Raw genomic sequence first — 576,716 nt, forward strand, 5'->3', positions numbered from 1 at the left:
TATTTAGTTATATGTAAGTACACTGTAGCTGTCTTCAGACACTCCAGAAGAGGGTGTCAGATCTCGTTACAGATGGTGTGAGCCACCATGTGGTTGCTGGGATTTGAACTCAGGACCTTCAGAAGAGCAGTCAGTGCTTCTTAACCGCTGAGCCATCTCTCCAGCCCCTCTATGTCTTTCTTTTTCTTTCTTTCTTTTTTTAACTGTTAGTATTTTATTATGTGCCTCAGTTAAGATGAAAACCACTCACTGGGCAGAGACAGACACTTTTCTAGGGACATAGAATTACTACACTTCCCAGAAAATAACCCAAAACACATGGTCAAATTTGAATTTCAGATACATGGGGAATATGGTCACATGCAATATTTGGAACAGGTTTGTTTTTGTAAAATGGCTATCATTTCTGTGATGTTTCAGTTGAACTGAACTCTCTGTATTTTACCTGGCAGGGAGGGGAAACAACGCATTAGCATTTTAACGTGCTATCCCGGATCTTTGTGAAGGATCTGGCAGGACATAATCTCACATTTAGGTGGTTCAAACTTTACTTGCCCACCCCTTATTTGAACCCCCCTGCCAACATGGCTTGATACCGGGAAGTGCTCTCCTTCTGGGCAATAGAAAGGGTACAGGAAATGAGACCCTCTAAATGATTGTAGACCCTCTAAATGATATTTAACGTGGTGTTTACCTCAGCCTTATCTGTCTCAGTCTAGCCTGGGGTAAGCAGATGCTGGAAGGAATGAAGGCGACCAGGTGGTGCCAGAGGAAAAAATAAATAAATGGTCCATGGTACTAGGAACAGAGCAAAGGGGGCCTACACACACACACACACACATACACACACACACACTCACACACACACACACACACACTCACACACTCACACACACACTCACCATACACACACTCACACACATGCACTCACACTCACCACACACACACAAACACACACACACTCACGCACTCACATACACACTCACCATACACATACACACTCACACACTCACACACATGCACTCACACACACACACATACACACACACACACACACACACACTGAAGCAAACACAGCTGAAGGCACATTTGGATTGCAAAAAGGTTAGAATGGTGTCCATCCAGACCACTGCTAATGTTCTGTTTGTGCCTCTAAGACTAAGCTACAGTCCTAAACAGATGACTTAAGATCGATTCCCAATGCATTAGCTACAGTGCCTCCTTCCAATATAAAATTCCTGGCATCCAAAGCAGTGATTTAGAACACACACACACACACACACACACACACACACACACACACACACAAGCAGCATCTCAGGGCTTTAACCACTGAAATTTTCAAGTCTAGTAGGTTTCTGTTGCATCAGCAAAGCGTGCTGAGTCCTCACATAAACTCTATTGCTAACTCTCAAGGCTGGAGTATTCTCACAACCCTCCTGCCTCTCAGTCTTCTGGCCACTCCCACAAACAGCAGCAGGACATGATCCTAACTTGATCAGAGTGAAGTCCCCTTACTTTTCCTCATAAGTCGCCTCCACAGCTCCTGCCGCATTAGCAGTGTCCCAGCTTGAGCACAACGTGCTTCCCTGCTATTTGTTCCCTTGGAGGCCAGCAATATGGTTCAGTGGCCAAAGGAGCTAGCCACCAAGCCTCGGTGACCTGAGTTCAATCCCAAGACCCACATGGTGGAAGGAGTGAACTGACTCCTGCAAGCTGCCCTCTGACTCTACATGTGCACCATGGCACACAAATGCACACACACACACACACACCACATTGAGCACCAAGTCTCAGAACAGTTTGCAGACCTCCCTTCTTCTCAGAGGCTCCTGAAAGCATCGTGGATGTCCCGAGGTGGCAAACACAGATTTAAGTGCTTTCTCTGACCACAGGCTCCAATACTTGCTAAATGTCCTTGGATGACTTCTTTAGCCTCCTCAGACTCCCTTTCTATGAATGATGACATATCCTGTCTATGCCATAGACTTTACACATAAGGATGCGGGAGAATAGGTCAGAAGGGCGAGAACTCTAACCTGCGTGAGGAATGATGCACATCTGCCAGTCTTCATCCTGTGCTGGACCCCAGCTTCTCTGTTCAAAAGTGCACAGTGATGGAACTCAGTGAATATCGTTCCCATTTAACAAGTTACTCTGCTGAGACCAGGAGAGCTTAAAGATCTAGTTAAACCACTGTCCTTATAGTAAACCGAGGACTCGGGATTTAGACCAAAGACATCTAGCAACCAAACCACTTCGCAGCTCTCCTGTGCTACCCTCAAAATCTACTGGCCAAAGGTGGAGCTATGTCCCTGAGGCAAAAAGGTAGTACTGGGAGTGGGCCCTTCCTTGTGCACAGTTAACTGTGGATCTCTTTGTGAGTCTGGTTTGGAGGAATCAGCCTCACGGCTTTGAAAAGGCTTTGTCTATGCCTAACCAATGTTTCAAGGGACCTATCTGTCCCATAGCATGGTCAAATTTGCATAATAGTGTGATGCACCACAGATGCAGTTCTAAGATAAATCAGGAACAACTGAATACGTTTATGGTCTTGCGATTAGCCTTTCCGTTGGTAATTGAGTGTGGTGAGAAATTACCCAGACAGACTGTTGTGAGTGTGTGCATTTGGGAGGGGGGAGGGAGGGGAGAGGGAGACGGATGTTTGTGTGTACGCAGGTTGAGAGAGGGCTTGCATGTGAAACTAGAAATCAGCATCTGGTGTCTTCCTCTATTGCTTTCCACATTATTTGGGGATAGACAGGGGGCTCTCATGGAAGCTGGCGCCTTTCCACTCACCTGGCTGGCCAGCAAGGCCCCAGGATCCACCCATTTCTGCCCACTCCAGTCAGTGCTTATAGGCACATGCCATGCTGCCTGGCTTTTACAGGGGTGCCAGGGATCCAAAGTCAAGTCCTAATGCTTGTGGCACAAGCACTTTAATCCATGAGTGTTGAACATTAGAGAGATGAACCAGGCTTCTATTAGAATCTCTCATGAAGACTGAATACACCGGTACCCCATCCCCAGCCCAGGAAGGCCTAACTTACTGTTCATTACCACCTTCCCCCAAGTCTCACAAGTTAAGCCATCTGTGGTTCGTGTGACCTCTGCTGTGGCCACGTTCATTTACAGATAACAGTAATGGCCTGAGAAAGAAGTACTGATGACAGTACAAATGACAGAATCTCTCAGGATCAGGTGACCTGTCATCTTAGAGTTTCTATTGCTGTGAAGAGACAGAGACACCATGACCCAGGCGACTCTTATAAAGGAAACGTTTCATTGGGGCTGACGTAACAGTTTAGAGTCTGTTATCATCTTGGCAGGAAGAATGGTGGAGTGCAGGCAGAAATGGGGACAGAGAAGGAGCTGAGAGTTCATCTTGATAAGCAGGGAACAGAAGTAAATGAGCATCTGAGACCTCAAAACCCGTCCCCATTGTGACACACTTCCTCCAGCAAGGCCACACCCACTCTGACAAGGTCACACCCACTCCAACATGGCCACACCTCCTAATACTGCCACTCTCTTTGGATGAAGCATTAAAATGTATGAGTCTACTGAGGCCATCCACTATTCAAACCTCCACACCAATCTTTCCTACTACTCATTAGCAGTCCCCAGGTTCCACTGGGGCCCCTAAATGTGACCTTCATGGCCCATGAGAATGATTTTTTTTTCCTTAAAAACACATCTGAAGGACTGGCGAAGAGCTCAGTGGTGCACTGTTACAGCAGGAGCTTGAAGGCCTGGGTTCAATCCACAGCACCTATGTAAAAGGCCAGCTGCTGTGGCACAGATTTGCAATCCCAGGGAGAGAGGCAGAGGCAGGGGGATCCCCCCATACATGCACACAGGCACACACATGTGTCCATGGCTAACCACTGGAATAGCTGATATTTAAGAGTTGCTACCTACTGGAAGATCCATGTATCTGTCTGCAACTCCCTAGGTATGGACTTAAGTCTTTGTGGTATATCTGTTTTTAAGAAAAACAGCTCAGTGGGTCCAGAGAGATCTGAGACAGGGAGATGGCCTGCCTCTAGGAAGCAGGAAATAACTGTGGCACCCCAGGCTTGCAGTTCTGGAAGGTTCCTTTTTTTCTAGGCACCTCTCCGCCCTTGGCATTTCACCAAAACTAAAACATATCATGCTCCTTATATGAAATGCTCTGCTCTAAAGAATTGTCCAATCCAAACACCCAGCCCTCTCTCAGCCCCTTTCCCATTCTTTGGACTTCTTTATTAGCCACTGCTGGTGGTGCCTCTCAAAAATGGTTCCCTGAAAAGCAATTCCTTTCTGAATGCAGTTCCACCTACCACTGCTCACAGGTTCATCTTGGACCACTGAATGCCGAGTGTTTGTTCTGTAGAGAAAGAGGCTATCGTGTTTAGGAACACATGTGACAGGGAAGCTGGAAGGGACTAATAATAGAAGAGTTTTGGAGCCTCCCTGGAAACGTGTGGAGGCGTTTTTGCTGCATCTACACAGTTGAAGGGATGTGGGGTGTTGACAATCCTGGCAGGCCCAACAGATAAAAACTGCCGCTTGAACATGGCAAGGAACCAATGTGTGTGTGTGTGTGTGTGTGTGTGTGTGTGTGTGTGTGTGTGTTTGTGTGTGCCTGTGTCTGTATGTGCCTCTGTCTGTGTGTGTGTATCTGTGTCTGTGCATGTGTCTGTGTGTGCCTGTGTGTGTGTTTATGTATGTTTGTGTGTATGTCTGTAACTGTATGTGTGTGTCTATAACTATATGTGCATTTCTGTGTGTGCCTGTGTGTATCAGTGTGCACCTGTGTGTCTGTAACTGTATATGTATGTCTGTGTGTGCCTGTGTGTTTCTTTGTGTGCCTGTGTCTGTGTCTGTGTCTGTGCGTGTATCTGTGTCTGTGCGTGTATCTGTCTGTGCCTGAGTCTGTGTGTGTCTGTGTATCTGTGTCTGTGCATGTGTCTGTGTGTGTGTCTATGTGTATCTGTGTGTGTCTGTAATTATATGCGTGTCTGTGTCTTTGTGTGCCTTTGTGTATCTGTGTGTGTCTGTCTGCACCTGTGTGTCTGTGTCTATAACTGTATGTGTATGCCTGTGTGTGCCTGTGTGTGTCTGTGTGTGTGTGCCTGTGTCTATGTGTGTCTGTGTCTGTGTGAATATCTGTATCTGTGTGAGTGTCTGTGTTTGCCTATGTGTGTGTATCTATGTGTATCTGTGTGTGTCTGTAATTGTATGTCCATGTCTGTGTCTATGTGTGACTGTGTGTATCTGTGTGTGTGTCTGTGTCTGTAATTGTATGTGTGTGTCTGTGTATGTGTCCATGTGTGTATCTGTAATTGTACATGTCTGTGTGGGCCTGTGTGTGTCTGTGTGTCTGTGTGTGCCTGTTTAAGAGAGAGAACAGAGAAGCAGAGAGAGAGAGAGAGAGAGAGAGAGAGAGAGAGAGAATAAATGACCTTAAGTCATTTTAGTACATTATAAAATCCTTAACCTTAGAATGGGGGAATTCTTTAGGTCCAAAGTAACCAAGAGGATGGAGGGAAGGGGAAAATAAAAAGGAGAGGGCAGGAGAAGAGAGTGGAAGGGAGAGGAGAGCATGTGGAGGAAGAGAGGGAAGGAGAGAGGTGGGAGGGAGGGGGCGATGGATGGAGGGAAGGAAAGGGAAGGGACTCTGATGTTCTCCCTTCCCTCAACACAACCTTCCCTAATATCAGCATCGCAATCAGTGTGAACTAACATCACACATGATTACCCAAGTAGCTGCATTACTGTTCATGTAAGTAAATGTTACATATTCTATGTTCTGGGGGTGACCACACAAATTTAAACAGCTTCATGTAAATGACATGAAACTCCTTGTGATCAAACAGAACAGTTGAGCTACGTTAAAAGTCCTCTTTGCCCCAGCTGTTCACCCCTCCCTGCCTCTCAGCTCCTGGGAGCCATGTCTCCACAGACTTTTTGTATTGTTTGTTTGACTTTCCCAGAATACCACACTGTAGAATTTCCCAGAACATAGCCTTTCTGCTTTATGTCATTCATAAAGTAATAGTCACTTAAGGTCTCCATGCCACTTCATGGTGTGACAGCTCACTGCTCGGTGCAGGATCACGTGCCAGCCTAAGGCTGTGCCTTCATTTATTGGTCCATTTACCTGCCTGCAGCATCAGGTCACTTCTAATGTTAGACAAGTGTAAATACAGCTTCTACAGACATGCTGGTCCTGGTAGAGGCTTTCAACTTAAGTAACTACCAAGGAGTGAGACCACTGGACAGTCAGGTAAGGGTGTAGTTGTTTTTGTAGCAGACTAAGAAGCCATTTGTGTCCTTGTTGGCAGTAACTAAGACTGTGTGTGTTTTTCCACATTATGACCCGTGTTCCACCTTGCTAATAGATATATAAGTAGCATCTTGTAAGGCTGGAATGATGACTCAGCCATTAAGAACCCTGGCTGCTCTTCTAGAGGACCCCAGTTCAGTTCCCAGCAGTCAGGTCGGGCAGCTCACAGCCTGTGATTCTAGTTCCAAAGGTTCCAGCACCCCTTTATGGCTTCCATGGGGACCTGCATACATGTGGCATACTCTCATGCATGCACGCACACACACACACACACACACACACAAGTAAAAATAATTTTGATATTTAAAAAAAGCCAGGGCTGGAGAGATGGCTCAGTGGTTAAGAGCACTGACTGCTCTTCCAGAAGTTCGGAGTTCAATTGCCAGCAACCACATGGTGGCTCATAACCATCTGTAATGGGATCTGATGCCCTCTTCTGGTGTGTCTGAAAACAGCTATTGTGTGCTCATAAATAAATAAAATATAGTGTACATAAAATAAATAAATAAAATTTTATTTTAAAGCCAACAAGAAGTATCTAGCAGCCTTTACTTGTGATTTTATCCTGATGCGGCGTCTGGCTTCTTTCATATGCTTGCTTTCTATCTGTGGATCTTCGTGGGTGACGTACTATTCAAGTCTTTGGTGTAGTTATCAGTCAGATTGCTCATATTTTCATATGCAAGTCCTAAGAGTTACTGGTATATTTTGGATAACAATATTTAGGGCAAGGGATGGGGACTTCTCCTTATCCCACATTTTCCCCCAGTCCATGCACTAGAAGACTGACATTTTGTTAAAGTCTGACTTATAATTCAGTACTTCAGGGATTGTTCATTGGGTACCATATCTCAAAACTTATAACTATGCCCAGAGTCCTCTAGAGCTTCTGCTGGATGACCTTTTAGTTATTTATAATAAGATGGTCTTCACATTGGTCATCACATCCAAGAGCTCACGTGACCCTTGTCATCAAAGTTGCCCTCTATGACATTTTAAATTTTACTCTCATGTTTGTTATGATGTCATATCTAAGATCTAGTTTGTGTTTCCCTGTTGACGAATGATGTTGAAGGTCTCCATGCCTCAAGGTGTCTGTTTCTCGGTTAACCTGGCCTTTGGAGAACATGTGATAGTTCCAGAAACAAAATGCACAAACTTCCGATGGCCCAAGCTTGCCTGTTCGGTAGCTTCAACAGCTGCTTGGTTCCTCCACCCTCTGGGATGAAAACAGGATCAGCAGGATCTTTGTCTCCTCATTCCAGGTACAACCCCAAACCCTCTTCACCTACTTTGCTTGTATCGCAAGCGTGCAGGGTCACACGACCTCACGGCTCTTGGCCTTTGGTGGGACCGACTTTGCCGAGTAGGGCGGAGATGCTCCTGGTGGCTGGGGAGCTTTTCTGTGCTGCCAAACAGGATGAAGTAAACCAACCTCTTTGCTTTGGATGCATGCCCATGGCGGGGCACAGTAGGAACTGACTCTGTTCAGAATAAGCAGCATGCTAAGTGCATGTTTAGTCTGTCATGAACAGGAACTCAGATGCGTGACATGCATGGCAGGTCTGGTTCAACCCACATCTCTCTTGAGTTCCCAGACATGTGTATTTTAAGCATGAACCGAAGCACAGGGGTTGCCGGTGAGCTCGCCATGATCTGGATGTGTGCTGACGGCCCTATATTAGATTTTCTTTTGCTGTCTCACACAAATTGTTGTTGTGACAGGTGCCACTTAATTTGGTTGGCAGAACCTAGTGTACTGTCGTCTGTGTCAGATCTCTCCGAATGTCTCCGGCACGGCTCGGCATAATTACCAACCCAACACAGAGCATGGACTGGCTGACCAGTGGTGGTAGTCAAAAGCTCAAACTGTCAAATTCTAGCAAAGACTCTTATCTGTGTTCTAGAAGCCCAGAGCTCTCTGTGGCGTTTCCTCTCGTAGGGTGATTTACATGGTTTATGATCCCTTTTCCTCCCTCCGGTGAATTATTGATTTCTCAGCCTTGAAATGGACATTCAAATAAATCCTTGGCTGAGGAATTTGATGACCCTGTGAGATTGGCTCTTCGGAGACATCTATCTCCCCGAGCGGTTCTGTGGGCATCCCTGGAGTGTTATTTAGTAGCCTCTGGGGAATCACTGTATGCTTGTTCTCCGCTGTGACACCCCGAGGAGAATTATGTTCCTTGCTTTTTGTTGATATGAGTTTAGCAGAAGACCATAGCTGTGTGAGGCATCCTTGGACTCACCTGATTTAAGATGAACACAGTAGCTATGTTTTATGAGTAATGTCTCCAGGGCCTATGCTTCTTTTAGAAGGGAGAATTTAGAGAAGACTGCATCTTCCCTTCCCCCCTTCCAACCCCTGTGCCATTTTTTACTTTATGGAAAAGGTCTTTCTATTACTATTCTGCCACTTGGGTACCATCTATATTTGAATTCTTAAGCTCAAGGTCCTCTCCATGTCTCTGCTAACATTTGGTCATGTTAGCCTAAGGCTGCTGGGATGTGGCCATGCCTGTGGACACTGATAGACACCCACTCTCTCACAGTCTGTGCACTGTATGCATTTTCCCACCAGCCTACCCACGCCCCTGTTCAGTTTCATTTGTTTGTTTGTATAGGGGTGTTTTGTTTTGTGTTGTGTTGTGTCGGTCAGGACCGTGTGACCCTTCTCTGTTTTCTGTGCTTTGCCTTTGACAAAGGAATGCTCTCGACAAAACCAGGAATAGCTCATTCCACAGAGACCACAGAAGGAAAGCTTCAGACCCCTTGGAAACGGTTATAGACCTTTGTTCCTGGTCTCTTTTAACCTACCATGGGAACTACTGTCAAAAGAATTAGAAGGAGGGCTGGTAAGATGGCTCAGTGGTTAAGAGCACTGACTGCTCTTCCGAAGGTCCTGAGTTCAAATCCCAGCAACCACATGGTGACTCACAACCATCCATAGTGAGATCTGATGCCCTCTTCTGGTGTGTCTGAAAACAGCTACAGTGTACTTACGTATAATAATAAAAAAGATAAAATTAAAGCCAAGTGGTGGTGGTGCATGCCTGTAATCCCTGCACTCTGGGAGGAAGAGGCAGGAGGATTTCTGAGTTCGAGACCAGCCTGGTCTACAGAGTGAGTTCCAGGACAGCCAGGGTTATGTCTATATAGAGAAACCCTGTCTCGAAAAAACCAAAAAATAAAAAAATAAGAAGATAAAATTAAAAGGAAACGAATGATACTGACATTTTGTGTCTAGAAGCCAGGAGACCACAAGAAAAAGAGCCCGTCTCTCACAGGGTATACAAGCTATACCCTGCATGCTGCCCAGCCCCCACACTATAGAAGATGTGGTTTGGTGGGATGTACTAGCCACAGTCACTCCCCTTCCTAGAGTAATCCACATGCCAGGACTGTGATGTGGGATACAAGCAGAGCCACCTCAGCCCAGTCTAGAACAGTTCTAAAGAGCCACCCCAATCCCCTGAACTCCCAGGAGGCCCAGCTGGTGTGAAGCTGTTAAGAGTCTGGCACTTCCCTCTGGACACACCTCTCACAGATGCTGATCCCAAGGACAGTGGCCAACAACACTGGAACTCTGACTTCCAGGGGTGACACGGCACACACAGAGGGAGAAGGTCATCAGACTGTCACCAGAGATTCCAGACCCTCTCGACCAGCTGCTCACTCTAGCTACTCGTAATCCTGCCCTGCTATACAGGTGGCAAAAGGGTGATGGGGCTGTAACTCTGCCGACTTAACTTCCAGGACTTATCAGGGTGCTAGGATGGGGCAGCTTCCTGGGCAACACTGCTGATCATGTAGTGTCACTCACCCATGCTCCTGTACGTAACCCCAATAAACACGTTATTCTGTTGACTTGGATATGAACAAAATTAATTTTTGATCTGCCATTGCTGTGCCTCCAGGTGAACAGAAATAGAATCCCCAGGAAATGTCACACAGGTTTTTTTTTTTTTTTTTTTTTTTTTTTTTTTTTTTACTCACAAAACTCTGGAGACCCAATATGTGATGTAGAGTAATGGCTCTTTGTGGAAAAGGCATCATCTTGGAATGATGTCTTCCTTGTCCTCATCTGATGCTGTTACAGCTAACACTTAGAGCCAACCTTACTGTTAATAAGACAATGCCAATGAGAAACTGATCTTAGAATAAGCTAGTAATATAGACAAAATTTACAGTGTTCCCTTAACAGCAACATCAGTAATCAGGCATCATTCATGTGTGTGTGTGTGTGTGTGTGTGTGTGTGTGTGTGTGTGTGTGTAAGAGAGAGAGAGAGAGAGAGAGAGAGAGAGAGAGAGAGAGAGAGAGAATGTAGTCCTTTTTTGGTCCTGAGGATTGAACTTGGGAACTCATGTTGTAGTCTTTCACTGAGCTACATCATAGCTTTTATATTTATTGGATGTGTGTGTGTGTGTGTGTGTGAGTGTGTGTGTGTGTGTATGTGTGTGTGTGTGTGTGTGTAATTTTTCTAAAGAGTCCTTGAACTGACTATGTGGCCAAGGATGACTTTGAGCTCCTGATCCTCTCTCCTGTATCATCTCCAATAGACTGGGATTATAAAGTAAATACTATCCTCATTTTATGAGTTGGGAAATAGATTTAGGGTCCGAAGCATCTTGATTAGGCCACAAAGGTGAAATGGATGCATGCCTGCACTGTATCAACCTCCAACCATCCCCCCATCCCTGAGATCATGAGCTCTTATTGTCAAAATGATATAGGGTCACTTGGAAAGAGATTCTCAATAAGAGATTGTCTACATTGTGTTGGTCCACAGAAATGTCTGGGCGAATTGGCCTAATTAAATTAATTGATATGGAAAGACTCAGTCCACTGTGGGTGGCACCATTCCCTAGGTGTGCTCTGAATGGATCCTGCTCTGTGTTTAAGTGGAGAAATCAAACTGAGCACAGACAAGCAGCAGACATTTTCATCCCTCTTTTCTCTTGGCTGTGTACGTGCAAGTTCCTGCTCTGACTTCTCTACAATGATAGATTCCATAGCCTGGCACTGTAAGCTGAAATATCCCCTTTTCTCTGCCTAAGTTGTCTTTGTCAGAGAATCTTACCACAGCAGAAACGGAACTGAAGCATGACAGCCTCCCTTTGCTCACTGTCGCCTCGATGCCCCTGCTCAGCTAAACAGTGCCATTTAACATGCAACTCAATAATGTCTCTCACACACACATTTTTGAAAACTGGGGTGTCTGAGAAAGATTCCTCCCAAATAGAGTTATAGTTTACTGTGCTAGTGTAAAGTTCATTTTGTGGTCTGTGGCAGTACTTTAATAAAGTTTATGTAACACAGGTAAAACTCAGGTTGAACTCTTTAAAACCCACCCTACGGAGAAAATAAAACTCTGTTTTTATTCTCTGCTACTTCAGTTTGTGAGCACTCATGGACAAACTGAATTAGAATATGTCTGCATTCTTGTACTCAGAACTATTCTGTTGAACTACAGCTTTAACTCTTGCAAACCAGTGTCTGTAACCCTGTGGCGGGCTCTCTATGTTCCCCCCTTATATCTGGCATTCTGGACAAGCTCTTATTGTTGCTCAGTTCCTTCATTACATACTGGTTTCTTCTTGTAACCTGCTATGTACTCTCCATGTTCTAAATCCCTTTCAGAAAGTCATTTCCAGATCCTAATTACTTAATTCCATCTCTTCCCTTGTCTCCTCCTCAAAAAAACCTACATTGGAATAATAATTTCTCAGTCTTCTAGAAACTCCTTCTGCCCATCAGCCAATAGCAGACTAGTATTACACAGTGGAACAAGCACAAAATTATAGTCAAATGCCCATGAATTCAAGTCTACTGTATAACTCTGAGCACATTCACCCTTTTGTACACTAAACCCATTAAACATATTATTGCTTGAAGGGTGTGGAAAGTTGTGTGGGCTGTAAATCATGTGTTTTAGCAACCAGAAGTTATACAACAAGTAAGTCTATTATTATTTTCATTGGATTGTAAGTTCTTCATGGCCAGGGATGGAGGAATGTACTTGAAACCGTGAAGTATGCTGTATCAAATGGAAATGGAATCACGGAGGAGAGACGGTAATGCTGGATTGAGCTCAGGTGTGTGTGTGTGTGTGTGTGTATGTGTGTGTGTGTGTGTGTGTGTGTGTGTGTGTATGTAGAGTTTTTTTGTGTGTGCTGAGGATTAAACTCAGAAACTTATGCAGCGTTCTACTACTAAGCCAGCCACATCCAAAACCTTTATAGATAGATAGATAGATAGATAGATAGATAGATAGATAGATAGGTTCACGTATTTATGTATGTAGATATATATTTTTCCTAGGGTGTCCTTGAACTTACTGTATGCCAAGAATGATCCTCTCACCTGTATCATCTCCAGTAGTCTGGGATTATTCATTAAATACTATCCTCATTTTGTGAGTTAGGATTGAACTGAGTTGCTACCCATTAACCATTAGCCAGTTTATGACTGCTAGAAGTCTTGCCGAGTATGTTTCCTCCGAGCTAAAATGAGAAGGTGTGACTGGATCACTTCTAGGACCCCTTCACCTTTTCATTCAATGAGTGTTAGCTATACAATAACTGCTTAGTCTCAGAGATGGACAAGATAGATCAGAGTGTGCTCTCTCCCCTTTCTCCTCCTTCCTGGCTTCTCTCACACACCTTCATGGGGCACTTTCTCCAGTGTTCATTGCTCCCTCGGCTCAGGACTCACCACTGGCAGCAACCTGAGAGCTGCACCCGCCTCGGCATAGAGTCGGAAGGGAATAGAAGGCTGTATGGGCCGTGGCTTGCTTTCTGTTTTATTGCTGGGAGAAGACACAACATGCCCAAGACAACTTTGAAAAGAAAGTATTTAACTGGGGACTTGCTTAGTTTCAAAGGGTTGGTCCACGGTCATGGCAGGGAGCGTGGCAGCAGGCAGGCAGGCCAACACTGGAGCATAGCTGAGAGCTCAGCATCTTTCAGCCAGACCATCTGGTTCCGTAGGACCACTTATTTCCTGAGCACAGGGGACAGAAGTTTTTATGCTAAATGGGACTTAATTTATTCTGAAGAAATTTGCTTGCTCAGAGAAAGTCTGTAAAATACAGACGAGTTCATAAGCTCCTAGCCCAGTGGCGGTGGTGCACGCCTGTAATCCCAGCACTCTGGGAGGCAGAGGCAGGTGGATTTCTGAGTTTGAGGCCAGCCTGGTCTACAGAGTGAGTTCCAGGGCAGCCAGGGCTACACAGAGAAACCCTGTCTTGAAGAAACCAAATCCAAAAAAACCAAAAAATAAAATAAAATGTGTCCATCAGCTAGAACCACAAATATTATCAGACATCTGTCTTGTCTTGGCTAAGAGCCAGTCCAAGAAGTCTGGTAGCTTCTGATTGGGTGACGTAGATGTAAAAGACATCCCCCTTAAGGCGAGTGGATAAAGTACTTGCCATGCAAGCATGAACACCAGAATTCACAGAATTCAGTTCTCCAGAGTGCATGCAAACCTCGCAGTGCCCGTGCAAAAGGCTGAGTGTGTACGCTGCTGTAGTATCCATCTGTAACCTCCTATGGCAGGCTGGGAGGCAGAGATGGGGGAAGTCCCAGAAGCTTTTTGGCCAACTGGCATAAGCAGCTGCAAATAGCAAGAGAAGCCCTGTCTCAAAAATGGCGGATTGACTCCAAAGATTGCTTCAGTCACATCACACACACACACACACACTCACATTTACACCACACATGCACACTCACAAACTCACACATACACAAACACACACACACATACTCACACACAGACTCACACATATACACATACATTTACACCACGTACACACACAGACACTCGCACACACATACACACAAACTCACACATACACACATACACTCACATTCACACCACCCACACACATTCACCAGTACAGGAATTTTTTAATTCTGGCTGCATCACTTGCATGCTATATGGCTGCAGTTAGCTGACTCGCCTCCTCTAACCTTGGCTTTTCTCATTGTCAGACAACAGTGAGGTAGGAATAGCAGCCTCGTGGGTGCTGTGAAGAATAGAGCGTCCGGCATATAAGCATGCACAGAAAGCTGTGACCAAGATTATAACGATTGGAGGACAGGCTGTGTTGTAGAGCCACTGCGAAGGAGTTGATAAGGTAAAAGCATGCTGTCAGAGAAGCAGTGTGAGACAGCTATGGCTCTCCTGCCTTTTTCATACCTCCAAAGCCCCTCTCTCCCCGCCTTTGGAAAAGGTGGGAATTCTTTTTGACAGGACAAGATTATGCTAAAACTCACCTCCTCCTCCTCCTGCCAGAGCGTGAGGTCTGTGATTCATCGCTTAGCGTTCTGGGTCATTAGCTGATTTCCTTTTGTCCATGGCTTTAAGTTTGGCTCTGCCAGTTTACTCACAGTCCACTGACACCATCTATTGTATGAGTAAATTCAAAGGAAAAGCCAGAGCCTAGGCCAATTCGTGAAGAAGCTTAATCGGTAAAACCTACCAGTTAACCTCTGCAAGCAATCACAAAGGAGACGTGGATAATGAGGACTCATCCCAAAAATCTAGATGCCATCCTACATGATAACATGCTCTAAAACCATTTTTATTGAAATTAAGAACCAGACATGTACGTTGACCTTATTATTTAATGTTGCAAATCTGAACAATTAAAATACCAGTAGGAAATAAAGCAGCCTACATAAACACTGAGTTAAAGAATCTAAACCGCCAGGTTAGCAAAGGAAGTGTTGGAATCAGTAAGGAAATAAGGTCAGATTGCCAGATTAAGGAAGGATTTAGGAAGGGTAATAATTTCACAATGTAGATAGGAACTATGCAGGCTTGGGAAAAATGTTTCCCAATGAGGAATTATATAGAGGAATGAGGAATATAGAAATATAAACATATGGGGTTTGTTCAAAACAACAGTCTCTTCCAAGTTGGAAAAGAAGAATGAGGGGGGGAAAAGGCAAATTCAAATCGCCAATAGGATAATGAAACTTATGAGCAGTAGAGGAAATGCAAATTAAAATAATAATTAGATTTCATCTTATGCCCTACTATATAGCAAATAGAGGGTTTTTAAATGTGTATAAAGCTTATTACTGGCAAAAACACTGACAGGAAGGAAAATTATTTCATCTTTAGGGAAAGCAATCTGGCCACATCCATTTTATTTAAATACCACACACATACACATACAGAGAGAGACAGACAGACAGACAGACACTCTCTCACACGTGTGCACATACGTACACATACACACACACACACACACACACACACACGCACAACCTTACCTATTTTAAGTATTTTCAGGGGGAAATTCACATGAGCGAAAGTATTTCCTTTAAGAGGAAAAAAAAACCAAGGTAGGCAGTTTTGGTGGCATTACTAAATATTAACATTAAACCAGGTCCTAACCAGAACAGTAATTTTTTTTTAAGTTTAAAGAGGCGTCAAAGAAGCAGATTGCCATTGTTTTCAGATAATAGAATTATGTTTATTCTGGAAGTTGTTTAGCCAAATTAACATGCCACTGAGCTACAGTCTAAACACTTGTGTTTGTAACCGTAGACAAATGACACTCTCAGGTTAATCAGAGAAGCGTCCCTTTGCCAGCAACAGCAGTGAATGCAGAGACTCAAGACTGTTCAAGAGACTTAGAATAAGTAGCAGTTGAGTGCTAGCCCTGAACAGGACACTTCTATAAACTCTTCTAAAGCTCAGGGGACATTGTGGAAGAGGTGGCAGCAAAGTTGTAAGAGGCACCCAGAAGGGTTGCAAAATACTGCCTTCAGAGAACCACGCAGCCATTGCAAACATGATCTCAACGCAGTTGCTGTTGCCTGGACTAGGCCGGAGCCAGACAAAGTCTCAGTAGGCAGCCATGGGTCAGCAAGGGGCTCACCCGGCCCTAATGCTCCCCCACTGAACTGTTGGAAACTGGTGGTTTCTAGGGGAGGGACAGTGAGTGCCATCAGAGACGGTGTGACCTCAAGGCTTCAGTGAGTAGTGTTGTGATCATAAAAAAAGAAAGAGGTTTAGAGAACGTGGTATACAGCAGTGTGGGGACACACACCGACATGATATAGAGTAGAGTTTATTCAGGGCAGAGGATGGGAGTTAGGGGGGTAGTTGAGGCAGAGAAAGACAGAGAGAGTAGAGAGTAGAGAAGTAGAGGCCATGACCACATGGAGAGAGGGGGGAGGGGAGGAGAGCCCAAGATGGGCAGAGAGGACACAGAGAGATTAAGAGCTAAGGGCAAGAGAGAGAGGAGGGGCTGAGCAGTGCTTTTTACAGTGGGCCAGGCCTTCCAGGCTGTTGCCAGGTAATGGTGGGGAGGGGCATACTTGGCTGTTGCCAGGTAATTGTGGGGAGGAGCTTAGACAGAGTCCTAACAAGTAGTCCCAAGCCTGTAGCCACAGATATCCTGATTAAAAATCAGCGGGTCACAAAACAAAACAAGAAGGTATGAGAAAAGAAAACCGGTGGGGAGGAGGGGGTATGACAGAGGCAGCGGGGACAAAAGAGAGAGTCACAGTGACGGTAAGTAGGATGTACCAAACACATGTGAAACTGTCACAGAACACGTCTAACTGGCAAGCATAAGGACTCATAGGAGAGTTGTCAGAACTAGTGTTTAACATGTTTGTGTAATACAAATATATACATCCAAATACATAAAATAAAAAATGATTGTGTAGTTTCCCATGGGTAATAGCACCAAAAATATCAGGTGCCAAGAAGCATCCTACTGAGAAGTATGTAAGGCCATTATGGAGAAAGTTAACCCACACAGACAGAGACAAGTTAGTGTGTGTGTGTTGGGGGAGGGGGGTGCACACACATGTGCATGTGTGAAGATCAAAGAGCAGCTTGCACAAGTAGGTTCTCTCCTTCCACCATGTGGGCGCTAAGGATCAAACTCAGTTCCTTGGACTCCACAGTAGGTGTCTTTACCCACTGAGTCATCTTGCCAGTCTCTCACCAACACATAAACTTAACAGGTCATCCCCACCTGCTGATGGTAAGTGAGAAATTCAAACTTACTAGAAGGATCCTATCAAAAAGTCAGGGACTGGGATATTTATGATGAGAATCTCTGAAGATTTTTTATTTGTCTTCTCACAAGTTGTTGCAGAAAGTACAGAAAACCCAAAAGCAAACAAAACAAAACAAGAGAGGACAATCAAATCAAGAAGACTATTGGGCAATGAATGAGTTAGTCACTCAAAGCTGGTGAGGATTAGATCTACTCATCATTTCAAAAGTGGGCTGATGTATCTCCAGTGTAGAGTGCTTATCTGCCCTGTGCAATGCCTGGGATCAATAAATGAACCAATCAGTCAATCAATCCTTTACTTTTCCAGTAGAAGTGCATGTCTTCTATGGAGAACTCAGACAAAGAGCCAGGAAGCTGAGAAAACCCCCAAGCTGGCCTTTGCCTTGATTGTCAAAGATAGCAGCCTCCTCCTTCGTGTCTGCTGGGGTGAAACCAGCATTGTGTTCCGTCTATTAGATTTCAAGGCTAGCCACAAAAACCGGAGCGGGTTCCAACTCGGCTGCTTCTCTTGTCAGTGTAGCAAGACTCTTGGCAACTTTCTTATTATCTCAGTTCTCCAAGCTATTTATAGACTGGCATCGGAAAACAGATTATTTGCAGAACTGCCTCTGGATCTTATGTCATTTATACAGGGACAGAAGATGTTTTCAAAGAACCATATTTTTGTAGTATTTTTTGCAACCAAGATGGTATAAGCAATGATCTGCCAGGTTGTGTGGGTGTAAAAACAGTCTCCATGGACTATTCTCCAATTCTTCTTTGGCTGTAAAATCTATTCAAGTATCTCCGTCTGCCCATACTTCAATTTCTGTTACTTTTCCATTGATCAATTTGCAGACTAAAAGCATGTAACAGAGCCTCTGGGGTCCCTTTCTGAATCCTGTCCTCTTCCCATGGGTTTTATTGAAATGGAGCCAGTATCAGTGCACTTTAGAAGGCTTGTGTTAATCTGGAAATAAACAATCATGTGAATAATGGAGATGTCTTGTTTCGCTTCCATGAGCTCCTCATTAGCTCAAATTCTCTCCTGATGCCAAGACAGGATTAGTCAGGATTCTCGGAAGAAGATGCCAGGGAGGGGATGGAGAGTGGGGGAGCCCAAGGTGGTGAATAGAGCTGGAAGGAGACTGGAAAGCAGCGGAGAAGCCAGATTCCTCCTGAGCAGCACAGTACCAAGGTGACCTCAGCCAGGGTGGAGCCAAGCATTCACCAGAAAATCTGTGACCTTGTGGGAACAGGTCTGCAGGAGCAGCCCTGGGACACTCTGTGGTTGGCCGTGGAAGCCAATGGGGGGACAGGGACTGGGAACTGTGGGGATTCCAGTCTGTCACCTGATCCCTGCTGTGGGAAAGGAAAGTAGCACCCATCTCACCTGCTTCCTGATTAAGCACCAATGGCTTTTGCAATGTGTTTTGGTTGTTGTTGCTGTGGTCGCTGCTGTTGTTCTTGTTTTTGTTGTTGTTGCTGTTGCTGTTGTTGTTGCTGTGGTTGCTGCTGTTGTTGTTGTTTTTATTGTTCTTGTTGTTGCTGTTGTTGTTGCTGTGGTTGCTGCTGTTGTTCTTGTTTTTGTTGTTGTTGCTGTTGCTGTTGTTATTGCTGTTGCTGTTGTTGCTACTGCTATTGTTGTTGCTTTTGTTGTTGCTGCTGTTATTGTTGCTGTGGTTGTTGCTGCTATTGTTTTGAGATAGGCCGGCCTCCAACTTGCTACATAGCCAAGGATGACCTGGACCTCTTGCTTCTACCCCCTCCCCAAGGGTTGAGATTGTAGGCATGTGTTACAGGAGATGCTGAAGATGGAAGTCACAACCTCCATGCATGCTAACTAAATGTTCTCCCAGACGAGGTCTACCCCACACCGATATTGTTTTCTTTTACAGCTCTGGGTCCTAAAGTGGCCCATTTCCTCACATGGTAGGGAAAAGGAGATCAAGAGCCACCCCCCTCCCAGAAAACCACTGTGACACACTACCCACAGGGGCTTGTACTTTTATCAAATATCACATATCTACCTGTGATTTAGTTTATAGGGAAAATGATCTCATCACTTTCCTAGTTTCACAATGGGTTAAGAAGTATTTTGGGAGGCTCATAGAATTCAAACCCTTAATCATGTGGTGAATGGGGAGAGTGATTTCTACATGTCTATTCTATCAGAATATACTTTTCTTTACACGTGAGATGAAATTTCAAAATCCATTCCATGTACCTAACATGTCTTTTCTTTCTTTCTTAACTAGAAATTGCTCACAAGTCATATATTAATTGTTATCTCTTCACTGAGACTTTCCCAGAATTCCACGGGCATGGCTTTTGCCACTGTGTCCCCTAAACACATTGTATCTTGACTATAGTTTTGGTTACATTTTGTGATAATCCTTAAGATTGTTTGTGTCCTGGAGATCATATGATGTCTGTTTTATTCTTTCCCTCTTTCTTTAAGAGGTGACTGCTGACATTCCTCCACAGATGCTCTTGGTCTACAGCCAAGAATGATGCTCCAGCTCATTCTGCCGGGACCATAGGCCTGTGCCTGGCTTTATGTCTATGAGATTCAAGCCCACAGCCTCACACATGCTAAGTAAATGCTCTACCAGGATCTGGTAGAGTCACCACAAACTAGGTGGCTTAAACAGTGTAACAGAAAGTTATTGCCTTACCATCCTGAAGACCAAAAGTTCAAAGTTAGAATGTCAGAAATGATTTCTTCTGAGGATCATGAGAAATAATGTACTTCATGGCTTTATCATGCTTCTGGCAATTTCCCGGAATCTTTCTCATTCCTTAAGTTAAAGATGCAAAGATGCATCACCCAATCTTCCTTTTCCTCTTCCTCTTCCTCTTCCTCTTCCTCTTCCTCTTCCTCCACCTCCTCTACCTCCTCTTCTTCCTCCTCCTCCTCCTCCTCATCCTCCTCCTCCTCCTCCTTCTTTTCCTCCTGGCAAGGTTTCATAATGTAGCCCTGGCTGGCCGGAAACTCACTATGTAGACAGGCTGGCCTTGAACTCAAACAGAGCCACCTGCATTTGATTCAAGAACGCTAGATTACGAGCCCATCTCTATTCATCTCTATGTGGCATCCTCCCAATGTGTGTGCCTGCATCCAAATGCCCACATGTAATAAAGATACAATCACACTGGCTTAGAGGCTACCTGTATTTGTATGACTTGATTCTATGCACAAAACAAAACTATTATAAATATAATAGTTTATATTTAATCTCACCATCACTCACAAATTTGTAATAGCAATGATGTTACACTGAGAATTAGATTAGTGCAAATACATCCATCTCATGTCTCATGGGTTGCATGCATCCAATGATATCTGCAAATTTGATCTGATATGTTTGTAGATGAGTGACACTGCAATGGCAAAAATGTGGACACTCCTGATTTAGAGTCATTATTTTGGAGCCAATTCTTCTTCCCTTTCTCCACCCATCTTTTCTCATCCTCTTCTCCCCTCTCTTCTTCTTCCTCTCCCTCTTCCTCCTTCTCCTCTTTCTTCCTCTCACCATCTTTGTCTTTCTGTCTCACTGTTGGCCAGGGTTGTATTCCTTCTGAAAATGTATATTGAAGATTTAAAATTACATGAAGGACGTGGATTTTTTTTAATAGAGTCAAATGGTGTTCCGGATCCCCAAACTCATACATTAAAGTCCTAATATATTAGAATGTGGCTTTATTATAAAGTAGCAGCTGTACAGCTTCCTCAGAATCTACATAAAAAGAAGTAGCCACATATAGAAGACTGTGTATATAATCCAGGAGCTGAGGAGATAGAGACAGGAAGAGCCCTGGGGCTCGCTGACCACTGTGATTAGAAAGAGGGCCAGGCCGTATCACAGGATGCTGGCAGCACTTAGTGTTGTCTGTGTGGTGCTGATTGTATCGGCATGCAGAATACAAGAGTCCTCTAGTCATCGGGCCTTGCACTAAGGTTCCAGGAAAAATTCAAAGAGGCCTGGCGAGAGCCTCCTCAAGAACCAAGAGGAATGCAAGAACAGATTCTCTGTGTGGGTCTGTGCATGAAGCTGTGAGGGTAGCCTAGGTTGCAGTAGAAAACCCAAGATATTGGAAATTCCAGGAACATAGACTCTCACTGACAGAAGCTGGAGTCACAAGTGGAACTGGCCCAAGGGAGAGGCCACATGTATTAGAGGGAGCGGGGACCTAGGAGCTGACACAAGTCGATTGGAGCACACACAAGGCCACAAGGCCCAGCTGCTGGACATGGAACTACAGGATTTAACACTTGTCCTAATGGGTTCCAGTCTTGCTTTGGTTTGCTGTAATTTTTGTTATCTGCTCTTTGGCATGGGAATGTTTGTTCTGTGAAATTGCACATTGGAGGTATGTAACTTGCTTTCTCATTTTGTAAGGATCACAAGTAAAACAATGCCTTGAGTCTCAGAGAAAACATTGAACTTCAGATACTTGGGTAGTATTGGCACTCTTAAGACTACAGAGACTCTTGAAGTTAGGCCAGATGCACTTTTTCATGATGAGATGACCAAGATCCAATTAGGGTTAAGGGCTAGATGTTATGACATGGATCTGAAATATCCCATGGGTGCATGTGTTTTAATGCCTGTCCCCACAGCCCACAGCTGGTGCCACTGTTTGGGGGCTTGATAGAGCCTGGCTGGCAAAGGTAGAACATTATACAGGGACAGGCCTAGATGGTTATGGGTCAGCTATGCCTCTGGTCTGAGCTCTCTGCATTCCAACCACCAAGGAACCTTCACCGCATGCTCCACTGTCATGGACTCTGCCTTGCTTTCTTTACCACGATGCCCTAAAACTGTGAGGTGAAAAAAAATCTTTCCTCCCTGAAGTTTCCTCTGTTTGAACTTGTCATGGTGACAAGGAAGTAACCAATATTCATCTGCCAATTTGTTAATCTACACCTGCTTGATGGGATTGTATTATGTGTCCGGCCACATGGGTGGCCCTGCAGCTAAAGACTATGGTGAAAAAAGCCAAAGACAAAAATAAATAAATAAACAGCAAAATGGCAGCCACTCATAGAAAGGCTAACCCAGGAGTGTCCCCTAACTTTCTAAAACCTAAAAACCATGTTGAATGTTGAGTGGCTAGCATCCCCTCCAGGAACAACAGCGAGTACAGAGGCCCCAAGATAGGGACACAAGGCCGGAGTGACTTGACCACAGTTATCAAGCCAGGAGAGTTTGCAGAGGTCAAAGAGACAGAGTCCAGCCAGCTACTGGGGCTTTGTGGCACAGTGTAAAGATTTGTGAGGGCTTTTCTATCTCAAATGCTCAGTCAATAGAAGGCAGGAAGCAGGCCTGATTTATACTTTTCAAAAGTCACCGTGGCCACTGGATATAAAATGTGTTGAAGATGATAAGAAATTGGGCAGAGGATTGGGTGGAGTCAATTAAATGATTCCTATATATAGGAATATATAATGATATTCTATAACACTCACAGATCGGTGCCTAGCCAAATTGTCATCTAGGGAAATCCTCCAGCCACTGATAGACGCAGAGACTCACAGCCGAACACTAGGCAGATCTAGGGGAACCCCACAGAAGAGAGGGAGGAAGGTCTGTAGGAGCCAGAATACAGGACACCATGAGAACGTGGCCCACAGAATCAACTCAGCAGGGCTCAGAGGGGCTCACGGAGGATGAAACAATAAATACAGACCCTGTATGGGCCTGAGTTATATCTCTTCATATACCTTATGGTAGTATAGATGAGTGTTCTTGTCAGACTCCCAACAGTGAGAGTGGGAGTGTCTCTGAAGCTTTTGCCTGTGCTTGGAACCCTTTTCCTCCTCTTGGGTTGAGTTGATATGAGGGTTTGTGTCTAGTCATATTGTATCTTGTTATGTTGTATTTGGTGGCTATCCCTTGGAAGCCTGTTGTTTTGTTTTGTTTTATTGTTGTTGGTTGGTTGGTTGGTTTTTTGTTTGGTAGGTTTGTGTTATTTTGTTTATTTTTTAATTGGAAACAGAGAAGGAGTGGATCTGGGGCAGAGGAGAGGTTGGAGGAGGAACTAGAAGGTGTGGAGGGAGGGGAGACTGGGGTCAGGATGTAATGTACTAGAGGCAAAATTGAAGAGCCTTTGCCCAAATCCAAGCAACAGTTGGTGGAGATTTAGAATAGGAAATAGCACCAAGGGTCTACATGGGTTAACATGTACTAAACAAGACTACATAGGTACACATGTGTGTACACACATGCACACAGACACATTTAGTATACATATAAGCACATCTTTCCAACCCATGTCTGCCCCTGTTCTCTGTTCTCCCAGCCCTAACTGTTAGGAACTGGTTAACTCAGCAGAGGGCATGGGGAGTTGTGTTTGAACACAGACCACACCAACACAATTCTGAAGCTCTTTCTTTTTTTTTTTCTTGTCCTCATCTGCATCCATAATTAAAGTTGACATAAAGTTGTGTCCCCTGAGCAAACACAGCACCAGATTGACCATTCTGACTGACTGAATGGATGGTGACCTGGGTGTTTAATTAGTTGAGCATCCACTCTATTAAATCATCTCTTACCTTGACAAGTGAGGTTGTCTATTAGCAGCCCTTTATTCTACATACGCCTCCAAAATACACTTGGCGTATTGTTCTTGGAGTGTTGGAGCTAATAGGCAATAATAATAATTGTAGGAGTCCATGCTATACACCATCTTGAGCAACTTGAACAACATTTCAAGCCCCTTTCATGCATACAGCGCCCTCTACAGGTCGTGCCATCTAAATGCCATCCCCTGCCTACATATGGCGCCTTTTAAGCAGAACTGAAAAGGGAACCCTGCTTTGCACATTTGGGTGTTTATCTAGGTTTATACAGCCAGACCTCCCTCCACATGTGTTCACTAAGCCCCAACTAAGCCTCCCCCTCTCTCTCAGTGAGCCTTCCAGGAATGCAGGTCACTGCCTCTCTTATGTATGGACCGTAGAACCCTGAGGTTGGGATAGGGAGCTACCCCTGAAACTCGTACAGGGCTCCTGCAGTAAGACTATTCATATTAACAGTGAGACGCTATTTGTCATTGACACAGGTAAGAAACCATCTTAATGCAAATCAAGGCAGGTCTATCCAACCACCCAGGTAGTTACCATGTTTCTCCACCACACTCTGGCCAGGAGAAAAAGAAATAGGAGGAAGTAACAATTAACAACGCTCTTGATGATGCAATAAAAGTCACTTACTTTATTAAATTTTAATCTTTGAATATATAACTTTTTAATGCTCTCTGGGATGCAGTGGGACACGCATAATAAACCTTCTGCCACCGACTACACTATAACAATTGTCTAACGTCTCTCCTAGTTTTATAGAGCACCATTTTTTAGTTTGTCTTCTGCTGGCTGTATTTATTAATTACTGACAGAAATATATTAAAAATCCCTGGTTTTAATTAGTGGAGTAGCTGTTTCTCCTTGTAACTCTATTGGGTGTTATTATAATAACATGAGCAAAACTTCATTGTTTTGCTCATGTTATTATAATAGGCCACACACATTAAGGATTGTTTTGTCTTCTTAGAGAACTACTACCTTGATCCTTTAAGAATGCTTTTGAAAAAATAGGTATGATATTTCCATTAATTCTTTGAGAATTTCGTATCCTGTATTCTGATTGTAGTTACTCTCTAGTCCTCCCTGAAACTCTTCCCAGGTCCTCCCTACCCAGTTCGGTCATGTCCTCTAACTCCAGCTGACTTCCTGGTCCTCTGGCTTTTACTGTCTTTCTGCCCCCTGTTTCACAGTGTTCCCTGACCTTAAGTGTAGGTGTCAGGTCCTAACTGTGCTCACGGGGACAAGCACACCATGCATAGTTGTTCTGTGTTTTGATCAGCTGTGGTCTTCTGTTATGTTCTCCATATGCTGCTCAAAGAAGCTTCGTTGATAAAGGGTAAGAGCTACAGTTACCTGTGAGGATAAGAAAAACTATTCAGAACTGCAATTTCCTTTGTTGGACTCCCTAAGAACCCTCAATGGTCTGAAGTCTTATGTTCGAAATTAATGAAGCTACTACTGCTTTCTTCCAGGTAGTGTCAGAATGGTATACTCTTCTCTATATTCATTTGTTTTTAATCTGTTTGTGTCTTTACAATGTTTCTTGTAGACAACATATGTTTGGGTCTTGCTTCTTGATCTCTCTGCAATCTTTTTTTTTTTTTTTTTTTTTTGAGGCAGGGTCTCACTATGTAGCCCTAGTTGGCTTGGAACTCACCAGGTAAAACCAGGCTGGCCTTGAACTCCCAGACATCTACCTGTCTCTGCTATCTGAGTACTGAAGTCAAAGATATGTGCCACCATGCTTAATTCATCCTTTTAAAAATGTAATACATTTTATTTATTTGTTTATTGACTGATTGATTGTGGGAGCCGCGTGTCTACATATGTGAGCTAGCTGGGTTTTATGTCAACTTGAAACAAGCAAGAGTCATCAGAGAAGAGGGAACTTCAGTTGAGAAAATGGCCCCCTAAAAGCAGACTGTAGGAATGTCCATAGGGCACTTTCCACATTGGTAACTAATGGTGGAGGACCCAGCCCATTGTGGTGGGATCATCTCTGGACTGGGACCCTGCTCTATAAGAAAGTAGACTGAGCAAGTCATGAGGAGCAAGCCAGTAAGCAGCATCCCTACATAGCCTCTGCATCAGCTCCTGCCTCCAGGTTCCTGTCTTGTTTGAGTTTCTTCCTTGCCTTCCTTCCATGATTAACCATGATATGAAAGAGTAATCAAAGTAAACCCTTTACTCCCTTAAGTTGCTTTTGATTATGGTGTTGCATCATAGCAATAGAAACTTTAACTAAGATAACATGCTATGTCATACATGTATGACAACATGCTATGCCATATATGTAGAATTCCACAAGGCATGTCTCTAGGATTAAACTCAGATCACTATGACTGGCCGCAAGCACCTTTGCTCACAGCATCAGAACAAGAAAGATCCTGTCTCAACGAGGTGAAAAGCAAGAACCAACTCCTGGATGTGTCCTCTGACCTCTACACACATGCCACGATCCCCCACGTGGCCACATTCACACACAAACACCCACAAAAAATTGTGTATATATATATATATATATATAAAGAAAAAGGAACTCTTGATTTCCAGAGGAATTCAGAGGACAAATTTACATAGCTGCAATCTCAGGTGAGAGGCTTATGTGGGAGGAATATGAGTTCAAGGTTGGCCTGGGATATATTTTTACCTAAATTGGCCTTATAATAATAAAATATTACCTAAATATTTTTATGTGCCTTAACACATAAAAAATTGTAACTATAAATGAAAAAGTCAGCTTCCTCCTCCTCCTCCCCTCCCCCCTCTCCCCTCTTCCCCTCCCCCTCCTCCTTCTCCTCCCCCTCCTCCTCCTTCCCTCCCCCTCTCCCCCCCTTCCCCTCCCCCTCCTCCTCCTTCTGGAAAACACCAAATGCCAGTGCAGCGGGAGGGCCCAGAAGACCCAGGGGCCCAGGATTAGGAGGCCGCTGTGGCTTCCATGGAGGATTCGGAAAAGGATTCGGCAGAGGTCTTAGGGGCCAGGTCAAGGCCTCGGGGCTCGCTGGAGTGGATCTCCGAAACCAAGCTAGGCCGCCTGGTTAAGGGCATGAAGATCAAGTCCCTGGAGGAGATCCACCTGTTCTCCCTGCCCGTTAAGAAGTCTGAGATCACTGTTCCTGAGTGCATCCCTAAAGGATGAGGTTCTGAAAATCATGCCAGTGCAGAAAGCAGACTCCGGCTGGCCAGCGGACCAGGTTCAAGGCTTCCATCACTACTGAGGACTACGATGGTTCCATAGGCCTTGGTGTTAAGTGTTCCAAGGAGGTCGCCACTGCCATCCGAGGGGCCATCATCTTGGCCAAGCTCTCCATCATCCCTGTGCGGGGAGCTACTGGGGAAACAAGATAGATTGGCAAGTCCCACACGGTTCCATGCAAGGTGACAGGCCGCTGTGGCTCTGTGCTGGTGCGTCTCATCCCTGCCCCCAGAGGCACTGGCATTGTCTCTGCTCCTATGCCCAAGAAGCTCCTGCTGATGGCCGGTATAGACGACTGCTACACATCAGCCAGGGGCTGCACTGCCAGCCTGGGCAACTTTGCCAAGGCAGCCTTTGATGCCATCTCCAAGACCTACAGCTAACTGACCCCCAACCTCTGGAAAGACACTGTGTTCACCAAGTGAATTCACTGATCATGTTGTGAAAACCCACACCAGAGTCTCTGTTCAGAGGACCCAGGCTCCAGCTGTGGCTACCACATAGGGGTTTTTATACACGAAAAATAAATGAATGAATTAAATCTGTTAAAAAAGAAAAGAAAAGAAAAAAGAAAAAGAAAAAAAAAAGCCAGGTTGTGGTGGTGCACGCCTTTAATCCCAGCACTTAGGAGGCAGAGGCAGGTGGATTTCTGAGTTCGAGGCCAGCCTGGTCTACAGAGTGAGTTCCACGACAGCCAGGGCTATACAGAGAAACCCTGTCTCAAAACAAACAAACAAAAAACATAAACAAAAAACAAAAAAAAAAGAAAGAAAGAAAGACAAAGAGAAGAAGAGAAAAGAAAAAGAAAAGAAAAGAGAAGAAAAAGTCAGTATGTCTGTCAAAATTTAAAACTTTTCCCCCAGATGAAAAAGCAGTCCTCAAAATGGGAGAAAATATTTGGCAACAGACTGAGGCGTAGCATGGATAAACCATTTTTAGAACGAGGCAGTAAGCACCTGAATGAGATGTCAAATGATTGGTGCAGACACACAGAAGTGACCCACAAAAGCCCAGAGTTTTTGAGGGTGTTTAGTTTCATTAGTCACTAGGAAAAAAAATTAAAATCGCAATCTTAACTACACATCTACTAAAATGGCTAAAAGCAAACAAACGAACAAAATATCCAGGCGTAATGGCCCAGTGGTGGTTGCTGCCTAGTGACCTGAGATCAATTCCCAGGACCCACCTGGGGAACAGAGAACTGATTCTGGCAAACGTGTCCTCTAAGCTACATGTGCTCGTGCACACACCTAGGCACACGCCACGAATAAATGTAATTAAGATTTAAAAGGCTCACAATACCAAGTCTTAAAGGGGACATGAAGGGCTCTCCTTCTAGGGCTGGTGGGACTGTTAGATGACACGGCTGCTTTGGAAAAGCTTGACACTACTGTAAAAAGTTAAACATACACAAGATGACCCGGCCATCCCATCCTTAAGCATTTCTCTCTGAGAAATGAAAACATACAACTGCACAAAAGTCTATACATGAATATTCATAACAGATTTATTTATGATAGCCAAAACCTTACAGGGAAAAAACAACAGATGTCCGTAAGCAGGAAAAGAATAGAGAAATCTGCCCACCAGACAAGAGAAGACCACTCGGCAACCACAGTAAGGCAATACCAACACAGGCTGCAGCATAGACACACTTCAGTGCCATTATAACATGTGAACCAAGCAGCCAGGCCAAAGAGACTGCTTCCTCATAATTCCATTTAGATAAAATTGCAGATCCACACTGCTAAATTCTCCCAGCCTCTGGCCACATGTGTCTGCTGGGTACCAGATGTGACTGGTCTAAGCTGAGAGACGCTTTAGCTACCCTCTGCTGCTGTGAGGAACCATGACCAACTGGACTAATGGAAGAATGACTTTATCATGTCTTCCGGCGGCTCCAGAGGGAGAGTCTCGTAATGACAGGGTTGGCATGGGAGCAGGGAGCCAGAGCAGGAAGCCAGCTGATCACATTTGGTCACAGGGGAAGCCAAGAAAGCGAACAGGAAGTGAGTTGGCAGTATGACTTCTCAGAGCCTGCCCCCAGTGGCTGAATTCACCACGTCCCCAAACAGTGTCATTAAACGAGGACCAGTTGTTCGAATACCTGAGTCTATGGGGGGACATTTCTCATTCAAGTGGCCACACTGTGAGTGTCAGATTCCAGACTTGGTATTAAAACAAGACTGTCTAAAGCGTCTCGTTAATAGTTTCTCCATGATTGCACACCAAATTAATTAGTATTTTGATATTCTGTATTATGGTACAGGAAATATGTTATTTAAGTTAACTTAATTGACCAGTAGTATAATAAGAATTAGATCCAAATGACCTTCACACTAAGAAAAAGTCAATTTTTTTTCCTCAAATTTGTTCTAGTGGGAGGGTTTCTGTAATTTGAAATTTCTCTCTCTCTTTTTTTTCTTCTGTTTAAGACTCTATCAAAGCCCAGCATGATGGTGGCATACCTCCAATCTCAGCACTCAGCCTTCTGCACTCTGGAGGCAGAGGCAGGCAGATATATGAGTTCGAGGGCAGCCTGGTTTGCAGAGTGAGTTCGAGGACAGCCAGGGATATACAGAAAAAGCAACCACAACAAAAACCTTCTCAAAATTGGTAAACGGGTCATGGTGGCACAAGCCTTTAATAACAGCCCTCAGCCCCCTGCACTCAGGAGGCAGAGGAAGATATGTGAGTTCAAAGCCAGCCTGGTATATATATATACCAGTGTGGTAATTCTAGGATCATATGATGGAAGGAGCAGATATATAAACATGGTAGCCTTATGAACATTTCAATTAATAGGAAACTGTTTGGGATAGTAAATGTCATACACTGAAAAAAACCACCTTGGGAAATTAGCTGGGATAGTTTCCCCTCATATGCCTGCCCAGCCTGACCACTGGCCTTTCTTAACCCGAATCTGTTGTTGCAAGTGGTCTTACATGTAACTAATAGCCTACGCCAAGATCGGGCCATGGAAATTTAGAACCCCAGCTACGATCCCACCCACTGCAATTTAAATGTAAAATGCTCCACGCAGGCTATGTGCTTGAATGCCTGGTCCCCAGATAGTAGCGCTGTTTTGTAAAGTTATAGCATCTTTTGGAGGGGGAGCTCACAGTGGGGTGAGCTGAGGTTTTATCCTCTACCCCACTTCCTGGCTGTTCTCTACTTCCCAACTATGGACACAGTGTGACCAGTCACCTCATGATCTTGTCACTACATTTTCCCTGACGTGATAGGCTGTTAATCCATGAATCAAATGAACACTTCCTTCTTTAAGTTGTGCTTGTAAAATACTTTGTAAAGGAAACAAGTGAGACAGGGACAGAGCTCGGTGAGGGAGCCAGGGTGCTTACCACAGAAGCCTGAGAGCCTGAGCCCTCGCTCCCTGGGACTCGGGAAAGAAGTCAGGAGAGCACACCACACAGGTATCCTCTGACCTCCACAGATCCTACCTCCACATGGGAGTAGGATGGAGTAAAATAGTCAGGGTTGACTTCACACACACACACACACACACACTCACACACTTACATATATACACTCACACATACATACACTCATACACACACAATACATACTCACATATACATGCACTCTCTTACACACACACACACACTAATAATTTAAGAAGAGAAATAAACTGAGCACATACTTTTAATCCCACCAATCAGGGGGCTAAAGCAGTCAGAGTCTCATAAATTAGAGGCTAGCCTAGCCTACAATAGCAAGTTCCAGACCAGCCAGAGCTACATAAGACCCTGTCTCACAGGAAGAGGGGGAGGGAAAGGGAGAGGGAGAGGGAAAGGGAGAGGGAGAGGGAGAGGGAGAGGGAGAGGGAGAGGGAGAGGGAGAGGGAGAGGGAGAGGGAGAGGGAGAGGGAGAGGGAGAGGGAGAGAGGGAGAGGGAGAGGGAGAGGGAGAGGGAGAGGGAGAGGGAGAGGGAGAGGGAGAGGGAGAGAGGGAGAGGGAGAGGGAGAGGGAGAGGGAGAGGGAGAGGGAGAGGGAGAGGGAGAGGGAGAGGGAGAGGGAGAGGGAGATATCTCCAATCCCAAAGGAATACCCAAATGAAGAACTATAAAACTTTTAGGCAATATAAATTCATCTATTAATGTTCTGTAAGCAATTCCTTTTCATTAAAATTACTTTAAAATAGCAAGACTCTAATCAATGGCTGTCACCAGGAACCGTCAGACACTTGGAAAAATTTGGCTTTGGCCTCCATTGTGCCCAGCCAACTTCATTATGCTTTCTGCCTGATAATTATAGATCTTATTAACAAAGATGGGCCTGATAACGTAAAAATAATAGGCGCTGCGAATTGCATGCTCTCCCAAGGGCGTAAAATTTCACACACTTCACACACCAATGTGCAAAACATGGTTTTGTTTGTTTAACTCAGGCAACTGGAGTTCTCTAAATACAGTGAAAGTCTCCAATTTCATACTGATGTAAGCTGCACCTTGTGAGCTTTGAGGAGATGAAATGGTTTGTCACAAGGATGTCAGTGCATCCCTTTCTTCTTTGCACACAAGTCAGTCCACAGATAACAACACAGAAATATACTGAAGAATTCCCAGGCATTAACCTACCTTTTTAATTATTATGACCGTGATTGTGTTCAACAGGGAAAATAAAAACACACACACAAAGTAAAAAATAAAATAAAATAAAATAAAAAAATTGAAAATCCCACAATCTAAAAGAGCTCCACTTTTTAATACTTCTTTTCTTTTTCAATTTTATACTATACTTATTCAGCGTGTGTGTGTGTATGTGTGCGCTGAGAGAGAACATGCCTACATATGTCTGCATCTTCCACAGCATGGCACAGATCTCAAAAGCCTAAAGGAGACAGCCCTCTCCTCTCACCCCGAGGGACTCACAGATAGACCTCTGGTCTTCAGGCTTGGCGACAAATGCCTTTGCCCGCTGAGTTATTTCTCTGGATCACAATTGTTAATAATTTACCGTATTTTATTCAATTGTTTTTATAAGCACATTTCTCAGAGTTGGGATAATTTCATATACAGCTTTTTTTTTAAATTAATGTAAGCCTGTGCATTTTGAGCACTTTCTATTTTTGTTCAGATCTTGGTAAACATGATTTTAATGTCTGTGTCTTCTACAGTATGAGTTCACGTCATTTACCCCACCCTTCCTTATTGATGGACAATTAGATATCTCACTTTTCCACCATTATCTGCCTAGGGTGGGCCTGGAATCCCAGCTGCTACGGAGGTGGGGGAGGAGGGTCAGAAATCCAAGGCCAGTCTGGGCAACTTGGTGAGAACTGCCTAGCACACTCTGCACCCAATTCCAGGACTGCAAAAACAGCAACTCAAGAAGGCTGGGGACAATATTCAGTGGCTAAGGAGCATGCAATGACAGCTTAAGGACCAGAGTGTGACTCTCCAAGAACCCAAGTAAGTGCCAGGTGGCTGCGGCTGCTTGCCTGTAACGCCAGCCTCCTTGGAAGCTGGGAGCAGGGATCTCCAGCACAAGCTGGCAAGCAAAAAATGGGCCGTATCAGTGAGCTCTGGGTTTGATTAAGAGCCCTGCTTCAATGAGTAAGGCAGACGAGAGATCCAAAATAATACTGACATTAACCTCGGGCCTTCACATAACCTCTGGAAACCAGAGATCCAAGAGGCTGGAGCTGGGACTCACACACTTGTATGTACAGTCCCCACACATGTGCACCTACACACATGAAAATGGAAAAAGGGAAGGAACAAAATATAAGACGTCTACTCATCCACATTATACTGTGAACTTGGGCTCAGGCCTACAAAGTGACATGGGGAATAGTTTCCTGTTAACTGAGACCTGAACTATCATCTAAACTCATCCTATAGAACTATAAGGCTAAGGAACATGAATATGCTTAGAACTCTTAGCACAGGTGCTGGAGAGATGGCTTAGCAGTTAAGAGTACTGACTGCTCTTCTGAAGATCCTGAGTTCAAATCCCAGCAACCACAAGGTGGCTCACAGCCATCCGTAAAAAAGGTCTGACACCCTCTTCTGGTGTGTCTGAAGGCAGCTACAGTATTACTTATAAATAAATCTTTAGGCAGAATAGAGTGGGGCTGACTGAAGAGAGCAGAGGTTCTGAATTCAAACTTTTAGCAACCACATGATGGCTCACAACCATCAGTACAGCTATAATGTACTCATATACATAAAATAAAGAAATAAATCTTCCTTTAAAAAAAAAAAAAGAACTCTTAGCACACACTAACAAACGGCTTCCCAGAAGCCTGTTCCGGGTTATAGTCTTCTAACACAGGACTGAGGTGCCCTCTTCACTATGTTGTGGGCAACACTGGGTATGTACATTTTAGGGTCAAATTATTTTGATGTATGTTATTAGATTACTTCTGAGCCTAAACATACTCCCCAGGCACGAAAACTCTTGATGTAAAATGTCTGCAACATACATTTTATTTTGCAGACATTTTTACTTTCCTCCGAATTGACATGGTGACTTATGTAGAGTTTTTTGTTGTTGTTGTTGTTGTTGTTTGATATCCCATCATGATTTCAATTCTTGAGTCAATGATAATTGACCCTTTGTTTTGTTGTGGTGGGCATTGAGGTTTATCGACGTTACTTTACGCCTATGAGTGTCTTGGCTACATGTATGTGCACCAGCTGCGTGTCAAATGCCTGTGGGGGTCAGAAGAGGGGTCGGATCCCCTGGACCTGGATTTACAGGAAGTTGTGGGCCGCTGTGTGGGGGCTGGGAATTGAACCTGAGTTGGAGCAACAAGAGCCCTTACTCCAGGAGCCGCCCCTCCAGCCTCAGTGGTGGTTTAGATACTAGGGTGGTTGCCGGTCTTGATTTTCGGCTTTTGTTTGTTTGTTTGTTCGTTTGTTTGTTTGTTTGTTTTCCAGGCATGGTCTTTCCTTCCTCCACCTCCCTAGGGCTGGGTCTTCAGGAGTGTGCCATTACACTCAAGACTTAAGGAAGGCAGACCACACACAGGGCCAGCCAAATGCACCAGGCAGCTAAGGTGCTTACCTCCAAGCCCGAAAACTTGATCTGCTCCTTGGAAATGACACAAGAAGTTAGAAGGGGGGGGGGGGGGAAACCAGACTCCCAAAATTTGATTTCTGACCCCAAGTGAACACACACAGATAAATAAATATTTTTAAAGGGTAAGCTGGAAAGTGCAAATAAAAAAATAAAACCGCAGTTTAAAATTTTGCTAAAATACTGTTTATCTGGTGGGGTTTTAGAGAATGTTCAGCTAGGGGAAAGAATCTGTGCTTTTGCATGTCAGTGGCAAACTATCACCCATTCCAATCAGGAGCCTTTTCTTCATCGATTTTTCTGCGCGCCGCCCTCGCTTCCAAGCTGTGACATTAAGAGTAGCTTGTCTTCCTGTTCTGCCACCGCTCCTCCTTTCAAGCGTCACCCGCCCTGTGCAGACTTGCCTCCCCAAAGGGCAGCAATTTCGTTTTCACGTTCAAAGTGTGTAAAATTTCAGGTGATTTCTCCCGGTTTTCAATACACACTAATGAAAAACAGATGTGACTGAGGAAACACAGCCAACAGAAGCAAAAATGCCTGGCCTCGTTTTATTTAATAGAATGCAGGAGTCCAGCAGCAATCTGTACTTCACCCCACAGAGACTAGATCAATAACATTTCCTACAGACTCTGGCACCCCCCCCCCCAAAACTGTTAGCAACACGAGTCTTTTTAAAGCACATAGCATTGCTACCAATTACATAGCATTATTCCCATTCTATAGATGGAAAAACCAGAGATTCAAGAGGCTGGAGCTGGGATTCCCTGTGTCTGTCTCGTTCCAGGATCTGGGCAAGCTTGTTGTATCTTTATTTATTTTAATGTGTGCGTTGATGAGGACTGTATGTTTGGAGGCCAGAGGATGACTATTGGAAGTCATTTCTCTCCTTCGACCACGTGGGTTCCAGGGATCAAACCCAGATCATCAGGATTAGAGGCAAGCGCCCTCACCTACTGAACCACCTCACCAGTCCTGTTAGACATTTTGTTTTCAACAAAATATATACACAAAAAGTACACGGCAATATGTCACATGTGTCACGGCCTCAGAATTGGTAGAGAACACACTCAGACAACAAATTCTCGGCACAAAGGAGATTTATTATCCAAGAGGGACCAGTGAGAGTAGGGGTTGGGAGTGGGGATAGGGAGGGAGGTGTTTTTTTTTTTTTTTTTTTTTTTTTTTTGCAGAAGTGGGAAAAGTAGGGGGAAAGAAAAGAAGAAGTCTGTGCTAAGGTGTGTTGGTTAAGTCCTGATGGACAGATTAGCCAGGGCGGCCAAATAATAAATCTTGATTGCTAGACTCTGATTCTTAGATTCAGGTTATGAATCAGGGGCCAAATAAGGAATCTTGAGGCTTTAGAAATGTAATCTAGAGGGCTGGTGAGATGGCTCAGCGGTTAAGAGCACGACTACTTGCTCTTCCAAAGGTTCAGAGTTCAAATCCCAGCAACCACATGGTGGCTTACAACCATCCATAATGAGATCTGATGCCCTCTTCTGGTGTGTCTGAAGACAACTACAGTGTACTTACATATGATAATAAATAAATCTTTGGTCTGTCTGGTGCTAGCAGAGGTCCTGAGTTCAATTCCCAGCAACCACATGATGGCTCACAACCATCTGTACAGTTACAGTGTGTTCACATAAATAAATAAATAAATAAATAAATAAATAAATATCTTTTAGAAATGTAATCTAGGGATGGAGAGAAGGCTCAGCAGTTAAGAACACTGACTGCTCTTCCATAGGTCCTGAGTTCAATTCCCAGCAACCACATGGTGGCTTACAACCATCCGTAATGGGATATGATGCCCTCTTCTTGTGTGTCTGAAGACATCTATAGTGTACTCATATACATGAAATAAATAATGTATCTTTAAAAGCAAAGAAAAGAAAGGATAGAAATAAAGAAATGTAATCTAAAGGTTAAAAAAGGGAAAAGAGAGGGGAGGGCAAGACCTGGGGGCACCATGCTTGTCTTGCTTGAGTCTGTTAGAGAACCCTTGAATATCCGAAACAGAACAAGCCCCAGTTTACTCACTATCCTGTTACCTACGCCTTCGAAGCCCCAGCATGTGTATCTCCTGGCCTAGCTCAAGTACACCAGACAGCCTCTCCCCAGAAGTCCACATCACCAACTCGGTTGTTCTCCTTTGTAATTTTGCTTCATGTGTCTGTATGATTGTTTTAGTTATAAAACTGTTTAGTATGTTTTTGGAAACCTTTGCCTTTCTCAGAAACCTCTCTCCAACAGAAATTAATCATAGACCCATAGGGTACCTCCCTGTAGAATTTTAAGAGCAGTGTGGGTTCACCGCTGTGTTCATAGTTTATGGTAGGATTGTGATGGGGTTCAGGACATAACAAAATACAGCATCTTAGCATTAAGAAAAACAACAGAAAAAGGTTGATCGAGAAATGTCCCATATAGATTAGTGATTTGAATGCTCGGGCCATAAATGATGGAGCTTTTTTGAGAGGTGGGGACTTAAGGGGTGGGAGCTCGCTAGAAAAATAGGTTGTCAGGGGTATAGATCACACTGGAAGTGTGTGTGTGTGTGTGTGTGTGTGTGTGTGTGTGCGTGTGTGTGTGTGTGTGTGTGTGTGTGTGTGTGTGTAAGGAGGTGCTCACTCTGTAACTGGAAGTGTGTATGTGTGTGTGTGTGTGTGTGTGTATGTATGTGTGTAAGGAGGTGCTCACTCTGTAACCGGAAGTATGTGTGTGTGTGTGTGTGTGTGTGTGCAGGTGCTTACTGTAACCATCAACTTGCTATGCTGATCAAGCTGGATTGGAACTCACAGACATCTCTTGCCTTTGCCTTCCAAGTGCTGGACTAAACGTATGAGCCACCACACACAACCCATGCGTATTCTCACTGCTGCCTCTGTGATGTAAGCAGCTGTCCTCTACATGATGATCTACATGATGTGCTGCTCAAGTGTTTGGTGCTATGATGGAGAAGAAGTAAGTACGGACTGGACCCTACGAATCCATGAGCCAAAATAAATCCTCCTCCTTCATTTCCAGAAGGTATTTGGCCACCACAATGATAAAGTAACTAATGTAAACAAGAAGATCTTTCTCCCCCAGCCCCCAACCCTGACATGGCTCTCAAGACTTCATTTGGTAGGTGTTCTTCCTACACCGGAGGAAAGGAGCGCCCTTCTCTCTAAAGCCCCAGGGCCACAGAGAAATGTCTGAGCTCTCCTAGTGTATCACCCTCAGATCACATCCTTTTGAGCAATCATACCTCTGCATAAATGCCTCCAAGATTATAGTACCTCAGCGCCGGGGTGGGGAGGCTCAGTGGGTAAAGTGGGCAAGACTGAGGGCCTGAGGCCGAATCTCTTGCATCTGTATCTCACCCAGGGGTAGACAAGAGGAAATCAAGGGCGCGCTGGCCAGCTAATCTGAACTAAACTGCAAGTTCTGTTGGTGAAGAGATCCCGTCTCAAAAAAGTAAACTGGAGCAGGATAGTGGAAGATACTCAGAATTGCCTTTGCATGTATACACGTGTGCACACACATACACACACACATATGCACACACATATACCTGCACACACATATACACACATATATACATATATACATATACATACACATATACATGCACACACATACATGCACACACATATACACACATACATATATACATATACATACACATATACATGCACATACATACATACACACATACACATATATACATACACATATACACACATACATACACACATACACATGCATACACATATACATGCACATACAAACACATACACATATATACACATACATACACACATATACACATATACATGCACACACACATATATGCACACACATATACACACACATAAATACACAAACATACATATACATACCCACACACATATACACAGAGACAGAGAGAGGCAGAGAGACAGGCAGAAAGACAGACAGAGAGTGAGACAGACAGACAGAGAGACAGAGTGAGACAGACAGACAGAGAGAGACAGACAGACAGGGAAAGTCAGAGAGACAGAGAAAGACACACACACAAACACACACATGCATGCACAGATAAATACAATTTTTTTCATTCTTTGGACCTTTGTTTCTGGTCTTCCAGGTCACAAAAAATCAATTTGTTATGCTGTTCTCTTGTCAATGTGTTGTTAAGTCTCTGCTTCGAATCTAGTGATGGGAGAGGAAAGAAATCGCGTCCTCTGCAACTGTCTACTGGGGTGTGGAATAGCAGGCATGACCTGTGTGCGCGCACGTATTTTGGGTGTGATTAAAGGGTATTTGCTCTTTGCCAGAGATCTAAATGTAAATGGGCCTCCTGACTTTCATCTGCCAGCCCTCTTCTGAGGAATGTGATTACATTGTTTGATACCAAAACTGTCAACAGCTCTGAAGGGAGATTAGCCATTTTGTGGCATTTTCTCCTCTGTCAGAGCTTCACTATGTGACTTTGAACTTTGCCAGCTGTGGCTTTCTTATTTTTAAAACAAGGAACATAAAGACTTCCTCAGAAGTGTTAAGTCCTTTAGGGGATGTGGTGTATGCACTGAGGAAGGCTGAGGGCCAAGGGGGAAGGGTGTCAGCAGATTGGGGACAGCTTCGGTTACAGAGGGTCAAGCCAGCCTGAGCTATAGAGTAAGACTTTGTCAACACACACACCACACACACACAAGCACACATCAGATCTAGATGCAAATGAACTTCAAGAAACCCTAAAAATCCAAGCAACTAATCTTCCCCAGTGTCTGCCTCTAAAGTGCAGAGCTGGGAATCTCGCTTCCTTGGAAAAGGCATTTAGCCCAAACTTGTGTGTCGGAGTTCTATTTTAAAACTCCAAAGTAGGTATCAGGTCTGTCAAATGGCGTTTCCATCTCTTGCTGCCCCTGAAGAAACTGACTCACCACAAGAAACTTTCCCGTGGCGGTCTTGATGGGATCACTCAACCTAACCTTGTCCCCAGCTAACAGCTGTTTGTCTTTTTTAGTTCCATGTTCAGAAAAGTACACTTACTGCCACTGGAAAACTTTGACTTACTTTTTTTTTTCTTTGACTTTATATTCGTTGTAGCCATGATAAATTCAGATTACCGAATTTAATTCCAAAGAAAATGTAAACTCCTGGGTGTCTGCAGCAGGCCAGCGTCTTGAGGAAGACAGCAGCGTGCCCTTTGCTCTCTCAGCCTCTCAAATGAGGAACTTGTCCCACCAGCTTAGTGCAAGGGCACCGCAGCAACAGCCAGACTTCAGCCAGCAGCTGGTGACGACGTCCTTGGCAGCTGATGTGAGCTGCAGCGCCCCCTGCAGGCTCCCAGAGACGCAATGAAGAGTCAAGACCAAATTCTGGGTACCAGCTCTCAGGCTGCTGAAGTCTGCCCTCTGGTGACGATGGAGACTAACTACACATTTTACAAACGCTTGCTTTTCTCAGTGAATATAAGCGTTGAAATGGGAACCCATTCAGATGCGGCGCCCCTATACACATGAGCGAGAGACCAAGTCTCTACTTCTTTGTATTTACACTCTAAATTCATGGACCCCTAGATATCACAAAAATGAAAACAATACACACAAATGCATTTACATTCAATCTTGTCTCGTATTACGAAAAATTTGGTCCAAATTTGAGATTTATGAAATGATGAGAGCAAATGGGAATTTTCACAAGATTGCAATTGTGTGGTGGAGAAAGAGAAATGGATCATAAAAGCCAGCTGTAAAGTTGAACAGGTGTGACTACAGGATAAATAGGTGTTCGGTATTATTCTCAGTGCAGACAGGGACACACTGTGTACTGGCTGGCTTTGTGTGTCAACTGGACACAAGCTGGAGTTATCACAGAAAAAGGAATCTCCCTTGAGGAAATGCCTTCATGAGATCCAGCTGTAAGGCATTTTCTCAATTAGTGATCAAGGGGGGGTGGGCTAGTCCATTGTGGGTGGAGCCATCCCTGGGCTGGTAGTCCTGGGTTCTATAAGAAAGCACGCTGAACAAGCCAAGGGAAGCAAGCCAGTAAGCAGCACCCTCCATGGCCTCTGCATCAGCTCCTGCCTCCAAGTTTCTGTGTGAGCTCCTGGACTGACTTCCTTTGGAGATGAACAGCAATGTGGAAGTGTAAGCTGAATAACCCCTTTCCTTCCCAACTTGCTTCTTGGTCTTGGAGTTTTGTGCAGGAATACAAACCCTGACTAAGTCACACTGCTCTATATTAACAGCTCTGTGATTCCAAGTTGTGGGTAAAAATGACATCTGAGCAATCTGATCATTTAGACTATCCTGAGCTGTTTTAGAGTCCCAGAAAAACTTTTCAAAATATATCTCATGTTGATGAGGAGACAGAGAAACTGAAATTGGATATGCTGCTAATGAGATTATGAAGCATTGTAAGTGCTGTGGAAATCGGTTTGTCATTACTTCCAAAAGTTTGGCATAGACTCACTGTATGCTTGAGCAATTCTACTCTTCGGTACATACACACCCCACGCCCACCCCACCCCACCCCCACCCCACACACACCCCACCCCCCACACACACACCCCACACCCCCCCACACACACCCCACCCACCACCCACCCACCTCCCCACCCCCCACCCCCCCACCCCCCCACCCCCCGCAAAGAAATAAAAAAACTGGCCCATAAACAGAAGCCTGAACATGAACACTAGACACAACAAAAGATAACAAACTGAATGCTTAAGAAGCAAGTATAAGGCATATTGACAAACCCAAACCATTGATGCAGGCTATATGTTAAAAGAAGACAGACATAAAATATTGCGCTATATGATTTTTCATGGAAAATATCCAAAACAGACAAATTTATAAAGACAAAGATTACTGAAGACCTGGGAGCAGGGCACGGGTATCTTTGGGAGACAGTGAAGTCTTGGGGACTAGATAGTAGAGACAGTTCTATTGCTCTCTGGTTGTGTTAAATGCCACTGGATTTTACACTTCTTAGTGTGTGTGGTTTTATGTTCAGCAGCCGTTATCCCACAATGCAAAATCAAAGTTTAAGATGGCTTTAAAAATCTTTTAATGACTAGTACCTATAGAAATGACTTCCTAGCTGAAGAGATGAAGAGAAGACCGTTGCAGTTTGAATGACTTTAACCCAGTACCCTCGGACTGTAGTCACCAAAATGGAAAGGTTTTCCTGAGTTGGCAGTATTTAAATGTGTCCAGTCTTTAATGTTATGATATTCCTGCAGTGTATTCATTCACATGGCTGGTGATTATGGTTGCGAAAGTAATCAAGTTGTAATAAAAGGCTTAAAAAAAAAAAGTCCCACTGTGAGCCAGGCAGACTTTGTGTGCCACGTCTAAGTAAGAAAAGCTTTCTTAGGCTAGGGAGATGGTTCTGTGGATAAAATGTACTTCACATGCATGAAGAGTTATGATTTAGGTCCCCGGGATCACAAAAAAACGGTAGAAGCACTCGCCGTTGGGCCTAACAATCTGAGTGTGAACCCTAACACCTACATAGTGGAAGTCAAGGACCAGCAAGTTGTTCAGCACACGTGAGTACACGAGTGTGCTATGTGCAATGTTATGGAAATATAAGCATGTGTGCACACACACACACACACACACACACACACACACACGCACAAAATAAATAAATGTCAAAACAAAAAGAGGGGCTGTACCTCCAGCACAGGAAGGCTGAGACAGGACAGGAGGATCTCAGGGGTTCACTGACTCACACAGCCTGGCCAATTGATGAGCACCAGGTTCAGTGAAATATTGTCTCAAAAAAAAAAAGGAAGGAAGGAAGGAAGGAAGGAAGGAAGGAAGGAAGGAAGGAAGGAGACAGACAGACAGACAGACAGACAGAGAAAAGGGTAGAAAGAGAGAATAATGCCCAGAAGATGGGCGTTTCATTCTAAATTCCTTATCTCCTAGATTCTAAGATGCAGACACACATCGGTTGACTTTTTTGCTGTTACCAATGAAGCAGAAGAGAAAGGGCTGGTTTGAGTTCCTGGTTTACAGGGACACAGTCCACCAAGGTGGAGAAGGGATGTAGGCTCTGATACATGGTATCAGGGTGATATTTGAGTGGCTGCAACATAGCAGTCCAGAAACATCCTTAAGCAAGATTTTCTAAGTTCTTTTAGGGAAAGGACTTAAATATGCCAGCACCCTCTTTTGGTTTTTGTTAAGTTTTTAGTAAACATTTATTAAAGATACTAAGTTGAAATGGGCTTATTTTTTCAGTAAGAAATTGCAGTCGGGTGTGGTGACACGTGCCTTTAATCCTAGCGCTCGAGAGGGAGACAGGCAGGTTTGTATGAGTTCAAGGCCAGACCAGGCTATAGCAAGTTCAAGGCTGTATAGGGATATCTTGTCTTGAAACTAAAGTTAGAAATTGTGCAAGTTTTAATATTTGAAACTCTGGGTACTTTTTAAAAAGACTTTACATGTTTAAGAATATTTAAAAAGAATTAGCATATTTGAATAACCCCGACATTGACTATGTTTATGTCCCATGGAGACAAACATGCTGTGGTCACTTGGATTTTCATTTCATATTTATTGAGCTGGCCTTTGTGATGGTTTGTATATGCTTGGCCCAGGGAGTGGCACTATTAGAAGGTGTGGCCCTGTTGAAGTAGGTGTGGCCTTGTTGGAAGAAGTGTGTCATTGAGTGTGGGCTTTAAGACCCTCACCCTAGCTGTCTGGAAGTGAGTCTTCTACTGGCAGCCTTCAGATGAAGAGGTAGAACTCTCATCTACTCCTGCATCATGCCTGCCTGGACACTGCCGTGCTCCTGCCTTGATGATAATAGACTGAACCCCTGAACCTGGAAGCCAGCCTCAATTAGATGTTGTCCTTTATAAGAAGAGCTCTTGGTCATGGTGTCTATGCACAGCAATGAAAACCCTAACTAAGACAGCTTTTAAAGACTCTTTTTGGGAAAGATTTTATTTTGCATTGCTATAAACAAGTAAACAAATCAAACCTCTTTCACATTTAGAATCCAATTTTTCAGAATACTTTTTACATCCATAGTGATTAATTTCCATGCTTTTAAATCAAGAGTGGTCCAGCCTGCTTGGGTGAGTGGTTGCCTAGCATGGACGAAGCCTGGGTTTGATCCCCATCATTGTGTAATATCAGCTGTGTGGAGCACGCTTACAATTCCAGCACCCAGGAAGTGGGGGCAAGAAGATCAAGAGTCCAAGATCATTCTTGGCTACATCACAAGTTCAAGGGCAACCTAGGATACATGAGGTCTTGCTTTAAAAAGAAATTGAATCATGTTAGTTTCTAAAAGATTGTTCCAGGGCCTGCTTAGGCAGCACATAGACTAAAATTGGAACTACAGAAAAATTAGCATGGTCCCTGTACAAGGAGGACATGCAAATTCATGAGGTGTTCCATATTTTTTCTGAAAAGAAAACTGGCTTTGCCTATTTCTTATTAAAAACAAAAAACAAAAAAAAACCTGATGTAAAATAAAATGTTCCAGGAGCTGGAAAGATGGCTCAGCAGTTAAGAGCATTTGATGCTTCTCCACAAGACCACGGTTCAATTCTCAGCACCCATATGGGCTCACCACTGTCTGAGACCTCAGTCTCAGGGGATCCCAACACCCTCTCTGGCCTCTGAGGGCCCTGAGTGCAGACTGGCACACAGACCTCCATGCAGGCAACACATCCGTACGCATAAAATTAAAAGAACTTTGCACTCTTGTCTCTGGAATATAATCCCTGGGCATTTGACTTTTTAACATTATTCTGCTATTGCATATGCACTGTCTATGTTTGTCTGAGCACTACATGCATGCCTGGTGCCTGCGAGGCAGCAATGCATCAAGACCCCTAGAACTGGTGTCACAGATGACAGTGAGCACCATGCTGGGAATCGAACCCAGGTCCTCTGAAAGAGCAGCCTGCGCTCTTGACCACTGACCATTTTTCTACCCCAGTTTAATATTTTTTGATGTCCATGTGAAAGCAATGACTGCCACATCACAGAAGTTGCCTGACCTCATAATGGTTAAAGGGATGTAGGGTTCGGTGATATGAAAATTTAAAAACTGACCAGATTCACTAGGCCCCTCCCTGCCCAAGTTAGCGTGCATGTGTGCAGTGCTCATGCAGCTATGTGCACATGCGTGCGTGCATGCGTGTGTGTGTGTGTGTGTGTGTGTGTGTGTGTCTTTTTGTGCATCTGTGTGCATGTGTGTGCATGTGCATGTGCGTGTGTGTATGTGTGTGTGTGTGTGTGTGTGTGAATCTTTTTGTGCATGTGTGTATGTGTGTGTGTGTGTGTGTGTGTGAGAGAGAGAGAGAAAGAAAGAGAGAGGGAGAGAGTTGATTTGTGAAAGGATGCTGAGGTGTAATTACCCTCAGGAATAAGGTGTTTTAGGAGAAATGGCCGGCCTTGAAGCTGTAATTGAGCTGTAACCTGGGAGTAAAAGCATTAGAAATAAAAAAAAAAAATAAAAAAATAAATAAAAAGCACCTTTGCATATAAAACAGAGTAACAGAACCTTAAAGGAAAGGAAAGAGGCTTTCTCTTAGAGCCTTAGAGAGGAGCTTCATTGTGTGTGAGCATAAGAGAAGGGGGGAAGGGAGAAGCAGGCAGAAGAGAAAGCACCTTCAAAGAAATCCCTAGAACAAAGAAAATATCTAACTTTTATAACCTTTGCGGGAACAGGAAGTTTCACATCATGTGATTTAGTTCAACATAGACTACAAGACAGGGTCCTGGAAGATTCAGTCCTGGAGGGCGCTGCAGTGGGTGTGGCCTGATGCCCTCCAGGCTGTGGGGATCTGGCCTCTTAAGAGCCATCACTGTCTTAAGGGGGTAGTGTTCTAACAAGAGCTTTTTCTTGGTTGTTTATTCTGTGTCAGGATTTTGTTGTGCAGCCCAGGTTGGCCTTCCTAGTGCTGGGATTAGTTCCAGCCTTTTTACAAGAACAATAATCCCATTCAGAAAGGGGAGACCCTCATGACCAACCCTCTCTGAAAACTCTCCTTGTCTTAAATCATGACCATGGGATTTAAGACCTAATGTGAATTTTAGAGAAACACAAACATCCAAGCCATATTTTTCGTGCTTTAATGTCACAGAAATCAATACCTCCATCCATGCAGTCATCAACAACAGGAGAGAGATGAGGATCTCTTAGGTCAGAGACATATGGGTAGAGTATCTGAGTACACTGGGAAGATCCTAGAATGGGATTTGTTGGTGGACAGGAGGAAGCAGGACAGGGATACAGAAAGAGATCACAGATGATGCCCAGTTGTAGATGTTAAGAAGCCTTGTCACAAACTCATTTAAATTACATTAAACTGATGAGACATGGTGAAAACCAGAGAGGTTTAATCAACACATCGGGAAAAGAACCAGTAACCTTAAGTCTATCTTTGGGGTACGTTATGAGCTCTGGATTTAAACAGAATTGAGGCAGGGGCAAAAGGTCTGTGTAATCAAACAACTCTATACAAGGTCCTGCCCACCACTGTGTGAGCTTGAGTCTTGCAAGGTAACCTAGCAAACTGTCAATCTGTTTATCACTGCCAACACCCAAGGAGACTAATCTGGTTTCTCTAAGACAATCTGCTCCACCATGTAACCTCTACGTCACAGATAACGGTTCTCACTGTGGTAGTGGTCCGATCTGCAAGGTTTGCTCATGTTGGAATCCACAGTGACTGACTTATCTGTTTGTGTGCTTTTGGCCTTGAAGGTCCCCCCACCCCACCCCAGTTCACTAAGGCAGGTGAGGGAACCAAACACTCTTGGAGTGATCAAGTCTCTGCAGAGTCACTTGGCGGTCTGAGCCAAAGCAGAGACAGACACAAAATAAAAGCAAGAAGAGCCAGGCTTGTGGTTACCTTGTGGGCCCTAGTGAAGAGCCACGCCCTTGGCTGCCTGCCCACACCGCTCTGTGTCCCCAGAGTCTGAGGAGCACACGTTGATAAACCCCATGCGTACAAAGGCATACTTCTGGGTCTGCTGCTGAGACACCAAAACTAAGACCAGGGCATGAGTGACATTTGAACTAAAGGAGAGGAGGCAGGAGACTTGATTGGCATTGTTTTCATTACATTCAACATTTTCGAAGACTTTTATGTAAACTGAATTACTTTTCCTGTTAAAGCCAAGTTATAAGTGTCCTGCAGGGGCAAAGATCTCCCAGAAAAAGACATTTGTGCTTCTTCCTTTGGCCGAATATGGAAACAATGGGCCCCAAAGAATTAGAGTTCCTGAGGAATCCCATACTGGGTGAAGGTAGGAAAAGGCAGATGCCTGGCACCAGCAGGAGGAGGTATTTGCCTCTCAGGAAATGACCTACAAGGTTCTGACAGCTTACCAGACTATCTTGAGGAACAACCTGGAGCCCAGAGAATGAGGGGTGAATAAGAGGAAGACACCTTGACTAGGGCCTCTTTTCTATGCGCCCCTCTGCCTTCTTTTGAAACCTAAATCTCATGTCAAGATGGGCTGGGGTGGGGTTATCACACCTTTTTATATATTCCTTTTTCCGGTATAGTCAGGATGTATAAGCATCTCTCTTCTGTGTGTGTGTGTGTGTGTGTGTGTCTCACTTTTTCTCTAGCTCCCCCATGTTTGTATATTTGTATCTGTCTGTCTGTGTGGGTGGGTGTGGGTGTTTCTCTCTGTGTGTCTGTCTCTCTGTATGTGTGTCTCTATCTCTGTCACTGTCTGATGAGACTAACCGAGATTGGAATACCATGCCTCTCAGAGGAAGTGACCTCCAGGCTGACCCTGTAGGACATAGGGAAAGAGTGCATTCTGAGCTGCCTGCAGACTTAAGGTGCCAGAGTTTCTATTCAGAGCCTGGGCGCTGGTAGCCTTAACAAACTAGACTCAGTCACCCATCCTAGGTCATCTACCATCCCAGCAACCACCCTCCCAGAAGACCATGGGAACTCAACCCTCCTTGGCCTTTTCTCCTGCAATTTGTCCCCTATTCAACTTCCCATGAGAAATGTGTATATATGTGCATATATGTATATGTATGTATATATGTATATATGTATATATGTATGTATGTATATATGTGTATATGTGTATATGTATATATGTATATGTGTATATATGTATATGTGTATATATGTGTATATGTGTATATGTGTATATGTGTATATATGTGTATATATATGTGTGTGTATATATGTGTGTGTGTATATATATATATATATTTTTTTTTTTTTTGCCAGCTCCAGGAAAATTTTAACATTCCCTTCTCCGTGTGACTCAGTGTCCCTGTTACATCATAGGTCCTCATTTTAACATTCCCTTCTCCGTGTGACTCAGTGTCCCTGTTACATCATAAATCCTCATTAAATGCACATCGTATATTAACAAATACACCTAACCATGATACTCAGTAACTTTTTTCTAACCCACCTCCATGTTCTGAGCCTTGATGTTGCCTACTGCACTCACTGATCAAAGAAAGGCCCAGCAGCTCAGAGGCTTTGAGGGAAGAAATGGAACTAACTAAGTCTGAAGGCTGAGTTCCAGAGAGAAAACTCAGGCTGGGACAGCAGTTCACATAAACTCTCCCTAATGTTTCCTAAGAATTCTCCAGGGGCACGTACGTTTTCTAGCTGGGTAATTAAGAAATAGTTACATCCTCCAGAGACTAGCGGAATGCCCTAGATAATTTCTCAATTTTGATTTAGCGAAAGGGTGAAATAACTATGCTATATTCTTTTTGGTTAGTGCCTGTTAGCATCAAACTAAGTAACGGCTTAGGCACACCATGGACGGGTCTGATGGGGAATCTCCTGAGCTGCTATAGAAGTTTCCTTATGCCACCTCCTATTTCTTGTCTTCTACTCCCAGTAGCTTTAATTATCAATAGTGCAGACATTGTTATGGGTGTATTTATTCACTGAACATAAATAAAATCCAAAGAAAAAGAAACATACAAAACAAGTATGCTTTGTTACACAGTTTATACCGGAAATCAGGAAAGAGAAGCTTGGGTGATTCTCGGGGCTCACGAGTGTTTTATCTGCCGCGCTTATGTCTTAAAAGATGCTCCTAGCTAATCCTGAATGCAAACCAAGCATCCGTTCTGTGGGTGGATTAGCATTCGCATAATTTATCTTTGGATTTAAAAAAAAATCCGTGACTAATTTTAAGAGTAACTTCTACACAGTCCTAAACACTTGGGAAAATTTATTACCAGGCCAATGTGTTTATCTTCGTGCAGGTGAAAGTTTATCTCCCCGAAACTTCCGAAGCGAAGTCAGAGTGGCTGAGTGACTCACCTGGGACCGCATAAGCTCATTGGTGATCAAGACATCAAACAGGGGCTGGAGAGACCCCTCAGCAGTTGAGAGCACTGACTGCTCTTCCAAAGGTCCTGAGTCAAATCCCAGCAACCACACGGTGGCTCACAACCATCTGTGACGAGATCTGATGCCCTCTTCTGGTGTGTCTGAAGACAGCTATAGTGTGCTTATATATAATAAATAAATAAATCTAAAAAAAAAAATCAAAAGTTGGAAATCCAGATTGGCTTTTCTCCAAGCTCTCTCCACCAATGTTACTTCCCCACCCCACATCCCATGGTGAGGGAGGTGTGGCTATGGGCGGAGCGTGCGGTTGCTCAGTTTGTCCTGGAAGAAGAGAGTGCTTTGGCTTTTTCCCTTTCCTGTCTCAGCCCTAGGGTGATGCTGAGAATCCCAGGCTGGGGACACATTCTGGTTTGTTGGTTTGTTTGTTTAGGGTGGTTGTTGGTTGCTTTTTTTTCTTTTAATTATTTTAAAAGTAATTTTTATGTATCTGAGTGTTTTGCTTGCATGCATCTAGGTACAGCATGTGTGTGCAGTGTGCCCACAGAGGCTGGAGGAATGCACTGGAGCCCTTACAACTGGAGCTACAGATGATTGTGATGAGGGTGCTGGAACTGGACCAGGATCCTCTGTAAGAATGACACATGCTCTTAAGGGCTGAGCCATCTCTCCAGGGCCTGTCTGCTCGAATTATGAGACAGGATCTCATGTAGTCCAGGCTTGCATCAAATGTGGTATAAACTGGAGAATGACCTTGAACCTTCCATCCTCCTGCCTCCACTCCCCAAGTGCTGACGTTAAGGTATGCACTACCATACCTGGCTCATACTTATACATTTTAAATAGGAAGTGCGTACAATCTGCAATAAGTTGAGTTGTATTTTATTTTATTTTATTTTTTCTGAGATGGAAGTCCGGTGTGAACATTTTTACCACCATGACAGACTAAAGATTCTCATTGCTTTCCCTAGAGCATCTCGGTACAGTCACACAAATGCTCCAGGAGAATGCTAAACAGTGCTATGCCTGTTTCAACAAAGCCCGAGCAAGAGCTGACAGGGAACTGTTAGCAGGTAGGCAACCACTGGCATCGGAGGAAGCAGCAGCGTGGTTAAACGAGATAATCCCCCTGAGATAGCCTCAAGAAAGCCCCCTTCCACCTCCTCCTCTTCTTCATAGATTCCAACAAATTAGACTTTTCAAACATACTAGATTAAAACAGAATTGAATCTGATAAAGGACACACAACAGATTTTTAAGAAGTTACATTATCTGACATTAACTTTTTATCACTTTTTTAAAAAAAAATCTGTTTAAGGGCTGGCAAGCTGGCTTAGCAGGAAGCTGTAACACGCTGAGTTCTTTAGAACAACTAAAGGACTCTGGCTCAACAGAGCAAAAGGAAATTCTTTGGGACACATATGGATTGTGTGAGGTTGGTCTCAAATAGAGGTCCAAGAGTTACCTGTGGTAGCAAACGCCTGCAGTCTTGCACTCCAGAAGCTGAGGCAGGAGGACCAAGAGTTCAGTGTCAACTAGAGCTGCATAGTGAGAGGAAAAAAAAAATCCAGTGAACTCCTTCTCGGCTGTGTTTTGGATCTCAATGAAGGTCTGTGGTGTAAGGAAGTAGATACAGAAATGGGGGATTTGTGAACCCTGGAAAAGGCAGGGCACACACACCAAAGTGTAGGGACCTACGGCAAATGAAGAGTCACGGTCCTTAGAGAAGACACTGTGTAAAGCTGCCTCTGGGTCCAGGAAAGAGGGAAGAGCACTTTTTTCCTGTATCGTCTCCACGGAGGAGGTTTTCTACTCTCAGGTCTGAAGCCCAGGCTCCTATGATCCTATTCATCTACCTTAGAAGTTAAGCAAGTGTGTTTAGGGGCTGGCGAGATGTCTCTGTGGCTACAAGTACTTAACTGCTCTTCCAAAAGAGTCCCAGATTCAGTTCTCAGCACTCCCATTGGGTGGCTTACAACCACCTCCAGCCTTGGCTTCCAAGGGATACTGGCATATATGGGGTATATGTATATGTATGTGTGCGTGCACAAGCACACACACACACACACACTTTTTCAAGTAAAATAAACAGGTACATTTTGGGGGCATACATCTTCGGTTTCTAAATATTGACAGAAACCTCCACAGGCCATTTTCTGACAGAGACCTCAGTGCACAGTTTGTCAGTTGTCATCCATGGCTGCTTGGGTTGGATTTAAACTGAGTAGTCTGGCTTGGGGACATCTATCATCAAACCACATTTCTTCTCATGTGCATAAAATTCAGTTAAGCCCTTAATGATGCCCGGTGGTTTTTGTCATGTCTGCTGCTGGGTCTTTTTTTAGTCTGATGGATTTGTGGCTGATTGATTTCAATGCCTAGGATTCTTGACTCAAGGATATCTTACACTCTCTTGGGGACACAGGGTAGCATCTCTGAGACAGTACTATCAGGGGGCTGTCTGTTGACCAAGGGCACTTCCAGATGAGAGGAAGGTCAGGAGCTGCCTGGAGGGACAGGGTGGAGGGGTAACCTTGAGGCTCTGGGCAGAGGACTCTACCTCAGGCCCAGTTAAGAAGCATCCTTCTGTTTACCTTGGTCCATCTCCTTTTTGGGTCAGACCCGAAGAGGCTACAGCAGATAGGGAAGAAGAGCAAAAATGAAAGCTAAGGCTAGTCCTGCCTCATCTTTCTCTCCATGGAGGGTCCAGTGAAGCTCTACTAGGCTCAAGCCTATTGAGGGGAAGAAACTAGGATGAGTCTCTAAGATGAAATAGGTTCCATATACATACATATACACGCATACATACATGCATGCATGCATGCATGCATACATACATACATGCCCACGCCTGAAAACCTGCATAACACTTACTAGTTTCAAATCATGCCCTCGACAAAATTATGATAGGAAGATGAGTCAAATCTATCTGGTATGCTCCCATAATCCCAAAATTTAAGATGTAGAAGCCAGAGTATCAGAAGGTAAGAGTTAGTTACAGGTGCATAGTACATTCTAGGCCAGACTAGGCTATTTGAGCTCCTATCTCAGAAACTAAACAAGCAAAAGAAACTGCTTGCCTCTTTCAGTTATCTTACTTGTCTTCTTCTTCTTCTTCTTCTTCTTCTTCTTCTTCTTCTTCTTCTTCTTCTTCTTCTTCTTCTTAACTTATCAAAGCCATCACAATTGAAGATATAGCTAGGTGGTGTTGTTTTGATCTTAAGTCATCTATATGGGCAATCATTGAAGTTAAGAATCATCAGAAAAGTGAAATGGCTCCCAGAAATTAAACCCCAAATTACAGCAACTTTGTAGATTGGAGACTCTAGAAATAGCCAGTCTGAGATGCTGGACTTTCAGTATCTTAATTGAAAACCCTGGGGACTTTGACAGTAGAGTTCCTACTGGCCTCTGGCGTCTATGCACCCCACAAACAGCCAGAATATTCTCATTTATAAAGTAAGAAGGCCACACACCTGTTCATTCCCACATGGTGTCTTACCCATGAGCTCTGAGCAGCTTCACATTACTGAGAAATATGTCCACGTCTCCCAGGCTAACCCCCAGGCAAATGTTCCTTGGGGCCCCCATCTGCTCTTAGGGTGACTTAGTTAATGATGTATGTGGTTTAATGTCTAGCTGGCTACTAGTAGTAGAATTCCTCAGAGACATTTATTCTTCTCAAATTGAGACAGGAGAAAAGACAGGAAGATAAAAGGCATGGAGGCAAGAGAAAGAAAAGAAGCCCTTCATTCTGGAGTCCAAGCCTCTTCCAGTTAAGAGTCAAGAATTCCTGCACAATTAGCAATATTGCCTGCAAAGACTGCCTACATAGAGACAATATCTCTTTTATACAGAGATACTTACATAAGAATGTTAAAATGTTAAAATAGCAGTAAACCATGGAGAATGACTTACTTGTTTTTCCCAGATAGTTTCTGAGCCTCTTACGGACAAGAGTGTTAGCTTTTTTTGGAATGGTTAAAACATCATGACTCACCTTACAGAGTTTTTTTTTTCTCTCTCTCTCTCTCTAAGGTGTTAACTGTCACAAGTCAATAGTCTTCAGAAACCACACTATGATCTCATTACATTCCTTAACAATCCTTCCTAACCCACCCAAATCCTATTACAGCTATGGTAAAGACAGTGAAGTGTGACTTTCCCTTGAGATGCTTCAACTCACTCTCTTGTCTTCTCTGAACACCTCTCTACTAACTCCTTTGCTTAAATCTATACTGAAACTCACTTTTTAATAAATGTCAAATCTACCTCATACTGGCTTGTCCTAAAGTTAATTTCTACAGCAAAGGATCTGGCATTAACCTGTGGTCTCTGAAAAGAACTCTGAAAAGTGCCTCTTGAGGGAGCATCACGGGCTAGGTGGCAGTTTACATATGCTTGGCCCAGAGAGTGGCACTACTAGGAGGTGTGGCCTTGTTGGAGTAGGTGTGACCTTGTTGGAGGAAGTGGATCTCTATGGGCATGGGCTTTAAGATCCTCCTCCTAAACTAGTAGGCGCCAGTCTTCTACATCTTAGATGAAGATGTAGAACTCTCAGCTCCTCCTCCACCATGCCTGCCTGGATGCTGCCATGTTCTCACCTTGATGATAATGGACTGAACCTCTGAACCTGTAAGCCAGCCCCAGTTAAATGTTGTCCTTTATAAGAATTGCCTTGGTCATGGTGTCTGTTCACAGCAGTAAAACCCTAAGGCAGGCTGTGTTTCCAGCCAGCCTCCACCAGTGACAAAATGAACTGATAAACTAAAGTTCTCCCCTAAGAACCATGCCCTTCATGTCAACCAGGAAATAAATAACTTTACTGCTAGAAATAGAACTGAAATCTTTGCATGTGATGATACATTTTTAAAAAAGATTGTGTGTGTGTGTGTGTGTGTGTGTGTGTGTGTGTGTGTGTGTGTACAGCACATGTGTAGGGGCACCTGCAGAGGCCAGAAGAGGGCATAGTATCTCTTGGAATCAGAGGTGATTGTGAGCCGATGTGTGTATGTATTAAGAGTAGAGCCCTGGTCCTGTGGTGGAGAAGCGAGTGCTCTTAACAGTTGAGCTGTCTTTCCAGTCCTTATTAAAATACTTTAAAACCCATACTACTTACCTTAACTAAGTCTAAGTTATACTATCAACAGGGCATTTTATTGCAATGTAGTTCTTTATTTACTTAAATGATATGCATGTGTGTTTCAATTTTGCAAAAGAGAAGGAGAAGGATTTGAAGAGCTATTTTAATCTTGGGAACTTAAGGTTTCACTTACCAGGATATATTTAGCCCAAATCATTGAAATAGTTCCAGAAGAGGTAGATGCAGCAGGTTGCATTGGGTTTGTTGGCAGCAGGCCTATAATTAGTATTTGCTTTTGTTTCCAAAAATAATAACTCCCCACAAAATCATATCATGTCATATTTCCCAAAGAAAATCAGCCAATTTTGAAAGAAAAACATTGTTAAGGGTAATTAATTCTCCACTGAGGTTTTCCTGCCTCATGTATATTAATATGGGTTAGTGTTGATTAGAGCAAGCATCTACGTGACTGAGGCAGACCCTGCAGGGGAGGGGAGAGGGCAAAGCTAGCTCCAGCTCAGGGAATTTTTTGGCGTTTGGCTTTCTGATACATGAACCACGGTTGACACAATTGCCCCCACTCCCATTCTGCCCTTAGCTATTTTTAGGGCAAATTATCTGAGCTTTCACATCAGAGGCTACCTTTAATTATGGATGCGAAAGAATATAAAATTCTCTTCCCACTCAAAATGCATCATGATGTTTAGGCAAAATGCACCTGTCTGCAATCTGCAATGTCAGGGGTAAAAATGCACAGAAAATAACAGGGAAGAGAGAGGTGGGATAGCAGAGCATTTGGCCCGTGGACCGAGCTCTTAGGCCTCATTTAGAGCCACAATAGTGAAACTTCACAAGGTATCATAAAAATTTTTAATATGGCTGTTCCTTATTAAAAGGACAAGTAGGTTTTTTTCCCAAGATGACAGAGCTTATTTCTTTTCTTTTCTTTCTCTTTTTCCTTCCTTCTTTGTTTCTTTCTTTCTTTGTTGTCTCTGTCTCTGTCTCTGTCTCTGTCTCTGTCTCTCTCTCTCTCTCTCTCTCTGACACAGGCACTGTGTAGCCCTGCCTGTCCTGTCCTGCAGTGTCCTTGTAGAGCAGGCTGGCCTTGAACTCACATCTCAGAAGACAGATTGCCTCTGCCTCCCAAGCACTGGAATTAACGGTGCCACCTTAACCTGTATTTCCCAGGCTGTCTCCCACAGCAGTCCAGGCAAAGGGAAATGAGACGGTATGATGGTTCTGGGCTTACCTATCCCTCGTGGCAAAACTACAAGATACCCATAAATCCTGCTTCAACAGCCTGGGGACACGGTACAAAATTGTTACTCACGCGATTCTCCTGTTCATCACCTGCAGTGACTTTCTTCCCTCCTAAGGGATTCTTCTTCCTTAATACATTTAAAAAAAAAAAGTCTGAGATTTTCTGATTTTTCTGTTGGCTGCAGTCCGAACTGACTCAGCCACCTGTAGCTAGTTGAAGCTGTCATAGTTGCTGTCTGTTTTGTGCTAAAATTGGTAGTTCCATGCTATGATTGCCTTGTGCTCCCAATGAGATCATCTTGGGTGACTTGGACTTTTCTTTCTATACACATACATTTCTTACCCTCGTTACTAGGGGTCTTCATTTGGGATCTAAGTGGCTCTTTCCCAGTAGAATTTACATTATTACCTATTGAAATCTTAGCTGTCTTATCTCACACTATCTCCTTTCCCTTCCACCAAGTCGAGGTCTTAATGGATCTCCTTAGGCAGTTGACCTAGTTTGACCATCTGGACCCATCTGGGATGCTTTGTGGCAGTGGGACTGTTTTCTTGAAGATGGCTGCTATGGGAAGGACATTTCTATGGTGGCTGTGACATTGGTGAGCTGTGTCTGGGAACCTTGGGTAGTATTGTCAAGGCAACGGGATCTACAACTATCTAGAAGACAAGCAAGCCTCTGAGTTATTTAGATTAGGTTAACTGGGGTAGGACGAGCCACCTGAACTGTGGGCAGGACCATTCCATGGGCTGGGGGGGGGGGGGGACATGGGCTGCATAAAAATGAGACAGCAGACTGAGTACCATCCTGACTGAAGATGCAGCGTGAGCCGACTCAAGGCCCTGCCTGTGTGCCCAACCACCATGACTTTCCCACCACGTGACTGTCTCCTTAAATGGATGAGCTAAAATAAATTCCATCTCTCCTTCCTTCCTTCCTTCCTTCCTTCCTTCCTTCCTTCCTTCCTTCCTTCCTTCCTTCCTTCCTTCCTCCTTCCCTCCCCCCTCCCTCCCTTTTCTTTCTTCCATCTGTTGCTTCTGTCTGGTATTTTATTGCAACAGAAAACTAACACAGTCCTATGTTGGATGCCATAAAAATGACCCAACACACCTGGTGTCTTCCTGCAGTGGCCTCTAAGTTTGAGAAAGCCAGGCAGGTAAAGATCCTGGAGTAAACAACCTGTCTGGTACTGAAGGAGAAGTTAGACAGTCAAGTTTGACCAATCCGATGATCAAATCTTTCTTGGTTCACTTTCTTACTTAGGGCTCACCTCTAACCCACCCGTGCTTCAAATTCAGCTTCAAAGTGGAAAACTCCTTGCTTGCTAGGAGTTTATACTTATACTTCTCCCTCCTTTCAGAAGGCAGAGTTCCTGGGAGGGGCCTGACACAGTCAAGGCTGGCCACGCCCACTCTGCTCCGGGGCTGTTTTATCTCCATTCAAAGGTCTTGCAGTCTATGTGCATACAAGCATGCCTGCATAGGCAGTGGTGCTGGATGACTTACCAAAGGCTTGAGGGATGACCGACCTTGACTCTCTCTGCGGCTTTAGTTTTCATATCACCAGGCATATATATATATATGTGTGTGTGTGTATATATATATATATATATATACACACACACACATATATATATATATGAGACACTACAGAAAGCCTGAGGATCCATGCCTTGCTGGACTTTTAGGAGGTAGTAGGCAGTCAGTAGGCGGAACATGCTTCTGTGCTTCTGTCTCCATCTTTTCCAGCCAAAGTTTCCTTCCTCCACCCCAACTCCCCACAGCTTCCAGGTGGGGTAAAGGTGGGTACTAAGTTTATGTATTTTTTTTTTTTATTTTTTTGAGACAGGGTTTCTCTGTGCAGCTCCGGCTGTCCTGGAACTCATTCTGTAAACCAGGCTGGCCTCGAACTTAGAAATCTACCTGCCTCTGCCTCCCAAGTGTTGGGATTAAAGGCATGTGCCACCAACGCCCGGCTCTAATTTTATTTTTAAAAAATTAAAATGTAAAATAAAACAGGTCTCACTGTGTTTGCCTTTAAGATTTATTTCTGTTCTATGTGTATTTTGCCTGCGTGTCTGTGTATGGGCTGCACGCATGCCTAGTGCCTGCATGCAGAGCCCAGAAGAGGGCACTGGATTCCTTGGACCTAGAGATACAAGTTGTAAACTGTTCCGTGGGCGTTGTTCCTCCTTCATCATCTCCACATTTTACAACACTGAGATTAATCGAAGGACCTTCATTGACAAGCTAATCGAAATCCACACTGGTGGTTCATTAGGGTCTCAGGTGCGCAGTAGTTCCACATACTCCACAGAGTATGTAGCTTTTTGCTACAATGAAAAAGTGGTGTATTAAGACATTTATTATGTGTAGACTTCCATCCCCAGGTATAAACAGACATCAGAGATCAGAAAAAGAACCATGGAGTCTAAGGTTAAGGCTGCTGATGCTTGAAGAACTGTTTTCCTCCCTTGCAGAAGGGAAAGGGCCCTGAGCTGGCTCAGTGGTCCCCAGTCCTAACTACATCTCAAAACTCACAGAGAATCTCTCACACAATATGGAGATGTTGCAGTTAAATCAAATGCTCTTGGGCTTGAGCCAGAGGATGGGAATTTAGCAGTGTCTCCCACATTATTTGGAGGTACAGCTAGCCTTGAAAACTGCCAACTGAAGTTAAAAGTATCAGTTATTTTCATTAATAGTCACCCATTATTAAGACTTTTCCTCCTGTCCTGTATAAAGCTGAAACTTCACTCTCTATACATGATTGTCTCAAGTTTTCTTGCTACTAATTCTATTTTAAAAATTAAAAAATAAAATAAAAAGGGGTCTCACCACGTTTACTTTTAAGATTTATTTTTACCTTATGTATACGAGTATTTTACCTGAATGTTTGTATGTGCACTGCAGGCATGCCCAGTGCCTGCAGAGGCCAGAAGAGGGCACTGCAACTGGAGTTCCCTTGGAACTAGAGATGCAGACGTTTGTAGGCTATTAGGTCAGTAGTGAGAGTGAAAATGGGTCCTCTGCAAAAGTAGCAGGAGCTCTTAGCCACTGAGCCCTTTCTCCAGTCCCTGAGCCTTATACAAGTGCTTCTAGCAAATTATTAAGTTCTCCCACGTGAAGACATTTCTATATCACAGTAGATCAGAAGATGTCATTTCTGTGGTCTACTTCTTTGAAGGGAAAATGATTTGTTTGTAAGATCAGAGGAAGTGGTCTCCCTTAGTCATGCAGGCCCATGTACTTCGACGAGTGAGTTGATTATTTAGGAATATTTTACGGATGGTGTAGATTCAAACACACATTAACTGAAACAATGGTTTCTTCCCCTAACACATGATACAGCATCTTTTTCTTACCATCTGAGCAAAATGACAAGGTCACATGTCTAATTAGCTTCTGTTATCATGGGACAAGATCTGATGTACTTACAGAAGGAAATGGGGTGTCTTCTGCTAATCTTTCCAGCTAGTTCATGTTAGGTGCGTCCAACTTTGCAGTGCAGGAAGCCACTCCAGGCAGTGCCCGCCTTCTGGGTCTGCTGACTGTCATCTGAGACCTTGCTGCCCCTTTCCAACGAACTCCCTTCTCTCCCCATTCTTCAGTTGCAGTTTGGCCTTGGCCCTGTGAGGCAGACTTTCCTTTTCTACCTCCCTAGTATGTGCCTTGCCTCTGCTTTTATTTTTCAAAGTCACCTTGCCAGCTTGGTCTAGCTTATCTTCAATAGAAATCAGAACTACTCATCGCTTATTTAGAAACATGGAAATATGGGCTTCTTTTTTTTTTTTTTTTTTTTTTTTTTTTTTTTTTTTTTGGTATTTTTGAGACAGGGTCTCTTTTAGGTGGATGGTTCTGGCATCTTCAAAGTCAACAATGCCCAGATATTTACACATTTGTAAATCTAAGTTAGGTCCCGGCATTTAAATGACCATGCTGCCTCTCACTGAGAGACCTCGGACAATGGTGTGATGTGGAATCTTCTGGGATTGTACAGCTTTGCTCTTTAGTGGGGATCCAAACCCACTAGTTCCTCATGGATCGCTTTGCCTACAGTGAAAATTTGTTGCTACAGGATTTCATTTTTTCCCCTCTGTGAATGTCGAAAAGTGCTTCTCTCAAGGGGCACAGATAGGAGTCCTGTGGGCATTTTCTTATTACTCGTTTTCTGACTCAGTAGGTTTGGGTGGGACCCTAGGAGGCTACATCTCTAGCAAATTCCCAAGGGATGCTGATGTTGGTTTACGGAATGCCGCCCTAGGGGACTTCTCAGCGGCTCTGGTCCCTAACATAGTCTCATCACCAACACACTCCCTGTGCTGAGGTGATGAACTCTTAAATCAACTCTCAAACAATTCCCATATCAACACCAGGCTAAGAGCCTCCAGTTCTGCTGCCTCCCCAGCCGTTCTTAAAGCTTCCCTATCTACTTTCTGGTGATTACTATTCACATTTTCAACATATCTCGTCTCTTGCTTCTGTTCCATGTCTTCAATCATCCACACAGAACTTTTGTGTGCAACAGTGGTCCATTTCTCTCTGATTGCATTTTAAAACGTTTATTTATTTATTTGTGTGTGTGTGTGTGTGTGTGTGTGTGTGTTATTAGAGGTCAACATTCAGGACTCAGTTCTCTCTCTACCATGTGAATCCTGGAGAATCAGCCTTGGCAGAAACCAAGACTTGCCTCTGACCACTCTGCTGAGCCATCTTGCCAAACCATTTAATTTCATTTTTTTTAAACTTTATTTCTTTTTAAAGTGTAATTAACACTTTAAATGTTCTTGCATGTCTAAGACCTGATTACAGGTATTCATTAAACACCTTGAAATACTACATGAACATACAGATAAACGGGGACAGTCAAGATAGAAATAATTGGTCTGAACTTGTGAAGCTGTTTTTTTCTTAATAACTTGAAGCTATTTTTTTAATGTTTTGGTGTTACGTTAAAATTCCTTAGTTAGAATTATTTTAGTAAATTCATAGCTTATTGTAGAGAGGTTCATTCAATTGAGTTAAATGAAAATATATTTAATAGCTCCTAGTATCTTATCTGTGTTTTCCAAATTGATTGGGTATTATGTTACCTGTGGTCACTTCAGTATTCATGTTGCTTACCCTTTAACTGTATTTTATTTAATAGTACCTGTTTGCAGCAGATACTATTCTGAATAGAAAAACATGTAAACAGGCAGCACCACCCATTCTCAGCTGAACCAACTCAGAAATGAGATAAAAAAGAGGACAAGGTGATGTCATTCCTTTCTCATCACTGGGACTAGATACTTGAGCAGAAGCAATGAAAGGGAAGAAAGATTTATTTTGGCTCACAGTTTAAACGGGTACAATCCATCACGAGAGAGAAGACACAGCGGAGTTCATGGCAGGGGCGTGCAGCTGAAACACCTCAGGCCACCAGGAAGCAGGGAGAGACAGGAAATGGGACAGGGCTGTAAGGCAAGAGCACAATCCCTCCAGCTAGATGCCATCTCCTAGAGATTCTACAACTTCGCAAATCAGCTCTACAAGCTGGCACCTGTAAGAAATAATAATAATAATAATAATAATATAATGGTCCATTTTGAAAAGTGTCTTGAGGCTCAGCTATAAATGAATAGAAAACACTATATGCCTGCTAACGCCTGCTAATCTAGTTACCTTCTCAACTCAAACTAAAAGGTTAGAGTAGAAGATTACTAACAGACCAGCTTGCCTAAGGACCTACAAGACACGCTAAGGTCACGTGGCTGATCAACTTTAAGATAAACAGACTGTGAAATGCAGAGATGAACATAGACATGGTCTTTGTTGGAAATAGGCAAATATAAGCAGCACGGGAGATTAAAAGCTTAGAGGGAGAACGATGGGACCCAGGTGATGTACAAGATTGAATCCTCCTTATTATTCAGCTAAAGACTAAAGGGGAAAAAGGACCTGCATTGGGGTTACAAAAACTGTTCTCTGGGCTCGCTGTGCCTACCATCCTGGGCTGGTGCCTGGCTTTGCCAAGTGGCAAAAACGAATAGCCATATTTTCACTACTCCGAGTCCACGGGGCTCTTATTATGAAGTGAGGGTCCATGTTTCTCACACCACCGAGTGTTTTAAGCCTGGAAACCTGTAGAGAACAATTTATATGCAAACACTAGCAGAAAGCTAACTCCTCGATTTTATTTTGATACAGCTAATGAAACATATGACTAATAGTTATCAGGAAGCAGAGTTCCAGATACTGAACCGCTTATAACCTTGACCTTCTTGTCATGAAAAAAAGAGGATCTCACCCTGGTAGGCAGTCTTAAAGCAAAATGAATCTTCGTTTCGGAAGTCTGCACTCAAGAGAGAGAGAGAGAGAGACAAGAAAGAAAGAAAGAAAGAAAGAAAGAAAGAAAGAAAGAAAGAAAGAAAGAAAGAAAGAAAGAAAGAAAGAAAGAAAGAAAGAAAGAAAGAAAGAAAGAAAGAAAGAAAGAAGAAAAAGAAAGAAAAAGAAGGAAAGAAAGAAAAAGAAGGAAAGAAAGAGGGAAAGAAAGAAGGAAAGAAGGAAGGAAGGAAGGAAGGAAGGAAGGGCTGGGGATGTCACTCAGTGGTAGAGTGCTTGCCTAGTAAGCCACAAAGGATGCTTGAGATGTCCCGGGGACACGCGGTGAAACAATTGAAGGGAAGGGGGACCAGGCTGAAAATAGAAGAGTATCCCACAATAGATGGTGGATAGACTGGCCCAGGGAGAGCATAGAGAGGAGGAGTCGGAGTCTGTGAACGCAGTCTTGGGACAGAACGGATGAAAGGAAGAGAAAGATATGCAACTGCAAATGAGGATAACTGAAAGGTTGAGAAAAGATCGGTGCAAAAGAATAAGGAGGGTTGGCTCAGTGGTAGAGCTTTGGTGCGCAAGATACTGAGTTCCACCCCCACAAGGGGGCGGAGGAAGAGTAACAAGGGTTTGGCAACAGGAAGATAGGAAGGGCACAGAAATTTGATGGGGTCGGTCAAAGATCTAGAGTGTAAAAAGTAAGGGTTTAGAGACGGGTGATCATCACCGACAAACCCCAACATCCAGTACCGAATCCTTGACTCAGTGTTGTCACAAGAGATTCCCACAGCGCTCTTCCGACTCTTGAAGGCCAACCGTTGACTAAAGGGCGCAGGGGCTGAAACCATCCTTCCAAGAAGCAATTGCGCTTCAGTTATAACCTTGGAGAAGGCCGGCTCCGGCTAGAAACCAGAAGCCGGGAGGGCGAGCGCGCTCGCGAAGACCCGCCCCGCGGCGCAGCGCAAGCCTTCCCGGAGCGCCGCACTGCGGCTGCGCGGGCCGGGCGCGCGGAGGGGGCGGGGACGCGGAAGGCGGCGGCCGCTGCTGCGGCGTGAAGCGAGAGCGAGAGCCGGCGGCGCGCGGGGCGGGGGCGCCCGACGGCGTCCGAGGGCGCGGCGGCGCGAGGCCTGAGGGAGGCGACGCGATGCTGGAGACCCTGCGCGAACGGCTGCTGAGCGTGCAGCAGGATTTCACCTCCGGGTGAGTACGCGGTGGGCGGCCGAAGGGGGCCCTCACGCGGGGGCGCGGGGCTGCTGTCCGGTCAGCGCGCCGAGGAGACAACGAACTTCCCAGCGTCCCGGCGACTGCGCCGAGTCACTTTGGTCCCAGCGGGCGGGATGCCCTCCTGCCTGGTCGCAGGGCAGCTCTGCCTAACCGGCCAGGATGGTCACGTGAGAGGCTGTGTCCTCCGCCCTGGGCGCCCGCGGGCCTTCCCCGGGCAGGACTCACCCGGTCCCCGCCTCACCCTCCTCTTTCAGCCGGGCGATCCTTCGGTCCGATCCATTCGGCCCGATCCTTGACCACCCCTTCTCCGGCCATCTCTGCCTTTACCTCGGTTTAACTAAACCCTGGTGGAAGAGCTGGGCCGGAGGGACAGAATTGGAGCGAAGCTGTTCGCACCCGGAGTTGCCTAAACTTTGGACGCCCCGGGAACCTTTCGCAATCTCCTGGCTCTCAACTCTCTGAGCTTGGGTTAAGCCTGACTGTCACGGGATTCCGATGTGCTGCAAAGTCTCGGAACTTTAGTGGGTACCAAGCTGCCTAAAGCACTATTGTAGGATTTTACCACTTAACCTGACTGCGAGCTACCCAGTCTGCTTACGCTACCATAGGATGGTAGTGAACGTGCTTATCTCGCAGTTAGTAGCCATGTTCAATTGGTCGTAAGCACTGTTTGTATGGTTTTTCGTATTTAATTCCTTTCATTGCTTTACAAAAGGTGTCAGTTTGGTAAAGGATCTGCCATTCTTTTGGCCTGTTCGGTTTTTGTTTTGTTTTTGAGATGGTGCCTACAGCTGCAGCCCAGATCGGACTTGAACTGATGGGAATACCCCTGCTTCAGCTGCCCAACGCTGTGATTTCAGGCATCACCACCATCCCCCTGCCCCCTTGCTGGTCTGTCCTGTATTTGGAGAGCATTTCTAATGTGAAGGCACCTTTGTTATAATGCCACTTTAATAATTAATGGGAAAAATGACAGCCGATCTCCCATCTCGTGGAACAAAAAATGCTTATACTGTTTGCCTGTTGAATAGTAACAAACTGGCAGATACTTGAAGGTGTCCAATGTAAAAGCATTACTGATGATTTTAGTTTTGTGTTCTTGTCTATATTAATTATGGGTGCCTAAGGAATTAGTCAGTAATAAGTGTTATTTTATGCTTGCATTTTTTAAAAGTACAAATTTAGGAAAATAGCTTCCCTTTTTGAATGTAAACTTTAAAACCTTTGGTGTATTGCCGAGTGACCATGACTAAAACTTACTTGAATATCCTTCTGTTACTCCTTCAAAGAATTCTTTCATGGTTCTGCAGTTTCTTTGGTAGTTGCCCAGAGTGTAGATCACATGTTTGTCTCAGAACTCATTCCTGGACTTTATGTTTGCTTAGGAATTCGGACTATGGACTGCACAGCTCCACACCATCTTCAGAGATCTGGATAGCTTAAAAGGTTGAGAGTTTAGTTAGGGACAGAAGCTGAGGAGCTGTGGTTAGGACCCCTTGGAAATTGATGTCATAGCCTGGAGTCAGTTCTGTTAGACAGCATCCTGAGAAAGTTTTGTTCTGTATAGGTTCTTAAGTCTCAACTTCCTTTCTGCACAGGCTACTTAGCTGACAGGTGGGCAGTCTGCACCATCATCCTGTTCCCTGGCAGGGAAATGACAGTCTTCAAGTTATGTGTGTCTGCCAGTGAAAGGGCCTCTCTAGCTGCTGAGGACCTCAATTTCCTACACAGTCTTTATCGAGGGAACAACAAAACAACCACAACAAAATCCATCTTTCTAACCCTTCCAAATTCCTGCCTGAGAGCTGACCTATTCTGTTTTACATACTTGACCATTTTGGCCTTGGTTAAGAAACTAACCACAGAAGTTAAGTACATGTTTCTGTTGTAACAGGCTCTGAGGGGTTCAGTTGAGCCATGGCAGTCCCCTCCCAAGGCCATCACAGTGAACCTGGTGTCCCTGAAGGACCCTTGGTAGGTAGAACAAGTGTTCTGCGGACAGAAGAGCTGCCTTCTAAAACAACTGTTAAGTATCCTGTGCTCAAGTTGCTCTGAGTTGGATGTGGGTAGCAGGAGCCGTGACTCTCAGATTTTATGCTCATTTCTGTTTATGCTCTTTACAAAATTTATGTAGCTAGAGTCTTAACTCCAGGCAAATTCCATTTTTATTTTTTCTTATCTATGTGTATGTGTGTCTCTGTGTATTTTTATTAATTATGTATGTGCAATGTGTATGTGTGTCTGTGTGTATGCATATTATGTATGTGCAGGTTATCCATGTGTATGTGTGTCTCTATATATGCTACATCTGTGCAGGTTATCCATGTGTATGTGTGTCTCTGTGTATGTATATTTTGTATGTGCAGGTGCCCACAGAGGAGAGATGAGGGCATGAGATGTCCTGGAACTGGAGTGACAGACGGTTGTGAGCTGCCATGTGGTTGCTGGGAACCAAATTTGAATCTTGGGAAGAACAAGTCTTTTTAACTATTGAGATGTTTCTCTACCCTGTTCCCCAAATAGGACTGTTTTGTTATTTTCCTAAGAGGATGACACCTTAGTCCATCTGATGTCCTCCACGACTCTCCTCTGAGCCAGGAAACTGTCATCATGTGGCATTCAGCTGCCTCCCAAGTGCAGAATGATCCCAGCTGATCTGACTGACTATAGGCCCCTCCTCCTCTGAGCATCCAGTGCTCCCCGCTGCCACCTGTTGTGTTCAGTGCTGCTGTAATTGTGCTTGGCCTCCAGAAGGGGTTGGTGGGGACTACTAGAGTAGAGCTCCATCCTGACTATGGGGAGTCGTCATCTTTCCAGGGTAGAGACCTGTTGGGGAGATGCACCCACACATCTCACCTGTGCTCTGTAAGGAAGCTCAAGAAACTCATTGGTTCTCCAAAGTGAACTTCGTAGGTATCGTGTCTTGGTTTGTCATTGGGACCCTACGGGCAGGAAAAGGTCTTCGAGGAAGGGAACTTTAGCTACAAGAGGCCACAATATCTACATTCCATTCAGACGTAACGGGAAATGCAATGTACAGTTATAACTGTTACGGACAAGATAGGGATTATAGATAGTCTGGAGGAATCTAGGTTGTCCTTAGGTTTCTAGCCTCTTTTCTTTTCTCGGCGTGGGGAATAGAAGCCAGTGCCTCCCTCACACATGCTAGGCTAGTGCTTTACTGCCAAGCACCATCCCGTAGCCCTGTGGCCTTTCCTCCTAAGCTTTTATCCATGGTACCAGCACCAGCACAAACCTGGTGTTGGGATTGTATCGTGTTCTTTCCCCCTAAACAGGTGAACCCAAAAGCCTTGGAACTGGAGGACATTGGCTCTGGATCTCATGTAGAGTTCACTTTCCTGAGTTCTGTTTACATTTCACTTGGTTCTAGGATTTTGCGGATTTCCTGTAGAACAGGCTGTTTTTTTTTTTTTTAAAGTGTTGACCATGCCTACTTGTTTCCATGTATGTTTCTTTCTGCCTTGTTTGTTTTTAAAGATTTATTTATTCATTTTATGTATATGAGTGTACTGCAGTTGCCTTCAGACAGACCAGAAGAGGGCATCGGATCCCATTACAGATGGTTGTGAGCCCCATGTGGTTGCTGGGAATTGAACTCAGGACCCCTAGAAGAGCAATCAGTGCTTTAACCACTGAGCCATCTCTCCAGTCCTCTGTTCCTTTCTTGGGAGACTGGCTCTGTGGGAAACCCACTGAAAGTCCATACTTTGATGGTTTTTCTTTGTTTTTCTTTTTAACTTTTGAGCAACTATGAACAAACACATAGGTATTAGGATGTTAAAGCCCTTTGGGGACCTGGAACACAGATTCCCTGAAGGTTTATGGCTCATAGTACATGCTGGTGTTCCCTGTTCGTCATGCTTCCAAAGTCACCACTGTCCCCAGTCTCTTCTTGTTTAATATCTTTGTTCTTTTCTCCTCTTCCAGAGGTTTAAATTGCCAAAGAAGAGTATCTAAGAATTTAATTTAGTGTGGTCTGTAGCTTTGCTTGTGATGTTGACTTTTGTAGGATTCCAACTCCTTATTTCTTAGGTTCTGAGAATGGAACCCAGGACCTTTGGTAGTCAGGCAGTCTCTCGCTAAGTTACTCCTTCAGCTGATCAGCCCACTGTCTTCCCTCCTTCTATATAAGTAGTGTGTGCGTGCGCGTGCGCGCGCGCGTGTGTGTGTGTGTGTGTGTGCGCGCGCGCGCGCGCGCGCGCGCGTGCGCAGGTGCTTGTACCCATACATGCAGAGACAATAGTTAGTACCAGGTGCCTTCCTCTTTTGGACTCCACTTTAATTTTTATTTTTTAGATTCTTTTGTTTTATGTGTGAATGTTTGTCCGCATGTATATATATATATATGCAACATGCCCCTTTTTTATGTCATAGGTGCTTTAGAAAGGTGTGAGAGGCCATTTGCTCAGGGTTGCAGAGATGTATATGAAGAAATGCATCTGAGTCTCAGCCCCCAAAGTTACAGAAGCAAGTTTCTGCCCTGGTAGTAATGAAGAGCAAAGCCTAATGAACCAAATGCTAAAAGAGAGCAAGTCCTTGGTTTGTACACCCACTGAAGGCTTCTCCATTGGACCTGGAAGAATAAGGATGGACTGTTACAGGTTCCAGTAAAGGCACCAGAGAAAGGGAAGCTCTTACAGGAGGAATAGCTGGGAAGGAAGACAGGACCTGGAAATAGAGAATTTTTCATGCTTTGTTTAATCTATCAAATATTTGTCCTGTGCTTGCTTTGTGTTAGGCCCTATTTTAGACACTGGGGCTACAGCACAGAAAACCTAGGAAGTCAGGACATTTTTCATCCTAGTGGCCGTAGATAGAATATCTAGACCGTCATAGCTGTTGTGCTAACAGATTGAGGGATAGGCCTACATGTATTTCTGTGTTTGGCATTAGAAGATATCCTCAGTAGACAGATCAGAACAGAAGCAGTGTGTTTGGGATACGTTAGGGCAAAAAGGTGGTTTGAACATATTTTCCCTTTTCTGAATATGTGCCACTTTGATGTGAATTTCTCAGACTACAGAGCTTAAGGGTCATATATACTATTATGTGTAATGGTTTTTCTTTGAGAGTCACCCCTCTGAGTGTGTGTGTGTGTATGTGTGTGTGTGTGTGTGTGTGTATGTATGGCACAAAGAGAGAAAGAGACAGAGATAGAGTCAGAGAGACAAAGATGCCAACTTGTAGGTTTTGCAGCTTTTCAAAGCACCCATCGTCCCCTTTGCTACTAGCTGATGATGTAGACAAGGTAGGAATTGATGGGCTCACAAGTGAAATGCTGTCCTGTCCATACAGTCCCGTGCAGCCGAGCCAGCTAGCAGATCTGATTGTCACTGTAGTTGACTGTAGTGCTCTGCACAAGTCTCTTCCTCTTTTTACAGTTTTTGAAATTACTTCCATTTCATAGTAAGAATTCTGCATTCCATTGTCTTCAGAACTTGAAGAAACAGATGTGCTATTGCCAAACTAACTTGTCTGGAGCCTGTAAAAATAAAATTACTGAGCAGTTATAACAAATTTGAGGTTGAATGCTTCGGACTGGAAAGTATGCTTTAGTTTATTTAGTGGGAAAGTCTATGTGTTAGTATTCTTGCAGCACTTGCACAGTCCTGAGTGTGTGGGGTTTGGAAGGAAGACTGAGAATAGAGAGGGGCACCCATTCATAGGAAATGGCACATTGGGAAGCTCTGTGGTGTGTCACCCTGGCTCAGTAGAATGCATAGCTTTTCACTGTGTGTGGTTAGTGTGTCCATGTGTGTGGATATGTATGAATGCTTATGGAGACCAGAGGCCGTGCTGGGGTTTTTGTTTGTTTTTCTAAATCACTTTCCACCTTGCTTTGTTTTTTGAGGTAGGGTCTGTCCTTGAGCCTGGGGCTCATCAATTCCACTAGGCTGGTTAGCCTTTGAGCTCCAGAGAGCTGCCTGTCCCTGCTTCTGAATGCTAGCATTACAGATGCTACCCTGGCTTTTACAGGTTTCTTGGGATCTGAACTCAGGTCCTCAGGGTTTGTTGATAGAGTTTTGCAAAGTAAGCTGTTTCAGCCCTACTTTTCAACTTTCTTGATAGTGATAATCTTTTGTTTTTATCAAGTAATAATCATACTTTTCATTTGGGTTAGACCTGAATTTTCTCAGATTGCCCCCAGATCATATTATAATTTTTACTTAATTGTTGGCAAATCTGTATGGTTGGATAAAATACTAGTATTTTATATTTGAAGAAACTTGGGAGTTCACCTGGATGACAGTTTTCTTCTCAGTGTTTATGACATTGGGGAATATGAAATAGACGCTGTTGGTTTACAGCTCAGAATTTGTATAGAAATGTAAGTTGCTTCATGTGAAGATGCTGGACTGCTTCTAGTGCTCTTCCCAGTCTCAGGAGTGTTCTTAGAAAGGAAACGGTTATCTTTTTTCTTAAAAGGAAAAATTACATATGTTCAATTTCATATTTTTTATCTAAAAATAAGAATATTAGAGTCAGGTATGGTGGTGCATGCCTTTAATTCTAGCACTCAGGCAGCAGAGGTATGTGGATCTTTGTAAGTTTGAGGCCAGTCTGGTCTACATAGTAAGTTCCAGGAGAGCCAGGGAGACATGCACAGCGAGACCATGTTTTTGAAAAACAGACAAACGAAAAAGAATAGAAAAAAAGAAAAAGAAGGAAGGAAAGAGGGAGGGAGGGAGGGAGGGAGGGAGGGAGGGAAGTAGTAGTTGTGTTTTATAAAACGAAGAGTCAGGATATGTTTTGTAGAGCCAGGTATGGTGAGGCGTGAGGGGTGCCTCTGCAGTCCCATGCTCTCCCCTGAGGCACCAGACACACAATGGGCATAGTGTAAAATAGAATTCAGATAGCACTTGGGAAGCAGAGTTGGAAAGGGAGGAGAGAAGGGTGGTGGGGAGAAGGAAGAGGAGGAGAGGCCAGGCAGGAGTTGGAGGAGGAGGAGGAGGAGGAGGAGGAGGAGGAGGAGGAGGAGGAGGAGAGGTCAGCTAAGAACAAGTGGAGAGAGAAGGGGAGGGGAAAGGGGAGAAAAGGAAAAAGGGGTCAGAGAGAGAAAAAGGCAGAGAGAGTAAGAGGAGGGCCCACACAGCCCCCTTTATATCAAGCCTGGTCTACCTGGTCACAGCCTGGCAACTGTTGGGCGAAGCTTAGAAGGAATGCCAACAGGTGTAACCCGTCATCTCTTTCTTTGCTAAACTTTTTCTTGTCCCCTTGGATTTTATTCTAAATTTTGATACAGTGATAGGTTTTTCTGTTTTGTTTTGTTTTTGAGAATGCATGGTGAAGAAAGATTATTTAAAGACTTTTTATTGTTAGAAATAAAAATCTGAGGCAAGATCTCAGGCTGGCCTTGAACACTTAGTCATCCTCCCTCAGCTTCCTATTGCTGAGATTATGGTCATGTGTTTCCATGTCTAGTTTAAGAACATTCTTTTAATGTTCTTAATGTTCACACACACACACAACTAGAATAGTGATGGAACCCTTGAATCCACTTCTCAGTCAGCAGTCTGCAGGGGTTGGCTTCTGTTTTCTGTCACGGTCAGTCGTATGATGTGCTGCACCTCTCATGGGGCGGTGCATTCGCTGACACAGATGTCCCATAAATGTACTGCCACAGTCATGACTAACCAAATTAGCACTGATTCATTGATGTTATCAGTTACCCAGTCCATAATCAGATTCCCTTGCTCTTTAGAAATGCCTTTTTACAGCTGATTTACCCAAACCCAGATCACATGAGTTCCACACATTACATTTGGTTAAAGACCAATTTTTGAAACAGATGGTTGTTAAGGAGCCGCATGGGGGATGCTCTTACTGAATCTTACAGCATTTTGTTTTCATTTTCTGTAATAATCTCTCTTTACCTTTTATCAAACCAAATCAGTTGGGTTTTTTTTTGTTGTTGTTTTGTTTTTTGGATTTTTTTTTTCTGAGACAGGGTTTCTCTGTATGGCCCTGGCTGTCCTGGAACTCACTCTGTAGACCAGGCTGGCCTTGAACTCAGAAATCTGCCTGCCTCTGCTTCCCAGAGTGCTGGGATTACAGGCGTGTGCCACCACCACCCGGCAGTTGATTTTTTTAAGGGGGGTTCTTTTATGGGTTAGACAGAAAACTCAATTAAATTTAAGAAATTAAAACCTTAGAACTGTGTATTTGAGATACCAACATAGATAGATGCTATGCCGACACTGCTATGTATAATAATCTTCGGAGAACTCTATAAATTGTCACAACTTAATGCCTTTCTGAGACTGGAGTAAGCATGGAAGAACATGGCTTTAAAAATAGCCCCTTGGTTTTTACCTGTGGAGATTCTTATTGCTTCCAGGACAGCTAGACCTTTATGTAATTAAACTCAGCTAGAAAGATGTACAAATTATTTTTGTAGCAAATAAAATTGCTGGTTCTTTTGAACATTGCCATTTTGGGGGTGGGGTATGGGCTAAAGATCCTATGGGGTTGAAAAGTCTCTTGGCTTGTTAAAAGTATATTTTATATTTGTTACTTTATAGGCTGAAGACTTTAAGCGACAAGTCGAGAGAAGCAAAAGTAAAAAGCAAACCCAGGTAAGTGCACACCAAGAGCTTATAGTTGCATGTCTTGAATTGCATATAGCATTTGGTTAAGATTGTAAGAAAATTGTTTATAGACTTTGTGTCTGTAAAACACAGAGTACATCTGACCACAAAAACAGTATTGATTCTTTATAAATACTGTAACACATGCAAATTATGTAGTAAATTTGTAAAATGATTGAAAAATTGAACTGTAATCATTTTACCCTAGGACAGTCAGAATTACTCATTTTTATTAATTACTCATAATTAGTGTGTTAAGATCAGAATACAAACCCTGGACTATTGAAGAGCAAGTTAATAGTGAAACAACTTGATAAGAGAGTCCCTGTAGATGGAGTACTTGTTTTATAGGCGAACACTAGAATTGTGGAAAGTATATGACCCAATTCAATTTCAACTATAAACATTGAGCCTTGGTCCAGCATATTTATTTTCTTTATCTAACATGAAGATGTGTATTGTATTATATGCAACAGACAATCTGCCTGACAAAGTAATATTGTTATGTTGCAGTACATAACTTCTGAAGTAATATACTTTTCCAAAAGTTTCAGGGAGTTGTGTGTCGGTGTTCTGGGTTACCTTGGAGAGAGAGCTGAAGCGTGAGTTCAGGCTTCTTAGGCACTGAGGGATCATCCTCTTTGCATCCTATGCAACATGTTATTGTTGCATAAAAGGCACTTTAGCATATCAAGTTTTATAAACCAAAATCTCTGGTCTAGGGGTTGTCTTGAAGGAACCATCACCTAAAACAATTCTCAGTCATTGGAGACTTCTTGATTTGCTAGGCATGTCAAAGGCTCTGAGAATCCTTCAAAGGAACAACCCCATAAAATCTCAGATAACAATCGCTGACAAAAGGCTACTTCAGAGTCTAGGGGCCATCACTTTAGTTCATGCCAGATACTATGGTTCTGCTAAAATTCTGCACAACTGTCAGTATTTGCATGCCTGCTGGCATAATTTTATGTGCACTACTTGCAGTAGGAGCCCACAGAGGTCAGAAGAGGCTGCCAAATCCCTTGGAATTAGCATTACATGCAATTGTGAGCTGCCTGCTGTGGTACTGGGAACTGAACCCAAATCCTTTGCAAGAACAGCTTGAGCCATCTCTCAAGCCTCTTCATTAGGGTTTTTAGTCTGTTTTGTTTTGTTTTTTAATTATGTATATAGGTGTTTTACTCACAGGAGTGTCTACTATAGAGGCCAACAGAGGATGTTGGGTCCCCTGGGACTTGAGTTACATGGATGCTGGGAATTGAACCCAAGTCCTCTGGAAGAACAGTCAGTTCTCTTAACTGCTGAACCACTGCTCCAGCTCCTCATTAGTGGCTTTAAAATTATTTACATAATAATTGGCAATGCCAGAATTCTTGTGTGTAACAGTTCTTTAAAGCTGTGTGTGTCTTTAGCAGCTCTAATAAGTGTTTCTCTTGGCAGGACTGCTCCATACTTACCAAAGTACTCGGCTGGACTGGAATTACTTAGCAGGTACAGTATTTTCCTTCAGAGAAGAGGTGTGCTTTTAATGTTTGTGTAAACTACTTTACAGTTGTACAGTTAAAACACCTAAATGTGATGCTACTGTAATGACTGGCAGGTGTTAGCTTCTTTCCCTTCTGCTTTCACTGCTCAGTACAAAGGCCGCTCATAGTTGGGATAGAAAATCACTATTGTTTTCACTTGTGATGACTCCAAATTAGAGAACTCAATTTGTTTGTTTGTTTGTTTTAAAGACGGGATTTTCTGTAGCCCAGGCTAGGGTTGTGTTCTGTGTAGCAGAAGACCACTTTGAACCTTCTGATCCCCCTGCCTCCACCTCCTGGCTTTGTTTAGGAACATCTCTGTGATCTTGATTTTATACACTTATTTCTCAAACCATTTCTATGGTAATAATAAGGTAATGGCTTTTCTTAGACATGAAACAAAAGGTTAAGCAACAAGAGAAATAAAAAGGTAAAAATATTGAAAATTGAGCATTTTTCTTGTTATTGTTGCCTACAAAGAGCACCATCAAGAAATCTAAACAAAAACCCACAGGAAAAGAAATACTTATATATTGTTTGATTGATGAAGAACTAACATCTTCAGTATGTAAAGAACATCTCTGATTCAGCAATAAAAATGTGGCCCAGTGAAGAAACAGAAGATTAGAATAGACATCTCTGAGAGAAGATACATAGACGTTTGATAAGAACATGAAAAAGTGTTCAGTGTTATTCTTATCATTAAAGTAGTACAGATAAACCCAGCAATCACATCCCATTTCATGTAAGCCAGCATCTCCACCTAGAGAGGTGTTATGGCAAGGGCCTGTAAGGGGTAGCAGCTCTTTTTCCCCAGAGAAAGGGTCCCTCTGCATAGCTCTGAACCATGTAGAATAGGCTGGCCTCAAACTGCATCTAGGTTCTTATGCTGGGCAAGCTAACACTGAGCTGTGTGCCCAGCCTGTTTTCACCCACAGCAAGGTCGCCATGTGTGTGGTTTCTCGTGAGTATTTTACTCTTCTCTTTAAATGGCTGACACTTAATTTTGGAAAAAAAAGAAGGAGGAGGAGGAGGAGGAGGAGGAGGAGGAGGAGGAGGAAAAGGAGGAAAAGAGCCTGAGATCTGGTGCTGGCCCTTTAAGTGTGCTTACCGTCTCTCACGTGACTAAGAGGGACTTGCAGTATGGTTTCTTCTGCCTCTGCCTCCCTGCTCAGACATAGTAACTAGTAACCAGAACATAGATGTCTAATAACTACCAGACAGGTTTCTTTCTTTCTTTTTTTTTTAAAGGTTTATTTATTTTATATATATGAGTACACTGTAGCTATCTTCAGACACACCAGAAGAGGACAGTGGATTCCATTATAGATGGTTGTGAGACACCATGTGGCTGCTGGGAATTGAACTCAGGACCTCTGGAAGAGCAGTCAGTGCTCTTAACCGCTGAGCCATCTCTCCAGCCCACCAGACAGGATTCTTATTACCTGTCCTTGCTCTGAATAAGCTGCTTCAAGGAACAAGTACAAGGCCACAGTGGTGGGACCTGGGGGCCCCTGGGCATGGGTAGCTGCTACAGTAATAAAACCAGATTGACCAAATTGAAGTGGGTTTTCCATCCAGGCTGTCCCCTCAGTTAGCAAGCTGTCAGACAGGTTTCAGGGAAGAACTTCTGTCAGTTTAAGTGGGTGAAGGTGGGGAGGTGGACTCCGGTGCTTCCTCATCTCTCATCTGTCCTCTTTGTCCTCTGAGTCAGAGCTCTGTGTGTGTGTGTGTGTGTGTGTGTGTGTGTGTGTGCGCGCGCGCGCAGCGTGCGCATGCACTTGGAGGTCAGAGTTCTGTTATCTCTAAGGTGCCCATCCTTTTGTTTTGCTTTGTTTTGTTTTTGAGACAGGGTTTTCCCTGGCTAGGAACCTGTCGAGTAGACTAGACTGGCTGGCTGAGTAGACTAGACTGGCTGGCTGTTGAACCTCAGGGATCTGCCTGATTCCAGCTGAACAAAGCAGACACTGCTAGGGCCACCGTTGGGACTAACCTTTCCCCTAGTGTATCGTAGCTGGGACTAACCTCTCCCCTAGTGTATTGTAGTTGGGACTAACCTCTTCCCTAGGGTATTGTAGTTGGGACTAACCTCTCCCCTAGTGTATTGTAGTTGGGACTAACCTCTTCCCTAGGGTATTGTAGTTGGGACTAACCTCTCCCCTAGTGTATCGTAGTTGGGCCTGACCTCTCCCCTAGTGTATTGTAGTTGGGACTAACCTCTCCCCTAGGGTATCATAGTTGGGACTGACCTCTCTCCTAGTGTATCATAGTTGGGACTGACCTCTCCCCTAGGGTATCGTAGTTGGGACTAACCTCTCCCCTAGGGTATCATAGTTGGGACTAACCTCTCCCATAGTGTATCGTAGTTGGGACTAACCTCTCCCCCTAGGGTATCATAGCTTTTTAAGAATCAGTCTTTCAAATACCTAGAGCTCTACTGCTTTATAAAGCAGTTTTTCTTGTCTAGCACAGAAGTTGTTGATATAGTAATCTGCTATGGACTCTTCCACTAGGTCTGCCATAGTACATAGAGAATGTGTTCAGTAATTATCTGAATGAATTACTGCATTATGAGGATATTTTTTTCCTTTCATTTTTTCCATCATTGACTTAAAGAAATGTGAAAAGAAAAAACTTGATTGAATACATAGGCAGGGTTGTTACTTAGTAAAATGTTGTAAAGTTACCGTGTACTCAAGTGACTGTATAGAGATGCGCTTCAAGGCTGCGTGAGGTGAATAACATTTGCTGTGAGGGATTGTCTTGATTAGGTTGGGCTGTGGGCATATCTGTGAGGGTGGTCTTGATTATACTAATTGAGGGCAGAAGACTTGCGCATTGAGAGTGGCACCAGTCCTTGGCCATTTATCTTCCCAGGAATGATTTTTTGAAAGTTGAAACTGACAGTTAAGACCCATGAAAGGCTGAGTCTTTGCAGTCTTTGTAACAGACTGCTTACCTTGCTCCAGCCTGGCCCAGTAACATAATAGCCTCATAGTAGAGTAGTTAGGTGTGGTGGTCCAGAGTCACCTGGGAAAGAAGTCTCAGTGATGGATTGTCTAAATTAGGTTTGCCTATGGGCATATCTGTGGGGACATTGTCTTGATTATGTAAATTGGTGTGGGAAGGCACACTCACTGTGACTGCATGATACCATTCCCCTGACTGGAATCTTAGGTTCTCTAAGAGTGGAGAGCGTAGAATTGAGTTGGGATTTTGATGGGTATTGCATTGAATCTGTATATTGCTTTTAGCAAAATGGCCATTTTAACTATATTGATTCTACTGATCCATGAGCATGGGAGGTTTTCCCATTTTTTGAGGTCTTCTTCCATTTCCTTCTTCAGAGTCTTGAAGTTCTTGTCATAAAGATCTTTCACATGTTTGGTAAGAGTCACCCCAAGATACTTTATACTGTTTGTGGCTATTGTGAAGGGGGTCATTTCCCTAATTTCTTTCTCAGCCTGCTTATCCTTTGAGTATAGGAAGGCCACTGATTTGCTTGAGTTGATTTTATAACCTGCCACTTTGCTGAAGTTGTTTATCAGCTGTAGGAGTTCTCTAGTGGAGTTTTTTGGGTCACTTAGGTAGACTATCATGTCATCTGCAAATAATGATAGTTTGACTTCTTCCTTTCCAATTTGTATCCCTTTGACCTCCTTATGTTGTCGAATTGCTCGAGCTAGTACCTCAAGTACAATATTGAAAAGATAAGGAGAAAGGGGGCAGCCCTGTTTAGTCCCTGATTTTAGTGGGATTGCTTCAAGTTTCTCTCCATTTAGTTTGATGCTGGCTACCAGTTTGCTGTATATTGCTTTTACTATGTTTAGGTATGGGCCTTGAATTCCTGTTCTTTCCAAGACTTTAAGCATGAAAGGATGCTGAATTTTGTCAAATGCTTTTTTCAAAGAGCAATTATCAAATTCATCTGGAATAACAAAAAACCCAGGATAGCTAAAACTATTCTCAGCAACAAAAGAAAGTCTGGGGAAATCAGTATCCCTGACCTCAAGCAATACTACAGAGCAATGGTGTTAAAAACTGCATGGTATTGGTACAGTGACAGGCAGGCAGATCAATGGAACAGGATTGAAGATCCAGAAATGAACCCACACACCTATGGCCACTTGATCCTCGACAAAGGGGCTGAAAACATCCAATGGAAAAAAGATAGCCTTTTCAACAAATGGTGCTGGTTCAACTGGAGGTCAGCATGCAGAAGAATGCGAATTGATCCATCCTTGTCTCCTTGTAGTAAGCTCAAATCCAAATGGATCAAGGACCTCCACATAAAGCCAGACACTCTGAAGCTAATAGAAAAGAAACTGGGGAAGACCCTTGAGGACATCGGTATAGGGAGAAAGTTTCTGAACAGAACACTAATAGCATATGCTCTAAGATCAAGAATTGACAAATGGGACCTCATAAAATTACAAAGTTTCTGTACGGCAAAGGACACCATCAAAAGGACAAATCGGCAACCAACAAATTGGGAAAAGATCTTCACCAATCCTACATCAGATAGAGGGCTAATATCCAATATATATAAAGAACTCAAGAAGTTAGACTCCAGAAAACCAAACAACCCTATTAAAAAATGGGGTACAGAGTTAAACAAAGAATTCTCACCTGAAGAACTTCGGATGGCAGAGAAACACCTTAAAAAATGCTCAACTTCATTAGTCATTAGGGAAATGGAAATCAAAACAACCCTGAGATTTCACCTTATACCAGTCAGAATGGCTAAGATTAAAAATTCAAGAGACAGCAGGTGTTGGCGAGGATATGGAGAAAGAGGAACACTCCTCCACTGCTGGTGGGGTTGCAAATTGGTACAACCACTCTGGAAATCAGTCTGGCGGTTCCTCCGAAAACTGGGCACCTCACTTCCAGAAGATCCTGCTATACCACTCCTGGGCATATACCCTAAAGATTCCCCAGCATGTAATAAGGATACATGTTCCACTATGTTCATAACAGCCCTATTTATAATCGCCAGAAGTTGGAAAGAACCCAGGTATCCCTCAACAGAAGAGTGGATGCAAAAAATGTGGTATATCTACACAATGGAGTACTATTCAGCCATTAGAAACAATGAATTCATGAAATTCTTAGGCAAATGGATGGAGCTGGAGAATATCATACTAAGTGAGGTAACCCAGACTCAAAAGATGAATCATGGTGTGCACTCACTAATAAGTGGATATTAACCTAGAAAACTGGAATACCCAAAACATAATCCACACATCAAATGAGGTACAAGAAGAACGGAGGAGTGGCCCCTTGTTCTGAAAAGACTCAGTGAAGCAGTATAGAGCAAAATCAGAACAGGGAAGTGGGAAGGGTTGGGTGGGAAAACAGGGGGAGGGAAGGGGACTGATGGGACTTTCGGGGAGTGGGGGGTCCAGAAAAGGGGAAATCACTTGAAATGTAAATAAATATATCAATTAAAAAAAAAAAAGAGTGGAGAGCGTAGCTGGGCAGTGGTGGTGCATGCCTTTAATCCCAGCACTCTGGGAGGCAGAGGCAGGCGGATTTCTGAGTTTGAGGCCAGCCTGGTCTACAGAGTGAGTTCCAGGACACCCAGGGCTATACAGAGAAACCCTGTCTCGAAAAGGAAGGAAGGAAGGAAGGAAGGAAGGAAGGAAGGAAGGAAGGAAGGAAGGAAGGAAGGAAGGAAGGAAGGAAGGAAGGAAAGAAAAGAAAAGGAAAGAAAGAAAAGAAAAAAAGAAAGAAAACTTGGAGAGCGTACATAAGCTGAGTACCTGCTGTGTGACTCCTTCAAGCTCCTACAGTCTCCATTTCCCCAGAATAGTGTGTTGAAACCTGGAATTGTGAACTAAGTAAATCTTTTGCCCTGGAAGCTGCTGTTGTCAGATGTAGCAGGAAGAAGAGAAACGAAGACATCCGGTTAATCTGTGTCTTTAGGGAATGTCACAGCCACAGAAAAGTGGCAGCCTTGGTGAGAGAGAGGTGCACAACAGCAAGGGGAGAAGTCTGTGAATGAAGGAAATGGGGGTCGGGGTCAGGAGTTTACATGTGAGCAGTGGTTGATTCACTCTTTTCTGTTGGTCGAGAAAGTGATGGTCGGTCTGCCTAAAGTCTTCGATTTGAAATTAGTGTGCTCATTCTTTTCCTCGGCAGACATTTAGTACGTTCTTGGTGTTAATTACTGAGACAGCGAAGGTGGAAGAGGTAATTCATCTCGGCATCCCTGGTCCCTAACGGTGCCTGGCATTCAATAAACACTTTGCTGATTCTAATTGATACTTACAGTTAGATGCACCAGAGGACCAAGCATGAAGCCTTTTGTTAGTTGGCAATGACAGCTAGGGCTGTATTAATTACGTAATGTTGTACAGTGCTTTTCATTACATGTGGATACTGGTAACAGTTGATGGGATTATTAGATTAGCTTTCCTATCAAAATTCAATAGGACAATGTCTCTGTGACTTTGAAGACAGCTACCATGAATTCACAAAATATGTGTGCTTGTTCAGATAACTTTTTTCTAACTGGATTGCTTCTTTGTGAGTTTCACATTATACACACCAGTCTTGCTTATCTCCCTGTCCAGCCTCCTCATATCTGCCCTTCACCGTTGCAACCCTCACCCCAAAATAAGAAAGCAAAACAAAAAAAGAGACAAAGCATAGAAAAACACCTCATTGTGGAAGCTGCAATACGTCACAGTGTGTCCCATACATCTTTACTTGCTAATGTTTATCGCATTGAGTCCTCCCAGTATCCTGGTGTTGCCCCGGCAGGACTGTCCCTTTTGAGTGTCTCAGCCATTCACAGATAATACAGATTTTGAAGTGGGCCAATGCAAAGCCCTGGATCTGGGGGTGGGGTGTGGTGGTGGTGGTGAGCTGGTCATCAGGACATCTGTCTTTCCTTTATCCACACCACCAGTGAGCACTCCAGCACTGCTCTGGCTAGGCCACCCTGCCCATCAGGAGCAGGAGGGAGGATCAGCTCTTCTGCTCTCACACCCTCAGGGCTGGAGCACTTGTACCTCCACCATCAGGGCCAACTCCACTGTGTCACCAGGTGAGATGCAGCCCCCCAACCCCTAGTGCTACAGCCAGTGAGGGGCAGGGCCCGCTCTCCCGCTCTCATGCCCTCAGGGCCAGCTCTCCTGACTGCCTACACAGCTGTTGAGGCAGGAGTAGAAGAGAGAAGAGCATCACCCCTTCCAACCCACAGTACCTCACAAATGGTGGAGCCAGCTCTCCCAAGCTTGAGCGCTTGCCCCTGGCCTGGCTCACCTGAGACCCTTCCACCAGGGCCTGCTCTCCTGAGTGCTGTAGCTGGCAAGGGCAAGTAAGAATTTTAGATAGGATGGAAAATCAAGTCCTCTCCCAGCAGCCATATAGATAAGCTTGTGTTCAGAAATTGTATTTGAAATCTTTCATTTGTAGAGGTAGATGGCTGAGCAGGTACTTGCTGGATAAGCCTGGCGGCCGGAGCCTGGTTCCCAGCCTGTGGAAAGGTGGAAAGAAAAGCAGCTGCACGGAGTTGCCTTCCGACCTCCACACTTGTGCCTTGGCCTCTCACCCGTCATGCATGCTCTCACACAGTAATAACAATAGTAATAATTAAAATCGACAATTTTATTTTGAGGTGATTTCAGCTTTATGAAAAATGACAAAATTAGAGCAAGAAATTCTTCCCAGTGTTTGTATTTTGTATAACTAGAATATGATGATCAAACCAGAAAATTAATGCTGGTTACTGCAAACAGATTCATCCGGACTTTGTCGCTTACTAACACCTTCCTTCTGTGTCTAGGACTGAGGACATTTAGTCAGTTTGTTGCCTCTTTGGTATGTAATAGGTAATGAGCTTCATGACCTTGATGATTGCAGACTGCCATCTCCTCTTTCCTAGTGCCTTTCCACAAAACATATCAAAGTAACTGTGTGTCCTCCTACTCTGTGGTAGAGGCCGGTGTGGTGTCTTACAGCAGTTGGTATTAATCTTGGTCAGTTGTTAAAGCATCTGCCTGCTTTCCTCTGTCTCCAGGGTGAACATTCTGTAGAGAGATTTTGCAACTATGGTTCTTTTCAGTTTCATACCAATCGTGAGTCTTTCTTGTCAGTTACTTCTGTTGTATTTATTCAGTAACTAGACTATCTATTCTGATTTCTTCTAAAGCCACTGATTTTATTTCTGCTATAAAGGACAGTTTTTCTGAGTCAGAGAGATGGCTCAATGCGTAAGAGCACTTGTTCTTTCAGAAGACCTATTACATGGCAGTTCACAGTTCTATAACTCCAGTCCCAGAGGGACCAACACCCTCTCTGGCCTCCTTGGCACCAGGCACATATGTGGTGCCCAGGTACATGTGCAGGCAAAGGACTCACAGATAGCAGACGGTAATTCACAAGGTTTGATAAGACAGGAGTGGTGGTTTCTACTCCTGTAACTCCAGCACTTGGGAGGCAGAGGCAGGAGAGTTGCTGGGCATTTGAAACCAACTTGGTCTGTAGAGCAAGCACTGTGCTGGCTAGTTTTACATATTGAGACTTTTCTCTGAAAAGGGAAAAATTGTTTTTCTCTTTTCTATTAAAAAAAATCATCTGTTTGTGTGATTAGGGCCTCTGGTATTTTATTCTTCGAGTTGCCTTCTATTCTTTCGTGACATGTGGCATTATTTTTTTTTTTTTTGCTTTGCCTCACTTCTACAGCCTGTATATTATAAATGTGTTTCCTCTCTCTGTCTGTTTACATTATTCTTTGTGTTTTTAGGTATGAGGATACGTGGGCTGCACTTCACAGAAGAGCCAAGGAATGCGCAGACGCTGGCGAGGTAGAGTTGCTGGCCTTACCCTTTGGCAGAGTCCCTCCTTTCAGTCCTAAATGCCAGGTCCAGCCAGAGTAAAAGGGTTGTTTGGTTTCTCTGATTTGCAATATTGGAAGAAAAGGTTGGACCACCTACAGTACTGAGCTCTGGGTCCTATATACAACTGAAGACTCATTACCCATCATGTAGTGTAAATGTGGGTGTACAGTGGCTGGCAGGAAGGCAGTTGAATGAGTTTTCAGTTATAAAACCCATGTATGTGCACATGTGTGTATTGTGAGCTCTTTGAAATGCACTAAGCCTGTAAAAATTAAGGGAATGGGGAAAATGAGGACATGAAGTCACCATTGTTATTAACAAAGCATGAGGCTAGAGCCAGAAGCAGGGGACTTTGTCCATGGTACACTGATTCTGAGATGCTTACATGTGCCCTTTGACCTTTAAAGTGGCTATATTTCCTGGTGAATGGTTAAAGTAGGGAAGGAATAGGGAAACCTGATAGTCCTCAGAACAGTTGGTAAAACTAGTTTCCTTCCTGGATTTGTTATTGTGTTTTGTCTTCACATAGTGTAGGATTCTGAGTTATTTTTCCTGTATGCACACATAACCCCTACATTAAGAAATGAATGTCAGTTGTATTTTTTTTTTTGGTTTTTTTTTGTTTTGTTTTGTTTTGTTTTTGCTTTTTTTCGAGACACGGTTTCTCTGTGTAGCCCTGGCTGTCCTGGAACTCACTCTGTAGACCAGGCTGGCCTCGAACTCAGATATCTACCTGCCTCTGCCTCCCAGAGTGCTGGGATTACAGTCGTGTGCCACCACTGCCCAGCCAGTTGTATGTTTTGACACTCAAGAAATCACCCATGGATCAGAGTTTATTCCTAAGTTCCTCAAATGTTCACAGATTAATTAGACTCTCTCCTCCTCCTCCTCCTCAAAAATGCCAATCTGTTACAAGTTCGAGTCACCAGAAGCAAAGATGACCTCTGAGGCTGTCTGAAAGATAAACTTCAAGGATGAAAATTTAAGCCAGATTTTATGATGAACACTTGAAATCCTAGTATTTGATAGGCTGAAACAGGAGGATTGCTCTCATCTTGAGCTCAGTCTTGGCTACAAAGAGAGTTCCAGGCTTTCCTGGTTTATACAAAATAACTATCTCAGAAACATAAAAACAAACCAAAAAAACAAAACAAAACAAAAATTCCTCTCAGTAATGTGTCTTTGAAACTTACCAATGTGTAAATGAATGTCATTTTCAGTATTGTTTAAACTTGTGTTCACATCAGGTCGGTTCCTGATAAAACAACAGCTTTTTACCAGACAGCATCAATCTCAGGGCAAGTAGATGGGCTGTTCAGTCTTGTCAAGAAATTACTCTAGTGGGGCAGTGGTGGCACACGCCTGTAATCCCAGCACACTGGGAGGCAGAGGCAGGCAAATTTCTGAGTTCAAGGCCAGCCTGGTCTACAGAGTGAGTTCCAGGACAGCCAGGGCTATACAGAGAAACTCTGTCTTGAAAACAAACAAACAAACAAACAAACAAGCAAGCAAATACTCTATACTTCTACAGCATATTCTTTAAAAAATTATTTTTTTCTTTTTTTGTTATTTTGGATTTGCTTTTTTCAAGACAGGGTTTCTCTGTATAGTCCTGGCTGTCCTGGAACTCACTCTGTAGATCAGGCTGGCCTCTAACTCAGAAATCCGCCTGCCTCTGCCTCCCAGAGTGCTGGGATTACAGGCGTGCGCCACCACCGCCCGGCTCTTTAAAAAATTATCATTCGTTTACGTGTGTAGGTATTCGCCTGCATGTATGTGTGTATACTCCATGTGAGTCTGGTGCTGTGGAGGCCAGAAGAGGGCATTGGTTTCCCTGAAACTGGGGTTCCTTTGTGAGCTGCCATGTGGGTGCAGGGAATACACCCAGCTCCACTAGAATATCATCAGTCAGTGCTCTAACTGCTGAGCCATCTTTCCAGCCCCTGGAACATATTCTTATATGCTTATAGGATTCAGAGCAGTGTCTTATAAAAGCACACAGCTATGGCTGGTTGTAATTTGATTGTTTAAAGCTTTGTCTAAGCAGTTATGGTCCCTTCCCTCCCTAATCTACAGATGAATAGTTAAAAGTTACTTAGGGGTTAGACGTCCATGGTAGTTTTCTGAAGCTAGACTTCTAGTGTTTTCCTTTTAATTCCTGTTATCGTGAAATAGTTTCTACTCTTAAGAATCATGGTTTTATTTGGTAGTTTGATTTGTTAAGTAAGCTGAGTAAGACTTCACTTCTATGCTCAGGAATCATTTCCTGTGACAGGAGTGGAGGTTACAGTTTCTGTTTTTCATCTTGGGTGCACTAATCTGTTTTGGTCATACACAAATAGCCTGGCCTCTGTCTTTTCTTAACCATAAGATGGTGGCAGACACCATTTAACTTTGCTTAACAAGCAAGCTTGTTCAGATTGACTGAATGAACTGTAGTTTCATGCTATGTTAGTTTCATTGCTCTGACAAAATACTTGGGCTAATCAACTTAGTAAGGAGAAAGGGTTTATTTTGGCTCATAGTTTTGCTTTATGACTGGCCTTTTGCTGTTAGACAGTGGGCCACGTTGGGAGCACTTGATGGAGGAGCTATGTTCATCTCATTGTAACCCAGGAGCACATCACCTAGAGCAGAGACAGGAACCCCCAAGTCCTTTCAGAGACATGCCCGTGGTGATGTAGCTTTCTCATGCTTAGCCCCACCTGGCCCACTGCCTCCCAACCTCTTCATAAACACCGGTAGCTTGCAAGCCTTTGAGGGACATACAAGATGTAATTTGACTTTTCAAGTTATCTAGGCAAAATATTTTAACTTCTTTTCAAGTTAGCAAGTAATCACCAGTAAATAATTTTTTTATTTTTATTTTGTTTGTTTGTTTATTTATTTATTTTTGGTGTTTTTCGAGACAGGGTTTCTCTGTGTAGCCTACTCACTCTGTAGACCAGGTTGGCCTTGAACTCAGAAATCCACCTGCCTCTGCCTCCCAAGTACTGGGATTAAAGGCATGCGCCACCATTGCCTGGCTATTTTTTTATTTTTCTGTGTATTTTCTTTTTGTTATTTTGTTGTTGTTGTTGTTTGCTTTTTGTCTTATTTTTCCTAGGTGTGAATTGGCCAAGGAGCAGTTTCCTTAAAAGTAGAGTTTACGTAGAAGCAGTCAGCTCAGTTTGAACTTTGCATCTTTGGGTTAGATGCCTGATACAAGGGCAGTCTGAGGTCTGCTGTACAGATACTGAGTTCCTTCCTTTTCTAAGAAAAAAACAGCAGCCGAAGTGACACTGTCTTCAGTGTCATTACCATCTGTAGACCATGGAGGGTTGTTAAAGACAAACTGGCTGGGCCCCGGCTCACTGACTGACTTTGTGCTTGAGATGTGGTTTTCCTGAGCTCTGCTGGTCTCTGTTGCAGCTGGTGGACAGCGAGGTGGTCATGCTGTCTGCCCACTGGGAGAAGAAGAGAAGCAGCCTGACCGAGCTGCAGGAGCAGCTGCAGCAGCTGCCAGCTCTCCTCCAGGACCTGGAGTCCCTGACGGCCAGCCTGGGTAAGTGTGAAGGCCTGCTGTGAAAGCAGATTCAACAGAATTTGCTGTCTTTTCAAAGCTCTCCAAGAATTCAGCAAATTCTTAGCTATCACTTTAAAAATAATAGTGTGTTCTTATTGTTATGGTTTGATTCTATAGAAAATATATAGAAATTCATTTCTAAAATTTACCACTAATGCTTTCTGCCTACAGTAAGCTAAGGAAACATAATTTTAGTTATGTTGATTTGTGTGTGTTACCTGTTTGCCTGTGTGTGCCACATGTTTGTATGTATGTAGGTGCTTATGCATATGGAGGAGGAGTCAACTAAGGAGTTGCTCCTTCGGAGCTTGTGGGATGTTTCATTTTGATTTTGAGACGGTGTCTCTCATTGTGCCATAGTACTCACTGGTGAGGCCAGCCAGTGGGCCTCTGGGATCTGGCTGTTTCTGGCTCCTTGGTGCTGTGATTAGAAACAAGTAATCATATCATGTTTGTCATTTTATGTATGTTCTGGGGGTCTGACTCAGACCGGGTCTTCTTGGTTTAGCTATAAATTTTGCTGACTGAATCATTTGCCAGTCTTTGTTGTTGATTCTGTTTTAAGTGACTCTAGACCGTCATTGGGTCTTTCCTTTAAAAGTATAAGTAATAAAAGTGGGGGAGGGATTTACAGTAACTTTGTCTTGGCTAGAGGATGTACTCCACATATTGGCTTTAGAATGTAGGCTTTCAGAAATTCATGTCTTAGAGTATGTTTTTACCCTTCAGATGATAGAGATGAGGTCAGATGCATTCTGCTGCATTTGAATTTTGTGGAAGTTTTTTTTTTTCATTTTTTCATTTGGATGGGTTTATATTCAGAGAATTATCTATTGTGTTTGATACACATACACTTGAAGGTAATATTGTGGGTCACTGCTCTCAAAGGACAAAATTAGAACAATGTAAAGATCACAAATGACTTTACTTTTAAAGTTCTAAATTATAATTTATTTTAATTCTAAAGTAGGACACTATTTACTAGTGCTTTTACAGACAGAAATGAATGTAAGGAAATACAAACAAAAATTAAAGTGGATTAGTCATTTTAGAATTACTTTGTAGGGCAGGGACGGGTAGGCAGGACCTCGTGTTGCTATACTGGGTTTAGCATAAAAAGCAGTAGGTTTCGTTGTTATTTCCACATGTATACCTTGTACTCTCCTTATATCTATCCTCACTGCTGTTGTTCTGTCCCTCTTTCTTTCTCTGGGGGGAGAGACAGGAAAGTGTAGCATATTTCCTCTCACATGGGACATCTGTGTGTGTGACATGAAGGTGGAAGGAACCGTTGGGTGTGGGTAAGTGTCAGGCTGAGGGACTATCATGCCGAGGGCCAGGCTACCACTCAGTTTCATTTTGGTGCTGTGGGATGTCAGCTCCAGTGACTGGTTATTTTGGAGCTGATGCATGGAGCCAGTGAAAACCTAGTCCAAGATCATGGCTCTCTTTAAAAGTCATTCAACACCGTTTTTCTCTCTTAGCTTAAGCTTGGATGGAAGTGGGAAATGGGAACTGCATGCACAAAGGTAACTGCTTGAACTCGTCGTGTAGTCTTGTGGAGACCAGGGGATCTTTCTTTCCTTCTGGCCTTTCACTATGCCCTCTTCTACAGCCATCACCAGTGGGTTTGCAGAGAGGAATTAGCAAATCATAAAGCAGGGTTTAGTTTAGTGTCCAAGTAGAACTTCCTTGGGATGCTGCTGCTGTGATTATTGCCCGGTTGGTAGCACCTACAAGATGGAGAGCTTGTTGGGCACTTCACAGAGACTGTTTTTTGTTCTTACAAGGACCCCATGAATGAAGCCTTTGCCATGTACAGAAGCAAAGGCGGGGACTGGCTTAAGGCCTCACAGTGAGTAAGATACCAACACACAGCAGTGCTCTGGGTGATGAGGCAGGAGGAAGGCAGCCTTCAGGAAGTGTGGTCTTCCTGTCCTAGGCTCCTACCGAGGGCTTCTGGGCCTGAGTGTTGTTTCTGAAAGCATGACATAGAAAAGGGACCGTGTGTCTGAGAGGAAATGTAGAGTATCTGTGCTCTCTGGCCTCCTCTGTACTGTTCTGTTCAGTTCTCTGTCCCCCTGTAGTCAGCAGTCCTTCTGACAGGCACACATTGCCTTCCTTACACACTTCTTTTAGCTTACCTGCTTGAACCTTTCCAAGTCATGTGATTTTCTTTGTTTTATACTGGCTGGCCTCTTTTTTCCCCAAAGGAGAATGTTTTCTCTTTGTAGTTGTTCCTCTAATACCATTTACTAATTATATACATTATGTTACAATTATTTTCGTAGTTATTTTTATTTGGAAATTGCATCCTAAGTGTTTCTGTGTTTTGAGGCTACAGATATCGAATAACTGAGAGGCTGAGGAAAGATCACTACTAGTTAAAGGCCGGCCTAGGCTACATAGTGAATTCCAGGAAAGCCTTGGCTACAGAATAAGACCATGCCTTAGCAAAACAAAGCCATATCAAAAAATAATGAATGACCGTGTGAGATAGCATCTTGTCAACATAAAATATGCTCAAAGGAAGATGTTTTGAAATTGTGACACTTATGGAAACAACTTCATTCCGTAGACTCAGTACTGATACCACAGTGGAAGCTTTATGGAACCTGACTTATGAAGTAGCTATTTATTTATTTATTTGTTTGTTTTGTTTTTTTTCGAGACAGGGTTTCTCTGTGCAGCCCTTGGCTGTCCTGGAGCTCACTCTGTAGACCAGGCTGGCCTCAACCTCTGCCTCCCAAGTGCTGGGATTAAAGGCCTGCGCCACCACCGCCCGCCTGAGGCAGCTTTTTGAAGGTGTCTTTGTCATTGATGTACTTTAGAAACTAATCAGTGGGCTCAGGCATCCTGCTTAGGTTCTGGAAGTGCTTAGTTTTTCAAATGATAATTCATACATTATTGAATTTCCTTTTTGATAGCTTCAGAAATATTAAATGCCCTGTCATAACCTAAAAATTTGGACATCATCTCACAAGGCTTAACTAGTTAAACAGTACCAAAAAATGAAATGAAACTTAGAAGAAAATAGTAACTGACCTTAACTTTGATTTTGAGTGTGCGTGTGTATGTATGTGTGTGTGTGTGTTTGTGTGTCCGTCTGCCCTCTCATATTTACATTCATGTGTTTGAGTGGAGGTCAGAGGACAGCCTTGAGTGTCTCTTCCCAGGTTCCTTCTTGGTTGAGGAGGGTCTCTGACCTGATGCTGTCTGTGTTGAACTAGCTGGCCTGGACCCTCAGGTGGTTCATAGTCTCTACTGCTCATTTCCCTGGGGCAGGGCTGGCCTTCTAAGATGGGCTCTGGAGATGAGAGCCTAGATTACGAACAGTGAGCTCTGGCCAGTGAGCCATCTTCTCAGCCCAACTCTGACCCTCGTTTTCCTGGCTCTGTGGGAAGAACACATTATCCACTCATTCTCTCCATTTTCCAGGCGCCTTACATCTTTTGGTCTTGGTCTTGTTTTCTGGATGATCTGCTTTATAAAGGATCTGTATTATGTCATGATGCTTTTAGCTGTACTAGCCTGTGGCTTAATAAATAGGAGACTTAGAAATCTTGCCCCTCAGGAACTGTTAAGTAGTAAAGGCTAAATCCATTCATATTGATTTTTTTTTTTATTGGATGTAGTCCATCTAGCTTACAAATGCCTGTTTAATTGATAGTTACTGGAAAGAGTGCAATTTAGGAAATAAAGATACAGGTATGCTGGAAAGTGAGAAACTGGATATGAACTCTGATGTCAGAGATAGTTTCTCTGTAGGGTTCTTAAATGCTCCTTTCTTCAGTTTCTGCTACAAATGAGGATTGGGACAAACTGGCGCTTTGTGTCTGTAGGTCTGCATCCAAAGATTCAGCCAGCTGGATACAGAAAATATTTATTTAAAATTGTTTATATGGAACACATACAGTTTTTTTAATTGTGTCATTTCCTAAATAATGTACTACTGGTATTAATCATAATATTTTCTACGTTGTATTCGGTACTTTAAATAAATCATAAAGAGGAGACAGAGTGAGTAGCTGTATGTAAATATTGTGCCATTTTATGTAAGGGACTTGAGCAGTCCAGGATTTTGACAGTAGTGGGTCTGGGAACCAGTCCCCCAGGGACACTGAGGCATGACTGATGACCTGCTTGTGAGGGTAGCTGGAGGGTTAACTGAGCTGACAGTGTCAAGTCACTTAGCACAGTGCCCCCTGTGTATCTCCTGTGGACTGTGGCCCAGGCATTACTTCTGTGCTCTGGAGCAGGTCTGAGTGTCTGCCAGGAGGGTATTGACACCTGGGCAAATTTACAAAATCCTTTTTTTTTTTAATTTTATTGTTTTTTGGTAACCAAAGATGGATACTATGTAGTTTAGATTAGGAGACAAAACCTTTATATTAAGTGCTGGAAGACAAGGGCTGTGATGAGGTTCAGTTTGTAAAGGTTTACCTATATCAGGAAGCCCTGGCTTTGAACCACTGTATAGCATAAATCAGCAGCATCGATTTATAGCACAGTATAGTTCCAGCACTTGGGAGGGAGAGGCAGGAGGATCTGAAGGTCACAGCCATCCTCTGCTACATAGCATAGTCAAGGATAGCTTATGTTACATGAGACTCTTCTTTTAAAACATTCATCTAAATGTGACATGACAAGCAATGTAGTAATCTGTGCATTGAAAAATGCTTTTAAGGATAAAACAGAGTTCTTATTAGGTGAAATAGTCACTATACACTCTTTTTTTTTTTTTTTTTTTTTTTTTGACAAGGGTTTCTCTGTGTAGCCCTGGCTGTCCTGGAACTCACTCTGTAGACCAGGCTGGCCTTAAACTCAGAAATCTGCCTGCTTCTGCCTCCCAAGTGCTGGGATCAAAGGCGTGCGCCACCACTGCCCAGCTTACTATACACTCTTCAATCAAAACAAGGACATATGAGTGGGAAAATACTTACTGCATTGCTATTGCTAGGCATGATGTTGCATGCCTATAATTCCAGTGTTTAGGAAGCTGAGGTAGGAGGGGCCCTGAGTTGCAAGCAGATGGGACAAAGGGTGAATTTGCATTTCAGTTCAGTGTGATCTAGTAAAGAAGAAATTAAAATTAAAAAAAAGTATTCTCTTGAATTTCCACTAGAGGGCAGTCTAATCGTGTTCCTTTATCAAATTTAAACTGTCAAGGTCTTGGCTTCCTGTTTTTTCTATTACTTAATTTTGTATGATCTGCTTAAAGATTGTTCCTTTATCTAGAATAGAACATTTCACTAATTCTAAGAAAAGTAGTAGCCATATATTGAGTTTCTGTGTTGCTTTTGATTGGTCCCATATCACTGTGTTACTTTCTCTCTGTAGAATGTCTAGTGGGGACTGTAATGGCTGTGTTTCACAAACCAGATCAGCTTGTCCAAGTTGCTTCCAGGATTAGTCCCATCCCAGCACACTAACTCTCTTGACACCTTTTTAGTCTACTATGAGAGTCTCATTTGTTCTCTAATGGCTTTTGCAAGTTAATGCACCCTTTAAAGATTCCTTATTAGCATATCATCATTACTGTATTGCCTCAGTACATAAACGTGGGGCGCAAGCTTTTGAAGAGTTTTCTATCTTTTAGCCTCTGGCCCCTATGACCTATGGGCACGAAGACAAAGAAGATACCTTTGTTCTATGATGCTAATTATTTTGATTAGAAAGCTCATTAAGTGTGGAATAATCTTAGTATGCTATTTCAGTCTTCACCTATCAGGCTGTGCTACGGATTCTGTCTACATGAAACAAATGGCACAGAGAAAAATTCCAGTCTGAATCCTCCCCCTCTGGGACGATCTTGTCACCAAGATCTGCAGAGCTCGCTCTGGCACAGCTGTCAGGCAGGCAGGCAGTCCCAAATGGCGTTCACAGTAAACTCCCGTTGTCTCCACCAGCCACTTACAGAGCCGTGCTGTTAGAGTGAGCGGACTGTCGAGGCTTGGCTTCCTTGCAAGGATGTATTTGGGTCCACGAGGCTTGCTAGTGAACATGTATTCTAAGTTACAAATTTACTTACTTGTGTAATTGGTATTGTAACAGATGAGTAGGTTGTATTAGGGTAGTTAAATTTCTGCCAATTTAAAATAAATATTCAGAATGCATATCATGTATCTACTTACAATAATTTAATTAAAAAAGTAAAAACTTAACATTTTTCCTACATTTTACTGACTTCAAGTTTGGTATGAGTTGAAATGCAGAGCTGGTGTGGTGGCACCTGTTTGTGTTTCTGGCACATGAGAGGAGGGAAAAGACCTTCCTTGACCACACAGTGAATACAGAGCAAGCCTGGGCAGCCTGAGACCCTGCTCATTAAACAAAACGAAGAGTTGCAATGGAAAAATTCCCATTGCCTTTTCTGCTCCTAGGGTCATGTGGTAAGGTGTGATGTGACTCGTAAATAACATGTTGCTCAATGTTTCTAAGTCCTCTGTTCATATTTAAGTTACTCTGTTACAAAATTTGGTGTAAGTTCTTAATTTAGAACTTAGAGGGTTTTCCCCCCTATTTTGTTGAATTCCCCAGACTACCCAGATTAAGTATTAGGCAATACAAAGACACGGGGTACAGTATCCCCTTAGGCCTTAGCCAATTCGGGGAGAGCTGTGAGGAAACAAGTAGCCAGCGAGGGTCAGCGAGCTGAGAGTCTTCATGAAGTCTGGAAAGCACAGAGATAAATTCAGCTGAAGTCTGGGCCAGCGCTAGCATGGAGCCTGGTGTGACATTTGGGGATCTTAAGGGAGAGAGGGAGGGAAGGAGGGAGGGAGGGAGAGAGAGAGGGAGAGAGGGAAGGAGGGAAGAAGGAAGGAGAATGGGGCAATCAGAGAAACCCTGCCCCAGCCACAGCCAGAAAGGAGGCAGGGCACGCAGGGTTCTTGCTGGAATGGTCAGTTTTATAATAAAGCAGAAGATAAGATGGATGGTGGTGGTAAGACTATAACAGTAGATGGGACCATAGGTTGTAACCCTGCAGGCCAAGCTAAGAAGCTTAGTCCCAGTGTGAGAGGGTTCAGGAGGCTTGAGGCTCTTCATAGGATGGTAGTGACAGAGTGACCGCTGACCACCCAGACGGCTTTAGTCTACACTTTTTGCTTTGTAGCTTGTTGGTCTATTCAGGAGGTTATTCTTTTGATTTTTACATCTTTGCCTGTTGTATGTCATGCACTACATGTGTGCCTGGTGCCCATGGAGGCCAGTAGAAGGTGTCAGATCCCCTGGAATTGAAGTTAGTGATGGTTGTGAGCCACCATGTGGGTGCTGGGAACAAATTTGGTAGAAAGAACAAAAAGATGTAGATGTTCTTATAAGGAGTGGGTTTAACCTGGTCCATGTCATTAACTAAAGAATACAAATACAGTTTAAATGTAGAACAGAATTCTATCCATATAAGTTAGCTAATTGGCTTTCCTAAAGATCAACTCATTAACTGTCTGGGCTATTTAGCCTATAGTCAACTAACAGCAGCCCTGTAATCTAAAAGGAGATTACCATCTGACAAATGATAAAACTGAAAACAAATGTACATTTTCCAATATACAGTAACTTTTGACTCTATTTTTTTAATTATTTAAAATTTATTTCCTCTCATTGTATAGGATCCTACGTCTAAAAACAGTCTGAGCTATAATTTCTACGGTATGTGAGTTTACTAGAGATAAAGGAAATGCTTCTGATATTTTGATTAATTTCTCTATAGCATACTTATCCTGAGCTCTTCTTTACATCATGACCATTACTGGTCAATGGAATTTTCTTTTGGTCAGATTTTGGGACTGTTCTAGAATCCCCAAGCCGCCTCCTCCTCCTCCACTTCCCAAGTGCTGGGATTACAGGCATGTGGTAATAAGCCTGGCAGGTTTTTTTTTGGTGTTGTTTTGTTGTGTTTTTGTTTTTTAAGACAGGGCCTCACTGTGTAGCTCTGGCTATTCTGGAATTCACTATGTGGACCTGGCTGGAATTGAACTCAGAGAGGTCTGCTAGCCTCTGCGTCACAAATGCTGGGATTAAAGGCGTGTGCCACTACCCTACTCTGTGTGTTTGTGTGGGTGTGGGGTGGGTGTGTGCATATGTGTGTGCATTTGTGTTTGTGTTTAAGATAGGGTCTTGCTCAGACTTGTCTTGAATTTACCATGTAGCCTATACGGGCCTTAGTTTTCCTGCTACAGACTTTCCAGTACTGGGATAACAGCTATGTGTATCATCATGCCAGGGGACAAAGCTTTAAGTGACATTTTATAAAACTTAAGTCATTTTTATAGAAATTTTCTCTACATTTTACTATTACTACCAAGCACTAAATTTAAGGACTCATGTTATATCATCCTTCAGGTAGCTTTGATCATGTGTGTGTTTAGTCCTCCCTGCACAGTTGTCACACTGAAGCTAGCAAACCACAGCAGAGTTGTATCTGTAAGCTTGTGTTCCAGCATCCTGCTCTGAACCAGTGCGTGACAACACAATCACTTATGTTAACTGGGTTTCTGTTGTGTGTCAGTTAGTTCTTATTACAGTCACGATGGCATCTCCTCAGCCACCCTGCTCTGCCGCTCTTTGTGTGCTTCACGGTCCTTTCAGACTAGTTACAGAAGATTTGGGTGCATACGGCTTCTTGATACTTGTTGTACCAGCTCCCAGGCCGAGTCTCCTCGTCTCAGTTTTCTGTTTAATAAAAACTAGTGGGAGAAACATTTTCCCCCTATTGGGGTAGCTAACATACCAGTATTCTGTGAAGATCTCATTATAAACTTGTGGACGTGCCTCCTTCCCCAGTCCCTGAAAACTCCCAAGACTTGGCATTCACACCCTTCTCCCTGAAGCCAGTCATGAATTAGCCAATCACTTTAGATTGTGAGGTGGAGCTTCCGCTAATGGGGTGAGAAAGAGTCATCACCAGTGGTAGATTAAAACTTAAGTGTTTTTTCCTAGCCTGAGGTGACTTGCTAGCTGGTTACAAAAAGAACCTGCTTTGCAAGGTTGCTTTCACTTACTGATACATTTCTTTGTGAAATACCAGGAATAATTCTTTTACAGCCGTGGTGGAAATTATGATTAATACAACGTTTTGCTCTTTTCCTTTATATACCATTTGTAACTTTAGGAAATCATAACTACAGTTGTTCATTGATTGGAGTTTAGATTTTTCACGCTCGTATTTAATGGCCTTACATTGCTTTTGCTAGAGTCAAGCCATTCTGAATGGTGGCATTGTCAGCCTTTCTCCAAGGTTCTGTGGTCTCCAGGGACCAGCCTGGAGAAAGGCAGAGCGAGCGTCCGTCCGAGCAGGGCTGCAGCCGAGCGGCTGTCAGTCACACCCTTCCATTATGTCCATAAGCTTCAGCCTGCCAAATAGAAAAGGATTTTTTAATAAGCTTAGATGTTTAGAAGAGACAAAATTTAGGATATTAGAAAATGTGATCTACTAAATATGGTTTAGTAGATTCTTGGCTTAAACAAAGATAATTAAAAACAGGTAAAATTTAACCAAAAATCTTAACCTAAAATTGCAAATTGAAATTTGAAGAGTTTACCTGTAACCTCGATGCTCTGAAGGGTGGTTTAGAAAGTCTGAACGTCTAGCAGAGAATGAAGGACTGTGCTGTGCTTAAATAGTGAGTCTGAGGCACCAGGTTGAAGAGCTCGCTTTGCCCTTCTGCCGCGTCTTCAGTGTTCCTCAGAGAAAATATAGGCTCAAGTGTGAGTAGTATCCCGACAGGTTCATGTGTTTGAGCATTTGGTTTCTGGACAGTGGCACTGTTCTGGGAGGCCCTGGAACCTTTGGGACATGGCACATAGGTGGTGAACTGTTCCACTGGGCATGGGCTCTACTTTTCTTTCTGATCTCCTGATGTGTGGCACACTACAAACTACCACCTTTACACATGTGGCACTGGCCCAGATTCTTAAATCGGGAGCCAAAGTAAACCTCTGCTACCTTATCTTATTTCTGTGAGGTTTTTGATCACAGTTGTCCATTTGTTTCTTTTACTGTAAACCTCTATCTCAAAGGGATAAGGTTAAGACATGGGTTGTACTAAAAGTCCCGCATTAGTTTCCTATCTGGGCTGAGTAGACATTTGCTCCTGTCTTCCCAGGAATGTTGTGGCACAGCAGCACTGAAAAAAGCAACTAAAAGTCATTTAAAATGAATAACTTTGTTGACCTGTAATAATCAGAATGTAAACAAGATCAATCTAATTAATCAGTGTCATTAACATTTTCATTTTTTCCTCACAAACGCACATTTCTATAAATTATACTTGAGGCTGTGTTCTTAGACTTAGTAACTCTCGAATATGGGATCACTTACCTCGCCCACAGCACGTCCCCTCTACTCACCCTCGCATGTGTAAAGTGCTGCTCCTTTGATCCACCCCCCACCCCACCCCCATGCCTCTTCGGTCACCACCTCCTCCTGCTGGCATCTCCTCAGCACAAGGCTTGTCTTTTATACTGTGACTTGCATATACTGGTGAATGTTCAGTAGATGTTATGAGTTAGAGTTCTAAAAATCTGTTGTCAGAGAAAATAAGCAGTCTTCTTGCCTATAGCTATGGAGTTAGGTGGCCTTCTGTCAGCTAACCAACTGTAGTATAGTGTATCATTGACTCAGTCTTGGGACCACAGCCCCATTTCTCTGCCTTCGGCAGGACTTCAAATTAGTATCTCACAACTTTGGTCTTGAATAGTTTTATTAAAGGGATAGTAACATTTGTATTTTTACTGTATATAAACATATGCTATCTATTTATACATACCTGTTACAGTCTGTGGGTCTGTCTCAGTATATCTAGGATTCCTTGGTCCAGGAAGGCACGGGTCCGGTTGAAATGACTGACTGAATAAACCACACACACACATTGAGGCAGCTTGAATCTGAATGTATTTTTTGGGTATCTCTCAAAGTCTAGTCAAGTTAACATCTCAAATTAAGCATCATATACATCTGTAAAAACTAGGCTTTCTCGGGCGATACAAGGTGTTTACCCAAAGTCCAGGGCCCATGTGGCTAAACTGCTCCTTCATCTTGGTCTGGATGTCGCACCGGCCCAGGAGCTGAAGAAGGATGGTTCCCATGCCTAGCCTCCTGGCATTCTTCTGCTTAGCCTCCTGGAGAAAATGGCAGCATTGTAGAGCTTGGGAAGCTGCCTGACTTTCTAGAGTACTTCTGCCTAGTCTGCCGTTGTATTCTTCTCTGTGCCATGCCTGGGGCCATTGTAGGCCGCCCTAGGCCCTGGGCGATTAGCTGGATCTACTCCAGCCTCTAGCCCTTAGCTTGATGAATTAACTCATTTCTCCTCTCAGACTCTCTCTAAGTAGAGAGAACCTATTGCCCCCCCCCCCAACTCAATTGAGTCATTCTGAGTATTAAGTATAAACTGTAAACTGAATCACACCTGGATAAGCTAAGAAAAGTTGTTTTCCTCAAGGGCCCCCTGCGTGAGGCCTAAAACACAAAAAGGCCAGTTCCTCATAAAGCCTCCCTTGCTGCTATTCAGGTGGGCCTGAGATAGCCTGTCTGTAAGCAAAATCAAGAGTTAAAGGCGGAACTAGATTAACTTGTGGGGAAAGGTACCTAAGGAACCAATTCAAATGTAAATTCTTTCTATCTTGTCTAATACTCTTCTGTATGGCAGGGACCTCTTAAAATTTTTCTGATGGGCTATTGTTAGGAGAACACCTGCCCTGAAAAGGCAGTGACTGGAATTTTCGGAATGCCTTTTCTACCATAATAACATAAGTGGTTGGAGCAAAGCAAAGCAGAATTTTTTGGCTATAAGATGAATTCTTATATATTTATATTTGCTTGGTTAAGCCATGTCTCGGCTATAAGGAAATAGGAGAGTTTAAGAAATTGCCAAGTGAGATTTATCTGCTTCTAAATATACGGGGAGGTCTGTTATTCCCAGGAGACATTTTTTCTTTCGCCTCTGTCTGTAAAATATCATTTTTTTAGACTTTCACTGGGCCACCGCAGCACATACCTGCATAATTATACACATACACACATCTATCTGTGTGGTTTTCCTGCATGGGTGTCTGTGCCATGTGGATCGAGAACTGAAGGAGGCCAGAAGAGGGTGCTGGATCCCTTGGGACTGGCACTACATATGATTGTGAGCTGCCATGTGGGCACTGGGAGTTGAACCTAGGACCTCTGGAATAGCAACCAGTGCTCTTAACCTCTGAGCCATCTTTCTAGCCCCTGGTCCTCAGTATTCTGAGTTAAGGGTTAAACTAGATGCTCTCCATGTTCTGATCATGTACAGAGTTTTGTGATCTTGAGACAGACGAGTGAAAGACTAGTTAACTGGCAAGACCTGAGTGTCTGTTGTTTGCATACACTCCCCCCCCCAACTCCCACATGCACTCACATCATTGACTGGCTCAGTAATAACCAGATTACTAAGTATTTATGGTATTTTCATGCAGAGGTGTATATCTGTGATGTATCAGAGGGCAAACATGTTAAAATGACTTCGATTTTAAAAATACTAAATTACAGTGGCATGATGTGTCCTTGTTATATCTGCTGTCTTGTCATTATATCATATAAAAACTTGTTCATTCACTGAGTATAGTAGCACACACCTTTAATACTAATACTCAGGAGGCAGAGGTGGGCCTGGTCCACATAATGAGTTCCAGGATAGCCAGAGCAATACGGTGAGACCCTGTCTCAAACAAACAAACAAACAAACAAACAAAAAGACTGGTTTGTTTGTGGCACATGGGGGTCATTTGCATTAACATCAGATTAGTCAGGATATTCCTTTCATCATTCTAGTAATAAAGTATTTACATTATTTTGAACATGTATGTCTTGAAAGTGTTTGAAATATACTTCTTAATTAAAGTGTGTTTTAGTGTTGGTCAGTGTGTTTAATTTTGCCTAAATAAAGTTTAATAAGAAATAACAAGAAAATACAAAACAATCACGATAGTTTAAACTTTAAAAAAACAAGGGGTATTTATTTTATTTTTAATCATGTTTGTGTAGTGGTATATGTACATGTTAGTTAATGTAGGTTCTGTGGAGGACAGAAGAGGAAGTTGGAGTTACAGATGCAAGCCACCTAATGTGGATTCTGGGTCCTCTGGAAGAACTGCATGCACTCCTAACTGCAGGGGCATCTCTCCAGCAATATAGAAACTTTTGTCTTCTTGGCCAGTGACTGGACTGGATTGGAATGGACTTCTCATTTTTATGTTGTTTACTTTTAGCTCATTTAGAGACGAGTTTTGAAGAGGTCGAAAACCACCTGCTGCATCTGGAGGACTTGTGTGGGCAGTGTGAGTTAGAAAGACACAAGCAGGCCCAGGCCCAACACCTGGACATTTACAAGAAAAGTAAGAGGTGAGTTTCAAACTTGGCCTGCAACATGGTAATCTCAAAGTGTCTCTCCCCCCCCCCCCAAAAAAAAGAGTATTACATTTGTTTGTTTGTTTAGTGTGTGGGTGGGTGTGCGGGCGTGTCTTTTGTTTGTAAAAGTCCTAGAACAACTTGTGAGAGATGTTTCTCTGCTATCGTAAAGGTCCTCTGGTTTCAGGCAAGGGTTTTTACCCACTGAACCCTGGCCCCTCCCATGCTATTCTTCCGATGTAAAGGTCCCAGCCTGTGCTGTTCATTTACAATGTTGCCATTTAGTGCCGAGCTGTCAGAAGCTGGGGCCGGGTTTCCAAGAACCAGCCTCCGCCTGGAGAGGGGTTCTGAGAAAGGGGTGTTTAGAATGACTTGAAGTCAGTCATGGGGTACAAGCTGACAGCCTTTTAGTCTGCTTGGAATGGCTTCCTCTGTATCCTCTATTGGCTCTGTAGTCTGCTTGAGATAGTTTTCTGCTAGAGACAGCTCTCTCATGTTAGAAAAAATTCTGAATGTTTCCTGGATAGCTCATGAGTTTTCTGACCAAAGTTAGAAAAACTGCTAGAAAAAAATTCTTGGAGTTTTCTGAAATCCTGCTAGAAACATTCTAAAAGAGCGGTGTTCACTCTCCAAGGAGTTCTTCCTGGGTAGCTCTAGCTCTCATAGACTAAAGCCCAGTCTTTTTGTACATATCATTTCAGTCATTTACTCCTGGTTCCCTTTTGACTCTCCCATGAATCAGCATTTTATGACCTCAGCACTGACTGCTCTTCTGAAGATCCTGAGTCCAAATCCTGGCAACCACTTGGTGGCTTACAACCATCCGTAATGAGACCTGATGCCCTCTTCAGGGGGTATCTGAAGACAACTCCGGTGTACTTACACATAATAATAAATAAATCTTTGGGCCGGAGTGAGTAGGGCTGGAGGGAGCTTTAGTCCTGAGTTCAATTCCCAGCAACCACATGATGGCTCACAATCATCTGAACAGCTAAAGTGTGCTCATATACACAAAATAAATAAATAAATCTAAATCTTAAAAAAAAAAGAAAAAAAAAGAAAAATACAATCTAAGTTACTGGGAATGTCCTTAGATCTGATCTTAATTTTCTTCTCTTCTTTTCCTGGCTTTTTACAAATAGCTTATCATCAGTGTTCTTAGTTGTAAGATAGGGCGATAAGAATTTCTGTCTGGGTACTAAAGAAAAGAGACAGTTTTGTTTTTTGGTTTCCAAAGGGCCAAGTAAGAGCAAGCCTATTTAACTCACATAGTTGCTAGAGATTCTGAATTCTACTTGTCTTGTGTCTTTAAATGTGATGTGTAGAAATCCTGAGACAGGTTTAATCTACTTAAAACTGGCAGCCTTTCTGAAGCTTGCAGGTGAATATCTTTTTAAAAGAAACTTTTAAGAAGCAGGTCAGCCTGATTATTTATATGACTGATTAGTAATGTGTTATAATGTCAATAATTTGGTACAACAAAGACAGAATTGAACAGACAAATTCAGATGATTCTAGGCTATTTTTATTTTTGGAAAACACAGTAAAGTTATAAGGAAGTGAATGCTTATGACTCAGAAGAGCGAGAAGGTGAAAGAGGGAACCGCTGTGGCAGAGGTGTCGTCCTGTCCAGAAGGTGCAGGAGCACAGTGACAGTGGCCACAGGAGTCTGCCCTGGGTGAGGCAGAGGGCTTACGGAGAACTGAGACTTGAAGGATGCCGCTGTGGCCTCCGGACTCTGAAAAGGCTCAGGAACTGGAGCATCAGTGGCCTCGAAAGAGGCAGTGAATTGAAAGCAGGGTCTCCTGGTGAAAGGACGTATATATGGAGAGGTTGATCCTGGTTGCATTTGCAGGGACCAGGACTCAGCATAGTGAGTGGGGACAGGTCCACTGTCCACTACCTCAGAGATGAGGACCGTAAAACACTTCAGAGAGGTTTTAGATTAAGGATCACGTGTCTGAAGGATGAGTTACTCACAGCACTGTGTGCCGGCCCGCCTGGTGCTAAGTCCAACAGTCCTGTGAGGGGAGAGAGGATGATTATGGAAAAAAACAGAAAAGAAGACTCAGAGACAACGGTTAGAAACCAGGAGGGCAGTCCAGTCCATACTGTGACAGCCTCAAGTTTAATTCTCTTATTTATATACTTATCAGTATCTTGGGAAACAAGGCCACAGGCTCACCGAAACAATTTGCTAAAATGTGCACAAGACATTTCTTCCCATCCCCTCTGTTCTTTCCACCAAGGTCAACAGATTCTTCAGCCCCTAGCCTTGAGCCCAGGTGCACCTCCTCTCACCTTTCCTTGCCTCAGAAGGCTGGGAAATCTGCCAGCAGGCCCCAGCCTGCCTTGACGGTGCCTGGCAGGCAGATTTTCTCTCTCACCCCCCACCCTCCCTGCTTCAGAGAAGCAGCAAAACAGCTCCCAACACACTGGAACTAAATAAATATTTCTGGGCTAACAAAGATGGCAACCTCAAAGATGGTTGGTGCAAAACTGGGACTGTGAAGTCACATCCACTTGTGCCAGCACGCTGCAGACAGCTTTCTTTATGAGGTGCTATGTGGAATTGAGGAACGTGCACCCTGGCCTGCCCCTTCTAACCAGTGAGTGTTCAGGGGTGCTGCCCACATCCTTGGCCCCTGCATTTATGTGCTCAAGAGGAGAATGTGCTGATCAGGCAACTAGAGCCCTGGAGAATGTGCTGAGGGGCGGAGCCTGAAGTCTCTCCACTGGGGGCTGTGAGCAAGAGCAGAGAACTGGGCTCTACTGCACAGAAGACAGTGTGGGGAGACGTGCTCCTCTGTTCCTTAGAAAGCTTATGCTGTAAAAAAAATTAATGAATAAATACATAAATAATTTTTAAATAAGAGGAAGAAGGAAGAGGAGGAAAGAAAAGTGATTTGTTCTTAGAATGTAGATATTTAATTAGCAAAATATTTATCAGAGATAAGGAAATAAAATTGTTTCTAAGCGGAGAAGAACTCTGAGTTAGCTCATATGTACACTTTGCTAAGGAATTACTGGAGAATATAGTCCACCCAGGAGAGCCGACAACCATGCTCCACCCTATTCAGGAGGGAGGCAAACAGGAAGGCATCCAGGCTGATGGTGACCGGAACCCTTCGGGCATTACCAAGGGAGCTCAGCACTTGCCAAGAGCAATATTTCCAAGAGGAAATGGAACAAGCAGGTTGATAAGTCTGACCATGTTGTACAGTTTTATAAGCTGTGGTGGGGAAGTTGATGCTAAATTCGTTCAGATAGCTTTATTGGCTGTTTTGTTTTTCCCAAGAAAGCAAAAAGAAGGCAAATATTCAAGAGAAAGCAATTTTCAGGACAGGCCATAAGATAGCACATTCCAGTTACAAACAATGTCCACAGAATGTTGTGATCCTTAAATGCAGAATCAATGATACAGCTTTTTGGGGGAGCTGGGCACAAGAGAGCATGTTTATGTCAAGGGGGGGGCAGTCAATAAATTTTCATGTTGGTTTTGGCATATTGTTTATAAATATGCCAGTGCTAGTAATAACAGAATTGAATATGGTTGCTTGTGAAACTGGACAGAAGGATGGAGTGAGCTGCAGCCGGGGACCAGTTTGTAAATAAGCCCTCACAAGCGCTCCTTGACTTAAGGAATGTCCATGTACTATAAATACACAAATCAAATTTAAATTTTTCTTACTAGCACAACATTCCCAGAAGTGCTTTACATGAGTACTTACTCGCCAAGCATCCCATGATCAAATCCATTACAGAAACACTTACTTGCCTTGCGTGTCAGTGCATTAAAGGCTGAGAATTCCTGGAGGAAAGGCATTTGTTTGACTCAGTATTTCACAACTTTCTCCTTTATAGAACCAATTTGCATGTAATGCATATTAAAATAGGCACCTTAGTATTCTGTTTAACACTGAAAATTTAAAATATTGATAACAATAAAATAGCTTAGGGCTGGGGGAAAGAGCCTGGTGGGCAGCAATGCACTTGTCTTACAAGCATGCTGACCTGGGCCCTAGCCTGCAGCCCACATTAAAAAGCCAGGTTTGGGAGCACATGCTTGGAGCATTGGAGAAACAGAGCAGAGGATCCTAAAGCTTGTCGGCCAGTCAGCCAAGCCTGCTGGGTGAGCTCCAACCCAGCAGCCAGCTCAAAAAAAAAAAAAAGGGTGAATGGTGTCTGCAGAAGAATATCTGACGTTATCGTCTGGTCCTCACAGGCATGTGCACGCCAGTAAGCCAGCACACGTGCCATTAAAGTAATGGCACACCATGATATTAAAGCTTAACTTTCTGATTCTTAATGAGGACTCCTTAACATCAGCTGTTGTTCCTCCGATGCTTTCCACTTTGGCTTTTATTTATTTCGTTGTTTTGGGACAGGGTCTCTCATTGGTCTGAAACTTACTGATTAAGTTTACTAATTAGGCTCACTAGCCAGCGAGCCCCAGCGAGTCTCCTGTCTGTTTCCTCAGTCACAGGGCTGCAGATACATGTCACCATGCTTTACTTTTTAACACAGATTACTCAAACTCAGGTCTTCACGCTTGTATGGACTGAACTATCCCTCTAGTCTGAGTGAGAGTTTTTATGGACAGAAACGGGGACTGCCTTGATAATAGTACTAATTATGGTGTGGATAGAATATGATTTTAAGCAGACAGGAATTCATACTCTCAGGGGTAGGGTAGTTGGATGTATGGATTTAGCCCTACAATTTTTAACTCATGGATCTCTTGAACATGTTTTTGTAACCAGTTGTACATAGATTTCTCATAAAGAAATGAATGTTTACCATATGGGCCAAATAAAGGACTTAAACCCATGTATACACGTTTCTCTAGCTAACAGTTATAAAATAGGGTGAGTGGGGGTCAGCTTCCATTTTAGTCATGGAATATGGGAGCATAGACAGAACGTGTATAAAATGCCAGTCCCGGTGCATAGACTGAGCTCTGGGTAAATGGAATGGTGAGATAGCAATAAGAAAGGAGTAGACTTGTTTAGGTTCAGGGAAGACCTAAGGAGTTAAATAGAGCTGAGTCCTGAATCTGAAGGCTGCACTATGAGCATCTAGGACTGCACAAGTCTAGGCAGAAAGGACAGTATGAACAGAGATTCTGTGCCCTACAATACTAGATAGGTTTGAGAAAATGAAAAGAACAGCTAAAAAAATTTAATCTTGTAAAATTGTAATATAGTATCACAATAACTTCAGAAGTACTTATTGGAATTCTATCACAATAATTAGTTATTGTCACATTTAAAATTTTGCTATATCTCTTTGTGTGCGTGTCTCTATGTGCATGTGTGTGCTGGTGAGTCAGAGGACAGTTGGTTCTCTTTATCATGTAGGTCCTGGGGATTCAAACTCAAGTCACGAGGCTTGGTGGCACATACCTTTATACACAGAACCATCCCACTAGCCATGTATGATACTTAATATCATACATATCTAGGCTTGATGACACATGCCTCAGAGATCACACACACACACACACATACACACACACCATGCATAAGATATAATTTAAGATATTTCTTATTTCCAGTTATTGCTTAGATTTTCCCCTTTAGCCCACAGCATACCATTAGTACATCTTCAAAGTTGATTATAAATACCTCATAGTTTTAACAGCCTTTTGTTGGCTTAGGGACATGCTATCTCTTGGAGCCCAGTCACTGATATATTCCGACTCTGAAATTTGGTTGTTTCATGGATCCTCTGTCCTGTTGGTTAGAGTTGGTGCTGGTATATTTTGAGAGAGTTATCAGTCCTTTCTCCTTACATGTATAGATAGATTTATACATTTGTAGCTCATGATAAAGACTATGTTCTTTTCCTTGGTTTCTTTCATGATAATATGTAGTCTGACTTTGGAAATCTCTAGAACAAAGTGTAAGTGGTGCAAGTGAGAGGTTTCACATCATGTGGTATTGACCAGTGTGTGCATGTGCGCCTTGAGTGCTTGGATTGGTGGAAGGCAGGCCTGGCAAGAGTGTGACACACAGCTTGCCTTTGCTGAGAAGAAAACAACGGAAGTTGGTGTCAGGCTCCAGGATAAAAAAGGTTCTGGACCAAAACAGGAGGTTCAGAGCTCCTTCCCAAAGGAAAGGATAGGGAAGGAGTAGCTGGGTTCCTGTGGCTCTACTGTGAACTTGGATGTGCTCTGGAAAGTGGGCAGGATGCCAGATGCGACCTTGAGGCCACTCCACTGGTGAGGCAGAGACAGCAAGATCAGAAGTTCTATCCTTGGCTTCATAGTGAGTTCAAGGCTAGCTTGAATTGCATAATAAGAAAAGAAATAAAAAGAAAAGAAAAAAGAAAGCTAGGTTAGATGATCTTCTGAGGCACCCTTCATGAAAAGGCAGTGGCTTTCTGCATCTCCCCGGGGTGGAATAATAGGAACCAGATTTAGTCTCTATGTGATTCGGTTAAAAAAACAAAAACAGACAACAGAAGTGAGATAAAGCTTCTTAAATCACTGGAGTTTGGACAAAAGAAATGTGACAGTGTTTGACAGCTAAGTGGGCAGTGTGATTGCTGTAGTGCCTGCTGCCAGTGATGCAGAGGAGAGAGGATCCCAGGAAGAGCCTGGCTGAGTTGAGCACACACAGCTGAGAGCTACAGAGGAGAACACAGCTAGAGTTGATGGGACACCGCAGTGAAAGGACAGAGGAGCTCAGGGGAGGAATCCCAGAAATCTGCAGAGGGTTTGCCATGAGCAGGAGGGGAAATGCCCAGCAGGCCTGAGCAGTTGTTGATGCTGCTGCTCCCATTCTCAGCAGCTGGATGAAAAACTCCTAAATCCTGGTGCCTGAGGAAGCACTCGGAACGTCTGGAGTCAGCAGAGCGTGATTGCCTCCTGACTGAGCATTGCTCTAGACCTCTGTAACAAATCACAGGCAAGCGTCCAAAGGGCCAACTGTTTCCAACTCAATTAACAGTGTCTCAAATAAAGCTCATGAATATTTATAGGGATACAAAAGTATCTAGTGCTCAAGATAAATCACAATGTCTGGCTTGTAATCAAAGATTACTAAACAACCATATTGAAGAGGATAACCCATCAATCAAAACCATTCAGAATTGACACAGATGTTAGAATTAGCAAACAAGAGCAGTATAAATAGCTACTGTAACAGTAGTCTGCAAGTTCAAAAAGGAGATGGAGAGATGGGCCCATGGTTAAGAGCATTTGATGCTTTTGTAGAGGTCCCAGATTTGGACCCTCGTACCCATCCATATAGAACAGCTTACAGCTTCCTGTAACTGCAGCTCCAGGGACTCTGTATCCTCTCTTGGTTCCAACGGGAACTGCACTTGTGGATATACCCCACCCCTATATAACCATAGTTAAAATGAAAGTTCAAAAAGGAGAAATACGGAAAATATTTGTGAACATCCAAACTCAAGTTTCTTCTCCATTTTGTCCTTTAATATTTCCCCTCTCAGTGCCACTTTGATGATTCATAAAATTAATTCTTGGTGGTTAATTAAAAGTACCCAGAACCTCTTATTTTACTACATTTAGTAAAAGTTTGTAGTTACACTTACTAGGCCAGCAACCTCTTGGAATTCTTGGTAATTCTGTGGGTTTAATAAATATTGTCTTTCAAAATCAAACCTATACCTATAAGTTGGCTTGCTCTAAAGTATCTTAGAAGTTTTTGTAGTCACAAGAACAGATATAGTTAGAATAGCTTCTTAGATCCTTGGACTGACAGTATATAAATTTTTGAACAGTTAACATTGAACAAAAATGTTTTACTTTTACAGAGCCATTTGAATGGCATAGAAATCTCTAAAATGGAATATAGTCATAACAGAAGATACACCAATCTTGAGAAAATTATATTGACTGAGCTGGAGGTAACTCAGTAGTAGAACATTCCCCTAGTATGTCTGAGGTGTAGGTTCTGTTACCAGGGACATATTAAACATATAATAGAGAGAGTAGGGGCCTTTTTGAAAATCAACAAAATATAATTAGCTCAGGTTTTATAACAGAAATTAACCACTTTTCTAGAGATAGTTCAGTTGTATGTGCTTATACTTCATGATTTACAAACTGTAATAATTCTTAGTATCTCTGAACCAGTTTATTAAATCTGCAAAGATAGTTTGGAACTAAAATTTTACACAAGTTGTGGTTTGTTTGTTTGTTTGTGACATGATCCAGCCTAGCCTTGAACTTCGGATCAGGGGTGAATTCTGAGTTCTTCCCAGGGCCTTAAGTATGAAGCTGCTGCTTCCAGTGTTGAGCTGCTTGTGTCTCCCTGCGCATTGGCATCTGCCTTGCTGCTGACGTGAGTGACAGGAGAAGAAATGACTGTCAAAGGGACCAGAAAGCAGAGTGCTCCTCCCCTTTGCCCCAGACTGGTCCTCACTGTCTCAGTGCTGTGCTCAAGCATGATAAATGATGGCTCAGAGTAAGAAGCAGGTCTCCATTTTGCCTACCTGTACTCTTTGTAGTCTTTAGCTCTAGCTTAAGAAAATGTCATGGCCACTGTTTCAAAGAACAGGAATTGATTTATTTATTGTACTGGCTTCCATAAAGAGACATTTCCCCCAGTCCCCTCATTGAGCATCACTTGAATTTTCTTTAAGTTGCATATCAGGTTTTGCTTATAACAGTTTTTAAATTAATTTAAAAAAATACATTGTCATAAAATAACACACTTCTCTTAAGAGAAAATAAAAATTATAGGTAGTTCTCAAATTATTGCAGTAAGATGTGTGATCTTATGCTTTTTTTGGGTGATCTATACTTTAACATGGATACTTTCCATTAATAATGGAACTTGGAAAGAATACTTAAAGATGAATACTGGACTAGTTAAAGGAAAGGTAAAATATCATTTTACTTGACACACCATTAATATGCCTCTTGAAAAAAAATACTAATGGATGAACAAGGTGTGTGGCACACCACAGTTAAAATTGTGCTTAATGGAAATTGTATAAATTTGTGTCTTATTAAAATACTGAGAGAGAATAAATGTAGGATATGCTTAATGTTTAATATGTATTTTCTTAACCTTTTAGGTAACTAAATCTATTGATAAGTAATTTTTAATTACCCAACCTTATAAAATTGGCCAATTTGAATTCTCCAGCACTGCTAACTTAGGTTTTCTCTATTATAGGTTTCAGTTTGCTTATAGACACCTCATTGTTGACACCTCTTGGATTCTCATATAGGTTCTGTTACTTCCTGTTCCTGGCCCCTCCTTAGGAGTTTTGACCTATCCTTGCTCATCCACCACCGCCTGGGGATCTTGGCCTTCAGTGTGGGCATTGCTTTGCCTTCTAGACACTTCTCCTTTGCATTCCAACACTCATTCAGGATCACCAAGCCCTGAAATATATTCCACTACAAAACTTGGATGTTTCCAGTCATGCTGCCTTCTACAGAGTTCTGCAGCATGTGGGTCTTGGAGATCTTTCTCCTCCTGTAGTCTCTTCTCAGTTCTGAGTCCAGATTAACATTTTTAAAATTTCATCTGTGCTTTTTTTGTATTCACTGGAGACTTCTCAGGTCTTTTACTGTAATATAATACAGCAATATAGCAACTGTACTGTAATATAATACAGTTTATTGCTGTTACCAACAAGCCCATTCCTTAGTCCTTCGTTGTCTTTTTTTTTTTTTTTTTTTGGAGCTTTTTTTAAAAATTCCACATTATATTTGTTACTATATCTCTCAGAATCTTTTCAACTTTAAAATGCCCATGAACCTAGGATCATATCATCTTATTTTACTTTTATGCTCTTATTTACTCTTACACAATACAGATCATGTGAAATATTTTTATGGAGAGATGTGTTTTCTCCCTTTAGCTGGGAGTGACAAAATCCTGTGCCTTTTCCTTCTCCTGGCTTGAGACTTGTGGAAAAACTACCATTTCTTTGGGGGGGTCTATTTTTTTTTAACTGTCTGAACCTTTTGTACATACAAGTAATGTTGGGGGTTCCTTTAAAGGTTCCATGATGAAGAATTAATCTGTGAGAGGTTGGCCAAGTTGCCTCTCCTGATGAGTTCTAAAAGAACCAAAACGAGAAGCCAGGGATTAGAGGGAACGCAAGGCAGCCCAGTACTGAGTGCAAGCTGTACAGGAAAGCTTCCGTCTCTTTTGTTTTTATTATCATAGTTCCTTTTATAACAGTTACGCATTTAAGGAATTCACCAGAGAAACCTGCTTCACAGGCAGCATGCTCAAGGTAATACCAAGCAAACATGATGCTATTTTTCTTTAGAAAAATGTCTAAAGTATAGGAATGTCACATACTCTTAACTGTTCTCTAGAAATTAAGGAAGGTCACAGGCATTCCTGTCTTCCTTCTTACATTTGTTTTCATTCCAGATTTCCTTCTTGAGAAATATAGGCATCAGATGTTCCTGTCCCCCATTCAAAGATTCATTATAGCCTCACATAACCTTAATTCATACCCCAATATAGGCCTACCTACTAAGTCCATCTTTATCATCACAAAACCTTGTTGACTCTTAGGCTTTAGTGGGTATTGTCCCAGTTCTGGAAAAGGACTAAGTAAGATCTATTCTAATGGGTCTATTTATTCTTCCTCCAGTATCAGTATTGTATGTGGCCCACAAGGCTTTGAGTCCTTCACATAAGTAAGGAACACTTTGAGGGTTGCCCTTTTCTGAGTCCAAGACATAATGCAAACTACAAAGAAAATTTGGTGCAGGTGGGTCAGGAAAATGAAGTTAATCTCCATCAGAAGCAAACTGCATTTGACACTTTGCTTGAGCAGTGAGTTGTCCTTGTCCAGTGGGTTGACTCTGGTAGTCGGACACAATAAAAAGGAATATTGTTTGGGAGGAGAGCCTAGAGTCACTTGTGTTAGGGTCATGGGGCATGCAAATAATGAGGGAAGGACCACCAAAGTCAGAAATAAATCAGAAACAACTTTATATTCACTGCAGGGGTGGAGGGATGCTTCTAACTGGTTATGGTTGCAGCCAGGCTTGAGAGCTGACCACGACTTTGCAGGGCAGGAGCAGTGTCCTTATGAAGCATAAGCCCACAGCAGATGTTCAGGGGACAATGAAGAAGGGATTTGTAAATGGGGTTAGTTCTTGAGGCCAGTGGGTGGTGTATAGCAAGATGTTGGTACAGGCTCAAGCTACTCTTAGGCAGTGGTCTTACCTCAACTTTTATTGTGCTAACTGAAAAGAATGTAGGGCCTGAGGACATGCAGTAAGATGGGGCGGAGGCCAGTGCTTCTAATTACTCTGGGCTCTTCAACTTGGGTAGAGTCTTAGTCATAGTTGGTTGCTGTGAAAAGATACCATGACCAAGGCAACTCTGTAAGAAAGTATTTAATTGGGGGCTTGCATAAAGTTTCAGAGGTTTAGTCCATTATCATGATAGTGGCATGCAGGCAGGTGCTGGAATGGTATCTGAGAACCACATCCCAGCTATAGGCAGGAAAGAAGAAAGAACTAGGCCTAGCATGGGCTTTTGAAACCTTGACACCCACCCAGTAACACACTTCTCCACAAGGCCAAGCTTCTTAGTCCTTGTAATCCTTTCAAATAGTGCTACTCCCTGGTGACCAAGCATTCAAATATGTGAGCCTGTGGGGGCCATTCTTATTCAGCCACCACAGCATGGCTAGGCTACTGATTTGAGTGTTACTTATTGGAGAAGTGTCCTGCTGACCTGGACTGAAGACCATTCTGGGTTGGCAAGCCTTTTTTTCTTTCTTTCTTTCTTTCTTTCTTTCTTTCTTTCTTTCTTTCTTTCTTTCTTTCTTTCTTTCTTTCTTTCTTTCTTTCTTTCTTTCTTTTTTTTTATCTTGTTCCAGGTACTCTGGAATGTTCTACTGGGCTATTCTCCTATACTATACTAGTTCAGGCAGCCTGTAGCCTTCCTTCTTATTTGTGTTTCTTTCTTTTTTTTTTTTTTTTTTTTTTTTTTCTTTTCTTTTCGAGACAGGGTTTCTCTGTATAGCCCTGGCTGTCATTTGTGTTTCTATCTTGTCCTTCCTCTCCCTTGTTTTCTTTTAAAGGTCTCACACTATACAGGCCAGACTAAACTTCAGCTCACAGCAGTCTTCCTACTTTAGGCTCCTCTCGGAGCTGGGATTATAGGTGTGAGCTCAGCTATCTTTTGACTTGATTTTTGGTGAGCCTGCTGGTCTTGGGAGATAGTCCCTGTACAAAAGTGCAGCTTGTGGCTGTCACACTGTCATTTTTCTCACTGGTTCCTTCGTGGATTCCAAAATGACCCTAGAAAAGGGTTTCACAGTGAAATTTAAAACAATGGCCAATTTAGATTTCTTTTGCCTTAAGATCTGGGTATAGACAAGTCAATATTGGTTGACACACTTGTGGAATAGTTGTTAAAAAGTTGATTGTTGTATTCTGGGCTTTTCCCTTCAGTGGACCAGGCTGGTGTCACTAACATTAATCACAGGAGGAGAGCAGGTTGGCCTTACAAACATGTTTGGGCTTTCTCAGGACTTAGCAGTGTTTTAGTTGGTAGAAGCCAGTGTCTGGACATCATAGGTCCTTATTAAGACTCTAGATCATTATTTATTTAATTTATTTGTTTATTTTTAAAGGTGGGTCCTTGCTCTGTTGCCTAAGCTAGACTCAAACTTGTGTTCCTCCTGTCCTAGCCTCCTGAATGCTAGGGTTACAGGTATGTACCACCATACCTAGCTAGACCCAGAATTCTGTAGAAAACTCTTAGATAGAGGGAAAACTGTGTGTGTGTGTATGTGTGTGTGTGTGTGTCCATACACATACTTAACACACAAGCCACAGCACTGTTGAGGAGGTTAGAGGAGAAAACTTGTGATGGTCAGTTCTTTCCTTCCATCATGTGTGTTCTAGAAATTAAACTCAGGTCATCAGGCATGGCAGCAAGCCATCTTGCCAGCCCCATGTCAGAATACTTGTAAATATTACTTTAGGTTTGGTTTTTGTCAAGGGAATTCGAGCCATTTCCTGAATTTTCAGATTGTTTTCCCTTGTAAGAAAACTGTTTGTCTCACTTGACCTCCCAAACAAGAAAGGTAAACCAAAATGTTACAGGATTTTGAATGTTTAGACAATATAGTATGGAAGGGAGCTGGCTGTAGGAGATGCCACACCAGTTTTACCATTCTATGAGAGACACCTTGAATTTTTGAATTTTAGCTTTTAGCAGTGAATCTTTCTTTTAAAGATTTATTTTATTTATATGTGTACACTGTAACTGTCTTAAGACATACCAGAAAAGGACATCAGATCCTATTACAGATGGTTATGAGCCACCATGTGTTTGCTGGGAATTGAACTCAGGACCTCTGGAAGAGCAGTTAGTGCTCTTAACTGCTGAGCCATCTCTCTAGCCCACAGCGAATCTTTTAAAAAGCTATTTTAGAATGTTGCTTCTGAGACTTCCAAATGTCGGGTAAAATAACTCTCATTCTAGGACTAGACCTGTTTGAAGATCCAGGATTTTCCTAGCATACTGTAATATGCGGGGCTAATGTTCATCTGGAATGTTTTACATAAAAGTCCCTGAAATTCTCTCTTTTGTCACTTGTGTGTCAACATTTGCCATCCAGGTTCTCTTAACCCTGAACAGGGGAGATGTCCTAGAAAGTGGAGAAAGGATGTTTATGAATGTTGGGGTCCATTTTACACTGTATTTTGCTTCTCACAAAGAACAGGTAAAACCCCAAGTGTGATACTACACAGCTGTTCACGCAGTGCTTCTTTGTGTACCTTGTTACACAGATATTTTCTTGAGTTTGATAGTGGCCTTGTGGCAAGCAGCCCTTCTGTAACAAGCTTACCCTACAGCAGGACTGTCTTTGTTGGCACAATCGTGGTATACTTTGGTGCCACATGGATCCTCTTTGTCCAGAAAGGGCCAGCATTGTAGTTAGCTTGGGGTGTTGAATTGGGTTCTGAACGTGCCTATGTTTTTAGTAAGACCTAGAGTGTAAATGACAGTCTTGTATTACAGGAGAGCTAGTCCTTACTAAAGAGACATACATCCCCAAATGTTCTTATTAATACTGACTGATACAGGGAAACCATACACTTCCACAATTATAAGAGACAACTGGGATGCCACTTGCTGTGACCTCTTGTCAGAGTGTTGACTTTGTGGGCGTTATCTGTTTGTTCCCTGAGTGTTACCCGAGGAATGTGAGGATGCATGCATCCTTCACTGGCATGGACACCCAGCAAACCAGACGAGGCCTAGAGGTGTGAGGCTCTTCAGGGCCAGGGAGAGCTGGGGATGGCAGTCCTTCATATTGTTCTCTGCTTTTCCTCTTTGCTGCTGAGGGGAGAAATAACTACTGCTGTTCTGGTAAATTTTAGTTGAAGACCTTAAAAATGTATTGTTTGGTATTTATCAAAATTATAAGTGCTTTTCTAAATTTTTTTGTATGAGTTGGACCACATATAGCATGAAAATGTTCTCTGTATTCTTATATTTTGTTTTTTGTAACTTAAATTAGTAGAGATTTTGAGCCATTTGGAGATAAGACCCTAAATCAAAGCCATTACTTCAGTCTGATTGTGTTGATATTTTCAATGATGCATAGCTGATATGTGAATATCCAAAGCTATTGTGGGTATTTTCAGCACATAAACTGTGCAAGAACAATTTTCAGTGGGAAGGAATTATTTTAAATGTGCTTTTCTCTTTTCTTATAGGAAGGAGCTTGAAGCCTTCAAAGGTAATTCTATGTTTAACTCTTCACTTCCAAGTAGTTGAGGATTAATTGATGTCAGATGTTGCAGCTTGGTGATAAGGAAATAGCTCTTTCTGTCCTATAAACCGGGCAGTTTACATTAAAAGGCGGAAGTTGGCAAAGTCTGTTTGCATAAGTGTTAATCATAGTAAGTTTGAAATTCTGATTTAACTGTAGCACAGGCACTGTGTGAAATTTTGTGCTAACCCCTGGTTCGCTTACTCTGAGTTGTTGAGCCTTAGGGTTTCAGAAACTGGTTTGTGCTGTACATAGTCTGTCTGGGTGGCAGGAAGAGGAGACGTGGAGGAGCTTAGGATATGCCTATAGTCTCAAGAACTTGCAAGCAGTTTACTGTATCAGAGCTGGGTCCTGTTCCTGAACTGTTTTGTGACTTTGATGAGTCTTTTGACCTTTGGCTTGGTTTCTCCATCTGTAAAATTAGAGATTTTGATGAAACACATTCTGAGATTCTGAAAAGCAAACCAGTGTTACTTTTATGTTAGAGGAGCGTTTTAAGGGGGACATGGTGAACAGTTCTCAGCCATGTTGTCCATATTTGGTCATATTAGTGATTGTTTTGTTGCTGTGACAAAATGCTGTGACTAAGGCACTTTAGGAGGAAGGGTTTATTTAGTTCCAGAGGGAGAATACATAACAGCAATCAGAATCTGGAACAAGAAGCTGAGAGGTCACATCTTTAACCACAGACAGGAAGCAGAAAGTGAACTGAACGTGGATTGATGATAGAAGCAAACGAGGCCTGCCCTTAGTGATGGATTTCCTGCAGCCGAGCTGTGTCTTCTCAGTTGACAAGCATTGCCCCCAACTGGAAACCGAGTGCTCAACTGCCTGGCTGTGGGGGACATTTCTCATTGAAAGCACCACACTGGTCATGGGGAAACACTTGTACAGAAACCCACAGACTTCCTAGCAGTCAGAGCCCTTCCAGTATGACCGTCAGGTGTTCCTTACTAATTCCATAGAAACTACCAGTCTCAGAGACTCTTTACAAGAAATAGAGGAGGTAAATTATTGTTGATTCTCCTGTGGTCTACAGCATATTTGTTACAACACAGGTAAGCTTGCACTGACCTACTGAGTTGAGTAAAAGCTCTCCAGTATGTTGTTTATGGTTTGCATTACACTGTATGCCTCACTTGTTAGCAGTTCCAGAAAAATAACTACTCTTTAAGATCCTAAAGGCTATTCCTATTGTGGCTGGATTGAGCAGACTCTGTTTTGTCTACATTTCTGTTTTACCCACTGTGGTGACTCAGCGCATGGCCAGTTGTTGAAGATAATGTTCTGTGACCATGTGATAGCATGTACTGTCACACTCATGGCTTTTACAGAACTGTAATCCCCTATTCATGAGCATTTTTTTCAGTTGTTTGAATGAAATAATATTTGAAATACTCATCAAATGCCTCTTTGCTTCTGGTTTGTTTTGATTGACCAGCTTAGCATTTCTTACATAATAAAGAAATGGGGAAGCCCAGCCAAGCTGACAGGAAGAGACAGGCAGGCACACGTGTTATATAAGGGGTCAGCTGTACTCGCAGCTCCCAGATGAGGCATTTTCTTGTAGCGTATTGTTCTCAGGGACCAACTGTTTGCAAAAGCTTGGCTAGTATTACATACTGAATTATTCTATTTAGGATGAAACACCTTGTTTATACACACATTTCTAATTTTGTGCAACATCTACACCAGATCTATCCACAGAACAATTTATGCTCTTGAATGTGACCAAACTTAAAATTTGCATCATAGGTAGGCTTTAAGTGTATTTTTAGAGTCGCCCTTGTGTTGAGTACAGTGGCATGCACCTATATTCCAGTGTGTTGAGGAGGCTGGGGTAGGAGAGTGAGTCGTCCCTGAACCTGGGAGCACAGCAGCATCAGCCTGATCAAAAGGAAGGAGAGCCTGTATTGAAAGAAGGGGTAGGGAAGAAAAGAAAAAGCATTTGCATTTCAGTGTTTGCCAATACTTTGGAAGCACAACTAGCCAATAACAAGAAGATTAATTATTCTTCCAAAATATTAATGGGAAAAAGATTTAAAAATTCATTCAAACATGTTATAATTCTATTTTTTGTAAGTGTTGCCTTTGTTCTCCCGTTTGAGAGGTTTTACTCTCTCCAGTGTTACTCAGCTTAGTACTCATCCTCAGAAGCCGTACTTAGTCATCCTCAGACATCATCCTCAGACATCATCCTCAGACGTCATCCTCAGAAGCCCTTCTCTGAGTTGGGGAAATCAGTGATTTGGAGGGAACAGAGCACAAGGTTAGAAGCACTCATGTTAGTAACAGAGCTGGTGTTGTCCCTAGGTCTGGTTTGGGGGCTGAGGCTGGTGAGCTCGGCTTATTGTGCACTTCTGTTGCACGCGGCAGATGTCTGCTGTCGTATGAGACCAGTGGTTTTAATGGTGGTAGTGAGAAGAGTTTTTAATTCCCCAAATGCTGCATTCCTTTACGCTTGGTGAGGAGTAAGTATTAAAGAGTAGAGAAAGGATAGGATTTCTTTTTTCAGAGCTAGAGTTTGTTACTAAGGACTGTACAAAGGGCCTTTATACATGCTAGAAAAGTATTCTTCTGAACTCTGTCCCATCCCTTTGTAATTTTGTGTTGCTAAATTAGCTAGGCTTGTCTCGCAATGCATGCTCCTTCTGTCTCAGCTGGGATAATAGGTATATGCTACAATCCAGCAAGAATAGAATCTCATTTAATTTTTTAAAAGGACTATCTTACTATTCTGAATAGACCAGGCTGGCCATGAATTCACAGAGATAGATCTGCCTCTACCTCTTCAGTGATGGGATTAAAGGCACTTGGCAACACATCTGCTATTTTTATTTTTATTTTTATTTTTATTTTTATGTGTGTGTGTGTGTGCAGCTCTGTGGAGTCTGCTCACACTTTCCTCCTTTACATGGGCCCCAGGGTTAAACTCAGGTATTTAGGTTAATCTTATTTTCATAAAACACTATTTTGGTAGCATGAATGTATATACATCGTATGTGCAGTGCCCGTAGTCATCAGCGAGGGGGTTGGGTCCTCTGGAACTGGAGTTCCAGAAGGTAGTGAGCGAGCTACTGTGTAGCTAACGAAGCAGATCCTGGTACAGCAGCTGCTGAGCCATCTCCTCAGCCCCTAGTTTTAAAAGTAGGCTTTTATTCCTGTATAAATCTTAAAAATTACTCTTAAGATTTTAAGTCTAAAAATGTGTCACTGCAAAGGAACAAAGATTTACAGTTAGATATTTCTATCTAATTATATATACTTGACTTAACAGTTTTATATATTACATTTGCCCTTTTACCTTTGGCAAAGCAACTACCAGACCCTTTTCTCTGGAAAATATACCACCTGGTACCCATGCTTGCTGAATACTTAGAGGAGGCGCTGGCCACTCTCAGATACCTATCTCCAAAAGTGAACAGCATACTTAGCCAGGGAAAGTGTCTGCTCAGACAGCCACCTCTGCAATGTACTGCTCTCTGTGCTCAAATTAAACACTGGGTAAAAATGGAACCTCACAGTTAAGGGCAATTATAATAAATGAGAATTGCAACTCTTTGGGAAACTTAATATAGTTAGCCTGTAAATTTTGCCCTAAATGGCATAGTCAGGAAGTAGAAAGGATCCAGAGGAAGGGACTCTGTATGTGGACTGTACCATCTATATGTCTGTTCTGTCTTTTTTAAATCTAGTGCAGTGTGGGTAATTAATATAAAATTTTTCAGTCATGGGGCTGGAGAGATGGCTCAGCAGTTAAGAGCACTGACTGCTCTTTCAGAGGTCCTGAGTTCAATTGCCAGCAACCATATGATGGTTCACAACCATCTGTAATGGGGTCTGGTGACCTCTTCTGGTGTGTCTGAAGAGAATAATGGTAGTGTACTCATATGCATAAAATAAATGTACTCATATGCATAAAATAAATCTTTTAAAAAAAGAATGTTTAGTCAGAAGACAATGCTTAATGAGTACATAATTAAAACTATGGATATGTTTTAAATTAAAATATCTGCATTGTGTCTTAATAGATTTCTGTCAATTCCTTTTAGAAAATTAAATGGCCAAAATGGATTCAATTTAATAAGGTATCCATTATAATCTACTATTTAACATAAAATCTATCTGTGTCAGTAATGTGGTAAGTTGAAAACATGTCAGGATTTAGGAGTTGTCATGATTCCAGTAACTGATATCATCAGGAGTTATGTGGAATGAGCCAACGAGGGCCAGCCCACTTAATGACGTTTGAGGCTTTGCCTTAGAAAATACTGGAGCAGTAAAGGAAATAGGGAAGAGAGTCCAGCAACTTAAACTCGGAAGGGAAAAGGTTAAGAGGAGAAGCAGCCGTAATGCTGATGGTAGCTCTGTGTAACAGCTGAGCAGGTGGGCAGACCCGTTACCTCTAACAGTGAGGAGGAACGTGGAGGAGCTGCCTGTGGAGGAAAATCCAGGCTGTGGGTCAGAAGGCAGTCAAGAAGTAGCGCTTCATAAATGAAAGAAATGAACATGCAGCTTAAGATAGGATCAGGGAAGCCAAGGAGGAGCTGAGATGGAAGTTATTAAAGGAATTGATTAGGGTAATAAAGAACAGGGCAAGAATGAAGTCTAGTAAGTCATCTTTGGGAAGGATCAAGGGACATCACACAAAAGGTCTCACAGAAAGAATAGCTGCTGTGGGGGAGGGGCAGGGGGGAGGGGAAGTAAATTAGGAGGAATTCACATGAAGAAGGATAATCTGGATTTTCTGGCCTAGGCTTAGAATAAAAAAACAAATGTGCTTTGGTTAGCTGGAAGTTGGGATGGAAACCACATGTATCATCATTCTTTTACCTGCAGGCCTGCCTCTCTTGGGTGACAGTATCAGCACAAACAGAACTTCACCACATAGTTTAGGGTCAATAGGAGAGGCCTGACCAGACCAAAAAAAAAAAAAAAAAAAAAAAAAGCATGCAAGAAAGTGTGGGGTGGATGCCATAAAGAGAAAAAACTCTGTGGTCAAACGCGTCTCGTAGTTCAGGATGACATTTCAGTTTGAGATTTTAGAGGTGAAGCCATTCTCAGCTGAATGTGAGTCAGAGTTGAAGAGATCTGTCTTAGTGAGACACCATGACCACAGCAACTCTTCCAAAGGAAAGCCTTTAACTAGAGCTGGCTTACAGTGTCAGAAGTCCATTGTCATCATGGTGTGAAGCATGGCGCACAGGCAGACATGGTGCTGGAGAAGTAGCCGAGAATTCTACATCTGAAGCCACAGCGAGAAGAAAGAGATGTTAAGCTCGGAATGGGCTTTTAGAATTCTCAAACCCACCCCTAACTTCCTAGTCCTTTCAAGTAGTGCGACTCCTGGTGACCAGGTATTCAAATATATGCGCCTGTGGGAGCCATTTTCAGTCAAACCAACATATCACATGCCTGGGGACCTGAGAGATATTAGGATTCTCACTTGTGAATTGTAGCTTGTGCATACAGTGACATAGCAACATTTAGTGTGCTTCAAATCAGACTAATAGTAGCACATGCTGAGCTTTGTAACAGCTGGCTCAGTTCAGGACTTGTTCTAACATGTGCGGCAAAACCACTTTAGCTGCTCTTTGGTAATACCAAGTGATAAAGACTCAAGTTGGATGACAGAACCACCTTTTGCCCTCATGGATCTGACAGACTGATAGAGTTTACAGGATAGAAAGGCAAACGTAGTTTGAATATTACCTAGGAAGTGGGGAACAAACACACTTAAAACAGGGTAATCAACTGGAGGCAGTGGTGTCACTCAGTCTGAGCGGTCCATACTTGCAGGGAAGGAGGAAGAGGACGTTGAGAAAGGGCAAGAACACTGGCAAGAACAAAGGGATGTTTATTTCAAGAATTGAAGCTAAAGATTGAATTTCTTATTCATTGAAAGGACTACAAGTAACTTGGCATCACCGAAGCATATGAGGCGTGGGAAGAAGTGAGGGACAGAGTTGGACACATGGGAGCAGGTGGTGCACGACGGCCTGCCCTGTCGCGCTCGGGACTTTGCAGTCAGACCAGTGATCTCCACAAAGGGATATGAGTGTGTGTGTGTGTGTGTGTGTGCGCGCGAGAGAGAGAGAGAGTTTGTGTGTGTGTGTGTGTGTGTGTGTCTGTGTGCGCACATGTGTGTGCACATACGTACAGCCCGAGTAGCCAGAGGACAACCTGTGGACTCTTTTATTCCCACCTTGTGAATATTGAACTCAGGTCCTCAGGCTTGTCCGCTAGCATCTTTACCTGATTAGCTTTGTTCCTGACTTCTAGAACTTGTCTCATTTTTCTTTCTTTCTGTGATCTTTTCAAATGTTAATTTTGTATGCTGTTTGTTTTTGAGGCAGTTTTTCATGTAATTCAGGCTGGCCTTGAGCTATATCGCTGTTTCTGAACCTCCTGCCTCACTCTGAGTGCTGGGCTTATAGGTTTATATAATGTTGGGGACCAAACTCAGGGTTTTGTGCATTCTAAGGCAGGAACTCTACAAACTGAGCCACATTCTCAATACCAATATCTGTATTTGTAATAAAATTATATACAGAGATTGATATATATGATATGTACATTATTAAATTTGAAAGGCTTATGGTAAAGATTTTTGTTCCTTATGGGAGTATATGCTCAAGGGAGCATAGAGGGTCGTTCGTCTGAGAGAAACAAGTTAGAGAGTTGGTGAACCCAGGGAGTTCTAGTTAGAACTCACAGGGTCAGCTTTCTATTTTGTGGGGTCTCACAGGAGGGTAGGGGGGGAAAAGCAGGGCCAAGAGCTTAGGCGAGCTGCGGGTGCTGGCCTGGGCTGTAATCTCATCGCCTTCGGACGCTGGGGTAAGAGGATTGCTCAGGGCCATGAATAGAGACCAGTCCTGGCGACATAGCAAGAAGCAGTCTCAAGAGTGGGAGAGAATGTTAGGTTAAAGGAAGATTTTTTTTTTTAAATGCATTTGCCTAAAAGGGGAAAAGAGAGGTAGAAAGGTTGATGAAGGTGAGCAGCAGAGACTGTGTCTGGGGTGTGCAATTCTGAAGCAGGGACAGCTGGCAGTCACTGTAACTATCAGAATTGTGACATTTATGGACTTTTTGTACATTCCAAACCACTGGTGAGTGCTACTGAATTTCAGGGAGCCTTTATTAAAACTACACTTAAATGTGATGGGGGAAATTTAAAGATGCCTATGTATTATAAAGCAAACCTATCCTTTATTTTGATTTGTCCACCAAAATGTTAATGTTTCTTGTGCTTTTTAGATGTTTCCCATGCATCTTTGCATCTAGATGACAAGTTCAGAAGGATTTAGTATATTTCCAGCCCAGCCCACCCCCATTTTCAACATCATTTGGTATGGTCCCAGATCGGTGCGTACATCTTTGTATGCCAGAACCCCTGAGAGCTTGCATTTTGCTTTATAGAGGCAGTAGATTCACATGTCTGTCTGCCTAAGCCATCAGAAACATCGGGACACTAAACGGCTCAATACATTGTCTTTGGAGGAGACGCGAACGAGCCTCTGGCTGCAGGCTCAGTCCTTTGTCCTACGTCTCAGAAGATGCACGTGAGAGGGGCTGCCTGGTAACCGGAGGGAGGCTCCCCTTGACCAGTTCTGCTTCTGCCCATCCGCTCAGTTCTTAATCATGTCATCTCCAGGATCCAAGGAAAGTCAGAGGGATCTCTGTAGGTGGAACTCTAGTTCATGTTCTTTCTTAGCTGCTTTTATTTAACCTTTGCATGATATATAGATGAAATATTATTAAAAAGATGAAATTAAATTTAACCTGATTTGAAACCTATAAATACTGTATTTTAGTGAGAGCTTTATTTTCTATGTATTATCAATAAATAATTACTGCTAAATTAATTCCAAGAACAAATATATGTTGCATGGAAATCTAGGAAATTTGCATGTATAATACATACCTTCTCATCTATCAGGTGAAATTTCCCAGACAGACGTTTTTCTGTAGCAGCATTTATTTTAAAAGCTAAAATGCCAGGCAAGTAGTGCCAGTCCATTTCTTATGATTAGAAATCAGAGTTAATTCAGCACCCTCACTGCTAGGGTGTTCATTTTCCAAGCAGAAGATAGCATAGTTAAGTATGTGACCATATCTGGAGACAGAAGAAAGTTAAAGTTAACCCCATGCTACTCTGGGTCCATCTAAGACGGCTGATTCTAAGATGGCTTTCGCAAATGCCTTAATGCTTCATAGAGACTTAAAATGTATATGTATATAGAACCTTAAGAAGTAAGGCACACTCCTTATCACCTGTTAGCTGAAGAGGTGATCTTAAATGTGATGTCTTAAGTATGCATATAGGAGCATATCAACCTGTGGAATTTGCTGAAAACAAAACAAACAAACAAAAAAAAACAAACAAACCTTAAGAATTAGTTCTTATTGTTTTTATCGAGTAATGGGATTCTATCCTTAGAAGCAACTGATGAATAATTTCTATTAGTTACTGCATTTTAAAAACTCCCCATTTGGCCTTTAAGATGGCATATGCTGTAACATGTTTCATGTGTGTATATATAACCCTGTCAGGTAGATGCCTCAAAAGAGTGTGTATGGCTCCAGTCTCTCACTCTGTGTGGCCTTTCTGGTTTTGAGATTCCAGGTTAGCATCAAAGCCAATTGAAGAGTTTTCCTTCCTGTCCCAAGTCTGTCTAGTACTCTAACTTTGTTGTTGTAGTTTAGAAATTGAACTGAGGACCTCAGGTATACAAGCACACACTACCGTCCCAGGCCTGTGCTCAAACATATGAACTGAAGTCCTTACAAAAGTGAAGAATTTATGAAATCGACTCCAATTGGGAGTCCACTGTGTTCTTGCTTATTTGCCTGTGAGTGAATGAGGAAAAGCACATCAGAATGGAGACAGTGAGGGTGCCAGTGCTGCTCGTAGAGACTGCACAACGGCTTGTTCCTCTCAGGCAGGCTTAACATTGGCAGTTCTAAGAGGGATGGTTTAGAGTGGGCATTATTTTAAATTATTAACCTAGAAAATTACTTCTTACAATTTTAATTTGTTTATGAATTCTGCCAAGAATATTAAGTGTCTGCTCTTGGTCTCTTTAACATATGTCAGTATGCATGTGTATTTGTTTTTAAGAAACTTGTTTGTAATGGGGGTAAAGATGTTTGAGGAAAGCATGGAGATTTACATCCTGCCTTTTCATTTTCATTTTGGGGCTCATGCTCACTCGCTCATCTTTCTCTGCACCCCCCACCTTCTCCCCCCTCCCCCCTCAAGACAGGGCTGTGTGGCTCTGGCTGTCCTGGAACTCATTCTGTAGACCAGGCTGGCCTTGAACTCACCCACGACTGCTTCCCAAGTGCCAGGATTAAAGGGGTATGCCACTGCCAAGCTGAGCAGTTTACTTTTCAAACCTAGCTGAGTCTTTATTCTGATACTTTGTCAGATACCATACTATGGTCTGACCTGGAACTCTCTAGGATGATGTTTTACTAAAGAGGAATTGACACTCTGACAGTTTGTTTATGTATTAAAATACATAAAAATAGAGTTTGAAATGAGAGTTGTGACCTTAAATATTATCTTTCAAATTTTTCCAAAGATTATAGACCACTTTTTCATGATCAATAATTACAGCAATAGATCATTTTTGGAACCAATTGGTACAAGCTTTTGTTGCATAACACATTTGATATCTTGAACAAATACAGCCATTCTGTTTCATTACCCTTTGAGTGGAACATAGTATAAACTTGACAGCAAAAATTGTACCTTTCATAAAACTAAATCTGAGCACCACAAAAATGAATTGTGTGGAAATATTGCCTGTCAGGCTTGAAAAGAGGATTTATCTGTTGAATAAAATGCTTTGTGATTTGTCTGAGCTTTTCCGGAGGCTGATGCTAAGAAATTACCTGTGGGCTCCTGTGGACCTTCTGCTGACGCTTTTGAAGGCAGCTGTGGAGTTCCCACTAGCTCAGAAGACTGCTGGCTTCTGTAGAATTCCAGACCAAGGGAGAAGTCGGGCGACAACCAATCTAAGAACCCCTTGGTTCTTCTTCTGTGCCTGTCCTTGCCCAGGAGTGCCCATTGTGTACATATAGGCATGTGAAACAGTGTGCTTCCCTTGGAGGAGTCAGTGGTCACCCTGCAATAGGAGAAATGACTGGGAACACTGGGCTGTGCTGACATATGCCAGCATTCTGTTCTGTCAGTACAGGGTTAACTATTGAAAATACAGAAACACCCCTTCAGGCAGTGTGAAGAAAGGGTTAGCCTTTCAGGGTGCACTTGAGAAACCATGGAGCAAGCGCATTTAAGTACTTTACAGACCTTTCAGAGTACAGCTCTCTGCAGACCTACTGAGGGCCAAGTTAAGTTTTCCTGGTTAATGTCTAACTAGAGAGAGAGACTTTGTGTCTTCTCTGCACCCACTCTTAATTTTTCTAGAAGCCCATCTGAGACCATCTTTAAGAATTGTGATTACTGCCAAAGTTTTGAAGCCATTTTTTTTTCTGCCAAATAGCATGTTGCTACTGCTGTTAAAACAGGGTCTCACTGTAATCCAACCTGTCTTGGAACTCATGGCAGTCCTCCTGCATCAGCCACCCAAGTCATGATTGTTGTCCTCTGCCATCACACCCAGCTAGATTAACTATGAAGTATCATCTCACATTATTAACACTTAAAAAAATGCTTTAATGTAATTGGGAATTTGGATGGTGGTTAATTTGGCTTTATGCTAATGATAGTTACACCATGCTAAGCATCTCTTCATACACAGTATTTTAAACTGTAGTCTTTATGGTGTGTTGTTAGTGTGTGCTGGCCATTAGCTTTTTGATGTGCATGGATTTGTATGTGAGTGCAGTGCCCTCGGATAGCAGAAGGGGGCGTCAGATCCCCAGATGCTGGAGTGAACAGTCATTGTGGGCTCCTTGATATAGATGCTGGGAACCAGCTCAGCCCTGGCCATTGGCTTTTGAGAGAGAATATGCCAGTTCAATCTCTGACTAGCACTCCGTGATCATCAGGCTTGTTTGTTTTGTGACAGGGTCTCATATAGCCCGAGATGAACTCCTGATATATTTGTTTCCACCTGCCAAGTGGTAGGATTACAGGTGTTGTGCCACCACATCTGGGATGGGGACTCATCCCAGGAGAAAACCAGTTCACCTTTTCTCAGTAGCTATTTATTGCCTGTCGCTCTTTGTTTCAACTCTTGGCAAGCTTAAGTCAGCAGGAACCTTGCCGGTGCGCATTGCTCGCAGCGCCTCCTTTAGGGCTTAGGGCCTTGTGAAATTTCTCCTATGTGTGTTGTCATACTGAGTAAATAAGTGTGTGTGTGTGTGTGTGTGTGGTAATAGAATGGTTGTATTTGTTCAAGATATCAAATGTGTTATGCAACAAAAGCTTGTACACACACACATACATGCAGGTAGAGAGCTGAAGTTGGTATCAAGTGTCTTCCTGTATCCATTCCAGTTTCTGTACTGAGTCTGGGTCTCCTGCAGAATCTGGAGCTCACTGACCCAGCGAGCCAACGTGCCCCAGGGACCTGTGTCTGCCTCCCTCCCTCTGAAGTGTCAGAAGTACAAGTGGTGCCACACCTGCTGGACTTTAAATGGGTCCTTTGGTCTGATCATCAGGCTCGTGTGAGCAAGAGCTTCATCCATTGAGCCATCTTTCTAGCTCCTAGCAGGAGTTTTTATTGCTTCTTTGCTGGTTCTGTTGTTTGTGTATTTGGGAAATGCAATGCCAAAATACTTGTTTTAACTGGAAAGTTAGTATAGTGTAAGGAAGCTCTGAAGTCTCTTGTCTGATGACAAGTAATCTGGGAAAATAAGGAGTGATGAGTTGCTTTCTTCTTCACTTCTTAGTTTCTCTGGCAATTAATACTCCTTTTCCAGATATCTGGCTTTGAGCCCTACTAATTACCTTCAGAGGGTTTTGTATTATAAACACAAGTTTTGGTTTCTCAGACCAGTGTTAGGCAGATTTATACCACAGTATCCTTTCTTTGGGTAGGGGAGGATGAGATAGGGACTCTTGATAGAGCTCTGGAGATCTGTGACCCACTTCAAAGACAGTGGGATTGAGAGTGACTGCCTTGTATCTCCTGTCTTCATAAATACTCCTGCACCCTGTCAGGAGACATTTGCCATGTTGTACACAAGTTGTTAATATGACACCTTCTAGTCTGTGTTGAAGCAGATGGCCAAGCATTATGGTCTTGACCCCAGAGCCCAGGCTCTTTCTGCTCCATCGTTCCTTATGGAAAGGAAGGAAGCAGAGTGTTCTGTATTTGTCCTCTGAGTGTTCAATATCCTGGCGCTTCATCATTGGAGCACCTGCAGGGTCCTGTTAGACTGTAATCGCAGCACTTGGAAGACTGAGACAGGGGTAGTGCCATGAATTTGACATCATCCTGGCCTACAGCCTGAACATCACACCAAAATAGTGTGGATAGTTTGGGAAAAGATCATTGTTATTTAGGAGGCTGTTGACCTGGTACAAGAAACAAAGTTATCTTTGGCCTGCAGGAGTTAGAGCCGTTTGAGAGCCTGCTTGTTTGAAATCTCTCAAGATGGTGAGTGGATTAGATTACACAGTGCCTTGGCTTCCACTCTGTCCACTAGAGGGAGGCGCTGGCTCCCAGAGCTCCACGTACCAAGTCATTTGAAGCATCTCCAGTGCTTGCTTTCTTCTCTCTTCAAAATATTTTTGGGGTGTGGGGATTGGAAGCAAGTAGGTTTTTAATCCATATATCCTTTTATATTTTATTTCTTGTTGATTTTTGTCTTAAAACAAGGTCTTCTGTAGCCAAGGTTGGACTCAAGTTCCCTATGTAAGGATGACCTTGGACTGAGCCTTCTTCCCCACTTAAGTGCAAGTGTTGCAGGCGTGCGTCACCCCGCCTCCTCTGTAGACCAAATGCCAGCCTCGGGTGTCGTTCCTAAGGAGCCATCTACCTTGCTTTTTGAGACAAGATCTCTGACTGGGACCTGGAGCTTGCTGATTGGGCTAAGGTGACTGGCCAAGGACCCCAGTCTCATCTGCTTCAGTCTCCCCTGTGCTGGGATTACAAGTGCACACTAGTGTGTCTGGCTTTTTATGTGGGTTCTGGAGATCAAATTCTGGTCCTCATGCTTGCACATATACTTTTACTGAGCAGTTTAATGTTGCAGAAAATATTAAAAAATGAACCTGCCAACTCTCCATCGGGCAGATCCCCCCTCGCCCCTCTCTGGCACACTCCCACCCCACCCCCCCAGCGCCCCTGAGTTCCTCTCTCTACCATGCACCCACTGTCAGCCTTCACATCACAATACCCAGTACCCCGGAAGAATCAAGACTCTTAAAGCTTAACTAACCAATTACATTTATGTATCAATAATATCACAGTTTACAAAATGCCAATACAATAATTTCAGAGCCAATTGATAAATGATAAAAGCTTTATCCCAACATTTCTAACCTTGTGAAATCCTAGCTACTTGTGGTTAGTAAACAGCACGTGCATACACGTCAGCTGCTATCCTGGTTCCTCCTCTGCCTCTGCCTTGAGATGCTCTCTGTCTCCACAACTCTTAGCTCCGCCTCCCTTTTCCCTGTCCAGTCACAGGCCTCCCACTGCCCTAATGAGATTGGACAGGGAAAATCCTGCAACAGTTGTTAATTAGTCTGTATCTTTTGTTTTTGTTTTTTTAAATATAAGGCTACTGATATACACAAAGTGTGTGTATATGCGTGCATGAGAGGGGGGGAGAAGAGAGAGAGAGAGAGAGAGAGAGAGAGAGAGAGAGAGAGAGAGAGCGCTTTGGATCCCCTGGAGCTAAAGTTACTGACAGTTGTAAGCCCTTCAACAGCTATGTGAGGATTTGAACTCTAGTTCTCTGCAAGATCATTATCTGAATTTAAACACAATACGTATTTGTGTAATAGTCTTTCATACTGTGAAGTTGAAGTTTTAAAGTATTAAAACCATGTATCTTCCTCCTTGGACAGGGCAGACAACTGGGAACAATAAAAACAGTGTAGGCAGTGTTAGAAGCAACTGCATGTGCATATATGTGTGCACACACATTTGCATGAACTCTGTTCTGCTCCTGTACTCCAGTGATTAGCACATATTAGGTTCTGGGTACTCAGGGACTAGCTGATGGGCCTATGCATTGCAGGAAATATTAAAATGAATGACAAGTCCCCTTCCTACACCCAGCTACTCTCAGCCCAGGCAGTCTCAACAGCCAGTTCTTACCTCGTGGACACTTTCTCACTCAGAGCTCCAAAAATCTCTCCACCCAGCTCACTAAGCTCCCACTGGCGGGTCACTACCATGCCAGCCCCACGCTTCAAATCCATCCCAGCCTTTTGTGGTGCACATCAGGCAAAACCATGCTTTGCCTCTGCACTTTCTGGGACCCAATCAAGCCACCACCTAGTGAAGAAAAACATCACACAAACTTAGTTCAGAAACAATGGTAACTCAGTCTCTGGGTGCAACAACTAGAATGCTAATCTTGTATGCCATATTAAATCTAAGTCCTCCGGTGGCAAATCCATTAGGATTCACCATAAGGCAGGACACACTAGTAGGTACAGCTTGCCCTTTCACTTTCCAAAAAGCCCCTGACTCTCTCCTGCTTCCTCTCATCCTCAGTCCAACCTGGAAGTCCCACCTACTCACCCAGTGACTGATTCCTTTATTCATTAGGGGATGGTTCACTAGGAGTCACCTGAGTTTGTGACTCATTCCTCATTCCAGACAGCCCCTCCTGGGAAAGTAGAATTAACATCAAAATAAAACAGCACCAAGGCCATCCATCCACTACATCTTTGTGTGTCTGAGTCTGTCTGGTCTTTAAGGATGGACCAGTTTCACCTTTGGGAAGGGGTAGATAAAGTCCTGGAAGCACTTTCCTTCTCTGTCTCCTCCCAGAGTTTTTTCCCTCAACAGCAGTAGTTAAATATTACTAAGTGCATACTTGATGTTAGGGGAGCAAAGCAGACGGAATCCCCGAACTCAGCAGAAGTGCAAGTTCCCGAATGTAAATCCGAGGGCCTTGTGCAGCCTGCACTAAGCTGCTTACTAGGACCAGAGCACCTGCAGAGCCTGGCACAGGTTTTCCATGGACTATGGTTTCTCCTGGGGTTCCCCAACCCTGGGACCCCAGGATTCTCTGAACAAACAGAACTTGGTAGAATGAAAGGGGAGGGAGGAAAGAGACACAGACACTACGTGTGACCCCATCACAGCCTGTTTCCTCTTGTCATGTCTTCTACATGTGCCCAGTGGATGAAGATAGTTTGTGCTGCCAAATCTTGAGATCCATGCCCTGTAAGTCAGAGCCCCACTTGTAAAATCCTTTTGTCAGCAGTTCTGGGATTGAGTGGCTATAGTCGCAGGCCTCTGCCACAGGAAGGCTGTTATCAGTAAGAGTTTTCTTGTTTTTAGGGTCTCTGTCTTCTGCTTGTGATCATGTACAAAAACACTTCATGAAATTTACTATTTTAGTTTAGGCCCAGACTAAACATTTTCTCAAAGAGGTTTCCCTGACCCTTAGTCACTGTTGAAGTAGGTACTCAGCTATCCTAGAATCTGATTTCTACTTTATGCCTAGAGCAGTTAAAGAACATGACCCCGCCTTGATGGACCGTGTCCTCAGCCTTCCCTTCCTTCAGTTGCTTTTGTCAGATATTTGTCATGGTAACCAGAAAAGTGGCTATGCACTCAGGTGTGGTGGGACATGATTATAATCCCAGTACTTGGAGGGAAAAAAATGCAGGAGGATCAAGAGTTCAAGGTCAGCCTTGGCTACATAGCAAGTTGGAGGCCAGCCAGATCCCCCAAGGCCGCCCCCCAATATTGTGTTTCTTCTATGTGAGTTGCTGTCATTTGTTTACAGCATAAGAACATTTCTGCCAATTTGCCCTCCAATTTACCAACTAATCTCCAGGCGGCATGCCCTTCTACACATTCTCCTTTAGTCTGTGCTTAGTTGGAATTCTCAACCTCAAGTCAAAGTTCAAGACATTATTTTAGAAATACAAATTTTAGAAATACTGTATTTGTTTGAGGCTGTATTTTGTCAGTTTGTAGTAACTTTTTTGTTGTTTGGTGGCTGGTTTTTCTTGGTCTTGTTTTTGATGCCGTCTTAAAGTATATCCCAGTTGGTGCTCACTCACTGTATAGTCCCAGAAAGTCTCAAACTCAAGGCAGTCCTGACTCACCTCAGTAGTGCTGGGATTACATATATGAGCTACCACGCTCTGTTCTGACTTAACATTTTGTATGTTATTTCTCATGTGGTACAGGTTTCTGGGCTAACATTGCTCTGGGTAATGGGCAGACTTTTGAGGTGTACACTGCGCTTATGTGGGTCACTGTGATTCCACTGGCCATTGCCCCTTCTGGATGCTGCACTGATCATGTGGGTCACTGTGACAATGTCATTTTCCATTTTATGGAAAGCTGGTAGCCACTTCCTGCTCCCAGTTTTAGCCTTGATGATAATATTTTTGTTCTCTGCCCATGACATGGCATTCAGGCGTTCTGCCAGCTGTCCTGCTCTTTCGTAAGCTACTGCTGTTCACTCGTGCACCATTGCTCCCAAACATCTGACCCGACTGCTTGAAGGCCTCCAAGCACTCGCCTGCGTAACCAGGGTACCCCTTCTTCTGACGTGGGCAGACAGTATGCAGCCCCCATTCTGTGATTGTCACCAACATATACCTTAGATATAAACCTTGGGATGAATGAAAGGCCAGCATGTAGTGCCAGGGAAGAGTTACTGGGTAGGGGCTGGTAGTGACTGTACAACCTATTGGGAAAAGTTACTGGAGTACAGAGGGTAGTGAGCCTGTGGCAGAGGATGAGCAGAGTGCTAACCGTGGTTACAGCACTGGGGTATCCCTTGCTTAGCCACGGGTAGTTGGCAGTGTGCAGTGCCTTTATAGCTGGGGAAGCAATGTTTTACTATAGTTCTATTTCTGAGCTGTGCTCATACAAGTCTTCACTGTCCACAATGTAATGGAGGAGCCAGGCCAAAGCAGAAATGCACAGGGTGAGGTTGTCTCAGGACATCGTTTACATGAGTACTGAGCATCACATTTCACACTCATCTTGTTCACATTGTAGTCCCCTTCCCTTCCTGCCAGGCACTGACGCCTTCATGTTGGCCAGAAGCTCCTGCTATGGTGCCCTCCAGGGCTGCCCTGCTGCCTTCCTTCCTTTTTTCAAAGGTGTCTGTGGTTTCTCCTACATCTACACAGCAGGAAATCCCAGAGAAGAGAAGAAAGCAGGCAGGCAAACCGATGCACATACAGTCCAGATGTCACATAGACATAAGTGACTAGAGTTAGGTTCTGTTTGCTGAAGGTGCCCCAGCATCCAGTTTCTGAGGAAGGCAGCCACAGGGTATGGCATTGCTGGATGGGGCCAGAAGCAAGCCAATTTAACTCTTTCTTGCTATTCTTCTGGAGCCAAAAGCTTCTGGCTTCTGGCCAGACAAGAGGCTAAATTCATTAACTCTTTGTGAGCCAGAGAGAAAAGAAAGGAAGTTGGGGTCACTCTCTCTGTCTGTCTCTCTCTCTCTCTCTCTCTCTCTCTCTCTCTCTCTCTCATGTGTCTCTCTGTCTCTCTCTCTATATATATATCTCTCTCTGCTGCCTCCCCTTGTTGGACCCAACTTACAGGTTTCACCAATTTCACAAGTGCACATGCCTACTTATATACATATCTCTACATATGTATGTATGTACATACAAATAGACAGACATATACATATTTGGTGAATGGAGCAGAGTTCCAACAGCCACACTTTATTTTTTTTTCTCTCAGCCTTTTTATACCTTTTTAGACAAAAGTTCCTTTTTTTTTTTTTTTTTTGGTTTTTTGGATTTGGTTTTTTGAGACAGGGTTTCTCTGTATAGCCCTGGTTGTTCTGGAACTCACTTGGTAGACCAGGCTGGCCTTGAACTCAGAAATCCACCTGCCTCTGCCTCCCAGAGTGCTGGGATTACAGGCATCCGCTACCACCGCCTGGCTTAGACAAAAGTTCCTTATAAAATTACTTCATAGATAAATTTTTACACAAAAGGGGAGTTACAGAAGCACACCCATAGTAAGTTCAAAGCAGTGTCTCCTTCTGTAAGCTCATTATAAGTTCAAAGCAGTAGTTTTACATGACTTTGCTGTCTCTTGATGCATACCTGAGGCCTCATTCTTGATTCTAACTTTATTACATCTTTCTGGCAAAACAACTAAAACTATCTCCTTAAATTTTCTTCCTAAAATTATTTGAATCAAATCAGGAATTATATGAAGTCATGAAACAGCATTAATTTATGAAAGTTCATCTCTTCATGTTGACCTGCAGGAAATTTGACCAATTGTGTGGACTGATGCCCAGAAATCCTTAGGCTGTGTGATAGTGGTGGGAAAGGCATCTCAGCAGCAGGAAGCAGTCCTGGGACAGAGTCTCTGGAGCTGCCTCAGAGTGCTCCCACTGCGGCCCTGCAGAACAGTGGGCCAGCTCCAGGAAACTCACTTGCTTGGCATAGCTTTTCCCAAATGGCTTTTGTCAGGTTTTTGTAGGCTTGGATTTTTCAAAATCTGCTTTAATAAGGGTTCTTCAATGCTTCAACCTCCCTTTGAGCCCACCACCCACCAGAGGTGGTAGAAAATGTCATTATGATGGGTGGGGGGTGGAAGGGAGTGAACCTGTTTAGAAATAGTTCCTTGGGGTGATTCCAGTCTTTGTTGTCAGGATATTGGCAGTTCGATTCACTAGCAAACCACCAAACATGAATCAGCAGTTGTGGCTTCATCTGGAATAAACCCCAAAGCTTCACCGGGTTGGTGTGAGTCTGTGGAAGTGGCAAGAAGCTGCTGGAATATCACGAAAAGTTCTTTGACTAGTTACTTCTATGAAGTTGCAGCACGCAAAAACCAGCGACGCCATGTAAGGCGAACCAATACTAGAGCATGATCAGTGAACACTAGCAAAGCGATACAAGGAGAACCAAAGCATGAGCCTTGTTCCACTATCTGTGGTCACATTTATATTCTTTCTAAACATCATGTGTCCTTTCATGTGTCTGCTTCAGCAAAACATCCTCTCACCTGTGTCTACTTCAGCAAAACATTCTTTCACCTGTCTGCTCCAGTAAATCATCCTTATGACCTGAGTCTCAAAAGAAACAAGAAATTGCCACTTCAGTTGTTGTGGTTTGGTTGGTTTGGTTTTTAAAAACAGGCTTTCTCTGTGTAGCCCTGGCTGTCCTAGAACTTTCTCTATAGTCCAGGCTGGCCTCTAACTCAGATATCTGCCTGTCTCTGCCTCCTAAATGCTGAGATTAAAGGTGTGCATCACCACCACGAGGCTATGTATGTAGAATTCTTAAAAGAACTATTTAACTTCATAATACAAACACACCAGAACAACAACAACAAAGTAAAATGTTAGCTGATTTGATGATGTGTATTTTGTAGAGCTGCTTGGAATTAGGTTGTACTTAAAATGTTCATACGATCTTACGCTTACTGGACTCTTTAATTTTAAAGTTTCTTAATAGCATTGCAGGAGGTTATACCAGAATTATTTTCAAAAATAATAAAGAACCCCGTTTAAAAAACAATATTTGAAGCTACGGGTGGTGGTATGTCCCTATAACCTTAGAGTCCGGGGACTGAGACAGGATTGTGAGGTCAACATGGTTTACATACCAGCTTTCAGGCTAGACAGGGCTCCCTAATGAGACCAAGAAAAACCACATCAAAACAAAACAAAGACACATCTCTACTGCAGAATATACTGAAAAACTGTAAGTCACTATATGGTAAGATATATTGGAATATCATGTATTATACAGAACTTGCATAATATTGGTTATTCTTGCATTGTTATAACCAAAACAAACAAGATTGGGGAAAAAGGTATATTTTTTTCCTTCACATTTTCACAGGGTGCTGTTCTTCATGTGTGTGTGTGTGTGTGTGAGAGAGAGAGAGAGAGAGAGAGACAGAGACAGAGACAGAGAGAGACAGAGACTGTGATAAACACCATTACCAAAAGCAGTTTGGGAAGGACTTCTCGGTCAGGACTCCAGGCTGGAGCCTGGAGGTGAGGAGGTCGGCTGCTCACTGAGCTGCTCTCGTGGCTTACTCAGGCTGCTTTCCTACACAACCCAGGGTCACTTGTCCAGGAGTGGCACCTCCCACAGCAGGCTAGACCGTCCCACATCAATCAGACTTGCCTATTGGCTAATCTAATGAAGGCATCTTCTCAATTTTCCCATTCCCAAATATTTCTAGTTTGTGCCAAGTTGAAAAAAAAAAAAAAAAACTAACCAGCACAATGGGAAGAGAATGTGGCCCCAGAAGAATGTGGGTTGGTGTCAATTGACAGTGTGCTGATAACTTGACTCCTGATAACTTGACTCTGTCAGTTCTGTTGTGCACGTGACTATAATCAAGTCACCTCGCTACAGTGCTGCACACTGTGTGAATGCAGTGAGAGAGAGCAGCGTGCTTTGCGTCTCTAGGCCTTATGTAGGCATATCTCTCTGGGGGTGTGGATGTGCGTCTTTTCTTTTGAAAACTTAATTACTGGTCTTAATTTTATGACACAGGAAATTCCAAGTTGCAATGTTTGAAAACATCTCTAGGCCGGGCGGTGGTGGCGCACATCTGTAATCCCAGCACTCTGGGAGGCAGAGGCAGGCAGATTTCTGAGTTCGAGGCCAGCCTGGTCTACAGAGTGAGTTCCAGAACAGCCAGGGCTACACAGAGAAACCCTGTCTTGAAAAAACCAAAACATCTCCACTGCTTCTGGGAATGGGGAAGATGAGACCCCAGTTCCCATATGTGGTACCAGGACCTGTGGTATCGTGACTTGTTATACACTCTGGGCTGAAGAGTGCTCCTCCTCAGTGAGGGGACGCAGCAGTGTCTGCGGATGGCGCTGGTGGGTGCGCAGGTTTTGTTCCTTTTTAACATTGTCTTGCAGCAAGTGCAGCCTCTCGATGCCACCGACCTCACTGCAGACCACCAGGTGCCTCTGTTGACCTCCTTGTATGGGGTTGAGCAGGCTGCCAGTGCATGAGGCTCCACAGATGGTGTCTCTCGCCCACCCTTCAGTCCTCCTCGGGCTTTTGTAATGGATCTGCTGCGGGCATGGAGGGAAGGACCTGCTGTCACGTACCTACCCCTGAGCCACTCGCTGTTCTGGTTATGTAAACTGCAGCAGCCAGGATAATGAATGTGGAAACACCTTCCATCTGATTCTAGGTGCCATGTTCTCATTTCAAAGACCCCAAATTCTTTCATGTAGCATTAGGGATTAGTTTCTTCCCAACCAAGAGTAAGTAAAAACAGGCAGTAATGGATATGATAGTCACCCAGCCTGTGACCTCCCAGTGATGGGATTTGAAGAGTGAGCCGTGTGCAGACCAAGAGCTGTGCGTCCGGATGCAGCCATGCATGCCCATTTGGGCTTGTCCCTCCATGCGACCACATGGCCTGGACAGCAGACTTCAGTGAGGAGGGGTCTCTGACCATCCATAATAATAAACCTTTACATTGTGTTCCTGTGGCACATAGTTTTGTAAAAGCCAAGACAATAGCCATTTTGTTCAGAATAATTTATAGAAATGTAATGTGTCCCAAAAGTACACCAGAATTCCTATGGCCTGAGTTTAGGAAACTGCATTTGGTGAACAACTGTGGAACTGCTGTGAATTCTGTAGTTTTACAAATGTTACTTGTTCTGACACTTCTAGAACTGGCCTCGTTCTTTACAGCTGCATGGTAGTAAGGATATTCCTTTCACAGCTGCATGTATAAAACTTAGTACTGTTGAGGGGCGCCTGTGTGTGTGTGTGTGTGTGTGTGTGTGTGTGTGTGTGTGTGTGTGTGTGTGTACAGGGCTATGTCTTTATTTTATTTTTTATTTTTAAAGATTTATTTTATATGAGTACACTGTAGCTATCTTCAGACACACCAGAAGAGGGCATCAGATCCCATTACAGATGGTTGGGAGCCACCATGTGATTGCTGGGAATTGAACTCAGGACCTCTGGAAGAGCAGCAGTCAGTGCTCTTAACTGCTGAGCCATCTCTCCAGCCCCAAGGCTATCCCCTCATGTGTGTTTTCCAAATAGGGCAAGACTCTGTAAGAAGTCATATAACTTTCTTTTTGAGAGTGGGTTGGCTTGCCCTGGGGTGTAGCGTATTGATAGAGCTTGCCTGGTTGGTGTGTGTCAGTGCCTAGGGTTCTTCCCAGCACCATAGAAGGTCAGTAAATAAAACAAATGTATTAATTCCCTCATTCTAGTTTTTTTTTTCTCAGATACTGTATAAAACTTTTAAATGCTATTGAAATGCAAGGTTTGGACCTTGAAGTTTTTTAAAATACATATAATATCTTAATTCCAGGAAATTTTTTTTGTAGTATCTCCTATGGGGTAGTTTGTATTCTTTGTGTCTTGTGTTAGGGGCAGGGAAGCAGGAGAAACTTTAGGAATGGGTGAGCACCTTATTGTGAGAGCTGTTGCAGGAAGGAAGTGCAGCTGTAATTAGATAATAAAACCATGGAAGAGATGGTTTCACCTAGAGTAATGTCTTGTATGTCTTATCTTAAAAGTCTTCAGTTTCTGTACAAAGTTTTAGTACAGCTAAATATGTTAAATAAGCCCAGATATGACAAAAAGTAATTAGGGCAGTAGTACCTTCCAGGACCTTTATAAAGTAACATCAGAAACAACAGCTGCTAAAGAACATAGGATGAAGCTGGGACTTGGTAGAGACCAGAAGTATTGCAGGAAGGAGAAGGGAAGGGCTTCAGTTTGAACCCCAGGAAGCAGCTGTGAGCAGAGCCCAGGCTCTCACCCACTGACCATGTATGTGCAGCGAGGCGGCCTCTGGCAGGATGGGCGGCTGCTCCGTGCCATACAGCCCACAGGATGGACCTTCGTCTTAGAGATCACTCCTGTTCACACAGAGGTGTATGCAGATGTTTGCAGTGGCTTTATTCATATAGCTCAAAGCTGAAATCCACCCATCCATCCTTGGGACACCAGTTACGGTTTATTCCCCCAGAAATCTAAGGAGCATGTTTTCGGCTCATGGAGCAGTGTAGATGAGCCCACGGCTGAGAGAGAAAAGCCTTGCAGGTGTCTGTTGCTGTGGCATTTTTATGGCAACAGAAGTCCAGATTTGGAGAAGGGCTCAGCACTTAGGGAAGGCTGACTGATTACAGAAGAACAGCTTGCGGAATTGTCTGATGTGCAGTGAAGTATCTGGACTGGCTGTACAGGCTGTGAGCTGGGAAATCTGTGTGCACACACACCACACACACATGTACACACACATGTGCACACATGTACACGTGGAGTCCAGGGCCCAGTGAGGATCTGAACAAGTTCTGTGAGTTGTGCTATCAGGTTCTTGGCCTTGATATCATGCCATAATTGTGTGGCATTTGAGCATTAGGAGACAGCCCCAGGTCTGTATCTGCCTGCCTGTGGCATTAGACACTTAATCCAGCGCACAGGCACGCTCAGCATTTACTCTGCTGAGTCCACATCACTCAGGATGTACTTTTTTTTTTTTTGCCACCATGCTATGAATCTGAAATTACTTCAAAGTGAAAAACACTAAAAGCTGAATCAAAATTTTGTGAACAGAAAGAAGGAAAACCGGGCTGGAGAGGTTAAGAGCACTGACTGCTCTGCCAGAGTTTCTGAGTTCAATTCCCAGCAACCACATGGAGGCTCACAACCATCTGTAATGGTCTGGGGTGTGTCAAGTCAGCTATAGTGTGCTCATATACATAAAATAAGTAAATCTTAAAAAAGAAAGAGGAAAAGCCAGAACATCCCAAAGAGCAAAAGCAGTTCCTTGGGAACTCCACCTTGTGACCTGGGCTACTCCCACTGCATAGAGATGCAGATGTTCTTCCATGAACCTGTATCACACCCTTTCTTATTATTTATGCTTTTGGTTGTTAAAAAAATGGCCACTTGACACTGACACTGTTGAAACATTTATAAACTATTACATAAGGGCAAGGCATGAAGATGTTAGCTTTCCTCACCTTTTAATGGTCCTGTCATCTGGAAGCTATTTGGTTGTTGAGTGTTGAAGGATTTGTGTATAAGAACTCAGAGGTTTCACAGTTCTCCATAACCCTGCTACATAAATTATAGTTTTCTGAAATGTGTGTTTCCTGACAAAGTGTGATAACATTAGATTGTAGCCAGTACACATTTTAAAAAAGTAATTCTTAAGCTGGGTGGTGGTAGCATGCCCTTAATTGCAACACTCAGGAGGCAGAGGCAGGCCAGGCAGTGGTGGCGCACGCCTTTAATCCCAGCCCTTGGGAGGCAGAGGCAGGCTGATCTCTTATAAGAGTTCAAGGCCAGCCAGGGCTACACAGAGAAACCCATGTCCAAAAGAAAAAAGAAAAAAAATGTAGTCCTTTTTAAAATTACCTTAAATGAAAAATTACTGCCGTTTTTCTCAGCACATATTTAATTCAGTGTGTACTACTTTTCTTTTCATGGTCTAAATTGAGGTGTTTCTAGTCTCTGCCCTGCAGCAGATTTGGGGCCATCTGTGATCAGCACCTCACTGTCTTCTGTCCCAGGGGCTTTTAAAGGTGCTGGACTGCAGAGTGTGGTGAGGCCGCTCCTGAAGTGAGTGTGCTGGTTAGGCTTTGTAAATTTCACATCCATCTGTCCCAGCTGTGCCCTGAGTATTGATTGTGGCCCCTGAGGTGGTGATGGGAGTCTGTGTGTGTTCTGGAGTGATGGTGCTTTTGAGAAGGATGATGGTACTAATGACCCAACAGGAGATGTAGGTGTGGCTTGCTAATGCAGTTAGGGGGCCACTCCAGATGTGTGGGAAATCCACTGTCTTTTTCTGAAGGTTGTTCCTTTTGTTCTTGAGACCATTCCCTGAAACCCTTTTGAGTGTGGTGTCCCCGCCCGAAGTAGGCCAAATGTGCCCCAGGTAACTGCGAATGCAACCTAACACAAAATTTACTTAGAACTTTGCGAGTTTGGTGAGGGTTGGGGCGAGGAGGTAATCTGATTACATGGCTGTCAGGCTTAGATTTCATAGATGACAACATCTTGTCATATGTGTAAAGGTGGGGCAGAGCTGCAGGTTAAACATCTGGGTTGACTTGACTTCTTTCCCAAAACAACAGCCAGAACCGCTTTCCCTTAGGGAGGACTCTGTGGCCAAGAGTCTGCTGTTTGTCAGAGTGAGGCGCTTTTTAATTCATTTTTCTTTCAGGTTTCTCATCTGTGTTGCTTCTTGGCACCACTCAGTGGATGACATCAGGGTGGCTCTTGTCTCCCTGGCAGCCCAGCAGTTGTTTTGCCCATGGAGCTGCCTCCCACCCTGATAACCTTATGTTAAAAAAATTGAACTCTGTGCCCATTAACAACACTCCTTCCCTTGTCCTCCTCCTCCCTCAGTCTACCAGTCTGTGACGTTGTCTACCCCAGAGACTATAATATAGTGAAGAGTAATTAGTCCTCTGGAGACTTGCTTATTTAATAAAATGTTCTTATATAATTAGTATATGATATATATGTGTGTATATAATATAATATAATCATGGTGGAGCATGTATCCAAATTTCCTTCCGTTTTCAGGCTCAATGACTTCAGTATTTGTGTTCTTACTGCATCTGTTAAAGGTTTCCTATCTTTCTGAAACAGAACTGATTGACAAGATATTAAAAAGAATGAACTATCGGCACATTCCTCCAGGAACTCAAATTGCTACCTGTTTTATCATATTTATAAATCAAGATTTAGAAATCAATTATTTATAAATTCAAAAGAATACTTGCTGCTCCTTCAGAGAATGGGATTTCAGTTCCCAGCACCTATACCACTGGCTCACAACTGCCTAAGTGGCTAACTCCCGGAATTTAACACCCTCTTCTCTGTGAGGCTATGCACAGAGGCACACAGACAAGTAAATAATTGATCAGGATGGAACAAGGTGGAGGGTCACCTGAGAAGCCGGCAGTGACTGATGAGTGTCCCTGCCTTGAGCAGGCATTGTGGTGGGAGGTCCCCAGCAGAGAGAACACAGGGGCAAGGGCTCTGTGTGGGAAGCAGTGTGCAGAAGAAGGGGGCCTCTGCCGTCCTCCATGGCAGAGTCAACCTGTCTCCTCCTGCGCCGTCCCTGCTGGAGCTCTCACAACTCCTGCTCTGCTTCCTCAGCTGAACTGGACACAGAGCACACACAGAAGGTCCTGGAGATGGAGCACACCCAGCAACTGAAGCTGAAGGAGCGCCAGAAGTTCTTTGAGGAAGCCTTCCAGCAGGACATGGAGCAGTACCTGTCCACGGGTTACCTGCAGATCGCAGAGAGGCGAGGTGAGCTGCCTACCGAGTGGGGGATGGGGCGGTCCGGTGCTTAGACACTGAATGAACGTGGCTGCCATGATCATGCCTGAGGTGACATTATTTTGCCTCTACCTTACAATTAAAGATGAAATTATATTCATACAGAATTTTGAAAAGTATTTTGTTATTTTGTGGTATTCAGGATCTACCAAGGGTCTTAAACATGCTAGGCAACCACTTGTCTGAGCCAGAAAAAAAAATGTTGTAGGTTAAAAAGGAAAAGAAATGACCTATAATTTTAGTGTGGTCCTTTTCTGTCTGTTGAGTCTATATGTCACTGCTACCACAGTCAACATCGTTATAGTTGACTTCTCAAATGTCATCAGAAAGTTTTCTCCCCAGTGTTAAAACTACTTCTTTTTTCAATTATTTTAGCAATGTTTTTATGTCTACCATTTTATCTGTATAATTTTCCATGAAAATCTTCAATTTTAGCATGTTTTTTCCTTTCAATTAATTTAGAAATGTTTTTAAAGTCAACCAATTTATCCATAGTGTTTTCCATGAAAATTTTTTATTTAAACACTATTTCTATATATTTCTTTGAGAGGCTGGAGATGGAGTCATTGGTAAAATGAGCGATTTTCATGCCTGAAGCTTCCCAGGTGAACCATGGAGGTTGAAAAAAAGAAAGGGCATTTTAAAGGGTGATTGTCTTTATCAGAATAGACTGTAACAGAAAGTCATCCTTTGGTACATGGTTCTAGAACCCCCTCCATGGAGACCAAAATTCCTAGATGCACAAATTTTATATATAAAATGGCATATTGTATATAACCTTCTGTATCCACCCCCCAAACTCTGTCAAGAATCCTTGTGTTACTTAGGTTTGCCACATGTAAGTGCATATTCATAGTTAGTATGTACTATTTAGAGACACTGGGTAGAAAACACTTTCAGACATGTTTAGTACAGATGTGCTATGATAGCCCAAACTGTGTTCTCCACCTGCAGGCATAGAGGGCATGGGTATGGAGAGCCACCTGTATTGTAATAACTTCTCTGGTTGAATTGGTGTTGTGAGGAATAGCATCCAGATTTATAAATGAACACCTTAGGGGTGAAGACACAGGAAGGCTCCATCTTGTCTCCCTTGAAGAACTGCCTCCCCTGAGAGGTACCACCATGGTTTTCCCCCTGGCGGATGCTGTGCAGTACACCCTAGGCAGTTGAGTCTTAGAGTCCTAGGTGTGCCTGCCTCCTGTGACCTGCCTCTCCTCTGTCCCCTTGCTCTCCCTCTCTGCATCTCCTGCGTTCCAGGCCCAACTCCTCACCTGTCACTCTGTTCTTGTCACCAATTGGATGTTCCCGCCCAGAAAGGCTGTGAGAACTTGCTGCCCCAGGACATGCTCACCAAAGCTAGCTTTTAAACTCCTGGTAGGTAGCACAGGATTGAGGTTTAACATTTTTCTCCAGAGTCTGCTTCTTGCCAGTTTAAGCCACTAATATAGAGAAGCCATGGGTTTTCTGAATAGCGCTGTGTTTGGTTACTCAGTCAGTGCCTGCTTCAGCTCCTATGGGACAAAGTGGAAACTTTGTGCTGGTGGTTTGCCAAGTACCAAAATGGGGCAACTATGTAATGCTGTGCCCCTTTAATACAGCGCCTCATGTCATGGTAGCCCCAGGCCTACATTATATTCATGGCTACTTCATAACTGTAATTTTACTACTGTTGAATCAGAGTGTAAATATCTAATATGCATTGGTCTCTAAATCCAGGCTTTAGCTTCACAGCTTCACACAGTGCACAGTGGCCTTGCAGAAACACCTGCCACATGCCTAGTCTCACCTCCTTCCCTTTGTCATGGCTGGAAACCTCATAACCCCCTCTCTGCGACTCCATGCTGCGACACCCCTGACACATTCCTGGCCTCAGCAGCTGTCCTTAGCCATGGAGGGGGAAATCCATCTTTGATTCTAAAGCCAGAACCACATGGCTGAGGCTTCCATGTTCTGCTGATTGTTGGAGATGGAACCTGGTTCTCTCATTCAATTACAAAGTTCACCAGCTTTCTGTTTTCTGTGGTTTCCTTCACTGCCTGAGCTTGGCTGTCCTGGAACTTCCACTGTAGATCAGTCTGTTCTTGAACTCAGTTCTGCAAACCTCTGTCTCCTGAGTGCTGGGATTAAAGGTGTATATCACCATACCTGGCCCCAAACTGCTGTTTAATTTCCTTTCACCTTAGTAAGCTCAGCTGGGTGGTCCTGCCCTGAGACGCTACTCCCTTTATCCCATTTAGCGATGGCTTTTCTTTGTTTATATCCTTGAGCACTGGCTTTAGCTCCTTTCTCCCTCTTGCCCCTTTTCATTATAGAGCTTTATAAGCTTGGCATTAATAACCACACGACATGGTCTGAACTAGGCTCTTCTTGAATCTCGTCTGCAAATGCAATTAATTCAAAACTCTTCAATTTAGCCTCAGACAGATTTTTTTGAACATCGGCAAAATGGAGTCACATTCTTCACCAAAATGTCACAAGAATAATGTCTAGGTCACAAACCTCTCCTCTGAAGTGTCTTGAGCCAGGCCCAACAGTTGAGATCACCCTCAGCAACACTCTTCATGCTCTTACTAGGATGGCCCATTAAGCTTCCCTAAAGCATCCCACTGCTTTTCTAACAGAACGCCCCAAAGTCCAAATTCTACCAAACAAAACCATGGGTAGGACTATCAGAGCAATGCCCTGGTCCCTGGTGCTAACTTCTGTCTTAGCTGGGGTTTTATTGCTGTGTAAAGAGTTGCCAAGCAACTCTTAGAAAGGAAGACATTGTAAGAACTCCTTGCTGCTGAGAAATTTAACTCTGCCCTGTTCACTTCCAGAGCAGCATATCTTGGATGTGTGGTATAAAGCCAGAGGAGGCAAAGATGAAAAGAAAGGGCCCCTCCAATGCGTCTGTATTCTCAAGGAGTCATGACACACAACGTCGTGGGCTGGCGAGCCGAGGCTGATGGTGCTAAGGCAGTCTTCTCTGGCTGCCAAGCCTAGCTCGCTAGCTAGGACCAGGTAGTGCTGCAGTCAGAGGCTCTGAGAAAGGAGAAGGCATACAGTAGGTCCTTGTGGTACAAAGCATTATTCAGTGGATAATCACTGTGGTTTTGAACATCTCAAGAATAATTATCTTCAAGCGACCAGAACATGTTTGAATGTTTCATAATTAAATTATAAAAAGAAACCAGGTAGCCGGGCGGTGGTGGTGCACGCCTGTAATCCCAGCACTTGGGAGGCAGAGGCAAGCAGATTTCTGAGTTCGAGGCCAGCCTGGTCTACAAAGTGAGTTCCAGGACAGCCAGGGCTACACAGAGAAACCCTGTCTCGAAAAAACCAAATCAAAAAAAGAAAAAAAGAAAGAAACCAGACAGATGTTGCCAGTACATGTGTGTTTCAAGCAAGCTAGAACGGAAGGGACTCACAAACAGTAGTCAGGCACCTCAGCCTGGAGTGCTGCTGCAGACGTCCTGCCCAGACCAGCACCCTCCTTCAGGGAGGATCTCATCTCTGTGTGGAGGGAAATGATCCTTGATTAGACCGTCAGTGACCATAAAATGTCTCTCGGGGTGAGCACTTCCATGAGGTCAAAAATAGCAATGGGAGGTTTTCTTCATTTTCAAAGTTTTAATATATTAATTAAAGCCATGGAACATATTATCCAGAAATATGTCAGGAGAGAGTGCAAATTCAGCTGTGAGCTCCAGAGCCTTGGTGACGTTGGAGCAGAAGCAGGCCCTGGAGCAGGCCACCACAGGCCTGCAGTCCGCACCGGAGCAGGCCACCACAGGCCTGCAGTCCACACCGGAGCAGGCCACCACAGGCCTGCAGTTCAAAGTGCACTGTGGCCCGATGGGCCGTGGAAGGTCATGGCTTCTGCCCTTGTCCTCTGCACCCAACACCATCCATCCCTCAGGGAACATCTCTTTTGATTTTATGTGCCTAGGTGACAACCTCTAGGTTTGGATAGATGTCCTGGGGGAAGCCCTGCTCTGCCTGCTGCCTAGTCTCTGGCTCCAAGTTAGGTGTCAAGTTTATAAGGATCTCTGCTGACAGACTAAGGCCCATGGGCTAGGACTGCCTCTACCCCCTAGACTAACATTTCTGGTGTTCAGGTACACTGAGAGAAAGTATAAGGAAAGAATGGGGTGAGTGTGTGCTGTGTGAATGTTCATCTCAGGAGAAAATGCCCTGTGGTTGAGCTCAGTGCCATGCTCACAGCCCAGCTCTGCTAGGGGACTCCTCAGGGGACGTGTGGGGTACTGGAATCATTGTCGTTTTTCACTTTAATTAAAGAAGTATTTGGGGTGTTTTTTAAAAATACATTTCCAGTGACACACCTCTTCCAACACAGATATTCCTCAACAATGTCACACTTCTTAATCCCTACAGCAGCTTACCAACTGGGGACTGAACATAGAAGTATATGATCCTCTGGGGTCCAACCTCACTCAGACCACACCACCATCCAGCTTCATGTCTCTCTCTCTCTTCTTTCTTTCTTTCTTTCTTTCTTTCTCTTTCCTTCCTTCCTTCCCTTTGCTCTGATCAAAAAAAAAACAAAAACAAAAAACCCACACAGCATGGAGTCTGTCTGTGTTGGCCAACTCCTGGGCATTGGGCTTGTTCTGGAGTGTGTACCCAACAACACTCCCGAAAACCAATTTCCCCTTTCCCAGCAGCTATCAATTACAAACAGCTTCTTGGTTAGAGTTGAGACTTTGTGCCCACTTCCTCTGCTCTCTCTGCTGGGTTTTGTCTGGCTTGAACTTAAGCAGGCCTTGTCCATTTCTTTCTCAATCTATGAATTCATATGTGTCTTAGTTCAGTAGTGACCGGAAGGTACTGTTCCCTAGATTCAACCACCACCTCTAGCTCTTCCAATCTTTCAATCTCTTCTTCCATATACATGTCTAAATCTTGAGAAGGGATGTGAAGATGACATCCTACTTAGGACTGAATGCTCTGTCTGTACATTGTAGGTTGTTTCTTGTGAGTCTTTGTGTTAACATCCATCTATTGCAAGAAGTAGCTTCTCTGAAAGAGTTGAGTAAGGCACTGATCTGTGTGTGTAGCAATGTCAGTAGCAGTAGTTTTATTGTTATGTTCCTGTAGCATAATCATAGTAACCCTCTAGGTTTGTGAACTATCTAGTCTCAAACCTGACCCTCAATGCTGATTTTTCAAAAGTGGACAGTCACTGTGGTAACCTTTGGCCTACTGTTGCCCCCATAGGTCGTGCAGGCAGGTTTGTAGCTGGGTGACACGGATGACTATATTTCCTCCTCTTGTAGCATGCTGTCTTAGATATTTTTCTGTTACTCTGATAAGAGGCTTACAGTTTCAGAAGGTTAGATTCCATGACCATTATGACAGAGTATGCAATCCTCCAGGCAGGCATGGAACTGAAGCACCTTGATCCCGAGGTGTACATGTACACACTCATACACAGATACACACAGACACACAGAGAGAGAGAGAGAGAGAGAGAGAGAGAGAGAGAGAGAGAGAGAGAGAGAGAGAGAGAGAGAGAGGAAGAGAGGGGGAGAGGGAGAGGGAGAGACTGAAGAATGGTGTGAAATTTTGAAACCCCAGCGTCCACCCTAGTGGCATGCCTCCAACAATGCCACACCACCTAATCCTCCAGTTTCACCAACTGGAAAGCAAGTGTTCAGATCTATAAGCTAATGAGGGCCATTCTCATTCAAACCACCATGCAGACAAGGTACCCCAACACCATGGATGCTAGACAGTAGGGTTGATTTCTAATGCATAATGACATTAGTGGTCTCTTCAGCAATAGGGCCTTAGCATCAGGCTATGGAAGGTAACCGTTAGCCTTTGCTTTCTTTCATTGAATCTACATATTGACTTTCACAGTTCTTTGATAAAACAGTATTTCTCAAGGTGACTTGCTTTGGCCACCTTAAGATTCAAACCTGTAAGTACAAATTAGGACACTCCACTGTGATTCTCAGTAAGTGATGACTGTGTGGGACATTTTTGGCAGTGCCTGAGGACACGGCAAGAGTTTGCTTTTAAGTGGGTTAAAGGTGTTCCACTGGGTCTCCCAGACGGTGCTGCGAGCACTATTGAACTCCGTCTGTCACACAGGACAGCATCAGTCTTCAGGTGCAGAGAATGAGTCTTGGTATACAATAGCCTCCACCCTACCTCACTACCTTATTTATTCTTGTTTCAAGTTCTTCAGTAAACTTAGTCTGAAATTTGATTGGAATTGTATTATGTTTCTAACTCACAACTGACCAGTTTTTACAGTTCAGCTTTGGAAGCCTCACTCTGCGTTTATCCTGAGTGGACAAGCATACCCTTGGCCCTGCCTGGGACCACGGTCTGCTCTGTCCTAGTGCTCTGTTCATGGCTCCCAGGGAGTGTCAGCAGCCACTGCTCAGTCTTCGCTCTGGCAAAGATGAGTTTTTAGAGGGCAGGCACAGAGGGCCGACTGGCCGGTACTCCGGCACTTGAGGCCTGGCAGGAGAATTGGACTCTTTGGGAGTGCCTAAGGGGGAGTGCCATTCCCTACCCCGTCCCCAGTAGCTGTGACATTAGTGCATTTGCCTTTATGGCTTTCACATAGGAAAGCTATGAAAGCATTGGTGACATCTGACATGTTCAAGTCGTCCTTGCCTAAGCTTATCCTGACTGGCTCAGAATAACATTGTCAAAATCATCAACTTAACCTAGAGAGGGAATTTAGATATGTGCGAACCTGAAGCTAATCCAACTCTATCCTCATTTGTGGGAGTGGCTGTGTGTGCTCATGCCTAGCAGTGAGGAATTTATTGACACCTACTTATTTTCTGCTTGGCTCACTCTAATCTTCAGCTTGTGCAAAGTTTAACTTTCAGTGCTGGTCCATTTTAGAAGCCTCACCTACACTGACTTATCTTCCATTTGTGTTATGTTTTTGTTTGTGCTGCCCCCGACGCTGTAGCTGCCTCCATCTGTGAAGCCTGAGGTTCATACTGTATCCATCCCAGGCCTGTCTCACTCCTAGCACTCTTTCTAAGGCATACTGCTTTGGGCATTTAGGCCGTGGCCCTGGCTTCTGCTCCTGCGCTGCTGTTCTCATGCTATCACCATAGAATTAATTGCAGTTTTGACATAGGGTGCAATTCCTGACTTCCTTCTAAGCCATGAAGGCAGTTCCGCTCTACCCCTGCATGCTGCAGGAGCACTCTGTTCCAAACACTACCTGCATGAAAGGTGTTAGGACAGCTTAAGACAGCTTCATTTAGAGAAGGCAAGAACTGGGAGGAAACAGTGTAATTAGCCTAATGATGAAACTCACCATTTACCATGAAAAGCAAAAAGTACACTTTGTTCTATTCTCAGAGCCCATGGGCAGTATGTCATCCATGGAAGTGAATGTGGACGCGCTGGAGCAGATGGACCTCATGGACATCTCTGACCAGGAGGCTCTCGATGTCTTCTTGAACTCTGGCGGAGGGGACAATATTGTCATGTCCCCTGGTATGGGTAAGAGTAGGGACAACACTATAAGCCCAGCTTCTTCCATGAACCCCTTTCTCATATGTAGGAGGGTAGTGAGGCACACGAATACAGGCTGTTTGAACCTGTGCACTCTACTGCCTCCAGGCAGCTGCTCCCAGGTCCCAGAGGCGGCAAGCACTGAATTGGGGCTGTGGTAGCTAGCTCTCCTGTGTAGCACACACAAAGCACAAGTGGAACTCCACTTCTGACACACTGATTTCCTGTTTATGAGCAGGTGCTTCCTTAGTCCAGGACTGACACTAAGCAGCCTTCCTAATGAGGTCCTTTTGTCACCACTGCACAACTAGCTTTTCACCTTCTTTCACATACATGGGAGAAGGACAACCCTCAAGTCTCAGCTATAGAAAGGCCTACAGTACTGAAGGTCTAATTCCTCTGACTTCACCCTCTCAGGCCTTTGCAGAGCCAAGAATGATTTAGTCAGTGACTGGCTATGTGTAAACAACTTGATTCCTTGAAAATCCTTGTGAAATTGAAAAAGTGCTAAAGGCCAAGTAATTCATCTTGGTACCAGTCTATAGATATTGAAGGTGCTAAAGGATCATCTAGGTTATCAAGGGTTGGTGCATAACTTTTACCATGTGCCCATAGCCTTTAAACTGTGTTTATAACGGTGTTTTTAACTCACACATGGCTTTAAAGACTTCTTGATCTTGCCCAGTGTCACAGTATAGAATAGGTGGCCAGTCGGTTGGTTAACCTGTGGCCCCCTGCAGCTAGGCCATGGGACAGGATCTCAGAAAGTTGTCATCAATGGCAGCTCCCAACTGTGATACCTCAATCAGAGGCTTTTTTCTACATTCTTCAACAGAGATGGAATCCAACCCCAGTCAGAATGAAATGAGTCTTCAGATTCCAAATCCCTCAGAGTCAGCATCCCAGCCACCTGCCTCACCCTCTGCCTGCACCGACCTGGACACTGCGGATGCCCCCCTCATCCAGTCTGATGAGGAGGAGGTACAGGTGGACACGGCCTTGGTCACATTACACACTGACAGGAAGTCCACCCCAGGTGTCAGTGATGACAGTGACCAGTGTGACTCAACTCAGGACATTTAAGTGACTTGTCAGCTGGTGCACAAAAGCCTCCTGCAAAGCCAGGTGGTTAGGAGTTCTTGATTTTTACACAATTGCTAATGGACGTGAGAACCATTAAGGAGCGCTCACAATAAAGCTTATGGAGTAAACACTGCAGCCAGTGAGTATGTGAGCTGGACAGAGGCCTCCGCCTTGACAGCTGCTGACAGCTATGACCAAGAGGTCCAAAGAAAGAGTTCCTAAAGGAACACAGTTGTGGAGGGCCGCTGGAGAGGGAGGTGCTCGAAGGGATGGGACCTAGGCCAGGCTATATGTATTCCATGCCCTACCATAATGGGAGCAGTCTGTTGGCATAACCAACAGTGGTAAAATTGGGATCTGAAAATCTTAATTTTACCTATCATCATCGGGCAAAAACCTGCTATCAATATTTGAAAACCTGGGCCTGAGCCGATATATAAATTTGAGGCAAAACAATTTGGCTTGCTTTCCCAAGGTCCCCGGGACATGAACTAGAATCACAGCGGAGTGGCTGAGCAGGAACAAGGGCATGCCTCTGCAGCTCCGTTTGCTGACCTGCAGCCTCTGCAGCTCCGTTTGCTGACCTGCAGCCTCTGCACCACCGACCAAAGAGAGCCCAGTCCCTTCCCATAAGACAGACAAGATGTCCAAAAAACTTGTTTTTATTATTAAACCTTGTAGTACAAACCTGAAAAGTAAACAAAGAACTGGCAATAAACCACACAGAGCCTCCCTTCGGGAGGGGTGTAGAGCAGCGCTAATAAATTAATGTCAAACTGTAAGCCACAGGCGAAAGTTTACTGTCAAAAAGAGGGAAAAGTACACAGCAAGGCCATAAAAACTGGACAACCACATTGGAAAACACTCGACTGTTAGGTAATCGTTAAATATTCCAAAACAGTTCAGTCTTCTGCAACAACCACCACCAAAGTGGCTCCTGGGCGTTCCTGGCAGGCAGTCACCACTGGCAAGCTCAGTGCAGTATGGGTAGCTACGGACTGATCCAATTATGAAACAAAGAACAGCTTGTGAAAACAGTTTCCCTTTTTTATTCCACACATACTGTACACACAACCGGAGAAGGGCACCAGCTACTCCATTTCCATGTTTTGTTGTTGAGTGATGTAAGCAGCACTTATAAATGTTACAAGAAAAACCCTGTAAGCATCCAATCCAGCCGATGAAGAAACTGAAACGTAAGGCTTTTCTTCATCTTTTCTCACCCCTTCCCTCCCCCCACCAAGAAAAGGCTCAAGTATTTAAAACAATTTACAGGAGTATGTACAAAAGGGATGGGAGTTTTTTTTTTCTTTTTTTCTTTTTTGTTAAAACATGAAGAGAAAAAATAGACAAGATGAGCACAGATGTGTTTTCACATTCAAAAAGAACTGCAGACTTAGTGGCTCTAAGTGTGAGGGAAACAAAGATTAATGCTGATGTGTGAGGGACACAAGCGGAGATGAGGTGGAATGTCGGGAAATTGCACATGGCTGACAGGGAAGCACTTACAGTCAACTGCTGTTTAACTTTTCCTCAAGGATGCTATTGAAGGGTTTTTTGTTTTTTGTTTTTTTGATAAAGTAGCCAACAGCACCAAAAAAAAAATAATAATAATAATAATAATAATAATAACAGAATGGATTTCCTAATGAAATCAGGCACAGGTCTCCCTCAGTGACCCTCCAAGGCAGGCAGTCTTTTGTCTCTGTCCTCTCTCCCTCGAACGGATGCATAGTGATGTGCTGGTGCGAGAACCTGTCACTCAAACCTCACATCTTGCCTTCAGCTGCCATAACCGCCCAGCCAAACACACGGGGCTCTCCGGTTCCAAATGTTACAGACTCCCCTTGCACATGACAGAAGAAAAGACAGCCAAAGGAAAGCCATTTCAAGTTTTCTTTTCTGTATGTGTGTGTATGTGTGTGTGTATCTTCTATCCCTTTTCCAATCTAGAAAAATCTCATCTGACTGATGGATGGTTTTATAAATTTGTTCTCCAAACTTCACCCTCTTCAAAAATGGGTTAAAAAGCCTTTATTCCTCAATAGTTACCAAACAAAACAAACAAACAAAAAAAGGCTTTTCTCAGCCATGGGGCAATATAAATTGATACAGCCCCTCAAGGGTTTTAGACAGTGAGTGTACGGCAGCTTCCAAACCTGACTGCAGTATCTAGATATCTACGTACAAAAACTTGAACAGTTTAATGCTAAAACAAAATCAGTTCTCTAAAACCAGAAGAAATTCTTCCTTAGAGCTAGTGCAAAGACAGCTTGTATCCTACAGCAAGTACTCCAAACTAGAATATAGTAATTACAAAAAATATATAAGTGACCATGGGTTCGGCATCTTCATGAGGATGGGAGCCGAGATGGCGGCACGTCCACGGTCGCTCTCTTGCGGGGACCTCTTTTTGGTGTGGGTTTGTTGAGACAGTTCTCGATGCCACTGTGTTTGCCAGACACTTTGCCACATATCTGGTTGACCAAACTGATGATCTGCTCCTGCCAGAAGGACAGACAGACAACATGGAGTTAGTGCAGCAGAGGGATCCCGAACATCAGATCCTTTGACTTATCATTGTGTGTCGCTGAACATTCAGAGATGCAGAGATGAACAGGGCAGGGTGATACCTAAGGGAACTCCTGAGGCAGATGGGACTGCTGAACATCGAACACTCCTCCCCATTTGGGGCTCCCAGTACCCACTACAGCTCACAACTGTGGGTTAACACCACCTCTGGCCCCTAGTGGACTTGTATTCACATGTCTATAACTCTCCATAAAGAACTCAAATTCCTGTCCTGCAAAAGAGAAACAGCTGCCTCCACACATCTCCTGAAACTGCTTCAAATAGTTGGAGGTAGGGTAGCTGAGGCGGCAGGCCCTCTCTGAGGACCAACTGACAAGAAAACTCCAGAAATTAAGAACAGCATTACAGTTTGATGCTAAAGTTCTCCAGCATGTGACATCAGGTCACATGACTCTTTGTCTGTGACTTCTGCTTTAGAGAAAAGAGGTTAGCTGTATCCCTTTATTTCACCCAAGAGAACCATACAACTCTACTAAAATGTATCCGTAGCTAGGTGTGGTGGCACACATGTGGAATCACAGCTCTGAAGCAGAACAACATATTTGGGACCAGCCTGGGACACAATGGAGGATGTCTCAAAATCAAGAGAGCATAGGCTGGAAACCTGAATACCTGGTGAGGAATGGAGGCAGCCTGGACAGAAGGGACTTGGGGTTCACACAGTCCAGTTCTGCCTCTGAAAAGCCTAGAAGTAGCTGAAGGATGGATGTGGCACAGTCACACAGTGTGCCTCCTGAAGACTGGCCCCTTTGTGAAAGCCTTGGAGAAATAGTAAACACTCTGCCTGGCTGTCTTCAGCAAAGTTCTAATGAATGGCCTGGGAGCCCCGTCCTTCCTGGGAGTTTTACACGGCATAGGAGGCAAAAGCAAGGGTAAAGGGGTGTAGAAGGAACAGGCCTGAAATCCCTAGTGTATCTCACTGGGCTGCACAGCACTTGAACTAAGATTCAATCCAAGCAGTTGAACTCAATTGAGAACTAGTGCTGACTCCCTTTACTTCAGCAAGCAGAGGGAGAGGCTGCTTCCTTATGGACTGCATGACTTTTCCTGACCAAACATCAGAGCACCAGATGTGCTCAAGTACTTCTAGGACTTTGGTCACAGGAAAATGCTGGCAAAAAGCAGGTGGCTTCCTACCCCACTGTTCAGTTTGTAGAATGCACTTTTTTTTTTGTTTTTGTTTTTGTTTTTTTTTTTTGAGACAGGGTTTCTCTGTGTACTGCTGCCTGTCCTGGAACTCACTCTGTAGACCATGCTGGCTTCAAACTCAGAAATCTGCCTGCCTCTGCCTCCCAAGTGCTGGGATTACAGGAGTGCGCCACCATGCCCGGCGCCCAAAATACACTTTTAAAAGTGCTTTCAGGCTGTCCTGACCACAGATATATGTCCTGGGGGCTTTGTAAGAAGTACATGGTACAGGATGCCAAACAGAAATTCCTATTCATTGCTAAGATTTTGTTTGTTTGTTTGTTTTTTGATTTCTGGATTTGCTTTTTGAGACAGGGTTTCTCTGTATAGCCCTGGCTGTCCTGGAACTCACTCTGTAGACCAGGCTGACCTCAAACTCAGAAATCTGCCTGCCTCTGCCTCCTAGAGTGCTGGGATTACAGGCACCACCACCCGGTGCTAAAATTGATTTTAAGCACATTGTAACTAACATTTATTGTTCATGTGACAAAGTAGGGACCAAAGAAGTTATGTTATTGCCACTGAACCAAATGGATGTAAATAGACCTTCTGCTTTCCAACCCTGTAAACCAGCCTCAGCAAACAAATATGTAAAGGTCTTGAATGCACTTTTCTGTCTACCTGGTCAAGCTTCAGGGAGCACAGCCAAAGAGGGAAGATTCGGTTGGCCGAGTTAAGACTAAAAGGCAGAGCTTAGGACCACACAGCCAGATACAGAGCTTGAGGAACACACAGTGATGGTGGGCACTGTCCAAAAGCTGGTGGCTGAAGAAGGGCACCAGGTTGCCAAATGTGCAGCACTAGTCAGACCAGGATCAGCACATACCAGCACGGCAATGCAAGCCTCTGAAAGCCAGGGGTGGCTGTTGAAGATGTTCCTTTACCCAAAGAGGAGTTACAAGTACTGCAGAGTCCAAATGCATCAACAGAGCAGGCTTGAGATGTCATCACTCTCAGTACTGGGGTAGGAGAGTGGGAGTGGGGAGTCAAGGAAGTGTCACTGCAGATGCTAGAAAACCAACTGATGTGAAATATTCCACAGTGAGATGATTTCTTAGGATTGGGGTTCAATTAAAACAGCTGTTCTCAACCTGTGGGTCACAGCCCCTTTCAACCCTTTCACAGGGGTCTCACATATCCTGCTTATTAGCTTAGATTTTACATGCATAACAATTCATGGCAATAGCAACAAAAATAATTTTTATAGTTAAGGGTCACCACAACATGAGACATTATTAAAGAGCTAAAACATCAGGAAGGCCGAGAAGCACTGATTTAGAAGGCGAGGTGAATGTGATGTGTAGAACTGGACACAGAATTTAAGAGCAAGCAAAGTGCATGGACCTGAAGACAGTGTGGATCCCGTGTAGACATGATCCCCAGCAGCTGGGCAGCACAGGAAGCCATATTCCAGGTCTGCCTGGGAGCTAGCCCTCAGTCTAAAGCGTTCGACTATGAGCACAGGCCACCATGAGGCCAATGGTGGTTTAGGGGCAGCCATGGGCCATGGCAGGTGTCCACATCATGCAAAGAGCACAGCAACCAGCACCTCTCCAGAGGTGCAGAAACAGGCTCACGCTATCAGCATGTAAGGCAGACATGGGACTCAAGCTCTGGGCTCAAATGATCCTTTCCTGCCCCATAGGAATACGGTCTACAGCCAAGAAAATCCTTGAGGCAGCGCCTTCTGCAGAAGGCTGTTTCCTGGCTGCATAGACAAAGGTTGGGGGATCTGAAATTCATACTCCAGCATCTCTATTCTAACTAAGACTAACCCAGGCCAATCACAGTACTCCTACTCGATCCATTTCCTTAGTGCGGATCCTGGAACAGCACTGTCAGTGGCTACACAAGGTCAGGAAAGCAACACATCATTTAGCAGTAGGGGCAAGGTTAAGGAAAAAGTGACAGTAGGCTCATGAGAAGTCAAGAAGTCTGGCTAGAAGAGCTGGGAAGCAGAAGAGGAGGTTCCAATGCTGGCAGTGTAGCCACTAGGCACCAGAGTGCCAGAAATGACCTTTGTGGCAGCTTTCTCTGACTCACATGGAATAAGCTCTGGAGCCAGAAGAAAATGTCCCAAGGGCAGAAATTTGCTTTCCAACATGCACTATCAAAGCAGGTGGCAGGTTGAACAGCTCTGAAGAGCCATCTCTGGAGTCAGATACCTCCTGTGTAAGGAGTAACCTTGCTGAATGGCGTAAGCATAGAATCTGGCAGAGTCAGAACCAGAAAACCATGGGAAGAGGTTGGAAAGGGGAGAATGATCTTTAGACTGAGTGCTGAGGATCTAAGGACACATAGGGGCCAGACACACACTGAGAACAAATCACACTGCCAGCCCAGCCCTCCAGTCTAGAGAATGGCCAGCATCCAACTAGAGTGAGCCACAGTGGCTCCATTCAGTCTCCACCCTGCAAAGCATGGCTAGGCACTAAGCTAACATCAACCTGGTTGCATCTCATTTGGGGAGGGCTCTGAGGCACTCAGGACCCTGCCCAAGTCAGAACTCACCTCATCGTAGCGGTACATCAGCTTCAGCCCACGGCAAGACTTCTGTTTCTCCACATGGCGCAGTGCACACTCCAGGCAGAACACAACGTTCTCATTCTCCTGTACCACCTGTGGAGACAGCCAAGCTGAGGTCAAGGGCGCCTGTTCACACATCTGCCCAAGCCTGGCTCATAACAGTACAGGGTCTTCAACTAGGGCTGTGGGAATGGGAAGGAGCTAAGAAAGGAAAGCCCCTCCTTAGCTCTCCTCCAGAGATGGGACAAAATATACTGGTACTGCCTTAGAGGTGAGGACTTGGGGAGTTTTCGAAAATACATCGGCTGGGCTCCTAATAATAGCACCCCAGAGGACCTGCAGGGTACTGCAACCCTGTCCCCTTCCAGAGGACATGTTGACCCCTTTGAACTAGACATGTCCTACAGTACAGCAGAGACAGCCATCAAGTACTACTGTCTACCAAACAAGTGCTGTTGTGGATTTGGCCTAAAGCTTGCATTATGTTAGTTGAGTTCCCTAAATTGCATGAGAACAGTTCATGTAAGATGCTGAGGGTCCCAGCCTCAAGTTGGTTCTGACTGGTGAATAAAGATGGAGCTTTGAGGATTCCCGGGCAAGGGGACCAAGAGGAGAGAGCAGAGTAGCGATGCGGGAGAGGAGTAAGAGCCAGGCTTGAGAGCTGCAGAAGGGAGAGCACACCAATCATGGAGAGCTGGCAAAGAGCGGCCCATCATGGGGTCTAGGGAACCAAAGGTGGAATACAGATTTGAGTAAGAAGGAACTCAAGAGACATTAGAACGTAGGAGTTTAGGAGTGGCCCAGCAATTGAGCTGATTAAGGCATATTAAATACAAGGCTCTGTGTGTGACTCATTCAATAATCCAGAACATTGGGGCAGGTAGCAAGGAGCTTGTGCTGCCACCACCAGCTAGGGCTACACCCTGCTACCTGAGGTAACATGGAAAGCCTAGAAGGCCTACAAGAAGGGCCTGTGTACTTACCCTTCATAGAGGAACCCTTAAGCCCTATCACCTGTATGTTACAAAAAGAAATAGGAACAATGGTCTCAACACTTGGGTGCAAATATTTGGCAGGCCTTTAAATCTAGGGCTTTTTTTAAAGGGGCTTCCATGCCCACCCCAAAAAATGTTTTTCAAAAGAACAGGTTGCCCCTTTGAAAGACTCTAAGGACTAATCACAAATTCCATAGTTATGACCAAAACACATTTGTTACTATTAATAAAACCCCACCGAGGCCTATCTTTATTGCCAGCCTGGTGCAACTTGGAACCATAGAGGAGAATGCAGCGGGGAATGTATGAGGGTGTTTCCCAGAAGGACTGAATGTGGGTGCTGCAACCACTGGGGCGGGGCACTAGTGGAATACACAGCAAGGGATGCAGGGAGAGCACCAGCACTAGACAGAACTGCCCACTGTGGCCAACTGCCGCAGGCTCTGCTCCACAGTGTGAGGAGGCCAGGGTCTGAAGCAGGCCTGGTAGTGCAGCCCCTGGGGCCCCACTGGGCTCTCACACCTGTACACTCACCATCGACAGGTAGCACAGGTGCTGGCAGATCTGGCACCGCCTCTCTGAAGTTTCCAGCTGCAGCCACTTTCGAGGCTTTTTCTTCCCATCCGCCACTGTGCTGCTGCCGTCATGGCTGCCATAGCGAGCAGAAGAGTGAAGGCCAGCCTCAAACAACTGCCTGCGCTGCCGCAGCTCTGTATCCCTGTGCGGGTAAGTGGCAGGCATCGTCAGAAGGGTGGATCCCCACGTGAATCCCTCCTCCCCGCTAAAATCCCTGCCGTCACCCCTTCAGACTAGATGATAGTCAGCCACAGGGACAGAAGCCCAGCAACCTTCCCTTTCCATACTAGTATATTATTAGAATAATAGTAATATTACTATTAAGTAATACAATATTATTAGAGCTAATAAGTAATAGAACTATTAGAATAATAGTAATATTAGAAAACTAGTATTAGTAGTATTAGTACTAATAGTATTAGTATTCCAGTACTACTATTGCCAAAAGGCAAGTTGAGCACTGACCACAAAGAGGAAGGACAGCTTGGGAGCACTCTTCAATACCAGCTCACCAAGAGCTTCCCAAGACCATACAGGAAGACAACAGAGGAGGAAATAGCAGAGGACCAAAGGATGGTTTCTGTCCTTATGAGCCCCCCCCCCCCCATCTGCTTGGTCAACCGTGTGCCTGCAGCTGGCTCTAGGGCTTCCCCTAAGGCCCAGCCTGCACTACCTGAGCTCGTCCAGAAGGGCTGAGATGGTACTGAGGGTGGGGCCATTTTCCTTTTTTGCTTCTGCTTGTGCAATCTGGTAGAGCAACTTCTCCATGGAGAATGGCTTAGCTATATGGCGGCGCTTCATCTCCTGCAAGAAAAATCACCTTTACAAAGGGTCTGTTTCCATGATTAAATAACACACGAGGTTCACAGTGGCAGAGAAGCTGGGTGGATTTCTAAAGTGGCCATTGGATCTAGATTAATGCTTAGTTGTTCAACCATTTTGCTTACCTGGAAAATAATAGTAATGAGTCAAAGATTCTAAGAAAAATCCAGGGACCTCACGGCCAGCATGAGGCAGAAGCATAACTCAGAATGAACAGAGACGTTCTATGTACTCAGATGCAGTATTTATCTTGTGTATTTGAGTGATCCCCACTACTATGGGATGGCCAGTATAGCGTCATAATATAAAAGACAAAAACTTTCCTATAACCAGTTCCAGGCATCGAGGATCCCCACCACCAGCATTGGCAGAAGGCTCTGGTTGGGTCAGCATTATATCTGATGCCTAAGGATGCCTGCTCTGCTTACCTTGGCAGTCTCGAAGCCCATGCTTGTCCACTGGGTGGTAGCAAAGTGCACTGTCTCTGAGACGTTGTAGCCACAACATACTTTGGACACAAAGGATCCCGGGAAGCAGACAACAAACTGCCCACTCTGTTGTACAGTCCTGTGGACCTTGATCCCCTTCTTGCACAGCACCTCTGGGGAGATCTGGGGAGATAGTGCCAACTGAAATGCCTGTGCCTTACTGCCCTGCTGGGCAACCCCTCTGTTGCTTGGCATAAGGACACCACCCTGATGGAGGGACTGCTTAACAAACCAGATTATGATTATCCTTCAGAAAATATCAAGACAATCAAGAAAACACAAGTCAATGCTGGCCTAATAGTGATGTCACTCTTTGCCAAGCCAGAGGCCATGGTAAGCACACAGCTTCCTCCTCCGTAGGCCCATAAACCCTTCTGTGGTACATGCAGCATGGCCAGGAGCCCAGAATGTCAGTCCCTAAACTGTTGTGCAGGCGGACAATAACAGACCTACCATTACGTTGCTCTCCAGCATCTGCAGCCCTGGGGTACCATTGCCCTGCAGCAGAGTGTGGACCACAGCCTCCAGCTTGTTCTCCTCCTCAGCAGGAATGCAATACCTGGGGGGTTGGAGATACAAGAGACATCTGTTGAGTCCTCTGTAGGGCAGCTGGGCTGAGTGCTGGCCCAGGGCCTTGCTCTGTTGCTGCTTCTGCCCACAACACAGCCAAACCACAGAGAGATCTGTCCCACAGTGTGAGGCAAAAAGTCTTCAAAGCCAGATGGTGAAGCCCTCTATAAATCGGAAACAGAAACAAGTGCACACTTGCTCAGTCTGGGTGAGTTCTCGGACACTGCAAAGAATGGCCAAGTCCTCAAGCACAGGGACAGGATTTGATGCTGTTCATGATGGCAAAACGTAGTGCCTAAGTCCCCGCTGCAACGGCAAACGGAGAACCTGGAGCTACATACTGTTAGGAAGAAACTTAACAGAGGGCCAAGCCAGGCACGTACACACACAGACCAAGGGAATGTTCTCAAAGACCTGGGGAACTCTTGTTCTCTCTACTACTGTCAGAACCCAACTTGAGGAATTATGGTTAGAAAGACATTCAGGAGCAGGATGGACCTACATGAGGAAAGCTGTGGGTCTGGGACAGACAGACTACCCCTTATGGAGATAGGGAGGAGGCTTCAGTGGGAGAAAAGGCTGCAAATGTGACTTAGTCAAAGGGACAATCTATATAGACCTCACTCACTGCAATAGCAGAGACTGAACATTTTCATGGCACTCAATACCTCAAGTAGCCTGTACCCAAGAAAGTACTAATTATATATACCACATGATCGCTTGGGACACATGGTTATGATCAGAAGTCTGGTGAAGGATAGCCTACGCATAACCAATAGGGAGCCAGGCGCAGGGCAGGGCCAGTTGTCTGAATGACTGTTGCCTGGGCAATGGTTGTCTCAGTACACTGGGGTCTTGAAAGGACCTGGGGCTGCAGAAGCCAGAGTTCCTTCCCACTCCTGAGATCATAGGTAAGAGACAAAGAGAACGGAGACAAACCTGCCAGGCCTCCTTCCTCTCCGCAGCTCCATACCTACACAGGACCATGAACTTGGCCAAACAACTCCAACATTCAAGCCATTTATCATGCAATTTATCTCTTTATGGAAAATCTTGGTCTCAATTGCTAAAAGAAGGTATCCGCCACATTTTCCCAAAATTTCAAAGCCAATATATTCCATTACTGAAATCATGGCCGAAAAACCGTGTGCCATAAAGTTTACTAATCACACCCCTGGCTCTGCTTCCCTTCATGCTATCATGACTCCAGGGATAAGAGTTCAAATAGGTCACACACTCACACATTCACATGCACTACATAGTTTTATGTCAACCTGACACAGCTAACGTCATCTGAGAAAAAGTAACCTCAAGAAAATGCCTCTATAAGATCCAGCTGTAGGCAAGCCTGCAAGGAATTTTCATAATTACTGATTAATGGGAAAGGGCCATTGTAGGTAAGGCCACCCCTGGGCTGGTGGTTCTGGGTCTATAAGAAAGAAGGCTGAGCAAGCCAGTAAGTAGCAGCCCTCCACGGCCTCTGCATCAGGTCTGGCCGCTGGGTTCCATCTGAACTTCTTTGATGATGAACACTGATATGGAAGCATAAGCCAAATAAACCCTTTCAATCTCAATGCTTTTGCAAATGGTGTTCATTACAGCAACAGGACCCCTGCCTACAACACACATCTTCACACACCTGTGCCACAGATCGGTGCTAGCCACAGGAGCACCTGCATGAGGCAGGATCTTGATCATGTCCACAAGAGTGTGTGTGTGTGGCACATTCCACAGCTGCCACCTATCCTTTGCCCATGATCTACTCCACCAGCCTCACCCCAGCAGGTCCCACAGGATGCTGAACATCACAATCACACACAGACCCCTCCTTGCTCATCAGGGCATGAACAAACTATACACCACACAAGCAGAGCGCTGCCCACATAGCACATCAGTTGAAGATTCTGTTCAATAATGTTTCATCATCCCCCATGAGGCCAGCAGGCTGTGAGACTGAGACAGGACATTCTATGATATGCAGTCAAGCCCCATCATCTCCTGGCAAGAGCGCTCAGCAATGAGCAGATAGATCACAGAGGACCAAGAGAGTGCACTATGCCACATACTTCATGGGGACACAATGCCTCATGGGTACACTAGCTCTGGACCTCTTACAAAAGGCTACTTAGGTAAAGCTGCCCAGACCAGTGTCCCCATGGTACTTTTTATGAATGCTGCTATGAAATCAACTGTAGGAATTCCATAAAATATAACAGATGGAGGGGGGTGGACAGATTAGGCAGGCAGTTCACAGAGAGCACCCTCCAACCCTTGTATAGCACAGGTAGGCGGCCCAGTCCCTGGCTAGGGGAAAGCACATCTCTTCCCTTCAGGATCATTGCCCGTCCCAGCATCAGCTTCCTGAGATGCCTAAGGCTGTTTGTACCTGTACTAGAAATGAGTACTCACCAAATGCAGTCAGCACCAGTGTGTAAGTAGTCAATATATGGAAGGTGATTTTGGTCTCGAGACCAGCATGAGGTAGAAAAGACCATGCCAATGTTTAGCCAGGGAATAGTCACTCCTACAACATAAAGAGATGTCATTTAGAGCATCAGTGCTTCAGAGTTGACAGCAATTAAGAGTGTCCTCAGGAGAGGCATATGGGAGTCTGCCTCTCATAGACATAACACTGTAAGAAAAAGCTGCCCACTCCTCCCCACTTGCTACATAGAGATAAGTCAACAAGTCTTGCATTCTGGCTGAGTAGCTTGTAGACCCTTAGCCCTCCCAGGGGTGGGGGTGGGGGGCCGCATAAGTGCCTCTGTCCACAGTGAACGGGTGGGATTCATGGCTCCTAGCTTGGACAGAAGGGAGTCTCTCAGGCTTCCACTGCAAGGCCCAAAGTATTCATAGCAATCAGACGCTCTGGGGGGTGGCTTTACCTACATCAGAAGCAGCTTTCCCTCCTCAGTACACTTAGGGGGCTACGAGCAAAAACAGCCGTAGGAGTCAGAATGCAGGCTGAAAGGCATTTTCTAATGCTAGCCTACTCAGCCATGTGGGTTCCACAGCTTTTCAGACTTCATGAAACTGCATGCACTCTGTACCCCAGGCCCGGGCCTCTCTACTACTGAGCCACCCAGCTTTGTTGAAGTGTGCTTTTAGGTCATGTTTACCAGGCACAGCACCGAGGTGACGCAGGATGGACCCTGTGTTATTGGGGAGGACAGTGAGGTTCCATCCATGCCTGCAGAGGGAAAGAGGGGGCTGTCAGAGCTGGTGGGGAAGAGCACCATCTAGCCGAAAACCATGGACAGGAGAGTGGACAGTTACCTTGAAAAGGGTTCTGATTTTCCCACTGGGAACCCGCTGCCATGGGTATTAGTGTCCACCTTTCCACAGTGAACTGCCACATGACAGTCCTTCTCTTCCACTAACCTCCAGTACTCTTGCTGTTGAGAAGAGGAAAAACCAGTCAGTATCAGTGTGATACTTGAACCCTGAGACACAGTTGGAACACTATATCCAGTACAAGGGGGTCTATCAAGAAACTCCCATGAGCAACTCCCTCAGAACCTAAGGCAATGATACAACCGTCATCTCCGAGGACACATCCTCAAATCAACAGAGTGCAGTATGTAGGGTCTCTGGATACATTGTGATGCCCATGATGACAGCTTTGTTAGACACTCAGGGAAACCACCCATATATGCTATGAGGCTGAGTAGAGTAACCTCAAGTAGTTTATGCACACCAGCCTTGAAAGGGTGGAGATCCTGACACAGTGTGGCGAGAGCATGAGGAAACTACACAGAATCAGTTTGTACAAGAGATGCCTCACTCAGAGAGCAAGCCGGAGACTGCCCAGATGAAGAATTTACAAGTTTTAGAATCACAGAGAACTGAATTCTGATTTGGGACGATGATTATACAATAATGTGAACAGACTTGATCTCACAGAAATGTATACTTAAAACACCTTGGTACTTACACAAATGTTGGGACCTGAGTTTGGATTTCCAAAACCTAACTAAAACCATCTGTGATCCCAGCACATGTAGGGCAACATACAAGTAGACAAGGGAGAGTCCCAGATGTCCACAAGCCACCTAACCTTGCATGGGCAGCACTGAATCAAGGAAGAAGGGAAACCCCAAGGCTTCCCTCTTTGGTTCATATGTGCTGTGGGCAAGCCCAAACCCCCCACACAAGCATGAACAAACATTAGCAGTTAAAAATGGTGAAATGTCATCTAGGAAAGAAATTCAAATAAACAGCAATGAGAATAAGGAGAGAAAGACATGTATACTCGCACTTGGAGACTAAATGCACTGGTACACAGCACAACTGCTCTGCAAACCAATCAGCACTCTACTGCAAGTCAGCATCCTCTGGGAAATGGAAATACAGAGAGTGGGGGGCCAACGAGCCCGCGAAGCTCACTTTAATCCTTGGAAAAGGAACGTACTCTAAAACTGACCTCAGAATGTACTGAGAGAGGGGGAAGGGAAGGGAAGGGAAGGAAAGAGACAGACAGCTGGCTAAAATTTGAGCTGATTCCACTAGGATAGGGGCAGCGTGAGAAGGCACTGCAATCAACAGAGAAGCACTGGTGTCCTTCCCCTTTAAGATGGCCCTGCCTCCACCCTCAGCTGCACTTTCAATCCATTCTCCTCCCACCAAACCTGAGCATGAACCTTAGTGTAAGAAACTCAGCCAGTGAATCAGACTGCAACCCAAATCCCAGGAATAGGAGGACACATGAAGGGCCAAATGGCCACAAACCATAAAGGAATGTTATGCCATTCCTGACTAGACCCAGAGGCTCAGACTGCAGAGCTGAGAGCTGCAGGCACTAACATCTGGAGGAGGCAAAGGCCTCATTCTGCAGCAGCTGGCACAAACGGAAATATGAATTTCATCAAGCCTTCAATTTTGCTTTTAAATATTCAGGGTATGGTTACAGCAAAATCAAGTCTTTCTGAGGAAAAAAAAAATTCCTATATAGAAGACTGTAAAATGAGTTATGGACAGCAGTAATCACCAGCTCATTGTAGAGATGGCAAGAACACGAGAGAGATAACAAAGGTTCTCTTTGTAACTTCAAATGCTGACCTCTCTCACTCTGCCATGTCTAGCATAGTGTCATGAGGTGTCACGAAGCCATCATGATGGCCACATGGGTGTCGGACCTTCTGTGTAATGTGGATCCTAGACAGCTGAAACTAGGGTTGGCAGTGGAGGTCAGCTCCAGGTTACAGAGCTAGGCCTCTAGAGAGTGATCAGCAACAGAATTAATTATGCAAAGTCCTAAAACCAGAGTCCATTAAAACTCTGGCTGGGAACTGTCCCCCAGGTACACCTCCCCAACACTCTCCACTCTCCTCTTCCTAGCTCCAACTGTGCTGAGGCAGGGATCTCAACTGGCTTCTCTCCTTCACAAACACCAACCACTGATAGATTCCAATGTCAGCAGCTGTAGGGTCTGCAGGACTCTGCTGGGCACTGCCAGGGAATATACACAAACAGGACCAGCTCTAGTCTGCAGCACCTCACACAGAACAGGGCACACAAGAGCACACCGTCTTTCCAACACTGCACTAACTCCAAGAAGAGAGCTGGCAGTAGCACAAAAATGGCCACTTGCCAATCCCATTACATGAAGAACAGGAGAGAAGAAAAGCACACCATGACTTCAGGGATTCCAAACATTCTCCTCCAGAGCACACAGAGAGGAGAGGGAGAAGCAGTTCACTGAGGGTGAAAACTGCCAGCTGGACCAGTGATCACAAGCCCCAGGCCTTTCCAGCAGACTAGGGGATTCCAAAAGAAAATGCTCTGCTATGCAAGCACAGACACACAGGACAGGACAGCCTCTGCCCGTGTCCATCATGCTGCACCAAGCCCAAGGGTCCTGCCTAGGGTCACAGGAGGCTGTACGGAGCTGCCTAACGTACCTCGATCTCTGCTGGGGCAGGCTCCTTACTGAAGCACATATTCATGATGTTTCTTGCTGTTCGATAAAAAGTTGTTAGAGAAACAGATCTTCCCTGAAACAAAGGAAAAAGCAGAAGAGTATGGCTTAAAACTGAGTTTATTTCTGTCACATGTCTCTGCCTACTGTCACATGTCTCTGCCTACTGGTTTCCCCCATGGTGACAAAGATACACTGTGGGCTTGGTAGGTGACAACATCCATACAAGTTTGTTATCCCAGTACACTCTGCTTTGGAGAACACCACCAAGACATGAGCATGAAGGCAGGGGTTGGGTTTGCTCTCCAGCAAAGCAAGGCTTTGGATAAGGTTGGCAAACAGACTTTCCTGCAACCTAAAACCTTTCTAAACTGCCTAAGTATAAAGAGGATCTAATGTGACACTAACTACCACAGGTGCAACAAGAGAGGTGATGGGCATGCCCCTGCAACTGCCCTCAGTGCCCTAGGGCAGTGCCCCAGGGCACAGAAAAGCTGTTGGGGGGACCTGGGGCAACCACATGAGATTTTTTCCAGTTTGTTTTGTTTTGTTTGTTTTTCTTGAGACAGGGTCTCTCTGTGTAGCCCTGGCTGAGCTGGAACTCAGGCCTGGCCTCAAACTCAGAAATCCGCCTGCCTCTGCCTCCCAAGTGCTGGGATTAAAGGCACCACCACTGCCCGGCAAAAGATTTTTCCAACTAGATCTAAAAGTATCTTTAAAAAAGCAGGTTGATAAAAACAAGAACTATTTCCTTGGATTGAATATACTATCATAGTATAGGCTTTAAATCACTACCAAGAGGCATGGAGAACACATCATTTCATGAAAAGTCTGTGTGATTCCACCAAGCTGCCAAGCACTCACCTAATGCTGTAAATGAGAAGTAGCCCAACCTCTAGACCCAACACAGAAAATCTTTCCACTCATTAATGTCTCTTCTGTGATACTTGGTCACAGCAGCTCAACACAATGTAAGATAGAGTCCTAGCATTCACCCACAGAATGCGTCAGCCTCCTCTGGCTCCACCAGGGCAGGGTACAGCTCCCTTACCTTATAGATGCACTTGTGGAAGTCACTGAGGACACCTTTGTCTTCCTCCTCCTCCTCCTTAACAACTTCTTTTTCCTGAGCGAACAGTCGCCGCCGGCCTGTCTTGAGTGGGGCCCGGCCCACCTCCTTGAGTTTGCTCCGAAAGCCATTCCTGGGTGTCACCCCATGGATGAGCCCATTCTTGGGCTCAAAGCGGGGCAGGGAGTGGAACTTGTGGTCATTCTCTGTGTGCCCCTCTAATGGCCCTTTGCGCTTTTCCAGGATCTCCTTCTCCATTAGCACCTCCTTCTCCAGCCGCCGGTGCTCCTCAGGGGACAAGGAATCATAGGAAAGCAGGTACTGGCAGTAGGCCTGCTGCAGCTTGGCCAGCCGGTCCTGGGCAGTCCTGGGAATGCGCAGCATGTCTGCTAGTTTGCTCCACTTTTTGAGGTCAGTCACTTGCTGCATGCCGCCCATCTCATTAATCAGCCGGAAAAAGCAGGCCAGGTCGAGCTCACAGCCTCCTGGGCGGTGAGAGGGTGAAGTGGTTAAGAAGGATACAAAGAAAATTGGGTTTTCTTCCTAGGTCCTATTAGTCTTGAACGCCTATTACAAACCTGTTGCTCTAAAGCAGAAAGCTTGCATGTACAAACAGTTTTAAGCATTAAGTGGGTCATGGCTAAGTACTAGGAGACAAAGCAGACTGAGGTCCGATCCTCTTTGGAAGGGGGCCAGAAATAGTATCTGAGGAATTGTCCAGAGAAAGAGAGGATCACTGAAATGGTACCAAAGCTGTGGGCTCAGCATCAACTGAGGCACTACTCCACAGAGGTGTACAGGTGACTAGAGCTAAGCATGGCCAGGGCTTCCCCACACCTTTACTGCATTGTCAATGCTGTGGAAAGTCGTGCACATGTGATCAAAGCTGCCTCTTCCAAACAGCCTAGCTTCCACTCATACATGCTTTTTTTTTTGTCTCTCCCGGGGGGGGGGGGGGGGGGGGGGGGAGAAGGATACTTGTCTCTAAAAAGATGAGTTTAAATGTTTCTTACAACTCAAAATATGGGCTGGGCTGTGTGGCCCTGTGGTACAACACTTGCCTAACCTGGCCACAAACACAAACCAAAAATGTAATCAACGAAGAAGCAAAGCCATCTCAGATGTATAAAATACAGCATCTCTCTATCCACCTGGATGGAAAATGGAAAAGCCACAGCACTAAAGAGGAATAACTACTAACAACACAATGAAACCAAAAAACAAACGACAACAACAAAATAAGAAATTCTTCAATCTTCAAAAGCAGGGCTGAGATGACATTAATAAGGCACCAGATGTCCAGCTGGCTACAGACTGAGTCTCTGAACTCTCCTGTCAGCAAGATGAGACAGCAGCCTAGATCCCATTTATTGCTCTACCAACTACCAGAATTGACTTGGCTGGGAACACAGGGAAGGAGGGAAGGAAGGCACTGGCGAAGAAAGGGTCCTCAGACCCAGCATGACAGTCCACAGCAGCCTTATGGTCCCACGAAGTCACAGTGGCAAATTAAAGGTAGATTTCTGTTGTTTAACTTCGTCATCTTCCTCTTTGAAATGTGTTCCGAACATGGCACACAAGCTACAGTGTATCTGGTTTAGGGCTTCCAAAATCAAAGTATGAATTATGCATGCAGTCCTAAATGACATGCAATGCTTGCAAAGTTCCTTAGAACACACCCGCCCTGTACCACCCACCAAAGCTTCACCAAGGCCACTTACTAAGTGCCTTCCTGAAGAGAGGTTCCCCAGGAGTCAGTCATAAGAAGGCATAGGAAAGTTACCCAGTCCTACCCAGTGGAAGGCCTAGGTCTGACCCTGCCTGGGTCATGGGCCAAGTCAGTGGCCCCTGGGTAGCTCACATTACTTTTATCCTATGGGTAATGGCAAAGGACATAAACATAAGCAATGATGAAATCGCTCGTGGCTTAAAGGAGAAAACAAAGAAAGAACCATCCAACAAGTTACCATGGCAACTTTACCTGCCTTCTCACCTCCTTTCCAACACAAAAGCACTAGCACTGGAGGAGAGTTAGGAGTGGCACCCACCAAGCCACAGAGCTCATTAAAGCAGGACTTCCTTCCTTTCTAGAGGGTTGGCAATGGGGCTAAGGGGCATAGATCCTCATCATGTCTATGTGCCTCGATCCAAAGCCTGTTCCTGCCATGCCAACACTGGCAAGAGACGACAAACCAAAAAGACCCCCATCAGCCATGTTTAATGGAAGCCCCCCTGGGGAGAGAAGTTACACACTCTCCACCTGCCAATGGTCACTCCTGTCTCTGGAGCAACTGCTGGCGATGCCCTACATCCCAACCACAGACAGATTACGGCTTCATGAGAGCTGAACCCTACAATGAGGGTAGCTGCTACCACGCAGAAGGACTGGCCTCAATGTAAAAGCCAGGTGGCCTTTCCGAGCAAAGTCTGTCCTAGAATGCTAGGATAAAAACAAAACAAAGGGCATAAGCCATGGAAGGTGACAAATAAGACCACCCAAGCTTGCATTAACAAGTACAAAACCCTAAAACCCCATGATGTAATGGTTTGTGAGCAGGAGTCTATAATGTAGCTACTAAGTTAAAAAAAAAAAAAAATAAGGTCACCTAAGCAGACCTTCCCACAGCCTGACTGATGTCCTTATAAGGAGATACCCAGACAGATGTACAGAGGAAAGGCTCTGGGACGACCAAAGTGCAGGTGGCCTACTACAAGCCAGAGAGATGCTCTTTAGCAGAAACCAATCCTGCCAGCATGCAGAATTAGAAAACACCTAATTTGTGGTTTTGAAGCCATGGCAGCTTTAGAGCAATAAAAACTGTGCAGAAGCCCAGGGGCCCTAGCACCGTGGTCTAGACACTTCAGTTCCAAACTTATTTATTAACACAAACGACTAGGACCACGGGGACAAAGGCTCCACTATAAGTGGCAAATGAATTGAGAAGTCCATCTATTTCATGGTAGATCACAGCAAAGCTACAACGGGCACCACTCAGTCCTGGAACTCACCTATGAGGGGCAGCTCATCCATGGCGATGCCCTGAGATCTGAGGTGCTTCTTGATGCAGGCCAGCCGCTGGACATTGGGGCCCCAGCGCCGGCCCAGCTTGTGGATGTGCTGGACCTGCGTGACGAAGCGCATCTCGTCATTGAGCTTGCACTCCGGCCGCCAGTCTGGAGGGGGGATCACGCGGCACATCCCGGACTTCTCCACCTGAGCGCGCACTGACTCGATGTAGATGAGCGGGTCGTGGAACTCCTTGGCGGAGGGCCTGAGGACAGGGATCTCGTCCATCGCTGCCCACCCAGACTTGCCGCTCCCCTTCTCTGGCTTGCCCTGCGGGTCATGCGGCTTGTGCGAGGACTCGGGTTGCGAGGTAGAACGATTTTCACAGGGGGTGCCCTCTGTCTTGCCATGTGCTTGTTTGCCCAGCATATTCTTGCCAGCCGCGGCCCGCTTTGGCCGATTCCTTTCCAAACTTCGCTCGGGCACTTCCTTCTTCACGTGTCCATTCAGCAGAGCCTTCTCTCCTGAGGCCGCCGAGGCCTTTTTGCCAGGGGCTTCAGCATTGCCTGGAGCCCCCTTCATCTTCTTGGGGGGTGACTGCGGCTTGTCCATTTGCTGTGCCTCTTCCAGTCTCCGTTTGGAATTCCGCAGCCCCTCCCTCAGCTGCCGCCCCCCCACCTCCTTAGTGCATGACTTTGGGTTCAACCTGCTGCTGGCCTTGAGGCCGCTGGCAGCCGGGATGGTGGACTTGGACGCACCCCCAAGGGATAGCACCTGTTTGCGGGTTTTTGCATTGCTACTTTCAGTTTTCCCTGAGATTGTGTGGTTGACAGCTGAACTGGGTTTGTGGTGGTTGGGTTTGGTTTCCTTGACCAGTTCTCTCTTGGCTTTGGTGTATGTGACAGTCCCCTTGGTCACTGTGGCAGTGTACTTCACAGTTTTGGATGGTGAAGGTCTGACTTCTCGGATCTTTTTGGCACTGTTTGTACCTGCACCCAGAGATGACATTCGAGTGACTCCATTTACCTTAGACACCTATGGAGGCAGCAGAAGCAGGGGAGAAAGAATTAGTATCCAGACAAATACAGTGAGAAAGAAAGGATTACTTCAGTTGCTGTTGACAGACCTGGCTCAGAAGAGACATTCTGACATCAGCTAAGTAAAGCAGAAAGCCCATCAAGAATTAATCTGTGACAGCAGAAAGCCAGGTGTCACCCCAGCATTCTGCACCACACTGTGTAGGCCTGCAGAGTGCTCGGCCTGAATGGGTCTGAAGACTAACATTTCTTTGCATGGCTTTCAGGAAGCTCGGGGCTCCATAATAAAGACCCTCTATAGTGACCAATCAGTTACCTAAGAATCTGCAACAGCAAGATGCTGTTCATTTGAGAAAAGTCAAGTCTGCAATAGTTTTTTGAAATACATTTTTCCCTGTTCTAAAAGCAGCTGTTTTGCTATCCTTTGTGTGCTCCATGTTAAAAGTGTAGCAGACCCACAGACATGAAGCACAATAATGCTATTATTTTGCTAAACAGCAAAACAAACACACACACAAACATCCAAACCCCACACACTAGAAGGAAAAGAGCAGCAGCCCTCAAGTGCCTTGGCTCTGACTCATAGGCCAAGGCCACAGGTGTGCCTACAAACTGCTACCAGCCATCTCAGTCTCAGTCATTGGGACTTACCTACATTGACAGCCTCACTGGATACAGGGTAGACCCTTCAACTTCTTTTGTGAAGCTACAATATGCCTAGTCCCCTTCTGCACAAATGGTTCCTATTTTCTTGCCCCTTGCAAGCAATCATTTGAGATTCTGTTAACTGGGTAAATAGAGGCAGCTGTCCTGTACTGGTCACCCATCTGCCAGCTGGAAGAGTATGGCTCTGGTACCGCCAAATCCCCAGGGGCTCACTGATTTCCAAATAAGAACAATGATGTACTGGACTTGTCTGTTCCAGGGTGAGTGATTTTTACACCAATCAGCATAGATTTGAGTTTGGCGTTACATTTAGTCTTATGGATGTCATCTATAATATGAATTTAAAAATCAAGAAACAGGGTTTTTAGAGAGGCTAACGCCATAAGAGCCCATAAAACTCACACAATTACAGAAACCAGAGACCTCTTCCCAGAAGACTGCTGATTCAGGGGGCCTGGCTTGTGGTTAGGGAACAGTCTTGCTGGGGCTACTAATGGTAGTTACAAGATGCCATCATGAGGCTGAATCATGGTCAGCATGCCCTGCCACAATAGAGACCTGGGTGATAAGCCCAGGCCGACTGGGAAACAAGTATTGCGTGTGGTAGGATGAAGGAAATAATTCAAATTGTAGGCACCCAAACCAACAATGTAAATTAAGGGCTCATGGCTTATCCAAATAGGTCACAGCCCCACACCTCAAGTCTACAAAGCCCCCTCCAGATGTAATGAGGCTGGAGACTTTGGAATTCTAATCAGGTCTTTTGAGATACTTTGTTGCTGTCTATAGAGACCACATCTTGAAAAACTGCTGAACAAGGTTTCAGTGAAGTTCCCACCCCTCTCCACACCAGCACATGGGGTAGACTTGTTGCACCTGCACACTTACACAGAAGCCAGTCAGATGTTCTCTATAAATGCCAAAATTTATCTGTGGTCCAGTAAAGAAGGAAAAAAAAAATCAATGCTCACAGATTGAGTCAGCCCCACACTCGGGCCTTTGGAGACAGCACATACCCTCTAGGGAGGCACACATATGGGAGGCATCAAAACTAAAGTGTGGGATTTGGGCCTCGCTGCACAGCAATGGAGAGCCTAGAAATCACTATGTAGACCAAACTTAGTCTCAAGTTCTGAGATCCACATGCCTTTGCCTCACGCCACAGTGCGTGCCTAACATACTGTGCACAGCAGCCCACTAGCCACCCTCTCAGTCAGTATGACTGATATGACAGACGGGATTGGCAATCAAGTGGGAAACTAACTTGAAGTTTAGAAGAGAGGGAAGCAATGGGACACCAATGAATTAGATGTAAATACACAAGGCTAGAAGATGGTTCAGTTGGTAAATGCTTTGCCACGTAAGCATGAGGCACTCAGTTCAATACAGCGACAAGCTAAACCAGCAACCAAGCTTGCAAAAGAGTTTACATAAAATCTGACAACTTGAAATGGTCCCCTACCACTGACAAAACAAATAACAAAATGACACACCTTCCCAGCATATACTCATTTCTTAGAAGCCAACATTTAACCAGCACCAACAAAGCTCATGGGAACAAAGACCTACAGCCCTAATGACAGACATTCTACCAGCCTCGGATGATGGCACTTGACTGAGAACAGACTACCTCAGTCTCCTGAAGAGCACATGGCAAGGGAACCTTGAGTCATTCATAGCTGTCAAGCTAAGGCACTGCACACGCAAAAGCACACAGAGCGTTGGAGGGGCCCTCCCTTGGATGCACATTAAAAACAAATCTTCAGCAAACAGCTTTCTAGGTCTCTGCTCTGGTAGGGATTCTAGGAACACAGAGAAACATTCTTTAAAAAAGAAAGAAAAAGTGAAGGAAATGAAACCCAAGGACTCCAAGGATTCTTCCTTGACTAATTTTGTAATGACAGAAATCCCAATTTTTAGTGCTTTTACTAAACTGGTGAACAGAAAGGATTGTATTTATAGGAGAGAACAGAAAATGGATGTGTGGACTAAGACTGCTGGTCCTCAGTTCACCCACTAGGGGGCGGGAGTGAGCTTGACAAGGAGCACAGATGTGAGGGTGGGGAGCTAAAAAGGAAGCTCTACATGGACTTTAAACAGGAAGCAGGGTCCAAGAGGAGAGCTTGTGTCCTTACAAGGACCATGATGTCCTCGTAACACAGGCAACATGGCCTGTGTTACGAACGGTGCACAGAGCCTCTGGACAAGTAGGCAAAGCCTACTTTACATTACCACCCTGCACAAAGAGTTTGGAGATTGAATGAAATGAGTGCCGCAGGCTCATTGGGAGCAGCAGTAATGGAGGTGTGTTGCTGAAGAAGTGTACAACATGGATTGTGCTTTCAGAAGCTCAAGCTAGGCCTACACCCGAGGCTGGCTCACTCAGCCTGCCTGTCTAGATGTAGAACTCTCAGCTGCCTATCCAGCACCACATCTGCCTGCATAACTGCACACTTCCCACCATGAAAATAATGGACTAAACCTCTAAACTATATGCCAGCCCTAATTAAATGCTTTTCTTTATAAAAGCTGCAGTGGTCATGGTGTAATAGAAACCGAACCTAAGACACTTGGATTTCATTCTGTAAAGCCTCTTTCCAATTTCATTTTCTAGAATTTCCATTCTGATCCTTTGGCCTGTTAGAGAACCAAATCATGTCACTTCTATACACTCCACAGGAAGGGAGCATCTGGAGGCCAGTCATGAAGACATAGAAACTTCTTCTCAAAGTTACAGCTTAACCTCGCATTGAGAGTAAGACATATTTGGTATGACTCAATAATTTATACCCCGGACCACTGACTACATTGCAACTATGACTTTCATTGACTCTCCTGGCAAACTAGTATTTCAAAATGCTTTCTGAGGAGTCAGGTAATGCTAGCACTCAGGAGGCTGAAACAGGAGGATTGCTACATGTTCCAGGTTAGTTTTAGCTATACAGTGAAACCATATCTCAAAACAAAAGAACTCTCTCTTCTGCTGACCCCAATCATTTACATGATTCAGCTGGCGTCTGTTACGGTATTTAAATGAATGCCTTCTTGAAGAATACCAACTGATACTCTGTGAGTTCCAGAGGCTTGTGATGAGATTAGATAGAGTGCTGGCAGACAAAAAAAAAAAAAAAAAAAAAAAAAACAGAAGTGTGCATATATGTGTTGTCAGCCTCAGGATCCAGGGCCTTGAAGAGCACTAACTACCACTATCTACCATTATTCCTTAGTATAACGAGAGTGTTTTTCCTGTAAGAAGGGTGTCTTTCCCAGAGCAAGAGAACTAGAAGAACAAAGCTTTGTACTGCTCAGCAGAATCCCCTTCAAATCACAGCCCACACACAAACATTTCCTAAAATTAAATCTGATAGTAAAGGTCAGAGTATCCTTCAGACAGTTGAATATAATCATTTATATCAAGGAATTATAAAGGGATCTACAACTTGCTTTATTGATCTTATATTCAGAGCACTATCTGATGGTCATCCATTTACTCTTTATTTCTCACAAAGTCCCTGTGGAATAACCTCATTAGACAATGGAGCTAAGAAAGTAAAGATTACTTACATCTCAAAGGCTCAGGGAGATCAGGGTCATAAGTTATCGGCTCTGATTGACAGTAGAACCCTTTCAGTATCAGGATTCACACCAAGAAAAGAAGCCAAACCTGGCACCATACAGATACAAGGAGCTCACACTCGACTATGGCTTCTTCTGAGGTGAAAATGGCCCTATGGGTTCCTCTATCTGAGCATGTGATGCCTAGCTGGAAGACTGTTGGGAAGGTTTAAGAGGTGGCTTTGTTGGACTAGGTGTATAAACAGGGGAAAGGTTTTGAACATCAAAAGCCGATGCCAGGCCCGGTGCCATTCTCTCTGCTTACTGCCTGAGGAACAGGCTGTCGCTCTCAGCTACTTTGTGTGTCTGTCTGCCACCATAATCCCTGTAATGTCGATGAGGATTAAACTGCAAGTCCAAAGCCCCCAAATGAGATGCTTTTAGTTGCCTTGGTCATGAAATCTCTTCTAAGAGTAACGAACCATTGCCTCCCTCCACTACTCTAGACAGCTGGTGTAGATAAGCTAGTATGTAACCACCATGGACCAGGGGCAAAGACAACCCAGGTCAAAAGGCACTCGCTGTACACCTTCGGGTTACTTCCCACACCAACACTCATCACTGTTGAGATGTGGAGTGCTGAAGAAGAGCCACTGTTAATGGAGAGGAGCAGCAGGTTCCTAGGTAGAGATGTAAATAAACCACGGATGCTTGGGTACGGGCCACTCTCATGAATCACTGGGACAAGAAGTAAATAATCTGGAGATACAACTAATTTGGGAGACAAAACTAATTTCTAGTCTTAAGGTTACCAGTGTTAGGAGCTGAAGAGATGGCTCACTGGTTAAGATCACTGACGCTCTTCAAGATGACCCAGGTTCAATTCCCAGGATCCATTTCCAGGGTGTCTGACATACTTATACAGGTGTACATTCAGGCAAAAGACAAATTCACATAAAAGTAAAATTATAAAAAGATGACCTGTGTTGTATATTATTGTAGAATTTTACAAGAAGGCTAGGAAATAATATTTTATATGTCTGCTTCACTAGAAAGCATAACTGGTGTATCCAGGTCAGTCTCCATGTCATCTAATGCCCAAAACTAAGCAGTTTTCAGCTCAGTCTCCATGGCTGCCTTGTCTGCCCTCAGTGGGAGAGTATTCGCCTACTCTGGCACAGAGTTGATGTGCTAGGAAGGGGCTATACCTGGGGAATGGGTGGCACCCTCTCAGAAAGGAGGGGGGCAAGGGCTGGCAGATGAGCAGCATTTGCGATGTGAATACTGAGTAAACTCAAGCCATTCAGGAAAGAAAGGGAAGCCATATTTGAATCCTCCCAGGGTAAGAGACATGATCTTTGTCCCATCATGCCTCACTTCTCCAGCTGTCAGGCTGCATTCACCATGACTTATAAACTGGGCATTCTGTGGGATACTACAAAACCCCTGAAGGTTACCTGTTTCCTTAAGTCCTGAGCCGACCGATGCGAAGGGGGAGGTTGGTGGTTGGCAGCAAGCCCCTTGGCCGAGGAACCCACAGACGAGGCAGCGGTGGGTTGAACCACTGAAGTCTGCTCCCTTCGGCTGTCTGCCCGGTGATCACTGTGCTTCTCCTTCCCGGGAGTGGCCTCTTTGCTTTTGTGTTTTTGAGCAGGTTCTTTCTCCCGTGTTGACCTGTTGGAGCCATTGAAGACTAGAAAAGAGATGGGAAGAATTGAGTCACTGCCTGGAGCAGAGGAACCATACCATGTAACTACACAACCATTCTTCAGGAAAATGGCCAGCACTCAAATGCACAACACCATGACATGAGATGAACCTGACTGAAACCCTTACAATGGATCCTAAGAACGATCTATGTCCTATATCTTATTTTTTGAATCCATTCATACACTGCCTACTGTAGGTAATGAATCATAGTGGCTCATACCTAAAATCCTAATACTCAGGAAGCAAGACAAGTTTGGGCTACACAGAGAATTCTACACCATCCTGGCCTAGAGTGAAATTGTCGCAAAAACAAACAAACAAACAAACAAACAACCCAACTTTTAAGAGAAAATTTCCTTCAGAGATTATCAACAGTATATTAAATGACAAAAACTGAACCTGAAAAAGTCAATGTATTTCCTCAGCTTTACAAGGGGGCTGTGTCATGGAAAAGCTCATGTAAGCAGAGTAAGTACTATCAGGAAGAAAATGTACTAGCTGTGTCTAATGACCTGCAGAGCTTAGCATCAGTATCTCTTAGTGCTGGGAGGCTGGCAGGCTGCTGGCTCACTCTCACTCCTAGCTTCCTTGTTTGTCACCTATCCAAGCCGCGCACGCGTGCGCGCAGTGGAGAGGGAGGCAGAGAGAGAGATGTGCTTACTATCTCTTAATGCAATGACTATTTAAGGAGGGGGGTTAAAAAAGCCTATATGAGCAGTATCACACTTCTACTTTGTCAGTGAATCATGGTCAAAAACCAGTTCTAAGATGTAGACAGGCAGCAGTCAGTGTCCTCCTGACCTAGAAAATGAAGGTCCTCCACAGCCTAAACCAGAAAGGAGAGGCACAATCCTATGATTTCAATGGAATAGACTTGGAGGTCTTTCAACTACTAATCCCAGAGAAGGGCTGCAACTAATCCCTGGAACCAGAGCTAAAGCTGTGCAGAGGGTGGGGTTGGGGGCAGGGCAGTGCCACTAACACACTTAGGCCTGATAACAAGTATTTTAATAAGATGTCCTAGGAAAGAGGAATGAAACTCTGATTTGCAAACAAAAGATACTTTTCAAATGAATCTTGCTGTAACCCTCCTGCTATTTTATAGCAGCAATATACCCAACACCAAACATAACCAAAAAGTCAGACTATGTGTTAAATGGGAAAAAAGGAGTGATTGGGAAAAGACAACAAAGCAAAGGACAAGGTATATTTTGTACTAGACAGCTCATTAATTTTAAGTGTCGTGGGAACCTGCCAGTTTTATTCCTCCAAGTAATTATCTTTTGTCTTAATTTGTAAGATTTTCAAGAAAGGGAGAAAGGGGAAAGGCAGGTTAAAAAAAGAAAACCTCACTTTCTGTGAGCATGAGACAGAAAGGCATCAATGTATAGAAGTTCTCTACACAATGTCCCCAATTAAAAGAAATAATTGGACTAGTTTCTTTTAAGCATCCAGCATAGCAAGCCATATTAGGAAACTGTATTGTCCTGGGATACAAATAGCTTTACATTAATGAACAGAGACTGATATATTGATTTGTATACACTTACTCTGAAAGTTAAATGCTCTATAGACAAGTGGTTTCACACCACAACAAACAGTCTTTAAATCCTAAGGCTGATATTTTGATTGAAGGTCACTTCATTCTTGAAAGGGAAAGATTTCCATCAAATGAGGAGTAAAGAGACACAGGCAAAAGAAGGTTCTTTAGCTATGTCTTTTCCTGCAAGGATGTTTAAGTTCCGACATTTCCATGGGGAACTTCACATTTCCAGTTCCCAGGAGTCCAACAAGAATGATGTTGTCCATGAGGCCTGCTCAAACACTGAAATCTCAGCAGGTTTAGGCAACGAATGAAAGGACCATCTAAAGCCCTCACACACAAGGTCTCAGATGTGGCTTTCCAGTACCCTGTCATACCAATACACCCATGCTCAATTTCCAAGGACAGACCAGCTAGCTGGCCTCGTCGTCTCAAGTGTTTTGCATCATGAATGTAGAGTGTCTTATGTTCTTCAGAGAAAGAAGCTATGCAAATATAAAAAGGGTGATCTTTTTGAAAGTTCTTACTACCCTGGCAAAGATGCACACTTGATGCTGACAAAGCCATCGATCTGGTCTCTCTTCCTGTCTCAGTAATTATTCCTAATACACCACAGGACAAGCAAATGCAGTAAAAAAGCAGTCTTTAATATTTGTTGCTCCCTATTTTGAAACTACTGTGTCTCAGGTGCAAGCTGATGTGGGTGATTAAGAAACTCAGAAGAGCTACTCCTGAAAACTGACCCTGCCTGCAGAAAAACAGAAGAATATACACAAAGAACTTTCAGATTGAACAGCTACAATAGTCAAATTAACAAAAACAGTATCCTCCACAAATACCATTCCTCTAAAATAAGAAGGGTGAAGAAGAGGAAAACAAGAAGTGTACTATAGGAAGTAAAAGAGATCCGCAGCAAGTTTCTAATACAAAGCCAGGCACTTAAATGGAGGCTTCATGTCACTGCACTCAGGTGACCTGGCCTGAGCAAGGCACTGGCTGTTATGTCACTTTACTAATGATGCACTTCCACGTTGAGCTTCTAGTGTCAGAAAACAATGGGAGGTCTGCCAACTAGGGCCCAAACGTCAGGAGAATTGTACGACAGCATGTGGGTGCACTAACTTGGTTTGCCTTGGCCACAAACAGCACAGTAACTCAGTTGAGCACCCAGGCTTAAAATCAGGCAGACAAGTAAAGACATGCTCACATTAGAGCCATCAACAAGTCAAACGGAAGCACCTAGAAGTTATAATGGTTACTGTACCTGCAAAACCAGACTGGGATGCCACCTCAGTCAAAAGACAGTTACTAAAAGGAGAAAAATGTGTATGGTTTGATTTGTATTATGCTTCTTCCCACAACATACAAGGTCATGTTAGACAGCTCTAATACAACAATACTGCCTTATCCTCTCAAGTACGCTGTGTGCTCAAGTGCCTACACACAAGAATTAATGTGTGGAAATTAAGTCAACTGAATTTACATCCTCTACGGAAAACTTTAAAATTCCCTAACATCACCATTTGGTTTCCACGTCCAAAGATCTCAAAATGGGAAGATATTATGGGTAGTGGTATAAAAATAACTATAGAATTGGATATATTAGCCAAATATATGTTACCAATGCTATAAGTAACTCATGATAGTTAAGTTTTAATGGTTCTTAATAACTTTGTAATAATAGTCAGAAATACAGAAACACCATAAATCAAACTGAATAGTTTGTCTCTGAAAAATAGTTTTCTGGTCCTTCTCGTTCCCAAATACAATGCTGCTAACGTGAGGAGGAGCCCTAGCCTGGACAGCATTTTTAAAGTATCTGCCTTCATCAAAACAACAAAGGGACCATAGGGAGGAACAGCTGTGCAAAAAGAATCATGCACCTGATTCAGCAGTTTGGGTTTTACGAGACTCTTCATTCAAAAGATAATGCATTCTGAAAGGGCAAACACAACTGATGTAATGATAAGAATTCTGGTCCACCTTTGAACTTGAATAATCACAACACACTTGATTTATGGCCATTTATAATAATGCAAGACAAGGGAAAATTAACATTTTCACAATAAAAATACAAACCTAGAAAAAATGGCTTCCAAAATGCAGAAGACACAATAAAAAGCATATACATACACTGAAAGTTCACTAATAGAATGCTTGCCTAGAACAAGACCATGAGTCCAATTTAGTTTGCCTAAGACAAAACTAGCAGAAACCTGAATAATTCTTATGCAGGAGATGTGCTGGCACCTGCCTATGGTCTCAAGCTATTGGCAGGTAAAGACAGGAGAATCAGAAGTTCAAGGCATCCTAGAAATAAAGTCCCCTCAAAGCCCTAGGCTATAAGCAAAGGCGGTGCAAAGTCCCTCTCAGATCCACAGGGATACTTGTTGAGCTGAGTTAGACCAGGACAGTCCCCAAGGCTGGGGAAGAATGTTAGTAGCAGCAACCGTGGCAAACAAAGTCCCTGTTCCAGTTCATCTGGACAAGAGCAGAACCAGCCTCCTGGACAGCTAATGCCACCATCCATGACTCAACGCCAAGGTCTGTACCCAGTGTACACTAAAGTACTTTGGTTTCTCCCAGAAACTTTCCTGGATGAACTAGAGAAGTTGGTAGAGAAACAGAAGGCTGACCACGGGCCAGGTAGTTTGTCTTCATGGTGGACACTGAACAGTCACTGCCTGGTAAATGTAAGACCAATAGTTACTGGGTCTGACAAGTGCTAAATGGCATGTAATACAGCCTCCCAATTCTGCCTTTAAAGGAATAAGCAATAACAGAAGTGTATGAAAGACAGAAAATAATGGCTTTAATGGACTAACTTCAAGGCTGTTCAAACAAACACCTTGAATACTTCATACAATTTTTATCCAAATTGACAAGTAACTTTCAAACACTCTGTATGCCTTTGGGATCAGCAAGGCTTAATTGAATAGAATAGATTTTCCTTAAGACGGGTCAGAAAAACATCTGAAATTATGCAGTTTTGTGTAGTTTAGTAACCATCAAGTGTATAATATTCATGCTAAAAGCATACTGAAAGCATAGAGTAAGGTTGTTCTGGAGTATTTTTTTCACATTCTTAGAACAAACCTAAGGCATAAGAACAGAACAGAATAAGAGGCACCTAGCACCCGATTAAAAACATACCAAGACTTAGACAGTTCTATTTGTTGAGGCTCTAAGTTACACAGCATGTGACTCATTCACAGAGCACGATCAGAAATGGTCCCTCTACCCCAGGAAAAGACCCATAACCTGAATGGTCTTTGCACAACTGGACCTCTTCTTTGAACCGTTAAGATGTTTTAGAACAGAAAAAATTGTGGCTTCAACAGATTAATACCTGGCAATGTCATGTGGCTACAACAAAGTACCAGAGCGGGCCAGGTATGGTGACTCACACCTGTAATCCCAGCACTTGGGAGGCAGAGGCAGGCAGATTTCTAAGTTTTGAGGTCAGCATGGTCTACAGAGTAAGTTCTAGGACAGCCAGGGTTACACAGACACTGTCTCGAAAAACCAAAAAGGGGAGGGGAAGGGTGGGGAGGGAAGGGGAGGGGAGGGGGAGGGGCAGGGAAAAAGGAAAAGGAAAAGGAAAAAAGGGAAGGGAAAAAAGGGAAGGGAAGGAAAGGGGAAGGGAAGGAAAAGGGAAGGGAAGGAAAAGGGAAGGGAAGGGAAGGAAAAGGGAAGGAAAAGGGAAGGGAAGGGAAGGAAAAGGGAAGGGAAGGGAAGGAAAAGGGAAGGGAAGGGAAGGAAAAGGGAAGGGAAGGGAAGGAAAAGGGAAGGGAAGGGAAGGAAAAGGGAAGGAAAAGGGAAGGAAAAGGGAGGGGAAGGAGAAGGGGAAGGGGAAGGGAAAGGGAAAGGGAAAGGGAAAGGGAAAGGGAAAGGGAAAGGGAAAGGGAAGGGAGAAAAAGTACCCGTGAAAGCAGCATTCCCCGTATGCCTGTGCAGTTCTTTGGGAGCTGTAAAAACAACAATAACAATGATGACAACGACAGCGTGTGTATGCTTCTTCAAGATGCTGACTGCAAGTACACTGTAGCTGTTTTCAGACACATCCGATCTCATTACACATGGTTATGAGCCATCATATGGATGCTGGGATTTGAACTCAGGACCCTTCAAAAGAGCAGTTAGTGCTCTTAACCACTGAGCCCAACAAACAAAGAAGGTAACCATACAAACATAAAAATAACATCAAAAATAATAAGAAGCAGCAATCACTATACCTTAACATCAATGGGATCAATTCACCAATACAAAGACATAGACTAACAAAAATATTTTTCATGTAAATCTTCAATTTTAAATCAGAAAATGTTTATAATTCCTCTTTCAATTAATTTAGTGATGTTTTTAATGTGTACCATTTATTTTATTTTATGTGTATTATTTTCCATGATAATCTTCAATGTTAACATTTTCTCTATATATTTCTTCAGTTTTATCAGAAGTTCCATGTAAGTCTTCAATTTTATCAGATAATGTTTATAATTCCACTTTCAATCAAGTTAGAAATATTTGATGCCTACCATTTTTACCACTATAATTTTCCATGATGTTCTTCAATTTTAACATGTTTTTTCTATATTTTTCTACAATTTTATCAGAAATATTTTCCATGTAAATCTTCAATTCAATCACAAAATGTTTCTACTTCCTTTTTCAATTAATTTAGCAATGTTTTGTCTATAATTTTACTCTTTAATTTTTTGATGAAAATTGTCAATTTTAATGTGTTTTTCTATATATATTTCTTCAATTTTATAAAAAAAAAAAGAAAAGAAAAGCTGCTGAACCATTGGAACACACACTTCAGAACAATAAAAAGAACCTGGGATCAGAGGGTTAAGCTGGCAGCAACTCTAGCAGACCTTCTACCATCTCACAAAGCAGTTGAGGTACAGTAGAGAATGTCGGGGATCAGCAGTGCCAGCTGATTTTCAGATAGAATCTCAGAACATGCCAAGGCATTTGAGGCACATATAAACATTTTAGAATTCCCTTAGACAACCTAGGAGTCCAGATGTTTGCCCCCAATTATATTACAGTGGCAAATGTATATCCAAACAAACAAAAACCCAAGAACAGGATAGGAGGAATCTTTGAAAAAATATAAATCATCGCCAAAGAACCAAGTAAGGATACAATTTAAAAAGTGGCTTGGCTTCTAAAGCATACTTTAATTACTATGACAAGTGGTCTGTTAACAGTGCCACAAATTTGTTAAGATTTTAGGGAAGAACTACCACTCCTTCAACATAAGCTCAGATCTTACAATCCCACCCTTGTCTCAACAGGAAAGTTGTGACTGCCTTATGCTAGAAAGAGATGCAGGTCTCATGGCCACCTGTAATTGAGGAAGCATTCTGTCAGGCAAGACCCTGGCCCTACTTCTCAAAACCCCTCCTCCACTCCAGACAGCGTGTGTGTGTGTGTGTTTGGGGGGGGGGGGGGGAGGACAACTCGTGAATTCAGAAAACTGATCAAATGATTGCTTTTTGTCCCCAGTATGAATCCAAAAGCAATTAAATCATTCCAGCTGGGAAAAAGGCTCCTGTAAAACATATCTTCAAAAAAGATGTATACAAAATGGAACAATAATCTTTCCTATTCCTTCCAAGTTTCAGTAAAGGAAGGAAAAAAAAGACATCTGACTAATTTAACTAATGAACTCTCACAAAATTATTCTGTAGAAGGTCACAAAGGGCTTGCCAAGCTAACAATACTGAGGAAAAGCCAAATTCATCACAAACTCATTAATTCACCATCTACTCCATTTACCTCTGGGTGTTAAAACAAAGAAAAGAGCAAAATAATTAGGAACATTCTAAATAATAACTTATATGATAAATATACTTAGCAATTTGATTGTGTTGTTATATTTCCACTGTTGGCATCATTGGCGGCTCTATATGTGAAAAATTTTAGAAACAGATGATCTATTGAAATGGAGTCACTATTTGTTATTATTACTCTTGAGTTGCAACCCGATTATCAGGTGATACTGTACAAGTCATTCCAGACTGTGTTTTAACCAATACATCCCTTCTAATTAGGATATGATATTGTTTGTAAAGTACTTGTGTAATGTTTTCATAGTAAAGCCTCTGTCAGGAATAGTTGGTTCTTGCAGAATATCAGGGCCCAGATTCTTAAATCTAAGATTGCTAACACACTCGCGCCTAAGAAGGTGTACAAGACACCTGTCACAACGAGGTTCACAAGAGACCCAGTATCATGGCATTAAGTCACGAGAGATTCCCTCCTACTCCACTTCAACACAAAGTAAATCAGAAAAATGGACTATTGTTCAAGCTCCAGATTTTCAGAATAATGTACTAAAGATATATCTTCACTAAGTGATTTTCTATACATTTATCTCTGCACCACAGCAGGTTTCTCCTGCTGTTAACAACAGAGTTAACTCAACAGAGTTCACAGATGTCTATGGGTTTCCTGACATGTATAACACTATAAAGCATACAAAGAAAAGTAATAATAGAAAAGTATGAAAAGCAGTGTGCTTGCCCCAATGTGTCTCTTACAAAAAGAGTCAACAAATCTGAGGAATTATCTGTCACGCAGTGATAACAATCTTAATCAGCAGTTTCCTGGTTAAAAAAAAAAATCTAGGTGAACACGTGAATTCACACTGAAAGTGAAGACAGTCCCAAGGAAATGAAGACCATCTAGCTTTACACGTCTACTTCATCCACCATAAGGAACTGTGCCTGCTCTCTGCATTTCTGCTGTCTGTAACCAATGAGGCTGACTCAACAGTTAATTAAACAAACCCTTAGACCTCCACTAATTAACCCTACCCTAATTCATGCACTACCATACCCCCATCAGGTCCTTGCTAGGAGCCACACCATTACGTGTTTGTAATCCCAGGTTCTTATCAGTGATTTCCTGGGTAGAAACCTCCAACTGCCATCAATTTTCCTATGACAATTAATCTGGGACAGAAAGACTATTCTAATTTACTGAACTGATCTTAGTTGCATACTTACAATCATCAAGCTCCCTATTCCTGGAATTAAAATTTCTCCTCCTGACTACCATGGTAAGTCTTCTTTTCAGGTCCCCCAAAATAGCCCGAGGCATTATTATAATTTCCTTAAGAGTATATTCTCCCATCCCATGAAATACATCAAACTCTATCCCACAAACTTTTCACCCCTCACAATTCATCCAGGCATTTGAACTTGAATGGCAACTGAAAAGCACCTCTCTCAATCACTAAGTTTCCATGATGGGACACAGACTGGATCAGTGGGTAAAAACACGCATTTTCTCATGATACAAGCCTGACAAGCTGGATTCACTCAACAGAAGACAGAAAAGTAGGGAGCTCTGATTCAAGTATTCCCCTGCCCTACATTTATGTGTGATATAATAATAAATAAAGACTTCCTGAATATTATAGCTGCAGCTTAACACAATTTTATTCCATCAACCTTTAAATGGTGGTGCCCCTGTGTAAGAGGCATACCCATAACTAAACTGCTAGACATTTATGCATATTTATCGCTGTATCATATACTACACATAACATATACTCAAACATAAGAAAAAAATACCGATTTAGTATTATGCAGAGGCAGGCAAAACTGAGTGCAGGGTCAGACTGGTCTACAGGGTAAGTTCCAGGATGGCTTGGGCTACACTGAGAAACATGATCACGAAAGCATGTCTTGTTAACCATCATCTGTAGTTCCTATGACATTTATAATCATTTCCACATAGAACATCTTCATTTTTCTCTAGAATAGTTTTGAGCTGAACTGCTAAGTTCTTTGTACATTAAGAGTCAGGTACTTGAATTACTCTGAAGAAATCTGGATGAAACCCTTCAAATTTTTTCTCAACTATCCCCCAATGCCTGGCTCCACTGCCCTTTACAGAGCCTCGGTGGAGAACCTACCATGCCCGTTGTGAACATGCTTATGGGTTTTTCCTTTCCTGGGGGTTGACTGGCACGAAGATGAAGCATTGTTGGTGGCTGTTTTGACATCTTCTGTCTCATCATCTTCCTCTTCGACATCCTCCTCATCCTGAGAGCTTCCAAAATATACCATACTGTTGGGCAGCGCAGGAGAACCTGATGGGTTAACATATGTAGTTCATCAAAACCAATCTTGACATTCACCCCTTCCAGAAGGAGTAATGCAAAGGAAAGGTTTACAAAGAGAGGATCCTAACTGCATGCTGGTCACACAAAACAAAGCTGTTTACCATGAACAGATGCTACCACTTCTAATTTATTTTCAAATATTCCCCCATGAAGTATACCCCATTTGTATTCTTTAGGAATTTCAGGCAAAAATCCCCCAGGAGGAAATAGAGACTTAAGAATCTTATCTGAAACAACAACAGGGAATGAATAACTCAGTGTGAGTAGAATGAAAGCACATTGTTGGAGGTTTACTCTGCATTGTGCATTTAACTTAAAACTTTGGAAATAAGAGAAAAAAATTAATTTTTGATGAGGGAGGAAGAGGAAACTGAATTGTTTATTTTAATGTAAAGGCCAAGTATAGAATCCCCCCCAACACCTCAAATATTTACAAACTACTCTGAAGTTATAGTAGGATATATTATTAAAATAAATTCCTTGGGCTAGAGACAATCTATGCAAAGAAGCCACACCTTTGCATTGCTTTCTTCATGCTGAAAATAAAGGAAGATTACTTCCAATACTTTTTCCCTTATGAAATATAGCCAATCTTGAGGGATATGCAATCAACAAATTGATATACATTCTAGAACCAGAAACTATTAAAAATGCACAGATAACAAACAACCTTGGATTCTTTCCCATTATACACTACCAAGTACCTGCACAGATAACTTTTGGACAACACTTCCGACTGGAGACAGCTCAATGGCTAATAGCACCTGCTGCTCTTATATATAACCCAAGTTCTATTTCCAGCAAACACACTGTGGCTCACAACTCCAGTTCTAAAGGATGTGATTGTCTCTCATGGACCCCAGGGTCACCAAGCATATATGACAATAAACTGTTCCTAAATAAACAAAATTTTCTTTTCTAGCTTGAAAAAACCCAAAAAGGATAACTAGATACATCACCTTCCTCTTTTCTTCGTTTGAAATCATTCCTAGTAACATTAATTTGTTAAATTCCAAAGAGCTGGAGGCAGGAGAGCCATCACGGTGGGTTCAAGGCCAGCAGAGGCTACATGAAACTTGTTCCCACCGAGTCAGTGGGGGAGAGGGTGGCAAAGTGTACAACAGCACTCCAATTAAGTTATCTGAATTAACACTGAATAACAAGTGCAAGATGGCTGGGCAGTGGTGGCGCACGTCTGTAATCCCAGCACTTGGGAGGCAGGTGGATTTCTGAGGTCGAGGCCAGCCTGGTCTACAGAGTGAGTTCCAGGACAGCCAGGACTACACAGAGAAACCCTGTCTCCGGAAAAAACAAAAACAAATAAACAAGTGCAAGATGATTTAATTTTTACAACCTAATACCAGAGGGGATACAGGCTACAAAGACCCCAGTGGAAAGTTGCATGCGGTCTGACAAAAACTATTTCTATTTTATTTTTGTACCTTTGATCAATGCCATTTACAATCAGGTTCTTGACTGGAGGAAGATTCTGAAAACCAAGATTGGCTTTGAAGAATCATTTGTCAAATAAGAGTAAAGAAAGTGAATTTAAAAAGAGAAAATAACCACGTTTCTACTGGAGCTAGTCATCTGCAGCTCTACACTAGCAGCGTTTTGCAAGATTTGAGGATCAATTCATCATCAGTGCTAGCAGTGACAAGATATCCTCAGTCCAAACGTCAGTCCTGAACCCATTCTCTCCCCTATCAATGACCACAATGGTCTCCTTCAGTTGCACATAGTCTGCCTTTCAGGATAGTACTCTAAGACAACTCATCGCTTATTTAGGAGAGAGGAAACTCAGGAACAACTAGCATATCATGCAGAAAGCAGACACAGACCTCTTCATTATAGAGTGGCCTTGAATTTATATGTGTCACTAACCTCCCAGTCAGCCTAACTAACACAGGTCTAAGAAAAACTGTGATGTATACATATTCCACCTCTGTAACTATGAGAACTCTGTCCACAAATCTTGCTGCCCTATTCATTTACAAGTTAACAACCTTGTAACAAAATGAAAAATGGAGAAAACAATGTGCTGAGAAAACTCCATTATATGATCCAGAAAATAGTGAATAACCTAAAATATCCCAAAGAGCTAAAATAAATGTCTGAAGATATGTGGTTCAGAAAATTACTCCTCCTTTCCTACTCACCTAGGACAAGTCTATTTCTCTGACTTACAGGGAAGCAGTTTAGAGGAGGAATCGAGGAAAACAAATTTCAAATGCTCAATGCAGGCATGAATCTACACACCACTACTGTTGAGGGAAACCATTTCTCATTCTTCAGTACAAAGAGAGGTCCACATGAGTAACGGTGTATTAGGGCTGACAAATCTGGGAGAAAGGCAATTCCCAAGCAAGAAAACCATAGCAGTGCTGCTGCTGCTACTGGTAATAATAAACAACAACAATAACAACAACAACAATTCCTAACTCCTCCCATGGCAGGAGTCAACCCCACTGCAAAGCTCCAGCAATGACACTGGGAACAAGACAGGCATAAGGCAAGCTATTCTCAGAGTGGTTTCTTCTTGTCATGATACAAACAATGCCACTTTTAGTACACTAACTACTGAGAGGTGGTAATTTCCACTCAGAATTCTCTCTGCTCTCCTTCACGAGCATATATTTGAAATACTCAAAGAGGGAGAGTTTGGGAAGATTAGGGCTATGGGGGAGAAGAATAGTTACTTTTTTGTGGAGCAAGGGAGTGATTCATATGATTATAAATATTATAATGATTGCAATATAATATTGCAATGATTATAAATAGTCTGAAATTGCAACAGGCACCTATTTCTCTGCTGATTATTCACTTGCATTATCAAATTTGCTTTTTGGTTTTTTTTTTTTTTTTAAGCTTTGGATCAGATAGGAGGAATGGGGAATACAGAATGCATCTATCTGTGTTTTGCCAACACTGTATTTCATTACTTTTTAAAATTAGCTGGCAATGTCTCCACAATATTTACTGAAGTACAAACCAAATGTTTTCATCTGGACAAAAATCAAACTGTGGTATGTCATAGCCATGACAAAATTTATTTTAATCCAAAGCTGGTGTTTTCTTCTTTGGGCTTCGGTTTCTATAATGTGGGTTTTTTCTCTGTCCTCCCTAGCCATCATCTTCCCCCTCCCTCAACCAATTCTTAATGCGACCAAACAGACAGCTCTCTGCTATTTGAAGAGCCTTTCTTTGTTCCCCCCCTATTTTAGAAAAGAACTTTCTTTGCACGCAGTTATTTAGGTGACCCAATTAATAGGGAGTGCCCAATGAATTGGCATATTTCATGGTTCTAGAAAACCAGAAGCTATAAGCAACGACAGTAACTACAGCAACACCTCCATGAATCCAATCCAATGATGCTCACGCAGCTCTATTCCACATGCTTCTACTTTTACTCCTACATTGAACCCACAATGCTGAAGGTCCTTTAAAAGAGGATAGGGCAACTATCACTGTTCTATCCCTGTTCTTCTCCAGAGTCACTCATCTGCAAATGTACGTGCAGAACTTCCACATGCTATTATTCATGCTCACATTTTAGATGATTCCTCAGATTTAGCACCAATGACTTTAAAAAAATTGCAATTTAAATTGAAAAGATGTTCAAGTATGAGACATCATCTGGTAAGGGGGGGGGGGGCGGGCTTTTTCCATAAGAAAACCTACCCTTAATGAGAAGGGAACGGCCTGTCAATCATGGGCATGGCAGCAATGAAGATTCTCCATGGCATACAGAGCTTAAGGAAGAAGCCCTAGTTCTAGAAGCCGCTTACAGGGTGTGACGAGTAGAGTAAAATTAGCCCAAACTACTCTTATGACCAAACAATGTATGGCAATGTAAATAACTCACAGCAAAATTATATTAGGCTACTGCTCATATCATGTTATTAATGAGTTTTCAAAACAACTCCTAAGTTATAAAACTTCCCAGTACAGGCTCGTGAGATAGCTCAGTGAACAGACACACTTCAATTTGATGCTAAGGGCCCACAAGGAAAGAAAGCAAGGCTTGCCTTGCCTTGGGAGCAACTGTTACCCACAATTAAATGGATGTAATTTTTAAAAAAAATGTCATTTTATATACATGAGGGGATAAGGAATTTATTTCCTATCTTCTTACCCAAATGGAAAGGTATATGGGCCAGCTTCTAGGGGAGTTTGGAAATACGAAACCTATGGTTAGAAAATGTATAAGATTGCTGCAGAGCTTATGACTCTGTTTAAAACTTTTGTGGAAAATGTCATGTGAGAAAATGAGTTTTGGATAAAAGGTACGTCTTGGGCACTCCCCTAAATACATCTTCACCAGGCACTGTGTACCTAATTGTAATGTTGCAAATTTCTGCCAGGCATTGGTGGCACACACCTTTTATCCCAGCACTTGGGAGGAGGAGGTAGGTGGATTTCTGAGTTCAAGGCTAGCCTGGTCTACAGAGTGAGTTCCAAGACTACACAGAGAAACCTTGTCTTGAAAAAGAAGCAAGCAAGCAAGCAAACAAACAAACAAACAAAAAAAATTACAAATTCCTTGTGTGAGGCCTGGGTTCTATTTCCATGTCTTGAAAGATTCAGCACTAAGAACAATGAACACCAGTTCCCTCTAGCAGACAGGCTGACTAGTAGCACGTTTTCCCAATAAGCTCTGTACAGATGGATTCACACACAGCCACAAAAATCACAATAGAACATTGTGCCTCACAACCTTAAAAGCCTTGTCACATCTCCAAAAATGATTCCCATTTGGCACAAACAAACAACAACAAAACAAATTCAACTACCAAGTGTATAAGAGCATATATGCAGGCGTGTACATAGTCAAATCCCACAACTCTGTGGTCTTTTAATGCTAACAGGATAGCTATGACTGTGTTCGGTCTGAGTAGCTCCTAGTAGTGACAAGACTGAGAAGTGGAAATAAGTAAAGTTGGATTTTCCAATTTCCAATTACTATATACCATCAAGTCTAAACATGAATTTATGATTCATGCAAAGCCTTTTCAGACTCCCACAGACATTAAAGTTTCCTACAGGGCACAGGCACAAGGTGCTTCAAAACAATGCATAAGATAAAATCTACATGACCAAAGACCCAGGCCAGCACAACAGCAATGATAGCAGTGAGAGATTTCCACCATCCCCCCACGCCCTAACTCCCCCACACCCCTGCACTGCCGCCACATACCCCAATCAGTTTCAGAAGGCCCAAGAAACACTACAAGCTTCTCTAGTTACTGAGGCATAGGAATGCATTGTGAAATATACCACTAAAATCAGGCCAGTCTCCTGACAGGGAGAGTGACTTTAACTTCCTGCAAAGCAGGCAGGGTCTGAGGCAAGCTGGCCCTAAGCGGGACCAAACATCAAGAGTCAAGGTCACAAGGCAATTATAAAAGGAGTCATCCGTCAAAGATCAAGAACTCCAACATTTCTGATTCCTTCATTACTGCATCAGCAGAACAGAGACACTAAATGAACACAGAAGATCAGACCTGAGTGACTCAGGGAAAAAGCATAGGGCAGGTGCTAGCATAGGCTAAAGAAGCTAGCACTACTTTGATAGTTTCTATGCTCCGAAACTAAGATCAAAGTCATAAAAGTGACCCCAAACTCATGGAGCCTCTCTAAGACTCTTCCTCCCTAAAGACTATTCCCATTTTGCTCAAGATACTTCACTTGTAGCAACCTCAGTGCTCCTTGCAATTGGTAGATTATTTCCTGCAAACAATTCCCTCTCATTATGGTGTACTGCTAAATCACACTGGACTGCCCCACTTACAACTTTTTCCTTCTCAATATTCAAGGCCAGTGAAAGAATGCACTCCTTCCAGGCAAGGACAGTAGTTGTTTGTAGATATGGCCTCAATCATGTTTCTGAAGCACTCACTGACAGAACCATCTTCCTAATTCACCCAAAACCTAGAGACCTGTCCAAATCCTAACTTACTCACTTTAATGATTGGCCTTCCAAATAACTAGCTCTGATCCACCCACCATCCATACCTTGACAGAGATTTCTGTAGAATTCCTTGCCATCCCCGGAACTTTCCAGCAAAGGATTCTGATATCTGACAAGAGGCAGCTTAGATGTCTTCCCTTTCCACAGATATTGCATATAGCCCAAGACAGAGTGCTCAGCCTGCTTACGTAAAGCACAGCTCTACCCTGACACGATCACACGTTTTACCACATCTTGTTTTACCCAGCAACTTTCCAATGCCTAATCTGTTTTCTACGTGTCTACTGTAGAAAGTTCAATGAAAGTTGGCAGAATCATCCAGCAATGGAGTGCCAGAAAATTATGGAAGATTCCAAAAGAAAGGGGAAATGAGGAAGTTAGTCCCAAAGAAGACAATTTGGCCTTACAATGGCTATATTAGACTATGTACTGGGAATTTACCTCCCATATCTTCCCTAGGCAGAGCTGGGAGGCTGCACTGTGACAGCCATGGTCCTAAAGATGCACTGTGTGCTGTGTGTGGTTCATGAGTCTCCATTAGAAAATGTAAATAAGAGAACCATTTAGCCTGCCATTGCTCCACTGCATTAAGCGTTTTTAAATCTTTTTAAATAATTATTGTCAGAACAAAGAGAGGAAGACTGAACTCATTAAGAATAAGGAGACTGGTGACAGGAAATGCAGCAATGACAGAGTTGCTACTCACAGTACACATACAGGCTCTCTTCTCCACGTGCACCCTTGGAAGATACTAATTAAGCCTCTGGCAAAAAAAAAAAAAAATATTTTGTGCCCTACACAGCAGCTATTTAAAGATATTTAAATGTTCATTCCACTCCACTTCCTTAAGAAAAGTAAGTTCTAAAAAAAAAAAAAAAATAAAAAAATAAAAAAAAAAAAAAAAAAAAAGAAAAGTAAGTTCTAGAATATGGCATTAAGCATAGAAGAGGGAAAAGACTTGTGTTTGGCTGGAAGTCTCAGTATCTTGAGACTTGAACCTTTTAAATGTCTAAAGCTTTCCAACAGAAATGACTAGATGGTATTTACATTAACTACAGAATCCCTAAATTGACAGGATCTCCAGAAGCAAGGATTCAGTTTATACCTAAGGGGTTTTCAAGAGCGCTTAACATCTTTGACTCTCCTGTCATCATTGAAAGGTAATGAACAAGGTGTAAAGAACTCTAACCATTGCCTTTTTCATGACACAGTCACTTCAGTCTCTTCAATATTCCAAACTATTAAGGGAAATGCCTGAAGCCTACATGAACAACTCAAGACTTCCATGTCTTTCCTAGTTTATAAATTTGAGCTCACCATGTTGGGAGCTCCAGACTTCCTGCTCTCTCAAGACCAGTCTGCTTTCCAGAACCCTCAGCAGGCAGTTCACACTACCAGTATCTCCATTTTCAGAGAACCCAATAACCTCTGTTTCTATTCTAAGAGAGTAGCTGCACATGAACGTAAACATTTAATAAGAGCAGTTTCTCTTCTCCTAGCATCAAAGGGAGGGAGGGAGGGAGGGAGGGAGGGAGGGAGGGAGGAAGGAAGGAAGGAAGGAAGGAAGGAAGGAAGGAAGGAAGGAAGGAAGGAAGGAAGGAAGGAAGGAAGGAAGGAAGGAAGGAAGGCAGCACTAAAACCAAAAGGTTTCCAAACTAAAAATGTTAAGACTGCCTAAAAATGTTACACATGCCACAGCTTTTCATAACAGCAAAACTCGCAATGTAAATCATAATTAAACAAATTCCATAACTACCACAAAATTAAACACATTATAGTTAAGAGATTTTTAAGTCTATGGACACACAAGTTTCCTTAATGAAAAATTCACAGTGAGAAATGAACTATTTTGCATAGTCATCAAGAATAAGAAATAAGAATAACACTTTCATTAAAAAGTTTAATAGCTTTTTGTCATGTAAAATTCAAATAAGATTATTATTAAAGGAGTACATTATAAGAATCATCTACACAACCTATACACATGTCAAAATTCGGTTTTCCATTTCTTTTTTTAATAATGCTTCCCTCCGTCAAGGATCCAGAACAGGCAAGGTACAACATTCATCCTATAGAGTGTACACCTACACAGAGTCTAACTAAGACTTTGATAACTAAGGTGACTCTCAGATCTAAAAGCTGTAAGAGAAAGAAGCAGGAAAGGAAGTCTAGCAAGAATCCAGAGGGTGCATCAGCAAAGACAAAGCAGACAGCCTGGTTGTGTCCCCTGGCTCTTTGAGTGGAGAAACATATTCATCGGAGCTCTAAAGGTGACTAGCTGTGAGAAGATGGGTCTCTTACATCTCAAACAGGTGCTTTGTGATTTTTATCCAGGTGCGCTTTATTGAGTATCCCTGACCAACCACCAAGAATAGAGGAAAGAATTTTTAAAACAATACAAGTATAGAAACGCATGGTACATATAAACACACGGGTTCTGCTATGCTTATTGTCACTGAGACAGTCCATTAAATAAATAATTACGACATTAAGATTCACATAACTAAACCCCATGACCTCAGAGCAAATTTCTGTTTTCTTAACAAAGTAACTTTCCTAGCTGGATATGGTACCCCATCCATACATATAATACCAGAACTTAGGGAAGGAGAGGGGGTAGAGATCGATGAGACTTTGAGGCAAGTCTGGATAACATCATGTGTTCCAGGTCATCCTGGAACATATTAAGATTCTCTTCCAAAAATACAAAAAGTGGTCAGGTGATGTGTGCCTTTAATCTTCACACTCTGGAGACAGAGGCGGGCCTCTGAGTTCGAGGCTAGCCAGGGATATGTGGAGAAAACCTGTCTTGAAAAACCAAACAAACAAAGAAGAGAAAGTGGACTAGAGAAATGTCTCCAAATGTAGGAACCCTGGCTACTCTTGCAGACAGTTCAAGTCCTAGCACATAGCCCGGTGGCTTACAACCATATATGTACTCTGGTCTCTGGGGGAGACGATACCTTCTTCTGACTGGGATGCACAGGCATGTGTGCAAGCAAAACACCCAAAGACAAAAGTAAAATAAAGTCAACATGGCATACAGTTGAAAATTAAATATTTTAAGTAAAACAGAAGAAGCAGCAGGGCCACATCTTTATAAGACTCAGAAGGTGAAAGCAAGTGGTTCTCTATGAATTTGAGTCCATCTTCATATCTAGCAGGCCCTACATAGTGAGGATCTTTCATTAAAAAACAAACCAAAGAGAGCAAAGAGAAACCTGCCCACAAATCAAACAGCGAACGGAGATGGGAGAACACCACATTGGTGCCATCTGTACTTCAAGCTTACCTCGAAGGCAGAGAAAGGTAAGAAAGTCTTCTGTCTTAGGCTTCCTTTTAGAGAGGTCAGAAATTTGAGTAGCTGGCGGGGGTAGCAAAGGCTCCACTATCTTCACTGGAGTTGTGCTGGGACTATTCGGCTGAGATTGAGCAAACTTCCTTTGTGCTTGCAGCCTGGGCCTGCAACAACAAAAAAATGTAAAACTAAATTAAGCAGAGACTGGAGGGTACAGGACTATATGCAGCAATACAACCATGATACAGGAGGGCCAAACTGACAATCTTTCAAGCAAACTCTTACTAATTAAGGTTCTATATCTCTCTCATGACCTCAGCCTGCATTATGGTGCAATAAATCTACTAAGAGGCTACTGTTTTCTATGTAGATATAAAGTATGTGTGTAGTATGAATGTGTGTAGAAAATGAAAAATCAGTAGGCAAGTGGGAAGATCACTTCAATGCTAGCCTGGACTCCACACATTGTGGCTTAAACAACAGGAAAATGTTTGAACGCATGGGATCAGTGGTTCTCAAACACTAAACAGCATCCTAGGTTTCCACTTATTTCACAATTTCCTTCTCTTATTGTGTGCTAATACCTACTTCACTTTTGTCTTCTACCTCTAATGAACTAATGACACACTTCTAACATCCTGACTAGGGAGTGTCGATCAGTTGCAGAGTTAACTTGACAGAGCAGTATGGTGCGGAGAGATGACACAGTGGGAAAACATGCTTATTGCCAAGTCTAATCCCCAGAACTCAATAAACTGTCCTGTTTTACACACACACACACACACACACACACACACACATTCTTTTTTTAAAAAAAAAATCAAATCCTGAAATAACAAAAAACACAAAAAAGCAGATATATGTAAACCATCAGAATGAGAGCAAGCTTAGCTTACGCTCTTCTTCTTTAAATTAGCAGTCCATACCTACTAGATGGACGCTAAAGAAATAAGTCTTAGAGCAGGAAGGAGCACATCTCCATCCAGCAGTTTGATCATAGCGAACACTGAGTGTGGAGAGTCCCCGAGTCAGCATCAGACACTGTGAGGTGCTGGGTACTGTGCTGCAAGTTCCTTTGCAGCAGTGCTGGGAGTCAGTGTCAGGAACAGTCTGCTTAGCGCAGAAGACACCTCAGCCTAACAATCTGGTGCACATTAGTCTGTTTGCTGCAGCTTTACATCTGAAAATCCTAACTTCACAAATCTTCCGAGCTCCCCAACATTATGCTTGAGCTTTCTGCCTTATTAAAAAACAAAAATCCTTAAAATAAAGCTGTCTCTCATTTTATTGTAACTTTCCTTCTTCCTCCCTACTCAATTACCCATCTCAAACACTCTGGAGATCTTATTTCTAACTACTGACTAGATTAAAAGGAAACAATGTGAGCTAACTGAACTTACAGCTCTTGAAGGCTAACCTGGTGCTCACAAGGAAGCTCCGGTGCCCGTCTATGAAGACTTTGAGAGCAATGGAAAGAAAACAGTGGTGCCTGGTCTTCAGGCAACACCTACCAGTAGTACAGTGGCCTGTACTCTTCTCCCCGACACAGCAAAACTGTTCTAAAGACACATGGAGCCAAAGCCTTGAAGTAAGTGCAGTCACAAGCAAGTGGATGACTCAAAGACAGGTGAGGAACTGCAGAATGTTGTCTTACAACATTCTGGGAAAAAAACCTGAGAACCCAGAACTGGTAGGAAGAGAAGACAGGTACACCCTTGTAGAGGATGCTGCCCAGTATGCACATACGGGAGACGGAACTCCACTGCAACCACTCCCTCCGACAGCTGCCTAGCATTTTCCTAAAGAAAAGCAGCATCACCTCTCACTTCAATGCAAAAATGCTTTACAGCAAAATACTTTTGGCCTAAGAGTGCTTCACACTCATACTGCAGTGGAGCTTCTGAAATGAATATTGGTAGAATGCTTGCCTAATAAGGGTACGGCCGAAGGACCACTCCAGGTAGGATATAGTATCAAAATGAGAGCAGGGCCTCCAGCGCTTCTTAGCCTTCATGGCACAGGTCAGGAGGGCCTAAAACCAACCCTAGCAGTAGAGAGACTAATTTCTCAGTAAGATGCCCTCATTCTAGATCTTTTTTTTTTCCTTAAAGATGTATTTATTTATTATATGTAAGTACACTTATGTCTTCAGACACACAAGAAGTGGGCATCAGATCTCCCATACAAATGGTTGTAAGCTACCACATGATTGCTTAGATTTGAACTCAGGACCTGCGGAAGAGCAATCCGCTTAACCGCTGAACCATCTCTCCAACCCTCATTCTAGATCTTATAAGCCAATATAAAGGGACAAAAATCTCATGAATGTAAGCCAGTGGGAGAAATGAATGAACATAACTTATGATCTAGAAATATAAAGAGAAGATGTCACTTAAAAAACTAAGAGGAAGAGAGCTGGTTTAAAATATCTTAAGACCATATTTCACCATAAACAAGTAATATCCTCATTCATATATAAAGGTGCATGAATGTCTCTATGTATGAATTTGAAAGTAAACAGCTCCTAAAAGCAGAGACCCAAGGTAGTATCTGTATCTGGTATTTGGGACAAAGGCCACAAGTTAACTTGTGTATACAATCCCCCAGGTGGTATAGAAAATAGAGAAGAAAAATTAGTGAAGCCAGGTAAGCTATGTGCAGATAACATTCCAAGACAGTTTTTTGTTTGTGTGTTTATTTGTTTAGTTTTTTTTAAAGGAGACATGAAAACGATGCTAACTTTTAATAGAAATTGCCTGGTTGGTATCTCAAGTCACCTTATAGATTCAAGCGCCCTGAAAAGCAGCAGCTCACTGCCAGGGCCAACCCCTCAAGCCCTTCTACTGCCCTATTTAGCACTTTATTGCAGCCTCATCTTTTTGGCTTACTGAAAGAAAACCAGCATAAGAAAAGACTTCCATAATGTCTTTAACACCACACTGCTGCCACAGGTCCACAACACTTCATTCATCCATTGATTGATTGATTGATTGATTGATCCATCCATCCATCCATCCATCCATCTATCTTATCTATCTACCTGGCAGACAGTTATGCACTTGGAGGTAGGCAAAAATAACAATCCAAAGCCCTAACAGAAAGAAAGAAGAAGGGGGTGGGCAAGACCAGTCGAAGCAATGTCTAAGGAGATGCTCAGTCAGTGTTTGCTACACAAGCTTGAGATAGATCTATCCTGAGTCTGAGCCAATGTATTCATGCAAATAGTTAAGACTGAGAACTATGACTCCAGTCTGCAATCTCAACACTCCAGAAGGCCGAGACATAAGAATCCTAGGGACGGACTGTCGGCCAGCCTAACTCAATGAGATCCAAGTTCTATGAGACACTGTCTCAAAAAGTAAAGCAGAATGGCACCTAAATTTGGCCTGTGGACTTCATATGTATGAACACACGTTCACATACACACATGAGCACATACACCCAGTACATACAACAAATTCTTTAAAAATAGAAAAAAAAATCACTGAGGGTATAAAAAGACTATCAACACTTTTACCAACCAACCAACCAACAAACAAACAAACAAACAAACCCCAAAACATTTCACACATAAAGTTCTTGGGTGAACCCAAATAGATTCCTTACCTCCTCCCTGTCCTTTCAACTTTCTCAAAGATAGATATAAAAGTTTCCTGGGCAGTTTTCCATAAGAAGCCCAACACGAGGATGAGAGTCCCATGTTTAGGGTTTCTTCAGCCATCTACGATACATAATGACCACCTTAGATGTGGTAAATGACCACCTTAGATGTGTAAACATCTATTTCTAGGGCAATTCTTACTACAGCATAATAGCAAATCCTAGATTGACTGAATTTCACTGCTGAAAAAAATTTCTAAGAGTCTCCAAACCAATAACGTATACACACAAGGGAAGGGAAACCATGCATATCTAGTACCTTGCTAGATGTGCATACCAAAACGTTTTATTAATTCAACTCTCCAATATTAAACTTGGGAGCTAATAAATCCAATTATTTAGGTCACATCCCAATTCAAAGGGGTAAGGAAGATAGGAGGGGAAGGTCTGGTTAATCAAAAATAGAAAATGGCTTCTAGCAGATGCAGAATGACCAGTGGGGCTCCACTATTTGTGGCAGTGTGAGAGCTGACCCTGACACTTTGCCAACTTGCCGAAAGACCTATTTCAAACAGTTTTTAAAAAAAACAAAACAAAACAAAAAATCTGTGTTTCCATCCCCAAAATAATTACCCACTCTATTCTACCCCTAGACAAACACACACACACACACACACACACACACACTAGAAACCTGGCAGCTGCTCAAAGAAACAAGAGTGTGCTCATGTGTGCATACTAAGTTGGGGGGGGGGGGGGCAGGGGTAAGGAGATACCATTCACCAGGGCAAGCTGCCTACCAAATTCAAATGCAAGCGCAGTCAGTGGCAGGCAAAACACACAGGATGGCTATAAATGCCCTGCATGGTGGAGAGAATATAAAAAACATCCTCAATTGAATTCAGAAGTCAGCAAATACCAGCTCACCCATATTGTGTAACAAGAACACTAGTCACAGGTGACATTCCTATAAGCACAATCCTATCTACCACTCCCATGGCTAAATTTGCATAAGACTATAACACAATGACAGAGGGACAGTCACTTGGCTCCCAACAAGGTTTTGCTACATATAAGTCTTTTGATGTCTTGATGTCTAGCCATACTGATTTGTAGATTTTTTTCATTTCATTGGGAGGAAGGCATGGGCTTTACATATGAACGGATTAAATAGTTTATGATAAAACACAGGATAATAAATATTTACCTTAATTAAATTGCGTAAGAGCTATTTAAAGTAAAAGTTTGTTATAGCCAAATTTGCCCTGGGGAACTTTCTTGGAAATATCCTCCCAAAAGGTTCAGCTTGGATCAGCAGGTACCAAGAAAAGCTACATATGGGTTTTGTCACAACTAATTTCATTTTTAACAATGTTGGCCTTGGTTTTCTCAAAGTATTAAGTCAGGAGCTGAAGCAGAATTGTGAGCTTCACAGTAGCCTGTGCTATTGTATATTAAAGACCCTGTCTCAAAACACATTTATAACAAAATAAAAAAATAAATAAAAAGTGGTAAAGAGGAACAGATTAGATTCTATTTCTAAGCATGGCCACTGCAATAAAACAAGAGGTATTTAGGCAAATGATCCTCTGAAAAGGTAATTCCTAAGGTGACTCCTTATCTAACAAGTTCAAGCTGAGAAAGACTGATCTTTTGCCAGTGTCCAGGGGAAATTATTGGCTCAAGCAAAAGGTATGTTTTCTAATTGTGCCAGGGGACAGGTTAAAAAAAAAAAAAAATCAGGGAGACATTTAGTTTAAAAATAGATATGATACCAATCCAGGAAACTGAGAAGTCAGAAAACAATCCAATTTTTAAGAAAGAAACCAAAATCTTTAACTTTTTAAATAATGGTGATAATATCAACTCTGGTTACTACTGAATCCTTCATATAAGTAATTAGTAATTCTACATATACACACCCTGCCTCCTCAAGAACACAACTCTAACCATTTTCATAAATACACAAGACAGGAAGGAACATTTAACTGTTCTTAGAAGAAAAACAGAAAAGAATGCCCAAAATTAGAAACTAAATATATAAAAAAGCTAGGGCAACTTCAAAATAAACATTTGATGGCATACAAGATCTCAGGCTAGGTGATAAAGGGATGGAGAAAGTAGTAAATTTTATATCAAATCCAGAAATTTAAAAAAAAAAAAAAAAAGAGGGGGGGGGGGGGAGAAAAGGAAAACAAAACAAGCCTTCCTGGAGTCACAAATCACAAGCAAGAAAAGCATTTAACACTAGGAAGCAATTAGGTCCAAGGGGGAAAGATTATTATTAGTCGACAGTTGAAGAGGCCCACAAAGCCCTTGTGTCAGTCACAAATGCTACATGTTCTATGTGTCAATTTCTGTGGACCAACTAGGGAAAGTTGTATGTCCCACTGCTCATCAAAAGTGCAGAACCTCTTCATCAGGGATCAGACTCAGAAGCTAAAGATTCAGAGACCCAAGTGAACAACAAAATCTTAAAGGGAAAAGGGACTAAATAAGAGTCAAAAAGAACAACAAACGGAAAAGTCCAATCTAAACAGCATCTGGCTAAAGGAATCCTTACTATACTATGGTAGGTACAAGGTTGTTAGCAAATAATTGGAAGTACACTGTTTTAAAAGCTTAGCTGTGCCAGTAAAAATGTTCATTTCCTTTCCGATCACACTTGGAGGCGAGATTGCCAACGCAGTCTTAAAAATAGCATTGTGTGTGTGTATGTGTGTGTGTGTGTGTGTGTGTGTGTATGAGTTTTTCAATTTTAGGTTACTCAAAACCTAACTGCAAGCTGCCAAAAATCCCCTGGCAGCAATCTCCTGGCAAAGATAATAGCTGGGAAGGAGAAAGAATGACCTTGAGAGTCTAGAATGTTTGGGGGGAGGGGGACACATATGAAGAATCTATCTATAATCTACCGCATGATTCAGTTCATTCACTCCTTTTTGTCAATAAAGGAATAAAGGCCGGAATGAAAAGTAAATCATACAGAATGTCCCTCACAAATATTCAAGATGCAATGGTGTAATAAGTGAGATTCTAAAGTCTGGTACAGGGCTGGGATGATATCATTGGTTTAAAAAAACAAAAACAACAACAACAAAAACAAAAACAAAAAACTGTAGGAAGCTGGGGAAGCAAATTGCATCCTGGCAGAATTTCACTTAATGCCTCCAGAGAGAAGTACTAGGGAGATAGATGCTAATCAACCAGTCATGCTGGTTGCCCAGAGCAAGCGGAGCAAGCCAACACTTCTTTCATCATTTTCCTCTCGTTTCACTTTAAAAGAAATCTGCAATATATGTGTAAAGGAACAGAAAGCACACTCCAGACATTTTTATTACCTACTGAAAATGAAGTGTGGTTGGTGGCCACAAAGCACCAATAGATAGCAATCGATGTCTCTAAACAGGAATTCTGAATTATAATAAGCAAGTCCTGCCACTGGCCAATTTTTAGATCGTTCATTAATATCAGGTAGGAGAAAATAGTCTAAAAACTGCAGAAAGCAAGAATGTGAAAATAGAAATACCCTCTAATCCCACCAATTTCATTACAACAAGGAATCAACTAGGATTGAAAGTATAGAGAATATCACAATAACATTTTTTATTGTTTTTTTTGTAAGCATGTGTGCCTGTTTGTGCATGCATTTACCCACAGAGGCCAAAAAAATCCCATTAGATCTCCCAGAACTGAAGTTACAGTTGTCAGCTGCCCTGTGGGGGCTGGGTACACTGTAAAAGCATTTAGTGCTCCTAACTGCTGATGCATTCTCTGCAGAACCTTTGAGATATCTAAAAGATAGCCTACAGATAAAATGCATAGGACTGTTCTTTGATATGCATAACAATGAGTGACTATACCACCAGAAAAGGGGGGGGAAAAAAGCTATGCTGCAAAGTACCAATAAATATTTCTTTCATAAATAATCCAAAGAATTTATTTGGGGGCTTTGATTTAATAGCCTAAACAATAAACCCTTGTAATTTTCTAAGGACCAAGTTCTAAATACCAAATCTAGGTACAAAGTACCAAATAATCGTCAACTAAATGTTGCTGCCTATTATGCAGCTTCCATATGTAAATCTTACTTACCATTCACAAGCTATCTCTTATAAAAAAGGAGTCTGGATCCTGTGACAATTGTCTCAAGAAGAAAAATGTGACTGCAAGTAAATCTGCCCTGGCTCATTCATCGAGAACATTCATCCACTTAAAGCTGGAGCATTCTCCCCTTTAAAAAATGGAGTTCCCCATATACAGCAGACCCAGAATCTCCAGGAAAGATGGCATAGCAGTTCTAGGAGACATCAGTGACATAAGAATTTAAAAAAAAAAAACCCACACAAAATGGCAGTATTTGGAAATACAAGCAACATAGTGAAGTTCCGTGTAAAATCCACCTTCCCTTTTGACAATGGCCAAATTTTAACCTCCAATGCTTGCTTAGGTTTAAGATTTGTATATATGCCCAGGCTTTAAGGTCAGACAGAAAAAAAAAAAAAAATCTAATGAAAATTATTAGAACAAAACAAATTGAGGGGCTCTAGCATATGGGAGGGGTCAACTCGGGCGTACTAATCACAATATTCCATCTCTATATTCCAGGCTCAGTCTTTTGGATTTGCTCACTCACTCTCAACTAGAAAAGGAACACATCTCTCAACCTGGCCTTAAACAGTGTTAGCAAGTCCTTCAAAATTAGGACGGAAAACTTTGTGAAGAGTCCTAGAAGCACAAAAATCAACTACTCCTTACTCTTGTCTTCCCTAATCCACCAACCATGCCAAACTGGAATAAACTACTCCAATGAAGTTGAGAGAAATACTATGGGGAAATCATGCTTTGCAGCTCTTTTCAACCCTTAATTAACCTGCAAAGCAAGTGTGTCGGGGAAGGGAAAGTATTCCATTCCCAGAAAGCTGAGGGAGAGAAGCCAGGAAGTAGCAACAAAGATAAAGCAGGTGCAGAGAAAACCAAAATGGGAATGAATGCTGCTGAGTAACTAACTGTGGACAAAATGGCGGCATGAGCATGTACTCTACAAAGTCCCCTATTGACGGCAACTACGTTCTCCTCACTGCTGGCCTCAACAAAATTGTTCTGCCAGCAAAATGGGCCAAGGTAGGATCTTGCTTACAGACATAGAGGGAGGTGGGTTTTGGAGGACACCTAACTGCTCATTTATAATGACTCTCCTCAATTCCACCAGCCTAAACATGCCCTAATCTCTTTGATCCAGAAGGCATCCATCTTTAGGGTGTCAACAGACTCAAACTACACACTCCTAGTCATTTATCAGTCCTGGGAAGGAAGTGTGGCTGTGGTCCCACTTTCAGTCATTTGTAAGTAAGCCCTCAGAGAGGAGCTAAGACACAAATGCTAACATTCTTGCAAGTCTTCAAAAGGGCTTTCCCCAGCTTATTTCTTTCCACATTCCTTCAGAGAACAGTCTTGAAAAGGTATAGATAGGACAAGCTGTCCTTTCTGCCTAGCCTGGTGTCTCTACCTAGCTGGCCAAGGCTGTCTTTCAACTGGCAATCCCTTTACCTGTGTTGGGAGTATAGCTATGTCACCATGTTATATGTGTTACTATGACTGGCATCATAGTAAACTGTAAAACAAAGACAGGCTCTTTGAAACAAAGACAGTTCAATTTGAAAACCCAGGAAGAAGGACTACTCAACTCAAAGCCACCTGGGTACAGGGTCTATAAAAGACAAAATAAAAAAAAAAATTTTTTTTTGCATTAAATACATAGGGCTTCATGTCTTTGCTAGAGGCAGGCCTTCATAAAAAGAATCTCTTGGAAGTCACCTACTAAGGTTTTCAAGGTTGGCAGCAGATGACTTTACCTGTAACTGTTCCCATTTTGTTCCATAATCTGTTCTTTTATTTTTCTAGAGTGTCTCTACAACACTCTAGTACCCTAGACTGCTGTAAAATTTTAGCAATCCTCCTTTCTCTGTGCCTCTTAGATGCTAGGATTAAATCATAGACTACATCAAATGATTTAGAAGATTTAGAACCTGGACTCAGTGTACTCACTTATATAGTACTTATATAGGTATAAAGTGTTGCACTTTAATGCCACTAGATTCGGTGACATCTTTGTTTGACAACATTTCTATGATGTATCAGCTTCAGAACACAAAAGTACCAACAGACCTGAGCTCCTGAGTGGCAAGTGCACAGAGGTGAGCAGACGGCTGGGTGGCAGGCCACCCACTTCTCATTTTCAGGGTCCCCATCAAACATGTGAAACTTCTTTATCATCTTATTTACAATATTTGGGATCCAACACAGAATTTTACTAAACAAGTGTTCTAGTACTGAGCTATGCCCTCAGACAAAGCATAGTTTTGGGGAGGGCAGGGAAGGCAAGGGGATGTGAGGGAAGCTTCACAATATAGGCCCATGAATGAAAGATATGACTGAGTTGGAGGATAAAAAACGTTTTAGAAAATACCGTGCTTTCTAGGCCTAAGCATGGAGCCTTCAATTTCATGAAAAGGAACCTAATTCAATTATATGATGACCACATAAAATGAACAAGGTTTGTCTTACTAGCTCCACCTTAGAGGAAAATCAAAATAGGATCCCACTGGCTACAAGGAGCCTATCCAGGAGTAAATTTAACATGTTATTTAACATGCCTGGGGAGGGGGGTGCTAAGGCTGCTTATCTAAACAATAAATTACAGAGCAGATAAACGGAGAGGTTGTGAATGGACAGGACCTCTTGTGCTGGATTGTTCAGTCTAGTTACATGATGCTCCTATAACAGCCCTCTATGTTATTTGCCCAATCTAAGTTACCAGGAGTAGACCTCTGGAGTTATTGCCCAGCCCAAGGACACAAAACTTCCCACTATGGACTTCAACCATCAGCCAAAACAAACCCTTCTTATGTGTTTCCTGCTGGATTCTTGTCACAACAATGGGGAAAATAACTACTAAAATCCAGAAAAAAAAGAAAATCATACATACACAGCATAAGAGGGAGAGACCCTGAGATTCCATTAGCTCAAAGACAGTAGTATCATACAGGAAATAGCATATGCAAGCTTCCAAAGATAAAGCCCCAGCCCTGACTTTAACATCAGAAACTGAAGATATTTGCAATTAATGATTCTACCAAGACCACACTTCTCAAATTAGCTATTATAGTGAAGTGGTAGGTATAGAAAGCAACAATATGTAGCTCAAAGTGGCACATCCCGAAAGACAACAGAATAAGACATGCAGATTAACAGTAAAACGCAAAGAACTGAAAGGGAGAACCATTACTGAGGCAACCTAAGAGACAGCTACAATCTAGAACTGTAGAGAGAAATCAAGCCATCCAAACAACCAGATCATGATTCCCTTAATATTGCAAACAGCTAAAAGTGTACATGGGATGTTAGAGATCTAGAGAGCATGCATCACAGACAAGGGCTTCCTGCCTGACTCTGATTTCCAAAAGACACATAATGAAGAGAAGGCAGTCCCATAGACAATCCTCAGTTATCTGTGTGCATGTGCATACACAGAGAAAGAAGGAGATAACATATTTACTTTAACATGCAAGGCCCCTCAACCACTGCCCAAACCCAAAAATGCAAATCCTGATTATTATTCTAATCTAATATTCTTAAAGAGTGAAAATGGTTTCTACGACTAACCTAAATAAATAATGTAAAATAAAACCTTGAACTATAGATTGATATCTGAAAATAACTTGGGTTCAGATTAAGATTTTCTTACAGAAAAATCTCTTTATCGCACGCACGCATGCACGCACACACACATACGTAGGCATACCCATAAGCAACCAAAAAACTAATAATAAAATTAAGTTGGGTGAGCAAAACCAAGCAAAAGCAAAGACCAAGGTGAGGAATATGTAGTCACTAATGCTTCAATATATAAACGCCACATCAATGGAATAAGCACTGTGTGGAAGTCTAAGGCCCTTAGATCAGACCTCTAGAACCCATGGAAAAAGCTGTGACACAAAAACACACAGCTGTAACCCCGAGGCTCTTGCAGCAACAAGAGCCCAAGTCTTAGACAGGAAGACGAGGATCAATCAAGTTTTATCTCCAACCTACACACACAAATGTACAAAACGGAGGAAAACAATGAACACTGGAAAGCACAATGAAACAAGCTGTCTATACATTAACCTGTTATAAACTAGAACTTGTAGATATAAGAGCACTGGTAATCTAGCAAAGACCTCTTCTCAAACAAACATTGGTTAGATAGATTAAAAACTAACTAAAATGATAACTCCTAACCAGTATGGGAAGGTGGTGGCAGAGACAGGCACACTAGAAGGAGGGGAAGAGGGAGGGAGGGGAGGAAGCAGAAGGAGGGAGGGAAGAAGGGAGGGAGAAGGAAGAGAAAGGAGGGGAGGGGTAGAGGGAAAGGGAAAGAGAAGTCAACAGTCAGCTTTGCTGGCCCTCAATACAGAGTTGAAAAGCACTTTTATATCTGTCTTCAAATAGCTTCCGTAGAGATCAAGAAAGAGGCCAGAAAAATATTCCTGTTAACTTATTTAGAACAGCACTAAACTGCAACAAAATGCTATCGGAAAGAACACACACACACACACACACACACACACACACACACACCCCTTTCTATCAAAATTAACAAATCAAGGGATCATATGACTGAACTCTAAAACCCTTACAGATGAATTGGGCTCATTCACAGTTGTGCCCAGGGAATGGAGAAGCTTCTGTGGCCTGTCAGTGCTAACACAGCTCCCGAGCTGTCAGAATTAAAGACATATCAATGTTGACTTTACCTGCTCTTGGAGAACATGTTACAGTACTTCTTCCCATCAGGTCCTCTAGGGTGCTGGTCCTTCAATGTAAAGATATGCCACCCCACAGACTAAAGACAATTTAAAAGCCAGGTCACTATGAAATGTTTGTGTGTATGTAGGACTGCCTGTCACAGCACACAGGACTACAAACATAAACTGTGGTCATTGAGATACAACTATAGTATTATTTAGTGTCATCCCTCCTCACAAGACTTCTATTTTTTAAAAACAGAAACTACTATGAATACAATAAAAAGAAGAGACAGGTATATAGAGATACATGTTTTATGGGTAGAATTCTCCAAGGGATATAAATTAAAGCAACATGTAACCAAATCTTTTAAAGACTAAGCACCCTGATACAAAATATCCTCAATCCATTCTATCATAAACACTCTCAATGGTAGAAACTATGGAAAACTCAAGACTGTGAAAAGAAAATTCTTGAGAGAAATAAATCTGACATATACTATAATCTTGCCAGCAAAAATGTAAACCAGGAAAACTACACAGCACAAGAAGTACAGAAAAGGCACAATGTTCTGTAATCTCTAGGAATAGTGTTAGGATGAGGAGATTCAAAGGTAGTCCACAGACCAGGCTCTTAGTGCCTGGACTCAGCTTCTTAGCATCCCAGCAGAAATGGCCCTGACAACAGTGCATATATGTACTATACACAGACACACATGAAACTGCATCAATAAGAACTTTTCTTTTTCTCCCCTCCCCACCCCACCCCTCGAGACACAGTTTTCTCTCTCTGGGTAGCCCTGGCTGTCCTGGAGCTTACTCTGTAGACCAGGCTGGCCTTGAATTTAGAAATCCGCCTGCCTCTGCCTCCCAAGTACTAGGATTAAAGTCACGCACCACCACAGGCCGGCTTGTTTTTCTTTAAAACCTTGCACATATTGACAGGAATTGACAAAGCTACTGTTTGGCATTTAAACGTTAGAAAAACTTTCTTCAAATCATAAACTGAGGTCAGAACCTGGTGTTATAGGCCTTTAGACCAAGCAGAGGAAGGCAATCTCTAAGTTCAAGGTCAGCCAGATCTATATAACTGGAGTTACAAGACAGCCATGATTGCACAGAGAAACTGTCTTGAAAACAAAGTAAAAATACAAGTAGGCATGATAACACACTCATCTAATTCCAGGCCTGCAGAGGCAAAGGCAGCAGCAGACACAACGAAGGTCTGAGACTGTCTCAGAAAGAAGGGGACAGGACAGGAGCCATACTAGCACGGCACATGACCAAATACTAAAATTCCTTCTTTATCTTGAAATTCAGGATTTAAGGAAAAAGTAAGTGAAAGAATAAAGAAACAAGAAAACTGAAGTCCACCTTAAGTTAGTGTGATAGTAAAGACCAAACAAAGGGACCAGACAAAAAGGAGGCAAGTTCTCTCAGCATCAGTAAATAAAGAGGGCTATGGGCACATCTCAGGCCTTTACTTTGAGGATAGACTGTGACCAGTCAGATGTACTGTAAAAGTACTACGTGCCATCTTGGTGTCAATATAGAGAGCTATAAAGTTGTAACATGGGAGAAAACAGACAACAGAAAGTCAGATGTGGGGACACCTTACCACACACAAAAGAACAGGTGAGAAAGCAAACACAAAACACACACACCAGTCTCTAATATGATACACTGAAAAGGATCTGAACTATTATAAATAGGATGGATAGTGTATTTCCGAAATATGATGACTACTTTACAAACTGTTTTCTTTTCTAGTACTTTATTTAGTTACTTTTTAGAAATGTTTATATTCTCAAAAACAAATGTTCATCAAACACCATATACTCTTTATCAGGCAATGGAGATACAAAGATAAAGACTTCTTACATCTGTACAGGAGTTAAGAGTAACACTCAGAAAGCCTGAGCCATCAGGAGGACCCACCCTCACAAACATAGGTGTAAAACCAAGCACTGAAGGACACTATCAATTTAAAACAACCCTAAGAAATAAGCTTTAAACTATTGAGAGACAAATGTTAAGAGAATCTGTAAAAAATTCTACTCTGCAAACCAAAGCCAATGAGCCTAAACTAAAGCAAAGGAACAAAACTGTCTTGTCTAGTAGTTATAAACGTTAGGGACGAGGAATCCACACCACACACTATCTATTACTTCTACTCCCTCTTTGAATTATACACAGAAATGAGTCAACTCTATAGGAAACAAGTCATACTGGTTGCTGCCTTCCCTTGTTGGGGAAGGGAGAGAGTGTCAAATAACACTCACCATGTCTAACATCCCCTACTTAAGCAAGCACATGATTCACCAAGTGACACTTATGGCTATCACCTCCTTCACAATTCTAGTAACTCAAACGCTTACAAATCTAGATCTAGTGTCATTCATCAGAATGTGAATCTGTCCAAACTAAAATTGAGCATAGAACTAATAACATGTTTCAGAAGGGCCAATCTATTCTGAAATATTGAGGTGATATTTCGATTTGTCCACTGGAGGTATATGAATGAGGGCAAAAGTATGTGACATCACTTAATATTATAAAAATCATAAACACTAAGACATAAAGAAACCGATACCTAGCAGTCTCCGTGGAAAAAAACAAACCTTGCCAGACTCAGATTTACATGAGTGGTGGAAATGATATGCCTGCAATCTGATCTCTAAAGCAACAAAAACAAAATGGCTTCAAAAAGGAAAGAAGTTCTGATGACTTTCCTTAAATAAAACAAAGTTATAGAAGTCTTTGTGTTTGCTTGGGACTTTAAGAAAAATAAATATGCATTCTCTTGACTGCCTAGAAATTTGTCATTGGCTAAGTAGGAACCACTGATGTTAACTTGTATCTCCCACTATGCCATATTTAAGGTGTGTGTAAAGGTACCTTATTTGCCTGAAATAACTGTTGTGTCTGAAGCTTGCTGTTTGCAGTCTGATGTCCTAGGTCTAGTCCCGGAAATTTTCACCTCTGTACAATCATATCTGGGCTTAGAATGTTTTCAGCCTCTGAGACTTACTGCTCAACAAAAGTTGGCTGTTCAACTCAGCTGTTGTGGTTCAAACTCCTCATCAAGATAACTGATTTAATATGACTTCTCTCTTAGCCTCTGGCTTTTTGCTCTGCTAGGACTTAAACTACCTTTGGTAACATGTTCTAATCTAATCGCCTGGCTTCTCACCGCCTGTTTCATTCTGTCTTCATGTTAAGTCTATCTTATAATCTCTCTGCACCCTGTTTGTACCACTGTTCCAGAAAAAACTGCCTCTTCTACATTTCTCTTTGTGCTGCTCTCTCCTTTTTGGTATCCTATTCTTGTCAACTCTTTCTCTGATTCCTCACTCTGCCTCTCAGCACTTTCAAACATGGCTGCTTCCTTGTACAAACTGACTTTACCCTCATCATTTCTGAATAAAGGTATGAGCTATGGGGCTAATCCACCCCACCCCCCAGTAAATAAACCAATCTCAGGATTCACAGCATGATCAAATATACTGCTCATATCATAAACAAGAAGGTTCTGATATTTTATGGAGGAATCTGTAGACAAAAAAAAAAAAAACCTTAAACATTTTCTAACATAAAGAACTCAGTTCACTCACAAAATAATCTAGAAAGTTGCTCCCTAATTCCAGGGAAGCCTTGAACTGTAGATCCTCCTTCCTTACTTAGCCTCTTGAGTGCTGAAAATACAGGGTTTTACCACCATGCGACCATACATTTTCTTTAAAACACAAATACATGCTAACAAATGGGAAATTAAAGCTGGGCATGGTGGTACGCATCTCTTATCCCAGTTAATCTGGTATAAGAAATTCTACTTCAAAATTAAATCTCTGGAGCTACAACATGGTACAGGGGTTTTATTTTTTTAAAAATAATAATTAAAATTTAAAAAAAAAAGCACTTACCCAGCAAGCCCAATGCCCTGAGTCCACTCTCAGGTGGAAGAAGAGAACTGCCCTCCTCTCATCTACTACCCACACACTATGCTGCTTACTCACACATATACAAATAATGGAAAAAGTGTTCCAAATGTAGAGCTGGAAAGAAGGTCAGGGTAAAAGCAACTGCTCCACACGCCTAACAACCTGGCTTGGTTCCCTGCCCTAAGAACAGGTCAAAGAACGAAAATCACAGCCATCCAGTGTCCTTCATGGACACGCTGTACCATGTGCCCCGATATTGGTGATAATTTTAAAAAACGAATCTCAGAAATATAGCTAAATAAATCATTTCCTGAGGTATAGATCCCGCCTGCAGATGAATAAAACTATATTCTAAATTCATTGAAACTACTGCACAGCTTTAAGGACATCTTGGCCTCGAAAGAAACAAAGATTGATAACAGTAAACCAGTACTCCCTTGTCTGGAATAAAAACTAGTTATTTTATTATGAAAAACTGGCTAGGCTTCTGAGGTTTAAGACTGTCCTGTCCAGCTTATTGTTACACTCCCCTAACTCACCCTTCCATGTTACCTAGAAAGGATACCAGGGATATGAAGAGCATCTTGCTAACATTCTAAATCAGTGTATTCTAAATTGTGTAAACTGGGGATTGCAGGAAAGAAGAATGCTGTACTGCCACCTGATTTCATCTCCCACAAACACCTCTGCCTCAAAAGCTTGGCAGGTATCTGAAGTAAGCACAGTAGTCTTGAGCCTTTCCAATCCCCTGTGGAAGACAGTCACAGAATTTTAACTCTCAGACCTTCTTAAATGATGAGCCTGAGGCCCAGTCAATGATGGGTTAATGGTGGGCAGGATCATACCCTGGCCAGGACTGTTTAACTGATCCCCTCAAATAAGAACTTCCCAACCTCTTTTGGGGTTGGTATCAGATATATGCATTATAAATCAGAACATCCACAAAATTAGTTATTGAGTAGCAACAAAATAATTTGATTGGAGGAACTGTATCAGAGTCATAGATTGGAGGGGACATAGGGTGGGGGTGGGGGGACACAAGGATCTCTTTGTCCTTCCCAGTGTTGTCACATTGAATGAATCTTTTGCCACTTCCCAGTATTAATTTAGCTCTTTTTATTTGGTTTATTCAGGATAGCAGGACCTGCTTGAGTTACAGATTTTGACCCCACATCTGTTAACAAAAGGATGCCTGCAAACCAGTCTGTCAGAGAAACACAAGGGAAAAAAAAAAAAAAAGGTAGGGAAGGGTAAGGGAGGGGAGGAGAGGGGAGGGGAAGGAGAAAGGGGGAAGGGAAAACCACTGGGTCTATCATGCTAAGCCCACCAAAGATTAGAAGGGTCACAATACTGCAAACTTCTAGGCTCTACAAGCAAAATTCCAACACACAGAAGCTCCTGCTATTACTGAAGACTACTGGGTCTTACGGGTACTTATGCAGGCTAGGGGGAAAAAAAACAAAAACAAAAATAAAACACGTTGGAACAGCAAAAAACTGACTAGCAAAGGAGAGACTGGTGAGAATGAAGCAGTCTTCTAGTCTTTCACTCTTACAAGCCCCCCCACACACACACACACACAAAGGGGGGAATGTGGCCCTAATTTCTAGATTTCTATCAAATCATTATTCACAGGATAGACTTCCTACTAATAATACCTAATACCAGTAAATCATCCCAAGTGTAGTTAACAGACAACACTCATGAGGTGATGTGACGAATCACTGTGACGCAGGAGCACACTAGATGCTGCAATAGGAAAACAAAAGAAACACAACAATGAACTAAACACTCCAAGGTGGGCGAGCCCTCATGACCTACACGTGTGACCAAAGTACCATATCTGTGCTCTTAAAACTCCACTTGTGAAGCATTCACACAAATGATTACATTTCCAACATAGTGACGTTGACACACCATATATAAACTGGAATTTCTTGGCTTCACTGCTGTCAAAGAGGGTGTAGAGCCCATATACCAAGATCCAACATAGCCTTTCCACATGTGACAGCAGCCTCACTGTCTAAAGTCACAGAATCATCACACTCACTAACTACAAAACACAACTCTTCTATGCTCCTTCACTGTGTCTCAAACAGGTCTCCTTACCGACCTATTCAAGGGGTTGTGGTGAGAATGACTTGGGGCTATGAACAAAAACTTACCAATCATGGAATTCTGTATACAATTTTCAATTACACATAAGCCAACTACGGGGAAACTATACCTATAGCAGAAGGGTGGAGTAAAAGAAATCCTCCCAACCACAGAGAACCCTGAGAGACAACCAAAACTCACCCAAGACCAGAGAACTGCAGCAGTCCCATCAGCTCCCAACCATGGCTCCAAGGAAAGAGTGAGGCTAAGGACATAAATGACTGAGGCCCACATTTCCGATTCCCCATCCAGGAATAGATGCAGGCATTCAGCCAAAGCAACAGAGATAGCTCCCACTATTCTCATCTTTATCTGGGTAATAACAGTTTACTTTGGCTGGAAACATTGGGTATAAAAAAAGTATATTCCAAGTGCCATACAGTATGTATCTTTATAATTGAACTCCACATCTCTGGCTGCCTTTGGTTAGTCACTCAGGCATAACTAATCCCATGATACTTCACCAAAAGACTGCATTCACCACACATCCTAATTATTGTTTTATATATACAATATGGGTGCTGGGAACCAAGCCCAGGTTCTCTATAAGAGGAACAAGAGAAGAGCTCTTTACTGTTGAACTAGCTCTAGCACCCTGCAATAGTAGGGACACTATTTAATGCAATGGAAAAAGAAGATTTGCACTACTTATATTTTAACTCTACAAAGTTATTTCCTATTTCTTTTGCACTCAACTGCGCACACACACACACACACACACACACACACATACATACACACATTATCATGGTAGGGAGGATAGCCTGTAAAAGCCCTTGAGAGATGAATCCAGATGTGGGGGAGGGGCACGGGGAGAGAAGGAAGGAGGGGAGGGGAGAGAAGGAAGGAGGGGAGGGGAGGGGAGGGGAGGGGAGGCACTCATAAGCTGGACATACACTTTTAAACCTCAAAGCCCAACCTATTCACATAGTTCCAATATGGCCACGTCTCCTAATCCTTCTAGGGTTGCGACCTTAGTTCCCAATAACTACCATCACCACCCTGCACCATGATCACCACTGAAAACATTTTTTTATCTCCATCTCCTTCCCTACACTGAAAGCTAAGCTGCACCGCACGTTAAGACTTGATGAAATTCGCCTATGCAGAACAAAGCCCTGACTTGTGAGAAAGACACAGATGGACTCAACATCTGCCTCAGTGGGTAGGAGCAATAATAAAGATGCCCATAACCCAACCCCACACACCCAAAACAAACACCACCACAGAACTGTAGGAAGTCATCCAGCAGGCAGTTAAACAAAGAGTCACTCCACGAATAAGGCCTTTTGTTTGACCAGTTTCAAACTGCACGGACTACTATGCTAGGCTCTACTGAAAGTTCAGACAACATAGGACATAGGTATGAACAAAGATCCCCAGAGGAAACCTAGCTACAGAACCTAAGTAAACAACAGAGGAAACCTTCTAGGTAGCAAAGCATACACACTACACTGGAGAGACCAAGAGCTCGCTCCCTCTGGGTTTATGCACAGCAGACTCACTTGGGGGCCTTGCATTCACCTAGTGAGCATGTTCCTAGGAAAAGACTTAACACTGCAACAATACATCCTCATCTCCCAAAGCAGGATTAAGGCACCTTTACCCATACCTTGTTCATACCAGCGATGAAAAATAAGGACAATTACTATCCCACAGGGAGGAAAAAAGCCTGCTAATGTCACAAAATTGCCACAGACCTACCTCAAAATCAACCAAGAATGGTGGGAAGAAACATTCTCTTGGTTCTCCTGCCTCAGGGGAGCACATGAAAATAAAAAGCAATAACAGCAGAGGATCTGACCAGGCCTTCAGAAGTTTGTATTTTGCATGAAATAAGCTGATAGCTTTCACTTTCTATATATTGTTAGTTTATAAGGGTTAAAATATTCTTTGCATAAAAGAAGGAATACAATTGGCAAAAGTGAAGTTATACACTGGTGCACATGATTTGTGTGGACCATGGATAAGCAGAAGTGACCAAGTCGGTCAGTGAACATGGGTGTGTGTGCCGCCCATGGCTCAGATCTAATGGCTATCCCAAAGGAGTCCCTATTACCATGTTTTGGGCAGAGGAAGAATCTTCAAGAATGAAGCCTATATTTAACACATGATTTGAAAAGTGACATGATACAGTTTGAATCTTCTGTTCACATCTTGTTAATGAAGCTGTAAAGAATGAGTAATAAAAATCTTAGAGATACTTCCAGAGAATTAAGGTGGCTTTAGTAATTAGCACCATATCATCTTATCAATACCTCGTTCATAGACAGGTTTTATGAACTTCAAATATATAAGCATTTGCTTTACTGTGGGGAGAGATTCAATACTTAAAAGTCAAAGACAATAATGTCAAAATATGTTTTTCATTAGATGAAAAGCTGATAGTTGGAGATAAGGATACATGAACTTTTATTCCCTTGTTGGGTGATTCTCTCACATAGAGAAGGAATGAATGCATGTTTTCGGCTATGAGAATATGGAGACAGGATTTACCTTCTGCCTGCATGTAACAAATCAAAGCCTACAGGAGACAATTCACCCAGCATGGTGGTGGTGGTGGTGGTGGTGGTGGTGGTGGTGGTGGTGATGGTGATGGTGGTGGTGGTGGTGGTGGTCAGAGGAATGCCAAGCTAACATGCACCCAACCTTCACGTGTTTCTAAATGTCTCTGCCTCCATCACAGCGATGGATTACAGATGCTGTTGAACTCACTCAGCTTTTATACGTATCCTGAGAAATCTTTCCAGGAAAAGTCAGTTAAAAGGGAATAATCTAAAACAAGATTTCATTTCCTCTATACCCTACACTGGTAATATTTTATCTAGTTTCATAGAAACATTTCCTTTTGAAAAGCATGATTTACTTTGGAAGACTATCTTCCTGTCAGGGATTTGGGCATTATGAACCAGGACCTCTACCAAAGCTGAAAGGATGACTAAGGCATAATAGTCTCCATGAAATGTGTTCAACACCTGTTTTTATAAACTATAATTTGTACCACTCCTGATATCTGAAGGCATGCATTAAGCTTAGTACAGGAAAATCACTACATTTACCATAGGGATCCTTTTCATGACCTCAGTTCACTTCAAAAGAGAAAGGCTCTTGTATTTCCTCTGCCTACAGATTGCTGTGCCAGGAAATGGTGAGGAAACATATCACAGCATGCAAACCAAAACTCTCTGGTAATCTGCAGTAACCCTGTCACAACCATTACCGACTGCTGATAGTGATTATCAGACACACAGCTATATTATTTATTTGTTTATATAATTATATATAATTTTTTTAAGATTTATTTATCATTAAATGTGTAAGTACACTGTAGCTGTCTTCAGACACCAGATGAGAGAGTCAGATCTCATTATGGATAGTTGAGATCTACCATGTGGTTGCTGGGATTTGAACTCATGACCTTCAGAAGAGCAACCGGTGCTCTAAACCACTGAGCCATATCTCCAGCCCCCATATATAATTATTATATATATATAAAGATATATAAAATATCTTTATTCTCTTCAAACAGCTGGCTCATTTGATTACTGTGGTTAGTTTATCCTCACAACTACTCCTCAATAATGCTGTTCTCATTACTACTCCGCACAGGATTGACCTAAATCTGTTCATATTTGTTTATACACACACTGAAATACTTGTAAATGTTTCAGGGTATGTGAATGAAATGAGACAGACAGATTAAGGGAAAGGTCTAACTAAGCATGGTTATCATCAGGTTTTTCCAACTTAAATAAACACACAAACAGAAAACCCTGATATAGATTATAAATATCACCCACCACCAAGAAAAAAAAGAAAAAGAAAAAGAAAAAGAAAAAGAAAAAGAAAGAGAAGAGAAGAGAAGAGAAGAGAAGAGAAGAGAAGAGAAGAGAAGAGAAGAGAAGAGAAGAGAAGAGAAGAGAAGAGAAGAGAAGAGAAGAGAAGAGGAATGGAAGGTCAAGAACAAGGACACATAACCAGCTACACCACTGGGGAGGCTGAAGGCAGGACCAAGGGCAGCCTGAACTATGTCACTCAATTAATATATAAATGAAAAACCCACAGATGCACCCTCAGGTCTACCACAAGTGACTCATCACTTCCCATCTTCATTTGAAGACACTGCCCAAACAAGCAGAAAACTCCAGGTCAGCTTTGTCTTCTATGAAGCCTGGCTTCAGTTATAGCTTTAATGGACAGAATAAAAGGAACATTTTGGGGTTTTGAAATGAAAAATACAGACTCTGCCTTCTAAATATATAAGGGACCAACTATGGCACAAGTGTAATGAGTCTAACCAAACTGAGTATAACCAAATTTCCAGAAGAGAATGTTTCGAGAAGTTTAAGCTTACATGGTTTAAACAACTGAACTTTTTTTTAAACATGCAAAAATTATTCAAAATAGTGTTCTCCATGGGTAGAAACTCAGCCCAGATAAGGTCAGAATATAAGATGTATTCACTGCATATAGACTCTAGAATGAGGACCTCAACAGCATGACCTCCCTCTCCTTTACCGTCTTCTTTCCCTAACAAAGAAAAAAGAGTGAAATAGGTAACTAAGACCATTCACATAATAGCAGTAACTAAGGATAGCTATCAATCAACACACTTCAAATCAGATTAGGTTAACCGCAAACCAAAAATATAAATCATGACCCTGGATTTAAAAAACAAAACAAAACAAAACTGAACAATTAAAAGCACGGACTGCTCTTTGATTCACAGCACCAAATCAGATAGCCTCCAGTTATAGAAGGGTCCAACAAAAACCATCTACAACTCATGTGCACAACCCAGACACACATGCATACGTGTTCTTAAAAAAATAAAATCATCTTTTACAAAAGAAATGAAAAGCCAGTATCACCTATCTTATGTTAGTTTGTTTTACTAATGGAGTTTGACTGTTAGCTCAAACAGATGCTGTAAATTATTTCTACTCTTTCCCCCTTGTGTTTTGTTTTTTTTTTTTACAACAATGAAATCTTTAACAAGTTTACTTATGTGTATAAATGTTTCCACTGCATGTAAGTAAGCTGCCACGTGCATAAATCAGATCCCCTGAAGCTGAAGCTACAGGTGGTTATGAGCTATACAATATGGGTGCTGGGAACCAAGCCCAGGTTCTCTATAAGAGGAACAAGAGAAGAGCTCTTTACTGTTGAACTAGCTCTAGCACCCTGCAATAGTAGGAACACTATTTAATGCAATGGAAAAAGAAGATTTGCACTACTTATATTTTAACTCTACAAAGTTATTTCCTATTTCTTTTGCACTCAACTGCACCAACCACATAATATATAAAAAGAAAAAGCCACCATCACTGTCATCCAAGAGAATGAGACACTGAGTGGATGGTCAGTCACGTACAATAGTGAACACTGACACTCAAAAAATGCACTCTCCAAATGAAAGTGAAAGCTGATGTCAGGGGCATGGACACCACCGATGCTCAAAATACTATCACCCATTCCAATGCATATACTGAAGAGACTAGTTTTTTCAGCCTTCAGTTCTAGTGATGGTTCCCTTTACAAATGAGGAAAGAGGCTCCTTATGGAATGCAGTAAAAGGTTCATCACAGAAAAGCACAAGCCTAGTATACTGACAGCCACCTCTGATGGGCATTTAATTCTGGTAACAAATCAAACAGCAAGCAAGAGACAAGTGAGAGGTTTGAGACAAAGACTACAGAAGTTACTATATAGACCCAACCAACATATACCATGTGCTATTAGGAGAGGAGGGCAAACCAAGAATTTGAGCTATGCATCTCTACTTGTAAGCTCAGGAACTATTAAGCACAAATCATGGTTAACTTCCTGCCGCTAATTTTTCTCTCTGTACTTCAAAGATGGTCACCTATATTGTTTCCAAAGGGTTATTGTACTCAAGATAAATCAACCAAGAAGCTCAAACAAGGGAACTTTTCCTATTAAAATATAGTCATAGGGGCTGGAGAAATGGCTCAGCGGTTAAGAGCACTAAGTGTTTGTTCTTCCAGAGGTCCTGAGTTCAATTCAGCACAGCAAAATTATAGTCATAAAGATAATAATATAGTAATTAAAGTATCAAATGCAAATTGAAAAGTAAATTTTAAAGTGGGTAGGCAATAAGACATAAAAGAGGGTGGATGCTGGCAACGGAATCTTTGAAGACCCAGAAAGAACTATTATGTCACTGCCACAAATCTTGAAATAGCAACAGCCTACCACCTCACTGAACTATCTTAAATTGTGTAGAAAAATCAAATAAAAATAACAGTGTTATATACAACTGATTCTACAGTTTGGTTAAGATTACTTTCATGAAGAACAATTATTTTCTAATAAAACCACAGGAAGTCTATCATTTTGGGGGAAAAAAATCTCTTTGGAAAGGACAAAACTCATTTAATATATTTCAGTACTTCTGCTGATTAAGAATAAAATTGATGGGCTACTGAGATAATTCAGCTGTTAAAAGGACTGGCTGCTCTTCCAGGGTCCGGAGTTCAATTCTCAGTACCAAGTAGTGGCTCACAACCATCTATAATAAGATCTGATGCCCTCTTGTGGCCCACATGGATTACATGCAGAACAAAATGAATGAATGAACGAACGAACGAACGAATGAATTGTCACAAACAGGAACAAATTTTACCCAGGCTATAACAACTTTTATCATTGTTTTTGAGGCGGATTATTACTGGGAAACACATTAAAAAAAAAAAAAAAAAAAGCCTTAGTCCTGACTCCTGTGTAACGCAGGAGATTGTGTGGTAGGTTCACACTTGTTCCCATGGCAAACAATAGAACTGAATTTACAGTCCCTGCTTCATGATATATTCACTGATACTTGGGTACTAACCTTTTCCTCGACGGCCCTTCTTCAAAATCTGAAGAGCTAACATCGTTGCTGGTAGAGGACACTTGGGAGGCATCATCCTTCTCATTCTCTGACTGCTCTGAGGCTGGTCCTAAAGCCTTAGACTGCTCAGTACCAAGGAGCCCTACAGGTGAAAGAAGGGGACAGACACTTAGATCCACTTCATCAGAGCAGCACTTTCCCTCCAGCCCTGTACACCAGCTGGCAAGGACAGAACGCTTACATGCACATAGAATCCTTTGAAAGGAGTAAAGAAAAATTAAACCTCATTCTATAAAAGAATCAAAAGCTTAACAAAGAAACCATTAACAGAAGAAAATTCAAGATGTAATTATATCTATGCTGGGGTGGGGGAGGAAACCCAGAGTGAAGATGGCTTGGGGCTTTAGGTACAGAGACCACATCTCAATATGCAGCTCAGGCTGGCCTGAATGAGGGATAAAGACCTGACTAAAGTACATTTTATTTTAAATATCTCTTGTGCCTCAAATTTAGAAAATGAGATAGATGTCACAATTATAATAAAGTACAATTAGTTGTTTTTAAATAGCTACTAACTGATAAATATTTACTATATATAAAACAAAAATCAACCAATACCAGCTACCCGCAGATCTGTAAATCATAAACACATCTTAGAGGTGAACTGGAAACCCAAATAGAGCCATTAATTTAGCTTGTACCCAGTCTTGTCTCAGACCTAGTCAAATAACAACTGCTCTCCAGATCTGAAACACTGATCCATACACAGTACCATGCAGGTACTCCTTCCTGTGGACACAAAGAAGGAAAGGTCCACCAAGCGGATGCTAGAAGCAGGAGCCACTAAATGTAACAGGAGAAAGGATGAAATGATGTTGCGGATTTCCTAATCTCATTTGTTTCAATGTTCTTTGTTTGACTGCAAATCTAAAAAATTAGCTGTATATATAGCCAAAATAATATCCGTTTTATTAGCAGCACGCTCGCACACCAATATAAAAATAAGTAAGATACCCAATCACTGAAATTATACAAATATGTTTTCCAAAGTCATTAGAAAAGTTGACAGTGAGCCAGAGGCAGGCAGATTTCTGAGTCTGAGGCCAGCCTGGTCTACAGAGTGAATTCCAGGACAGCCAGGACTACAGAGAAAACCTGTGTCGAAAAAAAAAAAAAAAACCCAAAAACAAACCAAAAGAAAAAAGAAAACACAAAACAAAACAAAAATGATGGGGGCCAGAATATTGTTCAGCGGTGAAATACAGTTCAATTTCTTAGCAATAAAGGGGAACAACTCTGAAATAAAACTTATGATATCCCCCTTCCATTTGTAGTATACCTAACTGTATTTTTTTATTATGATTAAAATAGCACATGTAATAAACAGAAAAAATGATCAGGAAAAAAAAGGTGAAAAGTTTTCAAAATATCTACTATATTAACAGAGTACTTTAGAATATACAAACAACAAAATACATTTATGGTCATATTATTTAGCACTACTCAAGTAAATAAAGGCTTTACATATCAAGTACGGAACAAGTGATAGGAAAAAGCCAGTGAGTGGAAATCAGTGCAACCAGACAACCAGAAACAAAGAATAAAATCACCAAAACATAAATAAAAATCTAATGGGAAACTACTATGAAATTCTAATTGGATGATGGGAAGAAATGAAGGAATGGCGGGATACAACTAGGTGAGGATGGGCAAGAAATGGTCTTCTGCCTTTGACTACCAACACTGCTGAGGATGGAACTTTAGACTAGTTAGAGAACTTTAATAGATTGGCAACTTTAGTCCTGTTTCCCAAAACTCCACACAGAAAGAATAACAGACCGCCCAATTTGAACTTGTCCCAGATCCACACGTGCCCTATGTTCAGACAACTACTGTTCCCAGCTGACGTAATGCTAGCTGGAATCCATGTCTAATGTCAGTTAAAGTAAGAGCTATTGTTCCCGAGCTACGACTAAGCTGGAGTAAACTTGAACAAGAACCCAGGCAACTGACTATAATTATAGGCCACAATTCAGAGCCCATCATAACCAGCAAATTCTATCCACCTTTTCTCAACAGTTCTGTCAAGAGCCTTCCAAGAATCAGGTGCAAGGATAGATATAAACTGAACAAAACAAAACAAAACGAACCCCAAACCAACAAGCAGAGTAGGAAAGAGCTGAGGGAAGAAAGTATATACTTAAAGTATAAAATGACCCTTACCCAAAAGCAAAATATTAGGAGAATGCATTAGGACATTGTATGTGATCTCTTAGAATTTTAGCAGAAATTAAGTACTCCGTGTGAAATAAGGAAGAAAAAGCTACTTTGATCCTAAGGGAGGTCTGAGTCGTTAATGGAATAGAAATGGGGGAGTCACTATCCACTGGCCTCACACTAGTACCTTCAGGGCACCCCCAGCTTTTCACTTTCCAAGCCACACAATGAGGGTAACCTGAACTAGAAAAGAGCAACGTGGAGCTAGTGCTTGAACCAAACCCTTAATGAGGGAGCAGAGCTGATTTTATTCTGTATATAATCAATATTTTCAATTTCAATACTTCCATTATATATAAAAAGCATTTTCCTCATCAGTATGGTTAAATAAAGCATCCTTTCCCAATTTATTTCCTTATTCTTTTTCACATCACAACAATCAAATTTATTTTCTAATGGTTTAGACTAAATAAAAGAGCCTGCCTGAACTAGGAAGACCTGGATCAGCAGAATAGAATATGATGCCACAGGGCAGAATAGCTATCATGGCAACATGAGCGGGGCTAATGTGTGTTCTATGTCTTTCTTTCTCCTGCTTAGCCCTGCCATCAATATTGTAAATTATTATTTTTAGTTGAGGAGAAATAATGCAACATACACATACACAGACCCCACATTTTAAATTTTCCAGCCCCCTCACCACCCCTCCCCCACTCATGCTAACACAAATGTTTGTTGGAGACCGAGGTTAACAAAGAAGAAACCGAATAGCCCAAAGATCCAGCCTCAGTACATTTGTTCTCCTCCATTAATATTCAGTAGGTTAAACTTAAATTAAACCAGTCTATTGTCTTTCACAAAAGCAATAAATATGAGCTGAATCAAAAAGTCAGAATCACTGGCATAGAGAGAGCTCAGAACTAGGCCTGCCACCACCAACAGGATAAAGCCTGGACACTACTAGGCCACCACCATATTACCCAGAAAACCCCTCCAAGAAATTAAATACAACAGCATGCTGCTACCATGATCTCTGCAGGCTCAGTGGCTATTCATCTCATTTCCTAAATTAGCAACAACTGAAAAAACCTTCCACAACCACACGAGAGTCTAGAACAGGAGCAGAAAGGGGTAAATTAAATGCATGTGCAATGCTGTGCACATGGTCCCTGTTGCCCTTACATGAAAATGTAAAGGAAAACTGCAATGCCTCCTTCAACCAAAGAACCCTTAAGCAATAAATGATAAATCTTGATGAAAAAACAAAAATAAATAAAAACAAAATAATTGTTTTTTAACATCTAAAGAAAATACAGAGCACTTATGATTTTATGTTTTAGACACAAAGAAGGCATGGCAGAATACAAAACTAGAGGAAAACTCTATTCTACAAAGGCAATGCCAAAAGAAGGGTTAAAAAGGAATGAAAACAAGGAGGGCTTTGAAGCTGTTCCAGTGTTTCTCAAACATCTGGAGCACACAAAACTTATTAGCATATAAGGGAGAGCCAATGTTTTTTAGCTTTGCTGTAGGAGGTATATGCACAAAAGGTGATTCTCTCTCTGTTACAGAGGCAATGCTGTCTGTCACCCTGTCACTGACACACAAGGTATCACATTACATATTAAACAGTCAAGAACCAAAGAGCTTTTGCTTTCAATAGCAATTTATCATTCTCTATGTGCCCGCACATATGTGTTCACTTTTAGTTGGTAGGGGGAGTGGATTTTAAATATCCCCCAGAGATTTAATCAGAATGCTTGGTTTGCCGCCATTACTAGTAAAAAAACACACTCTTGGTTCCCTCAGACTTAGAAACATTGGGCTGTCTGCTTTATAAACAGTACAGGCATTCTGATGCTGGGACAGCTTCACACATGAATGTAGATATCAACCCTCAACTGTACATATTCAGATCAGTATTGAACATTCAACACAACAGGGAGGAGGGGGTGAGCAGGATAGCTGGAAGCCCTTACCAGATCCACTCTGATGTGGCTGAAAACAAATGGTAGTCACAAGGCAGGATGGAAGTGACACTTGTGGTCAACGAGGCGGAAATGAAAATGACTTCCTATCCTGGATTACAGAAAATAATTATCCTTCTCTCTCATGAGAGAGACCCCACAGCCAACTGAGACTCCCCTTTGTCTACTCTCAAATCAGCATTAGAGAGTTCCCATTTTAGTCGAGAAAATGTAATCAAATCCCAGCCACTGTGGAACCTCAAAAGAGATCAAACTATAGAACAGTAAGACTGAGTTTTGCTCATTTCTGTCTCATTTCAAACACATAGATACTGATAGATGGATAGATAGATAGATAGATGATAGATAGATATAGATATAGATATAGATATCAAAAGTCTACATGCAACCTTTACCCACTACCAATCTCAGTCCCCACACTTTCTTCAGAAATTTAAAATCTCTTTTCTAAAGACCAACATTTTGATAAAAGAAGCAATAACCCAACATGGTAACAGGAAAGATATGGGCTACTGGAAAAGCTATTTCTATGCAAGCAAGATACCACACGCCCAGAGCCAACAAAACATTTCCTCACATTGAGCCATATTCCTCACCAAAAAGCCCTTTGGCCATTTCAATACAGGACAGCAGGTTTACAAAATGGGTCCCAGTCTGTATGACTTGAGCACTGCATGAAAGAGAACCACAAGGACAAAAGCATCTTAAGCAACAATCCCAAGGAGAAAGAAAGCTCCAATAACAAATACCAAACAAAGCAAATCTCATAGATTTTTTTTGAAATCTCTGTGGTCTTCGCAAGACTAAAAAAGTAAAAAAAAATAAAATATATAAAAAAATAAAATAAAACCTTAAACAGCCCAGAGGCTATCATAGCATAAACCCTCATATCTTTGGGTCAAGGATTAAGCACAGATTATATTAATTAAGCTCACACTATATTAATTAATTCTCCCTTCCACTCATTCATAAAAATCATGACTTTCACAGCAATCACATTAAGTAGGGTTCAAGGCTACCCTCAGACATCTTCATGAACTAAGCTGTCAAGCTCTCTAGATGGAATCTCAACTCCACAATTTCAAGCTCTAGCTTCTAGATCATCTACCATCTCAATATCTGTTTACATTTCACACCAACAAACAAGTCAAGCACATGCCTACCGTGCAGCCTACTTACAAGCAACCAACCGCTTGAATTCCCACCTATGGAAAATGGTTTCCCAGCATTTAAGGCCTAGTACTGACTATCTCAGGTCAAAATCTACAGTCCATATTAAGATAAAAGCACACGACAGGCACTACTGGGATTATTAGGCTACTGTGGAAAATGAGCAGCAGAACAATGGAACTGAGAGCTATGAGGACAGGCAAGCACAAGAGCTTAAAAAAAAAAAATACACATCACCGAGCCTAGTGTTTACCAGGCTTATATTGAGATAAGCAGGTAAGACAAAGCTTGGTCCTCTATACAGATAAAGGTTTCTACAAGAAATTGAAATGTGTACAGCTGTTTAGATCTTCAAAGCTTATTTACTCAACTGCATATACCAAAATGAAACCAGTTCTCAAATATCTGGCTTACAGGCCAGATATGTTTCGATTCCATAAACTTAACCAGTTTATGTACTAATCTTTGCTTATAATTGCCAAAGCTGCACATGACCCACACTGATTTATGATTTATCCGCTGTATCTTTAACAAAAGCTCATGGTTACACTAAACACATATAAGGTTCCAAGTTATGTTTTCTTGGTGGGGTTGTGCATTTCCTCCAAGCACCTAATTATCCCAGTGGCATATAAACAAATCAACTGCCCACCCACTTTTAACATGACAATATTGAGAGTCCAAACAGAAGAATATCCACTAATAGACAAGTTACCAAGGCCTACTGCTTCCAAATGAACAGTCTTTCCAATACTGAAATACAATGAAAAGCTGTGCAAGGCAAGCCTATAGAAATGTGGCCATAATCTGCACACAACTGGACCAGTTGTGCACCTGACTTTACACACACAAATCAAAGTATGGAATGCTGTACCGAAAATAATAAATATAAACAACACTGACTTTAAAGCATTCTGGCATAACCAGAATCACATGAGGATGTGCTTCTACTCACAGGCCTCAGTTTCCTCCATCTTTTAAGGGAAGAATAACATGAAAAGACTGAAATGAGGAAAATAAAACCAAACATTCTATTTATAAAAGCAACTAGAGTTAGGGTAAGAATGAAGTGACTTAACTTTCATGAAGCATCTATATTTAAATGATGGCAAATAAACAAATACATTGGCAAATTATTATTAATACAGAAATTAACTATTGCTGAATGGCTGGTCAATCCCCAAAGAAATGTCTAAATTCATACGAGCCTGATTTAAACTGCAGATTTGGTCAAAATGGTCAACAGAGCTTAATATGCTAAGAACGACATTAATTCTCTCTTGTAAATTTCCACAATATCTTAGGAGCCACCATTACCCTTAGGAAAGATATAAAAATCTAAATTAATATTAAATCCAAACATTTTAAGTGAGTGTGTGTGTGTGTGTGTGTGTGTGTCCCTTGCCAACCATAATGGATATATAACCAGGACCCCTAGCAGGAAAACCCACAAAGGCCTATTTCTCCAACAAAAGCCAAATCAGACTAAAAGGAATCACAAGCTATATTTGCTTTTTCTTTTATTTATAGAACAGACCTTCTATCCCAGGTTCCTCAAGATAAGCCACCAAAAACTGCACCTGACAGACCCGTGGAGCAGCCATCCTCAGAGCCGGATCATTGCAGAGACAGAGGAAGAAGGACAGAGGAAGGGAGGGAGGGAGGAAGGGAGAGCGCAGTGAGGCAGGCTCCGGAGCACTTGTCAACAATCCTCCCCTGTACGTAATAAGCAAGCGGCAGTGCAGATTCCGTGCGGCAATAGGACAGCCGAACACCAGCGGGGGCCAAGGGGGAGGGGAGAGAAGATTATTTATGTGCCTGGAAGAGAACTGAACACTGAAAGGGAGGGGGCATCTGGCTGACTTTCCCCTCCCCGATTTTACCATTTTGATGAATTAAAATGAGAAAAGGCAAAAGAAACTAGCTTTCATCCTATTTCCATGACCTGCAATGCAGACAAATCAAAATTGCAGAATTTCTGGCACGGGTGGGGGGAGGGGGAGGGGACATGTTGGCAAGGGACATTCACAATTTAATTGTACAGACTTTTGTGTCCAAGGAATGGCCTGCTGTACAGTGCACACACCCATCTCCAACAACAGCAGGAAACAGGGCAATGTTTCAATGGTATCCCTTTTTAATATCATAATCTGTGTCATTCAGTACTTGGCTTTTATTTATTTTTATTTGTTTTTTTGGCTGGGAAACCTGGGCAGCTCTCCAGACAGACTGCAGAAATCTCTCTTCACAAGCTCCTCCTCCAACTCCTCCCTCCCCCTTCTTGCAATTCCAGCCGCCACAGGAGCTTCATTACTTGTGAAGTGACCGAATGGCAGGCAGGGGCCACTGCCAGCACAGGACACCCCTCCCCCAGCCCTGCCTAGGCCCCTCCCCACCACACATAAATTGATCTAATCTAATCAAGCTGAAGCTGTTTGCCCTCATTGTTTCTTGAGGATCTTTCACAAAACAGGCTCTGTAGCCTGGCAGCTGCTGAGAGGGGTGAAAAAGGCAGGCTTCCAACTGGCCTCCAGTATGAAGGGGGAGGGGGAGAGAGGGAGGGAGGGAGACCTCTTGATTTTCAAAGTCATTTTCTTTGAAGCTTCTGGACTTCCTCTGAGATGATTTGCAGACCATGCTTTACAGTGCCCACACGCTTCTCTTATGTCCTTCCAAGAAAAGTCAAGATGGTGGTGGAAAGCAGGAGGGGGAAAAGTTCACACCCAAGGATTGGGATGCCCCAGCCTAAGAAGTTGACTGTTGTTTTACATTTCTGGGCTCTTAAAATACAGGCACTAATTTAATTTAAACCTTTCAAATGGTAAGAAGATACTAGCGATTTCTGAGGTGCGCCTCAGTAAGTTTTCCTACATACTGAAAACAGCATTCCCCTGAACAGGGAAGTGACTGACAGTCTTCACTGAAGCCTGTGATGCCCACACATAGAATCGTGCAACTCTATTGTATAAATGATAAAGCTGTGGTTTAGGCTAGTCTGGTTTCCAAGCACACTCCAAATCACAGAGTCTCCTCAGACAGGAGGCCATTCAAGAATCTCCACACCCTCCCTTTCTGCAAGACTCTTCTAGACTCTTGAATACTGAAAGCACCCACAGCAGGAAACTGGAAGGAAGGAACCTGTCCCACCTACAGTTAGAGGGAAATGAAGTCGCTATGCCTTCTTCAGTCCTTGCTACTGCTATCCTCTTGACAGAAACTAAGATAGAGCACGGGTTTAAACTGGTCTTCTGGTGCAATTTGATCACACTACCACTCTGTGGAACAAAAAAGCTGGAAGCCATTTATCTATTAACACCACTAGGTTTGCAAGTGTTTGGATGAGAAGCTCGCCTGTTACTCCAGAGAAGGGCTCATATTAAGGAGGAAGTGAAACAAACAGCATCCCTTTTCTTTCTTTTTGTTTCTTGGGAGGGGGGTCATCTGAGGAATTGAAATACAGCCTTCACAACTTAATTATATAAAAAGGAAGATATTACAGAAAATCTGACAAAGTTTTTTCTATTCCTACTTAATAATGTCACCACTGCATTGATTTTGACAGAGGTAAGTTAAACCAGCTTGTCTTCCTCTATGTTAGAAAATGAATTCTGAGCCAGGCAGTGGTGGTGCATGCCTGTAGTCCCAGCACTAGGGAGGCAGAGGCAGGTGGATTTCTGAGTTGGACGCCAGCCAGGGCTACACAGAGAAATCCTGTCTCAGGGAGGGAGGGGGAGGGAAATGGAGAGGGAGAGGGAGAGGGAAAGAGAAAGAAAGAGGGAGAAACAGTAGATAAATTTCAGTGTTTTGATATACCATGCTCCAACCACTCTGTGGCTCTCCTAGAAGAAAGCAAGCATTAGTTCCTTGACCTAGGAACAAATTTACTAGAAATCCTTAGACTCAAAAATGCTCAAAATTACAAGTCATGTGTATAGCAAATCAGTTGCACAAGCAGATGTCAGACACTATATGTACACCAGTGTCACTAAGTGTCTCCATGAAGACATTTTATTATTCAAGACATCAGAAAACAAAAGGGCTGCATTCAAAAATACTTAGGAAGGAAGAGGTTGGAATTTCAAAAGGATCTTACACCAAAGCATTTCTATGTAGTCAGTTAGGTACATGCTTTCTTCTATGTAATAATCATCTAAAACACAGGATATTGGAGATATTTTCCTCTTCCATAATCAACTTCTGCCATTATCAACAAGTATCTCCCAACTCTACATGCATCTAGCTTCTGAAAAAATAACCAGAGCAAATTCCAACTTATATAATATCTTGTTTCATGACAGGAAGGACAATGTATATGTCTTAGTCAATTTTGGAGAGGTAAAACTGCACTAACAAACATGTTGCTACATAATTCTACGACCTTATTTAATTCAAATAACCAGCCTGAGAAGTAAACTGTTAGGTACTGTAGCAGTACCTAGCAGTAGGGAAGACTTAAGACAGGAGTACTATCACAAGTTCAAGACAAGAGTGGGCTGCAGTGAGTTCTGGGCTAATTTGGTCCTAAACAGGACCTCCCCCCTCCAACCGAAAAAACAAACAAAAAACCCCAAAACAAAACAACAAATATCTAGCCCATAGAGAGCAGAAAGAAAAAAGAGGCAAGCTTTGGGAGTTATAGCACATTAAGGAAAAGTTTTCACAGCTTAGTTGTCTAATAGTGATACCTCTTCTATTTCTAGCTACTAATACATGCAAGCTGCATAAATCATAGCATGTTAACATTAGAGGTCTACGCAATTAATCCCCACATCCCCAAAACACCCATACAAAAGGCAGAAGGCTGTCATGTGAGTTAACTAACAGCTTATGAGGCTGTGGAGCTAAAAAATCTCAAAAAGAAATAAATGTGGAATCTTAATGGCCAAGCACCAGACTGTATAGAACTACAGCCAACTCAACATAGATTCCACACATTTAAAAAATAAATGAGGACAAAAATTGGCAGCTGGGCTGAAGAAATGGCTCAGCAGCCTGAGCTGCTCTTTCTAAGGACCCAGAATCAATTACAGCTACCCAAAGGTCAACTCACAACTGGGAGCCACCATCCTCTTCTGGCCTCCTTAGGCACTACACAAGCTTGGTACACAGACATTCAAATAGGCAAATCATACACAAAAATAAAAATATATAATCAATCTTAAACTCCATCTGTACTAAACAACAAAGTGAGACAGATATTTACAGATGGTTGACTTTGTGTTAGTCCTATAAGTAACTGAGGGACGATCTGAGTACAGATGGATCTGCACAGGCTGTGTTTCAGGTAGCAACTCACCATGTTGCCCAGACTGAAACAGAACTAACAATTCTCCTGCCTCACATCCTGAGTAGTGAAGACTACAGACACAGGTACCATTCCTGGCTATACAGTTTTACAAAAAAAATATGAATCTTCCATGAGCCTTGTTATCTGTAGGAATCACACAACAGTCTTTCAAGGGATGCCTATACCCTAATGATTCTTTTGGTTATATGACCAAATTTCTTATAATGATCCTGGGTGTGATTTATTAAAACAAGACAGACGAAAGAAAGAAAAGAAAAGGGGGGGGGGGGAGGTGGAGCCTGGCAGTGGTGGCGCACACCTTTAATCCCAACACTTGGGAGGCAGAGGCAGGCGAATTTCTGAGTTCGAGGCAAGCCTGGTCTACAGAGTCAGTTCCAGGACAGCCAGGGCTATACAGAAACCCTGTCTCAAAAAAACAAAAAGAAAGGTGGAAAAAAATAGCTACTAATATGTAATAACTAAACATAGTAAAACCATTGTTATTAAAAACACGTTAAGTATTATTTGTTTAGATTTTTATTTAAATAAATTTAGTACGCAGAGTTGTGTATACACATAAGTCTGAAAGCCTTCCAACTGGCCTTGATAATTCCTAAAAGGCCACAAGGTTGAGGAGAGCCTGCACACTGAGTAATACATGCAGTAGTGCAGATAATGGATGTGGCAGAGACACCCCATGCAATTACAAAATAATACCAGTAACTATAATAATTGTAATAACTCAGAAGGGTGATCCATGCTGAGTGACAAATTTCATACAACTGACTTGGTTTTCATACTAATAAAATACCACTATAACCAATTAACTAAAGCATTCATAGTGGAAAATAAAGTCAGAAAAGACAATACTCAATTTCTAACCTTAACCCTAACCCTCTGCTTCCCTTCCCACTGGATCACATCGGTCACAAAGGAGGAAGTATGCTGAAGCAGGCATCACAACAATGAGTCTGGTATAGAACAAAAGGCCAGATACAAACATACCAGGCTCTTTGCAAATGGGATAATTTGAGCATTAAAGATACCTCTGGGTAGTTGTAGCACATTAAAAAGAGAACTTAGTCTGGTAGAGGTATTCTCTAATAATAGGTACTTCAGAGTAGACAGCACAAGCAGAACAAGATGGCCTGTTCTGGTCCTATTGTCCTTGCTAGCTGAATAAACAGAATAAGTCACAGGAAAATGGTCTACTAGGCTGAACAAGATAGAAAAGGAGTTTGTAATCTTATGTTTTATTAATTGGCTTCCATGAATCAAGTGACCCAAAGATTTTTAAACACTGACAGCTCTGAACAACATGAAAAAGATAGATCCTAATTGTAACTGAAACAACAAAACAGGTGAGTAAAGGGGACACAACATTGGTCACAGCATTCAGGAAGCAAAGGCAAGCAAATACCTTAACAGTTATAGCAAAGCCTGCATAGCTAAGTTTCCAAGAAAACGAAAGCTACATAGTGATGCGGGGTGAGAGGGCCACCAGCCATACAAATTAGAGGAAAGCCTTTTTCTGTGGTGACAGCCTCCCTATAGAAAACATGACCCTCCCAAAGGATGATCTTCATCCTTCTCCAGAATAGGAGAGGAAATACTAGATGAAGTATACGGTCTAGAACCCCAATTATTACTTCATGGATAGATATGAAATGCCAAGGATACTATAAAATCACCACAGCCTTAAATTAGGCCGTGTACAAAGAGTAGTCTATGTTGGCTACTCCACTGTCAGCCCACAGGCAGAAAAACATGAATGACAGAAACATCCTGATCAAGATTCAGCAGAGAAGCGTCCCAATGAATACATTTTGATTGAGGAAGGGTATGGGTGGGAGATTGATTTTAAAATTACTGTGTTAAAAATATCTGAAAAGCACACTAACTCAACTGATTTTAATGGGTAAAGAAGAAACCATACGCTGGGCAGTGGTGGCGCATGCCTGTAATCCCAGCACTCTGGGAGGCAGAGGCAGGGGGATTTCTGAGTTCAAGGCCAGCCTGGTCTACAGAGTGAGCTCCAGGACAGCCAGGGCTACATAGCGAAACCTTGTCTGGAAAAAAACAAACAACAACAACAAAACAAAAAACAAAAAACAAAAAGAATTCATACAAAGTAAAATAAAGATGGTGATGGTCAATCTTACAACACAAGCAAAATTCACTCAAATACATTTGGAGGGCTGCTGTCGAGAATAAAAGAAAGAAATGCAAGAACTTTGAACTTAAAAGAGTAATGAACATAAATTTCCTAAGACAGGAGCATCATCTAGTTCTTTTAACCTGATTCTCATACACAGCTAGTATCACTCAAAACTAGTGAGACTTTTTTAAGAAAACCAGCTGACAAAGCAGCTCAGAGGATGAAGGTTGTGGAAAGGGAATAGACAGAGAGTTGTTCTCGGATCTCTATATCTGACCTCATACTTGCCCATATTCAAATCAAGCATGTATACTTATTTAATAATAATTTAATGGATAACATCCCCTGACTTAAAAGTCTCCAACCACTCCTGGACCATACCATACTGCCTTGAGTCTTTGACCTCCTATGCATGCATCCAAAGAAACAAACATCTCCTGGTCCAAAAATGTAGGCATGAAGAACAGATTTACAATATGCCATATAAATACCAGAAAGTCGTTCTCTGTATTTAGTGCACTTGGAGATCAGAAAATCATCAGAACCCAAGAGCAGACACTTGAGCTGCCATGTGGGTCGCAACCAAACCTGGATGCTTTTATCTACAAGAAAAAGTGGTCTTCTCAGGAAGCAAAGGGTAAGTTCAAGGCCAGTCTGGTCATCAATCTGGTCCTCAGAGCTGGATGCAAGACAGCCAAGCCCACCCGAGAAAAACCACAACCATTGAACAATGTCTCCTCCAGACCCACAAAATCCAAAGACATACTATTAATAGAATGAAAATGAAGACCCAATGTCAATGTTAATTCCAACACATTCAAATTTTTTGAAGTGTTCGATATTGTTTGAGATGGCTAGAATCCAGGAATTCTGCTTAATATGACTTGACAGATTGTAATGTGAATGGCTATAAAGTACACGCTCGTTCAGTGCAAAATAACTGTCCAAAGGGTTTTTTACTTCCATTGTTTCATATTTACACCATTTGGATATCTTCCATTGTTTCTTTGTCCCTCCAAATAAGGTTTCCCCTACCAAATGAATAAGCAGACACCTTTCTCATATAGTAAAGGCCAGCTCAAAAGCAGTCTATGTTAAACCACTACCACCCCAGGCAACTCATGGATCTCATGGGCAAGCAATCTTGTGCAGTGGTGGGAGCACCTCCTAATTCATCCACACCACCTTCTTCTACTCCCTTAGGACAGTGCTTCCTTACCCATGCAATATAGGATTGCCTGGAAGGGGAAAGGGAACTCAGCTGGGTCAAAGCTATAGCTCTTGGTTTTAGAATGGATCGTGATTTAAAGTTCTAGAACCTTGGAGTGTTGCACACCTAGCCTAATATTCTTTCCAAGTGGTCTGATCCTACTAGGTACTAAAGACTTCAAATGAATCCTCACCAATTCTGAGAATGTCACTGAGAGAAAAATTACTACCTCACTTTTAGAAATAGAAAAACATGAGCCAAACATATAGGGCTTTCTGATTCGGAAAGATTATGTCTGGAGTAAAGGAGATCCTTTAGGGCATCTGTTGGTGCTATCATGCCCTGTGATTAAAATTAATGGGAAACTACATCTGGCTATTCAGGCAGAATGACAAAGGGCACAGACCCATGAGGAATGAAGAGGGTAAGAGTCACTCCTCCAGGAAAAGAACAAAGACAGGCCGAGGTGCTCACCTTGGATGGAGATAATGCAAAATGGATAGAAAAGAAAAGTAGTTATAAATGCCATCTACAAACCATGTGACCAGTTACAGAAATGAGGAAGTACTTCCATTGTATTTTGTTAAGAATATATTTGTACAAATATTTGTGTCTTTCAATTTCGTTAACATGAATTTAAAAAAAAAAAAGTCACTGGTTATCAAATTTAAGTACAAGATGTTAAAAGTATGCTGCTCCCCCAAGGAACAATGCCACCTATTGTCAATTTAAAAGAAGCATCTGTGGTTTTACAAGGAATATTAGGCACTATTATAACCCTGGTTATTTTTGGGGAATTGAAATTATTGAAAATAAACTATGATATAAAAAGATATAACTGTGTCAAGTGGATAGCTATTCTAGATTGTCAATTTGACTCTATCTGGAATGAACTACAATCCAGACAGAAATGGAGGTCAATCTGTGGCTGGACTATACATAGGAGTTCGATCCAGATCATGAGGTAAATGACACACTCAGGATCTTGAGGCACAACTTATGTGCCTTGAATCTGGCCTCCTGACCTGGACTGACAGCAGGTATACTAAATGGTCTGTATTCCAGTACCCAGACTGAACCCAACCAGATTCAACTGTACCTGTCTTTGATACAAGGCCGAGATTGAGATTACACTGTTGGCTTCTTAACATGCATCAGTTCAAATAAATAAGAGTAGACTACTCCTTCAAACAATATTCCTAAACTTCACTGTTTTGTACAGAGAGGCTAAGAAACTCTAATTATGTGCATGCTATTGTCCACTACCAACAGCAACCACTTGATGGCAATCTTAACCTATTCCCTTGGAAGTCTTCCACACAAGGAGAGCCTGGGAAGGCTGGCAGAACATCTGTGGAATACATAGTGTAAAGAGGGCTGGAAAGGTATCTCCACTAAGTCTAGATGTATAGCACATGGTGAGGATGAGAGGAAGGAGGCAAGCAGGTGATGCTAACCACTCCCCCACCAAGTGTCCAAATTACCTCTGCAGGAACTGGTGGAAGTAGTTGCATGTCCCTCAAACAGTTCATGAAAATAGAAACCTAAGGCATCACAGTGTTTTTCTCAGAAGAAGTAAGGATCAAGTCACGGACGGTAACAAGCGACAATAAATTGATAGCACACTTCTGCTAGTATCGGAACACACTTCCAGGAATCAAAAGGTAGAGGTGTCTGTTTAAAATCATCCTAAGACTTTAGAAAAACAAAACCTGAGCACGTTGGGACAAGGCTAACGATTGTGCTTGTTTTGTAAAGGGACTATAAGAACTGGGAAGATAGCCCTATGACTAAGGAGGCCTCCCACCATGCCCAATGACTTCTTTAACCCCATGGACCCAACTCCCAACAAGCTGTCTTCTGACTTTCACATGTTCACCACAGCATGCAACTATCCATCCCACTCAAATATACACTAAGAAAATAAAATGCATAAAACTCTTCTAATAAAAGAAATACAATGTAAATACCTTCTTTTTTTCCACTGGCAAAGAGAGAGACAGAGAGAGAGAGACAGAGAGAGAGAGAGAGAGAGAGAGAGAGAGAGACAGAGAGAGAGAGACAGAGAGAGAGACAAAGAGAGAGAGACAAAGAGAGAGACAAAGAGCCCTCAGAAACACTATGAGGAGATGCTATGAAATCATAAACAAAGCCCCCTTAGGTGGTAATGTCATATTCCCTCCACACAGGACTCAATCTTAAGTGATGCCAAAGATTCCTTGCTCTTCGTATCTAATTTATAAGGATGACTTGAGCACAGAATTAAGAATTTGGCAATATTTTCCAGTGGAGATTCAGAAAATGCCAGCTAAACTTCCAGCTTACTCTTTACAACTGTAGAACGCTTTCCGAGAGAAAACCAGGACAGCTCTTATTAAGTAAGACTGGGCACAAAGGTGTAGACCATGAGTACATAGTAAACCCACCATGTAAGTCATGAGCAGAATGGGTAAATCCCCCTCATAGCTCATGCCCACTAGTGTGGCACATCAGACTATCTTCTAGTAAAACTAGAGCCAAAGATTTGTGCAGTATAAAAGAAGGTAGCAAGATGCAATCCCATGGGAAGTAGTCTTTGGAAACAATGGTGGCACAGTACTGTGAATCAGGTTCTTGCATCTATTAGACAAGCAGACCACATCCCTTCCAGAACCCCAGGTTAGCAAACTCTTACTGCTTGAGCCTGCCAAGTACTTTAAAGCATGAAATGGATTGGATTTAAAAGTTCATGTAGCCTTCCTTTAGTGACATTATCATTTTACAAGAATAAACACTAATAAGCAAATCCTACTACCGAAATGCCTACTCCTGTGTAAGAATAAAGAACTATCTAGTGATCCTAGATAAACATTTTTGCCATTTATACATGGGTCAGACAGAGAAACATGGGTCACTAACAGCATCAATTTCATACAACTCTTCGTCTTTGACTAGAAAGCCTCACTCATCTCTCAAACACCCTCTGCAAGGTCTTCAATGCAGCCTTTTCCTGGTTGCTCAAAAATGGACTCTTGACAACAACTGTCTCCCTGTTATTTGCTTCAGACACACAGGCTAGGTCCTTCAACTTGGGCATCATGGTTAGACCCACAATTTCATCAGAAAAGTAGTGACAACTGGAGTGGTGGTACAAAGGCTGTGACCCCAGCACTCAAGACAGGGGGGGAAAAGATGGTCCATTTGAAGTATGTCCAGACTGACCGGAAAGGTCTATGCACTCGTGCCTACCTACCTACATCCTAATGACTGATTACATTTGGTCCTATGACCAAAACAGCAAAAAGTAGGTTTATTGCTTCTATCAGTTGAATTACAAATACCAAAACCCAGGACCATGGACACCTTAGTAAATACTTACCACTCCATTCCTGAGGTACTTCTGCTAATTAACAATTCCACCTACTTCTTTAAAAATCTGGTTGAAAAAATGAGAAAGGATACCAAGAAAGGGTAACAAAGGCAGTGCAGTATAAACAAAGTGACACGTGAGACATGAAAAAGAGACTCGGAGAACACGTGGGTACAGAGGAGAAGAGGGGCAGGTGAGGAAAAGAATCACTGCAATATTTTGAAAATGCAATCTGATTATTTAATAACGTGTGCTAAATGTTTTTTATTATGAAGAATTATTTGCTATTTAAGTGGTAAAGTAATTAAATAAGAGTCTCCAGAAAGGCTGAGTTTGAATCCTGGCATTGCCAGTCTTGAGTTGGATAAGCAAACTGCTACTCCATTCTTAAGGTACAGTTTTCCTCATCCATTTGATTCTGATTTATTCTGATGGTTTGAGGGTACAAACCACAGCTAGAGCCTTCCAACACTAACTGTGGGATATGAACAACAGCTTAACTATTACATTCCTGCCTGCTATAAGTAGGTCTAAAGAAAGAGATGCGACTTCCATTAAATCTGCTCAAAATTGTTTTGCTGGCCAAAAAGGCTTGCTGATCTGAGATGACATTTATAGGAAGCAAATGAAATTCAAATACAGCTAAGAGCTCCCTTCTCTTACTGTGTAATTATGTGTACTCGTTATTTGTGTAGCATGTTATTATTTAAATGTCCCTAATTTTAGCCCCAGCAGGCCCAAGGGCCTTGAGAGATTGGCCAAGGTTCCCATCTTCCACAAGCTTTACTAAAAACCTGCCATTTTGTTACATCCAGAGAAAGTAGCAAAATCTACAAGCAAGAGGAACAGAAGACTTGATGATCTATATACCACTCCACCAAGGAATTGCAATGATAATATAATATAAAGTCCTACAGTCAATCCACAGCACTATTCAAAGTGCACATGTGCTTCCTGTAGCAAGGCTTTAAAAGCTTTTAGCCCTTGTCACTTCTGGAGACCAAGGCAAGAATAAGGATGATGCACATAATTTTATGACATAAAAGAAGGTCTCTAATTCCCTGTACCCATCTAGGTTATAAGGACCTGGGGAAGTGTGAGGCTGAGATCAGCCACTCAAACACAGGCTCCTCCTATGTCAGTTTTATGTATTAACAGCATACATTCACCAAAATCCTTTACACAAATGCTGAGGGCAAGGGGCTGTTCTCTAATCATGCCAATGATTTGGTGGAAGTCATGTCAATTTGTCTTTAGAGAAAATTATGTCAACCTCATACCACTTCTAATGTGAAACTAAAACAAATTTTCGGTTTTTTAATTGAATTTCTCTAAGAAATCCCTATAGAAGAAGAATTAGGCTGGACACATCTTTGTTTATAAATGACAGGAGAAAGGGCAGGAGCAATGGTGCGGAAGTTATGAGTACTGGCTATTCTTCCAAAAGATCTAAGATCAAGTTCCAGCACCCACATGGGAAATCATAACTGTCTATGACTCCAGTCTAAGGCAGCTGACACCCTCTCACAAATATACATGCAGGTACAACAACAATAAAAAAATTTAAAGAGGACAAAAGCATTAAAAATAAGAAAAATGGCAGGTAGAGGGATGGAGGGATGGCTCAGCAGTTAAGAGCACTGATTGTTCTTCCCAGGGTCCTGAGTTCAAATCCCAGCAACCACATGGTGGCTCACAATCATCTGTAATAAAAATCTGGTGCCCTCTTCTAGTGTGTCTGAAGACAGCTACAGTGTACTTAGATATAATAAAAAATAAATCTTAAAAAAAAATGTGAAGTGGAAATAAAGCATGCTGTGTTCAACATAATTTCAAAGATTACTTAGTATTCTTTCATGTGCTCTAGGTGGTAAATTATTATCTGAAATCCAAGTTCTATAATTTTAACTATAACTCCAATTCTGTTACTGCAAAATGAATGCCTACATAATAAAATGCCTATGTGACTCCACAAACACTCTACCACATGTACATCCAAAAGATCATTCTCCTGCAGCATATCTACCTGCCATGATGATAATGGACTGACTAACCTTTGAAAGTGGAAGCCAAATTCAATGGAATGTTTCCCTTTCTTTATAAGAGCTGCTTTAGTCATGTTGTCTCTTCACAGCAATAGAAACCCTAAAACACCCAAAAGACACACCTAAAGACATGAACATATATATTCTCAAACCAAAATATATCCTGGAACTGGGAGGACCAAGTGAACATGCTCTTCACCTTAACCAAGAAGTTAACTGCAACTGATAGGGTACCAGAGAAAGAAAACCAGTGTCCTACCCTGGAGTACCAATGGAGTACTTCAAGGTAGGCCCCTAACCCACAAGTAACTGGCCAACCCCCCAAAAAAAACTATCTCAGGAGATGTTCTGTGGACTTAAAAAAAACAAAAAACAACTATCCATCTCCCTTTGCCCCATAGCTATCTGAGCCTCGAGGGGAAAGGCTTGATATAAATTTTAGGATTATGTGTCCATCCACACATTTTACCTTAGATTTCTTTTGCCATATGCGCCTGTGTGTCTGTGTGTGTGTGTTACTTGAAAAGAGGATGGAGTGTAAAAGAGCAAAGTTGGGTATGTAGAGAGGTGGGGAGGATCCGGGAATTGAAAAGGAAAGGAAAAAAATTTAAAAAAAAAAAATATTTTTTTTTGGATTTGGTTTTTTTTTCGAGACAGGGTTTCTCTGTGTAGCCCTGGCTGTCCTGGAACTCACCCAGTAGACCAGACTGGCCTCGAACTCAAGAATCCGCCTCCCTGAGTGCTGGGATTACAGGCATGTGCCACCACTACCCGGCTTAATATTTTCAATTTTAAAAAAAGTATCATCCTGCCACTAGACACCTTCTCCTAGTAAAAGCTGTGTAGTTAACTTTCTTTACTACTACCATATACATTTCCATGATAATAAACTGAAAGAGTATAACCATTTCATCTGAGGGCTGTGAGAATCAAGCCAAGTTTCTTTAGAAATTATGTATGCATGTGTGTGCAAGAGCCTACTAAAATCAGAAGAAGGTGTTGGATCCCATGGAGCTGGAACCAGGCAACTAACTGTGAGACACAGGAACATGGGAGCTAGGAACCAGGCTCAGGAACTCTGACAGAGAAAGCTCTCCAATGTCCAAATTAATATACTCCTTGCTTCACCACCACACCCCCATTACACCATGACTACATATGACCATAGAACAAAGTTTCTATGTAATGGGCTGTGAGCAACAGCCTACTAGAAGAAGGCTGGTTTAGATATGTGAGCCACCCAAAGGCTTTCTGAAAAATTGGAGGTGGTTTGATATGTTGTAGAGGGAGATGGAGCTTTTCTAGAGATTTGATAGCCTCGTTACAATTCTTATATATTCTCTGTTTCTCAATGAATGACATTCATTCCGTCATGCCTTCCCTTCCTGTTGGGCTGCATTCCCTGAACTGTGTGCCAAAATAAGCCCTTCCTTCTTTCACACACATGCCAATAACAAGACATTCTATTCTCAATGTCAACAACAACCAAAGTCTTGAAGGGGGGAGCTGGGGATGTGGGGGTGAGGAAAGTAATGAAGGGAGGGGAGGGGTGAAGAGGGGAGAGGGGAGAAGGGGAGGTGAACACCCTATATAGCACGCAACATTTCTGGTACAGCCACACAAAAGGAGTTATTCCCATTTTGGTAATTCTGCTTTCTGGCTCTTGCCAATAAAACTGCCTGCCACTTTGCGTAACATAGCAGCTACCTTCAAGATTGTGGTGTAGGAGTGATTGCGCTAAGGCAGGCTTCTCTCAGTGTAGATTTAGGCGTCCTCAGAACTTACAAAAACCTCATGTGCCTCTGCCTCCAAATGTATCACTATGCCTTATTGAATAATTAATGATAACAAGAGACTTAAAAAAAAAAAAAAGCCCTGATGAAACCTGATCTATAGGGTAATAAACTTGGTCTTAGAAGAATAATATCAACAAAAACCAGAAACTGGCATATAAACATTCAATGTCGCAACCAAAAAGCCTTTGTAACAATACAAATAGGCCATGTAGAAGGGTCTACAGATAAGAGCCCAGCTGCCAGAACCAGAGTTTGATCCCCAGAACATGTTATAGTGATCATATACAATTCCAACAGTCGTATAAGCAAGAGGGAAGAAAGAATCAGAGAATTGGCCAAAATATATAGCCTAAAGTATGTGGACTGGCAGCTATATAAACAGGAGAGAGACAATGCCTGAACAAGGCGGAAGTGTGAGACCTGATCACCTCCATGTACCTGCACACCAGATGACAAGAGATGCACACAAGCAAACAGATGAGGCAAATTTGGAGAAGAGGGTATGGGAGGCAGAGGACTCAAAATGACATGGACAGACTTGCCACAGTGGCATTTGTGAGGCTAAGGGAGGAGGATCATATCACAAGTCTGGACTTAATATGACAGTAAAACTAGGTGCCCTGAGGCTAAGGGGGAAAAGTCCACTGTGCACATGGCTTTATTCATAATAGAAATGCCTTTTGTAATTGTCTTTACAGTATCTCACTCAGTATTTTCACACTATCACAAAGTCATAGAGAAATGTAGAGGGATAAACAGCAGCACTTGTTGCTTCTATAAGAACTATCTTTAGTGTCAGGCATGGTGGCGCAAACCTGTAATCTCAGCACTTGGGAGGTGGAGGCAGAGGCAGGCGGATTTCTGGGTTCAAGGCCAGCCTGGTGTACAAAGTGAGTTCCAGGACAACCAGGGCTACACAGAAAAACTCTGTCTCAAAGAAAAACAAGAAAAAAGAACTATCTTTAATTTTGTTCACAAATCTAAATAATACTGTTACTAAGTCCTGGATAACTTCTCATAAAATCTAACATTTACCACTTAGGAAAATTTATATTTAATTGCTGACAATAAGCAAAGAATATTACTAAGGCACTGACTGCTGCTCCTAGCTAACATTCCTATTCACAAACATAGAACAACCTTAATCAGTAGTTACTATTCCTCTGCTCTTGCTATAGGATTCAATCTAATTATTTCTCATTACTCTGCCCATGAATACAACCAGGCAAAATGTTACATAATAAACCATCACAACAAAAACTCTCTATAGAGGGCTTAGAGTTTACTGTACTACAAACAAGGAATTGAAAATGTCATCTAGAATTTACATTAATTCTCCATAAGGTACATACAATAGACTATGAAATACATGGTTTCTCCTGTTTATATTGCTGCCAGTCCATATTCTAGCCAATTATCTGATTCTTTCTTCCCTTCAGACTGTTGGACTTGTATATGACCACTATTTCCCATGTGTTCTGGGGATCTGGTTCTGGCAGCTAGGTTCTTATCTGTAGACCCTACTACAAGGCTAACTGGCTCAAATATGTGTTGACTCAAATGAGCACTGCCGAAATCAGGGGGATACTAAATATAAAGGCAGAGTCAATATTGAAGGGTGGCTCAAGGTTTAAAAGTGCTTATTGTACTTCTGGAGCATCAGGGTCAAATTCCCAGAATGTACAAGGCAACCCACTCTGGCTCCAGTTCAAGGGAACTGATGCCCTGCCTAGCCTCGTCAAACCCTAGGCTTGCACATGGTGTATACATAATACCTAAAGACAAAACACCCATCCCCCCCCAAAAAAGAATGAAACAAAAAATAAAAATTTAAAAAAATGTTTTTAATTCGCATAGTAAAAGACTTTTACATTAAGAAAACCCACCATGTGGAGTTTACAGTGTCCTTCAAGTTACCCCAATAGAACGTGGAACACCACCTTAAGACAGGAAAATAAGTTGGGTACATAGTGGAGTTCACATAGAGTTGGTCTTAGAAAACCCTGAGTCAACAAACAGATCCACTGCATAACTATTAGTTCCAAGGAGAAGCCATAGAGTCCTCAGTTTGCAATTAAGTCAAACAAAGAAAACTGGGGCAACACAGTAGCAAACAAACCCATCTCAGACAAGAGAGAAGGTAAAAACCAAAATCCAAATCGATTCTGATTTCCATAATCATCATATGTACCCATGAGAAACTGGAGGTTTTATGTAGGGAGGCAGAGGGGAAATATTAGAAGGCTTATGCGAGATAGACCATGGCAACTAGTACACTGCACATGCTGCTTCCTGTTTCCAAAGCCAAGCCTGTAAGTCAAGGTCGCTTCCTGTGGCTTTCTTGTTGTTAGCCAGGTACAAAGTGGAACGTAAACACAGTTCATAACATAATCTGTACAAATGAAATACATCACACCTGGAACCAGATAACAATCAAATGTTTTCTGATTACTTTAGCATCCATCCTTTAAAGTGTTACTGAGAGATGGACAAAGTAAGAAATATAAGTGCCAGTTCCCTCTACTTTTCCAGATGTTTGATAATCAGAGTGAGAGACTGAGCATCTTTGTACATCCATGCCTTCTAACAACTGGTCAACAAAAAAGCTGGCAGAGTACTCACAGACTGGAAGCACACCGCACAAAGGCAGTAGGATTTTAAGATATTTCCTTATGTAGTAGGGTACAAGCCTCCACATTCCAACAAAATCATTGAAGGCTTCTGTTCATGAACTAGGTAGATTACATACATACATACATACATACATACATACATACATACATACATACATATACATATATACATATATACATAAAATAAAAAATAACTGCAATATAGTTGTCAGATTCAATTCATAACCTCTAACGGACTGACAAACCTCAATTATATTTTGTAATATATAAAGAAAGATAAAAATAGATCTATAAATACATAGGATATCTGAAATATATAATCATACAGCCAAAACTGCTTGGGTTAGCAAGGTCAAGCTTGCTTGTGCCAAAGTCAGAACAAGGCACTACAGAGAAACTACATCCAGTTCCACTTTCAACTCACCATTGACTGTTTTCAGGCTCCCGGCAATGCCTTCCCCGTGTTGCCTTTTCTGTGCATTCTTGAATTCCTTTAGAGACAAATAAAGGACTTTTCGCACGACTCTCTCTTCTGACCATGGGATCCCATCGCTGTCATCCTGTGGAAATCAGGCAAACAAATATTCAGACTCATATTTCACTATAAAATTACAACTGGGTATGGTGGATATATCTAACACTTGATAAAAACAGGTAGGTAAATTTGATACACAATGGAATGATCCGGGTCGGCCAAAGCTACAAAGTTAGACCATTATTTGTTTTCCTATTGTATGGGGGAAGGAAGTGTTCCATGTTATGTTCCTAGCAAGCATTATATGACCCAGTACCAGACTATGAAATGCCAATACATTCCTTCTGCATAAATCTCAAGCAACTCATCCAATGAAGGAATTCAAGTATCCAAACTTCCTCGTCTACCCCAATATAACCATCAAGGATTACCTAGATCAGCAATTCCCAACCTTCCTAATGCTGTGCTGCTATAATGCATTTACTCATGTTGTAGTGACCCCCAACCATAACATTATTTTCATTGCTGCTTCACAACTATAATTTTGCTACTATATCACTCATAGTATAAATATAAACATCTGTTTTTTCCATAGTCTTAGGCAACCCCTGGGGAGGGGTAGTTCCACCATTCAAAGGTTGAGAACCACTGTTCTAGAGTAAAGAATAAAAAAAAGTACCATTTCCACCTTGCTCTGACTAGAACTCTATCACATGTTGCAGGGCAGCACCTTTAGAGAACCAAGAGAAGCCAAGAAAATGGAGGTGCCAACCTAACCTCCATTGAGAGGCATGTCACCAGGGACCTTCAAAATCATCATAACCAGAAAGGAGGCATTTAAGTAACACTGCATCTATGGAATTCAAGAGGCAGATGATGTGGATATATAACATATGAAGTGCAAGATGTGGCTTAATTCATTTTTCACTGAGTTTGCATGTGAGTTGCCCATGCAGATTACCTGCAACCAAATCATAATGCTAACTACAGGTGGGAGATGGGCTTTTGGGGCTAAAATCAACCTTTTAAGGATCCAGGGCCTATGCATTAAAGCTGTCAAGTGAGATTCTCTTCTCTACTAGTCCATTCCCATCCATTTCATCTGTGTCACAACAATGATGTAAGATTATAAACTAATTATTTCCTCCACTAATGCATTATAAATCAAAGTCCCAAAGTAGATCTGCCTATGAAACCCCAATGAAGATTTACTGTATTCTGTGAAGGCTTGGGGGGGGGGGGGTCCTTTACCTTGACTCAAGATCTAGATAAAAGAATTAATTGCCCCATCCCCAAATGAGTTCTATTTAAAAAATGAACTGTGGAATATGGAAATGCCTACAAAGAAAGCCACATTCAGGGTTGAGTTACTGAACCACCAACTTTATTACACCTATAAATACTTTAAATGCAGGAGAAGCATTTATGAATAGCAAAGATTGTAGTTTCAAATGCTAGGCATTTAAAAAAAAAAAAATCACACATATGCACCACTGTTCTTTTATCATCTACATGGCTGGTCAAGACCTGTCACCATAATAAACTGACTGGGCTGGTTAGCTGAATACTATTCAGCATTAAACTCTTACAGTCTCAAGAGTTCTGTTCTCAAGAGCAGTTCCACTGCTCCCTGGCAATGCAAGATTCACAGAGCATAAGTTGAACAAGCCTGAGTACCCACAAATCAGCCAGACAATCATTCTGCTGTGGCTATTCCTACAGAATGATAGGATCAGGGAACAAACGGAGGGAAAAGCACTAAGCAGAGGCCTTCATCCTTATTTTCTCTTCTCCCACACACAATCCACCCCATTATTTCCCATACTTGCCTTCATACTCTTCAACCTTAGACAACATCTAGTGTGAAGTACCTGACATTACATCCATATTAATGATCACTGCTACCTTTTTAAGACATTCTCCAAAAATGACTACTAAATAATACAAAAAGCTTGACTACATCTCTCCTGCTCAGCAACTTGTTTACATACTGCCTCCAACACACTACCCCACCCATCTAAACACCTAGACGCAAGCAAGACAAAATCTTGATCTGAAAGTAGGCATACTTTAATGCCTATATAATTTAATGCCTATATCTGTATAGATTTCTGCTTGTCTATATCTTCCAAGAGTTTCATGCCCTAAACCGTTTATCACATGAACACAAAAACCATTCCTGAATCAGTTTTTAAGTATAGCACCTCTATCAAAAAAGTATCTTGTCACCGGGCGGTGGTGGCACACACCTGTAATCCCAGCACTCTGGGAGGCAGAGGCAGGCGGATTTCTGAGTTAGAGGCCAGCCTGGTCTACAGAGTGGGCTCCAGGACAGCCAAAGCTATACAGAGAAACCCTGACTCAAAAAACCATATCCAAAAAACAAACAAACAAACAAACAAAAAAGGTGTCTTGTCCATGGTAGCTATCATGGCTCTCCCTCCCAGCAGTTGTTCAATTGTGGAAAGAAATCCCACATACTCAAGCAACATGTTTGCTATGAGCCAGCTTTCTTTTCTTTAGCTACTCATTTGACAACATTTGAAACAATCCTAAAATATTATTTTTAAAAGGATGGGGAGACAATTGGTCAAGAAGCAAATTTGTTATTTAGCCAAATACTTTCTACGAAAATCAGAATGTAAAATCCCCAGCTATTCCAAGTTCCAAAACAAGAATCTTGGGAAGTTGGTGGACACACTGGACAAGGGAGACAGCTCATCAGCTATATGGCATTTGGCACGACCTACAAAAAGATGGAAGGAGACAACCAGAACCACAAAACTGTCCTCATACTTCCACACATATGCCAAGATTGATGGATTTGGGGATGCAGTGGGGAAGAGTTTATGAACACATGATATCCTGTGTCTTTGAACAAAATTCTTGGAAGGTCACACCATGTAGCTGAAAATCTCTTGCAATTCAAACCCCAGCCTACAGATCATGTGGAACTAACCAGTAAATGTTAACAAATGCAGACCCTGAATCTGATACAGGTAGGTTTCAATATCTGCACACTACATAAAATTTTAGCCACCTCTGTTTATGTGAACACTGCTATACATAAATGGTGCCCCAAGCTCATGTCAACCTTACAATCTTTCTTATTTCTGTAAGGGACCATAGACCACAATTAGAAAAGTGTTAAGAGGCAGGGGACAAAAATATCATAATTCCTATTAATCACTTTGTCTCTTTCACATGTCTTAGTCAACATGCCATGAATTGCCGTTAAAATGTGATACCCAGAATGAAATATAAACCGCAGCATCTCACAGCATCTGCGTCCTACACCAGGGCAGGACCAATAGAACCATGAAAATTACATCTCTTTCCCAAAATCCTAAAATTAAGACTATCATCTGCACCACATACTGTTTAAGATATCTTAATGCCTGCGATAAATCCTCCATGGAAGGAGGTGGGGGTGTTTAAGTTTATAGTATCACCAGATGCCAAAGATCAAAGGACAGATCCAACAAGTATCACACTCATCTCTTGTACAATTTCCTACATAATTTCTCTTTGCAGTCTTCTCCACCCCCATTACAACAACAACAAAAATCTTTCAAGCATTTAAACAAAAGAGCAAAATTTTAAGACTGAAAAAACATTGTTAATGGATATACAACACAAACCAAGTTGTACTCTAAACATGTTTTGGTTTTTTGGGGGTTTTTTGTTGTTTTTTTTTTTTGGGGGGGGGGGGGATCACGTTACTTTCTTTCCAAGACAGACTTCTTTGGGTGGCTATTTTGGGAAGTGTTGGGTGACTATTCCAAAGGATGCTCTCCTATGACAGTTGATTCAGTGCAGAGCATGTACAAATGACCTTCATAGAAACTGGGGGGGGGGGGGGGGGGGAAGCCAGGTGGTGGTGGTGCACACCTTTAATCCCAGCACTTGGGAGGCAGAGGCAGGCAGATTTCTGAGTTCGAGGCCAGCTTGGTCTACAGAGTGAGTTCCAGGACAGCCAGGGCCACACAGAAACCCTATCTCCGGGGGTGGGGGGGGGGGGGGAGAGAAGAAACTCGGGGAAAAGACTGTCTGAATTGATAACAGAGTCTACTGAGTGCTGATAGCCAGGCGGCAGCAACATCTACCTGCAAGTATTAACTGTGACTTCTTAGCTCAGCTCCCAGTGAGCTTAATGAGGTTTACACTGAGAGTGGTGGCATGACAAATCTGAAAAACCAGAATGGCATTTCCTCCTCCTCTTTAAGTAAAATGAACAGTAACCTCTAGTATTCAGATGCCTGCAGTTAAATCATTCTACTCAAGGCAATGCTGGCCTGTTCCTACAACAGTTTAAAACATTAAGTATCAAACAGTAAAAATGGGGGCTGGAAGGAGTCAAAGTACAGGCTGCACTTCCAGAGAACCAAGTTCTAGTTCCAAGAGACCGTGAGGTGGTTCACTCCAACCTCTACTGGCTCTTTACACATAAGTGGTGCATGCAGCAATCAAACACCCATATACATAAATAATAAACTTTAAAGTAAAATAAAGTGGAACTCAACAGTGCTTCTTGATGGGAACTAAACATTTCCCTGGCATTGGACTGTGGGGATGAAAAGCACTGCCAAGGGAAAGGCTGAAAGGGAACAACATTAAAACATGGTCACTTCCTTCACTTGACAGTGGGAAAAGTTTCCTTCCTCAGAATCCTCTCGGGTCAATACAATGCTAATCCATGCTTTAAACCTCTTTTTAAAAAACATCCAAAAAAGCTCATCAAATATTTCACACCCAGAAACAAAATAAGCAGCCTTAGGTTGTTAGGAGACATCCTAAGAGGAGATGTACACTCTGAATTTGATTTTTAAAACAAACAAAAATATGACCAAGTTTTCTCAGAACCCTTTTTTGGGATAAAGAAATGAGCCTGAAAACACTAATACAAAGAAATTTAGTCCTTTAAATAAATGTAGGCTTAACGTTGATCACTGCCCTTTTTAAAGTTACAGTTGAAACTGGATTAGGAACTTCTGCTGAAAAACAATTTATTTCATAACACAACTCTGACAGATTGAACCTTGGGCCACCAGCTGGGCTTTTATAAGAATCTGCTGGGGAGCTGCCAAGTCAGCCCTCTGCGTCAGAGCATGTCAGACATCCCTTGTAAAGAAGGTAATGGCATGGCAAGAAGATAGCTACACATTTCGCCATGACGGGGCAGATTCAAAACAGAGTAATCAGAGCTAATCCCTCCCACACCTCTTCTCCTGCCATATTTAAAGATGCCAGATCTACAGCAAGATTATTTCAAAGAATCCAACAGAAATCTGAACTTCAATTCACACAACTTACAATGGCACAATTCAAGCACTCACACAAAATTAAGCAACGAGACAGAGAGACAGACAGAGAGACAGACAGACACACACACACACACACACACACACACACTGTAATGGACAGCACTGGTTACAATTTCAATCGACCATGTGAGCTTTTTGATAATGCATTTTATGAACATCATACTATGTGGCCATCCACATAGCCATCCTGCCTGCTACACCTACCTGTCCTTCCCATCACTCAGAGAAGGAATAATCTATAGCATTCTGAAACAATGTACAAATGCTACTAATCATACTACAGGATTATGCCACTGTTAAACCAATATTAATTTTAAAACACGGTGAAACAGAAAGTACACTGAAGGCATCTTGTAAAACTCAGAACATTTGTGCAGTACCAAACTGGCTTAAAAAGAAAATAAAAGATTACGTTCCCAACAAAGAGATCTAAAGGCATATCTCACAATATGGCTTCTACTAATATATAATGCTTTCACATACAACAGAGGCAAACCAGTGCAATGCCACAGCTTGTGAGCTATGCCAAGAAGTTAAAAATACACTCCTTCCCACAGAATCTAGGACATTACTGAGTCTCTTTACAAGATCAATCACTATCTGGCTGGCTTATTAGCTCAGCAGTAAACCACCAACAGAAAATAAGCATCAGCACATACAAACATTACTAGGGACTTTATCTAAACCAATCATTAAACGAATCTATACCAATCATTAGGTTTCCACTAATATTAAAGTCTACAAGAAAGTCTGGCCGAAAATATTACACTACTGTAATTGTTACAGACATAGCTAATTGTGTCTCATGTCCTTCCCATACTAAATAACCTACCTTACATGAAATGGATAACATCTATAGACAGCCTTAAATACTGGCCTCATCCATTCTACTCCGAATACCAGTGTTCCTCTCCCCAATGCCACATTGGGATGCCACTATGGACCACATAGTATGTTTCCTGCCTATAATTGCTTTTACCTTGTACAATGAGCCTATAAGAAACTTCATCACACAATTTATATAACACAGCTAAGGCACAAAAATTGTAAGGAGGGGCTAGAGAAATGGCTCAGTGGTTAAGAGCACTGACTGCTCTTCCAGGTCCTGAGTTCACTTCCCAGCAACCACATGGTGCTCACAACTATCTGCAATGGGGTCTGATGCCTTCTTCTGGTGTGTCTGAAGAGAACAACGGGGAATACATAAATTTTTTTTAAAAAATTGTAAGCGCTACGGACCACATATTGTTTTAAATCTTTATGGTGACTATAGGGAGCACCAGAAATACCAAAACAGAAGTCAAAACACGTGAGCCAAATGAAATTTGTAGAAAAACATAAAAGAAAATGTGTCCCAGTAGTAGGAATATATACACAGCAAACACAAACACCTTCATAAGGCACAAGCCCTGAAAAATTTTAATAGTTACTGATACTACTTTTGAAGGATGAGAAGTAATTGTATACAACTTTAACAAAAACTGTCCTAGATGCCCTAATAAAAATTAATAAGTTAACAAATTCATTTAACACACTCTCTTCTTTTTTACCTGCCACACTAACATCTCATTACTGTATCTGCTGACACCAACCATAACGTTAAAAGTATATACCCTCTGAATGTCAATGCACAAGGCCTCAGGGAATCTTTAACATTTGCCTTCCACTAAATGTGGTGGTGCAGGCCTTTAATCCCAGAACTTGGGAGGCAGTGGCAAGCAGAATTCTAGGTTCGAGGATAGCCTGGTCTACTGAGTGACAGGACAGCCAGGGCTACACAGAGAAACACACACACACACACACACACACACACACACACACACACACACTACCAGCACTTGAGAGGTAGACAGAGACAGGTGGATCTCTGAGCTCAAGGCTAGCCTGGTCTACAGAACCAGTTCCTGAGCTAAAGCCTGAGCCAAACAAACAAGACAAACAAACCAAAACAAAACATGAGATTCCTTGGGCCACGGTGCTGGGTCTCCTAGCCTACAGATTCTCCATCCGAGCATCCCTCAGTCACTGCCTGCAGGGATGCTGAGAGCATGGCTGGGATGGCTCTGCCCTGAACTTCAGGCCCAGAGCCAGGCTTCTTCTCCACAACAGATTCTTATGATCTGACCTTTTGGTTCTTCCCCCAATCCTCCACACATCGACCCTGATCAACTCCTGCCCCAGTAAACCTGCCTTCATACTTTAATTCCACTTTAATTGGCTCATTTCATCGGCAATGAATTCTATCAATGGCTACTTCTGGATTTATACATTTGTAGATTTTTGTTCTGGTTTTATGTTCACTTTTATGTTGTATTGTATGAGAGGATGACCTGAAACTTATTATGAAGTGTAAGAGTGAGCAAGAAACCCTGGTGACAGTAACAGGATTGTCAGTATACACTACAGATATCCAGCTTACATTTATTCTGGAACCGGGAAATATTCTCTGCCATTAAATTTACAAGACACAGACTCCAATATCAATCAGGCTCTCAACCACCTCTACAATAGGCCACCAACTAATCCCTGTTCCAAACAGCTTCCTTCCTCAAACTGTCTCTAAAACAACACCTCTACAGTGAACAAATATATCCGTATCTCAATTTGCCTAACTCAAGGCACCTGCAAATCCAGGAGTGAGGGCTCCCTGGATAAGTCCTTAGATTCCATGTATCTAACACTTAATTTACTTGAGTCCCTTCTTGAGAAGGTATCAAGCAATCAGGCAGAGATTACTTCAGTATCTTTGCCACCCTCAAGAAGCAGATAGATACTAGGCAATGAGTATCCATGTTCCACAAATAGTGACCATAATTGCCCTGTGCTTCAACTGTAAATCAACAGTGGACTTTCTATGAAACAAATACAACAGCCCACTCTCAAACCTTTTTTCATAGTCACACATAAACAGGATACAAACAGGTTTCATTACCAGCCATGTCTATCTCAATTACCTGCTAATGGCTTGTGGTTTATAACATAAAGCAAACAATTCCACAAGGCCAAGATGCTTACCACAAGAGGTCGCAGCAATAAGAATCTATTTACTGTAAATTACATTAGTCCTAATCTAAAGATGAGCTTTAGTTTTTTTCACTGTTCTACGCCATTGAACCTGGAGCTCACATTTTGAGCTTCTTTAGTTGGCCAGGAAATACCAGTGAGATGACACTAGCACTGAGGTACAGACAAGGCCACTGGCACACAGCCGTGAGAACTCAGGTCCTCCCTCTATTTAGATGTATCCTGTACCTTGAATAAAATAGACTCACAATCAACATTCTAAAGACAGTACTGGCATGCATGTCTGTGCTCCCACCTTTAATGAGATCAGTAATGCATTAAACAGTGTATTAGTGGAAACTCTCTAAAATTGAGTCTAATGGCAGGCATTTGGGATTAGATGCTATTGTTGAAGGGGATGAAGCTTTCGAAAAATGACAAATTCATGAAACTAGGCAACTGCTAAAACAAAATCATAGATTATCGGAATATTTTATTTCCTTGAAAGTAATTGCCTGTAAATGAGAAATCAATGTTCTCCTACATGGTGGGAGGGGGGAGCAATGCACACAAAGGCTCTAGATGATACAGAAATTTTTATTTGCTGAAACATAAAACTAGCACCTGCCACTTTCCAGGAACTGAACTATACTGCTCTACAGCTCCAAATGAATGAGACAAATATCACCCTGCAAGTCTAAATCAGAGACAAGCAAGTTCTGTTCTCCCAACATTACCGAGTGATAAATGGATGCAGGAATAGCAGATTGGATACAAAGGACTCACTGTTCCCTGATGCTGTCAGAGGGAGGAAGTTTAAAAGGACTGATGATTATTTTATTTCTGTATCCATTCCTTCAGAATATGTGTGTTTACACAGATCAGAGAATATCTTATACGTACTGACTTTCTGCATTGTGAGTGTACCAAACAACAAACTCTGGTCACAAATAGATTTATCCTCTGAACCTTATCACCAGCCCTTAAAATCATTCTATACAACCCTCCTTCAGCAAAAATAGCAACTAAATGCAAATTAATTGAAGAAATGTTTTTCTTTACATTTACTGCTTTGGATAAAACTGCTTTAATAAAAGAAAAAAATTAAATGCCTGATAAGAGTCCTATCAATTCCTGACCTCAAATAAAGCATTTTCAAAATTTAACCGAATGCCCCACAAAGAAACGCAGCAGGTTCTCCCCCTAGAGAAAATGCTCTCTGGTAATTACCATGAACAGAAAGGGAGCTGGCTTTCTGAGTGACACTACAGAACAAGAAGAACACCTGTGAAATTAACATCACAAAAAATTATATGGACAAAAAGGTAGGGGAGAATGCAATTGCCAAAGTGAGATGCAGACAGGAAAGGGGGTGGTTGTGAGCTACAAAACACAAAGTACCCCTACATGGCCTTAACACTGAAACCCAATGCAAATCATTTTCTGCAAAGTGAACCCATACCGAGCAATCTACACTTAGCAATAACTGAAAGACAATATAATACTCCAGGTGTTATTTCCCCTATGTTCCTTTAAAGCTTTAGTATTAGTATTTATTAACTTACTTGTATGTGCACACTTGCCGTGGCCCCTTTAACCTAACCCAATTGCTGCTAGGAGGAGTGTTAATTTTTTCCAAAGATGAAGAAGTGGTTAACAGAAGTATTTCTATCCACTGAGCAGTCTCATGGGTCCACAAAACCTCTTTAAAATGTTTTTAAATATCAGAATAAAACAACTTACTCTTTTAAAGAATTTTTAAAAAGCCTCCATCTATTAAAAGCAATGTATAAAGGACATACATATGCAGCCATCAGTTGCTAGCTGCCATGTACAGTCAGTCACCTAGTAGAAAGTACAGCTTAAATACTGACAGTTGTTTTCTTTTGACTGTATTGAAATGGTTTTTTAAAATATAAAAATACCCATACTAATATCTGTGACTTAAAGCTAGTATTGATTAAAAGATATCAAAAAAAAAATCTACACATCTCCCCTCTTGAACCCTCCTCACTAGTTTTGTTTTTTTTTTGTTGTTGTTTTTGTTTTTGTTTTTGTTTTGAGGTGGAAAAGGGAGTTGGAGAAGGTCTCACTATATAATCCAGGCTAGTCTTCAACTCAGTATCCTTGTTTTCTGCTATGTGGCCAGAGTGCTAGGGTCACAGGCACATGACTGTCCATCAGCAGCTACACTGCTAAATGATCTGCAAAATCTTGTGCTATAATGCCTGTAGTTGCACTTCCTGAATGTCTGTTCTGCAGAGCTATAACATTCATATAAGGATTCCTTGATGAAGAATTGTACAGCAGTCACAAGGTAAGACCATTGGGAGGTTTGAGCACACAAGAATGAAACTGTGAAAATCATGAATGTAGCTCAGAGCTCAGGTTTTTGCTATAGTATCCCATGCTCAGCTGACACTACACTTATTATAGCCCTGTGCTTTACAAGCAATGCTTTAATACAGATATGACAGTGGAACTCAGTAAATAGAGCACAGATTTTCCTGTTGTGGTTAAAGGTGTGTTGCACCATCATGTATGTGGGTACAAGTAAGAATTTTAAATATCATACCATAAACCAACCCCTTATTTGCACAAACATACCCACACAAACATACACTATACCCCCCCCAAAGAAGCAAGAAAAAGGGGGCACAGCAGAATTAGCAGCAGCAGGAAAATAGCAAATCTGAAGCCAGACTGAACTGCATATTGCAATAAATAAGTTAGCAACCCAATACACAGCCCAAATGGCCATCAGCTGACAACCAACGTAAGGTACATAAATATTAAAAAAAACAAAACTCATTTACACATTAAAAAAAATTCTTTGTATCTTCATACTAACTGGCACATAAGAAGAGTTCATGCAGAGGTGAAGTAATTCTACTGATATAAACCCATGTTACTTAGAGTCAAAAACATTTTAGATCAAATCTTACATTAAATTACTTTGAAATGTTAAGCCCAGTAAAAATTTTAAACTAGAATTATTATCTGACAAACATATCATTTTTAAAATCATTTCATTGTATGCACAGCAAAACCAATTACTTTCCTCCAACAAAGACTTCTAAATGCAAAGGAATTATTAGTGCAGCCACTGGGGGGGGAAAAAGCACGTTCATCTGAAATGTGTTAAGACTGTCTGTATGCACACAGGTCCCCCTGTAACTTATACTAACAGGCTGGGGTTGTGAGATTCACTCACTAGGTGACCAGATATGTAAAGGGGATGAGGAGGCCGTGTTCACTGAAACAATGTTCTTATGAACTTTCAGTATTTCTCCAGCTGTGGTCAGCAGGACTGAAATCACCAATCACAATCTCTTATACCTCTTCCCCTGTGTCTACTTTACTTCAGTTAATCTTCTTGTCATCTGTTCTTAATCAAATACCAGTTTTTCAAAGTATTCTCTGGGCATTCTACAATCAAGGTTAGGTAACTGATTTAACTTTCTTTAGAGTATACATGGCTTGTAAATTCTTCAAAAGGTATTATTTTTCATCCTAAAAGGGGGAGAGGTATTGGAGGAGCCTCAAAGAAATTCAAAGTAGCCCCAAAGCTAATAATTCAAGTAGCTAATCACTTCAAATTTGGACCCACACTATAAAAACCATTTGTGACATTATGAAGGCATCTAAATGACCACCAATGTCTCTGTATGCCCATCTCTATCTAATAGCTGTGCTTGTTGCTCAAAAATACTGATTTTGTCAAAGTGCCTCTGCATAACTTAGTGTTTTATTAGAAGTCAACGTGTTACATATGTGCATTATCACCTCTTTTCCTGAGTGATAGAGAAACAAAGATTAACTTTAGCTTTCGAAGTTTTCAGTTACTATCAAATTAACTTTAGAACTTTAAAGTATCAAAGATATATTATATAAAACATCCTCTTTCAGAAATTCAAAATATCTGTCACTAAGCTAGAGTCAAGGTGTTACATGAATACTTCAGGGATGAAAACATAATTTCTAACACTCTTTAGCTTCCAGTGGCTGCCTATGTACCAACCGCTTTGCAGAGACGCACCTCACTCAAGTAGCCAGGTCCTTCTTCCTCTCCTACCCACACCTCACCCCTTCCATAAGGACCTTTGTGATAACAAACCACATCTCCCTAGAAACAGAACACTACTTGACTGAGTACTGGAAAGAAGTTTCTGCACTGAAATCATAAGAGATGTGGATATGGGGAATCGGCTCAAATTTCCCAGCTGTTCTCATTTCTCAATGAAGAGGATGAAAGGGCAATCATTCAACTGTGATTCTTCTCTGCTTTCTAGGCAGACAACTAATCTCTACAACATTGTTAACATACTTCAATCCAATAGTATTGTATAGTATTCTATGTTTGAATGAAATATAACCTGTACATTTCAGTCTCTAAAGTGCTTCCCTCAGACCAAATATTTTGAAGCCCAAATAAAATCATAGATGATGAGCGCTTTCTCAGATGGGCACAAGGTTTCTATTGTATTAAGTAAGGTACTCAACAGACCTACTTAGTGTAGAAACCCTAAGCAAAATCAAAGAAATGCCACTCCACTGAAGTTGCTATCCTCTCCAACAACCATAAGCATTTGGCAAAGATATGAAAAACAGGAAACTACATTGTGATGAGAATGAGAAACTGTGCTTTGAAAAGCAGCTTGCCTATTCCAAGAGTCAAGATACCAAACAAGCAACAAGCCCAGAATCAAACGCAACAGAAGAAAATGCCAAGCCCATGTCCACACAAAACAATTCCATTATAAACATATGCTCACACTGCATAAAAAAAAATGACCAAGACCCACATATATTTGAACTAATGTCCACAAACTAATAAATTCCAGGATTTCAAGAATGTTTTTCATCAATACAAAAACTCTAATTGAAAGACAACTGGCTTTCACACCGTCAAAAATCTGTTGTGCTAGCTTTCAAAAAGCTTCCTTTCTCTTCACTGTCAAAAGTATATTCTAAGACCTTTCAGCTGTCTGAATAGGAAGCCACACAATTTTCTGCTCCCTCTATCTTGGGACAAACACATGAAGTACAGACAAATTCAAGAGAGGAAGATACAGCAAAAGATGAACACACACTTCTTCTGTGAACCTCACTCAGACCTCCAACTGTGCTAATACATCCTCTGCATCATAAGTATGACAGCAGCATTCGATGTATGTCTCCACATGACAACTTTTATATTGTGAGGAAACAGGACAGACAATGAATGTCACAATGATGCAGGTCCTAAACAGCTGACCTCTTTTCAATGATCCCAGGAGCTTTGATCCTAGACCCCTATAGAAATCTCAGACATGTGTGTTTAATTAATACATTAATCTGAGCTCAAGAAACAATACTTCAAGAAATGGGAAAGATATATTTAAGTGTACAAACACTACAGTTTTTAAGGGAAACTCTGCCCTTCCTTGTATGTTACTAAGCAAAAAAGTACTGCTTACTCTATACAAGTGAAAGATGACAGAGTTGATTAGAACTATTTCTGAAAAGAGGGGGAAAAAAACTACAGAGACCCAATATAAATATTTGAAGTATTTCATCCTCCAGTTCAGTACAGTGTTTTTCTTTAGAAAAAAATAGATAACCCCCCAAGAGAGAGAGAGAGAGAGAGAGAGAAAAGCCGGGCGGTGGTGGCGCACACCTGTAATCCCAGCACTCTGGGAGGCAGAGGCAGGCGGATTTCTGAGTTCGAGACCATCCTGGTCTACAGAGTGAGTTCCTGGACAGCCAGGGCTATACAGAGAAACCCTGTCCCGAAAAAACGGAAAAAAAAAAAAAAAAAAAAAAAAAAAAAAGTAAAGGTTGCCAAAGTACACTATAGCTATCTTCAGACATACCAGAAGAGGGCATCAGATCTCATTCATTATGGATGGTTGTAAGCCACCAGGTGGTTGCTGGAATTTGAACTCAGGACCTTCAGAAGACAAGTCAGTGCTCTTAGCCACTGAGTCATCTCTCCAGCCCCCAAAGTTAACAACTCTTGATGGCACTACATGCATATGGTGCACAGACCATTCAGGCACAAAACCACGTACACATAAAGGAAAACAAAAGCAGCATCTTCAAGAATGCCAAATCCGTTTTCATTTACAAGCTCAAAAATACACTTCTCATATACCAAATATACTAAACACCTTATAACAATTCTTAGAAAAGTGATGAAATCTTACACCATCAAGCAGGTATGCCCATGATATAAATTAGTCATCCTTTTACAGTATTTTCACACTAAGCATCCTAAGTAGCTCATACCAATTCTACTAAAGTATAACTACTGTTTTATTATAATTAGTTATTAATCTCATAAGTATGCACTGCAGGAGGAGGAAGAGACTTCACTGCTACAGGGTTCTGAGCATCTACTGTGGACTGTGGACGGAGAAGTTAACGAGAGCTGTGAAATGGAGCTAAAAAGAACCAAGAATCCAAGATGTGATCAGAGAAATGAGACTGGAGAGCCCTGAAAAAACAAGAGAGCAAAGAAATGAGGATGTGTCTGTCTTTTCTTACCAAATGAAGTAGCCAACAAGCCACAAGAGCCTGTTTTTTAAACTATATCAAAGTATACATGTACACATCATACACTACATGTACACAGTGCGCCACACAGCAAGTGTTCAGAGGGCTCAGAAAACTTCCTAAGTTATTCAACCTTGAGGGATGGGAGGGCATGGACACAAATTAAATTAATAAGGAATAAGGCTTGGCCACAAGGAAACATCTGTAAATCAGAGACTAAGAACATTTTTTAAAAGGTTTATTTATTTACTTAATGCATAAAGTGTTGTGCACGTATGTACACCTGCATGCCAGAAGAGGGCATCAGATCCCAGTATAGATAAAGCCACCATGTGGTTGCTATGAATTTGAGGAAGGTCAGACCTGTGCTCTTTCTTAACCAAAGAGCCCTGTCTCCAGCCCTGATGAAGAACATCTAAAGCTAGTGACATAAATGTTTTTTCACTTCTAGAAACAGAACACTACATCACACTATAAACCTAAATTTAACGTGTAAATTCATTTCACATGAGAGAGAAATCTAGATGATGGTCAGACGTTCGTGAGAAGGATAGGGCTAACAACAACCCAGGCAGAATCCAATGGAATTCTGCCACCTTGTAGAAAGAAGGTGTTAAGAAGCAGCTGTGTGTGAGTAAAACAGAAAAATGAATAATTCATTCACCTTTCAGAAATTGTCTGGTTTGGCTAGGAAACATTTTCAGACATTATTAACTTGCTGAGGTAAGCTCTATTTTCTTCATTATTGATGAGAACAGAAAATACTCAGATTTTCACTTACAAAAGATGATGGTGTTTCCATGAAAACAAATAAGACACTGCCCTTTCTCTTGCCCGGTAATGGGAATCCCCAGCAGAGCTATCCTAGTGGTTCAACAATGCACCTCCCTGAGACAGGCTTCTTGGCTCCATGGCCTAACCCTTGGTTTCTTGGTACCCAGGGTCCTTTATCCTTCAGCTTTTCCTCACAAGATCTTCAGGGCAGAATTCAAAGCTCTTGGCAAAGGCTGTAATTATCAAGCTGCCAATGTCAAAATCAAGCCACACTTCTAAAACAGTGCTCTTTAATTTGTCCTCTACATCCAGACTGAACAACCTTTAAATAGAAATGGGAATTTTCCAACATGGAAATAGCTCTTTACTGAAACCACTTTTCGGGACTAACCCAATTAGACCTACTTCTCTCACACAGGCATAAACTGGAACAAAGAATGTGACTGTGATAGTAAATGGAAACACTAAAAATGTACCTGCCCACAGAGTTCCACTTTCAAATGGAACATTTTTCTTTAGCACCTACCACCACCAAAAGGAAGTCCCTTCTTTGAGTAGAAAATAAGACCTAAAAGAGGAATTACATCCTACATCCTCTGATAGTAAAGGCCTATCTTTAACAAAAAAAGTCAATATAAATTTCAAGGTCAAAGATCATGAACATTAGTTATGCTGTAGGTTAAGAAGTCTCACTGGAGTCGGGCGGTGGTGGCGCACGCCTGTAATCCCTGCACTCTGGGAGGCAGAGGCAGACGGATTTCTGAGTTCGAGGCCAGCCTGGTCTACAGAGTGAGTTCCAGGACAGCCAGGGCTACACAGAGAAACCCTGTCTCGAGAAAACCAAATCCCCAAAGCCAAATAAATAAATAAATAAATACCAAAACAAAGCCAAAAAAACCAAAAAAAAAAAAAAAAAAAAAAAAAAAAGCAAAAACAAAAACAAAAGAAGTAGTAGTCTTACTGGAAATATTTCCCATCCCTAAAGAACACGCTATTAACTTTAAAATTCTGGTTCTGTCTTTGTGGTCTTAATTAACCAGTTTCCACCTGGTTTGCCTCAGTATACTACAAAATCCACTTAAGAATATTTACTTGTTGCTGAAGAAACAGCTCAATCAGTAAACTGCTTGTCAACAAAGCATGAGGACCTGAGTCAGTATCCACAAAGCCTCACACCTGACGACAATCTTAGTGCTGTAGAGTGGAAAGGGGGATCCCTGAGGGGTGCTGTTCACTTACTGTACTTGGTGCACTCCATGTTCAGTGAAGAGACCCTCTCTCAAAGGTTATTTCATCATTCATTTTTTTATCACTTATTGCAAAATTCCTAAATGCAGATTTTAAATGTAGCTGCTTCAAAAATGTTAGTTGTATAAATAAGAGTACAATACAGATTTAAGAGAGCAGTCTAAACAGTTTGAATCCCTTAGCTACGGTACGTTCCATCACTCTCCACTATACACTCAGCTGCTTGGTTTATCACAGTGTATACAGGGTGGGGTAAAATGAATGCTATGGTGATAGTGAGCAGCCTTAGGTATCTGGAATGGACCAGAGGACATGTACACATGGGCTGTCAACCAATTGCAAAAGAGCCCAGGGAAATGCCACACCAAAGCCAATAATCTGCCCTACAGACCAGAAACACATCAGCATAATTGAAACCAGAATGTGAGAAAGCCAAGAAAATTTAAAAGAGGTGCAAACATTCGTAAGAGGAGGAGATACATGGATTTAATTATTTCTACTCTACGTGACAATTAAGAATAAATAGTGAAAAAAACCACAAGACAGCAGACAGTAAAGAAAAAAAGTTAAATGCTGACCGCCATTAGTATTAACCACATGAGTTTCTAACACCTGCTATAGCTACTGTGTAATAAAAAACGAATTGCTCTCCTAGTATATGAATGAATCCATTAATAAAAGCCAGACCCTTTGGGAAAGGCACTTAAGGTACTTCATGGACCACAGTCACATCCACCAATTAGATATTTTGGTGTGCATTTGCGAAGATTAAAGAAGTCAGAGCCTCTTCAAAGCTTCCACCTACAGCTGACAACAATACAGGAGATTTCACCAGACAAGGATTAACTTCAGTACAGCAAAGACCAATAGCTTACAAAGAGTGGGCACCTACTGTGTAGACTCTCCATGAATCACAACCAAGTAAACTCTCAGAACACACAGATGAAAAAAATGCCAACTTGCACAGGTTGTGTACTTCAGAGGCAGAGCAGAGACTGCAGCCCAACCAGACTCCACAAGGCTAGGGGAGCCCAATCCAGGGCATGGAAGCCCCAAGACTAGATTAAACGAATGTTACCATGTAACACTAAACAAAGAAGGAAAAGGATTCCTCTTCAGAGCATGTCCAGCACAGAGCATTTTTAAGAAAGAATAAACTTATAAAACCTAAAAAAGTTACAACATTCACATAAAATGCTCTTGATTTTATTCCTAACAATGCAATACTAGTAAAAAATGTCAACTAATTTAACACAATAGAGTAACCAGAACTAAATAAAGATCAAAAGATGTATGAGAAGTCCTTAATGAAAAAGAAAGGGAGGGAGGAAGGAAGGAAAGAAGGAAGGAAGGAAGGAAGGAAGGAAGGAAGGAAGGAAGGAAGGAAGGAAGGAAGGAAGGAAGGAAGGAAGGAAGGAAGGAAGGAAGGAAGGAAGGAAGGAAGGAAGGAAGGGCTTTAATTTAAAAATTTTTTTATTAAATTCAGGTGGCGGTGGATCTAAGTTTCAGACCAGTTTGATCTACAGAGAAACTTCCAGAACAGCGAGGGTTACACAGAAAAGCCCTGTCTTGAAAAACCAAAAACAAACAATTTTAAACATAGGACACCATTAAGAAGGTAATGTTTCCCATGAAAACATTAAGTGCCAGGTGTGGGAAATATACTTGCCTTTAAAAGAAAACAAACAAAAAACCACCAACAACAACAAAACAAAAAACAAACAAACAAACAAAAACTGTTAAAGGCACAGAACACAATTTGGATGCAAGACCAAAAAAAAAAAAAAAAAAAAAAAAAAATCATGCGAGAAGTGACCTAAAAACTTCCTCCCTGAAGTTTACCTTCCATAGTACCAAAACTATGCACACCACTGGGAGAACATTACTCGGTGCTGAACTTTAAATGCTATAATCCAGTGACATGCAATGTCCTCTGTTCAATAGCTGCATGCTAAGCTTAGGGGTAACCATTCAATGAACTGGAAACATGTTCCACAGATTCAATGTATGTATGCTCTGTGAAAACTTAGTCAAACGCATAGCTTCAGAGATTACAGACATTGAAGGGGAGGCTAATGATTTGCTAAATAAATGCACATACAGTCAAGTTGCCTTCTAAATACTAATACCAACAGATTAGTGCTACCCTCAACCCTGGCAAGACAGAGGAACTTCTGAGTAGGCAGCAATTAAAGGAAAACCTCATCACTGCTCGCAGAATAAGTGACTGCTGTTTTTCATAAATGAAAATCGCAAGGTTGAGGAGGCAGAAAAACTTAAGCTCCCATAAGGAGAAGTGTGGGAAAATGTTGCCTTCAGGACATGGCATGGTCCCTGGTACATTTATGATTACCTGGACAAGATCCAATCAAGGCCAGAACATATTCCAGAAGGCAGAACTAACTATTCTCGGTGGGTTACCCGTGTCCAAAAGAATAAACATACATGAAGGTAGAAAGGGTTATATAATTTATGTTAAGTGGGTAATCCAGGTAAAAGGTAGATATAATCAAGATGCACTCACTGCAAGCACCTATGAATAACAAAAGTTATTTCAAGGGGGCTAGGACGGGTGGTGGTGGTCTTAAAGACAGAATTATAAAGCTGGCCAGCAAGAAAGAAGTGCCCATTAAGCAAACAAGAGTCTATTAACATACAGCCAGCACACCACTGAGAAAGCTCTAGAGAGCTGTTAACAGAACGTGTTGCTCCAAGGCAGTTCCCAACAGTGTGAAACTGCAGCTCTATGCCCTCTTCTGGCATGCCATGTGCTTACTAAAAGGTGAGATTCACAGACACACACACACACACAGACAGACACACACACACACAGTAGGAGAGGGAGAAAGAGAAAATTTCCTCTTAAGACATTAAGTGAGGCCGGGCAGTGGTGGTACATGCCTGTAATCCCAGCACTCTGGGAGGCAGAGGCAGGCGGATTTCTGAGTTCCAGGCCAGCTTGGTCTACAGAGTAAGTTCCCAGACAGCCAGGGCTACACAGAGAAACCCTGTCTCTGAGGGGGGGGGGGGGGACCCAAAAAACAAGACAACAAAAAAAGACATTTAGCAATTTTCCCACACACATTCAGATGGAAAGCTCTTTCCCAATCATACAGACAATAGGCAGGAAGGAACTGTCTAGACCTTCATACTTTGGTAACTTTTAAGTTCCCAGACAAATTAACAAAACCTAAAATGAAGCAGTACAAATACACAGTGATCCTAAACATCGATGAGTTGAGTAAGAGCTCAGAGTGGCAATTTCACAGGCCATCCAGGTAAACGTTCCTTGCATAAATATTAAATTAAAATTATTCATTTTTTAATGGATTGGAGATAAACTTGTATACATGTATAGGTAATAAGTGGAGTATAAGACTTTAAGATTTAGAGGAGGAAGTAACTAGAACCTGCAACTACTGTGACTTTCTCTCATTAGCACAAATGTAAATTCTATTTTCAAGACAGAAAGAGCAATAGCCCAAACAACAAGTACTGACTCAGTGCTTCATATAAGCTCCATATATATGCTTAATTAATAAAATATATCCATGCACAGTAAGAATTGAGGTAATATTACCAAAGAGAAAAAGGAAAAAAAAAAAACTGCAAACAAAAGAAGTTGTCAATCCAGGGTTATAAGTTCCCATAGAAAATTTATAAATGGTTAGCATAAAAGGCTATGGTACTATCCAGTTGTTAAATCACAAGATTAGGATATATTCACACAATTCATGAACAGGAAAGTCATGGATAAGTTATTTTTTAAATCAGAGTGTCTGATTAAGTTACAGCATAGTGATTATCACCACAAAAACTAAATTAAAAAAGATTACTGAAACCCAGGAAGGGAGCACGAGTATGTGACAAGGTCAATATACCTTTTCAGTCCATTTACTTGGGGTCCAGGGTTCAACAATGGTAAGCAGACTTATACATCAAGGACGTACATTACTTACTTGCAGAGCAGTCTTGTCTGAACCTAATAAACCATTTATTTTAAACAGAGAGATTAACCAAATTTTAGGGCACTTGTCATGTTCTCAGCTGAGTCTTATCTGACTAAGGAACTCACAATAAGCTATGCCACAACACACAAACTGTCAACGAAACTCATATAGAGAAAAGCCTGTTTATAATAACAAGATACTATAAATTATGCAAAGCTCAAGCAAAATTCATTGGAAAAAAAAAAAAAAAAACAACATCTTTCTTTCTAAACTGCCTTAAAACTACAAACTCAAATCTTGTGATTCCTTAAAACTCCAGCAAACTCAGCCGCTGCCTGCTGTAAGAGCCCATGCTGTCGACCCTGAGCCACAGAGCAGAGGCACGGCCACGGAGCTTATATTCTGAAATCATTTTTAAATAGGCCCTCCCCAAAAGCAATTTAAAATTAGCATACAGAAAGAACAACCTCAACTAAATACAAGGCATGGAAGCCTTTATCTTTTAATCTAACAATACACTGCCAGCCTTTCCTTGTCTGGTTGGCAAAAAGCCTTGTGATACCAAGATCAATGCGCATTCCTCTAAACAATTTTGATCTTATCCAGATCTTGCTTCTGTCAAAGATAACCGAAGAGCAATAGTAATTCATAGAACATCTGCTAACCATTGAAGAGCACAATAACAGGGTATCAAACTATCCTTCCTCCCATCCACTGACCTGTCTGTAGCCCAAGACTCTTTGATTTACAATGTCCTAGGTTTTTACTGTAATCCAGTTAGTGGACGGTTATTCCATGACATTCATCAGCACTGAGTTCAACTAGTAATAACAATGTCCAAAATTGTAGGACTCATTTGGTTGCATGAAGAGAACTTAATAATACCCTACTTCTTTCTTCAAAAGTTTAGTGAAAAGAAAAAAAAGTCCCAGAAAACACAGAACCAAACTCAAAGGCATGTCAGACAGAGTTTTTAAAAATCCTAAAGTACAAATGCAAAAACAAAACATCCAGTCATACCAGGAATCATGGTACATACATGCCTTTAATCCTAGCAATTGGAGGGCAGAGATCTGTGAGTTCAAACCCCGCCTTGTCTAAACAGCAAGTACCAAGAAACATAGTGAGAGAATGGATGACAGAGCAATCCATCCCTGTTCATGTATTTTTACTCATTAATTAAAATTATGCACAAGAAATTATAAAATTGGGGCTGGAGAGATGGCTCAGCGGTTAAGAGCACTGACTGCTCTTCCGAAGGTCCTGAGTTCAAATCCCACCAACCACAAGGTGGCTCACAACCATCTGTAATGAGATCAGACTCCCTCTTCTGGAGTGTCTGAAGACAGCTACCTTGTACTTACATATAATAAATAAATAAAAATCTTTAAAAAAAAAAAAAGAAATTATAAAATTAACATTCTACTGATCTCTAGACTTGTGCATGTACAGTGCAGACAGACAGTTCTTTTTTTAAAGGCAATGAATCCCTGGTCTCAAGTTATGGCTGGTTGTGTGCTTCCTTATCAGTGCTGGTGAATCTAAGCCAGGTACTCTTTTCAAGAGTAGCAAAGAGCTCTTAACCACTGTACCATCATCTCTCCAGCCCTCCTAGAATTTTTAGCAACTAAAAGCCTTGACATATCCACAAATTACACTTATCAAAAGAAAAGATAAATAACGGGGATGGTACTCTCTAAATCCTCTGTAACAGGTGCTTAGAGCAAACTTTAGGGACTCCCCAAAACTAGGACAGCAACATTACAAAGTTAACACCTACTCTGAGGCAAATTCTGTAGTTTAAATAGGTTCGCCCAGAGTTTGGAAACCTGGCCTCATACACAAGAGATATTCTAAAAGGTGCTCACCATGGGGAATGTTTCTGCATTACAGAATATATAATAAATAACTAAGATAGATAGATAGATAAGGACTTTAACGAAGTTGTTTTGCGTTGTTTCTATGATTAGAAACAAAAGGTCTTGATCCCAGCTGGCCGAAAATTCACTAAGTCCTGGAGATGAACTTGATTGTCTGTATCTGTGTAGTAGTATACCTAATGTTGGAATCCAGACCAGGGCCTTGTGCATTATAGGCAAGCAGTCTATACCACAGTGAGGGTGTAGAGTTAGAGAGATCCTTGGGGGTCATTTCCTAACTACCACGTGGATGGATCCCCAGGGCTCAAAGTCAGGCTTTTACCTGTCATACCCTCATACACATTTTAGTGATTTAGAAATGAAACCAAGCCGGGTGGTAGTGGCGCACGCCTGTAATCCCAGCACTCTGGGAGGCAGAGGCAGGCGGATTTCTGAGTTCGAGGCCAGCCTGGTCTACAGAGTGAGTTCCAGGACAGCCAGGGCTACACAGAGAAACCCTGTCTCGGAAAAACCAAATCAACAACAACAACAAAAAAAAAAGGCAAATTGATCAGTGTAGATGCTACCGAATCCTGCTCATACAATCCTATCCCTTTGCTCTATTATTTATTTATTCCTTTCCATTTAAAGAATAAAGTTTCGGAACTGAGGGGAGAGGAAGACTCAGGGCAAAAAGTGTTTTTCTGAGCAAGAATGAAGACCTCAGTTTAGATCTCCAGTAACCAAAGTAAAAGTGAAATTGTAGGTACAGAAGGGGGAGGTCAGGAATGGGAAGCTGAGGAGGTCTATATAAGCCAGTTAAAGTCGGAGTAAGAAAAGACACACAATTTCAACCTCTAGATACTGCTCCTATACAATTACATATGAAGGAAAACAAAATGCATGTACTGCATACACACACACAAAAAAAAAAGACTAAGAAAGTAATAAAATAATTGGCATCTCAATAAATCCTACTGTTTAGTATATAAGACCTTTTCTGAGGAAACCCGGCCAACCAAGTGTAGCAAGTGGTGGGTCCTTGAACAGACCCCATGAAAGACTAGCTACTCAGCGGTTCTCCACCTTCCTACTGCTGTGACCCCTCCATATAGCTACTCACACTGTAGTGGATCAACCATAAAATAATCTTCCTTGCTATTTCATAACTGAAATTTTGCTACCTTATGAATCATAATGTAAGCATTTTAAGAAACAGCGGTTTGCCAAAGGGGTCATGGTCACTGGACCACATTCCTTCAGAAAGCTGAGAATCTCTACAAGCATCTTACTGTACTGATGCAAAGTAAAATCTCAAGTACATGTAAGAACAAATTTTCCAGGCCAAAGGAAAGGAAGTATGGGGGAAAGGAACCTTCATGTTAAATAGGTCCATCTAGCAAAGGAGGAGATGAAGGCTGAGTGGGGGAGCTGCTACTTCTGCATTAATGCTTTACACTTTTCCCCTGACAAGAAAATTATACAAAACCACCAAATTAACATTTTTCCTAACATCACAAGGACAGGAAGGAAAGCGTGGGTAGAAAAACAGACTTCCTCTTGAGAATTGTCTCTATTATTTCACTCTTTAAAAGAAAAAAAAAAAAAAAAGCAACCATCAGTGGGTGTGTAGTGGTCTGCTGCCTTGAGTTCAGAGCTGACTACTTATCACCTCATTAGGTGTGACCCAGTACAGTTCTCAGGCATTTCAAGACTACTAGCTAGAGTACGCCAGACTTCTGTTATATCACCACTCCAGTATTTTAAATATTCTTACTAGTAGTGGTGCATACCTTTAAAACCCAGAACTCAAAAGGAAGAGGCATGTAGATAACTGTGATTTGAAGGATAGCCTAGGCTAAATGATAAGTCCCTATCTGAAATAATATAGTCTTGGAAAGACTGCTCTGACTCAGTGGAGTTTATTTGGCTGTGTCAATTCTATTTCTAGCACCCATGTCAAGCAGTTCAAAACGTCCTGTAACTCCAGCTCCATGGGAATCCACAAATACTCTTCTAGCTTCTGCAGGTACTTCTCTCTGACATACACAAATGCACATTGTGTAAAAATATTTACATGATGACCTATATCTTTAATCCCGGCACGCAGGGAACAGAAGCAGGTAAATCTGAGTTTTAGTACATCCTGTTGTAAATCACATTGGCAAATCCATGCCAGCTTGTCTCCAAAAATAAACTTTAAGACATATCAAATTATCTTTCAAATATAACTGTTCTTTACCACAAATTTTTACCTTATGAACTCCCTCTGTCTCATAATTGTTGTCACCTTAAACAAATGCGATAACACACGCAGTCGGTCCTAATGGATAATACTCAATAACAGCAGATAAGAAAGAAGAAACGATACCCAAGTAAGTGTCCTACACTGTGGCAGTGAATGCTAGAAAACCAAAAGAAAAAAAAAAGAAAAAGAAAAAAAGAAAATAGAGAAGAACAGCAAGAAGGCACAGGGTGAAAGTGATCTCCAAACCCTGCTGACCTAAGTTCCATCCCTAAGATCTTCATGACAGAAACACTCCTGCATCTCCATCAAGTCAAGGCAAGTCTTTTTCCCCACACACACAACACCAGAAACAGATGGGGGTAATTTTATTTATTTAAAATAACAACAGACACCAGGAAAACAATTTCTACAAAAATAAGCATGTCAGATATTAAGATTTAAAGAGCACTGAGAAGTAGAAAGTATTTGAACTGCATGGAGTAAGATGGCCCAAGATACCCAGTCATTTATGAAATAAGAGCTATGGGCAGATTAATCAGCAGAGAGTCCCCTCCAGCTAGCGCTACAAACTCAATTGTTTTATTTATTTATTTTCACATTGCACACCCCAATCCTGTGGATCTTCCCATTTCTCCATACGCGCCCTCTGCCCTTGAAACATCCCCCAAAATAAAACATATATAGCAACAATTCTTGCGTGGAGGCTGTGGTTTGTCCCAGTTTGCCCAACCTTGCAAATGATCATTGTCTGGTTCCTGCTACATGATCAGCACTAGATCCTTACTTAGATTTCATTTACATATCTTGTTGCCCTGCCATATTACTTAAAAAAAAAAACAATAAAAATAAATTAATAGTAGCATCCATAAGCCTGTTTGGTGTCATAGCCTGCCCAGTCCATTCTAACCAGGCACTATCATCTCGGTATCACCATGCCCTGCAATTTTCTTTTACAGTCTCAAAAATACCTTGAATATGTGCTGATTAAAAGGATTCTTTCCAATGCCCTTAATTAGGGCGTAGTCACTCCTATTTGCCCCCATCCAACTGCCAACACTGGTACTCTAAATGTAAAGTTCAAGATGGAGACTGTGTATGAAAAAGAGCATTCCTTTTAATGCATATAGTGTTAAATATACATCGAAAAAAAGACTGTCAGAAAGTGTTCCCAGATGTGTATTTTGGTCTCAGTCTCCTGATGGTCACATAAAATCATCTCCATGGGACCCATTATGAATACAAGGTCAGATATTTTCCCATTATCAGCACACTTGTACTGCACATTCAGAGACATGCTGCTCTGTTAAAATATAATTTAGTGTAATTAAACAATACAGCCTAATGCCATCAAGAGGCTTCAATTTTAAAGGCATTCCTATCTTAATGCTGTCAGATCAATTCCTGTCTGTTTGCGTGCCTATATCAAATCAAACTGGCTATGAGAGCACCTGTTTGTGTGCTGGGCAAAAAATATTTCCTCTGGGACAGGTAGGGTTGGGGCAAGACATGTGGGATAAGACATGTACCTGTTTGAGCTATTAATCACCTTTCTTAGTATTTTTTCATTACCTAAACATTGGATGTCAAAGTATACTCATGCTTAATGTAATCAATATCCATTATCTATTAATTCACTTTTTACTCACACATTTCTGAATCAAGCTGCCCATCTAAATAGAATAAGCTGGTAAATGCATAAATATTATGGGGGAGAAACTCACTATATACTATAATAAAGAATGTGGGCAAAATAGCAGGATGGGTCAGTGGGGAAATAATTCAGTGGCTAAGGTACAAAAGCCTTCAAAAGAATAGTATGTGTATGTCTTTAAAGGAATGAATTTTATGGTCCATGGCTACTATGTCTCAAAGATATCCTGTCCTGCCACAATGTGAAAAGCAGCTTAAGAAATGGGCAATGGGCAAAATAACATACAAAACTAATTCAGACTATTTCTCAGGAAAAATCCACTTTCTTTCTTTCAGCAAGTAAACACTTCAGATCACAAATGACAAAATGCCCAGTACACAAGCACAGCGAGCAGATGCCCGGGTCTCACAATTCTTTTTGTTTGTTCCCGTAAGAAAAATGATTTCAGAGAAGTTGGAGTAGAGAGATAGCTATGCTGGAACAGAATATATGTTTTAAATGGTAAAACTTAAAACTTACCTGCCAGTTTATTAATATCTGCTTTTAATTTTTGAGTCTTACTAACACTGCTATAGGGCATGTTTAAGCACATGTTCCTGTGGCAATTGGCTAGTTTGTTTTTCCTACAACACAATCATTTGCTACCAGCATGAAAAAGTTAAGATTAAATCAAATTTAATTTCTGCAGAAATGTAGTTATCACTGTAAAACTTTTGACCAGCAACCCTAAATGACAGCAAGACAGGTATTCTATTTACCCTCATATAGAGCAAAGAGGCCACCAGCTAGCTACAATTATTAACAACCCATCTTCCTATAATTTCAGATTCTATGCCTGTACATAGAGTTTATATAATTGGTTTTCTTCCTAAACATACTCACAATGAAAACAGCAAGGCCTGCCAAGATAAGCAGAAAGGATCAGACAGCGGTGGCACACACCTTTAATCCTAGCACTTGGGAGGCAGAGGCAGGTACATTTCTGAGCTGGAGGCTAGCCTGGACTACAGAGTGAGTTCCAGGACAGTCAGGGCTACACAGAGAAACCCTATCTGGAAAGGAAACAAAACAAAACAAAAACAAAAGCATAAAGGCTGACACCCAGACAGCTTTGGGCCTGGGAAGCAGTTTTACCACAGCCTAGGCTGGCCTGGGTCCAGCACTTGGCCCTCCTGACTAGAGCATCGAATCTCTGAGCCTCAAAAATTCTAGGATTACAAATCAGATATGTTTAAGGAAGTCTAAGAGTCCAACATTGACCTACATAGGTTTTCCTTTATAGAATGAAGAATGGGTGAATAGGTAGGGGGGAAAACACTACTACTTGTTCATTCTTGGACAAAAAAACAAACAAACAAAAAAACTAAGAATGAGCAATAAGTATATTAAGTTTTCACTACACAATGCCCTTTTTTCTGAACATTAAAAAACATTTTTAAATTGGTCACCTAGAGATCTCTCAATGTCTCCTTTTGAAAATACTGATTTCTTTAAGACTTTATGCCTACTAGAGAAGGAAAATGGACAGGTGAGGAATTGTCTGTGTGTACATATGTTTAAATCTTTTAAGATTCTGTAGATCCTTTTAAGAAGACTTTGATGTCAGTATCTTGATAATACCTTTTTGTAAGGCTTGCATCTTTAAGCTGGTTCACACAAAATGTTTGTATATTAAAGGTTCTCGTTACACAATTTTCATTATTCATGAAGTGTACTGGTTTCAAAGATGATAAATGTACGCAAGCAACTTTTGAAATATATCAACCCTCTAAGACTTACCTAAGATTTAAGCCATTTATAATCATATTTCTACTAGAAGAAAAATGCACTTAAGCAATCAACATTATTGGAGAAACAGGAAGGAGGGAGGGAGGGAGGGACAGAGGGATGGAGGGGGGAGGGAGGGAGAGACAGAGAGACAGAGAACACTGACACCACACTCCCTCTGGTAATTTAGTTGTAACCACTGTGTTGTATCAAGCACTGGCCACACAAGTGGATCCACTTAACCATTCTGGTGCTAGCGCAGGATGTGGACTTAGTGGCATTAATGAGCACTGAACACAAGAGCTTATAATGTAACCTCACCAGACCAAATAACCTCCCGGCCACACAAGTAGAAAATAATTAAAACAAGCACGATTCCAATTTAGCTTTGTAACCAGATGGTGAATGAAAAGGCAGACAAAGACTCATTTTGTGAATAACCTGAGGAACAGCCCCTACAGTTTCTTTTTAAAGTTACAGCCTGAATTGCAAAATCAAAGGAGAGAAAAATAAAAAGCTTCTCACAAGAATTGAGCACTCTGAGAATACATACACGTCCTGTTCCCTGGGTCATGACCAAAGAGCATTGCATCTTACCCATTACATGAATGCCAAGTTTAATTACAGCAAAAGCTAGAAACACAGTGAAAATTGAGGGCAAGGTTCTGCTGCACATCCATTTCAATGCTTACATTATAGACCAATATATAAAGGAGATGTTTGTTTTTAAATCATATGGATTATAACACCCACTTCTACAGACTTTTTCCCCCACAAAATAAAGGTCGCCAAATATACATATACTCATATCTTTTACTTTGTTATACATGTGTGGGCTAAGAAAAAATAAATAAATAAAATAGAGGCAGATGGATCTCTGTGATGACATCCTGGTCTATATAGCCAGTCCCAGAACCAGCCAGTGTTACACAGTTCCTGTTCCACAAAACTAATCAGGGCAGGGGTGACCCACCAGGAAAGAATTCCAAATTTGAACACAAACATTTTACAGTGGTATATATGAGAAGACAAAACGCAAGTGGCTATATTCAGAGTAGATAGAAGGCACCATGTCTCAACCACCTTATCAGAGATGAAAGCTTCTACATGTAATGGAAACAGACAAGGTTTGTCGTATCCTCCAATGGGAATAGGGATGGAAAAGAGGCTATCACACAATATAATGCATACTGCCTATACACACTCTGAAGCATTACACAGAACCTGATATCTGGGTAAAGGGCAACATTATAAGAACCTAACTTCAACAAATTTAGGTAGATGCCAGGAGGGTGTTCTGCAAATATCCAGGGACAGCAGCTAATTTCCCAGTCCTCCCAAGATCATACTGGGCATGATCGCAACCACAGAGACAGAAGGAAAATAAATTGTCCAACTAGAGAATCCCAGGCTAGCCCCATAGGAACTGTAGACCTAGGGCAGGTGTGCATATGTACATGAAGGTACACACGCACGCAAGCACACACATACACAAATGAGGCGTTTGTTTCTGCCTCATTCAAATTAGGTATCACACAGATTGCTTCTCTGGTTTCCTAAATCACTTTTCAGTAGCAGCCAGCTTTCAGGAACTAATGTATCCTAATCAGGGTGTACAGTTAGTTCAAAGGACCTCAAAAAATAAGTGAGAATTTAGAAACAGGTGTGTTGTAGACAAAATTCAAAGTAAGATGACAGGCTAGAATAGAAGCTTTCTCATTGTGACCCAAGTAAGGCAAATGATTAAAAAATTTACTGGGCATGGTAGGGAACATCTTCTGTGGAGGTGAACATCCAATGGGGAGGTGGAGCAGGCAAATCTATAATGTGAATTCCAGGACAGTGAGGGCTGTTGCACAGAGAAACTTCTGTAAAAAATTATGTCTTCAACAGAATTTTAATTCATCTTTAAATAGTACATACTTTCTGTATAGTAACCATTTAGTTTCCCACTATTAACTACCTTCCACTTTCAATATTTTACTAATTTCTCTACGAAATCCAAAAGAAAGAAGGGAGGAAAGCAGAAACAGAAAGCAGAGTTGCTAGGGTATGAAGGCATGCATTGGAAGGCACAGCTTACATGTAACAGGTGCTCAGAATTGCTATGCGAGCCATTATGAGGAAAGTTCTTAGCTATTTTAACTTCAAAACACATTAGGCTGAGGATAATCAAATTCAAATTCAGTGACAAGACCTAGAAAAAATATACAACCTTGAAAGCTATACTCAAAATCTGCAATGTGTAACACTACTACTCAGCACAGTGTACTCACTTGAGCAGCTACATTCAGACAGTTAAGAATCTGAAGTTCCTAGGTATTAAGTGACTGCTTATAACTGAGGAGATAACAAAGAACTAAAATATGGAAATAAGTACTGAATAAACTGGAGGTCACTCAATACATTGTCTAAAATGTAACAAGAACCCTGAAAAGTAAAATGTCAAGAGGTGAGATGACCTTGCCTTCCCTCCATCAATGTTTCAAGATCAACCACAAAGGCTGTTTTGAGGAGGTACACACATCACATGTAATTTGAACTTCTCAGACATGTGACTTCATTAAAATAATAAACTGAGGGGACAGGTTACCAAATATAACCCTATCAACCACTCACAAAGAATGGGGGTTTAACTTTCCCAAAAACTATTAGATGAAATCTGACTCTTTGTTTGGATCTACAAACTACAATTTATATTATCAGTATCATTAAATAGAATTCTTGAATGCCATTAATAATTAATGAAGTTTAGTATGACAGCACAAACCTATAATACCAACACTGAACACTCTAGAGGCTGAAGCAATGGAGGATTCAGAATTCCAGAACGGGCTGGGCCAGCCCTGTCTTTCTGCCTGTGCCATCCACTGCCTGCCTGTCCTTCTTTAACAGCAGAGAAGACTTGGTCTTTCAGCACAGCACTATGGGGTAGGAGCAGACGGATCACTGCATTACAGGCAAGAACATGGATGGCTAATGAGAGACTCTCAAGAACTGGGAGGTGATGCAGCAGATAAAGCTGCTGGACCCCAATCCCGACAACCCCTAGGACCTACATGGAAGAGAAAATCTACTCATAAATTATTCTGGGGTGCACACATGCCCTCACACACACACAGAGCAAGTGCAGGCATACAGATACACCCAAAGAAGCATGACTTTAAAATAGATTTAAAATAGAAGAGGGAGCTGTAGACGAGATGGCTCCAATGGTACAGGTGCCTGACACCAGGCTTGAGGACCTGGATTTGGTTCCCATGGACCCACGTAACAGAGAACTGACTTCCAAGTTGTTCTGGCCTCCACACACATGTGTACCTTTACATGAAATGTACACACCTACACATGTAACACATGCTGACAAACACAAAATAAGCAAAAGTTTTGTTTTTAAATTTTGTGCTTGGAATGACTGTAGGTTTCACCCATGGCACTAATTTAAATAGGAAAAAGTGAATTGAAATGGGATAATTCTTATTAAGGGAAATCGCAAACACATGCAGGGTGCTCCCCCACAAAAAAAGAACCACACAGCATAAAGAACAGCCAATCTCAGCTTTTATGGTCTCTGTAAGGAACAACAGAAGTACTGTTTACATGAACATGCACTGGTACTCATTATACTAAAACTCAACAGAAATTTACCTATTGTTGGTAATGACTAAAGAAAGTGCTACCAGAATTTTAAAATGCTTTTTTTTTTGAAAATTCCATTTCTCAAAATGGAACTGTTTCACCTTTTTGTAGAGAAAGTACTGAAGGGTTATACTCAGAGCAAGACTGTACAACTAAAGCTGTATCCTCAGCTCATATTTTAAGGCTGGGTCTCTGTAAAAAAAAAACTGTAAAAACTGGCCTAAGACTTGAAAACAGCCACCAGACTAGCAGGTCTGTGGCCTGCAGCTGGCTAATTTATGCACATCTCAGTATCTTAGCTAGCTCTTCTGATTTCATTATGCAAGGAAGGAAAAGCTTCACTGCACACTCAAGACAGGAGAATAATAGCATTTTGTTGCATTTCTTTCTATGCTGCAAAACTGCAAAGAAATATATCTCTCAGTGGCACAACTGAGAACAGGAGATATGGAGAAATGTTTAAAAAATTAATAATAATAATAATAATAAATCGTGTAATTTTGTTGACACCAAGGCAATTAAGGACTCCACATTCTCTTCTGAAATGAAATGAATGACAAGACTCAAGTACCCACAGTTGGCAAAGAAACACTGTCATCCCTCAGTACCATTTTCTATTACACTTACATGTAACATAGGCTACAGCACTCGGTAACACTTCCGAATTTAAAACCAAGACACATGTTTATAACACATAATTTTTCAAGCTGTAGTGCTTCCTAAGACCCCATTTCTGCCACTTCAAAATGCATATCCTGGGTCTTTTTCATTTGTTTCCTTCTAGAGAGACAAGGCTCAGACTTGCAAGTAGCTCTCAGACTCCTAGCCCTCCTCCTTTCATAGCCCCAAGCCTAGCTATACAAGCAGTCTACTATTAAATTCCCCAAACTGAAGAGATCATAGTATTCCTTGAATGGTAATACTACATTGACATTTTCTATGGGTGGAGTGTTGGCAGGTGGGTGTGCACAAATATCATATTAACAAGTGTGAAAGTTAGCCAAAGTTTACACAAGCCAAGTCCTTAGGTACATAGTATATGTACCTAAGGAGAAAAACTGTTCAAAGTGGTAAGCGCAAAATCCAAAGTAAAGATCTAACCATTCATGGGGAAAATTAGGTAGAAAAAACAAACTCTCCAAGACTTCCTAACTAAGCACACAACCCTTACCCTGAGTGCCAGGCATGGTACACACACCTGTGGTGCCACATGTTCAACACATGACCACTCTCAGCCACTCTGGGAGACTCTGAGTCAAAAAGTATTATCAATCAAATAAAGAATATAGAGGGCTGGGTTGTAGCTCAAAAACTTGGTTTGTTTTGCAGATGCACTGGATTTAATCTTCAGCAATTCATATAAAAACCGAAATGTGTATGAAGATATTCAAAGACAACAGTTAATAAATAGTGTACTCTTTTGCTTTTAAGGCACCTTAATCTCAAAAAATAAAAGTGAAAACACGGGCAGAGAACAGGATTATTAAGCTGACCCATACATGATCCATGTGAGAGATCCAGCACAGCCAAGTGTATCTCCTTGAAACCTTCAAAACATGAATTTTCAGGCTCAAAAATAGTCAGCACTTCACACATGTAATTGAGCAATAATGACTGTCTACAAACACAATTTCAAGATTAGATGAGATTTTCTAAGTATAAGGCTAAGGATCTTTAGGGATATGTCTAAAGCAACATTTAAAATGTGGCATGGCACATATTTTAGTAACATCTGAAATAGCACTCAAATATAAATAACCTGAAACATTCTATCAAAGTTTAAACAGGTGAGAGTTTACCACTATTAATCTGGCCAAGAATTAATTCCAGAGTTTAAAACCAAAAGAAATGGGTGAAGGAGGAGAAGGGATGGAGGGAGGGAAAGAGAAGGAAAGAGGGAGGATAGGGAAAGAAAAAAGGGAAAGGAAAAAGGGAAAAGAAAGGGGGAGGAGGGAAAGGGAAAGGGAAAGGGATGAAAAGGAAAAGGAAAAGGAAAAGGAAAAGGAAAAGGAAAAGGAAAAGGAAAAAGGAAAAAGGAAAAAGGAAAAAGGAAAAAGGAAAAAGGAAAAAGGAAAGGAAAGGAAAGGAAAGGAAAAAGCCCTACAACCCATTCTCTAATATATCACAAACGCTGCTGGGCAGTGGCGATACACACCAGCATTCAAGAGGCAGATCACTGCATTCACAACAACCAGCACTACCCAGAATAACCCTGCCCCTTCCAAAAAAAATGGAATAGCAAATACTACCATCAGTTGTCATAACCAAATAGAGATGGGGGGAGGAGACAGGGGAGGGAGAGAGGGAGAGAGGTAGAGGAAGGAAGGGAGGGAGGGAGGGAGAGAATAAATTACAGAGAATAAATTAAAAATAAATTATTTGTATAAATTTATTTTGGGTACATTGGTATTTTGTCTGTGTGACAGTTCCAGATCCCTGGGACTGTAGTTACTGTTGTGAGTTGCCATATGGATGTTGGGACTTGAACCTGGGTCCTCTGAAACAGCATCTGTGCCATCTCTCTATATGATCGTTCTAATCGAACGGTATAAAATGATGAAGATGCAAAAGGAATGAGAAAGACAATTGAAAGAAAAAAGTTATTGGCTGGGTCTTATTCCTAAAAATGTTTAGCCTTAGTTATAACCTTCCAGAATCTTAACATGAGATAGCCCTCTTCTGGTGTGTCTGGGGAGGGAGGGAAGGAGGGAAGGAGGGAAGGAGAAGGGGAAGGGGAAGGGGAAGGGGAAGGGGAAGGGGAAGAAAAGAAAAGAAAAGAAAAGAAAAGAAAAGAAAAGAAAAGAAAAGAAAAGAAAAGAAAAGAAAAGAAAAGAAAAGAAAGAGGGGCTGGAGGGATGGTTCAGTGGTTAAGGGCACTGGCTGCTCTTCCAGAGGTCCTGAGTTCAAATCCCAGCAACCACATGGTGGCTCACAACCAACCATCTGTAATGAGATCTGACACCTTCTTCTGGGGTATCTGAAGACAGCTACAGTGTACTTACATATAAAAATAAACAAACCTTTTAAGAGAGAGAGAGAGAGAGAGAGAGAGAGAGAGAGAGAGAGAGAGAGAGAGAGAGAGAGAGAGAGAGAGAGAGAAAGGTTGATAGATAGAAGAAGCAGGGCCCTCACTACAGCTCAGGAGTAGAAAAGAAAATCAGCAACAATGATTCTGCTGGGAAATTAAAAAACAGAATGCCCACCAACTCTATGGACCTACTATTAAATCTAATACAGTCCAATAGCAAAGGAACAGAATTAATCACAACAGCTTTTGTGGCCTCTAATGGGTTAATAATATGCTGCAGTGTATACATAACCACGGCTATGATATTGGAAGCTGGGGAAAAGACATATCCAGAAGTCAGCTTTGCTTTTCTATCCTTAAATTCCCTTGTACCACCTGTTAGGGTTTATACATTGCTCATAAAAAGATCAGCCTGAAGTGACCTAGGGATTCCTAACGTGCTGCATGTTTGAAGTTGGCTTCAGTCACGGGATTAATACAGATGTTTCCTGACACTTGGGCAAAAAATATTGCCCAGGATTTGGTAGGAAACTAATCCTTGAAAAGAGTCATTAGACACATACAAAATGTGTCAGACAGTATTTTAAGCATTACTCTTGCTATTATTAAAACACTAAATGAACTGGGTATGGTAATTCACACCTTTAAGCCCAGCATTTGGGAGGCACAAATAAGCAGGTCCATTTCTAAATTCAAAGCTAGCTTGGTCCCAGGCTAATAATATAGGTCCCAGGTCAGCCAGGTTTATATAGGGAAACACTGTCTACAAACAAACAAAAATAAAACCTAAGCAGAACATGGTGAAAGACTAATACCCAATAAAAGGTTGAACATACTGACTGTTCACAAAATACATCCACTACCTAATTAATAACTACAATTCCAAAGGAGAGAGGTCCACAGAGCTGCGCATGTGCAGAAAAAATGCCCATTAGTGTCCAACTATCTTCCACATGTGTTTATGCCTACAGCTTCTTAAAAGTCAGAGTTAACAACAAAGATATCATTTTATAATTCCACACTACCTTTGATTCTTCTAAATTACATTTATGTTTAATGTTTTGTTATTTTGACAGTCTTCTGAGACAGAGTCTCATTGAGTCTGCTGCCCCCCTCCCAAAGCTGTATGTTCACTACTATACCAGGAATCCATTTATTTACCTGGACTTCATTCTACCCAACAGGAGCTATGAGGATTTTACCATTCACTGCACAATTATTTTATCAAGAACCCCTTCTAAGTGGGCTGCTCTTATAGCTCACTTATAGCTCTCTATTATTAATTTTCTCTAACCATCCTTAGCGGTTATACAGCCATTGAACTTGGAATAGTACAGCAAATATAACAATACAATCATGAGACTGAGACAAGTTATGAAATACACTAACCCCGACACTATGAGCAGACAGGTGATCTGAGCACTATGAGTAAGAGGCTGGTGGATCTCTGGGTACACAAAGAAACCCCATCTCTAATACAAATAAACAAAAAGGAAAAGAAAAAAGAATCAGCACAAGTGGACTATATTTCATGATTTGGAAAGGGGAGGGGACCACTATTTTTTGGTTAAGCAAAACTTTATTGGTATGACCCACAAATCTTAAGTATCCTTGAGAAAATGCACTGCAATAGTCCAAGAGCTTCTGTGGCCAAAATTAGCAGGTATGGAACTAACAGAATTTTTTAATTTGAGGCTAAAAATATAGCTCACAGATGAACACATTAACATGTACAATGCCCTAGAGAGTCCATCCCAGTACTCAGGGTGGGAGAATTTAGCAATGTATATGGCTATCTGCAAAAGCAAGGAGGACACAGATGGGAACATATGCTCATGCACACGCATGCGCTCCCACACACAGGTAACTGCCTGTGTTGATGTTATGATTGGTAAAGGGCCAGGTTTTCTATGACTGTAGTATTTAGAAATGAAAATGTAAAACTCTTGTCGAGATCTAATTATTTTCTTTTTTGAGTTTCTGGCACATTCATTTTGCTTAGAATACATTTGCTTTGAATCTACAAAACACCACCTTGTACAGTCAACACTTATACAGCCTGCATGAATCTTGCTTTACACTAACTCCTATTCCTAAATTTAAACTCTAAAATTTTGTAATGCACAAACAAAATTGACAAAGGAACTACACACTGCATATCATATTTCATATACAAGCTTAAGAAAACAAAAGTATCGAATTCTTATGTGCTCCTGGCTGAAAGTAAAGACTGCTCTTTATTGATTTTTTTCATATACAATATGACTTAAAAGACCATATGGCAAATTCTACCAATGAAATACAGAGTAATTATTCCCTATATTATCCTTTCTGAATAACATCTAATCTAGAAACTCAAGGTAGATTCCTGATTAGATAAGGAGGAAGCATTTAATGTCATTAGCTATACAGTTTCATCTTGTTTAAGGACTTCATTGTGCATAATGAATACCAGATGAGCCTAAAGCACAATAGGTTTCAAAACAACATCCAAATCGCATTTATGTAGCCATCAGATAATGAACTCACTGTACTTACTTCAGCCCACTTACATGATAGAATACTGTGCTTCCCCCAGCCAGAAAGTCACCCTAAATTAGTAATAGACTACACTTGGATTCTTCTTCTAACATGTTTTCTTATTCCTATCCATGTATTGCATGAACTGCATAATTAAATGCAAGACTTTGCTGTTTTAAATCAGACCCATTGGAGGCTTGGATTAGCACCAAGACATTACCTACATCTTAATTAAATACTATGTCCTGGAAATGTGAAGAAAATTAAACAGTGCCATTTCCCAGTCCCCGTCATGTGCTTGCTTCTAGGACCACAGCCTATTTCTTTTAGCCCATTAAGGCTTCCACTAGGTAAGTAGTCACCTAAGAGCAGAAGCTAGTTTTTACCTAAAAGACAGCATCTTCGAATCTCTGAAACATTATGAGAAAATAATCTAAGCCAATGAGAGGAACTAGTAACCTAAATATTAGCTAGTTTTTACTAAGAGAACTGTCTCCTCTGGTGAAAATAATCAAATCACAGTTACCCCCAATCATTTTGTAACCAGTGTATGACAAATGAGCTTTGAGCCTATCTGCAGTTCCGATCAACAGCCAATAGCCTGAACTTTGCAGAGATAAGAAGGTAAACACTGCAAAGAGCTTGATGACTACATATAACTTAAGTAACCTGAAAGTTCACTATGAAGAATTTTACCCCATGAAGCTAAGTAAGGGCTCTTTCTTCTCTTGATATTTCCTGAAACAGAAGTAACATACTTCTTAGATTTAGTCTGCTGAGCACTGACATTTCATGCTACAGAATGACTGACTATCTAGTGCAGTTACAAGAGCTGTGAGAGCCACACACTTCACCAACATGAAACCTTGCTGTGTCTAGAAACAGTCAAACATCTGTGTTTGCACACCAATGTCTTTCATATACAGTAGTTTGAATTCTATACCATTCTACAATAGGGTAGCTATCTCTTCTCTTCTGATAGGAACTATCCTGGATAAAAAAAATTCAGACTCCTCTCCGGGTCTGTGCTAGAGAGATGGTTCAGGGGGTAAGAGCACTGAATGCTCTTCTGAAGATCAAGTTTCAATTTCCAGCACCTATTATATTGCAGCTCGAGACTGGCTGTAATCTACCTCCGAATGATGTAACACACACAATCATTCATGCAGGCAATGCACATAAAAATACATCGTTTTTAAAGCCACCCACAATAAAGAAAACAAGTAGGGAATGCAGAGCACTGGAATTCACAGCAGCCTTTGGCCAAGCCATTATGGATGTCTAACTCTAAGTCCAGCTCTCTTCTCAATAACCACTAGCGCCACAGTGCTTTCCTGCCTATCCCAAACCACCCTCCAAGATCAAAGACAGCACTTACTGTTTATAACATCCTGAACAAGGCAGTATCCCAAGGCATTTCTATATTTCTGTTACTTTTCCCACTCTTCACTGTCACTATTCCAGGATTTAAAAAAACAATACAGTCACTGTACAGTTTCCCTGCTCTTCTGAGAGGCACTGGGGTGGCACATGCAGTGTGGGAGCCACAGGAGATGTGTGGCAGAGCAAGAGAATGAATGTGGATCCACAAGACTCTATTTCCTGGCCTAGCCACTAAGCAACCTCAATGAGGATTCAAAATCTCTGAGGAGTGTTTTTCCTGTTTTAAGACAGGTGGCAGCAAAACCACCAAGAAAACAAGCCTGTTTCAAACAACCTAGCCTGTTCTTAATGGATCTGTAAACTGTTCCCATGTCCAAAATAATAAAATCCTGCTGTTTTCTGTAAACAACTCAGGAACATTTTGAGAACTCTGTCCAGCAAACACTGCCCCAGATGGAATCCCCTACACTCACTCACCTTTCAAATTTAATATGCTGCTCTAGCCACTCCTCCAGCTGGGCCACATCTCACTTTTTCTTTGAAGTTTGAATACAAAGGCAGATCAAGATGTTTGTTTAATCATTCCTACTCTCACAGCTGTCATGTTTGTTTTGTTTTGGCTTTCTTTTAGCATGCTCGAAGCCTAGAAACATCAGTAAATTCCATCCAACACTAAAACAGACTTGCCTACCTCCCTAGTAAATTTCTCACCTCATCTACAAGGAGCACACAACACACATAACAGAATGAGAAAACATGAGCAAACATTTCTACGCCAAAACAAGTATATAGAAATCTCATGTCTATCCTCAGCTTCTTGACCATCAACACAGCCTCTAATAAAAAAAAAGTGTGCAATCAATGCCATGATTCAGGACTCGGAGAGTGATGGAGCAGATGCTCAGATGACAAATACATCAGGCAGAGAGAGATCCCAAACAGATTTCCATTGGGTCCCTCCACACAGTAATCACGTCCTCATATTATAATTATTTCTTAAAATTTAACAAGTTTCTGCAGATCTGAAAGCATTTCCACCAAGACCTCCTGTTCTCAAGATTCACAAGTCAAAAACCCAGTAGCACAGAAAACACTGTATTTGCACATTACACTCTCAATTTAACAAGTCCAGGGTTCTTTCTGCCATGGCATCCGTGCCTCAAGAAGAGGTGAACAGCAATTCATGGAGCGTAGGTGCAGATAAAGTTCAAGTTTCCCAGAAAAGGTTGTTCTCTTCTACACAACTCACTGCTGCAATCTATCAAGGTTGTGCTAAGTACATCTGGGGGAACTGGCACTTCATGATTTCAAACTCAGGTCACACAACCAAAACTGCCATATGGCAGACAAGACACCGATTCTCAACATAAAACTTCATGAGAAAATGAAAGATCAATTGTGTCTACACACAGATACAAGAGCTCTCTCTGTCATCAGTTAAAGTACACTGCCTGCTTCCTTAAAGCTCCATTTTTCTTGCCAGTCTATCCATCCGAAGGAAGTAAAGTAAATGGGGAACAGAACTGTGCTGGAAAATGGCCGTGCCAAATTGAACAGAAGTCAGTGACAAAACCCTCCCTTCAGGTGAGAAAAAATCCAGAAACTTAATACAGATACAGGAAAAATCCTTTCCTGCTTATACTGAAGTTATTTTAAAGCCATCATGAAATCGGTAACATCAAATATTCATTTTAAGAAAATAATTTGAACTAAATCTCATCTTCCAGAACTGGGGCACAAGTACCCTGAAGGCAAGGTGAGATTTAAGAAAATTCCATTCCTGGACGAATGAAATAGGCTTCACCATTTCCATGTCTACCCTTTGTATAAACCACCTAGCAAGGGTAAAGACACCCCTTCTCTCCAAACTAGTTTGGCAGAGTGAAGCAGAAAGGCCGACAGGAATCTGAGGCAGCTGTAGCAACTCTGCGGGCTTATGACCACAATCTGCCTCACCTAGGCTAGTGCTCCTTACACTGTTTCTGTTTTGGTTGGAAGGAGGCACTACTAAGTTCAACAGATAAGATTTCTCATATAACTAGTTCTTTGTAAAAGAATACCATAACACCTTTTAATTTTATTCTGCACAGTGTCTTCAGCAGGGAGGATTTTACAGATTCTTCTGACAGTTTATGATTTAGAAAAACAACTAATATTCCTGTGCTTTTCCATAAATCAGATGCACATGTTATAAACCATCAGTTATCTCAACTTGTAGGCCTATTTGGGTCAACAACCCTTTCACATACCAGATATTTATACTATAATTCACAACAGTTACAAAATTAGTTATGAAACAGCAACAAAATCATTTTATGGTTGGGAATCACTATAACTTGAACACTGAGAAAGTTGAGAACCACTGCTCCAACCTATATATAGCAGGACAAAGGCATATGAGCAGCACCTCTGGAAATTAAATAATCTATTTCGAGTTCATCTGAGATGCCAGCCTTCAAGTCAACCTGGGAGAATCTCTCTAAACTTAATTTCATTATAACCACACAATCCCTAGGGAGCAGAGCATACCCAGTGCTTTCTGGCAGCCTGCTTTGAAAGAGGAAGATGCTAAATACTATTTTCTAAAGAACAAGTAATACAAGTTTGCTAAGACCAATTGCATACCAGATATTTACACTATAAATCACAAGATAATGTGACTACACCTTATCTCTTCCACACCATCCCTCCTCCCAATCTCTTGTAAGCCGCTTCTCACTCCTGAGCATCATGGCAGGCCTGGGAAGCACAGCTTGTCTTTATCCATCCATCCATCCATCTCCTGCCCTCCAAGTAGCAGTGCTATAGGCAAGTTTATGTTTATGCTCAATATGAACATCATATTCCTGTAAACTGTGTCCACAAAACAGAAAAACCAAAGTTGGGACCTGTTCTGTAAATGTGGTCTAGAGTGAGTAACCCACCTTCTACCAACATTCAACCCATGGTCCAGGAAATCAATGAAATTTCTCAGATACACTATAGTTACTAAACAGAGATGTAAGTAATGGGGATATTGTCAGGAATTGAAAGAGCTTGTGTGTACTCCTTAAATGCCATACTATACATACCTGTATAACCTTAGCCCCCACATTTATTTTGGTCCTTTTATAGCAGCAAACTAGAAGGGCACAAAAAATTAGAGTATACATACTTTTTTTCTACCTTGCTTTTCTCTCTAAATTATGATTCAATAATCTTGCTAGCATATCACTACATGGAAGATATGTTCCATTAATTTAACCACCCCACACTTGATGAATGAAATACAATGAAATACACTTGATACACACATCCTTGCAGTCAAGTATAACTAAACTTTGCTGGGTGTGCCAGCAATCCCCTATGACTCTAGCAGTATAATCCACAGGCAATGGAAAGAAGAAATCAGCAAGGGCTAGTTGGAAAGACCAGGCCTATAAATAAACTAACAAATAACATGTAGATAAACCGTGTGGTGCATCTGGAAGCCTGAGATCGGGCTCCATAGTTTCAAGGATACTGCCAGAATCCTACATGGAATAATGATGTGACTGACTGTGGTTCAGATGGTGGAGTACTGCCCAACACAAGTCCTGGACACAATCTCCATTTCATAAAACTGGCGCAGAGACATCTACAATCCTAGCACAAAGGCAGTGAAAGCAGGAAGATCAGAAAGAAACTCAAATTGTTTTAGGATATAGGGGAGTTCAATACCAGAGAGTATCCAAAAGTAAAGGAAAATGGCTTGAGAAAAGAGAAAACATGGTGAGACTGCTAGATGGAAGATGGGGGAAAGGTAGCGAAGTTCTCAGAGTTAAATCCACCAAGACAGAATTTTCCTAAGAACTACCCATGCTGAGGAGGGAGGAATGTTGACAGGAATTAAAGTTGGACAGATTCACAGGAAGTCAGTTAACCATAAGTTTACTTGTATTCAAATACTATTTCAATCCTAGAGGAAAATTCCGCATATACAACAGTCTTCAAGTTAAACCTTGGAGAAGCACTGACTAAACTATCAAGCCAAGCATCCAGCACATTTGTTCCTCGCAAAATTATAACAACAACAACAACAAAAAAAAATACTTCACCAAAATGGATTTGTGATATGCTGTTGTGAATACAACTCCAATTTTCTCAAAATAAAAGGCATCTAGCTCCACATTCCAACTGTATCAAAAATACAATAAATTCCTCTAAGCACAAATTATGCCAATGAAACATTACCTTAGTCTTAAGGTCTTCTGTTTTTAAAATAATTCATCAGATCAACTGTCATTCTTTTACTCAGGAGAGAACAAGAATTTCATTTCTGGATATCTATCAACCTTTTGGTTATGATTTATTTCTTTTTAAAAAGATTTATTTATTATTATATGTAAGTACATGTAGCTGTCTTCAGACACACCAGAAGAGATGTCAGATCTTGTTAAGGATGGTTGTGAGCCACCAGGTGGTGGCTGGGATTTGAACTCAGGACCTTCAGAAGAGCAGTCAATGCTCTTAACTGCTGAGCCATCTCTCCAGCCCCAATTTATTTTATTTCTAATGATGTGTGTTTTTATCTGTTTGGGCACGCTAGAAACCAAACTCCGGTCCTCTAGAAGACTGGTGTCCTTTTTTTATTTTGTTTAACCTGAATGTATCTGTGCACAACATTTGTTGGATCCCTATGAATTGGAGTTATAGAGGGTTGTGGGTTGCCATGTAGACATCAGAGTTTTCTCAAAAACAAGCCAGTGCTCTTAGTCTGAGTCATGTCTGAAGCCCCATCTACCACACAGGGTTTCTCTGCATAAGCTCTGGTTGTCCCAGAAATCACTCAGTAGACCATGCTGTACTCAACTGCCTCTGCTTCTGAGTACCAGAATTAAAGCATAAGCCACTGTGTCTGACTCAGTAACCCTTCTTGCTCCTAATTGTCATGGCCTTTGTCTCTAGTTCCTCACACATGTACAGAGATGCTATGATCGGCGGCATTCCTGGCAAACAGTTTACACACAGGAACAGATTCCATCCTTTCACCATGAACATGAGCACTGTATTGGTAAGAGAAAACACAAGCCAGAGGGGTACAAGTCACAGATAATCTAACTCTAGAAATAGTTCACTTGGCTATCAAAAACTATGCTAACAGCTAACTCTCTAAAGCAAGTAGCTTTTCAAAGTAGCTTTCCTAATTCCTTTGCATTTTTAAAGGTCTTACATCTGGCAGAAGTAGGCAGATCTCCAAATTCAAGGCTGGCCTTTTCTTCATAGTGAGTAGCAGGATTTGAGGTTTACCAGCATGGTCTCTCTGCTGCCTACTTGCAGATCACTATGTGAAGTCTCAGTTAATCCCACCGTGCCTTCTATCATGGGTTTCAAAGCAGTAAGCCCAATAAATGCCTCTTCTAAATTGTTTGTTTTGTTTGTCTGTTTTCTTAGACAGTTTGTGGACGTCCCGGAAATCTCCTTGCCTCTGCCTCCCAGACTACTATGATTATAGGTGTCGACCTCCCAGTAGCCTAGGTATGGATGTTGTATCACAGAAATAAACACCTAAGACAGCAACTATAAATAAAATATGTAACACTTTGAAGTTCTTGAATAAATTCAACACTATTATAAACTCTGCAAACTAAGTGAAACCAGGCATGCTCTCACTAATGAATGTGGCACTATTTCACACCCCTTCTAGTAACTATTTCACATCCCCTTCAATTTGATAAAGCTAATCAAATTGAACCTAGCTGAACACAACATTTAAAATCTGGAGCTGAAAAAAAATGGCTCAGGAGTTAAGAATGCTTCACTGTTCAGTTTCTAGCACAAGTGCCAGGCTGCTCACAACCATCTGTATGTAATGCTAGATCTGAAAGGAGATTTAGCATCCACTTTGGCCACCTAATAGCATGTAACATATATTCGCACAAATAAACACATAAAAATCAAACAATTTTAAACTCAAATTTTAATTTAATCCTCCCCATAAACAAAGACATTTTTGTTTTGTTTTTTTTCCAGACAAGGCTTCTCTGTGCAGTCTTGGGTGACCTATAACTAACTCTGTAAACCAGACTGTCCTCAAACTTACAGAAATCCACCTGCCTCTGCCTCAAGTGCTGAGATTAAAGAGTTACACCATATTTGGCTACATAAACATTCTTCATAGTAGTACATGACAAGAAAAGGAAAACATCCAGTCACTTTTTAAGACCTCAAATCATAATCCTGAACCAGTCCATATTCCTGATGGATGAGATAAATGTTCTTCCACATTAAGGCCACAGCACCCAAGCATATTCAGCTAACCCCAGAACTTTAATTTTTTGATTGCAAATATTAAACACACACTACCAACAAAACTAAAAACTGATAGGACCTTGGTGAAATCTCTCCCGCTTGCCCTCTCCTGCCTTTGCACTCTGGATGCCTTGTACGCCGTTCTTCTTGCTCCTCCCGAAAAGTTCCACACCTGCTGTTGTGCCCTGACCAAACCTAGGTGAGGAGAAAAGGGTTTGTTTCAGTGTGTTAGTTACACTCCATCATGAGGGAAGGCAGACAGAGCACAAACGCCATGTGAGGCTGTGAAGGCAGGAACCAAAGCAGAAGCTAGAAGAACTACAGCTTAGAGGGTTCCTTCCCCCCACACCCCCTCCGTGCTAGCTCAGCCTGCTTTCTTACAGTGCTCAGGGCCATCTGCCCGGAATCAATCAATAGAATGCCTGTCTGTACAGACCCATCTGAGGGGAGACAAATAGTTCTCAAGAGGTTCCCTCTCCCTGAATTGAAAACAGGGCAATAGAAAGGGAGTGAGGCAACCTGCGCAGCTGGCCCTCAGATGGAGAAATTTCCATACAGAAAAACTGCCTTAATGTAGAACAACACTCATTTATCTCCTCCATCAGAGCTAAGTGTTGGTTGATCCAGTAATAAGCCCAAGTTTCTTCAATCTTTGACTAATTATTAGTCCAAAGTATCAAAGAACTGCTGACACACTGTCCAACCATTATGTGAGCTGAATAAATGAACAGTTTTTTTTCTCCCACAGCATCATCTTCATAAAATATATACAAACAGCTGCTACCTTGACGATGGTGCAAAGCTGGAGAAAGCAATCCTGGAAAAGGAATCCTTCATGTTTCTTGGGTTCATACATAATCAGAACATGCCTCATGGTTACACTTCCCATCACAAACTAAAAATAAAGCTTCACGAGAGGAAATCTTTAGAAAATTATAAATCCTGAGGAACTACTGGAACAGCTTGTCAAAACCTGACGTTTCAGAAACAGACTTGTCCCACACCTGAAGAGTTGCAGTCAATCCTACAATGACAAATGCTAGAAGATATTTTCCTTTAAAAAAAAAAAAAAAAAAAAACGGGCGGCGATGGCGCACGCCTTTAATCCCAGCACTTGGGAGGCAGAGGCAGGCGGATTTCTGAGTTCGAGGCCAGCCTGGTCTACAGAGTGAGTTCCAGGACAGCCAGGGCTATACAGAGAAACCCTGTCTTGAAATAAATAAATAAACAAATAAATAAATAAATAGATAGATAGATAGATAGATAGATAAATAAATAAATAAATTTTTTAAAAAAAACAGATTGCAGACATGTACAATTAATGATTATAACAATACCCTCAAAAGAATGAGCCCCTCTTAAGTGAATCTCTCACAAAATGTTAGTTATCAGAGTACTCTAAGACCAGAAATTTCCAAGCCAAACTACTAAAGTCTTTTGCTACCCCCTCTTTGCCTGTGTTGCAAAGTGAAGTAAGATGTTTTTTGGTCAGAACCCACCCACATGAAAAGTGTGCAGCTAGCAAACAGAGAAAGGAGCTGTAGGAAAGGATGAAGAATGGAATTAACTGGTGGAATCAACAATCTGCAGCTTTAAATTTCTAACATTAAAAAGTAAAGCCAGGCAGTGGCTTGGGAGGCAGTGGTGGCTTGAGAGGCAGTGGCAGGCAGATTTCTGAGTTTGAGTTCAGGTCTATAGAGGGAGTTTCAGGACAGCCAGAGCTGCACAGAGAAACCTTATCTTTAAAAAAAAAAAAAAATAAGCAACAATAAAAAATTAAAAGGGGGAAACAGAAGCTGTTTTACTTGAGACCATCTCATTGTTTTCACTTTCCCTTAATTTATATTCAACAGAGGGGCAAAGCTCCTTAGGTCTCATTTAATGTGACCACATTTAATATTACTAAATTTGTAGAGGATAAAGCAACAGAACTGGCAGACTAGACAAATCAAGCAATGTGGGCTATCAGGCACTCTAAGAAAAGTACCAAGTCCCAGGTGCTGAGCAGCCTAGAGAGACAATAAGCCCCCGTCCTGAGAACCATCTCCACCTCTTCCTCAGCATTTCCATAACACTTGGCCTTGCTGTAGGGCTCATCAATGCCACTTGCTTGATAAGAAGGCAGCCAGTGGGGCCCTGTGTCAAATACCAAACCAGAAAGAGCAACTACATAAGATCCCCCAAGTGGCATGCATATGCAAGCCACATTAAAATACCAGGTGTTACGGTTTTAAAAAACACTCCCGCCTTGTAGGCATAAGGCAAGCAGATAAAACACTAAAGGAACAAGCTGTGACTGCCTGTCATAATGAACCAGAAATTTATCTACTTACTTCTATGCCTGCTGTAACTTCAACTAACTGAAATCCCCTTGGTACATAAAGAACTAAATATCCTACAATAATAGTTGAGTATATATTAAATACTTTATCTGGTTACTTTACTATAAAACTGGCTATTCTGGACAATGGACAGCCCTGCCCAGATAAGTAAGGAACTGGTAATATATCTCTGACTGCCCTGGTACTCAGTATGTACTCCATTCTACCTGGAATTAAAAGTGCCACCATACCAACTATGTACGAAATTCTTACTAAAGTAATCACCATATAGATCAAACAAAACTGCCAAATAAGAAAGAGGGAAAAATAAAAACCATGAAAAATGACCACATTATAAAAAGCATTTATTTACTGGGCTGGAGAGGTGGCTCAGCGGTTAAGAGCTCCAAATGTCCTGAGTTCAATTCCCAGCAACCACATGGCAACTCACAACCATCTGTAATGGAATCTGATGCCCTTTTCTAGTGCGTCTAAAGACAGCTACAGTATACTAAGAAAATCTTTAAAGCTGGGCGGTGGTCCCTGCACTCTGGGAGGCAGAGGCAGGCGGATTTCTGAGTTCCAGGCCAGCCTGGTCTACAGAGTGGACAGCCAGGGCTACACAGAGAAACCCAGTCTGGGGGGGGGGGGGGGGGGAATCTAAAAACAAAAACAAAATCTTTTAAAAAAAATTTACCTAAGCCATTGAAACACTACCAAGGCAAAAGAGGACATACACTATTCATTTGAAGCTATTAATCCAGCATGTTAAAGTCCTGTATTGGTTAGACACTGCGCATAGCTCACTGATATAAAAGTGTTTGCTTTAAAAACCAAACAAGCTAAGCAGTGGTGGCACACTCCTTTAATCACAGCACTTGGGAGGCAGAGGCAGGTGAATAGGAATTTGAGACCAGCCTGATCTACACAGTTCCAGGACAGCCAGAGCTACACACACACACACACACACACACACACACACACACACACACAAAACAACCCTGTCTAAACCAAATAAACAAACCAAGTTTATTTCCTGCAGTACAATAAGGGCATGTGGTATTCAACATACCAATATGCAGACAAAGCTTTCACATATAAAATAAGTATTATATAATTATTTTAATTGTTTTCACTACTTCACAAAGTAAATGTGAATCAAAAGCAAATTCATCATCACACCCACAAAGTAAACCAATTTCCTTATATTTTGGAATAAAGGATATTCAAAGTTCATTCTTCCTATGGAACCACTGTGGAAAGAACTGAATCATTCCACAAGAGATTTTTTTAAGATTTTATGTACACTGTAGCAGTTTCCAGACACACCAGAAGGGGTCATCTGAAAAACATTAAAAAAAAAAAAAAAAAAAAAAAAAAAAACAGGCCATCTGATTTCTGGCTGTGAGCCACCCAGTGCTGGGAATTAAACTTAGGACCTTTGGAAGAGCAGTCATTGCTCTTAACAACTGAGTCATCTCTCCAGCCCCAGACAAGAGATATTTTTAAGGAATTACTAAGAGTCCAATTAATTTCATAAAAGAAATAACATATGGCCAGCAATACACATTTAAAATTAATTAAAAAGGTTTGCAATCACCCATTACTGTAATTTGCCCTCCACTGTCAATAAATAAATGTCATTTTCAGTTACTAAGATGAGATCTGAATGAGAACTTTTTTTTAAAAAGTAGTATTATAAATGAGATGCAGTGAATATCTATGGAACACAATGCTGGCTGATTCAAAGCCAAGAGTTCATGAGAGAATGAGAAATTCTTGTGATTAGTACATAACTTCTGAAAATGCTGATCCTCTCACTACACTCTGAGAAAATGGAAGGGAGGCTGGAGCCTATGAAAAAAGAAGTTCAACTTCTAATCTGCTGAACCCCATCTACCATTCTGTAACTTTCCCTCTTTATGTGCCCCTGGCTGTTCCTTTGGAATTTTAAAGGCCTGGGATTTCAGTAATTACAAGTTACCAAAGCCCAACTACACCTACTCACTGCTACAAATGTTTAAATGCTTGAGTGTTGGTTTATATAGACTATTTAACAGAATCTTACCAAATTATCTTGCCAATATTTGCTTCCTGTCTGCCAAAACTAACTTGGGTAAAAAGCAGCTATCTAATGACAACTGACTCACCCGTCTTTAAAAGTCAATGCCAAAGTAAAGACTCACTCCGAGTTGTGAGTCTGGAGAGGTCTTTTTTAGAGCACCGGATCTCAGTTCCCACCACCCACATAACAAGCACACAACTGCCTGCTGCTCCAGTTTGAGATCAGACCCCTCCCTCTTCTGGACTCGGAAAGAACCAAATGACTGCAGTACATTTACATACATGAAGGCAAGTCAACATTTAAAAAAAGGAAAAAAATAGTGTGGGACTCAGAAAATGGACGGAAGGTTCAAAGTACACACTTCTCTGCAGGGGACCTTGTGTTCTATCACCATCCACACTCAATGGCTCAGAGCTGTCCACAGCTTCACTTACAAGGGATCTGACTGACACCCTTTTCAAAACTCTGCAGGTGCCAGACATGCATGTTGTACACATACATACACTCAGGCTAAACACACATACGCAAAAGTTTAAAAATACTTTAGAGAGAAAGGTGAGAAGGGAGAAATGATATATGATCTCATGAAATGTTTAAAAAAAAAAAAAAAAAAAAAAAGAGCCAGGCAGTGGTGGCCCAGACTTTAATCCCAGCACTTGGGAGACAGAGGCAGGTGGATTTCTGAGGCCAGCCTGGTCTAGAGTGAGTTCCAGGACAGCAAGGGCTATATAGAGAAACCCTGTTGGGGGGGGGGGGGGGGGAGACACGACAACAACAACAACAAAAAAACAACATTAAAAAAATCTAAAATTTGCCGGGCTTTCTAAAAACATGGATGGATGCACATGGGCTTTGCAAAGAGGCTCTATCATCTAGTAATTAAGATATTTCAGTCTTGAAATATTCCAAAATTAGCAATTTGGTGTCTGCTTGCTTGCTTGCTTGCAACAGGTGGCCTGCAACTGGCTGTGTAGACCAAACTACCCTTCACTTCCAAGGATCTACCTACCTCTGAGGTTCAAAATCTCAAAGATCCACCTTAACTGTGAACACTAGGATTAAAGGGTATGTGCCACCATTCCTGGCAACAATTTTAATTTTAAACTTTATTATTACTCTCCTGGTGGCAGAAAGTTGAAGACAACTTCAGAGCTCATGAATTACAAAAGTAGTTTATGCAATGAGCTCCCAGAAAGCTGGAAATAAGAATTTCCCAAGCCAAGATGCTTCTTCTATAGATGAACTGCAAACATCACTCATCCAATCACAATGGAGTGCCAGGAGCACAGCTATAAGACAGAAGAGAAGTACACACCAAGCACACTGCACAAATTCTTTACTTGCCTTTAAAAGGAAGTTTCTTAAATGCTTACAAAAGGAAATGTGCAGTAGTCAGAGTTAACAATACATCTGGATTTGGCAGTACATACCTATAACCCCTGGCATTTGAGAGGTGAGAAATTGCTAGTAGGGGGGACTGGTTGAAAAATGAACTGACTCCAAATGAACAAAATGTGGATAGAAAAAAATCATCATCCAACTTTCACTACTGAAATGCTGACAGATTCCAGCCTGCCTATCACTATACCATACCAATCACAAACAGGGAGACAAAGATACACTGGAGTCTCTGATTTATTTTTACTAGCATTTAGTGAGATATATAGAACCCCATTTTGGTCAGCATAAAAGAATAGAGGCAACTGAACCCCTTTAAGGTAGGTAGAAAGGTAGTTAGAAACTCAGCAGATTCTCAGAAACCCATGCTCACAGAGACAAACAGGGCACCCATCATCTTCAGAAACAGTAGGCAAAGGAGGCAAAATTTTCCTTAAGGCAAGCACAAGAAAATGATGCAAAATAGCCATATCCAAGCCTCAGCCTTTGAAGTGAATAGACAGCAGCAACCTCAGTAAACTCCAGCTAAGTAATTGCTCTGGAATCTGTAGCAAGGCCATCTGCAGCCCCCACACTAGATAAAGGAACCAAGATCAAATGACACGTTATGCAAGCAACTAAGCAGAAATCAATTATCAACTCTCAAGGTAGACTACCTGAGGCTTCAATTCCAATCAATCCTAGACCTTCTCCAAACTTCAAGGTCATTATTACAGACCATCAGGACCATGCAGCAAGTAAAAAAACAAGCATCAGGTTGAGGTTCTCAACAAAGTGCCTCCCACTGGCAATGATCATCACCATCACAGATTTCCAAGCTGTGGGGTCAGCTAGAGCTAGACTACATACTGCTTCCTCCCTCCAGAACCTGAACTCCTTCCCTCCCCTCTCCCTTTAGTGTTGATCCTTGCCAGTGCACGCCCCTTTTAGCTGGCTTCTATTCATCCCCCCAACCAGTTGGGCATCTTCTTTGTGACTATTTCTGATCACATTATACAAGTGTGAGAAAACCTGCCCACTATATCTTGCTATACAACAACAAAGAGTAAAACAGACAAGCTCAGCTTAGTACTCCACACCATGGAGCATGGCTAGACAGAAGACCCACAGCACTAGCCTCATGTGAGGAACAGGAGAAAGAAAGGCTGGCCTTCTCACCTAGTATAGGAAGTAGCCAAATGCCATGACACACATAACCAGGGTAAAGTACTCAGTGAGCCTGAAACTGGTAAAATTTAATGAAATTAATCGGGACTGGAAATCTGCGACTAGAAAGATGGCTCAGTGATTAAGAGCCCAGCACCCAGATGGCTACTCATAATCACCTTTACCTCAAGTTCCAGGGGAACATATGCCTTTTGCTAAACTGTGGACTCCTGCATAAGATATATACATGCACACAAAAGTAAATAGTATTTTGTTGTTGTCTTGCCAGGGATTTTTCTAGGAAATAGAACATTAAGTTCTTAAATGCATTCCAGATACTACTAGTCCAATCAAAAACTGTACAGCAGGAAAAACAATGACACGATGAAGATCTCAGGACACTAGGGAAACAAAACTAAAACAGACTACAACTCCAGACAGATGAGAGAGGAGAGAGAGAGAGAGGAGAGAGAGAGAGAGAGAGAGAGAGAGAGAGAGAGAGAGAGAGAGAGAGAGAGTCCACAAAGGCAAGCTGCTTCTGTTGGGCATAGTAGAGCACACCTTTGGCGCCAGCACTGGGAGACGGACATGGGTAGATTTTGAATTAGAATTTGAGGCTATCACCAAAACAAAAACCTGTGAGCATGCTCTTTAAAAACACAAAAAGCATGCAGGAGAGCAGGCAAACTATTAGGTCGTAGGCGGGGTGGAGTACAGAACGCTCAATGTACATTTTGCTCTGAACCTTTGTGAATTTGATATTGGATTCAAGTTTATAATTAATTCATTTCATAATGAATTCACAGTTTTCTTTTAAACAAAGCTGTATCTTAACCACATCGTTTGAACTTCTTAAAAGAACACCAAGGCTGGGGCATTTCAGCAATCCTTACTAGGTTACCTGCCAAACCAGAAACTTTTTTAAAAAGATTCATTTATTATGTCAGTACACTGTAGCTGTCTTCAGACACTCCAGAAGAGGGCATCAGATCTCACTACTGTCTGTCTGTCTGTCTTCAGTCAGATTATGTAAGCAGCATAATTTTGTTGGGGAGGGGGTGTTGAATTAAAGCATTTTTCCTCTTCACACTTCATCTTGCTTTCCAGAGCTAAGATTCCTGCTTCCTCTTCTTTGACATAGCTTTTTGCTAATGTCTCTATCCCCTTTATTTATCTGTGTGATCCTAAGATTATAAAAAATTAAAAATAAATCAATTAAAAAAAACACACACACACACATACCACTAGTTCCAGCCATATCCTCCTAGAAACCTGTCTGTGCTTCATTCAGTGCAGTGGCAATCTTCCAAGAAAAAAACAAGTCTGTAGCAGGGCGATGGTGGCGCAACCTGTAATCCCAGCACTCTGGGAGGCAGAGGCAGGTGGATTTCTGAGTTTGAGGCCAGCCTGGTCTACAGAGTGAGTTCCAGGACAGGCAAGGCTACACAGAGAAACCCTGTCTCAGAGAAAACCAAACCCCCCAAAAAAACAAACAAACAAAACAAACAAACAAAAGGCAAGTCGTGTAATCCTTACCCTAGGGTAAGATTCTTCTTCAAAGAATCCCCACACAGTCGCTTACATTATGGAAGTAGCATGGTTTTGTTTTGTTGTTTGTTGGGGAGGGGGTGTTGAATTAAAGCATTTTTCCAGTCAGGCAGGTCTAAACTGAAGTCCCAAGGTAGAGCTCTACACAAAGGACTTAACCGACTTTCAGCGCAATCACTCCTAAAAATCAAGTGGCCCCCCAGACCCTCATCCTCCTCATCTCTACACTGATTCTTTCACTGGCCAATCACAGTGTCATGATGGGACTCTATTTGCCCAAGTTTTTACTGCTGTTTTCCATCTTGTTTACTTTTTGAGCTGGGTGCTAGAGTATGGACTGCAAAAGCTCTACTACGTGGAACATTGGCCATAACCTGTACAAACACTTTATTGTAACAGTCCTCTCTCTGACCTCCTGGTTCATGAGAGTCTGAAGAGGCTGTTATAAGAAGTCAAGGACTGCTGATGTAGATTCAGAAGACGATTCCACATAGCACAAAAACATACCTTGTGTCTCTACTTAAGCATAACAATCACTTGAATACTTGAGCAATTTCTAGTTGAGCAGTGTGCAAGGAAGGGCCTGCTTGCTGCACTGTTCCAACTGGCTTAACCTAGACATAACCAGGGCTCAGAGCTTCTCCAGCACCACTCCCAATGCTCGGTATGCAGCAGTGCCAAACCATTACTGATGTATAGACCAGGAATCCTTGACGTTCAAGGACAGAAACCATGTCTCCCACAGCACAGAAAATGCTTCATGGCCAGGCAGTGGTGGTGCACAACTTTAATCCCAGCACTTTGGAGGCAGAGTCAGGCAGATTTCTGAGTTCGAGGCCAGCGTGGTCTACAGAGTGAGTTCCAGGTCAGCCAGGGCTATACAGAGAAACCCTGTCTCGAGAAAAGAAAAAAAAAAAAAAAAAGAAAAAAAAAAAAAAAGAAAGAAAATGTTTCATGGTCCAAACAGTCACATAGAACCTAATGCATCTGTACTACCCTAACTTTTTCTACAAGTCTGCAAAAGCAAAATCCAACACTCAAGAGAAAGGAAAAACAAAATTAATCAGAGCCATCTGTTCAAAACTTTCACCCAGGGTAGGTTCTTAAATCAAAAGGAAAGTAAAAGCATTACATCTCCTCCCCTCCACCCAACCTTCCCTCCCAAAGTAGTTTCTTTTTCTCCTAAATTGCTGGGTAAACAGGTGACTCAACACAGAAGCTCTAAACAGTAGCTTCTCTATGACAATTGGGGGTTTACTAAATCTAAAAAAATATCCTCACTACTCATTCATACCTTAATTTGCAAACTCTATTAGACAAAAAGTAGCAGAAAATCATTTGTCCTGTTTCACAGTGACATCCCTGGTTGCAGTGACACAAGAAATTAGGTTAATACATTAGTGTCACCAAAGAGGACAGGATCAACTTTGCTAAATGGAAAGAAGTTTTCCCCCTCCTATAAAAGCAAGGTTCAGAGAAGAAAAGGGAATCACCATGCTATTATATTCACTATTTAATAAAAACATCACCTGCAAGTTCTTGAACTTAGATTATATACCTTTCTATGAAGATGTTCATATATTTCAAATATATTACTGTGGAATCCAGGATATTGGAGAGGCAAAGACTGCAGTAAAAAGTGATAAAATGGGGCTTTAATTAAAATACGAATAGTCCAAGTCCAGCTAATTCAAAAGCATCTGACTCCAACACCTAATCAGCAGGGAAACAGCAGCTGCTTCCAATTATTACAGTGATTTTAAATTAATAGGTATCAGTGTCTAATGAAAAAGCTGTGTATAGGTAAATTTTCCACAAACAGCTGTATGTTCAGAACTGGGAGGACTCAGTCAGGAAAAAGTTCTTGCTTTCAAAGTATGAGGATCTGAGTTCAGATGCCCAGTGCCCTCACAGGCTTGACACTATAGGGCATAATCAGTGAGCTCTAAGATCAATGAGACCACAATCTCTAAAAATAAAACTGATGACTAAACACATTCAACCAATGTTGATCTCTGGTTTGCACAGATATAATACAACCCCCACCCACCCACCCCCCTACACACACACACACCACACACAGTGGGAAGGGAGCACAAACAAGAGTGATATTTCTTTTTTGGTTTGTTGTTGTTGTTGTTGCTGGTTTTGCTTTTGCGAGACAGGGTTTCTCTGTGTAGCCCTGGCTGTCCTGGAACTCACTCACCTCGAAGTCAGAAATTCACCTGCCTCCGCCTCCCAGGATTAAAGGCCTGTGCAACCACCACTGCCTGGCAAGAATGATACTTCTTTTTGGGTAAAGTTTTCTTCTGTTCACCTGTCACCCCAAGGCCAGCCTCTCTACTGCCCCACAGAGCAGGCACCAACCAAGCAAACATTCTGTGTTCTTCTTGCCTGTTAACCAAAGTCACACAAGGCAACCCCAAAAAAAAACCCATTTTTGATACTATCACATAAGAAAAAGGAAAGGTTTATGCAATCCAGTACCAGCAACTACTTGTAAGGTTCATGTAAGCTAATGTCAGTTCACAGAGACCATGATTTCCAAAAGCTCATCAAAATCTTTTAGAATGGAGGTTTCTCTCTGATTCCCCAGAAAAGACAGGACAACAGGTTTCTAACTGCAGATGGAGCTTTGGACCTTGAGATTGTCAGCAGCTTTTTAACGGTCTCAATGAGACTATCTCTCAGAGTGCAGTTGAGTTTTGGGGAAAAAGGCAAAGTGGAAGCCTCTCCCTAGGTCCAACCAAACAGGAATCATCTAGCACCTTGCCTGGAGGTACCTTTCTGAGAGGACCTGGGATTCTACTCCAAGCTACTCAAATAGCAGTTACTTTCCCAGCTGTAAGTAACTCTAGTTCCTGAGCATCTGATGCCCTCTTCTGGCCTCTGCAAGCACAAACAAGTGGTGAATCTCTGCAGAAGCAGGTGAATCTCTGTCAATTCCAGGCCATCCACAATCAGATTATATGAGATTGTGTGTGTGGGGGGGGGAGGGGGGGAGAAAGGGGGGAGGGAGTTAGTTTTTAACAAGGCCAGGCGATGGTGGTGCACGCCTTTAATCCCAGCACTTGGGAGGCAGGGGCAGGCAGATTTCTGAGTTGGAGGCCAGCCTGGTCTACAGAATGAACTCCAGGACAGCCAGAGCTATGCAGAGAGAAATCCTGTCTCGGGGAAAAAAAAAAAACCCAAATCCAAAAACAAAACAAAACAAAACAAAAAACAAAAACAAAATCACCCTTCAAGAAATGTACTCTGATAAAAGTTTGGGGTTTTGTTTGCCTGGCACTGGGGAGGAGGGGACAGGGTTTCATTATGGGTTCCCACCCGCCCTATGTAAACCAAACCACCATCATCAGACTTACTAGGTGGGACACATCTGCTTCTCTGCACATGATGCAGAAAACACAAACATTATAACAGCCCATGCTAGCCGGACAGTGGTGGTGCACGCCTGTAATCCCAGCACTTGGGAGGCAGAGGCAGGCGGATTTCTGAGTTTGAGGACAGCCAGGGCTACAGAGAGAAATCCTGTCTGGAAAAACAAACAACAACAACAATAACCAACAACAACAACAACAAAGAATCCCATGCTATAATCCCAGCTCATGGAAGTGGGGGCAGGTGTTCAAAACAATCTTCAGCTATGCAGCAAAGGTAAAGGTTGCAAAACCATGGGACTGGACAGCACTCACAACCATCAGGAATTCCATTTCCAGCGTATCTAACACCCTTCTCCTGGTCTGCATACTCCATTAGTTATTACATTGTCAATAAAAATGACCTTGTCAAGGCAGGCAGACGTACATTGCCCAATTTTAGAAGATAGTAAGTATACAAACCATCTATTTATTAACCTTTACCCATGGGGCTTTTCAGTGTATATAGAGTATCCACTGTGTACGTGCAATAAATAGGTAGGCAAATGAAACTTTTAAGAGTTGAGGCGCTTCTTCTTTGGGAAAACACCAAATGGCGGATGACGCCGGTGCAGCGGGAGGGTCCGGAGGATCCGGGGGCCCAGGATTAGGAGGCCGCGGCGGCTTCCTCAGAGGATTCGGCAGTCTTAGGGGCAGGGGCCGTGGTCGAGGCTGTGGCCATGGTCGAGGCAGCGGGGCTCGTGGAGGTAAAGCTGAAGACAAGGAGTGGATCCCCGTCACCAAGCTGGGCCACCTGGTTAAGGACATGAAGATCAAGTCCTTGGAGGAGATCTACCTGTTCTCCCTGCCCATTAAGGTGTCTGAGATCATTGACTTTTTCCTGGGCGCATCCCTAAAGGATGAGGTTCTGAAAATAATGCCAGTGCAGAAGCAGACTCGGGCTGGCCAGAGGACCAGGTTCAAGGCATTCGTCGCTATTGGGGACTACAATGGTCACATTGGTCTTGGTGTTAAATGCTCCAAGGAGGTTGCCACTGCCATCCGAGGGGCCATCAACTTGTCCCTGTGCAGAGAGGCTATTGGGGAAGCCCCACACGGTTCCATGCAAGGTGACAGGCCGCTGTGGCTCTGTGCTGGTGCGTCTCATCCCTGCCCCCAGAAGGCACTGACTGGCATTGTCTCTGCTCCTGTGCCCAAGAAGCTCCTGCTGATGGCCGGTATAGACGACTGCTACACATCAGCCAGGGGCTGCACTGCCAACCTGGGCAACTTTGCCAAGGCCACCTTTGATGCCATCTCCAAGACCTACAGCTACCTGACCCCCGACCTCTGGAAAGAGACTATGTTCACCAAGTCTCCTTATCAGGAGTTCACTGATCATCTTGTGAAAACCCACACCAGAGTCTCTCTGTTCAGAGGACCCAGGCTCCAGCTGTGGCTACCACATAGGGGTTTTTATACAAGACAAATAAATAAATTAAGTCTAAAAAAAAAAAAAAAGAGTTGAGGCAAGACTGGCGTTGGGGGCACATGCTTTTAATCCCAACACTTACTTGGGAGGCAGACAGGTAGATCTCTAAGTTCAAGGCCAGCCTGGTCTACAAAGTGAGTTCCAGGACAGCCAGGGCTATACAGAGAAATCCTGTCTCTAAAAACCAAAAAGAGTTGAGGCTCAGTGGGTTAAATGTGCTTGCTACCGAGCCTAATGGCTTGAATTAAATTCCAGGAGCCCATATAGTTTAAAGAATCAGAGTTGACCTCTGACCTCCCCTCATGCACAATGGCACTCTCTAATATAGGAAAGAAGACCCAATGAGTAACTACCAACAAAAAGACACAACCTAGGACTAAGGATGCCTTAGTACCGTGCTTGTCTACAATAAAGGAATCAATTCTACACCCGTTTTTTCAATGTGCCATCCTAACAAACAGCATCAAATACAGAATCCAAGAATTACCCTGAACAAATCCTAAACAACTATTTCCTCAGGTACAAGGATCTATACACACACACAAAAACTGATGTTCTCTTATTGTATAATGAAGTTCCCTCAACAAAAACAAGTATCTAGCTACCAATGTTTTGAGTAAAAATGTTAATAACACTAACCAACTTCATATCACAACTAAGTCCTTTTCAGATATTGACTGACCCTAGAGCTAAATGTCTGGTAAAGTGCCTTCGTTCATAGGATTTCAAAGAACTGAAGCTCGAACTTGCACAAGCTACTGCATAGCACTGAAATCCTCCTGCCCAGGAAACTTACTTTCCTTGGAACCTAATCAACTATGCTGGCTCTAATCAGATGAAGAAACCTTCCAAAATAGAGAACTCGGGTACCCTCAACACTCTCAGACTTTTAAAAATGTATATAAATATTTACCTGGGCATGGTGGTACACATCTGCCAAATCCAAGCACTGAGAAGCAGGAGGATTACTAGTTTGAAGTCAGCCCAAGAACACTGTAAGAGTCCCAAATGAAAACAACGGGCTTGATCGTGGCAGGTTCATGTTATGTTTTATTGACCCTTTTTCCAGCCCAGTGGTTTGATCATATGGAAGGGGAGGGCCTAATTAGGAGGGTTTTTTTTTAAGAGGGCTAGGAAATACAAAGATATTACAGGAGTTCTTCCTTCAACAAGAAGTAGGAACCCACTACTGACCCACTAGTAAATATTCTGAGACCAGATGATGGCTCTGCATATCCTTTGATAAATTCTAGAATATCCCTCAAGCATATCCCAAACAAGCAAGGCTTTAAATTTCCTAAGGAACAACAGCCGTGGGTACTTTCCACCTCGCCTTCCACTGGCACACGCTCACATCTGACTCCAAGAGGCTTCACAAAAGAGTTATAGGCCCCAACTTCCTTGACTTTAATTAAACTTGGCTTCCACTTCTGAAAACTCCTCAAGTTTTTATTTTGTTCTGTAGCCTCACTAATGCTCTTAAATGAGAGATGCTGTGAAAAGGAAAAGCAGATTCTTTGCAGCTGCATGTGAGCATTCTGCCAAGTGAAGCCGGGAAGAAGCTCTCCCAGGTTAGACATTTCCAACTGAGAGATTTACAAAACAGCAGGGGAGACTGGAAGAGCAGAGGGAGACGTGTGCATGTCAAAGAGCTGCAAAAAGCTCCCTTTTTTGTGTTCAAGTCCCAGGGGCCTTTGGAAGCTGGTCATGCTTCAGCGCTTGCTGCCCCTCCTACTTCACCCCTCCCTTTTCTAAAGCTACCACCCTCTCCACACAGGCGCTCAGACACAAGAGCACACGCTGCAACAGTTCCTTCTCAGTCTTCCTTTATGACCCCCATCTCCCCAGGCCTCCCCAACAATCTTTCTGCTACAACTGGATAATGGAAAGCAGCTTAAAGGGGAGGTAGCAACCATTTTCCTGACTAAATGAAGTCCTGGAGTTAAGCTGCGCTCCTAAGAAGGAAATGACAATCACTGAGGTAAATGAACTTTTTATTTTCTATTAGCAGAAGCAGGATAACTGCCACAGTCAACAGCTAAAAGTTCAGAGATGAGCTTTTCAGTTGTTTTGAACGCTATCAGAAAAAAATCTAGTTCTGTTCTTTTCTAGAAAGCTAACTTAGGTCAAGATATGTTGTCTGAGAGGGTTTAAGTGCTGGTTTTTCCAAAGGGAAAAAGTACCCACCACTAATTTCTAGTAAAAAGGCTGCTTAGAAACAAGTGTCCCACGAACACCCACTAACTATCCAGCCATTCTTTGAGGTAGGGAAGACTCTGTACTTTATACTTTGACTATTCCCTAAACATCCCTTCTGGGCTAGGTTAAAACTTAGAGGTTCTAAGCCATCAACTCTCTGAAAGGCTACCAAAGTTTTAACTCTCTCCCACAGAATTTAGTGAAATTCAGTTTATTCTTGCACCCAAGGAACACATTCACACCCTCAAGAATGTAAATAAAACGCACAAGTAGCAGGATCATTATACACATAGCATGGAAACATCCATCCAATCAATCACATGTTGAGGGAAAAGGTGAGTGAAAGAGCTCGTGGACTGGCTTCAGGGCAGGAACATACGATCCTCCGAGGTGAACCGAGGCAGCACAAGGGATCTACCTTAAGATCCTTCAGGAGGCATTGACTACAATCAGCAGAGTTCCAAGTTCATCTACAACGTACCATAGTATAAAGCATGACTTAACAACTGTGTATCTGACCTGCTTTTTAGAACAAATGTTCCTCCAAGGAATACCACACATTTCTACTAGTGTGCGCCTACTGGTGTCTTACAATCAGCTAGCTCACATTCAGGCTCCTTTCAGGTGTTGACTGCAGGCATGCCCAGATGGCTGAGCAGTTACGACTGCTCTTCCAAAGGTCCTGAGTTCAATTCTCAGTAACCACATAGTGGCTCACAACCATCTGTAATGGATTGGATGCCCTCTTCTGGTGTGTCTGAAGACTGCTACAGTGTACTTGGATATAATAATAAATAAATCTTACCAAAAGAACAAAACAAAAGACAAAGATAACAAACTTCATGGACAATCAGATACTAAGTTGGCAGGGACCAGGGTTGTCATTTATAGTAGCACATTTTCTAGGAAGCAAGCCACTAGGAAGATCTGTGCTCCTAAGAAGACACTGCCCTTCTGGGTGAGGGGGGAGCACCCTCATAGAGGCAGGGAAAGGGAGGATGGGATAAGGACTTTCTGAAGGGGAGACCTGGAAAGGAGAAAACATTTGAAATGTAAAGAAACTTTCCAATAAAAAAAGATACTACCCACTTACCAGAAACACACACACACACACACACACACACACTTGCTTATTTTTTTTTTTTTTTTTACCTCACCAGAATATTTAACTCACCAAAGATGTACAACTTTTCAAGCCATCACAAGAAAATGTCTTGTCTCACAATGACTCAAAAAAGCAGTAGGGGCTTTTGATAAGAATCCTGAACCCCAAAAATATAATCGAAACACCCGAAGCAAGAGAAACAGGTCAAGCAAGGAAAGTACAACCAAGTACTGAACAGGGGGCTAACAATGACCATGAAACTGCTGCTCCCTTCTGAGGCCCTGTAAATTGGTCCTTCCTGAGGAAGATGGGCAGCCCGGTTTGCAGCTTTCCTTTTTATTACTGCCTTTCAGAGTGAGCACGTGAGAGAGGCTGTTCGAAAATTATTTGTATTGGAAGTTGTCCATGATTTGTATTGGAAGTGTCCACCGCCGGTGGTGGTGGTGGCGCATGCCTGTAATCCCAGCACTCTGGGAGGCAGAGGCAGGGGGATTTCTGAGTTTGAGGCCAGCCTGGTCTAAAGAGTGAGCTCCAGGACAGCCAGGGCTATACAGAGAAACCCTGTCTCGAAAAACAAAACAAAACAAAAAAAAAAGAAAAAAAAAAGAAAGGTAAGTATAGATGTCAGAGAGCATCCTAAGGAATACTTTGAAAGCCAAGCAAAGACAAGGTCCCCAAACCCTGCTTAATCAGCCCACCACATGGATTCACTACCAACTGATCTTTCCTTTAGAATCCCTCAAGTTTGTGGCATCCTTCTTGAATATGAGAGAGCACTACTATGGCCTTCCGAACTGGGAATAAAATATGGACACACAATGTATTCATCCTAGTTGGCTTAAAAGGGTTGAAAAACTATATTCTTACTGTTGGGGGAGAGCAGTCATGCCCTCCAACATTTACAAAGACTCAAAAACTGAATGCATTAAATGAAAGGTTGGTCTGGCATGTATGAAGTCTATGGTCAATCCAACACCACAGGGCTGGAGGATCGATCTCAAACCCAAAGCAAGGCTGCATAGCAAGTCTCAGGCCATCAAGGGGCAGGAGCACAGGAAGAAGATGAGGAGAAATATCTGATTCTACACTTATTATCATGTGAAAGAATGAAACTATGTGTACTGGTCTCTAAAGCCTTCTTCTTGCCAAACAAAAACTGGGCATGTACCCATAATTCTATCAGGACCAGAACTAAAAGAAAGTGTCCTGACCAAGTACATCTGCTGTCAAGTAGTCCTAACTTTTGGATTGCTGAAAAGAAAGCAATTCCAAAAGTTGTCTCACTTCACAAATTCAATCTCATAAGGCCAAATCTACAATACTATTTTTAAGTTTCAGCTGACAATCCTACTTGGAGCTGTGAGGTGATTAAAACTTTAAAAGTCAATTGCAAAATTCTAGATAAAATGCCTTTTCTTTTAAGTCTGTGACAAAAATTGAGCTAACAGCATCGAAAAAGATTAAGACCAGAGCCCAGTTAAAATACAAGAGCTATACTAAGACCCACAGGCACTACAGGAACAACCAACTGTCCCAGGTTCCTCAGTCGAGGCCTCTTAAAGGGCAGATGATGTGCCAACTATTTTAAAGCTCCAACACACTAATTCTGTAAACAATAATGGCTACAGCCTGCACACTGAGCACTGGAATGGATTCCTCAACTTGGCCTCATCACTTATGCAGCTGATGAAACAAACACTGACAGCTTTTTTGCATTTGTAAAGGCCCCACAGCAGCTGTGGTGATCCCACCATAGAGCAATGAATTAAGCCTGAAACCCAGCTGGGTCTGAACAGAAGCCTTTTTTGCACAATACAGCAAGACTATCATTGTTAACCTAGGCATTATTGGGAAATATTCTGCATTACATTATAGGGCAGTTCTAACTCAATTCTAAAATTAGCTCTAATAAGGAATTTTAATTTTAGTGGGAGGGATGTAGTGGCTGTTTTCCAGATGATCCAACTATGTATATAGGTAAACCACACAAAAGCAGGACAGCAGAACAGTTAATGCAAAGCTTAAAATACTAACTTCTTTGACACACAAACACCCAGGGACACACATAACCTGTATGTTGAAGTGGACACTCAATAAATAGGTAAGCTAAATTAATGGCCTTCAGACAGAACTCAATAAGGACAAAGGGGAGTGTGTAAAGGGAGTGTGTAAAGTTAGCATTATTAGTTAACAAAAACTGACAATGAACTTAAACTCTGTATAACATGTAACTTTCCAAACACAGACCAATTAATGTTTGGCTTCCTACCAACAGGAGTCCTGAGGAAAAGTGTGGACACCCTCAGCCCCATGTACACTAGGTACCCTCCAACCTTCACAGAATGCTACCCAATCTCCTGGGGTCACCTTACCCATCATCTGCAAATTTCCCACTCCACTTCTCTTGTTGTCCCTGCTTTGGTTTCTGAATGCTTAAAAATGAGCAAAAACCACGTTTCCAACAAGCAACTATATCATCTTCACAACTTCACATCACATTATGAATGAATAAATATAACAAATTAGAAATATTTTTAAAAAAGAGCAAGAGGGCTGTTCTTCCAGAGGATCTGGGGTCCAACTGCCAGCTCCCACAAAGAAGCTCAATACTGTCTGTCACTTCAGCCTCAGGGAATCCCATGCCCTCTTTTGGCCTCTATGAGCACCAGGCACACATACATGCAAGCAAAACACACACACAGATAAGATAAAATTTTAAAGAATTATGTTCCAGCCAGACTGTGGTGGCACGCCTTTAATCCCAGCACTTGGGTGGCAGAGGCAGGTGGATTTCTGAGTTTGAGGCCAGCCTGGTCTACAGAGTGAGTTCCAGAACAGCCAGGGCTACAGAGAGAAACCCTATCTCAAAAAAATAAAATAAAATATAAAATATAAAATAAAATAAAATAAATTATTTATGGTCAAGGTCTCTTCAAAGATCTTTCACTTTACATTTATCTTGAAAAGCGTTTGTTAGTGTTTTAACAGACTGGAAGGTAGAGGTAGGATGGCCTGTTTAAAGCTATCACACACACACACACACACAACCACAGTAAATTGAAGCCAGCTTGGACTAAATGAGTGTCTGTTTCAAAAACATACACAGACTTAAATAAATTTTCTTTTCAAAGAGATTTTCTAAGTAGTTAACTCTTTGTCCCAAAGTACACTGACAAACAATGTTAACCGAGATAACCACTAACCACATATAAATTTAAAGCTGAGACAAGTGTGGTAGGTTATGCCTGTTATCCCAGAACTTGAGTAAATCTGGAGGCCAGCCTAGGACCAAGGAAATTTAAGTTAGGTGTAGCACACACTTTTAACCTTTAATCTCAGTATTAAAAAAAAATCTCCCTGGGGTCAGCCTGGTCTACAAAGCAAGTTCCAGGAGACCCAGAGCTACATAAAGAACCTTTTAAAAAAAAAAAATAAGGCCAGGCCGTGGTGGCTCACGCCTTTAATCCCAGCACTTGGGAGGCAAAGGCAGTCTCTGAGTTCAAAGCCAGCCTGGTCTACAGAGTAAGTTCCAGGACAGCCAGGGCTACACAGAGAAACCCTGTCTCAAAAAAATAAATAAATAAATAAATAAATAAAACAAGGCTGAGCCTTACGTAATAATTCATCCAAAAAAATAAAGGGGGGGGGGGAAGCCAGGTGAATCATGAATCCTAGTTTGTGTGAAAGTGATCAAAAACAAACACTAATTGGCACAGTTGAATAAACATGTGGTATATCCACACTCTGTGATCAAGCCTTGAGGAATACTGAACAGTATGAGATTCATCTGTATTACATGAAAAAAGCAAGCCCATCACAAAAGCCACATACTTTAGTAATCCATTTATGTCAAGTATGGGGGGGGGGGGAGGGCCGCGCCTCAGAGTCAGAAAAGAAGATGAGTGGTTGTAAGAGGCTGGGAAACGTGAGCGCTGTGTGGAGTTCCTTTGTGGAGTGCTGAAATGTTCTAAAAGTGACCACACTGACAGTTGTATAACTATGAACATACTAACAAACCACATAATTGTTTTAAAAGACATTACATTCATATCCAAAATTATATAGGAAAAGACTGAGGTGCCTCATCTTGGTTTAAAATACCACGGACATGGGGGCAGGATCAAGACTGCCCAGAACTTTATACAAGAAAGACAATTAAGAGAAAGTCTAACAGATGACTATTTGAAAAGGTCGGCCTGGTCCTCGAGGTGCTGGCCTGGGGCTCTCAAATCAAAGAACAGTTTACCTTACAAGTAAGAAAGCCCTGGGATCCATCCCCAACAACATTTGTCACAAGTCTGTGACCTGATCACCTCAGAATCAAGAGGAAGAATCAGAAGTCCATCCACTGGGCTACAAGAAAGCCTAACTAAGAAAAGAGAAACTGAGTTGGAGGTGAGGGTATTATTCAGTGATAAGGGTTCTTGCCCAGCAAAAGGTGGGCCCTGAATTTCATTCTCCGTACCAAAAGAAAATTTAAATATAAAGCTATTACTGACGCCCAGTCTCAGCTGCATACTTACATTCCCAGCTTACTGGGGAGGCTGAGATAGAATAAGCTAGATAAATGAGTTTTCTCCCCTAAAATCTGCTTTTGGTCAATTTTTTTTTTTGATCAACAGAAAAGCAAACAAGGACCAGAAATAATTTTATCCCCCAACCCCAACAAAAAACTGCAAATCTAACTGAGGCCAAAGAAATGGCCTTCCAGGTTTAAAAAACACTTTTCAAGTGAAATCAAGGGACCTGAGTTTGATTCCCAGAATCCACATAGTGGAGGAAGGACAAAATGGACTCCTAAAAGCTGTCCCCTGACCTAAAAAATTAACAAAAGTATTTTAAGCACCAACTTCAGTCTATTACACTAACGTTGTAATCTGTGCTAAACATAAAGAACAGGGGAGTCTGTCTACCTGTCACAGAGATTTTCAGGGCCAACTCTAACAATTCCCCTAGATTAATTCAAAAACCACCCTGAAATTTTAATTAGGATACAAAAAATGAACTGTTAAAAAAAAGTAAACTCCTACTTATCAGCATTACAAATCTTTTAGCATTCAACACAGAGGATACTTTGCTGTTGTGACAGTGGCAAGAAGGCACCCAGACACTTGCTCCTTGAAAAGCACTGACTTCTCAAAGCCTTCTTATATAAGAAAAGCCCAGAAAAGCAAGCTGTTTGCTTGGCCAAGGTGACATCTTCTGTTCTTTACAGGAATGACCTACATGTAGGGGGGAAAGGTCACCTCCTTACAAGAGGTAAGACTAAGGTGCTTATTTGTATTAAACAACTGTAAGCAAAACACTAGCTGTAAGAGGTTTGCAAGTCAAAGGTAATGGCCTTCCCTGGTAACCTGACTGCTCTTTATAATCATCCTTGCTTATATTCCCAGGAAACTCTGCCTTCTGCCCCAATAAATTCTGCTACAAAATACATGACAAGTTCAGCAAGTGTCCAGGAAGAAAGGGGAAAGCAGCTAAATGAGTATAGAACATGCTTCATCCCAGTCCAGTCAGCTTGGGGAGTGCCAGACATCACTTAATTAGAGCAAGCAATAGATTAAGAAAGGGAAATTTAAAAAAAAAAAAAAAAAAAAAAAAAAGGACAAGCTTTAGAGTAGATCCCTCCAAGTCAGATTTATCTTCCCCAACCTCTTGATCCCCTCTCCAGCTCACCTGAACCAAAAGGAAACCCATTGTTAGTTATGATTTACTCATGTACAATCAGGTGTGTGCATTACATTCTATCTCGTCTAGACAATAACCCCATATAGCATCATCAAGCTCATTAAGTAAGAATTCTGTACAACTAACTCACAAAAGTGCATGATGTAGTTAGAGTTTATTTTGCTTTGCTTGGGGGAGCAGAAGGTAAAGAGAATGTTTTCCCTGATTTCTTCAACCATGGGACTTGGCCTAAAGCTAAGCTGTGCCCGGAGTCCAGACTCAAGGCAAACACATCTTTTATTTAGTGGAGGTTTTCTTTTCACTCTTGTCAGCCACCTTTCGGATTTCAACCTAGTTTAAAACTACAGTGGTTTGGAATCCTAACAGTAGTTTTGAAGATTACAATACAGAGTTGAATATTGAAAACATTTTTAAAAGACACAAAACACTGATTCGTTACTAACCAAGGACTTCAGAAGTTCATTATTAAATCCAGGTCCAGCCTGGCCCCCTACATTGTCGGGGAGGGGGGTGATAAACTCCTTCAGCATTTAAATGGAAATCTGATCTCTGCCCTCAGGAGATAATCACTAAGGATTACTTTCATGAATCTTTAAAATTCTTTAAGATTAAAAATGCTGTCAGGGTGTCAATACCAATACTACTTAGCAAAGTTTGTAGGTCAAAATTCAAAGTACAGTGGCTCATGCTTGTAAACCAGGCTCTAGGTGAGGCTGAGTTTGGAGGGCAACCTGCTTGTATTGAGTTTCAAACCAGCTTGAGCTGGTAAAGACTATCTCAAAAAACTATAAATGGGGCCAGGTGTAGTGGTACATTGTCTTTGCTTCCAGCACCATATAGCCAGAGGCAGGTGGATGGAGGCAAATTTCAAGCCAGCCTAGTCTACACAGTCTCTGTCTCAGCTAAAGGAAAAATTTAAAGCTGCTCAATGCCAAACACTGCAGATTTAAGGGAAACTGTTCCTGGTCCACATTTTAATCTTGTGTCACATTTGCATGTCAACTGAACTTCAGTCAGGTTAAGACAAAAAAAAATTGTTCCTGGTATGTACAACCTTTTAGGGAAAATGTGTGACATGTAGAAAATACATGGAAAACAAAACTACCATTCTGATATAAAATATATCAAAAAGAAGCAAACAAATAGCCGGGCGGTGGTGGCTCAGGCCTTTAATCCCAGCACTTGGGAGGCAGAGGCAGGTGGATTTCTGAGTTTGAGGCCAGCCTGGTCTACAGAGTGAGTTCCAGGATAGCCAGGGCTACACAGAGAAACCCTGTCTCGGAAAAAAAACAAACAAACAAACAAAGAAGCAAACAAACATCTGAGTACTTGTCATATAACGACATTCCCAGCACTCAAGACAAACCTTGAGTAACACTGTACATCTCAAAAAAAAAACCAAAACAAACCAAAACAAACCAAAACAAACAAACAAGAAGGGGCCTGTTAGTCTGTTACTGAGTAACAGCTGAGTAAAGACAAATACCAGCAGCCCTAACAACCGGAGTCAATGCTGGGGTGGAAAAGTGCACAAAAGGAAAACCAACTCCCTCCCAAAAGCTATCCTCTGGCCTCCAGGACCGCTAGCATACAAGCACCCACACACAAAGAAAGGTGTGATTCAGCCAGAAGTAGCAACAGACACCTTCAATGCAAAAACTTGGTAAGCAAAAGCAGTCGGTGGTATTGAAAATGATTTATTAATCCCAGTACTCAGGAGAAAGGCAAATCATTTTCGTTGAAGGCCAGCCTAGAGTAGTACAGAATTCTAGGACAGACAGAGCTACCCAGAAACCCCAATCTCAAAAAAAAAAAAAAAAAAAAAAATCAAATTTAAGAAAACTGATTAGAAAGGTAAACAGCTGAGAAGTGAACAGAACCTAATGTTCAACAAAACTAGGAATAATGAGGATCAATAGCAAGAAGGTCTGTCTGCTTCTTTACCAACACCCCTGCAATCATAACTGCACAGCAATTAACTGTGTTTTCACAATTCTTGCAATATTAAGGAACAGAATCCTCAGTGTATCTGGCATTAACAGTAGTAGCCTCGAAGTGTGACGGTGGCATGCACCTTTAATTCCAGCACTTGGGAGGCAGAGGCAGGCAGGATCAAGGCCAACCTGGTCTACAGATCAAGTTCCAGGACAGCAAGGGCCTCATCTGATGAGGAATCATGTAGCATCTGTAAAGGGCCAAGCAGTGTGATGTCAGAGCTCCAGCGACAGCCAGGCAACATAACCAAAACCCTTCAAGGCAGGATAAAAAGCATGTGCTACTAATTTAAATAGAAACCCAGACCATGATTCCTTATTAAATGCTTTCCATTCACATTGGCCCTTTCATCCTCCAACATCAAGAATGAAAATAGAACAAACAGAGCTTTACTGCTTTAGGCAGTATAAGAATAAGAAAGGGAGCAACTTGGGTAAAACGAATGAGAATTAGATTCCACCTAAAAAGGCAAAGTTCATCCAATAGGACTCAGAACTGGCACACAGACATTCACACAAAGAAAATAGAAAAGAATGCTCCTTCTTAGCTTCTCAACCTCAGAAATCATGGGATAACAAGAAAAAATTCAATCACAGAATCTTCCCATTACTTAAGGAAAAAGCACACCTTGGTGAGAAAAGACAAGTGCTAAATAGCCACATTAATTTCCATCCTCGTCTTCAAACAACTAGAACATGCTGTAACAACAGCTGAAGATGACCCAGAAACACAATCTTTGTAGAGTTGCGCCCTCCAGACCTGTAGGACTTAGATTCACTGTCCTGTGTTAGACACTGACACATACTCCACTCCCCTGGTTAATCCATCATTCTTCTCTAATGCTGAAGAGGCTCTTCCTCCCTACTGGAAAGCAGAGAACTCAGCAGTAAACAATCTGACCAAGGTCACCATCATCTAAACATATCCAAGATCTGACTCCAAAGCCAGCGCTTCCTTCCTACTGTTTTACATCCTTGCCCCCAAGTAAACTGCAAATTCTCTTAGGAGGAGAGCAGACAGTAAGACACTATTTTATCAGTTGTATTTAATTGAGCAAGCCTCAACCCTCAGGTACTAATATTAATGGTACAAAGCCCACCTTACAAACAGGACTAAAATCGCATGTACATGATTCCTGGTCGTTTCATTACTTAAGCATCTCCACCGTATTCACAAAGGAAAGAACCTCATAAACGCGAGCAATTTTGTTTAACAAAGTATTTTCTTAGTCCTAAACGCCCTGAGAGGGGACAAAAACCCAAAAACTTAAATAGAACTCAACTGACATCTTTACTACTTACAAATGCCCTTATTGCTTTTAAAAAGCCAAACAAATCCAATGGCCTGAACATGCACCCTGCATAGAACCCTAAATTGGCAGAGCCCCTCCCAGAAGGCAATATGGTACAGTTCAGTCAGTAATTATACAACACTGAGGACTCTGAAGAGCAAAGAATGCACACAAAGCAGGCTACACAAAACATTTATTTAACAATACTAAACCTGTGGAAAGTCCATCAAGGGGGCAGCAGGTCAAGTGAAGCCCATGTCAATGGTGTGTCTACAGGCATTCCAAATCATTGTATTTTAATAACTGATGTAAGAGAGAAATGCAGAAGCACATAATGAGCCTATACATCTCCAGTGGAAGAATATCTGGTAAGCAATTTCAGTAATTCTTATCTTTGAGTACGTTTGATTGGAATGATTTCATATGAAGCAGAAAAGCCATTTTTCACTAGGTGAAAATGCTACAGGCTTATAATTAGCTATGGGGATTACATATGAATTTTTTCCCATAAAAATGAATCAATTACTTCAGCTACCTTGGATGACTAAGAATGCACCTGGAAGCCGGACCATGGTGGCACATGCCTTTAATCCCAGCAGATCTCTGAGTTCGAGGCCAGCCTGGTCTACAGAGTGAGTTCCAGGACAGCCAGAGCTACACAAAAAAAAACCCTGTCTCGAAAAAACAAAAACAAAACATGAGAAGAAGAAAGAAGAAGAAAGGAGGAGGAAGGAGGAAGGAAGGAAGGAAGGAAGGAAGGAAGGAAGGAAGGAAGGAAGGAAGGAAGGAAGGAGGGAGAAGAATGATGCACCTGGAAGGAGAGAAAATGTCACAAGGACTTGTCCAAAAGCAACAGAAGAAGCCTTCCACTCTCAAGTAGTCTAGATAGAGTGTAGGGTCTGAGACATTCTTGTAATAAAGGACAAGTTTCCAGCTTTAAAAAGAATGGGTCTGAATTCTAATTAGTGAACTCCTTTATCACTTTTTCTACATCTATTCCCTTTCAGAGATACTGATACATTCCACCATTAAGCTTTAATTCAAGAATTCTGTGTGTCAGGTGGTAGATACACTTCTTTAATCTCAGTACTCAGGAGGCAGAGACAGTGTGTATCTCTGTGAGTTCAAGACCAGCCTGGTAATACAGAAAGTTCCAGAACTACACAAAATCCTGTCTTGAAAGACCAAAAATAATGGAGGGAGTGGGGCCAGAGGGAGGAGTAATTATTTGCATACTAACTATATGCTGATCCAAAACAGCTACAAAACTCAGCCCCAACAGACACACAAAGAGACATCTTTAAGGGGTGTTACACATCAGCAAGGAAAGACTAAGAGCCAGAGTCTGTCTCTTGGAGTATGGCAGTCTAGCCTTAAAGGCCCTCCGGAGGAAGGGAACGTAGTAGACTCCTCAGGAGATCAAGTTGCCTGAGCATGGATGAGAGTTTGCTAAATCCAGGAGAATGTGAATGCTCAGGGGCAAGGTAGGTGGACGGTGTAAAAAAGAAATGTTTTTCATTCTGTTGGTTTACATTTGATGCAGGAGGCCTCAAACAGCCACCAGAAGGATGGACCATGATCAGATTTTCAAGTTCAAGGAACATGCATTCTTTTAAACATGTTTGTGCTGCTCTGACCTTAATTCTCAATCTGTCTTGCTGATTGGCCGGATACAGCAGACATTCAACAAGCAAAGTGTGACGGGGTCGGGGAATTGTTATACCATCTCTTAATCTTGCTCTATGGCTGGAGAGATGGCTCAGAGCGTAAGAACTGACTGATCTCTTCCAGGTTTTGAGTTCAATTCCCAGTAACCACATGGTGGCTCACAAGCATATGTAATGGGATCTGATGCCCTCTTCTGGTGTATACTCACATATAAAAAAAAAAAAAAAAAAAAAAAAGCCTTGCTCTAAATATGTTGTTCACTATGAACTTACTAGATTTATTTCTGAGTCAGCTAGCTAGGAAGGCTGCTGGCAGGCCTGAGACCTCCACGTTGGTGATTTCCACTGTGTAATAATACCTTGAACATTTGTGCAGCAGTATGCAGTTTACAAAATGCTTTCACATCAAAAATCTCCCTGACTCTCCCAGCAACCACCTATGAAGTGCTCTCAACAATGTCTCAGATGAGAAAGGAACCCAGCGATGTCCTGTAGCTTGCCCAGGGCCATACAACTAGGTGAAGAACTGGAATTTGAACTCAGTTTATATTCCCAAAGTTTCCCATTATCTAATTGCCCTCTATATTCAAAGTAGGCCTGTCCAAATTCAAGGCTGTTCATGACTGAAGCCAACACACTAGTAGTAACAACTCCTATACAAAGAGCCAACATTCTGCTGCATAACAGAATGATCATTCATTTAGCCTCTTTCTGCACACCTATGGAAGGTATAAATACAAGAAACAAATGCTCAGTTCTAACCATTCCCTTCTCATTTCTCCCTGGCACCAGTGTTGCCCAAACAGGCACTACTTAACAGCTGACAGAGATGAGAACTAAGAAAAGGTTAATAATCATTGAGGACAGGGCCTTCTCCAAAGTGGTGATTAGAAAATAATGGAGGAAAAAAAACACCAATATTATAAAAAAGCAGTAAAATGCCAAAAGGCTTCCTACATTTTCTGGCCATTTCAATCAGAGAAACAAATACCTGGGTTGCTATGCCAAAAGACCAGAGGGTCATCTCCTAATTGACAATACCTACAAACCCATCTATTTCACTACTCCTTATCTGCCACCCAACCTCCTAAACACCTAGGGAAAAAAATCTGTGTCCTCAAGAACAGTATACATTAAGGAAGTGCCTTACCTTGTGTATGATCAAACACCAAAGTATCTTAAGAAAGTTTATTTATTTGACTTACACTTTCACACCACACTTCATCATAAAAGTAAGTCAGGACAGGAACTCAGGTAGGGAAGGAACCTGCAGCTTGGCAAGAGCCTGATGCAGAGGCCGTGGGAAAAAAGAGTACACTGGCTTACTCTTCATGGCTTGCTTCAGCCTGGTTTCATGTGGAACCCAAGACCATCAGCCCAGAGTTGGCATCACCCACAATGGGCTGCCCTACCCCAAATCAATCAGAAAATGTCCTTGCAAGGTGGCCTCTAGCCTTGATCTTATGGGAGCTTTTTTCCAGTTGAGGTTCCCTCCTCACAGATGACTAGTTTGGGTCAAACTGACATAAACTAGCCAGTACACCTGGAGTGTGGGCGAAATCTAAACAGTACAAGTAACCGTCTAGATTCATATAAACTCAACACTGCTATCTAAACTATTTCAATCCTCATCTTCAGAGCTTGAAGGATTTACTAAATTAGAAATTGAATTTTGTGTGATTTTTTAGGTTAGTGATCCCACCTGGAATATCAACACTGGGCAGAGCCTACAGGACCAGGAATTTAGGGCCAAAAGAGTAGTAACAAAAGAACTCTATAGTAGGGTTCTTCTCTAATGCAGTAAGTCACACATCCTTAGGATTACAAGAGCAATGCTCCTATTACTCAAGCTGCCTCAGCCGGGCAGTGGTGGCGCACACCTTTAATCCCAGCACTTGGGAGGCAGAGGCAGTCAGATTTCTAAGTTCGAGACCAGCCTGGTCTACAGAGTGAGTTCCAGGACAGCCAGGGCTACACAGAGAAACCCTGTCTGGGGGGGAGGGGGGGAGAGAAAAGAACTAATGGTCTCCAAAACAGCAAAGTCAGGATCAACAGTACAAGCGCAAGGAAAGGTACCAAAGGTGATCTGTAAGGCTCCAAGACACCAAAGTTGTTTCTAGAAGCCTAAAGAACTGCTGCCCGTAGGTCCTCAGGCACACTTAAAAGTGTGAGTGGACACTCAAAACTACAGAGTGCCAAAAACCAGGCCCATGTGGGACACATGGTCAATGAGGACACAGGGACAGAGACATGGGGGCGGGGAAGCGCCACCTTCTAGTGCCCTAAGAAACATCAAGGACAAACCACTGCAGACTGGCACAAGCAGACATAATTTGAATCATTTGAACAATGTTTTGGCCTTGCTATTCTCTTCTGTAAAATGGCCTCCAGAGTTCCTTTTCTCTTGTAGGAATGTGGGTGATTACTCCAGAATTAACTAGGTTTTCTCTCCAGAACACTGTCAAGAAAAGTAGGTGTGTGATTGTCTAGAAGTGTTTTCTAAACTGGTAAGACTGCTTAGCATGTAAAGGTGTTTTGCCTCCAAGACTAAATGAAAACCTGAATTCAAATCCTCTGGATCTACATAATAGGTGGAAAGACATAACTCTGCAGATCTGTCCTCTGAGCTCCACATATGCCATAGCTCGCACACAAGGACATACATACATGCATACATACATACAAACATAGGAACATACACACACATGCTTATTTAAGGGGGAGACGGGAAGAGAAGGACTGAAAGTCAAGACTATGGAACCAGAAGCAAAACAGCAGCCACTGCTTCCTAAAGAAGTCATTCCGACTTTTTTTTTCTTGTTTTTTTTTTTCGATGCTGTGTTTCTCTGTATAGCCCTGGCTGTCCTGGAACTCACTCTGTAGACCAGGCCGGGCTTGAACTCAGAAATCCGCCTGCCTCTGCCTCCCAGAGTGCTGGGACTCTAGGCATGCACCACCACCGCCCAACCGTCATTCCAACTTTTAACAATTTTATAATAAATCAGAAGTAATCTTCATTAAGGTGTTCAGCTTTTCTAAAAGCCAGGCCTGGAATCCCAGGATTTAGAATCAAGGCAGGCACACCATGAGTTTGAGTCCAGTGTGGAATACAGAATGAGACTTTGAGTTAAAAGAAAATTGAAAACACAGATGGTACACTTAAGCATTTGAAATGGAAGAGACCTTCATTAGTATCTTACAGTGAAGTTGCTATAACACACAGGACATAAGCATGTGACCAACAAGATGACTCACTGAGTAAAGGCACTTGTCAACAAGGACCACTGGTCTCAAGTGTGCACACGCACAGGTAAGGAGAGACAAAATTAAAGAAAGGCTTTAGCTGTGTATGATAGTGGGTGCCTATAATTCCTGTTTTGTGAGCCAGAAACTTGAGGATCAAGAATTCAAGGTCAGTGGTGGTGCATACCATTAATCCCAGCACTTGGAAGGCAGAGGCAGGCAGATTTCTGAGTTCGAGGCCAGCTTGGTCTACAGAGTGAGTTCCAGGACAGCCAGGGCTACACAGAGAAACCCTGTCTCAGAAAAGAAAAAAAAAAAAAAAGAAATCAAGGTCATCTTTAACTACACAGTAAATTCCACTGCAGCTTGGTTATTTACATGAAACAATATAGGAGAAAAAAATTACAGACTAGTAGGAGTGGTGATAAAAAATAAAAACATACTTTGGGGCCTCTAATCGGTTTCTTTTCTTGAGATGGTGTCTCTATTAGCCCTTGCTACCTTTGAAATAATAGCAATTCTCCTATCTCAGCCTCACTTTTCCATCTCATTATAAGTACAGTCTTATTTCTGAGTACAAATTTCCCTTCAGACTTGTACCACATCTTTTGATGAAGAGAACTTGGACATTTAGGGAATGACCTGGAGACTGGAGGTGTGACTTAGTCCACCATACCACCACCAAAGAGGAATGACTTGGAATGTTCATGAAGAATCCAATGTCAAAGCATCCAGCCTATTTCTATCTAACTTCTTTTTTTTTTCACGCACTTTTATCATGTCTCCTCCAAAGCATTCAACTTAAAAGTTGAACCAACTGTTTTCACAGTCATTTCAAGGTTTACCTAAGATTTAATTGTAATTACATGAAGAAACCCAACTGGAATAACCAGATTTGGGAACAAACAACTGACACTTGGCAAGCCTTCTGGTTAGAAGCCAAAGGGGACAGAGGCATACCCACAGCTGCCCACTGGGTTAATAACCAGAATGTCCCCCACCTATAGGGTAGGCTAGGAAAAGGAGAGGTTAGGAAAAGTAGTCACAACGTTTGTAGAGATTTGGGCCAGTAACATCAGTAGGGTTTGAACACTGCAACTAAAATTTTAATTAACATGGCCAGAGCTTAATTCCAAATACCACCATGACCAAGACAAAGTAACAAATTCTAACCATCCCAGCCTGGCCTTTACCTTATACTTGATTTAATTTCCCCTCATCCACTTTCAAGACAGTTCTACTGTTAACGGAAGACACCAGACAGAAACTCTAAAAGATGTCTTTCTTTTGAAGTTTAAACAATCAAGACACTTACAGGGGACTTTCCATTCCTTAGATATATGCAGTATGGGGGGGTGGGGGAGAGTTCAAAACTGTGAAGAGAAATATAAGAGGGTCTAGTTACCCTCTTGACTATGCTTCTAGCTGGTTATTTAGGCCAATGGCTACAGATACAAATACTCAACTCCCAACAAAGAAGGCTCAGCCAGTAGGTAATCCACATGACAGAACCAGGCCCTCCAAGTTGTACCCTAGCATCCTCTTGTGGGAGGTAGCATCCACATACCCACGGGCATGCACATAGTTTTGGTTGTGAGAAAATATCTGCAGAAATATCAGCCCTTTAAAAAGGAGTATTAAGGGCTGGAAAGGTAGTTTTCAGGTTAAGAGCAGAGGCTTCTCTTCCAGGACCTAGGTTCAATTTCCAGCACATGGTAGCTAATAACTGCCTGTTTCAGGATATCCAACAACTTCACACAAACATGCAGGCAAAACATCAATGCACATGAAATATAAATTATAAATTAGTAATAGATCCCAACTGAACATAACGTATTATCCTTTTGAAATTTTAACACATCATGAGCCTGACTTTGCTTCTGTATTGTCTGAATGCCTAGAACTGGGTTTCCACACAGCTTTCCTAGCACATGCAAGGAAAAGTTCTACAAAAAGTAAAGCATTTCCTCCCTAGACTCCTTGGGAAAGGAAAGGGCTTTCCAAGACTAGAAACAAAGAGAAAGCAGTATGAATGAATGTGGGAAGAGGAAAAACAAGGCAACTAACCAACTTCAATTCTCCCTTCAGAGCTGTAAAATACCACAATGTTTATTTAACAAAGGAAAAGCAAGCAAACTAATTTTTTGAGACATTCTCAATACCTAGCCCTGGATGGCCTAGAACTTCCTATATAGACCAAGCTAGCCTCAAACTAAGAGATATGCAGGCCTACCTCTGCTTCCCCAGTGTGGGGGGAGTGGGCTAAAGGTGTGTATGTACCAACCATACCAGATGATATCAATCATTTCTTTCAACATTTTTTTGTGCTAGAGATCAAACCCCCTAGGACTTTGTCCATACCAAAAAAGCACACTAAGCTATATTTTTGCAACTACATAAAGTGTAGAACTCTTTCTGAACCATATGAAGTTAACTCACTTTCTAGGGTCATGGGTTAGTTTTGGGTATGTTTTTGAGAGTTGTCATATTTCCAGCTGCTGGCCTCATACTTGCTATGTAGCAGGGAATGACTTTGAACTCCTGATCTTCCTGCTTAAATCTCAGGCCCAGTTTGCTAGAGAATGTCTGGGACAGTTTTTGTTGTTGTTGTTGTTTTTGTTTTGTTTTGTTTTATGTAGCCAAGATTGGATATGTAACTAAAGATGACCTTGAACTGTCTCCACTTTAAGCCTGGAATTAAAGGCATTTGAAAAACTAAAACTGAAAAAAAAATCCCTAAACTGATTAGATAAGGGTACAACTCTGTCCACAGGGAAAGGTAAATGTCTTCCAAACAAGCCTAAAGTTCTGAATTCAACCCCAAGTAAAGATGAAAGAAGTCAGCATTTTCCTGTGACTTCCACATATGAGGATGCCATAGCATGTGCTATTTTTAATATTATTATAACCCAGAATTTGTAAAAATTCTGCTAGAGTCATCCTAAACATCAGCCTGATCATTTGTTTTTGAAGTACCTGCTCTTATCTGGTATCAAGCTAAGACCAAATGGCCTGGTTATCCCCTATTTCCCCTAAGAATAACCAACCACAGGAAAGATGGCAGAAAATACACACTGGGGGAAAACATGCAACTGTTTTATTGTGCAAGTGAATTGGGGCTCTGAATGGCAACCTTTTCCAGTTATTTGAGGCATTGTAGTGGGAGTCATGCCCAACACAATTAAGACAGGATTATTTTTCAATTTATGAGGTTCTCAAGGATGTCACTTAATAAGAAATATAATACTCATTTCTCCCAAAGCCTTCCTCCTACAATCACACTCCAACTCTTTGCTATAAACGAAATGGAAGGCATGTAAAGCTTTTGAGAGCAATTGTAGGAAGCAGGCTGCCTCCACCAGCTCAAGGAATAATGCCTCCTTCTATATAAATCAGCGCACTGTTTTATGGTTTCCACCCACATAATCTCAGTGACTTAGTAAAGTGACAAAAGCAGTTGTGACTTTTCCCACTTTAGCGAATACTGAAGATTCACACCATGAACCATTTATTCTGTTAAGAACTAAACCCAGTGGATTTCTAAGTCCTATGCTCTTTGGAGTACAGTTCTTCCTCTCTCCAGAGTCCCCAGAACAAGACAGCTCTTTCGTAAAGACAGTGAAAAGTTTAACACAATAGCTGACGCTAAGCAGCATCCCCCTTCCAAGTTATCACGCCCTCCTGCAAAAGCACCCCAACACCACAACGGAACAAAATCCTCAAACTCCATCCATATACAAGGTAAAGAAAGCTTGTCCTAAATGCAGTTTGCTTTCATTAACATGGGTGTGAGTGGGAACTACAGTGATCTATATGACCTGGAACTGAGGAATGATCCCACCTTAAGGAACCTCGGCCCTGCTCTCCAGGCCCTAAGTAGTTTGAGAAGGTTCAATCAAGGGCACTCGGTGAAGGATAAAAGGCTCCCCAGGGCTCACCTGCTGGGAGCTGGAACACCTCAAAGCGGAAGGTCGAGGTCCAGCACATCCTTCACAGCCCCTTTCCTCCTCCTACGCCCAGCAGCTCCCGGAGCTCCCACTCAGGCCGCGCCTGGAATCTCCCGCCCGACTTCTGACATCACGGAGGAGGGGAAGGTTCCACTGGGCTGTCCCTTTGTGACGTCACAATGACAACAGACAGCAGCGGCTCGTGAAGGGGAGGACCGAGGACCCAAAGCCACTGGGGGCAAGGGGCGGAGAGAGGACGTGACGGCCGGGGTGGGGGGTGCAAAGGCGCAAGGCAAAAGAAGGCCGCGGGGAGGGGAGAGGAGGGGCGCGCTGACGTCTCTGGCTTAACCTGTTGCTCTCAAGACAGCGCCGGAGCCCGCGGGCAGGGCGGCGGGGAGACCTAGGAGCAGCGAAGCTGGCGGCGGGGGGCGCCCGGGGCATCCTTCCCTTCCTCACGCCCCCCCACCCACCCCCTTACCTCACTCACCCAGCCTGTCCCGCCCCGAGTCGGCACGCCGCACCACCCGCGAGCCCCACCCACCCGGCCAGAGCACCACCCAGAGTCTGCCCCCTACAGGCCGCCCGTGAGCCCGCGCCCGGAGCCCCGGTCCAGAGCGCTGCAGGCCCCGCGCACCCTCACGGCCCGCAGCGTCCGGAGCACCGCGTGAGCACACGCGGCTCCCGCAGCAGCAACTCAGGCTCTGCCTCACACCGCCACCGCCACCGCCGGCCACATCGGCTTGCGGCCGGATGTCCAGACTCGACAGGATCCGCTGGCCTCCAGCAAAAACAAAAAAAGCCTACCCACGATGTTCTCCAACTTATCGGGGTCCGGGATATGGGGGGCGGGGGTTCTTGTCCCAAGTTCTACCCCATCTCCTTTGTGGCTACGTTAGAAACAGACATGCTCTGGGAAGGAGTCCACGCTCCAAGGCAAGGCTGTGTGTGTCCATGCAGTTTCTACACATCGAGTTTAAACTAGTCCTTTACGCTTTACCCAGCCCTCTGCAATGCGGATGTATTTTAATTCTTAAGTTCCTTATGGAGTAGTTTTGTAAGTTGAGCTTCATTATTTAATCCTGCATTTTTTTCATAGTTAAGTTTACGTGTATAGATTAGGATCAGCTCTCCGGAAGAGATATTTAGGTTTTCCATTAAATACATATATCTATATATGCATATTTTACAAAACCACTGCCCCGAAGGTCATCTCCCATTATACACTCCATAGTAACCAAACAGGGAAAATGTTCAGACCAAATCATCGACCCTAGTTAAATAAAACTTTCTTATAAGGTCGCATTGTTCTTCATGTATCTACAAGGGCCCTTTTTAATCAAGAAAAAAAAATGTGTTCTTTGCTCTAAAGCATATGCAGCTAACCACCGGATCACCCGAGTGCATATTTGGTTAATCCCCTGGTTCCCCTCTATACTCCCTCCCCCCAAACTTACACACTTACACACACACACACAAAGCCACTACACAAAACAAAAACACTCCCTAAGCCAAGCAAAACGCTGCTATACTATGCACAAAACAAATAGAACCATTACAACCCAATTTCTGAAACCCAGTTTTCAAGCAGAAATTATTTGTACTAACAGATGCATTCACTCAAACACACATATACTTTTACATGAGCTATGTTTTCCCCATCAAACTAGAAACCATGAATTCTTTAGAACCAAAACCAACCTCTTTATAAAAGTCAATACCAATAAATGCATTCCCTGTAACATGATTCCCAACTGGGTTATGTTGCAAACTAGATAAGCCAGAACGGCCACATATATTAAATGATGGGCCAGTGCAAGATCGCCATAATCGTGCTCTGGGTTGCAACTTAAAGAGCTTCTAACACACATACCTTACACGATTTTCCAAATAACTAATAACAGGCTCATTTGTATGCAAAGTGCAATATGGGGCCAAATCCGCCCGAGAATGCAGTTAGATCACTGCAGGCCCCCACACACAGAGAACCCAACCTCCACCAAAACCCCTTGCCTTTCATCTAAACTACATTAACGTGTGTCATTCGAGGTCAATTTATATACTTGAGGTATATCTACACCAGTCTGTTTTCTCAACCAAACTAGGCAGACACGACTTTGCCTGAAAAGCCCTTTCGGAAAAGAAAGAGCCTTATCGGACGCTATGTTTAAAACCTTTCAGCTGCAGAATTATAAACTTGACATTCACAACCATCGCTTAAAACTGCAAGCCAAAGGATGTGTTGTTAAGAGCACTTACGTATTTCTTCTGAATGATATTCCTCTTGGGTCTTTCCTTGCTCATTCTGAGATCCAAATGCTGATTGCAAAAGGGGACAATTGCTTCATGAATTTAAAGCCGTCAGAAATTTGCAAAAAAATATCCTGGTGGTTTTTATTGTTGTTGGTGGTGGTTGATCTTGTAATCCGACTTTTCTTCCTCTTCCCCCAAAGCCAGATTCGCCTTGAAATAAATCCGAAATTGAGAAGGATAAAATAAAAAAAAGAGCCAAAGACGAACGAAGCAAACAAGAAAATTTCACTTTAGTAAAACACTCATAATGGAAAATTTCCCCCGAAACATACAACAGACACAAAAAAAGAAAAAGAAAAAGAAAAAAAAAAGAAAAAAAACCGACGCCCTTCACTCCCCCCCTTTTTCTTCCAAAAACTACATCAGCGAAACGTGAAGGTCCTTAGTATCTGATCTGTAGTTACATCTTGAAAAAGAAAAAGGAAAAATAAATTTAAAATGTTGGAAGTCACGTTTGTGCTGCTGCAGCAGTGCGAGCAGAAGAGTCAACTCCAGCGGCGGCGGCGGCGGCAGCACCACAGCGGAGGGCTCGCCGAGTCTCTTTTTTCCAAGCCCCCCAGCCAATGAGAGAGAGGCTATCCAGCCCAACTTTAAATGGACTCTGCTTTTATACAAGTTAGGGCTCCTCGGCTAATTCGTCACCTCTCTCCAGACGAAAACTCCCACAGCTGAGCCCCCGCACGCCTGCCTACCCTTTGCCTACAAGCCCTGGCCCAATGCAGAGAACTCCCGCAGCCCCGTCGACAAGACCCCGGAGAGGCCTCGGGGACTCCTTTGCGGGCCGCCCGTCAGGCGCCTCTCCCATGCCGAGCCCAGTCCTGGAATTGAGAGAGGCTCCCTAGCTCAATGCATGGCACGCTCGGTCGCTCCACCTCAGCCCCTTCCCCCCCCACCCCCGCAGCCCGCTCACCCAACAGTCGCCGCATGCAAGCCTTCACCACTGCCCTCGCATCTACCTGCAGCCGGGCAGCTGGGTACCAGTGCCCCAGGACGCCCGGCCCGGGGGAGAGCCGCCTATTCCCGGGGCACCTTAGAATAGTCCCCTTGATCTTCTGGAAGTTGTAGTCCCTTGACTACAAAATGGCTATGGCCACGGAAGCTAAGAACTACAATTCCCAGCGTGCCCCACGCCTCCTGTCACTCAACTCCCTTCCCTGATCTCTCCCCCTCCCCCTTCCCTGGCCCTGCCAACAAACGCTTGGACGTGTCCCGCGTGCGACACTGCTAGAGGCTGGCTCGGGATTGGCCCGCGGAGCGTGTGGTCCGGGAGCGAGGAACTCCCCACGCCGGCCCGCCCCCAGTCCCCTCCCCGCGGGCCGCCGGCCCGGCCCCGCGCGCCCCGCCCCCACCCAGGGCGCGAACCGCCTGTGGAATCGAGGAATCAGCGCGCGAGAGCGCGCCGCAGGCCCGCGAGGGAAAGCCGCCAGGCTTCCCCGGGGAAGGCCTCGGAGCGTGGCGGCGCGGGGGGCGGTGTCAGCGAGGGGTTGGAGCGGGTCCTAAGCAAAACTGGGCCACGCACCAAGAGGAATCCTCGGTGCGAACTCGCTGCTCGGCGGCGCCTCTGCTTGCTTCTGCCGTTGCAGGCGGTGTCACCTCAGGACAGCGCCCGTGCGCCGGGCGAGCGCCGCGCGGCCGGGGTGGTCCGAGGTCACGGCTTAACGCCGGCCGGCGGCCGCACGCGACCCCACGCGCGAGGCGGAGGCGGGGAGCGAGGGCAGCCTCGGGGCTAGGCGCGCGGCCTCGTGGTCGCCGGCCCGCGTGCCTCCGGCCGACGCGACACTAGGCCGTCGCCGGTGGCTCAGAGGTGAAGCCCGGCCGTCTCAGAAGACGGTTATGGGGGTCTTTACCCTCGGGACTAGGGCTGTCCGCGACTGAGACCCAAACGCTGAGGTGGGAAAAAATCAGCGGAATGTGGAGACCGAGCCCTACACAGGCCGACCGTAAGGAAACGTCTCGAACACTGAGTACCCGAAAGCCCAACGGTCTGTGCCCCACTGCCTTACCTGCCCCAGCCCCTGCCCAGGCTCGCCAGTCGCTCAGATCAATGGATCGCAGGCCCTGCTGTCGCTCTCTGGGGCATTCGCACTCACAGGAACTTTATCAAGTCTCACAGCTTCGGCGCTAATTTCCTGGTTCTAACCTCTGGTCCTCAAGGTCCCGTGTTTTTTTTTTTTTTTTCAAATCTGACTGGCTAGCCTCGGGAAAACGAAAAGGCTGGAGCCTCTCCCGTCCACCTGCATACGCGTTTTATTCTTCCTCTTTTAGTCGCAACAGGACAGCTAGTCCTGGTGTCTAGAAGGTTTTAAAAAAGCAAGTTAACACCTATGGATTCAAAGGGCACAATGGCCACCAAAAACAAGTAAGCAATAGCTTTCCTAAGCTTCTCAATTTCCACATCTACAAGTTGATTCTGGCCAAAGCTTATGGAGAGGATTATAACGTAACAAAACCCTAGTTTAGAACCAGGCAGGTTATTATGGGTCTCATGCGTTGACATAAGGCACCCTTATTTAAAAAAAAAATATATCTTATTTGTCTTTTAGTTTCTAAAACTTATGTTCATTTTACAATCAGAAAAAAAGAATTGCCTCTGTGTCCTAAATATTGTTTCCATTTGGCTGGAATGATCGAATACATTCTATTTTACAGTTCAATTTTGACCACCCAAGTGACTTTATGGTCGTCTTGCCACAAGGTGCTTTCCAAACCCATTCTGATCATTAAGACCTGTACCCAAGACGTGTGCCTGCCTCTCCACATCCTTATTAAACAGCTTTGCGTAAATCTAATGTATCTGTCAGACCCCAGCCAATTATTAAAGAACAGAGGTGAGTTTCTTGTGGGTTCTCTCAGCAAAGTTGAGGTTCTCAGTCCTGAGTGAAGTCTCCTGCCAGACTCCCAACTCCAAGTCACAGGCTTGTGTGGAAAACCGATCTGTTAGTTGAGGCCTAAGGGGGTTGTAGAGGAGGAATTTGCTCATTTCCATAAGGCTTAGATAATGCTGGTGTTGTTTTCCTTAAAATGGAAAATGGATTGTCCTTTGTAGTTGAAAGTCTTCCCTGCTGTGGGAGTAACTCTCCTGAAGACTTCCTTCCATCCCCCACCATCCAGGCCAGGCCAAAGATTACCTTTGCTTCCCTTTTTTTCTTTTTTTTTTTAAGGTGATCTAATTTGCTTTTTCTTGTGATAATATTTAACTCCTAAGAGAGCTAAGTAGATTCCTTTGGACCACATGCTAGCACTGTCCTCTACAAGGATACAAACTCCTCTCTAAATTAGCACACAGCTGGACCTGGTAAATGCAGGTCCATAATCCAGGTTCTCTAGAGGTAGTGGCTGCTAGACAATCTGGAGTTAAAAGAGCAACCTAGAAAATTGAGACTCTCTTAAAAAAAAAAAAAAAAGAAAGAAAAGAAAAAAGAAACGTTCCGGGTTAAGTGGTAGTATTATCTACCTTTCTTCTTCCTTCCTTCCTTCCTTCATTTTTTTTTAAACTAGGCAATCTGGAAGTTCCCTTGGCTGGCCTTGAACTCAGAAATTAGCATGGCTATGCCTCCTGAGTGATGGAATTAAGTGTGTGCCACCAAGCCCAGACATCATTTTTTTTTTTTGTATTCTCTTAAGAGCACAGAGAACTTGATAGAATTGAAAAGGTGTCATTTTTTAATATCTCACACAAACTCTAATGGGCCACATTTAGACTATTGACAGACAATTAAGCAGCTATTATCATCTCCCACGCCACTTTTGCCACAGAGCTCTTTTTTACTTTTGTATTAACCAAATCCATTTTAGTATCATACAGTGCTCAGTAAAGCCTGGCTGCTTAACCTACTCATTACTGAATGTCCCTTGATATTTCAGCTACTTCTTTAAAAAAAACCCAATCTTTTTAAAGATTTTTTAAATGTCTTTAACTGTTGTGTGTATGTGTGTGTTCTCATGCATGTGGATGTCCACAGAGGCCAGGGACATAGGATTCCCTGGAGCTGGAGTTATTAAATATTAAAGGTTATGAACCAGGCTGGAGAGATGGCTCAGCAGTTAAGAGCACTGACTGCTCTTCAGGAGATCATGAGTTCAAATCCCAGCAACCACCTGGTAGCTTACAACCATCCTTAGAAATAAAAAAAAAAAAAAAAAAACCCTAAAAACCTATGGGCCAAAGTGAACAGGGTCAGAGCAAGAGGGAGAAGGGAAGGAGAGTCTAGGAGATGAAGTCTGATCTTTTGAAGAGCACTCTTAACTGGGCAGCCCTCTCCCCACTTCCACACCCACAACTCCTTTTTGAGAAAGAGTCTCTGTGTAACCCAGACTGTATCAATTTTCTTTTGAATCACATTTTAATTATTCATGGGTGGATGTGAATGAATTGGAGAACAAGCTTCAAAAGTCAGTTCTCTCCCTCCAACAAATGATTCCTGTGGAGGAAATTGAACCCAGATCAAATTTGGTAGCAAGCATTTTCCTCTTGAATCATTTCAAAGGCCCCAGCTTAACATCTTAGTTTTATATGTCTTGATTGTGTTACTTTTTTATCTTATCCTTAATTATATCAAAGAGTTCAAGGATCCATGATCTCTTTTTTTTTTTTTGGTGGGATTGGGGGGTGTGTTGTTTTTAGGATTTTTTTTCCCCCGAGACAGGGTTTTTCTGTATAGCCCTGGCTGTCCTGAGCTCACCTTGTAGACCAGGCTGGCCTCGAACTCAGAAATCCACCTGCCTCTGCCTTCCAGAGCGCTGGGATTACAGGCTGCACTACCACCGCCCAGCTGGATCCAAGATCTCAAATTGAACAACCTTTAAGCAAATCACTTAATCAACATTGATCACGTGTTTCTTTCTATATAGCTAGCCAGGAATTGTGTAGAACTCACAAAGATCCACCTGCCTCTGCCTCCAAATTGCTTCAATAGAAGGCAGCCCTACCACACCTGACTCATTTGACCAATCTGGATGTCAGGTGTTTCATCTATAAAATGAAAGGGTTTGATTCAATTATCACCAACGACTTGTCCGGATCTCACCTGTTCTAATTTGACCTTTGTGTTTTCTGCTGGCCACAATCAGGCTTAAATGCAAACTACTGTGTATGAATTGTTAGGGCAACCTTCTAGTCTCTTACTAGTTGCCTGGCCTAGCATTCCAATTTAAGATCTGCTTTTTTTTTTTTTTTCTTTTTTGTGGCTAGTACTCAAGGAGTAGCCCATTCCAATGGCTGGCCTGGAATTTGTTATATAGACTAGGCTGGCCTTGAATTCAGAGTTCTACCTTTCTTTGTGCTGGGTCTAAGGGCCTAACTTTTAATTTGAATGTTTTTGTTTTGGGTTGTTTTTGTTTTGCGGGCGTGGGGTTATGTTTTATTCTGTTGGTTTTTTAAAACAGTTTCTTTGTGTAGCCCTTGCTGTGCTGGAACTTAACTTTGCAGACCAAGCTAACCTTGAACTCAAAGAAATCTGCTTGCTTCTGCCCCCTGAGTACTGGAAATAAAACAGGAAAACCACCACTGCCACCTAGATAGATTTTTTTTTTTTAAGGTCATACATCCTGTTCCACAAGCTTTGTGCAGATCAACACCCTATGTTCGCCAAACTGTGATCTAAGAAACATTATTCCATAAAATATTACTAGGTATAGCTGGGAAGAAAAGTGTTCTTAGAGCGTGCAGTAGTAATGAACACCTTTATTGTGAACGCTCAAGAAGACACAGGCGGATCTCTGTGAGTTCAAAGTGGTCCAGGACTTCTACATAGTGAGTTAGTTCCTAGACAGCCAAAAGAAAAAGATTCTTAGGTTTTACAAAAAAAGAAAAAAAAGAAAAAAAAAAAAACTACGGCCTCAGGAGACTGCCCGGTGGTCAAGGACACTCACTGTGAAAACTCCCAGACCTAAGCTGGGTTCCCGTCACCGGGCTGTGGTGCACAAGCCTTTAATTCCAGCACTTGGGAGGCAGAGGCAGGCAGATTTCTGAGTTCGAGGCCAGCCTGGTGTACAGAGTGAGTTCCAGGACAGCCAGAGCTACACAGAAAAACCCTGTCATGAAAAAAAAGAAAAGAGAGGGAAAAAAGATGGAAAAAGCCAACAACAATAATATAAGCTGCTGGGCAGTGGTGGCGCACACCTTTAATGCCAGCACTTGGGAGGCAGAGGCAGGTAGATTTCTGAGTTCGAGGCCAGCCTGGTCTACAGAGTGAGTTCCAGGTCAGCCAGGGCTACACAGAGAGACCCTGTCTCAGGAAAGAAAATAATAATATAAGCTGATTAAGAATTTTTAAACTCTCTAAGAGAAAAACTAAGGGTGTGGTAGGGTATGGCTGAGTATTTAAGTGGTAGCAAAGGGATCAGAAGTTCAAGGTTATCCTGGCCTATATATCAAGTTCCAGCATACATGAGACCCTGTCCCAAAGGAGAAAGTCCCAAAGAAATATTAACCTTAAGAAGGAGAACCGGGCAGTGTGGCTGCATGCCTGTGATCCCAGCACTCTGGGAGGCAGAGGCAGGCAGATTTCTGAGTTTGAGGCCAGCTTGGTCTACAGAGTGAGGCCCAGGACAGCCAGGGATATACAGAGAAACCCTGTCTCTGAAAAAAACCAAATCCAAAAAAAACTAAAAAAACTAAAAAAAAAAACCAAAAAAAAAAAAAAAAAAAAAACAAGGAGTTGGTTTCCCCAAAACAGTCTCAGAACTATGGTTTAGTTAAAGAATGTATGCATCTTAAAGGATTGCTGGCTGACCAGTAGTTCTTCACTTGGGTGACTGGGTACCTTTCGCAGGTTCTCCTTTTATGTAGGTCTATCTTCTTCACATGTGGAGGAAGAGAATGAGGAGGAGGGATATAAAAAAGTCATCTTTGACTGACATCAGGTTTATAAATAGCTATGAGCCAGTATACTCAGAAGGTGGGAGCTTCTGTTGAAAAAGGGTAGAGCAGCTATTTCAAGCTGACTGAGATTTGCAAGAGTATTTTAAAACACAACAGGAGGTAAACCCAGAAGTAAACAGCCATCTTAAAGATGGAGTCAGTAATGTCAAGGCAATGAGGCAGTTCTTTTTTGTCAGCCCTTGAATTTATAGTTGTATTTGTCAAGCCTCAGTAAGATGTCACAGCACAAAGAAGGTACAACCCAATGACGTTTTAAAACCTGCGTAGGGGCAATGGTGGCTCACGCCTTTAATCCCAGCACTTGGGAGGCAGAGGCAGGTGGAATTCTGAGTTCGAGGCCAGCCTAGTCTACAGACTGAGTTGCAGGAGTGCCATAGCTACACAGAGAAATCCTATCTCTAAATAAATAAATAAATAAATAAATAAATAAATAAATAAATAAATAAAATAATAAAATCTGTTTTCTGTAAACCTCACTGGTAGAAGTCACTGAAAGCCCCTATCTTTGGACTTAAGATTTTTAAACTATCAGACCAGCAAGTGTCCCAGTGGGTAAAGGCGTGAAGCCTTGCCAGACTGATTTCAGTCCATGGACCCCTCATGGTGGAAGGAGAGAACAGATCTCTACTAATGGTCCTTTGACCACAAGAAAGGAGTAATAAATAAAATAAATTTAATAAAAGAAAAATTTAAACTACCATTGCTATTCTAACTAGATTGTATCCAGTGTTGTTGAAAAGAGTTGGTCCTCATTCAGGAACTCAGGAGAGGCAAGCAAGAGGGAAAATCTGCAATTTCTCAAATTCACGTTACCTTGCATAATAATTATGCAATAAGGTGTTGGGTATGGATGTTCTCAGCCATCAGGTGATCCTCGGGGGATCACAATGAGGTAGCTAAAGCGTACACACCACAGTTCTCAGCAGCCAGGGAAAGACGGCAAAGAAGCTGTATCAGTGGGTTCACTTTCAGCTGCAAGTCAACAATGCAGATGAAAATGGTTACTGGAAAAGGGTGAGGCTGGTCACCTAAGCAGAAAAGAAGCATTACCACTTTTCTTTCTCTCACCTCTACTTCTCTCTCCCAGCAGCCAGAGAAGATAACCCCAGAGAAGCTCCTCTCCCATCGAGATGGACTGAACCCAAATTAGTTATCCAGAGGGAGGGAAAGTAGGGTGTAATGATGCAGGCCTGTCCATAGTCCTATCCCTGGGAAGGTAGAAGCAGGAAGATGCAGACTTCAAGGTCATCCTTGGCTACATAGAGAGTTGAAGCTAGCCTGGGCTACACGAAAAGTTTCCTAAAGGGGTGGAGTGGGAGAGGCAAGGAAAGTATTCTGGCTAGATATAAAATGCACCAGCAGCCACTGTCTATCACAAGTCATTATTTCTTCTCTATCAGAAACTTTTCAGCAATCAGAAGGCACCCCAGATTAAGGCTGTTCATTTGGGACTCCTCTTTTAATCTATAAGGCTGCTCTTTTGTTTGCTTGCTTCCTTGCTGGTTTTTAGATTGAATTTATTTTTATTTCATGGAGTGATTGTTTGCCAGAATGTACGTCATTGTAACCACCTGTCCATTGTATCTCCTGGTGCGCTTAGACAATGGAAGAGGGTGTTGGATCTTCCGGTTCTGGGGTTAGAGACTATTGTGAAGCCCCATGTGGATGCTGGGAACCAAATGCCCAGTCTTCAGGGAGCCCAGTCAGCTTCTTAACCCCTGAACCAGCTCCATCCAGGTGCAGCCCCTCAGCTGTAATGTCGAATGATTCTATGAATCCGTCCGCTGCTCAACGAGAGCAAAGTCTGTGCCAAAACTGTGACATCTCCAACGTCTACATTCTGTCTTCCAGAAACATCTCCCTTTCCTCTTCTATATTCAGATGGCCACACAGTATAACAAAGAAGGCGCCAACCTTGGTGGTCACACTGTGTCTAAACAACATAGATTATTTTACCAACTTCTTGTGTTTGCATTGTCAACCATTCCTTGAATAAAAAGAAGTTGGATATATACTATGGATGTAAAACCACAGAGAACCCTGTCCGCGATGGTACAGGAAGCACCAGGAGTTTATCAAGGCCTTGGCAAAAGGAATGTGGAGTAACAGAGTGCCCTCCGGGTGTGGCTGGGGGTCCCAGGCTTGCCCAGCACCCCGAGGTCTCCAGTTGAGAATGGGGGTGGAGGAGAATGCGGAAATAGGGAAACTATTTGAATGTGGAAAGGAAACTCCAGGCTCTCAACAAGGGGTTGGCCAGTAGACACATCTGTCTCGACTGGTTGCAAATGAAGGCCCTAGGACTTGTAGTATAACACGTTTTTAATCTTAGCATTTTGGAGGCAAAGGAAAGGAGATAGGTTTCTGTGATTTCCAGGCCATCCACAATTATATAATGAAGGCTTGTCACAAAAGAAAGAATAGAGGTCCTAGCTAAGTGTAAGGTTACATGCCTTTAATCTCTCCTAAAGTAGAGGCAGAATGACCTCTGTTGCTTTGAGACCTGCCTGGTCTGCATAGGGAGTTTCAGGACAGCCAGAGCCACAAAGTTAGACCCTGTCTCAAAAACAAGCGCTGGGAAGTGGTGGCGCACGCCTGTAATCCCAGCACTCTGTGAGGCAGAGGCAGGCAGATTTCTGAGTTTGAGGCCAGCCTGATCTACAGGGTGAGTTCCAGGACAGCCTGGGCTATACAGAGAAACCCTGTCCCGAAAAAAACAAAACAAAACAAAAAGGAAAAAACAAACAAGCCGCGAGGTTAATAATTGTACAGAGCCATATTGGGGCAGTCATGCACAAGGTCAATCCCTGGCTTCAGGCAGGAATCTGCCGTTAAGACATAATAGGGAAGTAGGTTAAAGCAGGAATTTTTATCCTTAGGTGGAGTGCTAAGAGTGTACTTGACTACAGATAGCCAGATATTCTCCCAGATAGCCAGGATCCTGCTCCACCTAGGGTGGTGTGCTCGAAGTAAAGGTTAAGTTCATTGTTCCTCCAGGTCTAGGAATTCCTGAATTAAGCAGGTGACCCACCCAGCTGCTGGAGCAGTCAAGACGAGGACCTTCAAAAGAAGCTAGACAACTTCCGCCAGAACTCAGCCTGGAGTCAGGGGTGAAGGGTTTGCCCAAACTGTTAAAAGGTCTGGCGCCATTAAAGTTTCCGGCTTTGATCAGTGAATATTGTCTTGGCCATTTTTCTTTTCGCCCCTTCCTTATCCATCCCTCAGCTTCTGTTCTAGCAACCCACTTCATGATAGCTGCGGGCAGCTATGGAATCCAACAAATAATAATAGTGGTCTGGCACTCCTATAAAAACAATAATTTTTTTAATTTGGAAAAGCTGGGTGGTGGTGCCATTTAACTGTATTGCATTTAATTGTAGCACTGGGAAGGAAGAGGCAAACACATCTGAATCAAGGACAACTGGCTCTGCAGAGAGTTCCAGGACAGCTAGGGCTGCTAAACAGAGAAACTTTGTCTCAAACAAACACAACTTGGACTAAGAATGTAGCTTAGTGGCATGGTGCTTATATGCTAATCCAAAGGCTCAGGGTCCATGTGTTTAGGAAGATGATGGCTCAGGAGTTAAGAGCACATGCTGTTCTTCCAGATGGAGTGGCACATGCCTTAAGAGGCAGAAGCAGACAGATCTCGGTGATTTTGAAGCTAGCCTTCACCTTCACAGTGGGTGCCAGGCCAGGCAGGGCTACGGGGAGAGACCCTGTCCCCTTCACCCCCGTTCCCACAGAAGATACTATGGGAAGAGACTATATAGCACTTGTTAAATAAATGAATGGGAGAGACCAGCTCAACTGAATGGCACATGCTTATAATCCCATCACTCTGCCTTTGGAGGCAGAAGGATCAGGAATCCAGGTCATCCTCCACGGCACAGTGTGAGACAAATCTGTACCACATAAGGCCATGTCCCCAAAACACAAAACAGAGTCAGGAGGATGGCTCAGCTCTGGCCACACAAGCCTGACAGCTTCAACTGAGGTTTAATCCCTAGAACCCACTGAAAGGTGATAAGAGAGAACTGACTGCACTGAAACACACACACACATACACACACACACAGTGTTGCAAATACCGACATGCATCACATAAATACCACCCACAAAAACCTGGGTTTGGTTTTGGTGGTTTTGTTTTGTTTTTTTAAAGGCGGCATGAGAGGCCACAGGAGCCGGGAGCAATGGTTCAGCAGTTAAGAGCTCTGGATGCACTTCCAAAGGACATAGATTTAGTTCCCAGTACCCATATTATAGCACAAGCCATTTATAACTCCAATTCCAGAGACTCTGACACACTCTTCCAACACCCACAGGCATCAGGCACACAATATACATACATCCAGACAAAATACACACAGTAAATCTTTTTCCAAAAAGTGCTTAAATGTTTTAATAAAAATAAATGAATGAATGGACATGTGGCATTGTGCCAATTACCATTTTGCTCACAAGTACTTCTCTGCACCTGGGGTGATCTTTCAAATAAGTAAGACCACCAGGGACTTGCTATTATTGAGGAAGTGAAACTGACAAATGGCTCTTAAAAGCTCTCCATTTTGCTTTCTAGCTAAAGCCTCTCTCTCTCTCTCTCTCTCTTTCTCTCTCTCTCTCCTCTGCACAGTGAGTATTGGCATTACTAAAGGTGTGTACCACCATGCCCAGCACACTGACAAATCTTCTCTTCTGAAATGCCCAAAGAAGATAAGAGGATAGGAGATGGAACCAAAGTCTCTGTGCATGAATATCATCTCTAAGCTAAGACAGTTTGAAACAGTAAGTATATAAAGATCTTATATCCATCTGACAAATGATGCTTGTCTCCTGCCTTTGTGAGTGTGCTCCCCTTACCTCATGTGTGAATCTGTGTGTATGTGTGTCTGTTCCAAGGCAAGTTCTCTGCCACTAAAATACAGCTATAGCCAACAGATTACATTTTTAGATCCTTAAGAATTCTTTGGAGTTTTGATTTGATTTTTGAGGTGGGTTTATTATACAGCTTGAAGGAACTCACAGAGATGCTACTGACTCTGCCTTCAGAGTGCTGGGACCACAAGTATGTGCCATCATGTCTGGCTGCACAGAATGAAGTCTTAACGAACTCTCAGTATATCAGAATATGATTGCACTTGGAGAGGTGGAGTTATTTATTTATTTTGGCTGTAGGTATATGCATGGATGCTCACGTGCACACTGAGAATGTAGAAGTCAAAGAACGGACCTGCAAAAGTCAGGTCTCTACTCCTAACATGCTGGGTAAGATGGTAGAATTCAGATTGTCAGTCTTAGTGACAAGTACCTCTACTAATTCAACAGTCCAGAGTTGGGGTCTTTAATGAGGCAATTAATAAAATGGAAGCCATTTAGCCCATTGTGGTGGTGCACAGCTTCAATCTCAGAAGTGGGGCAAAAGTAGGTTTGGTTCCAAGGCTACGCTGATGTTTATAGTGAGTTCCAGGATAGCCAGAACTTTGTCTCAAAAAAAAAAAAAAAAAAAAAAAAAAGGAAATAATGACAATAATGGAGTGACTAGAGTAAGACCCTATTCCAATATGACTGTCTTAATGATACAGGGGAAATTGGGGGGATTTGGGGGTTCTTAGTCTCATTAATGGACACAAATAGAAGCTAGAGGACAACCTTTTTTTTTTGGTCTTCCAAGACAGGGTTTCTCTGTGTGTAGCCCTGGCTGTCCTGGAACTCACTCTGTAGACCAGGCTGGCCTCGAACTCAGAGATCTGCCTGCCTCTGCCTCCCAAGTGCTGGGATTAAAGGCATGTGCCACCACATCTGGTGCTAGAGGATGATCTTTTTTTGGAGTTTCAAAGAAGAAATTGGTGCCCCCCTCCCCACAAGCTGTCTGCAGCAAGCAATCTCAGCCGCTGCCCGGAGGAGGAGACCAGAGAAGAGAAAGAAGACCAAAGCCAGCCACATGGTGGGAAGCGAGGGCACTTTAGAGAAAAACTAAGAAGAAAGCCCAAAGTACCAAAAACGAACAAAGGAAAACAGAGAAAATTTGTATCTTTCTGAGACAAGATTTACAGAGGTGACAGACACAAGAGATATATCTCATGGTGGCTTATAGGGACTGTACCAGGGGCATGAATGCTGGGATCTAAACAGACAATATCTCTTTAGGGAAAAATATTCTACCTATCTCTTTAGCATGATTTTGTGTGAACCTGCCTGTGGTCTTTGACCTAGGTCTTTGACCAGTCCAAGTCCTACTGAGATGTTAAGTTTCCTGAGAGTTCATTGTCCTAGCCAGAGAACTAGTTCTTCCATGACAGACCTTGCCGTGTGACTTTTAAAGAAAGCACAGATGTGCACAGAAGGAAGACCACACACGAAAAGGGGAGAAAGCAGTGTCTGTATGGCAAGAAGAGAGACTTCAGGACACAACTCTAGGGCGAAGGCTTCCGGCTAGGGTCGATGGCCCTCCATTGGTGGCAGCCCTTCAAAACTGAGGCGGCCACTTTGCAAATTTAGCTTTCATTTATAAAAATGAAACTGGCAAGTGGCTCAAAGGGTTTGGTCATGAGTTGCTTTTCCAAAAATGGCCATGTGAATCTGTTCTTTATGCACTTCCCCTGTGACATGAGCTCACAAGCTGAAGGAAGTAGTCTGTCATAGTGTAGCACCCTCAACAGACCATGCTCCCGTGCTTGGCCTCTCAGCTATTACCAACTTGATTTAAAGTCATTTAACTTCTTAGTACATGGTCAACATTCAACACTAGGGTAGACTCCATTTCTGCAGCGGGCACAAGGATGTTCCTCTAAGGAATACCTTCTTTTCCCAGGTTTCCATCATAGGTCTCCCCACCTCTTCCAATAATTAGCGCCATCTTGCAAGATAGGCTACAGTCTAGCCTGGCCTACATAGCAAGTTCTAGACAGGGCTACAGAGTAAGGCACTGTCTCAAAACAAAAAGAATCACGCCATCAAGTTGACCATTTCAGAACAGGTGGTGGTGGCGGTGGTGGTTGTTCTGCCTTGTTTTGTTTTAAATGTACTTTTTCTTTAAAGAAAGAGCCACCACCACCATCCCCAAATAAATAAGTTGTCTTTCTTTTCCTAAAAGTCTCTCTTTCATCATTCTGTTTATCTGCTGTCCTCCACGCCCCCATGTTCTGGATGAGACACCACACTGGCTTCTGTGGTACTGGAGAGCAAAGCATGGCAGGCAGGTACCCTCCTGACCGAAAGCCACGCCTAGCCTCTATTTTATTTTATTTTGAGATTGCCTCCCTATTTGGCTTAGGCTGCCCTTGAACTCCCAGTTCTCCTGCCTTGGTCTCCTAAGTCCTAGGATTAAGGTATGACTCCACAAAACCAAAAATGACTCTAGTATAAAATTTTTTTGATGGTCTCATAATTAGTTTCTAATTACTCAATCTACCTTCTTAGACATTAACCTTCAAAATGATGATTATTACCTAATTCATTAAAACTATGTGTGATGGGTCTCTAGTGGAGCCTGTGCTTAGTTTGGGTAAAATCTGGGTTTAATCTCCTACATTAAAAAGGAAAAAAAGCCAGGCAGTGGTGGTGCTCGCCTATAATCCCAGCACTCTGGGAGGCAGAGGCAGGCGGATTTCTGAGTTCGAGGCCAGCCTGGTCTACAGAGTGAGTTCCAGGACAGCTGGGGCTACACAGAGAAACCCTGTCTTGAAAAAATACTGGTTAGTTCTTGTCAACCTGACACAAGAGGGATCCTCAATGGGGAAATTGATGTGTGTGAGCAAACCCTGGGGGGGAGCAAGTCAGAAAGCGGCACTCCTCCAAGGCTTCTGCCCCCTTCAGTTCTTGACTCCAGGTTCCTGTCCTGGATGCTTTTTGTTTTGTTTTTTCATTTGTTCGTTTGTTTGATTGATTGGTTAGTTGGTTGGTTGGTTGATTAAGACAGGGTTTCTGTGTGTAATAACCCTGGCTGCCCTGCACTGGCTTTGTAGACCAGGCAGGCCTGGAACTCACAAACATCCACCTGCCTCTGCCTCCAGAGTGCTGGAATCAAAGGCCTGTACCACTAAGCTCAGCCCTGCTGTGCCTTGACAACTTCCTTCAGTGAAGAAATGTGATCTGACAGTTGTAAACTGAAATGAACCCTTTCCTCACCAAGTTGCTTCTGCCTGGGGGTATTTTAATCACAGCACCAGAAACTGAGAACCCAATAAAAGGCAGAGCTCAGACATTTCTAGGATGATGGAATTTGTAAATGTTAACTGGTCAGTGACAGCTCTTATCATGGGTATCACTCTGGAGAAGACTGGAGATAACTTCCAGATAGGTGTAGCTCCTAACATCCTCAGTCCCTCAGGGAATCTTTCTGCAACTCAGTTACCATTCCCAGACTGCCTGGAATTTCTTCCAATTCTTCTTCACCCTTAGCTGGAAGCGAGAGAGGCAAACTCCTAAAAAACTGCAATTTTAAAGGCAGCTGCAGTGGAGAATCATGGGAGTGGCAGAACTTCCAGAATCCAAGGTTAATAGGCTGTGAATGCCACTTTCTTTGCACATTGTCTGTGCTTGGGCAGTTCCTTTAAACCACCATCATTCAGCTCAGAGAAGAGGAAAGAGCTACAGGCACCAGCTGCAAGGGGGCGGGGCAAGGCAAAGCGAGCTCCCCCACTTGCTCCCACCCACCACACACACATTTGAAGGTTCCCCCACAGCTTAAGGCCTGCCATTATATCCAGGAAGTATCAGGCAGCCTATCCAATGTGATTTCAGAATTATTTCCAAGTCATTGGGGCCAATTACTTATCCTTGGGCCCCCATAGTAAAGTTTGGTCTCTGCCAAAGGGATCTTTTCTCTGGTCCCAAGTATAATAATCCCAACAGGGTGCCTACCAGTCATGTGGTTGAAAGAAGAGACATAATGAACATTGTCATACATCTCATATTGTTGGGATGATGGTGGTGGTGGTGATCATGATACAGTACTGGAAATGGAACCCAGGCTTTGAGCACATCATAAAGTTATAAAAATAACTCAGGCTTTTTAGGGAGAATGGCCTTACTTGAAACACTAGAATGAATTCTAGTGCTCTTTAGTCTGTTTAATTTGGTCTATGTGGGTATGCTGGCTTCTGCAGGGGAGCCCAGCACTTGGGAAACCGAGGCAGAAAGATCGCTGACAGTTCAAAGCCAGCCAGGGTATGTGATGAGAGATAGGATTTTAAAAGGAAATGTTGACAGAGTGGCTGAGAGCACGCATGTGCAGGGCTTGCAGATGACCGGTCCGTTCTCAGCATCCCTGCCAGGCTGGAAACCACTTGTAACTAAACCCCAGCTCTGGAGGATCCAGAGAGCCATTGCCTCTGACACCTGTGGGGACCAGGTACACACAGACACACACGTGCGTACACACAACCTAAGACTAAAATAATCTTCCCCAGCAGTCTCTAACTAGCTACTTGGGGTGGTGGCATGGGTGTGCTGATGACCTGAACCCCTGATTCTCTCTCTTTTTTCTTTTGTTTTTTGTTTTTGTTTTTGTTTTCCCGAGACAGGGTTTCTCTGTGTAGCCCTGGCTGTCCTGGAACTCACTCTGTAGACCAGGCTGGCCTTGAACTCAGAAATTCACCTGCCTCTGCCTCCTCGAGTGCTGGCATTGCAGGTGTGAGCCACCACCGCCTGCCTCCCCTGATTCTCTTAACCCCACCTTCTGCGCACTAGGGTCATAAACTAGCAACACCACACAGGCAACCCCTTTTAGGTTCATCTCCCCAAATTCCCTATTTACATGTCTATGTATGTAGGCAACCCTTGACGACCATGTCTGTGTTGCTGTGCCAGGGCTTCATGAACTGACCATAGGGCTTCAACAGTGGAGGCCCATGCAGGTCTCTAGCATAAGTCTGTGTCTCCAGGGTACTTCTCAATGTTGCACAGTGTGTGAAATATGTATGTTTCTGGATGTCCCCGGAGTTTTACATTTTTCCATAATTTTTTTTTAAGATATAAGGGTCAAACTGGGCATAGTGACGTATGTCTTTAATCCCAGAACTCAGTCAGCAGAGATCACCAATTCAAGGACCACCAGTCACAGAGAACCTGTGTCAAAAAAAAGAAAGAAAGAAGAGAGAGAGAGCTGCGCGGTGGTGGCGCACGCCTTTAATCCCAGCACTTGGGAGGCAGAGGTGCGGATTTCTGAGTTCAAGGCCAGCCTGGTCTACAGAGTGAGTTCCAGGACAGCCAGGACTACACAGAGAAACCCTGTCTCGAAAGAAGAAGAAGAAGAAGAAGAAGAAGAAGAAGAAGAAGAAGAAGAAGAAGAAGAAGAAGAAGAAGAAGAAGAAGAAGAAGAAGAAGAAGAAAGAGAGAGAGAGGGAGAGAGAGAGAGAGAGAGAAGAAATGACCCTTGTTTTTGTTTTTATAGTGGAGGAGTTGAAACAACAATGAAAAGAAACTTATAAGAAGTAAATAACATGCATGGTATATGTCACATACAAATAAATGGGTATGGTTTGATTACAAAAATACCGTTGAAATCAGGGAATCCAGTGAGTTGAAAATGAAAAGGCTTCCTGGAAGGGACTGGGAGGTTGGCTTTGGTCTCAACTTTCAAATGAAAGAGGGGTTTATGCCCAGAAGTGTGGCAAAAACAAAGTAGACAGGTGGCCAGCGCCAAGGTGTGCACATATTCAAGGAATCTTAGCGTACCAGCCAGATTGCAAAGGTGCGCAAAGGGACAGAGCGCTGGGGAGGGGCAGTCTGGAGGAGCCTTGAGTGCCTGTACTCCGGCAGCTTTTCTTCTTCCATGGACACTTTATTTTAGGAGCAAAATGGATGCTGAGAAGAAGACTTGGTCGAAAGCCTAGAGGAAGAGGAGGTTAAGCAGGAAAACCAGAAAAGGAATTCCTAGGTGGAGTTCAGTCGTACTAACTGACTAGGCCCTGTACCAAGCACTGGCTGGAAACACTGGTGTGTGTGTGTGCGTGTGTGCGTGTGTGCGTGTGTGTGTGTGTGTGTGTGTGCGCGCGCGCACGTGTGTATACGCTGGCTCAAATCTATAGCCCCAGCACTAGGGAAGAGTAGACTACAGCTGGGTCACGTGTGTAGGGAGTTTTAGGCTAGCTTGGGCTACATGGAAAGATCCTATCTCAACAAAAGAAATATACTGGGAGAGCCAGTGAGATGGCTGAGTGGAGTTCAAGCCTGACGACCTGAGTTCAAGCCCTGGATACCACACAGCAGAAGAAAAAGCCTGACTCCCCGTGACCCACAGGTGCCAGGACAATAGTACTCAGCCTCATGGACACACACACACACACAGTAAATAAATGCAATAAGAGTAATAATAAAAAGCTGGGAATGGTGTTAAATTCCTCAGCTCTCAGGATGATTGTTACAAAATTGCAGCAACCTGGGCTATACAATAATTTACAGAACAACTCAGCCTACAGTCTCCAAACAACCGCAAAGATCAATGTGTGCAGGGGTTGGGGGTGGGGGTGGCTCACATAGATAATTCTTGCACTCAGGAGGCAGAGACAGGTAGGTCTCTGAGTCTGAGGCCAGCCTGGTCTACATAGTGAGTGCCAGGCCAGCCAGGGCTATACAATGAGACCCTGTCTCAAAAAAAAAAAAAAAAATCAATGAATTAATTTTAAAAGTTGCTATGGATGGCTCGGGGTGTGACTCAAAGCTACAGTGACACCTTCCCAGTCTGAGAATATGGTGGTTGTTGCCTTGACAACAGGTGTGCAGGTCATGCTGTCACCTAGGTGTGATGTCACTGGATTTGGAGCCACTCCTTGATACCAACACACCGGGTTCAGGGGAAGCCCTGGTTCAATTCCCAGGACCACCAAACATCACGGTCATAAAGTTAAAAAAAAAAAAAAGAAAGAAAAAAGAAGTAATGAGAATGATACAGCCAGTCTGGCTTCTTTTGGAAAAGCCCTCTGACAGGAAGGAAGGTTTTTGTTGTTCTTGGGGTGTGTTCCCTGTGGTATGGCCCCCCAGCTCCTTGGCTAGAGGATCCTCTTGCCTTAACCTCTCAGGAGCAAGTCTCTCTATATATAGGCTTGTGCCAACTGCCACCACAGTGTCACAAAGCTTGTGTGTGGAAGAACCAGCAAGACTAGGTGACAATGGCCATCTGGGACAAGGAAGAGCCAGCTTAAAACAAACTCTGAGTTAATCATGCAGTGCTGGGGCTGGGGCTGGGGCTGGGCAGCTGTGAGGGCAGCTGTTGCTGTTGTGAGAAAGAGGGACTTTAGAAGAGAAGCTGGGTTTGGGAGGGGAACCAAACCATATGAAAAGGTGACCATTTCTGTTTTGGATCCGCCCTTTAGATTTGTTTCTGTTTGAGGTGACATGTTTGGTTTCTGTAGCTTTTCCTTCTTCCCTTAAAGCCTGTTTCAGTGGAGGGAGGGAGGCGGGGAGGGAGGGAGAAAAACAGAGAGACTAGTCCAGAGACCCAGCTCTAAATCTTGCACAAGATCTAGACACAGTTACATAAACCCCCAAAGCCTAAGGAGACAGACAATTGAATTGTTGCTGATCTTAATGGAGGTGGTGGCTGAGGCGGACCCAGAGAACTTCTATGTCATTCTCAACCTTGCTGGCTGAAAGGTGTAGGACACTCACCTTGGAGGCTCTCAAAACTGGTTTACACTTTTATCTTTCTAAGGAGAGTGCTCGCGCTGAGCAGGAAGGCCTCTTGACAGGCCTGTCCAACTAGAATCACAGGTCCCCCATTTCGGGCTACACCCGGCTTGGCTCCCTCAGGAAAGACACCTTCTGAACAAATGCTTGCTCTCTGGGACAATAGTGAAACTTTCAGCAGCCTCATACCCATTCAGGGGCCCACACGGGGTCCTAAAGTTCTACTCCAGGGGCTGGTGAGATGGCTCAGCAGGTAAAAGTACTTGCTGACAAATTGGCCCCAGGAACCACAAGGTTGAGGATGAGAATAGATTCCTACAAGAAGTTATCCTCCAATATTCATTCTCTATCTCTCTCAATGAATAAATAATTTTTATTAGAAAAAGCAAAATCAAGCCGGGTGGTAGTGGCGCACGCCTGTAATCCCAGCACTCTGGGAGGCAGAGGCAGGAGGATTTGTGGTGCACGCCTGTAATCCCAGCACTCTGAGAGGCAGAGGCAGGCGGATTTCTGAGTTCGAGGCCAGCGTGGTCTACAGAGTGAGTTCCAGGACAGCCAGGGCTACACAGAGAAACCCTGTCTCGAAAAAACCAAATCCAAAAAACCAAAAAAAAAAAAAAGAAAAAAAAAAAGAAAGAAAGAAAGAAAGAAAAACCAAAATCCACCTCAGTAGCATATATGATGTCATACTACAGGAACCTATCTAAAAAAGGATCTTTAATAAAACCCTACTATCTTTGGTGGCTGCAGACCTGCTGGGGAGGCCGGGGAGGGGGAGGGCAGCTAGAGAAATCGCCAAGAGTGGAGGTCATTGTAGGGCAAACGAGTCCTGACCTTGTTTCCTCGCCAGGTTAGCCACAGAAGAGAAGTTGGGATGGAGCCATCTGGGCTCTCTGAAGTTCAACAAGCTACCATGTCAGCCACGTGGCATCCGTGACTCTGACAGTGACCTAGAGACCACAGGCCTGTCTTACTCTAAGCAGTTTTGCTGGCTTGGGCTCAAGCCAGGATTGAAGCATTGCTAAAGATAAAGATAAAAATTAAAATTCATCCGCGAAGAACTAAGTCGAGAAGTAGAACTAGCAGAGCTCAAGAAAGGAAGGAGCCTAGGTTGTGTTTCTCTTTCTTTTTTTTTCATTTTTTTTTTCATTACTGGAGACTGGACTTGTACCCATAGCTTTCCACATGCTAGTTAAATGCTCTATTCTGAGTAATACAACCAGCCCTTGCTGGTGTGTTCAACAACAGTTGTTACTGTTGAACCAGGTCTCATATAGCCCAGGTTAGCCTCCAGCTCACTCTATATCCAAGGATGTGACATCGAACTTCTCTTGACCTTGTCCTGCAGTCTCCACACACACTCTGACTGTGTTGAGTACCTTACTAGGTTTACACCGGGGATAACTGAGCCCATGGCACGCTAGGCGAACACTCTACCAACTGAACTACAGGCCAGGCCGGACTTTGGTCCTTTGAGATAAGGTCTCAGTGTGCAGTCCAGGTTATCTTCAAACTTGCTATCTTTCTTTATTGGCCTCCAAAGTGCTGAATTTCTGGTATGTGCCCCCCCCCCCCCACCCAGTCCTGAAGTCATTTTTTTCTGAATGCCAACAATCAAGAACCAGGTAGAACATTCTGGAAAAAGTTCCCATTTATCACACCACCCTGTCTTTATACTAGCCTAGACCTTCAGCTCTTGCCTGGCCCAAGGGGTACCCTCCAAAACTGCTCTTTCTGCGCCTTTGCTTCTGCCTAGCAGCTGCCTTCCCTTCCCTACAGAGAAGAAACACGGGAAGACTGCCCTTGTCTGCTTGTGTGCCTGCCAAAGCGACTGTGGCAGGCGACTCTTGAAGAACAGGTGCAGTCGATTTGCCTTGCTTTTGACCCTGGGCCTGTAATTTGCTTTTAGCCACAAAACCTGTGGAAGTGACGTTGTGGGACCTCCCAATCCAGGCAGTGAGAGTTCTATGTCCCGTTTCCCTCTCTGTGCAGTGAGCTGCCGGGTGGGCGTTCTAGTGGGCTTACCAGGTAATAAGAGGCCACGTGAGGAGAGGGAAGAACCAGCCAGCACCCCCCAGACTGCAGTCATCCCCACCAAGGCACCAGAAAAGTGAGTGGGGTACTGATGGAGATTCTTACCCCAGACTCCCTGGTTCCAGCCAGCCCTTCACGGGAGAAGGGAGCCATTCTTGCCCCATTGCATAACCATGAACAAGAAATGACTGCTGAGGCTTTAAGCCACTGAGTTTCTGCTTGGCTACACAGTGATACAGTCCGTACTTTCCTTATGTGGTTATTAACGTAGTATTAAAAAAAACATAAAAAGTGTGTGTGTGTGTGTGTGTGTGTGTACATGCACACGCGCGCGCCCATTTTGAGACAGGATGTCACAGGATCTCCTTGCTTGCCTTGAACTCAGATAATCTACTCCCTCTGCCTCCCAAGTGCTGGGTGGAATTAAATGCATTTTTTTTTTCAAATTTTAAAACATTTTACTCATCATATTCACTCTGTTCCCTCAGCTCCTCTCAGACCGTCCTGGAAGTTCTAGCCTCTTACTCTCGGTTTTGACCATTTGTTTTTTTTTTTTTTTAAAGATTTATTTATTATATGTAAGTACACTGTAGCTATCTTCAGACACTCCAGAAGAGGGAGTCAGATCTTGTTATGGATGGTTATAAGCCACCATGTGGTTGCTGGGATTTGAACTCAGGACCTTCGGAAGAGCAGTCAGTGCTCTTAAGCACTGAGCCATCTCTCCAGCCCGGTTTTGACCATTTGTATTCTGCCCTTACCTCAATGCTGTCCGAGCTCCCCCCACTCCCAGCTCCCCCCCCCCACTCCCAGCTCCCCCCCACTCCAGTCTCTTATGTTCCCCGGCCTGGAACTATGCAGACTAGGCCAGCCTCAAACTCCTTGGTCTCTGCTTGTCTCTGTTTCCAGAGCAGTGAGATTAAAGGCGTATACACCAGCACATCCAGATCCAATTCATTCTGAAACCAGCTAGTTTCTGCAATATACATCCAGCTCGTTTCTAAGATGCAAGCAATCTTCCACATTATGCTTTGCATCTGCTTCCTTGCTTGCTAGATATTTGGTTTGTCCTCCAGTGTCTAGGATATTCTCCTACCTATAAACAGCATACAGAAGGGGCCAAGAAATTATTTGTGAACAGGCAGTGGAGTGTTCCAGCCCTTCAGAGGCTGTGGAAGGAAATGTTTTGGATTTGGGGGTGGGAGGAAGCACTGTTATTCTAAAACCCAGACTAAAAGTTTGGTGGGCAACAGGAAGGCTCCTGAACTGGCGCACACCAGTGCTCTTAGTATCTGGGAAATGGAGGCTGGAGGCTCGGGAGTTGGTCCATTTGGACCACACAAGACCAAGTCTCCAAGATCCAGGAGGGCAGGCCAGAGAGGAAGCCGACCTTTTGTTGGTGTTTTGCTTGTTTGTTTCTCTATATTCTCTTTTCCCTTGTTTTTCAGTTTGCTAGGCCTAGACTTTGCCTTCCTTGCCACTTTGTAAGGTCAGGATTTTCAGGACCGCAAAGGACTTCCTCATTCCAATACAATTCTTAGAATTTTTACTTCAAATGCAAATAAAAGCACTTACCATTTGGATAGCAGTGATTAAAGAGAGGAAGGCCGGTTCTGGATTTTCCTACAACTTCCCCTTTTCTGAAAGTAAGACAAAGGGCTCTCTCTATCAGAGCTGGGTGGGTGACAAACAAGTTCTCCAACTGCACTTAGTTGAAAAAGAATCAAATGATAGACTATCAAATCTTATGAGAGTTGAAGTTGCACAGCTCTTTATAGTAAAATGCTAAGTACTTAATATTTTATTTTCATCGCGGGTCAGCATGCAGCGTACCCCACAGCTATTTGTTCTTGGAACAAATGTGCATATGCTTATTAGATTTAACAATTCACCTCTTACAGTTAGTAAAGGGCTCAGGCTGAGCCTGGCTCACTCGAAAGAATAAGCCTCATTTGCACTTGTGGCCACGAAAACACAAGTTCTCAAACCAAAAGGAAGAGTTGGGGGGGTGGTCAGCGAGTGGTAGGTGAAAATGCTGACTCAATCTCTCCCCACCCCCACATTTCCTTTTCCTGCATCTGTCTGAGTAAGGAATATTTTTCACTTCCCATGCTTTGAAATTGAAGGTATGTGTTTTTAATTTTTAAATGGATCTCTCTCTCTCTCTTTTGTTTTTTTTGGACTTGTTTTTTTCGAGACAGGGTTTCTCTGTGTAGCCCTGGCTATCCTGGAACTCACTCTGTAGACCAGGCTGGCCTCGAACTCAGAAATCCGCCTGCCTCTGTTTCCCAGAGTGCTGGGATTACAGGCGTGCGCCACCACTGCCCGGCTTTTTTGTTTTTTGCTTTTTTGGGTGTTTTTTTTTTTTTTTTTTTTTTTATTTATTTATTTTTTCCCCGAGACAGGGTTTCTCTGTATAGCCTGGGCTGTCCTGGAGCTCACGCTGTAGACCAGGCTGGCCTCGAACTCAGAAATCCGCCTGCCTCTGCCCCCCCAGAGTGCTGGGATTACAGGCGTGTGCCACCACCCTCCCGGCACCGCCCAGCTTTAAAATGCATCTTATCTGGTTTTTGTGTGTGTGTGTGTGTGTGTGTGTGTGTGTGTGTGTGTGTGTGTTTTGCTTGTTTGTTTGTTTGTTTAGCCCAGGATAGCAAAGAAGAACTCAGTGCATTTCTCTCCTTAGCCTCTTCTCACTATTATTTATGTATTTACTCACTTTACGCCCAGATTGTAGCCGGGTTCCAGTACCCTTCCCAGTCCCCGCCCCCTTCCTAATCCCCGCCCCCAGGAAGTACCTTACTCCAACTCTGTTGCTCCCTTTCAGCATCCTCAACATCCACTTCCCTACGCACGTACCTTTTACTGATTTGTGCATCTCTGTGACACGCTAAGCATATTTCCTCTTAGGGAAAGTCAGCCACGGTGGTACATTCACATCCTTTAAGGTGGGAGGTGGAAGTGACAGTGTTAGCATTGCTTCCAGACTCCGCCCCACAGGTACCCCGGACTCCCTGTAAAAGGGGCTGCTTTCCCCTCCTCATTCTCCTTACTCTCTTATCCTCTGCCCCTCTTTCCTCTCTGTTTCTTCTCTCCTTGCTCCCCTCCTCCCTCTCTTCTTTTTTTTTTTTTTTTTTTATAAAACACTACGGATAGGGTCAAGAATTGGAGGTCAGCCTCAGCTACACAAGTTCAAGACCAGCACCTGCTAGATGAGACAGCCCCCATCTCAAACTGCAAAACAAACTAGAAAAGGAAAGGTTTCTGATGCCAGGAGTTGAATCACCAGTTGGGGGTGTGGGGGGTGCAGGAGCAGGACACGGTGACTAACAGCCACACCTCCGCTGCTCTCTCAGCCACCTTCTCCGGAGATGCGGGTGGAAATTCTGGGCCTCCTCGCCACCATCATGGGCGAAGGTAAGGGTGAAGACTCATCTTTAGTAATACGGCATGACTGGAATTCCTCACCCTCTGGCGATTATTAATCATGATTCATTGCATGAAAGAGAAAATAAAGGTCTACGTATGCTCAAAGCACATATAAACTGCAAGGATTTCAGGTTTGGGCATGTGAGGCCTTTCCCTTCTCCAGGACCACTTTCTTGGGGAACTGAGTGTATTCTCTAGGGGCAAGAAGTCTACTGGAAGCCAAGGAAACAGTTCGATTGTCCTCTTACAGGGGAAGGTCTTCATAATCATGAGGAATATATTCCTACAGCCTTTCATGGCTTGCTATTAACACAAGGATGAACTGATCGGTACATATTAAATAAAATGAATGTGAATACATTTCACCCTCGCCCCACCCTCTCCTTAGAGGAAGAAGAAGAAGTCTTTGACTACCACGGGCTATATTTCTATATTAGCCAGGAAGTTTCTGGTACCCAGGCTCAGGTATTGAATTCTCTGAACCAGAGCTGGATGTAGGTTTGGGAAAGAGCATGTAGGGCCCTTGAGTTCAAATAAGGAGTGTGTAACTGTGATGTGTTTATATAAGCTTGGCCCAGGGAATGGCCCAATTAGGAGGTGTGGACTTGTTGGAGTAAGTGTGTGGACTTTTTTGTTTGTTTGTTTGTTTGTTTGTTTGTTTCCGAGACAGGGTTTCTCTGTGTAGCCCTGGCTGTCCTGGAACTCACTCTGTAGACCAAGCTGGCCTCGAACTCAGAAATCCGCCTGCCTCTGCCTCCCAAAGTGCTGGGACTACAGGCGTGCGCCACCACCGCCTGGCGGATGTGGGCTTAAGACCCTTACTCTAGTTGCCTGAAAGTCAGTCCACCACTAGCCACCGTCACTCGGAGGTGTAGAACTCTCAGCCTCTCCTGCACCGGGCCTGCCTGGATGCCTCCATGCTCCCACCTTGATGGCGATGGACCAAAGCTCTGCACCTGTAAGCCAGCCCCAATTAAACGCATAAGAGTTGCCTTGGTCATGGTATCTGTTCATAGCAATAAAACCCTAACTAAGACTAATTCAGTTGAATACAGTGGCATGCGCCTATTATGCCCACACTCAAGAAGCAGAAATGGGGTGCGGGATGGGGGTGCTCACTGAAAGTTTGAAGCTAGCCAGGGTTATAATGGGAGATGCTGTCTCAATAAAATCAAAAGCAGCTGGAAAGACTACCTAGCAGTTAAGGCAGACTGATCTTTCACAAGACCCAGGTTTGGTCCTCTGAACCCATACTGGTTGGCTTCAATTCTAGCTCCAGGGTAATCCAACTCCTGGTTTCTAAAAAAATCTTTTTAATTATATATATATATATATAAATATATATTATAAAATATAATTTTAAAAAATTCTATATAAAATACATATATACATATATACACATATATGTGTATACACACACACACACATATATATATATATACACATATATATACACACATATAACAAAAACACTGGGCATGCTAACACAAGCCTTTATAAAGGGAAAAGAGGTGATATGATGGAATAAGTCAGCAGTTCCAGTCCTTGGGAGAGGTAACAAAGAAGGTCCTATCAGGAGTTCAAGGCCAGACTCAAGTACTTGACTTGCCTCAAAAAGCAGGAACCTAAAAAACAAAACAAAAACAAAAACCCTCCAAACCTTTAAAAAGGCTGATTTTGAGCAATCATAAGACCTAAATGCAAATGAAATGTGTGTGTGTGTATATTTTGGATTCTTGTATGTCTTGTATCATGTGCTTGCCTGGTGCCTGCATATCGTCAGGAGTGGGTATTGGGCCTCCTGAGCTTGTGTTATAGATAGTTGTGAGTTCTCATGTGTGTGCTGGGAATTGAACCCGGGACCTCAGTTAAGAGCACCTCATCCAGTGCTCTTAACTGTCGACCCATCCCACCAGGCCTGTGTCTGCCATTTGTAACAATGTCAGGCAAGCTGTCCTAATTTGGTTTGTGATTTCTTTGGTTCTGGAGATGAAAGTTGCCCTCTTGTGTGCTGTGCTCAAGAGCGAGCTTCTGTGCTAATTAGCCTCCCCTCCCCCTTTTAATGTCAAGTAGGCGGTTTTACTAAGAAAAAAAAGACAGAAGAAAAGTCACGTGTGATACCACACATCAAAAATCCCAGAACTCTAGTGGCAGAGGCAGGAGGATCCCAGTAAATTCAAGCCTGGGCAAAGCGGCCAGGATACATTTCAAATAACAAAGACAAACAGCCCTGCTCCCCCACCCAAAAACTAGAAAGAAAGAAAGGCAAAGGTAACCCTGAAGCCTTCAATGTATCCAGGTTGTCAGCGCTCAGCAGTCGCTTTGCAGGGAGCCCACAGAGTCCTGTGCAGGAAGTGGACATTGCTCTCCCTGTGACAAATAAACCCCTCCTCTACTTCCGATTCACAAAGAGCCAGCTTGACTAAAGGTAAATATCCCGATGGTGACTATAAAGCAATAAGCTGAAGGTAGCTGGCTCTTGTTCGGAGAGGCTCCGATGCGCTGCGTATTCCTGCATCAGCATAGGCCAACACATTTGCTACCTTGTTATGGGCCTCACATCTGCCTTGCTAAGAACCCTCTCCCCTTGTGAGTTCTCCTGTGGGTCTGTCCTCCTGCTGACCCTGTGTTTCAAGGAGCCAGCAGATGCTCAGTGGCTGCTCAGCCCTCTGGCTATACTTTGAGCCTAAGAGAGGCAGGCAGGTACATGACTTTTCTGCCGAGTTACAAATAGGGAGACATTAGCGGGGAGCCTGGCTTGTATCCGTGATGTAGTATGGCTATATGGCCTTGTCTGCCTGTGATTTGGCTGGAAGAAAGTTGCAGATTGTATTAAGCATTCTCTATTCTCTCTCTTGGTAATTTCATTTAGGTCCTTGATACCTGAAGACTAGTTCTGGAGGGGCGCGGTAGTATACACCTTTAGACCCAGCAGCACTCAGGAGGCAGAGGGTGGTGAATCTATTTGAGTTCCAGAACAGCCAGTGTTAAAGAGTGAGACCCTGTCTTGAAAAGACAAAAGCCGATCAAATAAAAAGTAAGGTTTCTGGCTGGTAAGGAGAGTGGCAGTCAGCAGCTAGGAATGAATTCCTGTATTTCAGGCACCTGGACAGCACCTATAGGCCTCTACACATCGGCCAGCTTTGCACATATGCCATATTGTTCCATAGCATTTAGGGGCCAGAGAGGATCTCGAAAGATTATGCAGCTGCTTTAAGTCACACAGCTGGGCTTGGTGTGGTGACTCACACCTTTAACCTCAGCACTTGGGAGGCAGAAGCAGGTGGCTCTCTGTGAGTTCAAGGCCAGTCTGGTCTACCTAGGAAATTCATTCTCTATTAATTAGTTCACCAAAAATAGTTCGCTAGAAATAAGGACTAAAGTCCCTATTTCTTCACCTTTTCTGGGCCTGTTTCACTCCCTCTGTGCCACCCTGGGCCTTGACACATGCTAGGAAACCACGCTACCAATGATGTACACTGCAGACTTGAGTTGGCTGTCTTTGCCCACTTTGTCTAATCACTGCCTCAAACTGCACAATGACAGACTCACTGGACATTCCCCACTCCCACGTCTTTCAGACTTTGAGGAATCCTTCTGTAGATGCCTTGCGGTTAGGCTTAGCAACATCAAACTGGCCTCAAACTGACAGGTAATTGAAGTTGTATTTGAAATCTTGATCCTCCTGCCTCTTCCCAAGTGTAGGTATGTATCTATCATCCCACTTGCCTGGGACCCCTGAACCGTGGTGATCTCAACTTCTTTTATAAAGGCTCTTCAGTGGCCTGTGGGGTGCTTCATGCTGTCCTCCCATGTGTCTGTCTGCCCACCACGTCCCTCCTCACTGCTAATGTGGGATTCTGTTCTGTTTTGTTTTTGAGATGTTCTCAGATCTGACTGGTTGACCCGTCCAGCAGGTCCAGTTATTCCCGGGTCCCGAAGGGGCACTACCTGAGGGTCAAAAATGGGTGGGAGAGAAAAGGGAAGCCAAGCATGCTAACAGAGTCACTCTGGGTTGTGTCAAGGCTTCATTTAATGTTGGGGAGGTAAGTGGGTTTTAAGGCTTACAGAGAAGGAATTAATCTTCACACCAGACAAAGGAGGGAAGGGCAGAGACACTCCTAGCGATGGAAGCAGGAAGGGAGGAGGTCATCCAGGTGGGGACACCCGGAGTTAAAGCCGTCAGGAACATTCCTCGGTTAGGGCAGGAACAGCTTGTGGTATTCTCGGGAATCTTCTCGCACTGATAGCTCTTGGGGAAGGCTCTAGTTAATTGTTCTTATATTTTAGCAGCCAACACCTTAGGGCCCTGAGTAAGCATCAAATTTGAATAGCTCAGGACAGCTTCCCACAACTGGTGTGGACCTCCCTACGTAGACCAGATTAGCCTTGAACTCACAGAAACCTAATAGCCTCTGGGTACTGGCTTTAAAGGCGTGGACGCCAAACATAGTTGTTGTGATTATTTATTTGTTTGTTTGTTTGAAATTTTGAGATAAGGTTTCTCTGTGTAGCCCTGGCTCCACTGGGACTCAGTCTGTAGCCCAGGCTGGCCTGGAACTCAGAGATCCACCTGCCTCTGCCTCCAGAGTGCTGGGATTAAAGGTGTGCACCACTACTGCCCAGCACTATTTTAAATAATGAAGATGCAGGACCGAAGAGATGGCCTAGTGGTTAAGAGCATTCGATGTTTTCCCAGAAGACCTGGGTTCTGTTTCCAGCACCAATATCAGTGGCTCTCATCTAACTTATAGCTGCAGCTCAGGGGAGGTGACATCCATGGGCCTCCGAGGGCACCTGTCCAAATGAAGTGCACATAAACTCACTAGGGCTCATCAATAAAAATAGGGAAGCCGGGCGTGGTGTCGCATGTCTTTAATCCCAGCACTTGGGAGGCAGAGGCAGGTGGATTTCAGAGTTCGAGGCCAGCCTGGTCTACAGAGTGAGTTCCAGGACAGCCAGGGCGACACAGAGAAACCCTGTCTCGAAGAAAAAAAACAAAAACAAAAACAAACAAAACAAACAAACAAAATGAGTAGGGAGATAAGTAGATAGATAGATAGATAGATTTGAAAAATAATTCTTTCCAGCCTCCATAGAAAGATGCAGGGAGGGCAAGCAGGGCTAGGAGATTCAACAGTCAGCAGGACAAAGGAAAGCTCTCGTGCCGTTAGCCTTTGGAAGACAAAGTTCTCTGAGAGTAGCAGCTTATTGAAGATACTAAATAGGATACAGGTACTAATTGTGGAAGTTAATCTCGTTGTCCTCAGCCTGTTATAGGCTGAGTTTAGCAGCATAGGGAAGGTATGAGTTGGACAGTAAGGGCAGTCTTTGTTATCAGCTGTGTGCACACCAGTCTATCCTTCTCGTCCTTAAGTACATACTTACATACTTGCCTTGGTGTTGCTAGTCAGGGCTCTCAGGGTCCGGGTGATCATATTTCCTTTTCTGGGAAATAGACATGGCCAGTGAATACACCAGAGCACAGAGTTATAAGAAGGCTGACCTTTGGGTCATCAGAAGGGGTTGTCATTCCTTGTGTCTCCTGTGTGTGTGTGTGTGTGTGTAAGTGTGTGTGTGTGTATGTGGGGGGGGGGGGTGCAGATACCCAAGAAGGCCATCAGAAGATGCCAGATCTCCTAGAGCTGGGAACTGCAGGTTGCTGTGAGCCTTCCAGTCTGGGTGATGGGAACCACTTTTGGGTCTTCTGTAAGATCAGTCTAAGCTTTTAACTACTGAGGCATCTCCCCAGGGCCTTATGTACTTCTTTTGTTTGTTTCTGTTTTTCTTCCTTCCTTCCTTTCTTTCTTTCTTTCTTTCTTTCTTTCTTTCTTTTTTTGGTTTTTTGGTTTTTTGGTTTTTTGGAGACAGGGTTTCTCTGTGTAGCTCTGGCTGTCCTGGAACTCACTTTGTAGACCAGGCTGGCCTCGAACTCAGAAATCTACCTGCCTCTGCCTCCCAATGTTTCTCTTTTTCAAGATAGGGTTTTTTGGGACTGGTTTTTTGCTCAGTGGTTAAGAACACTGACTGCTCTTCCAGAGGTCCTGAGTTCAATTCCCAGAACCCACATGGTGGCTCACAGTCATCTATAAAGGGATCCAATAACCTCTTCTTGTGGGTCGGAAGACAGCTATAATGTACTCATAAATAAAACTAATAAATCTTTAAAAAAAAAAAAAGAAGATAGCATTTCTTTGTGTAATATAGCCCTCCCTGACTGTCCTGGAACTAGTTCTGTAGACCAAGTTGCCCTTGAACCCAAAGATCCATCCTCCTGCCTCAGTCAGGAATTAAAGGTGTGTTCCACCACCTCCTGGTTTACTCATTAAGAAAACTTAGCTTGCCCTTGGAGGGGAGAGGGGAACACAACCACTATCTTGTGTCTAAAAACTCTAACATGGCCGGGCAGTGGTGGTGCACGCCTGTAATCCCAGCACTCTGGGAGGCAGAGGCAGGCAGATTTCTGAGTTCGAGGCTACCCTGGTCTACAGAGTGAGTTCCAGGACAGCCAGGGCTACACAGAGAAACCCTGTCTTGGAAAAAAAAAATCCAAAACAAAACAAAACAAAACTCTAACATGAAGACAGCAAGAGGCCTTCTTCCTGTGAAGAAGGCAGAAGAACCACCAGACCAACCTGATTCCCCAGAGTCTTATCTTTGGAGCCCTGGCTTTGGGCTGCCCAGACCCGACTCTCTTTCCACAAGTATTACTTAAGTGACTTAGCAGAATTTCTACCAGACTCTAATTTCTGTTGTCTGGATGGCATAGTCCAGAAGACCTCAAACTTCCTTATCCTCTTGGATGCCTAGGGGCTAGAAATCCCTTTCTAGCAGGGCGGAGCACAAACTGATTGGTTCTAGGATGAGCCGTCTGAGCCACGTTCGAGGTACACCACCTGCGTACTAATTGTCCCTGCCTTGGACACTTCAGCTCAGGACCTTCACTGCCCAGGTGATGTCTTCAAAGGACCATAAAAGGAGTGAAAGGCCAGAACTCTGACCGTCGGCACCAGAAACAGCATGACTATCCCTTCCCTCTAGTGACCAACCCCACCACCTCCACTGAGAAGTTGATTTCCTCCCCCCAGCTTCTCGTATCTTCCTCCCCCAACCACCACACACACTTTGACACAGTGTCATACTACTGCTGCAAGATGACTTTGAGCTCCTGATCTTTCTGTCTCCATCTTTCAAAGGCTGAGACCGTAGATGTATGCCCCTGTGCTCAAATGCTGCCAAAATTATGTCTAGGTACTCTGCTTTGTCATAGAAAGAAAAATATATTTTGTCCCCTTGATGGTCCTCTTCTTGAGACAGGATCTCTCTCTCTCTCTCTCTCTCTCCCCCTCTCTTTGGTTTTTTCGAGACAGGGTTTCTCTGTGTAGCCCTGGCTGTCCTGGAACTCACTCTGTAGACCAGGCTGGCCTCAAACTCAGAAATCTGGCTGCCTCTGCCTCCCAAGTGCCCGGATTCTTCATGTCTTCACCTTCCAAGTGCTAGTATTATAAGAGCATCTTGTCTGGGGCTCCAACCCAGGGCTTCCTGGCTGTCTGGCAATCTCGCTACCAATGGAGTACATTACATCTACAGATACTGTGTCCTCTTGGGAAGCCAGATTTGTCAGCATCACCACCTTACCAGAAACCCTATTCTATTGCTCTCTCTTTCTCTACCCTTGCAATCCTCAAATCTATTCCCCACAAAGCAGCCTAACAGCTACACACACACACACACACACACACATACACACACACCTTCAGTGGCATTATCATCCTTGGTAGCTTATACTTCATGTCCTATCAGCCTGGCTTTTGATTTCAATAGTGCTTGAAGTGTGCATCTCCGGGTGGTCTGCAAGTCAATTTACACAGACTAGGTTACCTCCTGTTGTACAACCCCCTCCGGTGGACACTTGGAAAGGAAATTCTGCTCAAAGACTGGGGATTCCTCCAGAGTTACAAACAGCAGGTAGCTGGGTTGAAGGGTCAATACTTTTACCCACAGGCCTGCAGGAGAATGCTGTGAACTAGCTTCAGGCCTAGAGACACGAAGTCCCTCAGGGTTCTTGTATGCTTCCCTCTTACCTGCTTCTTTTCTTTCTGCATTTCCCCCTTCCTTCCCTTTTCAGACAAGTTCTCCTGTAGCTCAGGCTTGCCCCAAATCTCAACTATTCCTTCTTCCTTAGTTTCCATAGTGCTAGTATTATAGGCACGTTTGGATAGTTCTTCCTGGTCCCAAGGTATCACTATTCCCGGCAGGCCTTGAACTTTAACATGTATCAATAGCTGTGTGAGCTTGAACTATTGACTCCTGCCTTTACTTCCTGAGTGCTGAGATCACAGGTAAAAGCCACCACTCCGGTTTACTGCGAAGTCAGGGATTGAACCGAAAGGTCAGCTCAGGAACTTTGCAAAGGTCATGGAACACTCTTGCCCCTCCCGGAAGGGAGAGGTTAAATTGCATTCCTCAGACCACAGGAGGTCCTTGTGGCTAGGAGAGGCCCAGAGTTATTCCAAGACTGTTGGCCACCTACCTCTTTCCCTAACCACCAATTAGTTTAAAGAAAGGTAACACTGTTCTGCCAATCATACTGTACCGGGCTGGGTGCCCTGATGACTGTGGTTGTTCTCTCCCCTGGTGCAGGGCGACCCCCGCACGCTGGATTAAATAAAATTCCTCTTGCTTTTTGCATCGATTCCCTTCTCCACTTGGTTCACTCAGGGCGTCTCTCCGGTAAGTTAAGGCTCGCCCGAGTCTTACAGAACCCAGGGCCTTTTAATGTCAAAGGATCTCTCAAGCAACTGAGCTAACCCCCCACTTCCACCCCACCAGCTTCCTTTACTAGAATCATCCCCATAACCTGTGTTTGCCTTTTCAGATTCTGCACCAAGCTCAGGGGCCCTGTAGTGACTTCATCTTCACCTGAGTCACAGTATGCCCAGCCAAGAGCCTTCCTACCTCAGTCCCATCTCCTCTTCTAGCCCTCTCACACCTCCCGGCTTTCTATGGACACAATAAGATCCTCTTATATTACTTCCTATTGTTTTGTTGTAGACAGAGTCTCAAATAGACTGTACTGATCTGAATTCATTATACAGCCAGGGCGGATCCCGGGTGCTGGGATTATAATTGCCTCCTACTTTTAATTTTATTTTTATAAAAAATCAGTCAGGTGGTAGTGGTGCATGCCTTTAATACCAGCAGAGACAGAGGCAGGCAGATCTCTGAGTTCAAGGCCAGCCTAGTCTACAGAGAGAGTTCCAAAACTGCCAGACAAAACTACATAGAGAAGCAAAAACAAAGAAACAAATCAAAACCAGGCCAGGTTGTGGATTCCAGCCAGGAATTGTCCTGCCTAAGCATCAAGACAGCAAGATCTATTACCCATCTCCTGTTCAGGTTTGGAGCACACTTGCGAATAAAGAGAGAAGGACCAGCATTAGATACCACCCCTGCATGCCTTCCTTCTCTTCAGAGACTTTTCTAGGATAATCCATGACATTCATCTAGTTAAAACTGTTTACTTTCTTTGTTTGCTTGCATGCTTGTTATGAGATAGCCTCATTATGTAGCCCAGGCTAGTCTAGCCTTAACTTTAATGCTTCACCAGGTATAGGGATTAGATCCCAGCACCGGGGAGGCAGAGGCAAGTCAGTCTCTGAGTTCAAGATCATCCATCTACAGTGTGAGTTCTAGGACAGCCTGGACTACACAGAGACTTTGTTTCGAGAAACAACACAAAATAATCTTTCTGCTTTTATCTCTTGAGTTTTAGCTTGAGCCAAAAAGTGGATAAGTGGATTTAATGATGATTAATTGGATCTTTTGTTTAGATTTATTTTTAAATAGTGGGTGGGTGCCCGTGTGTGTGTGTGTGTGTGTGTGTGTGTGTGTGTGTGTGTGTATGCGTGCGCACGTCCGTACACATGTATATATAGGAGTGTGTGGTGCAGGTAAGGACCTGCCAGAGGCAGATCCCCCTCCCTGGTGCTGGAATTACAAGAGGTTGTGAGCTGCCTGACATATGCTGGGAATTGGGTTCAAGTTCTCTGCAAGAGCAGAACAAGTTCTTAACTGCTGAACTGTCTCTCTGGTCCTTACTAGCAAGCTAACCCAACTCCATCTCTGCCAGAAGGTTCCCTCTCCTACCCTGTATTAAGTCAAGACAGCTTTGTCTCAGTGAATATAATACCTCAACATTATTCACATCCTAAGTTGGAAACGGTGCCTCTGTTCTCACATACTTCCCTTGGATTGACACATGTCCCCAGACTTTGTAGAATTTGTACTTCCGTCAGCAATGTATTTTCTTTTCTAATTAGTTTTTCTAATTTTAATCCCTCCTTGTTAAGACGGTCCCTTGTGGAATATTTGGAAAATATAGAAAAATGTGAAGACACCGACAGACATACCCTAATTCTATTGGGGGGCTAACTGGCAATTAGCAAGCTTGAAGGTCATTGAGGATAGAGCTCTCTTTCATAATCAGCCGCTCCCCCTCCCATACCTATCCCTGGAAATGTACTAATTTTAAGGAAGGAGAAGGTAACACAACTGTTTCTCTTTTTTTTTTTTTCATCCCACCCCCCACAGCTGTTTCTCTTAAAGTATGAAATACCATGTAAAAAGAAAAGAAAGCAGTGTAATTGGCCCTCCTTAAGGTTTAAAACACCCACAAACATGGTGTTTCATGCTTTTAATCACAACCTTTGAGGCAGAGGCAGGTGGAGCTCTGTGAGTTATAGTTGTCCAGTCTGGTCTACAAAGCAAGTTCCAGGTCAGCCAGGGCTACCCAGTGAGTCTGTTTTAAGTAAATAAAATAAAATACTTAAAAACCATATGAAAGGGATGAAGGTGGACATAGAAGGACTTTACTGAGGCCAACCAAGGGGTGGCCATTTCCTCCTATTAAAAGCGTGGACATTTTTATAGACTTACTGCTTCTTAATTTCCTTACTTGTTTATAATATGCTATTACCTGATTTTACTTATTTATTTTTGTTAGAAAGATGGGATCTAGCCGGGTGGTGGTGGCACACGCCTGTAATCCCAGCACTTTGGGAGGCAGAGGCAGGCAGATTTCTGAGTTCGAGGCCAGCCTGGTCTACAGAGTGAGTTCCAGGACAGCCAGAACTACACAGAGAAACCCTGTCTTGAGAAAAAAAAAAAAAGTCTTTAGCAATTTATGACTTCAAAAGCTGACAGCACAAATACATAAAATAAGCACACGGTCTGAATGTCAAAAATGTGATTGAAATTCTAGTTTAATTTCAAGTAATTAAATTTTCATTCATGTTTTAAAATAACTGATTGCTATTGAAACGCAATCAGAAATTAAAAATGAGGGGAAGAGATTTCTAAATGCAGCTAAAATTAGAGAAAACAATACATTCGAACCTAGAAATCACAGTATCATAAAGCCACAGTGATATTTTATTGATTTATTTTGCTTTTTTGAGATAGGCTCATATAGCCCAGACTAGTCATGAACTCTCATCCTCCTGCTTTGCTATCCCAAGGTCTGAGATTGAGGGTGTGTCCTTACCTCCTTTTATTCGGTGCTGAGGAGGAACCCAGAGCCCAGCACAAGCTGGACCAGCACTCTACAGATTCAGCCACGCCCCCAGCACGCTACAGATTCAGCCACGCCCCCAAACACTACCTCTGGCTTTCTAAGGTCAGTTTTGCCCCTAGCTTTTCTTCTAAGAGTTGCCTTCCTCATTCTTGACGGGACTCTCCCTGAAATGGGGACAATCACTAATCACATCCCTTCATTAGACTTTGTAATGTCTTAAAATGATTTATGGCTTTCTTTTTCTGGATGTGCGCTTGCAGTAAGTGTGTAGGCTCCCTCGGTGTTGCTAGTCTTGTGGTTTCATATTCCTGAGTGGCCTTGAATGAAAAGAAAGGTCCTATGGCTGCTGGTCATGTTCTAGAAGGTTTGTCAAAGGAGCAGGGACAGACAATTCCACCCAGACAAATCCCAGTGGCACTCTCGAGCTCTCCCTCAACCCGTTTGACATTCTTTTTGCTGTGTGTGTGTGTGTTTTTTTTTTTTTCCTTTGATTTGGAGCTGCAAAAATATAACAGTAAAACTGAGAATTTACCTCAGTGGTAGAGCATTTGCCTAGAGAGGCATCATCTCTGGGGCCAGCTGGAGGGGGAGGCTCCCGGCTCAGTTAGGGGAGGACACTAACTGAAATTCCTAGCAGTGGGGGGATATGGAGACTGAAGTGGCCATCTCCTGTAGTCAAGAGGGATTTCCAGTGGAGGAAGGGGGGCTAGCAACCCACCTACAAAACATGCCACCCAAAATGTGTCCTGCCTACAAGATAAGCAGGGATAAAGATGGGACAGCAATTGAGGGAAAGGCCAACCAATGACTGGTTCAACTTGAGATCCATCCAAGGAGAAGGAGCCAGCCCCTGACACTAGTGATGATGCTCTGCTCTGCTTGCAGACAGGAGCCTAGCATAACTGGTTCCTGAGAGACTTCATCTGATGGCGAATAGAAACAGATGTAGAGACCCACAGCTAAACATCAGGTGGGAGTCGTGTAGAAGAGTGGGGGATAAGACTGATCCATCCAGAAGAGTAAAGGACACTATAAGGAGACCTACTGAATCAACTAACCTGGGCCCAGGGAGCCTCACAGAGACTGAACCATCAACCAAAGAGTGTGCAGGGCTAGACTTAGGCCCTCTACATGTTTGTAGATGTGCGTTTTGATCTTCGTGGGCATCCCCTGTCATTTAGAGCCGGGTCTGTCTTTGACTCTGTTGCCTGCCATTGGATCCCCTTCCCCTAGCTGGACTGCTTGGTCTGGCCTCAGTGAAAGAGGATGTGCTTAGTTCTCCTGCATGTGCTTAGTTGATGTCCCAGGGTACTCACACTTGATACTTAAGGCGGACATGTCCTTCTCTGAAGGGGAAGGGGTAGTGAGGGGGAAGATTTGTGAGGAAGGAACTGGGGGAAGAGTGGGACTGCGACTAGGATCTAAAGTGAATAAATAAATTAATTAATAGAACAAAATCTTTGCTTAAAACAAGTCCCGTGTTGGGGCCGGGCAGTGGTGGTGCATGCCTTTAATCCCAGAATTTGGGAGGCAGAGGCAGGTGGATTTCTGGGTTCAAGGCCAGCCTGGTCTACAGAGTGAGTTCCAGGACAGCCAGAACTACAGAGAAACCCTGTCTGGAAAAACCAAACAAACAAACAAAGTCCTGTATCTCCCATTCAAGCTGACTGCGTTTATTTATACATCTGTGCACTTATTGTGCATACCTTTATTTAAATGGTCTCCATGATCTTAAACCAAAAAATAGCAATCCATCCAGATGAAAGAGCACAGGCAAGAAGTAGAAAAAGCTGAAGGCTGAGACAGATCATTCAGACAACGCCTAGAGTACTTGTGAGTAGGCAAAGATGAAATAGCTCCCCTCAGAGCTAACAATGACCTAAATCAAAGCCCACGTTTAAGGCTTTGATGAAGGCTCTGAGAGACAGACAAAGCGGGGCTCCTCCTCCTCATACCAGTCCCCCAGTTGCTCAACATTAAAAGTCTTGCTTTGAGGAGCCTGTGAGACGGCTCAGTGGGCCACAGTACCTTGTCACGTGGGTTTGAGGACTTGAGTTTGATTCCCCTAGAACCTTATGTCAAAGCCAGACATGTAGCTGACATCCCAGTGCTCCTATCAGGAGATAGTGTGTGTGCCCACGTGGCAGAAAGAGTCTTCGCTCCTTTTTAAAGCCCCTTGTGATTTCTTTCCAGGTGCCTAGGAGCAGGTCCTTTCTGGGCTGGGCTCTTCCGACTCTCCTGCCTCTGGAGGAGCCTTGCTGCCCGCTGGTCTTCAGCCTTCTGGCTAGAATTTTAGCTTAGCAGCAGCCAGCCTGTCTACAGTGGCGGCCTTAGCAACAAGCGCTTCTTAGCGCTTCCGAGCAGCTGCTCTTTGAAGTTTTTTAAACTTCATTCTTTATTCTTCTGTTCCTCATCTTCTTTGCTTTCAGGACTTTGAAATGATCAAAATCCATCATCTCGACTTTCAATCTTCCTGGTCCATCTTGCGACTGCCCATTTTGCATGGATAGCAATCTTCCTTCAGGCTCTTAATACTTATTTCTGGCAGGCACTTAGATGGAATTCAAGGATCAAATCAGCGAGCTGCAGGCATTTGTAAGGTGTGGCCTATCCCCTTATATGGACACCGGTTCATCAACCAAAGCCCTCTTCTAGTCAACGATATCAAAATCACCACTTTCTGGCATGAGGTTTGTGGTAGTTTGGATAGGAATGGCCCCCATAGACTTATGTATATGAATGCTTATTAGCCCGTGAGAAGTAGCACTATTAGGAGGTATATCCTTGTGGGGATGGGTGTGGCTTTGGTGGCTGAAGTGTGTCTTGGGGGTGTGTGGGGGAGGGGAGGCTTTGAAGTTTTATAAACTCAAGTCTGGCCAGTGTGTCACAGTTGCTCCTTACTGCCTTCAGATGCAGATGAAGAACTCTCAGCTCTGTCTCCAGCACCATGTCTGCCTGCATGCTACACCATGAAAATAATAGACTAAACCTCTGAAATTGTAAGCCAGCTCCAATTAAATGTTTTCCTTTATAAGAGTTGCCATGGGAATAGTGTCTGTTTACTGCAATAAAACCCTAATACGGGGTTCAAAGGGGATATAGGCTGGCCCCCATAATGTACCTGAATACCATGGCAGCAGCCTTTGTCAAGAAGTGAGAAGCTACATTCTAGAACCACCCCCTCATCCAAGTGAAGGAATATTAACCAGATACCTTAAGTTCTTGGGCTGAGGGGTCCTCCCCTGTCACTTCCCTGAGTATCTGGGACTACAGGCATTATAACACCTTGCTGGGCTCATATTTTGTGACTTTGAAATAGTAGACTTGGTGATGAAAGTTTAGAGGCAAGGCAATAGAAACACACACACGGAAGGCATTTCTTCCTTTATCCTTGGGTCTGGAATATTGTATGTAATCTGGGTTCCAAACCCCAGATCACAGTCACAGACTAGAATTCCAACAGGGAAAGAATTCCTGCCCTCCTTTGAAACAGCACTCATTAGACACCAGTGATTCTTAGAGGCAAAGGAAACTACATGAGAGCTGCGTCCATGGCCTTCTCTCCAGAGGTCAATTAGGGTTTAAAAGCAGCAGGATATTTTAGGACATTTGTTTCTCTAATGTACTCCCTGACAGAGCCCAATAGGATGTGCAAAGGGAGTTTTAAAAAGCATTTGCATTATTACAATTTGTCAGCAAATGGATTATAGAAAGTCCTTCATCCAATCAAGGGTATGGGGTATTGGGATGCCCCAGTCCCTGCTGATCACAATAATAGCATCCATCAATAGTAATTTATGGGCTCATCAAGATATCACTGGTATCTCCCAGAGGAGTGAGCGAGTGGCTCCCTGTTCAAACCTCAGCACTGTGGTTCAAACTGAACTACTTATCAAGGTCTGACTTCCTGTGGGTGTGATTTAACACCAACACATGGTTCTGTGTCTCCTAAGAAGGGTTATGTGTCAGTTACTGTAGTGCACACAAGTGTGCTCTCAGCACTAGGGAGAGGCTAAGGCAGGTAGGTTTGTGAACTTGGCTTGAGGGTAGCCTGGGCTATGAAGCAAGGCCTCATCTTAATGTCTTATGCTCCATCATACTGCTGAGTATGATGCTACCAGAGATCCCAACATTTAGAAGGCTGAGGCAGGAGGATTGCCTTGAATTTGAAGACAGCTTAGGCTGTATAGTAAGTTCTAAGTTAGCCCAGGTTACAGCATGTGATTCTGATTCAAATACGAAACAACAAACAACAGAAACAAAACAACCTTCACAGGTTGTTACACAGGACATTAGCATTTATTTAATATTTATTATGTCATAAAGAGTCTCAGTCATGGTTTTGAAATGAGATGAAGGAGCCAGTGTCTGAAAATGGCTCACTGCTGGTTTCCAGAGGGGATCACCTTCTATTTTCACATTGTACAAGTGGAGAGGCTTCTCCTCTTCTGTGGCTACATTCTTTCCTTTTGTTTTTGTTTTTTTTGGATTTGGTTTTTTTCGACACAGGGTTTCTCTGTATAGCCCTGGCTGTCCTGGAACTCACTCTGTAGACCAGGCTGGCCTCGAACTCAGAAATCCCCCAGAGTGCTGGGATTACAGGCGTGTGCCACCACCACCCGACTCCATTCTTTCCTTTTGTTCTATGATTATTTAATCTAACAATCTGCATAGACTAGGCAAGGACGGCTGCTTTTTTAAAAAAACAAAACAAAACAAAACAAGACCAAGGCCTTCCTATGAAGTCTTGGCTAGCTGGGAACTTGCCATGTAGACCAGGTTGCCTTCAAACCCATAGAAATCCACCTGCCTCTGATTTCTGAGTACTGGGATTGCATGCTTCAGCAAGCCTGGTGGTGACTCATTTATAAAAGACTCTTTATAAGTACTAGGCCTCATCACCTAACTGCTTCCAAGTGGCTCCACTCCTGAGAATCACCACACTGGGACAGAGTTTCAACCCGGGAATTTGGGGAGCACACATCACACAGTCTACATTTAGATTTCGCTATTGGATGTCAGGTGTGGTGATACATACCTATAACCCCATCTATCCCAGCACACCTAAGGTGCAGGCACAAGGATCAGGGCTTCAAGACCAATGTCTGCTACCTAGTAAGTTGAAATCTAGCCTGGGCTACATGAGAACTTGTCATTATAAAAGGGTGTGAGATAGGCATGGTGGCACATGCCTTTAATCCCAGCATTCAGGACCTGGCAAAGGAAGGCACCCTGTTGTGTGAGTTAGAGGCAAGCCTAGTCTACACAGTAAGTTCCAGGCCAACATGGCTACATACTGAGACCATGTTGAAAGGAAGAAGAAGGAAAGAAAGAAAGAAAGAAAGAAAGAAAGAAAGAAAGAAAGAAAGAAAGAAAGAAAGGAAGGAAGGAAGAAAGAAAGAAAGGAAGGAAGGAAGGAAGGAAGGAAGAAAAGAAGGAAAGAAAAGAAAAAAGGAATAAAATGAAAGAAGGAAGGAAGAAGAAAAGGAAGAAAATGAAAGAAGGAAGGAAGAAGAAAAGGAAAGAAGGAAGGAAGGGAGAGAGGGAGGAAGGAAAGAGTTGGGCACAGAGGGCCTTGGTAAAATGGATCAGCTGGTACAGGGGCTGAGACTATGGCCCGAGTTCAATCCCTAGAAACCATATTGTGAAAAGAGAGAATCAACTCCTAGAAATTGACCTTTGACCTCCACACTCATGCATGTGGCACATACTTGCCACATAAACAAATGTTACACAGCATGGAGAACCTTATTCATGGGTTTTTTTTTTATGGGACTAATTGATCCATTTATAGTGCAACAGTATTCATCAACATAGTGAGATTACCCAAATACACTAGTGTTGCAAGCACTTGCACAAATACACTAGTGTTGCAAGCACTTGCACATGTGGGTATGCATGCGCACGCGCGTACACACACACACACACACACACACACACACACACACACTTTTCCATTTGTTTCTCTAGAATGAAACTGGCTTCTCACAGGATTAAGTCTGAAATGAATTTCAAAACTGAATAACCAGAAGCTTGGTTGTGTTGTCCTTGATAGTTGGGCAGGCCCAGGGGTTTCTTGGAACCATTCTCTCCACAAGTAAAGGGAATTCATCCTTTGTGGCCAAGAAAGCAGCTGGAGGGTGGAGAGTCAAATCTCATAACAGGGTTTGTGCCCTGGTTTAGTGGATTCTGAGAAGAATACAACCAAATAAACTACACATTAGAGAAACTATTCTGGGTAAGAGATTTTTGTGAAGTCTCTAAATACATTGACCAGAAGGAATTTGTCCATTGATCATTCCATTACCATTTAGTGAGCATCTGCAGAGTGAGCACGACTCTTACGGGTAAAACATAAGAATGGGGTCACCAAGACCATAGTCTGGTGGTCATTTCCATTAGGGTCCAAAGCCTGGTCCTAAAACATTTTTAGGTGGCTGGGTATATAAATTCAGTGATACAGTGCTTGTTAGCATTTATTAATCCCTGGGTCCAGACACCAGTGCTGCAAAGCAAGCTGTTACCTAAAACAAGCTTTGAATAGTTGTTTTAAATGACAGTGAATTGCTGTCATTAATGCAGTAGACCACTAATCTACATTGTGAGTGCTAAGCTGGGTCAGGAGGTCCCCAAGCTGCCCAAGGCGGTACACACACTTTTAGTCCTAGCACTGGGGAGGCTAAGACAGGCTGATCTCTGTGAGTTTGAGGTCAGCTTGGTCTACATAGTGAATTCCAGGACAGCCAGAGCTACATAGTGAGACCTTGTCTCTCAAATAACAGAACACACAAACAATAAACCAAAGCGGGGCAGTGGTAGTGCACGCCTGCAATCCCAGCACTTGGGAGGCAGAGGCAGGCAGATTTCTGAGTTCGAAGCCAGCCTGGTCTCCAGAGTGAGTTCCAGGACAGCCAGGGCTATACAGAGAAACCCTGTCTCGAGAAAAAAAAAAAAAAAAAAAAAAAAAAAAAAAAAAAAAAAAAAGCAAAACAAAAAACCAAAAACAAACAAACAAACAATAAACCAAGCCATTTTTTCCCCAAAAGAGGACCACAAACACACACAAGCGGCATGCTGCGGGCAAGCTGTAGCTCTCTGACTGTCTGCTCTCATGGTGCGGTGCATGAGACGCCTTTGCTTTCTAGACCCTCTCTTTGTGGGCTTGTGCCTCTCTGTTTCCTCTCTCCGCTGTCCGGCAGCACCAATTCGGGACTCCCCATGCCTTTGCAAGAGTGTTCACTTTTCCTCTTTCCTTTAATCCAATCTCCTTCTTTAAACTTAACGGCATTTATACTCAGAGATTGCTTTGGGCCTTTTGACTAAGATCAATTGGAATATATACTCTAAGAACTCAAAGTAGGAGCACCTATGTTCAAAGTAGAGTTATTGACAGTAGCCAAAAAGAGAGAGTGACCTACAGATGTGTGAGCAGGGGACTGAAGGCTTAATTGGGTGCTGGCATGCTTGCTTACCATGGTGCAGGTCCAGGGTTTCTGTTCCTTGCATTGAAAAAAACAGTATAGGGGAGATGACCGGATAATAAAAATGCACCATATAACCGAATATAGTAGCAGGTGCCTGTATTCACAGTACTGCGGAGATGGTGGCAGGAAGAGCTGAAAGGATAGAAAATAATACAGCCTAACTCTAACGACCTCAAGAAGTCAGAAGTTTAAAATGCTATCTCCCTTTGTTAGAAACTAGGTAAAAGGTCATATTCCAGAGCCCGCCCTTTGTTTAGACCTAGCAGAAAGGCCTTGAATAGGTGATCCTGGCCCCACAAGGTAACTGGAAATGGGCTAAGCTTATCTTGCTTCTGTAAACTGCTTACGCCATTACCCCTATACAGGAGTTCACGTGGCTATGGACATTCAAGAAAATAGGAAACTAGTCCACTGAGCTTGGGCTTTGATAATTTAAACTGATTGGCCTAAAAACTATGGAATGGTACAAATAATTGGCTCGCATTTCGCGGGCTCTCCATGCTAAGAAATGATTGGTTTGTGATTCGAGGGCTTTGTTGTAAACTTATAAAAGCTGTCACAATTCGGCACTCGTGGTCCACAGTCCTCTAGCCCTGCGTGGTGCACGGCTGTGGAACCCAGAATTCTGGAATAAAGAAATCCTCATGCTATTGCATCGAGACCATTTCTTGCGAGTGATTTGGGTGTCGCCTTCCAAGGCGTGGGGTGCTGGGGCACCCTCGGTTTTTGGGGGGGTCTTAGAGACCTGTAGTTCAAGGCTAGCCTGGACTACATATAGAGGCCATGAGTCAGCCCAGGCTATAAAAGATCTTGCATCAAATATTTTTAAAAAGCAGTATACAAATATGACATGCATAGGTGGAATATGATTCAGCCTTAAAAAACAGTGGAAACTGGAGTGGGAGACATAGCTTGCCTGGCATGACCAAGGCTCTGGGTTGGTCCCTATTACCCCCACTACCACTAACTAAACTGTGTGTGGTGGCTCTTGCCTGTGATCCTAGCACCCAGGAGGTAGAGAAAAGAGGACCAGAAGTTCAGGATTGTTCTGTTACATTAGAACTTTGAAATTAGTTTGGGCAAGAAATCCTATCTCAAAGCAAGCAAGCAAACACAACACAACAAGCAAAGGGAGACAACCGAGCCAGACCTGATGACTTGTTCCTGTAATCTAAGAACTCTAGATGCTGAGACCAGAAGAGCTTTGGTTTAAGGCCTACCTAGGTTATACCCTGCCTAGCAAAACCCTATCTCAACACACACACACACACACACACACACACACACACATACACACACACTCACACATGCATCCAGGTGTGATGGCATACTCCTTTAATCTATGTGAGTTCAAGGCCAGCCTGGTCTATATAGGGAATTCCAGACCAGCAAAAACTATATGATAAAAACTTGTCTCAAAAAAACCAAACCAAACCAAAAAAACCGCCAGGCAGTGGTGGTGCATGCCTTTAATCCCAGCACTTGGGAGGCTGAGGCAGGCGGATTTCTGAGTTTGAGGCCAGCCTGGTCTACAGAGTTCCAGGATAGCCAGGGCTATACAGAGAAACCCTGTCTCCAACCCCCTAACCCCCCCCCCAAAAAAAAACCTTAAAATTAAAATAAAGTAGACTGGTGTTTGCCTAGGGCTGTGTAGAGAGGGAGGGGCTGTAGTGTTTAACAGGCACCCTATTATAGTTTGGAAAAGTGAGGACTTTATAGATAATGGTGGTGGGTCCATAATATTAATGGGCTTAATGTTTATATAACATGTTACTTCAAAATTAATGTGTTTTTTGCTTGTTAGTTGAAACAAGGTCTCAGTACGTAAGCCTGGCTGGCCTAGAACTTGCTATTTAGACTATGTTACACAGATGGATGTGTCTTTGCCTCCCAAGCTAGAATTAGAGGTGTGGCAATTTTTGTCTAGCGTACCCTTTTCCTCCCTCTTCCTCCTTTTCTTCTTCCTCCTCTTCTTCCTCTTCCTCCTCTCCTCCCTTTTCTTCCTTCTCTCCTCCTTCTCCTCCTCCTTCATTTTTTAAAATATTTATTTATTTATTATATGTAAGTACACCGTAGTTGTCTTCAGACACACCAGAAGAGGGTGTCAGATCTCATTATGGATGGTTGTGAGCCACCATATGGCTTCTGGGATTTGAACTCAGGACCTTCAGAAGAGCAGTCAGTGCTCTTAACCACTGAGCCATCTTTCCAGGCCCCGTCCCTTTTTTTAGATTTATTTACTTGCACACTCTTATTTCAGAATGTTGGTTACTTATTTGTTTATTTGTTTATCGTTTCTTTAGGACAGTATCCTCTGAAGACCAAGCGGACCTTAAAGTCCCTGAAGAGCCAAGGATACTCCTGAACTCCTGGTCCTCTCACTTCTACCTTCCACGAGCTAGAATCACAGCTAAGCTCTACCACTCCTGGATCCCAGTGATTTATTTCTATTATTTATTGAGACAAGATCTTACTCTGCAGCCTGGAGTTCTTGGAGATCCTCCTGCCTCTGTCTTTGCCTCTGGAGTGTTAGAATTCAAGGTGTATCCCACCACATCTAGATTTATTTATTAACCTACTTACTTATTTTATGGTCTTAGGGATTGAGCCCAGCTCTTCATGCATACTAAGCAAGTACTCTTCCAACTCACCTGCGTCTTTACCTTCCCATTGATACTTTTTAATTATATTTATCTATTTATTTATGGTGTGCACACGTCACAGCCTGCAGGTGGATGTCAGAGGACATCTTATGGCAGTGGTTCTCAACTTTCCTAATTCTGTCACTCTCAAGTTGTGGTGACCCCCAATTATAAAACCATTTTGTTGCTACCTGACAACTGTAATTTAGTTATTGTTATGAACTGTGATGCAAATTTCCAATATGCAGGATATCAATATGGAAACCCCAGACCCCCAGGCTGAGAACCGGTGCCTTAGGGGACAGTGGTCTCTCTTCCCACCATTGGAGATTCAGGGATCAAATCCAGGTCATCACGATTGGCAGTGAATGTCTTCATCCACAGAGCCGTCTTTCTCCCTGGTCCAAGAGACTTTCAATGTACTATGCCTCCTCACTGCCACCAGTATCACAATGTAAGGGAATTAACTGGTAAACTCAGCAAACAAGAGGGTTTGACTAATTTCTTTCTATTCTTCTTTGACTAGAGTGGAATGCTTTGGAGGGTATCCGTTGATGGTTTGTTTCAGAAAGTAGAAGGTGAAACCTCATTAGAAGCTGCCAGGAGACGAGCCCTCTAATCTGCGTTCATTTTCTAGAGCAAGAACAGGAGTGTCTTATACCCATCAGCCGGCCTTTTGTGTTGCCATCAAGTGTAGGTTGCATGTTTCCAATTTGCTACATAATTTCTCTTCTGCTGTGTAGCTTGGGAGAAAAGTGGCAACAGGAAACAAGGCTTAACTGACACGTTTTGAAACGTGCAAGCTAAACATCTAGACAGGTTAGCAGTTGCGTTTTAAAAGCCTTAAGGAGGATTGTGCTTGAGTTGATTTCGGCAATGTTTATAATTGAACAGCTCTGAAATACAAAGGAAAGGTCTTCTTTTATGTTCTAGATAGCTCCCTTCACCCCTCCAGCACAGAGATATGGAGAAATAAAAGTAAGGACAAAGCCAGGCATGGTGGCGCACACCTTTAATCCCAGCCCTTGGGAGACAGGCAGGTGGATTTCTGAGTTCGAGGCCAGCCTGGTCTACAGAGTGAGTTCCAGGACAACCAGGGCTACACAGAGAAACCCTGTCTGGGGGGGGGGGGGGGAAGAAAAGAAAAAGAAAAAAAAGAGAAGTAAGGACTAGTATTTTTCCAGTATAAAACAATTTTGGAATTTTAAAATAAATTCTCTCTCATTAGGTCCTCTCTCTCTCTCTCTCTCTCTCCTTTTGAGACTGGGTCTCCGGCTTCACACACAACAGGGGATGGCCTCCCTTCCCCTTCCCCCTGCCTTTGCGACTCTTGTGCATAGGCATGTGCCATTGCACCTGGCTTCCTGCCTTCCTTCCTTCTTTCCTTCCTCCCTTCCTTTTTTCTTTTTTGGGGGTATGTGTGGTGGTTTCGAAGTAGGAGTTCTCCTTTTGCGGCCATCGGTGGATCACAGCCACCAAAATGAAGTTCAATGCCTTCGTGACTTCTGACGGAAGCAAGAGCCGCAAACGGCCTTTCAATGCACCTTCTCACATTCAGAGGAAGGCCATGTCTTCTCCTAGTTCCAAACAGCTGAGACAGAAATATAATGTTTGGTCTATGTCCATTGAAAAGGATGATGATGTTCAGGTTGTTCAAGGACACTACAAAGGCCAGCAGACTGGCAAGGTGGTCCAAGTGTGCAGGAAGAAATACGTCATCCATATTGAATGAGTCCAGCGAGAGAAGGCTAATGGCACCACTGTCCACCTGGGCCTCCACCCCAGCAAGGTGGGTGTCACCAGGCTCAAGCTGGACAAGGACCTCAAGAAGATCCTGGAGAGGAAAGCCAGGTCCCGGCAAGGAGGAAAGGAGAAGGGCGAATACAGGGAAGAAACAGAACGATCGAGAAGATGCAGTAGACACATCTCATGCACAGCTTTCAAAATAGGGTTTCTCTGTATAGCCCTGGCTGTCCTGGAACTTGCTCTTTAGACCAGGCTGGTCTCGAACCCATGACATCTGTCTACCTCTGCCTCCTGAGTTCCTGAGGGAAGGACATCATGGTTTCCCTACTTTCCAACAGACCAGTAGTGGATATTGACTATCAGAAACAAAGAAAGAAACAAAGGAAAGGAAGGAAGAAAGGAAAGGAAGGAAAGGAAGGAAGAGAGGGAAGGAGGGAGGGAGGGAGGGAAGAAGGAAGGAACAAAGAAACCCTAAGAGGAGAAGACAGGCACCCTGAGCCTGAAGTAGGTTAGTAGACAGTGCCAGTTTGAGGACTGTATTGACTCCATCAGACCTTGGAATGTGGTTTGGCATGTATGAAGAGATGATTACAGCAAGCAGTAGCCTGGTGCATTCACAGGAACTCTCATTCTTCTCTCAAGATCATTTCTAGAGAGCATTGTGTTCCCCTACCTGTGACCTTCCCATCCCGGGACACAGTCCTTTGCCTCCAGGTCTAAGAAAAGGGTCTGAGTACAAACTACACATAGACTTCCTGAAGGACTCTACACCTCTAGCATCAGCCCCATCTGTTCAGTTCTTACCTAAATGCTACATATTCTGGGCACTCTACACACATCTGTATTCTGTTGGCTGCTAGTGCCTGGATCGGTCAGTCATTTTGACCAGCTATTACTTTTTTTTGAGAGAGAGAGAGGGTTTCTCTGTGTAGCCTTGGCTGTCAGGGGGGCTGGCCTGAAACTCATAGATCTGCCTGCCTCTGCTTCCCAAATGCTAGTATGGACTGGTCTTGCCTCTATAATTCCCCTGCTCAGTCTTCTGGATCTTTCTATGACAGGCGACTGCCATTTCACCTGGCTAAATGTTAACAAAGCCACAGGTTTAAGAAGACAGAGCTACATTTGCCTCATAGGGTGCTCTTTGGGATCAGGTCCATTCAACTTTAGCTGGATGACCTGGCCACCTTTTGTGACAATTGTAAGGGTTAATTTGAATGAATAGCACATTGCACAGGAGCCTAAAGTTGGAGGGCAGCCTGGTCCACATAGCAAGATTTTTGTTGTTTAAAAACAAAACAAAAGGCGATGGTGGCGCACGCCTTTAATCCCAGTACTTGGGAGGCAGAGGCAGGTAGATTTCTGAGTTCGAGGCCAGCCTGGTCTACAGAGTGAGTTCCAGGACAGCCAGGGCTACACAGAGAAACCCTGTCTCGAAGAAACCAAAACAATGAAAAACTTTAAAAACAAACAAACAAAACCAAATATCTATACAAAATACTCAGGAAGACACGATCTACATATGGATGGATTCGTGCCTGAAATCTTTGAAAGATGAAATTCTAGTAGGTTGGAAGGTTGCTGACTGATCGATGCTAGTCAGGGCTACATAGCAACATCTTGTCTCAAAAACAAACAAAGCTGGTTAGCTGCTTCAGTGGCTAAAAGCATTTGCTGCCAAGCCCCTCCAACCCAGAGTTTGATTCTCCAGACTCACACTGTGGAAGGAGAAAGCCTACTCCTGTAAATTACCCTCTGCCCTCTCACACACAATAAAAACCAAACCAGAACAACACACACAAACAGTAGAAGGTACTTTCTTTTTCTCAAAGTAGGGTGACAAGATGACCAAACCCCAGGATGGCAGCTCGTTCAGGAAGGGTATGTGAGTGAGGCTTGGAGATTGGGTCTCAGTGAGACCCCAGAGTACTATTAGCATTGTTATGTTACAAGATACCCCATTCTCTGGGCCCCTGTTTGGGCAGTAGTTTCACCTGAGGAAATAGTCCTCCTGTCTTCTCTGTGTGTTCTTATGGGTTTCTGGAGGAAAGGCTCACGGCACTCTCCTGGGTTTTGACTCCATTTTACTTGCTCTGGCACAATCTTCCCCAAATAGTCTAAGTAAGCCACGGTATATAGTACAGGTATATGACTCATGCTTATGATCCTGGCATTTTGCAGGCTGATGCGGGTGCCCTGACCCTAACTTGAGGTCAACTGGGGCTACATAGTGAATTCTACCCTAGCTGGGGCTGCCGTGTGAGACCCTGTGACAAAAATCAAACAACATCAACAACAAAAACTGGGTTCCAGGCCTGGCACTAAGAAAGCCTACTAAATGTCTCCTCTCTTCCCCATGAAGGTCTGGTCAACATGCATTCATACCTCAGCATGTCCAGTGTGTATCCACTGACAGCAATCTCCCCCTGTAACTCATGGAAGAATCAATCCCCAGTTACCAGGCATCTGTTTCCAATTCAGGAGATTTGGCAGGGGGTCTTGTGAACAGGGGGAAATACCTAATGCCTGGTTTGAGTTAACTGTCATCCTCTGCCCTCGAGTCCTTTGGGTCCTCTGTGCTCGCCACCTGGCTGTTTTCAGATTCCATCCGCACCCATCACCTAATCTCTGAGTCATGTACAGGAAGCTGATTGGCAAACTTTCCTAGTCTCCCCTTGCCAAATAGCTGCTGGGTGGGAACTGCCACGACAGGCCACGTGCCTTCATTCACCCAAGATGTGGCCCGCACCAGAGAGGAAGAGAGGAGAAATACTCTGACTTCTGGCTTCCTCCAGTATGTTCCCCAAGTCTCCATAGCTGAGCATAGCTGAATGCCAGAGGTAGGGAAGCCTGAGGGAGGGCGTTTGCAAAGGTTACCTCCTCTATGAGAGAGAGAGAACAGAGCAGCCTCCAGGCTGGCCACCATCTCCTCCTCCCATCCAGGAGGATCCTATCTGCAAAGGGAGGTCTTTGCAGGGAGGTTGATGGGAGACACAAGGCCACTCTTGACCTTCCCTGTTGGCAACATATCCAAGTCCTGGGATTACAGGCCTTTGCCGCCATGCTCAGCTTCAAAATGCAATTGAAAGTGGGGTGGCAGGGGAGATGCACATTCTTAGCTTGAATGGTTTTGTTTTCAAGTATTCTGCTTCCTCTGTGAATAGCAGCCATTTTATTTTATTCTCTCAAGACTCTCAGCAGAATGGCCAACAAAAACATTGTGCATGAATTTGTGATGGAATCAGATTCATCAATGGCTTGCCTAATAAATATAGATTAAAAGGATATCCAATATCTGCCTTAAATCCACAAAGGAATATAAATTTGAAACAGGAGATCAAGACTTTAATGAAGGCAGCAGGAGACAGCTTTAACGACAATTCCCGGATGCATCTTGATGATAAAAATCAGCCTTAACTGTGCATTTAATTTCTTTTGTGGGTTCGAAGCAGATCCCCAAAGTTTCATTCAAGGAAGGTTAATCACGCAGTCTTCGTAGCCTATAAAGCGTCTCTTATGGGAAAGTGTTGGTAAGAGATGTTTGTGTGAATAATGATGTTTTATCTTTTCAAAGCGAGGTGTGGAAAAGGAAGAAGGAAAAATGGATGGATGGCTCAGCAGGTAAAGGTGCTTTGATACTGGGGACCTACTGACAAGGTTGTGCCAAAAAAGAAGTATTCCCTCTAGCTGTTCTCTGACATCTATGTCTGCCTAGGCGGTCTCACATGCACACCGGAACACATCTACACACAAGATAAAGAAATATTAAGGGCCGGTGAGATGGCTCTGTGGTTAAGAGCACTAACTGTGGCTCACAACCATCTATAATGAGATCTGACACCTTCAGGTGTGTCTGAAGACAGCTGCAGTGTGCTTACATATAACAATAAATAAATCTTTAAAAAAAAAAATTAGCCAGGCGGTGGTGGCGCACGCCTGTAATCCCAGCACTCTGGGAGGCAGAGGCAGGCGGATTTCTGAGTTCAAGGCCTACAGAGTGAGTTCCAGGACAGCCAGGGCTATACAGAGAAACCCTGACTCGAAAAAAAAACAAATCCAAAAAAAACAAAAAACAAAAAAAACAAAAAACAAAAAAAAAGCTGAACATGGTGGTGTATGCCTTTGCCTCTAAACACTCAGGAAACAGAGGCAGGTAGATTTCTATAGATTTAAGGAACACCTTGTCTATATGGCAAGATCCAGGACTTCCAGAGCTATATAGGGACCTTTTCCTTTTCTTTAAAAGAAAGGAAGAGGGAAGGAAGGAAGGAAGGAGGGAAGGAGGGAGGGAGAGAAGGAAGGAAAAAACCAAAAACCAACCCATCAACCAACCAGATCCAAAAAAAAAAAAAAATCAGAAATGAAAAAACATTTTTTTAGAGAGGCCTGGAGATGGCTCAGCAATTAAGAGCACTGACCGCTTTTCCAGAGAACCCAGGTTCAACTCCCAGCAACCACATTGCAGCTCACAACTGTTAGTACCCCCAAGATCTGACACCCTCACACAGACATAAATGAAGACAAAACACCAATACACATTAAATAAAAATACATTTTTTAAAGAAGAAATTGCCAGATTTTTGTTTTAGACAACCTTGAAAAAACAAATATGTCATTTATAAGTGTATGATATTTGTTCAGGGGGGAAAAAAACACCTTTCTTAGGAGGCTTGGGAGATGGTTCGGTGGATAAAGTGCTTGCTGAGTAAGCTTGAGGATCTGAGTTTGGATCTCCAGCGCCCAGAAAAATTCTGGGTGTGGTGGTATATGAGTTTGATCTCAGCAAGATTAAAATCTGAGGTATTCTTATCTGACCAGATCAGCTCGGTTAAGCAATCGGGTCTCAAGGAAGGCACTGAAAAGAAAAGGAAGCTCTTCCATTTTTCTCTCATCCTTGTCCTTGTCTCTCTGTTCCCCCCTCTCTCCCCATTTTTCCCCTTTCCACGTTGTCATGGCCAGTTCTCATCCCTCTATCTTCTCTTTTTCTCTTCTCTATCGCCTTTTCTCTTCCTACTTTTCTATAATAAAACATTGAAACTAGAAAAGAAAAGAAAAAGAAAAGAAAAAAGAAAAGGAAAGGAAAGGAAAGGAAAGGACAATAAGACAGCATTATAACGTGACTCCAGCCAATGCTGAGGGTGAAGCGGGTTTATTTTTCTCTAGCCAGCTTTTCTACCATTTTAAGTACACGCAAAGTATAAGGTCAGTTCTAGGTCAAGGAACAAACAAGGCAATAAACAAACGGAAAAAAGTCACAGAATAAACAGGGCAATAAACAAAGTCCCTTGGTATTCAGGGACTTATCAAGATGATGAAGATTTTGAGCCTACTTCCTTGTCCTAGCCCAGTGTCAAATTCTTGCCTGAGTTTACTTCCTTGTCCTAGATCAAAGTCCTGGTTCAATGTCTAATTCCTTCCAAATTCCTAGAAGTGAAGAGGTCTGCTCAGAAACTTTGGGAAATTCCTCCAGACCCCTCCACTCCGGAAAGAGAAAGGTCATAAGAACATAGGCACCCCTCCCCTCAGGAAGGGAGAGGCTCCATTCCTCAGACCACAGGAAGGAGGGACTGACCAGGTGGCTCTACCTACTCTTTCCCTAAGGACCAATCAGTTTAAAAGTCACACTGTTGTGCTAATCACATTGTGCCCAATGGCTGCTGCCTTTCTTTTCTTTTTTTAAATTTTCTATATTCTTTGTTTACATTCCAAAAGCTTTCCCCTTTCCCAGTCCCCCCCCCCCCCCCCCCCCCCGCTCCCATATGTCGCATAAGTCCTCTTCTCTCCATCTATTCTCCTCAATGGCTGCTGCCTTAAGGACTATATAAATTCTTCTTGGATGGGCTGCACAAGGTCTCCCTCCCTCCCTCCCTCTCCTTGTCTCTCTGTCTCTGTCTCTGTGTGTGCAGAGCGGTCCCAACATGTCGGAAGAAAAAGTCCTTCTTGCTTTTTGGATCGATTCCTGAGTAAGCTGAAGCTCTCCAGAGTCTTACCGAAACAACTCAAAAAGTTTCCCATATTTATCTCTGAGTTCAAGGCCAGTATGGTCTACAGTATACCTACATCCGGAAACTTTCCCCACATACCACCACACCTTTACCTTGGAGTAATACCAGGGCTGAGAAGTAGTTGGTAGGCATGGAGATGGATCAAGGATTAAAAGCAAGTCCTGCTCCTGCTGAAGAACCGAATTTAATTCTCAACTCCCTAGGGTCAGTTCCCAACTGTATGTAAATCCAGCTCCAGGGGATTTCACACCCTCTTTTAGCATCCTCATGCAACTGCACTCACATAGAAATACACATAATCAAAAATAAAATAAAACCTTAAAAAATAACAATAAGCCTGGCACATGTCTTTAATCCCAGCTGTGTTTAAAGAAAGATGAGAGAGAGAAGGCATCTGGTGTTGTGTGAACTTCTGTTCCCCTAAATACATAGGCATGCTTACCCTCAAACACATTCTCTCATACAAGGGACCCATCACACACACATACATATCACACACACACACACACACACACTCATGAACTCTTCCTTTAAAAACTTCCACAAATTTGTGTTTCCTAAGAAAGAGTCTGTGCATTGAATAGAGAAAGGAACTATATAAAAAGGAGAGAGAAAGCCGGGCAGTGGTGGCGCACGCCTGTAATCCCAGCACTTGGGAGGCAGAGGCAGGCAGATTTCTGAGTTTGAGGCCAGTCTGGTCTACAGAGTGAGTTCCAGGACAGTCAGGGCTATACAGAGAAAATAAAAAGGAGAAAGCACACCCGGCATGGTGGCTCAAGTCCATGATCCATGATTGCAGCAATTGGAAGGGAGAGGAAGAAGGACTAGAGTAAATTCGAGGCCAGTCTGGACTGTAGTCTGAGACCAGTCTGGGGTCGGAGATGAGGAGGGAAGTGCCCTGTCTGCATGGCTCCAGGAGTGCACATGACTGGGGCACCTGAGGGAATGATAGAAGGACAAACATACAGACACACAGAAAACACACATCACCCTACATGCTCATCATGTTCATCATATTCAATTGAACTTGGAGTCAGGATTATTGCATATAATTGACCAGAAACCGAGTTCATTACATGCAGATAAAGAAGAAGGAAGGGTCTATAGTATATAGCTGAACAAGGCGGGCCAGTGATGATGGCTCACAATTTTGATCCTGGCACTTGGAAGAAAGGCAAAGTCAGGGGGGATCGGACTTGTCTAAAATAGGGTATTCCAAGGCAGCCAGAACTACAGAGAAAGACTCTGGGTTTGTTTGTTTGTTTGTTTGTTTGTACAGCGAGGCAAGTTTAGGGGGAAGCACTGGACCAGCAGCTGGCCTGGCGGTGGCTCTGAGCCATGCCTGGGGAAGGCTTTGCCACTCCCATGAGCTAGGGCCTTGGGGTCACTGAAAAGGCCTTGGCCGTATCTACAGTAAATGTCAACACATTCACTCAGGAGGTCACTTGCTTGATAGCTATAGAAAGGAAAGGAAAGAAAAGCAACAGGAGCGGGGGCGTGGTGGCACACCCCTGTAATCCCAGCACTTGGGAGGCAGAGGCAGGCGGATTTCTGAGTTTGAGGCCCGCCTGGTCTACAGAGTGAGTTCCAGGACAGCCAGGACTACACAGAGAAACCCTGTCTCTGAAAAAACCAAAAAAAAAAAAAAAAAAAAAAAAAAAAAGAAAAGCAACAGGAACTCTTGTTGATCCAAGTATTGCTTTTCAGACATTTTTTAAATCGTTGGAAACTGAACCCAGGCTGTCACCCATACTCTATCAGCAAGTAAAGCCTCGGATTCCAGAACTATATTTTTAGAGCCCCCACCCCCACCCCCTTTGTTTTAGACAAGGTTTCACTATGTAGTAGATCAGGCTGGCCTAGAACTCATAAAGATCTGCCTGCCTCTGCCTTCCTAGTGCTGGGACTATAGGAGTGGGCCATCGTGGCTTGGCTTGAAGATGAACAATTACTATTGGTTTTTTTTCCTAAAACAGCATTTCTTATGTAGCATTGACTGTCCTGGATCTTGCTCAGTAAACCAGGTTGGCCTCAAACTCAGAGATCTGCCTGCCTCTACCTCCCAAGTGCCGGGATTAAAGACATGTGCCACAACACCCAGCAAAAGAATAATTCTTATTCAGAGACTGAAGGCTGCAGCTTTGAAGCTGGGCATGTTTTGCCAAGTCAGACGTTCTTTTCCTTGAGCGGCTGCCCAGCTTGCTCTCCCATTGTATGGATCGTAGTTATGGCGGTAATGAATGCTGACTGCTGAGTTGTGGTGGATATGATTAAGATACTGTATCTCAGTCACACTAAGCATGTGCCTTTTGCCAGAGAATCGCACCCTTCGACGCAGAAGTTTACACACTGACACGTGTGCACATACACAGAGAACCGGAGGCCTTGAGCTGCTTGCTTGATCCTGGTGACATGCCAAAAGGGCAGAGAGGGCTCCAAGGAGAGCCAAGGACCATTCCACACTTTAATCCAGATGTCTTGCTTTTTCTTTCAGCTCTTTCTTTCTGCTCTTTGATAAATATCCATTTCCATAACCCCAGGCACCATACATTCTAGAACCGGGAAGGTATCTCTCCTCATAGATACTGACAAGCCCTTAGCTCAGCAAATGTCCCTCAACAGATGTTAAGGAGAACAGTCATAAAGCAGAGGGAACTGTCTTATGTCTACCTCTCTGAATTCTACTGGACATGGTTTTATTCTATTACTCTAGTTTTTCTTCTTTCCACCTTCCCAATTCACAAACTCTTGAGGATTTAGGACACTGGAAAAGCCATTATAGCTCTAAGATAAGTTGCTGACTGTGTTTCAACAAAAGCTCCGGATCCTCCAGAAAGGAAATAGAAGAAGAATGTAACACTTAGGAAGCAACAGCCACAATAAAACCAGGCGCTTACAGTATAGCTCAGCCTGGGGAGATTTTCTTCCTAACATTCTCGAAGCCCCAGCACCATATAAAACTAGGTGTGGTGGCCCCTGCCTGTAATTTCAGCAGTCTTGAGGTAGAAGCAGGAGGATTAGAAGTTCAAGGTTATTCTCTCCTACGTAGTAAAAGTAAGACCGTCCAGGAACGTCCGAGGCGAGGCCCTGTGTCAAAGCAAGCACAGGGCAGAGGAGGTGACTCTGGGTAGAACATTTACACCAAACCTGATGACTTACCTGAGTTTGAGCCCTGGGACCCACTTGGGTAGAAAGGAAAGAACTGACCCCAGAAAGCTGTACTCTGACCTTTCTTTAGAACAAAACAATTATTTAATTAATTATGTCTGCCCTCACCTTTCATCTTGTTAAGATAAGGTCTCTCTGGTTCCTTTTGCTGTGTTGTGCCCTCAAGGCTGCTGGCCTGCTAGCTTTGGGGTGTTTCTCCTGTCTCTGAAAGCCAGGATTATAGCTCTGCACATTGTCAGCCACTAGTTGTTTTATCTGGTTTCCCGGAATTGGACTTGGTGGTCAAGCTCCGGGCCTGTGGTTTTGCACACTGAGCTGCCTCCCTGGCAGCCTCTAGTTTCTTTTCTTCTCTTCCTCTTCTTCTTCCTCCTCCTCTCCCTTCCCCCTCCTTCCCCCTCCCTCCCCTCCTCCTTTTCCTCTTCTTCCCCCTCCCCTCCTCCTTTTCTTCCTCCTCCCTCTCCTCTTCCCTTCCCCTTCTCTTCCCTCCCTCCCCCTCCCCTCTTCCTCCTCCTCCTCTTCTTTTTTCTTTTTCTTCTTCCTCATCCTCCTTGTCCTCCTCTTCTTGTGACAACAGACCTGATGAATACAACTTAAGGAAAGAAGGATTTATTTCAGCTTACTGAGGGGATGTAGTCCACCATGACACAAAATGCAGGCAGGGAGAGCTAACTGCCAGGGCTGGTTATATTGTGTTCACAGGAAAGAGGGAGAAGGAAAGGGGAGGGGGAGAGGGAGAAAGCGAGAAGGGAGAGAGAGAGAGAGAATCAGAGAGAGATAGAGGCAGACACAAGAGAACGAGACATAGAGGGAGACAGAGGAAGGCAGAGAGACAGACAGCAAGCACCTACAAGCTTCCTGCTTCGTTCTTATTCGGCCTGGAACACTAGCCACAGACATTCAAGGTGAGTCTTCTCTCCTCTGTTAACCATCTCTGGAAAGACACTGAGACGTTGTCTCTGAGGTGTTTTCTACATGATTCCAAGTATCACCAAGCTAGCATTAAAGACAATGTACTTTTCTTTCAAAGTTTCAAATCACACTTGTGTGTATGTGTACGTGTGTTCACATATGCTCCTGTGCGTGCAGGAGGGCATGCTCAAAGCTATCTCCTGGAGATCAGAGGACACCCTGGAGTCGGTTCTCTCCTCCTGCTATGTGGCTCCCAGGTGTAGAATTTAGTTCCTCGTTCTTGGTGGCGAACTCCTTTACCTGACGAACCATAGAGGTATGAGGAGAGCTAAGGAAGCGTTTGAGCAAGGAAGAGTATCTGAGGCAACAGGAGAATCTGGGTGTGGTGGCTCACTCCTGTCATCTCAGCACGCAGAGGCTAAGGCAGGAGGATCCCTGCGAGTTCAGGGTCAGAGAAAGCTACACAGAGAGCTCAGGTCAACCTGGGCTACAGTGAAGCTCGGTTCTAAACAAAACCATGAAAAGCTAAGCACAAAAGAGAAGCCGAGGAATGAGCAGAGGGAAAAGGAGCGGGAGCTGCAGACCTAGCCAGGAGCCCGCAGGGACGGTGACACCGAGGAGCAAGTGACACCCAAAGCTGTGGCAGGTGACAGGGCAGACATTCTGGAGAACAGAAGGGCACTTGGGGCAGAGAGCCAAAGCCACATAGGGTTGACTTTTTTTTTTTAAAGGATTAGGGATGAATCATCACCTTCATAGGCGTCGGTGCACCTGCCATGTGTTAGATATCTGTCGCGAGGAAAGCAGGCAGCAAGCCGCGGAACGGGTCCTTCAGCCTCTGTCCTGCTGCTGGGCTGTGGGAGAGCTCGTGATTTCGGATTCCCTCAGAGAAGATCTCATGCTCGTGGGTGTCTCTGGTGGCATGGTCCTCACCTACTCCTTTGGAGTGAGACAAAAACTCATAAACCTCATATAAACTCAAACCCTGTAAACCCTCTGGACAGTGCTGAGGTTAGCAGGAGGGCGGAGGGAGGGGGGAGTTAGCCGCGCCACTAATAACAGATTCCCCCGCGAAGGCTCAGTAAACACTCTGTAATTAATTACAGAGAAAAAAGGGATCAGGAGACTTTTTTAGGTCACAGACTCCTTTGAAAATCTGATGGAAGCAATGGACCCCTCTACCCAGGAAGAAAGCATGTGTGTATATACATGCCAGGTTTTATTAATGGCTGGATGATCATGACAATCTTGAGATCAAGGCCAGAAGGGTCCACAGACACCTAGGTGAGAAGCCTCGATGTACACACTTTGGCATCTGTAATCCTGTTTATTCAAATTCTTTCGGAGAGATATCTGCTGCCGGGATCGGACAGAGAGGAACGGCCAAGTGCAGAGGAGAATGGAGTGGACCTCACATAAGCTAGGAAGCAGCACGGGAGGCAACCGACCAGGAAGGTCAGTTTTGATCTCTTTGTTCCCCTGGGAATTTGAAACCTGTTATTAGGAAGATAACCTATTGATTGATGGTGCCAAGGTTTGAACTCAGGGCCTCAGGCTTGCCAAGCACCCAATCTTTCCCTAATAAATTCTATACTGGCCATATATACTTTTTATCTTTAAAAAAACGTTTATAGCCGGGCGGTGGTGGTGCATGCCTATAATCCCAGCACTCTGGGAGGCAGAGGCAGGTGGATTTCTGAGTTCGAGTTCGAGGCCAGCCTGGTCTACAGAGTGAGCTCCAGGACAGCCAGGGCTATACAGAGAAACCCTGTCTCGAAAAAACCAAATCCAGAAAACCAAAATAAATAAATAAATAAATAAATAAAGTTTATTTATTTAGGTGGGTTTTTTTATATTTGTTTTTGTTTTGTTTTGTTTTTGGATTTTGGGTTTTTTTGAGACAGGGTTTTTCTGTCTAGCCCTGACTGTCCTGAAACTCACTCAGTAGAGTAGGCTGGCCTCAAACTCAGAAATCCGCCTGCCTCTGCCTCCCAGAGTGCTGGGATTACAGGCATGCGCCGCCACTACCGGGCTTTTAGTTGTTTTTGTTTGTTTGTTTGTTTTTGTTTTGTTTTGTTTTTTGTTTTTTTTGTTTTTTGGGTTTGTGTTTTTTTGTTTTTTGGGTTTGTGTGTGTGTGTGTGTGTGTGTGTGTGTGTGTGTTTTCAGAGACAGGGTTTCTTTGTATAGCCCTGGCTGTCCTGGAACTCACTCTGTAGATCAGGCTGGCCTCAAACTCAGAAACCCATCTGCCTCTGCCTCCCAAGTGCTTAAAGGTGATTAAAAGGGATTAAAGGTGTGCACCACCACTGTCTGGCTTTTATTTTATTTTATTTTTTAGTTTTGTTTTTTGAGACAGGGTTTCTTTGTATGTGGCCCTGGCTGTCCTGGAACTCTGTAGATCAGGCTGGCCTCAAATTCAGAGATCCGGATGCCTCTGTTTCCCAAGTGCTGGTACTAAAGGTGGTCACCTCCATGTCTGGTTTAGAGTTGTTTAAAAGTTATTTTTTGAAATAATTTTGTTTTGTGAGTATGGGTGCTTTGTCTGCACGTATCTCTGTGCATCACCTGAGCTCCTGATGCTTGAGGAGGCCAGAAGAGGTTGTCGCATCCCTTGGGACTAGAGCTATAGATGGTTGTTAGCTAAGGTGTGGGTGCTGAGAGCCTTTAACCAATAAACTCTCCCGCTCCCGTGGAATGGAGTTTTAAAAAAAAAAATCTCTTTAAGTTAAAATGTTAGTTTAAAAAGCAATTTCCAGAGCAGTTTCCGGTGAGGCTTATGGGGAAATTATGATAATAGTCCTACAGCTTTCCTGTCACCCCTCCCATTTCCTTTCTATCCCACACCTTGCATTATTGCAAGGGATTGTGACTATGCCTCCAGCTTACTTAGGGTGATATTCCCTAAAGTCAGTTCTGTCTTTTCCTTCGTCCGTGCATCGAAGGGATTCAGCTCAGGTTACCCTACCTGAATGCAGCAAGCACCTTTAGACGCCAAGTCCTCTCTCCAGCCCCCAGTTACATATATGACTGAAGAACTCCTGCTGCTGTTTATCTATCTGGAGAGCTGTGACCTCTTTAGGTGAGGACGAGCAGTCTAGAGCCTTGCTACCCAGAGGGTAGTTTTCAAACAAACACCTTTTTCCGTCGGATAAAGGCCACTGATGCCCGGTGGTGGTGGTGGTGGCACATGCCTATAATCCCAGCACTTGGGAGGCAGAGGCAGGAGGATTTCTGAGTTCGAGGCCAGCCTGGTCTACAGAGTGAGTTCCAGGATAGCCAGGGCTACTCAGAGAAACCCTGTCTCGGAAAAAAAAAAAAAACCAAATCCAAAAAACAAACAAAAAACAAAGGCCACTGATGACTTAGTGGGTCCGGAGACTGGTTCCCAATTCCTCATGTCTCACAAGTTGGATGATTTGGATGCTGATGGTCTCTGGATTACACTGGGATGAGTACAGCATCAAAAAGTTACTGAGCAGTCAATAAGGACTGGATGGCTTCGAAGGTCATCCACGCAATTTTAGGAGTGTGGAGCTGGCCATAAGGGCAGTATCTATAGGGATGGATCTGACAGAACATTCTCTCCCCTTATCCATAGACGTAATTTCCCAAGACGGTTGGTTAATTATTAATTAATTAATTATTAATTATAGTCACTCATCTCAACTGCATTGAAATTCCCTAGCTAAGGGGTATTACTGAATGGCTATAAATAAGCTGGTGTTCAGGAGGTTGGAGGAGCTAAGAGAAATGACTAAACAGAACACCCTGTGGTGTCAAGATACAAAGCAGATGGCCTGTGTCCTAGCACTCTTGACTTAGTGACTCAGAGCCTGCTGGGACAATTGTTCATGCCCTTATTCGCTCAATTGTTCAACTCCTTGCCTAGCTCCAAGAGTTTGCCGCCAAGAGGCCTCAGTGGGGGCTGACACAAGGATGGCAAGGGGGTGGAGGGGTTGGGGCAGAGGGACGATTTTGACCCGAACTTGAACTCTGATTTGGAAAGCAGCTTTTTAAAATCTAGTTAATGCTGAGATAGAACAAAAGAAAATGTGATTATCCATAGGATTTGAATAACTGTAATGAAGAAGTTGAGTATAGAGACTGATGAAGTGTCCCTGATGTGTGGACAGATGACACACGTGATTGTGGGTAAACTGCAGTCCATGTGTGTACTGTCATGTAGATAAGATCTATAGGCCATTTCAGAAGAATCACAAAATCCTAGTTTGAGCCATATTTGGCCCAGCTTTCTATAGTGGAAGTATTCACAGAGGGAGATAAGATTTCAAAAGTACTGTTCTTATTTGGTCTTCTATCCAAGTAGAATGGAAAGGAACTTCAAGTTTGCCAGAGATGAGATTGCTAATGGAGGGAGAGATTTAAACAAAACAAAACAAAACAAACCCACAAAAAAATCACTGTGATTCAAATCTCTATCCTATCACTCAGACAAGACAGGGCAAGAAAAGCAATAAAGATAGATTCTTGACCCCTTAGAGGGGCCTCTCCTCTCCTCATTGAATAGAATTTGGGGCTAGGCTCTTTTCAGAGGGGATCCCTCCCTCCTGATCTTCGGATAGTTTTGTAATCAGTGGCCACTGCCAAGACTTTACAGTTAGTACATTGAGACTTGCAGAAGGAGAGTAGCTTGCCTAACATGCCAGAGTTTGGAAATTGCTGTCTCATTTGAATCTGGTTATTTGGGGTTATCTATGCATCTTTATTACCTGCCTGCTGACTGGGTGACCCTTCATACCAAGGACACTTCAGTGTGTCTTGAAAGATATAACTCCAGACCAAGGGCTTTGGGAGAGGGTATTGACCCTGTTTGAGTGGATCTGATGAAGTCATCTGTCTTAGGAATGAAGGAAAGTATCCGTGAGTTCCCAGAAGGTTGCGTCCCAGGACTGAGATGGAGACAGGAGGATTTCTGATCTATGTCAGCCTCAGCTACGTCAACAGACCCAGTTTTAACATGTCATAAGACCCAGGAAACAAACAAAAAGGGTAGAAAGAAGAAGTGAAAAGAAAGACTGATTTAAAAAAAACAATAATAAGGGGCTGGAGAGATGGCTCAGTGGTTAAGAGCACCGGCTGTTTTTCTAAAGGTCCTGAGTTCAAATCTTGGCAACCACATGGTGGCTCACAACCATCCATAATAAGATCTGACACCCTCTTCAGCTGTGTCGGAAGACAGTTACAGTGTACTCACATAAGTAAATAAATAAATAAATAAATAAACCATTAATAATAATAATAAATAAAGGATGAATTGAGGCTCTGACACAGTGTTCAATGCAATATGTTTTACTCTTTTTTTTTGAGTTAGATCCCTGTCCTAGTTAGCTTTTTACTGCACTGATAAACACCATGACTAATCACAATGAGACCCAGTCTCCAAACATGACAACAACAACAACAACAAAGAAGACAAATACAACCTTTTATGAGGGATACCTGGAATGCTGTTGACGTGAAGAGCCAAGCATGGTGTCTACCATATAACGGACTGGGAGAGCCTCATGTTGTGGTGAAAGATTATATTTATGTGGGATTTTAGCCTTGACAAGAAAAAGAAATACAAGAAAATTACGAAACTGTTCTAGAAGATTTTTAGAATGTGATCATCCACTTGAAAAATACAGCTTCTCTAATAACTGAAGAACTGTCTATTGTGGTCTTTGGGTTGAGGTGATGGAGGCCCAATCTGTGAGGTGCGTTGATGTCATGGAGATTCTATGGGTACCATACAGAGTATGGTTCTGGGTGACTAATTTATTTTGATGGGCAACATCTGTGTTAAAGCTGTAAATTACTAGTGGGCAAGCAGGTGTCACAAGAAATGAGCTTGAATTTGCTCTACAACACAAGGATGTGGGAATTTCCTTTATTTAATTTCTCTAAATCAAATTGAATTTGACTTCTTGGAAGCCATCTCCTAGGGTGGGTAATTGGACCAATAACAGTTATTGGGCTCGAGGCATACAGCTTTGTAGTAGAGACCTTGACTATCATTTGCCAGCATCATGGATTCAGTCCCTAATCTCTCTCCCTTTCTCTCTTTCTCTCTCAGACAAACACACAGACACATATAGTCTGCATATACACACAGAGTATATACAGACATGCACACACACATACAGTCCACATGCGCACACAGAGTACACACACATTCGCACACGAGACCTTGACTATCATTTGCCAGCATCATGGATTCAGTCCCTAATCTCTCTCCCTTTCTCTCTTTCTCTCTCAGACAAACACACAGACACATATAGTCTGCATATACACACAGAGTATATACAGACATGCACACACACATACAGTCCACATGCGCACACAGAGTACACACACATACGCACACAAGACCTTGACTATCATTTGCCAGCATCATGGATTCAGTCCCTAATCTCTCTCCCTTTCTCTCTTTCTCTCTCAGACAAACACACAGACACATATAGTCCGCATATACACACAGAGTATATACAGACATGCACACACACATACAGTCCACATGCGCACACAGAGTACACACACATACGCACACGAGACCTTGACTATCATTTGCCAGCATCATGGATTCAGTCCCTAATCTCTCTCCCTTTCTCTCTTTCTCTCTCAGACAAACACACAGACACATATAGTCTGCATATACACACAGAGTATATACAGACATGCACACACACATACAGTCCACATGCGCACACAGAGTACACATACATACGCACACGCGCACACACACACATACACACACAGAGATGCCTGTGGTGGGCCTTTCCAACATACTTCAATTTGTTTAGGCTTTGCTAGCTCAAGTTTGATCTTCAGGTGCTTGTTACAAATCTAGCACCGGGGCTGGAGAGATGGCTCAGTGGTTAAGAACACTGACTGCTCGTCTAGAGGTCCAGAGTTCAATTCCCAGTAACCACATGGAGACTCATAACTGTCTGTAATGGGATTGGATGATCTCTTCTGGTGTGTCTGAAGACAGTGACAGTATACTCACATACAAAAAAATAAATAAACCTTAAAAAAAAAATCTGGCTTTTAGCCAGGTGGTGATGGCACACACCTGTAATCCCAGCACTCTGGGAGGCAGAAGCAGGCGGATTTCTGAGTTCGAGGCCAGCCTGGTCTACAGAGTGAGTTCCAGGACAGCCAAGGCTATACTGAGAAACCCTGTCTCGAAAAACCAAATTTAAAAAAAAAAAAAGAAATCTAGCACCATGTATAGTCAGGTATGATGGTGCACTGCTGTCATCTTAGCACTTGAGAAATTAAAGTAGAGGGAGAAGTGTCAGAAATTTAAGGTTACAGGTAACTTTCTTTGCCTATACAGAGAGTTCAAGGCCAGCCTAGATTAAATGAAACGCTGGCATATATATATATATATATAATATATAAAAGGTCAGCATGGCCTAGTTAGTGAGATCCTATCTTAAAAAAAAATTAAACAAGTGCTGGCAGTGTAGTTCAGCGGTACTGTAAATTCACGCGGTAGTGAGTGGGCTGCTGGAACTTTCTCTGCTCTGAGCATGGCATTCTTTCCTCAGCCAGAAGTGAACGTGGTTTTGGTCAAGTCACACTACCTCAGGGTCTCACAAACGTCTGGTTGCACATATTTCTCAGCTCGGAACAAACAACTAAGAATTTACAGAATATTTCAGTTATTTATTGTGGAGTGACAACAGAAACTTTAAAATTAGGGCTGATTAAGAAAACCCCAAGTTGGCCGGGTGGTGGTGGCGCACGCCTGTAATCCCAGCACTCTGGGAGGCAGAGGCAGGTGGATTTCTGAGTTCGAGGCCAGCCTGGTCTACAGAGTGAGTTCCAGGACAGCCAGGGCTACACAGAGAAACCCTGTCTCGACAAATCCAAAAACCAAAAAAAAAAAAAAAAAAAAAAAAAAAAGAAAAGAAAATCCCAAGCACCAAACTCCCTCCTCTCACTAGTTTTGGGCAGGTCATTGATGTTTAAGGAAAATAATTTGATAGCAACCCCTACTCTGTCCTAATTGTCCCGGAAAGATATCAACAGAGATGCTGTCTCTGAGGTGTTTGACTAAGTGAGCTAGTGAGAATCTGTTTACTGTCAGGAAGTCAGACTTTCTTTCTCTTTCTTTCTTTCTTTCTTTCTTTCTTTCTTTCTTTCTTTCTTTCTTTCTTTCTTTCTTTCTTTCTTTCTTTTTTTCTGAGACAGGGTTTCTCTGTGTATCCCTGGCTGTCCTGGAACTCACTCTGTAGACCAGGCTGGCCTTGAACTCCCAGAACTCTGATTCTGCCTCCCAAATGCTAGGATTAAAAGCCTGTGCCACCACTGCCCACCTGAGTTTATTTTGATTAATTAATTGGTTAATTAATTAGTTAATTAATTCTGGAGACAGAATTTATATAGCTCTGGCTGTCTAGGAACTTGCTAGGTAAACCTGCCTCTGCCTCCTGAAACCTGTGGTTAAAGGCTTGCAACACCACATCTGGCTGTTATTTTTTAAAATAAAAGAAATTAACTATTTAAATAAATTTGAGATAGGCTCTCATAAATCCCAAGGTTGCTTCAAATTCACTACTGCCCCGGCCCCCTCAAGTGCTGGGAATTATAGTGTGAACCACCTTGTCTTGTCTTGTTTGTTTGTTTGTTTGTTTTGGTTCTGGTGAATGAAATCTGAGTTGGGCGTGTGCTAAGCAGACATTCTGTCTGCTGAGATGCCTCTCAGTCCTATTTTTGCCTTTTTAAATTAAGTTTTTAGCACACAAAGAAGTAGGCTCCAGTGAGGTATTCCGAGGCACACGTATCATCTTAGTTTGTTCTTCCACATGCCCTGAACTGTGCTCCCTTGTGTCCCCTCTTCCCTGTCCCAGAAGATGAGTTTATTGAATTCTTTAATTCCTTTGCTTTATAAACATGTTTGCTTATGTATTTATTTAGCATGGGTGTGAATGTGTGAGCCTTCTGAGATCCATGGACAGTTCTCCGCTGCTACATTGTGGGATCAGATCTGAATGCAAATACAGATCTATTCACTGAGCCATCTTGCAAGTCCATTCCTCTCTATTTCCAGGTCTTGTCATACGGTCTTGGTTAACCCGGAATTCGCTGTGAAGCTCAAGCTAGCCTCAAAATGACAGTGATCTTTTTTCCCTGTATATCCGCCCCCCCCCACCAATAAATAACATATAATTTAAAAATTATAAATATAGTCCAGTGTGGTGATACATACCTTTAATCCCAGCTCTTGGCTGGCTGAGGCAGAAGCAGGCTGATCTCTGTGAGTTCGAGACCAGCTCAGACTTTAAAGGGAGCTCCAGGACATCCAGGGCTGTTGTTACACAGAGAAATCCTGTCTCAATGCTCCCCTCACACACACACAAATTATAAATATAATTAGTGTGTGTGTGTGTGTGTGTGTGTCATAGCACACATATGGAGGTCAGAGGACAACCATGGAGCTGGTTTTCTTCTTCTTCTTCTTTTATGTGGGTTCTGGGGATTAAATCTGGCTACCAGGCTTGCACGCACGGCAAGTGACTTTATTGATCAAACGGCCTTGCTGGCCTTAGTTTTGACGTCTTGAGACCAGAATCCACTATGTAGTATATCACATTGGCTTAAAGCTACCTTATGCATCCCAGACTGGCCTGGAGCACCCATCAGTCTTCTGGTTTTTGCTTCTCGAGAGAGATGGGCTTATAGACTTCATGCCCGAGCTAGTATTGAACTTAAAAAAAAAAATCAACCTGTAAGGCTGGGGTGACCACCCAGCAGTTAAGAGCACTGACTGCTCTTGGAAGGTCCTGAGTTCAAATCCCAGCAACCACATGGTGGCTCACAAAAAAATCAACATGTGGACTGGACCATACATCTGAGGCATAGCGTGTACTTGGCATGTGCAAGATCCAGTCCAGCAGAAGACAAGGGACAGGAGAAAGAGGAACAATGACAGATGCATTTGCACTGTGTACCTGTATTTACCAAATGTACTGTACAATCTGTAATATGTGCCTGTACCATGAAGTCTCAGGTGAACCCTGCACACAGCCCCATGGCTAATCTCTACTGATCACTTGTTTCTGATGCCACTAGGGTGACACTAAGAAGACCTAACACTCAGCTAGATTTGCTGGACAGTTGTGGAAGGTGGAGTTTACAGGCGAGCCCACAGGCTTCAGGCCCAAGGTGAAGGCTGTTTCTCATTTCAACCTTGTCAAGCTAAGAAGGATGATTTGCTCGTGCCTGAATTTTGCATAGGTCAGCATAGGGGAAGCTTAGTCATGCAAATCCTTGTCACTTAGCCTGTCCCCAGCCCAGGAAGACAGCCTCGTGTGTTCTCAAATTTTATCTGTGTTTGGAGTTGAAAGCACGCTTTCTTTTGTGTTTAGAGAACAGATGTCAGGTCCATGTTTAAAGTACATAATCCAGGGAGTGAAAAATATTTTTTTCTGCTTTTGCAAGTAAGAGACTCCACGATAATGAATTCAGTCTGCAAGTTTATATTTTCAAGGACTATTTTAACTGCTTCAGGACCTCCCCACACCTACGCCTTAAAGTATCACCCTCACATTGCCAGGGAAGGCCAAATTCATTTTGGCCTGTTTCTTTTGTTGTCTCACGGAGTCGGCCCTATATAAGCCAGTCTTTCAAGTATTGAGATTTCCCCTTAGAACTTTTGAGCTCCGTGTTAAGTCACCATTTATCGAACAAAGAGCACACAAGGGAAGCTGTAATGGACACATTTATTCTGAAGATTTTCACCAAGATGAACCGCTTAGCGTTTCAGGAACATCGGCCAGGGGAGAACACGTCTCTGTGAGGAAGTGCAGGTGACTAGGCAGGCATAGCAGGGAAAGTGGTGGAACAGATGGTCCAGGATCCCCATCAAATGTGATTTGGAGTAGGATGCTGATGACCTCGCCCAGCAGGAGTGCGGATAAAGGTCAGGAGCCTGTTTGCACACACCTGGCAACCATTCACAATATTTGCCTCTGTCAAACTTCTGGTTAGATGTGAACCGTGTGTTCCTCGCCAGGAGAGGTGTGGTCTCTCACTTTATCTTAGGAGACCAAGTTATTGTGGCCCAAGAAGATAAGAGTCAACTTAAGTGCTCTCAGAAACACCGGAACTGTACAGGGTGTGATTGGACATGTCTGCCAGCCTAGCACCACGGAGCCAGAAGTGAGGCTACGGCGTGGGGGTGGGGGGGTGGGGGTGGGGGTGGGGGGATGGGGGTGGGGGGTTGGGGACGGGGTGGGGGGGCTACCCTATCCGTTGTTAGCCTTGGTGCTGTGCTGGACAGGAACAATGTAAGGGAGGGTTTCTTTTGCCTCACGGCTTGGGAGATTGCACTCTACCACAGCAGGGTATGTTGGAATTCATGGTGCAAGACCCTAGCGCATGGTGAGATGCACACAAGTCCTCGCATCTCAATGGACCAGGAAGTGGAGAGCTAAACCATGGCTGGGGGTGGGTTCTAAGCCGTAAAGCCCTGGCCCGCCAAGGAAAGTCCTCCAGCTAGCGCCCGCCTGCCTCCCCGCCCGAAGGTTCCCCAACATTCTAAAAACTGCACCAAGGGGGAACCCGGTGCTTATCTTGTATTTATTTTGTATTCATATAACCCTTTGCCCCACAAAACAACCTGCAAGGAAACGAACAAAGCAGAGAGATGGAATATGCCTTTTGTTTGTTCTTTTAAATTTATTTATTTTTTTTTCTGGACAAGGTCTTTCTGTGTAGACCAGGCTGGCTTTGAACTCGTAGAGAGCTTGCCTGCTTCTGCCTCAAGAATGCTAGATTAAAGGCATGTAACACCATGCCCAGGTATTTGTTTGGTTTTGAGGCAGGGTTTCAAGTACTCCTGCCTAGCCTTGGATTTGCTGTGAAGATGACCCTGGACCTCTTCCTGCATCCTTCCAAGATTATAGACATGAGAGACTTTTAAAACAGTTCTCTGCGCAAGGCCGAGAGACAAACCTTTAGATTGATAAATAGATTATTTAATATCTCAGTTTGCTTCCTGTTAATCAGTGGGTACATTAGAGTAGTTCTTAACCTGTAGGTGGAGGGTGTCAAAAGACTCTTTCACAGGGATCTCTTAAGACCATTGGAAAACACAGATATTTACATTACAACTCATAATAGTAGCATGATTACAGTTATGAAGTAGCAACAAAAATAATTGTGTGGTTGGGTGTCACCACAACATGAGGAACTGTATTAAGGGGCCTCAGTATTAGTAAGGTTGAGAACCCCACCACATTAGAACCTGGTATTGTGTGAGGAGCCTGTAATCCCTGTGCTGTGGAGCTAGAGGAAGGAGGATCAAGAGCTCCCAGCCTCAGCTACATTTGGAATTCCAGACCAGCCTGAGCTACATGAGACCCTGTCTGAAAACAACTGCAGCAAGGGAAGGAGGCAGAAAGACCACTAGGAGCCTGAGGCCAACTTGGTAGAGGCTAGAGAGTGAGTGAGGCTTCATCTCAGAAAAACAAAACAAAGGGGCTGGAGAGGTGGCTCTGTGATCTCTTCCAAAGGACCTGAGTTCAACTCCCAGCACCCACATGGCAGCTCACAACTGTTCATAACTGTTGTTTCAGGGGAAAAAAATAGAAAAACAAAAAAATAAGAGTATTCTGTCAGGCCATTCTATTCCTTTTGATTTGTTATTATAAAATGGAATTTAACTTATTGGTTTACATATGTTTACTTGCTGAATAAATTTTATTTTATATTATGTGCCATGTGGCGCAAGAATATGCAATGCAAAGACTGAATCAAGTTATTCAACCTTAGCAGGATCAGAAATTAAAAATAGCTCTTATTTTATTTTATTTTATGCGCATTGGTATTTTGCCTGCATGTCTGTCTGCCTGTCTGTCTGTCTGTGTGAAGGTGTCAGATCCCCTGGAATTGGGTTACAGACACTGGTGAGCTGTCATGTGGGTGCTGGGAACTGAACCTGGGTCCTCTGGGAGAGTAGCGAGTGCTCCTAGCTATGGAGTCATCTCCCCAGCACCTGTAAACCCAGCTCTTTACACCACCTCCCTTTCACTCCACAATAGCTGCATCTCACTCTTAGAACTGCTTTGGAACTCAGCTCCCACATATAACTTGGGCCTAGAAGACAGCCACAATACCCAGTGTCACTACAAAGACGAAACATGTTGAGAAAATGGTTTAAAAAATAAATATTTTAATTTAATTAATTTATTTATTTTAGCTTCCTTATGCAGGGGATAACAACTGTGTGTTGTCGTTGTTGGAAGTGACAACAAGGCCAGGTTTGGAGCTGGAAGCAAGCTTGTGCTTCTCATTAGTCTCTCAAAGTATCGTCTGTGGGAGTCCCACAAAACTGTGACTGTGGGATCCTCCTGTGAGAAAAGCAGAGATCCCAGTGTCCAGGACCTTCTCACGGGTCCCAGTGAATGCCCCACTTTGTTCCTGAGTGTAGCTGTCAAGCAGATGATCTCAGGAGCATCTCCATGAATCACTGTCCTTGCAAAGACTTGTTCCAGAAGCTTCCTGGGGGAGGTCAGTAGGCAGGGCAGGAAGTCCCACGGGCAGTGAGGAAGAACCACATCTGGTTACCAGTTCATCCAACCTTCTCTCCAGCTCTGTCTTCTCTGTTGGTGAGGCTGAGTCCCAGCTGAAGCTGGTCCCTACCCTTAGGAAACATATGCTCCAGAGAGAGTCTGAGATGTACATCTGAGGGAAATAATGACCAGGTAACTCCCAATGGCACTGCCTTTGAGAGGAGATCAAAAGGGTTCTGGGACAGTGGATCACCACGCTGGCGCCTGCTTGGTTGCCCAAGTGCTCCAGGGAGTCATGCTGACTGGAGGAGAAGAGGAGCCAGGACTGGGTTATAGTGTCTCTTGACCTTCCCCTCCCTGCCTGGCTTCTGTTTCCTCATCAGAGTTCTGAGAATTACAGGGCTGGCTATCTGACTCACCAGGGTGTCATAAAGATGAGTGACACCCCAAGGTCCTGTTTTTTTCTGCCCTGTGACAGAAAGGCACCCCTAGAGATGAAAGTGCTGACTGCAGTAGGTTCGACTTGTCCATTTCATATGCTGGACAACCTAATCTACTCTGTCTAAACATGGAAATCCCATAACTCTGCCCAAATCATCACTCCACTAATCCACTTAACCCCTGGTCAATATACAATCTAAATATTTAATCTCATCATCTTGTTATCAGTGTTTATTCCGTGTTCACTTAGGATCTGGGTCCCCTCTCCATTTATTCATGTTGATGGAATAGAGCTTAATTAAGGATCATTCATGTCTTTCTTCTATGGTACCTGGTACCCAACTTGACACATCATAGGTGCTGATGGTTGAAGTCGACGAACAGGCATTTCTCAGAGTCACTTTTCTTTTGGAACATTCAGAGATATTTTACTGCTACTCCAGAAGAATTGCGATTTTGGATGCCCACTCCAATCCTGGCACATGGTGTTTGGGGTGAAGTTGGATGAATAGTCTTTGGCCACGGAATGAGAAGGATAGATTCCGTCTAGGAAGACAGGGATCTGGAATCTGGTTTTGCTTCTTCAGTGAACTAGTGGTTGAGGTTGGTTGGGTCATTGAAAGACTTTGCTTATGCTGGGCCTGGTGGCACAGACCTTCTATGCCAGCTGCTCAGGAGTATGAGGCAGGAGGATCACTAGTTAAGATCTGCTTAGAAACTTATTGAGACGCTGGTTGCAAATTGAAAGATATATGACTGAAGATGTAGTTGGGGGATGGAATGCTTTCTGAACATGTGTTAAATGGGTTAAATTTCTAGTACCAATGAGAGAGAGAGAGGAGAGAGAAAGAGAGAGGAGAGAGAGAGAGAAGAAGAAGGAGGAGGAGGAGGAGGAGGAGGAGGAGGAGGAGAAGAAGAAGAAGAGAGACAGAAAAGGGACAAAGAGAGACACAGAGACACAGAGAGAGACACAGACAAAGACGCACAGAGACAGGAAGAACAGAGAGGAAAGAAGGGAGAAAGAGAGAGAGAGAGAGAGAGAGAGAGAGAGAGGTGGAGTGGTAGAGGAGAGATAGGATTAGACCTGGCAAGATGGCCCCTGTACCTAAAAGTAATTGTGTGTGTGTTTTGTTGTTTTTTTTTTTTTTTAAAGAAAAAACGCTTTTCAGATTTCTTAACTGTTGCATGTAAACTTTGGTTCTAATATTTTGTCTAGATTTGAAGGACTTTGTGCTAATTATTTCTCAATGATGTGACCTAAACACCTGAAAAACCAGCCTAAGGTGTGGTATGTCCGATGAAGGTGGGGGTGGGGGTAGGGGTTGCTTTGCTTCACCTTTGCCAAAGGTTAAGTCCATGGCCACTTGGTCCCATGTGTTTGGGTAGAACATCATGATGGTGGGAACATATGGTAGGGAGGGTTTTTTTGCCTTATGGTAGAGCAGAAACAGAGAGCAGGGAAGGACTGAGGACCAGGGATAACATCCAAGGTGGCTCCCAGGGATCACTGCCCCCACTAAGGTCTGACTTCCTAAGAGTCTCACCACTTGCAAAAGAGTCCCCTCATCAGCAAGCGGGACCAAGTATTAAACATGAGAGCTGGTGGGGGGCATTTCCCACCCAAACTCAAATAGTCACAGTTCAGGGAGAGGATGGAACAGAGGCAAGGGCCATCAAAAGTGGGGGAAGGGTATCACCAAAGACAGGAAGGGGCACTTCCTCCCAGCTTCACCATGACCACTCACAGGATCAGGGGAGTGGGTAGAAAAATGGGAGGCCTGTTGGTCTCTGGGCCTCCTACTCATTCAGTCTGTCTGTCCCTTGCAGGCTAGGCGTGGCGCTGCAGACAGACATCTGCTCATTCCATCTGCCTCAGCTCATGTTTATGCTGCGCCCCCTCGGTGCAAGGGCCCAGCGTCACCTGGGGGAGGTCCCTATGCGCTGGTGTTGGGGAGCAGGCCCTGATTCCCACAGCCTCCAGGTGGACGGCATTTTCACCCCTTCGCAAAGCCCAGGCACGTGGGAGGTAGAAGGAGAGAGGAGAGCCTAAGTTATTGCTCCGTCGAGTTTCTTTCCACTCTTGGCTGCTCTACAGCATTTTCTGAATATATCAGGGTCACAACTGGATTGACTTCAAGGAGGCTCGAAAGCCATGTGTGTGTGTGTGTGTGTGTGTGTGTATGTGTGTATTTTTGTGTGTGTGTGTATATGTGTATTTGTGTGTGTATGTGTGTATATGTGTATTTGTGTGTGTGTATATGTGTATGTATGTGTGTATGTGTATGTGTGTATATGTATGTGTGTGTATGTGTGTATATGTATGTGAGTGTATGTGTGTGTATGTGTGTAAGTGTGTGTGTGTGTGTATGTGTGTGTGTTGGTTACAGAACAACATTAAGGACTCAGCTCTTTCTCTACACCTTTAACTGGGTTCTGGTGATAGAACTCATGTCCTCCTACTAGATCTTTGAACACCGCCCCCCCCCAAATGTAATAAAAATTAAAAAGATTAGCCCGGTGATAGTGGTGCATGTCTTTAATCCCAGCACTTGGGAGGCAGAGGCAGGCAGATTTCTGAGTTTGAGGCCAGCCTTGTCTACAGAGTGAGTTCCAGGACAGCCAGGGCTATACAGAGAAACCCTGTCTCAGAAAACAAAACAAAACAAAACAAAAAACTTTAAAAAGATGAAAAGAATTTCATCTGCTTGGAATGGTGGTGCACACCTTTAACCTCAGCATTCAAAAGGTAAGATAAGTGGATCTCTTTGAGTTCCAGGCCAGACAGGTCTGTACTGTGAGCAAAACCAAACCAAACCAAACCAAACCAAACCAAACCAAACCAAACCAAACCAAACGAAAGAGCTGCAGAAAGGAGCATTCAATAGAAAGTTTCTTTTAAAAAATTCATAACTTTTATTAAAGGAGAAATGAAAATATTCTAAAGAGACACTTGTATCCCTCAATCTGACTATCAGACTATTGAGACAATGGACAACAGCCCTCCCCATGAGAATTTCCCCCATGGAGGAACATGTCTTCCAGAAAGAGATTTCATATCTAATGACTTGTCAGAAAATGGTACAGTATGAGTGGGAGACCTGGATAAATGTTGGGTAACAGGTTGTGGCCACACCTGGACCTTGGCATTTGACTGTGCTTATCCCTGGGTCCTCTGTTTACTTCCCCTGAGCACCCAGGATTTTTTTTTTTGTCCTTCTTCCTAATGTGGTCACATTGAATAAGTACACCTTTTCTGTTTTCCACTTAAAAATGTTAAAAGATGGGGCTGGGGGCGGGGCTCCTTAGCTAGGAGCACTTGTTGCTCTTGCAGGGGACCTGGCTCCGGTTCCCATCATCCATACAGTGGCTCCGTAACTTCAGATCCAGAGGACCCATTGCCTTCCTCTGATGTCTGTGGGCAGCAGGCACACATATGATAACACACACACATGCATGTAGACAAAACAACCATACACATAAAATAAACTTTAAAAAGTTAATACTTACTCCATTACATTTTTTTAAAGAGAAACATACACATTTAAAAATTTGTTTTAAATTTAAAATTGCATTTATTTATTTAATGTGTGTGTGTGTGTGTGTTGTCTGCATGGCTGGTTAGAGTGTCGAGGTCAGAGGACATCTTGTCGAAGTTTGTTTTGTCTTTCCACCAAGTGGGTCCAAATGACTGCACCCAAGGGGTCATTTCTGACGGTAAGTGCTTTCCCCACTCAACCATCTTGACCGTCCTCTTCTCTTTTCTTTTATGAGCTAGGGTCTTGCTATGTAGCCAAGGGTAGCCTTGGCACTTACTGATATCCCAGGATATCTTCAGACCTGTGGCATCCCCTCCTCCTAAGAGCTGGCGTTACAAGCCTGTGCTGCCATCCTCCGCTTAGGAAGTTTCCCTCCACTGGAAGCTGTTGCGGATGAGTAGATACTCAGTGTCCAGCGCTGCCCCTGAGGCTCCAGCCCTCTCACACCAATCTTATGAGAGCAGCTTTGAAATGAAAAGTGAGGTGTTCAAAGCCATCCTGACAGTGAAAACTTGGGGGCCACATCCTCTGAGGTGGGGTGGCCTAGATGGGCGATAACTTAGACATTAAGTCTGAGGGGTCACTCTCTCTCTCTCTCTCTCTCACTCACACACACACACACACACACACACACTCACACACACAAGTTCACGCACACTAAATACAAACAGATGAAATGTAATAAAGTCTTAGGCATCCGACACAGAGTCGAGTAATGGCCCTCATTCTTTACGAGGGTGAGGACCCCTTGTTAATACCAAAGAACTTAATGAGCCTGATGCAATGGTCATTATCCTTTTAATTATCTCATCACTAGCAGCTACTTGGCTTGCGTATGGATTTGGAATGTCCTTGTGATTACTCTGCGGGGACCCATGTCACAGGGTAGAAGCCATTGGAGAGGAGACAGCAAACCTAGTTCTTCTTTTATTTGAGGATTCCATAAGAAGCACATTGTATTTTCATCTTTTTTAAACCCCCACTCTGGCTCCCCTGTGTCCCCCGCCCCTAAAATTCATGATCTCATCTTCTATATTTATTGTTGATATACCCTCAGCCCTACTGAATTTGATTGGTATTGCCATCAATATCTACATGTTTGTGACTGACCTCTTAGGACTAGGAGGGTGAGTGTGTGTGTGTGTATGTTTCTAAATAGGGGGAAAGGGAAAAAACCAAATAACAAAAACTGCTTCCCTCTTGACTGTCCTCTAGGGGTGAGGGCTTGTGGAATTTTCCTCCATCTATGTTGGTGTGTCCATTGGTGTGATCTTTGTGGGTCTTGTGCAGGCAGCCATGTTGTTGAGAGTTTATAGGAGTAGCATGGCCTGTGTTCCAGAAGATGTTATCACATAGTCACAGAGAGAGGGAGGCTCCCAGGCGCTTACAATCAGTCTTTCAGTCTCCTCGGCCTTGATGCTCCCCCCAGCCTTTCTTTGGTGTAGGGGTCATAGTATAAATGCCCCATTTGGGGTCGGGCATCCCACATTTAATTATTCTCTGCATTTCGACAGGTTGCAGATCTCTCTAATATTGTCTGCTGCAAAAACAAGACTTATTTTATGAAGGGAGATATCATTGGCCTCACACTGGGGTTTTTGTTAGTCTGTGGTTCCTGGGAGGCAGAGATAATTATTCTGCTGTGCTGGTTACCTGCATTAAGACTCCATCCATCAGCCGGGTGGTGGTGGTGGCGGCACTGCTGTGGTGGCTGCGGAGGTGGCATTGGCATTGGCGCACACCTTTAATCCCAGCACTTGGGAGGCAGAGGCAGGCGGATTTCTGAGTTCGAGGCCAACCTGGTCTACAGAGTGAGTTCCAGGACAGCCAGGGCTACACAGAGAAAAATAAATCATATGCTTTTCTATGGCTTTCCCACACACTCTTTGTCTTATTTGCCCCGCCCCCCCATTAGCCACCAGTTAGGTCTTTCTCTACTTTCCGTTTTCCCACTATATAACACCGGAGCACTGCCCTGGCCCTGCTCTAGAGCCCTGCCCCCACCCAGCCCTTTCACATTATGGACATTTATGGTTATTGCAGGTTATACACTCCGATTAAAGCTTTGGATTTAGGAACCACAAATAAGAGAGACTACACAGCACCTGTGTTTCTGGGCCTGGTTTATCTCATCCACTATAATATTTTCCAGTTCCACCCATTAACTTACAAATTTCATTTTTCTTTACAGCTATATAGATTTCCATTGTGAAACTTGAGTGGGGTCTCATGCCAGATTTAGTTGCTCTTAGTAAGTGGGTTCATGATGACATACTTTTCCTGATCCATTCATTCTCCCTAACATTTGTAAACTTGGAGGTCATCATTGGGACCTGTATCTTGTCAGCTTTGAAATAAATTACGTAGAGACAAAAATGAATTTCTGGATTGGCCTTGTAATATGTTGTTCCCTTCCTCCCTTCCTTGTGCTTTCTAACTTTCCCATTATTAGGCATATGACTTATGTAGTAAAACTGAGTATAGCCAGGCATGGGGTGTGGGGTACAAGGGCAGGAGAATTTTGAGTTTTAAGTCAGCCTAGGTTATATAGTGAGAAGTCATGTCAAAACAAAACAAAGAAAAAAAATCCCAAGTTTGTTGTTATTGTTGTTGTTGTTGTTGTTTTGAGACAGGGTTTCTTATTGTAACCAGCACTGGCTGTCCTGAATGGGCCCTGTAGGACAGGCTGGCCTCGAACTCAGACACTCTGTTTTAAATAGACCAAAAAAAAAAAAAAGATGCCAGCTCAGTGATAAATGTTCATTAGCCAATGTATAATGTTCTGTAGCATCATATGTACTCCTTAAAGATGTACAATTATCTATCAATTAAAAAACATATCGACTTTAATGTCTCTGCTTGGGACTCTGTGGGTTTCTCCCTGCCGTCACATTCTTCTTTGCTGACGCTAATAGGAACGAGCATGGTACTAATCACGATGTTTGTGTAAGACCACAGTGGCCTGGAGAAGCATCCTGTGCCTTGAGGGTACACTTGGATCTAATGGGGTAAGACTGGAGAACATGTCTGTGGCTTGTGGGATGCTGTGGAAACCGTCTTACCAAACTGTTCTGCTTTGTGTATAAAAACAATAATTTACCAGGCAGGGCTTTTGTTGCTGTTGTTGTTGTTGTTGTTGTTATCATTATTGTCTATCAAGCTGAGTGGAGGCTCAGCACGAGCTCTGCAATGGCAGGGGTGGTTGACAACTGGGACAGCACAGGGCCTGGCTCACCTCTGAAACGCTGGGGAGCCTAGGGGTTTGTGTGGTAGTAACGGTAATCACCGCAGCAGTTTGGCCCGTGTGATAGCCGACCCAAGCCTGGCTGTTTTCTCTCAGAGGGATAAGCTGTTTACCCTTGTGCTGTTGGTTAACTCTTGTCTCTTCTGCTTGCTATTGTGCAGCAGTGTGTAAACTTGGCGTCTTAAATTCTTTCGTCTAAAGAGTCTTTGTATCCCGGAGTAAGCACAGGCATTCACTGGTGTGTTTAGGGGAACCATTGTGACGGGAGGAGTTTCTTATTGTCTCCCACATCAACAGCTCGGTGCAGAGCAGGGAGGAAGGCAGGAAGACACTCTAGCACAATTACTCCCTGGGTCAAAGTTCCATCCGTTACAGGTTTTTCTAGCCAGGCTGTGGATGTTAGTGCCTGTGTGTCTACTTTATGTTTTGTTGTTGTTTTGAGACAGGGCCCCCTGGAGTCTTGGTTGGCCTCAGACTTTCTATGTGGTTGAGGATGAAGGCTTCGTGCTCCTGATCCTTCTGCCTCCACCTTCCAAGGGTTGGAATTGCAGGTAAATACCACTATAATCAGCCCACTTTTTGTCTGCTTGATTTTTTTTTTTTTTACATTTATTTAGTGTATATGTAAAGACCTGCAGGAATCAATCAGCTTTCTCTTCCACCAAGTGGGTTCTGGGAATTAAACTCAGACCTTGATGCGAAGTATATCTCATTAGCCCCCCTGCCCCCAAGTAGCTTTCCCATTTCAAAAGGTCTCCTGTAGCCACTAGATTTTGGCACTGAATTAAGCCCTAATCCCAACACAACTGCTCTTCAACCTCAGTGAGATTCAGGTGTAATGTCTGGGGGTGGGGGGGACACTCCAGCTTAAATATCAACAGACAAGTGTGTGCACCTGTGCTCGTGCATATGCGCGCGCACGCACGTGTGTGTGTGTGTGTGTGTGTGTGCGCGCGCGCGCGTACACACACACATACACACACACCACATATATACAACTATATAACACACATACAAATTAAAGAGCAAATTCGCATCTGTTCGTGTTCCTGGGTATAATTCTCAGCACCCTAGCACAGAAAGAAACAAAGAAAAATGATATGTGGATTTGGCATGCATGTATAGAGCAAACACTTAGCTTATGTGAGACACCAAGTTCCACTTCCATCCTCAGTCTACATAGAGAGAGAGACAGACAGAGACAGAGAGAGAGACAGACAGACAGAGACAGAGAGAGAGACAGAGAGACTCACCTAAGAGCTTCTTCAGACTTTGGAATGTTCGAGATGCAGCCCTTAGCAGGAGGCCTCCCCACATCTGGACTGGACCTCTTGCCTCTTGGATGGTGAGTAAGTCGCAGCGGCCGCGATGCAAGTGGTCTTTAGAGGCTGCTTCCTCCGCGTTCCAAGGATTAGTGTAATTAGAGCCGGTGCTGGTACAGCACTCTGACATTCTCTGGTGGAAAGTGCTAGAGGAGCGTAAAATTTCATAACGGTAATGGAATCGGAGCAAATAGCTTTGTAATAAATGGCTCTGCCTGCTGATGCTGCATTTAAGGGTCCCCTCTTTATTGTCTCGTGTTTACTGTATGTGATGAACCGAGGTGATTAATAACAATGGTAATAATTACTCGTAGGCATTCTGTGCTTTCAAGGGCTTGTACAACTTGTCTGTTATATAATCTTTAATCTTCACAGTGGCTGCTCCCCGAAGCCAGTATGGTCATGTTCTTGTTTCAAATTCTCTCTCTCTCTTTTTTAAAACAGAGATTTTATTTATTTATTTTAGTGATTTATTTTTATTTTATGAGCATTGGTGTTTTATCTGAATATACATTTGCGGGAGGGTCTCAGAAGTCCAGGAAGATACAGCTGTTAGAGATAGTTGCTGTGCGAGTGCTGGGAACTGAAGCAGGGTCCTCTTGAAGAGCATCTAGTGCTTTTTTAACCACTGAACCATCTCGCCTGGCCCCAAGTTTCATCTACCTACCTATCTATCTATCTATCTATCTACTTACCTACCTATCCATCCATCCATCAATCCATATACCTACCTACCTACCTACCTATCACCTATCTATCCATTCATCTATCTATCCATCCATTATCTATCTATCCTTTTTTTTGTTTTGTTTTGTTTTGTGTTTTTGGTTTTTTTGAGACAGGGTTTCTTCGTGTAGCCCTGGCTATCCTGGAACTCACTCTGTAGAGCAGGCTGGTCTTGAACTCAGAAATCCACCTGCCTCTGCCTCCCAAGTGCTGGGATTAAAGGCATGCACCACCACCACCGGCTTCTATCTATCTATCCTTTTATATATAGTCTCTTGTAGCCCAGGCTAGCTTCCTGCACCTTACATAACTGAGGATGACCTTGACGTCTTGATCCTTCTTCCTCTACTTCCAAAATGCAACATCAGTAGTCCTGGGGGTTTGAGAGAGTGGGGTTTGAAGCCAGGGCTTCATCAAGGCGGCTTAGAATTCTAAAGACCCAGGAGGAGTGAAGTGAGCTTCTTCAGTTCCCATAGCAAGTCAATATGTTGAGAGTGTAGACTTGAGTTTGAAAAGCTAGGCTGTCACAGAAACTGAGAAGGAGGTGGGAGAGTAAGCTAATGGAACTCACAAGCGACACCCTCAGGGCCACGTGCAGTGCTGCCCTCCGGACATCAGGCACCGAAGCCCCGGGGGGATTGAGGCGGAAAGTGAAGGAGTGTGTCGCCTCCAGCTTCCTCTTTTCAGAGCTTGGTGATCTAGCTGGGTCTGAGCGATCACCTGTATTGTTCTTGCGGGTTCTTCACATCTGAATGAGGCTGATCAAGGCGGGTCAGGCCTTACGTGCTAGCTAATTGGGTGCTACAAGGAACAGGCCCCAAACTTGTTGTGTCAGCAACTGCGCGTTGCATAATCAGCTGCTTGGAATGCCCACTTGGGGATTGGCCTGCAGTGAGCAAGTGCCATCCCGTATCTGCGAGACAAGCATCGTGTCAATTACACTGTGGATGGCCAGATTTATGTGCTTTTTGGCAGTGCTGCTAAACTATTAATCATGTCTCGTGAACAGGCTCCGTGTAAACCGACATTTGAAAGAAGCATCCCACGGACCATTCTGGCAAAAAAAAAAAAAAATTGAATTTCCTCTGTGCTTCCTGCTACCATCTAAGATAGTGAGATCGGATCCAGAGAAGCTGTGATAACCAAGCATCAGTCCTCCCTCCCTCCCTTCTCCCTCCCTCCCTCCCCCTTCTCTCTCCTTTCTTTCCTCTCATTCTCTTTTCTTCCTCTCTCCCATTCTCTCTGTATCTTCCTCCCTCTCTCCTTCCTTCCCTTCCTTCCTCTCTTCCTCTCTTCCTTCCTTCTTCCCTTCCTCCATCTTCCTTCCTTCTTTCCTTCCTTCCTGCCCTTCCTTCTTTCCTCCCTCTTTCCCACTCTTCTTCTCCTTCCTTCCTTCCTTCCTCCCTTCCTCCCTCCCTTCCTTCCTTCCTTCCTTCCTTCCTTCCTTCCTTCCTTCCTTCCTTCCTTCCTTCCTTCGTTTCTATCCTTCCTTTCACAGTCTTACTGTACAGCTCAGGCTGGCTTTGAACTCTCCATCCAGCCATTGTCTCGTGGTCATCAAAGGTGTCAGCTGTCAGAATTAGCTTCTCCTTTGCTCCTCTTTTTTTTTAAAATTGCGATCTAGTTATGTTTTCTGAGCAGAGAATACTGCTGTTGCCATCAGCATCTAGAAATGGTGACTCTCACGTAGCAACACACATTTGTGTTTAATGGCAAGCTGAGGGGTTCACAGTTCCCCTTACTTGCATTACACTGTCAGTTAGAGGGACTAGCCACGTAGACTTCTCATCACTGGCTAATCTACCTATGTAACAAAGTGCAGTGCATCTAATGTCATAATTAAATGTCGTCAGGCTAATGTGTACGAGTGTTTTGCGCTTTATCACTAATTGCTGTGTTAGCATGAATTAGACAATGAAGTAATTAGAAGCCCAAATGCAGCTGTGTCCTGTGGTGCCATTTCTGGGGTGGGCTACATGCTTGTGAGCATGGGATGAGAGGTTCTGCTGTGTGAACCAGCTGGTCCCTCCTTCCCCTGCACCCAGACAGCCTCAAACTTCTTGCTAAATTCCCTGTCTATGTAAAACTCTCCAAAAACATGTGAAGGGGTGGTACCTTTTCTTTTCCTCTTCCTCCTTCCCTCCCTCCTTCTCTCTCTCTCTTAAAGATTTATTTATTTATTATATATAAGTACACTGTAGCTGTCTTCAGATACACCAGAAGAGGAAGTCAGATCTCATTATGGATAGTTGTGAGCAACTATGTGGTTGCTGGGATTTGAACTCAGGACCTTCGGAAGAGTAGTCAGTGCTCTTAACCACTGAACCATCTCTCCTGCCCACTTTCTTTCTTGCCTGCTTTCTCGTTTTGAGACAGGGCCTCCTACTCCCTATGCAGTCCAGACTGCTGTTGAACTCCTGGCAATCCTCCAGCATCATCTTCGAGTGCTGAGATTATGGTAATTGCTCATGACCCCTCTCTGTTTGTCTGTCTGTCTGTCTGTCTCTTGTCTCTCTCTCTCTGCCTCTGTCCTATCCTCTCTCTTCAGGATCTCAGGGATCGTGGGATGGTCTTGAATTCATTGTGTTTCAGAGAATGACCTAGCGCTTCTAAGCCTCCTGCCTATACATCCCCTCTGTGCTTGGCAGCTTACTTTAGTGATTCTAATTTATTACTTCTATATGTGTGCGAGTACTTCTGAGGCCAGAAGAGAACAGTGGATCCCCCGGAGCTGGAGTTGTAAACTGCCCGATGTGAGTGCTGAGAACAAAATTGGTCCTCTGCAAGACAGCAAGTACTGTGAACCAACCATTGTGCTACCTCTAGAGTCCCTATGCTAGGCTTTTGACAACCACCTCCTTTCTTCTTAAAATGTTCAGTGCATGCTAAATTTGAACTGTATAAAAGGCTAGATTGGAACTCACTATATAGCAGAGGATGGCTTTGAACTTCTGATTCTTCTGCCTTTACTTTCTGAGTGCTTAGGATTGCAGGCAAGTGCTACCATGCCTAGTTTTATGGGCATCTAGTTTTACACTTGATCTTAGCCAAAAGGCCGAGAAGCGATGGGCATCTAGTTTTATAGATCCCCTGGGCTGGGGATCAAACCCAGGGCTTCATAAATGCTAAGTGGGCACTCTACAAAATGGTACCTTTTCATTTTAGGGCATGACTGCACCCATGTTGTAGCTGACTTCTATCTCTATAGGTTTCTGCACCACAGTGTTGAGGAAACATAACAGCCTCAAGGAAAAACTGTCCGTAGATAACTTTTATCTTCAGAGGGACGACTCCAATTTGCTTGATTCATTGGGCAATTTAATCACTTCTGCCTGGTCCTGGAGTGGAGAGGGAGAGGGATATCAAGACTATTTAGTTACTATTGCCTGTTCCCACAGACCCTGGATATACTGTGCACTGAACATACAGTTTTATTCATCTAACATTTAAGAGAAATATGGTAGATGTGGTGGTTTGAATAGGAGCGGCTTCTATAGACTCATATATTTGAACTCTTGGCCAGTAGGGAGAGGCACTATTATGAGGTGCAGTCTTGGACTGGAGAGATGGCTCAGCAGTTAACAGCACTGACTGCTCTTCCAGAGATCCTGAGTTCAATTCCCAGAAACCACATGGTGGCTCCCAACCATCTGTAATGGGATCCGATGCCCTCTTCTGGTGTGTCTGCAGACAGTACCAGTGTACTCACAAACATGAAATAAATAAATCTTTTTTTTTTTTTAAGCAGTTGTGTTCTTGTTAGAGTAGATGTGCGCTTGTTGGAGGAGGTGTGTTACTCTTGGGAAGGGCTTTGAGGTCTCAGAAGCTCAGGCCAGTTCTGCCTGCTGTCTGCCAATCTGCATGTAGAACTCCAGCTCCTTCTCCAGCACCACGGCTTCCTGCACACACCGCATTTCCTGTCATGACTGTAAACAGCCCCAATTAAATGTTTTCCTTTATAAGAGCTGCCATGGTCATGCCCTAACTGAGAAAGCAGATTTATGTGTGTGCCCTGTTTTTGTCTGAGCAGCATTTCTGGTGGTTTTTAGCTCTTGTCCTCACAGGGCTGGCATAAGCTCACACAGTTGCTCCCCTCCTGTGGTCCAAACAGGGCCATGAAAAAGACTCTGCAGTGTGGCCTGACAGTTTTGACAAGCCTTGTCAAATTTTCATTCCCAGCGGTGCCTCTTGCCCATTAGGAGGCTGATTGCTTATAGGGGAACCTCTCGAATTCCAGCAGAGACGAGATCAAGGCCTAACGTGCAGAATGAACAGAGGCCTCTCTTCCCTTGACCAACAAATTTTGACACAATGGCTTGTCAACAAACAGGCCTGGGGTGGGAAGATAAAGAGTCGTCATTTGGGAATAAATGCTGTTATTTCTCCTACACAATTTGTAACCTCCTTTCAACTCTTTCTCTCCCCCCACTCCCTCCCCTCCCCTCCCCCCTAATCACCACGTTTTGCACACCAGAAAAATGCTCACGCTGCCATAGCTGGACAGGGTCCAACCCAACACCAGTGTGCTACTGTTCGCTCCTGATGAGGACCCGTGCCTTTAATCTTTCTAAATGTCTCCATCCTCACTTAAAAAAAATATTCCTGGTCGCGTGCTATCACGTTGGAGACAAATAAAACCCCATGTACGGGTCTGCCTGCAATGTGGGTGAAAAACAGTCATACCAAGCACCCTGATCTGATCATTTCACATTGTATACATGGCCTGAAATGTCACAGTGTACCTCGTAAAAGATGTGCAACTATTATGTGCCCAGAAGCCATTAAATGTGGTCTGGTAAAGATGGCTCAGTGGATAAGGGCCCTTGACATCAAACCTGACAACCTGAGTTTGATCCCTAAGATCTACATGGTAGAAAGAAGTAATTTTCCTGTAAGTTGTTCTCTGACCCCAAAATGCTTATCATAGCATGCGCGCGCGCACACACACACACACACACACACACACACACACCAACAACAACAGAAAAGGAATCAATAGCATTTATTTATTTGAGATAGGGTCTCCTATAGCTCAAGTAGGCTTCAAACTTGATATATGGTAGATGATCTTGACCACCTGCCTCTACTATATCCATCTTCCACATGTTGAGATCGTAGGTATGTGCCACCACATTCAATTTGTGTGTATTTTGGTTTGGGTACAGGGTCTTGCTATGTTTTCTTTTTTTAAAGATTTATTTATTATTATATGTAGGTACACTGTGGCTGTCTTTAGACACATCAGAAGAAGGCATCATATCTCATTACAGATGGTTGTGAGCCACCATGTGGTTGCTGGGATTTGAACTCAGGACCTTCGGGAAGAGCAGTCAGTGCTCTTAACCACTGAGACATCTCACCAGCCCCTTGCTATGTTTTCTATGCTGGCCTTCACATTTATAATCCTCCTGTGTTAGGCTCCTGACCACTGGGTTAACAGATATATTTCATCATGCTAAAAATATTAATTTTTAAAAAACAGACAGAAATCTAATGACAAATGCCTATAATCTAGCAGTTCGGAGGCCTGATCAGGAAGATTAGGAGTACAAGATCAGATTGAGACCAGTGTGGGCTATGAGACCCTGTCTCAAAATAAAACAAAACAGAGGCAGGACATGTGGCTCAGTCGGTAGCGTGCTTGCCCAGTATGTATGAAATCCTAGGTTTCGTGTTCTCGTCCATATAAACTATACTTGGTGATTCACGTGTGTCATCCCAGCACTTGGGAGAGACCATCAAGAGGATTAGAAGTTCAAGGTCATTTATAGCTAGTTTGAAGTCAGCCTAGATTACACAAGACACCTTTTCCACAACAACAACAACAAAATCAAACCCCCAAACTCAGATCTAAAGCAAACAAGAGAAACTTTTAACTCCTTCTTTTCTGCTCATTGGACTATACTTGCCATTGTATATTTAGTAATTTGTAATTTAAATCATTCATACTTAATACAAACCCATAATGTTTTATTCACTGCCTAATTATCACTTATATTGCCCATATTTACTGCACAATCTTGCATTATTCATCCGTTTTGGGTTTTTTTTTTTGTTTTTTTTTTTTTGTGACCCCATTCTGTCATTGACCATTTTGTTGTCTAAGTGCCCAGTCCAAGTTTCACAAGGGCGGGGACTGTGTCTCTCTTGTTCATCATTGGGGGCCATTCTCTAGCATACACTATGAACTTACAGTTCCCTAGGCTCACCAGAGATGATCAATGAGTACTCATTCTGGCTGAACGAATGAGTGAATGTGTGCTCTGCTGAGCTTTAGAGTCTGTAGTGTTGTGCCGGGACTGACTCTGATCTTTTTTTTTTTTTTTAAAGATTTATTTATTTTATGAGTTCACTGTTGCTTTCTTCAGACACACCAGAAGAGTGCATCGGATCCCATTTCAGATGGTTGTGAGGCACCATGCGGTTGCTGGCAATGGAACTACCGAGCCATCTCTCCAGCTAGACTCTGATCCTTAAATAGTCCTTATGTGATAGAGGTAATGAAATCCAAAATCACAATTCCTGAAAATAAATTGTGGTGTGAGAGCAAAAAAGATTGCTATGGTGATGGTGGTGATAAAGATTAGGACCAATGCTTTGGAAGATGTAGAGTTTAAATATGGCCTTAAGAGACGAGTAGGTTCCTTCCTTCCTTTCTTATTTAATTTTTAAAAAAGATTTTTTATTTTTATTTATATGAGTACACTATAGTTGTCTTCAGACACACCAGTAGAGGGCATCCAATCCCATTACGCATGGTTGTGAGCCACTATGTGGTTGCTGGGAATTGAACTCAGAACCTCTGGAAGAACAGTCTTAAGCGTTAAGTCATCTCTACAGTCTCTCTCTCTCTCTCTCTCTCTCTCTCTCTCTCTCTCTCTCTCTCTCTCTCTCTTCCTGAGAAAGTATGCCTTAACCCCAAGTTGCCTCATACTTTCTATTTATCTTAGGATGACCTTGAACTCCTGATCCTTCTTCCTGCTTTACCTCCCAAGCCCTGGATTACAGGTTTTTGCCACGGTCTTAGTTACTGTTATATTGTGCAAAGAGACAACATGATAAAGACAACATACGTAGGAACGTATTTAACTGGGGGCTTGCTTATAGTAGTAGAGTTCAGTCTGCGGTCCTTCTTCAGTCCATGGTCCTCATAGCAGGGAGCATGGCAACCGGCCGGCAGCACGGCAGGCATGGTGCTAGAAGATTAGTTGAGTGCTTACATCTTATTGGCAAGTTGGAGTCAAAGAAATTAAGAGTGGACCTGGCTTGGGCTTTTGAAACCTCAGTTACATACCTCACCTCTTCCAACAAGGCCACACCGCTTAGTTCTTTCCAAAATAGTTCTTTGCCAACCAGGAATCAAGCATTCAAATATAGGAGCCTATAGGGACTGTTCTCATTGGACCCTCACAACCAACTGGGGATGGGGAGGGTCTTGACGATGGGAATGGAGACCTGATAGAGAAGGAGAACGTGATAGGCATTTGTTATTCTTGGTCATTTAGATCCATTCTCTCTACTTTTACGTGTTATTTATTTATTTATTTATTTATTTATTTGGTTTTTCGAGACAGGGTTTCTCTGTGTAGCCCTGGCTGTCCTGGAACTCACTCTGTAGACCAGGCTGGCCTCGAACCCAGAAATTCGCCTGCCTCTGCCTCCCAAGTGCTGGGATTACAGGCATGTGCCACCACCACCCGGCTACTTTACATTTTTAAAGAAGTTATTTATATGAGTGTGTGTGTGTGTGTGTACATGCCAGTGTGTGTGTATGTTACAGTGCGCGTGTGAACATGTCAGAGGACAGCCCGCAGGAGCTGGCTCTCTCCTTCCATCCTGTGTGTCTGCTGTCACAGTCATCCAGCCTGTCAGGCTGGCCGTCACATTTTGTTTGCTTTATTTTTGAGGTGGGGCCTCACTCTCTCGCCCCCGTGCTGATCTCAAAGTCATATCAGTTCTCAAGTCTCCAAGTTCCTGAGCACTGGAATTACAGGTGTGAGTCACACCGCCTCACCCAAGTTTCCGGTTTCAAAGGCTGTGTTCCGTGAGCGATTCAACCTCTTTCTTTTCTGGTTTCTATTGTTAAGGCTGTTCCAGAGGAAAAAATGACAACCATTTAATGCAATGATCCTGATTGGATTTATTTTTTTATTCTAGTTTTGGGCAACCCTTCATTTCCTGGAAACGAGTAAATGTTCTAATGAACGAGACAGGAGCTTGGGGGTGTAGTCAGCAAAGGGTTAGAGAGAGAGGAAGCAAACCCCAGGAAGACTGGGCATTTGAAAGTCATGGTCCTGGCAGGCCAGGGTGACTAACCTCGGAAAAATACCTAATCAATCAGGGAACCTCAGGGTGCTTCAAGTTATGCTTTTGATGTAAAGGGATTAAGACAGAAGAGCTTCGACTGGGCGGTGGTGGCGCACGCCTGTAATCCCAGCACTTGGGAGGCAGAGGCCTGCAGATTTCTGAGTTCGAGCCAGCCTGGTCTACAGAGTGAGTTCCAGGACAGCCAGGGCTACACAGAGAAACCCTGTCTCGAAAATCAAAACAAAACAAACAAACAAAAAAAAATGACAGAAGAGCTTCATCATCATGCCAATGGGGGGGAGGGGAACCCCTGCTGGAGTCCGTGTGGAAGCCCGTGTGGGAGCCCGTGCAGGAGCCTGGTTTCCATCTGCCTCCACCTGACCTTTTGCATTATTTTTATAGCCTGGTGATGTAGACCTTTTGTGTGACTCCCTTTCAATTCCTAGCGTGCTGTACTGGGAGCCAGTGAGGCTTCTAGCCCCAAACCATTGCTGTATGAGTTTATTTAGCAGTTGATTCTTACAGCGTCATCTCCATAATGAGGCGAATTATTCATTGGCACGTGTGTCAGATCGTTCAAATGCTCTCACAAATGGTGTCAATTTAATTTTAATGTGTAGAATTAGAAAAAAAAATAGTAAATCTGGCAATGGTGGTTGATATATGCCTGTAATCCAGGCCCTCTGGGTGCTGAGGCAGGAGGATCACAAAGTGAGTCTGCCAGGTAGTGAATTCAAGATCAGGTATCCAGAGACACATCGCGAGATTCTGTCTCAAAAAACAACCAAATCAAAGCAAATAAAACCGGGTACTGGAGAGACAGTCGAATGGTAGAGTGGTGCCCAGCATGTTTGAGACCTGGGTTCAATCTTCGGCTAAGAAAAATAAATGTATGTACGATAAAATTGCTGAATTCGGGACTGAGGATATAGCTCATTGTGCTGAGTTCGTATCTAACATTCAGGAAGACCTGAGCTCTGTCACACCATAAGCCAAGTGTAGAGACACATATCTCTGATCCCAGTACTGGGGAGATAGAGGTAGGAGAATCAGAAGAGGCTGGAGGTCATCCTTTGCTACATAGTGAGGTTAGGGGGCCAGGGTAGGATACGTGGGACCTCACTAAAATAAAAAAAAATTTTTTAAAAAAAGGAAGGAAGAAATCAGGCAAGGCATACATTCATGTGTTTATACTTACCTACAAGCTGCAGTCTTAGTAGTTTAGAGTTTAGCTCAGTTTTTCTCTTACTGAAATATTTCATTTCTGCCTACCAGCCCATTCCAGGAAAAGCTTATGACTTTGAACCCAGTTCTTTCTTCTCAAGGGTTCTTTGGCTTATCAGCAATATATTGCCTTTTTATGCAACATTATCTATCCAGCAGGCTTCAGGCAAAACTAGAGAGGGAAGGCTCAGATTGACCAGTCATGCTGTACAAATATTTTTATATGTTTTTCTCTTTAATTTTCTTTGCTCTCCCTCCGTGGCGGGGGTCGAGACTCTGGCACAGAGAGTTTAAAAACCTGCTTATCGGAGAAATGGTTGTTGAAATAACAGATGCCAACATCCAGCACAGCAGAGCTTGTGTTGAAGAAATCAGGACACCACAGTTACCAGGAAGGAGCTGAGATAACCTGTCTTAGCACAAGAATACCTGAGTGTTCCTAGGCGGGATGGATTGAGTATGGGTGGGGCATCTGGGAAACAGGCACAACCCAAGATAACTTTAGCAGTCTTTGCTTCATCCTTAGACCAAACTGAAGTTCTATCTGGACAGCTAGGTGCCCATGGAATCACTGTAAAATGCCCAAAAGGGGTGGGGGTGGGATGGGGCTCTGTGGTCCACTGTGTGAAGTAGGTAGAACAGGTTGGTCTCTAACTCACAGAGAACCTTCTGCCTCTCTCTTGAGTATTGGGCTTAAGGGTATATGACACCATGTCCAGTTTGGCACTGGGCTCGTACGCGGTAAACACTGTCATATTTCTTATGGGGACTTTACAACAGAACTATTGCATCTAACCAGGATGTTAGAAAGGAGGGAGCCCAGAACTTCACGCCCTACTCCAAGATGAAAGGGACTTCCTTGGAGACTAGTGATACTCCTACATCTAGATTTTGTACTCTCATCTTTCCTAAGGAAGGAATGAGTGTCAGCAGACTCCATAGACACCTTGGTTCTTGGTTCTTCAAGGAATGTTTCAACTGTGACTCCTGTTCAACTGTTCCTGTCCTAAATGTATGCTCCTTTCTCTGAATTCTTTTTTTTAAGATTTATTTATTTATTTTATGTATATGAGTACACTGTAGCTGTCTTCACATACACCAGAAGAAGGCATTATAGATGGTTGTTAGCTACTGTGTGGTTGCTGTGATTTGAACTCAGGACCTCTGGAAGAGCAGAACCGCTGAGCCATCTCTCCAACCCCTTTGTTTGAATTCTTAAAAACCGTCTATGTATGTGTTTTACCTACATGTAAGTCTGTGCAGTACTGATATGTCCCCTGCCCTCAAAGGCTAGGAGAGGGTGTCAGATCACCAGGAACTGGAATTACAGACAGTTTGGAGCTGCCATCTGGGTACTTGGAATTGAACTTAGTCTTCCGGTAGGGCAGCCAGTGAGCCATCTTTCCATCCCTGTTTTTCTTTTTGAGACAAGAAGAACTTCCCATCTTCTTCTGGGATGGCTGATGACCACAGTCCTGGGCTCAGTGGCCACCCCGACTCAGGATGTCCTTAAGCTTGAAGGACCCTGCCTAAGGCGCTAACTCCACTGTAAGACAAATGTTTTTGCTTCAGATCTTCAGATCCAAAGTCTATATTCTTTTACCCGGTGCCTTTCCTCTGTTCTGTTTGTTTGTTTGTTTTTGTCTTGTTTGTTTGTTTTGAGACAGGGTTTCTCTGTGTAGCCCTGGCTGTCCTGGAACTCACTCTGCAGACCAAGCTGGCCTCAAACTCAGAAATGCACCTGCCTCTGCCTCCCAGAGTGCTGGGATTACAGGTGTGCGTCACCACCGCCCCGGTGGTTTTTTTTTTTTTTTTTTTTTTGAGACTGTGTCTTATGTATGGCCCAGGTTGGCTTTAAAGTTGATATCTAATTGAGTCTGATCTAATTAAGGCTGACCTTAACACACACACACACACACACACACACACACACACACACACACACACACACTCCCTCTCTTTCTTGTTTTTTGGATTTTTTTTTTTTTTTTTTTTTGAGACAGGGTTTCTCTGAATAGCCCTGGCTGTCCTGGAACTCACTCTGTAGACCAGGCTGGCCAGAAATCTGCCTGCCTCTGCCTCCCAGAGTGCTGGGATCACAGGCATGCGCCACCACTGCCCAGCTTGACCTTAAACTCTCAATCCTCCAGTCTTTACCTTCTAAGTACTGGGTTTATAGGCATGTACCACCAGATCTGGCCCCAAACAGGAAACTCTTTATTTTTTTTACTAGTAAACTCTTGGGGGTAAGATATATCTATTTTTCTCCTTTCTCTTTCTCTCTCTCTACCTATATTAAATAGAAAGAAAAAGTTTGAATTAATATCTTGGACTTCCAATCTCATTCCTATAGCTATAGGAGTAATATGAAGGGTGGGGAGGGGAGGGGATGGAGGGCACAGAGACCGAAATAGAAAGAGGAAGCCAGATGGAGAGAGAAATTGCTTCTTACCAGTAATATTCATAATCTCTCATCCACAGATCGTAAACTGCTGAAAAACTTCCTTGAAATTGTCCGGCTTTAAATAACCCTCTGAGTTCTACTCGTGTCCGTTTGGCTGTGAGTCTATCTTTTAATGGCTGAACCATTTCTCCAGCCCTTGGGTGCGATTCCTCACAGGCTGTATCTGGGGTTAGAAAGCTAGCCAAGTAGTTAAGAGCACTTGATGCCCCTTCGTGAGGACTGACACTCAGCTCCCAGTGCCCACCACCCTGTCTGGCAGCTCACAATCGCTGTATGTAAATTGGTTAGGAAAATAAGTAACAACGTGAAATGAAATAGACAAACGGAACTTTTGCCCCTGTGAGGTCTGGCCTAAAGCCTACTTAGGTAGGTAAGCTGTTGATGCTGTGACCCTGGAGGCCATTGGACTTTTTAAAAGTTAAAAAAAAACAACAGCAAAACCATATTATTATTGTCTGTCTGTGTGTATGATGTGTATGCATGGGCATATGCGCCACAGTGAACACGCGGAGGCGGAGGACAGCTTTGTGGAATTGGTTCTCTTTCCACTCTTATGTCCATTCATGAGGCTTGAACGGGTCCTAGGGCTGGTTTGGCGAGCGCTTTTTACCAGCTGCGCCATCTTGCTAGCCCAGGTTGCTGAACAGTTCTGTGTTACAGAGATAATGCTAACATAAGGGGCTGTTTGAATAACTGATCAAGATGAGGCACATGATAATATTAAGTTCATATATTTAATTGGTCACAGCATGGATCTTCTGCAGGGTGGCTTTATCTGAAGATAGTCTCAAACTACACCCCCAACTTACAGGGGCCATCTCCCCTGGCACTTTGTAATTGCTACAGCCCTTAAAATATCAGCATGAGGGTTTTTTTTTTTTTTCCGTTTTTTGTTTTTTTTGTTTTTTTTGTTTTTTGAGACAGGGTTTCTCTGTGTAGTCCTGGTTGTCCTGGAACTCACTCTGTAGACCAGGCTGGCCTCAAACTCAGAAATCCACTTGCTTCTGCCTCCCAAGTGCTGGGGTTAAAGGCGTGCGTCACCGCCGCCCGGCCAGCATGAGTTTTATGGTTAACAAGCAGTGGAAGAAGGCAGGAGACTGTGTTTGTGAATGTGGACAGAACATACATGCAATCCTTTAATGTGGACAGAACATACATGCAATAAATCAAGCAGTCTCTGCACGAGGTGTTGGCTTTCATGGCGATCCCGTGAAGTAGGCCTCTCTAGTCCCATATTACAGATAGAGAGACCAAGGCTCGGAGATTAAGTATTCAATGTGACTCAGCTACAAGAAACAGAGCAAAGATTACAAATCAGTCCCTCCTAACTCCAAGACACACCCATTTTCCAGGTTCTGGGAAGCCCAGTTTGAGCAGGGCAGAACAACACAGTTGGTGGGTTCACTTGTCTAAGAGCTATTTCTCCAAAGTGTTCCTTTCAGAGCCTCACTCTCAGTGACACGAGAGCAGTGGTTTGTTTCTTTGTTTGTTTTTAAAATTTATTAGCAGTGTCTTGCTCCATCAAAGTAAGCGAGAGGAAGCCTGTTGATCTGTCTTGCAGACAAGTTCTATGCTTTGGCCTGAGTGTCTGAAATGGGAATTATTTGTTATATTAGATCCCCTTGACAGTAGTCCGTGGCTATATACCCCTCAGATTTGTTCTGCAGGAAGGACATGGGAGAGTTAAACTGAGGTTTTTAGCATCGTTTGGGAGCCTCTCCCCCCCACCCCACCCCTGTCCTCTCCCCTGTTTAACATCAAAGAGGCCTTCAGTACATTTTGCCAGCTTCTCCATATTGTTGTACTCAGAGACAGGCTGGAGGAGAGGAACTGGCTCCTTGATTAGCTGTGACTCCCTTCCAGGCTGGCTTAAGAGACCAAAGATCCAACTGCTTTAAGGTTTTAATGATAAAGAGGTAGGGGAGAAGGTTCCCTCCCTTTCTCAGTGAGGGTGTGTGGAGCCCCCAATAATAAATCATTTGTTCCCTCTAAATGCACTCTGGCATTCACACGGTACACACTCACATGGTTCCCACTTGAAAGTGCTCATCAAGTACAAATAGCTCCCAGACCAATGGCTAAGCTGCTTCCCAGCCTCTTATGTGTGACGGGCCCTAGGGACAGCTTGTGGGTGTGTGTGTGTACAGAGCCGGGGCCACACAAGAAAACAAAGTCAGAGGCTCTCTGTCCCCATGTCACCTCAGTTCCCTCTCCCTAAACACAGGAGAGGAACTACAACCTGCCTCCCATACCAGGGTCACAGTGTCCGAGTTTAACCCGGAAGCTTCCTTTCTCTGGGGGAACTGGTTTCCAGGCTGTTTTGTCCACTCACGGGACTCCAGGGGAAAGAGACACTAGCATGCATGCACATACATGGACACAGAGAGTGGAAGAGGAAGGGGGAGGGGGAAGGGGAAGGGAGGGAGAGAGGGAGAGAACGAGAGAATGAGAACAGCTGTAGAGTAGAGGATTGCCCAGTCCTGCCTGGAATCCAATCAGTTCCTTCTGCTTAAACCTGGCCTGTGGGATGGGAGCTGCGGGCCCACGTAGACACTTCCGGGTTGGCCTACCTGTGGCACACACACACACACACACACACACACACACACACACACACACACACACGCTGCTAGAGCGCTCTGCCAGCTGTATGGTATTTTTATTTCTTTGGTTTTGTTGCTTGTTGGTTTGTTTTGGGTAGCCAGGTTCTCCTTTGTACAGGTGTGCAGCTGGGATAACCAATGATTAATGCGGGTGTCTGGCAGGGCCTTCAGGGTAATTTGATTTGCTTGATATCTAGAGCGATCACTCCTCTTTCCCTCCTCCTCCCGTTCTCTCCAACCCTGAGTGAGTGGTGGCAGTGTTTACCTTAGTTGGCGGTTTGGGTTGATGAATGACACTTGTTTCTGGCTGTTCATTTCCGCCCAAGTTTTAATTAAAATTTGCAAGCAACTCTTGTAATTACAGATCTGCATTTCTCTCAAAAGTTATCAAATGTTTATAACTTTCGGTATTTTTCCTCTCTTCCTCTTCATCAAATCCCAATGCGGATGGGGTCAGCAGAACACCACCCTCAGGGAAGCCATTATTCCTTTTTTTTTTTTTTTTTTTTTTTTGGTCTGTGAAGTCAAAAGCCACATCCTGTCTTTGACAGCATCCATTAAGACAAGAAGGGAGCAGTCTCCCAGAAAGATGAGCTTGTGTGCAGGGGAGAGGGTGCTGTGTCTTAAGTAATGGGCCACTAACAAATACCTGCCGGATACTGTTGAACCTGCAAAGGGGCCACTGTCTACATGGATCTGCGGGAAAGGGAAAGCCTTGTTTGCTTTCTTTTTCCAGAGCGATGTGGAGGAGGAGGCAGTTGAGTACGTTCCCTCTGAAAGGATGCCCACACAGCCGAGGCAGTAAGTGCCATGGATTAATGGACTAGGAAATAGATGAACCAAGCCAACCCTGGGAACAATCTCCCTGCAACGCTGAGATAAAATTAGAGCAAGTGTCACCATTGCAAAAACCACAGTTAGGTTCAAGAAGAAAAACAAAACAACAAAAAACAGAACGTGCTCTGAGTTTTTTATTTTCATTTATTTATTTTTCTGTCTCTATTTGGTTTGCCAAATGTCTTTTTATTTTATTTTATTTTTTTACTTACTTACATATTTGAGATAGGGTTAGAGTTAGGGAGTTGTCCAAACTGGGCTTGAACTAGCCATATATATGGCCAAGTGTCATATAATTAAAAATGAATGATCTTGAATTATCTTTCCTTCTGCCTCCACTTTCTGAAGGTTAGGCTTTTAGTGCCACTCACCTGGTTGCATTAGGACTTAAACTCAGGGCTTCATGTATGCAAGACCTGCACTTCACTAGCAGGGTTATATGTGCAACCCAGCTGATACAATCTCACAAGGATTTTAGTCCATTATCATCATGGTGGGGAACATGGCAGCATGCAGGTAAGCGCTGGAGCAGTAGCTGAGAGCTACTGAGACTAGCTCTGGCTTGGCTTAGGCTTTTGAAGATTTATTTATTTATTTACTTATTTAATGTGAGTGCACTGTAGCTGTCTTCAGACACACACCCGAAGAGGGCATCTAATTTCATTACAGATGGTTGTAAGCCGCCATGTGGCTGCTGGGAATTGAATTCAGGCTTAAACTTTTGAAATTTAAAAGCCCATCCACAGTGACACACTTCTTCCAACAAGGCCAGGCCCCCTGATTCTTTTAATCCTTTCAAATAGTGCCATTCCTTGGAGATTAAGCTTTCTTACATAGATACATAGTTATAAATAGAAAGAAATAGTTAAATAGTGGCAGCTTGGTGCTATAGAAAGAAAAGGGAGTATACATTGAGGCATGGGTTCTGTTCTCTTCCATTACTCGGGGCTACTTTCCTCACTACAAATGAAAGGATTAGACAGTCTCTTAAAGTTCTTTAGAACTTCACTCTTCGGAGTCTAATTACCAACACAAGGAGATACATGATGTAACGGAAGAAGAAGAAAATTGTGCAGAGGGAAAACACAGCGGAGGAGCGCTGAGTAAGGACATATGTTACTATAGAGAGACTGCGCACGCGCCCATGCGTGTGTGTGTGTGTGTGTGTGTGTGTGTGTGTGTGTGTGTGTGTTAGGAATGGTTGGCCTCTCAAATGTGGCCTTTTGACGAGTGAAGAGTGTCGTCTTTGGATGTGGGAGCTGGGGCAGTGGGTAAAAGAGCTAGGCACAGCAGCTACGGTGAAAGTTTGACTGGGGCCAAAGGGGGATGTGTTGAATTCTGACTTAGTCCTTGAAAGTGTAGGCAAAAGCAGAAGCAACAGAAGGTGTGATCTAACAGAGGTTGCCCTGCAGAACAAGGCATTCTGCTGAGACAGCGTTGAAAGACTGAAGGAAATGTTGGTGGATAGTGGATTTACTTCTGCGATTGAGACTCTCTGACTGTGGGCTGGATCTTCCTTTGTGGAATGGGCTGTATGTGAACTTGTAGCCATCTTATGGCCTTTCTAGTGCCAGGGTTACAGACATGCATTGACATGCTTGGCTTTTTTTTTTTTTTAAAGATTTATTATATTCATCCATATCAGAACACTGTAACTACCTTCAGACACACCAGAGGAGGGCATCAGATCCCATTACAGATGGTTGTGAGCCACCATGTGATTGCTGGGGTTTGAAATCAGGACCTCTGGAAGAGTAGTCAGTGTTCTTAACCACTGAGCCATCTCTCCATCTTGACATGCTTGGCTAGAAATCATTTCTAAGTATATAATTTAGTATCACTACACATATTTATTTACAGTATTGTCCAATCATTACCTCAGGTTTCTGGAGCTTTTTTTTCCCCCCTGTACAAGAGAAGTTGTGTTTTTAGTCAGGTGTGGTAGCTCATTATCCCCTTATTTGGGAGGCAGGGCTAACCTGGTCTAGACAATGAATCCTTGTATTTAAAAAAATGTGTGGTTGGGCAGAGGTGGTACATGCCTTTAATCCAGACTTGGGAGGCAGAGGCAGGTGAATTTCACTTTATTGTCAACCTGATCTTAGGTTGCCTCCTAAGACCTCTGATAGTCTCTGTAGACCAGGCTGGCCTCCAACTCATAAATTCACCTGCCTTTGCCTCCCAAGTGCTGGGATTAAAGGAGTGTGCCACCACTGCCAGGCATACTTGTTCTTTTGTCTGACCTATTTCATCGAGCATATCGTCCCCAAGGTTCCTCCATGCTACGGCATGGGACAGGACAGAGTACATTCTATTAATCTAGGCATTGCTTGATGGGCTCTTGTGTTGTTTCTACCTTTGGGCTATTGTGAACGATATTTACATTTTCAGTTTGAAATCAGACTGAGCAAAGCCCTTTTATTCTCTTTCAAGCATGTTACTTACCATGCCATGCTAGGAGGAACCACAAAGGGATTATGATTCTATGTGTCAATCAGGAGGTGGAGGCAAGAGCCTTTATTGTGGTTTCCTAGGAAAGAATGGCCGAGACAGGGGAAGCAGCCGTGATGAGGAACCTTCATTTGTCAATTTTACTGGATTTGTGATCACGTAGGTGATACACCTCTGGGCACGGTGCAGAGAAGACCCACCCTGAACATGGGTGGAAACTTCCCAGGTGTTGGAATGAAGGAGAGTGAGCTGAGAGGCACAGTTCATCTCTTTCTGCTTCTTGATTTCCAAAGTGACATGACGGTCATGTATCCATACCTGATGGCCCGCACCCTCAAACCATGAGCCAAAATTTCCCCCTGTCAGGTATTTTTGTCCTATCAATGAGAAAAGTAATGAATTCACAGGCTCAGAATTGGCAGGTTTGAATACTTTCACTGGGCTGGGGCTGGGGGCTGGGGGGTTGGGGGCTGGGGGCTGGGGTGGGGACCGTTTCTAGCTGTTTGGTAACTGGCTTTGAAGTGACTATGGCAGGTAGCCAGGGACCAGACTGTAACAGCAAAACAGAGGTGGCAGGGTGTGGCCTGTGGGCAGGTTGGTGTACATCTGGAAGGCCCACTTAGCGGCATCTGCTTACCATGTTTTAGGAATTGGCTAACCTTGGAGGGATAGCCCCAGATAGCAAGTCGTCAGCTGCGGGGGGAAGGGGGGAGGATCAGGAGGAGGAGCAGAAATTGAAGGTCACGCTAAGCAACCTGAAGGAGACTCTGTCTCAAAATAAGAAGTAAAAAGAGATCTGGTGATGTAGCTCAGTGGTGCCGTGCCCGTCTAGGAAGTGCATGCCTGGGCTTCGTGGGTGGAGCTAGGAAAGACAGACTGAGAAATGGGTGCCGGAAAGGGCAAGGTGGGTTAGATCTATAATGCTAGCATTTGGAAGGCTGAGGCGGGAAGTGTCTTGAGTTCAAGGCTAGCCCTTACTACACAGGGAGATCTTGTCTAAAAAGATGTACTAAGCCTCTGAGAAGGCTTAGCAAGGAAAGGCATTTGCCACCAAGTCTGATTACCTGAGTTTGATTCCCCAGGGCCCCAATGGTGGGAGATGAAATTTGCTCTGTGACCTCTACACACATACATCCTAGCATGTAGCCATGTGCACACAGACACACAAAATAAATGTAATAAATAGAACCGACCGAAACCAAAACAACATCAATGAAATACGGTAAAATTGACATGGGGCACGGTGAGTGTGGGAAAGAGGTGGTGTGTGTCTAGCATGCCTAAGGCCCTGGGTTTTATCCCCAGCACAGTAACAAATAGAACATTGGCACAGTCCCAAGGTTACTCATCCTTACGTCTTAGCCGCTTACGCCTGCATGTCTGTTCGTGCCTGCATGTGTCTTGGCGTGTGGTGTTTCACCGGGTGATTTCAGATAACCAGCCCCCCTAGTCAAGATACACGGCTGGTTATTAACAGCCACATTCCTGGCACTCCTAGCGTGATGGCAACACAGACTTGCTCAAGTAGGATGAAGAAGCAGAAGGAGAGATGGGCAGAGGCTGTGCCCTGAAGGGCTTCTTCACATTAAGGAGCCTGAATTTTGTGCTTAAGCCTTCGACCAGCAGGGAGTGTAAACTGGCTGTGTCTTCAGAGGGAGGCAGTTGAGTGCTTTGGACTCAATTACAGGCCATGATGTGATACAGGCCTGTAATCCTAGCTACTTGGGAGGCTGAGACAGGATGGTGCCTTCGAGTCTGAGGCCACTCTGGTGGGTTTCAGGCTGCCTTGTGATGATTATGGTCCTACTGCGTAGGAGGGGGAGAGAGAGAGAGAGAGAGAGAGAGAGAGAGAGAGAGAGAGAGAGAACAAATCATTGATATAATCATAACAGAGCTGAGAGGAGCTACCATGGAAGCACAGGGTTTCCATTCCCAGCGCCATGTTAAAAAACCAAACTAAAACCAACCAACCAACCAACCAAAGAACAAATACCACCAACAATAAATAACAACAGGAGGCCTAAACCAAAGCATGCGGCTGAGTTGGTGGAATGCTTGCTTAGCATACACGAAACCTTGCATTTCATCTCCAACACCACTCTAAACCATAGGTGATGTTCATATGTAGTCACAACACCTGGGAAGTAGAGCCAGAGGCTCAGGGGTTCAAGGGCATCCTTAACCACATACCAAACTGGAGATGAACTCTTTCTGAAAACAAAACGCAAGTAAACAGAAGGGAATATGGGGCCGGTTGGCTTTTTTTTTTTTTACATGATTTTATTTATCCTTGAAAAGAAAAGCAGTGTGAGATGTGTATACTAGGGCAGCAGTTGCATTGTCTCCAGTTTATACATAGAGACATCAAGAAATAAATCTGTGTTCATACCCCTGGGAAGTAGCAGAACGTCTCTCAGCTTTTAAAGCTACACAGAAACCTGAGCAATTTGGATGTTTGTGATCCAGGTGATTTTCAAGGGAGGGTTACGCTGTGAAGACAGGCAAGAAGAGATAGCACTTTTAGCTGTTTGTTTTGTGCTAATTTTGTATCTGCAACGGGGTGGGTGGGGTGGCTTATTTTTGTTACCTTATTCATCTACAAGTACTGGGGTTGGGGCTTCAGCAGTTAAAAAGGCTTACTGCTCTTCGAGAGCTTCTAACTGTAACTCTAGCCTCCATGACTAAGGCACCATGACTAAGGTTAGTACATTATCATCATGGCAGGAAGTATGAGGGCAGGCAGGCTGCTATGGTGTTGTAGAAGAAGCTGAGAGCTACATTCTGATCCATAGACAGGAAAGAGAAAGGGCCTGGGACTCACAGAAATTCACCTGTCACTGCCTTCTGAGTGCTGGGACTGAAGACATACATCGCCATGACAGACAATTCCGAGGTTGCCTTTTATTACCTATCTATATTTTGGTGTGTGTGTATGTGTGTGTGTGTGCATGTGTGTAGGCATGCATACTCTGTTGCTCATGTAGTCCTAAGACAACCTTGGTCCTTTGTTGCTGAGCATGTCCGGTTAGCTCTCCTGGGAGTTCCTTTTCTTTTTTTCTTTTTTTTCTTTTTGGATTTGGTTTTTTTTGAGACAGGGTTTCTCTGTATAGCCCTGGCTGTCCTGGACCTCACTCTGTAGACCAGGCTGGCCTCGAACTCAGAAATCTGCCTGCCTCTGCCTCCCAGAGTGCTGGGATTACAGGCGTGCGCCACCACCACCAGGATGGGTTCTCTTTTCTTTATCCATGACTTACCATAGTAGCATTGGGGTGTCTGTGTCTAGATTTATGTGGGTTCTGGAGATCTGAATTCATGTCGTGTATCTTCTAAGGCAAGCACTTTATTTGAAAAGTCATTTCCTAAGCCCCAGAGCTACCTTTAAAGAGTTAATTTATTTTATTTGTGTGCTTCTGTATATGTGTATGTGTGTTTATGTGTACATGTGTGTGTCTTTCTATGAGTATGCATATAGGGGAACATCCACAACATGGTGTGAATGTGTGAAGGTCAGAGAACCACAAAGTATCTGGGGATAGAACTCAGATTTGATAGCAAATACCTTTACCTACTGAGCCATCTTACTGGCCCAGGACTCCCTTCTAATACTTAACACCATAGTTGATCCCCATTGCTTTTGACAGCCTGGTCTTTGCTTTGATGGTCTTGCTTCTACTTCTGTGTTCTGCCCTGCATGTCCTCCGCCCATGGAAGCATTAGCCTTGATGCTGTTTATCAGATAGGGCTGAAGCAAGAGGGTAAGCAAGCCACTTTCTGCTGCCTATGGTTGCCTGAATCCTGCAGCTGACATGGAGTCCCTATCATCACAGCTGTTTCAAGGACAGTCACTGATGGCTTCTTTACAGGGTATTGGGACTTCTGGCCCCTGAAGAATTGCCACTAGGCATCTCAGGTCCTCACTGAAGAGCAGAAGCCCTGGTGTCTGCCCTGTTCATTTCTCCGAGGTGATAATTAGTAGCAGGCACTGCCCTCTTGTACACTACATTTGTTGCAGGGGTGTCTAGCCTGGGCAGTCAGCCTTGCAAGATTGCTTAGAATTTCAGTAGAAAACCTCTCTCAGCTCCAAATGGTGCATCTTTCCTTCCTTCTCCTCCTTTGATTTGTTTGGAGACAGGATCTCGTGCAGCCCAGGCTGGTCTTGGACGGGTGTTCTTCAGCCTCCTTTTCCCAAGTGCTGTGTTATGGTGATGTTCTGCCACATTCCTGCTCTCTGTAGAGCAGTTTCAAGCTCTTCCTGGGAGAATCACACTGAATGCTCAGAGTGCTTGGTAAGCACAGGTTGAGTGTGCCCAGCTCTGAGTCAACCTGCCTCTATAAACAACAGAGGCCGGTTACTGGGTCAAACTCAAGGTCCTGGCTCCTTCTCTGCTCTGGAGAATTTTCTCGGTATAACCGATAAGGGGAGTGTCAGTTATTTATTGTCTCTGCCAACCACTTCAATAGTACAACGGGAGTGACTGATAAAAAGCACTCAGCCATTGTTGGTTATTGACATTGTGCCAGCCGTGCAGCTGGGAACTCCAGGGACCTTATCTCCTTTAATGGATCCTGACGGGGTCCAGCCCTAATGGTGATGGGCTCAGAAGTCTGGGAGAAGCCAGGAATGTAGATTGTCCTATGGAAATGGAGTTTCCTTTCTCTCTTCATCCCTCACCTACCAAAGGTGACAGACCCGATGTTTCTTTAAATCCTTTCTGACTCCAAGATTCAATTCTGTTGCCTTTCCTGGGAACATTTGAAACCTAACTGAAGTCAACATTTTGTGTCCTGGAAGATAATACATTGGTCCTAGAAATATTTGCAGCTCTATATCTTTGTATCTATGCAACGATCAACTAATGTATGTACAATGCTGGGGAATCGAACTCAAGGGCTCTGCCTTTGTGAAGCATTGCCCGTCTGGGCTCCACTTGCTTGTTTCCGAGGTTCAGGGCTGCCTGCCTCTGTCTACAGTTTGCAGGTGTTGCTGTTGCTCTGTCTTACCTTGGCTTTCAGGCAAAGTGCCTTCCTTTCTGAGATAGCATCTCCAGCACCATGTCCCACTACGGGAAAGAAAGACTTATTTTCTATAATGGTTGGATTTCATTAGCTCATACCTGAACTCCTGGAGGCAGATACTAAGTCATTTGGTTTGAGGGAGATTAGTGTCCTGCTTCAGCTGGTCACTGTGGCAGAGCAGAAAGCATTACATTGACTGGGTATTCTGGACAGCGTATCAGTAAGGCCAGACTAGACTAAGACACGTGTAAATAACCAAAGCCAAATGGTGACAATCCTATTAGCTAGGTATACCTGTAATCCCAGTACCTCCGAGGCAGGGGAAATCATGGGTTTGAGACTAGTCTGGGTTACATGGGTTTAGTCGGTAAAATGCTTGCCTTACAAGCATGAGGTTCTGAATTTGAAACTATAAAGATCTGAGCTTAAGTCTTAGAACCTATGTAAATTCAGGGGCTGTGAGACGGGAGGCAGAAAGTGGAAACTCCCCAGGTGCTTAGGGAAGCGCATCCTTGGCATATGTTGTGGCAAGACATTGTCACATGGGTGACAAACAACATGGGTGACAAAGACGTATCCCACAGTTATCTTCTAACCTCAATACAAATATGCACATATATGAGAGAGAGAGATAGAAGAAGAAGAAGAAGAAGAAGAAGAAGAAGAAGAAAAAGAAGAAGAAGAAAAAGAAGAAGAAGAAAAAGAAGAAGAAGAAGAAGAAGAAGAAGAAGAAGAAGAAGAAGAAGAAAAAGTGGTGAAATAATTTCAAGGTTAGCCTGAGCTACATGGTGAGATGTTGTCTCAAAAAATAAAATATAAAGAGGAGGGGGAAGAGATTGGCCTATCAGGTAAAAGCACCTGCCGACAAGCCTGAAGACCTGCGTGTGATTCCCAGAACCCACAGAGTGGAAAGAGAGGACCGACTTCTCCAAATTGTCCCCCGACCTTCACCTGAGGACATACACATACCACACACAGTAGGTAAATAAGTGTAAAATCTAAAAATTAAAAATGAAACAATAACGAACTAACTAACAACAACAACAACAAAAGCAAAAGGAACAAAGGTATCTTTTACTCTTGGTCTTTGTTTTTGTTTATTTCGGTGCCAGAGACTGAACCCGGAACCCCTCCGTGCTAAGCACGCACTCCGCCACAGTACCCCAGCCTCGTACATTTGTTACAGGCTAGCAGGGCGGTTTGGGTCCTGGCGGTCTCTCCTGCAACCTGACAGATGCAGGCCAGTCTCAGTGTGTGACTTCACTGTGACCACAGAGAGGAAGAAAGCAAGAGAGACCCGCGGCAACAGTTAAATGTTTCCACCTGCCAGTGACAGCCATGGCTCCGCCCATTGTTCTCAAGCAAGTCAAATGGCCTCGCCCACCCCAGACTCTGGAAGGGCTGAAAATGTCAAACTCTGCAGCCTGGAAGGAGTGGGAGCTGAGTTAGTGAGCAGCAGCGATGTCTGACTCAGCAAGAATCCCAAGGCCTGAGAACCCGAGGTGCAGGCACCAGGGCCAGCCCAAGACGAACTAGCTCAGCTCAAGCTCAAGATGGAAGGACAAATGTCTCCCTTTTCACCTTGTGTCAGCCCAGGCCTTCCATGGCTTGGGTGAAGCCCACCCACATCGGGGAGGACAGCATTTTTCTTTCTTTTTTCTTTTCTTTTCTTTCTTTCTTTTCTCTCCTTATTTTTCTTTTCCCTCCCTCCCTCCCTCCCTCCCTCCCTCCCTCCTCCCTCCCTCCTTCCCTCTCTTTCTTTCTTTCTTTCTTTCTTTCTTTCTTTCTTTCTTTCTTTCTTTCTTTCTTTCTTTCTTTCTTTCTTTCTTTCTTTCTTTCTTTCTTTCTTTCTTTCTTTCTTTCTTTCTTTCTTTCTTTCTTTCTAAATCCAGTCCACATATTCAACTGCTAATCTTATCCAAAACTGCCCTCTCAGACACACACACAAATATAATGTTTAACCTGGGCATCCTGTGCTTCGGTCAGATTGAAATTTAGAATTAACCACCTCAGTCGTAATAAAGCCCTGAAGAAAATCCAGATCACTGGACTTCCAGGAAGCTGAAGTTGTCACATCCCAGCCCCCATGCCAGGTTCAGCAAGCTTACAGTACCTACCGGGCGGGTATCTAGTTCACGGAGAAGCTATCTCCCACGCAGGGTCCATTCAGTCTCCAGCACTGGAACCCAGGGAAATAGTCCCTGTGTCAGGCCTGGGGATTGAACTTAGATCCTCAGACTTGGCAGCATGTGCCCGTAAGAGCTGAGCCAGCCTACTGGCATCCCACACTCCAGGCAGATGCCCTGACTGGAATCTGGAACTTGTGTAAGTCCACCACGGACACCTCCCACACTCATTACATGGTCTCGGAAGCATTGGAGTTTGTGGCCGGCCACCCTGTGTCGTGGTCTGCTCTTGCTTTTTCATGGATTTGGTTGGGTAGCACTCTCTTCCGGGGTAAGGCCTGTGTGCCTCCTGCTTTGGCGGAGGACCTGGAGGAGGCCCCGTGGACCTTCCTTAGCAGCTCTGTTTCAGCGAATGTTTCTGTTTTCCCTGATGGCTTTGCCGGAGCTCAGCATCTGTTGAACCTCACCGGGATGTGGTGAGGGCTAATTAGAGAGCGCCTGGAAAGCACTCTGAGCTCCTCAGAGATGGGCTCTCTGCATGCATTATTAATAGTGATGGGGCACAGTGTTCCAAACGACGGAAGGTGCCTCCTTAAACCCCTGGGGCAGGGGTAGGAAAGGCAGTGGGGGACTAGAGAGCAGAAGGGGCTTGCAGTCCTGCACTGTGGCGTGAGTGCTGAGACTGGGGACAAGGATTGTTGTTAAAGGTGAAATGCAAGATGTCTCCTCTCGACTGGCTGTGCTAACACGAGTAAGAGGGGCAAAGGGCAGTTCCTGTTAAACCGGTCTGTGGCAGCCCCAGAGGGAATCTGTCAGCCTGGGTCCCAGCCAGGCTGTCCTTCCCTTGGGGTTATTTCCAGTCAGGGGACCATGCCAGCTCCCAAGGCCACTTCTGGAGCTGGGCAACGTTCCCCCTGAGAATTCTCTCTGCTGACTAGCCGGCCCAGTTTTCTGAGGGAGGAGGGGAAGGGTGACCTTCTTGATTTGTCCCCTCCCCTGGGCAAAGGTTGTGTGGGGAGTGTGGCATGCAGATTCTAGGGGCACAGGGGTGGTTGTTAAAGGACTGATCTGGGGCAGGCTGATGTCTGTCGGTGGCCTGGAATCTTTGCAGAGAGGAGTTAATCTGCAGGACTGGAACTGTGTTCCCGTTCTCTGCACAGGGAGGTGCACAGCCTGGCAGGTGTGTATCACCTAATAGAGAGATGAGGTCTTTGGATTGAATGTGTATCTTACATCCCAGTCTGTGTTGAAGTTCTATCTCAGTGTCCTACTTTCCACTGCGGTGACAAGACAAAAGCAACTTAGAGAGAGATAAAGTATTCATCTGGTTTCAATTCCAGGTTACGTCCACCATTCCCAGGAAATCAAAGTGCCGGGGGCTTGAAGCAGCTGGTCACCTCATATCCACGGTTACGAGCAAAGAGAGAATTACACTCACACTCGCTTGCTACCCATCTCACTCTCTCTCCCCTTGTCCTGAACAGTTTTATGTCAACTTGACACGAGCTAGGGTCATCTGAAAGGAGGGACTCTCAACTGAGAAAATGCCTTCATAAGATCTGTCTGTAAGGCCTTTTCTTAATTAGGGACTGATGTGGGAGGGCCTATTGTGGGTGGAGCCACCCCTGGCTTGGTGGTCCTGGGTTCTGTAAGAAAGCAGCTTGGACAAAGCCCTGGGGAGCAGGCCAGTAAGCAGCACCCTCCATGGCCTCTGCATCAGCTCCTGTCTCCAGGTTCCTGCCCTGTGTGAGTTCCTGTTCTGGTTTCCTTCAGATGAACTATAATGTGGAAGTGTAAGCTGAATAAAGCCTTTCCTCCCCAACTTGCTTCTTGGTCATGGTGATTCACCGTAGCAATACAACCCCCCTAATTAGGACACCTCTCTTGAAGCCCAGGGAATGGTACTGCTCATGTTTATTAATACAACCAACACACACACACACACACACACACACACACACACACACACGATGTCTATGGACCAGCTGTATCTAGACAATTCCTCATTGAGACTCTTTTTGAGTCATTCTAGGTTGTGTAAAATGAACGTTTAAATTAACATTTAAATCTAGCTAGCATACCCCTAAGAGATGGTGTTTGGAGATGGGGCCTCTAGGGGATTTAGATGAGGTCACGAAGGGACTGGTGTTCAGTGAGGAGATACAAGGCAGCCCCCTGTCTCAGGTACAGGAGGACACAGCGATCTGGTGGATTCCTTTTGTTTAGAAAGAGTTCTCTTACCAGATTCAGAAGCTCTTGTCATCTGCTATCTTTGGTTTCTTTGCTCTAAAACCATGAAAAATTAAATTGCTACAACTTAAGTCCCCAGTCTGAGGAGCACCATTAATCCAAAAATTTGAAATCTGAAATGATCCAAAATCTGCAATTTTTAAAGCACTGGCGTGGTAATTCTACTCCGTGATACTTTGTTTCATGTATTAGGTTATATAAAATTACACTGCGGCTATGTTGTAAGTTGTATTTTAAACAGGAATGAATTTTATGTTTAGATTTGGGTCCCCTCTCCAAGATGTTTCATTGTATCTATTTAAATATTCCTAGGAGTGCTTGGCCTCAAATGACTTTAATCCCAGCCCTAGGAGGTAGAAGTAGGCAGGTCTTTGTGAGTTTAAGGCTAGCCTGGTTGATATAGCAAGTTCTAGGCTAGCCAGAGCTATACAGTGAGATATTATCTTAGGAAAAAAAAAAAAAAAGACAAGAAAAGAAGCTGGGCAGTGGTGGTGCACGCCTGTAATCTCAGCACTCTGGGAGGCAGAGGCAGGCAGATTTCTGAGTTCAAGGCCAGCCTGGTCGACAGAGTGAGTTCCACACACACACAAGCACACAGGTGACCATTGAAGAGAGCCTTGAATCTCTTGGAGCTGGAGTTACAGGTGTTTGTGAACTCCTCCTCCATGGGGTACTAGAATCTAAACCGTGGTACTCATATCTGCTGAGCCGTCTCTGCAGCCTGGTCCCGAGTACTTCAGTTAAGTATATTCAGTTTACATTGTTGTGATGGTGGCCCCAAACAGACATAGCAGCCTCCTGACACCGGTTGCTCAGAATGTGACAATTTTGGTGGAAGTGGAAGTGTGGGGGCTGGGAGTGTGATGGCAAGGTGGCTGCGGACGTTATTAGTTAAAATGGAATCATCTTGGGTAGACTGGGGTGGGCCCTTAACTCAATGTGACTGGTGTCTTTGAAAGAGAAGAGACTTGGAGAGAGACAAAATGCAGAGGAAGAAAATGTTAAAAGAGTTCGGGAGAGGGCTAAGTGACCGTGGTGGCCAGAGTGACTAATGTCATCCTATTCCACATGTCATCAAGGAGGAGCAGTGACATCAGTCATCAAGAGAATGGCATGGGCTCTAGCTTAGTGAGTCTGGCTTAGTGCAAGGTTCTGTGTTCCAACTGTAGCACCAAAGCAGGAAGAAAAGAAAGAAAGAAAGAAAGAAAGAAAGAAAGAAAGAAAGAAAGAAAGAAAGAAAGAAAGAAGGAAAGAAAGAAAGAAGGAATGGAGGAAAGAAGGAAGGAAGGAAGGAAAGAAAGAGAGAAAGAAAGAAAAAAGAAAGAGAAAGAAAAAGAAAACGAAAGAGAAAAAGAAAGAGAAAGAGAAAAAGAAAAAGAAAAAGAAAAAGAAAAAGAAAAAGAAAAAGAGAAAATCAGACCGGGCAGTGGTGGTGCATACCTTTAATCCCAGCACTTGGGAGGCAGAGGCAGGTGGATTTCTGAGTTCGAGGCCAGCCTGGTCTACAGGCTGAGTGAGTTCCAGGACAGCCAGGGCTACACAGAGAAAACCTCTCTCGGAAAAGAGAGAGAGAGAGAGAGAGAGAGAGAGAGAGAGAGAGAGAGAGAGAGAGAGAGAGAGAGAGAGAGAAAGAGAAAGTCAAGAGGCTCGGAGTAAACTCTGCCCCAGAGTGCTGGGGTCTGGGACCTCCTGGTGGCTGTCCGAGGCAACTAGTCCCTAAGGAGTTTTGTTTGTCCACTGAGGCAGACTGCAAAAGTCTCCAAGCCATAAAAGCCAGCCAACCCCAGAAACCTTAGGTCTCTTTGTTTCTCTGTTTGGGCCAGGCTGTGCCCTTGAACTCTCAGAGGTTCTTCCACAGAGGCCTGGCCTTCTGCTGCCAAGAGCTAATGTAAAACTGTTCAGAGACACAAAGGAACTTAGAAGCCCAGGGGTTTGGGGTGAGTGGGCTGTGGCCAAGCCAAACCGCCTTCCTGTTGGGAGAGTTTCTGAATAGCCGAAGTTTCAAGTCCGGCTTTCTCCTCGTGAATCATGCGGTGACATTTTTATTAGAGGACACCTGAACTCATCAAAGGTCAGGCTCATAAATTACCTCGGGAAACACAAGTTTAGTATGCATTAGTGAAAAAATCCCCACGAGTTTGGTGATCTGAAGACAAAAATTGAGACATCTTTGCTGGGCCTGTCACTGGCTGTGCGGGGTAGATATTTGAGAGCTACCAGTCCCCCAATTTCATTCCCTTTGATAATTCCAGATCACAGGGCCTCAGATAAGTAACTTTAAGGTGGATAAACTGTAGCTTCTGTTCGTCATGAGTATGAATAAGCCCAATAAAATATATCATATTACCAGAGCCCGCTGTACTCTGTTATTTAAACTAGTAATTAGGCGTCTTAAAGCTGGCTTTCCTTCAGCTGCCTAACCACCAGTGTTCCCTTCTTGGTTCCGGGTGGAGGAGAAGCACCCTGGGCAAATCTGGCCGCAGACACCTGGCAAGATCTTAGGTTAGATTACAGCCTTTTAGAATAAGCCGAAAACTCAGGTGACCTGGAGACCAGCGTCGAGGTCCGTGAGGCCAATTCTGTGTTGTATCCTGAGGCTTTGCCCTCAGGGAGTGGACGCCCCCGCACACCTGGGGTGGGCTGCTACCACTGATGTGGGAAAGAAAGACTCCTTATAAGTGCTGGGGAAGCTGCCCCTTTGATTCATACCGAACAAGGATTTATGCCTCCCACTGCTGGGAATAATCGTAATTTAGGTTGAGAAGAGATGCAGGAATCTCCGTGGAAATAACTAATTTTCCAGGTTGGACAGAATGATCCCAAAGGCATGACTTGAGGGTTTTTGGTGTTTTTTTTCCCCCCTTTGGAGACAGGGTTTCTCTGTGTAGTCCTGGCTGTCCTGGAACTCACTCTGTAGGCCAGGCTGGCCTCGAACTCAGAAATCCACCTCCCTCCACCTCCCAGGTGCTGGGATTAAAGACATGCACCACCACTGTCCAGCTATGATTTGAATTGTTTTGTTTTTTTTCCAGACAGGGTTTCTCTATGAAGCCCTGGCTGTCCTGGAACTCACTCTGTAGACCAGGCTGGCCTCGAACTGAGAAATCTGCCTGCCTCTGCCTCCCAGAGCGCTGGGATTACAGGCATGTGCCACCACCACCTGGCTGATTTGAGGTTTTTGAAAAACGTTTTCAGAGCTACGCATGGCGGTATATTATTCCAATCCCATCACTCAGAAGGCTGATGCAGGAGGAGAACCAAGAGTAAAGAGCCAGCCTGGGCTATATACTCAATTCTAGGTCAGCCTGTGTGTAGAGCAAGACCCTGTCACAAACAAACAACAAACGGATAAATAAATGTAAGTGTTTGGGGTAAGGGCAAGAATTCAGTTCATTAGCAGAGCGCTTGTGGGAAAGACCCTAGACTTTGGTCCTTAGCAATCTCCAGCTCCATCCCGACAGTTATCAGGACTTGTTTGTGTTCACATTACCCACAGGCAGCCCAGCCCTCACATAACCAGAGTCACCTTCGAAGGCCCCACCTCCAAATACTGTCAACATCCAAATACAAGGATTAGGTTTTCAAATGTGAACTTTTGAGGGGGGGGGGACGGGACACATATCTGAACCCTAGCAAGGGTGCACCCGTCAGCATTGAGAGACTCTCCTTCCCTTTGCTTCTTGGTCCTTGTGACTCTCATTCAGGGTCATGGGATAATTCGTTGAATTCAGCCAGCCGGCAGCCTCTGCTGAGCTTCAAAGGGTCTGAGCACGTGCTATCCCAAGCCAATTGAGCTTGTGATAACTGGTAGAAAGCTGTCTAAGAACGGCTCAGAGGAGGGAGACCTTGATCCCAGTGGGGGAAGCCGGGTCAGACTCAGTGACAGAACCAAGAGGAAACAGCTCAGCAAAGTGTCATCGTGGTCTAGTGTGGCATAGCATCCAGAGGTCCAGTGACCTGGCAGCTCTGTGCCTTACAAAGGTCATACTGTCAAAGGCCTCGAATGCAGCCCACAGGGACCCAGACTTCTTCTGTTAAGGGAGGAGCAGTGAAGATAGGGGCTCTGCCCTAGGGAAAGGTGTAATTAGACCTTGTTGGGAAGATGGTTCTGATAAGCAGGGCAGGAGGTGTATTGAGAGGAAGGGTGCAGAGTCAGGTGAGTCAGGCCTGAGAAATACAGTTAAGGGGCGAATGCAGTAAAAACATGTGATCCCTGGGAGGCAAGCCAGAGCAGTGGGTCTCAAATAAAGGGCAGAATAACTGGGAAATCTGAAGGGAAAAACCAAAAACAAAACCCGTGACACAGGGCTAGGCCTCACAGAAAGCTTGGAGGTCCAGGTTTCATCCCTGAAAAAGAATAAAAAGAGTAGTTATAAAAACTGTTTAAGCAATATGACTCAGTTAGAGGTGCTGTCACCAAGCCTCTGTTCCATACCCGGAGCCTACGTGGTGGAAGGAGAGAGCAGATCCCTGCAACTGTTCTTTGAATTCCTCATGCACTTACATGCATGCATTCATACACACACACACACACACACCCCATACACACACACACATGCACACACACACCCCATGCACACACACATACCATACACACACACATGCACACACATACTACACATATACATATATATATACATACCATACACACACATGCATATGCACACACCACACACCTACACCATACACATACACACATGCATACATACACACACACATACATACCATACACACACATGCATGTGCATACACCACACACACATACCATACACACACATGCACACATATACCACACACACACATATATATACACAGACACACACACTATACACACATGCATATGCACACACCAAAAACATATACATACATATACCATATACATACACACACATGCACACATACACTCATACATGCACAAACACACACACACACACACATACACAGATACACTGAATACAAAACTGAATTTTCTTACTCCTAGGACTCTTTCAACTTCTTCCTGTAGTCATTCCCCGGAAGATATTTTATAAGAACCAGTGAACTTGGCCTAAGAATCCGATGGTCAGTTTTTGAGTAAAGCATTTGGGTTTCTGGTTTCCAGATCTCTTTCTGATTCCAAAACATACAAGTGTACAAAATTTCATTACAAACAAGTAATACAATTAAAATAGTTTATCCACAGTAAAGTCTGGGAAATGAAACATGTCCTCCCCCTGGGCTCCCTGATTAAGATGAACTCCTCCAATTCACCTTTCACGAGTAAAAACAGCCAGCAGTTGTATGTCAGCCAGGCAATCTTCAGTCGAAACGTCTCACAGTGATTTAAATAATAAACGCAATATCTTGTCTTGCTCCTACTGGAAAACCTCCGCACCCAGGAAGGCTTCTTAGGCGTAGCAACTCTGCCCAAGGGTCCCTTTACTTGGTGATCTCTCTGATGACTGTGGCTTTGCTCATCCCAAGTTCAACTCACCCCAGAGTCACATGATCACCGGCTACTCCTTCTGCTTCTCCTACCAGCTCATAGAGGAATCACCCAGAGAGTCAGGAACTTCCATTCCCACCAGTCCTGATGGCATCCTACGGCTCCGCAGGCGGGCAGGACATGGCTCACTTGGTAAAGTGCCTTCTGTGCAAGCAGGAGGACCCACGTTTGGATCTGTGCACACATATAAAAAGCTAGATACAGCAGCAGTCACCTGTAACCCAGAACTGAGATAGGAGGACCCTTGGGATATGCTGTCCAGCCAGTTTAGCTGAACGTAAGAGCTCCGGGTCCTAGGGAGAGATCCCGTCTCCGAATACTAAGTGGGCTGGGAGTGGTGGTCCCGGGAGGCAGACACAGATGGGGCTCTGTGGATTTTAGACTAGCCGGGTCTACATAATGAGTTCAAGGACAGCCATGGCTACACAGAGAAACGCTATCTCAAAACTAAACAAAAGCAAAACATAAACAAAACAAAAAACTAAAAAACAAAGGTGGGAAGTAACTGAGAAAGACACATACACAAGCACACCTACCCTCACACATACACGTGCCCCGCCCGCCTGACACACACACAAGCACACCTCCCCTCACACATACAGTGCCCCCGCCCGCCTCCACCCTCTCATCAGTCTGGATCCATGTGTAAGGAAGAGACAGGCAGATTGGTTGCCCTGTATGCATTTACTTGACTCCTGGAGTTGGTACCCAACGGCTATGATATGGACCCACAGGACAGGGATGAGGAACGGACATTGGTTGTGGAATCCACAAAATGTGACCATCCCTCAACTGGTTAGGGATTCCTCTCAGGTTTTCCTGAAACACTACGTGGTGATCTAGAGAGGACAACAGAAGAAGGAATGGGCGTGGGAGAGAGGAGAGGGAAAGGGAAAGGGAGGGAGGGAGAGAGAGAGAGAGAGAGAGAGAGAGAGAGAGAGAGAGAGAGAGAGAGAAGAAGAAGAAGAAGAAGAAGAAGAAGAAGAAGAAGAAGGAGAAGAAGAAGAAGAGGAAGAAGAAGAGGAAGAAGAAGAGGAAGAAGAAGAAGAAGAAGAAGAAGAAGAAGAAGAAGAAGAAGAAGAAGAAGAAGAAGAAGAAGAAGAAGAAGAGAGAAGAAGAAGAAGAAGAAGAGGAAGAGGAAGAGGAAGAAGAAGAAGAAGAAGAAGAAGAAGAAGAAGAAGAAGAAGAAGAAGAAGAAGAAGAAGAAGAAGAAGAAGAAGAAGGTAACAGATACAGAGATGCAGGTGGGTCAGGGCTAAGTGAAAGCAGCTAGCTCTCCAACAACCTGAAGCGTCTGTGGGCTGATGTGGGATGTCATTCTCACAGGACTGGTTGGGCCACCCCACCCTCTACAGCCACACTCTCCTCCACAGCTACAGAACATTCCTCCAAACCTCTCCCAGAGTCTCTCTCTCTCTCTCTCTCTCTCTCTCTCTCCCTAGAGAGATTAAGTTTAGTCCACACAGGCCTGGAAGTCCACACAGGAAGTCATAGCAACCCCCTGCCTTAGTGCTAGGCTTCTAGGCATATGCAAGATGGTCCATGTGGTAGTCACTTTTCTAAAGTGTGTCTGAAGCACAAGTTTTGGGTCACTCCTTCCTTGTACAAGGACACCTCAGTGAGGAAGACTGTGGGTGTGTAGTCTTCAACAGCGAGTGGGCTGGCCCTTAATCCCCTTTAACCAGCTCCCTAGTCACTCATTGGACTTCACACGCCCACTCAGTGTTTATGGAATGCCTATCACACACCACTGTGGCTGTTTGCAGACACACCAGAAGAGGGCATCAAGATCTCATTATGGATGGTTGTGAGCCACCATGTGGTTGTTGGGATTTGAACTCAGGACTTTCAGAAGAGCAGTCAGTGCTCTTAACCGCTGGGCCGTCTCTCCGGCCTTCTTCTGCACACTGGGTTGACAGAAGGAAGCAGGAGTCTTACTGAGCATGCTGGCTCCTGCTTCACCTGGTGGTGGAGGTGCTTATGACACAGACCAGAGGAGCTGGAGGTTACCCTGGGCTCCACAGTGAAGTTCCCCTCCTCCTCCCCTGTTCAAAAAACATCCCAAACAAAATGAAATCTCAGTCACTATCACTGGGAACTTTCATAATAGTAGGGAATGAAGCAAGAAATATATTTGTATAATTAGTTAAGAAACTGCAGTGCTGTGGTAAAAAGAAAAAACTAAAGCAGAAAACACTCTTTGGGTGACTTCTTTATTAGCTGGTAAAAGCAGGGGGAGGTGTAGCTCAGTGATCCCAGCATGGGGAGGAAGCTGAAACGGGAGGATCCCTATCAGGTCCTGTTCAACGTCATTTTTGGCTCTATGTGGCGAGTTCAAGGCCAGCCTAAGAAATGAGAATTTGTCTTAAAAAACAAACAAACAAACAAACAAACAAACAAACAAACACATCCCCAAACCAACCAGCCAACCAGGAAAAGAAAAAGAAAGCAGACTCAAATTGGGGTGGGGATGGGGGGCTGTCACTCTCCACAGGGCCATGACGTACTTCCTGAGGTGGACGTTCCACTGGGTGCCACTGAGTTTGGGCACAGAAAATCTGGGTGACTAGATAGAGACCAGAGGTGCTGTGGCCTGTTTTCAGTGTAACAGGTCTGTATAGTTATCCAGTCTGAGCTAGACCTCTGGTCTCCAAAAGGAGAAAAGACACCCAAAACAAAGTTGTCCCAGCGGTTGGAGGTTTAGCTCAGCGCTTGCCTAACGAGCAAAGGCCTCGGTTCCATCCTCGGTTCTGAGGCTTGGGTGAGGCTGGGAAGCCAGTCCGGGTTGTGTGCTCTTCCACGCACTTGGGCGGCTGAGACAGGTGGGCCAGGAACTCCCCACCATTCCAAGCAGTCCCAGGATGGAATACTAGTTTGCTTTTTACTTCTTTGCACATTTATAGTTTTATGACTAGAGAGGTGTCCCTGGAGTCATGTTGGTATTCCTGTTGGCACATGGCCGTTTCTACCCTCCACAGGCCTAGATCAGTTTTTTTTTTTAAAGATTTATTTATTCTATTTATGTAAGTACGCTTTAGCTTTAGCTGTCTTCAGACACACCAGAAGAGGGCAGCAGATCCCAGTACAGACGGTTGTGAGCCACCATGTGGTTGCTGGGAATTGAACTCAGGACCTCTGGAAGAGCAGTCAGTGCTCTTAACCGCTGAGCCATCTCTCCAGTCCCTAGATCAGCTTCTCTTCCTCTCACATGAGGACTGGTTAGTGAAGGCCCCTTGGAGGCAGGGGCGGCATCTGTTTAGTCCATGCATTCTTTGACCTGATTGTTTAGGTGTTAACTTGAATGAGTTGTCAGAGGAAATATGTGCTTTGTGCATTTCAAAGATAAATCTTATTTTTTTTATTGCTAATTAGGGTTGGGCTCTTACATATTTGCCATGTTGCTATGTTATATTCATTTGTCCTTTCCAACCCAATGGCCTTAATTAATCTTCTTCTGTCCACTTTACAGCCTGGCTGTAACTCAGGCTGCTGGGGTAAAGAAATCTTTCCTTAGCAAACTTTGAATGTGAAGACTAAAGGCAGAGTGAGTTTTGCTTAGAGTTTTGCTTAGATATGGATAAATGCAAGAACTAGTCTCACCATAGAGAACTTTATTTTTATTTATTGCTATTATTTTGATCTTTTTAAAACAGGGTCTTGCTGGGCACGGTGGTACGGGCCTTTAAACCTAGCACTTGGTAGGTGTGGCAGACGGATCTCTGTAAGTTCCAGGTCAGCCTGGTTTAAGTTGGAAGTCCCAGGACAGCCAGGGCTACATAGAGAGACTCTGCCTTAAAAAACAAAGACAAAACAAAACAAAAAAATCCCCAAAAAGTACAATCTCAAATAGCTCAAGCTGACCTCAAGTTCTCTGTATAGTCCAGAGTGGTCTTGATCACATGATCCTTTTGGCCTCCTAAATGTGCCCCATGATGCCTCGCTCAAAGTGAACTTTAGAAATAGGGAAACGGAGGAAGTTCACCCATTTGTTCTTCATCTTTTCTCTTTCCTTTGATATAGTACTTTGCTGTGCAGTTCAAGCTGTCCTAGAACTCACTCTATAGACCAGGCTTGCCTACTCAGACCCTTGGTGATCTTCCTTCCTCAGCCTTCTTCTAAGTGATGGGATTATAGGTCCTGGTCACATGTATTTATTTATTTATTTATTTATTTATTTATTTATTTATTTATGCTCGTGTGTGTCTGCCTGGGTGGGCACGCACATGTGTGCCTGTGGGAGGCAGGCATGCTGGTGTCATGGTGTGACAATGTATTGGTGATCAGAAGACAACTTGTGGGAGTTGGTTCTTGACCTAAATCAGATCACCAGGGCAAACCTGCCCGGCTACCTCTCTGCTCAAGTTTCGAGTTTTCTAAGATTTGATGTTGATGTTTTCTCCATAAAGTGTTTCTGAGTCTCTCTTAGCTTCACAAAAGACAAAAAAACCTCTCTCTTCCTGATATCTACCTGGGTGTCAGTGATTAAAATTTCATTGTCCAGCAGCTCTTGTTAATCCTTTTGCCTTTGTTTACTTTAGGATTGAGGCTCCATTCCTGTGCCTGGCACAAACTCAGTGCTTCTTGTGAAATGGAATGAAGGACTAATGCTTTTTTTTTTTTTCCAGAGAGGGTTTCTCTGTGTTGCCCTGGCTATACTGGAACTCACCCTGAAGACCAGGCTGGCCTCGAACTCACAGAGAAAGGACCAATTCTTAAACACAAAATCAACTAGGTACTGATTTTTAATCAGATCTCCTTGAACTCCAACGTTCTAAGACAAACCTGATTTATGGTAAACCTAAGAAATGAGAAATGAGAATTTTCAGGTGTTAGTGCTGATTTTGCTTTTCCCTAAAGAGAAAAGATGATCAGAGTTCCCTTTCACGTTTAGGTTCCTTCTCCAGCATGGAGATTGAGACCAGGCCCTTGTGCATGCCTGACAAGTGCTTTATAGCCATAGATCATTTTCATAGCAGAATATAGTCTGGAATATTAGCGTCCCCTGACTTAAAAATTCCAATTACTGCCTTAATAAATGAAAGTGGAAAAACAGATGCACGTTTGTGTGTAGGCACTGGTTCCTCAGCTCAAATGTGTACGTCAGAAAAAAAAAAACTTGCAGAAGTTGCTTCTCTTTTTCTACCATGTGGGTGCCAGGCGTCAAACTTGTGTTGTCAGATGTCAGACTTGAGAGCAAGTGCCTTTATTTCATGAGCCATTTTCCCGACATCTTTTTTTTTTTTAAGGCAATGCCTAGGTTGGACCAGCCTGGCCTTGAATTTATAGCTTCAGGCTCCTGAGTCCCGGATGATAGGCGGCCATTACCACACTCAACCCCTCGACAGTTCTGACGAATCTACAGAGTATCTGTAGGCCCAAGATGCAGGAGACACATGCACTGCCAGACCAGTGGGTTAGGATTCCAAACCTCTGAGCCTTCACTTCAGTGGAATTCAATCTGGACTCCTCTTGCCCGTAGTCCTGCTGATAAATGACTGTCCTCTGATGGGCCTAGGGGGTAAGATAACAAGAGAAGGGGATGAATTAGGTCAAGATCCAACCTCTGTCTCCGCCTGACTTTTCTTGCTCCAGTTGCCCATGGCTGGTTATTTTATCTGCGCCTGACAAAGAGTTTTCAGTGATTATAACCAGGTTAAGGTCTCAAATGAGCACAAGCTAAGAATAAATACAGCCCCGGGGAACATGCTCATTAAAAACACCTGCTGAGCTGCACGAGGCGCAGCGGACTGTAATCCCAGCAACTCAGGAGGCTAAGGCCGGGTGACTGAAACTTCGAGGTCAGCTTGGACTATACAGTGAGCTCAAGGTCAGCCTGAGCTACGTAGAGAGACCCTAACAACCAACCAATTGACCGCTCAACCAACTCAAAAACCTAGGAATTAAAATAAACTGAGCTGAAAACCAAACCAAACCAAACCAACCAAACAACCAAACAAACAAAAACACACCTGCGGTAAGATTGCAGAAATCCTGGCAGTCTTATCAAAAATCCTTGGGACCCTGTGGGTTTCAGAATGCAACCTACCACCCCTAGAAAGGTCTCTTGCAGAATTGTGCAAATGTCATACTGATTCTTCAGCCAAAGGCTAGCCAGGGAATGAGATAAAGTCTATTAATAACCTTCTGTCAGTTCAGGTCAGGCCAAGCCTTGACACCCAGTAAGTTATATAATAATGGTTTGGGGAACATCTGGAATTTCCTAGACTCTTCATTTCCGTGCTGGCTTTTTCTCGCCTCGTTCTTCCACTGGAATAGACCATTGCCACCCTTAAGATCTTTAGACTTGCTATGCCACCATCCCCTGCATGCCTCTCAGGATAAGAGAGTTGAGTTTTTCCGCCTGAAAAAATTTGCCTTCACTTGTAAATAATGAAAATGGGTTTCTGGCAGTTTGACAGGTGGTTTGTAGAATTTTGCCCATTTCAAGATTGTTTGGAGTTCTGGAGACCAAAAGGTTGGAGAAAACACATCCAGTGTGACTGTTCACTCTAAGTCAGGGCAAGCGGGGGACAGGACAGCTGTGACACGGGCTTTGTGTCTGGAGGAAGTGGTTTTGTCTGGGAAGTAGCGCATTAGGAGTATAAAAGTCAGGGTTCATTGGGTGGTGATGGCACATGCCTTTAATCCCAGCACTTGGAAGGCAGAGGCAGGAGGATATCTCAGTTCGAGGCCAGCCTGGACTACAGAGTGAGTTCCTGGACAGCCAGGGCTACACAGAGAAACCCTGTCTGGGAGGGGGGGCGGGAGTTAGGGTTCTAGCCTCAAGTCTTTGAAACAGTATGAGCAGTCACTGACGGACGGGGCCTAAAGAGAAGTAATTTGCTTATTGATCTGAGCTTACCTATCTCCTTCAGGGCTTAGCTCTGTCCCAGGCTGGGGACGAGGCTCAGTGATAGAATTTTTATCCAGCATCCGGAAGGCTGTGGGTCCATCCTCTACTGTAAACAGTGGCTCTCTCCTGTTTGTTCTTCCCCTGAATTGTGCGGTCTAGGCTCCTCTTGGCTACACCCTACTCTTCTTTCAGGACCCACTGTGGACATCATCTGGAAGCCCCAGCCTGCCCTCCCTGGGGACTGTTAACTGTGACCCCCACTAGCCTTGACCGGCACCCGACAGCTCTTCCTTCATTGCAAGGCAAACTTGACCATGGTGAGCACTGAGGCTATTCTTCTTTTTCAGTGCCAGGGCTTTAATCCAAGGCTTTGCCCCTGGACACATGCACCCTAACATTGGTCCACTCTCTTATTCTCATGAGCACATGGCATGTAATCCCAGCACTTGGGAGGCAGAGGCAGGCGGATTTCTGAGTTCGAGGCCAGCCTGGTCTACAGAGTAGTTCCAGGACAGCCAAGGCTACACAGAGAAACCCTGTCTCGAAAAAACCAAAAATCCCAAAACAAAAAAACAACAAAACAAAACAACAACAAAAAAACCCCAAAAACCCAAACCAAACCAAACCAAACCAAAAAAACACATGGCACAGTACCTGGATCAACAAGACATTGGCAAATGACAAGAGTGTAGTGCTTCTGGCTTGGCTTAATGTCAGATCCTCCGCCTAGCATGTGCAAGGCCCTGGGTCCAATTCTCAGCACTACTAGTAAAACACACACACACCTATTAGTTAAACATGCTTAAATTTAAAAGATGGTTAATGCTTAGTCATCTTTTTCCATCTGTTTTTTTCTTAGGTGCTACTATTATTATTACTTTTTAAGATAGTCTCCTATAGCCCAGGCTGAACCCCAGTATCTTATATAGCCAATGCTGACTTTGACTCTGATCCTCCTACCTCTTCCTCACAAGTGTTGAGATAATAGTTGTGTAACTATCCCTGCTTTCACATGGTGCTGGATGTTGAACCCAGTGGCTGTATAGATGCTATTCAAGGATTCTATCAATGGAGTCACATGCCCAGCCCATTGCTTCATTTTGACTCTTCATTCTGTGGTGCTGGGAATTGAACTTAAGACCTTGCATGTGTGAAATAGTCACACACTCCACCACTGAGATTCATCCTTAACCTCCTCTAGCTTTAAAAAAAAAAAGTCATATTTATGTAATTCAAATGGCGAATATTACATGGATGAAATTTTGGAATGTAGGAGTTACCACCATCCTCCAATGGAGAACTGTGGGATTCTGTGGGATCATGACTTGTGAGGATGTTGAAGTGGAAGGTGTTGGTTACATGGTAGGGGACCCATGTCCCTTCAAAAGGTATGTTAATGTCTTAATATCTGGTGATTATGAGTATGCCTTACTTAGGAAAAGGGCCTTTGAACATGTAATTGGGGTAAGGTACTAACATGAGATCACCTTCATATGGGTGGGTCCCAAATCCAAGAGGTTCCTAAGAAAGACTGAAAAGGAGAGACAGAAACACAGGAGAAAGTCATAGGGAAAGAGGCTGGGATTGGAGAGGTACAGTTACACGTTGCGTTGGCCAGCAGAAGCCAGGAGAGAGGCATGGCATGAAGAGGCCAACCCAGCTGTCATCTTGATTTTAGACTTATTATCCCCTTGGACTGTGCGAATGGATTCCAAGCTTGTGTTCCTTTGTGGGACAACCTGGGGCATTGAAACCACCCATTTGTTTTAGATCCTGTCATTTAATGGCTCATGGGTGTCTTGAGAAGCGGCATAGCACGAAGGTTAGGAGCTCAGAATTGGAGCTTGGTGGTCTGGGTCCCAGGTCTACCCGCTGAGCCACAATTTCCTCATCCATGAGATGACGATGATGTAATAGGACGAGGATGATGTAGAATAAAAGGGCTGGTCTGCCACAAACTGAATGTACCTCCCTCAGATGTGTGTGTTCAAATCCTTACTCCGAATGTGATGGAATTAGCTGGTGGCACCTAAGGATTCTGGATAAGATAGTACCTTTCTGGTCTGAATGTTTGTAATCCCAGTACCCTTATATGTTGAATGGTCACACCCAATGCTGTAGTAGTAGGAGGTGGGGTCTATAGGACATGGGTGCAAAGTCCTTGAATGGAATGAATGTTTTGCTTCATCATTCTGTAGTTTAGGCTGCCCTCCAACTCACTAGTGCTCTAGGTTGAGCTAATTACATAGTCCAGGTTAGCTTTGAACTTGTGATGATTATCTTGCCGCAATCTTTTTCTTTCTCTCTCTCTCTCTTTTTTTTTTTTTTTGGTTTTTTGGATTTGGTTTTTTGGAGACTGGGTTTCTCTGTATAGCCCTGGCTGTCCTGGAACTCACTCTGTAGACCAGGCTGGCCTTGAACTCAGAAATCCGCCTGCCTCTGCCTCCCAGAGTGCTGGGATTACATGCGTATGCCACCACCACCCGGCTCGCAATCTTTTTCTTGATGGCAGTGCAGATGCAGGCTATATCACACCTGCCTATGATTGATAGTCTTAGAAAAGTGACCCAGGGACTTATTTGTCCATTCTGCTAGAAAAGAAAACAGCAAGAATTTGCCACCAAGTACCACAAGAAGTGAGCCATCACTTGACACCAGATTGGCCATTCTTTCATTCAGGCCTTCCCAGTTTCTACAATTCTGAGCAATCCATTTCTACTGTTTATAACGTACTCAGTTGAAGGTTATCTGCTATACTAGCATATAGTTAAGACAATGACCTTATAAAAGGGACTCTTGAGGCTCCCCTGACCCTTCTACACTGTGAAGTCACAGCATGAAGATGAACAGCTATGACCTTCGAAACAAGTGCTTGTCAGACACTGAGTCTTCCGGCAGTATAGGGATGAGTAGTAAGCGAGACTCAAGAGCTGAGATGCACTTGGGTCTCTCTCCCTGCCTCTTTCTTTCTTTCTCCTTCTCTCTGCCTTTGGCTTCTTTGAGATAGACTCTCACTATGTAATCCAGGCTGGCCTTAACCTTCCAAGTGCTGGGAATTATGGATACATATCATCACCAGCTCCAATAAATGTTACTAGATTATTGACTGGAACCTAGACTAGACTAGGGTTTCCTGGGCTACAAATATGACCAGGCCAAGGCAATGCATTTAAAAATATGATTTAATCTTTAAGCTGCTCAGAACTCAGAGCATCCTGCCTTTCTTTTTAACTTCTTTCCATGCCTAAGACCTCCTCCCTTTATGTCATATATTGGTAGGGGCTTGCAGACATTTGTTATCAGAATAATGGAATCTTCGAGCTTATCAGTCGTCCAGTGCAGGTGTTTCAACTCAGAATACCCAGAGGGAGCTTCCCCCAGCTCGCCATGGAAATCCTTAAGCTCTATTGAGTGTTTAATAGAAGTCTAACAGAGCTGTTTTCTATGGAGAGAAGGTGCCAGAGAACCGGATGGCACTGGGTTTTGTTTTCAGAGAGTGGTATTTCCCAAGTGTGGTAGCACAAGCATTGGCCAGCTCACAGATCATTGAATTAACACTAAATAGCTTCTTCCAGAAAAAGATTTACAAGACGCTGAGAGCAAGCGTCTTTCTAACGCATTGCAACTGTTGAATGGTACATCATGTTATACCATGTTAACGCTGTAATGCGGTATTCTCTCCAGGACCAAATAGAGGCTACGAAAGGTCAGTAAATTGTTTGTGGTCACAGATGTTTAGTGGCAGGGCTAAAATTGTTATATGGGAATTCTGACTTCCAGTTCAGCATGTTTTTCCTAACATGCTTCTTGTTTTCCATATCTGAAGATTCAGAGGCAGCCGTATTCACTATTCCTCTCTGTGTCTCTGCAACTCTCTGTCTGTTTCTCTGTCTCTAGACACTGAACCCAGGACTTTCAACAGGCTAGACGAGTGCTCTACATCTGAGCTGTACATCCAGCCCTCATGTATTAGTTTAACATCATACATGGCCTGGCCAGTCATTGCTGTCGAATTCACCAAGTTCACAGTCCAGGTGGGGTATCTACTCCTAGGACAGCTTGGGCAGTGAAAAGCAGAAAATCCTTCTCTCTTTAAAAAAGAACTATTTATTGGGGCTGGAGAGATGGCTCAGTGGTTAAGAGCACTGACTGCTCTTCTGAAGGTCCTGAGTTCAATTCCCAGCAACCACATGGTGGCTCACGACCATCTGTAATGAGATCTGATGTCCTCTTCTATAAACTCTTCTTGAGCAGGATCGCGGAGCTGTGAAGATCTGGGGTACCTCAGGGCACCATGGGTACCAGAACCAGAATGCCATTGGCAGAAGCATTGCTCTTATCGTTTGCGTTTAAAGACATGAGACATCACGTTCTGCCCTGGAGACTCCTAATGTTCATTCTACCTAACGTTTTCCAATTTGAGGCGAATGGATCATCTTGTAACCTCCACTGTTATTCCAGTGGGATGAATTCAAGTTTGATGATTGGGGTTGTAGCTCAGTTGTCTGGCATGTGCAAGGTTCTGGCTTCAATCCTCAGCCCTGATCATAACAAGAAAATTTTCTCCTAGCTTCAAAACTTGGTGACTCTGGGATTTCCCATGGTATTGAAGGAAGAAAGAGTCTCAAAGAGAAGACAGAAAACCTAGAGGACCTTGAGATCTTTGAGCAGTACCAAGATTAAGTTAGAAGAAGGAGCAGAGACAAGAATATGGTCTGAGCATTAAGTCCCTTTGGGTTCTCACCGCTCTGGGGTTCGCTAGGGATGTGAGCTAGAAAGGGGTGTTTACTTACAGCTTCTGCCAGTCCAGAGGTCCGTCTGTTGGGAGTCTGTTGTTTTGCCTGTTTCCTCTATGCCCCCTGGTCTTTTCTGTTCTTTATATTGGAGTTCTTTAATTGGCAGTAAGTGAACGTCTAGCCAATCCCAGACAGGCTCAGAGGCCCCATGCTGTGCAGAGAATTCCAATTGAGCAGCCTGGGGGCGCTTGCTTTTCTATCAGACAGTCTGGTCAAGCTTTGCTAAGCAGGGCCAGGAACCATGGAGCCGAGCAGATCAGTTTTCACAGGAGGACCTTCTAGGAAATGACTGAGGTGTTTGTAGCTCACTCAGGGACTCAGGGTTGGGGCTTCTGGTGTTTGTTTGTTTGTTTGTTTGTTTGTTTTTTTTTTGGTTTTCTGGATTTGGTTTTTTTTCGAGACAGGGTTTCAATGTATAGCCCTGGCTGTCCTGGAACTCACTCTGTAGACCAGGCTGGCCTCGAACTCAGAAATCTGCCTGCCTCTGCCTCCCAACTGCTGGGATTACAAGTGTGCGCCACCATCGCCCAGCTCTAGTGGGTTCTTTTGAGTTCTCTGTCAGCAAGTCAAGTGGTGCGGCAGACCTGAAGTGGGCGGGGTAGTTAGTGGGAACGGACAAGAAGGAGGTGACAATAAAAATGACAGCAGACATTTATTGAGTGCGTTTGACATGCCAGGGCTCGGTCTCAGCACCTGACATCTATTGTAAAACCAAGTGATAAATCAATACCCCATAAAACACAATTGGTTATACGGCAATTATCTCTAGTTCTCTGGCTGCTTCCGCACTCTGATAGGAGCTGAGTCAAATTCCAATGTTTTGGGGGAAGAAGACCCTTTGTAATCTACGGTCTAGGTTTACCATCTCTTGTTTTCCTGCTCCACCTCTCCCCGTCTGCTCAGGAACATATAACTTCTCTCTACTCTGGCTTCTTCTCTTCTCTCACCCCTTCAGTCTGCAGGGGTAGGGGAGAAATGGGGGCGGGGGGGGGGGCTGTCATGGAGAGGGCGGATGATTCCGGCTAGTTGTGGCGACAGTAAGACTATTCCACCCTACGGTGGCATCTCACTATGTGTGCATGCTAGCTTTGAACCTCTGGCTCAAGCAATCCTCCGGTCTTAGTTTCCCAAGTGCCTCACTGTAGGAGTGTGCGTGGCACAAGCTCACCTCTGACAGTGACAGTGATAGCTTTCAGCACTGGATGAATGCTTTTGCGGTTAGTCTGAGCTGACCTTGAACTCCTGCTGCTACACGTCCAAACCTCTGGATTCCAGGTGTGTGCTACTGAGTTCAGCTTCACTGAGATTTTAAAAATGTTTCTTATGTATATGTTATGGAGGGGCTAGAATGTTTCCAATTAATACGTGTGTGTGTGTGTGTGTATGTGTGTGTGTGTAGTCAGAGGGCAACTTTATCAAGTTGGTTCCCTCCTTCCTCCTGTATTTGAGTTTGGGGATCTAACTCCAGCTGCCAGCCTTGTAGGGCAATCACCTTTAGCCACTGAGGCGTCTCAGCAGCTCTAGAGCATTTTAATCGTTTAATCCTTACAGAAATATAGGAGACCGCACCTACTGTATCTCTGTATTTGACAGATGTGTTCAGGGAGACACAGAGACCTTAAGCAGAAAACTTTCCTTCACCCACAGTGCTTGCAACACCAGCTGCTCTAGCAGAAAGAATGAACCTTCTCCTTTAGGCGGCTGCGGAGGTCCACCTCTAATTACACAGTGAGCATTCATTTCCTTTTCCTTTTTTTTTTTTTTAAAACAAAAACAAAAACACAAAAAAATCAAGCCATCTCTTCTCTTTGTGATTAGTTGTTCTTTGAGACAAGATCTGGCTAAGGATTCCAGGCTGTGGCTTCAAACTAACTGCATAGGCCCGACTGGCCTCAACCTCTCCATCTTCCTGCCTGTAGCTTCTCAAGTGCTGGCAGGGTTGCCTGGCTTAGGCGCTGCTGCTGCTTCTGCAACCCAGGGCTTGAGTTTGTTGGCCAGTCACCCTTCCAGTTGAGCTATATGCTCAGCCAGACAGACTCGGTTCATTTTCTCTCAACATGCTAACATCTGTCTTGCTCTATTTTTTTTTTTTTCCTATACTGTCTAGATGGCACAGCCCGTTACGTCTAGCATTTTCCAGCTAGTAGCTTCAAGCTCCAGTTGCATAATCCCACCTTGGTCCTTCTTCTCATCTTGTCTTCATCTTGTCAGCGCTATCTCCCAGTTTTTCTCTTTCAATCATCTTGCATCTTTCGTAGTTTCAAGATCCAGTTGCATAATCCCACCTTGGTCATTCTTCTCATCTTGTCTTCATCTTGTCAGCGCTATCTCCCAGTTTTTCTCTTTCAATCATCTTGCATCTTTCAAGTGAATTTACAGACCTAACAAGAATACTCCCCTGAGGGAACATGGGCTGGACAGCCTATGAGGACGGTTAGCTGTTTTATGTGTGCTTGTGGGTTGTATAGAAGCCCATTCATGCTCTCTGGAATTATACGTTGAAGTATTTTCAGGGACGATGTCACAACTGTGCCTGTGAATTACTTTAAGTTGTTGAGCAAGAAGGAAATTATAAGTATGGGCTTTCGGGTGAGGGCACAGATGGTTGCTGATGCCCAAACATATATATTTGAAAAGATTTCAGAGTAAAAAAGTAGCCAGTAAAGGACCCTCCCTCTTGCTAACAAGTAGAAGTTTTCTACCAGTTGCTATGCACATTTTAAGAATCAGTATGCCGGGAAGGAAATAGGTCTTTACGTGTAGCTAAGTGTCATTGTCTAATCAAAGGCTTTGCACCTGTTCTTTCAGCAAATAAAAGGGATTAGTGTGTATTAGAGGGATGTTACGGAAATCAAATCCCAGCTCAAGGAATTCTCCCGAAATGAGAATCGAGATGGGAGTAAGTCTTGCGTGACGTGTTTCAAAGGAACTTTAGGCGGTGGTTTTGTTCCTCTTCAATTGTCACATGCTCTCGTGCCACAGCTTGTGACATGATGTCCCCTCCCAGCCACCTTTTCTCTTTCTCCTCCATTCAACTTGCCCTTCAAAGGCTTCATCTGAGGTCAAGTCCCTTATTCATCCTTCTAATCTTAAAATGCTTGAGCATGAGAGGAAATGTGCATTCATGTTGGGAACAGAGGCCATTCTAGAGGGTTCCAGGAACAAGAGAAAGCTTTAACACATGCGTTTAGATGCTTATTCAGACACAAAGGAATGGAAGTTGGGTCCTCATTGAACTTTTGTCCTGTGCTTTCTCCTCCTCCTCCTCCTCTTCTTCTTCTTCTTCTTCTTCTTCTTCTTCTTCTTCTTCTTCTTCTTCTTCTTCTTCTTCTTCTTCTTCTCCTCCCCCTCCTCCTCCCCCTCCTCCTCCTCCTCCCCCTCCTCCTCCTCCTCCTCCTCCTTTATTATTATTAATATTGGGTTTCACTCTGCAGCAAGGGCTGTCCTGGAATTCATATGATTCTCTGCTTAGGCCTAAGGAAGGCTGGGATTATAGGAGTGGGTCATTAGATTCATGGTTGCACACCCAGCTCCATTAGACTTCTTCTGCCTTTTACTTCTTTTGGGTTTTGAGACAAGGTCCTTCCTGCTAAGAAGTCCAGGCTGGCCTTGGACTCACGAGTGGCTCTCACATCTCTGCCTCCTGAGTACGGGGTGTGAACCACCAGGCCAGGCTCAACCGAGTTTCTGTCTGTTTTTATCAAGTGGCTTTTTAAAGACTGGGTCTCTCTCTGTAGCCTTGAGTGTCCTGGAATTTGCTAGGTAGACCAGGCTGGCCTTGGCCTCACCAATAATTTTCATGTCTTTATCTCCTGAGTGATAGGATTACATGTTTATACCACTACACTTGGATGCACTGGATTTTTAGCAAGCTTCCTGCCCCATCCCACCTCACCCTTGTCATTGAATCTTGGGCCTTGCCCTTGATAACTGCATGCTATGTCACTGAACCATACTCCTACCTGCCTGTACTTTTGATTACAAATGACTGGCACTGAATCGGAAGAATGTCTGCTTCAGATGAAGTTTCCATCCCTGCCTCACACTCAGTGGATGCTCAGATGGTGGGAAGCCCTGTGCCCCTCCCCCATCCAAAGTAAGCTCACCTACCCACTGTCCCTTTCAGAGAAGACACCCTGGACTTCCCTCTCCCTTTGCCATGCTGTGGCAAAGTCTCAGCATATCCAGAATCCTACTGCAAGAATCTGAGAAACGTGACTTCCTGTCTTCTCGTCCCTCCGCTATGAGCGAAGGGCTATAGGCAGTGGGGATGGGCCTTGAGCCCATACCATACTTGATAGATTGATGCTCTCCTCAGTTTATCCACAAGATCATCTATTGTCATGGTTACGCTCTCCACTTAGTCCTCCCAGGTATCCCTCAAACGTGAAGGAGTGGCTCATCGCCCTGTGCGGGTGAAGGAGGAACTTAAAATAATCCCGTCTTCTGATTACTACTGATTCCGGCCATGCTTTGTAAATTTCACCTTCACTCCACTTCTCTGAATTCAGCCACTGAAATTCAGAGGCATGAAATGACCACGCCTAACAGGCACTACTTTATTCCCAGTAGGTAATACGCAGAATGTATATTTAATATCTTTAGTACCTAAAATACACATTTTCTGCTCAGGCAGATTTTGCAAGTCCATTTTGTGAAGTACCCATGGAAAATGTTCAGCATTTCCCATATACAGGAAATAACAAAGCTTCCTCTTTCCCTAAAACATCTGCAACATAATTCCAGTGACACCCCTGCAAATAGTTGACCTAAATTTGGGGGTCTATGGAACCCCAGAAGGAATAGAGATAGAGAACTAAAAAGATAATTTTAAAAATGTATTTATTTTAAATCTCATGTGCATTGGTATTTTGCCTGCATGTCTATGTGAGGGTGTTGGATTCTCCTGGAACTCAATTTATAGACTGTTGTGAGCTGGCATGAGGGCGCTGGGAACTGAATCTAGATCCTTTGGAAGAGCATCTAGTTCTCTCAATCACCGAGCCATCTCTCCAGCCCCTAGAAAGAATATTCTAGCAGATGTAGTAGAGGATGGCCTTGTCAGGCCTTAATGGGAGGAGAGGCCCTTGGTCCTGTGATAGCTCGATGCCCCAATGTAGGGGAATGCCAGGGCAGGGAGGCAGGAGTGGGTGGGTGGGGGAGCACCCTCATAGAAGCAGGGGGAGGGGGAATGGGATAAGAGGTGGGGGGGGCAACCGGAAAAGGGGATAACACTTGAAATGTAAATAAAGAAAATATCAAATAAAAACAAAAGAAAATTCTAGAAAGCATGCACCCAGTGTTTGCTCAGTGGAGAGATCTCACCCAATCATGCTTTAAACTAATTTTTAAAAATAACATTAAATTTCTCATTTATTCCTTTTCTAACTATCCTTCCTATTCTGTGTGTGTGTGTGTGTGTGTGTGTGTATACATATGTCCACGTGCACAATTGGAAGTCAGGACGATATCAGTTGTCCTTATTCCCCTGAGATGTGGTCTTCCACTGAACACTGGCACCAGCAGGTGTTTGAACACTCCTGGCCTTTTACACCGGTGCTGGGGGTTGAAGCTCAGATCCTCATTCATGAGCAGCGAGCCCTCTTACCCACTGAGCCATCTCCAGCCCTATTATATTTTATTTCAGATAAGCTTTGGCTGTTCCATGCTGGCCTCAGACTCACTCTGTATCTCAGGATGACATTGACCTTCTGATCCTCTGCTTTTGTCTTCTGAGTGCTGGGGTCTCAAGCACACCCATCCCCTTGGCTTGTGTGAGGCCAAGGATGGAATGCAGGAGTGGGGCAGTCACGCAACTGACTGAGCTACGTCTCCATATTTCCATCTTGTGTTCCTTTTTCTGCTCCCCACAACCTTACTTAGATAGATCTCACTATGTAGCCCAAATGACCCGGAACTTGTTATGAAGACAAGGCTGGTCTCCAACTCACAAGGATCTGCTTGCCATTCCTTCTCTGTGCTGGGGTTAAAGGTGTATGCTACAGTGTTTCACCCGACTATTTAGGGTTTGTTAATAGCTGTAACAGAATTGCTGTGGTTTAGATGGCTGTCCCCAGAGCTCATGAGTTACAGTCTTGGCCCCTGTGGAATGGCACTCTGGGTGGTGGAATCTTTTGTTGTTGTTGTTGTTTTTTATTGTTGTTGTTTTTTAGATTTGGTTTTGTTGAGACAGGGTTTCTCTGTGTAGCCCTGGCTGTCCTGGAACTCACTCTGTAGACCAGGCTGGCCTCGAACTCAGAAATCCGCTGCCTCTGCCTCCCAGAGTGCTGGGATTACAGGCGTGCGCCACCACCGCCCGGCTGGAATCTTTATTATTCTTTTTGAGATGCAGTCTCCTGTATCCTTGGCTGGCCTTGTGCTCACTCTCTAGGTAACTCTGACTAACCAACACCTGACCCTCCTGCCTTGACCTCCTCAGAGCTGGGCTTACAATGGAGCTAAGGAGGGGAACCTTGTAGATGGCCTTCTAGTCCTTGCACACATATTCAAAGACACCCCTTCTATTTTCTTCTCTTCCTCTCTTTTAGAGCTGGCCATGAGGTAAAGTTCTGCCATCAGCTGCTGTCCTACCACAGGCCCAAAGCCTGCCCTACAACAAAACTTCAAAACTAATTAAACCTTCCCTCTTATTAAGTTCCTTCATCTCAGATATTTGTTATAGTAACAGCTAGCTGACTGATACAGCAGTAGGAGTACGGCAAATGTGTGTGCCCTTGTGCATGTGTGTGCAGAGGCCAGAGAATTTTTTTGTTCCACTCTTTATTTAACATTTCTTTATTTTATTTACTTGAGTACACTGTCACTGTCTTCAGACACATCAGAAGAGCACATCAGATCCCATGAGCCATCGTGTGGTTGCTGGGAATTGAACTCAGGACCTCTGGGACTTGACATAAGGCCCTTCTCATCTCACACAAGGCCAGAAAGTCATTAGACATCAATATAAGTGTTGGTGTGCCCTCCAGAGACCTGATTTAGGCTCTTTTTCTTTTTCTTAAAAAACAAAAACAAAAACAACAACAAACAAACTTATCAGTGATAGGGAATGAGATAGGAGTCAGTTACATTTTGTGAAAACCTGGTCTTCGCTCTTCACACTCATTAACCTTAAGTATTTTATGGTTGTATCTTTAATGTCCCTCTATGTGACAAGTAATTCCTGTTCTTCAAACTAATAACGATAACAAGAGGACACCATCGGGGTTTGATAAGCCATCTCTTGCAAAGCTCACTTTGCCATCAAGGTGACAACTGGATGAAGACCCTGCTTGTAACTCCCCTCACGCCAGATACTCAAAGTGGAAAATGAAACACCCGAAGAAAAGAATGCTGTTGTTGCTTATTACAGCTAATGGACGAGAAGCCAAGGCGCCAACAGATAATGTGCCCTGAAATCTGTGCCCGAGAAGAAAACGTTAGCTCCTGGAAATGATGCCGGGGCAGTGAGTGGGAGCTGCTGGAGCATTCTCTTCTGTGATCCAGAGATAGTCTACTTATGAAATTAAAGTGCCAGGAAGCAGGCCCCCTAAAATGTAACTAATGTCAGATAAGATGTAATCTAGGGAATTGTAATTCGCCCATCGTGATGTAATGCCATAATGGCGGTGGCTTTGGGAGCTGATAAGCAGGAATGAAAAAATGTGCCAGAGGGAAAGAATGACAAACTCTAAATTCCACAACCAGCAGTGACCTAGGGTGCACATGTCCTGACCACCAACTGCAGCGTTCCTTTCTATGTGAATGTATGTGTGTATGTGTGCATATATGTATGCATATGCATTTGTGTGTGTGTGTGCATGTGTCCTTGTGCATGCATTTGAGTGAGTGTTGTGAACATGTATGTGTGTGGATGTGTGCACCTGCACATGTACTTGTGTGAGTATGGCAGACATGTATGGACTTGTGCATGTGTGTGCAGAGGCCAGAGAATTTTTTGTCCCACTCTTTATTTAAGATTTCTTTATTTTATTTATTTGAGCACACTGTCATTGTCTTCAGATACACCAGAAGAGAACACCAGATCCCATGAGCCACCATGTGGTTGCTGGGAATTGAACTTAGAATCTCTGGAAGAGCATTCAGTGCTCTTAACCACTGAGCCATCTCTCAAGTCCCAGGAACCACTCTTTATTCCTTTGAGTTTTCACTGAACCCGGAGTTAGGCTGATGGGCAGCAAGTCCTAGTGATCCTCCTGCCTCTGCTAACCACAGGGCTGAGGTTACAAAAGCATTTGTCTCGGGGGCTGGAGAGATGACTCAGTGGGTAAGAGCACTGACTGCTTGTCCAAAGGTCCTGAGTTCAACTCCCAGCAACCACATGGTGGCTTACAACTATCTGTAATGAGATCTGACCCCTTCTTCTGGGGTGTCTGAGGACAGCTACACTGTACTTACATATAATAATAAATTATTTTTTTTTTAAAAAAAGAACATTTGTCTCTCAATGTTTGTGTCTGTGTTGTGCTTTTATTTTTTGTTACATTGTTTATTTTCATTTGTGTGTGTGTATAAGAGAGAGACAGAGAGGCAGACAGACAGACGGACAGAATGTATACCACAGCGAGCATGTGAAGGCTAGAACTGTGGGAGCAGGTATTCGGTTTGTGGGCTCTTGGAGTGACCTCCAGTTGTCAGTCTTGACATCAGCTGCCTTGATTCACTGAAACATCTCTCAGGCTCCAATTTCTGCTTTACTAAGGAAAAGACTCATCTAATGCTATCAAATTCATTTAGTTTAATATGGTACCCATCACTCTGTATTCTGTCTCTTTACTGGAAACGTGCCATCATTCTATGTTGAGGCACCGAACTAGATAGTTTTATGTCAACTTGACACCAGCTAGAGTCATTAGAAAGGAGGGACCCTCAATTGAGAAAATGCCCCCATAAGATCTGGCTGTAGGGCATTTTCTTAATTATTGATTAATGGGGGAGGGCCCAACCCATTGTGGTTAGTTCCATTCCTGGACTGGTGGTTCTGGGTTCGATAAGAAAGCAGGCTGAGCAAGTCATGAGGAGCAAGCCAGTAAGTAGCACCCGCCCAATGGCCTCTGCTTCAGCTTCTGCCTCCTGGTTCCTGCTCTGTGTGAGTTCCTATCCTAATTTTCTTCAGTGATAGACAGGTAAGCCAAATAAACCATTTCCTCCCCAACTTTCTTTTTTGCTCATGGTGTTTCATTGCAACAATAGAAAACCCTGTATCAGAGGTGGTTAGTAAGTAGTGTCTGCATAAATGTGTACTTAGCGTAGCTTGTGCGGCCCTGGGTTTCCTACTACCCAGGGCAAGTTTTCTTTTTCAGCAATAGAACAATCAAAGAAGTAATATCTCTGCTGTGGCCAGTGCAGTCTGATAAACAGTGGTTGGGATAAACAGGTTAGTCAATAGGGGCCTTAAAAAAGGAGCTGGTCTTGTTCAATGGTCCAGGCTGCCTGGGGCTCACTATGTGCTCTGTGACTGCCTCCAAGATGGCCTCAAAAGCACAGCATTCTCCTTCCAGGTTCTCCCAAGTCCTGGGCTTACAGCGATGTGCCACTGCTCCTTGCCTCCGGGGTTCACGCTGATTTTACTGCCTTGGGCACAGGCATGCCTTGCATGATTTAGTTACCAGAGAGGATGACCCGGGCAGGAGGCCTGGCCATCACATGTGGTTGTCACTTGAGTACCTAATCTCTCTATGCTGGCTGTCAACTGCCTAAGGGCCACTCACCAGAAGCATATATTATTCCCAGGGCAGTCGCACTGACCATATAGTTTGTCACCTCAAGCTTCATGACTAGGGTTGTCAAATACCACACCGAGGTTGGTCTCCAACCCAAGCCTACCATGTCACACTCAGGGTCTGTGGGGCTCAGGGCAGACAAAGTGGATATCAGTAATTATAGAATGTGGGAAGCAAAGGCAGGTGGTTCTCTGTTAATTCAAGATCAGCCTAGTCTACATAGTGAGTTCCAGGGTAGCTGGGAACATACAGGCTATATACGGGGAGACCTCATTAAACAAACAAACAAGCAAAACAGAAGAAATGAAGCTGAAGATAGGGAGTTGGGGATGGATCAAGGGTAGTTAAGAGTAGAATATGATAGGCATGGGGATATGATCAAAATACACTGTATGTAAAAAGAACCCACAGAAATGTTTTAAAAAATTACAGGAAAGTTTTTCTCTACTTAACAACATTGTATTATTTTACCCTCAGTTGAGGGGATTTGGCATCTCATTCTTTTTACTTGTTTTTTGTTATTAGCTTGCATTTTTTAAAAAAAAATAATGTTTAGACATAATCTCATCATATTAACCCAAGAATCTAGGCTTCATTCTATACAACATTTTAAGGTTGCAAATTAACCCAAGTCTATGACCATCCTGGCTAATAAATCATGATTTTATTTTTGCAAAAATGAATGGTATAAAAGTCAGAATTATTGGAGATAGATGATGTAAGATGGCCAAACAAACACAGATATAAAAAGTAGGCAGCAACACTAACAACAGCAACAACAGCAATTGCAATAGCAATAGCAGCAGCAGCAGCAGCAACACCACCACCACCAGCAACAACAGCAACAGCAACAACTGCAACAGCAACAACAGCAACTGCAACAGCAACAACAACAGCAGCAACAACTGCAACAGCAACAGCAACAGCAACAACCAGCAGCAGCAGCAACAAAAACAGCAACAACAACCACAGCAACAGCAACAACCAGCAGCAACAGCAACAAAAACAGCAACAACAACCACAGCAATAGCAACAACAGGAGCAGCAGCAGCAGCACCACCACCACCAGCAACAACAACAGCAACAACAGCAATAGCAACTGCAGCAGCAATAACAACAACAGCAGCAACAGCAGCAACAACAACAATAACAAAAACAGCAGCAGCAACAACAGCAGCAGCAACAACAATTTCAACAGCAACAGCAACAATAGCAATAACAACAACAGCAGCAACAACATTAACAACAGCAGCAGCACCGCCACCAACAGCAACAGCAACAACAACAACAAAACACAAAAAGAAACGCCCAACCCCCATATTTATGCTGAAGGGCAATACTGTCTAACCCGCCCTTATGGCTGGGGTGCCAAGTACCGAATCTGACACAAAACATGTGACCGATAAATATTTACTGAATGACCTGAGGGCAGCTGCTCAGTCCATGTCTGTGATTGCTGGTACAACTACCTTTGCTTCTTTGGGCCCTGACAACTTTTGGAAGTGTGTCCAGGTGAGCCAAAGGGCTGTTGGGCAGACCTTTAGCCCAGTTCAACATTCACTGAGCATGTGCTGCTCAGAGGACTGACTTGGGGTATCGTGACATTTCTTCTCAGGTCACCTGGCACCTGCATGGAATTTTCTTCCCAGCTATCAGATGGGTGTTGCTGATACCAGAGGGTAACTTTCACTTCAGCTGTCATCTCCACAGGCCCTGCTCTATGACTTCCTCCCTCTAGCCTTATATTTGTAGAAATGGAGCTCTGTCCCCTCCCTTCCTCTCCCTTCCCCTCCCCTTCCTTTCCCTCTCCTCCTCTTCCCTCCACTCCCCTCCCTTCCCCACCCTTCCTCTTCCCTCTCTGCCCTTCTTCTAGCCCACCTTTTTCTCTTCCTTCCTTCCTTCCTTCCTTCCTTCCTTCCTTCCTTCCTTCCTTCCTTCCTTTCTTTTTTTCTTTTTTTCTTTCTTAATCCTGGGGATTGAACCTGGGGACTCATACACGATAAGCAAAATCTCTACCACTTACCTATATCTCAGGCTCTCTTGCTTTTCTTTTAAGTCAGCGTTGCACCATACAGCCCAGGTGGGCCTCAAACTCATTGTCTGCCTGCTTTTGCTTCTTGATTACTGGAGTTACAGAATAGGTCTTCAGGATGTTTTCCCTCCCACATCCACCTATTAGAGTTAAGTCTGTGAACCCATTTATGCTGGGCTAGCACACACCAATGCTATCACATCCTCAGGGAACCCATTCATGCTGGGCGAGCACACACCAATGCCACCACATCCTCAGCTCTTCTGGTTTCCTTTGACTGTAGCTACTCCATAGCTACCCTAAAACACAACAAACTGGGAGAGCAATCATGGGATGAGTTTAAGGACACAATTTAGTCCTTAATACATTAGGTAATAAAGTAAAATGTTGACTGCTGAGTATACAGCCACTGATAGGTAGGCTTTTTGACATGCTAACATTTACAGGGGGCTGGAGAGGTGGGTCAATGGTTAAGAGCCCTGGTTGTTCTTCCAGAGGACCTGGGTTCGATTCCCAGCACCCACATGGCAGCACAAAACTAACTCTTACTCCAGTGTCAGGGAATCCAATGCCTTCTTTCAAGCTCTGAGGGCACACATTAAATACAAGAGTAAAAATTTAAATGATAATACTTAAAGCCAAGCAGGATATCATGCCTGTAGATCTGGTTCTCAGAAGCCTGAGGCAGGAAGATGGCCTCACGTTTGGAGCCATGCTGAGTCACATTGTTACACGCTGAGTTATCTGGGGTGTTCGAGCCAGCCTGGACTTCAAGTGAGACCTTGTTTGGGAGGGGAAAAAAAAGCTAACATTTTCTCTTGGCTTCCACAATCTCTTTAAGAGTCTTTCCTGACACACATGGTTAGAAAAAAAAGTAGGCCCTGTGCTTCCTGTTAGTTTCAATGCTGTGTAATTCACACTGACTTAATGTATGAGCACAGATTTTATCCATCTTCTGTGCTGGGAGTCAAGGAGGCATGGAGGGAGAGCCGGGAGAAACAGCTAAAGACCCTTCTGTGGTGTCTGCTATCCAAAGTCAGGATGCCTAACCCAGTGTTCAGGGCTGAAGGTCTCCTCCACCCCACCCAGCTCAGACCAGCCTCTTGATTTGATTTTCATATGCATTGACACGAATCTACATAGGTCTGTGTGTACGCACTCATCATTTGTTGAACTGAATTGTGTACATGTGTGTTTATCCATGGTATGAAAATGAAACCACCAAAATCATGGCCACCAATCATGTGATCCTTCTTAGTGTACCCTCCTGAAGAGTATAACGAGCGGAGGGATCTTAGAATCTATAAACTTACATTAATGTCGGGGGGGGGGGTGTTTACATGCAGGGATATAGAATGCCATTTTATCTGACATCTTTGAAGATGGGATGCATGTGCAAGGTAACCTACCATTGAACCTACTGGGGGGGGGGGCTCCTCAATTGTGATGGCAAAATTAACTACCTTTAATGACCTCTGCATACTCCCAATGTATGCACTTTGAACTCCCAATCCTTCTGCCTCTACCTCCTAGTACTTCCGACCTCAGTGCTCAGGTTACAGCCATGAGCCACCACAACTGCTCTGTGTGTTGGTGAGGGCTGAACTCAGGGCCTTGTGCAGGCAAAGCAAACACTCTATACACTCTATGAACTGAACCCCATCACTAACCGCACCCCCCCCCCCCAATTCTTCCCCTTTACCTCATCAACTCTCCTCCCCGCCTTCTCTTTTCTCTTCTTTCAGGATCACTTTGTTCGCCCTTTTCTTTCCTTTTATTTCAGTCAGGGTCTCTCCTCATGGCTCATCATGGAGATCAGCCTGGCCTTGAACTCAGAGGTTCATCAGCTTCTGCTTCCCAAGAACTAAAGGCATGGGCTCTCATGCCTGGCTCTTTGTCTGCCTTTTATAAAAAAAAAATAAGACAGCTTTGTTGAAATGCAAGGGTCACCATGTGAAGAGAGTCTCTCCATGCCCCTTCTGAAGGGTCTGGAATGAGCCAACCATAGACAGGTGAGCAGGAGAAAAGAGGCTCACATTCTGAGGAGGATTATTACCCAAGCAGCTTCGCGCACTCTGGCAATGGCAGAGGTATAGACACACCCCTCACAGAGGGTAAGGAGAGAGGAGCGGGCAGATGCGCAGGAGCAAATGGTTGTTAGAGACAATACACAGACCTAGGAGGGACATGCACTCATATGTAAGCCGTTCTCTTTGGAATTGGAATCCATCCGAGGGACAGGAACTGGTGAGGAGTCACCATTCTGTGTTTTGCTCCTCGGTCTTTTGATCTGAGGAAGGTTGTGCAATTTCATGGGGGATTGAAGGCCATTGCGGGTCCAGTCTTTTGTTGTTATTGTTATGATGACAATGAAGAAGAAGATGATGATGATATGGATGAAGGAGGAGGAAGAGGAGGAGAAAGAGGAGGAGGAAAGAAGAAGAAGAAGAAGAAGAAGAAGAAGAAGAAGAAGAAGAAGAAGAAGAAGAAGAAGAAGAAGAAGAAGAAGAAGAAGAAGAAGAAGACAATGTAACCCTGTCTGACCTGGAACTTGTTATGTAGATAGAGTTGGGCCTGAACTTATAGTGGTCCTCCTGCCTCTGCCTCCTGAGAACTTGAATGGCAGGACAATCACAATTTCAACCCATCTTCAGCCATGTACATTGCTATATATAGCAAATTCAAAGCCAGCCTGGAATAGTGAGGTACCCAAGACCTTATTTAAGAAAAAAAAAAGTTGCTGGTTTAATTCCTTTGTTTGCAAGGAAGGATTATAATCGTTTGTTTGTTTGTTTGTTTGTTTGTTTTGAAGCAGGGTCTTATTATGTAGTCCATGCTAGCCTTGAACTCTCAACTGGACAGCTCGAGCCTCTAGAGTAGGTGGAATTACAGGTGTGTGCCACCAAACCCAGCAGGGCTATATTCTTGTTGGGAGGAAAGTATTATTATGTCCGTGAGAGAGAACATAATTTAGAATAAAATATCCAATTCCACAAAACCATGGGAGGGTTGTAAGCAAAGGAAACATAATCATTTAGTGGACTGGTTTCCGCGGCTCTTTTCCAGGGAGGAAGCCATCAGGAATCAAATTAAGATCAGAAATGACTTGATGAATACGGAGCAGAGCAAAGGAAATTGGACCTCCTGGAGGCCTTATTTTTGTGGCATGGTGTCTGCGCCTCGAAACATCCTCCATCGGCAAGGAATATGTTCGCCCAGTCGACTGGATGTTTGTGTTGGCTGGCAGTCTGTTCTGGTCAGCGCTGGTCAATGCCTCGTGTCTCCACTCCTTCCAGATCCCCTGGTAACTGTGGCTCTGGTGGGCATTTATCACTACCTCAGTTGGTGCCCACACTCCTCTACCCTTGCACTTTCTATGTGTATAGTTTATTTCACCCGGAGCAGTGTTCTGACTTCTTGGGACAGTGGGCATCTTGTCATTAGATCACATTTAAAAAATTAAAAATTAAAAAAAATTGTGATTGTTTTTAAGGTCAGATCTTTTTACACAACCCAAGCTGGTCTGAAAGTCTCCAGCTTTCTAAGTATGAGGAAGACAAGTGTGTGTGTGAGAGAGAGTGAGAGAGGGGGGGAAGGAGGGAGAGAGAGAGGGAGAGGGAGAGGGAGAGAGACAGAGAGAGAGAGAGAATGAGTGCATGTCTGGACTAACTGGTCACAATTTTTCTTTATGGAGACAGGATCTTATTATATAGCCTTGGAACCCACTGTGTAGACCAGGCTAGCCTCAAACTGCCTTCCAAACACTGGCATTAAAGATATGAATAGCCATGCCCAACAACCTAATTTTATATTATTAACACCTTCTTCAGAGAATGATTCTTTTTTAACTTTTATAACCTGTCTGTCTGTTTGTCTGTCCGTCTTTCTGTCTGTCTAACTAGAGAGTTGTGGATCTAGCTCATGGTAGAGAGCTTGTGTACCTAGCATGTACAGGATATTTTATTTGATCCCTAATACAATGTACACACACACACACACACACACACACACACACACACACACACACCTATTAAGCTTTTCATTTTAGGGAGTGGTAGGTTCACATGAATTTATTAAAAAAAAAAACCTCATAGACCTTTTACCTAGTCCCCCGCATCCCACTGGAACCACAGGGCACACTATTACAACCAGTGTATTGGCATTAAAACAGTCAATAGGGAAAATATCACCTCACAAACTGCCACTACGTTTACTTTTTTATATTCTTAAATTTAAATTTTCTTTTATTTCCGAATCAGGCTTTCATATAGCACAGGCTAGTCTCATAGCCAACGCTGGCCTTGACCTCCCCGCCTCTCAAGTGCTGTGACCCAGTGCAGCTGGTTTATGTGGCCTTTGGCACACAGGCCTCACGTGTGCTAGGCAAGCACTCCAACTGCATCCTACTCCCAGATCTTAGTGCCATCCTTGAATAGATCTACTTATCATTTATCCCATCTCTTGTCTTGAGCTCTTAGAGTAGCCTGTCTCCATTTCCATTTTGTAATTTCAAGATTATTATAGAAAATTGGTCTCAAAAAGCATGTATGCTTTGTAATGTAGCATAGTTCTCTGATGATCCACCTGGCTGTTGCTGGTATCAATACTTCACTATTTTTTCATTGCTGGGTGGTATTCCATGTGTGTGTGTGTGTGTGTGTGTATACATGTATACATGTATATATGTGTATATGTGTACATGTATATATGAATACATGCATGTATGCATATATACCATATATCATATATATGTATTGTATATGTTCCATATATTAACTTTTTAACTAGTCCTTTGTCAAATGTGTGATTTGAAACATTTCTTCCTACCTTGAAGCTTGTCTTTACATTCACATCAGCTTTCACAGGGCAAACATTTATATTTAATGTAATGTTTTTCTTTTATGGATCATGTATTTGTTGGCACGTCTAAGAAATCTTTCAATGGCCTCAGATACTGAAAATATTCCCCATGTTTTGTTTTGTTTTGTTTTGCTTTTTATTTTGTTTAAACTCACAGTCCATTTCAAGCAAATGCTTGCATAAGATCTGGTTCAAGTCATGGGTCAGTTTGCTTGCCTGTGGAGATATAATTCCTTCGGCACCATTTTTTTGTTTTGTTTGTTTGGCTATTTTTTTTTTTTTTTTTTTTTTTTTTTTTTTTGGAGACAGGGTCTCTCTGTGCAGCCCTGGCTGTCCTGGAACTTACTTTGTAGACCAGGCTAGCCTCGAACTCAGAAATCAGTCTGCCTCTGCCTTCCAAGTGCTGGGATTAAAGGCGTGCATGACCCAGCTTTTTTTTTTTTTAAGAATAGCTAATGCATCGCTTCTCGGCCTTTTGGCTAAGATCAAGTGAAGAATAGCTAAGGCTCTGCTGGGGAGCCAAGTCTGAAGCCTGCTGCGGTAGTACATGCCTATACCCCAGCTCCTCAGGGGACTGAGGAACCGTGATCATGGATTCTCGGCCTGGGTAAAACAGACACACAGGCACAGGCACAGCACAGGCATCTCTCTCTCTCTCTCTCTTCTCTCTCTCTCTCTCTCTCTCTCTCTCTCTCTCTCTCTCACACACACACACACACACACACACCCTCTTGGACTTTGGGGTTGTGCTGTGAATAGCACTAGAAAGAGTTAGCACTGGCTTAGCCTTCACAAGGTCCCGGGTTCAGTATTAAGCACCAAGAACAAACTCTGCTGAGTGCAGTGAACACTGTCTCTCTCGAGGCCCTGAGGTAGGTCCCTGGCACCAAAAAGGGGAGGGGCAGCTACTGTTGCTGTGTTCTTGATATTAGGGGAAACTTTTTCGCCATTCATTTCCGATTCATTTTGCCATTAAGTGTCACATTTGTTATACAATTCACTATATATTTCCCTGTGGGTGTTTTTTATCAAGTTGGAAATTTCCCCCTCTATTCCTATTTTTTTCTGAGGTGTTTTTTTTTAAAAAAATTATCATAAATAGATGTTGAATTCTGTCAAAGATTATTTTATATTGAATGATATTGGTCTCCTCTTTTTCTTTTTTGGAACAAGGTCTCCCCATGTGGCGCAGGCTGCTCTGTAACTCAGTCTTCCTGTGTGGGCTTCGAAATGCAGGCATGCGCCACAGTTGCCTGGCTATCTGTTAGTGCATTGTTAAGGATTTTCTGAATCTCTATGACTGAGGGTATGGTCAGTGGTCACAAGGTAGGTTAGAAAGACAGACAAGAAATCAAGGAAACATAGAGAAGGATGGATGCTCCTTGCCCTGGGGTCTAGTTTGTTTCTTGCTCATGAAAGACCGGAAGGTTCTTTGCCGCCGATAAAACCAAGATTGCCCACAGAGTGTTCTCCCCTAGGGCATCTCAAACAAGGACAACACTGCCGGGTAGGCTCATGGCCAGCACGAGTGTGGCCTGAATTTAAACTGTGTTAACACTTGTAAAAACATCTGATAATTTCATTCATAAAAGAGAAATAGATAAGCCAGCTTACTTTTTTTCAACTTAATCTTTAAACTTGACTCAACTTTTAAACATTGGTTAATCTTTAAAGTGCGCAGTGAATTACATCCTTCAAGCAATGTAATTTATGAAGCTGAGGCATCATGTGGCCTTCTAAATGTGACAATAAGTCCCTCTCCCGGAACCCTCACCTTTCCTTTGGTGTATTCTGTTCTTTCCTCGTGCTATCCTCTGTGTAGACACCTGATAAACCTACTCCTCTGCTTCAGGCTGATTCATCTTGAAGTTTCTGTGGTAGAGTCAAGGATGTGGTTTTACCTGAGTGGGGGTCGCTGAGGGGTCAGGGAACTAAGTCCTGCGGCTGCAGGTCAGGACAGGGCTGGGCTGTGGCTCCTCCCTGTTGGCTGGGTAAAGTTCTTCTATGTGGTCTTTGTCTGGGTGGGGGTCAGGATAGCATCATAAAGTGAATCAGGAAGTATTCTTTTCTCTTTCCTCCTGCCCCGCTCAGAGATCATATAAAATTAGCGTGAACTGTTCTGTAAACACTTAGTTAAGGTTCATCATGGAATCATCTAGGCTGGACTCCTCTCCTCTGGTATGTAAAGATGCAGCTTTAATAAAACCAATAATAAACAGACGACAAAAAATAAGGGCCAGGAAGATGTTCAGCAGATAAAGGTGCTTGCAACCAAACTTGACTTGAGCTGGTGCCCTGGCCCACACATGGTGGAAGGACAAACTGGATCTTATAGATTCTCCTCTGACTTTCATCAACATGCACCCTGACAGAACACCCCCAATCCCCACCCCACAACCTCTGAAACAAACACATAGATAAATGTAAAACAACTATAATAAAGCATGACAAAAAGAAACAAAATCAACAAAGAAAAATACATCTTTAAATATATGATTACTAATTTGTTTTTTGTTTTTCGAGACAGGGTTTCTTTGTATATCCCTGGCTGTCCTGCAACTCACTCTGTAAACCAGGCTGGCCTTGAACTCAGAAATGCACCTGCCTCTGCCTCCCAAGTGCTGGAATTTAAGGTGTGCACCACATTACTATTCTTTCTGTGGTTGCTTTTTACTAGGCATGAAGATACACATCTGTGAGTCTACCACTTGGGAGGTGGAGGCAGGGGGATCAGGAGTTCAAGGTCATCTTTAGCTGTATAGCAAGTCCTTTCACACCTACACTCAAAAACTATGCTTAAAGTATATTTAATGCGGGCTGGAGCAATGGCTCAGCGGTTAAGAACACTGACTGCTCTCCTGAAGGTCCTGAATTCAGTTCCCAGCAACCACATGGTGACTCACAACCATCTGTAATGAGATCTGACACCCTCTTCTGGTGTGTCTGAATACAACTACAGTATACTTATATACAATAATAAATAAATCTAAAAAAATAAGTATACTTAATAACATGATTACTTTCCTTCCTTCCTTCCTTCCTTCCTTCCTTCCTTCCTTCCTTCCTTCCTTCTTCCTTCTTCCTTCTTCCTTCTTTTTTGAGACAGTCTTGCTCTATAGTACATGCTGACCTGGAATTTCCTATGGATCCCAGGCTGGATGATTAATCAATTTTAAAGATCAAATCCCAGGGACTGACCTTTATAGCTCAGCTGGTAGAATGCTTCCTAGCGTGCACTAGGTCTAGAGTTTGATCCCTAGCGTGGCCTAAACTAGGTGTAGCCCATCCCTGTAACTGCAGGATCTGTAATCCCAGCAGGTAGAGGCAGGAAGGTCAGGAGTTTTAGGTCACTCAAGGCCGTCCAGCAAGTTCCAGGCCAGCCTAGGGCACGTGAGAGGAATGAAATAGAAAGATAGAAGAGCAAATCCCACGTTGCCTGATTGAGACCTCCCACTTTGAAGTTCTGTCTAAAAAACACAAAATTGCTGGGCGGGTGTGGTGATACATGCCTGTCATCCCAGGGTCTAGGAGTAAGACAGGAGGATAGTGAGTTTTAGGGCAGCCTCGGTTAGAGAGTGATGTTGAGTCTCAAAACCACCAACCAACCAACCAACCAACCAAAGAAACAAAAACAAACCCCTAACCAAACGTCATCCCCAACATCAACAAAAAATCCCCAAAGAAAACAGGAAAGATCTTTATTGTTTAGGATGAGTTGTTTCAGTTAAGCCTGTGTTTTTCCCTTAGCTCCTCTCTGTTCAGCAAGAGGAGGATGAAGTCTCCTGTGTGAATGAATGCTGGTGAGAACTTCCTGCCTGCCTGCCTGCTGCCTGCCTGCTGCCTGCCTGCTGCCTGCCTGCCTGCCTGCTGCCTGCCTGCCTGCCTGCTGCCTGCCTGCTGCCTGCCTGCTGCCTGCCTGCCTGCTGCCTGCCTGCCTGCTGCCTGCCTGCCTGCTGCCTGTTGCCTGCTGCCTGCTGCCTGCCTGCCTGCTGCCTGCTGCCTGCCTGCTGCCTGCCTGCTGCCTGCTGCCTGCTTGCCTGTCTGTTGCCTGCCTGCTGCCTGCCTGCCTGCCTGCTGCCTGCCTGCCTGTTGCCTGCCTGTCTGCCTGCCTGCCTGTTGCCTGCCTGTCTGCCTGCCTGTCTGCCTGCCTGTCTGCCTGCCTGCTGCCTGCCTGCTGCCTGCCTGTCTGCCTGCCTGCAGGACATGCTCAGCTCTACTTCATTGTTGTACATGGGGCCTGCCAGTTCCTCTCCTTGGGCACACTGGATACCCCACCAGACCGCATCCTTCAAAGACAGATGACAGGGGCCAGTGGGATAACTCAGCAAATGAAGGCTCTCACTAATGCAAGCCTGGTGACCTGAGTTAGAGCCCCAGACCCATGTGAAAGGAGAGAAGAGAGTCTACAAAGTTGTCATCTGTTCTCAACCTGATCATGTACCATCCCTGTCTCTCTCTCTCCCTTTCCTTCTCCCTCCCTCTCCCTCTCCTTCCCCCTCCCTCTCCCTTTCCCTCCCCCTTTCTCTCTCATACACACACACACACACACACACCCCACAAAACCACAAGGTTGTTAGAAGCACAGTGCTTGGCCTTTCTTAGTTGGGGCAGTTGTTACTCTGCTAAAGTGAAGGGAATAGATTCTCTTGATTTGTCCTACTTTTGGTTGTTAATTAATTAGTGTGCATCTATGTGGATCTTGTGTGCCATGGCACATGTGGACCGAGGACAGTTTGCAGGAGTTCCTTCTCTCCTTTCACCTAGGAGGATGCACTCAGCTCCTCAGGCTCAGAAGCCTAGCCTTGGCTGGTCCCCCTTTAAAAGCAGGGACAAGGGAGTAGCTTATCTGTGTCATCGTTTGGTTTGCTTATCACCAGGCCTCAAACCTGAGATCCTCTTGTCTCCGTCTCCTGAATGCTGGGGTTACAGGCATGCAATTCTGACAGGGTACCTGGGCTTAGTTACCACTCCTGATGCCCACTGGCCCATAGAGCAGCGTGTCTCACCTTAGTGTTACCAACCTACCTGGCTTCTTTCCAGTTATGGCAATACAAAGTATCTCTAGACATTGCCAAATAGTCTCTGAGGTGAAAATCACACCATTACCCTACAGTTACGTGAGCATTTTTTTTTTTTTAACATGCTATGGGTGAAAGTTTGAGAAAGCTTTATGGTGGAGGTAAAAGTACTTTTGTGATCCACAGGGAAGACAGTTCCTTACACCCCTTTCCCTCAGGGAGTGCCAGAATTTCTCTGTGACATTAAGTAGCTTTTAGTTTGCAGAAGATATTGCGAGGCTGCTTTGTCGGTGAAATGTGATGTAGAGTCTCTTCATTTGGGTCTAGGAGGTCCTTACACAGCTCTGCTCAAGAAGTGAAGAGGAAGTGTGTGCAGTGATGAAGGGGAGAGGTGAGGAGGGGTAGGGGTGTCAAGAGATGCTCCGGGAAGTTTGGGATCAGGCCTCAGGTGACAGACAGGTGGTAGGTAGCCTTTGGTCAGAAGGCTCAGGGAATTACAAAGATGATGGACTTTTTTTTTTTTTTTTTTTTTTTTTTTTTAGTCTTACTAGAGGAGAGAGAAGCAGTGACTCTCAGGATGAACCCTCTGTTTTAGAGAAAGTTGACTCTAAAACAGAGGGTTCATCCTGAGCAGCATTTAAGGCTATTATAACAACCCTCTCTCCTCGGAACTTGAGACTCAAAAGGATTTAGAAGTTGAGCTGAAATTAAGGAATATGTATGAGCCATTTTTAATCATGAAAACCTAGAGATCTAATCCAAAATTGCTCAGTGGAAGGGATGAGTATCAGGACTGGAGTTTTGGTCATACGTTCATGTACAACTTTCGGGCCAGGTGCTCATTTAGGGGATGAGAGGTAGCAGAAAAGCAGACCAGTCCCCCACAGTCCCCTCTGCCACTCCCACACATGCCAGGCTTCTGCAAGCTCGGGTGTATTGCCAGGACAGATCCAAGGACTTGTTCAGCTTCTTGTCAAGGACACGAATACAGGCTCTGTCCCTACGTTGCCTGATCTATCTCTGTCTCCTGTTCTCATCACAGTTACAGGCTTGTATTGTGAGGTTTTCAACCTTACAGACTTTAACGTCTGGTGTTGTTAGAGGTTCCACAACTCTTCTCCCAGGAAGCCAGCAGAGTCCTGCCAATCATGTGTGTTGCTAATGAATTATGGTTGCATCATTTGAAGTCTTAACCTGAGAGGTTTTTTTTTTTTTCTTTTTCTTTCTTTCTTTCTTTCTTGCCAGAACCCTCAGCATAGTTTAGGGTCAAGTGTTACCTGCTAGCAAGTTCATATCTTGGATGCCAGCCACTGAGCCTCTCGCTCTCCCTTCCAGGGCCCTGAGAGAGGAATGAACTGCCAGAAGACCCTAATCACATGCACGCTGTCATCTGGAAATGATTACAGTGCTAAGGACAGAGAGAACCCATGTTGATAGCATTGATTAGTTTCTTACATCTGAGCAGAGAGAGCCCCTCTGTATTGCTTAAGATCCTGTTCCAATTTGTTCAGACTTCTCTCTTTGGTAGTGTAAAGAGCAAACTTATTTTGCCGTGGGAACCCAGGACCAGCTACCCTGGCCTTTGAAGACTGTAGCCATCTCTACAGTAGCTCTTGAGGCAGCTTCAACCAATGCTTAGCCTCAGATTATCACATCAAAGGCCAGAGATGGCCCTGAAAGGGCTGGGAAGTATGGAAATCTAGGGATGTGGGACCCAGGCTAGGATGGAAGAAAAAAACTTACATTCCGATTCTTCAAATCTTTCAGCGGCACATTTTTGAGCGTGAAAACCACAAACCAAACACACACACACACACACACACACACACACACACACACACTTGGGTGTGCCTTACTTTCCGAATGCAAACAAGGAATTAGAAAGGAGCAAAAGAAAGAAAACAAAAGTCCAATTTCCTCTGTCATCTTTTCTCTAGAACCCAAACAAGGCACATCAACACACTGGGTTTCCAACCACTGCTTTAGAACCTTCCATTGCGTGCACTAATTGCTAGGTTAAAAAAGAACCTCCAGAAAGGTTGGCGGAAATAATAGAAAATAAATCCTGTCATTGCCTTGGGGTGCTGTGCTGAGCCAAAATAACAGCAACCCTTAATAGCCAGGCTGAGCTGTGGAGGGCTTGGTTATTTTTATCCTAACAAGAGGCACTGTGATGTAGAGGAAATTGTCTCTTGGGGGAGAGGATTGCTTTCGTGACTTGACCACAGCAGTAATAAGTTTCCGGGGCCCCTAAACAGGTGTATAGAAATGGACGACCTTGAATGCAGATGAAGAGAGAGGATAAGAAAACTGACAGAAACCAAAACTCCCAAGATAACCTGTCATGGAGATAAACAAGCTTGCAGAGGTAAAACAACAGGCAAATGGTAGGAGGAGGCCTCTAATGAACTGATTCTGAAGGAAAAACCATTTGGATTCTTTTCATGTTGAAAGTATAGACTTAGATAGGCTTCATCTGTCTAGAAATCAAGTTACCTGACTTTGTGTCTAAAACAAATCTCTAAATTCTGTAAGGGGGGATAGAGATATACCAGCTCTTCTCTAAAGCTTCAAGGGTTTAAAATTGATCAAAACAGTAATAGTAGAAAAGTTTGTTTAGGCTATCAATTACTTTTTGGTGCAGTTTTTAAAAATAAAGACATTATTATTATTATTATTATTATTTTAGTATGTGTACGGTTGTGTATTTGTGCGGTGGGGGGTGGTGTCTGTGCACACGTATGCTCGTGCACACATATGCTCGTGCACACGGAGAGGAAAACTGCTGGTCCCCTCCCTCCTACTTCTTTCTTTCTCCTCTTCTTGCTTTGTTTTTGAGACAAGATCTCTCCATGTAGCCCTGGCTGTCCTGGAACTCACTGTCTAGACTCGGATGGTTTCGAACTCATAGAGACTGCTCCTCCTCTGCCTTCTGCTCCCTCTGCGCTCCTAGGCAGGGTCTGTGTGATGAGCCTTCATCTTCATTTCTGTTCTAAGGTTGCTGATTTCATTTATCTCTTACTATTAGGCATGGGGCACTGAAGGGGATGCAAACATTTAAGACATAGAAAGTGGTGACCTGGCCTGTGTCCAGAACAGGAAGAAAAGAGGCAAAAAATATAAGTGGAAGCAATAATCCCCTTTCCTATTCAAGCCAACATGCTTCGGCTGTGATGCGTTTATTTAATTCAGTTTGTTTTTTGTTATTATCTCTCTCCCCTCCCCCTCTTCCTCATCTCCCCCCTCCCTCCCTCTATCCTTCCCTCCCTCCCTCTCTCCTTCCCTCCCTCCTTCCTCTTCTTATTCTTTTAACTTAGTCTTTTGTACTCTAGGGGGCCCTGGAAGTGGCCATGCAGCCAAGGGTGACTTTGAACTTCTGAATGTCTTGAGGAACTCGACTGCAGGTGCTTGCTACCACCCCAACGTGTTTGTGCTGTGCTCCGGTTGAATTCAGGGTTTCTTTCGTGTGTGTGCTTGGCAAGCACCCTTCTGCCTTCTCTGCTTTACAAGTATCTGAACGACTGAAATAATTCATAAGCCATCCGAAGAAGAGGGAAAAGTGAATAACACTGATTGGGCATCTAGTGTGTGCCTGGCATCTGTACTTCGTGGTTCTCACAAAGATTAAATAAAGGGTCCTTCTGATCACAGATGGGGGTGGCTGGGCACCTCACACTTTTGATGCTGTGGTTATAATGTCTTTACTGACAGGCTTTCCCTGCTAAAATGGACAGCACCCTCAGACCATGAGACCATAAACCCTTCCTTAAGTTGCTTTTGTCACAGCAATGAGAAAAGAGCCAGCAGGGTTGGGGGTGGGGTGGAGCTGCGGAGCCGGGCCCTATGGCTACTCTGTGTCTATTTCTTTCCTTCTGCAACTGGCTACTCTGTGTCTATTTCTTCCCCTCTGCAATACTCTGTATCTATTTCTTCCCCTCTGAGATTGGCTACTCTGTGTCCATTTCTGCCCTTCTTTGATTACTCACAGCTTTATCTGCGCAACTTAAATCTACATCCAGGTTTGAATTGGAAAATTGGGGATTACATGTTTGCGTGCTTTTGGCAACAGCTGATTTTGTGGTTTACATAATTGGAAACCAGAGAAGGGTTAGAACTCCAGCTTTGTCCACGGCTCAAGCTGCACAAATGCTTGACAACCGTAAATTGGCTGAGTTCTTTTCTGGATGCCAGATTCCAACATTGTTATGCCTTTTGTTGCAGTTTTGTGCTAATTAGATGTTAATGAAGGTCAAGGGCAGATTGTTTTGGAATTAGCTGACCGTGGACCCGTACTTAGTTCATTTTAACCTGAACCATTGCAAGACCCGTACTTAGTTCATTTTAACCTGAACATGAAGTTGTAATTTATGTCAGTGAGTACATTGTAAAAATAATTTTAAGCCTATATTAAAATTTAAGAAAGGGTTTGGTGGGATTGATTTTAAAGTAGTTTCAGGATTAAAATGTGGGAGGGGCAAACAATGGTTTCTTTGTTTTTTTGTTTTTTGGGTTTTTTTTTTTTTTTTTTTTTTTTTTTCTAGACAGGGTTTCTCTGTATATCCCTGACTGTCCTGGAACTCACTCTGTAGACTAGGCTGGCCTCGAACTCAGAAATCCGCCTGCCTCTGCCTCCCAGAGTGCTGGGATTACAGGTGTGCGCCACCACCGCCCGCCTGGTTTCTTTGTTTTCTAAGTCTGGTTGACCTATACTGCTCTTTAGATGACTCTAAAGGGGAGTTGAGGTTTGTGTGGTGTGACTAGGAGAGGGAACTGTGTGTGTCAGAGACTTAGTTAAGAGGAAGGGAGGCATAGTGTTTACTTTTTTGGTGGCTCTCACCAATTACTTGACAAAAAACAAAGGGAGATGTTTGTTTTGAGTTCTGCTATGAAGATACAGTCTATCATGGCTGAGAAGATAGAGCAGTAGGAACACGTGACCGTGTTACTGCTGCCCAATCGGGAGCAGAGAAGGGACAGGAAGTGGGGCTGGGCTAAAAACCTCAAGCCTCTTTGGTGAGCATTTTGGTTTCTTTAAACAAATGTAGAAATAGGAATGTATTTTCGTTTTAATACAGGTGTGGGATATGGGACTGCTTCAGTTCGCCCATAGCAGCTGACTATGATTTGCCTTGTGCTATAGCAGGGGTGTGATTTTGCCAGCTGCAGATAGTATTCTGTGATTGTATGATGTTTGGAATTCTGGGGACTTCTCAGAGGGTATGTAAATGCTAGGTCCCTGAGACGTAGTCGGGGTGGTTGGTTATTCTTGGTCATTGTTGGTCGGGGTTGGTTGTGGTTCAGTAGTTGTGTGCAAAGAAGAAAGAAAAAGACATTTTATATCCTGACTATAAAGATCAAACTTGCCCCAAGGAACTTGATGTCTCTAATCAACAGGAAATAGTTTAACAATGATGTCGCCCCCTTTCTGACCCATAACTTTATTCAGGGATCTTTTCTTTTTCCTCTCTCTCCTTTTCTCTCTTATCTAGTGTTAGAGGGTTGAAAGGGTGGAGAAGGCTGTAAGAAAGAAGAACCCATAAAGTAGCAAAAAGACTGCCTACAAGCTCCCCCCTTCCAACTGCCTCACATCCTTAGGCCGGCTCTATGACCGGATTCTACAACCTTCCACATCACTATTACTTGTTAGGGACCCAGTGTTTAAACACATGAGCCTGTAGGAGATACTTCATAATTGGGAAGAAGGGCAGGGAAGGAAAGGAGAGCTCTAGAATAATCTTAAATCTAGTCAGGTCCTATAAGTTACCTGAATCCTGTGGTTTATCTGGAAGGTCAAGACACAGAAGAGTTGGTCACTGTTCGGAATTATGTATGAACCAATTTACCTGAACATATGCAGATGCTTTTACCTTAAGCTTCAAGTGCTCTGGATTTTCATGACTAATTTACACCTGTTTAGAAGTTCTTTGGAAACTCTGGCGAGAAAAGAGGCATGCTCTTTGGGGGGCATTTGTCTAGTCTGGGAATGGTAGGGAAACTAAGGAGGTGTGTACTGGCTGGTTTTGTGTGTCGACTTGACACAAGCTGGAGTTATCACAGAGAAAGGAGCTTCAGTTGAGGAAATGCCTCCATGAGATCTGGCTTTAAGGCATTTTCTCAATTAGTGATCAAGGGGGGAGGGTCCCTTGTGAGTGGTGCCATCCCTGGGCTGGTAGTCTTGGGTTCTATAAGCAAGCTGAGAGAGGCAGAGGAAGCAAACCAGTAAGTAACATTCCTACATGGCCTCTACCTCAGCTCCTGCTTCCTGCCCGGCTTGAGTTCCAGTCCTGATTTCCTTTGGTGAGGAACAGCAGTATGGAATTGTAAGCTGAATAAGCCTTTTCCTCCCCAACTTGTTTCTTTGTCATGTTGTTGGTGCAGGAATAGAAACCCTGACTAAAACAAGGTGGTAGGGCATTAGGGTGATATTGTGGGAAGTCATTACTGTGTCTGAGGTAGAAGGAGTCAGGTAATACCTGAACACGAAGACTTTGGGGGGGGGGGGGCAGGGATGCTTGCCTGGAGAACTGCTCTCTAGCTGACAGGCTCAGCCAGCTCATTGTACCTTTGAGCTTTCTCTACTCCTTGCCTCTAGCACATGCTGAAGCTTCCTGTTGGGTAAACTCTTTCTGCAACCAGGATGAGAGAGTTATTAGATGATCCTTCAGAGCAGCCTTTTGGGTGGAGAGGCCATCTAGAGAGGTGGTTCTCAACCTTCCTAATGCTATGATCCTTTAATACAGCTCCTCATGTTATGGTGCCCCAACCATAAAATTATTTCATTACTCCCTTATGACCATAATTTTGCTACTGTTATGAATCGCAATGCACATATGTGATATATGGGCTATCTGATATCTGATTCCTATGAAAATATCATTTGACATCTCTCACAGGTTGACAAACACCCGCCTTGAGAAACAGAAGGACATATGAACCCAGCACAAGGCCTAGAAATGCAGTTCAGACATGACAAGGAGAGTCTTGCTCTGCCTTCCCTCTGTAACTCCTCTGACTCCCACTGAGTTTCTGAAGATGCTGGTGGCTAATTTGTTTTTATATGAAAAGCCTTCTGCACCAAGGTCTGTACTGGGTCATGGTCTTTTCAGCAATTTCATAATCAGGCTGAGTCAGAAGGACACACTGGTGGCTTGATTGACCCATCTATCAATCTGGACAGCATCCCCCCCCCTGAAATTATAGGCCTTAATTTTAGTGAAACTGCTTGTGGTTCATGTTAATCAACAAAAATGAAGTGCAGTGGTGTGGTACAATTTGCCTGTTGCCTGGCTCTGAAACCAACCTCAAGCTTTGAGTTGTTCTTGGCTTTCTTGGAAGTCATGGAAAATGTGGTGTCCAGTGAAATAACTGTGCTTCTGCCACACGCAAAACAGAGTGTTCCATGTGTGGCCACTGTTTTATTGCAGGTGTGACCATTTGACATTGTCCATGACTGAGGGCTTCCCGTCTGTACGAGTCACAGCCCAGGAAAGTGAGCTTGAACCAGGTGCACAGAAGGCCCTGTTTGGCAAGATGTTCTCATGCTCACAGATATGTGTGTCTTGTAGGGAGACACAGGACTTGTCTTGGGGGTCTAGGAGGATCATTGGTTAATAAGAAATTTGGTTTGGGAGAGGATAGGTCTTTCAGCATTAAATATGAATCTTTATTAATTTATATAGCAGACAAATTATATGCTTAATTATTCAGAAATCCATAGACTCAGTACGTTGGAGCGGGAGTCTACTCTCTATTCATTCTCTCACTTCTGTGATTTGTTTTCTTTCTTTAGATGAGGTTTTAAATTATGTTTTTGTGTGCATGGATGTGTGTGCTTATATGTTTTCTATGTTATTTTAGTCAGGTTTTTTGTTTGTTTGTTTTGAGACAGGATTTTTGTGTAGCCCTGACTGTTTTGGTAACTCACTCTGTAGACCAGGCTGGACTTGAACTCAGAGATCCACCTGCCTCTGCCTCCTGAGTGCTGGTATTAGAGATATGCAGCACCACTACCAGGCAAGCCAGTGTTTTCTAAACGAGCATAATTGACAGAATGAAAAAAGCTACACACAGATACACAGACACACAGACACACACACAGGGTGGCTTGTTGTAGAATTTTTAATCCCAACCCAGGGTTTCTACCCCTTTGAGCATTTATTTCCTGGATAAAAGACACACACAACCTTTATATTTACAATAAGCCTTAAACAGCACTAGAGCTGGGCAGAGATCTACCCTCTATGCTATTCGAATCTACTTTCCTATCAATAACCCTGAGTTATTACTATGTTTTGTCTTGGCTGCTCTTAACTCCAATTGGCCGGCCCTCAGGGGCATGTTTTCATGACTCACCTAACCCATGGGGGCTTCTCTCTCCTCCATCACCTTCTTCTCCCTCATCATGGCTCTCCTCCAGCCCCCGAGCCCTGGAACCCTAAACCCTGCCTAGGTCTCTTCTGCCCAGCTTCCAGCATCTTCACCAATCAAAATAACTTGGGGGCAATGTTGCACATTGTCACTTGGGTCTACGCGTGGACTCTCTCTTCCCTGGGGCATCCAGGTCTTGGGGGCCTGCACTTAGCATTACAATACACTGCAAAAGACCAAACCTCAACAGTGGCTTGTCTGATTAGTCCAACAAAAGTCTCCCAATGCAAAGACCAAGGATCCTGTAGTTGTTCAGTCTATAAGGCTGGATATCTCTGTCCCAAGCTGCTGCTACAGTCTCAGAGAGGTAATCCTGAAGAAGTGGGTTCTAATACCAGCAAAGGAACGCCTCAGTAACAGCATAGATAAATTTGTCAGTGAGAGTGAGAGCAATAGACAAAAAGGGAAAGTTTTCTTCTCTTATGTCCTTTTATGGATTTGTTTTTTTTTTTTCGAGACAGGGTTTCTCTGTATACCCCTGGCTGTCCTGGAACTCACTCTGTAGACCAGGCTGGATTCGAACTCAGAAATCCACCTGTCTCTGCCTCTCTTATGTCCTTTTATGTGGGCTACTACCAGAAAGTGTGGTCCAGATTTGGTGTGGGTCTTCTCACCACAGATGCCCCCTAGATTTAGGATGGATCTTCCTACCTCAAAGAATTCCATCAAGAAAATCCCTCACAGGTATGCTTAGCTGCTTGGTTTTAGCTGATTATAGATGTAGCCAAGTTGTCAACCCATACTAGCTATTACATATATGCTATGGTGTGTGTGTGTGTGTGTGTGTGTGTGTATATATATACCCAAGGACAATTTTCAGGAGTCTATTTTCATCTACCATGCAGAACAAATTCAGGACATACTTGGTGGCAAGTGCTTTTCCCCAATAAACCATCTTACTGATGTTTGTCACGATTCTGAGACAAGGTCTCTCTAGGTATCCTAGGCTGGCCTCACTCTATTCTCCTGTATCAACTCTCCTCCTGCTGAGACCACAGGCGTGTATTACTGTGCCCTAGATGGCTTTTATCAGTAAACACACGTGTGCAAAGCTCTGAGAGGTAGGATGTCAACAGTTGGGTCCTCTGGGTTGAATCATGTTTCTCCACATGCCTGTGGTTCTTAGATGAGCAAATTACCCCACTCTCCCATGAGTAAATCTCAACGTGCTTATGTGTAAGACAATGGAAAGTATATGAGGTAGGATTAAGAGCACAGAAAACATCTCCAGTAATGTGGATTAAGAATTTATCTATTTTTCTCTTGTATAAAATAATTCTGGGTCCTGCGGAGATGGCTCAGAGGGTCAAGGTTCTTGTCATCAAACTTGATGAACTCGGTTTGATTCTCAGGATCTACATGGTAAAGGGAGACCGGACAGTTGTCTCTGATTTGTGTGTGCATGTGAGCACACACACACACATACTGATTAAAATGTAATTCAAAGTAAAAGGAAATAAAACAATTCTGAAGATAGACAACCATGGGATGACCTTGAAGGTCAGTGATACTGCCCAAAACAGAATTTCTTTTATTTTAATTCTCTGCAACTTCCCCCATCCCTCCATGTCTTCTCCCTGAACACATTCCTTTCTTCCTCTCTCCCTCCCTCCCTCTCTCCCTCCCTGCCTCCTCCCTTTCCCCATTGTTCTCTCTCTCTCTGTCTGTCTCTGTCTCTCTTTTCCTGTCTGTCTCTGTCTCTCTCTCTTTCTCTGTCTCTCTGTCTCTCTGTCTCTCTCTCTCTCTCTGTCTCTCTCTCTCTCTCTCTCTCTCTCTCTCCTTCTGCAGTACTGGGGATTGAACCACGGCCTCATGCATGTTAGGTAAGCACTCTACTGCTGAGCTGTGCATGTGACGTCCAGGTGGTCTTGAACATGCAATCCTCCTGCCTCGGCCTTCCAATTAACTGAGATCAGCAGCTTGGGCCACTTTTAGTTTGTGATTTCTATCTATAAATCGCAAGGCTGCAGTTGGACTCCCAGCCATTCTCTCCACAGGCTGCACAGTTGGAGGAACAGGAAGCGACCAAGGGCTACAATGACTATCAATCTTGTCTTCCTTTTGTGTGGAAGCTTTTGTCAACAACTTCTGCTTCCATCTCACTAGCCACTGGTGACTGCAAGCAAGGTAAGTTAGTGCTTCTACTGGTCACAATGAAGTTTCTCAGACAATGGGGACTCTTCTTTCAAAGAAGACCCGAGAGTGGGGTTCTGGAAAGCATGGGGGATTGAGACACCCTTTTGTGAATTTGAGATAATAAATCCGTCTTAAAGTGGTTAGCAAAAGAGCTGGCACTTGGAAGGACTCTTTCACAGTATGGAATTATTATCTAATTATAAAGCAATGAGGCTTTTAAAAAGTAGCCAAATTAAACAGAAGAACATTTATATAGTTTTGCCTTCAAAGGTAATCAGCTTGGAAGGCAATACATCATTTTCATTAATTATATGTTACTATGTTCAGAAAACAGCCAGATTGCATGTTGTGCGCATGTGTCGCAATACCTCACTGAATACCATTAATATGTACAACCAACAGATACTAATAAAAATAAATCAAACAACAGCAGCCAGTTTCCTCCCACCCCCATTCTGGATCTGTACATACTAGGTAAGTACTATTCTACTGAGCTACATCCCCAGACTTTCAGTTTTTAGAAGGGGGTCACCTTATGTAGCTCAGGCTAGCTGTGAATATATTATCTAGCCCGGGCTGGCCTGGACATTTTTTTTTCTTTTTTCCTTCCTTTGTCTTTTGAGTACAGAAATGTGCCAATAGCTTCATCCAGTTTACTATTTATACAAGAGCAAAAGCTTTGTTGGTCCCATGTTTCCTCATCAGCAGCATCTATCGTAGCCATAGAAATTAGCAATGATTGACAGTCAGAAGGATGTTGGGATTCAAAGATGTCTTACAGCATTCAGCAGGCTCTGTAGGGCCTTCTGATCCAGGTATCTCCTGTTTCCAGAAATCAGATTTTCATATCCTCCTCACTGCCGGGAGACATTTAAATGAATAAAGCAGAGGAAATTCTATGTAAAGCTATGTTTGCCTTTATTGTGAAATGAATAGATTCTGAACGACTAGGTGTTTTTTTATATTAACCTTTGGTAAGTTCATGATAACTTAGGCTTATAGATGAAATTGGCTCATGACCTACTGAAATTTTACACATATTCCCATTTCTTTATTGAAAGTGATTGAGTATTTATATAAGAAAAATTGAGTTTAATATATATATATATATATATATATATAGGCTTAGAGGATAAAGATGCTTGCCTATAAATCTGACAGGTAGAACCTACATGGCAGAAGGAGAGAAACAACCTTTCAAGTTGTCCTCTGGCCTCCAAATGTATGCCCCACTCCCACATGAATAATTAAATATAATAAAAATATATTGGGCTGGACCAGATCACTCATACCTATACTTAGGAATCTGAGGCAGTAGGATTGCTATGAGTTTGAGGTTAATCTAAACTACCCAGTGAGTTCCAGACCAGCCTAGGAAAAAGGATGACTCCTTGTCTCAAACAAATACTCTCCCCCCCAAAACCTACATACACCAAAAAACCCCAGCCAGCATTTGGACAGATAAAGAAGCTACATCAACAATTGTGTATAAATGGTCAAGACTGACTGATAATATAACTTTAGTAACACAGAAGACTCATTTATATACTAAATCAAGCAATGATTTTTTTTTACAGACAGAACTTATGATATACATCTAATTTTTGACTAATAAGTTGTTAAGATGTCAGTTCTGATCTATTACATTTATATAACTTGAGAGGATATTGTCTCTTACATGTATATAACTTGAGGGGATAGTATCTATTATATAACTTGAGGGGATGTTGTCTATTATAAAATTTATCATGTTATTTTGTCTACCTTGATATCATCAAACGAAAGATCTAATAGTAAGCTTATTTATCATCCAGCATAATTTTTGTTTATTTATTTATGGGTTTTGAGAAAGGGTCTCATATATCCCAGTCTGGTCTCAAAATTACTATGTAGTTGAGGATGACTTTAATCCTCATTTTCTTTCCTCTGTCCCCTAAGTGCTGGGATTGAAAGCCCGTGCCAGAGAACTTTCTTATTTTGTGCACAAAAAAATTAAGATGTTGTCATAGTTAGGGTTTTACTGCTGTGAACAGACACCATGACCAAGGAAACTCTTATAAAGGGTGACATGTAATTGAAGCTGGCTTATAGTTTTCAGAGGTTCAGTCCATTTTCACCAAGACAGGAGCATGGCAGCATCCAAGCAGGCCTGGTGCTGGAGAAAGGCCTGAGAGTTCTACATCTTGTTCCAAAGGAAGTCAGGAGCAGAATGTCTCCCATGTGGCTAGGAGGGTCTCACAGTGACACAAGGCCATACCTACTCCAACGAGGCCACACCTCCTAATGGTGCTACTCCCTGGCCCAAGCATATCCAACCACCACAGACATAGACTTTAATTGGTGTGTTTAAGGTCTCCTAGCTTTACATACAATAAAACAGGCATCAGAATCCAGCCTGTCTGTATCCTGCCTGTCATCATCCCTGTTTTACTATTTCAGAGTCATTCGTGGTCACATCAGTGTTGACATTACTCCTTTTTTTTTTTTCTTTTTCTTTTTCCTCTTTCTGTGACATGGAAGGTGCACCTTGGGTCTGAGGGCACTACGTACTTGCCTGTTATGTGTCATGAACCAATGGCTACTTGCTGCCTATCAATATCCTTTTTTCTCTACATAACTTCCAAGTTTATGTCAGGCATTTGACGATATAAGCAGATCACATTCCCTAGCTCTCTTTCCAACTTGTGACCAAGTAGCTGATTTTATTTTTTAAAAAAAGACACACTGGGGGCTGGAGAGATGGTTCAGTGGTTAAGAGCACCAACTGCTCTTCCAGAGGCCCTGAGTTCAATTCCCAGCAACCACATGGTGGCTCACAACCATCTGGAATGGGGTTTGATTCATTCTTCTGAAGAGAGCAATGGTGGTGTACTCATATGCATTAAATAAATAAGTAAATCTTAAAAAAAGACACAGAATATCAAACCATCAGATTTGCTTTAACATTGTTAGGTAGCCAAGGGTGACTTTGAACTCCTATCTCCCAAGTGCTAGGATTACAGGCATGTGCTGCTGAGCCTTATTCTGTCTACTTTCTGATAGTGAGGAATGGAGAGACTGGAGCCTTGAACTCAAAAGAAGCTAGATGTTGAAGATGACAGAGGCATTGGACAAACTTAGAAGTATCTGCCTCTGAGCTATTACATGTAGTTAAGCCATTGTGTTTAAATACAAGGGTCTTTTTGCTAGAAAGACCCTTAGTGGGAATGATGGGAAAGTATTAGGTACATAGAGCACAGCCATCCGTCATTGTAACAGATGCCTGAGACAGTCAGCTTATGAAATAGAAAGGTTTATTTGACCTTATGCATGCCCCTGATGGGTTGGCTGGCTTCTTTTGGCCTGTGGTGGAGGAGCAGAGAATGACAGGAACCTAAGAAGGAGCAAAAGTCAAATCATTGTCTTGAACCAAAGAGGAAAAGGCCATGGTCCCACAATCCCCTTAAAGCCATGCTCTCCTAGAACTAAAGACCTGTGCCATAGTTACTGTTCTATTGCTGTAAAGAGACACCAAGACAAGCAATTTACAAAAGAAAGCATTAAATTGTGGGCTTGTTTATAGTTTCAAAGGGTGGGCCTTTTTTTGTTTTTTTTTTTTTTTTTTGTTTTTGTTTTTGTTTTTTTTTTTGAGACAGGGTTTCTCTGTGTAGCCTTGGCTGTCCTGGAACTCACTCTGTAGACCAGGCTGGCCTAGAATTCAGAAATCCACCTGCCTCTGTCTCCCAAGTGCTGGGATTAAAAGCGTGCCACTGCAGGGCAAGAGGGTGAGTCTATGACCTTGGCAGGCCTGGTGCTGGGGCAGTATCTTAGAGTTTACATCTAATTCACAAACAAGAAGGGAGAGAGGGAGGGCGGGGGAAAGGGGAGACAGAGGGAGAGGGAGTGAGAATGAGACAGCCAGCTAACTGGGAGTAGGGTAGGCTTTTAAAACTTCAAATCCTGCTCCTAGTGCCATACCTCCTCCAACAAAGCCTTACCTTCTAATCCTTTCCGAACTGTTCCATCAACTGGGAACCAGACATTTAAATATATGTCCCTATGAGGCCTTTCTCATTCAAACTACCACAACCTCCTACTAGAACCTTCTTTTGGCAGACTCCACCACTTCTCAATAGGACCACTCTGGGGGATCAAACGCTCCATATATGGGGTGGGGGCATTAAAAATCCAAGCCATAGTAGCCCCTGTTAGGGCTACTGTACTGTACCCTGACTTTATCACTGGTTTTAATCAAAGAGCTGACCATAGCCAGAAGTAGGTTTTCTGTCTTCTGGGCTTAGCTGCACTTCACTGATCTGCTCGACTTGGGCTCTTAATATAACCTCACACCTTGTGGCCATTCACATGAGGACATTCTTGCTGTAACGCCAAGTGTTCCATGTGACAGAATGCTGACCCGGAGAGTTGTCTGGAAGTCAGAACATGAACTTTCTGCTTCCAGAATGACTGTGGCCAAATGCCTCTTTAAGTAAAAGACTTATTTTCCTCATTTAGCTCCTTGGAGGACCGTGAGTAATACTTCATAAAAATGGTTATAAAGCAGTTGGCAACTGCGAGCCTCCTGCCTATAATGCTGAACTAATCCAGGAGCTTTTTTGGCATCTCTGTCTCTAATGATTCATAGATGAGCCTGTGTACTTAAAGGGGCTTGGCTTTGGCACGATCCACTCAGGGAAGAGGTTCTCCCCATGTCTGGGTCATTAGGACTCAGGGAATGTCTCATCCTTGCCCTTAGAGTCTTGCGTAGCCGCACAAAGATGGTGGCTCATGGTTCTATACTATTCTTTCTCCAGAGGTGATATCTGTATTGCTGTTCTGATGACTGCTTGCAATTAAAAGTATTTAATGAAGGAGACAGGCTTTTGAACTCATTCTCATGCGGTGGACATTAGGTTTGTAAAAAAAACACCACCAAGTTAGAGTATTAAAAAAGAAAGTCTTAGGTCTGATTAATACTTCTGTTAAGTCAGTGTCTTGTACACATAATAGCTCATTGTGACCGAGGGACTGAACTACAGCGTTTTGTCAGGGAGAGCATTACTTAAGTAGGTGACTCTTGGCCCTTTTGTATCAGTGCTTTGAGAAGTTCACCAGAAAGTGCTGCTTTGTGCCAGGCAGTCTGGACCAGGTCCTTCTGGGCAGCCGCTGTTCTTCAGTTAAGTTACTTTTGACTATTAATCCTTTGTTAATCCTAAATCTCTAGAAGGGATGTGTTTGAAACACTTTCAAGTTCAAATCCTTTTTCTTAGGAGCAGAAATCTGTTAAGAGAACACCCACAGTGGGTGAGAACACAGTCCAAGTGCTTTTCAGAGAAAAGCATGGCAGATACCGGCATCAGGACATGGTCATGGAAATGATTGGTTAGCATCAAAGTCCACGCCTCAGAACTCATGTCAGGTGGCCATGGCCATGAAATCAGGGTAGATTCGAGCATAAGGCTAGCATCTTCTGATGAAGACTGGATGGCCTTCACTGGATCATCAGCCCGTAGTACCTCTTGAGAGGGAGAAGAAAGTGGTAATGGTATGAGGTATGAGGTGGCGAGAGAAAGGACATGCTCTATCCCAACCTCATACTTATAACAGCCGTCAGTCTACTTTGTTGGTGGTCTCATATAGCTCATGCGGTTCTTGAACTTACTATGTAGCTGAATCTGACCTTCAACTCCTCTTCTTTCCACCTTGACATTCTAAGCACTGGAGTCATAGGTAGTCAGGGGTCCATGGTCTCAATAAATATGTGCTATGGATTTTATGTTATTTAATTCTCATGAATATTGTATCCTTTAATAGTCAAACATAGTAGAGATACCTCCCCCTCCTCCCCGGCCCAAATAAATAGAGGAGAAGATTGGGGTCCTGAGACACTAAGTATATTCAGCTAGAAGTTGTTGGAGGAAAAAAAAGAACTGAATCTGCATTTACTTGATTCCAAGGTCCTAACTCTTGCCATGAGACCATATTGTCTTTCTGGCAAATAGGGACTGTGCCAGAGGGAGGAAGAGAATCCAGGTAGCAAAGCCGGTTAGTTATACAAGCCAGTTTAAACAGATGCTGGTGGAGGGCTATTGGTTGGAACATGATCAACACAAATGGGAAGAGGTGGGGGAAACACACACACATACACACATACACACACACACACACACACACACACACACACACACACACACAGAGAGAGAGAGAGAGAGAGAGAGAGAGAGAGAGAGAGAGAGAGAGAGTTGCAGCATTCCTAGAGAAAATCAGATGTAAGATTAAAAGATTATAGCAATGATACCTGCTCCGTTAGAGAAAGGAGACCTGGCAGACAAACTAAGATGTCAGCTAGAACGTGGTCAAGGGCTTTAGCCGAACACTGAGATGCATAGGGTAGGGAGACTAAAATCCCACCCTGCTTTAATGGGATAAAACCTTTGGAGACCACAGGAGGGGGTGAATGGAGTTCGCTTTTGGAAGGTGGATCTTCTTGGGCCAGGGACAGGATTCACAGGGGCTCTCCATAATGCTGGCCACTGGTGTGTGCATATCCTGTCCTAGGTACTTACTATAAAAGGAATCCAGTCACTCCTCCTGTAAAGGGATTTCCCCCCACATGTAATTAAGATCTCAAGTCAGTTATCCTTAAGATGTGGCAGCCAAATTTGGATGGTGTTGGAACTGAGCTAATTACATAAACTTCTCAAAAGCAGGATCTTGTCTTGCTGATTGAAAGAGAGGAAGACACAGAGAGACACATCCATGTTAGAAAACATGCACGGGAGTTTAATGGCTAGGAACTCACACAGCCTCTAGGTGTCCCCTGCCCCAGGCTGTCACTATGTAGCCCTACCTACCCTCGGACTCACCATGCTGCAGACAACCTCACTCACCGAGGTCTACATGCCTCTGCCTCCTAAGTGCTATGATTAAAGGTGTGGGCCACTATACCCAGCTACAACCTCTGATTATACTGTTACTTATTTATTTTGAGACAGTATCTCATGTAGCTTAGGCTGACCTCATATTCTCTATATTAGCTCCTGCCTCTACCTCCCAAGTCCTGGTCCTGGCTTCACAGGTACGATATGCTATGCCCAGCCCAGCTTATCCAGCTGTTGACAGTGGATCCTGGATGACAGCTAGAAGGAAAGTTAGGACCTCAGCCCTTATGTTCCCAAAGCAATGAGGTCTGCCAGCAACTTTCAAGCCTAGAAGAGGACCGGAGCCTCTGTTTACAGCGGTTCTCAACTTTCCTAATGTAGTCCCTCACACTGTGGTGACCCCCACTCCAGCATAAAATTATTTCATTGCTACTTCATAGCAGTAATTTTGCTACTGTTATGAATCATAATGTAAATATCTGATACAAAGGGTCTCTGATATGGCACCCCTGTGGGGCTCGGGGCTCATGCGTTGAGAACCTCTACTCTGTTGTGTTCCAGCCCCAGCTGCCACCTTGAGTTTATTCTTTTTTTTTTATTTTTTATTTTTTTGGTTTTTTGAGACAGGGTTTCTCTGTGTAGCCCTGGCTGTCCTGGAACTCATTCTGTAGACAAGGCTGGCCTCGAACTCAGAAATCTGCTTGCCTCTGCCTCCCCAGTGCTGGGATTAAAGGCCAGCTTGAGTTCCTTCTTATGAGATCCTTGCAAAGCATCTGATCCCGCTGTGCCTAGTTTTTCAGCCCACAGAACTGGTGAGATTACACCCTAGCATTCTTTTTAAGCTATGTCTTTGGGGTGATTTTTTTTTCCCACGGCACTGGTAAATAAACACACAGACTTTCTTTCCTCTTGGTTCTTTCTACAAGTCAATGAAGAACGAGGGTGAGTTCGCTCCTTTGCGTGTTGCACATTGTGATCTGACAGGAAGCAACTTAGGGGATGGAGGGTTTTTTTTGTGTTCGTGTCTTGAGGACATGCAGTTCAGCTTGGAGGACAAGGCACAGCAGCAGAAGAGTGTGGCAGCTGGTCAAGTCTCGGTAGAAGAACAGGGACAGGAGAACACTGGAACCTACCAGGCTTTATCTTGTAGCTAGTGTTGATCTCCAGCCCACTTGTGGTGGATCTTAGGAACTTGAAGTTCTTTGGAACTTCACAGAAATCCAAGGGCTATGCCTCCCACAGGATTCCAAATTAAGTCATGACAGTGACTATTAAGACCACTACAGTGAGTGATATTAGCATTCCTTCTAGGCTCCTCCCCACAGTTACCTGGCAACAGCCAGTTATGCCTGACTCAGTATGAAAGGGGCTGCTTGTCCCCTCCTCTCTCTCTTGCTCCCTTACTTTCTTACCCTCTTTCTTTTCTGTCCCTTCCCCCCCATTCCCCTCCCCCCTCTCCACTTGCTCATGGACAGCCTCTACTCCTTAGCCTTCCTCCCTCCCTCCCTCCCTCCCTCCCTCCCTCCCTCCCTCCCTCCCTCCCTCCCTCCTTCCCTCCCTCCCTCCTTTCCTCCCTCTCCCTCTCTTTCCTCAACTTTCCTTCTCATGACCTAAATAAACTGTATTCCATACAATATCTGTCTATGGATGGTACCTCGGGGAAGGGATGCTTCAGCACGGGCCCATAGAGGCGCCCCTTCCACCTCACCATACCTCGCCTCTACCAAACATATTCCTGGCTTTCTTTTCTTTTCTTTTCTTTTCTTTTCTTCTCTTCTCTTCTCTTCTCTTCTCTTCTCTTCTCTTCTCTTCTCTTCTCTTCTCTTCTCTTTTCTTTTCTATAAAACACAAAAAGTACCATTACTTTTCTGTGTCATACAAGTCTTTAGCTGTGCCTGAGGCGGTCTTGATTAAGGATGTTTTCCAGCTTTTGGGTAGACAGGTATGGTCATGAGAAAAAAAATGTAGCCAGTAGTCTGGTAGTCTACGCAGAGATGTGAAGCATTTAAAACTTGGTAAGGGTCTGGAGAGATGGCTCAGTGGTTAAAGAGCGCTGGCTGATTTTCTAGAGGACCTGGGTTCAATTCCCAGCACCCATATGGCAGCTCATAACTGCCTGGAATCCCAGTTCCAGGGCATCTGACGCCTTCACACACACATAGGCAAAACACCAATGCATACAACTTAATGAAAGTAAGTGTCTTCCTTTTGGGTTCCCCTGACCCTCTGCATGTGGAAGGGCTTCCCTTTGGACTGTATGTCTGAGTGTAATATCCTAGAGACACAGAGCAGTAAGAATCTGCAGCCTCCAGCAGGTTCCCCCACCCTCCCTGCCGCTTTGGATTGCACAAGCCTGAGCTGTTAGGGAGGACATAGTCAACTCCCTGCTTACAACATTCCGAGTTCAGGTTTTTGTTACATCAGCAGTACCCACATCCTAACGAATGCCTGTGCTGAGCAGAGCATCTGGGAACAGTATGTATGTCATTCAAATGTTGCAATGCGTGTAAGAGCTGAGCCTGCAGGAGCACCGCCTGCGACTGCTCACGCTGTGCACTGAAAACTTTGATCTTTCCTGGCCTCTCTAGGTTAGGCCTCCTTTGTTAGACCCTGACCTTAAGAACTTTGCTCTCTCTGATTCCTAGAGCATCCCCTGATGGACCCTGTGCTGTGTCCGTAGTGGCACTGTATACCTCATGCTAAAGTCTTTCCTGTCCTGACCCTTCTCACCCTGGATGGAGGTGGCCTATTTCCTGAGCTATGGGCTCACCGGGGAAGGAGCTGTCTCCCATCCTCTCCGAAAGCCTGTTACACATTAAACCCACAGTACATCCTTGTCAAATGATCATACATATGAATGAAAGGTCTGGAGGAATGCATAAAAATCACTGGAGACCGGGAGTCCACGATGGTTTTTATGCATTCCTCATTATATTTGAGAAGCCACTTCTCTGTGCGTCTGATGCTGACACAAGCGAGGGCTTTGCAATATGGATGCCTGATACTAAAAAAAAAAAAAAAAAAAAAAAAGGATTTTTATTTGGGAGGGACGCACTAGACATTTAAAATCAAATGCTCTTCCCCCCTTTGTAGAATCTAAGCCTCCAGATGCAGTGAAAGGCACGTAACTTTCCATCCCGTCCTGTTCTCATCCGTTTCCTTCCACCCTTGAAATCCCCCCTATCTCTATTCCATTATTCTCAAGAAGCAATCACACCATAAATCCCACCCCACTGAGCCAAATTTAGGTCATCTTTTATTTGGTCAAAATATAGTCCTTACTGCCAAGTGGTATCACTGTTATTTGGGAACACACATATTGTTTTACGTACAGCTGTGTGGTATTTTATGTTCTCATATAAATGTGATGCCTGGATTATAGCAGAGGCAAACTGGACCTCATTTATTCTAAAAAATAATGGTCAGTCGGGTTCGTTCTATCTACCTTCTGGGTAGTTTTCTGTTTCTCAGAGGGGTCCTTGTCTTGGCTGTACAGAGTTTCTGGGTAGGCAGGCACTTTTCCAGGGAGGGTTATTCCTATCAGTCTGCCTGAAGCCCTTAGCTAAAAGAGGAGGGAACATAAAAAATCCACTGCATCACAGAGGGGCTCTGACAGAAATATGGCTTCCCCTCCTACACTCCTAGAAAGCTGTTTTGTGTAGGGAGAGCAATCTGCAAAACTGTCAGGTTCTCCAGGGCAAAGATCTGGAGAGGTTGGGGAAAGTATTTGGGATAGATGAAAGAATTCATTCTGACCATAGATTCGTTCCTCAGCCTGGACTTCCTCTGGGTAAGAGTGCGTGTGAGTGGGTTTGTGCACATATGTACATGTATGTGATTACTTTTTTTTTTTTTTTAATCTCTTCCTTGCTTGAAAATGATGAAGCCAGAAATAGAATTCAGGCTCTGAAACCCAGGCTATGTGTGTCGTGTTTGTTGGTGCCTTGCTTCTGCATTTATGGCCTCTTACCTTCTGCTTCTATGTGTATTTGTGTATCTAGTGCTCCTCTTACGGGGTTGTGTTCAGGAACATTGGTCTGGAACGCTGTTCAGAGTTACTTAGAGCATTCCAGAGCTTCATTGTGAACAGAACCAGCCTCCTGGATAATGAAACACATGCTCCGTACAGATGAATCTGAATGTTCAAATCAAGTAAGAAAATGTGCTCTTTTATGCACAGTTAGGCGTTTCCTCCTCTTTCTGTAAGAGTGGAAACTATATTTTTGTCAGATGCCTCTCTTGTGTGACTACATCTTCTCTGCGGTCTGAAGTGAGACCAGCACACCCCGCAGCAGGCCCATGGGTAACTACCAGGAGGAAAGGAATGAGAGAGTTAGGATCTTTTGTAGTAGGACTCCTCCGACAAGTGGCTGACTGACCATCATTTCCCCGCAACTGTTGTCTGGCAAAGGCCCTTATGCTAATGGCTGTTGAAAAGTGGTGGATTCTTTAGGAAGTGAGGCCTAGTGGGGGAAAGAATTTAGGTGACCATGCTCTTGGAGGCTATATTGGATCCCTAACCCTTTTGTGATCTCTCTTTCATGAGGTACAGGTGCCACCAGAAATAACAGCAAAGGAACCACAGGACTATGGATCAAAACCTCTTGAAGCATGAGACGATATAAGCCTTTCTTCTTTTCTTGAGACAGGGTCTCAGGTAGCCCTGGCTGGCCTTGGACTTTGTATGCAGCAGAGGGTAGCTTTGGTCTGATCTTTGTGCCTTCATCTTTCAAGTGCTGAGATTACAGGTGTGTACACCTGGATTTATGTGGTGCTGGACAGCAAACCCAGACCCAGAACTTTGTGGGTGCTTGGCAGAATGCTCTACCAACTGAACTATATCCCTAATGATTTTTTTTTTTTGTTTGTTTTTGTTTTTTTGAGACAGGGTTTCTCTGTGTAGCCCTGGCTGTCCTGGAACTCACTCTGTAGACCAGGCTGGCCTCGAAATTAGAAATCTACCTGCCTCCCCATATTATTTTTCTTTTTGGCGCAATTCCTCATTGGCCCTCAGCTCACTCTCTTGTTGATCCAGAGTCATCACTACTTCTGTCTGTCGCCTGATTATAAAACCTTTCTCCTGACTGACATACACACTAATGGTTCTGTAGAACAATTAAACTTCATTTTTTTAAAAAAAAATTGTTTTAAATATATTTATTTATTTCATGCCTGAGTGTGTTGCTGCACATACATCTGCCGGCCTGAAGAGGGTGCCGGATCCCATTACAGATGGTTGTGAGCCACCATGTGGTTGCTGGGAATTGAACTCAGGACCTCTGGAAGAGAGCAGCTAGTGCTCTTAACCACTAAGCCATCTCACCAGCTCATAAACTTCATTTCAGAGTGAGCTAATTTCCTGCCAGTTTCCTATGGCCAAGAACTGGTATCTGCTGAGGATCAGCGTCCAGAGCCTGCTCCGCTGAGGTATGCAGAGTGCAGAGCCTGCTCGGCTGAGGTGTGCAAGCTGTCCCCCTCACAAGCATTTGTCTTTGTATCTTTGTGTCTAGACATCCGTGTCCCCCTCTGCTTTCCCTGCGGCTAGCACTCCACCCCTCTCCCTCCTGTCCTCCCTTCATGTTGGTTTCCTCCCAATGTTGTTGCTTCTTGGACTGACTCCTGTCTCAGGTTTCATTTTGCTCTTCTTCTCCAAATGTCGGTTTGCTTGCTTGTAAAATGGACACAGGAGTCTGTATCTCCCAGGGTTGCTTGAAGTCCATTGGCAGGAGTAGGGAAAGCACCCAGTACAGGGTAAGAAAGGAGAGTTCCCAGCATGAATTGCTGCTTCTCCTTCTACAATCACCAGAGTAGATGAGAACAGAAGGGCCTCACACAGTTACCATGAGGTCTGAGGTAGCCGCAGCCTCTGTTTCTTCCTTCGTTGCCATCAACAGGTGCCACACTCTAGCTCTGCCAGGAGGGACTCAGCTGACTCTCCTCCTCCTCCTCCCCCACCCCACCTGTCTTTTGGTGTTGTCTGTCTTCCTCTCCTGGCTGTCATTGCCCTCCCTCAGGGCTGTGAACCCCTCTGCCATCTGCCTTCACGGCCCCTCACGGCCCCAGCTGTTCTCCGGTCACCCAATCCTTTTACATGATTCCCTTCCCAGGTAGTCAACAAATGACTGCATTCTCCAAGCATCTCCCAGAGAAATCATCTCTGCTTTGTCTGTGTGTGTGGCGTGCCTGTGTGCATCCTCCATCTGCCTGCGTGTGGGCGTGTTTGCGTGTCCGAGGCCAGAAACTGATGCCGTGTGACATCTTCCTTTCACCTTATGGATAGAGGCAGGCTTTCTCACCTCCACAAGAGCGCGTCAATTCAGCCAAGTCTCCTTAGCCAGCTTGGTCTGGAGAGCCTCAGTGTCTGTCTGTCTTCTAGGCACTGGGATTACGAGCAGGCCGTGACACCCACTCAGCATTTGTGTGGGTGTTAAAGATGCAAACTGTGCTCCTCATGCTAGGGGAACAAGTCCTCTACTCACAGAGCCTCCTCCTTAGCTTTCTCCTGCTCTCTTTCTTTCCTGTTTTTGAGACAGGATTCCATGTGCTAGGTTTGCTGGTGTGGACCTCCCAATGAACTCTTTAAAAATATCTGACATTGCTATTAATTTTTTTCTTACGTTTATTTAGTGTGTGTGTATGTGTGTGTGTGTGTGTGGTGTATGTGTGGAAGTTGGAGGACCACTTGTGGGAGTTGGTTCTTTCCTCTTTCTGGACATTGAAACTCAGATCACCAGGCTTAGCCACATGGATGGAGTCATCTTTCGGTCCTGCATTGTTGCTTTAATGCAGTTGAGATGCTTGCAGTAGCTGCTTTCAAATCTCTGCTCCCATGAGTCCTCAGGGTGGAAAGGGGGTGCCTCTCAACAGCTCACTGAAGAAGACACATCAAGTTAGATCTGGTCAAAGATGTATTCTTCCAACTTCAGTGCTATCCAAGCTTTTGATTATTGAAACAGGAAACCCTCAGAAGTCACTATGGGACAGGCTGACGGACGTTTCAGATCCATACTGAGCACTGTCATTAGCTTGCAAGTCACTGGGGTTGTGTTTCTATCTACCCAACTAGAAGACCCCGTCTATAACCATTAACATGCCCAACAGAACTTTATGAGTATTTCTCACCCCTAGCCCCTTTCCAATATGTTCTCTGTGGGATTAAAAATTAAAGATGAAACTCCAGAGTAGAAAATACTTATTTATCTTCTACTTTCCCTCCTTCCCTGGTTTTGTCAAGAAACTTTCAAGTGAATAAAAACTCCCAGAAGGAACTATGGAAAAAAAGGGAAGTTTTTCTTTTTCTGTCTATCATTGGCGCTGGGTACTCTAATAGCCCAGCACAGGCTGTCTTGGTGTGGTGGGGTGATTGAGTGCATTAACGACTGAGGGAGCAGGGGCAGGCATAAAGGATTGTCAGTCACAGAAAGGCAGTTGAGGAGGGCCAGACTTCTGTCAGTGTCTGCCTCTGCTTTTTGACTTATTGTTTGACATTAGTGTTGAGACTCAGGAGATGGACTCCCCAAAGACATCTAGTTAAGAGAGCTAGGAGAGCAGCAGAGTCAGGATGTTTCCTCATCCCCTTGAAGATCCAGCTAAGCTGAGATGGAGCCCAGGGACCTTTGTTCTGCTTTGTAAATTCTTATCAACACTGAAGATTAAACCCCTTCCACACACTATACCTAGGAGGACCTTTGCCCCAGGTCATGGCCCATTTTCTGGGCTTCTCCTCTTCCTTTAAAATTAATTCTTTAATATTGCCCTACAATGCTGGGCGGTGGTGGTGTATGCCTTTAATCCCAGTGTAAGACTCTGAAGAGCCTTAACTAACTGGAGACCCCTGAGTGAACCACGAGGAGGCAGGGATCGATACAAAAAGCAAGAGGAATTTTATTTAATATCCAGCACGCTGGGGTTGCCCTGAATATGGAGAGAAAATGACCACATGCATCTTGCTTCTCACTCACACGCCTTTTGTATATGCTCAGAGTCGTTGCCTTTAGGCACAATGTGATTGGCAGAACAGTGTTACTTTTAAACTAATTGGTTGTTAGGCAGGTGGCCAATGGCCTCTGGGCCTTCCCTAGGCACAGGGACCTCCCTGTGGTCTGAGGAACTTAATTTAGCCTCTCTCTTCTGGGAAGGGAAAGTGTTTCAGAACCTTCCAAAGTTCCTGAGTTAACCCTTTCACCAGCACCTGGGAGGTGGAGGTGGAGGTGGAGGTGGAGGTGGAGGTGGAGGTGGAGGTGGAGGTGGAGGTGGAGGTGGAGGTGGAGGTGGAGGTGGAGGTGGAGGTGGAGGTGAGGCAGGTGGATTTCTGAGTTGGAGGTCAACCTGGTCTACAGAGTGAGTTCCAGGACAGCCAGGGCTACACAGAGAAACCCTGTCTCAAATATATATATTGCCTTACAACCCCCCTTATTCTTCCTTACAAAGAGGGTATTGAACCTTCGACTACCCTCTTTGAGTTTTATCTTTTGGGTGACATGTAAAACAGCATCAGGCCTGTCTGTTTAATCTTGGCACACCCAGTTACAGAAACAATGAGAAAGTTTGAACTTGGGCAAATTAACTGACAAGGTTTTGGATTAATGGGCGCCATGTTAGCCTCTGTCTCTGTTTAGAGGGAGTGAACCTTGGGATTTACAGGAGTGCCTGGGGAAGCTTGGTTAGGGCAGCCTTTATAGTGAAAGCAGGCAAATGCAAGAGATGGGCGGAGCTCTCCTAGGAACCTGGAGGGCTTTCTGGCTGTGGGTGCGCTGGTTTCAGCCAGTTAGTTCTGAGCCTGAGTAAACCAGTGATTTCAGGCAAGGTTCTCTGATTCTTCTGGGCGAAGCAGAACAGAGCCCATTTTACTGCCTGTTTTATAGCTTGTGACTTTTAATGACTCCTGCAGCAGACAGTCTTTTCCCCCTGAAGCCAAAGTGAACTTGTTAATCTGCAGTTTATTTTGCATTTAAATAGCATCTTGCTTTTCCAAGGTGTTTATCTGCCATTCCTTTATTTTCCTCTCTTCCCCACCCCCAGATCCCACTCTTTGTGTGTGGTTGTGTTTGTCTGAGGCAGGGTGGGCTGGCCTTGAACTCCTGATCCTCCAGCCTCTTCTTCCAAAGGTTAGGATTATCGGCTGGTACCACCCTATTCAGGTTACTTTACTGTGTTTTCCTTGAGACAGGAATTCGGTCTTACCTTACTGTGAATCCCTCCGGCCTCCATCCAAGAGTTGACCCAGCCTTTTGTGTGAGGCATGCGTGTGTGTGCTCTTGTTGATGGGGAGCATGTGTTTGTAGAGGCCGGAGGTACATGGTGTGTGTCTTCTTGCCACAGCCTTAGGAACTGAGGCAGGGTCTCTCCCTCGAACCCAGAGTTTACCAGTTCAGCTAGTATAGATGGCTAGGTTGGACTTTCCCTTCCTGACTTGGAGAGGATCTGCATTCTGAGAATTCATTCAACCTTATCATCCCGAAGCCTGAAATGACCCATCCACGGAGCCCTAGGTGTTTGCCGGTCATTCCCTTCTTTGAGGTCTGTGGTCCTGCTGCCTGTCTCAGGTCTTTGCTTAAGGCCAAATATGGTTCCATTCTCAGCCCTCTCCAGAGCCAGGATATAGGTTCTACTTAGCAGAAGATTTCTCCTTTCACCCCTACATTCAGCAGGCAGAGCAGGCAGATCTCTGTGAGTTTGGGGCTAGCCTATTCTACAGAGTGAGTTCCAGAATGTCCAAAGTGATTGTACCAAGAACTTGTCTCAAAACACACACACACACATACACACACACACACACACACACACACACATAAATGTTCACATTACAGTCAGTCAGAGGGTGATATGTAGTCTCATTCATCAGCTACTAAATCCATTTCAAATATGTCTGTGTCATTCCTACTTTCAGTTTGTTGATTAAAGTATTCCCTTCACCATATTTATTTTTATGATTACACTGTAGCTGTCTTATACCAGAAAAGTGCATTGGATCCCATTACGGATTGATGTGAGCCACCATGTGGTTGCTGGGAATTGAACTCAGGACCTTTGGAAGAACAGTTGGTTCTCTTAACTGCCTGTGCCATCTCTCCAGACCCATTTCTACTCATTTTACATCTGATAATTTTTTGTTGTTGTTGATGCAGTAAAGAATCTCAGTTTTAGGTGAAATTCAAATGATAAGTTAGGGGTAGTAACTGATGATGAAACATGAAGATTGTAGATTTTAGTCCAGCCTAGACTACAAAACAAAGCCGTGTCTCTTAATTAAATAGCCTTGTCTATTTAATTAATATTAAATAAATAGTACCCAAAGAGTGAGTCAGAAGGAATCCCCACGCGCATCAGCGCACTGAGGTGCACAGCTGTGCTCTCAGGGATCCCGGAAGCTGAGGAAGGAGGACTGACCGAGAGCTTAGTCTGGGCTGCACAGCAGGATCCTGAAAAGCAAAATCATAACAAACTAAAAAACTCCACAGAAATGGCAAATGCAGAAAAGCAGAGAGGTGTAGGTAAAAAAGTTATTCAGAAACAAATTACATTTGCTCACTCATTTAAAAAAATATATAATTACATCACCCCCTTCTTCTCTTTCCTCTACTGCCTGCCACCCTCCATTCTCAAATTGATAACCTCTTTATCTTGATTATATGTTGTCACATATGTAGAAACACAAATATGTAAATACAACCCTCTGAGTCCATTTTTGGGGTGTGTGTGTGTGTGTGTGTGTGTGGTTTCAGGGTTGAGAACTTTGGATTGGGTAACAAATTGGGGGCTCAGCAGTATGTGGGGGCTAACTCTCATCTCTCAGCAGTCAGAGTTGCCTGTAGTTCTTTGTCTAAGGGTGGGACCTTGTGTGATTCCCCCTCCCCCGCCCCAGTTAGCATGCTTACTGATATTGCATTGTTTGGGTCTTGTGTATTTGGGTATTCTGGCTCTTACATTTTTTCAATCCTCTCCACCAGGTGATGCTCCTTAAGTCACAGATGCTGCGGATGTATCGGGCGGGGCTGGGCTCCCCACCATCCACTGATCTCCCATTGCTCACCTGTGGTTCTGTGTGATGGTCTCCATTTGCTGTAAAGAGAAGCCTTTCTGATCAATGGTGCCAGCTTTATTTATCTGTGGGTAAAAGGATAAGATTTATAGACTGTAATTAGGAATGTATGTCAGTCTGGCAAAGTGGCAAGAGTAGATTTTTCTTCTAAGGTCCATGATCTCACTTGCCCTGAGGAGTTGGCTAGGTTTTTCAGCAGCAGGTATGCCTTTCCTCTTGTTGAGGGCCGTAAGTCACTTAGCTGTTGGTTACTACCAGCATGTGAGTACCCCATTGCACCTTTAAGAATATCTTGGCCATGATGGTTATTGCTGTGATTCGTAGGTGAACAGGGACTATTATATGCCTCCTTCCCTTGAGCTTGCAGAATAATTTTTGGTTCCATAAAAGACAGACTGCAGCAAGGAGGTTCTTGGGTCTGATCCAGCTTGAATCATATAGAACCTGTGTCCTAAGTGCACAGTGTATCTTCAACAACAGGGACTTAACTTCAACCTCTGAGAGGCACCCAAAGGCAGCAGCGAGAGCTTATGTGTTTGGAGGTTGCCTGGGCTTCCTGGGGTCATTCATTCTTCCTTTCTTCCTTTGTGCATTTTGTTTCCATCAGAAAGTCTAGTTAGGGTTATGGCTCAGTGATTAAGAGCACTGACTGCTCTTCCAGAGGTCCTGAGTTCAATTTTCAGCAACCACATGGTGGTTCACAACCATCTGTAATGGGACCTGATGCCCTCTTCTGGTGTGTCTGAGGACAGTGACAGTGGACTCATATGTAGAATAAATAAATCTTGAAATAAAAAGCCTAGAGACTCCCTACTCTATTATTATTCTTGTTGTCATTATGATTATTGTTGTTGTTGTTGTTATTATATGTCTGCGGCTGTTGCCACAGTTGGTCTTGAGCTCCTGTCCAGCTTCAACCTCCTGATGCTCAGGTACCAGCTAGAGCCACTCACATCCCACATCTCGTATTTAAGATATAAGTCTAATGAGAATTTCATGTATGATGGTTTGTCTATGCTCGGTCCAGTGAGTGGCCATATTAAGAGGTGTGGCTTTGTTGGACTAGGTGTGTCTCTGTGGGTGTGGGCTTTGAGACCCTTGTCCTAGCTGCCTGGAAGCCAGTCTTCTCCTAGAGGCCTGCAGATGAAGATGTATAACTCTCAGCTCCTGCACTACCATGCCTGCCTGGGCACTGACATGCTCCTGCCTTGATGATCACGGACTGAAATGTTGAACCTGGAAGCTAGCCCCAATGAAATGTTCCTTTAAGAAGTGTCTGTTCACAGCAGTAAAACCCTAACTAAGACATCATGTAAGTAGAAAGGGGTGAGAGGAAGCTAAGTGTCTGTTCCGTGAAGTATTTGAAATGAATAAGCAATGGACAAGAGACAGAAGGGCAGGAAAAAAAGCACATACACTTACTTTATAAGCTTTGGGCACAGGAAATGGTCAGACAATTGAAGCGTCCCCCGTGGAGGTTAGGGAGTGGGATAAAGGCAATGTAAGAGAAGTAGAACACGACCTTCAGGAGAATGAACACAAAGGACAGCAAAGGACTGGCACAAAGTTCCTCTGGGCTCCATAGGAGATAGCAACTCATCACAGGAAGATGGTGGCAATGTGTCACTGTGAATAAAAATCTGCCTTACACAGATAATTTCCAAGGTAATCTCTTGGAGTCTCTACTAGTTGCCTGTCTTGTTGCTGTGATGAAACACCCTGCCCCAAGCAGGTTGAGGAAGGCAAGACTATTTTGGCTCATAGTAGAAGTCCATCATGAGGGGAGGCTTGGCAGCAGCATGAGTCTCTATGCTCATTCACAGCCAGGCTGCAGAAAGCAATGGAAGGTGAGCTCAGTCAATCCCTGTCTCTTTTGTGTTCCGTCAGGGCCTTAGCCCGTGGAGCGGGGCTGCCTACAGTATTGTGGGTCTTCCCATGTCCGTTAGCCCTGTTTCAGTCCCTAAGAGGCCTGTTCAGAGGCTTATGTCCTAGGTGATTCTTGACCTTGTCAAGTTGGCCATTGATATTAGCCACAACACAGGCCTCCTTAGAAGAATTTATGAAAATTATCTCTCTGGTGAGGATTTTTTAGTTCCTCCTCTTCTTCAGTCTTAAAATTTCTTAACCTTCAAAACCAATTACATTCATTTATTTATTTTTCTATGTTTCTGATGTGCTTGTGAGTTGGAAGTTTGTGCACATGCCACAGTGAGCAGTAGAGGTCAGAGGACAACCTTCAAGAGTTGGCAATCTCCTTCTACCGTGTGGGTCTGGGAGATGGAACTCAAGTCCTCAGGCTTGGTGGCAAAGGTTTTTACCCACTGAATCACCTGTGTCTAGCACTACCGTTTCTTGGTTAATAGATGAGATTTCTGGGATAGAGATGGAAACATTTGCGTTTCTTTGGGAAGATGTTCCTTCTGGGAGATCAGGGGAAGTTAGAGATGTTAATTCTAAGGTAGCTTCTAAGGCCTTCCAGTTTCCTGCAGTTTGAAGTACTCTGGAGTTCAAGTTTCTGGAGCATTGCTTTTTGACTCTAACTGTAGATTGTTTATAGCTGTGGCCATCTGCTTCTGGCACAGGGTGGACAGTGCTGTCTCAGTGGTTCCTGCTTGCTGATCTTGTAAGCCAACCAGCACACATACACCAACATTTCCACGAATGCTTTTGTTACTCTCCAAAGCCAGGAGTGTGTCCGCTCCCTCCATCCCTGTTGTGTCCTCATGGTGCAGTGCTAAGGTGACAGTAGATGCTTCTGTAGCTGCCTCCATTTTCTGGTACTTACCTAGGATTAACACAGTGGCTATCAGCCTTCCTAACACTGTGACCCTTTAGTACAGTTCCTTGTATTGTGGTGACCCTCAACCAATGAAATTATTTTCTTTCTTTCTTTCTTCCTTCCTTTCTTTCTTTCTTTCTTTCTTTCTTTCTTTCTTTCTTTCTTTCTTTCTTTCTTTCTTTCTTCCTTCCTTCCTTCCTTCCTTCCTTCCTTCCTTCCTTCCTTCCTTCCTTCCTTCTTTCTTTCTTTCTTTCTTTCTTTCTTTCTTTCTTTCTTTCTTTCTTTCTTTCTTTCTTTCTTTCTTTCTTTCTTTCTTTCTTTCTTTCTTTCTTTCTTTCTTTCTTTCTTTCTTTCTTTCTTCCCAAGACAGGGTTTCTATGTGTAGCCCTGGCTGTCCTGGAACTCACTCTGTAGACCAGGCTGGCCTTGGACTCAGAAATCTGCCTGCCTCTGCCTCCCAAGTGCTGGGATTAAAGGTGTGCACCACCACCGCCCAGCGAAATTATTTTCATTGCTATTTCATAACTGTAATATTGATACTCTTATGAATCATAATGCAAATAGTTGATATGCAGGATATCTGATATGCGATCCCTATGAAAGAGTCATTAGACACCTCCCGCCACAAAGAGGTCATGATCCCTAGGTTGAGAACCCATCTTACTTCCATTACCATGAAGAGACACCATGACCAAAGCCACTCCTATAAAGGACAACATTTAATTGGGGCTGACTTACAGGTTCAGAGGTTATTATCAAGGTGGGAGTATGTCAGTGTCTAGGCAGGCATGGTTAGAAAAGCTCTGCATCTTGATCCAAAGGCAGATAGAAGAATGAATGGCTCCTAAGTGGCTAGGACAAGAGTCATTATCTCTCTACCCCCACAGTGTCACACTTTCCCCCACAACGCCACACCCCCTAACAGTACTACTCCCTATGGGACAAGCATATTCAAACCACCACAGAACCATGGGGTTAGCAGAATTTATCATCTAACTCATCTTCTTTCCTTTAAGCTACCAGAGAACTTCAGGGACTAACTGAGCTTTTAGAGAATGCCGCAAATGGTGGGGTATTTAGATATGTTCTAGATGTAAATGCAACCTTTGCTTCTTTCAAAGTGTAAGGACTCTAATAGTGAAAATGTCTCTGAAAATGTTCTTAAACATGAACTTATTTTTAATCTCCAGAACACCCAGTATTGCTATGGGATTACAAAAGATTTGAGAATATAAAGAACTTGGTTTATAGACTTGATAGTTCCACAGGAGAAAGTTAATTTTCAGGTGCACAAAATTAACTCAAGAAAGGGGAGCCACGGGATGGGTCAGTGGGTAAAAGCACTTGCATGCAAGTCTGGAGACCCTGGAACCCACGTAAAGATGGACAGAGAAAGCTGACCCCACACAACTGTCCGCTGACCTTTCACATGAGTACAGTGTCACACACATGTCTATCTATACATCATGAACATACACACACACACACACACACACACACACACACACAAACACATACACACAAATTTAAAAAATTAAAGTGCTGATGGACATTTAGGCTGCTTCTGTTTCTTAGCTATTAAGAATCAATTAGCAATAAACAAGGGAATGCAGGTGTCTCTGTGCTTTGTTTAGTTAGAGCCCTTCAGGTGTAGATACCCAGGAGCAGTCTAGCTGGACCATTTGGAAAGTCAACTTTCAAGTGTTTTGAGGGGCCCTTTTACGCTGACCTCCAAAGGACATGGCTACAGATCATAATGACATTGGGTCAGCTGTCTTTTGTGAGGATAGCATTGAGCAAAGTGGCCTGAGTAGTCAAGACAGGATTTGAGGGGAGGCCCAAATGTGAGTTGGGTGAGACCCTTACAGCTAGGATGTCCAGCACACACTTCAGGGTCTGTTTCTATGAGGTTCTGAGATGGGCTAATGCCCAACTGCCTTTTCAATGAATACAGCAAAGGATGGAAACAGAGTTCTGTTGCTGAGAACAATGGCTTGTTAAGTCCAAATCCTAGTAGGGGGGTTCTCAGAATTTGTGGGGTGTTCGAAATATTTCAGAGCCTCCTTAACTTGCTCAAATGGAAAGAAGGTAACACTGTCATGAGACTGATCCCATCGGCCCATGGGAATGGTCCTTGAAGCTCCATTCCGAAGGGGTTGGAAATATGCCACCTTAAAAATACTTTGGCACCCTGATTATTCTGAGCTGGAGGCAACTGAGAAATAGCAGACCCAGAGAGAGCTCTTTGCCTTCCCCCATTTATCTAAAAGCAGGGCATAAATTTCCCATGAGAATGGTGCTCTCCTTGTACCAGGAAGGGCAGGACAGCTCTTATCGCCGGAGACAGGGAGCCCACAAATGACTGCACATAAATAGACCTCACCACGGATGTGACCCTTATCGTCTGTTCCTTTCCTCCATATTCTCTTAATCATCTTCCACGATTTATCAACCCTAGGCTCCCAAATGACCTTTCCTTTGTGTGGTCACTTCTCTACAATTTATCACCCTTTGTTGAAATGATATATTATGCCACCAAGTTGCAAACATTTTTTAGGTTTCACAGTTTTTTGGTTTTTTTTTTTTTTTTTTTTTTTTTTTAACGAGGCGGCTGTGCCCACATAACTACTCACACCTATGAACATCACAGGTTCTTTATTCTCTCAGTGCGCCTTTTTGCCAGTTTAATCCACAGGCTCCGATGACCGAAACGAAGTTTCCTCTCTCCTTTCCAGGGTCTGGTTGTGGATCTGGATCTGGAGCTAGAGGGTGGCGGGTCATGACCATGTCTTCACGTAGAGAGAAGTCTGTAGCCAGGAATGAGGCTTACTTGACAATAAAAGTTATTAGAATAATAGTATATGCTGCAGACTTCAATCAAATTCCAACTTTCCCAAGAATTTGGTAGTGAGGGTGGAGGGACATCACTCATCTGAGTTATGCTTTATACAATTTGCTTTGGCTAATTTTACCCACAGCCAGGGTATTTCACTTTAAGCATTTTGTTATATCAGACAGTATGAGGTGTGCATGTGTGTGTGTGTGTGTGTGTGTTTGCTTACATATTCTTGTGATGACTTTTTTATACCGTGACTACCATTCACCTATTTTTCAGTTTAAAAAATAGCATTTGAGGCTAGGCATGATGGCACATTATCTGTAAGCCTCAAACTCTGGAAGCGAAGGCAGGAGAATTATGAGTTTAAATTTAGCCTGGGCTACAAAGTGATTCTCTCTCTCTCTCTCTCTCTCTCTCTCTCTCTCTCCTCTCTCTCTTCTCTCTCTCCATACACACACTCACTCATGACCAAAATCAACTGGTTTATTAAAGTTAGAAAACTGAAAAAGAAAGGAAAAAAACGCACCCCTAATTTTCTTAAACATTTAATTACGTATAAATATATTTCCAAGGTATAATTCTAGCAGGTTTGTAAATTCTTAAGATGCTTTTGGCACTAGTTACTTGTGTTTTCCTTTGCTGTAACAAAATACCCGAGATAAAGAGCTTAAAAAGAAGCATGAATTATTTTAGCTTTGACTTTCGAAAATTTGCAGCTGTGGTGGCCTGGTTCTGCTGCTTTTGTGATCTTGGTAAGGCGGCTTGTCAGGGTGGGGGTGGGTACTTGAGCCCTGCTGACATCATAGGAGCCAAGAAGCAGAGAGAGAGGAAGCTGCTGAGGTCCTGGTTCCTTCTTCAAGAGCAGGCCCCCAGCGTCTTAACTTCCTTTCACGAGGTCCAACATTCTAAGCATTCTACCATTTACCTTCCAATCGCCACAAGCGAGGCACAAGGGCTTTAGCATAGGAGCCATTGGAGGCTTTTTAGGATCCAAACCTTAATGCCGCATCTGTTGTTCACATAATACTAAGAATTTCCCCCAAATACCTTAATAGCTTTAATAATTAAAACAAATTAAAACTGCATGTACGACCAGTCTTAAAGTTTCTCAAATGTTCCACAACTGTTTGCCTTGACCTTGTTATGCAGCTAAGGATGTTGTCGAACTCTGAATCTTCCCTTTCTATTTTCCATGTGCTGGAATTATAGACAGAAGCCACCATACTCGGTTTATGACAGATATTTGTTGACTCTCCACAGGTAGCCTGGGCTATATGGTCAGGCTTCATCTATAGAGAAAATGAGATCTCTGCTTCTGTGACTCTATACACTTGTCATAGGGGAAGCCACTAAATAATAAATATATCCGTCACATGTTAGAAAATGCCCTCAATGGATCCATTTGCAACCCAGCTCCTGCATCTAAGACATTACAGAAGACGAGGAGGAAAAATTGTAAGCACCAGCATACCAGGAAGTCTGCAGGGAGACTATCTGCCCTAGAAACTGCTACATAAACAAGACCTCAACAGTGATAAAATCAGTAGATACTCTAACTAGGGAAGAATCTCACAGGGTTATACCCTGAGACAAAGAGCTACAGGCAACTAATAGGAGGGGGAGAAGTACCCTCTCCCAGGGATGAGGCGCCTAATTGGTTATCCAATACAAAGTGGTCAGCCCTGAAATTACACACATGCAGACAACAACAATGGACTTAGAGGGTTCTGTTTATGTTTTTGTGCATATATATGAAATCATAATAAAAGCAAAAGAGGTGACAGCCTTAAGTATGATGTGGGAGGGGACATGGGAGGATTGAGAGGAAGGAAAGAGGAGAGGGATCTATTTTAATTAACATATAAAATAAATAAGTTCTAAGAAAAATTTTTAAAAAGAAAGCCCTCCATTGCTGGGGGATCAATACTGGCGTGGGGGGCAGGGACATAAATGATAAAATAAATGGAGTGTTTGGACCTCAGGGAGAGGAGAAAATGTGCAAAGGTTTGAAGGAGAAGTACTGCCAACCTAAAGCACTGTAACTCCTATTCAGTCCTGAACTGTGCAGTTTAGTTTGGGATCACAAGTCAACTCTTCTAGCCGGGCGGTAGTGGTGCACACCTGTAATCCCAGCATTCTGGGAGGCAAAGGCAGGTGGATTTCTGAGTTCAAGGCCAGGCTGGTCTACAGAGTGAGTTCCAGGACAGCCAGGGCTATACAGAGAAACCTTGTCTGGAAAAACAAAACAAAACAAACAAACAAACAAACAAACAAAAACCCAAAAAACAAAAAAGAAAAGTTAAAGTGGGGAGAAGGTTCACCAGGCAACTCCTCATCTGCAGCCCATCTGAGTAGTGGAATTAGCATCAAAATACAAGCCCAGGGCTATCCACAACAGGTTCAGAACAGTGAGGAGAGAGATCTGTAGGCATCTTTGGTGTGTGGGACAGGATAAGGTAAGATGCCCTCGCTTCTTTGTTCCTTCAGCCTTGAAGGGGTACAAGATAACATCATATTCCTGAGCACAGGGGTATGTAGGGGAATCTGAGGTAAAGGACAAGATGAACCTAGAGATTCTAGGCTTCCCTCTGCCTTTAGTTAGTTTGTGGGCCCAAGTGAGGAGTCGTCTCTTTTGAGCAAATACAGTTCTAATGTGTTCTAGAAGCATCTTTATCATCCTTTACTGTGTTCCACAGCTTGGTAAGCTGTGGTTTTTACATCCAGGTCTTCCATCAGTTGCTCTACTCTTCTGACTGATTCTAATGTGAACATCCTCGTACTCTGCCTAGGGTCGGGGTAGGGAGTGGGGTTGTAGTTTTCCTGTCTTTTCTAAATACTCTGTAAGGGTTTCCCGTCTTACTCTTTGTCTCAATTCTTAGACAGGCCCTTTAACAAGACCTCATGTTGGGGTACCCTCTCATTTGGATTTGAGTAGACTGGCTAACCACTTCAACCCAAAGCATCCTGGGTTGGTGATATAGGTTGGTAACAAGATAGTTGTCTAACATGCATGAAGACACTAGCAAAGACTTTCACGGGAGGATGTTTTGTGACTTTTGAGGTTGAGTCATGGAAGTCCACAACCAGGAGGTGGAAAGGGAGAATGTGATTGGGCCTGGCATGGGATTTTGAAAACTTAAAAGCCCACCCCCTCTTACTCCTTCCCAAATAGTTGCACCAAGCACAGAGGCATCCAAATACATGGGCCTATGGGAGCCAGTCTCATTCAAATCCCCAGATGTATCATCTGGTGGTATTGGCTGAGTAGCCCTACCTTTCTGAGAACAGACACTTTAGCTGATCTGGGGTAAGGTTCCAGATTTTTTTTTTTTTTTCAAGACAGGGTTTCTCTGTGTAGCCCTGGCTATCCTGGAACTTACTCTGTAGACCAGGCTGGCCTTGAACTCAGAAATCCACCTGCATCTGCCTCCCAAGTGCTGGGATTAAAGGCATGTGCCACCACCACTCAGCTCAGAATTTGTATTTTTAATAAATGTCTGAGGTGAGGCCTGGGAAAATGACTCTTGTGTCACATTCTGTGGGTCTTTATGTTGATCCTGTCAAGCAGGGGTGTTTTGTGTAAAGGACTCTCTGTTCCACTAAGCCTGGATGCATGCCTGTGTTGAAGCAAAGAGATGCAGGAACTGGGTATTCCCTTTGTCTGGTGAGGAAATACAACTTTACATTTTAATGCCAGTTTAAGGCAAGTAATTGGAAGTGATGTTTACCACCTGCGTATTGCTTTACTCTCTTCAGGGGAGACACGATTTCATTTTTCCACTGTCTGGGCTCCCTCCATCTCCTCCCCCTCTTGCCCTGGGGATCCAGCCCTGGGCTGCTGGGACTTTCTGGAGTCTGGGGAAGGGAGGCTGACTGCAGGAAATGAAAGGTTTGCAGGTTGTAGAATGGGGAGGAGTTGGAATTGCGTCATTTTCTTGGTCTCCTTTGAGTTATTACAGAAAGTGAAATCACCATCGTCTGTGGGGAATGAACGGAATATCAAAACCCCAGAATTCTAAGAAAGTACCCACCCTTTGACTTTCTGGAAGGGAAGGTTGTAAATTGTGTATCCGGTTTCCATTCTTTCTGGAGGGTTTTGTGCAGTGGGCTCCTGAGATACCACTTGTAAATAGTCACACTCCACTGGCATAGGTTAGACGGAGTGGAGATAGACAAATGTCCACAACTCGAGGCTGCTCCCAGATGTAGGAGGACAAACCAATGCGCCAGGGTCATTCATGTCACAGTTCTGAAGCTTGGGGTTCTTTCTTACAAAATGGATGTTCCATAAGGAACGTCATGATCTCAACTATGTGTGACAACTCTTTCACCCAGCAAGGGGACCAGGGAGTGCAGACTGCTAGGAAGTATGCTTGTGTTTGATGTGTAGTCTGATGCAACAAGTCAATATCCGTTGCCTAGCCAAGTGAAGTTGTAACCTGTTTCACCCCAACCTTGGACTGAGACACAGCCACTTATGCCCGCTGGTGTCTTTTTCAGTGAGAAAGGTGGATATTGCCCCATGAAAGTGTCTGGAGCAGCCGAGTGTCCTCAGACTGCAAGGAGCATATCTCCACGTCTGGTTTACTTGGAGCCCTCTGTCCAATCCATTGTAAGCTCCACATGGCGGCTTGGCCTCTCCCTGGACAGAATCGTTGTGTTGGCTTAGGCATTGCAGTGTGATAGGAAGTGTGGTGTCGCCTGCTGCTGTGACACTGAGCTTCAGAAAAGCACTCTCTAAGCCCTGAGGTTCACACCGAGGTACCTTGCCTTTCCAGTATTGTTTCTCAACAGCTTTGACGTGAGTCACCTTTTTGGATGGTCTTTACCATGTGTTGGACATTTACAAAGGACTTTTAAGCGCTAGCATGCTGTCTTAGTAGTTCTCTCCCTCCGTCCCTCCATTCCTCTGTCCCTCTGTCCCTCTGTCCCTCCCTCTCTCCTTCCCTTTCTTCCTCCCTTCTTTCCTTCCGTCCTTCTTTCCTCTCTTCTTTCTTTCCTCCTCCTCCTCCTCCTCCTCCTCCTCCTCCTCCTCCTCCTCCTCCTCCTCCTCCTCCTTCTCCTACTCCTCCTTCTCCTCGTCCTCGTCCTCCTCCTCCTAGTCTTCCTCATCTATCTCTTTCTTTTCCAGATAGGATTTCTCTGTATAACCCTTGCTATCCTGGAACTCCATCTATAGACCAGACTGACTTTGAACTCACAGATCCTTCTGCCTCTGCCTCCCAGGTGCTAGGACTAAAGGTGTGCCTCACCACTGCCTGACTAAAGGTTTTCTTTCTTCCCTTTTTTTCTTCTTTCAGTTATGCTTTCTAAATGGGAACTGCAAAGCTGAACTACTACTCTCATTGGCTATATGAGTCTAAATTTGCAACATGTTTAAATATTGAACAGGCCTGCTGTTGATGCTGATGGAGTGTATGGAGCCAGTGTAGAGCCCATGACAGGGGCCTTAAGTTCAGAGCATCTTGGTGGCTCTTGTTTCCTTGTTGTGAACATCTAAGATCTATTGGAACAAGTGTGACATGTCCTCCGGAGTGGTCAGGGTGTGTTTGAGTGTATGTGTACATATGTGTGTATGTATGAATGTGTGTGTATATGTGTCTATGTGTGTGTATGCATGTGTGCATATGTGTTTGTATGTATGTCTGTGTGTGTGTACACGCATGTGTGTATGTTTAGGTGCATGACATCAGGAGGCTTCGACACTCACTCTCCACCCTATTCACTGAGGCAAGGTCTCTCATCTGAACCTAGAGCTCCCAGTAAGGACTTGTGTCGCTAACCTGGGTGGTTCTGGAGCTCTCTGTCTCTGTCTTCTGAGCATGGAGATTACCTGAATTTAAGTAGGTGCTAGGCATGTGAACTCTGGTCCTTTGTAAGCTCCTTATTCACTGACATGCTCTTAAATGTCCTTTTCATCTAATGTTAAAAAACATTTGAATTGAAGGTAAACGTGCGTCTGTGTATGTATGTATCTCTTGTGTTCACACAACTCGTATGAGTACTACGCTAGGATCTGAAGTCATCTTGTCTCCTGGCTTTGCCTGCTTTCCCCACTGATATGACCTATAAATAATTAATTGCCCACAACTTCCTTTCTTTTGACACAATCCATTTAAAAATGTAACAATTCCACACATCTGATGGCATGTCCTACTCTTAGGACTTGGCACCCGGTAAATGCCCAATGCTGCCTTCTACTATTTCACATTTATACCAGGACCCCCAATCTATGATTTGAGGGCTTAGACAAGGTCTTTAACAAACACTAAAGATTAGACAAGTAGAGAAGAGATAGGCCGCTTGTTAGTACAAATGCGCTGAGGAAAAGGAATGGATAAAGGGAGGAAGTGGGCAACAGGGCCCCTATAACCATACAGAGATATTTATATTTAGTAAAATATTTCCAGCCTCAACTCTCTCTCTCTCTCTCTCTCTCTCTCTCTCTCTCTCTCTCTCTCACACACACACACACACACACACACACACACACAAAACCAGCAGAGGATCCAGCTGAATACATGAATGTGTCACCACAGGGAGATGTGATTCACAGAGAGATTTTCTTCATAAAGAGATGGCGCCTCGCCTATTCAACAGCGATGCCATTTAATGCAACAGAGCATTGAGCAGGACTCCTTTTCAAGGGGCTACTATTAGAAGCAAGGTGATTATCTTTTGCATTTAGACGGCCGGCGTGCTGACTGGGGCCACAACACTGGGGCACTTCGACGCTCCCATTATCGAGTACAGTGTGGATCTTTGAAAGTTTAAAAATAGCACACACGACCCTCATGGCCTCCCTTGCGGGGGCTGTGGTGGTGTTCTAGGGAAATGCCCAACCTCCCGCAGGGAAAGCTGCGTATAACCTGGTTATGACGTTGACCTAACGGGGCAGGCTGCCCGGCCACCTTTGGCTTTCTGGTTGTGCCAACCATATCCCTGGAGTTTCAGGTGAGCCAGAGTTGAGAGGAAAGCAATGTCAAGGCACCTGGTTCTTGTCCAGCGCGATATTTAGATGGACTCTTCTTTATCACTTGCTAGGATATCATTTCTGTTGCAACAACCCATAGCCTTAAGCAGGATGGTTTTGAGAGGTGATGGATATTTGCTGTTCAGTGAAAACTGTAGAAGTTCATTGTATTACCTAAGCTACGTACTAGACCCCAGTACACCAGTCTAAGACTCAAAATGGAGTCCTTGGGGAAGAGCAAGGATCCTGAAGCTAAAAAATAAGCAACTTCTGAAAATCAGGATTAGATAATAGCCAAGTCTCTAAACAGACCAATGTCAGCTTGCATGATACGGGAGTTTTGCACAAATAGCTAACCAGAAATGACCAGACTAGACGACAACCAATCAGATTTTTTTTCTACTCCAGTAGTGTGTATTGTGTGTGTCTGTATATGTGTCTGTGAGTGTTCATGTGTGTGTGTGTATGTGTCTATATATGTGTCCATGTGTCATATACAGACACATGGACACATATATAGTGTCCGAGGGTGCCCCTATGTCTATATATGTGTCTTTGGGTGTTGGGTATTCGAGTGTGTGTGTGTGTGTGTTTGATGTTGGCACTTTGCATTCAGGGACTCCTGCAAGCTACACTTGCATCCTACCACTGAGCCACACTGTCAGCCAAGGAAACTAATTTGGAAAGTACTCTTTGTTTGTTTTTATTTGTTTGCTTTTTGAGACAGGATTACTCTGTGTAGCCTTGGCTATCCCAGGAACTCACTTTGTAGACTAGTCCAGCCTTCAACTCACAGAGATCCACCTGCCTCTGCCTCCGGAGTGCTGGGATTAAAGGTATGTGGCACCACTGCCCAGATGGAAAATACTGTTTTATTTTATTATTTTGAGGCATGGTCTAATGAAGTCCCGGCTGGCCTCAAAGTTGGAATGCAGGCTAGACCGACTCCTCTTGCTTCTGCCCTCCACTGTCTGGTTTGCAGCACCATACCTGGCTGCTTCTTGTTGAGTTTTGCTTCTGTATTCTTTCTTCATCTTGAAACCGAGGTCCTCTCCAGGGTTTGCTGGAACACATTCTATTTTATGGAATGAAGTCTTGCTCAAGTCTAGAGTCATACACATACACAAAGCCAATTAGTCTTTGAACTAAATGGCTGCAATTTTGATCTTAGATACTAAGTACTTGGGAGTGTTTGAACAGTTGCTAGGGCGGTGGCACTCTGGCTGGACATGCTACCGGTATAAAATGGAGGGGACTTCCAAGGGTGATGTGGAGAAGAAGGAAGTAGAGGCTGGAGCACGTGACAGTGCTTTGTCTATCAGCAGAAGAGCTGAGGTCCAGGTGAGCCAGGTGATGGTGGAGGGCTGTGTAGCAAGGGCTTGTTCCCAAAGGGGCCACCAGCTTAATTGTCCCAAGCCACCAGTGCAGCTGCAGGGAATACACAGGGTCTGTGACTGTTGAGACCCGTGCTGTCCAGTGACACGCTCCAAGCTCCCAGGCTGACCTACTTTGTGTGAAAAATGAATAGAACCAAACCGTGTCACAGTCACCACCCTTAAGTGTTCAGCGACGTCCAGTGGTGACCGGCACCTCAAACAGAAACTGTAGAGGCCGTTTCTCACCTAATAGAAAGTTGAAGCTCTATCAGGCACTAAGGACTTATATAGTTTCTTAATTTTTTTTTTAATTTCTTTTTGACACATGGCCTTGGGCGCTGAGTCTGGCCTTAGACTTGTCATGCCAGCCAAGGATGGCCTTGAATTGCTGATCTTTTTAACTCTAGCTCCCAAGTGCTGGGATTACTGGCATGTGCCACTGTACCTGACTTCAGGCTGCGCTGGGGTGAGCTTAGGCTGTGTCATGCACTTTACCGACAATTTCATCCCTTATAAAAAATGGAGCCACATTCCATGCAGGTGCCTACTGTATTTGTTGATTCTCTCAGCTGCTGATGGATACCTACGCTGTTCCGGCCTTGTGGCCTTTGTGCATAGGACTGCCATGAACTTGGTCAGTGCACAGATGTCTCTTGAGTAGATTTGCTGTATCCCAGGAGTGGCATTGTTAGAGCGTATGGTTAATTTTATATGTCTGATATTTTTAGGTAGCCATGACGGGGTTTCCACAGCATTTGCGCCTTTAGCATGCTTACTATTACTGTGTAAAGACTCCAGTTTCTCTATTTCCTCACCAACACTAATCTCCTATGCATGTACATGCACTCAATATGCATACTTGTGTATTCATAGTGGATTTTTCAATGGGTGTGCAGAAAGATCTCACTGAATATCAGTTTGTCTTCCCCTAATCATTTATGACGTTAACCAATATGCTGTGTGTTATTGGTCAAGGGACTTTCATGGAATAGGAAGGGTTAAAAATATGAGAACTTGCCACAAAAAACCAAAAGAGAGAGATAAGAGAGAGGGGGGGAGAGGGAGAGGGTGAGGGAGAGGGAGAGAGAGAGAGAACTCACCCTTTAAGAAGTTTAAATAGTTGTTTCGATGTCTTCTCATGTTCCTCTGGTGTGCGGCCATATTTCACCATGTTTATTTTGTCTAGACAAAAAACTTTAAAGGCATTCAGCTAAACTGTGGTAAAGTTTAATCTTTTACTGAAACATAGCTCAAGACCAGGGGCTCTATCTAGAAAGCTAATGATTTCCACAACCTCCCCCAGTGTAGAAAAAGCTTTTCTGTCCTTATTCTTGGGGAGTTTGGGGTTGGGACTTACGGGGGAAGGAGAGCTGACCTCTGATAAAGAAAACCTCTAGTGCACAGCCATGGGCTTGAGGACAGCCGTCTGGCATGCTCAGCTCCGGTTCTCGGGGTTGTCGTGATCTTTGGACGTGCCTTGGCTTTTCGTAACATCTCAAATGTGACAGTCTACTATTAACTGCCACCGAGGGGAATTAAGGGAACGGTCTGTGCCCAGTGTGGGGTGAAACTCAGGGTACAGCAGCTGCCTGCAGAGTCAGGTTTCAGAGCACAACCAGGGTTGGGCAGTGGCATGGTGCCAGGTGGCAGTTGAGGTGACAAGTGATCAGCAGGACAGATTGGTACAACATGTGGGCATTCCCCGGGGATTCCCGAAGCACTCTGTGGAAGGTCTAACTTTCTGGCTGTCAAGCACAAAGAGGCTTGCTGGGGTCTGATTTGCAGGAAATAGTCCCAGCCTGATGAGGTCATTCTCCTTTGCCCCTCCCTTCCATCTGCCAGTTCTAGGTGGGTACCCTAGTGGTGCTTACGCATATCCACTGTGTATGTGGATGGATGTTCCTAAGGGATGCCGTTCGCCCTGTTTAGTGAGACGATTTACTGTGCTGATTTGGCTAGGTTGGCCGGCCAGGAAGCCTGTCTCAAGTACTGTAACCTAGCCTGTAACCTAGTACTGAGGTTATAAATTCATGCCATCATTTCTGGTTATTTGATGTGGATTCTGAGTATCAAACTCAGGTCTTCGTGTGTGAGGAGTAAGCACTGTACTGACTAGGCCATCTCCCAGCTTCTGATATATTCTTTGAGGACCTATCGTGGAATAGAGGCTGTCAAAATGGGGTTTTGGGTACAGGCACTTGCACAAAGCCTGAAAACTTGAGTTTACCACCAGAATACAAGGTAGAAGGAGAGAACCAACTCCTAAAGTTGTCCCCAGTCCTCTGCACTGGTGTCTGTCTGCCTCTGTCTCTCTGTCTTTCACACACACACACACACACACACTAATAATAAATAAAATAAAGAGAAATAGCGATTACAGGGAGATCTGGACAAACAAAGTGAAAAGTGTCCCTAAAGAGGGGTTTTCCGTTAAGAGTTTTGAGTAGGAAATGTTGCTTTGATAATGGTTGCCTGCATTTGCAAGTCTGCATCTTGGCGTGAGTCCTGGTCCTTTGACCTACAAACAGAAGGGTTATGTCAGATTAGCTGTTTTCATTTCTTTTCCCCTCTACGCGCTGAGGTGCTGAGACTCTCCCCAGGGACCATGAAAGAGGAAGTTCGGCATGACTCCGATCTGAGAAACTTCCCTCCTGACTCTCAAGCTCTCAGAGAGGGACGCCACAGCTGAGAAAGGCTGGGGAACCTAAAGCTGTCAAGGCTCTGCCAATCGACTTCTCTGCTTTTATGAACATTGCAGTGATTGTGGCAATGGTATTATTACTTTGCACTTACATATGTCTCTGTGAATTGATTTATAAGATGATACCCCCACCCAGTAAACAAGAGTCTGACTTGCCTGGGACTAATGATTCCCCCTTCCTTAGCTTCCAAGTACTGAGATTACAAATCTATACTGTCACATCTGGCTAAAATGACACTTAAAGAAAAGTAATACAACCATGTGTGTGTGTGTGTGTGTGTGTATAGAACTTTAATTTCTAGATTCCACAAATTAGAGAAACATGCAGTATTTGTGTCTCTAAATCTGGCTTATTTTGCTTAACATAATAGTTTCTAGTTCATCCTATTTTCCTGTACATGTCATAATTTCATTTTTCCTTATATGCCAGTCACGGTGGCATACGTTTTTAATCCTAGCATACCAAAACATTGTTGTTTATAGTTGCATAAAATTAAAGTAACCACATTTTATTACTTTTTTAAAGATTTTATTTATTTATCTTATTTGTATGGGCGTTTTGTCCACATGCATATCTGCACACCAAAATGTATTGGATCCCATGGGCTATAGTTACAGATGTTGTGGGGCACCAGGTGGATGCTTGAAATTGACTCCAGGACTTCTGAAGAGCAGCCAGGGTTTTTAACCACTGAGCCATCCCTCTAGACCCCTGGGTCACATTTTCTTTATCTCTTCTCTATTGATGGACACCTAGGTTGGTTGGTTCTAATACCTGTCTACTGTGGTCATAACAGCTATGAACATAGATAGGCAAATATGTTGACTTAGCATCTTTTGGATGTGTGCCTGAATGTCCAGACATATAATAGTTCTGTTTTTTTTTGTTTTTTTTTTTTCCCAAAGCCTCCATGCTGATTTCCACAGTGGCCATACTTGTTAAATTGCTAGTATTAGTGAATCCTCTTTCTCTACAACATCTTCTTGGTAACAGCCATAGAATATCATGTCCAAGCCCAGTTGTGCAATCTTTATTATGTAATATAGATAGTTATTGTATATTATATTATATAGATACTAATATAGAATGTAATAATTTAAATATGGCAGCATGTTTTTAAGTATTTGGTAATTAGGAATCAGCATCCTACTGCATGCAGAGAGTTTATTGTTGGAGGAAAAATTTGTTATGGTTGAATATGAAATGTCTTTCACAGGTTCAAGGTTTGAATGCCTGTTCCCCACCTGGGCATTTTTAGGACTTTAGATGTCTGAAGATACAAGGAGCAAGTGATTTCTTATATGAAATTAAAAACGAATATAGAAAAGTGATATCTTTTTGTCAATGTCCTTTGTCATCAGTGTTTTAGTCACCTCTGTGTCACTGTGACTAAAATACCCCACAGGGGGGGAAACATTTAGGAAAGAGACAGTCATCGGAGCTTATGATTTTAGGGGCTTTTGCTTCTTTATAGGAGGAATGTGTGGCAATAGCAAAGTGTTGGGGAGGGGCTTACAACACAGCTAACTAGCACGCAGGGAGGGAGGTAGGGGCCAGGGGCCAGGTAGAGCTTTCAAAGACTTGCCTCCATCTCCACCTTGGAAGCTTCCACCCCTACCCCTGACGGCTTTGATTTTCCTTGTATATTATTTGATCAGGTACGTTTCTTCTTGATTAGAAATTACATATGTTAATAGATTTTTAGAATTAAAAGGCAAGGCAACTCTAGTAGACCCAAGACGCCTTCGTTGGAGTGTATGGGCTTTTTGTTTGTAACTGGTTGGCTAATTGTCTTGATGTATGGATAGGTTTGATTGATGAAGCCAAAAAGACAATGAGATGGTGTGGTACTGGTGGGATAAAAGTTCCTGAGCCTCGGGTCCACCCTGGGCTAAAATGTAACCACAGAAACCTTGTAAAGTCCAAAGCAATGAGACACAGCTTAGTTGACAAACCCTTAACTAAGGTTTTCCAACAGCTGACGCCTGCCTAATCAGAGGAGGGCCTTTCCCACAAAAGGCACGCCAAGGAGGAGGAAAGGGGAAGCGAGAAGGGGAAATGACATGAAAAGTCTAAATCAAGACACCAGCCTAAGTAGTTGTCAACAGATCAGGAACCTAAAAGGAAGTTGAGTAAAATAGTATTCCTTTGAAATATCGATGGCCTTGAATCTCTATTCCTCCTGCTTCTTCCTCTTGGGTTTACATATATATACATGCCTGGTTCATACGAGCTGGGGTCTTGTGCACACCAGAGAGACACTCTCCAGCTGAGCTATATCCCAGCCCTCAATCTTCTCTTTTAACAAGGACACTTTGATCACTTGATTTTTATTCCTTCCTTTAGGAAGGTACCTTCCTAAAGACCCTATTGCCAAAGGCAGTCACTTTCTGAGGTTTTAGGAGTTATGGTTTCCACATTTGAATGGGGACAGGGCAGGAATCTACATAACTCAGCTCCTGTCACAACTGAATGGTGAACGTAATTATGAATTTTTGTAGAATCTCTATACATTAAATATAGAGCCCTCTTCTACCTTTGCACAGAGTTTTCCATGTATGACGTCAGCTCCCCTGCTGGTTGGTTAGTTGCAGCTTCAGCACCAAGGTCGTACTAACATGCCCTGGTGAGAAATGTATATTCTGGCTTCCCACTCCACATTTACTAGACTAGCTATCCCAGACTCTCTGTGAGCCGCAGGCCTACCTCATTGGAGAACCTGGCCTTAGCAGTTGGATGCAGGACAGCCGAGGTACAGAGTTGGTTTCAGTTGTAAATTCTAGTCATGCTGTTCCAGAGTCCTTTTCTAAAGGATGGCTCTCTGGAGGCATCAGGTTATGATTGATGGCTAGGGTCTGTCCTACAGCAGCAATCAAATCTGTGCCCATCTGTCTTGTACCATTCGACATTCAAATATCACCTACTCATTCGAGGGTTTAGAAGGAAGAAAGGTTCAACGGGAGGATTTCTCATTTGAGGAATGAGATTCCTTCCTTGCTAATCTGGGCTTCAATTTTTTATTATCTTGAAAAATGCGAAATCTGCATTTCTAGCTCAGACAGTTTAGGTATCTGTATGAATAGCTGAATGCAATTGTTATCTCACCAGTGGTGAGAATTGTGACATTGTGGGAGTCACTGAACAGTCAGACCAAGCATCCAGAATGATGCCTGTCCCAGCGTTCTTCAGCTTGGTCCCCTTCAAGTTGGACGTCTCTCCGAGGTGAGCGCGAGATCTGGACACGGATGCCTTAATCCATTGTTGAGTGACTGTAACAAAATACCCATTGCCTGGTAATATATTAAGAAAAAGTTGTCTTTATGTGGTGGCTTTGGAGGCTCGAGGGTGTGGTGCTGACACCTAATTGTTGCCATGAGGGTCCCATGGGAGATGGCCTCCCAGTGGTAAGAATGTGCACATGGCAGATTAGGAAATGTTCAAAGTTTCCTTATAACGCCTATTTACCATCACGCCTATTCACCATCACGACAACTAATACATTCCCCTGTGTCTTAACCCACTCCCTCAAAACTGCATGAATTCATTAATGATCAAAAAAATGACTTAATTATTTCCTGATAGGCCTGAGTCTTAAAGGTCCCGGTGCTGTTATGCAGGCAAGGTTTTTACATGAGACCTTGGGGGACACACTGTATCCCAAACACAGGACCCATCCTTGATGTATCTTTAAGGTATGTCTTAGAGTACACACTGGCTGCTTGATAACCGTGGGAGGACGTAGTTGAGAATCAGCCTGTGGCCCCCAACACCTCAAACTTCCCCAGATGCAGGGTGTAGCTGCTTCCCTTTTGAACAACCTCAGCAGAACCATGGGCCCCAGTGTGGTTTCCTCATCGGGAACCCTGGTTCCCATGCATCTTTCTTGGTCAGCACCTTTAATCTTTTCAGATGTACTTTTGTTTGTATCTATGTCTCTGTGCCTGCTTGTCTGTATGTGTACCGCACATATGTAGTTTCTTGCAGGGGCCACAAGTGGGTTCTGGAATCCGTTGGTGCTAGAGTTAGAAGTGGTTGTGAGCCACCTGGTGTGGGTGCTGGGAACTGAACCTGGGTCCCCTGAAAGAGCAGCAAGTACTCTTAACCACTGTACTGTCTCTCCAGCCCACCCTGGTCCTACCTTAGCCTTTTATAAACCTCCTCCTCAGAACTACGATCATAGGCGGAGAGGGTTTTACTGGTCCGATGTACTACATCCTGGAAGCTTAGACACTTAGACATTGGCCCAGAGTCACAAGAAATGGCTAGTGAAGGAGTTAGCAAGAAAAAACACACTTGGCTGGTGCTGAGGCCCACGTCTCTGACTGAATCTTTTCTTTATTCGTGGACTGAAAAGGAGGAAACTCCACCCTACAACAGACCTTCTGAAAAATGAGGACGCTACCGAGTTTTTGCCCTGAGTGACCACAGGGCTCTGAGCAGCTCCTCTTCTCCCATCCGGTGAAATTGATTTTTAAACACACCGAATTGATTAAAGCATTGGGCCAGGATGGAGCCGGCGAGCAGGCAGAATAAGAGCCGTTTGGTTCTTACATTAACTTCCTTCTTGTCCACGCATCCTGTGCCTGGGGAGATGAAGACTGCTGGACACTCTCATCCAGGCGAACTGTGGCTTGGCCTCTGTGGAAGGAAACCCACAGTCGATGAAGGGCCACTGAGCTGCAGCTGCATGCCTGTTCACAAGGCAGCAACGAATCAGCAAGCTGGGTCATGTCCTGCGCATGCGCCTGTGCCAACCACGCTAGACAGACCACAACTACGGTAACATTTGCTGGTGTCTTTTTAGAGGCATGAATATGTTAATAGTTTTTAGAGGCATGTTTGTTAGTAATGACATTGGTAGGTGGGGTTTGATTGAGTATGGACATTAATTTGATTTCCTTAGGCTTCAGGACCAAAACTTCAGGTGTAACTTTCTGTAGACAATGTAGCTAGCTAACCATCTGCTTATGCCTATGTCAAGGTGTACTTACACTGTTTTAGGAAGATGGTTGTCTAATTAACGCACACCCACTAATAACTTAAAAAAATATGATAGCTACCCTTGAGCATTTTGATATGGTGTCTTTTGACTGGCCCCCAAAAGGTCTCTGCCTCAAACTAAAAGTTCATTTTGATGATCAGTGGCTCACTCCCTTCGTTTTTTTTTCTGGAACAGGGATAGTCTTCGACTGCAAAGTTGCCCTTGTGGCTCTGACTGTAGTTCTCTTCCAGGAGTGACAATCCAACCACAGGGTAGATGGTTTTATGTATTTGTAAGTTTGTGGCAACGCCAGGGGACACTCGGGCATTTTTGGTCAGGTTTAGACCAGAGCTGCTCCACAATGCCTGCTTTTATCCCTTACAACAACAAGCGCCAGCCTCTGATGAAATACCTCTGCAAGCCCCTGGCTCCTAGACTGTGGGATCCCCGGAGCCTCTTCATTTCCCCTGAGGAGCTAGGCCCGGCTCAGAAGTGGCTTTCAGCTCAGTGTGCAGGCTAAGTTAAGACATGGTTTCTCAATATTTTCTGCTTTTTGCCAGAGTTCCGGGTCTCAGAGGATTTCTCTTATAGTTGGGATCTGAAATGCTCCCTCGTGATCCATATGGTAAAAGCTTGGTCCCCAGCATGGCGAGCTAGCTCTTGAGAGCTGGTGGGACCTTTAAAGTGTGAAGCCTAGCAGGAGATCTCCAGCTGGACTGTGCTGTGCCCTTACATAGAACTGCAGGATCCTCTCTTCCATTTCCCAGATACAAAGTATATTACTTCATATACTCACACTATGATGTGGAGGCCCAGATCAGAAGCCACAGAGCCTGGGGCTGAAGAGATGGCTCTGTGGTTGAGAGCACTGACTGCTCTTCCAGGACCTGGGCCTGGGTTCAACTCCCAGCACCCACATAGCAGCTCATAATTGTCTGTAGCTCCAAGATCTGACACCCTTGCACAGACACACATGCAAAGAAAATACCAGTGCACATAAAATAAATAAATTATTTAAAAAAAGAAACCACAGGGTCAAGTGATCATAGATTAAAACTTCTAGGTGTGAGCACCAAAATAAGCCTTTCTTCTTCACATCTTGATTAGCCAGTTTTTTGTTCTTGTACTAGAGAACTAACCAATTCAGCCTTTTTCTTTATTCATTTTTATGGGTAGAGGATGCTCCTAGTTTCACTGTGCTTTGATATGCCAAGGCTGGTTGGTATTTATGGGAGGCCTCACCTTTTATGAGGAGAAGGGGGGGGGTGGATAACCTGGGGGAGGGGAGGGAAGAAGGAGAGACTGAGAAATGGGGAGGGAGAGGAGGTTGTGATTAGGATATAAATAACTTGATTAATAAAAATCATTACTTATTTGGTTGTCTGTTTATTTTATGTGTGTGTGTGTGTGTGTGTGTGTTTATGCACATATGATGGTATTCATGTGGAGGTATAACTTGTGGGGGTTAGTTCTTCCTTCCACTATGTGAGTTCTGGGATTGAACTCTCTGGCTTGGCAGCAAACATTGACTCATTTCTCCTACCCTGTTATGGCTTCTTGAGACAGGGTCTCTCTCACCTGATTGCACAGATAGACCTGAAATTCATGACGAAGCTCAGGTTGTCCTTGAACTCTCAGCAGTCCTCCTGTCTCAGCCTCACAAGCGCCAGGACCACAGACATGAATAGGTTATTCGAAAACCTGATCTGTTTCCAGAACGGCTTAATTTGTCCTGTGGATCTGCTAATGATAAGAGGTGATTACCCCGTTTTTATAAATGAAGAAGCTCTCCTCAGAGGAAGCCTTCCCTGCATGCACCGTCTGATCTGTGGGCTGGAGGAGCCCTGTGATGAGGGCACCCATCCTATTCCTGGGACTTGCTCAGCTCAGTCCAAACACAAGGTGCCCAGCAGGTCCTTTCTGGGGTTCCTGCTGAGAGCGGAGGGTTGCCCCATCGCTCATGCGCCCCCAGAGCTGACAAGGCTCCCTCGGGCTGGGATGGTGTGCTGTGTTAAGATTTCGATGAGCAAGCAGAGGAAGTAAATGAGCTATGAGAGTAACGAGTCGGCCAGGACTGTACACGACTAAGTGTGGCTTTGCTTCCCAGTTCCAGAGTCGGGGCTCTGCTGATTCGAAAATGGTGGTGATTCACTTTGAATACTTACCGGCTGCTCCCTTTCTCTGGAGTCAGCTTCAAGAGTCTAGTGTACAGCCTCAAAAAGGCTGACTAGATCCGACTCCCGTGTGAGAAGATCTATAAAACGCAGCCTGGGCTCCTGGGGACGCTATTCTGCCTTCTCCTCTTTTCCTTTTTGCTCAATGGGACAATGCAGTGGATGGTTTTGGGTGTCACAGTTCTAGTTTTGAATATTTTATAGTAATTAATAATTTTAATAATTGGGTTAGCTCTGAGCATCCACATCTTCTACTGTTTATGACTTCTGGGAACCTCTCTGAAAACTACATTGTCATCAGTGGGATTTTTGCTTGTTTGGGTTTGTTTTTATTTTTGGTGTGTGTGTGTGTGTGTGTAGTTTGTTTTGTTTTTTGGCGTGTGTATGTACATGTATATGATACATGTATATATATATGTTAATGTTAATGTGTCTTAAGTGCTTTTCTATTGCTGTGACAAACACCATGATCAAGGAAACTTATAAAAGAAAGCATTTAATTTGAGGCTCTCTATTCTGGAGGGTATTAGAGTCCATGACCATCACGGCAGGGAGCGTGGCAGCAGGCAGCCAGGCAGGCTTGGCCCTGGAGCAATAGCTGAGAGCTTACATATTACAGAAGAGACCAGGTGGTGGTAGAAGAGGCCGGGCAGTGGTGCACGCCTTTAATCCCAGCACTTGAGAGGCAGAGGCAGGTAGATTTCTGAGTTCGAGGCCAGCATGATCTACAGAGTGAGTTCCAGGGCAGCCAGGGCTACACAGAGAAACCCTGTCTCGGGAAAAACAAAACAAAACAAACAAACAAACAAAAAAAAAAAAACGAGAGAGAGAGAGAGAGAGAGAGAGAGAGAGAGAGAGAGAGAGGGCGGGGGAAGACTGGCTGGTCAGTGGGATCCAAAGAGCTTCTGCGCCAGCCACAGAATACAGCCATGTCTGTTTTTATACACGGGTGCAGGTCCTCACGCCTGTGTGAAAAGCATTTTATTGATGATATTACCTTCTCAGTACCTGCTCTCACTGCCCATCCCCCCCTCTTTTTTGTTGTTGTTGTTGTTGTTGAAATTCTGGGACTAGAAATCACAATGTAGTACAAACTGTCCTTGTGGAATTTAGGGCAGTCCTCCTGCCTCAGAATCCCAAGTGCTAGTATTGAGGTAAGCCAGTGTTTTCTTTAGAACAAAATAAAACACCCACCATTGTCCCGTAAGCTGAAAGGGCTGTTTCTGAAAAGGATTGATGGTATCATACATAAATGTAGAACAGACACCTACTCGGATAAGAAGGAAAATATGCTTGTTATGCGTTCAAACCCAGATGCGCCTCAGATGTTGTGTTATTATTGCTGTTTGCTGATGGTCTTGGCAGCCATGCCGGTAGGAAGGGAAGGCACCTGTCTTGCATTACTGTGACTTGTGTTTCTGCTTGGACTAGCTCACAGGCAGAGGACGTGTGTGTCTGCTCATGAAAGCCGTGTTTGATCCTTTCTGGGGATTTTTCTGACTGGTGTTTTTCTTGGCTCTTTCCTTGAAGTTGGTATCTTTCTGTGCAGCTACCCAGGTGGGTGTGGTCACCCCTTACTGAAGCCAGATGCTTGGACTTTCTGATAGACTCAGCACCCAGCCTTCCCTTTGCCAGACACGCCGAGTGTCACATCGTTTTCTTTAATCACTTAAAATCATTAGTAATTTAGGTGTGGCAGGATATGAGTCTATGCAAAGGTGGGGTTTTCCCACCGGGCTTCACCTTTTCTGTTTCTTTCTTGCTTTTATCTACCTGGAAAACAAGACAGCGGATTCTTACACTCCGTGACGCCATCTGCGCCCCATTGTCCGGTTGACTCTACTGACCACCTTCCCTGGGTGCTAGTTGTGATGATGGAAAGATTGTTGAGCCAATTAGCACAGTGACGTCTAGAAAGCTCCAGGGAGCTACTAGGTTTCAATCATATGTAGAAGTTTTATAAGAATAATTATGTGTGTGTTTAAGATACACATTCTTAGTTTTTTTAAATTAAAATTTTATGTTATGTGTGTATGTGTTGTGTGAGTATAGTACCTATGGATAGCAGAAGAAGGCACTGAAGGCTTTAGTTACATGTGGTCATGTGTAAGTGGATTCTGGCAACTAAACTTGGGTCTTCTGCTAGAGCAGTATGCTAAGTCTTAAACACTGGGCCATGTCTCCAGCCCCCAAACAACGGGGCTGAAGGGATAGAAATGCTAATGATAGATGTAGATGTAGTCATCTCTTAGCCTTGGAAGTCTGGATATGTGCATCTGTTGATAGGGATCTTGGGATCCCTGGAGCCTTTTCGTTGATAACAAATGACCCATGCAGATGATAATAAAGCCATGGGCTCTCTGCCTCTTCCCCGGTCTGGTCTATGACTCTGCTCCTCTTGGGTGATTGTCCTGTGGAGAAAGATGCCTTCTAACCTAACTCCCAACATGGCGATTTATGTCGAAGGAAACTGATATGTTATTTATGGGGGGGAGGGGACAATATTTATGATGTCTACCTAGGGCATCCTCTTCCTGGCTTTGTCTTCCTGGTGAACCCTGGATATCCTCTGTGCCTCTCTCATCCTAGATTATGTGGCCTGATGGTCCACCTTTGGGCCAAGCCGGATGCAGAACTTAAAACCACTTAAGATTCTTCAAAACAACAGAGTCCTCATTGCTTGCTACTTGAGGGAGGCAGAGCAGAAGACATATCAGGTGACTTAACACTCTCCTTGGAGGCAGAAACCTTTCCCAGCATCGATACGGCCCTGAGTTCAGGTCTCATCACCTAAAAAATATTCTTTTTTGGAGATTTCTGTTCTCAGCAAAGGTCTGTTGATTTCTACCCAGTGCCCAGTCCTCCTGGCTGTCTATCACTTCCGTTCAACCTTTGTAAGTTTTGTACTGATTCTAATTCTTTTGCACTTCCTCAATTCTTTATATATTTATTATCAAACACAGTGAATCCCTAGGACTAAACTCACCACCAAGTTTATAGACTCATGCTCATTCAAATAGACACAAAAGAAGGTACTGGGAACCCAGCTTCCTCTCATTGCTTTGTGATCTACTGTTTGGAATCTTAGCCCTTAACCAGCATAGGAAAGCAATGGATTTCCTCTGGATAAATATGGGGTGATCCTGAGAGGAAGTCTTACACCAGGTGTCAGTGGAAGAGAACGTCCTCTCTCTAATTACACCAGAAAGTGGGAAGCAAACGTAGTCATTAGGAAGCAGAGGGAAAACTGTCCGACAGCTCTAGGCTAAGAGAAGGTCAGGCTGCCACTTCAGCGTGTCACTCTAATGACAGTGTGGCAATGGCCAAGTTCATGCATGGGTGGGTCCTAGTCATCTCTTCCTCCCCAGCCTTCCAGCTGATTCCATCCGACCCTCCCCCAGCGGCCTGATCTGCCATTGTGACTTTGTTACCCTCGCACTTGCCCCGTGCAGCACGCTCCATAACTCCCTGTGTTCGTGTTGGACCCTGGTGGCTTCTCGGTGGCACTTCATGTCGGGAGTGAGAGGTTGGCAAGTCCCATCTCTTTTGTGGGGAGGAAAGATTTTTATCTCCTCACTTACCACCAGGACTCTGCTAAAAGTACTTATAACAAAAGATAGGCAGACTAGAGAAAAATGTACAGATTTGTTTCATATAACTTCAGTGGGACACAGGAGCCTTTGGAGGTGAAGACCTGGGGAAGTAGGGACACCTGTGAGAAGTATGGTGGGACAAAGAGAGAATGACCTAATGGTGTCAACTGGGTAGGGGTGGAGGCTTGGCCTCCTCTAGATCCTCCTCTGAGTCTCTGGGTCTTCAGAGATAAGGATGGCTTGGTTTTGTTTTTCCTTTAGGTGTAGAGAGGTCACCTTTCAATCTCTCCTGACTTTAATGACCTGCTTAAGGGGAGGGAGTGTAAGAGGGAAGGGATAGGGTGGATAAAAATGGCTTTCCAGCTCCTGATTTCTTAAATGTATGGAGGCTGAGCCCCTGCTGTTTGTTACACCTGCTGCTGACCAGTGGCCTCGCCCCTTCCTTCTGTGCTGTGAAATTCTTCTTCCCTGAGGCCCAGGCCCTAATCTTGTCCTCTCTATAAAAATTCTTGAGATTTTGAATAAGACTCCTCTTCTCTTCTCTGGCATTTTTAAATTCTATAACGTGGATATTTATTTGTGTGAAGGTGTGTGTGTGTGTGTGTGTGTATGTGTGTGTGTGTGTTCCATTACTTGCTTGGGGAGGTTATGGAGCAACTTGTGAAAGTCTTTCCTTCTTTCCCTCTACCACGTGGTGTCCTGAACTCAAGTCCTCAGGCTTGGTGGGAAGCACCTTTTTCTGTTAAGCCACCTCACTGGCCCATATTTTTCTGTTTTGTTTTGTTTGTTTGTTTTTGTTAATTTACTGTAGTCACTGCCACTGATGGTGAGCTCTTAAAGGAAAAAAAAGAAAATATGTCTTTTTCATCTTCTACATCTTCAGTACCAGTAATATGCATACATAATATATAGTGTGGTACTCTAATCTGTTCTGAGTGTCCTAAAAATGTCTTGAGATAAGTGAAAGGACATATCATGGGACCCAGAGTGGATCTGACCTCATGCCAGCTCTGCTCAGGCAAATGGTTCCACTGAGACTATGACCAGATCCTAGAGGAGACACAGTTCTAGATTTCAAGAAACCTATGGTCTGAATCAAGAGACACTGGAGATGGGAACAGCTACACAGGATGCTGATAGGAAGCTGGACAGCTACTGTCGAAGTAGACACCAGAAGACCCAAAGTGGATCTGACCTCAAGCCAGCTCTGCTCAGGCAAGTGGTTCCATTTTCTGGAGACTCATTTTCATCTCTAGGAAAAGGACTAACAGTGGGAAGGCCCCAGCAGAGTGAGGCTCTGAGCGGATGGGAAGGAGTCGAGAATGTTTTCTCAAAGATGTGATGGGTTTCAGGATAAAGTGGGACATCATAGATGGCTCTGAGTGGGAGCCTTTGGATCTGGCTGGGACTGGTGAGACTGTGCATTCTTCTACCATCTGGTTGAGATAGAATCTGTGGAAGAGCAGGCACTCAGAGAATATCCGCTGAATAAATTAATAAATTTGCCTAGAGTTCAGTAACCACAGAGATTATGGTGTTCACATGTATGAAATTCTCAAAGAAGAAATAGAAAAAAATTTAAAAAGAAATTATGACATTCAGAGGCAGACTATTGTTAGAGTGTGAACATTGGAGCCAGAGTGGCTGTGTTCAAATCCTAGCTTTCTTGGACTGACAAGATAGTTTAGCTGGTAAAGGTGCTTGCCAGCAAGCCTGATGATCTGAGTTTGATGTGGTAGGAGGAGAGACCCAGCCTCCAAACATGTTTATGCCATTGTTATGTTTGGTGTATGTCATTTATTTTTGGTGAGTGGGGGAGGTTCGAGATAGGGTTTCTCTGTATAGGCCTGGCTGTCCTGGAACTCATTCTGTAGACTAGGCTGGCCTCAAACTCAGAAATCCTCCTGCTTCTGCCTCCCAAGTGCTGGGATTAAAGTGCTGGGATAAATCACCACTGCCCGTCTTATGCCACTTACTTTTGTAAATTTTTTTTAATTTAAAATTTTTTTGTTAGGTTTGCAGCAAATAGTTTGCTTTGATTTAGGACTGTTGAACATTGTTGGAACTGTGAAGACTTTGGAGGGACTCTTGGGTTAAATGCATCTTTCAATATGGGATGGACATGAACCTTTGTAGGTCAAGAATAGAAGAAAGTTATGGAGTAAGCCAGTGTATCTGGGCATCAAGATGACAAAGGGTAGCCTTGTAGTGATTAATTTTCATTGTTAATTTGGCTACATTTCTAATAATCAGGAATATGTGTGAAGTACACCTTTGGGTGTATCTATGAGAGGCTTTGCAGAGAGTATTAGCTGTAGATGGAAGGCTCACCCTGAATGTGGTCAACACCACTCCATGGTAGCTCAGATGGGGACAAAGAGGAAAGGAAAGCTCTGCTTTTTAGCCCATCATGATGCAAAACGTTCCACTGTAGTGTTTCCACCCATGCTGACATGAACCCTACGAAATCAAGAACCACAATAAATCCTTCTTCCTTAAAAAGCTATATATGTAATTAGGAAGCCAATTGCAGGGTACTAGTCAGCCTTTAGTAATCATTCAGTTGCCCAGTAGAGCCTGAATAATAACAGGTCAAAATAATTAGTAATGGAGATGAGGGTGTGGCTTAGTGGTAGAATATTTGCCTAGCATGCACAAGGCTCTGAGTTCCATCATTCCCTACTTACAATCAATATTAGCACAGTTGAATAAGTCCCTTATCTAAAAGGCAATGCTTACAGAAAATATAACTGTGTGGTCACTAGCAATGTTTCACAAACTATGTTTTGGAGAGGTACTTCATGGATTCCAGAAATGTTTAAAACATTTAATTTCAAAGTAATCTAAGGTATTAAAAGTATGTGCTTCAGCGGGTGCAGTGACACATGACTATAATCCTAGTACCTGGGAGGTCATAAGAGGGGAAATCACAAGTTCTAGGACAGAATGGGCACCACAGCGAGACAGACAAACAAAAAAGGACAAAACAACAACAACAACAGCAGCAGCAACAGCAAACTGAGTGTGAAGTTGAGTTGCCCAGCAAGGATAGAGTGTGGGAGCCCAAGAAGCCACCCCCTGAACCAGATTCACCTCTGAGCCTTCATCAGCCTCTCAAACTGGCTGTATTTCCTCCTGGTCTGGCCCACACTGTAACTCTTTTGTGTTGTGATAGAAACTCAACACCTGTGAAAAATGAGGATTTGGGGAAAGTGGCTGAGTCTGTGTACCTGGGGCACAAGCATCCAAGAGGACTGACTGGGAGCATCCCTCAATTCCAGCGAGTAAGGGACAGCTCAGAGCAAAAGAAGGGAGGGCAATGAGTAGCCCAACATTCCCCAGTATTGGCAGCATGGATAGAAACTGAATCAGGTTGGAGAGATGGCTCAGAGGTTAAGAACACTTACTGACTGTTTTTGTAGAGGACCTGGGTTCAATTCTTAATATTTACGTGTAACTCCAGTTCCAAAATATCCATGTCCTCGTCTGACCTCCACAGGCATACACGTGGTGTATATATATAAAATGAAAATAAGTAAATATGAAGAAGAAGAGGAAGAAGAAGAGGAAGAGGAAGAGGAAGAGGAAGAGGAAGAGGAAGAAGAAGAAGAAGAAGAAGAAGAAGAAGAAGAAGAAGAAGAAGAAGAAGAAGAAGAGAACAAAGATAAATCTGCACAAAAGGAGGCATCCAACTTAATGGTAACAAAAGAAGATCTAAATGAAATATGGGCCTCAATTAATACCAATGTATCTATTGATATTTATAACAAGTGCACCAGAGAAAATGTTATTGATAAGGGATACTGAATGTGGGGTGAGAGTATAGGGCATATAGATATCACTGTAGTGTTCTTTGGTTTTATATAAATGACAGTATCATCAGGCTGGTAAGATGGTTCAGTGGGTAGGGATTACCTGAATTCAAGTTCTGGGATCTGCATAGTGGAAAGAGAGAACCTGAGTCTCTCCTACAAAACAGCTAAATAATACAATAAAACATGGTTTTAAATAATAAATAATAATAATAATATAGCTTAAATAATAAAGCTAAATAATACAATAAAAATGGTTATAAAAGATTGTCCATTAATAGATACAGAGAATGCAGGAAGGGGAAAGAAGGGAAAGGGAGGAGGAGCAGGGAGAAGAAGAGCAAGAAGAGAAGGAGAGAAAGAAGAATGGGGGGGAGAGGAGTGCAGAAAGAGACCCTGGAAAGCAGCCCCACTTTTGGTGCAGACAGTAACTGAACATTGGAATTCATTAAGATCTGGCACAATGCCCCTCTGAAGGTCAAAGCTACAGCTCCACTCCATGGTTATCTTTAGTGACACAGTGTTCCAAGTGTCTTACTTTCATGGTGGAGAGTAACTTTTCCTCCCCTGGACTTTCCACGTGCTTTTCCTCTGCTCTCAAATGTTCTGCAAGGGAAGAACCTCAAATTAAATGGACACACAAGACAGATTTCGGGAGAACAGATAACTTTTATTTATGAGGTCACAGAAGACTGTGACTCAAAGAAGCTATTAGGATTTAGGGCACATGTAACTTCTTAATTGTAGAAAGGGGTGTATTTATGGAGAAACAAATGGCTTTTAGGAAAGATAAACAGCCCCTGAGGAACATAGATGGAAGAGATAGTCTCATGAGAATGTGTGTCTCAAGAGTTTCTCCTGGTTCTGGACTTGTGTCTGGCAACAAGACTCACTCTGTTCTGAAACTCCCAGAGAGGGGATCTGTGACCATGGAATTCTTTTGGGAGACTGTGTTAGGAGGATAAGGAACATTAACTAGGTAGGAGAACTCCAGAAGACATCTTCTGTGAATGCTGGGTCTTTAAATGTCACCAAACTAACCCATATTGACTGTGATAATCAAGAAACCACTTAGGATTCCAGAAGGCATGAATAGGTCGAAACTGACCAGAACCTGAACATCTAGGACATCACAATGAAGGCTTGAGTAGCACCGGGGAAGGCTCATGTCACAATGGACCAGGACCAATGGAAATAGGGTGGTGGGGATTTGGAGTTCAAATCTTAAGACTCACAGAGTCAACATGTCTTTTTGGAGGCCGTGTAATCAAGACATCCTCTGCTAGCATCCACGGGAATTGTGAAATCATGGAATGAAAAGAAATACTGTGGCATAGTACAGCCACATGATGCTGAATGTCAGGCGGGGCCTCCAGTGGGTTGTTTTGATGTTTAGCATTCAAAGCTGTGTATGTAAGGTGATCTGAGTGATAGATAGCTCTCATTATAAAACTAAAGAGAAAACGACGGACATATAGTCAACTGAAACAGAATTCATGCCAGCTTTCCCTTCAACCCACCCATCCATCATGGCCACCCTTCCACGCCCCCGCATTCAGATCCATTCCTTCCTTTCCTTGACATTGCAGAACACAGAAACCCAGTTTGCTTTGTGGCTTGCTGCCCTGTCTTTTGATGGCCTCTGTGGAACTGAACTGGCAATGAGACAGAGTCTTACCTCTACCAACTTCTCTTTATTTCTAAACAAAACCAGTAACTCTCTCCCAATAGCTATGGCAACTTTCCCAAAGAGAAGAAAGTTCACTCTAGACCTATGATTCAGGTCAGTTTGCACTTGACTTCAAAGAGAACTGCTTTCTTACCACTTTGGCTGGTGCAGGCTGCTGAGATCCCCTCTGGGGGTGTGGAAGCCCAGGACCAAGATGTTTGAAGGCTTAAAAACTTGGAAGCCACTTGGCCAGTACCATCAACGTCAAATGCCTGGTTGAAAACTAAGCCAAAGGTGATGGCTTTGAAGATGGATACTTTCCCAGGGGTAGAATTCTCTCAATTTTGAAGGCAGTTGCTGAGCAATCTTTTAATTTTCTTAAATGCATTGTATAAGCTGGGCATGGTAGTCATATATATTATTCTAGCACTTGAGAGGCAGAAGCAGGTGAATTACTACAAGTTAGAGAGTAGCCTGGGCCATAGAGTTCCAGGCCCAGCTGAGCTACACAGTGAGTGTCTAGAAAAACACAACTAGCCAACTAACCATCCATCCATCCATCCATCCATCCATCCATCCATCCATCCAACCAACCAACCAACAACCAACCAGCCAGCTAACCAACCAACCAACCAACCAACTAAACAAATAATCAACCAACTAACCAACCCACAAACCTACCAACCGACCAGCCTACTCTCTCACCCTCCCATCTACCTACCTACCAACCAACCAACCAACCAACCAACCAACCAACCAACCAACCAACTGATAATAAATAACACGAACTTTCCTGTTCTTACAGCTGTTCTCTGGATTCCGGTGTGCTTTAGCCAGTCTTGATATGATCTCTGTTCCCTAGCATCTCTAAAGTATATGTAGATATGCTCTTAGAACTTTCCAGAAAGTTTGTAACAGCCTTTTCAATTCAGCCACCAGGCCTGTTGCTTTTTCCAAATGGAAAACTGCACAAGCCCTCCCCTCTGTCCCTCATCAGCCTGGTTCTTCCTCCCCTTGATCTTCTGACAACCTTAACCATCACCCCCCACCCCACCTCACTCCCCATTCCCACTGAAAGCCAGGGACACAATATCCCTCTCCAAAGCAGTAGGAGCAGCTGACCACGGGAACAAACCGTTTCTTAGCTTTTCAGCTCCACAGGGCTTGTTTTGTGAGTGGCTATGCACCTGTTGAGATAAACAGCACTCCATATACCATCAAATGGCCAAGAGGCCTAGCTAGGCTCCCAGCTCCCATCCCCTTTTCTTTCAAGGGAATGCTAACAATTTTAACAAGGAGTGGGGGGGGGGGGGCGGGGAGAGGGAACATTCTCTGACAATCCAGGGTGGCTACCTGACTATGCAACCCAGGCTGCGCTTGGCAGGACAGAGGCTGTTTGGAAGGGGGTTTCCTATTCTTGCTCTTTGTGGCTGTTTCAGCTTAATTGTCTCTTGTTCTTTAAGCCTCTTTGTTTGACCCTGACTGGTAAATGGACTTCTCTGGGCAAAACAAAGTCTGGCATAAGGATAATAAAGGGTGTCCATTTTTTCTGGGATGGGTATGTGGGAGCGTGAACATAAGGCATCTTCCAGTTCTCTTTTTCTTTTAAAAGTCTGTTTATTCATTTTGTGAAAGCCTGTTTATTCATTTTGTGCAGGTGGAAGGTGCTAGCTGATAGGAGCTCTGTTTTGCCTGTAGAGGGGCACTTTGGGCTGCCTGATCATGTGCAGGGTGAATGGATGGAGCATTTGGAGCGGGGGAGACGATCTAATATTCTGTCCAATGAGCTTGTTTTGTTTTTTGAGACACAGTTTCACTGCTTAGCTGAGGGTGGTCTCAGGTTCACCCTCTTCACGTCCCAGGCTCCTCCCTTACCATGCTCCTGAGCCCTAAACAAGGTCAACGTCCCAGAGGTCTTAAGGACCTGACGGGACATTCCTGAGGACGCTATAACCTGTAGCAGCCGACATGTGCAGTATGTGGAGGTGTTGGTGAGCTAGCAGCTCTTAGCTGTCCATGTGGAGCGGCCTGTGTTGTCAGATCAGGATGGGGCACCGCCAAACATGCCACTTTGGTAAGAGAAGTAGAGTACTTAGGCTGAAGGGGTTTAAGTTGCTGGATCCTTTTTTGCCTGAGAGCTGAGCTTAATAGACTTCTAGTCAGTTCCTTTCCTGGGTCCAATTCAGTCATCTTCTCTCCTCAGAGGCCAGAGTCTCCAAGTCACCTAAACAGTGTCCTAAGACAATTCCCTCTCCTGGCTACTCTCCTCAGAGAGCTGATTTAGCTTTTCAAAAAGTCCAGGGGGTTAAGTTCCCCCTCTCTGCTCCTCCCCCACTTTCTCCTGATTTAGGTATATAACCCTCCAATTCTATCTACCTTCGACTCTCTCATACAGAGCAGAGAGTGGCTATCCTGAGCAGGAGAATCTTCTAAGGAGACTACAGACTGGCAGTTAGGTTTTCTCCTGTTAATCTGTCTTTCCTCTGTCTCATTGACAGAGTTGTAGCCAACCAACCTAGGAGGGGAGATGGAAAAAGGTGCTTATCTATGTGCTTACTAAGTCATTCAATGTTTTAACAGCAAGGAAAATCTTGGAAGATAGGAGCCAGTACCCCGCGTAAGACCCAGCTCCCAGCACCTATACCAAAAACACCTGGTGAATTGCTAGCTCAATGTTAAGCTGTGCATTAGGGATGCACAAAAACAAAAAACAAAAAAACAAAAAAACCCCAAAAAACCAAAACGAACCAACCAACCAACCAAAACAAAACCTGACCTAAAATTGAGGTTCATAGTGAGGATGTTGGGCTACAGGGGAGAGTCAAGGGCTTTCTGGAGGTCAAGGCAGAATCTGTGTGTGCAAGTCTTGAGCTCTGCCTTTACCATGTGCTGTGGCCTGAGTATATTTGCCTTAGTATGTTAATGATTCTCCTGTACACACCTCAGCCTATACTGTGATTGTAGTTGCGTTCTTTAATCCAAGACTTCAAGGGTCAGCAAGACCCACGAGGGCTTTTTCTTGCTTTACCATTAGGCACCAGAGGACAGTTAGGTTGGAAGCCAAGTGCTAAAGTTTCTGGGATTTGGCCATTCAGTTCCTTCTGGGATCCTGCCATTTGAATCTGATTCTGGGCCGTACACAAAAGGGGTGTTTTATTGTCCTTTGACCACTTTCCTTGAGGTTTTGTCTGTACTATTGCCAGCCAGTGCCTACAAAGTCTGCATTTGGGTGTTTTTAACATGTCTTTTACTCCTATCCTGCCCAACTGCTAGGTAATCAATTGTGATGCTAGCAAAGAATTCCATACCTGCAAGAGGTGAGGACCAGCCCCCTCCCCCCCACAGGGTCTTGCCATGTGACCTCAGCTGACCTGTAGCCCAGGCCTACCTTAAGCTTTTGTTAATCTTTCTAAGCTAGTCCCTTGAGTATGTGTCACCATACCTTACCTGGAAGAAAGTCTTAATGGGAGATTTCTGGACTCTGGGGTTGACTTGGTATTCAAAGGAGACAGGAGACTCATTCTGTTCTTGCAGTTTAAAAAATGTAGTGTTGACGCTGGTGATGATGCGCTCCCTTCTCTCAGTATTTGAAACAGACGTTTTTCCCTTGGAGGGCAGTTCAGAATCTTCCTGAATGGCAGTCCCTTGGGGGTGGGATGGGGTCACAGCTGAATTGGGATTGAATCAGATTCAAATGACAAGATGATCACAGTTGATTGTAACACATGACACTGGACACTATATTAAATGCTGTATCAAGGCAGCATTACCTTTTGGTTCTGTTTTCTACATGCTGATTAAGTCAGAATCTGAAGTTGATTCTGAAATGTTTTGACTGTTTCTTTAGCACTGTTCTCTAATCAAAACTATTTCTCTCATTTCTCCTCTTCTTCCTCCTTCTCTTTCTTCTCCACCTTAAATTTTGTTTGTTTGTTTGTTTTGTTTTGACGACAGTCTTGCTATGTAGTTCAGGTTGGCCTCCGAGTGAGCAAACTCTGGGTTCCCGACCTTTAGTATTTTGTGAAATTCACCCATAATGCTTTTCTCCCCTTTCTAGTTTTTGTTTTCACAGTTGCTCTTTGTTTATGACAGGCAACCCTGGGTTTTGAATTCAGCATTTGAGACAAGCATTTTAATATAAGAATGAAGATAAAAAGTGGATTGACTTACCGAGAGTAAGCCATGCATAGAATTTGAAGTGGTGGGAATTTCTTAGATTCTCTGCTGATGTGTGCAGGGGAGGCGAGGGTTTGGGATAGGCCTCGTTTTTCTACTATTCTCTAATTATAGCATCCTCCTGTCATTCATGTCTCGTGCCCCGCCCCCCAATCTTATGGGGGGTATTTCATGCTTTGCCCAACTTGATTTACTGTTTGTTCCTCTTTTTTTTTCTCTCCACCGGTTTCTACTGCTGGGGAATTTCCTTCTGTGAGGAAAGGACTTACCCCTTTATGAGGTTTGTCCTTTATTTTGCAATCTGTTTGCTTGTCGCCTACGGAATGCTGGAGTGAATGAGACCGGTATCCCAGTAGGTCAAGCTTGCTCTCTCTGCTCTGTCTGATCATTTTAAATGTTTCTTCCGGCTCCTGGCCTTGGTGGAGATCATGTTCTTTTCCTCTGTGTGACCGTTTGGTCCCCTCCACCAGTGGCCAGGGGTGGACTCTGTTTGACTCATCTCAGCATTTCGCACGGAACCCAGTGAGTATACAGTATGGCTCACGATCTGACTAATGTGTCAGCCTCGGAATTCAGAATCGTGTGAAGAATAGGAGAATCCTTGAAGACGCAGGTGGAGCCGGGCCCTGGAAGTCAATCAACCAATCAGCAGACACAGGTAGAGGTTATAGACACACAGACCGACAGACACACAGACACAGACAGACAGACAGACAGACAGACATGCATGCTCGCACAGCACGCACCCCACGCACGCACGCTCGCACGCTCGCACAGCACGCACCCCAAGCACGCACGCACGCACGCACGCAGGCACGCACACACACTCCTCTAAGTGTAAGAAAAAACAAACAAAACTCAGTACTGGCATTTGCCATTGCAAGCTCTGACGGCAGTATTGTGAGAGAGGAGGGCTTACCGATTAACATGAGAAGCCAAGAAAGATATGGACGACTGGCTGCTCGGCCCTAACTCAGTCTGAGAACTGCGCTGATCCCACTTGACCTACACCCGCGTGTGTGCAATTTCTCTACCGTCCTGTATTTCTGCCCACATTGCTGGACTTATGGAAACGTGTGTTTGTGCTGCTACACATGACCTAGGCAGCCTCCTGTTGAATTGGATTCTCATTTAAAAAAAAATGTAGGTGGGTTGGGGGTGGTGAGCAAATAGGAAAGCCACGGAACAGTCTATATTTCTTTAGGCCAGTGCTTATGTTCTTGGCAGGCAAATGCTTTTTCCTCACCTTTTGACATACTCCTAATGGTCCCATTAAAATACATTTAGCCTTTTCTCCCTCCTCCGTCTGCCAGCACTCCCCGTCATTTGGTGGACGTCAGACAGGTTTTAAGTTCCGAAAAGTAGAGAAAGAACTGAGTTGGAACAGGATCATATGTCCCCTTCCCACCCCTTGAAATGTGTACCCTCCCCCATTTTATTGTGCAGTGTCCAGTTGCAGCAGGACCTGGAGATGCTGGGATAACAGGAAGACGTCACCGATGCTGAGGACTCCCTTCCACTAGGAGTCCTTTGTAGCCCAGGGTCTTGACTGTTATTTTTAGACGTTCCCACGTGGCCCTGTATAGATGATGGCCAACATTCCTTCCATCTCTCTGAGTAGGTGATTTTTCTATCATGACTAGGGGTGGTGGTGGTGGGGTGGTACTACTACGGAGCTTCTCAAATTCCCTTCCCCATCTCCCAGAGTGACACAAGATTCTTTACTGGAAACTGCCTTTCTCTGCTTGTGGGAAGGAGTGCTGCCTGGTGTGGTTTTGAGGTTCTAGCAGCCAGGCGGGGAGGGGCTTAGAAGGCTGCTGGGCCAAGCAGGCGAGGTGGGGTCCGGTACCCTCCTCTCTCTTCTGAAGACCTTCCAAGGATAGAAACCAAGCCCAGTCGGTCTCTCTGACTCAGAGATTTGTGGATAGTCAAAAGATGTCCATCACGGTAGCTATGATGGGGACCTACAGAAGCACCCAGAGGGGAGGCTGGTCCAGGGAAGATTCGCAAGAGGAAGCCTGGAGCCAAATGCTCCTATGCCTCAGAGCAGAGGAGGGGACATTCTACCTTCTAAGGCAGTGGGTCTCAACATGTGAGTAATGACTCCTTAGGGGCAGAACAGCCCTTTCACGAGGGTCGCCTAAGACCATAGGAAAACATATATTTTTATATTGTGATTTATAACTGTAGTACAACCAACTTACGCTTATCCCCGACTAGCTTACAAATAAATGAGACTCAGACTATGGTTATTTTACTTGGCTTTGACAATTACTGGTGGCGGTGGGGTAACCCCTAATCTACTCTTCTGACTCGTGGCCTGGCTGCCTCCCCAGCAGTGTACCCCAGATACTTGCTGTTTCTCCTGGCCATGTGCTCATGGTCCATCTCCCCTCATGGCGGCTTCCTCTCTCTTCCCTAATGGAAGAGAAGCCACCATGGGTTAGGTGAGTCAGGAAAAATGTAGCACTGAGGGCTGGCCAATTGGAGTTAAGAGCAGACCGGAGAAAGCACAGTAAGTAATAACTCGGGGTTATCGATAGGAGCGTAGATTCTAACAGCACAGAGGGTAGAGATCTGCCCAGCACTTGTGCTGTTTAAGACTTACTGTAAATAACAAAAGTTGTGTGTCTTAAGTCTGGAAACTAAATGATCAAGGCCTTAGAAACCCCAAATTGGGATTAAAATTTTGACAACACAAAATAGTAGCAAAATTGCAGTTATGAAGTAACTGCAATTATGAAGCAAAAGTTATTTTATGATTGGGGCCCCGGGGGCCACCACAACATGAGGGACTGTGCTAGAAGGTGGGAGCATTAGGAAGGCTGAGAATCACTGCTGTAATGGTTGACAGAACTGGCCTCTTTGATGTTACTTCTTCACTACATGTCTAAGGGTCTGGGTTCCCAGAAAATACTCAAAACGAGACTACTTCCTTTTGGTAAGTTTGAAAACTGAAAGTCTGGATTTTCATCTTTCTTTCCTTCTTGAGACAGAGTCTCACATAACTCATGTTGGCCTCAAACACATTATATAGCTGAGGCTAACCTTGAACTTCTGATTCTCCCATCTCCACCCCTGGAGCGCGCTGGGTACCACTGTAGCGGCACAGGCAGGTGCCACTACGCAGTGTTGGAGATTGAACCCAGAGCTTTGTGTGTGCTACGCATGTGTTCTGCCAGCTGAGCTGCCATTCCAACCCCTGGAAAATAAATCCGAAATGCTTCAAAATCTGAAAGTTTTTAAGAGCTGACATGGCTCCACGAGTGGAAAATTCCGTGCCTGACCTTATGGGACAGGCTGCAGTTAGAATGCAGGCATGCCAAAAATAATGTAAAAATTACCTTCGGGCTGTGTGTATGAACTGTATATGAAGCATTAATGTGTTTCATGTTTAGACTTGAGTCCTATCCCCATGATATCTCCATAATACACGGATTGTCTAAAGCCTCCTTTAGTATTCATCTCCTCTGAAATGTATAACACTTCTAGTACCAAATATTTGGGGTAAGGGATGCTGGAGGCATACTGCTGACATATGGGAAACAGTGCTCACGGTGGTTGATGCCCTGAACATTGTAGGTTCTTTAGCAGTGCTGTCTGTATCCCTGCTTTGTCCCCCAACCCCCAGTAGCATCTTCCATCTGACCGTGACGAGCAAAAACCATCTCCAGCCATTATAAACATCCCGTTTGGGCAGAATTAACCCCCCAAAGAGCAAAGCGGTATATTCTGTAGAACATGATACATACTGCTTTCTCTCCCCTACCCCCATTTCCAAATTTATACCCACCATTTGAGAAGAGAGCAGGTGGGATGCCAAATCATATGTTTTTAATATCTGAATTTCAGCCTCCTTTATTAGATCGAAGCTCACGGGGTTGTCATTCTTTTTGGATGTCAACGTGGTTGAATAACAGCAATTTTGTATGGCTCAGCCTAATACGAGCCCATGAAATCAGATTTGTACAATCTCAGTCACGAGGGGCCTCAGGACAGGGTCATGCCCTGTGGTGTTTATTAAACACCCTAAGAGGCGTCCCTCCGCAAGGAATGGTATGATTTGAAGAGGGAGGGTTGGGGGTGAGGGAAGGAGAGCTAGAGGCTGTGTTGGAAGAAGCCTGAGAACAGAACCAAATCGCTGGAGAATAGTCGATCAGGGGGGATGGGGATAGGTTTACACTTGTCCCTGGCTGTGGAAAAGGAAAAACACTATCCCAGATGGCAGCAGGCTCTTTGGGAGCAGAAGGGAAGCCGGAAAGGAGACTCGAGATGCAAGAGGATACGGAAGAGAGTGGCTCATTTGGAGGGAGCCTGCATCCATGAGTCTCAAGACTGGATTCTCTTTATGACGTAAGAGGCAGGCAGAAAACGCTGTAGAACTGTGGGGTGGGGATGGGCGGGATTTGACAAACCTATGTTTAGTGTATTCCAAAAACAGAAGCAATGATCAAACCCCGCTCTGGGCATCTTCTTTTGCTTGGCTGGTCTTTCCAGAGCCTATTCATGTGGCCCTGCAGGAGTCACAGCAAAGTGTGGCACGCGCGGGCAGTGAAGATGCAGAATGAATCTGTGTTAATAATTATAATGGGCTGCAATGATGTTCAGTTGGTTGAGTGTCTGCCTGGCATGCAGGAGGCCCTGGGGGTGAGGGTGCACACCTGTAATATCAGCACTGGGGATGTGGAGGCACAAAGATCAGAAACCCAAGGTCATTCTGGGCTACATGGGGAGTCAGAGTTTAGCCTGGATTAAAGACTTAGTCTGGAAAAAAATACAATAAACACATACACATGCATGCACGCATGCATGCACGTAGACACACAAAGCTTGAGGTCCAGGTATTATCATACCTTTTTGTGGCAGCAAAAATACTTTTAATCAAAAGCAGAGATGCTATCATTCCTTGAGAGAAGTTGTGGGCACTTCCTCTCACCAGTGACACTGACTTATCTTAGGTTTTGAGTCCTCTGCCTGCCCCTCTTTTTGCCCGTTCTCCTCTCCCTCATTTCTCTGCCTCTCTTCCCTTCCTGTTTCTTTCATGTCTCTCTGGCAGTCGTGGTATCACAGGGACAAGTTACCCCTAAAACATGGGCTCCCTCTCTTTTTCTCTCCTGCTTCTTTCAGGTCTGCCTGAGACGTGTCTCAAAACGCCCCCTTTGAAAACTGGTCATTAAATCCTGCTTTCTCATCTGCATGGAAAACTGCAGTTTGCAATTGGATGAGGTAGGAGACAGATCAAGAAGGCAGCGGAGGGCTGCCATGGGCTTGGAGTCCTCCCTTTGGTGACCTGAGAGGGAATAGGATTACTCATACAACAACACAAATCTGGAGGAGACCTAGGGCCCTTAATTGTACAGTCGGTTTACAGACAGTATGCGCAACAAAATCTCTACCACACTTGCTATATCACTAGGCTCCAGCTCAGACTTCATAGCCTAAGGTGTTCTCCCCCCCACCCCCCCACCCCCCCACTCTTCCACCCCCCCTTCCCGCCACAAGTTCTTCCAGAACAATGAGCTGTAACTTAAGACTGCAAAAGTCTAGGAGTCTTGGGAAAAAAACAAACAGACAAAAAAAAAAAAAAAAGAAAAAAGAAAAAAGAAAAAAGAAAAAAAAAGAAAAAAGAAAAAAGAAAAAAGAAAAAAGAAAAAAAAAGAAAAAAGAAAAAAGAAAAGAGAACATGAATTTTATGAATGGCTCCTGCTCCTGGCACCATGCACTGTCTTCTTCAGTGGGCTATCTCCTCTCGCCAGGTCTGGACTCTGTCTTTTTAAAGATCTTGCTATGTAGCCCAGGCTGGCCCAGAACTCACTGTATAGCTCAGGTTAGCCTCTACCTCTGGATTGTCCAACCTCTACTTTTTGAGTGCCGAGATTATAGATGAGTGCAAGAGTATCTAGCAGGGCGAGGCTCATTTACAAACCAGGACCTAAATGTAGACTTATGGTCGCTTTCTTAGGATAGCAATCACCAGTAATGACTCAACATCCGAATCTTCCTATGCAGCATTTAGGAGGGAGGGAGGAAGCAAAATATGGAAGAAAGATACTCAGAGGACCACTCCTCTTGACACTATGGTGGGAGTGTCTCAGGATCCCGTCTTTATTTTCTGATCAATTTGCTTGGTTTCTCATCAGATGGTTGAAACGAAAAGTGTTCATATACCTCCATAGGTTCAGACACAGACTTACTGGATGCCAGCGGAAGACAAGATTTGAAAAGTGCATGCGTGCGTGTGTGTGTGTGTGTGTGTGTGTGTGTGTGTGTGAGTGTGTGTGAGTGTGTGTGAGTGCAGGTACCAGTGGGGGTGAATCTTCTGATTGTGGGCTGTCCAACATGGCTGCTCCGAACTGAACTGGGGTCCTCTGGAAGAACTGCACGAACTCATAACCATTGTCTAGTCTCTTGCATTTATAATTTTATATGTGCTTTGCATTTTAACAGTGTGTAAACATTGGGTCTTATTTACATTGGCTCATGCCTAGTATTTAGACTTGGAGGATTTGACCAACAACAAAGGTAACAAACCCCAACTAAACTTTAGATTGAGTGCAATGTGGGCTTACCCCATATACACAGCCCTACTTAGGTAAATCTTCTTGTGTTTCCAGTAAGCCAGTCAAGGGAAAAGCATGAGGCTCAGGAGAGCTGTGGGGGCCAGGAAGGTGGAAGAAGAGGTAGCACTTGTACAGCAGAAGAACCAAGGAGCTGGGGAGATGGTTCAGTGGAGAAGACAGCTTTGTGAGCAAGCGGGAGTACCCAAGTCTAAACCCTCAGAGCCTTATTCACCTGTAACACACAGTGTTACAGGTTGCAAACATACCTGTAAACTCAGTGCTGTGGGGGTCTGAGGCAGGTGGATCACTGAGACTGGACAGCTGTCAGCCTAGCTTTGGGTTCAGTTAAAGACTATCTCAAGAGAATAAAGGAGATAGAGATACAGAGAAAGGGAGGGAAGAAAAGGGAAAAAGAAGGAAGAAAGGGAGGGAAAGAAAGAGATAACTCTCGATAGACAAGATAACTTCCCTGGAACTGTTTACACGTGTCTTTCCATTGAGACACCATGACTGTGGCAACTCTTCTAAAGGCAAACATTTAATTGGAGCTGGCTTACAGCTGAAAAGGTTTAGTCCATTATCACCATTGCAGAAAGCGTGGCAGCATGCAGGCAGACATGGTGCTGGGGAGGGAGCAGAGAGTTCTGCATTTTGATTTGAAGGCAACCAGGAGAGACTGGCATCCTCAGGCAGCTAGGAGGAAGTTCCCTTCTGCAACGGGTAGAGCCTGAGCATAGGAGACCTCCAAGTCCCACCCCCACAGTGACACACTTCCTCCAACAAGGCCACGCCTCCTAACAGTACCACTCCCTATGGGCCAAGTCTATTCAAACCACCACAACACACATTCATATAACACACACACACACACACACACACACGTACACATTTAGGAAAAGAAGACAAAAATAATCAAATCAACATGGGATTCTGCTACTCCCAACTTTGCTAGGCCAAATGTGTGTCAGCTCCATTGTGAAATGTATTTCAGCTCTGTTTTCTTCCTTTTCCGAGTGCCACGAGCTGACGGATGTGTCAGCTCTTCCTGTCTGAAACCATCCCTAGATATTCCACTTAAAAGGAAGGTTTCTTTTGGCTCAGCTCTTCCCACTACGTTGGCTGTGTGTTGAGGAAGTACATCATGGATGGAACATGTCAGAGGAAGCTATTTACCTTGAGGCAGTTGAGAGGCAAAGAAGAACAAAAAGAAGTGATCTTCAAAGACGTCCCCAGTGACCTAACTTCACAGGCCCCACCTCAATGACTCACGTGGGGCTTGGGGAACTCTATCAGTGTGGGCATTTGAGAACAGGATTTGGGAAGGAACTCTGGGTATGCTGAGACATGAAGAATTTAGGACATATGAGTTATATTAATTATACCCAATGGGAAGATTAGAGAAATCACACATGGATTTTCTCCTGGAAGAGGACAACCAAGGGACATCTTCAGGACTACTGAAGCTGTTGCTGACCCAGACTAGCAGGTTGCGGGGACTTTATGTGGCATCAGGTCTGTGTCCAAGTCACAGTGGGCCCGGATGTCCAACTGTCTTCCGGGGTGACCTAGGACCAAGCTGGAATTGCCCCAGAGCAATTTGGCCTCCATTCACACCCGCTTCCCTCCCTGGTGTATGTGTACTTAGAGTAGCCAGCCTGCTGGCCCATTCACAAAGGAAGGGCATCCCCTTACTGCCTTTGTTGTGGCTTTAAGTGGACACTGTTCTTCTGAGCTTCCTACCTTAAAAGTGCTGACCAGGGTCAATCGGAGGGTTGTCAGACAGCTGCTGTGCCTCACTCTGGTGGCAAACAAGGCCATTGCAGACCCATCAATCAGCCTGGCTAGACAAGGGCTTTGAGAGTGGGTAAAAGGCGGCCATGTGGGTGTGGTCCTTGCTTGTCCAGCCTCTAGACCGAATTTGTCCAAAGAGGCCCCGTGCCTTTATTTCAGCATGACCAGGTCGTTTTGTTTCTCATTCACTCGTTGACTAGCTGCTGAGGTCTGGCAAGCCTTCATTCCAGACAGCTAGCTTTTGGTGTGGTGTATGTCCAAAAACAAACAAACAAACAAACAAACAAACAAACAAGATGATTGCTCAGCTCTAGAAAGAAAGAAAGCATTCTTTTTTTTTTTTCATCATGTTCTGGGAGTGTCCAAGCTTTAAACATTTGTTCCAATAGATGCTGCTACAACTCCAGCAAATAGTAAATAAATGAACAGACTAAGTAAAAAGAAGTACAAGGGACTCCTTGCTTTATAAATAGGAGGAGCCTTAAGTTTCAATTAACTGCTTCATTTCCGAGAAGGCAATAGCAAGAAAAGAAACTATTGGTCTTCCTAAGTATAACCGTTGTGCCAGTGGTGGGTATAAGGATATGGCTGTAGCTGCTCAACTTTTCCAATCCCTGTCCCTCTAGATCAGTGGTTCTCAACCTTCCCAATGCTGTGACCCTTTAATATATTTCCTCATGTGGTGACACCCCCACCATAAAATTATTTTTGTTGCTACTTCATAACTGTAATTTTGCTACTGCTATGGATCATAATGTAAATTTCTGATATGCAGGCTATCTGATATGCAACCTCTGTGAAAGGGCCGTTCGAGCCCCTGAAGGTAGGAGTCCCTACTGCTTTGGAGTCTTGTGTTCTTGTGTCTGGTGCTTGGAAAGAGTCAGGGGAATAAGGTTTGCAGGGGAGGTACTGTGCCGGCTCCCTCACTTCCCCAGATTCCCCTGTCTGCACTGAGAGCTGGGACTGCGTGGGATGTGTGAGCTCTGGATCTCGGGCAAGCCGTAACACACCCAGTCACTAGGGAGGACAGATGGAACAGAGTAAGGCCTGGGCAGGACCTCAGGGAGGGTGGTCAGTGAACAACACTGGCTGTCTACGTTTTCCCAGTGAGTCTGGGGCTGTTAAGAAGTAATGCATATTTATGATAAAAGTAGGGTAACTTATGACAGCCTTCTGACAGTGCATGTTTTCTCCACTAAAAGAAATGAAAATAAAATCATGACCACGCTGTTAAAAAAGGACATTATTTAACCAATAAGAAGTCTGCATGATAGCCGGGCAGTGGTGGTATATGCCTTTAATCCTAGCACTTGGGAGGCAGAGTCAGGCAGATTTCTGAGTTTGAGGCCATCCTGGTCTGCAGAGTGAGTTCCAGGACAGCCAGAGCTACACAGAGAAATCCTGTCTTGAAAAAAAAAAAACAACCAAAAAACCAAAAACCAAATCAAAAAAGAAAAAGAAAAGAAAAAGAAAAGAAAAGAAATCTGCATGGATGAAGTTTCCTGATCTTTAGAAAATAAAATAAACTTTTAGGAAATAAAAGTTCTAGCTTGTTCCTTCCTCTCAGCTGCTGGGAGATGGACAGATTGCTGGGCTCTAAGAAACAGCCTCAGCTCCCTCTTAGAGTTTCCACCACTGCAGAACACCAGCCGCCACACTCTCTGAGAGAGGTACCCAACCACTACTGTTAACACAAACGGCTCAAGGAGTCTGAGCCAGAGGCCGGCCTCTGTGGCAACAAATACAGAAAGGAGAGGCTTCAGCGTCTCCTGCTTTATAAAAGGCCCCTCTGAGGGCTCTGCCACTGAAATATTTTCCTTTGGGATGATGGATTGTGGCTGTCTAAACAGGGGCCCTTTCCCTCCTGGGCTTTCCCTCCCCTTTTGCTGGGGACATAGAAAGGGTTTGCTTGAAGGGCCTCTCCGGCATGGCCAGGGGGACAAACAGAGTCCAGGCACCTCTGTGGGCTCAGCCTGGACTAAGAAGCCCTTTCATCGGGGGAGTCAACACCTTTTGTTGTTGCCAGACCCTTCAGGATTGATCTGATATTAGCCGGCTTTGAGGTAGGTTGGAGAGCGGATGCTTGGAGCCCAAGCGCTTCCAGAAGACATGTGGGCGGGACACTGCTTCCTTTGGTGGCTCATACAGGGTTAAAAACAAACAAACAAAAACAACAAACAAACAAACAAATCAGAAATCTTGTTAGGTTCCGTTTTGGCAGAAGGTAAAATACATACAACCAGAGACGGTTTAAAGCCTTTAGGAAGTTCCCACGCATCTATGAATCTTCACATTTTTTACATCCTGCCCTTGATTTTCGGTTTCCTTTCTATGAAATTTTCATGAGGTATCTTCTTTTGAAAAGAAAAATCTTAAATCACACATAATTATGTTTACTCAGACTCTGCTTACTGTATGGCCTAGAAGGAACTGGGAGGGGAAATCAGAGCCAACGAACAGTCAGGATGGTCTACGGCAGGCGTGGGCTGACTCTGGGCTGGGCGTGGCTTTGAGTTGTGAAGTTGCCCTCTGGGCTGGCTGTGTGATGTTGGGGTTGGCAATAACATTAGTCATTATTGTTAAGCTAGTAGATGGAGAACCTCACAGGGTATCTTGTCTGCCCACAAACTTCCTTCTTTTGCTCAAACTATTACCATGCTGTCTATAGACGTTCAAGCCACAAATGACAAACTCGAGAGCATGCATGTGTGCATGTGTGTGTATGAGAGAGAGAGAGAGAGAGAGGAGAGAGAGAGAGAGAGAGAGAGAGAAGAGAGAGTGGGTACAACAGAGGGAGGGGTTCTAGGAAGACTTTTGCTCACATAAATGCCCATGTTCAAGGTTTTAAACTCCCTAATGAACTTAAGTTAATTAGTTTAGAGAGAGGGTCTGGCTCTCATTGGCATTTGTGGCTCTGAGTCCCCTGCCCCATCCTGCCCAGTGCTGGGAGTACAGGTGTGCACCACCATGCCTGACTCAGCCTCTAGACATTTTGTTCAAACTCCAAGCCCTTAAAAACCCTTTCACTGTTGTGCCCGACATGTTACTAAGTTGGCAGTGACAACCAGTGAGGCCTTTTAATCCACCCTGGCACCTGCCTCGTGCAGAGGTCCGGGAAGACATGCTCGGTCTCATCTTTAAGAAGCCTGACTGTCTGCTGGTCCAGGGTGAGTCAGCTGGAGAGTGTTGGTAGATGAGTCTCATTGAGTGTCTAGCTCAGAGCTCTGCACTTAGAAGGAGACGAGCAAGGTCAGGCCACTGAGGAAAGGGTTAAACGCTGGTGATCAGAAGATGACAGACAGCTGTGGGAGATGTAGGTTAATGTAATTGTTATAATCTGGGTGCAGAAGGTGGGGCTTGTGTCAGGACTTGAAAGAAGGCAGCAAGAAGTCGTGCAGATTAGACGAGGTTATTCCAGGTGAATATCTACAGGAGAGACCCAGGGAACAAAACTTTGGTCAGACCACAGGGCATGCATTGACAGAGCTGTAAGAAAGGAGAGATGAATTCCAGAAGGGCTGAAAAAAATCAGTTGAAACTTGGATTAAGGCAGCTTGATAAACGACAAGGGCGCACCCTCTCTTTTAGAGAGAAGGGCGTGCTGATTCAAGTTAAGCACCTGTGATGGTTTTGACTGTCAGCTTCCTGGGATCCAGAGTCACCTGGAAACAAGCCTGCCAACAGATCTCTGAGGGAGTTCCTAGGTGACGTTAATTGAGGGTGGGAAGATCCGTCATAAATGTGGGTGACATTATCCCATGGGCTGGTGTCCCAGGCTGAATCAAAAGGGCGAAGTTACTTCTTGCTGTCATCAAATCCTAGCAATTTACCTAATATCCTAATAGCAAATCTAAATATGAAGGATCCAAAATCCTCTAAAATCATGCCCCCCTCCCCCTTTTGAGCATCCACATGGTATCATGAGTGGAAACTTTCACACCTGGCCTCGGGCTGGCTGTTGTAGTCCAGGTGTAAGCTTCCTAGGGGAGAACTGTATAAAAATACCTACAGGCTATGCATAAAAGGTTTATATAAAACCTAAGTGGCCAAGTGTGGTGGCACATAGCTGTGACCAACTCAGGTCTCAAGCAGCGGAGCCAGGAAAACATTTTCTGCCATTCTATGCATCTGTCTATTGTGTTCTCTGTGGGGGAACAATTCGTTACTTTTATTAAGTTCAGTTTGTATATACACTGCCCTCCTCTTTGCTATGCTTTGATGACACACCTAAGAAATCAACTTCAAATCAAGGTTTAGAAGATGTCTTATTTTCTTCTACAAATTGTTGTTCTACAATCCTTACAAGTGGAGCTTTGATCTGTTTTGAGATAATATTTTGTTTTGTCTTTTTTAGAGACAGGGTTTCTTTGTGTAGCCCTGGCTGTTCTGGAACTCACTCTGTAGAGCAGGGTGGCCTTCAATTCACAGAGATCTGCCTGCCTCTGCCTCCCAAGTAAGTGCTATGGAATTAAAGGCACAGGCCACCACCACTTTTCGTCTTGAGTTAATTCTTATATGTGATGTCACAGGTCCAACGTCATTATGTGTATAGTTAATTATTCTAAAGTCCATTATTGTCCTTTTGCTTTTGAATGGTCTTAACACTTTGCTGAAAATTATCTAACTGTATGGGCAAGGGTTTATTTCTGGCTTTGATCTGTTTTATTGTCAGGTCTTTATGTCTGTAGCCAGCACCATGACGGTCTGGTTACAGTATTGTGACAAACCTTTGAGTGAGAAAGTTTGAAACCTCTAAGTTGGTTCTCACTTTTCAAGGTCCTTTTGTTAGTCATTGCTGTTCTAAGACCTGGATGACCCATCAGCCATAAAAATATAGATATTTGAACTTTTAATATTTCAAAGCTTAGGCCTTCTCAGGGCAGACTCTCAACCAGCGTATTTAAGATAACCTGACCATGCTGTCCCTCCAGCCTTGTGAGTCACATGTGTCTCCTCTCTTGTCTCCTGGTGAAAAGCCCTTCCTCTTTCTTCTTCCCAGAGTCCTGTTCTCCTTATGAGGAAGCCCTGCCTTCTATTTCCTTCCCTTTCCAGCTATTAGCCAGTAGCCTTTATTCTATAAAAAGCTACCAGTCTGAACCAATCACCAGCAGGAGAACTCCCAGTCCATCCCTTTGGCTGGAAAGAGAGCTTCTTGGGAACTTCCACCGAAGCTTGCTTTTTAACATGACAATCTCAGAGAATCATCTTTTGGGCAGGCGAGGAAGGACAAGCATTCACATATAGAAAGCTGGTAATGGCTTCCAGAGAGGACAATACCAAGTATTCTGCCAGCATTAAATCCCTGCTGGATCAGTAATTAACATTCAAATGCACAGAGACACACAGCTTAATACAATGCGAATGAATGCCATCTCTACGTACTGCCTCTTGAGAATCTATGTACATTTTAGGATGGATTTTCTGTTTCTGAAAAACTAAAGCCTCTGGGGGTTGATGGTGACAGCGTTCAACCCGTAGACAGTTTTGGGTAGTGTGGCTAGCTTAACAGGGTTGTCATACAATTCATGAAAAAAAAAAAAAAAGAATGTCCATTTCTCTCAGTGCTCTTTAGTTTCTTTTAGCAATGTTTGCTTGTTTTCGTTTTATATGCCATTTTCCTTTTTGGCTAAGATCTTTTCTAAGTAGTTTATTCTTTTTGATGCGATTGTAAATTGAATTATTTCTGTAATCAATGCTGACATCTTGGCCTTCCATGATGGCCAAGTCTCCCTTTTCCAGAGACTGGATGATACTAATTAGGACAAGAGTCCAGGCCACCCAGAGGGTCACGTTTGTCTTGAGAAGGGACTGGTACTCTGAATCTGCCGAAGGGAGGAGTCGGGGCTGGTTTAGAGCACATCTGGGGTTTCTCAAGGTCTTTGAGCTTTATAGACTCATTATTTAGTATGCTTTCCAGGAGCCCAAGGATAAACAGCTTCCTCCCAAGTACTGCAGGGAAAGAGATGAGAAACGTCACAGCTGTTGGGAGGTCAGTAGGGTGGGTTGGATTTTGTCTGTTTTTAAATGTTATGTATTATTATTATTATTATTATTATTATTACTTAGTGCTCACAAGTTCAAGAGTTCAAGTGCAACTCTCTAGAGCTGCTTGTCTCCTTCCACCACCGGGTTCTGGGAATCAAACTCAGGCCGTCGGCCTTGGCAGCGAACGCCTTTACCCACTAAAGCAAAAACCGCAAGGAGGAGAATAATACAGCTTCTGCTCTGGGCTTTTTCTTCCTTTTATTTCTGGACACGTTTCTACCTTAGACCCTTTCCCAGAGTTCTCCAACTTCTGCCTCCTTAACAGAATGCCCAGACCCCACTGAGTAAGTTGCTAGGCAAAAGCAAACTTGCATTGAAAAAAAAAAATCTTACAAATCAAAAAGATGTGGCGTCAGGTCAACAGGGTGGCAGTATCACAGCCTGAGCATGGTGACATCAAGAATTCATAAATTGCTGGGTATGATGACACGTGTTTTTAATTCCTGCACTCAGGAGGCAGAGGCAGTTAGATCTCTGAGGTCAGGGCTAACCTGGTCTACATAATGAGTTTTACATAAAGAGACTGTTTATATAAAAAAAATTATAAGCTGTCAATGTTTTTTTGTGTGTTGTTTTGTTTTTTGTTTTGTTTTGGAAACACAGAGTCTCATTCTGCATCTCAGTTTGGCTTGAGGCTCATTATGTAGCCCAAGACTGACCTTGAACTGGTGGCAATCCTCCTGCCTCCTGTCTGACTATGAGGACTGCAGGTGTGAGTCATCGATTGGTTGTTTTGCTTAAACCTGGGATTGATTTGATGGAAGACCAAGCAGGGACAGGAGGGAGAACCCAGGAGCAGACGGCACAGAAGTGAGGTGACCTTCTGGTCCTTGAGGCCAGGAAGTTGCATTACTGGAGGTGCCCAAGGTGTGTGGCTTAGGCCTACCCTCGAAGCTTATCACAGGTCTTAGGAAGGCACGGCTGTGACTGTTAAACTCTGTTGGTGACTGTTTTTATTCTTAGGCTTTTAGTGGGCTTGGGACTAGAAGGGGCTTATCCTAGAACTGCATGGCAGTCAAACCCCAGGGGCTGCCCTTTGCTGGCTTTGGAAATCAGGACGGATTTTCTATATCACTACAGACCCATGATTAGCGGACCCCGAAACTGCTTGGATGGGCAATGGTCAGGGGTGGGGCAGCCTCATAGGCCATGTCTGTGGACATATGTCAGAAGGCACCCCTGTGATCACTACAGTAGGCATCAGACCCTGTTGATAACCTTGTCTACTGGGGAAGGCATGGGAAGCACAGAAGGTGGTGTGTGGGGCTTGGCAACCCTCAGGACCTGGGTTTCTGCTTTATGTCCAGTAGCTAAACAGAGCTGTCTGGGAAGAGAATTTGAAACAGTCTACAAAAGGCACTTTTTTTTTTTGTATTTGGTTTTTTCAAGACAGGGTTTCTCTGTGTAGTCCTGGCTGTCCTGGAACTCACTCTGTAGACAAGGCTGGCCTCAAACTCAGAATTCTGCCTGCTTCTGCCTCCCAGAGAGCTGGGATTACAGGCGTGCGCCACCACCGCCCGGCTGAAAAGGCACATTTTTATCTCCTTCTTCAGAACCTCAGAGAGCCAAGCTTGGTGGCTTGCCAAACTGACTTTACTCCTTCCGTGTGATGTAGACTGTACATTGTGGGCTAGCGTCCTCGGTCCTCTTGATCCCGGTGGGAAGGAGAGGGGGCTAGAGGAGAAAGATTTGCCAGGTACCAATTAGACAATGGGCTAAGAACACAAATAGATTTAGGTAGAGCCGAGGACAAAAAGAAAAACAAACAAAACCCCTGAAGGTAAACATTTCTTCCTACTTCCTGTTTCTTCCTGTGTCCCTAATCTGTGTGGACAGAGAGGCCAGGAGCTGATTACTGTTTTGGGGGGCCTCTGGTTATAAACCCCCATGTGGAAAGATTAGGATCAAGGGACTCTGAAGTTAAACCTTCCCTCCTTCCTCACCACCTGCTCCTCTTTCCCTAGCCTGTGAGGTCTAGGGATTCTCATCTTTAATCTTTGTTGACTGCTAATCCCTGTTTCATTAGGGTGGAGGGCTTACTTTGAAAATTATGGGTTGGGGACAGAATTCCTTAGCATCCTGACTCTGAGTAGGGGCTGTCGATGCTGAAGTGCCAATGATCCAACCATCAGATCTTTCTACCCTCCCACACCTCATATTTCTGCCAGACAGCTGTCACATTTCACAGTCACCCTTGAACTGCTGTGTCTTTGGCTGTGTGTGTGTGTGTGTGTGTGCCTCGTGCATGTGTACACGCGTGCATGTGTGTGTTGTCTCCAACTTCACTGTCTCATTGATTGAAATGAGCTCTTAGCTCACTTCCAACTGATCCCAGAATCCTCCCAATTCTGAGTGTTTTTAGCACGCTGACATCATCTTGCTGACTTCATCTCGAGGTGCAGCCAGGCCCCCTAAGGGCATGGCACGAAGTAATATGAGGTTGCCATTACCACCCTCTAGGGGCATTCAAAGTGACTGTCTTAAGGGTTTCTGGCCAAGAGTCAACAGACCTCCTCAATTGATACCCGGAGGCAGACAATACAGAGGCCACAGTGCCACCCAAACTCTGACAAGAGAGTCCAACTGCTAAGCTCTGATAATAGGCCGAACAGAGGATGTGGCAGCTTCCATTTCCTGACTAGAGCCTCCAGCATTGTTGTGCCAGGCAACAGCTGCTTGGTATCAAGGCAAGGCCAGACTCCAGCTGGGGAGGGGAAGGTGGCTTGGCTTCCATTTAGACATATAGGGGCAACTTCTGCTGGTGGGGTAGGCTGTCTCAAGGCTAACACAGGTTAAAACGATAGAGCTCAGGCCGGTGAGATGGCCCAGCAGGTAAACGGCTTAAAATGCATGGTGGAGGGAGAGAATTGTGCCCTCTGACCTTCACACCTGCATCTTGGCATGCCTCTCACACCTAGAAAGAAATACAACTAAATTAAAATGTTAGTGTAGGAAGAAGGCAGAGCATGATTCTAATTTTGCAGGTGAGAACTGGTTGTTACCGTAGATAGTCAGACTTGTTTGGCACGCCTTACCAACTGTCACACACCACATGTGCTTTCTGGTCCTTTTTGCTTCTTTCATAAATAGAAGGTAGGAGGGAAAAATATAGACGAATGTAATAATTCATTGCGGTGCTAGGAATCTCACCTGGTACCTTAGCCACGGCAAGCATGCATTTTATGGCAAACCTACTTCTTTGATTTCTATATCAGACACGTATGAAATCAGTTTCTCTTGTTATTGGTTATCGATTTTAACAATTTTCTTGTATTTGTCTGCCAAATTTCTCATTTGTAAAGCTGGGGTGGGGGGGAGGTTGTCTAATGGCGAGTTGCTTGCCCAGAATGTGTGTGGCCTTGGGTTCTATCCTAGGCACCAAAATGATCCTAGTTTTATAATGAGTGGGTATCATGTGGAGTCATACAGAAAGCTCTACAGTTTTCTACAAGTCTTTATCTGGCTGTTTTTGCATCTTTAGGTGGCTCTTGAGTTGTTACCACGGTGAAAATCATGTGCTTGTTTTCTGACTTTATTATTCACATGTATGGCCATGTTGTTAGCACGAACCTTCTTGTCTCATTGTTTATTCTGTTGGTAGAGAGTCAGAGATTACCTTCAAAAGTTTATAATCAATGGTTATAATGGTTACTCCCATTATTTCTTTGGTTGTTCAAATTATCCCATGTTCACGACTCCCATCCAGGTGGTCTCTGCTGAGTTTTCAGAAGTCTATAGACCTTGTAATCACACACAGAAGAATCTGTACCTTTGAAGAGAATAGTGAGATGTTTTGACAAATAGTTATAATTGTATAACCACTATGACCATAATAGCCAAGGTGGGGAAATGAGTCTCTTGGCTGAGGACTGTCCCTGAGCCTCATTAAAACCAGTCTACTCCACGGAAGTCATGGTTCTAGCTGTCAGTGTTTCCACTCTGGTTTCCAGCTTCATCTTTTCAGAATGTTTTTGATGCTGTTTTAGCTCAGTGGTAGAGCCCTTTGCATAGAGAGCTTTAGAAAAAAAGGTGTATGTGTGGGGGGGCAGATTCCATCAATCTCCAGCACTAAGAAACAAGTAGGAAGAGAAGGGAGTAGGGGCTGGGGGTGGGGCTAGGGGTGGGGCTGGGGTGGGGGAGAGGATATGATCGGGTGCCAATATTCAACGTACTTCACTTAAACATCAGAACTGTATGATATACGGTCGCTGTAGCATGATATGTGTTCTCTGGATGCTGCTGTATCAGGATGCCCTGTCACAGGACACAGGTCAGCAGGGGAAAGTGTTCCTCCCACTTCCCAGGTCCCATTCCTGGGCATTTGTTGGTTTCCTAGTATGTGCTTCTGGACTCTACCTGCCTTTCAGAGTCTCCAGGGTGGGCTGGATTATACTTTTCTAATTTTAAAGAGTTTTCCCAGGTGTGGCAGATGAAGGTAGATGGGGGGGGGGGGATTGGACAGCGCTACTGTGCTGGGCAGAGGTTCTCAGGAGACTTATCTTAGTGAAGGGATAAGAACAATCTCAAATTACCGCATTGACTTCCTGCAAATAGATGCTTCTAAAGGGCTGACCATAGCCTCAAGAGTTAAAAAGTAGCCAAAATGCCCCTTTGTAAGCCTTCTCACCAAACTTAATAAAACTCCTACTGAGTGTCTTCTTTCTTTTCTACTAAGGTGTTTATCAAATTATTTTTCACATATACTGAAAAACAACCAAACCAAACCAAATTACCACCACCAACAAGAAACTTGAGAATATCCTCTGCTAGGTTTAAAAAATGTAGCAATCCTGGATTCTAAGAGGGAAAAGCATTGTATAAATTCAAGCCATTACCATTGTTCACAAGGATGAATGACTCAGCCCATCACACCTTTCATGGATTAAAGATTTAAACCAAGAGCTGGTTGTAATACTGGGGGATTTGAAGTTTTGAAGGGCTCTATTTTTGTAGAACTTTGATATCTTTTGATAATCCCAGTTTCCCCCAACAGTTGACAAAGCTCATTTTTGGAGAATGTTGTTTGTGTACTTTTTGTTTTGACAGGAGTGCTGGAATGAAGGCCATGCAATTCTGTTTGCAGTGCAAAAGTGTATATATAATCCTTCTAGTTATGGAAAGGGTCAATGAGAACAAGGTGTGAAAATACCATAATAATACCCATGACTTTGTACATTAATTTTCAAAACTAATTTAAAATCCCTCCTGTTATTTTCTTAGTCTTTGGGGGTAGGCAAATCAGAATAAATGAAACTGGGAGATTTGTTCACTTTATTCTTTAGTGTGAGTCTGTGTGTGTGCACATGTGTGTAGGGGTGGGGCTGGAGGCAACCTTGCAGGTCATTCCTCATGCTTGGCTTTTGAGGTCTCGTCAGCTTGGACTCTGTGACTAGGCTAAGTTTGTCTGCGATTCCTTAGCACAGGGTTCTAAACGTGGGTCTAGGGTTGAACTTGGATCCTCGTGTCCTCTTGGCCAGCACTGGGCTGACTGACTGACTGAGCCATTTCCCCAGCACCAAACTGTGATATATATATATATATATATATATATTCACTGCTTAGGGGCTGGGAAGTCTGGGGGCCTTGCTGCTCTGGTCTCTGGTGATGGTGTGGTTGCTACACACAGCTGTCCCCCAACAAGACAGAAGGATGAAGGGCAGAGGAGCCTAGAAAAAGGATGCCACTCTGGTCACAGGACCTTGTCACTTCTTAAAGTGCCCCGTGGATGAAGAAGTTCCAACACAAGAATGCTGACATGCAGACCATAACTAACGACTACTAGGAAACATGATCTAAACTTTTGATGCCATCCTGGGCCTTGCCGAGCAAGCTCACCAGAGGGTTAATCCTTTGCATTACATGCCTTTCATGTTGTTGGTTAGCTCGAAGAAGATGCCATGAAGTATTCACATTTAAGCTTTTGGTCGTTAGAGACACAAATAGTTCCTGGTGTGTGGGAAAGAGATCCGGCTGAGTATACCTTTACGACCTTTGGCTCATTACCCAGTGTGATTTCTACCAGAGGAAACTTCACACACCTGCTTTTGACCAACCATGCATGTTGGGACTTTGGATTCTCTGAAACAGCTCTACCATTGTGACTGCTTCCTTTTGGATAAGTACCACACATTCATTTATTTGTTCCTTTAGAGTCAAGGCCCAGCTGCACATAGCTGCTGTGTAGCTCCAGCTGGCCTCAGAGTAGAGCTGTTCCAGCCTCCCCATACCCATGGTATCTTAGGCGTGTATTAGTGTGTTAGTGTGCCTGGTTCCCATTAACTTTAATACATGCTTTGCCCTGTCAAATGTTAGTTTTTAAAGCTTTTGGAAACTATCTGTCTTGTTTATTTTTCCTTCAGTGTTCAGATAACTATGTTGGTTTTGATAAGAGACTTTTGACCCGATAGTTTATTTTTGAGACAGGTCTTGCTCTGTGTTCCCCACTGCCTTCCAGCTTGTAGCCCCCTTGCCTCTACTTTCTGAGTGCTGGGATTAAAGGCATGCACTGCTGTTTCCAGCTTTCTGGCTTTTCCTTACTGCAACTGTTAATTCTATGAGTTAAATACTCTCTTCGTACATTACCATAGGTTTTCAAGCTGTTCTTACGATAGGCCATTGCTATTCTATGTGAATAACGTGTATAAACTCTTCTAATCCTACTTATGAGCCCCATGATGGAATGGCAAAAACTAAGGCACAAATAATTTAACTAAAGTCTAGCCACACAGTAGGTGGTGGGACAGCGTCCAAAAGTGACCGATCTGGAGCCAGCCTCTTAACCGTGTAACACATGTCTCTAATTGAGGCAGCTCCCTGCCAGAGTCCTAACACACCCTGGGTAGGAGAATCGAGGGTGAAAATAGAGTGCTTTATTACTGGAAACATAATAAACTCTCCAGGGAAAGCTTTCTCAAGGGCTTGGCAGTAAGGCTGAAGTCACTGTAGCTTTTGAGGCTCCTTTCTTTGTGTCAGAAGAGCTGGGCCTCTAGTGCACAAGGGACTTCTCTGTACTGGATGCTAAGAAAATGCAGGAGAGCAGCAGGCTGGGAACAGGAGGCTTCCCAGAAGCAGGAAGAGCAGGCTTGGAAGGAGCCAGGGGGTGTCTAGGGGCGGAGATAGTACAGGTGCTTTTGTCTTGGTCCTGTGGTAAAGCTTCTTTAAGTTTAGCACTTTTGAGGCCTAGGCAGCAAGATGCCACATCCTCTGCCTCCCTTTTTTACTCTTCTACATTGGTGGGGTGTAAGGAAGGAAGATGAAAATACATATGCCAAAAATGCATAACTCAATAAACACTGTGCCTGATCCGTGACCAGGATGGAGAATCAAAGCATTGGGCTGGGAAGAGGGCTCAGTGGGTAAACACCAAACCTCGTAACTAAATGTGAGCCTCCTTCTTCTTGTTTGCTATTTTCTTTTTCACTCTCAGGATCATCTGTTTTGTTTTGCGCTGTGACAAGGTCTCACTAAGTAACCCGAGCTTGTCTCGAATTCATGATCCTCTTGACTCTGCCTCATGTAGGACAGGATTCCAAAAGTGAGCCACCTTCCCAGAGTTCCACGCTCTCTCTTACACCTTGCATCTTTCACAGTTTCAAAACTCAAGGTTTTTAATCCTTCCCCTCGTGGGGAGGTGACAATCCTTCATGCATTGTGGTGTAATGTTCCCAAGGAAATAACCTCTGTTGCTGATTAGCACTGGGGTATTTTCCAGTTTGGGGTCTCTCTCATTCCAAGGATTTGGAGAACCTAGGAATCTGACATTGGCCAAGGACAAGGAAATGGGCTTCAGGTTGGAATCTGAAACTAGGTCATGACAAGATAGTATGCTCAGACAGGAATCTGACATTAGGGCATGACAAAGAAGTAAGTTCAGGTAGGAATCTAATTTTAGGCTCAAACAAAGAAGTAGGCTTCAGGTATGAATATGACTTTGGGCTAGGACCGGGAAGTAGGCTCAGATATCTTGGTCATTCTGATAAGCCGAAGGAAACGATGATTTTGTTTATTGCCTTGAGTATTGCTGGACTATCCGTGTTTAGTTTACTGTCTTGCTTGTTCCTTCTTGTACTTCTCACCCTTAGTACCTGCATGTAATTAAAATGGTATAAAAGTAGATTGGAAGAAAATAAACTGCTTTCTGTCTCGGAATTGACTGGGGACTGGGGTCATGCTGCAGCTTTGTCTAATTGTCTCTTTCTTTTCAATCCTCCTGGAGAACCTGCTGACTGACTGAGCGGGCTTGGTCACAAGGACTCTTAGAAAGGTACAGGGTGAGGAGACTTGAGGGCCTTATATTGAGGGGCCTAGGGACAGATGTTTAGCGTTCTGGCCTTAGGATTCACAGCTAACTCTTTGGAAAGACAGAGTGCTGTAAAGTGTGAGCAAAACACTAACTGACTGTGTGAGGGGCTGGTTGTAAATCTGCTTTTATTTTCCCTCAGTGCCTGGAGAGATCTGGGAACTGTGGGTTAAAAGGTTTGGGAACAACATATGAAACACCTAACCTGGCACCACACTGGCATTCCATAAGTAGAAAGCTAGCCACATACCACACAGCCGTTTGCTTTAAATTTATTTTATTTTATGTATTATTATCATCATCATCGCAGGAGTGGGGGACGTGAACATACGATGCTGCCTGTCTGGAAGCCGAAAGATGAGTTTGTGGAGTCTGTTTTCTCCTACTTTTATTTGGGTTCTGGGGATTGAACTCGGGTCATCAGGTTTGGGCAGCAAGCTTGTTTTCTTACTGAGCCACCTTGCTGGCCCACGATTAGCAATAAGATTCAGTCTTTGCATTGGACAAAAATGGAGCATAGTTATGAGCAAGAGGAAAATGGACGGAAAATTATCCAGGCACAGCTGTGTGCTGTTAAGGGTTTTCTTTCTTTCTTTCTTTCCTTCTTTCCTTCTTTCTTTCCTTCTTTCCTTCTTTCTTTCTTTCCTTCTTTCCTTCTTTCCTTCTTTCCTTCCTTCCTTCCTTCCTTCCTTCTTTCTTTCTTTCTTTCTTTCTTTCTTTCTTTCTTTCTTTCTTTCTTTCTTTCTTTCTTTCTTTCTTTCTTTCCTTCTTTCCTTCTTTCCTTCTTTCAACTATCCTGGCTTCTTTGACATTTGAAGTATTTTTTTAAAGATTTTATTATATATATATGATGGGGACACTGTAGCTGTCTTCAGACACCTCAGAGGAGAGCATCAGATCCTATTACAGATGGTTGTGAGCCACCATGTGGTTGCTGGGAATTGAACTCTGGACCTCTGGAAGAGCAATCAGTGCTCTTAACCTCTGAGCCATTTTTCCAGCTGTTAAGGGTTCTTATTGGACACCACAAAGGCCTTATCCTAGTCCATTTAACTGCTGTAAGGCAGTGCCACAGGCTGTGTGCTCACAGAGGACAGAAATGTACTTTTCGTAGCTAGAACACCAGGGTCCAAATGCCAGCAGGTTTGGTGTCTGGTAAGAACTCACTTCCTAGTTTTTGTGGCGTTTCTCACGGTGCTCTCAGATGGTGGAAGCAGGAGGGGGCTCCCTTGTTTTTCGTGGGTCTCTTTTTTATACTAATTACACCCCATTCTCATGTCCACATCACTCGAAAAAGTCCCTACTTTCTGGAATTATCACTTGGGAGACAGCATAGGAATTCAATATATGAATGTTGGGTTCAAATACTTAACTCACAGCAGGCCTACAGCAGATCTGAGACCTTCAAGTACAGGAGAAAGCCAAGGAGAACCCTGGAGAAAAGTCTACCCACTCTCTTTGCTTTTAAGAGCTTACATGGAAGCTTTAGTTTAGAAAGGCAGGACCCAGGCTGGAGAGATGGCTCAGTGGTTAAGAGCAGTCGTTATTGCTCTTCCGAAGGTCCTGAGTTCAAATCCTAGCGACTACATGGTGGTTCACAACCAGCTGTAACAAGATTTGACACCACTCTTCTGGAGTGTCTGAAGACAGCTACAATGTACTGCATATAATAAATAAATAAATCTTTAGAAAGAGAGAAAGGAAGAAAGAAAGAAAGAAAGAAAAAGAAAGAGAAAGAAAGAAAGAAAGAAAGAAAGAAAGAAAGAAAGAAAGAAAGACAGGACCAGGCCTCTGGGTCAGAGAAGAGAAGGGGTACCCCGCTCCGAGTGACATCAGCGAGGATGAGAACACCTCAGGGTGTGCACATCAATTAAAATGGCTGTGTCGGAACCAGGGTCAAGAATATCTGGGAACTTTGGGTTCCCTTCTCAGCCGACTTTGTTCCCCAAGTTAGAAGGAGAGCTGCCTGTACTCAGCTCACTGCCAGAGAGGGACAATCTCTCATCCATTGTTCCTGAAGCCCTGGGGAAGATGCTCATTGGTCTGCTTGGGCTATTACTTCCTCTTGGAAGGGATGGTAGTGTCTGTTTTAATATTCTTTAGAATTATGGTTCTCTTTTGGGTAAGGTGTACATGAGAGCATGAGAGAGAGGGGAGAGGGGAGAGAGAGAGAGAGAGAGAGAGAGAGAGAGGAGCTGCAGTGGAAACAGCTAGGTATCCGCTGTTTGTGCAGATACTCTGAGTTGTAAGTAACACATTCGGTCTTAAACTGATCTAAACAATGGAGGCAGGCAAATAGCTGGTCATAGCCCTTAAAAAGTTCAAGGGACATTCTAGCTTCAGGAGCATTATTTGATCTGGGTCCAAGTTCCTTTCCCTGTGATTTGCTTCTGCCAGATAATTACTGTTGGTTATGTTGTCTTCAGTCTCAGACTAGCTTCCAGAACAGGAAATGGTATTTATGCCTTCAGTGGACTTCTATGACTCATTTTACCTCACTGGACTGGGTGTAGTGCAAGCCTGATTGTGCACCCGCTGTTCCTCTTTCCTGGTGGCTCCGGTCTCCAGGAACAAGCGTTTAAAAAGGAGAAGCCACTGTATGCCTCACCCTTGACACCTTTCACCAGACGTGACAAGACAGAGAGCCAAACCCAAAGTCATGGTGGTGTGGGTCTGGCAAGATTGTCCGAATGGGAAGGAGCAGGTCAGGTGGCTACTCAGGGCACCCACCACAGTGACACAGGCTGGGGGATACTCAGGGCACCTACCACAGTGACACAGTCCGGGGGGACACTTAGGGCACCCACCACAGTGACAAAGGTCAGGGGGACACTCAGAGCATCCATCACAGTGACACAGGCCGGGGGGGACACTCAGGGTACCCACCACAGTGACATAGGTCAGGGGGACACTCAGGGCACCCACCACAGCGACAAAGGTCAGGGGGACACTCAGGGCACCTACCACAGTGACAAAGGTCAGGGAGATACTCAGGGCACCCACCACAGTGACAAAGGTCAGGGAGACACTCAGGGCACCCACCACAGTGACATGTTCTTGTCCTCTTCAACAGAGCCTTTTATTTTATATACGGTCTTGCTACATAGCCCAAGTGGGCCTGGAATTACCTATGTAGTCAATGCTGGCTTTAAATTCTTGATCCTCCTGCCTCAGCTTCCTGGCCCAGAAGTCTCTCTTTAAACCATTTCCTCATCCTTACTCCCTTCTCTTCCTCCTTCTCTCCTTCTTCCTCCTCCTCTCCCTCTTCCTTCTCCTCCTCCTGCTCATTGTCCCCTGCCCCCCAGCTCCTCTGTTTCTCTCTGTGTCTCTCTGTGTGTTTATGGGCAGGTGTATTTGAGTTTGTTTTGAAACAGGGTCTCCTTATGTAGCTCTGGCTATTCTGAAACTCCCTTTTAAGACTAGACTGGCCTTGAACTCACAGAAGACTGTGTCTGTCTTTGTCTCCTGAATACTGGCGTATAGGTACGGGCCACCCATTTGAGCCATTTGATTATTTTTTAATGTGGGCTCTGGATCTTGGACTCTGGTAAGCACTTTACCAATAGATCCATCTCCCCAGTCCCTAATTTTTCTCTTCAAGGAAATTCCTGTTCACAATTAGTCCACCCCCTGGATACAGTGTCACAGGAGAGGTCTCATCTACGAAGGATCCAAGGAGCTGTGACTAGCACTACAGAGTTGTGGAAAGAGAGGGCTCTCCTGGCTAGGGGCGATTGCAATTTTCGTTACTAATTGGTTTTCACAAACCATCCCAGTTGTACGCTTCGTAGCATGGGGATTTTATTGTTTAAACCCCGGGCTGGGTGTGGGATGGGTTGACTGGTAAATCCCTCTTGGGCTTTACTCTGAGAACTTCACAATTTGAAGTCATGGTAGGATGCCCTCCATTTTATCATTTTTCTAGACACCCAAAGTCTAGGTTTACTTTTGGGTATTTTGCTGGAGGGAGAGAGGGAGAGAGGGAGAGAGGGAGGAGGAGGGAAGGAGGAGGGAAGGACAGAGAGGAAGGGAGACGAGGGGGGGAATAGATCCTACCTGACCCTTCTGTTTTTCCATCTAAGGTAATTTGTGCTGTCAAATGTCTGATTTTTGCTTTCCAAAGGACTGGCATGATCTATTGTCTTTGACTGGTTTGGGTATTCTTTTCCTTTCTGTTGGTAAATTTAGCTGCTTTAAAATTAGCATCTTTCTCCCATAAAACGCATCGCCTTTGTTGTATGTCTCTCCTCCTCTCCTTCCGTGAGAGGAGTTTAAACATATTCCCGATTCTAAGCCCGAAGGTTAAGAACTGTCAAACCCAACCTTCTTAACCATCATCTGAATTTTGTTTGAGGGATGGGAGAGCTTTTGCTTTTGTTTTCTGTTTCCTTTAGCTCCACACATGGATGCTGTTTTAAGAAGAATATTTCCCCCCTTTCATTTTTACTATCACTTTTACCTCAACTCTCAGTCTGGGCTATGTTGAGTTACCTTTACCTTCTGGCTTGGCATTCTGGGAGGAGTTTGTCCTGTTGCTGGGTAGCTGTTTTTCTGACTCACTTGTCTTGGCTCATAAATGAGGAGAACAGGGTCCGAGTTCGACAGGCCTGGTGAGTCCTTGTGGCAAATGTGTGTGTGGCTGGAGGACAAGTTTGGTGTCAATCCTCAGGTGCCATCTTGTGTTGTTACTTTGATTTGATTTGGTTTTTTATTCTGTTTTTGTTTGTTTGTTTATTTTTGAGACTGGCCTAGAGCCTGCCAGTCCCACAGGATAACTATTTCCAAGCAGTAAGTCACCAGGCAGTGGTGGCACATGCTTGTAATCCTAGCACTTGGGAGGCAGAGGCAGGTAGATTTCTTGAGTTTGAGGCCAGCCTGGTCTACAGAGAGAGTTCCAGGACAGCTAGGCTGTCTCGAAACAAACAAACAAACAAACAAACATAATACAAGCAGTAAGTCAAATTTCTGTCTCCATCTAGAAGACACAAGTTGGATACCTCAGGTACTGCTGAAGCTGGAAAGAGGCCAGGACATTTCTGGTAGTTTTCAGCATCTCTGGGTCTACAGAGTGAATTTCCTAAGAACTCCTAGAGAATTTGGTGTACCAGAAAGGCAAATCCCTATCAGTCTCACTCAGATTATTTTGTTTTGGGTTCAGTGAGGTTACGAACCACTTGATAGGCAATGTCAGGGACAATGGAGATGATTTAAGACCCTTAGCAAGGGATGGGTGTTCCACACACATGAAACGCAGGTTCTCTTAGGAATTTGAGAGCTGAAGTCCTTGACTAGGTCCTTCTCAATGAAATATGAGTCTCCCATGGTCTAAAACTGTTTCCATAAGCACTATCTAACTTTGTTGGAGTTTAACTACCTCTTCTGAATGCCCATGCCTAGTTCTACATAGCAGGGTTCATTAAAGGGTTATATTGACCTGTTCTTGTTGCTCCATTTTTCTTGAGGCTGGGACAGTTGTCTTTGGATGGCTCGTGTTCCTATCTGAGGACAGCAGTTGTTTGTCCCAACCATCTACATGGGGTGTGGAAAACGACAAGGCTGAGATGTGGCCAAGGGAAGGTAGTCAGAAGTGACCGGATCACTTGCATGTCTGGTCTCAGACCTTCGAACACGATCCTGTACATGTTTTCTTGCTTCAGGGACATTGGCTGAAGTTACAGTTACAGCTCCAGACTGACTTGGGAACAGCCTTGCTGAGAGCGTCAGGGCGCATGGAGAATCACACACTCGCCGACCCATCTCTTTGGTCCAGGCTGATCTTGAAACTCAGAATGATGATTCTCCCTCAGTTTTATTTCTAAATACCCTGAACTGATGCCAGATTCTCTCTAACCTGAGCCTGAAACAAAGCCTCTACCTTATGACGGCCTGCTGTCCTCTGCGTGTAAGGAACAGGTATTTAGTAAGTCCCTGGCATCTGTTTAGCTCTAGGCTGAGGCAATGAAGGGCATGCTTTCTCTTCTCTAAGAGTTTGTTAATTGAGGAACGAGCAATTCTAAACAATATCAAACAGAGGATCTAATGTCTCTTGTGAACAGACTCTATGGGAGTTCAGCAAAGGGGAGATTGTATATGCCTTTGATAGGTGAGAGAATCTATTAGGAGGTTAAGTGTTCTCCCAGGCCTTGGAGGGAGTATGAATACCATAGTAAGAAAAAACCCAATGCAAAGAGTCAAGTGGTATATTTTCAGGAATTTTGTGATCTGGCTATTAAATATGCCTATCCATATAGATCAAATTCTAAAAGCCGTATGTGCTCTTATCATTTGGATAAATGGCTCCCAAGACCCATGGAGTAGAGGCTTGGTCCTTATGGTTGAGGAAGACAGGGATTCCCTGGACTAAGCTGGCTAAGGTGCAACGAAGATGAAGAGCTCTTAGGGCCCAGCAAGAGACTCTGACTCCATAAACAAGGAAGAGAAAGACCAAGGAAGATGTTATTAAGTGTTGACCTGGGGCCTGATATATGCCTTCACACACACACACACACACACACACACACACACACACACCACATAAGCACATGTGAACAAACAAATAATAAATTTGAAGAGTTTAGACCGAGAGAGACCTATGTGGTTGGGATGCCAAGCGAGAGGGAAGGAGCAGGAGATGAGGAGACTCAGAAGGATCCGAGAGTCCCAGAATATCATCAGCCAATCACAAGGAACTAGGAGAGGTCACAGGACAGTGTATCGTGATACTCCCTGGAAACACTAGGCAGTCTGTCTCCAGCCCTCACTCCCCTATCCCAGTATTTTCCCATTGTTGATGGCTTTGAATTGCACAGTGGATGATCTGTAAACAAACACTACGCATCAGGACTTGATTCACGGCTCTGGAGGGTGTTCAGACACAAGATTAGCAAGCTTCAGTCTGGGAGCCCACGCCGCTGGCTCTTGCCTGTTTTCATAAAAGTTTTATTAGAACATGGTTATAGACAGTCTTTCATTTAACTGATGTTTGTGGTTGATTTCTCACTACTGCGTAAAGCTGAGTGCTTGTGACGAGCCTGGATGGCTCACAAAGTTAATGATACCCTCTTTCTCTCTGCTCCTTTACAGTCGAAGCTAGCTGAATCTTCCATCTAGTGTTAAAGCATTGGACAGTCAACAGAGACCACGGAATGGGAGAAAGTCTTTGGCCACCAGACTTATAGTAAGAAAATCTATAAACTATTCTGAAAATGAAACACTGAAATCATTGAACCAACAAATGGGCATACAGGGTTGATAGGTAATTCTCTAAAGAAGGATTATAAATAGTCAACAAATACTTGAAAAACAGTTCAATCGTCCCAGCCACCAGGAAATACAAATTAAAACTGCATTGAAATTTGATCTCATTTACTCAAGGGGAACAACCTCACTATCATCAAGGAAATAAACAGAACAAGTGTTGGTGCAGATGGGGGTGGGATGGGGACCATTTATCTGGGGCTTATGCAAATGTGAACTAGTATCAGTACTATGACAATCAGCACAGAGTTTCCATAACTACTGTGTAATCCAGGAGACCACTCCTAGGTGCACATCTGATGGATTCTAAATCACAGGGACCCTTGCACATCTGTGCAACAATGTGTTGCTTTATTTACAAGAGCCAGGAAACAACCTGGATGAGATGTCCATCAATAAATGACTGAGTAAAGAAAATGTGCTACAAGGGAGTTTTATTCAGCCACAGAGAAGACAGAGATTTACTGGAAATGGCAGAAGAATGTCATTGGGTCGGGTCTGCAGATCATCATGTTAAGCTAAATGAGCTGAGTGCAGACAGACAGATATCTCATGTGAGCATGAGCTCTCTCTCTCTCTCATCTGAATCAAAATGTAACTGTATGTCATCTACACACATGTAGGACATGAAAGTGGAAGGCTATTTGAAAGTAGGGAGGGGATCAGCGAGGGGAGGAAAGGGGAGGAGGGCCTGAGTACGCAAGGTATGATGCAGGACACACATAAGATGCCACAGGGACAGAGGGCCAGCAAGGGGGCTCAGTGACTCAACGCTGCACAGTCATGAGTCAGAATCCCCAGAACCCACCCAAAACCAGGCTAGGTGAAGAGCATCTGCAGCCTCAGCCCTCCTACCTGAGAGGGAAGGTGAGATAGGACTCCCAGGAGTCGGCTTGCCTGGCATGTACAAAAGCTGTAGAACAAGAGACCCTTCGCTCAAGGTAAAGGGTAAAGACTGAGTCTCAAGGTGGAAAGTGAGAAGCCACACCCAAGGTTGTCCTCTGATCTCCAAGAATCTGCTGTAGCACGTGTACACACACACACACACACACACACACACACGCACACGCACACGCACACGCACACGCACACACACATTAAAAAAAAGAAATGTGATAATGAAACATATCATTTTTCACATTTCATTAAAAAATAATAATAAAGAAGGAAAGATGGCTCAGTAGTAAAAAACATTAGCTGTTTTTCAAGAGGAGACAGACTCCATTCCCAGTCCCCACATAATGACTCACACTTGTATCTTCAGTTCCAGGTGTCTCACACCCCCTTCTATCTCCAATGGCACCAGGCAGGCAAATGATACACAATCATACATTCAGGCAGAACACTCATAGACATAAAATAAAATTAAAAAAATAATAAATGTTTTTAAAGAGAAAGATATGGAGAAAATGTTAAAAATATACATAAAATGTTGAAATGAGCACATGCGTGTATATACACACATACACACAAAACACATACGGGGAGGAGGAATGATCTTCTAGTTTTTTGAAAACTGGTCTCTGATTCAGCAAAGTTGAGTTTGACATTAACAGATGAGTGAAGTATGAGTGTGGATCTTTCAAGTTTGCATAAATAACTACCAGGGCTGGGGTGTGGTTCAATGGCAGATCGATTGCTTATCAAGTGTGAGTCCTTGGGTTCTTTCCCCATTATCACTAGGGGGAAAAAAGAAAAAAGAAAATATCAATCAATTGCCGTATTGAAGCTACATTTCTTTATTACTCGACACTGTAGGCTGGCCACAGATGGAATCTGTCAAAAGTCGACGCAAACTTATATAACAGTCGGTGACTATCTGGACGTTCCAGACTGTGTGTATCTGTAACAACAGTAAGGCATGCAGTTAACACATATGTGCATATACCCACATCCCCACACAGAAAGCATACCACTCCCCTGATGTCCATGTCACAGACACCCACAGCTGGGCAGAGGGAGCCCCCTCCATGGCTCTGCGTTTCTGCTGCTGTACGACTTTGACCTTGGTCTGCCTTCAGCATCTTGTAGATTTGGCTAGTCTACGGAAGTACGCTCAGCAGGAACAAGTTCATCAGAAGAGCCCAGGGAGGCCAAGGAGCTGGATGAGCCTGGAACCCCCCATTCTGGGTAAATGGGGCAGCTCACACCTAGCTTTTGCCTGCAGAGCAGGCCATCTGACAAAGAGGGTCGAATGCAAATCCAGTTTGGACTTGTTCCCACCAGCCACAGAAGCCCTTGAGCGAGGGAGCAAGGGAGTGAAAGTGCTGATTTAAGAAGACGGGTTTGGTAACCGTGGGAAGGACAGATTGGACGGGGGAAACCCAGCTCTGGGCTGTTGCAATCTGTGCTTTAGAAAACAGAGCTCAGAAAATCAACGGCTCTGCCCTCCGCCCGCTGTCTGGTAGTGTAAGGCTGTCTTGCAAAATGTGCAGGTCCTGATCTCTGCTTGATATGGAAGCCTCCAGGGGACCCCCAGAGCCTACGAAACAGAAAAATAGAAAAGCAGTCTGGAAAATGTTGTCAAATGGCTCTCATGATGTCCCAGGATCACTCTGTTACTTTCTAGATGCTTCTTTGAAATGAAGACGTAGTTTTCGGTCATTCTCTCTCTCTCTCTCTCTCTCTGTGTGTGTGTGTGTTCAGGAGTGTGTACAGGAGTATGTCAGAAGATAGCCTCAAGTGTCATTCCTCAGGTGCTGGCTACTTTTTTCTTGAGATGAGGTCCCTCACTGTCCCTTTAAGTTGCCAAGCAGGCTATGCTGACTGGGATTTGTTTACCTTGGTAGCTCCGGGATTGCAAGTGTGTACTACCATGCCTGTGTTTTTATTTTTATCTTTAGATGGGTTTGGCAATCAAATCCAGGTCTGAGTGATCTCTCTGGCCTGGTTTTGATCACCACATCTCGCATCTTGACAACAAGTAGAGGCAAGCAGAGGGCTTTACTCCAGAAACACAAGGCCATGGGTACCTTTGAAGTACATTGTCAAGTCCGTGGTTCTGTGGGGTCTGTTGGGGTAAAGCCTCCCTGTATTCTTCAGCCTGGAAGGACAGATGACAGTATAGGTCCTGCTGCATAGCAAAAGGCCACCAGCTGTCTGTGGCATTACCGGTCTCTCCTCACTCAATCAGGCAGAAGCTTCCATCAGCATTTTCACAGACTAATAGCTTCCTCTCCTCCTGCTGTTGCTTCTTCCTAAGCCATGTCTACCTTTTAGAGGGAAATTTCATGGTCTTCTAATAGGATAATCTGGCCAGTATCCTCCTGTAAGGCCAGCTGGGGTGAATGCCTTTTTTCCAATATGGAATGGGACAGCTCTGTCCCTGGGGTCCCAACTCACTGCTACAGACCTCTGAGGACTGGGTGTAGATCTTCTTTATACAAGTCCTGAGGCTGATAGTAATGGACCCCCACCCCCAGTTCCTAGCCCCTTAGACTTGTAATCTGCTGACAGATTCCCCAGCTAGGATAATGGTCTACCACTGCCTCCCCCACGTTCCCCAGTGTCTTAGTTAGGGTTAACATAGCTGTGATGAAACACCGTGACCAAAAAGCAAGTTGGAGAGGAAAGAATTCGTTAGGCTTACACTTCATATTCAATCATTGAAGGAAGTCAGGATAAGAACTCGAACAGGGCAGGAACCTGGAGGCAGGAGCTGATGCAGAGGCCATGGAGGAGTGCTGCTTACTGGCTTGCTTACAGTTTCAGAGGGTTAGTCTATTATCACGTTATCCTGTCAAGGCACATGGTAGCATGGTAGCAGGCAGGTATGGTGCTGGAGAAGTAGGTAAGAGTTACAGCCTGGTCCACAAGCGGAGGGAGGGGGGAGGGAGGAGAGAGAGAGAGAGAGAGAGAGAGAGAGAGAGAGAGAGAGAGAGAGAGAACACGTGCATAGGCACACAAGTGCCTGAGTGAGCTTGGGTCACACAGAAACACACTTCCTCTAACAACAGTCACACCTCCTAATCCTATTCGGAGTCTCTCCCTGAGCATTCAACTCTATGAGCCCATGAGAGCCATTCTTAGTCCGATGCCCACACCCAGTATGGCTTGCTGCTGGACTTTCCTCTGATTCATTCTTCATGGACTTTAGATATACAATAAGAAAGGCAAGCACACAGAAGTCAGCCAGTGCCATGCTTTGGTTTCTCTAAGGTCAGTGGACCGGCTGGTTTAGTGTGTCAACTGGACACAGGCTGGAGTTATCACAGAGAAAGGAGCTTCAGTTGGGGAAGTGCCTTCATGAGATCCAGCTGTGAGGCATTTTCTCAATTAATGATCAAGGGGGGAGGGCACCTTGTGGGTGGTGCCATCTCTGGACTGGTATTCTTGGGTTCTATAAGAGAGCAGGCTGAGCAAGCCAGGGGAAGCAAGCCAGTAAGAAACACCCCCCACCCCATGGCCTCTGCATCAGCTCCTGCTTCCTGACCTGCTTGAGTTCCAGTCCTGACTTCCTTTGGTGATGAACAGCAGTGTGGAAGTGTAAGCTGAATAAACTCTTTCCTCACCAACTTGGTCATGACGTTTGTGCAGGAATAAAAACCCTGACTAAGACAGTCAGTAAGGTAGCTTATATCTGCAATCCCAGTACTGAGAAGGTGTAAGCAGAAAGATTGGGAATTCATGGTCTTTTTTTTTAATTTATTATTATTATTATTATTATGATTATTGGCTTTTCAGCAAGTTCAAGGTCTTCCTGGGCTATTTGAAAAGTCTGTCTCTAAAATAAACAAACTTTGATGAATTACAGGTTTAATTTTTTTTAATTTGTTTCTGAGATTTGAATGTTAAATGTCCCCAAACTTATTTATGAAAAGTTTGATCCCTAGCTTATGGTGACACTGGGTGGTGATTGAGCTATTAGGAGGTTGGGCTCATGTGAAAGGACATTAAGTCACAGGGGTTGTGGCCCTCAAATGGATTTTGGGATGAAATGGATATTGGGATGCTGGCTCTTCCCTTCTTCCTGACTCCCATGAGGTGAGCAGGCTTCCTGTTCCGCATTCTCTCACACAGCCACAGCCCGCCTTGTTGGCTTAGACTCAAAGTAACCGTTCTAAGGGACCACAAATTACAACATCTGGACCCATACACATACTGCCCCCATTTTCTCATCTGAAGTTGATTCCCTTGATATCTCATTACAGTGATAAAGGTCTAACACCTCTGTAATATGAAGGTCAGGGTACTTGTGGCAGGTGGTTCTGAGGTTAGATATGTTAGCTGGAAGAGATATTAGACAGTCTCTTTGACATACGTCTAGCTTCTTCATAGGATGCTGTTCAAACGCATCCTCTGAGTCCATCACTGGTGCTGGACGGAGATGCTGCATGTTTCACAAGCCCCAGGGTGGTGCTGATGCTGGATCCTGACCGTGTATAGCACGGGGAGATATGACATTAATGTTGACCGTGTATAGCACGGGGAGATATGACATTAATGTTGTCTATCTTCCATGTGCCTGCAGCCTCCAAACCTCCCTTATCCCAGAGGGAGACTCTGATTTTAGACCAGAGAGCCCTAGCTGATCCTTCATCTAGCCTTGTCAGGGGATGATTTCCGTGCCCCAGGGAACAGATGTCAGAGGAGGGAGGGATGAACCACAGCTGTACGTGGCAGAGAATTGAAAATGAGAGCAGCAAGCAGGGAAGCTGTGGTCACAGGTGTGTGGTTATAGCTCTGCACAGGGACAGTGAACACAGTGGCCTTGATTCAGAATGTCTTAAGAACTTTAGTGGCTTTTTGAAACTTAGGTTTCATGAACTCCAGACAGCTAACATGTGGGATGAAACTGGAGGGAGGTCAAGGTTTGTCCTGGAGCAGATACAAAACCCAAAAGGAAGGCCAAAACCAACGTGGTGCTTCTGTGAGTCTGTCTGTGTCCTGACTGGCCTTCCCAACTGGAAATGTATCCTTTCTGTATTTTGTTTGCCTTTGGATGCTTCGGTGTGAGACTTGGATGTGAATCCCTCTTGCTCCCAGATGCCCCCATGGCTAAGCTGTCCTTGTGGCTGGAGGTTAACCCACTGGCAGTGGGTTTTTCTACTCTGCTCTGGGCCCGACATAAGAAGGTACGGGCCTCGCTGTCTCCTCTAGTGCCTCTCCTGATGGATTTTTGCCTTCTGCCATCTGTTCCCTCTGTGTGGAGGAACCAGGATCAACTAGAGTGTCCAGCAGTGTTTGTGGCTGAAGGCAACAACAGTGATTTCATTGTAGCTACCTGACACCTGGGCTTGGCTTCTGTGGTTGGTATTCTGTCCGCATCAAGGAGTCTTCATGGATGCAGAACCACAGAAGAGTTTCACGAACAAGAAACTACACATCTCTCTCTTTTTTTTAAAAGATGTATTTATTTATTATGTGTAAATACACTGTAGCTATCTTCAGACACACCAGACAAGGGCATCAGATCTCATTATGGATGGTTGTGAGTCACCATGTGGCTGCTGGGATTTGAACTCAGGACCTTTGGAAGAGTAGTCAGTGAGTGCTCTTAACCGCTGAGTCATCTCTCCAGCCCTATGCGGCTCTTTTTAAAACAGTTTTTTCTTCTTTAAATTTTTAAATTTATTCTTTGAGAATTTCATAGGGTGTAGTTTGTATTTTGATTTTATTCAACTTAACTCCTCTCAGATTTACCCACTTCCCTACCCACACCCTCTTTGTATTCTCTGTCTCTGTCTCTCTCTGTCTCTGTCTGTCTCTGTCTCTCTCTCTCTCTCTCTCTCTCTCTCCCCTGTCTTTTTATGGTATGGTATGGTCCATGTACTTCTGGTGGGGAAACCATCTACTAGAGTATAGGCCAACCCTACCAGGAACCTTATTCTTACAAAAAAAAAAAATTGACCTTTCCTTTCCCAGAAGCCATCAACCATCTGTATCTCCTCAGTTAGAGGTGGAGATTCATGAACTTTTTCCTACTCCAGGCTATAATGCTGACTGACTTGATCTTGTTCAGAGAATCAATGCTGTTCATGAGTCCTGTTGTCTTGTCATGTTCAGAGGAACTTTTCCTTTCTTCCTTCCTGATTTCTGGTTCTTTCAACCTTTCTCTCCACTTCTCCTTCATGATCCCCGAGCCTTGAGGAAGGCTGTGTGTAGATGTCTCATTTGTAGCTAAGCCAAACTCAGTCACTTAATCTTTGCACTTTGAGCAGTTGTGAGTTTCTGCATTAATTTACCACCACCACCTACTTCACAAAGAAATGTCTCTGATGAGGTCTACCCGGTAGAATACTATCAACTTAGAGGATAATTTGATATTACACCCATGTAACAAAATAGTAGTAACAGGATCATCCCTGGGATATATGAACTCCCCAACTATGGGTTCTTGGTCAGATTTGCAGTTTCAAGCATGTGTTTCTGAGCCTGTGACACAGGCTTTAAACCCAGACAGAAGTGGTTGGTTAGCCCTGTAACGTTCATGCCATGGTTGCACCCATGGGTAATCTTGTCACACTTATTCATTAGTCATTATTGTAGGGTCTGCCTAGGGCTTATCTTGTTCCACTCGGCCAGGCCATAAATCCCTTGGTGGCGAGGGAATGTAATCTTCTCTCTCCCTGACCACAGGCCACCTGTGCATTTAGACCACGGTAGAGCATCTGACTTAGATTTTAGTTTGTCTTTTTCTTCCGAGGAAGCTGCATATATTCAGTAGGATCTGGAGGGAAGAAGGCATTTTACAAGCTGGGTGAAGTGGCACATGCCTATAATCCAGCACTTAGGAAGACTGCTGTGCATTTAAAGCCGTCATGAGCTACATAGTAAGGACCAGGTCAGCCAATGATATAGAAGCAGGCCTTGCTTTAAGACAGCAGAAGCAGCAGCAGCAGCAACAACAACAGCAGCAAGCAACAACAGCAGCAGCAACAGCAGCAGCAGCAGCAGCAACAACAACAACAACAACCACAACCACCACAAATGAATCTTCCAGCTCTGGGCTTGTATGATGGTTTATTGTCAGAGAATCTTCATGAAGTAACCTGACATCAGTATCTACATGGAAAGTTCCATCCATATGTTTACTCTGTGTTCTGGAAATACCTTCTACATGCTTGAAATCATGGCTAGGCACCCAAGGACACCTCCCCAACCTAGATGCTCTGCAAACAGTTGTTACATTGTATTTTTTGGGGGAACATGACAAGGAGAGATGTCTGTAAGATGTTTGTTATGGGTGCCTTTTTCCCAAGTACTTTCTGTCAGTGGTTGACTAAAGTCATGGATTTGGAGCCTGTGGCTGTGGAGGGCATTCTCACAAGGCAGGGGAATTCAGCTCTCGGACCATACCGGTCTCACAAAGATCAACTCCTTTAGAGGTTGATTTTCATGTATCTTTACCTCATTGTGACTAGTGATCCTTACGTGGAGTGATGGGCAGACTCACCACTTACTGTATCTCCTAGATCCCAGGAATACAGCCAAAAGCCATTTAGTATCTGTGAACAGAACTGAGCACTCATTTTTAACGCTCTCTAAGCATGGTAATGGATATC

General features: G+C 43.5%; 2 protein-coding genes, 2 long non-coding RNA genes and 4 pseudogenes across 7 annotated transcripts; 6 read left to right on the forward strand and 2 right to left on the reverse strand.

Moving 5' to 3' along the window:
- The first annotated feature begins 6,205 nt into the window (after positions 1-6,205).
- On the forward strand, positions 6,206-27,658 carry LOC127665222 (40S ribosomal protein S2-like; annotated as a pseudogene).
- Positions 27,659-43,489: 15,831 nt separating this feature from the next.
- On the forward strand, positions 43,490-43,589 carry LOC127665337 (uncharacterized; annotated as a pseudogene).
- A 16,550-nt stretch (positions 43,590-60,139) lies between these two features.
- LOC127664976 (uncharacterized) lies at positions 60,140-62,164 on the reverse strand. The gene is made up of 2 exons (XR_007973296.1): positions 61,899-62,164; positions 60,140-60,375 (listed from the first exon to the last, which is right to left on the reverse strand). It is a non-coding gene; the product is annotated as an uncharacterized LOC127664976 (long non-coding RNA).
- Dtnbp1 (dystrobrevin binding protein 1) lies at positions 62,164-148,180 on the forward strand. Of its 2 annotated transcripts, none has more exons than XM_052157279.1 (10): positions 62,164-62,348; positions 70,916-70,969; positions 72,422-72,472; positions 81,263-81,323; positions 84,768-84,900; positions 98,158-98,290; positions 112,995-113,017; positions 139,284-139,439; positions 146,814-146,957; positions 147,805-148,180. In XM_052157279.1, exons 1-10 carry the CDS (start codon positions 62,293-62,295, stop codon positions 148,050-148,052), a joined length of 1,059 nt encoding a protein of 352 aa, XP_052013239.1. In that variant the 5' UTR covers positions 62,164-62,292; the 3' UTR covers positions 148,053-148,180. The 2 variants fall into 2 exon arrangements, with proteins under 2 accessions (XP_052013239.1, XP_052013240.1); XM_052157280.1 differs by having other exon boundaries at positions 146,814-146,951.
- A 518-nt stretch (positions 148,181-148,698) lies between these two features.
- Jarid2 (jumonji and AT-rich interaction domain containing 2) lies at positions 148,699-325,923 on the reverse strand. 3 transcript variants are annotated; one of them, XM_052157276.1, is made up of 18 exons: positions 325,315-325,923; positions 243,343-243,478; positions 219,066-219,207; positions 193,723-193,892; positions 184,250-184,426; positions 174,518-174,753; positions 167,805-168,837; positions 164,778-165,280; positions 163,710-163,802; positions 161,086-161,204; positions 160,929-160,999; positions 160,219-160,333; positions 157,693-157,798; positions 157,180-157,362; positions 156,603-156,733; positions 155,888-156,071; positions 154,344-154,451; positions 148,699-150,556 (listed from the first exon to the last, which is right to left on the reverse strand). In XM_052157276.1, exons 1-18 carry the CDS (start codon positions 325,357-325,359, stop codon positions 150,404-150,406), a joined length of 3,705 nt encoding a protein of 1,234 aa, XP_052013236.1. In that variant the 5' UTR covers positions 325,360-325,923; the 3' UTR covers positions 148,699-150,403. The 3 variants fall into 3 exon arrangements, with proteins under 3 accessions (XP_052013236.1, XP_052013237.1, XP_052013238.1); XM_052157277.1 differs by lacking the exon at positions 219,066-219,207; XM_052157278.1 differs by lacking the exons at positions 219,066-219,207; positions 325,315-325,923 and adding an exon at positions 288,674-288,757.
- On the forward strand, positions 301,026-301,931 carry LOC127664975 (40S ribosomal protein S2-like; annotated as a pseudogene).
- Positions 325,924-373,308: 47,385 nt separating the features above from the next.
- On the forward strand, positions 373,309-374,184 carry LOC127664796 (60S ribosomal protein L26-like; annotated as a pseudogene).
- A 53,101-nt stretch (positions 374,185-427,285) lies between these two features.
- LOC127664704 (uncharacterized) lies at positions 427,286-433,510 on the forward strand. The gene is made up of 2 exons (XR_007973226.1): positions 427,286-427,439; positions 433,029-433,510. It is a non-coding gene; the product is annotated as an uncharacterized LOC127664704 (long non-coding RNA).
- The last annotated feature ends 143,206 nt before the right edge of the window (positions 433,511-576,716 follow it).

The sequence above is a fragment of the Apodemus sylvaticus genome, chromosome 14 (assembly GCF_947179515.1).
Source record: "Apodemus sylvaticus chromosome 14, mApoSyl1.1, whole genome shotgun sequence".
NCBI lineage: Eukaryota > Metazoa > Chordata > Mammalia > Rodentia > Muridae > Apodemus > Apodemus sylvaticus.

Bases quoted from the DNA above. Each gene is read 5' to 3' on its own strand.
- Dtnbp1 (XM_052157279.1), top strand. From the start codon at position 62,293: ATGCTGGAGACCCTGCGCGAACGGCTGCTGAGCGTGCAGCAGGATTTC. The intron at 113,018-139,283 runs GTAATTCTATGT...CTGCTTCCTCAG, and splicing joins GGAGCTTGAAGCCTTCAAAG to CTGAACTGGACACAGAGCAC. The intron at 146,958-147,804 runs GTAAGAGTAGGG...ATTCTTCAACAG, and splicing joins TGTCATGTCCCCTGGTATGG to AGATGGAATCCAACCCCAGT.
- Jarid2 (XM_052157276.1), bottom strand. From the start codon at position 325,359: ATGAGCAAGGAAAGACCCAAGAGGAATATCATTCAGAAGAAATAC. The intron at 193,893-219,065 runs GTTAGTACCCAA...TTGTTGTTGCAG, and splicing joins GAAGGGCCGTCGAGGAAAAG to GCCCAGGCTGCAAGCACAAA. The intron at 165,281-167,804 runs GTGAGTTCCAGG...CTCACCGCCCAG, and splicing joins GGATGAGCTGCCCCTCATAG to GAGGCTGTGAGCTCGACCTG.